The 570,370-nt window shown below is 37.4% G+C and overlaps 7 protein-coding genes across 12 annotated transcripts; 4 read left to right on the forward strand and 3 right to left on the reverse strand.

The window, feature by feature from the left end:
• Positions 1 to 1,879: 1,879 nt before the first annotated feature.
• On the reverse strand, positions 1,880 to 228,677 carry GFRA1 (GDNF family receptor alpha 1). Of its 2 annotated transcripts, none has more exons than XM_007424944.3 (9): positions 227,369 to 228,677; positions 225,885 to 226,187; positions 224,170 to 224,253; positions 88,558 to 88,897; positions 61,948 to 62,057; positions 54,945 to 55,079; positions 48,754 to 48,932; positions 13,390 to 13,443; positions 1,880 to 12,410 (listed from the first exon to the last, which is right to left on the reverse strand). In XM_007424944.3, exons 1-9 carry the CDS (start codon positions 227,406 to 227,408, stop codon positions 12,240 to 12,242), a joined length of 1,416 nt encoding a protein of 471 aa, XP_007425006.1. In that variant the 5' UTR covers positions 227,409 to 228,677; the 3' UTR covers positions 1,880 to 12,239. The 2 variants fall into 2 exon arrangements, with proteins under 2 accessions (XP_007425006.1, XP_087988818.1); XM_088132692.1 differs by having other exon boundaries at positions 227,358 to 228,677.
• Positions 228,678 to 228,833: 156 nt separating this feature from the next.
• CCDC172 (coiled-coil domain containing 172) lies at positions 228,834 to 303,509 on the forward strand. Of its 5 annotated transcripts, none has more exons than XM_088132693.1 (10): positions 228,834 to 228,970; positions 231,325 to 231,403; positions 246,035 to 246,084; positions 248,282 to 248,364; positions 273,126 to 273,242; positions 274,052 to 274,217; positions 276,193 to 276,294; positions 277,694 to 277,796; positions 296,710 to 296,797; positions 298,012 to 303,509. In XM_088132693.1, exons 4-10 carry the CDS (start codon positions 248,329 to 248,331, stop codon positions 298,045 to 298,047), a joined length of 648 nt encoding a protein of 215 aa, XP_087988819.1. In that variant the 5' UTR covers positions 228,834 to 228,970; positions 231,325 to 231,403; positions 246,035 to 246,084; positions 248,282 to 248,328; the 3' UTR covers positions 298,048 to 303,509. The 5 variants fall into 5 exon arrangements, with proteins under 5 accessions (XP_087988819.1, XP_087988821.1, XP_087988822.1 ...); XM_088132695.1 differs by having other exon boundaries at positions 300,692 to 303,509; XM_088132696.1 differs by lacking the exon at positions 296,710 to 296,797 and having other exon boundaries at positions 300,692 to 303,509.
• A 52,728-nt stretch (positions 303,510 to 356,237) lies between these two features.
• LOC103055535 (pancreatic lipase-related protein 2-like) lies at positions 356,238 to 371,054 on the forward strand. Its single transcript, XM_007433430.4, has 11 exons — positions 356,238 to 356,359; positions 357,160 to 357,285; positions 357,818 to 357,952; positions 359,405 to 359,534; positions 360,709 to 360,822; positions 360,905 to 361,027; positions 362,584 to 362,702; positions 363,923 to 364,052; positions 365,348 to 365,459; positions 369,804 to 369,971; positions 370,809 to 371,054. Exons 1-11 carry the CDS (start codon positions 356,309 to 356,311, stop codon positions 370,870 to 370,872), a joined length of 1,272 nt encoding a protein of 423 aa, XP_007433492.2. The 5' UTR covers positions 356,238 to 356,308; the 3' UTR covers positions 370,873 to 371,054.
• Positions 371,055 to 378,832: 7,778 nt separating this feature from the next.
• LOC103056252 (pancreatic triacylglycerol lipase-like) lies at positions 378,833 to 399,194 on the forward strand. The gene is made up of 13 exons (XM_025170001.2): positions 378,833 to 378,890; positions 379,052 to 379,100; positions 379,738 to 379,892; positions 382,355 to 382,480; positions 384,143 to 384,277; positions 386,745 to 386,853; positions 388,295 to 388,414; positions 388,497 to 388,616; positions 391,954 to 392,072; positions 393,608 to 393,737; positions 394,918 to 395,029; positions 397,869 to 398,036; positions 399,076 to 399,194. Exons 2-13 carry the CDS (start codon positions 379,052 to 379,054, stop codon positions 399,137 to 399,139), a joined length of 1,407 nt encoding a protein of 468 aa, XP_025025769.2. The 5' UTR covers positions 378,833 to 378,890; the 3' UTR covers positions 399,140 to 399,194.
• Positions 399,195 to 403,395: 4,201 nt separating this feature from the next.
• Positions 403,396 to 416,817, reverse strand: SPMIP5 (sperm microtubule inner protein 5). The gene is made up of 6 exons (XM_025169999.2): positions 416,716 to 416,817; positions 415,640 to 415,708; positions 413,227 to 413,448; positions 409,169 to 409,355; positions 406,150 to 406,241; positions 403,396 to 404,271 (listed from the first exon to the last, which is right to left on the reverse strand). The coding sequence occupies exons 1-6, from the start codon at positions 416,795 to 416,797 to the stop codon at positions 404,111 to 404,113; spliced, it is 813 nt and encodes a 270-aa protein (XP_025025767.2). The 5' UTR covers positions 416,798 to 416,817; the 3' UTR covers positions 403,396 to 404,110.
• Positions 416,818 to 423,467: 6,650 nt separating this feature from the next.
• HSPA12A (heat shock protein family A (Hsp70) member 12A) lies at positions 423,468 to 460,002 on the reverse strand. The gene is made up of 11 exons (XM_007433431.4): positions 459,919 to 460,002; positions 456,076 to 456,203; positions 449,684 to 449,870; positions 447,842 to 447,946; positions 442,927 to 443,043; positions 432,570 to 432,741; positions 430,358 to 430,444; positions 429,049 to 429,153; positions 426,479 to 426,737; positions 425,132 to 425,235; positions 423,468 to 424,629 (listed from the first exon to the last, which is right to left on the reverse strand). The coding sequence occupies exons 2-11, from the start codon at positions 456,078 to 456,080 to the stop codon at positions 423,995 to 423,997; spliced, it is 1,776 nt and encodes a 591-aa protein (XP_007433493.2). The 5' UTR covers positions 456,081 to 456,203; positions 459,919 to 460,002; the 3' UTR covers positions 423,468 to 423,994.
• A 72,895-nt stretch (positions 460,003 to 532,897) lies between these two features.
• Positions 532,898 to 565,836, forward strand: ENO4 (enolase 4). The gene is made up of 14 exons (XM_088132584.1): positions 532,898 to 533,062; positions 541,487 to 541,615; positions 542,863 to 543,053; positions 547,706 to 547,842; positions 549,965 to 550,134; positions 551,878 to 552,009; positions 555,495 to 555,560; positions 556,097 to 556,156; positions 556,605 to 556,772; positions 557,044 to 557,169; positions 561,846 to 562,041; positions 562,936 to 563,003; positions 564,175 to 564,292; positions 565,727 to 565,836. The coding sequence occupies exons 1-14, from the start codon at positions 532,898 to 532,900 to the stop codon at positions 565,834 to 565,836; spliced, it is 1,836 nt and encodes a 611-aa protein (XP_087988710.1).
• Positions 565,837 to 570,370: the final 4,534 nt, after the last annotated feature.

Here is a 570,370-nt window from a genome sequence, read left to right on the forward strand (position 1 = left end):
GGACAGGGGCACCTGAATTGAATATTGAACACATTTCCTTAGCATTTTGCAAGAACTATTCTCTTGTTTAATATTTGAATGCTACCTTAAAAAAAAATCAAGTCAAAAGGAGGTCAGGCTAGAATCCTTCCTTTATTGACTCATTAAAGTACTGGCTGAACATGCTCCCCCATCGGAACTCATATTATTAAATATATGCAGACTAGTTCTATTAACTACATTTAATCAGTTTAAAACTGTATCACATTTGATTTGTCCTGATCATGCTGTTTGTAGCCCTGGGCTCTAAAGAAAATGTGCATTGCTATTTAATTGGCAGGAACTTTGGAACTGAAGGCTACCTAATTCTAGGGCAGAGCCCAAATTCATCAATTGCATACTGATTCCTCTGACTGCTACTATCTTTCTAAATTTGCCAACAGGGTGTCTTTCTCATTACAGTAGCTATAACTGATGAAATTCACAAGGGGATTGTAGCTAGAGTTTCTGAACACAAGGCTAATACCCCATCACTAAATAATGGTCAGTCCATTAGTAAGAGCTTGGCACAATTCATATCCTAAAATTGAACATGTTATGCATTTTCTTGGGATATATAATCCTGGAACACAAGAGAGGTCATAATTGGTAAAGAAAAATATGAAGAACAAGCTTTTACTGGTGGTGCCTCTCAGCTTCAATATCCCATGCTTCTCACCTCCAGATATACTGAGAAAAATTCTGTGCAAGCAATAAAAGCCATTTTTTAAATTCACCTTTTCTTCTATAAATATGAGATGCAGTTTTATCCTTTCAAAATTGAAATAACTGAAAGGAAAACTGAAACTGAAATATTATCTAATCTAAAAAAAAATGTAAGTCAAGTTTTGAATTTATAAAAAGTATACATTGGTGATCATATTCAAAAAATGCAATTGTGTTGATGTATTGTAAGGAAAACCTTTTTTAAAATATTGTTTTTTCCTTGAGGTGCCACAAAAGCATTGATATTTATGATCAGTTTTATTTTGTATCCACCCATCAGTGTCAACTGTCCTATCATAAACTATTCCTCATGCAGATTTAACATGCTTAACGTTCTTTTCAAAAAGACATATGTTGCAAAGGTGCTGTTTGCTGCATTCTGTAATATCAGACTGTTCAAGTTTTGAATTTTACAGAATTGGTGTCATGAAGCCTACTGGGGGAATGTTACGATCTAACAGTAACATCTAAAGAAAATAAATAAAGGAAAACCTCCACTGACTTCAAAAATTGCAGGCCATATTGTGGAATAGCATCACTGAGATCAAAGCCAATGAAGTATGCAAATCATTTACACATGCTTGCTTTGAAGTACATTTTACTGTATTCAGTGGACCTAGCTCCAAGTAAATTGTGCCTAGAACTTCAGTTTCAGTCACAACTTTCACTCGATTTCTCTTTAAAACAGTGCCAGAACACTTTATTTTCTTTAGTTTAAAAAGCATAATGATTTTTTCCCCATCGTTTTGAGTTCCCTTGTTTTTCTCACATATCCATTTCCATCGTCTCCAGTTTTTGTCCTGCAGATTTGAAAGCAATGAAGAAAATTAGGAGCAGATGGCTAGGGCTATTCTGTTCACATAACCATTTCCATCTGACATCCATTGGTCATTCTTTGTATGAAGGGCACACTGCCCAATTAGCAGAGTCAGTTACTGTGTGCATCTATGCCTTGCTTTAACAGGTAACCCCGTCTATTGTTTTATATCACAAGCCACAATACAAGACACATATGTGGAGCAGTAGAACTACAGTGTTTCTGAACAGCTTCTTCCTGTTATCTTTCCAGATTATCAACATTATCTTTCCAGATAAACAACATATTTCTAATTGGCCTGCTGCAGAGTTGTGAAAAACAAATCACACAACAAAGCTGAGTACTTCTTTATTATTATAATTTTTAATAAAAAAGAGACAACGTTCATTTGGTGGCTTTTCCTTCTTTCAGATATGTACATTTTTTGTAGTGTACAAGCATTATGCCAACAGGAAAAGAAAAACAAACATCACAAAATCACTCCCAAAATTTGGACTGTTCCAAGTCCTTACTTCAAGTCTCGTCAATGTCAGTGGGAACAGCCAAAGTGGTGTTTGTTCCTTAACAAAAATGTACCCAGCCAAAGGAGCCCACAGGATATGGCCAAAAAAGTCACCATGGCTGCCATGTCGATGTGATCAAAGACCCACACATTACAATAGGAGCGTTTATCACACTGGAGTTGTCGTCAACTTGACTTTTTTTACCGTATCCTGCAGACACCCTTGTACCCAGCAGAACAACCGAGAGACCTGACACATTGCAAACTGCAAGAAGGGAGGGCACAGAATTCTCCAGGACAACATACTTATCAATTACATCAGAATAGCAAAGGCTGCATTTGTAATGTAGACTGCCTTCAACTGGAAATGAAGACAAATTTGTATTTCAAACCAAACCTGGAAAAAAAAATGCCCTTCAATTCCAGAGGTCATTCACAGTGTATCTTTATGTTCTGTTATCAAACGCTATCATTGATTTCACTCCCTACTCCAAATAATATAGAATATAAAATCACTTAATCTAAACTATGTATTATATTTTCTGCGGCCGTTCATGACAACTTGAATTATACAAAAATAACAGAAATTTTGATATATTCCTGGGCAAAGGAAACAGGCCCTTTCCCCAACATGAATAAGATTAACCATAATTAACACTTTTCACTACCTCTTGAGGTATATGGCTTCAAAGAAATCCCATTTGACAGTCAGTGCTTTCTCAGGTCTCTGAGGAAACTCTGAAGCCATTTGGGCCTTCTTCTGAGCAATATTGTAAGGGTGGAAAAGAAAAATATGTTACTATACAGAGATTACTAGAAGACTCTCTCTGCCTAATAAGGCAGGAATGTTAATTCACAAAAAAAAACAAAAAACAAACCTCAAGTCCCTTGCTTCATAGACAAGGGTATGAATATGAAATGAAAAACTTAAGAAATCAGAATCTTGTGCCACTGAGAAAAAAAGTAACAATCATGTACTTTTTGAATCCTTCCCATTGTATTCAGCAACGCACAACTTTCTGCCTAATCCTCAAACACTGAAAACAGAAACTTTTGTGAAGAATAGTTTAGAAATTGAATATTTTATTATTTTTTGCAATTCTTTTTACATATAGTTTAGACAAAGCATAACATTTAGACAATTAATTTTGATATGGGGAAAGTCACTCATTTCAATATCCTAGATGAAAATGTAACTTCATTGACTAAACAAATCTACTCTTAAATATTGCAGGATTCTGTACAGATGAATTAGGCTTCCTGTTGGACTACTTGTACATGTAATGTAAACAATATCAAACAATTTAGAGGTATAACAGCGGCAGCTGCCATGTGAGCCCAAGAAAAGACATGTTTGGTTTAAGTGCTTGTGACAGTGGCTACACATGTATCCATACATACTCTAACCATATTTTACCCTTTGAATCCAGATCTCTGCATTACTTGGTTTTGATGCTCACTATTCTTGGGGTGACATGGTCTGAACAAGTGGACACTCCTGGATATTTAATTAATTAAAATAATTTGTATGCCACTCATTCATCAGACAAAATGGGTGAAGCCTTCTATTCTGATAATTTTGGGGAAGTTGGAAATAGAGCATCAAAGGTACTTCTGAGGAGAACTGTAACTTGGATTGCGCTGCCTTGTACATGGGATTTTATTAAGACATCATTATTCTGCACGTACAGTATAACACCCTGCTCACATTTCTGAATACATCACCCACTTTTTGCTTATCACAAAAAATGCATTAAAGTAGGGAAGACAGAATACTTGGATAGGACTGTTCGGCAGCACTAGAAGCTCTTGTCTGAAAACATCCTTAGAATCAGAGCCACCTGATTTCCACTACACAAATAGGAAATTAGCAGTCCAAGCTGAAAGAACTTACTATCTGTACACTAGACACACTTTTCCCCTACTATACACCCCTTCATGCATCTACATTTAGCGTAGACAACTGTTTGCTCTGTTGTTTTCCTTTTCTTTTCAATGGCTTTTTTATTAAAGTCACCATGTTTAAAAGGCATGGATTGTTTGGATATGGAAATTGTTAAAAGAAAACAAAATATCCAAAACAACCTGCTTAGAATAGAAGTATACAATAAAAATTCCTGCTGCATTAGGTCAAGTGCCCATTTAATCCAGGTGCAGTTGGGAAACTCACAAGCATGGACAAGGCAGAATGAGAAGATGCTTCTACTTTAATCCCTGCTGATACAGGAAATCCACTACAGGCAGTTCCTAGGCTGTGACTTAGGTAAATGAAAAATGATGACTGCCATGTTAGAGCATGCAGAAATGGAGAGTGACATGCTTGTACAGGTGAATGGTCCACAAACCGAAGTGTAGAAAAATCCAATTACAAGGGAATGGAATGTTTCTATTATTTGAGGACTACTTGTACTGCATCAGTAAGGAGAGTTGACCATCTGGCTTCAAGTTATAATTTCAAATGGAGGAGAATCCCCTACTTTCCAAGCTAGGTACGTTCAGCTAGAATTTGAGATATATTTGGGTGAAATTGCAACCAGCATCATTATACTGGCTCTTCAGTCCTAAATACATATACTGGAATGTGACTTAAGAGTGCCAGTGGATGTTGTCCCCAATTACAGCACTCAGAATTACTGTTTCTCATGATTAGATATCTAGCTTTGCAGAGATGTACTCATTCAGTTTCAATCATCTGTTCGATACATAGTCTCTCTTGCCATATATTCTATGAACACACAATGTTTTTTAAACAGATCATTGCCTCCAAGATTTGATTTACTGCTACTGGATGGAAAATTGAGCAGCAGCAGAATCACAATCCCTGTGAAACAATATTTGTTTCCCCATAGTCCAGCACTTTGTGAAAGAAAAATCCTGAAACTCATCATTACAAGCAACAACAGAATTATTGCTAAAACAGGCATATTAGACAGATGACAGTAATTGCCCACAGATCTGTCTGAATATATATAACTCAGCCTGTTAGAGAGAAATACACACAAGCTTTGTGCCATATTTTTCATCCTCAAACCACTTCTTCTCGATGCACCTTGATGAAAGATTTTCAGTGGAAGTTTAAGATGGTACATAGATCCATCATCATCAAGAAGGTAAATTAAGCTGACCTTCTGGGTGGGAAGGGGATTTTAAGAAAACCAATCACACATAAATACATGACCCAATTTTTCATCAAGCCATAGGAAATTCCCTGTCTGACAGATTTGGAAGCAGTAACAAAGGGGTAATGCAGTTACTTAAACTATTAAAAGAAGGCAAAGCTGGATAGAAAAAAAAAATCTCATTTGGACTCATTGAAACTTGGCTGCTATTTTGAGGCAATATATAACTCTAAATGGCTGCATGACAAAAAACTTCCCTACTGGCACCCAGCAGAGGAAAGATAGAGGTTACAGCTGCTATAGTCAAAGAAACCTTTAGGGAGAAAAGAACAGGAGATTTGTAAAATTTCAAAATAATTACTTCTTTCCTCCTATTTGAATCAATTTTAAAAAGGGCAAATCCTTAGTTACAGAAGCCAAAGATCCAAATGCCAATTGTATCCTGGCAAAGAAAAAGACGACCTACAAATTCTGAATGATGAGAAAAAAAGCTTCCTTGGATTTCCTTTCTGCATTGGGCAATCATTTTCCAAAACATAGACTGGGTTGATCTAATTACCATATTGTAATTAGGATTCAGTAGAAGTCTAAGTATTGTAAAGAGAATAATATTTCTCATTATAAACCTAAACTTTGATTTCAGATGATCAACAAGGGATAAAGGAACATAGTAAATAACTACTTTTTTTCCCAGGTAAACAAAGCAACATCCTTGATCAGAGAAGCTTTAATAATATTTTAATAGGCTACAGCAAGATCAAATTTCTGCTGCATAGGAAATTGTAAATATGTAGGAAATGAGACAAAAATGCAATGAGGCAAAATCCTGTAAGAAGCAAAATCCAGTAAGAACAAAACTAAAATGACCTTCTGAAATCAGAAAGTATTTGAATGGCCACTAATTGAAATGTCATAGAAGGAAGTGAGCTGGTAAGTGAAAGCAAATATTTAAAGATGAGAAATCCTTCACAGTCAGCTGAATTAATTTTCTGCCAAGTTCATCACAAGCAAATTTATTTGAGGTGATGTTATAGAAAATGGAGGGCTAGAATATGTTGCTTGGAATCTGAGAAATGCATAATGCAAGAGGGCAGATGATGATTGCTGAAAGCTAGACTCCAGTCTTATCAAAAGCTATCTAATGGGGTTGTGCAGAGAGTCAGTTTTGAAGGGCAAAACGTGATTGCAGCATGGGTGGGCACACAGAGAGCACCCCCTGAAAAGACCTTACGGCAACAGTGCCTTTTTCTGAGCTCCCTGCCACATGATTCCAGGAAAAGACACGTTTGATTGAAAGCATTCCTTTCCTGCGCTGGGGGTTTTCCCACATATATTCTGAATAAGATTTTGCCCTTTAGATCCAGATCCCTGAGCAGCCAAACTAGATAGTTTAAAGTTGCTTGCCCTAAAAATATATTCAGAGCAGTTAACAGGAAACAGCTAAGATACGAGCACAGTTCTAACGTTAAGGGGAAATGCATGTCAAGATTTTCAATGAATCTGATCTGTTCTCTTTTATTTGATAATTGGTTGAAAAAATAACCAAGATCTTTCATGATGTGGAACTTTATATGGATGTAGTGAGGAGTCTGCTGTGGCATTCCCCTTCCCCAAAATGGGACTCTTTGCCATGACAGAGGAGACTACTGAGATATCTTAACTTCACAGTAACTAAAATCTGGACATTCATGTTGCACAATGAGGACTTAAGGGAAAAAATATTATTTGGATTGCCTAGGACTTAACATGCAGTTGGAGTAGAGAGAAATGGGCAAAGAAACAACAACAAAAACAGCTTACTTCAAACTAGTGATTTGCTTGACAAAGTCAACTCTCTAGAGTGACATTGTCAATGCTGTAGTTATTATTTTTTTTAAAAAAGATCTGCATTTATCCAGAGATAATAGTTAAAAACCTGGTCTTTTTCTCCCTTTGCTTTTTTTATTAAACAATTTAAGATGCAATCTTATCTCCGCTTACGTGAGAGTAAGCCCCATTGAATTTAATGGTATGTCTGAGCAGACATCTAGAAAACTGCTAAACTTTAGTACAGAAGAAAATAGAAATACTATATCCCTTATTGGGTTTAACATAACAGACATTGTTTCTGAATAATAATAATAATAATAATTAAAAAAAATAAAAAATGTGTATGATGCCCAATTCCCAGCAACTCTTATAGTTGATTTTAATATGTAGAGGTTCATTAGTGAAAGTTCTTATTAGGAATTTTATGATGCTTTAAAATTAAAGGCCAATTAAAACATAAAAGATCAATAGCCTTCAATTTGAATTATATAGGACCACAAGTAGAGCAATCAATATAAATACTGGCCAAGATCCAAAATTTGAGAGAGTAGGTCCAGGATGCACAGTGGAGAGTGCATGAAAGCTCAGTCTGCCATCTTTTTGCTAAGCGCTGTTGAGTCTGATAGAACAAGTTGAGACTGAGTATATTCAAGGAGATGATAATCATAGCTGAACTTTCACATCATTTAATACACACTTCTACACATGAACTGCAGTAAATACTTCCAAGTGGCAATCTTTTTTGCAATCCTTTTTTTTTGTCTGCACAAAAGTATTTGGACCAATAATTTGGTCCAAGTGAAAGCAGATCTTTTAAAAAAAAATTTCCCTCTACATAGAAAGCAGAGGATCTGATTCACATCACCGCTTAGAGGGCAGAATACAGGGTTCTGATCTGGATTGGGCCTTTCATACCTGTCTTGTAAATTATTTTTAAAAAGTTACCATTTATTTCACATCTTTGGCAATGATAAACCCAAACCTAATTTGACTTGGTCTGAATTAGAATTGTAAGGAGCTAAAGGGTTAACATCACTAATCCACATTAAACTGAAATTCCATGAATTTTATTTTATATTTAAAATAATACAGCTGATATGCATGTTGTTAAATAATGGTAAGCTGGGTTCCTGGGTGCACGCTTGAATAGAAAATGGTATATAAAGCTGGTTTTGAAGGGAATTCATGTAATTCTTACACAATAGATACAAACCATTTGTATAATATATTTTGTGCTACTCAGAAATACAAAGGGTATATAAAACTCTTAAGGATTCTAATAGGCAAGTTTAAACCTTTTACAATGTTGTTTGTGTGTGTTTTTTTAAGAATCCTTATTTGTATCTCACAATGAAAAATAATGTTTTTTTCATTTGTTGGCTTGGAACAGCTGGGGAATTCCTTCAGAAGAAGAACAAAATAAAATTACCAATCACATCACAGTTCTAGGATGCAAACTTTGCATAATCTTAAATTGCCTGTGCTATAAAATTATACTGTAAATATAACAAGGAATTGAGAAGTTCAGTCACAGTACAGATATGCTATGCACATATACAAGAGGGTAACAAACCTTTAAAGCAGGGTTCCTCAACCTTGGCAACTTTAAGATGGGTGGCTGGCTGGGGAATTCTGGGAGTTGAAGTCCACCTGTCTTAAAGTTGCCAAGGTTGAGGAACCCTGCTTTAAAGGATAGTATCAGGATTCAGGAGGATCTATAAAAATGGGAACATTGCACAGAAAAATAGGGACAGTGCAAAGTCCTACATTTGTATAGGAAAAATCAAAGGCATATGATGTAGGGAACTGTACTGGACAGAACTAGAAGCAAAAAGCATGTGGATGTCTTGGAGATCACAAGCTGACCAGAAGCTAACAGTGGAAAGAAGAAAAAAGAACAGCAAATACAATCCTAGGTTGTACCATCAGGAGAACAATACTGCATAAGCATCTCATTCTGGGCAACACATTTTAGAAGGATATTAACAAATTGGAGTATGTCCAGAGCAGAGCAACCAAGGTCCTGGGGGTTAGGAAGGAAAAACTTACAAGGAATGTTTGGATGCTCTGGGAACATTTAGCCTGGAAAAGGGAATATTGTTAGCTGTCTTCAAATATATGAAGGGTGTTCGGGTAAAAAACAGGGCAGAATTATTCATAGTTGTTTCTTAAGACAGGACAAGAAACAATAGGCTTAAAGTACAAGGAAGCAGATTTCAGTTGGACATCTGTAAACATTTCCTAATGGTAAGAACTGTTCAGCAGTAGAACAGACTATCTTGAGAAGTGGTAGACTCTCCTTTGCTGAAGAAATTTAAAGAGAGGCTGGATGGCTATCTGTCATCAACACTACAGTTGTGTTTTCCTGCATTGGAGGGGGGTTGGGTTTAGATTTCCCTTCCAACCTTTACATCCCATAATTCTATGCATTTTCTTTGGAATTAAATTTCAATAATGAACTCTGTCTTATGTAGCCTTCTCCCAGTCTTGATTAAATAAAGAGCTAAGCATTACTGTTCAATTACTACTTCTTTACTTTAAAAGCCACCAAAGTTCATTAAGACAAGTGGTTCCTATCTGATACCTGAAGGTTGAGTACTTTCTTTTAGAGGTTGAATAAAATCCTTTTGTCTTTGACAGACCAATCAGGGACAAGACTGCAGCTCAGAGTAATTGGATCAAAAGTGGCATTTCAAATGGAACTCTTTAAAGTAAACAATAAAGATTCAGATATCACATTCCCTCTCTTAGGCAGTCCCTCACCCATTTAAGTTAAAAAACAAAAGAAAATAAAATTGCATACTTGGTTGCAACTGCACAGCATTGTACAATTCAAATTATATCATTCAGATGCAAACCACTGCTCCTAATCCTGACTGTATTATTGCATCTGTGGCATCAGCTTCTACTTCATACATTGTTCAACCAATGGAAGCAGGCCTATCCTATCCTTGTCTATCTGTTGCTTTCAAATTCTAAGAAGCTAACATCGTAATCTGTTAATCTGGATTGTGTTAAACAAAAAAACTTTGGCTTAGATGAAATGTTCTTTTAGAATGATTCTTGGGTGTCATTTCAGTCTTGTCACAACCTCACAATTATTGTGGACCCTTTCCATCAACTTTAGGGCCATGCTATAGTTTTTTTACTATACAGTATTTGAAGAAAGTGGCTACTACCATCATAACTGCCATACACATCCTGTTGTGTTAAATGTAGTTTAGTGATTTAATATAACATGGAATGCCCTCAATAAATGTCAGATGGAACCATAGCAATAAATCCCATTTTTCACTAACCAATACATGAACATGGCAGATACAAAATTATATATTGCCATGGTCAAATAATTTTTTTACTGGAAAATGGTACATATTAAAAAACCATGCCAAGTCAGGAATCACTTTTTCTACATGAAATATTCCTTGGCTCTGGAGAATGTGTGTCTGTATGTAGTGCTCCATGTGGAGAGTCAAGAACATCTGGACAAGCATTATTGGGACTTTAGCAACAATTGTATCAAATTCAATCTACAGTAGTGGGTTCCACTGCAAGGTAATTTTAATTTCACAAGCATTTGTTTTTTATTAACCTTTTTACTGACTCTTTTCATTCTTTGCACACATACCCCTGTTCAGAGGGTTAAATGCTTACTGCATCTGATATATTGGCATGTGCAAAAATAAGTAGATAGGAAACTTCACATATAGGAAACTATTATGATCTGTTGAATGCTATGTGTTCACACTGTTATTGGATGCATCTCTGAAAATATAGAAGTAAGTTACAGCCTTCTGCCTGTGCTTAAGGTTTTCTGAATTGGGTCAAGAAATTAAAAACAAACAATTATACAGTACCTTTTATCTAAGAGTAAATATTAGTAGATAATGGTTTTTCTTTAAAATAATCAAGATTCAATACTTTTTATTCAATCAACAATAAAATAACTAAACTTTATAATTACAGAAAGAAGATCAACAATGCTAAAGTTGAAATTCTTTAACAAAAGCAAGTTTCTATTTTTAAAAAATATACCCCCAGAAAGATAAACAAATTTTGGATTCCTGCAATATTCACAACAATTGTTTCTTGTTAATGTAATTTTTAATACCTTTCATTAAGGCTAAATTAGCATAACCACAAAAATAAAAATAGCATTAGAAAGTTTAATATCACTTTATATATCTGCAGAAGTTTTGAAGAAAATATGTGTATTATACTGCTATACGATTTACAATGGCCTCTTGTTGTAAACTGCAAAACTACATACATATACAAACATGGAAAAGAAGGCTAAAACAGCAAAATACTGGTAGCCAAACATGAATAAGTTAAATTAAAAAAAAAAAAAAACTCTCAGGAAGACATTCATCACATGTCAAAAGCCTGATCCCGCAAAATATATTTAACTTATTATTTTCCAATTTAAAAAGGCCCAAATCTACCAAGAGGCAATTTATGCAGGGTTTTCTTTGCCTGCTCTACAGCTTTTTATCTAACAAGGGAGCAGTGAAAAATCTTGTAATGCATTCCAGAATCCAGGCTTTCTACACATACATTTCAAACGTTTCTAAACTGGGTCCCAACCTGTCAGGAATAAACAGACCATTCAACTATTAACCATTCTGGCAATATTTCCAAGCCACTGGAAACCATGGTTTTGTCCCCAGATTCTATCTGTGTAACACTGAAATAACTGAAACCTATCTTCAAGCACCATATGATGGTGTACAGTAGATCCCATTCATTATAATGGGTTTTGTAAAGGAGAATTTCCTGGGTGACAAATACAAAAAATAGAACTTTAAGAATCTGGCTTCCTTCTTCTTGGTCCAATTTAAAACAACAAGGGAAAAGAAAATGAGAAAGAGAGAAAAGAATAAAACCTAGATGATTTACATGCAAATTATTCATCTCTTTTCAAACACTGCCTGTTCAAAAGCCTTCTTTGTTTGGAATGTGGGTACCGCATCTAGTATATGCAAAGCTTCTAAGAACCTTTCCTTGAAAAAAGAAAATAATAATAATAATAATAATAATAATAATAATAATAATAATAATATAATATGATGACATGACAACAACATTGATCCAGACCTGTTTTTTAGCACAGCGTTTCAACTTAATTCCTAGAACTGTAATTTTAGATCAACAACAGAGGAGGATAGAGGATAGACAGATCAATTTCTTTTCTTTTCTCTTTTCTTTTCTTTGCTTTTCCTTTCCTTTCTTTTTATGGGTCCTTTTGTTAAAGCAGGTACAAGGTTTCTTCTGAACGTGGATACCAACAGAATGAGAATGCAATTGCCATCAGCAGAAGAAGTGTGCTTGACCTGATGCTTATGCGAAGAGAAGATGAATGATCAGAAGATATGTGACTAGTGGAGCCTCCTGCCACACTCTCCTTCCCAATTGTATTCTGCAAGACAGAATAACTTCCTTCAATTACCACACTTGTATTAGTACATCCTAGTATATTTTACTGTACCTATCATTTCATTTATTCCCAGATCAGTATTCTGTCAGCCATAAAAATCTAATCTGCTATGTTTAAAGGTCTAAGAGCCATGTGATGACATGCTCTTCCAGATTACTAGCTAATTACACTGCACAGATGAAGGGCAATTATCATGTGACCTGCAAAATCATACTCTGCTTAAGAATTAAAATATAATTATCATGGTTGAAGGTGAATGGCTATTCTGGGCATGGGTATACCCACCCCTCCTCAATATATATCCCTATATACAAATAATTAAAACTATTTCAAATGACTTGAACAGGTATATTTCAAAAATAATTGCTATGAACAATTAGGCCCATAGTCATCTTCACTCTTGTATACAAAACAAAGGGCCACATTTCTTTTATCCCATTGCCTAGACACACACATAACATACATTCATAATTCTTTTTTATCTCTGCCTCCAATGGATCTTCAGTAAATACTGTATTAAACTGCTATTCTTCTATAGGCTACTTTTACTTGTTAGGATACTTAGAGTTGGAAAGAGCTCGCTGTGACCCTTAGAAAAAGGAATAGTTGCTGCACAACATATGCTGTAGTGAATATTTGTTCCGTTTTTCTCCTATACTATCCTCAAATGAAGCAGGTCCAGTTTAGACAATCTCAGTCTAAATGCTACGTTCATCTCCTCCAACTTACAGGGAAAAGCAGAGGCAAAGACCCTAAACACTGCTGAAATCACTATGGTTGCAGGACCTTTCACTACCAAACCAAAGAATGAGGAATAGAATTTACATTCCCAAACTCAGAATGGGAGGTTTCTAATCAAAAGAATGAATTTGTCTGAATATTTTTAGAACAAACGTTCTGATATTATTCAAAGGTAGAGTTGTGTCAGAAACAATTGGTGCAATAAAGTGTAAGAACTTACCCCAGTCACACAGGGTTCTGTTATTACAGATTCATTGAAACTCTGCTTCGGTCCCTGTAGAAAAATGAAAACATTACTACAGACCTCTACTTTGCCTCTAATATTGGTGGAATACATCACTGAGCTGCATTAAAGTTGAGTAAACATTGCATCCCCAAACTATTTATCAGAAATAGCTACACACATATACACACCCAGAGTTACCATAAAGACTGTCTACTCATTGTACCTCTCTGTACAGCCACACAGCCTCCTCTTAATATAATAAATCCAATCAAATATTGGTTACTTCTGCTACTGACTCAGTTGGAAAAATGCTGCAGTTTTCTTTCAACCAATTACTAACATTTGTTTGAACAAAGACATATGGCAATACCCTCTGATTAAATGTACTTTTTAGACATTTTTGCCACAAGTCACAAAGCAAAAAATAACAAAAAATATGAGAAAAATGCATGCTAGCTAATATTCTATATTATTCAATAATTGTGAAAATGGTACAGGTAGATACAGGAGTCTAATGACAAATTTGGTATATGAAGGATGCTTCTCTTGAAAGAAGAAATCCTAACAGCTTCTGAGCTCTTTTTATTCCAATCATATAACTTAAAAGTATTCTTTGGGCTAAGGCAACACCACCATATCTTTGTGCTTTCTGAAACATCACTGTATCAAATCACTATCTGGCCTTCTGTCATTTGCACTGGTAAATAGGCTCTTCTTACATGGCTCCAGTTAATTTTTAGGACAAAAAAGGGAAATATCATAATAGCTGGAGATTCCACAGTGTATCTTTTCTTAGACAGCTAAGCTTATTTTATTCCCCTGCAGTGAATCTCATATTGCAGAACTTCATTTCTGTGATTATTTTATGTTTGGGGCCTTGGGATGGGCTGTTTTTCCATTTGCAGAAATTCTTTCCTGATTCTTCCTTCTACATGAACCTGGAAGTAGAAGATTTTGCCGGTAACCTTATTAACTACTCTGATCTTAATTTACTAAAGGACTTTCTATATTTCCCATTCTTGCTCCAAGATAATCATTAGACCCCTTACTCCCATTGTCCATACATCAGATCTGGCTTTTTCAGTACCCTATTAGGGATGTTTGCATAATACTTAGTTGTTGTTGTTTTGCTACTAGTACAAGTATTTCTAGTCTAGTGTTAACTTGCTATACAATTGCTAAAGGGCCTGATGGTGACATGTTTTCAGTGTTGTGTCTAAAGCATTCGTTTTTAAATCTCTTCGGATTTTTTTAGTTGTTGTTTTGGATATTTTAGTCTTTGATATTTAAACTGTAGTTGTATTTAATTATATTCCATCAGATGATTTGGTTAGAACCTTGCAGAACTAGTTGAATGACAATAAACCAACCAACCAACCAACCAACCAACCAACCAACCAACCAACCAACCAACCAAAAAGCTCGTGTTCTTTTCTTAACAGAATTAAATGACTGCCATGGCATTTAACATCAGATCTTGAAAAAGACTGAAGAATACTGGCATACAAAACAATGGAAGCTGTTAGGAGAAAGGCAAAAAGAAAAACAAATAAAGTAAATAAGAAAACAGTTACTTTTCAATCTAAGACATAACAATGACCTCAGCAAAAGCATAAACTATTTTTTTCCTGAAAATAATGTCACTTAGACAAAGAGAATAAAGACACATCCTAATCTCTTTACTTCCTGAACATTTTCAGGAAGGGGAAAAAGTTAGCTTCTAAACTAAGATGTTACATGCCAAGCTTCAAATTGGAAAAGTGCATTTTACTGCTGACTTACAAAGCTGTATAAAGCACTTATAATGGAAAAGCTGGCAATGACTGTGGTACTAAAATGTAGCAGCCTATCCCTAAATCACAAGTAATGGGGAAAAATATAAAAGACAAAATACAATAACCAGCAATTATATACTAGGGGAAAAATGTCCCCCCCCCCCCAATTATAGGAGATCCTGGACAAAGAGAACCTGAAATAATTCTAGTTTGAGGAAGAATCTCTATGGCCTTTACATATATATTAAGCAAATTCACTCATGTGCTGATTAGAAGACTATGTATATATACATTCATTCACAGCAGATTTTGAAGATAAAGAACTATACAGATATACACACACATACACGGATACACAAGAGCCAAGAGCCAGTGTGGGTAGTGATTAAAATACAGACTAGGAACAGTGAGACTCAGGTTCTAGTCCTTCCTCAGATGCTAGGTGACTTTGGACCAGTCACTCTCTCTCAACCCTAGATTGCAAGTTCAAAAATCATCTATCTACCAACCTGCTCTAGACCAGTCTGGTAGAATACAGTCCATGGCCTTCAATGAAGAAGCTTTCATCTTGCAGTGGATTGATTAGGGCTAACAACAACAACAACAACAACAACAATACACATACAAACATAAAGAGAGCAATGGTGGTTGGAGGAGAGACTGAACATCGTAACTTAAATGAAAATAATATTTTTAACATTTATATGTTGATACTGAATTTTATATCCGTATCATTACTTGAAATGGAAGAAATGGGGTGCAGATTTTTTCAAAAAGATTTACTACTAAGATTGGCTGTTGCTATTCCATAGGGCTTTGGGATTTGCTGTGAATGGAGAGCCACCCTATTTTTGGTAATGTATTTCAACTGGGGTTATTCTTCTGGCTCATCATATACTTAAGTTGAAAGAAAACTGAGTTCTGAAGTTGAAGTTTATTTGGAAATTCATAAAATTATTAGAATACAATTGAAACACATAGGCATATTATTTATTAAATAAAGAAGAACCACAAATACAAAATGTGAGAGAATAGGTGAGAATGGTCATTTGAACATCCTTTGTTGTAACCATTCCACACATTTCTGGGCAGCTCCCATAGTGTCAGCTCTGCCAGGCAGACCATACCAGGAAACCAACTCCACAGGAAGCCTAAAACCACTTTTATTGAGACTGGCTATAATTACAGAATCTTGCAAATATGATTTGCTTACCTCCTCCCCTTCTAATACTCCTGTGAATTAGGGAGGTATCTGTCTAAGCCTCTCCCACATATTTTTTTGTCTGTTGTGGGCTTAAGATTAGTAACAGATCTTGTATATCTCAGCCAAGGTTATGTTCCTTATTTTCTTCACATAGCAATGGACTTGCCAGGAATGTTTTAGTTCTATATGAAATTATTATTTTATGTACTGTAAGAAGTGCCCTTAGGAGCATCTTATGACAATGATGTTTTTTGAAGCTCTGGATGTTTGCCACGCACTCTACCAGGGGGAAAAAAAAGCACTTCCTGGTCTTCCAGACTTTCATGCATTTCTGTGTATTCAGTGGTTCTAACTCAAGTGACTGGTCATCTCTGTAGGTGCCTACAGCTCAGCTTGACAAAGAGCCACCACATGTTACGCAGTGACTTAGGGGAGATGGGTGGCCATACAAATAAATAAAATAAAATAATAAAATAAAATAAACCTTGAGTTCTGGCTTTCCAATTGTTTGAACTTCTGCTTTCATCTTTCAGAAGATGATTATGAATTAGTGACAGTAATGGGATAACAGTTTCTGATTAGCCATCACACATACAGTAGGACTGTTTTAAGTTTCAGTAAATTGTAACATTAAGGCAGTAAATATTAGGTTCAAAAGAATACCCCCCCCTCCAAATCCATGCAGGAACAATGAAAAATCGAATCAAGTGTTGGCAAAACTGGTAATTTCCAAAGACCCACTATGATTTGTCTCAAAGCAGCCTTCCTGGTTTGGCATTCTCAAGAGGAAAACTGGGAGATTTAAAGGTTGCCCAGGTTGCTAAAGACTGCCAGTAAATTTATAGATAATCAGTGATTTCTATTTATTTGAGTTGTAGTCTTTCCAAATTTTTACCATAAGCATTAATAAATGGCACAGAGACGCTGCTGAAATAATAGCAGCTTCTCATTGATTGATCAGGATACATTTCCTAAAGTGAAATCTAGTTACAAATCCTCTGAAAGCCATTTTTCCCCATCTTTTAATTAAAAGTTTTTACATTAAAAACAAATTGCTTCCTGGATTGAAAATGGTAATGCTTTACATATAGCCACTATGGTGAATGGATAATTAGTTAAGTATTATGAAACAAAATCAAACAATCGAAGCTTAATTCCCTTAAAACTCTTCAATGCTGTTAGACAATGGAAACAAAGCAATAACTCTGTTAATGCAATTCAGAAAGTGCATTCATTAGGCTTTATCCACATAGCACTGAATTACTACTATACTAGTAGCAAAAAAGGCAGCAAGGTCAGGAATACATAAGGGCCAAAAAACAATAAATACAACATTGCAAACAAATATGCAAACTTGCAGGCCAACTAGCAATCTCAACATGGCCAAGAAATATGCAAGTTTTAACACAGAGGTCTGACACAGAGATTGTTCTGAACTCAGTGTTCAAATGAAACTGATCTTCTAGAAGAATTGCAGAAGCAAGAAGAGTTCAGTAAATTAAGATACTCTATTCCCTTCCTTAAATTGTGAAACCAAACCAGTAATGGAAACAGTAGGTCCTGTTTTTCTTCTTAGATAAATGTTCCCTATAAATGCTTTTGTTTTTTGTTTTTTTTGGGTGGCAAATCTTTGTTTTGGCAAAAGATTTGCTGAATTCAACATCAAAAGGTTTTTTAGAAAGACAATAAGGATTTCATATATATTATTACTGTTGATAAAGGCTGGTATGTATGTATGTACAGTTGTGTGAAAAAGAAAGTACACCCTCTTTCAGTCCTATGCTTTTACATATCAGGACATAATAAAAATCATCTGGTCCTTAGCAGTTCTCAAAAGTAGGTAAATACAACCTCAGATGAACAACAACACATGACATATTACACCATGTCATCATTTATGTTACAAAAAGAAAGCCAAAATGGAGAAGCCATGTGTGAAAAACTAAGTACACCTTATGATTCAATAGCTTGTAGAACCACCTTCAGCAACAATAACGTGAAGTAATTGTTTTCTGTATGACTTTATCAGTCTCTCACATTGTTGTGGAAGAATTTTGGCTCACTCTTCTTTACAATATTGCTTCAGTTCATTGAGGTTTGCAGGCATTTGTTTATGCACAGCTCTCTGGAGGTCCCGCCTCAGCATTTCAATCAGGTTGAGGTCTGGATTTTAGGCCATTGCAACACCTGGATTTTCTTTTTCAGCCATTCTGTTGTAGATTTGCTGGTGTGCTTGGGATCATTGTTGTCAGATTCAGCCCAAGAATCACACAAGAGAGTCTGGAAATCAGCTCAGTTTCTTTATTAGCTTGCACCTAAGAGACAGAATCTTGCCAGACTAACTCTAATTCCCCAACGAGAGCAACTATAACCATCAAGCCCTCAGGAAGGGGCCAGTCTCTTCCTCCTCACTTTCACACAGTCCAGCTGGGGGCTGAGGAGATGCTTGGAATGTCGCTCCCCCTCCCTGTAACGCTGAAGCTCCATACTGGAATTCTCCCCACTCATGCCTTCCATCACAATTGTCCTGTTGCATGACCCAATGTCAGCTAAGCTTTAGCTGTCGGACAGATGGCCTCACATTTGACTCCAGAATACTTTGGTATACAGAGGAGTTCATGGTCAACTCAATGACTGCAAGGTGCCCAGGTCCTGTGGCTGCAAAACAAGCCCAAGTCATCACCCCTTCACCACTGTGCTTGACGGCTGGTATGAGATGTTTGGCGAAAACCCAACACAGCGTATCAGCACAAACGTGGTGCTGTGTATTATGGCCAAACATCTCCACTTTGGTCTCGTCTGTCCAAAAGACAGTGTTCCAGAAGTCTTGTGATTTGTTCAGATGCAACTTTGCAAATGTAAGCCGTGCTGCTGTGTTCTTGTTAGAGAAAAGAGGCTTTCTCATGGCCACCCTTCCAAACAAACCATACTTGTTCAGTCTTTTTCTAATTGTACCGTCATGACATTTAACATGCTCACTGAGGCCTGTAGAGTTTGAGATGTAACTCTTGGATTTTTTGCAATTTCTCTGAGCATTGCACGGTCTGACCTTGGGGTGAATTTGCTGGGACGCCCACTCCTCGGGAGATTGGCAACTGTCTTGAATGTTTGCCACTTGTGAATAATCTTCCTTGCTGTAGAATGATGGACTTTAAATTGTTTGGAATTGGTCTTATAACCCTTCCCAGATTCATGAGGAGCAACAATTGCTTCTCTAAGATCATTGCTGATGTCTTTACTCTTTGGCATTGTGTTAACACACACCCCAATGCTCGAGACCAGCAAACTCCTAAAACTTCAGCTTTTATAGAGGTAGTCACATTGATGATCAACTGATCAAGGGCATTTGATTAACAGCACCTGGCTGCTACTTAGCCTCTTCATACTTATGGAAGCAGTAAGGGTGTACTTAGTTTTTCACACATGGCTTCTCCGTTTTGGCTTTCTTTTTGTAACATAAATGATGACATGGGGTAATATGTCATGTGTTGTTATTCATCTGAGGTTGTTATTTACCTACTTTTGAGAACTGCTAAGGACCAGATGATTTTTATTATGTCCTGATATGTAAAACCATAGAACTCAAAGAGGGTGTATTTTCTTTTTCACACAACTGTATGCATGCATGTATGTGTGCGTGTATGTGTATCTATATCTATATCCATGTATCTTTTTTAAGTAGCATGGGTTTAGTATATCCTTTTGAGTGAATTTTCTAACCATAACTTATACTGTGCTGTCCCATAATCTCCTGGTCATAAATTAGGGAAAGTGCCTAATTGCCAGCCCTGTTTCAAACTTGCAAACATTTGTCCTGTGTCAGAAAACAAGTATATGCAGGAGATTTCTGATTCATGTGCACTGAGATAGAGCCCTTATTTATTCTTCTTTAGTTTGGAAAAATCAGTGCACATTAAATAACTTCAAAAATGTTTTTGTTGCATGTCATAAATTAAATAATGGATCAGCTAATGTTCAAAGCCTCTCTCCAGACTTCAGTATTAGCAATATTCAAACTGTTTGGAATTTGTACTACCCTGAATTCAAAAGACCTTAATTTGAGTAAAAAAAACAAAACAAAAACCCTATTAAGTGTGAAATGGTTGTCTTGCATTTAAAACAGGCATTGGATTATTCTGGGGACATTTTGAGTTCCGAACCCTTCTAAATTACTGAAACAGCCTATTTTGACTATGGAATAGCTGTTCCACTCCAAATTCTCAAAGTTTGCACTAAATGAAATTCAACGTATTTCAAACGGGAAATGTTCTTTGTGTCACTTATAACTTGAACACCACTTTCTCTCAATTCTGGGGTAAAATTATCCCATGACAATTGGCCATGGAGAAAAAACAACAAAACCTGGTTTTAATGTCATGAATTTTTAATGGCAGCTTTATATGGAAATTCAGTAAGTCAAGCTCTTGTGCTTGCTAGTATTAAAGGCACTGCTACAGCAGGTGACAGAAAAGTTAGCAATCCTTAAAAATTTTAAAAACCCCAAATGCAAGCATATTTTCTTCTTCCATCATCCTTTGGAAAGCTGTATCCTTGAAATATTCATAGCCAGTGACGCTACATAATTCTATATTCTTTTTGGTTTTGATTAAAAAGATTTACTATACAACCAACCTGTTTTCTTAGCAGCAGGACACAAACAATAAACAGAAAAATGCATCTGAGTGCAAAAATGCAATCAGTTTAACTCTTTTGCTTTTACTGAACACCAGCTGCATCCATCAGACTTGTCAACAGTATATTCTTATTTGTCCAGCAATTCAACACCGCACTACAATGTAAATTACTTTCAACTGAGAAAACACGTAAACTGTATATCAGATGCAAAGACCAATAAAGGCGAATTTGATTCAGAATAAAATGAACCTGAATTCAGCGCCACAAGGGCTAAGCACAGTGTTTTTTAAGCTATGAAGGCCACCCACTTCAGTTTTTCAGTACTAAAAAGATCTGATCCCTCTTGGATACAGAATAAGTTCATTTGCAAGAAAGCAGTCCATAACTGGAGCATGAAAATTGTATGTGCTCAATTTACCTAGGAAGGTATCCACCTGCAAACTTACTTGGAGTAATTCCTTTTGAAATCTACAGTGTATGACTTGTTTTGAAGTAACATATTAAAAAAGCTGGGTTGTAAGAATGGTTTGTAATTATACTTCAAGTCCCAAGAGTCATATTTATTCAGAAGCATCTCACTTATTTCAGGAGGACTGACTTCAAAATGAGCTTGCTTACAATTGTAGCCTTTCTTGGAAATAAGACACGCTGATTAATTTACAAGTCAGCCTAACTGACATCTGGTTCCCACTGGCCCTCACAGTAGCATTTTTACATTAATTTTGGCTTATTACATAAAGTAATGCAGACACTCTTTAAAGTAATCACCAAGCAGCAACTCAAAGACTGTTGTATTACTTTAAATCAACAGCTGTTTTCTTATTTCTTTTTCTTTTGTACACTGTCCTGTTTGGTATAGCAACAGGGGATTCCAGATGTTACAGAGCGAGTGAGGAAAGGGAAGTATGCAGTAGGGTATCTCAGGTTTCTGTCCTGGGTTCAGTACTCTTCAACATCTTCACGAGTGCCTTAGATGAGAGAATTTCATAAAATTTGCAGATGACATAAAGTTGTTCAGTGGTGAGATATGTAGGTTCTGACCTTAGGTAGCAAAAGCCAGATACACAGGTAGAAGATAGGCAGTACCTGACTCAGGAGTAGTACTTGCAAGAAATATCTAGGTTGTCTGACAGACCACCGAGTAAGCATGAGCCAGCAGTGTGCCATAGCAGCCAAAAGAACTAATGCAGATTTGGGCTTCATCAACAGAGATGTATGGTCAAGATCATGGGAACTGATAATACTGCTCTATTCTCCTGGATATGGCTGTCCTGTTAATTTAGGTAATTGTGTATATTAATACAGTACAGCTACAAAGCAGTTGTTCCTTTTTTACTGCAGTTACAGCAGCTTTATTATAATTCTCAGAAAACAAATAAATCAGTATTAACATTCATTTCTAAGAAATCTTGACTACTCTAAAAAAATATAAAGACTACCAGGTTATTATTTTTTTTAATTCATTAATTCAGGATTAATGCAGGATGTTTTGGGGGTGCCTTATGGCTGCAGATACAAGCTTAGTGGTGAGAACACAAGAAGTATCTTATGAATTAGGCAACAAGGAAAGAAATCATAATCAATAAGAAGGAAAGCACTTAATGTCAATTTATTTTTCATAAATATTACTTTAACAGTAAAAATCAAGTTTTCATATCCACTCCTACAATGTAAAGTTAGTTACAATTCAAGTGGGAAATCTTTTTATTACTTTAATCTTTATCCTACGTAAATAGCTATTACTGAATTGAGTTATACTTTGAAAGATGACAGGCACTTTTGAGATTTTTTAATGAACCTCAAATGTTGCCAGCTACCTCTTCCATGGGGCAAAATAATAAGGTTCTCTTATAAAATACATGCAGGTAGGTAGGTAGGTAGGTAGGTAGGTAGATAGATAGATAGATAGATAGATAGATAGATAGATAGATAGATAGATAGATAGAGTTTCAAAACTTTTAGTATTTAGGGTTTCCCCACTTAAGGGATTGCCACCTTGATGTGTTAGAAGGGCTCAGTAGTTTTAATGACTCTGGTGAAGCTGGTAGGAACAGGAGCATCTAGTAGGATTACCCTTGCCAGTATGGTTAAAAGGGAATGAGTAAAGATAAGGGGGATCCACAAGATGAAAGGGCAGAACAACCCAAATAGAAAGAACTCCAAAATCAAACCTGGGAGAAGACAATGACAAACCAGTTCTATTCTGTTGTTAAGAAAATTATATGGATGTGACTGAAACATTTAGGTAAGTTTGGAAGCCAAAGGATGAGACCCCCCCTCCCTCACACACAGTCTCCAAAGTCAGAAGATACTTCTTACTTAAAAAAAAAAAACCCGAAATTTCACAATGAGATCAGGAGGTGATGAGTAGACCAAAGCAACCTTTGAACTGTTTAAAGCTGCAGGAGAAGAGGCAGTTACAATGTTAACATCTCTGTGTCAACAAACATAGTGTAATAGAGAGATTGAGATATTTTGCTATATATACCTACAGTAAATATGGGAAATGCAAAAGAATATGCAAATTACTGAAATATTGCACAAATTCACCATGCAAAGTTCTGCTTAAGAATCACAAAGAAGACAGTCAATTAGAAAAGAGCCACGGAAGATTATTTTTATATATGATTACTACTGTGAGACTATTATATGTATAAAAATGGAAAGACTCTGAAATACCCACAATGGAGGAATGGTTGGTGAAGATGACAGAACTAGCAGAGATGGCAAAATTAACCTGTTTGATAAGAGAAAAAAATCAACAACTACATTTATTAGTGACTGGAAACCCCTTATGGACTTTTTGCTGAAAAAAGAAAAAATGAACTTGTGATTTATGGGTTTGAAGATTAGAAAAGGTAGTTTATGGAAAGAAGGAAATTATGATGTAATCTTAGAGAGGGCAAAGTAAAAATGTATCTATAACCGCTGTCAAGAAGATCAGAAGCTGCTTCTTTATAATCTTTTCCTTTCCTTTCCTTTTTCTTTTTTCACTATTTACTATTCTTCTTTATTATCTTTATTTTCTCTTATAGTTTTTACTTTGTTAAAAATTTCAATACTAATAATAATATCACAAAAACGACAAGAGGCATCCATGGAGAAATGCCAAATGAACCAGCAGATTTCAGAAAAGACAGTGGGACATGAGATAAGATAGCTAACATAAGATGGATAATGGAGAGAGCAAGAGAACCTAACAAGAAGGTTAATCTTTGCTTTCCTGATTACAGCAAGGCCTTCACATATTTCATGTCAAAATGTGCAATATATTAAGGCAAATGGTTGCTCCTTCTGAAGAACCTTTAGAATCAATAATGAAGCAACAGTAAGAACTGAATCTAGGGAAACAGAGTGATTCAGAACCACAAAGGGAATAAGACAAGTAAGCATTAATTTGTATAGGTAATACATTATAAAAATGGTAGGACTGGAAGAGATGACAAATAAAAATTTGAGGTAAAAACAGAAATAATCTGAGATATGCAGATTATATCAGTTTTTAGCTGAAATGAAAGAAGACTTCAAAGCCTTCATTACAAAATTTAAAGTGGAAAGCAAAAAGAAGAGAAGACAATTTGCGAACGACTACTGAAATGTCCTTGAAAGAGCTATGCATTATATCTAGAGCCAGGCTGAGAGAGCTGGAACTTGTTCAGACAGGGAGTGGACCTGACCTGACAAACAATACTATATTTTTGTCTAAGAGCACCATGACTTTTTACCCAGACGTCCTATTGAATCATGTGTGCCAATGAGATTTGTTCTCTGTGTAATCCCATCTAGACCATAGGATTTATAAAAATGTATTTTTAGAGTTTAGAATTTTTGTTAAAACTCAAAAAGTAGTTGGATTAAACCTTTAATCCTGATGGATTCCAAAGTGCTGCAGAAACAGAACTGGGTTGCTTGTGGTTGTTTACCATTGCACCCCTCGTCCATGATTTTCTACATACAGCATAAACTCTTCTATTATAACCAACATTGTTCTAACATTGCTGTGATTTTCAAAATTATTCACATGTTAGCACATTTCTATTTCACAGTCTTGTATTAATTTTGGTACCAACTGGCTTCTCACACCAAATCACTGCTTTGCACTTAATGGTCTCCAATTAATCCTTTCACTGATTTACATACTTACACATGTTTATTACTAAAGCATTCCATTAGCCGCGATATATCTAATATTCTCTACCATGTCTTTTGCTTTTCAGAAAGCATCCTTAGATAAGGTTTAAAACTGGTTAACTTATACATTCACACCCATATTTTTGAAGCTTCAGTTCTTCAATATTAACCAATATTTTGTTTCAGAGACCATAAAGTTAGAAATTTTTATAATTGGGGGATGGGGCAAAAAGGGTTGCATGTGGGTCTTGCCTGCAAAAACGTAACCCCTAGAGCAACGATGAATCACATCTACTCTTTCTTCTGGGCAACTGAATAATGGAAAAGAACTGCTGGTTTTGACTGTCATTAGCTGAAGATAAACAGCTGAATTCCCAATACTAATGGCAGTTCAACAGTGACCTTCTGGGAGAAAAACACTTTCCCAAGGATTTTGACATGACTTTGAGGGCTAAGCGGTCCCATCTTACCCTTATCCATATCTAAGATTGAGCAGAATCATGAGTACATCCCAACATCTGGTGACCAAGGAGCCTAGACCCACTTTTGTTTTAAAAAAATATCTGTGTGAGATCAAGTTGGCTTTTTCCCCCCTTCAATGGTTTGGCTGTAAGTGTTTTCCTAGATTTAGAGAGTTAATTATACTGCAGTTTGTCTGCAGCATGTTAGGGTCAATGCCAACATGTTTCTCCTGTGCCAGCATAACATTAAGTCCCCCCACCCAAATATTTATCAATTCGAAATATATTCCCTGGTTCAAAATTTGTTGTTATATGTTTACCAGTTAAGCATACTTCCATTTTTACCAACTTACTTTTTAAAACAAAAATCAAACCCACAAAACATCATGCCATCTAATTTTAGTGGACATTATCTTATATCTATCATAATATAACAAACAGCAATAATAATGGTTTGCCTCCAACTATCATTTGCACAAAGGCACAGAGGAAAATCATAAAAATATTTATTGACAGGCTTCTGTTAGTATAACTCACACTTAGGGGTTCTTTTTTTTTTTTGCATTGACAATTAATTAATTGGATTTATCTTCAATGCAGTCAAAAAGACTTGAAAGTGCAGCATTCATCAATACAAAGTAATAAACTAAATTTTATTAATTAAAATACATGGAACAAAATAACATAAATAAATGAATACTAACATGCACAGTACTAACCAATGGTGTCAATTCGTATGTCTTTTTTATATATGTAATTTTTATTAAAACTTTTTAAAAAGAAGATAAAAACTAATATAAACTAATATAAAGAAGAAAAGTGAAAAAGAAAGAAAGCAAAGAGAAAGCAAAAAATGCAAGAAAAGAAAAAAGTTAAAATAGGAATGAAAAAAAATGTGCAAAGCAGTAGCTTCCGATAATCTTCACAGCAGTTATAAGTACAATGGTATTTTAACTTTTCTCTCCAAAATTACATCATGATGCCCTTCTTTCTATAATCTATCCTGTCTAATCATCAAAACCATCAATCACAAGGTCATCTTTTTCATTTTTACGCCAAAGTGTCAATTCTTATCTCAAAGGCTCTCCCGCATTTAATAGCTCACAGAAAGTTACCAGCGTAGGGCAGAAGCTATTCCACAGCGAAAGCCTCCACCTCCCTCAGTTTTCAGAAGTGGGGGAACCACAACAGGTTCTTCCAAGATGGGCAGTGCCAGCCAGCACTGTAGCTCCCACATTCTGCATCAATTGAAGTTTGTGTTGGTCTTCATCTGCTGCAGTCTCAATAATTATTGGGCCCTATAAGCTGCTCTTTACATTTTTAAAATGCACAGTAAATGCTTACAGAGGCACTTATTGCCATGTCTACCTTTGCCCTCTTCAGATAATCTTTTCTCATTGCTGGCATTGCTCTTTTTATACTTTACAGCTCTTTTCCTCTACTTTCCTTCTTTTCCACCTGTTTCGTTTTCCATTAGTGTCACCCATTAATCTCTGCTTCCTTATGCTTCCTTTCCATCTATCTCAACGTTCCCTGTCAAAAGAGTCAAAAGTACTCTATAATCAGAAACCACCAAGCTTGTGCTCAGAATAAATTTACTTACTGTCTCTTAAAATATGCATTTCCTATGCTCAGGCATGAATTTGTCTTCTTTTTGGTTACAGATTCCAATCTCAATTATAATTCACCCATAACATTAGTAAAATTTACCACTATTCTGTCAAGCCGTCATCCCCTGACATAATTTGGATAGTCATAAAGGAATGTTTAGCAAGCTCTGTAATTTTCATATAATAATGAATCTGAACATCAGCCAATATAATCACCTGAAGATATAATTCAGCCCTTTTTCAGTGAAAAAGTGTATTGCAAATTAAAGCACCTGAAGGAGAACAACAGGGCTCTTCTATGACTTGATAGGCATACCGGTATTAATTTTGTTTTGTTTTTTAATTTGAGAAAGGTTAGAAGTGTGTATGTTTTAGGGCTCAAATAGGTGTCCAGGAGAAAGCCAGTGGTCTCGGTGGAATGTAAGTTTGTGCTATAAGGCAAACTTTGAATCAACATGCTGAAACTGTACTTAAGTCGATTCTCACATTAGGATATGTAAGCAAAAGTGTTAGCTGCTAGTTCTTCCACTTGCTTCATTTTTTGGCATGTGCAAACAGGGTGCAAGTTTCAACTAACACTGGATTTATAAGCCAGTGAAAGAAACAGAAGTCACTGATGAAGACTGTGATACACACAAACTTCTTACATGCTGTTTTCAGGCTGGTAAGGCTGAGTACCGCTCCTTCTTGGAGTACTGGGACACATTGACAATTTTGGAATACAGCTGTTCATTCATTTGCTCACATTCTCTTTGCATAAGTCTGAGTTAAACCTTATTCATGTGACAAGTTATAACAGATTATCATTTTGCATTCTTCACCTTTTTGTCTTTATTGAGTCTAGTTTTGCTGTTTCTCTTGAAATCATGCTTTGGTTTTTTTCTCTTTTATTGACCTAGGGAAGGAAGGCAATACCATTCAATCTGCTTCAAGTGAGTGTGGTGGGAATAGAATGGGGAATGCAATGAGGACAAGAACTGCTCCCTAAGTGAAGCAGCAAGGTTTTTAAAATATTGCTTCTAGTTATGGAATAATGGTAGCACTATTGGTGTTCTACTTTTCACAGCCAAAATTCTTGGACCTGCACTGGGACGACATGTTATGAAGTGCTCCAAATAGTCCCGTGGTGTTAGTGGTACAAACTGTCCATAATTTGAATTCATGGTGTTATATAATATTTAAAACTATTACTTTGAGTACTGCCATCATGTGAATCCTCACTTTGTAACTGCCAGACAAAACAATTCCTAGACAAAACAAGGTGGTAAGGACTCTCTCCTGCCATAATGTCTAAAGGACACACAAATCAGAGCTCTCCATTGATTAAGAAAAGAACCCCAGTATCTATTTCCTCAGCATTCTCATGAAAAATAAGACTAGTACTAACACACTAGTAAGGGATGTTATTGTCCACATGTTTAGGTTTCTAAAATTCTACTGATTTCAGCAGATTCCCATGGAATCCTTTCAGCTGTGGTTAAAAAAGAGATTTTTCCTCTGACCATAATTGTATAGAATAATTATAATTGGGCTAGTATTATACTACTGTCAGATTGTCAAATATGCAGATGGATTCCCAGGGTTCTATATTAGGTAACAGATTTAAACATATTTATTAATACTGGGAAACCCCTTTAAATACAGTGGGTTTATTTCCATATATAAGGTTACACGGGAATGGCTTTTTAAAACCAGCATTAGAGAATATGGCATTACTTACCTTTTTGTAGCATATCCTTTAGGAAAAGAGGCAATTAACATTTTAAAAATAAATATTAAAAAGTTTAAAGATTTTAGCTAATATTTAAAATACAATTTTGCTAAATGCCCTCTTCTTGACATTATAATTTCACTCATCTTTGTACCTGAATTTTATCTGTACCCCATTAATAAGTTTGCATAGATACAGTGGGGCAAAAAAGTATTTAGTCAGCCACCAATTGTGCAAGTTCTCCCACTTAAAAAGATGAGAGAGGCCTGTAATTTTCATCATAGGTATACCTCAACTATGAGAGACAAAATGGGGGAAAAAATCCAGAAAATCACATTGTCTGATTTTTAAAGAATTTATTTGCAAATCATGGTGGAAAATAAGTATTTGGTCAATATCAAAAGTTCATCTCAATACTTTGTTATATATCCTTTGTTGGCAATGACAGAGGTCAAACGTTTTCTGTAAGTCTTCACAAGGTTTTCACACACTGTTGCTGGTATTTTGGCCCATTCCTCCATGCAGATCTCCTCTAGAGCAGTGATGTTTTGGGGCTGTCGCTGGGCAACACGGACTTTCAACTCCCTCCAAAGGTTTTCCATGGGGTTGAGATCTGGAGACTGGCTAGGCCACTCCAGGACCTTGAAATGCTTCTTACAAAGCCACTCCTTCGTTGCCCGGGCGGTGTGTTTGGGATCATTGTCATGCTGAAAGACCCAGCCACGTTTCATCTTCAATGCCCTTGCTGATGGAAGGAGGGGTTCACTCACAATCTCACGATACATGGCCCCATTCATTCTTTCCTTTACACGGATCAGTCGTCCTGGTCCCTTTGCAGAAAAACAGCCCCAAAGCATGATGTTTCCACCCCCATGCTTCACAGTAGGTATGGTGTTCTTTGGATGCAACTCAGCATTCTCTCTCCTCCAAACACGACAAGTTGAGTTTAGACCAAAACGTTCTACTTTGGTTTCATCTGACCATATGACATTCTCCCAATCCTCTTCTGGATCATCCAAATGCTCTCTAGCAAACTTCAGACAGGCCCAGACATGTACTGGCTTAAGCAGGGGGACACATCTGGCACTGCAGGATTTGAGTTCCTGGTGGCGTAGTGTGTTACTGATGGTAGCCTTTGTAACTTTGTTCCCAGCTCTCTGCAGGTCATTCACTAGGTCCCCCCGTGTGGTTCTGGGATTTTTGCTCACCGTTCTTGTGATCATTTTGACCCCAAGGGGTGAGATCTTGCGTGGAGCCCCAGATCAAGGGAGATTATCAGTGGTCTTGTATGTCTTCCATTTTCTAATTATTGCTCCCACAGTTGATTTCTTCACACCAAGCTGCTTGCCTATTGCAGATTCAGTCTTCCCAGCCTGGTGCAGGTCTACAATTTTGTTTCTGATGTCCTTCAACAGCTCTTTGGTCTTGGCCATAGTGGAGTTTGGAGTGTGACTGTTTGAGGTTGTGGACAGGTGTCTTTTATACTGATAACAAGGTCAAACAGGTGCCATTACTACAGGTAACGAGTGGAGGACAGAGGAGCCTCTTAAAGAAGTTACAGGTCTGTGAGAGCCAGACATCTTGCTTGTTTGTAGGTGACCAAATACTTCTTTTCCACCATGATTTGCAAATAAATTCTTTAAAAATCAGACAATGTGATTTTCTGGATTTTTTCCCCCATTTTGTCTCTCATAGTTGAGGTATACCTATGATGAAAATTACAGGCCTTTCTCATCTTTTTAAGTGGAAGAACTTGCACAACTGGTGGCTGACTAAATACTTTTTTGCCCCACTGTAATTAGAAGCATAAACCAATAAATCTGGCTCCTTAATTTTGTAAAATATATGACAGATCCATTGGAAGAAAATGTTTTAACTTTTTTTATTTTTAAAGTGTGAGACTTCAGCTTCAGGGGAAAAAACGTATTACAGCTTTTATTCCCCAGAAGATAATAGAAACACTGTACTAAGAAAATAGCAGTACTTTATCTACCAGTACAAGAAATCGAGAATAAGAAATTAATGGCCAAGTCTTACTGGGGAGATAAAGTAGTTACAGAATTAATATATAATAACCCAAGAACCAATAAAATTAAGCAGTAGTATAATAATAGAAAGCAGGGTCCTCAAGATGACATTTAAAAACTAAACTCTTAAGTTTAACAATATTAAAGTATTCTGCCATGCCTTCTTCTGGATGCCTTTTCTACTTCCCAATCTTGATCAAAACCATGGAATTACCTGATGGTTTCCCATACAAATATTAATCCTGCTTAGCTTTTTTGAGGTCAACCAAAGTCAACTAAATGTTGACAACCTGCTATGGCATCAAAGCCTCCAAATGCCATGCCAACCAATTTAGGCTTGGTACACTGCCCAAGGCTTACAGTAATGGATTGAGTTGAAGCTTACCTGAGAAAAGTTCTAATACTTCAGTGCAACTATAGAGTTGCTCTTGCCTTAGACTTATGGCGAAAAACATAGAACCTGGGGTTACATATGAACCCCAAGGTGCAGCCTCCAGAATCCTGTTCAGCTGCCACTAATTTTTAGTAAAATAACTTGCTATTAAATGTATGGTTTTGATAAATGTGAAGAGGCTGGATCTACATATGAATAAATTAGATAAAGTTTAAGATTTTTTTATTGCACTTGCTCACTTCTTGCTATAACCACACTTTCTTGTCCCATTATACATTCTACAGGGTTCTTACAGCCATTGACTCAAAAAAATTGGGCACCCACAGCATTAAGCAATTCCAACTTCAAATTAAATAGCAAAAAGGCTAAAATCAAGTTCCCAGGAAATTCAAGGCATGTGCTTCGCCATTCAGAGCTTTAGGTCCCACCGGACAAGTCAAAGAAATTGCCTAAAAGGAAGACAATTACAATAGTGTGGAACACAGTTATAAATCATTTATGTTGCACCTTTAATCTACAAGGTGCTGGGTAATATAATATTGTACTCTGCAACTCCATTCTGAAAGTTTGATACAAAGTAGATCAAAATAGCATTGGTAGAGGTAACAATGAAGGCAACTTTGAGGCCCCAGGAGGATGGGATGGCTTGTGCAGTGATTAATTTATTAGAACAAATATATACAATCTTATAATGCAGAGGAGGAATACAACAAACAGCATTTCATGTTCCCATTGATTTTAAAGTCAGTGGACTAAAGTGGGTGGTAGTCTGTATGCTCCAGGAGCTAAATAACAAATTGGGGAGTGGGGGATGAGCTGAATTAATGCTAAAATCTCTTATTCAGGAGAGGCAAGCGATCAGAACATACTAGAATAAAAGGTCAGTGGGGATAAAATAAATATGATTTATTTCCAGTCAATGATTGTAAATGCATACTGAATATTATAGGCAAAGAATAAGACAGGTTAAAAGCAGAATAAAAATGTATTTATGTGGAGAATTTTAGCAGTACACTAATGGCTTTTATTAAGAGTGCATGTTAAACACTTCAGTTAAATGGCTGAATGTGACTTACTCTCTCAGAAATGAGATCTGACTTCTGTCAAGATTTTGGCATCCTGTGGAGATCAGACCAAGATGGAGTTCCTCGAGGTGGACTGGCTACACAATAAAGTAATTCTAACATATGGCTGGAAGTACGTGCTTATAAACTTCCAGTTTACATATTCACAGATATTTCAATATGTTTATCATTTAGTACTGTGGAAAGAAAACTGTGGTGTGAAATTATACTTCAGCATGCATTACCATTCTCTCCCTTTCTGAAATGGAAGACATACATTTCATGATGGTACTTAGAACTTTTGCCTTTTTAGCTTAGAATAAAGCAAATATATAATTATGATACAGCACCAGCTTTCAAGAGTAGAGCCTTAAGAGCACAGCTATTGGTGTGTCATTCCCAGAGAATGTAAGAAAGATCAACTAAGGACATTTTTTAAATTATAAGGTTTCTTCTTTTTCTTCTCTCTTTTTTGAGGTGGGGAGCAGAGACTTGTGCAAGCTTTTGGGCTTCACAATAGTTGTCAGATACCTCAAATCTGTACTGGCATTCTTTAAATCAGACTTTCAACCAAGGTAATAAAGTTCAATAAATACAATTATCGTCTTAGTTAGGATGAGAGCAGCTTCAGACTTTCAAACTTCTTAGAGATGTGGATTCCTCGTGATCCCTGCTTTCACATTTCTTTCAAGCAGGTGAAGTTATAGGAAAGATCAATCGAAATGATCAAAGGACTGAAGCAGCTCCCCAGTGAAGAAAAGTTACAATGTTTGAGGGGGTTAGTTTAGAAAAAACTATAAAAAGGAAAAGTGAGGGATAGTCTTGAATTGCTATGCAGCTTTGTCCAGTCTTATGCATATTTATATGGAACTGAGTTCAGTGGATCTTTTTTCCCATGGAAGTGGGGAGAGGACCAAGATCTAACAAGCTTTTTAATCATACAAGGCCTGCTTCACCACTTAAACATACAAAACAAGAAACATGCTGTTGGGAAAGCAAATCCAGTTTGCTCATTGCCTCTTGCTGACATAAACTCTCATCTCAGACTGATGTAACACTGGAACAGCAAATGTTAAAATGGGAGGATGGAACAGAACAACATACACAGAAATTGGTGACAAAATTAGAAAAGATACAGGTGATTAAGCAGAGGAGCCACCTGCTTAGGGAGCCATGATTTAGATATCCCTAGAAAGAAAGATTAATGGCCTACAGAATTATCTCTTGTCACACACATTTTGACTTAAGTCCAATTTCCTCTATGATGCATAGTGAAGAAAATAAAAGTAGGAGAAATGTTCGGTGGAAAAGATTTCTGAAGTGGGAAGAGTTATTAGAGCAATATCTGGGAGTCAAGCAATGAATTGCATATACAAAGATTTGTGGTACAAGGCAGGGTGATATAACGCACATCATGATGTCATCACACAAATGAGATAAATTATGTAATTTGCATCTATCATGCAGAAAATTACATAAGTTGCACAATGTGGGTGACACCCCTTGCCTCCCATTTGTGGACTCCCTTGTGCATTTAATGATTGACAGGGATCCTGCAGTTACTGGAGTATTCAACTCTTGGGTTAAATCTCCCCAAAATCATGTTTAAATCAGGAAACTGAAACACTGAAAATCAGAGAATATGTACATCTCTTGGAATCATGTAATCTTTATGGCCAGTTCCTAACAACAACCCTCCCAAATATTCCCATAGTTCGTTCGATCTATCTATCTATCTATCTATCTATCTATCTATCTATCTATCTATCTATCTATCTATCTATCTATCTATCTTAAAATCCAGCTGAGTTACCTTTTCACAGAAATTCTTATAATACCTCCCATATACCTTCACATCAGCTCTTATAAAAATGCTTCAAAAAGAAGGTTCTGGATTCTGTGCCTTTCCTTTCTGCCACCTTTCACTGGAAAGCAGGTCTAATCACACCATGGTGGTAAGATTTATCTAGGCCAGTTCTATCCCTTTGTCAGTGATAACTTCTCTCACCACCAAAGCAAATGCTACACTAATGTGAGTAGGTACCACTCTCATGAGCCTTACATTGTGGTGGTGAATTGTGAGCATATAAAGCATTCTGTAAAAGCCCAAGGCCAACTGCATTTATGTCATGCATTTGAAACCTGAGTCCTGTCATTCAAAACCTCTAAAAAGATTGAGAAAGCCATTTCCACAATGTCTAAGGATTAAAAACAAAACAAAACAGCATAAAAGGCAGCAGCTTAAAAAAAGGCAACTTTCTTTTAAGAATGGTAAAATCTGAGTCTCTTAAAGGACAAAAGGACCAATTCCTCCCCACCCTGAAAGATGCTGAAGTGAAGATACAGTATTGACTGACCAGAACTTGTATGTAACATATACCGACATTCAGCATTTCTCTTTGCTGGACTGAATGAAGTACTGAGATAATATTTAGACAATGTAAATGAAGGATATACCTACAACAGTACATAGCTACAACAGATACTGTATAATTAATTTGGGCTATTACTCTGAAACAAGTCAAAAGCTATTTGGTGGAAAGTTTCATTTGAGCCAAGTGCACCCCACTCCAAGTATTATTATGCCCATGTTTGAAAAGATGTTATTATATGCAGTGGTGGGCAATCTGTGGTCTTCCTCAAAATGTGCTGAACTATAGTTCTTAGACAGTCATATCTTTTTTAAGGAATTGGGGCAATGTGAGTTGCACAGAACCTTCATCTTCAGGTGTGATCAAAGCTGTTGAGAAAGCAAATCTTTTCAGTCATGCTAGAATTAGTAGACCTGATTTAACAGCATATTAAGAAATGCTTAGACTGGAGAGTAGTGACTGCTACATCAGCACAAGGGTACAAAACATGATGCTACAGTAATATTGTTGTTGCTATTTTAATTTCTTTGTTTCTTAGTTAAGCAAACCATGAAATGTTCTGATAAAACTTCAGCTTTGCAAGTGCATACAGTAGTGATAATGTCCTGGTTCTTATGGTCAGTTCTTGACTTGCCAAATCATAGTTAAATAGGCAAATATTTGAAAAAGAACTGCTCTCAAAAATGTTAAAACATATAACTGAGATTCCTGTATTTCAACCATTCTTGTTCTTTCTTCCCTTTTACAAATGATATCATTGCATAATCAGATGTGAGACATACAACTGGCAGAAGTAGATATCATTGATAGTTTTTGTGTGTGGTTGAAGATGTTTTATTAACATCTTTCATAAATCTAATTTGCAAATATCCAAACTGTTCTAGTAAAATTAAATTTGGTCTGCATGAAAGTGTTATAAACATACAATTTTAAATAAATAAATAAATACATACATACATACATACAGTACATACTTACATACTTGTTTCTCTTGAGTAATTAAAAAAATACTGAAAGTTTCTAGAAAGCACTTATTTTCTTGTGGTAGATTAAACTTATTATTTATGTTGTTCAAAGTATGCCAGTTTGTAATTATTAAACAGAGATACAGCTTAATTCACTGTCTACCTAGCTAAAATTTGAATTAACATTTCACCCTTCCTAGTCCTAATAAAATAATGATTAAAGGAGATAAATAACCAACTCTCAAAATACCGGTGTGGGTCTTCCGGGCTGTGTGGCCGTGTTCTTGAAGTTTTGTTTCCTAACGTTTCGCCAGCACCTGTGACCGGCATCTTCAGAGTGCAGGAGCACAGACAGGAGCAGTTCTCTCCTGCACTCCTGCACAGACAGAACTGCTCCTGTCTGTGCTCCTGCACTCTGAAGATGCCGGTCACAGGTGCTGGCGAAACGTTAGGAAACAAAACTTCAAGAACACGGCCACACAGCCCGGAAGACCCACACCAGCCATCGTATGCCGGCCGTGAAAGCCTTCGACAATACATCTCAAAATACTGTTTATCATTTGAATGAACTGACACTGTTTTTACTTATGAAATTATTATTTTCTTGTAATAGTAATATGATATTATTAAAAATTGAATTATGGCTTGTATCTAATATACTTCTATCTATATACTTAGTTCTCCCTCTTTGTAGTAGTTTTGTTCATGATTTAGCATATCCTGTGCATGTTACAAATGTTAGTATCCAGAAAAACTGATGAAAAGTCATAAATAGGAGGGTGCTGAAAAAAGGTTGCAGGTGTAGATGATGTAACCTGAAAAATATCAAAATATATTAATGTGTTTTCTTATGGAGTGGCTGGGTAGCCTGTTTAAGACTGTCTGTTAAGACTGCATCAGTGCTTGATTGGAAGAATGGTGCTACTATTCTCTTATTCAAAGAAGTAGGTAAGATCCACAAGTCAGTCAGTTTGTTAAGTGGATCCAGAAAAGTATTCAGCAGGATTCTGACTGAAAGCATACAAGAGGTGATGAACTCTTGGGAAATGCAATGTGGTTTACACTGTACAGAGGATGTGCAGAACAGATATTTGCTTTCAGCATGTATCTGAGAATCATACTGATGTGAAAAAAGAACATTTATTGTACATTTGTTGATTTAAAGAAAGTGTGTGATAAAGTAAGGTTTAATTCTAGGCTTGAATTATGGAATGTTTGGAGTACATATGGAGTCGAGGATTGGTTGCTGAATATGATAAAAACAATATATGATGGAAGTAAAACATACATAAGAATAAATGGAATACATTCCCAATTGCTCATAGAGTAAAACAAGGTTGAGTGAGGTCACATTGGTTTTTAATGTATTCATGGATTTGAATATATAAGGAATTCTTGTGGGGACACTAAAAATATGTTGGCTGGGGATGGCAATGTATATATTCGTTTGTATGCAGATGATGTCATATGGTTGGCTGAGAACCCCAGTGATTTGCAGCAAACATTAGATTATATGATGCAATGAATAGTAGGGATCTGAAAATTAGTATCAGACCAAGGTGGTTGACAGAGAAAACAGAGTGAACAGTTGCAATCAATGGCAAAAACACAAAACAACTAGATGAATTTGGGTACTTTTGCAGAATATTTACAAAGATGGGGAAATGGATGGGATAATATTAAGATGTATAAATGCTAGGAGGAAGTATTATGTAATATGCCTTCTGTTGTGAGAAATGGATGTTTGTTAAAAGAAGCAAAAATGGCTACACAAAAGCATTTAGTTCAGCCCATTATAGGGTTGGGTATGTCGGGACAAACAAGCATAAGTTGAATGCAAGAGAATGTGCTATATGATGATGTATGTGTAGTAAAAAATAAGAGAGAGGTCAGAAATGAATAAATGCTCATTGAATGTGGATGAAATACAAAAGTGAGTGAACAGTCTGAAAGAAGTATGCTAAAGTGATTTGGTCCCATAGAGAAAATGAACAAGGATGGAATTGCAAAAGAAACTTATAAAGGAAGACTGAATAGACTGAGAGAAAGAAAAAGACCAAGAAAGTAAAAAAAGGCAAGAAGTCAGTATTTAAGAAAAAGTGATATTTGAATCAATGTATGGATGGTTTGCAAGGACAGAAAAGCATGGTGAGATACAGTGGATGGTGTTGGTGTAAATTAGTTTTGACTGAATTTCTATCTTTCTTACCTCATTCCTTTAGCATCTTTGGACTAGTATTTCTTACTCCTTTTCAGTTCACTGCATAACGCTATTTACCCGAAATGGAACAGAGTGATGGGGATCTATGCATGCTTAATGGATATTAAACTATTAAAGGTTAAGATTTGTATGGTGTAAAGTTAAAGTTTCACAGGAAGTAGCTTCCATGCTGGGTGGGGGATTATCCACTGTCATGGAAGTACTGACCTATCAGTTTTGCACTTACTTGTATTTCTATTATTCACATAGGAGGAAGACTGTAATAAGGCAGTGAAAAAAAAAAGCTGACTTTTTTTTCTTTTTTTTAGAAAACACAACTTTCCTTTTTAGGAGGAATGATGTGCAAAGTGCTCCAGGAGAACAGTAACTATAACAATAAAGTACCCCTGCTTTTTAGAAATGCTCAATAGCTTTTGGCAAAATGCTAGTTTCATAAGTCATTACATCTGCTTTTAAGAAGCTCGTGTTCATCTTCAAATAAACAATTATTAAGTCATAAAACAAAACTGCATGATTCTTATTGGGGTAATCTGTTTTTACAGTTAGCTATAACATGCTACAATTATTATAACACCAAAAAAGATGCTTAGATTATTAGAATCTCTCTTTTCTCACTCCTCTTAAAATATTGGTTACCAATACACTAATTCTACTGTTTTTAAATCCAATAATACACAAATGAAAAGTATTCTTACAAAAAATACAAAATATAGATACTACATGTCATATGCAATAGAGGGGAACTTGAATTAATGATGTAAATTAAGATCTTCCTTGGGAGCATGACAAAACCAAAATATAGAAAGCATCTCAAAGCAAACTTACTGGGAAGTTGCATGACAATAATACATATGGTATACATTTCTATGAATTAATGTACAAACTAATATGCATATTTAAACTCTAGTAGTTAATCTATTGGATCCCTGCTTTATTGATTTTGATTGATACTTATGATCTGATTACCCTGAAATAGATCAAAGGAATTCACAGACCTTTTTGGAGGGGGGCTAACTTTCACTAAATTCAACAAAAGTGGAAGATTGGAACAACGTATATGCATAGTTTTTGAAAGTATTTAGCTACTAAATACTAAAAAATACTGGTCATATTTTGTCTCTATTTTTCCTGAGCAAAGATACTTCAGCATGAGCTTTACAGAAACAGTTTCTTTTTGACAGACAGAAAAAAGGGCACTCATGATTTCTCTGTTATGCAGTTTTCAACATATATGTTTAACTTAAACACATGCTTGAATTATGCATCAAACTTCTATATACAATAAGTATGCTCAAAAATTCTAATATTGTACAATATTAATTTGACTGTCATTTTCCAGGTCTCCAAGAATAAAGTATAGAAAAGTAAATTGTGTTACTCTTTCAATTTAACCTTAGAAAATACGTAGAGCTATATGTTATCATATAGTAAATCCAAAGCTTTCACTTGCTGCCTCTAGCTCCATCTGTGGACTCCAGAATCTTTTCTGAGTTTTGGTTATATGATTTTCAAACTCATTGACACTGTTTCCCGCCTAAAAGGAAACAGATATACAAATATACAAATACTGTAAACCTAACAGAGTTTTATAAAAAAGTTAATCCTAGAAAAATTCAAATCCTACCCACGTATATGACATGGCCTCATTCACTTTGATTATTTCTCATGAATCTCTTTGTCCTCTCTAAATTAGAGATGCAGCCTTGACCACCAAAATATTGGTCATTCTTGATCTTGGTCAATAGCATCTACTGTGATTTGCAGCAGCTGTTGCCCTGTCTTTCCCACTACTTCCACCTGACCCTTTTAATTATCTATGTCAGGGGCTTGAACATTCATTTTCTAAATGAAAGACTTGATCCAACAATCTAAAAGTGAGTGCTAGGGTTTCCAAGTAAACACCACTTTTTGGCAAGTAACTTCAGACAATTGGTATATAAATTCATTTCTCTCTCTCTCTCTCTGTCTCTTTCTCACACACACACACACACAGACATACAGAAAACATTAAACAAAATCAACCCTTGTTATCAATTCTGACAGAAACTGAAAGTGAGACTGTAATGTTGCAGAAATATGGCCTTTTCTTCCTGGCAAAAGCTCTGTTCTATTCCCTAGTTATTTGTCATCTAGAGACTTTAAGCGCATTCCTAAAATACCCTGGAAACAGAAAAGATGACAATATAGGCTAACAGAGCTCCTATCAACATGTGTGTGAGCTCTAATGGGCATATGCTTTTGCATCTGAATTTGTCTTTATTGCTAGGAAGAAAGAAAAAAAATCTTGTGCAATAAAATGAAGGTAAGAATTTGATTAATTTGTATAAATGTCATGGAAATTGCCAAGTACTAACCTCCTGAGTAGTAAAGCACAGAGCATTAGGTAGCCTGCCAAACTGCCATGTCAGAATTAATTGCCCATCATAATATCAGCAAGCATAATACAGCCTAAGCCACTATGGATGCATTTATTTCTCAGGCTTCTTGTAAGTAGTCTAATGAAAAACCAAGGAATAAAGGAGTTCACTAATTTATATGATTCCTACTTTTGTATGCTGAAAAGCTGTCAACACTGGAACATAATAAAATGTTTGAAGACAAGCTCACACATCAAGCCAAACCATGATGCTTTTAAAACCACAATGGCTAAGTTCTACCATCACACTAAGCCAAAACCAAATTAATGTCTAGAATGTATAAAGGCACTTCAAATTTATGCTGGAAATGTGAACAAGAAAGGACATTTTATCATGTTTGGTGGACGTGTAAAACAGATAGAAAATTTTGGATTCAAATACACACATTGATTCAGCGGATTTTAAAGATCAATATACAATTGAGACCAGAGGTTTTTTTGGGGGGATGGACAAATAGTTGGAAAAAAGTCATGGAATTTTATTTTTGTAGTTGATAAATGCAGCAAGATTATTGTATGCACAAAAATGAAAAGATTCGGCACTACCCACAATGAAGGAATGGTTGGTGAAGATGATAAAACTTGCTGAGATGGCTAAATTGACTTCTTTGATCAGAGAAAAGACAGTATCTATGTTTATTGCTGACTGGAAATCCCTTATGGACTTTTTGAGTAAAACAGAAAAAAAATAACTTATGATTTATGGTTTAGATAGGATAGATTATAGAAAGAAGAGAGTTATGCTGTAACCAGAGAGTAAGAGGTAAATGTATAATTGTACTTGTAACTGCTGTAAACAAGATCAGAAACTACTTCTTTGTATCTTTGTATTTTTTTCTATTTTTATTTTTTTGCACTTTTAGCTTTCTCTGATTTCCTTCTTTTTTTCCTTTTTCTTATTTTATATCAATTTGTATTAGTTTTTATCTTCCTTTTTAAAAATCTTTAATAAAATTATGTAAAAAAGCCAAAACCAAATTAATCACATTGTGATTTAGCATGTTCTAGTATTGGGCAGTGTTTCAAATCTGATCTCTAACAAATGTAGCACCTGTCTACAATATTTTAAAATAGCCAAATATTTTCTGGAATCACACAGCACTTCTAGAGGGTGGCTGTACACTCTTGAGAAAAGTCATGACTGATTTAAGGTGCTGAAGAGAAGGGCTATCTTTCTGCTCCTGCGTGTCTTTTGAAGACTGAATCAGAAATGCTTCAGAACCCTAATGATAGTGTTCACTAGATATGTTATTCTGATTAAAACATTTAGCATTAATTAAATGGATCCGCTTGCCGAAAGCTTGTACAGGTGGACAGGTTTCTCTTATATTTGTTGATAGGTAATTTATTATTTCAATTTTTATCCTGCTTTTCCACCCCAGAGTCCTCAAGGAGGTAAAAATAAAAACTACATTTAAAACATTTAAAACCATAATTAAAATCATCATTTCTCAACCCCGAAAGCTCCAGTTAGATGGGAAAAACTTGACTCCTTTTCTAGCAACATAGCAAAGCTGCAGCTGTGCAGATACTGGATAAATTCTGACTGCATATATAGTATAATGCTTAATCTGTCTTAGTTTATATATCAACTTCATACCACAGTATTATATCTTGATCTGTTATGTAAACAAGATCTTAGACACAACCCTAACTATACAAAACAAACAAACCCAAAACACCTACGTTTAACTGTCAAGAGTTGAGCATTATATTAACTACACTTTAGTCCAACTGAAAGCAATAGATTTTTCTTCAGGGTAATGGGACTAAGTGCAACTAACTTAGTTTGGAAACAATCCATTATAGTGCTGTGTCTATATGGGGCTATTAACAATTACTTATATGCTTGTTAGAACTGTAATGCTTTGACACTAATTATTTTGTTGTTAACATCACATCCAAATGAAACATCACTGTACAGTTATATTGTTATGAATTAAAATTACCTACTTTTTTGTAACATTTAAGTCTTGGTGCAACTGGAACTAATGATATTTAACAGGTAGTGGCTCTGCCAGCAAATTGAAAGCCACCCAGGAGGGTCTTTATAATATCCTCAGTTCTATCACAGTTGTAACAATTCTTGTGAACTGAAAGAGATTTTGACAGCTACGTACATGAACCCTGAAGGAAACAGGTTATCTCAACCCATTGCAGTCAGGTTTCTGTCCAGGATTTAGTACTGAGACAGACTTGGTCGCACTTGTGGTGGAGCTGGGATGGTGGTGGTGCATCCAACCTTGTACTCTTTGATCTCTCAGCAGCTTTTGATACACATCAATCATGGTATCCTGAGACAGATCCGTGGGTTGGGGATTGGGGGCACCATTTTACAGGGGTTCTCTTCCTTTCTCTGGGGTAGTTCCAATTGGTGTTGGTTGGGGGGCTCCCTAGGCCCCTCCTGTGTAGGGTGCTGCAGGGTTCTATTCTCTCTCCCTCCTTCTTTTCAACTTCTACATAATACCACTAGGTGAGATCATCTGCTGGTTTGGGATTTGGTATCATCAGTGTGCTGATGATACCCAATTATATCTTTTAACTCCAGGTCAGCCAAAGGAGGCTGTTGAGGTTCTGTCCCAATGCCTGGAGGCTGTGTGGGTTTGGACAGGAAAGGAAGCATCTCTGATTCAATCCTATCAAAATTTGGTGGGGATGACTGAAGCCTCCTTTTAACTTAGGTTGCTTTCTTTTGTTTCTACTTGATTCGTTTTCCTGCCATCTATATCCTTCTTTTTGTTTCTTGTCATTTTTAATATTTCATGTTTTAAATAATGTGTAAACTGTCCAGAGTTGGGCTGCATCCTCCTCCTCCCCCTCCTCCTCCTCCTCCTCCTCATGCTGTATGGAACATTTCTCCTGCTTTTCCTTTAGGGAGAATCTGTTGAGGGCTGTCTGATGGGTTGAGCTAAACCCAGTAGAGATGAGGGCAGAGCTCAAAATGGGTAGCAACACTGACTCTCCATGACTCTCCCCTCCCCCCAATGCATTCCATTTTCTTTCTCCCAAGCATCAAGATGCAGAAAAGAATAGATAGGTCTTACCAGAAATCAGAGATGGTATACTGCATGGGGCTTATAAATTAGACTGTGGGTTTCATGTGGCCATAGGATCAAAAGTTGCTTTCTCTTGATCTAAGGGACAATACTGTTGATGTCAGGAAAGTTAAGGAAAAGAAGGAAATACTTGAGTAGGCATGAAGACTTCAATCCAAGGGGTTGGAAATCTTCAGACCATATTGCATTTGAAGTAAATAACTAGAGATTGGGCCAAACTTCAAAATGGGTTCAAAAATAAGAATATTTGTTTCCCCAAATCTATTCTGAACAGAACTTGGATGGTGGGTATCTGCGCATGTAGGCAACATATAAATATTTTCAGAACTGTAATGATAACTGCAGCTGTGCAGCTGCTACATTTGGCATGGAATATAAAATTCAGTCTCTGTAATATTACATATTTGAAGGCTTATTCTTTGGAAACTGATTTTTTTTTAATTTGATCATGTTCAGCACATGTTTTTCCTATCATTTATTTGTGAAGTGTCACTTTTATCATATTGCTACTGAAAATCCAAATATTATTAATCCAGCATAGCAACCTTCATACAATTGGGACTGAATATGTTCTTGGCAGCATAGTCCCAACAAATCTAGAAAGCACCAAATGAGGGAAGCCTGTACACTTGCAACTCACATTTTTGTGGGGCACAATGGATGCAAACACAGGTACACCCACATCCATTACCTGCTCTATCATTGACTTAAAAATTTTCTTCCTTTCTAATACCATTCTTAGGTTTCATATTGGAATGCAGAATAATGCTTTTGTATCTGAGTAGCAGTTGTAGAAAGAGCTCTAATCATTCAACTTCTTTAGAACATCACATGCTCACATGTCTACAGGGGCTAGTTTCTCTGCAGGCAGATGGAGATGACGGAGCATCTCTCTCCTGTTTTCACTGTGAACACACAAAGATGCATATCAAGGATTTTTACAGAAACCAGCTCTTCCAATCACCTCTGTCGGAGCCCAAATGCTGCAGCAGAGTGAGTCAATGCTGAGTAAAAGTACCCTAACATCCTTATTTGCCCAAATACTGTCCCAGAGTTCAAAGCACCTATTTAACCAGGACACAGCTAAAGGACTATGCCTGCAGTGAATGCAGCTGTGCCACTTGAGCTCAACATGTGGCTGCATCCTAGGTCAAGTACATGAAGCATGTATTTGAATAGATCACACATCTTTGTATAAAGGCAAATCTTGTTGCTACATTTATGGGAGAAGTAATACTGTGGAACACCGCAGAGAAACAATTATTGATTGCATGCCACAATTCATAATGTGCATAATACAATACCTATGTGCTTTCAGATATAAGTACCTGGCATGGTGATTCACAGCAAAGTGCAAAAAAGTGTGGCTCCTTTTTGCTTCCTTAGAAAAGTATATGTGGAAAAATGGGAAGGCAGAAGAAGGATTAGTTTCCAAGAGAGGCCTTAAGCGGCATTCACAGTGGGCAACGAAGCACTTAGCGCTGAGTTCCCATCATGAGCCTTGCTGAAAATTGCAGGTGTTCAGAACTATACCTGATGTTTGGGGATCATAAGTAGCTATATTAAAGCCATGTGCTTATTAGTATTGCTATTATCAAGCACTGTGCAGGATTTCATCAGACATTGGCTTAACTTCAGCATGGGGCTCTGAGGTTCAATCCACAGCAGGTGTGAGGAAGCTTCATGGATTTGTAATTCGTAAGTGGGTGAGCTTAAAGAGGAAACAGCAAGGGCTGGAGGTGTTTTGCTGAAGTGAGAACAAAGGAGCAAACTGTGTACAGTCCAAAACAAAGGGCACAGTGTTCTGGATTAATCTCTGTTGTTTTACTTGCTATGATCAAGGGAGAACAGAGAAGTCAGAAAGTTGTCATTTCTATTTACTTTCATACTGATGGAGTGAGGAGAGAGCAAAGAAGAGCAAAGAAAAGCAAGAGACAATAGTCACTTGACTGCCTTACAGCAGTGTTTCTCAACCCCAACAACTTTAAGATGTGTGGACTTCAACTCCCAGAATTCCCCAGCCAGCAAGCTGGCTGAGGAATTCTGGAAGTTGAAGTCCACACATCTTAAAATTGCTGAGGTTGAGAAACACTGCCTTACAGGATTGTTTCCCAAAAATCAAAATAACAGATGAGCATCCTTTTGATGGTAGAGGTCTGCAATCTGCAAAGCTGAGATGGTAATACAAAATGCCCCCTCCCTAGCAATTCTGATTCTGCCCAGAGCTCCCAGTAGAGCTTGTAGATCTGGACTGCAAAAACCCACACAACCATTAGAAGACAGGCCAGATTTGGTGGTTTTCACATGGGTAGGATCAGCATTACCTGAAAGGAGGGGGGGACGTTTGGCAGGGAACAGCTCTTTTTATATGAAATTTGTTATGTCTGATTTATGTCCATTTTTGAGGTATTTTTTTCATTTATTTTTATAGCTTGAGAGTCTCTGAATGTTACCCTAATCATGCTTATCTATTAGATTGTAAATGGCAAGGAGATTTATGTGGCTTATTCCTTTTTCTCTGTAGTTCCTTTGTAGAAAATGCTTGTGCATACATGGCTGAGTACAGCTTTCACAACCACAGAAGTGCACTCAACTCTACAGTTCACACCTCCCCTTGAATTTCTCAAGTGGCTTAACTCAAGAATGTTATCTCTTTCTTTTAGAAGTGCTTTGCCAAGGCCAGTCACTTAACAGGGAGACCGAGATAGAGGAATTGGTACTATCTCACATCAACTTTTGATAACTATTGGGCAAGGAGGATGAACAATGAACATACATCATTAGAAAGATGAATAACTGCAGGAGGATATTATATAAGCTTTCAGAAACCTACTTGGGGTGAGCCTCAGTATAGGTCTACCCAGGAAATTTTTTATAAACTAGCTGGATTAAACTGGGGAACATCCTTTACTGCTTTTGATGAAGAGGGACTGCCATCTATCAAAGGAATATGAAATTCCATCTTGTATTTACACTCCTCTGTTGCATTTTGCCATGCCTTGTTCTATTGCCTTGTCTGTAGATACTTCCTATCTACATTATATTTTGCAGTTAAAATTATTCTTTTTCTGTGCTATGCTTAATAAATCCTTTCAACTTTCACCTCATTTGTGTGTTTATTGCATCTGAATCCATGCATGTCCTGCCCAGATTTCAGCATAGAACACTCTGTAGGAATTGGTTTTCCACCAAGTCCTTCACAGTTATCTTGGGAAATGTTTAAACAACATAAGTGGGGACAATTCTGTGGGGAAAAGAAGCCATAGCATCCTGTCCACATAAGGCACTGATTGAAAAGAGGCTATAAGATAACTAAGATGCAATTTAAACTCTTTGAAACCCAATATAGCTGTTTTTAAATTGGGTTTTAAAATTAATTTAAAATTTAAAATTAATTTAAAATTAATTTAAAATTAAATTTAAAATTAATTTAAATTTTAAATTAAACTTAAATTGAAGTTGAACCAAAGAATCCCAGTTCCTTTGGGGAAAATCTTTTGTTTTATGCAGTGTGTCCACAACAAACTATGATGATGACAAAACGATGACATGTGGACAAGTGATACCATCACAAGATGCCAAGTGTACATTTACTTGTGCTCTAACAACTGATGCAAGTATGTAAGTTGCAACATTTGTGTGATGAAGTAGTCACACTCATCATTTGCCCACCATCACTCGTTCCTGTAGAAGCACAGGCTTTCATGACTAATTCCTGACACTATTATGAATCTGAAAGGGTTATTTCTCTTCCCCAAAAGATGAATCAAGAATGCAGAACCACTGTTCCTCTTTTTAGAATAAATTACATCAAAGGATTTAGAAAACTAGGTAAAGGTTTCTTACTAGAAAAGGTTTATAGCTATCCTTCTGAATTTCCAACATTAGCTAATATAATGTTTCAGCAAGTAGCACCTGTGTTTTACAGCTGGGTTCCTCAACCTTGGCGACTTGAAGATGTGTGGACTTCAACTCCCAGAATTCCCCAGCCAGCCAAGGACCCTGTTTTACAGAATTTTTATTGCCACTTTGCCCTTAAAATGCAAACAGTTTTTTCACCTGGCTTTACAGCAGCCAGTTTCACCTCGAAAATGTTTCCTTATTCAAAATAGTATCTCACAGTAATAAAAATAAATTATATGTCATACTTTAACATTTTTGTGTCTGCCTAGATTATACATGCTTCCAAGGTCGATCTGACAAGATATTCATATCATTCTAATCAGTTTGTGGGCATACTTTACAGAAAAGAATAAAACAGGTCCCATGAGATACAATCTAAAATTTTTATAGAAGAGAATCAATAGAGAAAGGGAAGGAGACTGAAGAGAATGTGCATCATAATGGTTTCCAACATACATGTTTGGGTTGAAGAAAGTCAAGTGGTGGTGACTAATAAGAGAATACTGAACTGTCTTTGAAGGTCCATTTGTGATAAGTCTGGGATGGTAATAGAAGTGTTGTGATAAATATTTCTGAATATTGTGAAGGGAAGCCTTCAGGTTTATAAATATTTTGTCTACCCCTTTCTAATACACACATAAATTTAACCAGCTCATAGTTCACTTATATATTTTAAATCTATAAAGCAAAAATATGTGCTTACGATTTCTTGATTCCTAAGAGAGAAATAAACTATGTGAAGTGATAGTGAGCACCTCACTGAGTGAGATCAAGATCCATCATTGTATGGAGTCCCAGAAACCAGTAATCTGGCACTCTATTGGATTTTTGTCAATATTCTACCATCTAATTTCTACTTACCATCTATCTGAACCATGCTTTACTGATAGCATTCACACATAAGAGTAAAGCATAATGCAATTTGATTTTTTTGGCACAGTGCAACCTGTAGACCCAGACATTTGGTACAACTTAGCATTATGAATTTTTTATGGTTTAATGTTATGTATGGATCAGTTGTGTGTGTGTGTGTGTGTGTGTGTAAATGAATCATGTCTAAAATAATGGTACAGCATGAGTTAATAATCCAACCACTGATTGAAACATAACCATTGAGATTGTCAAACTCTTTTCCAAATTTGTTGCAGTTAACAACCCATTCTGCTCTCTGTTATTATAGCCATGGAACCAGTTGGTTCCAGTATTATAAAATTATGACTGACTGGTTTAACACAATCTTTTCGATGCATTTCTCCAACAATATATTGTAGGTAGCATGCGACAGAGAAATAGAAGCTTGAATTTTTAATTTGCGTGAACATTTAGCAAGGGCATGCCCTTCATCTGTTAGACAAATCTCTCCCTCCCGCCCCACCTTTTTTAAATAACTGTCAGATTGCAATCATTTCTTACCTTGATGTTGGCACATGCTGGTAAGTCATTATTAGTAGGTATTTCATTGTTGGCATTCTCAGAGTCATATGTCTTTGATCTGTATGCTGTGGTAGTTAAAGCTGTAGTAGTTTGCACAGGTAGGAATGGTTGCCACACATTCACATCTGTACCATTGCCAAAAGCCTGAATTGCATTTTCTGTAGAAAAAAAATTGCACAGCAATTTCCTAAATAAGCAAATAGCAGACTTTTTCTTTTTTTCTATCTTTCCCCCCTTAACTTCTACATATTAAAGCAAATAGAAATAATTCTAAAAAAACAAACTCTGCAAAGAGCAGATAAACAGAAAAACCCTTTCAGATTAACAGGAATGAAAGAACTACTATTTATATAGTTTCTGAGATTATTTCCAGCTACACAAAAAGCTATGATGCTTTTGATTGTAATGCCCATCTCCTTTCTAAACTAACCTGTTTATAACTATGCGATTATAAGTTATAATTAACAACTGTTCATTTGTAGCAATGATGTTACTGGGACAGGGCTATGGGACAGAAAATCCCACTCAGCAAAATAAGCAGGAGGAACCCTAAATGCAATTCAGTACATTTTTTAAAAAATTAAATAATACATATCATATAAAGTGTGCTTGCCCCTTAATTCAGAGAATAAAATTACCTAATTCTATTAACTCTAAGTTGCAAACCAAGATCACAGTAATACAGGCCCCCAAGACAAGCTTGGGCAGCTGTAAATCCATAGTAACAGTATCATAAAAAAACTATTCCAGGTATTTTACAAGCAAACAAGATCACCAGTTCAATGTTGTATGTTCGTAAGTACAGGATATCATCAGTATGCGGATGATACTCAATTATACATCTCTGTGCCAGGTGAATTAAGTAATGCTGTGGGTGTTCTTTTGCAGTGCCTGAAGACTGTGGGGGTCTGGATGGGGAACAACAGGCTTCAACTGAACCCTGGTAAGATGGAGTGGCTGTGGGTTGGGGGCTTTTCCAAATCTGGGGTTTTACAATCTTTGTTTCTAGATGGGGTTGTACTGCTGCACTTACCGGTGCGTAATTTGGGGATCCTACTGGACTCACAACTCCTGCCAGAGGAGCAGGTGGCAGTCATGGCTAAGAGGGCTTTTGCTCAACTGTGTTGTGCACCAGTTGCACCCTTTCCTGGATTGGGAAGCCCTTCTCTCGGTCACTCATGTCCTGGGCATTTCCCATATGGACTACTGTAATGCACTCGGCATGGGGCTACCCTTGAAAAGTATCCAGAAGCTGCAGCTGGTGCAGAATGCAGCAGCATGGGCAGTTACGGGAGCTTCTAGTGCTGCACATGTAACATCTCTGCTGCATGAGCTGCACTGGGTGCCAGTTTGCTTCCGGGTCCAATTCAAAGTGTTGGTTATAACCTTTAAAACCTTTCATGGCATGGGCCCAGGTTACCTGAGGAGCCATCTCGTCCCAATTACATCGACCCTTCCCACCTGGTCCTGCAGGAAGGGCACGTTATGGACCCTATCGGCTAAAGAATTTCCGCTGGTGGGGTCTAGGAGAAGACCCTTTTCTGCTGTCTTCCTCGCCCTGTGGAATATCTTGCCCCCAAGGTGAGATTGACCCTCATTCTTCTGGCCTTCCAGAAGAGTGTTAAGACCTGGCTCTGCCAACTGGCTTGGGGATCCAATGGGGGTCCGCAGCTACTGGGTGTGGCTGGTGGCTTGAGGATGCTCTCCCTGTCTTTTAATTTTGTTCATTTTTGTAAGATTTTTACTGTTTTTATGACTTTTATTTCTGAGCACCTAGAGTCACTTATAGAGTCACTTATATAGTGAGATGGGCGGCATATACATTTGATTAATTAATAAATAAAAATATTTGTGACAAATTTGCTTATTTACAGGAAATTAATTAATTAATCCCCCCTCTTTTCAAGTCTTGAAACAAAATCTGCATAATTAGGTGGAAGAACATGCCCATACTCAACACTGAAGATGTAAAACTTGAAAGGTGTAGTTTTTCTTGAGATTAAATACTGCATTTATGGCAAGAATAAATTGGATGGTTTTTTAAGAAACAATACATACAAATGAATAGAAAAACAGATTTTAATCAGTTCTTTGGGGACTTAGCATGGATTTGTACTTTATTTCAAACTCATTGTGTAAGAAATCAAAACAATTTCACTGGAGACCTGAGCATGGTTGTTATTAATACATTTCTTCAACAGCATCTAACTCTTCCTATAAATTATTCTACTTTTGCTTACCTTGAAAAGATTACCTTCATTTTCACTTTTTAAAAAAATTCTAATAAAAGTAGAAAATGATTTGTAGACTTCAAATACAGACAGGTTAATGAGAAAAAGAAGCCAGGAAAAACTTAGTTTTTCATACCTTGCACATTTTAGGGAAAATTAAAAGATGACATCAGTGGGTTTACAGACTGTTAAACTGAACAAATATACTAGCATGTCATTATTCCAAATACTGTGGAAATCCTAGGGGCTTCATCCTATGTATGTTTCAGTATGCCTTTATTTAAAATACAACTCCATCTTTTTAGGATGGGGAGGAATGTTCTCTTTTGGGGAGAGAAGCATGTTTGAAACATTCTAAATTAGGAAAAAAAAAAAAAGGAAGTGGGAAAGTACCAACACACAGATAACTATCATAGGTAGCTGAAGGGGCAAACAATCCTGAATTTAAGATGACTCACCCAAATGAGGAATAGATTGAAGAAAAATGACCTACCTTGTCCACCTAAGCTTATTAACTCCAGCTGAAACAAATCCTAGAAGTTCCCCCTTCCAAAAAATAACTGGATGTGACAAACTTGTATGTGTATCTGTACCTGTCATTTTTTTATCAACTGAATGAACACCCAATACTTAGAATGAAGGGCTTATCTCTATGATTAATTGATCCTCTATCTGCTTATACCAGCCATACTCTGTTGTTTACAACCCTCTCACATATAGTTCCTCAACCTTCCCTTTTATCTTTCACAAAAAGAAAAAAAAAAAGAAAAGGGAGGAAAACAGGATGAATGAAGTGAGAACAAAGGACAAGTATCCTAGAAAAGGAAAAAGAAAAAGGAGGAAGAGAACTAGGTGGATATATGGAGAAGAGCTAACTGAACAGGGAAGGAAAGAATACATTAGGGATTCTGAAAAGAGTTCAGTTCAGTAGGCAAAGAGTCCCTCTCAAACAAGGGTAATCTTCAGGCTAATCTTCAGAGCATGCATGCTAGTTCAGCAGTGCTATCTGCAAACATCTGCATCTTCATCCATTCACTTGTTTTCAGTCTTCTATTTGCAGAATATAAAATGACCTCCTCCAACTCACAGGTAATTATTTGGAAAGAAAAACCTCCATTTCCTATCAGATTAGCAGCATGTCAATAAGGACGTTAAACCAGAATTCATATCTTTGGTTTTCAGTTTCAGTGCGCAAAGAATGATTCACTTCAGTAAGCATCTCTACCTAGATGCTAGATCTCCTATCTCTACCTACTGTAGATTCTCAGCTAGTTGCCTGTGTCCCTTGTGATTATTCTGAACGTGTTCTTCAGCCCATATTTACATTCAACTGGCCCAAGGCAACTTTAATCAACAGAAGGAAAGTGGCAGATGGTCCAATTCAATGAGCCTTTGTGGTAAAGAAGAAGGGTAAATCCTTTGGAGCAAGGATTTCTGCATCAGTAAAATACTGTACCTGTGGTGCGGTTACTGATTCCCAATTAAAAAATCCAAGACCATCTCAAATATGCAAACATAACTGTGTAATTTTTAATATAATACATCCCTTTCACATATCAATGAAGCCATATTTTAGGGTGTTTTCTTTTGGCACTATTATACTTGAATCCATCAGGGCTGGTTTTCTGTTACATGAACCTGACTGATATGATTTTTCAACTATTATTTCAAAATTTTGTAGTTTTGTCTTAGATGTGAACAAGACATTATGTGTATTAAAGATAACTGTATCTTTTATTTAAAATAAAGATTTACAAAAGTCAATCCATTAACAAAAAGGCAATGGAACATTAATCCTCTTCAGTGAAATGCTATTAAAGCAGGGACACCTTTAATTTCTTTATGAGAAAAGGTCTCTTTGCCAGGGTAGGTATAATTTTTCCTCACACTGTCCTCTAATGTCATTGCTTTATCTTCATTAACATTTTTATTCTGAAAGCAAAAGAATAGAAAAGGAGTATTTCCTTTCAAAACAATGCAATAGCAATCAAGTTTCCAAAATATTAAAGCAATTAAGAATGTTCAGTGGGAACCTAAGCTTCTCAAAATCTGCAGACTTCTTTTTCAGAGAAACAGATATTTAACCAAACTTAGGTGGAAATTCCTAAAGCATGTTTCTAGCAGTCAATTAGCTTTTCACATTTAATGAAGATCTAAAATGCACAATTCAAGGCCATGGCTTCTCCATAACGTTTTTTTTTTCCTTCCTGGAATTAATATCTGAGTTTCAAAGTAATGTTAAATTATGGTCTAGCATGACATGGAGCAGACTTAAGTTCATGGGCATTCTCCCCTCTGGCACAGGCACAGAGAAACTTTGTAATATGCAAAATGTTGGATAGATCAATCACCTGCCAAATTGTTTCTTTTATGGTGCAGAATAGGGGAGGAATCACCTGGTTTCATACTTTACATCTCTATTCTGCTGCTGTTATGAACGTAAAAAGATTAAGGCTGGAACAGCTAAAGGCCACTCCCTTTGGGGCTGTCCATGCTAATTACTTACAGTTATGTTTCCAGTGGCTCTAAAACATCTGGTCCTTTTAATAGATATAGATATATAGATAATGTAAATTTTTGCCTGTTGTTCATGTCTTCCTTCCTTCCTTCCTTCCTTCCTTCCTTCCTTCCTTCCTTCCTTCCTTCCTTCCTTCCTTCCTTCCTTCCTTCCTTCCTTCCTTCCTTCCTTCCTTCCTTTCCTCCCTCCCTCCCTCCCTCCCTCCCTCCCTCCCCTTTCTCCCTGCTTTTCCATGCCGTTTCTCCTTTTTTCCCAGTTAACTGTTTGGATGTTTGCTGATGTTTAATGAATAAACATCAAGCTATATTTTTGCTAGCTGTATTGAGTGGCATGTGAGCTTGCTCTGGTCTAGATACAGGGACTGACTGGGAGTTGTAGCTGGAAATTACCGATAGTAATTTTCCAAATAAAACTGGCATCATGATTAGTTTAAACTATAGGTTGAGGGAACAATCCAGTATCGGAAACTATTGTTTGTATTAAACCAAATACAAGCAATGGTTTCTGATCCTGCATTGTTTCCAAAATGTGATTCAAATCTAATGCTAGATTTAGATGTTTTAAATCATGATATGCTGAACAAGGCACAATGGTTTTATTACTCATAGCCACAGGAATGGAGTCATATAACACAGTAAACCAGAAGCAAGCGCCCAGACCACCTTATGTGTTGGCATGTATGAGTTCATACATGATATCAAATAAGAGCTGGTTGAAAATAGCAGCCAAACATTCAAATGTAATAGCTATGCCAGAGGAGAAGAGCTGAGTTTATGATCCTGAGATAAAATGCTGATTTTAATTACATTAAAAATATTTTACCATGGTATACAAAGAGGCATGTTTTATATAGATGTTGTATATTCTATGTAATAGGATATTGCTGAGCCCAAGTAATGTCATACATGACAGGAAAACACATGTCAAGCTCATGCTACCATTTAAAGCACACATTGTACTAAACATTTAAACAGAACATGTATTAGAATCTTCTGCTTTGGTATTAATTATTTAGGCTGGTTGAACTGTCTGCGTGGACTCTCTAAATACATGTAATATTTAAGTCAGTATTTCTTAACAAATGGTATGCACACCACTAGTATGATGCAGAAACAACTTTTTTTTTTTGGAAGGATCACGGATAGCAGATCTGAGATAATATCTAAATACAACCATTTTAGTTTACTATCAGTTGTTCAAAGAGAATTACAACAAAAGATGTATTGTGGAGGAAGTGATTTAAAAACATTTTTTTTATCATTAGAGTACATTTGCCTCCTTGGAATAATGACTCTTGATAAAATAACCTTCGAATTATAATCCTTGTTATGTAAACAGGTCTCACATTTGTAATTTCAGTGTATGTTATTGCATTGGCAAGTCCTTGAAATAATTTAATAGAATATAAATGTGGTACTCACTAAGGCATGAATTATCCTGGAAGAAATTCAGAAATTTCAGACATTCTTCTAGGTCATTGCCACTGTTGCTGCAATCACACCATGGTGCAACGCTGAGATTATTATAGTTCAAATAATTTGGTGTCATAACTGTGCCTATTGAAAAAAATCAAAAACAATATTTTATGTGACCATTTTTTTTCAGTCAGTCAATAAAACTTTATTGCATAAATCCAAAGGGCTACTCAAGGATACATACAAAATATTTCAAGTACAGATTCTATAAATGCTATGTTCCTACACACAAATAAAAACCAAAATAAATATAATATTTAACACCAAATAAATGGAGTATTTAAAATTTCTATTAAATCACATATTGCTAAGTTAAAACTACTTATATAATAATTATATAATTCTTACATAATAATGGTAGCATAAAGAGACATCTTATAAGGTACTGGAATTACAGTTGTTCAGGAATACTGTAATCCAAATATAAGGATATAAACAAATTGAGAATGGTATCAAAAGATAATAAACCCATAAAACATTGAGGCTGGGCAATAGAAATCCAGTAGTATCAGCTATCTATATGATTTTCAATAACCTATTATTCTTTTTCCTAAGTTATCATTATTAATTTATTAATCCTGTTACTAACATTATTATTTAAGACAATGAAGAAAAGTAGAAATGAATATTATAGGTGACAGAAGTAGAATAGGTTTACAGTATAAACATTATAAGCAAGCTTTCAGTCATTCTCAGTTCAGAGCATTGGAGGGGTGTGTGTGTGTGAGCGGGGTAAATATGACCTGATTGATTATGAGGGACAGTATGAATCCAGGACAAATTGCTTTACTGCATCAGTGAAGAATGTCTGAATCGGCAGACTGGGTAGTCTTCATATATAAAAGTATTATTTTAGTTATAGAACTGCATCTCAAAAAGAACATCATTTAGTCTGAAGCAATAATGTAATGGAATAACATTATAGATTTCATTTATTTAGTGAGCCTGAGGAACAACCAATATGGTTAGATAATCTTAAATGAAAATTATGATGTAATAGAAAGCACCCTGTGAATCTAAAATATTATGAGCGTTTTATATGGTTGCTTAGAACCAGTCCAATGCAAGAAATAGCATCTGAGTTGAGAGTGGCAGAAGTATAAAACAAAGGCAAAGACTGATGATTACTAACGAAGTGCTTGCTTTGATCCTGCAGGGGAAAAAAGTAAACTTTATTTGCACCTTTGAAAGTACAGAATAAATAATTGACCCAGAATATCATATGAACATATGGGAATATATCATAAATTTGGAGCAACAACAAAGTAGCTTTCTCCAACATTATGCTGTACAGATGTGATAGACTGTAATATCCAGCTGTTGGCCATGTTGGCTTAGAATTCTGGGAATTGTAGTCAAATAGAGAAATAACTTTCCTCAGAAGGGTTTAGCTATAGATACGTTATTCATGATACATGTTGGAAAAAAAATATATAGCATAGTTAAACAGCAACTCTGGTGTAGTAATAGTAATTATGTAGTAATGGTAACATGGCTAAATACCTCTGATTAAAAAGAAGTATAATAGTGTGAAACAGGAAAACAGGAAAAAAAATCTGTGGATCACAAAATTTTCTGAGTTCTTAAAAAGAAAAGGCAAAAATATATTTCAGGGTTTATGGTAAAAATACTGATCCCTGTTGGCAATATGTTCATTAGCAACTTGTCTCTTGGTTTGTAATAGACATGACTTCATTCACCAGGACCCTGGCCAAAATCAGATCATCCACATGTGCAAAAGAACTGAATCACAGTGAAACTTAAAAATGAATTGTTGCCACAGTGTGGATGGAAGACAGGTTTGCATCCTAATGGGCCCACTCACCAACTTCATGCTTTTGAATTGCTGTTAGACTCTTTTGAATAAGACGGCAAACTTACTCTGGATCTCTTTCCAAATTCCGACAAATAACTCGAGTGATGATTACTGCCTACTGTCTGCGGAAGCTTGGCAAACTTCAGCAACAGAGCTTTGAATTAATGAAATGCAGGTGGAAGGATGCAGACAAACAAACAGCAATTACAAGCCCTATTAATCAAAGCTTGATGAAAGATAAATAGGAGGGCTAAATTGAAGAATGACCCTTATGTCACATGCATACTGCAATCAGGGATAAAGAGGCTAATAATGTTTTCCCATTCAAATGAATGGAACTATAATAGCTAGATATTTGATGCTGGTTTACTATTTAAATCATGTAAATACCTATATCAGAGATAGATATTCCAAACGAAAACAGAGAATGAAGTTGATGGAAACAGGAAAAGTGAGCTCGTATGGGCAATGCTTCTCAGGGCAGATTCTTCACAGGAATGGAAGATGCAAAAGGATGTTAACTAAAACAGGCTAGAACCATTAAAGGAAGGATTTTTTTTTTAAAGTCATATCTCTAGAAAGAAGAAATTGGAGGAATTTCAAAGTGCTTGAACACCTGGTATAGCTCGCCACATTGATTTTATAGCCCATGTGGTACATAGCAAACAGGATATTAAGCAGTTCACTGTTGAACAAAATACAGAATGGTATATCGCTGCTTAATCCACACACGTCTGATCAAACTGATGGCTGTGATTGTGACTGATAATTCAGATGACCCATTTTCCACATCACAGTGTACATGGGAACAAAGAATTAAGTGTCCACATATATACAGGGGTCAGTGAATATCTGACTAAATATGCGACATACCATGATAGGAGGAAGACTTCCTGCTTCTTCTCATTATGCAAATCCTTTGCAAGAGATGCTTTGCAACATGTGGAAACATATGCAAAACAGTTCTTTTCAAATCACTGAAGTACCTATGTTTTTTTCCAGACTCTCCTTACAGAAGTGATCCTGGTTGAAGCTATTTTAATTATTCAAAGAGAGGTGCTTCATACTCAATCCTACACTAACAGTATTATATATTATGTCACCAGCCCTGGGGATCAGGAGGTGTGGCTGAGCCTGTACATTGATTATGTTGATTTGTGATGGATGAGTTTTTTTACCCCAGCTGCTGTTTCTGAATGTGTTGTTTTCCTGTTTTTATATATTTTTAAAAGATTGTTAGCCACCCAGAGTCATGAATTTGAGATGGGCAGCCATTTAAAATAAAACAAACAAATAAATAAACAACTATGTGTGTAATCTAGTTGACATATACTTTTTGCCCACAAGAATAGATATTAAGCAGGAACAGGTCACTGTTTGTTGGCGTATCGGGGTGTAAGGAAACGAAGGAAAAGCTTCTGATTAATCTGGAATTTGTACCAAAACAGCTGCATAACATATTTTGTTATTAGTATCTAAAGTTAGCCAAATGAGAACAGACCGTAGAACCACTTTCTTTTTCTCTGGAGCCCAGACATTTGTCAACTGGAGCCAATATAGTTTTGTATAATGGCCATATACTTAGCATAACTTTTTAAAGGTGGTGATCACTGGCTTCGAACAACTATTCTCTGGTGACAACTGGCAAGGACACTTAGGCACAGATTTTGAGAGATGGGCTTTTTTGTGGTAGTCCCATCAGTCCAGAACTCTTTTCCTGGGGAGAGAAGAGGCATGGTTCCTTCTGATTTAGAAGAATCTTAAGAAATTTTTATTGTAGTTAATTTGTGGATAATTTGTATGGATAATTTGCAATTTAGTATTTATATGATTATATATTTTACATGGATTTGTTTTGTTAACATTGGTTATTCTAAACTATCTTGTGAGGACTGACTGATAAAATGAGAAGATACAGTACTGAAGAAAGAAAGAAATGCTAGGAAATCATGGTGATAGAGGATTTGGGCATAATAATTGCCAATATTTGAGCTGGAATATATAATATTGTATTTCATAATACAATAATTGTATTCCATAATAAGTTTGTTTGAAATGTGTAATTTCACTAAGTAGAAAATATTTTGAAATGGTATCTTCCCAAAAAGAACATCCTCAACATGGGCAAAAACACTCTATGACAAAAATGGGCCAGTTGCAATGCAGCCAAAATATTAATATGTAACATTACAATAATCAATTTAACTTAGTATTATTCTAGTCTGATGGATGGCCTAGTTTTCCAAAAACATAACTGAGAGATGGAATTTTTAATTTTTTTTTTTTGAGGTCTGCAAATTTTTTAGAATAAGGACAGTAGGCGAAGCAAAAACTCTTGTTTCCATCCTTGCTGCTAGTAAGAATGTGCATTTTCCCTTCAGAATCATATATCCCCTTGTGTTGGTTCCTCAGGATCCTTTCTCCTGAACTTGAGACCAAAGATCCTTCTAGCATTTGTGCAGTACCTTAGCCTATGGAAATATGAAAGTGCCTTTTTACAAGTGCTACATTATTCTTATGGTTAAATTGAAGAACAATTCCAAGAAAATCTTCAGCAAAACTCATATCTGGGACTACTTGCCAGCAGTTGTTATTCTGAGCTACCCATCAATATCAAACCTATTTCCTGCCAGCAGTTAGCATTTATACATCACTTCATTGGATCTGATGTCTATGACGCCTAGTTCTATGTACAAGAGTCAATTTATTTTATCTGTAGCTAATTAAGCCATCTGTTTGTCTCAATAAAAATAATTAATGAGATTCTTCAAAGCTATCATACATTCCCAGTCTTCCCTATATTGCTACTTTGGCCAGAGAAGACCACACCCAATGTGACAGCATTTCTTTGATAGCTATTGGTTCTGCAGAAAAGTTATACAAAAAGACATGTTGTTTGGTCAGGAAAACAGAAATGCCATTAACTTGAACATATTTATATGCTTTCAGTGGATCTTTAAATGTCATGGCTTCTGGCTTATGAGTATCATATATTCTAAACTTTTCACTCTATCTCTTGTTGTCCACCAAAATCTGCCTCACCAATGTATCTTTATATGTCTCCTGAACAAGTTTATCTTGAGGGGAAAGTAAGTCATCTTCCTTTCCTTTCCTTTCCTTTCCTTTCCTTTCCTTTCCTTTCCTTTCCTTTCCTTTCCTTTCCTTTCCTTTCCTTTCCTTTCCTTTCCTTCCCCTTCCCTTCCGTAGGTTTTTTTAGTTCTGTATTAATTTTTATATATATAAACTTTAATAAAAGTATTATAAAAAAAACCCCCAAATATATCTTGTTTTACTCATGTTTTCCTCAGGTGCTCTCTCATCAGAGGAGATTTGCAGGATAGGAATCTGAGTTGTTTTCTCACCTTCCAGGAGCAGTCAGAAATGTTTCATGACAGGTGCAGACTCTGAACTTGAAACAAATCAAGTATGTGGCCTTTATGTCATCTGCATCTAATATTTCATTCACATATACATATATGCTTTTACTCTGTCATCTGTTATGCACCAAACATGCCCTTTCTCATGATGACTCTTTTTCACTTAGAAAGCCAAAACAACATCAAACCAAGGTCTTGCTCTGAAAGAAAGTCACTGAAGCAGAGGTGGCATTATAGAACTAAATGTTATGTAAGAAATGAATCTTAAAAGACTGTTTTGTCTTTGCTGGAAATGACAAACGTGCCAAACTGTTCAATAAGGGCAACAATAAGGGCAATAATGACTTTTCCAGCAAAGTCATCTACAAGCAGAAAGATGGAAAGAGAGAGACAATTTATTCTTCATTCCATTTATTAAGAAAATTGTTTATTTACTCAAGAAGTAAATGAAATAATTTTATACCTATGTACAAATTCATCCAAATTGACTGGAGGAAATTCAAAAGCTTGCTATAAAAAGGGATGTAGGCTAATATTAGTTACGTGTATTCTTGATTAATTTTTCTATTTATATACAGAAAACAGAAAAGCTCTAACTGGGCATCACTCCTTCCAGTCCAGATCCTCTTAGTTTGAGCAGGAAGACCAGGGGAAACCACTTTCTGCCAAATATGAAGACAGGCATCCCCATGACTGGGAATCCCAATTTTCCTGGATTTCTGCTGACAAAGCAGTCTATAATTGCTGTCAGCCAATCTCTCATGTGAGATGGCAGGAAGTTGTGCACAATTAAGAGTTTTCAGCGTTCTGTAATGCTGAAAAGACTTGCTTTCATATAACACAATCAGATTATTGCAGTGAGAACAGCACTCTAGTTGACCCATTACATTGTGCATTTCTGATGGATGTGAAAGCTCCTAGCATGAGAAAGGCAAGTCACACCAAGACTATTTGAACCTATGCTTGTGAGAAGTCATCATTAGAGCAGTCTTCCTAAATAGAGATGCGTTCCCAAAGTATGAACTTCAGGTCCCAGGATTTTTAGTCAGCATGGCCAAGGTTGAGAGTTTGGGGAGTGATGGTTTCTGCATTTGAATGTCATCCAGTTTGGAAAAGGTGGGTTTCACAAAGCAATGGGATATTCTATGGCCTTGAGAGAAAGATAACATTGGTCCCATTGTATGCACAAAATCAGGCTACAGGAGAAAATGATAAGGATACTCCTATATTTTAAAAATCAATTAATCCAATTTTTCAAAGAAGATCCAGTTATATGATATTCCCTTGTTAGATTATGTGACCAAACTGAATTAGCCACTTCCAAAGTAATAAGTTGCTAGGCTGTGATAAGATACCATGAATTAATGTTGGATAAAAAACAATTCTTGCAAATAGTATACGTATGTAGTATCTTTCCTTCTTCCATCTATAGCGGCCTTTCCAGTCCCAAGCCATCCTTTTTCCTGTCTGTGTTCATTTCAACCTTACCTTGCTTATGTTTGTGATTACAATTTGGAGAATTAAGCTGATCTTCACTTTTAAAAAATAGCCATTTTTTTTAAAAGCCTTCTTAAAGCTCATTTCATCCAGGCATTGTTTCTACATGGCCAACACAGACTGATTATTTTCAATGGGGGTCTTCAAGATATGCACACATTTTGTTTTTCTCATTTTTCTGTTCTCCCATATTGATGTCAATCAACAAAGCACATTTTAAATAATAAAGAAAATTATCCTTTCCCAAAATAAGCCTTACCAATAAGCCCTGAGTAAGCAAGGAGGCAGTCAGCATAGTTCTCTTTCAGGCAGCTACTAACAGACCGTGACTCAGGCTGGCAGTTTGTGAAAAAATCTGCAAGGCGAGATCTGCAATGTGGTTAAAAAAAAGAAAAAAGAAAAACATATATTTAAAAAAGTATTGAACCTCCGGGTGATCTTACCTTTTGCACTTCTTTCTTTCTGTCAATATTTAATTCTTTTTTACACATGTACACATTCAAACTGTTAAGAGGGTTTCTTAGAAAGGAAACGCACAACATCTATCTCAATGCTGCACAGCAAAAAAAGTGTGAAGATATAATGGGCATATATCCCCCTTAACCCACACAAATGTCACTCTGAAAATGCAGATTTTTTATACCCAGCTACATTCCTGCTAAAAATAAAGAACAGTGAAATCTATCAACAATATGTTCTCAGTAGGAGCTTTTTCAATCAGAGTTTGGAAGTCTATCAGAAGGAAACCCATGTCTGTTCAAGCATATGGGTTAACTGATCTTGCAATGTATGTCTGGGAACTTCATGTTAACTGATTTTTAAGTCCACTAGGATTCACTCAGATGATGGAATATAAAGAGGCCGTGGACTGAACATGCATTCACTATGGAAGTGCTTAAGAGAAGCACCAGCTCACAAATCTTGCAACTGCCACTGTGACAATAATTAAAGAAAAGGATTCTTAAATCTGTGTTGAACAGTAATCCCTAATTATGCACAGGTAGTGCCAAGCCTACTGGGGATTGAATTTGGCATCCTAATCCTGAAATTGTGGTTTACATTATTAGAAGGAAGCCCAATGAAACTTTTTGGAGTTTCTAGGAGGATCTTTAATCAACGTACTATGCTTTGTCATAAAGTATTATTGTTCAAAAATATATATCACCTTATTTTCTGAATCATCAATCTAAAACAAAAACAAAACCAGGAGCAGAAGAAACAGAAATAAATCAAACAAGCAGAATTATCCCAGTAATATTGCAATGGGTGACTGTTACTAGAGGGTTAAATTATTTCTCCTGACCAGGAAGAGAGAGGAAAACATGTGGGAGAGGGAGTACAGTTTGGAAAGGCAGTTGGAATAAGGTCTGATTGTGACAGATGGAGGAAGGTGAATAAGCAGCAAGATTAGCTATGGCTTAGGGTTTTCCCCTAATCATTCTTTAAAGAAAATGCAGCTGTAATACCATGTGATAAAAAAGCAGATGCTTTCAGATTTTTGTTTTATGAAATCTATTCAGTTTGATCCTCAAGGACATATTTGCCAATATACCTATTGTATTAGAGCAGTATTTCTGACAGACTTCAAGGAAACTACTGCAGGCTGGTCCCTTAAGTTTTACGAACCTTCTAAGTCCCACCGTCAGGGTGTTCTACTAAATTCCATGTATTAAAATTAGAAGATAAGAATGATTTCTGGTTTTGTTCAGGGAAGACAGAACCCCTGAGTGAAACAAGTGGAGAATGAATGTGCGTTATTGAATACATTAGAGGTAGCAATGGATGGACAAGCTTGCAAAAATGTAATGCACATAAAAGTCTACCACCAGGAATCTATTCAACCAAAAAACCCTAGAAATCACAATTTATATCACATCAAAGTAATCCAACTAAGCAGAATAATGCATATTTGGTTATTTTTAGAGTTTGCTGTTTCCCTTGGAATTGTATACTAATACACACACACACACACACTATACACACATACTAATTTAGACAAACTATATTTAATAACTTATGAAAAAATATTGGTCAGTTTGCTTGCATTATTGTTGCTTGTCTAATAGTATTAAGAATTAGTATCCCATATTCCTCTTCTTTTCCTTTCCCTTTATTTCCAAACTATGCAAACTCCTATGTCTACACAAACACAGACAGCCACAACTTACATTTCCATCCATCCATCCATCCATCCATCCATCCATCCATCCATCCATCCATCCATCCATCGATCGCTATCCAGGATGGTGATACATAGTAATGCTCAGGTATCTAAGCTGAAGCCTGGTAGGAAAATAAATCTTGATGTGTTGGTGAGAGCTTCCTTTTGTGTTGTGTTTAATCAACACTCATCAATATTTGTGGACATAGCTATAGAGAAGCCCCCCCCTCTCATTTGTGTGTGCATGTGTGTGTGTAGAAGGAGGAGCATTCTTGCTTCAAGCTTCTACTTTAAATGTCATGACTGAAAAAGCAAAAAGTGAGGAAAAAAGCAAAGTGGAATTTTGAGGAGGAAGAACTGGAGTTGTTTTTCAGCAGGTCTGATGAACTTCTCATCTTCTCCTGGTGCCTTCTAGTTACACCTGAAGGCAGTTGAAAGCAAAGAATAACAGAAAGCTCACAGCAATAGGCCTTTTGGATAAGGCTGAGGCCACTTTTAATCCAGCATTCTGTTTCTCACAGTGGCTAACCTCTGGGGTCCTCACAATCAGGAATTCTGCTCTATCCTCCTCCAATCCTCTAATCCTCCTCTACCATGGTTCCTCTACAACTGGTATTTGAAGGCACGTTACCCTCAAACAGAGCTAACACTGAGGCTTCTTTGAATCTTAATTCCCTTTTAAAGCTGTCCAACTTACTGGCTATCATCACATCTCATAATACATTCCATGGAGATGCCCAAGTGGTTTCTTTTCTTCTGTTCTAAAACTCCTTCCAATTGGCTAGTTTCAATGAAGTGTCATAGTGTTTTGAGAGAGAAAGAAAGAAACCTTCTCCTGCTTGTTTCCACCATGAATGTATATACTCTGATCCTTTTTCCTCAGTCACCTTTTTCATGCTAGACAGCCCCAAATATCTAGTCTTTTCTTTTTGGGAAAGTGTTTGAATCCCCCAATCATTTTGGCTGACTTCTTCTATACATTTTCCAGATCTGCAATATATCCTTTTTCAAAGGTAGTGTTGATAACTACATTTGATTGTTGATCCACAGTACTCCTGATACAGACGTACCACAGAGTGGTACAAGGGTATTACAGTGCTGGCAGATTTATCTGCAGTTCCCTTCCTAATCATCCTAGATGGAATTTGCCTTTTTCACTACAGTGGTATGCTGAATCCATATCTTCATTAAACTACTACTAAAGAAAATTAATAAAATCTTCATTAAATTTCTTTCTAATTAGTTTCAGACAGCACAAACCCCACTAATTATTTGTGAAGTAAGGGTGTTACCCTGATGTGTATTCACTTTTCACTTACTTAAATTGAACTCCATTTGTCCTTCAGGTGACCATTCATCTACTTTAAAGAGATCATAATGGAGCCCTTCACCATCATTTTTTTTTCACCCTGAATACTGTGGTATATCAGCAAACCTGGAGAGCTCACTGCTTATCCCTACATCAAGGTAATTATCTACAAGCTAAAAAACACAGACCCAACACATATTCCTAGAAGACTCCACTTCTTGCTTCCCTTCACTGAAAAAACTGCCCATTTATTCCTTCTCTTTGGTTCCTGTTTTTTAACAACTTAGCAATCCATCAAATGATAGGTCTTGTTGGTACAAAAGCCTCTGATAGGAATATTTGGAAATCCAGGTATACAGTGGTGACAGGGTCACCTTCATCTAAGTGCATACCAAGGCAAGATTTTCCTTTGCCAAATCCATGCTGATATACCTTCAGCAAGATTTGTTGCTCAGTTTTATTTTTTTCTTGAGTACTGTTTCCAACAACTTGCCCCAAATAAATGTTAAGCTGAGTGGCCTATGATTTACTAGATGTTCTCCTGACTTCCTTTTAAAATTGGTGTCACTGGGTCCAGTTGGATGCAGATTCCAGGAACAAAGGTGCTTTAATGCTAAGTACTAGCTGACTATGAAAACAGCTTTGACTAAGTTTACATTATTTGAATGTCCTATTGATCTTTACACTTAGGGTCTTTCTCTCCCCCCGCCCCATATCACTTCACACTAACTTTAAAAATGATTGTCTTAAAAAGGAACTTTAGTAAAAGCAAGATTTGCTATTGGTTTCACTTCCTTTGTGGTCTTGTTTTCTCCTGTGCTTCATTATCAGATCACTGTACTAGGTCAGTAAATAAATTCTACACGCAAAAGAGCTAGAGAACAGAGAATCCCCTTAGCAGAAAAGGGACTAAGGCTAAAGGGGAAGAGGCTGGAGCAACATTCATATTGGAAATCATGGAAATACCTTCCCAATGTAAGTAACAGTCTTTTGAAGAGGAGAAGAAACCTGAAAACAATGAACCATTTATTCTGCTTGTTAATATTTGGTTACTGCAAGAATAGAAGAAAACACATAAAAGATATGCGTGTAACTTTGCAGGAGATGATTTCACCCCCTTTTTAGGAACCTGATATTCCCCCAAATTCCACAGAGAAATTTAATTTTTTTGTGGTCCTCATTTTGAAAACAAGCAACACCGACTATCTTGTTGTATACACATTAGTATTCATTGAAATGTGTAAGCAAAATAATTGAGACCTTTAACTCTCTTTTTATTTGGAATAGCTGAAAAACTCCTTGATGTTTGGAAATTATCTGAAGCAATTATCACTATGGCCTTTTTAATGATCGTTTAATTGAACTATGAGAAATCCAGTACATGTTCCTTGTAAAGTGCATATGACATAGTTGCAAAGGACCAAGGGTTCTGTGTTGAGTACATTATGAACTAGTTTGAAGTGTTTTTGACTCTGTTGACACAGACCTTGTTGACCTTCAGGTGATTCAGCAGCATACAGAAAGATGTTGAACTTACAACAGCAAGAAGTATAATTGTAAACAAGCAAAAATGCAAGGAAAAATTACATTCTACTGTATGTTAAGGTAGAGAAATATATGGGTCTTCAAATGTTGCTGAATCACAACTCCCAGCACTCCCAAGCCCTATCTGGAGGGTCACATATTTTCCACCCGGTAAAGGGAATGGAGAGATATGTCTGGGTACCAGGCTCATGAATGAGAAAAACTTTCTAAAAGTCACGACGAATCTGCCTGGAAAGTGACTATTTAAATGAGTACTGGGTCAAAATTAGATCTTAATGAGCAGTGAAGAGAAGGAGAGCCTGTATGATCTTTCTTAGATCTTTCATATAAGAGTTTTACAACCCTTGTGAGACTTTGTATAATACTGTGCAGGGTTGTGAGGGGTTACGTCTGTGATGGGGGGTGGAGAGAAGAGAAGGAGAAAAATGCAGTAACAGCATGGTGAAAATAAAATTCTGTATCAAACATGCATAACAGTAAAAAAAATAAAGAAAAATATAATTGTGGTTCTCCTGGAAACAACAAGGTCTTTCACATTTTACTGGTATTGTTCTAATGCCAACGGGGGGCAGCCATTCAGAGCAGAATCATGGGGCTGATCTTATCTCATCATTCCGGAAATCTTGCTGAAGAGTGTTACTTCTACACTGCCATCCCCAAGTGAGGCAGCTTTCTGTTCCTCAACATCCAGAGAAAATTAATTAAGTACTAAAGTAGAATGAGCAGAACTCTCAGCATACAATGGGGTCTATACGAAGAGCAATCAGAGGCTGACCATCTATAATGTAAGAGATAATACCCATTAGTAGGTGATCCTAATAGTGGTTTGTTATTACAAGCTAGTTTCATAACTCATGGTTTGACAGCAGTTTATTTCAAGTAATATATAGTAAGATTAATTGCAATTTATTAAGACTGATACAATACACTATGAAAAGTTGGATTATTAAGTCATTTTGTCCCATTTCCTAATTTATCTCCAAATTTTCAAAACTTGCTTGTAACTTTTTTTCCCAATCCAAATGATGCCTATAAAAACTTTCAGCCCTGTAAGTCCCTCCAGTATAGAATGTCTCTTCTTTATGAGAGTCCAGAGAAGCAGGCATTTTTTCCTGAACTCAGATTTTAGATTATATGATTATATAGTATAGCAGTTTCAGTAGTAAGGCAGAGAGAAATTTCTAAACAAAAAGGGGAAATTAAAAACCCTAAGATTTCTCCTTTGGAATTATGAGACACACTTGTAACTAACTTCCACATTTCTCATTTTGGATTCAGCTACAAAAATAACAAGGCTATGAAATCAATCCATTGGTTGACTACAACAAATAATGAAATCAGTTCTGGCAGCCAGGCACCACTTATCAAGAGAGCTTTTATATAAGGGAACAATTCATCAAAACCAAAAGAAAGAAGAGTAAAATGTGAGGAAAGACAATTTCAAACTGTGAGCATAAACTCACTGAATAAAAATGGTAAAGGTAAAATATGCTGGACAGATCAAATCAAATCTTTATTATGGTCAAAGACCAGCATAAGAAGGGTGGGGTACAGTCAATTAAAAAGCATAGAAAATACATCAGAGTCTAAATAATAATAATAATTATAAAAAGCTAAAAGGTATAAAACAGAAAGTATATATCTAAAGGGAATCTAAAAGGAGGGGTAGGAGCATTAGATGGGTGTAGGGGAGCATAAAGGTTAGTATATAGCAGACTACAAATTACAGAGCACTCTAGTATGATGAACTAGATGCTCATTAAAACTAGTTTATGGCACAGGTCATCATCTGATAAATTTTTATCGCTGCTGTGCAGAATCTGGCAACATTATATGTTGTAGCAGGGTTGGTATCTGAAAGCAGCAGAATTGTAAGTATAGTTCTGTAATTGAAAGTATAGAATTGTCCTGTGCGCCCTGGGTATTTATGCAGTAATGGTGAGATGAGGCTATTACAAATGTCTCTGTGATACAGGCACTGCAGAAGCACATGCTCTGTTGTTTCTGTGTGTCCAGAGTCACAGGGGCATTGTCTCTCTGGGTAAGGACTCTTCTTGAATCGGTCTTCAAGGACAGCTGAGGGGAGACCATCACATCGTGCCCGAGTGAAGGCCCTCCAGTGGTTTGATACTTTGTGTTTAGTTAAGTATGTCATAGGGCAGGCAGAGTACCTGTTGGATTCACTGGCAATAAAGGTTGGGTACTGGGTAGATCCAATTGGCGGTCTGTGTCTGCTACATGCTATTTAATGAGTGCTTTGGCCTGGTCATATCCCTTGCTGAGTAGAAGATCTGGAGAAAAGCCAGGAGAAGAACTAAGATGAGATTTTAGTTGCTACAGCCTGTTTCCATGTGGACTGAAAATCATTCATCATAGTTAATGGGGCAAGGCCAAGCAGAAAAAAGGGTAGTCTGAGCCAATAATTGAGTATGGTCACCCACACTCTAGCCTCCACTTTCATGAAGCCTGTCTCTAGTCTTAGGGTGGTATTAGGGACACATTTTGGGATTTGAAGGGCTGATCTTAGAAATTTGGATTGTACATGTTCTAATGGTGCAAAATTGGAGAAGGGGCCCATCTGGGCACCATAAAGAAGTTATGCTATTGACTTGGCTTCAAATAATTTGAGTGCTGCAGGAATATAGTGGCCACTTCTTGTCTTGAGGAATTTAAGGATGGCAGATGAGCTCCTCTGTGCATTTTCAGAAACATAGTCCCCATGGGCTTTCCTACTGCTGGCAGAATGAAGGACTACTCCTGGGTATTTGAAAGAGGAGACCCGCTCAGTCTTGTGGCCATCTGTGCTTCAGGAGTGGCTCTTGGGCCTTTTGGCAAATGCCATGATTTTAGTTTTATGATAACTGAGTTGTAGCTGGTCTTCCTTGCACTACTGTGTTAGTGCTCTTAGTGCTCTTTTAAGGCCAACAAGGTGTTCTTGAAAGTATTGCTGCATTGTCCTCATAGAGTAGAATAGAGATATGTCTTCCAGCAAGCTTGGGGAATGAAAGTTTGTGTTGTGGAGATGGCCCATCATGGAGTTGATGTAGAAGTTGAATAAGAGCGGGGCCTTGGTCCATGCCTTTCTCAATTTCAGTGGTGCTGGTGGAATGGCCCTGGGGGTTACATCGTACAATGCTGTACAGAATAATGCTCTACTAATAAACTGTGAACGATCATTGAATCTTCTTCTTGTTATGCAGGTAATTCTCAATATCCAAACATCACTAGCAATCTTCAGCAATCTCATTTCCATATTTAATGCTTCATTATTTATTATATTGGATTTCTGATCAATGACTGTAATAGAGTTCTGATTTGGTTTAAATACTTAGTGATCTCCTTTTTCTGATCAGAAAGCAAGAGTATCCAGACAAGCTAGAGCGTGATGGACTGAAAACCTCATCATTGCCACTGCAAGGCAACTATAAAGGAAGCTCAGACCTGTCACCAGAAGAAATTTTAAAGTATCCTAGGAACGAAGTAGAAATGCAGAGGCTTATTTCAGTTTCTCCACAACTCGTTTTCCCTTTCCAAACAGATTTCATCAAACTGTATGAGAACTAGTAGGAAAAAATAAATTGAATAAATAAATAAATACTGACACTGACAGTTTTTTAAGATCTCTTGGCTGCATTTATATTATATTTAATTTTTTTGTACTGTTTTTAATGTTTACTGTTTTTATTGTGGTTAGCCACCCAGAGTCACTGGTTTGAGATGGGCAGCTATATACATTGAATTAAATAAATAAATAAAATAAAATAAAATAAGTGCATGAGAATCTCTTTTTGTGCTGCTTTCAGCCTCTAGCACGTACTAAACAATTAACTAAATTGTTGTGTGCCATGAGGACAAAAATGTTTCAGTGAAGCCCTGAGCTGACTTTATTTGTGGCACATGAAGAAACCTGCTTCAGATACAGCAATGTAAGTTGTTGCTACTACTCTGATCTGGGCCCTTATTTCTTTAAGATTTTTTTTTTTTTGCGGGGGCGGGATTACTTGAAATGCCGGTAAAATGAAACATTTTTTTAGAAGAAGAAATACTATGATTTTGTTGAGTGATTCAGATTTAACCAGAATGAACATATGTGTTCTGAATAATGAATTCCACAAGTATCTAAACACCCCTCAGACAAATCCCACACAATTTTCTTCACAATTATGAAGAAAATATGTATTTGCAATGCAGTAATCTGAATATGTATTCAGAAATAACAACAACTGAATTCTATTTTGTCTAATTCCCCAGAAAGTGAGAACAGGATTGTTGTTTTCTCCTTATATAATTAGTTTATCCGGCCTAATATGTACTTTTTCAACTGTAGGTATTACTGATTACTTAAAGAAAGACTCAAAGTATAGTAGGAAATATTTTTCATGCTGGCTTCGTAAGTTGAAGCATCTTGATTTTAAACATGGCTTTGTCATCATCAATGGAAGTTGGGGTACTGGAAAAAGTGGTACTGGAGAAGAAAAAATTGCAGATGTATTACACTAATCTTCTAAAGCTCTTTTCCAAATGTCTCTTCCAAGATGAGAAATGCTTTGGAAAAAATGTTCTGGAACATTCAGGAGGTGTACAAAGTACCTCTTTTTGAACAGTTGAAGTAGGTGTATCTTCTTCTATGCATGCGCAACTGTTTTGAAAACAACTCCCCTCTATTTCTGCACACAAGATGTGCAGCCTCTTCACTTCAGTGGCTGCTTTGATAATTCATAAGAGGTCCTTTATATATGCTCCTGAAATCCCTCTTTCAAAGGATTTGCACAGCTCTGTTAGCTTCATGTTTTTTTAAAATTTCATGTTATTTTATTTATTTTTGTATTTAAATATTTTATCTTAACACATTTTACAGAAAGAAACAGAAAAAAACACAAAATACAAAAATAGGAAAGAAATACACCAAAAACTGCAAAAGCAAAACAGGAAAGGGGAAAACTGCATATGTCAAATATTAATGAAACATCCAGCAGATTTCTGAATCTTCCTTAGAGGGGGAAAATAAAATAAAAAAATAATTACAAAACATCGTAACAGCTCTGGCACAAAAGCATATTATTTTTTTGCTTAGTAGATAAAACTGCCTTTTCCAAAAACAAATAAGTCACACAGCTGTTAAATCAAATCCTTAATATCAGGAATATTACTACTTTTCCAACTTCTCAAAATACTGAGGTATTAGCTTTATGATGTTATGTAAATAATTATGAGGAAAAAACGCCTTTTCATGTTGGCTTAGTTCTAGAATTCTTGAAACAACTGAAACAGTGAAATAGGCTATTGGTCTCTTTAAGATGTCAGGTGCAGTCTTCCTATCTATGCTTTTAAAACACAATATGATGTAATCAACATCTACACAGCTCCCTCCTTAGTTGCTGCCAAATCTTGCTAATGAAGTCAAAGTTACTTTATTTTTACTTGCTATCTCACCTGTTGCACAACTGGCTTTTTGATTTGGCTTTTTGTATTTTTAATCTATTTGATCCATTTTATATTGTTTTGTAACCCAACTGAACTAAAGACAGGACAAAAAGCCATAAATAATAACCCTTGCTCTTCTCCCAATACTTCCACTTGACTTTCAGTGTGTTCTCCATATTAAAGTGTTATATAGATGTTAAATAGCCACAGAACATTTCCTCTTCAGCACATTAGGCATATCACCTGGTCATATGTCAGGCATATTTAGACAAAGAATCTGCCAAAACATGTGTTCTGAGCACTAAAATTAAATATGTCAAGGACAGGTATTAGTCTACTATGTCAGCAATGAGTCTAAAGGGAAATTGTTAAGCTCGGAGGCAAGCCTAAATCAAAATTATTTATAGTCAGCAGTGGAAAAATATTTTTATAGGAATGACCTTTAAGTGAAACAAAACAGCTTTGAGAACTACGGTGCAAATAATGAACCTGGATAATTTAATGAAGCATGAAAATGGTGATTTTCTGATGCTGTGATAGAAAAACCCAAGACGTTTTTAAACCATTTTTTTTAAGTCATGAGAAAACTTCTGGAAATCATTCCGTAGGAAATAATCCTATGTTAAATATGTTTGGGGAGGTTCACCTTCCTTGTGTTAACTTTAAACATGTATGTGATCCTGGCATCGCTAATGAAAAGCCTCCTCTGAAAGATCTCTGATTTTATGTCACATCCTTTTATGTCACATCCTTCCACATTTTATTTTTAAAAATTTTAACAGTGTTGCTTACAGCCCAGAAATGTAACAATATGACAAGTAGCTATGTAAGGCTATTTACCAAAGACTACAAAGAACATATTACTTTACTTCTCTTAATCACGTGCAACTTCATCTAGAAACCTCAGTTGTTGCAAAACAAGTTAGCTAAACTAACCAATGAGGATTGTGGGCTTTTATTATGCCAGTGTTGAAAGATTCCCAATGGCTTTCCTGCCATAATTCAAGGTGTGAGCTTTAATTAGGTGTGCACTGTAGTTCAGAACAAAGCTCAAAGCTGGGGCAGATCAGAAACCACAGTGGGCGAAGGAGAGAGAAGCAAAGGATTGGGAACATTCAGCAACCAATGAGTCAATTCTTAATTCAAGAATGCCAAATCACATATTTTGGAAAGATGGCAAAACCATATACTATAGGGCGAAAAGATATAGGGGCAATAACTGTCCATTGGCTTTAAAATGCAGGACAAGCAGAGTACTTAATGATATGTATGGGGGGTGGACCATAAGGCAGAATGAGGCTTCAATCAAACTGCACTCAGATTACCAAAACTTTAGAAATGTGGGAAGTGATCTGAGAAGGTTAAGTGGAACATCTTAGTCAACTTGCACTCAGTAAGCATGAAAGCGGCTTTGGGATCCCTAAATGTGTGTCACTAATTACATGAATAAATATGCATATACAGTGGTACCTCGGGTTACAAACGCCTCTGTTAACGAACTTTTCGGGTTACGACCAGCTCCAGCCGCAAAAATTTACCTCGGTTTGCAAACTCCGCCTCGGGTTACGAACCGGATCCACGGACATTTTCCCTCCCGTGACATGGTCCGCGGCCATTTTTCCGCCCCTGACACGTGGTCCGCGGCCATTTTCCGCCCGACACGTGGTCCGCGGCCATTTTCCCGCCCGACACATGGTCCGTGGCCATTTTTCTGCCCGACTCGTGGTCCGTGGCCATTTTTCCGCCCGACACGTGGTCCGCGGCCATTTTTCCGCTCCTGACATGTGGTCCGCGGCCATTTTCTGCCCCTGACACGTGGTCCGCGGCCATTTTTCCGCCCCTGACACATGGTCCGTGGCCATTTTTCCGCCCAACATGTGGTCCGTGGCCATTTTTCCGCCCGACACGTGGTCCGCGGCCATTTTCTGCCCCTGACATGTGGTCGTAGGGAGGGGGACTCTCCCTCCAAGCAACAGCCGCCTCCCTGTCCTCCACGCCAGAACGGATTAACGGTAATTACATTGAACCTTATGGGGAAATTTGCTTCAGGTTGCGACCAATTCGGGGTGTGACCAGAGTCACGGAACGAATTAAGTTCGTAAACCAAGGTTCCACTGTAGTATGAGATGAGTCACAGTTATCCTTGTGGTCTAGTTTGGGAGTCCAAGGGATCAGCATTCCCTGAGAAGGCAGCTGGGAAAATGAGATGGCCAGGCTACTTCTGGGAGATGCTAGAGCATGACTGTGGATTTTCAGTGTTCAAAAAAATGTATTCAATATTCATGCTATGCTTCTTCTCTTTTAGAAAGCTATTTTTCAAAAGCAAAAGGAGCTAAGGCTTAACTCCATCTAGAAGGAAGGGTCTTTAATTGACACCCTGTCTGAAACCCAACAAGCATGTGAATTTGGTTGCTCAGAAATAAGTCAAAGAAACTGCATAAATCAGAACATTTCTTTATGATTTCAGATCTTGCCATCTGATCTTTGCTTTTTAAAAAATTAAATCTAGGATAAAAGGTCTTGGCTGAGTTCTTTAATTTTTTCCCCATCTAATACAATGTCACATAGTAGCTATCAATCAGTCTGCTAGTAACTGATCACTATATTTGTAAATAGCACATATTCATAAATATTAACTATGTCTGCACTAAGATGAATGTTAAGATGTGTATTCTACTCTAGAGTCTGTTCATAGGATTTGATCCTGTTCATAGAATCACATATGAATATGATGGCCTGGATGCATTTTAATGTTTCAGAATTTAATTTAAATTGTTAATTTTGTTTTGTTCTTGATATATGATATGCTGCCTGGAATTGCAATGTTCAAGTTGAACAGCCATATACATTTTTTACATATATTAAATAAATATATATGCTGGAGTTCAACTCTCATATGGCATTCTTTCATCACATTATCCACTGGCTGTTTGTAAACTTCCCAATAACAGTGATGGGTACCGCTCTAGTTGTTCTTATCCCAAAGTAGAGTGGTTCAAGAAGTTTTTAATGAGCTAAAAGCTAGATCTTCCAAAGCTATTCTTTCCAACCTTCCTCCCCAACCCTTGCTTATGCACAATATAAATAAGAAGTCGTAGTCACCTGTGCATCCATGTGGATACAGGCATTTTGACATCTGTAAATGTCAAACTGTAAATGTACCCTGTTGTACATTGTTGTAATATGCACATTGCTGGCACTCTTAGAATCAATTTATGAGCTCTATACATTTGGCTAAAATGAAGTGAATATTTTCTAAGCATGAAGTGGACAAAAACTTTATTTAGGTTGCAATTTTATTCCAGCACTTCCAACTGATATTACTACATTAATACACAACATAATACATAACTTGATAAGCCATCAAAGTATCTAGAAATAGTTTAAGAGAGCTCTGAACTATGTTTGTAAAATGTCTGACAAACTCCCTTGACTGCGATGATTTATTTCAGGTTGTAAAATATAATTTCTATTACAATAATACAGAGAAGTACCAAGATGTACACATTTTAGAACCACAGTTATTTTTAAAGAAACATTGTACCATCTTCCAATTTTTCCACAAAACTTGGCAGTAAAATGGATAGCTCTGACAACCATGGAACTGTTGCTGTCATAATAGCAGCATTCCCAATGGGGAATTTTGAAAGCAGAAGCTGACATTTCATTTGCTCATTTAAAAATGGCAGAATGATATTGGATAGGCTTAATCATAGAGTGCTACTGAACAATGAAAAAAGAAGACACGCTGGACAGCAACTGGCAAGATCACTGAGAAGATGGACCATTGATAGGCTTTAGAATGCATGGGTGGCAAGGGTCTGGAATCTAAAATAGAACAAAAACACTGCACACAAACATACCTACCTACCACCTCACACACAAAATCACCTCTAAATGCTCAGAGCCAGTAAAATTAGGAAATCAATGCATTGTGACATTTCTTTTATGTCACTTGCTTTCAAGCCTTAGAGAACTTAGCTCTGCAAAGCATAATCATCCATAACCTTCCACGTAAAAATCTAAAGCAATTCTATTTTAACTCAAACAGAAATATGATAAAGCAAATGCAACAGGAATACGAATATGTTTAACTTTCTCCTTTATGCAAATATGCATCTCATTCTTCTGCTGAAAAACATAAATACCATATCCTATTTTTAGTTGCACTACTTAGAATTTCACTGAGCTGTTATAATATATGAAGTGCCACAATCAAGTCATGAAATCCAGTGGTTTTTTGTTTTTTTTAAAGTGTATTAGTTACACACATCCTGAGATTACAGTGGCAACAGCCAGATTTTTAACTATGGCTATAAAAACAAGGTTTTCAGTAACAAATCAATTAGTTGGGCTTTTAAGTGTATCATGTAATATTTGTTAAATACTTTATCTGTTAAATTGTTTTATCTAATGTCTAGATTATATTTGTAACTTGCTTTTGGGCCTTTTGGCTGTAAATAAATAAATTAATTTTTTAAAAAAAAGTCAAAATGGGCAATACTGGACAGCTCTCCAGATTCTCTACATTTCCCCAGGTACCCAGCTAAACATGATTATTGTTAGTGTTGCATGTAATGCTTGGGTCATCATATGAGTGGACAAAACAAAACACAAACTTTTTCTTCAGTTAAGAGAAATTTATAGTGTGAGAAGGAAATCTTCCTCCCCGCCATGCAGTCTTCATGCCGTGATCAAAGCAAAAGGTGAGAAAGTACAATTAGAATGGGCCCAATACATAGATTAAAATGCAGCGAGAGACACCAAGCTAATAACATTCCTTCCTAGCTGAGGTTTAACATGAGATCTCTTTGATCAAATAAAGAGGGATCCTTTCTCTGAGGAGATTACCATTTCAATCAACAAATGCTAAACAAACAGAAAACCGCAACTCAGCAAGGTGCCTAACTACGGAGGGCTCCTTTTTGGAATGCTGGCTAAGTGCATTTTCTCGGAATTCCTGGAGGGCGCACTTTTGCATGCTTTCGAGGAACAATAGCAAGGTTTCTCTATAAAAAGGGCTTAAAGGGGAGGGCTCATTGTGACCACATCCAACAGCTGACTCTGTATGTTAGATTCCCAGAAATAAACATCTCTGTTTCAAGCAACTGCCTGCGCATTTTATTCCTGGCTCGGAAATGAACTTGGTAAGATTTCTTTCCAACAATAGAACCCTTGTTTATAGAACCCTTGTTATATCATGTATAATACCTACTGAGACAGGACTATTTCCAACCCTACCTGGAGATGTTAAGAATTAGTCTTGGGACTTGTTACATGGAAAGCCTATCTTTCATACAGAAAACAATAATCTGCTTTCCTCTTTCTTTATGTGAATATGAGAATTCCACAAAATAAAGTTAGGCATCCTTGTTCAATATCATGAAGCTACTTTCAGATTACTGTCCTAGAACACTCTACAGGTCACTGTGCACTTGCAGTAAATTCTGGATTTCACTTAGCTCTGAATCACAAAGATAATGATCAAAGTGCTCTACAATGAAAGAGGAGAATCTAATTAACTGGGGTCTCTTTATCTTGCTTTCGGCTTGCTTCTGTGGCCTTTGTTTAATCGCTTGAGCATGTAAACCAATTAGAGTTTGAAATTAGCTAAACTGTTTATCTCAAGATACACCCAGATACTAACCACTGGTATGAAGGATACTGCTCTTTAGATTGCCATGTTTCTTAGGAAAGGTAAAGTGCAATGAGCCAGGTATGTCATTAAACATTTTGTACAGTGGCCATTTAACTTATCCAAAACAGTGCCACTGTCTACAAGAAGACTTAATTGGGATTAAGATGGCACAACTGAGTTAAAAACAGCATAGCTATAAGGTTCGTGATCAACTTAGAAAATAACTTAAGCTGGCCAAACTACTTTGCAAAGCTGCATTTGCAGAGCTGCATATTTTTGTTTTAATTTTGGTTCTAAGAACTTCTAGATTCCTAAGCAAAATGCCACTAAGATTTTCTGAACAGTTTCACAAAAAATGGTTTTGTCCAATTCCTCAAAGCTTGAAGCCAAACTGTGAGAAAACATTAGAAGGAACAAGGACATGCAATTCCTAGCGATTACACTTTTGGCCTCCTTGCCTGTCTTTTCTCTCCATTCTGAAAGAACTCCATCAGTGCAGCCACCCGGCTTTTGATCTGCATGACCTTCACCAGAAGAAACAGCAGCCAACTTAAGCAAATGGGAAATGCTATTTTATATTTAAATCCTATAGCTTTATATTTCTTTTTCTGATAGAGCTCTGAAAATAATTTTTACTGTAAGGGCAATTATAAATAAAACAAGAAATGCCTGGATATTTGCTTCATTTGGAGTTTGGAGATTGGTAATAAAAACAAAATAATCTTCCTTAAATCCATTTTTTTTCATAAAAGCAGGAAGATTTAATAAATTGTACCTTTGCAGATATGACAGAGCAAAGACAAACATTTATTTATATCTCACCTTTCCTCTGAAAGCTCAAAGTGAGTTACATGGGGGGCCTCCTCAAAACCAGAGGTAGATGAGGGAGAAAGAATGTGACTTTCTCAGAGTCATCCAGTGACCGCTGCAGCTCAGTTGGTCACAAAGCATGGCAAGACCAAAAAAAAATGTCTGAAGAGGCCATGGAAAGTAATTAGAGAAGCTCTTTGTTCAGGACACAAGTTATTCTAGAGCTACCACCAATATCAAGCAAAATATATGGAATCAACTCTCTTATATCAAGCAAGTGCCAAAGGAATTATCTAACCTCCAGAACATTGACATACTTTACATACTCTCTTTCTGTCTAACCCCAGAGAACTCTCTTTGTAAACAAGGCTGTAGCTCAAGGAAACAGCACATGATTCTCATGGAGAAGGACCTGGATTCAGCCCAAAACAACTGTGGCCAGTCAGTGTTGACAACAGTGAGTTAGATCACTCCATCATCTGAGTCAGTATGACAAAGCTTCCTATATTGATACATCAGCGTTAGCAAACATCTTCATTCCCTCCAAAGTTACTGGTATTTGTAATATGGTACTTGTACAAGCCAAAGTACCTGCCATACTCATAAGAGATGCCTGCAAGCTCTGATTGACAGATAATTAATTCATAACTATGTGCTGAAATCTTGCAAAGTGTTGGTTTTGTGGAGAGGGTTGCCTCTCATTGCACAGATGACAACTTTCATCAGCTTCCCCAGAAAATGGGGAAGTATGGAATAAAAGCCGTGCAAGGGGATATGCAGCCTACAAGAATAACTTTTTCTTTTTTCTATTGCACTTTCCTTAACTTATGGGGATAAGGAAGTATTTACTCCACAGCTTGCTGAGAAACTGAAAAAAGGACACTGTTACTAAATGTCCAATATTCCCTCCTCTTCCCTTATGGCACACACAAAATTCAGGGAAGAACAAATCAGTGAGATCAAATGTCGGTACATGAAAGGGACTGTTCTACAAGAAAACCTCTTGGCCTGACTCTACATTCTTGGCATACTGTAAATGCTCCAATAACTTGAAAATGGGAGTCTTTCAAAAAGAGGTAATGAAAGAGCTTCACACATGAAAGCTTACATTTTCAGCAAGAACCTGTAGGACACAGTTGTAGTTTTATTCATCAGATGGCATCAAATGTAATGGGCCTTATGCTGAATAAATATATATTTTTAAGATGTTTCAAACTATGCATGAACATTACAGTTGGCATAATATTCTTTGATTTATAGTATTAATAATTTATATAGCCTTTATAATGTACTAAGATGTCTATCCTCTTTGTTTGACCTTACATGTGATGTAGAAGGTCAATATATTTCCGATTTTGAATGATCAAAGACTTATTTTCTTGGGGATGGAAGACTGCTTGCAAATGATGGATAAATTGTAAATACTCATGACTAATTTATCTGTGTATTTTCTTTTCCCCACTGTATTCTTTCAATTAAAAATCAATCAATCAATAACGGAAAAGAATTGTGCTTTTTGTTAGATCAATCACTTGTTTGCAATTAAATCTGAAACCATGGTTCAATCTACTGGATCACACAGGTTCAATATGCAGTTTTAAAATGTTTCTTTGGCTTATGTGCACCTATAAGGCTTTTATGTACACAGTGAAGAACAGGCAAATGATCCAGCAAGTAAGCACTATGTTCATATGAGAATTTTTCTATTATTGGCCCTGAAAGAATTCAATTTCTTTGCTTTCTGCTAATTAAGGACTTGATTCTGTGTGTGGTTAGTAAGATCATGAATGTGACTTCTAAGGCCAATAGCCAAGATGTGAAAAAAGGGTTTCTATATTTCCATAAAAATCAGAGAAACTCTGAATATGAAATTCTCCCAGTAATGATGTTACTGGAAAAGCTTATTGCATGGAAGCTTAGGGAGAACATCAAAGCTTTCCCAGAGTTCTGGAATAGGGATATACTGTGTTTTCCATGGCTAGCCAATGTCAATTTGCATCCTTATGGATGAGGCTCTATGAACTGTCGTCACTAGAAAATTTATGCATTTTGAAAATGATACAGCAACTCATATTTATGCATACAAATCTATGAGAATACTTAATTTTGTATACGGTTTTCCTATGGAATTTTCATGGCAGATTTTTCAAACTCACCCTGTGCACCTGCTTGTACTTTGTATTTTCAGTAGACCCATGCCAATAACATCTAGAAAGAACACTTGCATAAGATCACTGAAACAGCATTATAAAATTCTATGTATTTAAATTCTGCATTTTGAAAGTTGCTTCATTATTTTGATTTTCAAAGAGGGTTTTTGTTCGTTTGATTTTTGGAGGGAAGGGAAGGTAGCTTATGTGACATTACAATATCCTGATACCTGCAGAGACTTATCTTTAAGGACTATGATTATTTAAGTATAAAAACACATCTGGATTCTGAAACAAGCCAAGAAAAATAATATTTTTGGCTACTTCTAAATAAATTGCTGCCAAGCTTTTCTTTTACCATTATGTGTACAGCTGCTGTGGAGAACAAGATGGGAATGTGCTTTAATTACATTTTTATTTTTAAGAGGTACTGAATAATTTTGTTGTACATGGTTCCCTGTTCTTTTCAAATGTTTATTACACAATTCCTAGTTTTTTCCCTACTTTTTAGAGGTTTAGTTATATACTTCTGCAGTGATATTCTTTAAAAATGATAATCTATAAGGTAAGATAAATATAAATACAAATAAATTAAATAATTAACTAATGAAACGTTTTTTCCTAATTCAAAAGCAAGCCTTCAGACAGAAAGACAAATAGAATATGACAGATTTATGCCCTACTTTGTCAAAACATGAAAAGTTCAGATCAAAATTGTAGCAAACTGGAATCTTGTGATTAGTTCTTACAGTTTGGTAAAATGCTCTATTCCCCTAATCCCTAACACTAGATTTAAGTGTACTTTGTGAAAAAGACCAAGATATGTTTGGAGCAATGAAAAAAAACAGGTCACTATGGTCCTTCAAGTAGTTATCTGCACATTCACATAACCCACACATCTTCCCTTCAACAGAAGAATACCCCATTTTCCATGGATTGTTAACTTGGATGGTGAAGTGCTAGGAGGGGCAGTAATTACTCAGTTTAGCATGGTTATCTTTCTATAATGAACTTTTGGAGTGACTGCCTATGGATTGATCTATTAAGATTAAGGGCTGCTCTGAAGCAGTATCTTTTGATTCCAACCAGTATTCATTGCTTTCTGAGGGAGAACATTGGCTGATCTATGGTTGATGGTCCTGCAGTTTCCTACATAAGCCAATGGGGCTAGACTGATATTCTCATCCTCTATGTCTACATAGGTCCACTGGCCTGAATTGCACAGGTATATGATGATATGATAGGCAATAACTGCATCACCGTAGATGGCACTGATGCTGTAAGTAGAAGGCTTTGCATCAGGTAGTTTGGATAAGTCAGTCTAGATCTTCCATAGCATTAAAAACTATCTGCCTCACTTTGCACTGTTACAGGTCATAATAGTGAGCCCTAGGATCACTGCTCTCTCTCTTCAGTCTGAAGAATATCAAGTGCCCACAATGATAAGTGGGAAATCAGGAGTTATGGTTTTCCTTGCCTTAGTACAAGGCTCTGCTATGCTATGGATAAAAAACAGGAGAGGATGGAAAAATAGGTGATCACTGGGGTACAGAAGAAGGTGGGCAACAAGGGAGCCATTAGATGCAGCTGTGAGGATTTGTTATTTGTTACTTTGAGCTGTCTGGTAACAGGGAAACATTCGCCTTACCAAAACTTTGGGGGCACTGAAAGTAGTGATGGGGCTAAAGAGCATTTATCAAATGGTCTCAGAATTGGTGATCTAAGCAGTGGAGGTAGTGCTGATACTATAGTGGGGATGCCTATGGTAGGTACAGAACAGCTGACACTGTTATGATAATGGCCAGGTATTTTGAGAGATATTCATGTCTTTTTCTTCTTTCTGGGTGCTGTTACCCCTGTTTCAAGACATTGTAGGAAGAGAGCTGGCAAAAAAAAAAAAAAAGGGGGGGAAGAATCTGATTTTTAATTTTTAATAAAATGTGTTAGCTGGAAAAGTAACAATAGTACGAGTAAAAATGTCATAATGAAAACTCAAAGTGAGATAAAGAAATCAGCGAGAGAAGCCAAGATGTGAGTGGGGCACTAATTTGTCCCTGCACATCGAGTAGATTCACATACAATAAATCATAAGAGGCATTCCTAAGTGCAATAAATTAAGAGTAAGTCAGACTACAGGACTTAACCAAATGGAATGCCTAGGACTGATAGAACAGCTATTTATATAGTTTAATATTTTTTAAGAATAAAGAACAAAAATTGGTGAAAAACATGACTAAAGATGAAAAGTAACGTCTCATTTATATTATTGCATTTCTTGCATTTTTAATTCAATGACAGTAAAACTTCATTCAACTGGCACTACATTTAAAAGAATATGTCACTTTATGGTAAGCTTTTATTTTGATTTGTTTAACAAGATCATGCTTCCAGTTCTTGTTGATAAATATCAGCATTTATTTCTGATATTATGGCAGAGGAATAACAGAAAGTAAGGACTACTCAACTACCATGCTTTTAGTTCTGGCAGTAGTTCCTTTATGACCCACATTTTTAAAAGGTATTCTTAACAGTGTGTTTGTCTGTGTGTATCTCTAAGGAAAAAGTGTCAGTGAAAGGCTAAAGGAAGATAAGCTAGGAGACTGTTTCCATGTCAGCATTTTCGAGTCCATTTTCTCTTAATGGATGCTGGAAGCACACAGAGAGCCAGTGAAAGAACTCTGGGATCTCAGCAATGGGCTTTTATATATTCCAAGTGTAAATTGTTCTATTTATTGTTTTAATATGTGTAGCATCTACACAGATAATGATCTTTCCTAAAGATGGGGGATCCCAGTAGTTACCAAACATGCTTTTAAGAGTTCTTCAGTTGATTTATTTCCTTCAATTAGAAAACAAAATTAAACACAACTCTCAGTGTCCAAAAGAAGTGCCTGGAGGCCACTGTATATAATTATTTTCATTTAGCCCCTGCAACTTCTTGACAGACTTAGCATTTTTAGATCACAGCACTGGGACACTGGATGCATTTTTCCAACCTTTCTGATGAGGAGGGAAAAGGCAGCAAAGGTAGTTAATGAATCTGGATAAACTTGAGCAGAGTGAATGAAGAAAAACAAGGCCACCAAAAGTTATGCTGAAAAGCATCAGGCTCTTCTCTCCATCAAGTGTCACGGTGAGAAGCCATTACGCTGGAGTATTCTGTGGAGTCCTTGGTGCCCTCCAAGCTTGGTTGTTGGCTTGTAAACATTTCATCACCCAACTAGGTAACATCTTCAATGCCAGTTAGTTTGTTCCTTTCCCTTCCTGCTTCCTTTTTCTTATTTGCCATGTCTTTTAGATTGTTTAGCTATTTACCTACTTGTTTGTTAGCAGCTGCTAGAAACTTGTGGCTGAACAACAAAGGCAAATTCTTCAAATAATTAATTAAAGAAACCAGCAAAAAGAGCTATCTAAACAAGCAGCTTGAAAAGGAAGTCCAGCTAATAATATAGAGCTTATTATCTTAAAAGTCTCTCTACCTGATCCAAGTAATGAAAAGTTTTCATGCAATGCTGTAAGCTTCCTCCTATTATGTTCCAAGCAAACACTTAAATATATAAAGTCATATAAAAAGAAATAACACATCACCCTATCTCCTATCATGAATGAAAGATGCATAAAATTAGGATTTCCTATATGCATGACTAATCAGGAAAATCCAATCAGATCTGACCTGATTGGTGGCCTTTCCTTCCACTTATCGGAGGTTTTTTTTTCTCCTGACATTTCTTCTAAAGAAAACAAAAGTAACATGCAAAATCATCAATCTTATGTGAAGCTTTCCCCATTTATTGTAACAGGTTATGCATATGATAACTTCATGTCATACATTCTCTGCTCTCAATCTACATCAGTGAACAAAAGATAAATGTAAACCAAAACAGAAAGTCGGAGGATTTTGGTAGGAAACTTCAAAAACAGAAGTGCCAGTAGAAAATATAATCCTTTTCGGTTGAGTGCGTGTGTTTCAAAAGGACAAGGAAAAGAAGCCATCTTCCCATTCAAGTTCCTCTAGTTCCAGTTTCAAACATAGTGCTTTCTGTGCAGTAAATCCAGCAAATTTATTTCCATACAATCAATGTTGAAATGAGCAAGCTGTGTTCACATGCTTGCTGAACTGTCTACCTTGATTTTTTTTTCTAGTCATTAGTGTTCAGGAAAGGATTTTAGGAACTGCATAATACATTGTCTCAGCATCATGAAAGGAGACTAGTGGAATTTCTCTGCATATAAGGCCAAGATTAAACTTAGCTCTATTGCCAATAAGCAGCACTGATTATCAGTCTCTCAAAATAAGAGAAGGCATAACATGACCTGAATTTGGAGATATTATATTCCTATCAATAGAATAATTTAATCCACTGAAATATGAAATACAATTAGAAATAAACACTGCACTGAGGCTCTTCATATAGGAGTAGATGGATAGGGATTGGCATATGCTGAGAAACTGACCTACAGGCTAAGAGCTGCAAAGTGAATAAACAAAACAACATTACCTCTACGCTATATTCACTTCTCATTTTCCCATATTTCTGCAAATTAATACTCTCCATACTTAGAATATAGCTTCCAGTATTCATGCCCACAAAGAATTTTCACCATGTTTCAGCTCCAGGGAAACTGCAGAAATTCAGCTCTGGGACTGCAAGTTACCTATGTTAACTGCAAAATATCGTACTTGGAAAGTACTTTTGATGCGCAGGTTTAATCTAGATAATTATAGAAATTATTTATTATTTATATATAAATATAAAATTATTTATAGAAATCATTGACTATGCAAAAGCCTTCAATTGTGTGGATCACAACAAACTGTGGCAAATTCTTAAAGAGATGGGGGTACCAGACCATCTTACCTGTCTCCTGAGAAATCTGTATGCGGGCCAAGAAGCAACAGTTAGAATCAGTCACGGAACAACCGATTGGTTCAAAATAGGGAAAGGAGTACGACAAGGCTGTATACTGTCACCCTGCTTATTTAACCTATATGCAGAGTACATCATGAGAAATGCCAGGCTGGAAGAATCACAAGCCGGAATTAAGACTGCAGGGAGAATCATCAATAACCTCAGATATGCAGACGATACCACCCTAATGGCAGAAAGTGAAGAAGAACTAAAGAGCCTCTTGATGAGGGTGAAAGAGGAGAGTGCGAAAGCTGGCTTGAAACTCAATATTAAAAAAACTAAGATCATGGCATCTGGACCCATCAATTCCTGGCAAATAGAAGGGGTAGAAATGGAAGCAGTAACAGACTTCATTTATTTGGGCTCCAAGATCACCACAGACGGAGACTGCAGCCATGAAATTAAAAGATGCTTGCTCCTTGGGAGGAAAGCTATGGCAAACCTAGATAGCATATTAAAAAGCGGAGATGTCACCTTGCCGACAAAGATCCGCATAGTCAAAGCTATGGTTTTTCCAGTAGTAATGTATGGCTGTGAGAGCTGGACCACAAAGAAGGCTGAGCGCCGAAGAATTGATGCCTTTGAACTGTGGTGCTGGAGAAGACTCTTAAGAGTCCCCTGGACTGCTAGAAGGTCAAACCAGTCAATCGTAAAGGAAATCAACCCTGATTGCTCATTGGAAGGACTGATAATGAGGCTCAAGCTCAGATACTTTGGTCACCTAATGCGAAGAGAGGAGTCTTTGGAAAAGACCCTGATGCTGGGAAAGATTGAAGGCAAAAAGAGAAGAGGATGGCAGAGGATGAGATGGTTAGATAGCATCACTGAAGCATGAAACTGAGGAAACTCAGGGAGGCAGTGAAGGACAGGAAGGCCTGGTGCAATATGGTTTATGGGGTCACGAAGAGTCGGACACGACTTAACGACTGAACAACAAAAAAATTATAGAAAGTGGGGAAAAAAGTCAAAGGACAGAAAAGAGTAATAACAATTCCAGAGTTACTGCGGCTTCAAACAGCTCTTAAAACAGAGACAATGTCCAAATTACCACGAAAATTAGAGAATACTAGACATGGTAAAAGCAGTTGCCAGAAGTCAGCACTGACTCAAAGGCACAAAAATAATGAACAAAACGTGGTAAAAAGACCCTTAGATTCGGTAATCCTCTAACCATTAAGAATGGAGCCTAACTGCCTCTGTCCAAAATATAAGACAGTGTTACAATTCCAGTTTTGGTATAATTTGATATAACTTGTTTTCCACATGCAAGTATTTACTTAGTATTAGAGCAATCAGCTGATGAACATGCAAGGGTGACCTAGTTCTGAGACTATTACCAGAACAGCCAGGCTGTCAAAGGTAAAACCTACGAGCAGAAGTTCGAATAGAAAGAGAACTGCAATAGGTAATCTGCACAAAAATCCATTTTCATATTCCTGCTGCTTTCAAAAAAATAGCAATAAAGTTTTTTTTGACCAAGAAGCTGGAAAGTGCAATGATGGAGAACGCAAGGCATGAAGTCAAGAAAGATGAGGGAAAGTGAGAAAATGAAATAGCATTTAGAAAGTTGGATGCCCAAATGAATGAAGATAGCAGGAGTAATGATGGCACTTAAAAGAAATACATGCTGTAGTTTCAGACTGAGGCAATCTTGGTTAACCATTTGATTTCCTATTTTCAACAATCACAGAATGCCCTAGTATTCTAGTTGTTAGTTTGAGGCACACAGGAAGCATACAATCTGAAATTTTATTTCAGAACTGTGTTAATTAGAAGAACTATACATAAAGAAACATGGACCTTTCAAATGATTTAAATAACAAAGGTATGGAAATCAGTGATAAAGGCCATTAAACGAGTGATTTAAAGAGCCTTACGTCATAATCTGACCATTGTTGTGGTGACATAAGACCTGTTTTGCTTATATTGGAACAATGGTGATTGCTTGGCAATATAAATCACTAGTGAGGAAATGTCCTCATTGTCAGAAGACTAAAAGCATTCATAAAAGTTATGCTTCAATTTAATTCTATGTAATTGGAGTTGATTTGTTCCCAAGGTAGGTTTTTTTTTTTTAAACTGAGGTTAAGGCTTATGCATGTTGATGTTTTTAACTCTTTGTGAACCATCCAAGGCAAGTGGCCTTAAACACTGAAAAAATAAATATACCTAAAAGAGCCAGCATACTGCAACATATAAATTATATACGGAATGGAACTTAGCATTTACAGCTCCAAGCCTGGGCTTTCAAGAAGTGTTGTGACTGGGAATTTTGGTCCTGATATTTTTGGATGATCTGAGGTTGGACTGATTCCACCACTGAGGATTTCTTTAAATACTATTTCACCACCCTCTTACAATACCAAGATTTCCTTGATTTTTTAAAAGTCTGCTTCACTGATAATGAGTCATGTGTACCATCTCTTGGAAATTAACCTTTTCCCCATTTCAGTCTGTTACATACCTTCTCTTTTCTTGCTTTCAGTATCAGGAGCCACACCAAGGTATGAATCCACAACCAATCACAATTTGTTCAGGAAAACTAATTATAATTGTATCAATTACCACATTATTATTTTGTCTTCCTGTCAAATAATTGTTAATTAAAAGTTGCTGATTTATCTGCCAAGAACAGAAAAGATCACTTGTAGAATTAGTTAGAAAAGAATACTACTTCATTTTCTTTCTTGCTAAAGTTATGTATGTGTGTATAGAAAGACACACATACAGAGTTCCCAGGGGTAATAGATATTTCAATGATATACAGGTGTAACTAGATGTTTTTATTATTCTGTTAAAGGTTACAGGTTTTCTTTCCCTACTGCCCTGTTCTTTGGTGGAAACGCTATTCCCCAGCACTGGTAATTTCAGCAGTTCCTTGCGCCACCTCATTAATCACCCCAGTGTCATGTGTTATCTTACCTGCAGATGTAATTCGTCTTGCAAGTATCTTGTAAATTCAGGCAGTTTGGTTTCTCCCTGTCCTCATATGAACACGCAGGGACAATAGTCTGTCGTCTTCTTTCTGTACATGCAATATCTCGGCAGGAACAGAAGAGCATCCCATAACTATGCTTGGGGGGAACTTTGTCAAAAAACTGCCTTAGGGCCTTGTGACACTTCCGCTTATTGCAGATTTCATTAGACACACTGTAGGTACAGGGTGTTATGTACGCCGATCGAAATTTCTTGCAGGTATCATCTAGGTTACAGGCTTTTGCAGCGTCCAAACAGTTGTTCCCTTTTGAAATGACAGGCTCCACTGCATTTAGAAAAAGAAAAAGTAGAAGAAAATATATTATTGCTGAAAGTTGAAATTTACATTATAAATGCATTCAGAAGACATAACTCAAGAAACTAATGATTACTGCATAAAATATAAGGCCGAAAGTAACTTTTGAGAGGAAATGTGCAAATAGATAGTTGTGATGCTCAAGCCACTAAGATTAGCTTGGAATATAGATTATGGGTGCAGCAGAATATAGAAGGAAACCTTGGCTCAGAAGAATCTACCTAAACACCACCCAAAATCTTTGAAGTCAACTGAGATACGCTACTCGTATGACCTTGTTCACATTAGGATCTCCTGTTCAGAATTAAAACTCTTGTCGAGCTCAGGAATATAATTTCAAACTATAAGCCTACATATGACCCTATTTCAAGAATTATTCAGTTCAGCCACAGTCTATGACACAGCATGGTTTTTGAGGAATGATCTCCAAACCTCAGCAAAAAACTAATTGGCAAAAGATAGTTGTAGCATCCTACCAGGTTTTAATATCTCTACAGTTATAATTATATATTAAATCCTAAATTTATTTTGTCTACAACAGTGTGTACAGAAATGCAAACTAAATCCAAGTATAATTTCCATATAATTTGCAGGGCATATAATTATGCAATATAGGCATGGTAGACACTAATTACTATATGATTACAAAGTAATTACATGTCTATTTGTTTCTGGAGGGCAAATGTTATGCAAAATGCCTTAAACTATGCTGTTTGCAATAAGCAGTTACCAAAAGTCTGAGCGGTTACATGTCAAAACACAGATTTATCTTCGTATATTCTGATATTGCTAGCAGCCTAACACTGTGGCCTGCAGTTAAGAATGAAACAGGGGAATGAGGCCTCATCTGAGACTCAGATTTTTATCATTTTCCCACTTATCCTCAGCCCCAAGGATGCATACGTCTCTCAGAAAGCAAAGCTTCAGAGAATAATAAAAAGTCAAGTCCAACATGCTGGTTTCTCCCAGCTGCATTAATCAAAAACTAGGGTCTATTTTGGTCTCTTTATTTTTAAAGTGTATTTATTAAAGTTTATATATTTTAAAAATTGTCAAAAAAAGTAGTCATATTCAGGCATTATTGCTTTAACTTGAGGAGAGAGATGTGCACACTTTGCATATTTCACCGAACACACACACACAATGTATATGTATATATTGCAAAAGGGACCTTAAACAGTACTCAAGATGGGGAAGCTGAGCCTGATAAGAGTATGTATGGGGATATGGGAGATCACCTCTATAGGTTGAGATTATAATAAAATCCAATAAGGCTATTAACAAATAAAAGGAAATATTGTTTGGTAAAAATAATATATACATAGTAGCATTACCACTGACAGAATTCATGGACTTTTTAATACTAAAATCCAATATAGAAAACATGGAGTGCCACAGCATGTATATATGCCTAAAAACAAATATTAAATCTTTTTGATATTATATGACTGCCAAAAGACATGAAGATATCAAAAAAGAGCACATGGCCTTTTTGAATATGTTCTTTATGCATCAGCAAGCACCATTAATAGAAGTAATCTAGACTTAGGTTCTAAATTAATTTAATAATCCAACATATCTGACATCTGTCATCTGAATCATGTTAAATATTCAAATTCCCATCAAATGTGAGGAAGCGCCAGAAATGTTCCACTTCTACTAATTCTGAACAATTGTTGGTGCTTCACAGGTGTTACATTCAACTTTTATGTTGTGTTTAAAGTTGACTTAGAACCAAACAAATCAGTTATTTGCTCCCAAAATAAAATATGTAATACTTTGAAATAGGTCTCCAAGATCAACTTCCCAGCCTCTTTCTGTTTGGCTAAATAACTGAAACAGTTTGCAAAATTGTCCATGTTAATGCTTTCTTGGCTAAAATATAACACTACTACAAGGAAACCATCATCTGTATATTGAATTCTGTTCTTGTCAAGCTAGTTCAGTCAATATATTGCTTGTAAATTTATGTCCATAAACTGAGAGACTCATTTTCTGAAAAACATAACAACTGGATCTTCCCTGATTCTTCTGTATCTGTACTAAACTTCAATCAGTAAAGGCAACGTGTTCATTCCTATGAGTATCTACTGGCGCATTGTAACATATAAATTGGAAATGGGGCTGGCAGACATGGAGCTGGGATACCCGAGACTAATTTTTAACAAGCTATTTCCAGTCTTAAGTGGAGGAATGAGATGGGCTAGTTCTGCTACTGGGCCAACACTGATTCTTCCATGGAATTAGTATGCTCCAATTAAAGATTTTCCACTGATCTACAGTGATTAAATCAGAATGGAGAATCTTTGTTTCTTTCAATGTCACTGGATTCCAACTCAAGCTGAATAACAGCCAAATGATGAAGGCACTTGTAATCCAACAGTAGGATCCCCATCACTGATGTAAAAGTTATATTTTTAGAGAAACAATGAAGTCTTTTGTGCAAGACAGCTACAACCATTTAGCTGGCTGTAATCTATATGGAGACAGTGCCAGTCCTTGTGTCAGTTATTTTCATTCCAGAACAGTAAGTTCAGATGCAACAAGAACTTTAGCTCAAGCAGTAACTGTAGAAACAAACACCTGCTTTTTAAAATTATTATTTCCTTGATAGTTTTCCACACCCCTCCAGCTTGGTACAATTATCACTAGGAAGTAGTCAAAATTCTTGTGGATTGTCCTCTGAAGGAAACTAGCCTGGGAAAGTTCTTTCAAAAATCTAGTAATCGGGAAAAGAAGCATAATCTATACACTAGCTATTTTCCCTAATGTTTAAATCAGAATGTCTTTATACTGTTATGGGGAAATTAACATCATATCTGGCACCTTACAAAAATATTTCCTTAAAAGAATTGCAAGTATATGAACCAGAAAAGTATTACTGCATGTACTGCAGTCCCTTTAGAAAATCTATGTTGTGATCTGCAAATTTATGATTAGCAGTGACTGGAATTGTATAAAACATTAAAGTATTTAATGTTCAGAACAATCACACCCCTTAATTTTCAGAATAGTCTACAGATGCAAGTCCCATTAACTTTAGTTTGGAACATGCCTACACAATACTTTGAGGATCTTTTTGACAGTTATCAGATGATTTATACCCTATTTTCTTCATAAATGAGATGAATTTTTTTACTGAAGCAGATGTTCAGACTCAATGTTTATGAAAATATATGTATCTTTCCCCAGTTACACCTGTTATTTTGACTCCACATAAAATCATTTGAGAATACTCAACTTAGATGGTTAATTTGTGAAAGACATTAGCAGATTTAGGACCAGTACACAACCATTTCCTTTGGTTCTAGGTAAACATAATATTGATAACACAAGAATACTTAAGCCTAAGAAAACAGATATAATATAGCCAAAGTTAGGTACTTTAAAACCCCAGTGATTTCAAATGGAAAGTTAAACATGTGAATAAATCTCTTTTCATAAAAAAACCAATGGTATGTTAAGAGATCTCCCTTTGCTGGATCATGCTTATAATATAGAAGAGCATTCTCCAACTTGGCACTCCCCAGATATTGGTAGGATATAGCTCCCAGAGTCTTAAAACTATGTTCCTGCAGGAACATAGGCTTGTAATTTCAGAAGCTGTAGTCCCAACACAGCTAGAAAGTGCTAGTTTGCAGAAGGCTGAGCTAGGACCATAAATGCCAGGATTTTCTACTTTTCTACTTTCTACTTTTATTGTATTTGCTATATTAGCTGATGGTAGCTGAGGTTTTCTTCAAAAACATGGATAAAGTCTCCCATTCTCCAAACTAAGCCTGGCCCAATTACAATGGCCAAATATTCCATACCATGAAGCTTGGCTTGCTACGTGTTGAAAATCTGGCTAATAGCTTGAGATAGAATTCATCATGACAACTGACAGTTCAACTTAACACATTTCTAATTATCAACACATTGGGATATAAATATACACATTTCCAGCATTTTGGCTGATGTCGAAGAATTCCGAAATATATTTTGGGGACAGGAATGCATACAACAACTGCTTCCCTCTACAAAGGGTAAACTCTCCACACCAAGAAGCAATGGAGTATATAAAATAGATCACCAGACTGTACATCAGACAAACTGGACACTTCATAGAATAAAAAAAAAATCTTCAGTGGAATGTTAGACTAAAAACATAAGATAATTAGCCTAGGCTGGACACCAGTCACAAAGCTAAATCACAAAACAGACCTTTAGAACATTAGCATTTAGGTAGCCCCACAGAGTCAGTTTGGAGTTGGGTAGTGTCCAAATCTAATGAAATAAGTAAAGAAATAAATGATGTAACAGGTATCTTCCCCCAGATTTAATAGAGAGGTAATATAAATTCTTTAACATTCAAATAATTTAAATAGGGAGGAAGGCTATCAACTTACAGTATGGCTGCATGGTACCCAGTGACTGGTTGTGGACACTGCCTTCCACTGAACATGCACAGGGCCAAGATCAGTTTCAGATTTATTCTGAAGAAGCTAGCAGTATGGCTAATGAAACATCAGTGCATATTCACCGTCATACACAGAATTATCCTGAAGAAATTCATCAGTGATTAATGGCTACGAATATCTGCATTCTAAATACTTCTATGGGGAGGATTTTTTTTTTGAAAACACCCAGATTGAACAAACTATGTACCAAACAGACTCAGTTCCTATCTACTCCAGCCTTTTTCTGTCAATGCAAAGGCCAGGATGTCATACCATGCTTGTTAAGATAAATCACCATTTAATATCCATCCGTATGGACAAGATCAAGAGAAGGGCAGAAACATCAATAATACGAATGTGTCCAGAACTCCTACGATCAATTTAACTAGGTTTCAGGTAGCAGCATGGTAGCAAAACATCAGCGCATATTCACTGTTTCATGCTGCATTAACTGGAAGTCATTATAGCACTGAATAATATCTACCTACATATTCTGAGTTGCTGAGTTGTTTCCTCTGTCATGTCTGCTCTGGGTCTTCAAAGGAGGAAAAAGAGGAAGAGAACAAAGAGGCTGGATTATCTGTTGTAACCCAAGGCTCAAGTCAGGAAATGGAGGTGGAAGCAGAACTAGACCCTGAAACATCTTTGAATTCTGCAGCTCCAATCAGTAATCTTGGACTCTGAACCTTAACTAGCACTACCACTGCCAAGTAGACGAAGGGATGGCTGTATGGCAGATGATCCCAGACTGCAGGCTTGGGCTTCGTGGGAGAAATAGCCTCCCTCAGAATCAGAACTATGAGGAATTACAGCAGAACTAGAAGGGGTGACTGGAAAATCTGTCAGGATTATCAAAGGCTGGAGAGAACATTCATTTTAGCCAACCTTGTGTCCCTGCATTTGCACCCTCTGCTTCAGAATCATTTTCATGGAAATACTGTTCTTCACTCAGGCTGTCATCACACTTCTAACTCAGGGGCTTTATCTAGCCTGTCAGTCTGTTTCTTGCCAAGGCTTTTGTTTCTTTGTTTTTAAAATTCTAAGCAGAGGAGGCACCAATCTGGCATGCTTTGTAGCTCATTTATAGGAACCAGCCATATCCACTGAGATTTCCCACAAAGGGCGAGACCCCTCTCAGCTCAATTTTCAGCAGATAAGGTGCACTTAAAAGGTTGAAGGGGTGGTGGCCAGCCCCACTAAGGGCAGTATCTTTTAATATCTGGCCAGAACTGCCAGGACTAAGAATAAGGTGGGAGAGCACTCCGCCACCACCTGGATAGTTGAGCGGGGTCAGGCTGACTCCCCTTCTCTGCACCAAGCTGTCTCTGAACATGTGGCTCACTGGATCTGCCTCCTACCACTCAGTTTATCCCATACCTGCTTACAAACTGGTTGCTATCCATTCTAGCCTGAACCATCTTCCCTCCAGTACAGTATTGCCTGACTTTAGACACAGGTGTCTGCCTGAATAATTCTATGGCTATAGTGTCTCTACACATATGTTGTACTAGATCTTAATTTACTAGATCTCCTTCTCATTGTGGTTCCTTGCACCTCTGTGAGACAGAACATTTTCCTAGTACTGTATATATGAATATGATGTTCATTTTCCATTTCTCACAAGGCTCTCATTAAAGAGAGAGAGTATTCCCAAGAGACTTAGAAAAACTACTAAACAAACGCTTAGAAAGATACCTGATCCAGAGTTAGGCAACTGTCTCATATGTTACTACATTGATGATCTGGTAATCCAGAGGGACATTAGAAGGCTAAAATGTCTTCCTGTTGTGTAACTCTATACTAGAATTACAAATACATTATGTATTAGAAGAACTTTCTGTGCAATAAATCCATCTAACAGAGAGATCAACTCTGTACATACAATCTATGAACTGTGCAGAATTAGGAGCTGGATGGGTTATTTTGGATGATTTCACCGTAACAAGTCCTCAGATGAAGTTCTTTATCTGAATTACCTTAGAAACAGAATACAGTCACATGTTCTGGCATATAAATTCTGTGCATTTATCCCTTTTCAATACTATGTTTGAAGTGTTTTTTCATAAGCCCCCTGAAGAGAAACTACATTCCAGTGTTATTTCAGGGCACATTGGTCCAATAGATATATATACAAAGGTTGTCTTTCATCTGTGGTCAATGTGTTTATGTACATATCTATGTATTCATTTAGCAGAATTCATGTGCACAATGCTTTATAGGGTATAAAAGACCCAGTCCCTGCCTCACAGAACTTACAGTCTAATTGTGATATAAGGGAAACAACAAAAGAAGTAGAAAAAGTTAGGTAAAGACATAGATAGAGAAGAAGATGTGATTGTTTCTCTCAAACCAACCTGATAAACTTCTCATACTCTATAAATGCAGTTACCATGAACCCTGGCTGATTCACATCTATCCATTTTAATCACTGATTGCTAGCCCATTATCCTTACAGGCAAACAGTGGCAAGTACATTTAAATATAATAGAGTGGGCACTGAATATTTCTGCCTACAGTTGCTTTACCCATAATCTATGTCTTTTTTTAATGCCAATGTATCAAGTACAACACAATTGGGATCTGGGCTAAAGTGAATAGGCAAGCCTGGGCAAAGAAAGTATAATTAAACAGAGAGAGCTTTAGTGGGAGAAAATATTACATTCTCCAGATTCAGGCAATGACACAAAAACAATTCTGGTGAACTTGCTATTTCATATAACTAGTCTTTTGTGGCACATTTGGAAACCTGCATTCTCCTTGGCACCTCAAGACAAATCAAAATGGGCAACACCACACCTATGCTGCGCTATAGACACAGATGTATACTGAGGATATATAAAATATATCAGTGTTTTATTGTATTTAATTGTCACTATACTGTACCCTAAGCATGTGTCAGTACTCTGCATGGATTTCTGAACTGGGAGGTTGCACACAGCAGTATGTTGGCTTGCTAAGTAGTCCTTGGATTAGCAACCCTAGCTTATGTCCAATTGCATCAGCATGTTTGGGCTCTGAGCTTGTGCCATACTGGCCAGCATATGCCAAAACTGGCCAGTCCTATCCTTACAGTTATCAGAGAATGCTGCATGTGGAACAGGTGGTAACAACTGTAAATCTGTATTTTCTCTCTATTACTATTAGATATTATATGAAAGCTTCAACAGACAAATGCTAAGGACCGATCTAAGGATTGATCTAGTAATGATAATAGAAGATGGAAAACTGAAATCTAAAGTATACAAGGAATAAATGGTAAAGAAGATGAATAAATGGGTAAAATGAAAGAAAGAAAAAGAAATACATTGGAAAACTATGAGAAAAAAGAAGGATGCAATAGATTTGAATGAAGGTGGTAGGATATTGTCCAGTGGAATTGATAAATGCATGCAGGGAAACTGAAGGTGAAAGTTTAATTATGTGTGAAATGGCTAAAATCTATTCCTAAAAGTATGCATTGGTGTCATCTTGTTGTTTTGGATGCATTTGAAAGTAGGAAGCCATAGGCTGGGGATATTCCAGTAAATTGGATAAATTAAGACCAAAAGATGAATTTTAGTGAAAATTGTGCAATATTTTGAATAAATACAGCAGCAAATGTTTATTTGTGTAGCATTTATGCCATTATAAACCAAGTTACACATATTAAAATCAAATCATGAAAGCAAATATAACAAAATAACACAAGGTATAACTATATGATTTGAAGTAACGTGACACATGAATGAATAGGTGGGAATGAGCAAGTGAGTGAAGAAAAAGTGATTGAGCCATTCAGAGATCCAAAAGGAAATCAGAACGCTGACTGGTGAGCATTTGCTAAAAAGACCTCTCTTTGTTGTGAATATATGATCTAAGCATAAACTTATACAGGCCAAAGAAATAAATATAAAAGCATGGTCGATTTTGACTGTTTATTATGACATATGAATAGAGTTAGCAAAACATATAAGGATAATGAGAACTTTTGGCCTGGGAAGTACCATTTTTTAATACAGTCAAGAGTGGATCCTGGGAAAAAAATGGTCATGGGAGAAAAGGAAAGTGAAAGAAAAGAGTGAAAATAGAATGACTACAGGAAGAGAAAGTACAAGTTCTGTATGAAAAGTATTAGAAGACAGATTCATTTCCCAATAGAATGAATGGAAAGTACCCTTGTCGTAAGAAGGAAGATATATAAGCTGCTTTATATAGTGCCATAGATTTGGGTGGAGTTACAATAATAGACAGTATGAAAAGGGATGTTTGGTGAAGTGAAAGAAGCTGTGGATGGGAAAAATATATATAATGTTTTTGATTGCAGCAAAAAGTGAGGATGTCAGGTATTGTGCAAAGTATCTAGAGAAAAAAAGGTAGTTGTGAAAAATATAGTCAAAGAAAGCAAGGAATTATAAAGAATAAAAGAGAAAATGCAGGCCAACCCTGGCGGAAATAAAAAATTGTTTCAGGCATGGAGAAAGAGGATTAAACAAGGAGCCTGCAGCAGAGTGAATGGAATAAAAATAAAAGTACGAAATGATTTTGGATGAAATTGAAGGCAAGGGAATACTGGGAGGCAGATTTTAAACATTTCAGTATGAGTGACAGCTATACACTGAAGAGTACACCTGGAACAAATGCTATATATGTTAGCATCCAAGGAAAAAAATTGATGAAAAGTAAATCATAAGTGCTATGAGATTGTTGGTAATGCTGTTTGTGCAGTCTGTAGAACTTGGTGATGCTGCTGGTGCAGACTGGAGAAATGTTAAAATATGGATGTGGTTTGGTTATGGAGTGGCTGTGGCAGACAACTGGCAGAATGCCAATATTGTTCCCCTATAGAAACAGTATCAAAGCATCAAGGAACAATTGCAAAACACAGAGAGAGATCAGTTTGTTATGTGTGTCTGATAAGGTATTTGGTAACATTCTGAGTGAAAGGGGACAAGAAGTGATAATGGCCAAAAATTGGGAAGGGCAATGCATCTTTATGCCTGGCAGAGGATTTTGTCCTTCAACATCTCATTGAAGAATGTATGAAAGTCAGAAATGTATTGTAAATCTGTTGATTGAGAGCAAGAATATGATAAAGTGAATAGATCTTTGCATGCATATGGAATTGAAGGTTGGTTGTTGAATGTGATAAGAGCAGTATAAAGAAATAAAGCACAAGTGACTCTAAAATGCTTAGCAAATGTGTAAGACAAAGGTATATCCCATTGGTTATTTAATATATTTATAGATAAATGTATGAGAAATGCCTGTAGTAATGCTAAAGATATATGGTTGGGGATTTAAATGTACTTTGGCATGAAGATGCCATGCCAAGCTGAGAATCTGAGTGATGTGCAGCTAGTGCTAGATGCCTTGAATATATAATGCAGAGTATACATCTGAAAATTAATATATCAAAGACCAAGGTTTGAAAAGGGAGTGGAGTTCTACATAAACAATAGTTTAATTTCTGAACATTGCAAAATTTTTCACTATAGATGGGACAGTGGCTGGAAAAATGTTAAAATGTGTAATGCTGATATAAAAGCACTATGTAGTATATCATGTATTGTAAGGAATGAAAGTTTGAAGAAGCAAAAATAGCTCTATGCCCATCTTATTTTATGGAAGTGAGCGTTGGGCATGTGAAGAGAAACATAAAAGTTGAATGCAGCAGGAATGGGCTCTATAGATGTGTGTGTAGAAGAGATAAGGTCAAGAATGAATGAGTGCTGAATGACTGTGGACTGAATGCAAAAGAGAGTCACTGGTATAAAAGAAATACATTGAACTGATTTGGTCATACAGAGAGAATGAATGAGGCTCAAATCACAAAATAAATATAAAAGAAGAGTGAATGGATTAAGAAGGTGAAGCCTGAGAAAGTCATGGTTGAACAAAGATAATGAAGTCCTCAAACCAAACAAACAAAAAACAGTTGATTAAAGGACAAAAACAATAAATGAATCAGTGTATGGGTATGGTGCCAGCATGCACAGCTTCGAAGGATAAAGAGTTATAGATAGGTAAAGTGATTGGGGTTGGTGTAAACTAGTCGGTTTCCTTTCTTTTCCTCCTGGCTTAATTTATTTGACTTACTATTTCTTATTCTTTTTCTGCACTTTGTATAACCCTGCTTACCGCAAAAGCAGCGTTATGCAAACAGTGTTGCATGTTGAGTATGCATGAACATACTCAATCCCCAATCCAATAGGGGAAATGTTATGTAAAGCCAGGTGTGCTGTTTAAGACTCTGTTGGTGGATTGTGGAATCAAAAGCAAAGCTGATTTAGTACACACAAAATTCCAAAGATACACACAGAGACAGAGAGAGAGCATTTAACAGCCCCTTGCCAATATACAGAGTATCATTCAGTATTCCTTTTTATTACTATAGAAGTCAATTCGCAACTTGTTTCCTCTTTCCCTCGAACTTGATTAATTACCATGTTAACATAACTACTGTTCTCTTTCTTATAAATGGCCTCTCTCTAAAATGCTGCTCTTGCAAAATAAAACAGGAAAAAGCTTCTAGCTCTTTCTTTAGTACTGCAGCCCTGCCTAACCTTGCTATTTTTCAAATTTATGGTCTTTTCCAATAAAGCTTGTGTGAATATTATAGCAGATCAGATAAAATAAAGAAGGGGGTTGGCTCTTTAACTGATTCTTCTAGTTCTTGGGGATTTCCCCCCCCTCTTCTTTTCCCATCGGCTTGGTAAATATTACATTTAAATGTATCTGTTGGCATTTGATAACTCAATTTGTTGATCATGTACACTTTTTCAGAGATTGCACTGCTTACTGATTAATTTCTAGTCCCTGGGTGTACCCCCACCCCATGTCCCAAACCACATTAAGGCATTAATCTAAAAGAAGCCTCCCCTTGAGCAACATTTTGAGAGTATAATAACCAAGTAGCAAATACCACAGGCTTTTCTCAAAGCTGCCATTCATTTCAATGGGACATTTGCTCAAGACAGAATGGTGTGAGCATAAGGCTAAATTGTTGGTAATGTTTTTTAAAAATGCATACTAGTCAGATAAAATAGGATTTATACTAGCTCTTCCTCTTTATAGTATGGTCTTTAGAAAGTGCAAATCTAGAGCAAGTAGAGTCCTACCTAGCTATAAATGCAGCATGAACAGAGATGCAAAAATCTGCTAAGCCCAGGATATTTCTTTACATTGAGTCAAACCATTGCTATATCTGGGCCATACTGATTGGTTCAAGGGAAATAAGACTTCAAGCAAGATGGATGGACTTGTTTAAAACTAAATCTTGGAGTCTACCAAGCAGAGCTTACTTCCAACTATATTCAGAATCTGGGAAGACTAGGACAAGCTATAAAATGCCCATGAATAAATTGGAGGGTGGGGTGTACCATTATTTATTATACTAGGATTATTTTTAAACCCAACGTTTATAATGAATCAACCTCACAAAACAGTGTACTAGAGAAACATAAGAACTAAGGAAACTGCAGATTAATGCACATGGTAACTTTCTCAAAAGGGCATTTAGCAGATAAAACATAGCAAGTAGTTAAATAAGAAGACACTGGTTTCTGTTTTTAAAGAAATATTTAAAGACGAACTATGAGGAGAAAGGTTCTTGGGAAGGAAATTTCCTCAGATGTGAGCCCACCACTGAAATGTCTGTATCACTGGTATCCACCATTCTTATTTAAATTCTGATAGACTTCCAAAGCTAATCACAACATCTGAAAAATGGAAATAAAGAGTAGATTTTTGAAACATTTAAATGTGAACAGTAGTCTATTTTCAGAACAGCATAGGTAGGATATACTTAGATGGGATAGTTTACCATTTGTATTCTGCTCCTATATTTCTTTCTCACCAATTATTAATTTCTGCATAATAAAAAAAAATCACAAAACTCCATAGAATACAAAACTCTCTGGGGAACATAAATTTGTGACCCAAATATTCTTGTTGCTAGGGCGTTACTGGTAATACTAGTGCTTATTTTATTTTAAAGAGAATCAAAACATAAATTTGCCTCATGCTACAGAAATGACTATATGAGGTTGAGAAAGAACTGCCAACTCATAGGAAGTTTTCTTTCTTTCTTTATTAGGTTCATCATTCTTCCCAGTGCAATGCTGTGATGCACTCTATTGTCTGGATTACTTGGGTTAACTTCATAGAGGCCAATGTGGTAATATTCTTTCCAGCTTTGTAGCATGCAAATCTGAGCTTCTCCTTTAAAAATATTATTTGTAGGCTTTATTGAAAAAAAACAAAAAAAAAAACAAAAAAACCCAAAGAAGACTGATATATTGAATGCCCAGATCTCATCCTTCTTCAAAACAGCTCTAAGCCTGATACATGGTTTGTTGCCCTACATATCCTGTGAGGGAAGGTTAAGCAGAAAGAAAGTGACTGATCCAAGAATAGCTTGTGAATAGAAATCACAACTCAATTGTCGTAGCCCTGCTGTACAACAATAGCTAGGACAGGAGCAAGCAGAAAACCATGGGCTCAAGTCCATCTTTTTTTGTTGCTGTTTAATAGGACTTGATGGCTCAAGAATGCAGGGGCAAGGCAGTAATGTGCCACCTCCACAATTGAGTAGGATTGGGATTTGGGAGAAAGGGTCATTTGCAGAAAACCTGAAGGTCCAGAAAACCCAGCCACAAAGTAATTCAAGAATTCCATACAGTCATTTTGGTGAAACAATTTCTGGTATCACAAAAGAGGGAAATGGATAGAGAGGCCCAGATAATCATCTTTGTGTGGACTTATCTCATGTTTCTGAGTTTTTCTAGACAATGTTACTTCATCAATAGCTTTTTCTGTGTAACTTTCCATGTATTTCACCAATTAAGCAACAGGATAAATTGTTTGTGTGTCTTTTAAAAATGCTGATTTTCATATAACATCTCCCAACGTACATTAAATTGTGAGAATATTTCTTGTGAAAAATGATAGAGTTGCAGATTCACTGCTGCCATCTATTAAAAGGAAATCACAGTTCATTGTGTTGTTTTTGTTTCCAACAAATCTATATTATTTTTAATTTAAAATTGCACTTCTTTGCTATAAATACATCATTCAGATAACCTTTTTGAATTTTCGGTCCCAGGTCTGTACAACGTGACATTTGTTATCCTGTAGACCACCGGACCAGAATGCTACACAATACAGTTTTTGTAGGATATTCAGCTCCTGAATTTTTGTAATACATTTTGGCTTAAATCCAATAAAGCAGAAGGGTATGGGATGCCACATTCTTGCACAATCTAGCAGATGGTACAGAATGCTGGAAGTGATCTGTAGATCAATGGCTTAGTCATCAGCAGCATCTGTGCCATGATTTGTTGTGATTATTACAGTGTATTTTTCCCATGCTGAACTGGGAAAATTTGGCCTTCATTCTTGTGTAATCTGGGGAAGAAATGGGGGGCTAGTTTGTTTTTTAAACACAACATCAATTAGTAACTCTAAATATACAGGACATTACACTATTAAAAATGAAATACTGGAAAGTAATCAATGGTTTGCAAGTCATATGACCATTAATGCAAAGTGATTAATACTGCTGTCTCAGCAAATGCAATCATTACCTTTTTAATTAACCTTTTCAACCTTCTGAACCTTCTACTTTTGTTATACATTAGCTTTTCACAGTTTTGTAGTTGTTTGCATTTGATTAGGTAAAAAAAAAAACCAAATGAAAAATATTTTTCCAATTTGTAAAATAACCCTTGCGTCTTACAAATTAGAAGGCATTGTACGTGTTTCAGAAGGAAGGGTGTTATAAATCAGATCTAAGACACGTATTTTGAACTGTGGCTTTGTTCCCACCTCATTTTTATTTTGGCAGCTTACTGTTCACTAATAGCTCTGGCTACCAGGAAGCTGGCTTTTCAAAATTTCTCTTTCACCCTAATTATAATTACAATGTATAAATCACACAATGATCAATTATACAAATCTTAGGTTCATGCATTATTTAACCTAGCATTTGAATCCACCCAACAGGAGCCCAGGAAATTCCAAAGTCTCTTTCTCTTTATAGGCAAACAAGCATTTTGTGAACATAGTAATTCCAAGTATAAAAACGCAAAATAACAACTGTCTCCTGAATTATGAAAACATTTAAGTGACATCAGCAAAACTGAATATGGCTCTATCCCTACTGCCCTATTTAGTAAGTACAGGATTGTAATTCTGCCTTCATAATTGGTTTATTCAGTAAAATTCTGCAGTACTAATAATAAGGTAAACTCAAAAGAAGAGCCTAAACAACATATTCAGTTTGTTATACATTTGCTGTAAATGTAATCTTATCTTTCAAGTATTTAAAAGTATACACGTGTAAAATAGAGTGAACAAAAAATTCTAAAATATTCATCCATAATACATACAGCAAAATGCATAAAATTCCAAAGGAGAGCGCTTCAGTAATTAATCAGAACTCAACAGGGATTCAAGATAGCCATTGATATTACTGTAATGTCCTGGCACTCAAAAAGAGCATCACTACAGGATATAAAGGTGCTTTTATACAGATCAGCCTATGCCAACTTGACTTCCACCAAGTTGGTTCAAATTCATAGTCCCTAACTAACATGGTCAGAGGAATGTAATAGGAATTGAAGTCCATATATCTGGACTTAGATTTCCACTAGTGGTTGGGAAAGAATGAGTAAGATGGTGGGCAAAGAGTGATTGGAATGTAAGACCTCATTAGGGATCTGTTCCACTTGTTAGGAACTATAAGTTATTTAAACAAATCTAGGATATTGTTCCCTGCTGTCCTTTGCCCAAGTTTGGGCTAATCAGGATATGTATTATAGTGCTAGAACTGTTGGACGTGAGAGATATAGAAGAAAGATATGAAGCAATACAGTGGTATTTTTCATGCAAAATTTCTCAAGCCAATGACACCTTGGAATAGAGCTAGGGAAGATAACTTTTGTTTGAAATCTTGAAGAACTGCTACTAGGCAGGGAAGTAAACTTGAAGCCTAACAGCCTAAACTTGAGGCCAAACAGCCTAATGAAAACAAACAATAAGGGTTATTGAAATTGTGATTCAGCAAGGACCACAAGTTCTAGCTAGCTAGATAGTGCAATGTCAAACTTAACATAAAGCAACCACCTACATTTCTTCCTAGATTATGTTAAGATTATGTACAATCTCACAATATTGTGAGAATCTAGTCTACTGCTTACAAAAATTTCTAGATCTGTGTAGCTATATTAAAATGAGCATTTGTGGCACACTCATGGGCATGCAATATAACTTAGATTGATTGTTAATGTAAAGTACTGGATTAGCTGCTCATAAACATCACAAAAAGAAGCCGAGCAAGAGAATGCTCAGCAGAATTTGAATACTTGTTTGCTTGCAGTTATCTGAATACTTGTCAAAATACCCCCAAATACTTGGATGATAACTGCATTCATCCCTCTCCTGAAATGAAAAATCTGTTTCCTCTTGCAATGACACAGGATCATAGCACTGAGTTTGCTCAGCTATGGCCAGTGGTTCTCTAGATATGGAAAGTGGGAAAGAAAAAGCACAGGTATTTTGGAGAGGATTGAGCAAGATGTCTTCGATGGGACCATCTCCATGAGATTTCTATCATAGCTCCAGGGCTATCCAGGGTGGGAGCAAAAAGCCAAGACAACAGGGAAATTATGCAATTGAAGCCCTGCACTTTCAAATGCACATCCACTTCACACACCCTTACAAAAGAGTGGGGCTTCAATTGCACAATTCTACCTTTACATCCACTTGCTTCCCTTTTGCCAAATCAAGAATTAAAGGCTAATGGAAGTTACTACTACTTTTTTCTTATTACCCCTCTTATGAGGGTCTGTGAGCAGCAAGCAGAGCTAGGGGATAAGAGGTCAAAATGGAGCCCTTGCCTAGGTCTGGATCTTGTCTAAGCAATGGGTAGTTCACTACTATGCTACTAGCAATTCCTACAAAGCCTGTGCAAGGTAAAAATACAGAACGAGGTACGCCTATAATCATAAGCTTACAAGACACTTAAAGCTACTGCATGCTGAGATAAGATTTTAAAGCACTCTCTTTCAAAGAACATTAATATAAGATGGAGCAAATTCATGCTAATAGTCACAGTTGTGATTGCAGCTATAACAGTGATTGTGACAATGATGGCAGCTGTGACAGTGAAACAAGCAGGGGTCAGAAACAGCAGTGGCAACCTTTGCAACAGCCAGCCATGATGGTATCAATTCTTTCTTTTTCTTCTGCTAATTGAAAAAAAGAAGAAGTGAAGGGGAGAAACTATCAATGTTGTTTTCAGAAAACAAGTTTAACATGCTATTAACTGATCCGTGTTTGCATGATGTTTGCAGATTAATTATGCTGTAATAACAAAGAATTGGAATAGGCAGAATATAAAATGCAAAATGCTTGTGCACATTTGTAGGTTTTACTGCTTGCATATCAAGCCATATTAATGTTACACAATAGAAGCCTACTGCCGGTACGAACAGACCATCAACTTTCCCTATTTTCTATCTGACTCGCTAATTTTCCATTTGTTGCTTGAAAACAATAAATGTGATAAGGAAATCCACTGTTCAAATCTGATTAGAAACTAAACTTTGCTGGATAGCCTTAGGGAAGCCCTAAGCGTCCCCTCAGCTTTAGACTTTCTACCCTTATTATAGGAAACCGATTTATCATTCATGTTGTTTGTAATGTAATGATGAGATACAGACAGTGATATGTAGGCACTTTCTCTGAAAACAGTGGACTTTTCCTTGCACAGGGAGAAGGAGACTTGCCCTAGATGATGCATCAAGGAATATGGATCAGAAAATCAATACATTAAAGCCCATGGTAGTGTCTGACAGGAAAAATGGAGTGGATGATTGCAATGAAAATACAACACATGAAGTTTTTTTAAACTCATCAAGATATTACACAAATGGCTCTAAAAATGAAGTCAGGTGTGTTTCCATTACTTGAGAAAATGTATCACATATTATCTACTAATTTCCTACTAGCATTTGCATGCCTTACAATTTCTCCATCTGTTTTCTCATGGTTAGTAAGCATTTCACCAAGCTACACGTTCATCTGCTTGCTCTAACATTTTGGTTGTTTATGTATGTACAGCAAACATTCACTTCATTTTTCCTATCAGACACTATCATGGACTTTAATATATTGATCTTCTGTTCCATATTCCTTGTTGCATCATATCGGGCAAGTCTCCTTCTCCCTGTGCAAGGAAAGCCCACTGTTTCCAGAGAAAGTGCCAACATCTGTCTGTATCTCATCATTTAACCCACTACAGAGGCAGCCTGAGAATAGTTTTAGGGGTTCTTTTCTGGATGTAGGGTTTTTCCTCTAACCCCATTCCGGAAACTGTGGGTGGGCAATGCTGGACATTACTGATGCACATGGGAATGCAACCTGAATGATGTGCTCTCTATTGACAAACCTGTGGCTCCAATTCGTTTTGTTGGTTTCCTGTAGAACCACCCCCTTCCATATGACCCCCTGACCCGTTCTCTACCCTTCAATCCTCTTTTGGTGGTGAGGGAGACTGGAACCCCAGCCTCTGCAGCCCAACCCATTTTTTTTTTTTTTTAAGAAGTTGATCTACCAGTGGACCCAAAGAGTGCAAAGCCTTGAAAATGACTAGACTGCCCACTGCTTAATGCATATACTTGGAAGTGCTCCTGAAAAGACTCCTCTCTTATATTTCTGTAGCCTTCATGGCGGGGAATTTCCTTCCCAATGACCATTCTCAGGGACCTTGGCTCCTCACCTCCTCTTCTCTCATATAATGTTCTTATGAACTTTAGAGCTCCCACACTGATCCCCACAGCTAAACTCCTTTTTCAAACTCTAGCTCTCCAACAGCACTTCTCCAGCAGCTACACAAACCTACTTCACAGAGTTGTTGTTGAAGGGAACTCTCAGCAAAGATCCAATCACCTGCTAAAGACTTGCTAAAGACCAAAAATCTGTCTACATATCCCTGCCTGGCATAAAGTCACATTGCATTTCCAAATGTTTTCTCATATCCTTTGAATCAGAATTATTCCAAACATTTTCCTAGACATACTTAACAAACTTCCCTGTAGATTTTGCATTCACTCTTGCTGTTTTCCCCCTTGTATAAGAAATAATGTCATTTTTTAAAATCATTAGTCATAAGTGAAGTTTGCACAAATGTTAAACAAACTGCACAGGCGCTCCATAAGCAAACCATATCCATATTTTAGCATTTCTTTAGTTCACCTGAAGCCTTAATATTTTTCAACTTCCTCATAGCATGTATGAATTCTTTTCTGTCAGTTTTTTCTTAAACAATAGTGTTCATAGCAAATATTTCTGTTCCACTCTTGAACATAACACTCTCATTTCCAGACATTTTTCTAAAATGTTCCTTCCAGCATTTTCTCAGTTTTACAATCTTCAAAAACAAACTTTGCAATGGTGAGAGTTATATTAGGGATCCTTAAATTTTTTAAAAATAAAGTAAAATAAAATAAACAATTTTCAGTCTGTCTTGGAAATAGGGTTATAAGAGGCATTAGTAATTCTTTATGTACATCACAAGAGAAATTACAATACAACAGAATATGAATTTGTCTTTTAATATTACTGTCTTTGCAAGGGCAGAGCCTTTCCACATTTGTAATTTTATAAAAATTTCCATCCAGCTCTGATGGTATAATATTGAACCGTAATAATGTAAATAGTCACCAAAATTTATTATATGTAAATGGTTCTAGATACAATGCTGCTTTAAATTGTGTGTTGCTATGGCCCAGTTGATGAGAGTGTAAACTGGTGAGAGCTTACTACGTTCTTACTATAATGTAATTCTATATCAAGGATCCTTTGCTTAAGTACTGCCACTGCCTGATCTTGTCCCAAGTGCATGAGTTTATATGATTTTTGGATTTTCTAGGAGAAATCATATTTATCGATTAATATTAGCTGTGACAGATCTTGAGGTTGGAAATGAACCTTTGGCCAGTCTTTTACACAGAGCCCTGTCCTTTTATTCGACTTTTGTAAGTCCTGCCTTCGCCTGCAGGGAAACATTAGGTACACATTTTGCCACTTGGAATAGTTTCCTCAGGAATTTTGACTGTATCCTTTCCAAATTCTGATAATTAATACCTGGGTTTAATTGGGATTTATATAAGAGCTAATGATAAAGAGATAATGTCTTGGCTTGGAAAAGCCCAATCTGCTCCTTATAAACATGAAGGAGGAGAAGCCTAGCATGGCACAGTGTGAAAAGGGACACCTGTTTCCATCCTTAAAAAACAGAAGAATAGAGAAAATAATATGTGACCATTTTGTTTAGGCAAGAGTCTAAGTGTTGCATTATATGACATGAAGAATTGTTTGTCAAAGTTTTTTGTAGGTCAAAATCTTGAGCTGGAGAAATGTATGACAGACTGCTTATTTACACTACTAGGAATTCAGTATGTCCCCATGGATCAAGCTTCTTTGTAAAACCCTTGAGCTTAGCCAGCAGCTTGGATGCTTCTGGTAAAGAAGTTCTTTGAAGATGATAGAAAGTCATATTACAAGCCAAAAAACCACATTCACAGACAGGACTTAACTTTATGGACTAGATATCTATTCCATGTACTGTAGAGTTACTTGTCATTTCAGGTCACCTTTTTCCAATCTGGTTCCTTCCATATACATCGGATTACAACTACCATCACCCTTTACCCTAGCCAGCACAATCACTGACTTGGTGAGGATAATATCGGTCTGGAGAGCACCAGGTTGGGAAAGCAGCAATAATATCTCATTAGTATTTCACATTATATGAAACAAATTATGGCCTGAATCTTCATCAAGATTTCATAAAAGAATACTTCTGAGAAGGTAAGAGAAAAACCAGGCAATTATTGCAGATTGCTGTGTAGCCTCTATCATTTTATACTTTGTTCACACCTGTTCCATAAATATCTACTTTGAATCTGATTTAAGTCTAATTCAGGAAAATAAAAGCCATCATTTTGTTTAATGTTGGTCAACCTTACTTTGATTGATTGTTAGATTTGTGTCCCTTTTGTTTAGGAGCTTAAGGCAGCAAACCCAGCATTCCCATTATTAGGTATGTACCAACCCATCCTACAGCTTTTTTTCAAGTAGGACTTAAATAGGTACGTGGGTCTCATTTAAAATCATAAATTATCAAGACCATCTTACAAATACCTTAGCTTTATAATAGCAAAGAATTCTGTGCCTAGAAGTCACTATGGTCACTAAGTCTACAACTTTTATCAGTGGGAATCCCTCCAGACCTTTTGGTAGCAGATGCCAAAGGGAATGATAAACCCAAACAGTTTGATGGGACCCAGACTGGGAAACTGGAAGTTCTCTTTCACCACAATTATTTTAGGCAGTAAAGAGGCAGGGTTAGCAATAAATACGACAGCTTTTAGAAAGGGAGTATTTACTTTTTTAAGCTGCTATAAAGGGTACAGTAAATGTAGCAAAAATAAAGAGGTCTTCAGAAGATTTATAACAAATTGTTCTAATAAACTACCACTGTGTGTTCTTAACATTTTTAATTACTTAAAAATCTGCTCAGCAACCTAACTGCTGTTGGTGTGGGCAAGTGAAACACATTTCAATGATTTGTGCCATCTGATTCACCTAACATTGAAATGGAGCCCCAGAAGGGGGAAATGAACAGCCCTGCAGCCTTCATACAATGTCCCATGGGTCACAGAAATGCATGAAAAGCCCTAAAAGAATCAAACTGTGGACATACTTTATGTGAATCAATGAACAGTGGTGAAACATGTCACTTACAAACCCTCATTTGGAAAATGCGGTCAGAGGAGTTCATGTCTGTTACAAAAGGAAGCATCCATTTTATCTTCTCTCCATATTCATTCATTATTTTAAGACCATTTTGATAAGCAACATTAATACTGTGAAAGAATGACTATCATGGACTGGCAGCTTGCTGGATATGAGAAAAGGAGAAAGAAGCATCATTTCTTTCTTTAAGTCTCACCAAACTTTTCCCCTGCTATCTTGATAAGATTAATAGCATAAAAGATATGTATTTCCTTATTAATAGAGGATTTTTGACAGTAAAAGGCTGTCATTAAGATTTTTTTTTTTCAAGTGTAATATATTTTAGTTTCCATACTTTGCTCTTGGAAAATCTGTGGTCTCCACATTACTTTGCCTAAAATGGCAAGAGTTGCCAGAGTTTCAGAGATATATATTGTGTTTATATTTGCAGCTGGGAACCAAAAAATGCAAAAACACTTCTCCACAGAGGAGTCTTATTATTTCACAGAGAGTATTGTTCAAGAAATATTCCCCTCTACCCAGTTTGAAACTGCAGTATTAAACTTGCATTATAGAAAATACATAGGTAAAAAAAACTTTAAAGTTGCACATGCTTTACTATCCCTTCACTGTATCATTCTTGTCTGTAGAGTGTGCGTAAATCTGTATAAATCCAATCTCTTTTGCTGCCCATGTTAGGGCAGAATTCCAATTGCTATTTTTAATATAACTCCATTTAATATATTTGTATTTATTTTTTGTTTCCAATTTTCCTTAAGATATGGAGCTTCCATATGCAAGTTCTTCAATTCTCTAAAGTTTAAATGTAGATTCCCAGATCAACCTTTTTCATTGGCATTACTTTGATGTCATTCTTTATTGAGCAGAATTAGCCTTTTAATATACATTTCCCCAATATAAGCTCTCAAGGACTTTCACATTTGACTATTACATGTATTCACATTATTGACTATTAGGAGGTTTTCAGAAAGATACATTATTTTTCAGATGCATTTCCACAAGCATGTTGCAGAGCATGGTGAAAAGAAGCATTAGCAATCTAGTTCAGTGCCATAGCAGAATCTGTTCTGTAGAACTACAGAAATCCACATCTGAACAATTTTTAGTTCTCTAAGCTTGTCGAAGACCTACAGTACAAGAAGTGGAAATACATGTGATCCTACAGAAACACTATGCAGATAGTACCAAAAGAAACAGTTACTTACATCCCATTTGCTCTAGTGCTCTCAAAAGCAAGGTATGATTAAGAATACTATTAAATGTGGCAGAGACTTTAAACAACATGAATAATGATTAGCTATTCAGGTAGTACACTGCGGAGAGGAAGGGCATCCAGAGTAGATTAGTGGATCAGTAAATATATAGAGTGTCAAAGCTCCACATATTTGACATTTGAAGAACAAAGCTATCCATCAATGTCCTGGATGCAGATCGATCAAACAGAATGCCGGTACTGAAAACCTAATAGTATGATAGTAATAATGTAGCCACAAAGCCCCTAGTCTATAATTGACTGCTTCCACTTCAGGCTAGCATGTCGAAAACAGTGACTAATGTTCACCTAAAGATTCTACTTGCAGTGAATGACAATCAGTTCACCTCATACTATTCTAAGCAGAACGACTGTATGCGATAATGGACAACAGATGGAATACAGGGAGAGAAAATCTATTTAACAGAGTTATGCAGGGCTCCAGACTTGAAGCAAAATGTGATTTGGAGCATGCATGGGCATAGCATGTTGAGAACACCTTAAAGCAAACACATCTTTTCTTGAGACTGCACATCACCTGCAGAGATAGGCAATCAAGCCCAGGAGAAAACACAGCTGCTTTAAGGTATTCCTAATAGGTACTACATGCATGCTTGTAGGAACAAGTCATATTTTGCCCTTTGTAATCCAAATCCCTGCTCTTTGGTTGAAACATGGTTGTGCACAGAGAGGCCACTAGAGAAAAATCTAAAATAATTTGATTTTTAAAAAATGAGTATGAATTTATTTATTTAAATATGAAACACAGCGCCTAGCTGCAAATGAAAACAAAGTTTCTCCCAATGTCTGTAGTTAAATGAAAGAAATCTTAGAATAAATATAAAAATAAATGCCTACTAGCCACAATCATGAAATCGACAGAGTTCAACACATTGATAAGGGAAGGAATTACTTTTGTTCAAACTAAAAAAATATAGTCTGATGCCCAAAGACATAAGCTCCAGTTTTGGGTGCAGTCTCCAAAGCCCCTCACAAAGTTGCCACCAATCATAGTATAGTATAGTATAATACAACACAACACATTAGCTATATTTAATTAATCACTAGCAATTAGGCAGACTAAGAAACGAAGCAATCAAATAAATAAAATTAATCCACTTTTGAATTGAATTAAGCTGAAACTGAATTTAGTTTAGGCATTGTCCTGCCTTTATTCTTTTCTTCACTGCATGAAGCCAGTGAACACGGTCAGTAAAAAAGGACAACTTCTAATCACACCATAGATGGCCAGTCAAGATCTTGCTGCCTCCTAAGTCTTCCAAAACTATGATGCTGTCCAAAAAAGCCCCAATACAAAAGTCTGAGTCCAGACTCAGACTGGCTTTTGCAGTTGTTGAAGCAACTGGTCTCCTTGGCAGTCTCTGTTGTCTTGCAGACAACATTTCAGCCTTTTCTGATGACTGAATTCTCCAGCTGTTATTTACGGGTTTCCCCACCTGCTATATTGCATGGCCTTCTAAACTTCAGCCTTATGCTGTATGACTCCTTCATATTAGGTCTCAACAGCACAGCTTCCAGATAATAATCTCCTAAGAGATTATTTAGATTTGAGAGCTTTAAGTCAATTTTTTTTCTTATCCTCCTCTTATTTTGAAATTTAGATTTCAAAAATGGGCAAAATATCAAGAAAAGTAACCACTATGCCTCTATTGGCCTGGGGAATTTTCATTTGAGTAAGGAGAATATAGGATCACACTGTACAGTACTTAACCGAGTATGCCAAATCTCCTTATCCATCATTCTGTATAAAAAGAGGACAACTTATTACTCTGCTCTCTGTGTCCAGTAATTATTGTTTTTTTGCTAACTGTCATTTGTTTTGGACTATCACAATATCATTTCCATCAATATAATGTATGAACAGAAGCCTGCCAAATAACAACCTTTTAAGGGCAGCCTTAACTTCTGTAACTTAAAAGCTACAATCCACAAACCACTTACTCCAGAGTAATTAACTGAAATAAATGAGATGTTTCAAACTAAATGGTTTACTGATTGCAGCCAAAAACCTGTCAAAATTAAGGGAGACATTGCGGATACAAGATAAAGCCACATTTTATTTTGCAATGCTAGTATAAACTGTTACTGTAGAATAGTTCTTCTGAAACTACTGGGAGTCAATTATAAGACTAAGAATCTCTGTGAGCTTCAGTGGAGCTATTCTAGCTTTATTGCCAGGGTCTGGCCCTTTATAATCTTAATTTGTATATTCTTATTACAGGAAAATGAAATGGGACTGATCATGTGGCTAAATGGTTGTCAGAACTGGGGCCTGAGTTTGTGAAGCAACCATGCTTACAAATTCGTGATGCCCCAAAGAACAAATTTAAATAGCTTTGTTAGAGTCACTGAAGCTTTTTTTTTTTTTAATTATAATTAAAATGCCTGATATTCTCTAATGGACCATGAGTGTACATCAAATTACTCTGTGGCCTTTGATATGTACTTAAAGGCAATTGACTAGTCTTACTGATGTATTTTTAAAGAGCTACTTATTGATTAATAACGCTTCCGTATTAATATAACCACTTTGTGGGAAACTGAGAGACATCAATAGTAGAAACCCACATTTATCCACAAATTACCTTTATGTAGAAATGCTGCTTCAAGCCAAATGGGGTGCATCCATTCATTCCTTTACAAGAGATCAAAAAACTAATAGTAAAGTGGATAAAAGTAAAACTTGGACTTATTTGTCAATTGCCTAAAATGACTGCCTGCAATTCATGTCTTCTTGCCCTAGCAGAGCCAAAGAACAGTTGACATAAAGCATACACTCTGACTTGCTTATATATTTGACATGCTAATAACTGTAATGCTTTACCTGATGACAGCATTTCATATTTTTCAGAGCCCCAGAAGCTGCAACTGCTGACGAAAATGAAATAAAAACTGTTCTTAAACATTATACAGGGATTTAAGATGTGGAGGTATTAATGAATCCTACAAACCACAAAGTTACCATTTGGCTTATGCATGTTAAGAACATGTTTTTCACAAGTAAAGTTCACTAAACTAAAAGTACAAGGTCTGATTGTGAGTATAACCCGAACAGCCTTAATGCAGATGTAAAGTAGCTTACAAGAATGATGTACTTCCTGCTGATAATTTCTGAAATATACTGAACAGGAGACTTTTTATACAGTAGTGCATGCATAACCATCTGGATATTCAACTGAACATCATGCCATTTCCCTTAGCTATTTTAAGTGAAATGATTTAGTCAAGGAAATAAAATATTTGAAAATATTTTCAGCACTCCTGCTGCAAATCTATACTATGCAACTGATGCTTTGAAGATTCTTTTGAAGTTTCTACATTCATATGCATAGTTTAGACCTGTAATGCTCCATAACATATTACTTGAAACAGCACATGCTTCATGTATAGGTTGTTCTTTTCAAACTGTTCTATTAGTGATTTTGTATCAATGAATCATGTTTGCCCTCCAGAACTCTCAGCATGGTAGTATTTGGGATTCTTAGGCCAGGATTAGCCTGGAGTGTCTGATATTAAGCTGGCTCCAATCTTACCTGGGTGGCATATTCATTCAGTAGCACAGTTCAATTTTTGTTTCATCCTATGGCCCTTGGTTTTCCAATATTCATGAAAAGCCTATACTTTTCAATATTCATAAAGCTTCATAGAAAGCTTCAGACTAAAGCAGCATCACTATTTGGATGATACATAGTTTTCATTCAAATTCCTGCCTGTTAGACCAGGAAAGCTGTGAAACAGGTATCAAAAAGCTACTTTGGGGTGCATTTGGAATAAAGGAAGCAGAAGATCCTTTATTTGGGGGCATTTGTGAAAGCACAGGCAGTGTGATAGCTAGAAAGCATTTTAGCAGCTTTACCCAGGACACCAGCTATATTCCTGATCAGCTGCGATAAATCTTGTCTCAGTTACTCATATGCTGTAACATGCAGAATTGACTGTAATAGCATATAGACTTAACTGTAACTGTAGCTTATATAAGTGCAGAATGCAATACCCTAGGTGCTGGAAAAATATTCAAATCACATTGCATCTATTAGTGCCAGCTGCACTCACTTCCTCGCACAATTCAAAGTAACAATATTAGCCTCACTGATTTGTAATTCAAGCCCAAATCAGGCATTAGTTTTCACTACTCACATAGTAGGGAACAAATCTCAGTCCTCTCCAAAGTTGCACTGATCATCACAATATCTGCAGGGTGAAAAATCTCTGTGTGCACCTCTGCACAAGCCAGAACCTGATAATGCATGGTTTGCATGGAAGCTAATGCAGATTCATATGTACACACAAAGGCTTTCCTGAAGATATTTACTGCATGTGAAGATGACCTTCCTAATTAAACCTTACCAGGTCATTCCAAGATTATTATGTGTACTTCTGTATGTGTGTTAGCTGCTATATGAGTCAGGCCATTATGTGAACGACCTAGCCAGCATGGAAACCAATGCCAGTACAGTTGTGTATGCAAAGTCTTTCATCCTTTGCTCATGGAGTTCACCTTAATACTTGAATGGGGTTCAACAACCTGAAGAACTGCCATCACTCTTCCTTGCCCAGAATTAGATCAAAGATGAGATCCCTATTCATTTCTTTGATGTTGGTTACAGCTAGAAAAGCTAGGTAAAGAGAATATGACATTTTCAGAAGTGGGAATTCTGTTCCCTAAGATATACATTTGGCTTGTTCTGTGACAAGTACTTGATGTATCTTATATTAGTCTAGTTTTGGATGACAAAGCTTTTTGGTCCATTATTCAGACTTCATTAGGGGAGATTAACAGGAGCCTGTGGGGTGTTCTTTGTTTATTAGATTTGTTTTTACTTGAATGGTCATTATAGGTTTTATATACTGTTTTGTTATTTTGTATGGTGTTTTTATTTATTTTTAGCTGCCCAGAGTCATTATGAGATGGGCACCCATATAATAATAAATAAATAAAATAAGTTTGTGAACATTTAAATCATGAATGCATTTACTGTTATTGTGCTTTTTTTTAGATTTTAAGTTTTGTATGTCTTTTTAGGACATTTTATTTGAAATGTACCAAATAAATAAATAAATGACATAATTTGCATTCATACAAATCTTAAATCCAACTATGATTATCTAATTCTTTTTTTTTCTTTTTTCGCTATCTACTGCCTCCTTTTTTAATTTTCTGCTCAGTTTCATTAATTAATTTGGTCCAAGTCAACATTAATGCCAATAGATCAAAATCCCTTCATTTGTTCATTAAACCATTATCAGTTTCATATGGGTAATGAATATTTTACCTGTCTTGGGGTTCTTATCCCATGTGCAGAAAACCATTTTAAATATGAATAAAATATATAAGGAGACCTCTTTGGATCTTAATAGACACTAGTCCTTTGGGGCAAGGTTAATACTCTTTAAATAGATATATTTTGCAGAACATTATATATTTTATGTGTAATCCCGCTACGTATATCGGTAAAAAAAATTAAATGTAATACTATGTTTCATAATTTTTTGTGGGGATATTCAATTCTGAATATATTTTTAAAAAAACATTCTATCTTTTAAAGAGGAAGGATATTGTTTCCCAAATTTTGAATTATACAATATTGAATTTTTTTTGTAGTACCAAATTCTGGACAACTCCCCTTAGTGGAAAATTCTCCTTCTTGGGCTCTTCTAGAATATTTGTACATTATGCTTTTAATTGGAGCATCTTAGGATAAATATAATATATTCCAAATAGTTCCTCTTACTATTACATCAATTCAAAGATTATAACTGATTTCTAGGAAATGGTGCCTTGATCCTTTTTTTCATGCAAAATTGACAACGGGGTAATCCAGATCTCAGAATCAACAAAAAGCCTTATTATATGGGAAAAAATGTTGGCTGAAAGTCATACTTGAATCAATTAATATATAAAAATGATTAATTTTTATCATTTTCTACTATAAAGGCAAACATTATTTGCCTAATAAGACTTATTGGCAGTATTTACAATTACAACGTCAATTGAAATCCCAATTTGGACTTGTAGCATTTTCAGCCTCAGAAATACCTGATCTACCACAAGTGATTACTTAAATCCTATGGACAAAAAACCCCACAATTACTCTTTCCAAAATTCTGATGGGGATGAATTAATTTGATATACAAACTTTAATGGCTGAATGGACTAAAGAGTTAGAGATTTTTAGACAATAAGACAATGTTAAGTGTTAACATTAATACTAAAAACTGAGTAGATCTTACATTAAACCTTATTCAAGAAAAAATAATGCGTTCATATAAAAAAGGCTTGAGAAGCTTGTCATGTTGTTCGAGATGCAATAAGATTAATGTTTCATTTAAACATGTTGGTACAGTGTCCTATAATTGTCCCATTTAGAAGGATGTTACTACATGTATTAATCCAACTTTGAAGCAAGATTTAATATTCTCAGAAGTTAATATTCTTTTGATCTATATTCCTGTTCATGGAAATTAATATTTGGAGAAAGAAAGTGGATTCTCCACGTACTACTTACAGTTAAAAGACTTATTCTTTTAACTTTGGAAAGATAAATATATGGCCCCAATATACAATGATCTGCAGAGGTTATATTATTAGCAATTTATGAATGAATCACTTATTGATACAGATTAACTATGGAAGATTATAATGAAATATGGTTACCATTCATTGAAATCCTTGTGTATGTATCTGTGAATCTATTTATTTATTTGTTTTAACAATATTTATAATTCACCCAATCCTAATAGATCCTGGGTGGGATAGAAGAAGTCCCAAAAATGCATTAAAACATATGTAAATGATACAAATCCAGAGTTAAAAAATTGGTTTATCAAAGGGTCCATTTAATTAACTCATGGGCCAAACTGCCTGCTGGAATAGTGCTGTTTTGGCCTGTTTTAGAAATTCCTGTAACGTAAGGGCCATTTTTTGTACCTCTGAGGGAGAGTATAATACAGGTGTCAAAGATGAGAAAGCCTGTTGCCAGGCCCATGAACCTCATGTGGAGGGAGGATTCATAACAGGGCATCTTTAAATGACTGGACCAAATATGCAGATTTGATTTTGGCAGGGTGATTTTGGCAGGGTGGTGCCTGATATACAATGATGCTGCACCCTAAATGGCTTTAAACATGACAATCAGGACTCTGAGCTGGGGCTGGAGCCCTACTGGCAACCAATGCAGCATTTTAAGAATAGATATTATCCTCTCTTAATGGGTTGACCATCAGGAGTATAACCACTATATTTTGTATCAACTTTAGATCCTGAGTTGTCTCCAAAGGCAACCCCATGTGGAACACATTGCAGTAGTTTAGCATGTGGTAGTCAGGGCATGAGTTTGGTAAATGACTATCATTGCCAGGGCTTCTTGGTCCAGATAGGGTTGTAACTGGCACTCCAGATGGAGCTGGGCAAAGCTATCCTATTTAAGCAGGAACTTATTTAAGCAGGAAACTATCCAAGCCATAAACCAATAGTTTTGGGGGGAGGGGTATTACACAATTCAGAGTAGGTATTCCAAGATTGCCCTTATTTCTCTTGATGACACATAACTCCATCTTGGTAGGATTTAATCTGCTGTGTATGCTTTTGTTTTTCATTTTCACTTTCTAATTTTATATACTGTTTATTGTGTTTTGCATCAATAAAAGCAAAAAAGAAAAGAAAAAGATTGTGTTAATAGGGAGTAACAAAATGCAGGTTGAATGGGTAGTAGAATAAAGGGCATTTTTCAAAATTACTTTGTGATTTCTCCCCCAAATCAAAATTAAATGCTTCAGCAAAAGTCAGGGACTTTCTGAAGCAATTTATGTTAATAAACTATGCATTTCTCTTCTGCAAACAGATGGAGTACCTGTAGCCCTTCAGATGGATTGAACTACAGTTTCCAGCATTGCTCATATATTATGATGCTTGGAAATGCTAGTTGTAGTTCAGCAACATCTGGAGAGGCCCAGGTTCTTCAATAGTGTTAAACACCTTTGTTTTTAATCTACATAATAAAGCAACACATGGTAGTCATGTTCTGTAGACCTTGAGAAAAAATGTTACAAGGCTCAAACCATATGGAAAACTACAGTACTTGGACTAACTTTTCTACAATCATACTTATTCTTATCTCAATAGTGATTCCTGCAATTGTGATAGCATATCATTAATAAGGGGAAATTACATCTTATATAAATGAGTTGTAGATGGCAGACAATCTTTCTAGTACAGAAGAGTAGACTTATATCAGCCACTGTCTGTCACCAGAAATGAAATTTAGAATTGATTATTCTTTAAGGACCAGGTTAGTCTATAAACTGTTTTTTTAAACTGTTGTATAAAAAAATAAAGTTCCTAAGAAGAATATTTTCTCCTTCAACTAGCATACTACTTGAGTAAACATACTTATAACTGCAACAATGTAACTCTGCTGTGTCACCTAAATTAATATGACATAGGGTACAAGCTCTAGTATGCTACTGCAAGATGCCACAAGAGAGACAATTTTACATAGTTGTGCTAGACATTTCTAGAGAGGATTAGAAGAACCACCAACAATATGCAGGATCATTTCAGCTACTAATATTTATATAGTACAAATACAAGTTACAACCCCTTTATCCCTGAGACACCAGTCCTACTATTAGAAAACCTGAAGAGAATTGCCACCTCTGAACTTGAACTAGCTTTAATTTACATCTGCTCTTTTAAGCAGAAACTTTTACATAATATGTTGCCCATCTTACAAGAGGTTAAGATGGTCACATTTTTCCTTCAATCCACACGGTAAACCTATGTAGTATAATAGTATGGCAAAAGAAAGCTCTAAGACCAAATACGTAAGCCTCATGGCTTAGAAGAAGCTTATAAAATGTATTTCTTATTCAAATGTACCCACTTCAGACTGTCTTGCAGACACAGGATATTTCAAGTACTGTTCAACTGGCAATTTAAGCTTATATAGGCATAGAAAAATGGACTTGCCAATGAGGAAAGGTTGATTTCCTTTTTCAGGGTAGAAAGCAATAATAGTTCCAATTAGTAGACTTAAAGAAGGCAAACTTGGTCCTTTTGAAAGAAAAAAGGCACTGCAAAAGCCCCCCCCCCCCAAGTCCTATTTGCTAGCCACTATGTTCCAGTGAGTTATAGCTACCAAATGACCAGATTAACCAGGCTGCTAATTGGATTTTATTTTGTCATGTTAATGCACAAAGCAGCTGGAGCAACATGGGTTCTTTAATTCAGTGGGTATCTAGGCCTCAGGTGTGACCTATTTTGGCATAATGTCCATGAAAGGAATTCAAATCAAAGGAGCAGCAGGGCCTTCCAACACGTGGACTGTTTTCAGAAACAAAGAACTATCACTTTTACAAAATTGCTAAATCATACAGAACCCCAAGAATGCTATTATTAACACACAATAGGAAGGTTCACTTGTAAAGCTAACCCATAATTTAAGGTTGAGAGCACAAATAAGCCCACAAAGAATCCCAGGCTCATATGTGCTCTCTCCCCATTCCTTTATTGTAATCAGGAAGGGGAATAACTAGAGTTAGTTTCACTTAAGTTTGTTGTTAGATATGAATCAGAATTTCAATTTACCCCACTCCACTGTTAAACGAGATAGCTTCAAACCTCAGATAGCTTTCATGATTTAATTTAGAAAGTTATTACAATTTATTTTTGGTTCATAACAAATAAGGAACATGCTAAATAAAAGTATAGCTTGTTTTCCCAAGGAGAGGACAAAGGAGCCCACATCAGACTGAAAACCAGATTTTTTTGCTTTTTTTGGAAACATTAAAAAAATTAATACTGAAAATCTTTCTTACCCACATTTCAAGTGCTTTTATAACAGGGGTAAGCAACAAATGGTCCAAGGACTGTGTATAAATCCAGAGGCAATTTCTTGATGTCTTGTTTCAACCTTAGAAAGGTATTTATTGCCTTTGAAGTACAAAGCTAGGTATAAGAGCAAACAGTTTGGAAAACTTAGTAAGCTGAAGTGGCTTGCAGTTTCCCATCACGAGCTGACTATGCAGCTCTTAATGTTATAAAGCAGAATGCTGAATTTTGATATTTGTGTTTCACAGTGCAGCTATTGCCATTGTAGCGGGTAGAGATGAGACTTCAGGCATTTTATTGCATATATGAGAGCAGGTGCTTACAAGTGAAGTATACAAAATGGCAGACCTTGAACTGACAACACGAGGGACATCAGATAAACAGCATGGCCTATGGTCTACCATTAGTTCTGGACAAAGACATCAGGGACGGCCATAAAGAGGCCAAGCATCACAACTATGTAAAACCTCACTGAGCTAAAAGTCCAGAAACAGGGGGTTGATTATGCCTATAAGGTTGTTAAAGATACAAGGTTTCAGTAGCATCTGCAGCAAACTGTGATGATGCCAAAATGATGACATGAATGCAATGACATGAACACACAAGCTACTACTACAGGTCACCCTTGTTTAGCGGCTGCCTCAGACAGCAGCCATTCGCAGTTACAGTGGTGATGAAAAAGTAACTTTGCATCCAATGCCTGCATTTACAATCTTTGCAGTGACCTTCTGTCTCGGCCACATGTTTACGATTACAGTCAGTTAGTAGGTGTTGTCCTGTGCCTGACCCTTAACAAGCTATCTCTTCCTGAGCTGCTTTCCTAGGCAATGCAGTAGGACCCTAAAAAGTGCTAACCACAAGTTAACAAGCTCAGCTCTGTGACCTTAATGAGTTGATTAGAACCCTCCCACCTGCTAGCAGCTGCTGCCTGAAATGAACAAGACCCCAATTAGTTTCACACTGAAGGCTTTTGTCTGCCTCCTACCAAACTAAGCACACTAAGCCAGCACACTTGGTAAACAGCAAGCCCCACTGCATTCCTTTCGATGTGTATTCCCCATTGTGTGCCTGCTTACTCTCTTGTAATCCTTTCCTCTCCAAGGAATGTAAATGCAAACATCAATTCTCTTCTTGCTAATAATCCCAGTGCTGGGGTGAGCATTCCCAAGGGCTGGGGTGTGGGGAAAAAGGGCTATAAGATTGGCCCTTTCATCCAGCTTCCTAGTGAGTTGAGTTCCGGAAGCCTTCCCCACTGTTTGGGCTCACTCGGCTGTTTGGGCTTTTATCCTTCTGATCCTGTAAAGGAAAGGAAAGCTGAAGTAAAATCGTAAGCATGGTCCCGATCATGTGATTTTTACTTAGCAACCATTTCACTTAATAACCGAGTCACCAGTCCCAAATGTGGTCACTAAACAAACACTACCTGTATTACATACTTGCATCCTGACATCTGATGCAAGTACATAAAATACAGCATTTGGATGATGACACTGTCATGCATATATTGTCCCCCTTAACCACCTGGTGGAAACATGCATGTTAACATATAACAGTGAACAGATTATAAATAAGAAAATATGTTAGCAAACTTTGAAAGCTCACCTTCTAAAAAGGTAGCATAGGTAGAGAATGAAATGGAGGAATTGAAAATTACGAAGTTCAACAATCTAAATTACCAAGAAAAAAATGGAGAGGAGGCAGGAAATAGAGGAGTTGCTAAAAAGTATACTGACAAAGATGTAGAAGAACAAATACTAGAAAGAAGATGAGAAAAGTAAGCTTAAAAAGGAGACAAGGAGAAAAGGCAAAAGATGAATGAGAGATAAACAACAAAGAAGTGAAAGTGAATGGTGTGATTTAAAAATGGAAAGTCTAATTAGCATTTTCATTTAGCATGGAAAATGAAGAATGTAAGAGAATGGCATATAGCTCAGAAAGAAAAATAACCACAATATATTTGTTTGGTAGATGTATACCCCACCTTTCCTCCAAGAGCTCAAAGTGGCTTACACAGGAATCTCTTTTCATTTTATCCCCACAAAAATATGAGGTAGGTTGAGTGAATGAGATTGACTGGCCCAATGTAATCCTGTGGCCTTCCATGTCTGAGGGTAAACTTAAACCTGAATCTCCCTGGTCCTAGTCCAAAGCCTTGTACCACACCAGTTCTTTCTTAACTGAAAAACAATTTTGCAATTCATGGAAATGACACCACTCCCAACCAGTCCTAACCCACAAACACGTACACCAAATTCCTTAATGTAAATTTTGGTTTGAATTGCATTTTCGCCATTTGCTTTATTTCATGAGAAATACAAAACAAGCATTGGGATGTGATTTACTGGTTTATCTTCTTTTCTAAAACTATCTCTATTGCTTTTTTTTTTCCCCTGGAACCAATGAAGCAATTATATTAAGAAATATATGGTGGTTATCTTTTGCTATAGTGACTGCATATGTTACAACATCTGTTTCTCCCATCCATTCCTGTATTTGAGAGACTGGGAGGAACTGAAAAGTAATTATAAGTAGTATAGTGCTTAGGCAAAGTATTTGTCAAAACAGAAGGTCTAATTATAAACTTAAAAAAAAAGCTTAGAAGTTTCACCACAGATGAAACTAAATTTGTGGATATACAGAGTGGACTCTAATAATATATTAAAAAATAAAATTAGTACTTAAGAAATTTTCTTTGACTTCCGAAGTGTTATACTTCTGTGCCAAAAATACTAAGGATGATCTGCCTAGATTTTTGATGTCTTAAATGGATGCATGCTTTTTAAAAAAACAATTCAAAAAATAATCTGTAAAGATAAGACCAGGAACATTAAGCACAGACAGAAAGCTTTTACTGACCAGAGAGGCAGGTAGAGTTACAGCAGTCATGTTGAGTAATACAAGTATGTCAAGAGCAACTTAATGGCTTAAACTGCATCAGTATATTTAAAAAGCTCCGTCTCCCACTGATTCCCCTAAATAGTAAAAGGGAATAGAAAGCTGAAAGCTGCTATAGAAACTGGACAAAGACAAAGCTGATACATAGCAAAGACAAGAGCTATTATATTCCTCCCAGCTTCAGTTTATGGACAACTACCATACATGCATGAATCTCAGAAATCAATGATTACTTATATTCATATCACATCAATAATTATATTCATATCACATCCATAGAGTGGTATGTGCAAGTATGAACATTTATGTAAGTATGAGAAATACAACAATGTGTGAACTTTGATTTTGCTTGATTTCTCTAATTTTCAGTCTTAAATTCAGGTCCAGGTTTCAGCAAATTGATGCACTGAAGTTCACAGATATTTTCAGAAAGTGCAAACTGGGTAAGCTTGGAACCAAAATGCAAACTGAATTTCTCACCCATCCCTAGAATGTATTTTATGATTTTCCCCATCAACTACTTGCAAACTTGTTTGCACACTAAAGTTTCCAACGTATGATTAGAAGTAGCTTTTGTCAACAATGAAGTTCATTACTCTTTTAATATCCATGCATTCTGTGCAAGCAATAAGAAGTATAATAAAACACTTCATAACAGTTGATTAGTAAATACAGCCTGCAGAAAGTCTAGCTCTCATTGCACTTTGCACATTAAAAATCCAAATGCACTGGGAGAGCTGGGATTTTAACCCCCAACAGCTTTAACACAAAGAAACACATTAATAAGACACAGTTTAGATTTGCATTTTTTAATAAGCAAGGGGATCAAAAAACTGGAACACTGAAGTGATGCAATACTTCATTGCAAATTGAAACTTCATGGGCATAGCAGTATTAAGGAAGATTATTGGAATAGAGAAAATAAATATTACTTTGAGAGAATGTAACTTACATATTCTTACTTGATGTGGTCAAAGAAACAGCTGGAGATTAGAAAAACTGATCAAAATCAACTCTGCAATGTACCTTTCTTGTCAACAATTCTCACATAAGTGATGTTGCCATGTTTTCTTCCTCTGAAAACCTCTGAAGAGTTCAAGAAAATGCTTTCCTTTATCTATCACATCCAAGGCCTGCTGGAAGTTATTCAGCAATGGTAGAGCCATTATTAGAGAAACTTTAGAAGAAAAAGATAGCAACATGATGACAAGATTCTTGAAGTTCTCAGATGGCTGCAGAAAACTGGATGAAATTTTCAGATTTGTCGTCCTTGTATCCTAACCTGACTGTAATCATGATCTCAGGTGATTCATCATGTCATGTGAACCAGAAAATTGGATTACTTGAATAAACCATGGTTAAGTTAAACAATAATGTAGCATGCAAAAACAATCACTAGTTATTAAATTATAATCTACTGCTATCAAGCACATTTTTCACTTTTATGATAGAAAAGTTTCTTAGCTTGGGGCAAGCAAAAGGAGCCTGCTGCAAAGTCTTGTTTTAATTTTTTAAAGTTCTTTTAAATGAAAACTAAATGGGGAAATGGCATGTCGACAAATAAAGCAAAGGGCCAGCCTCTAACATGGTTTTTATTTACTAGAATTGGGGGGGGGGGGGGCGCAGAGGTCCCTTTGGCATTCTTAGAAAATAAAACTGATAAATGGCTACTGATGGGGGTCTTGTTTGGAAGTGTGCCTATTTGCCTAAAAAGACATACACTTGGACTATGCGTGTGAAGGCTAGAAGTGGCGATGTGCAACAACTTCACCTTCCCATAAATGGGTGCTTTCTGACTAAGCTCATAGTGGCCACCATTCTGCAAATAACCAAGCTGCCCCTTGCAGGTATTTTGTGAGCAAGTCTATGATATATTTTCAAACTTCCAGAGATGCTCTTCAACAGAAAAAGAAGAATCAGGCAGTCCTTTGCTGAGTAAGATGTACTGGCAAAGATAAGTATTCATTAGGATTTGTCAGAATTCTCCTGACCATAAAATGTGCTAAATTTATTACACCTCAGTGCTACAAGTAGAAATTAGTTTAAGAAATAGTAATGATGAACTTCCCCAGTATGCATTGCTTATCTCTGACCTTTTCCTCCATTCTTGACTTGTACATCTAATCAGAAAGTGTAAAACTTTCATGTTCAGTATAGCTAAAAATGTAGTGTTGACATTAATTATAAGTGGCAGCAGTCACATTGCTAACCTGACCCTTGTTAGAATGCATCCTAATTTGTTCAGATAAACAAGGCAAGACACTGAATTATTCCAAACTGTATCATGGTTTGACACAATTTATTTACACTTACAATTCCATTTTCATCAAGATAATAAGATAAGCCTCACAGAAGATTTCAGAATGGATCAGCTACCAGGAAAAAATTATCAACATTATTTTCTTTGCAATAAATAACTTGAAGTCAGTAACTGTTTTCCACTTTTGCTGCAAAATAAAACTTTCCAAACTGATACTTCTGGAAGTCTGAAAATATATCATACACTTCCACTATAGGTGGTAAAAGAAATAAGCAGGGACATTTTTTAAACTATTTCTTTTCAAAATCATTACCTCATTCCCACAAATTACAATATTGGTCAATAAGCAAACAAACCCATAAGTCACAAGTACATTTTATTATATAAGAAATTCAGCACACAGCGAGCATTCAATATTTGCAAGGTCGCAATCTGTTAGTTCATTCAATGACATAGGAAATCTTGGAAAAATGAGAATTTGTTGAAGGTTAGACAGGAGAAAGAAGAACCACCCACATCTTTAACATTTTAACACTGTTTCTGTCTATGCTATGCTTCACAAGCCAGCTGATTTAATTGGCTACTATTCTCCCATTTTCAACCTCCACTTTACAATTAAAATTATGGAATAATATCTAGATATGTTACTCTTAAGATTTTTATCTAGCTATATTTAATGAACTATGCCTGTAGAATGTCAAGAGAATTGTGTCCCACTGATCAGATTGAATTGTTGAATAAACTTTTATATGTGTACCCATGAGGTGTAGATGGTTTGGTACTGGGACCTTGCAGGTGATCCTAGATCTTCTAAATAGAGTTATAAGGCTCTGTTGTGTTGAGCAAGAATCTAAATTAAAGCATCTAAGAGATATGACTGTCTAGTCTCTGTCTGAACACATACAGTGAAGGGAAGCCAAATACCTCTCTGGATAATTGGTTCCAATGTTGAACTGCTCTTACTGTTAGGAAGTTTCTTCTAACATTTCATCAAAATGTGCTTCCTATAACTTAACCTTATTCCATGTCCTCTATGCTGAGGGAAAACAGTTTTGACTTCTGATGCTACATTCTTCCAGGTATTTCAAGGGTGTTACCATATCCCTCTCTCTACCTCCAATTTCATTTCTCAAGGCTAAATATACCCAGTTCCATCTTTCTTACTAGGACTTAGTTTCTACCGCCTTGATCATCTTATTGCTATTCTCTGACATTTGTCCAATTTTTCTGAATCCTTCTTCAAGTGTACTGTCCAGAACTGGACCCAGTACTCAAGGTGACATCTGACCAAAGCAGAATAAAATGGATTGATTACTTCCCATTATTTGGAAATTATACTTCTATCAATGCTGATAAAATTGCATTTACCCTTTTTTTACAGCCACGTCATACTGCTGGATTATATTCAGCTTCAACTATTATTCCAAATTCTTTTTTACAAGTATCTGAATTGTTATGGGTTTTAATTGTATATTTATTTATTGTTTTAATGTGTTGTGAGCTGCCCAGAGTCCCCCATTGGGGGGAGATGGGCGGGGGACAAATTAAATAAATAAATAAATAGAAATCTGTCAAATGCTTTCCTGAAGTCAAGATACATCATGTCTACAACATTTCCACAGCCTAATACAGAAGTTACCTGACCAAAAAATGAGGTAAAATTAATCCAGCCAGATTTGTTCTTGACAAATTCATGCTGATTTCTAGTAATTACTACATTGTTTTCAAGGTACTTACAGACTGATTTCTTTATGATCTGCTCTAAAATTTATCCAGGTATGAATGCCAGACAGCTTGATGTATAATTTGCTGCATCTTTAGCCCCATTTTTTAAAAATAGGAACATTTGTTCTTCTCCAATAATCTGGCACTTCACCATTTTCCAGGATTTGGCCTGACCATTGGACAGTTTCTTCAATATCCTAGAATGCAATTTATCTATCCTAGAGTTTCAAATTCAAAGTAAAGAGATGACAATGTTTCCATCAATTTCATACTTTAATTCTGCCCTTCCTCCCAATTTTAACAATATCTTGGTGGAACATATACTTTTGTTGGAGGAGAATGAACCAAAATGGAATTGAATAGTTCTGTTTTTTCTTATTAGAAGAATAAGAAAAATAAGACCATTCTCTAGTCTTTGTTCAGCAACAGGCATACTGATTATTCTCCTTTATTTTGAATATATATAAAGTTTTTTTTCTTTCTTATTAGCATCTTTCATAAATATCCTGAGCACTTGCTTTCCTGATAACAGTTCTGCAGAATGTACACTTCTTATACCTATTAAATCATACTTGCCTCTCTAGACTAAGGGCACAAGTTAATCTTGTTTGTCTGCCAAACTATAAGCAAATTCCATATTGTAAGACTCTATTGGATCAAAACAGCAGAAGCTCCAGTAAGTAAGTAATTAACTAAATAAATTTAATGAAAAACATTAACTTTATGAGCCAATACTCTCTCTGATTTTTAGTGAGCAGTTTAAGAGACCCCATGTCTGGAACACTTTTACTTTCTGCAATGCACAGGTACAGTATTTATCCAATGACTCTATTTCAGAGTTTTTGTTTCTAATCCCCACAGGATTTAGTTTGAAATCCTCCTAATCAAGCTCACCATGCTTGGACAAATACTTTCTACCAATCCTTGTGATATGCAGTCCATCCCTGCTAGGAGTCCATTATCTAAATAACTCAGACTATGATTTTAGAAGCTAAATCTATCCTTTTGATATCATTCTGGAGTAATTGATTTACAATATTCTTCTTTCCCTTCGGTCCTTTTCAATGAACTGAAAGGATGGCTGAAAATATCACTGAACCCCCAGAGTCTTATGCTTTCTTTCAAAATGTTCAAAGTTAGAAGGTTTAGCTATTTACTGCATTATCATTTATTTGTCTATGCATATATTAGCTGAAAGGGATATTTGTCAGTGGGAAATATTTTGTGACATCTCTGATCTTTGCTCCTGGCATATAGCACACATGAGCCAATAGGTCCAATTTAGAATATATTTCTTTCCAATTTCTCATAATAATGAGTCAACTACCACAATTTTTCATTTTTTCCTCACAAGACAAAATTGAATCTTTTCTGCTCTTTAGAGATCCAACATCCTGTCTTCCATTCTGCAGTGTCTTCTTTTCTGCTAAAAAACATTTTTGAACTTTCGTACTGTAGAATTCTTCTAAATCCCTTGCTTCTGGTTGTTACTCTCATCCAGTGGACTTGCTCCTCTACCTTCCTCATGGAGAATTGGGTCCACAGTCTGTTGTGTTGTAATGCCTCCTTTATGGATCAATTCTCATACTCTCTCATCATCTAAAGTATGGTCATTCACTGGTCCAACTCCCTGACTATTTTTGGGCGGGAGAGGCAACCACTATGAGTTTGCATTTGCTGCAAATACATGCCAGCTTGTTTTGAGGCAGAAAAACACATATATGCCACTCAAAATTGTAGATCTTGACATTTCATTTTCACTTTTGCTTCTTGGGGCACCACCAATTGAAAAGCCTTTAGTTCTTCTTGTTCTGTTCTCAGGTTCTTGTTTTAATCAAGTACAGATTCCTAACTAAGAGGAAAATATTCTAGTAGTAGTCTTTGTCCCTAGCAAGGAGTTAACATGGCAAACTACTTCAAAATCTTTTTTTATTCTTTTTATATATTTTAAAAAATATATTGGCATACTACTCTTAATAGAAGAATATCTTAATCTTTTCACAATAACAGATGCCTATCAAAGTTCTCCAAGATATTATTCCATCTCCATTTTTTGTTTTAAAAAGGACATAATTTAGCTATATTCTATCATCATAATGTTCTTCTTTTCCTCTGGATGTTTGGCATCTTGAACAGACACCTTGAGAAAGCTGAATTTATGTCCACCTTACCCAGCCTGGAAACCTCTTGAGTTATTATTATTGGTATTCCAGAATTCCCAGCCAGCATAAATTTTGGCCGTGCCAGCTGGGAATATTAAGACTTGCAATCTAAATACATCAGGTTGGGAAATGCAGTTCTGAGCCAACTACTACTCTGTTGGCATTAAATAATTCCTTGGCATGTTCCTTGGCATGTGAAAAAAGACTAGTAGACAAACTGATGGGTTAATATAGTAAATATTCCTTTCTATGCAAATATTTTTAAATGTTATGAGGGACTGGGTTCAAAGGCTAATGCTATCTCTAGGCATATCTTGCTCATCAAATCATTGCAGGCCTCGCTGACCTTGGAAGTGTTACAAGGATCTTATTTTCAAATAGATGAGCTCTGCAGGAATTATTTTAACCAAATCAACCATTCATCAAACTTAACCATCCTTGCTGTTTCATCCTGCATACAGTATATGGTTTCTTGAGCAAACATATTTATTATGGATATTAAGCAGAAAATACATATTTCCATACATATGGGATTGAGTATCATCTCTTATCCTTCTGGAAAAAGGATGAAAAATATAATAGAAAAAAGTAAGTGTAGCATTGTATATTAAAAGTGATTAATGCCAGACATATTTAGATATTCAAGTAGTTGTGAAGATGCCTAAGGCTTACTATTGTACTCTCTCATAGGCAGAATCTCCTAGAATTTTAGGATGAAGTCACTTTGACAGTGGTGTGGTATTAAATTCTGAAGTGAAAGTTCCCATGAACATGTCTTCAACACAGCCCCAAAGTACAAACACTAATGCTAAACTGTATGTCTATGTGGTATGGTGTCCCTGAGTGAGATGCACATGCACATAAACAAATATACAAATAAAAGCAAAAAGCATTATCATTTGTTCTATATTTCACATTATACTAAATAATGATTTGTTTTGAACTGTTATCCATTGATTTAGCCAGAAAAAATCCAGAACAAGTTTTGCAGATGAACAAGATAATCACATATCACTTAGTTAATTCCTTGTTTGCTTGTTTTTAGCTACCCTTGACTTGCATGTTACTGTACTGGTAAAGAACTTTGATGGGCAAAATAAATACATAAATAAGAAATAAACAAAGAACCCACAACTACAGCCAGGCATCCCTAATCATGAACCATTCTAAACCATAATTTTAATCAGTAAGTTACACTAAGCCAAAAACTGGCCAGTGTCATTTTTAGTATATTGGACTTCAGAGATCGAAATAGAAAAGTTGTTATTCTAACTTTCTTACAGAATGGAAATAAATGTTACAGGAATGTTATTTTATCCCAGGGGTTACTGATGCCTTTTAACTTATATCAGTCTCTTCAAGAATGGTTACAATAGGAAATCCTAGAGCTATAGGTTTGAAATACCCCCCTCCCCAGGTCTTTACCAAATGATCATTCCAAAGAGTATTAATCCATTAAAGTTGATTTCTGCAAGATATACTAAATATGTGATTTCATAAACATCCTGTCTCTGCTTTTGCCCATTCCATCTCCCCAAGACCCAGGGAAGTGTGGTTATCAATGTTCCAAGTATTCTAATGCTGAACAAGTCACTCCATTCTCCTTTTCCTACCATGAGATACTTTCTTTCCTACAAACCCATAAATAAATTAATAAGATGTTCTGATTCATACCTTATAATTGTGTAACAAAGTTTATTTAGCTCCACCAAGTCAGGTCATACTTTGGCCAGCATTAAGCAGTTTTAAAGTTCATTAATCTGAGTTAAGTATATGTTTAGTGTCCTCCATGTAGGCTTCAAAGGGTCTGGGCAAAATACAGTATATAACAAAGCAGTATATATGGGGAAAGTGCTACAGTACTGAGAAGCATTTCTTATTAGCCTTGTTCTTAATTCAACAAAAACTAATTATTAGAAGAAAGCATCATAATGAGCTAAAAAATGTATTTTTATTTATGTCTTATTTTTCATGAAATTATCTGAAAACCTGTATTAGTGCCATAGTGGATCTGAAGAAAACCATGCCATTTTTATCAGTTCCTATCTTACGTCATCCTAATTATTTCTATCAGAATGCATTGTGGTTGTAAAAGAAAATTTGAGTATAAACACAGACAACCCTTTTCCCAACATCCCCGCCTCCAAAAGCAGCATAAAGTGAAATCTTTAGGTACAGTAACTTCTAATGCCTGACTGCTCTTTGAGATTTTACCATTAACATGGTAAACAACATAATACATTCTTGAATCATATTGTGGGCCAGCTGTATCATATCTATTTCCTATTCACTAATTCAAAACTTACACTTGATTTTCTTCATATAAGCATTCCATTTGACTGTAGATACCACATGGCTACCTAGCAGTGCCAAATTTTATTAAGAGTATTATTCATGGTTCATCCTAACTGAAACATCCTATAAGTATAAAACTGTGACTGGTAAGCACTGTTTGGATATGGAAATACTAAATGAGAGTAATATATCTTGGCAATGTCAATTTGATTAATGGAACAGAAGCAAATTTCAGGAAAAAAAGGAAATTACAGGTCATTAAGTGTAAATTCAAATTATATTATGGGTTTGAATGATTTTCTTCCATTTTTTACAGGATTCTTTTTATTACAGTGGTGGTAGTAGTTTCATATATATCTAATCTTTCCTTGTATAATGCAAAACATTTTTCTTGCTTCATAGTTGAATACTATTTTAGGTTACATAAATGAAGCATGTTCTGCCAGTTTCTAAACATCTGCTGATATGAAAGAAAATGTGAACCTGTGTAAAAGCTACTATAATTACCACCACTCTCATCATTTTAAAATCAGTATTATTATTCAGAAGCAATGGTTTAGCTCTTTAAGTTTGCTCAATATTTAGAAGACATATTCCTTTATTCAAATAAACTGTTACACACAAAAGGAGATACATGGCATGTCACAGCAATTCAGTCTTGAAAAGCCAAATAGATAGACTTGAAAAGACAAAAAGGAAGGAATGTTTGCTGGAAAAAACTGAATTTTAAGGAAAAGCCAGAAGCAGAAGAGAAGGCATCTGGCAAATGAAGTGAAGCTAGCTATTCCAGACACAGAAAAAAGACACCCAGGAAAACTATCAGAGTAAAGTCAAAAGAGCTTGAGAATATAATGGTTGGTTCGGGAGAACAAAGAAAGAAGGAAATGACAGTGGGCACATTTATGGAAAATGCTATAATTTAAATATGAATAAAGGTCATGTTGGACACATCAATTTTCTCATACTTTCAGCAAATGCAAGAAAGATGCAGATGAACATTACTGCAGATATCTATACAATATGACAGTGTTTAATGTTTATTGGTTTGAACAGTAGTGAAATTGCTCAAAGCTCTGAAAAATACATGCCAAAGACCTTCTTATTAGAGAAATTTATTTGCTTGTTTTATTAGATTTATATTTGCCTTTTTTCCAGGAATTCAAGGTGGCTTACATAGGGAACTCTACAACAGCATTTAGTGAGCTGACCAGCCCAGTCATCCAGTCAGCTTCCTTGACAAAAGGTAGACTTGAACCTGCGTTTCTCCCATTCTAGTCTAAACACTACACTATACTGGTTTTCTTTACAGGTAAAAAATCCAGGTCTATACCATAAAAATTGGCATACTTAGAGAATAAGACTCCAGACCAGTCCTTCTCAGTTAGCTGCTCCTTGGATATGCTAGATCGCAATTCCTAACATTTCTAGCCAGCATGCTAGATGAAATGATGGGTGTTTTAGTCCAAGATATGTGACAGATATTAGGGAAGTATGGTCTAGATCTTTTTACACTGTGGCTAAGTAGTTATGGTTGATGGACTCTGAGCATCTTCTGAGCAAGACTGTTTCTATTCAGAAGGGATGGATATCATTCTTATTCATTTACATCATTCATATTAAAGGATCCCAACGTAATACAATTGTACTACAATTTAAGCAGACTAGATTACCCAGCATATCAAGCAGAACAATATGTTTGAAGTAATTGCTACTGGCCACAATCACAACATCTGGACTATGTGCAAATGTTTCAGGGTCATATCCAGGCCTTTTTTCTCTTTATTTTCTTATGGATATGTGCTTAAAACAAATTACTGTAATACAGTAATACAGAGGAAGCTTTCTGCAGGTTTACCTCAAGAAAAAACACAGTAAGCATGTGAAATCATAAATCTAATTCACAGAGGATTGATCTGTCTGATCTAGTAACTAGGAAGTTACTGGCACTAATCTCTTATTTGCCCTAAAATGAATTTTAAATTAATCATTTTTCTTACTCCCCCATTGCAGCACATGCGCTGTAAAGTTAGTAATACTTTCATTTAGTTAAATTATGTAAAGTGCTAAAGTTGCGTTAAGTCAACTCTTAATTCTGTGGTACTGCAACACCCCACAAATGAGAAATGAATTTTTGTGATCTTCCCATGAATAATATTATTTCATTAATGTTAGGGATTGGCAAGAAATAAATATTAAACATTTAATGTCTAAATTTTAGACTATATATCACAGGGGTGCTCAAACTTTGCAGTACAACAACTGTCCACTTTGGGTTTATGCAGGTAATATGAGGGTCAAACCCAGAGCTCCCACTTGCCCTATGCAAGCCTGAACAGATTTTTTAACCCTACTCCCATTTATTTACAATGTTCCTGGTGTCCTGATCCTCAACTTGAGAACCCTTGCCTGAAATACCAAATACTAAATTCACATTCAGAAGCATCAATTAATCTAAAGTTTGAGTATCTTATGAATAGAAACATGTCGCTGGAAAATTAGTGCACCTCTAGCCCTGGGAAAGGCGCATCAGTTAGAAACTGAACATTATAAAATAGCTGTCCGCCACCTAAAGAGTTTAGAAAGTGGTTTCCTGATCAGTTTACTACTTGGTTTCAAACTTATATTTGGTATTGGGTGGTAGGTTCAAATACAATTTCACTTTTTTTTTATACCATACTGTACATAGTTTTTAGCTGAAACTACAAGCTGTATTCACTTTCTTACACACACACACACACACAAACCTCACCCCCAGCCCAAGTTCTAATTATCATAGTGATCAGTGAATTTCCTTGGATGTTTAAAAATGGCTTTTATTAAACAAGCCTGTGACAGTATGTATGTATGTATGTATGTATGTAACACACACATACCCCTACACACATACATAGCTTGAGGTATTTTAGATCCATAACTTACATAAAGTTGCTGTTCCATAACTTCATTAGACTAGAAACATGGTTCCATAATGGTTGTAAGACCGAGCAATGTGCAGGGGGAAAAGAAAGATAAATTAATACGGAATGCAAGGTCTGTTGTAATAAATGGTTGCAGGCAAATGAAACTGCAGTGAAGTCCCTTGAGAAGATCAGCATCTGTAGCTGTCACATCTGGAACTCACACTGATCTATGATTAAGGATGGGTCTTTTCAAAGAAAAGATATAAACTGTGAAGTGCTCTGAAACCAGAAGAAGATTGTTTACATAGTGAAGAGGTAGGAGAGTTTTTATCTTTGAAAGAAAATCTGGTATGCAGATAAACTGCATGCTGAATGATTTGGAGGATCCCTTGACTCAGACAGAAGTGATGTTCATAAGAACAAAGCCTTCTTACATCAGACAAAGTGCATGAAAGATTCAGCAGCAAGTTCCAGAATTGTCAGTAAAACAATTGCCAAAGAGTTGCTTGTTAACATTCAAAGTATTCCTTTCACAGGCTTCTTCTATGCTAACCAAGCCTTACTGTTGTGATGAATGGTGAATGTTGCCCCTGGAATGCATCACCAAAGGGAGTGAATAAGAAAAAATAATATGATGAGTGGGAAACATTTAGCCAGCAAAAGGCTGCCTTTATGTATAAATTATTTACTGTAGGAACAGAACTCCAAGACTTAAACTCTTATTTCACCAAGGGGAAACCATCCAAGCATTTAGAAGACTTGCCTCAAATGGCTGCAAAAAATTATACATAGGGAAAAAAGGGTATGTATCTGTACAATACATGCAAATGACTTTTACTCAATTCTTATGTAGCAAATATATATAGAATTTTTATATTAGCTACATGTTCCTGCTTGGTAAAAGAAAAAGCAGAAGAAAGCAAGCTGAATACAAAATATGATAGCTGTAACTAATTTTTTTTTCCATTTTCAATTTCATTTAATATAGCTAGGCTATGTTAATTTTTAAACATTCTTTATAGTAGCAGAATTGTGCTTCTTTAAACACATTGCTGAACAGTTCAAGTGAAGCAAAGACTGAAACGCTAATTAAATTTATGCCTAAATAAAATATTACTTAGATCTATGACAATCACAAAAGTCTGGTTCCTGGAAATGTATGCAAAAGGTTCAAACATGCTACAGGGGGGTTAATTAAAAATATGAATGGTTTGGTTTTTTTTTAACTTGGTGTATTGAAAGAAACAGTTTCTTGTGTTATATTTGAGCAAGATGATAAATAAGCAATGAAAATAGGTAGGCATATACTCAATATAAAAGCAATAAAACATACTTTTGTGTACTAAAATGACTACACAACTGCAAGACCAAGTTTTACCAAGATTAAGTAATTAATTGCCTATGTAAATCTTTTTCTTTTTTTGGAAGTTCACTTTAGATGAGTTTATTGCCAATCAACTTTTTAAAACCATTTCAGTTATTGAAAAGGAAACTGGATTGCCTAAAATTGCAAAATGGCAGTACATTTCATTAAAACATGTTGATTTCACAATTTGGTCCAGATGTATTTAGCAGCATTTTTAAACCTCCTGAATTACTCTCAGAATTAGGATGTGTTTTGGCTGATTCCACATATGTAACAGCGAGCCAGTTTGGTGTAGTGGTTAAAGTCACAGAGTTAGGAACCACGAGGCTGTGAGTTCAAGGAATAAAGCCAGCTGGGTGACTTTGGGCCAGGCACATCCTCTGAGATCTAGGGAGAAGGCAATGGCAAACTGAATGTCTTCTGTGCACTGCTGAAAATATTGGCAAACTGAATGTCTTCTGTGCACTGCTGAAAATATTGCCAAAAAACCCTGCATGAACTTGTCCAGGTAGTCAACAGGAGTCAAAACTGACTTGAAGGCACACATACCCCCCCCATTTTTTTATACAATTAAAGAGTATTACTCTTATACAATTTTATACAATTAAAGAGTATTACTCTTTAATTTGTGTGTAACCTTAATCTTTAAGGTGTGTGTAACATATTTGTAAGAACTCCTGCAAAATGAATAGTTGGAATATCCCATAATTAGTTGGAATATCTCCTATTAACAAATCAGTGACTAAGAATATTAAGTATATTTCTTATCTTAAAATGAGACTAACTGAACAAAATGCTTTTTTTCCACATTTATTTTCACATTTATTGGGCACCATGGACAATGTTTATGAAGGATTGGCTTTCAACCTCATAGCTTGGAAATGTAAAATGGGTATCGCGACACTAATATTGTCCATTTTGTAATGATGTTGGTTAAAAAGTGTTATGATGATCAACTGGGTTTAAGGATGTGAACGAACATTTGAATCATATAAGCAGACCTCACTTAATGACTGCCCTGTTTAGCAACCGCTTGAAGTTATGACTACGTTGAAAAAGTAACTTTACAACTGGTCCTTGCACCTATGACTGTTACAGCATCCCCATAGCCACATAATCGAACTTCAGGCGCTTTGTAACCAGCGGGCAATTATAACGTCACAGTGTCCCATGGTCACTATTTGGGTGCTTCACAACTGGCTTCCAACAAGCAGAGTCAATAGAGAAGCCAGCAGTGAAACTGAAAGTCTCAGTCATGTGATGTCTCACTTAATGACCCACGGCGACTCACTTAATGGCTGAATGGGAAGTGATGCTGTAAGTCCGTCATGGTCACATGATGTTTTGCTTAATGACAGAGCTGCCAGTCCCAACTGTGGTCACTAAGCAATTTTGAACTTACCACTGTATGAAGAATTTGAGTATAAAGCCTGGAAACAGCAAAAAACTATTACTTTTCAGTGTTGGAAAGACAATGCTACTTCAGACTGACAATCTTTTATCATTGATACTGCTTTGCTTTCTGTTTATAAACTGGCTCTTTATTGCTGCAATGGAAAATTTTATCAGTTTTATTTTGTGTTGTCAAGATTTAAAAATTACATAGAATCATTTCCTATATGTAACATATTCCCTTCTTTTGTGTTTTTTTTTTCTTTTTTCTTTGCCAATCAGGAGAAAAAGCATGGTCTCAACCACTCTAAAAATGCCAATTATTAGACAAGAGCCTGCTTACAAGCCTACAAGTTATATTCTACAAACTATATATGGGTTTTATCTTACTGCCTATATAAAAAAGTGTCTTCTCTTCATGGTTCCACATAGCAACTATATCTTTCTTTCCCATGATAAACTCATTATATTATTGCTTTCTGCAAAAGTGGGACATTAAAAATAGCAATATATTACCTAACTGATTGCAACCTCCCATATAAATCTACCCTTATGCTGTGATCTCATTACTTTCTTAGAAATATGGTATGTTTGTGTTATGAGGCCATGTAGAAAGTATAAGGGAGGTTGCAAATGGAGGTCATAAAGAAGAAATGGATTTTAATATGCAAGTTTAGAACAAAGAATGATGACATATGAGCAAAATCCAGTAAAGTTGACTCAATCAAAGGAAGGAAGGAGCATGAACTTCCCAGCTCAAAGCAATTTTTCTCCTTCCTCATTGTGTCCTCTTTGTATTGCCAAGTGGAGTTTTTGAAATAGATTAGATGTCTGGGGATCATACTCAGGTAGAGATCATATAGATCCAGGGTACGTCACTGCAGTATTTTTACCTTTTTTTTTCTTTCTTTTTATGTTGCTAGATATTTCATAGTCAAAATCAGTACAACACATCATGTCTCAGCCCTTATCATTTTGGCAGTTCAACCAGCAGAGGTGCCCAGGATGCTGTTTGGCCAGATTATTTGGAACAGTTTCAGTTTCAAGTCCTGATTATATAGATAGTGATTATTAGAATTTAGCCAAGACATGTTCCCTTGATGCTTGCCTGTTGTGGTTTATCAATTCTAGTAGGAAACGGGTGCTTAGCTGCATCCGAGGGGTTATAAAAACCTCTTCAATGGAAGCTGCAGTGCCTATTACGCTTGGGGAAAAAATGAACCTAGAAGATTCAAGTGTAGTTTGTCGGCAGACTTTCCCCAAAGTGTGGTACTGATCAGATCTTGATAATTTTGGATTATATAGATTTTCTAAATCTATTTCAGTTCAGGTTGGTCCCAGAATTTGACAAAAAAAACTGGATTAACTGCCCGGTTCACTGATTTTTGCTAAAACAGAAAAGAGGAGACTGCGACCCAATTAATTCTCTGGACCTCTCAGCAGCTTTCAGTACCATTGATTATGGTACTTTCCTGAAGAAGAAAGTATAGATAAGACAGGCCAGAAGTTATTCCATATGTATCTGGGTGGCCACCTCCAGAAGACTGAGAGATTTCTGTATGATCCCATGCTGTAGGAGTTCTACAGTATCCCATTTATTCCCCAGACACTTCAATGTCTACATAAAGCTGCGGAGTGAAATTATCTGGAAATGGAGAGTAAAACATCAACAGTATGTTCATGCCACCCAGCTTTAACTCTGTATCAGTTCTAGGTGAAATAGTGCATGGCTTTGGAAATGGACTGAAGTTCAGTCTAGATGAAACACCAAATAAGGCTGATTTATTTATCTCGGTGAGTGATGTTTAATAACTTGTGGATAGGGTTACATTCCTCCTAAAGGATTACATTTGTAGTTTTGGGGTACCTCCAGATTTAAAGTCATCTTTGGAGGGCTGTTATCCTTAACCTAAGGTCAACTTTGAAGGGTCAGTTCATTATTGAAGGGCCTCCCATGCTGGGAATAGTAGTTATTTTATTCTCCTAGACCTTTCAATGACATGGTAATTTATATGCTGTGCTGATATTTTTAACTTCCTTACTGGTACTCATATTTCCTATTTTATTGCTTCATTGTTTAACTTATTATTCATTTTTTTCTTATACATTTATGTTTTATATCAATTTGTTTCAACTTATTGTTTAACCATTTTGAATGTGACTGCAAACCAAGATTTTTAATGGAAAGCAGTTTAAAAATGTTTTAAATAATAACATAAATAATCATAATACTCTATTACAGAATGGTTCGTCTATTTTTTTTTTCCTAGGGCTTAAACTGTAATGAAAGTAAAGGTGCACACTGTTTGTTCCAAAGTGAATGTCTTACTTTTAAAATGTAAACTGTATATGACTTTAACAGTATGAATTTTGTCAAGTGGACCACAGAATAGGTTTGCGGATGGTACAACCCAACATGAGCACTTTAAATAGGATTTGGCATTAAAAAACCCTACACTAAATGGGAATTGAAAATTAATGCCCACATTCTCCCCAGAACTCGAGGCCTTAGGCATTAATTTAGCTGGATGAGGAAGCCATGAGGGCAGCTGTCGGTATCTGATTTGATTTGCGAATAAACAATAGCTTCATTTTAAAGAGCTATTCACTTTTTCCCCATTCCAATGTATTATCAAAGGCCACAAAAGGAAACAATAATTTAGAACATGAACACATATATGTGCTATTCTTTAAAAGAGGTTTCAAATCTAAGAGATTGTTTTTTAATTCCAGCATCGGTGGGAGAAAATATCCAACAAAACAATCTACAAACTATTAATTTTCTGCTACTAATAGTAAGAAGCTCTATGGCTGTATCTTATACTTAACTGATACTGTACTTTTGTTTCTACATTAATGAAGAAATAAGGACCACAGGTCATTTTAATAAAATCTTTGTACTTGTCAGCATGAATTATGTACCTTTATATGCTGTAGAAAACAGTGACAATATGATGATTAGTTGTTGATACATGTTGTTAAAGCTTATTAGAACAATCAGGTACATCATGTCCAAAGTGAGATGCAAACCTCACACAACTCCAGTAATTCATAAAAAAATGGAGTAATTATGAGCAGTTTCTACTTGCAGAGAAATATGATTTAACAACACTGAATTTTCAAGCAAAAACACACCCTTGCCTCTTGCTTTCATAACAACAGTCATGGAGTGTTTCTATCCAGTAATTATACAGTATTCTAGTTTTCTGAACAGTTGTATTACTGTAACATTAAGTACTCTAACATCTGCATCTCAAAATCTTCTGTTTTCACAACATGAAATCATATATATACGAGACAATTTGTGAACAAACTCGTAAATTCTCTAATTTAATATATACAGATTATGGGGATTGGGGGTGCCTTTTTAATAACACCAAAGTATTTTGTATGCACTATAAAGCTGGAATATATTCAAGCAGTAAACATGTTGCTAGGAGCACATACTTCTGGTTTGCTAAAATCAGTGAAACCAGAATTGACCTTAGATCAATTTATATATGTACATCATCACATAGATTCCTGAGAGCTTTCAGGAGATTGTATACATAGTATTTCTGGTGCTGCTCAGTGTCACAAGAAGATGCCTGAATTGTGGATATGATAATTCCTAAGTACCTGCCAACAATTCACCCAATCCTTTATTTATATGGAAGCAGAGTCAATGACACAATTGAAATATGGCAGAGTTGATGAAAAATTCAAAGTGAATGCAACCAGACATACATGTTCAATCTTATTTTATTATAATGACAACCAAGTGCTAATCACAATCCTATCCAGCAAATAATTCTATACTATTATAGAAAGACTATTGGGATGAAGTGTGAGAAACTTCTCTTGCAGTGAAGATGGTGTTAAGGGATCTCTTTCTGTAGTCCCACAACTGAGGTTTGGTGGTGGGTGACAACCTGAAAAAGAACCCTTCTCAAATCTAGTCTCTTGACTGGAGAAATTCCAAATTCAAATATAGTGAATTCTCCCAAACGTTTAACAGATTATTTCTAATGACATAAGAAAACAAAAAAAGCTGTGACAGATCCAAGACCTATTTAATTCAGCATGCTATTCCCAAAAGACAATCAGACATCTAGGGAAGTCTACCAGCAGAACATAAGCAGTTAGTATTCAAAGCCATTATTACCTTTGGAACACAAGTTTATAATAGAGATTTCATAACTAGTAGCAATGACAGACTAAAGTCAAGTATAGTAAACACCCTTTTAAAGCCATCTAAATTAGAGATTATTATCACTATATCTTATGTAGCAAATTCCATAGCGGTAATATTCACAGTATAAATAATGAATTTTGCTTCCACCAGTCATTAATTCAATGAACCTTGGTTATCCACTTTTTGTTGTTGTTGTTCAGTCGTTAAGTCGTGTCCGACTCTTCATGACCCCATGAACCATATTGCGCCAGGCCTTCCTGTCCTTCACTGCCTCCCTGAGTTTGCTCAGTTTCATGCTCATTGCTTCAGTGATGCTATCTAACCATCTCATCCTCTGCTGTCCTCTTCTCCTTTTGCCTTCAATCTTTCTATCCATTTTTATACTCCCTTTTTTCCTAAGCTAAGGAAACCCATACGTTTTCTGTATAGGGAATTGCTCCAGATTCTTGAATATTCTGGTTGTTTTTTTCTGTATTTTTAGCTCTACAATACCGTTTTGGGATTTATGCATCATAACTATACATGGTATTTTAAGACTGACTGTACCACAGATTTGAGTAAGGACCTTAAGGTACTGGCAGTTTTATTTTGGATAATTTTCCTTATGATCATCAATAGGGAAAGTGACTTTTCACAGCAGCCCAGGATTGATTTTCATCAAATCTATCACCACTCCAAAATCCTTTCTAGGTCAATAATTGCAAGATTAGATATCATTGGTATGTATGTGAAATTAAGAATTAATGTCCCAATTACTGGCACTTTGAAAACCATATTGAAAAGTGTTTTGCAAAGTTGAACCCAATGATTTAACCATGGAAAGGGCTTGGCATGGCCTCTCCCACTATCTGAACATGCACCTACATGCACAAATGCTCCCACAGGGATGGTTTCACCCAAACCTATTAATTATGTCACTTTTTAACCTATTAATTATATCATTTTATTTAGAATGAGCAACACCTCTCATTTTAATGTCCTTTAACTTCGTTTAGAGATCAACTTTTGGAGTCCTTTTCTGTCATTTTTTGTTTGATTGTTTTAACTTATCCAGATAATTTAATATTATCAGAAAACCTGATAATTTCCAAATAAACCAAATCATGAAGAATTTAAAAAACAGTAGTCCCATTGTAGATTCTTAGGCACTCTCCCACTTACAGCTCTCCCACTGTATAATCTATCTCCATTCTATTTTTAACCTTTTCTTGGGTTTCTTCCATTTTAAACAAAGGGAGATAGTTTGAAATTTCCTGGTGGTATGTAATCATATATTGGGGCTTCCACAACACAGCAAGGTGTCATTCCAGATCTAACTCATTTTGATAACTGCCTATCATAGCTTGTTTCAATGGAAATATTCTAAAATAGGCTTTTGAATTATGACACTACGGAATAGACAGGTTATTAGACAGGTTGCTGAATCAAAGAAAATTGTTTCTTAGTTTGCAGTTTGATTCTAAATGTCCCAGGTGCTCAAATGTTAAATAAGATTCAAAGGTGTAGTGGGTAATTAAAAAAGAAAAGAAAATAAAATATAAGGGAAACTGTTTTCTAGCCAGTTATGCCATTTTGACAGAAACAAGATACAAAGAAGACATTCAAAACCAGCCAACTTCTTTCATATGTCATTAAGGCTTATTTCCTCATCTTGCTAGATTTGCTTTTTGACCTGCCATTCAAAAGGAGCCCTAGAAAATAATCAGCAATTTTAGACTAACTTTGCTGCAAGTTTCCTCATTTTAAAAAGTGATTTTTTAATAAGTAAATTTTGTTTGTAATACAATTTTTTCCCATTTTAAACATTTAAATAAACTTTTAAATTGTAATTGTATACTTTATAAGATATAATCCGATTTTAAAGGGAACATAATACAAATTCTGTGCTTAAACTGACACAACTGTTCAACAAACTCATAGAAGATTTCTTTCAGTGTTGAAAAAAAACAATAGGGAAGAAATATCTAGTTTATGATATCAATATAAATTGCAGTCATTCATTGCTGTATAATATGCATTGCTATGCCTTTGTTACTGGAAAAAAGGGCTTTCATGTCATCCTGAGATATCATCCTATGGCTCAGCAAGATATCTCATGAACCCCACATGGATGACTTTACTTCTCTTTTAAGTCTTCAACTAACTCAGCTCTGAGATGTATTCAGTTCTGAAATTATGAATATTTATAAGCTATTCGATCTAACTGCATGGTCATTAACGCTCCCTCTCATAGAGAAATATTATTTTGCTCAGTAATTACCAGACCATGTTTCTAGCAAGTGGGAATATGTGAACCAGTTTAAAACTGATCCCTGACAGTGATGCATTTTTACTCCCCTTTACTTTGCACTGGCAAGACCACATCTGGAGTATAGTGCATAACTCTGGGTACCTATTTCCAGAAGGACATCTACATGTTAAAACAGATCCAGAGGAGGGAAATAAAGATGAAACAAGGACTTGAGGATGTTCCCTAGGAGGACAGGCTGCAGAAATGACTGAAGTAATATAAGTGTTTGGATACCCAGAAATGTTGCTATATACAGAAGATGTTTAGGAACTATTTCCCATTGCCACAGGAACTAGGTCCAGAAGTAATGGATATAAGTTGCCATTACATAATTTCTCCCGTGCATTGCAAAGGATTAGACTAGGTGATCCTTGCATTTAACACTGATGGGGAAAGTACAATGTGATAAACTTTTGGAAACACGGTCACAAGCATGATTACCTCCAGACTGAAAACATAAAGCAACACTGAAGGCAACGTATGCTGACTATTTGGTAGGAAAAGGCTTCAGGTTACTGATGTTAATGCTGGGACAAAGTCAATAAGTCCAATAATCGTCACAGTTTTCTCATGCTCAGTGGTTCTGGTTTTTTATTTTTTGCTTTAATAGTTCTGAGCAAAATTTTAACATTTTCAAACATAGGGTCACTTACTACAGATTCAAGACAGCAGTTGCAGCCTCTCTCTGAAGTTTTGCTACTGTTACAGTTAGTGATTACAAAAATGGGTCAATTAAAATATACTACAATGGACTATGTGGACTATAGGAAGTCATGATAGTAAATTTGTTTGCACACCTACTGATGAGTGACTGCTGCCACTGACGGAGAAAAGAAAAAGAAGTAGAAAGGACTGCAATTCTCTGCCATCTAATCTGCCTTTGGAAAGTCACTGCTCCAAATTATTAAAACTGCAGCCAACTTCCAAAGATAGCTAGAAAGCCATTCATGTGACTGGTCCTTCAAAAATATGAGATCATTCTTTTTCCAACTTTATAGTCCAGGTATCCCACTTTCTTCTATTATCATCACCACCCTGAATTTAACAATCTTCATTTCTTTTTTCTCTTTTATATTTCAACCTAGAATTGTTATTCATATTTTCTGAGCAGCTTATTCCCACTAGTCCAATTAAAATAATTCTACCTTCTTTGCAATTGACTAAACAACTGCCTATAATTAACTCAACCCATTCAAATCTTCAGCAAATAAAGCCATTTCAGCATAATCTACAAAACAAAGATATTATGACTCCCCACAACACACTACAGCCTTCCATTCTTCTGAGAGTTTTAAATCTTTTTAAGTCAGACAACAGTTTTACCAAAGAGGTTGGTTTGAAATGAAGGTATAGAAAACTAAGGTAGCTGTATGTGATAGATGAAACACAGTGAACAGGTGCAAGTTATATGTAAATGGTATAAAATTAGAGCAAGTAGATGAATTTGTGTATCTTGGAAGAGGATTATAAATAAGGGAAAAGGAAGTTTGTTTCAAGGAATATTTGTTGAAAGAAAGGAAAATGCTGTATATAAGCTATACATACTCACTTTGTATGGTAGCAAGAGTTGAATATGTCAGGAGAAATATGAAAGTAAGTTGAATGCGGTGGGACAAGAAATAGTGTCAAAAATGAAAGGTGATGAATAAATGTGAGTTAAATATCTAAGTTAATGACAGTACAAAAAATATGTTGAGGTGCTTTTGTGACATAGAATGAATGACAATCAAATTGTAAAATAAATATATGAAAGAAAGGTAAATCAGCTGAGGGGAAGACAGAGAACTGTGGTTAGATGGAGTTGATGAGATCATCAAGAAGAGAGATGGAAAGACAAAGTATGAATAATGTATGACATGGTCGAAACAAGAATACTTGCATTGATAAAACATACAGGGAAGTATAATGAATTGTGTTGGTGTAAATTACATTCAGTCTTCCTTTTCTTCCTCTTATCAGCAAACATTCTTCTTTTGCTTACTACTTAGTTCTTTTTCTATGCTTGAGTGTGTTCACCTCAAAAGGGGACAGTGTGAAGGTTATATATTATATATCTACTCTTCCCAGTTACCAGCAATAATTTTTTGAAGCCAAAGATGTATTCATTCACCCAAGCTCAACTTTTAGTACTACTTTTCCAGATTATGCTACCTCAAGCTCTCCTGTTAGGTGGCCAACTTCAGTTTGTTGCAGGATAACCACAATGCACTGACTGCTCCACTGAGTGCCAGGAACAGCCCACCACACACGCGCACGCACAGAGAGAGAGAGAGAGAGAGAGAAATTTAAAATTTACCATTTTACATTTTTTTTTACTTTAAAAAAATCCTTCCATGGAGGATTCCCCTGTGAAATGTCAAAACAGGTGGCAGTGTCTCTGACTGTTGCCCATTCTAACAAGTTGGTGGGGGCAGGGGAGAACAGTAAAATAATGAAATTAATAAAGCACACATTCTTATCCATAGGCAGTGCCAGGTAGAGTGCAGGGATGGTGGAATAAAGTAGAGAAATTGTCCAGTGAGGTACCATGGTAGCCTTCAAAGTTGTTGCCAAACCACCTCAGTTTTCTTAAACCAATTTAGATTTAAATTGCTATGTGGGCAGGAGAAAGGTAGCTTAAAAGTGAAGAACGGAAGTGCTCTCAGTCTCCAGGTTGTACCTGGAAATTCTATGTCCTGCAGATAAATAATGAAGGTGGCTTCAATTGTTCTATTTTGTAATTCAAAAAAAGGAAAACAACATTCACCAAACACCTCTTACAGAGGAGGTAACTGAAAAAAAAAATTGGTGGACTGGGAAGATAATGTGTTATATTCAGTCTTATAATTTAAGGAAGAGAACAGCAGTAATTATGAATTGATGTAGCCAGATAACAGTCAAAGCACAACTGGGTACCCAAGGTGCATATTATTAGTTACATATTACAAGAATGTGCATCTTAATCTACTCTGCCAGCCCAATTCCCTAAATTGATTTTTGAAATATGAGGAGAATGTGAAAAGCAAGCTTTTAAGCTGATGGGTACCAAAATAAAGTCACTGAAGTTAATTGATGAAATAAGAGCAGAGGAATGAAAAACAGCAGGCCATAGTGAAAGGCAAGAGGGAGGCAATTTAACCATTAACCAATTTCATGCATCACTCATATTATTTCAAATGTTTGTACTGATCAAATGGGTTGCAACTGATACCATAATGTTTGAAGAAATGTGATAATGAATGGCCCACTTTTCAGTATGTAAATATCTGATGAGTTGAAATCCAGGTCAGCAACCTACCATATTTAAGTTCAAAAATGAGAAGTGCTGAGCTCAAAAATAATTTAAAACTGGAATCCATCATTTCTGACCATGGATTCATAATCATATTGATGTCAACTGCAGGGCTTTTCAATGGTATGGGTTAAACAGCGACATGCTAGTTTTGTCTTAAATTATTATTATTCTACAGCTTCCAGGACTGAGCTATGGCATGTGTGGAAATGCACATTCTTAGGACAAAATGTTGATGGATTCTCGATCAAAACTAACCTAGATAGTATGATTACTTAAGTTACTTTCTTACCATCTGGATGACATACCCATTGCTTTCTATGGGAGGGTTCACACACAAGTAAAACCATGGGACATGCGGACATGCAGAACGGAGCCAACTTTCAGTTTTGCCACACACACCTTCTTCCTATCACGCAAGCTTGAGAAAAAAACAAACACTGGCTTACCTGGCCTACATAACAAACTAGAGTTTATACAAGTTTGAAATAGCATTTCTAAAATCAGTTAAAGCAAAACAACATCCAGATTTATTCCAGACATACAGGAGGACAAGGGAGGAGCTGGACTCTTTTCCATTTGTGAAGTAGTAAAAAATACATTGCTCAAGAGTTATGTTGTCATGCAACCTTTAGCTTGACATGAACAAAAAGAAAATGTAAAATGACAGTAGATACTATATATTGACACTGCTGTTTTTGTTCAATGCTTGCTGCATAAGTCTTTATGCTACCTTCTGCTTATCATCTGCTTCCTTTAGTACTAGGTATAAGCTGTTAACTAGTTATTCTTCGGCATTAAGGATAAGATGGAAGTTTTACCACTTTATTTTCCTCATCTTTATCCTTAAAATACAAAGGTGCTTATTTTTAAGCAATAATTGAGTTAGCTAAGTATCCAAGAAATACTCCTTTCTACTTTCAAAATCTCCTGATGGAAATGACACTACGGCATTCTTTTCCTCCAACAATAATCCTGGAAATTATTTGCATCTATCATATCCACCATTCACATTCACAGATTTGAAAGCAGAAAGAAACACTACTATAACTAGTTATTGCTTTTCTTTTTAATTAATAAACACCTTTCTACCTTCTTGGCTAACAGCCCAAAGTAAAGTAAAATAAGTTTAAGCAATTAAAAACAGATGAAAGCAGCTGAAATTACTAGTGCAACTAGTGCATGGGCTGACTGGAAAATAAGGGTTAATTCCTTTTCTGAAAGAAGAAAGCATGGTGGAGTATCTTCCATAGCTTGGGAGAGAAACAGGAGAACAGCCTCTTCCTCAGGGTCAATAATAAGGACTCTGAAGACAAGGTCAATGTCTTACCCTTTTTTACCTTACCCAGTCTTAATAGGTGTAGACCCAAATAGGCTCATACTAGGGCTGTGCAAAACTCTGAAAAGAAGTAGTTCCCAAAGTGTGCTTGTCTTCCTTCCAAACCTTAAAGCAACAATATCCTTTGCAAAGCTATTTCTGCTTGCATACGCACACATAGCCGCTTTGGTCTGCTGGTGGTTTAAGTGGAAGTGTTATTTCAGACTTAGGATGTGTGCAGGCACCCTGGAAAAGCTTCTGAAGTGGCTGTATGAGCTTTGCAAAGGATGCGACTGTTTTATCAGTTCACAAAAAGGTGTTTTGCCAGAGCTGTCACATTTTGCAAAGCATCTCCTCTGAAGGCTTTGCACAGTCCCAGTTCATAAAAAGTTAGTTCCTCAGATAGTCATGCAGCAAACAGTTTAGTTCTAGGCTGCTAAAAAGCTTCACTACTACTTTCAATGATTATCACTGTGTGAGTTAAAACACAGAAAAGAAAAATTCTCAACCAATTTGTTTAGAATGGAAAGCTATCCTACCCTCAAAGTGGTTGAATTCCCCTCTCCCCAGTACACACACACTTTTGCAGAGGACAAAGAATTCCTTTGTGATTTTTCCCCTTCTTCAGAAGAATGCTCATTCCTTAACTTATACCATATCTAGTTGTACACAAACCTCCTCTCACGTACTGTAACAGATCCAAATTATGTTTTCACCAACAGATGAGGATAGATTTATATTTTAATTGTACCATTTCTGACTGGCATAGAAGTGCTTCCCCCGCTTCTCAGTTTCATCTCCTTCTTCTGACGAATTCTACTTCTCAGAGTTTTGGGCCTTTTATATAACTAAATGCATAGCTTTTACCAAAGTTATATATTTACAGATATACAGGTAGTCCTTGACTTACAACCACAATTGGGAGCAGAACTTCCATCGCTAAGCACTGTGGTTGTTAAGTGAGTTGTGCCGTATTTTACGACTTTTGTCGCAGTCGCTAAGCGAATCACCACAGTTGTTAAGCAAATCACATTGTTCCCAATAGACTTTGCTTGTTGGAAGCCCCCTGGGCAGGTCGCAAATGGCGATCACATGGCACTGGGACACTGCAACCATCGTAAATACATGCCAGTTGGCAAGTGCCTGAAATTTGATTGCGTGACCGTGGGGATGTTGCAACGGTCGTAAGTGCGAGGACTAGTTGTAAGTCACCTTTTTCAGCGCCGTTGTAACTTTGAACGGTCATTAAACAAATGGTCGTAAGTTGAGGACTACTAATATAGATAGATCATTAGAATGTCCTACTAAAAAGGAACATACCAGTCAAATTCAACTATTGTAACTAGACCAATTCTTAATTTATGTTCCAAATACAACTAAGTCACAAACAAGTCAGCAAAGTTTAATGCAACAACCCTACAGTTCCCTGAGGGAACAGCACATTTTATCTTGCTCCCATAAGAACCCTAAAGCCATCTTTCTACAATATTTATATTCTAATCTTCCTGCATTCACTTATAAAAGCCGATAATTAGGAAAGCATCTTTGATGGTCAGAAGCTGTGCACTATTTCTGTATGCATGGTGTGGATGAATCACTGGCAGCACTAATCTTGTAAGAGTGTTAAAGGTCCCCTGAGACAGTAAGAGAAGATGCTAAATCTACCCAGTATTACGCTCTTCTCCACTAATCCTACAAAAATTAATGTTAATTTCTCATGAAAAGGGGTTAATCATACATTTATTTCTGATTCAGACATATTAGCTTACTTTAGCAAAACAACACTGAATATTTCTCCATAGAAATCTGTTCCACTTCAGTATTTGATAAAATAATACTAACAACAACTCGGGCAGGTGGACTGCATTAGTTAGTAATGCTGACAGTTAGTAATGATTATCTTAAACTGCAATAGAGTGTAACTATATTTTGACCATTTTAGTTTTAAATATTGTTTTGTAAACGGAAGCTACTTTATGTTTCCTCCACCTTCCTCTTAATGATAGCTTTAAAGAGTTCTACGCCTGCCAAACCTGATCCAAGATATTGGCTTTCTTCAGCTGGATATTATTAAAGTAATAACTTGTGTAATAAAACATTGTTCTCTCCTTAAATATGTTATAGTAATTAAATGAAAATAACTAGGCAACTTTGCAAAATACCACTCACAGTTTGAATGATTTATGAACATGAATAACTACACATTTTAATATCCTTTTTGCATTTTATTGGTTATCATGAATACATTGCTTTGCATTATTTAAGAAAACATGCTTGGGAGCTGTAGAAGCATGAAATAGATCTAATAGCCTGAATCTGAACATTTCCCAGTAGCATTTTATGGGGTCACTCAGCCACTGCTGTGGTGCTATGAAGCCTGTTTTCATTAGTGATATACTGCCATGGCAGTGGCTAGGTGATGCTATAAATTGCTAGTGTGGAAATGCTTTAAGCCAGATCAGCTCTCATGCAGTCACAATAAGCAGCATCCTAAATTTTCAAGGGAGAGTCACAGAACCTAGCTGAGGTTCTGAGGAGAGGAAAAATATCCTGTCTTCATCACAAAACATTCAAGGAACAAAATAAAGTAAACGCATCTCAGCAGTACTTACTTTATCTACTTATTTAGCTAATTTACACAGTGCCCAATCCTCATGGAAGCTTATCAAAATGTAATAGCTACGATAAAATCAAAGCTATCAATTCAAACCATAAAAAGCAGCTGCTAACTTTGTAAGACTCTAAAAGGCCCAGATCTGCTTTAAACTCCTTCCTAAACGATAATGGGGGGCGGGGGGGGGGGCTGTCAGCTAATGCCAGCAGCAAATTATGTAATAAGATAGGATCTACCAAAAGCATAACCTGCAAAAGATCTGGGGGGGGAGGGGAGAGCTGTAGGTGATACTGCAGACATTCCAAATGATTATATTTATTTGTGGTCATGCAAGTTTGAGCAATTAAATTCATAAGAACTGCTGTGGGTTTGGTGGTGGTGCTTCTTCAGAGACCTGGTTCTAAAGATAGTATTTGGACTCAAAGTAACTGAATATTTCAGGGAGGGATAAATTAGCAGTATTAAGCACTCCCCCAACACGCACACACAATATTACACTCTTAATTTGCTCAGTTTGGTTTGCCCCATTTAAGCTGTTCACCTTTTCCACATCATGTTTTCTTTTGAGCTAAACATCTGGACTTTGATATTGTCTGATTATATCACCCATCCTATGGGAGGCAGGAGGAATCTGTTCCTCATCCCTAATTTAAACTACAAACTCTCTTCCATCAGGGTTGGTCATTTGCTCTGTAAAAAAACTATATTAACAGTACTGCAAACATAGTAAGAATCAATGTTCATGTTTCAAAATCAAGCCATTGATTTGTGGGTTTAGAAATAAGCTGGAATGTATCTTAAATATACGAGGAATGTTGAGGAAATATAGCTAAAAAAATACTAACATTCACAGATGTTTTGTTTTGTTAGATGTAAGTAGTGTTTGAAATAAAATATTCAGGGCATCTTAAGATCAGAAAAAAATGGAAAATAAAACCACTGCAATGCTATTAATCAGATAGGAAACTGATAGTAGGAACTGTGCCTAGTACAATATTGCACATTTTCTTGTAGCAAAGTTTTACATTCTAAAGTTTTCCACTTTTAGTAAAATGAATCCAGATCCATTCAGCACATAACAAGTTTCCTGTGAACAAATGCAATATCCAACTTACAATAAAAGGTATCAGTCAATTCATTTGTTGCACCATCCAACAGACCTTTGAAACCATTCTTCAGCTTAACTGCTTATGCAGTTTAATTTTTTGACAAACACTGCTATCTTAATTTTGATTTTGCAGTATATTATGCATCATTTTCTTCTTAAAGGCTCCAAAATGAGCTGAAATACATTTTGTTTTAGCATTCTGAAATCAAACAAATAGGTTTAATTTAAGAAAATGTCTGTGGCTGAGGACAGGCAAACAAATGAATTATATTTGCTTCCTCAGTTCTATTTCTTGGCCAGTAAGTGTTAATCTCTTAGTGGAATGCCAACATAAAATACTACAATAGATTATCAAAAGTGATTACTCAGAGCCATAAATTATTTATTTGAAGGGTCATGCACTAGTGATAATATAAACTGAAGTTTAAAAATATTCATGTAACATTTCAATATGTTTTTTTAATTATTTATCTGCACAAACGTTTAAAACAAAATATAATATTCTTAAAAATTGAAAGGGATATATCCACTTACATTCATAAAATCCTTCTGTAAGCTGATTTGAAAATGTAGGCTGAACATGTAATTATTAGTATTTCAATTCAAGTTTTAATTATTCCATCAGTGAAATAAAATAAAAATATTACATAGATGAATTTCTTGAAGCATCAGCCATGTTTCCTGAACACTGAATGGCAGTTCATAATTTACTGGGTAACCAGTACATTTCTTCCTTTGTAAGTCAAAAGCCTGTATGAAGGACATTTTTATTTTATGTGTTAGATTTATATTTTTCCTTTCCTTCAGGAGCTCAAGGTTCTTCTTCCAATGTTTCCCCTTCAACAACTCTAACATAGCTTAGGCTGAAAAAAATATTGGCCCAGTCATGCCTGATTGTGGGTCTGAAACAGTCTCTTCCCTAAATACTCCATTAATGATACATACTAAATTGAAGAAGCTACATTTAATCATTTAACATACATGGTTCAAATTTTCCCCAGCCTGTGATTAATCCAAAGCAACCTTTATTTTAACTACAGCAACTCTTATGTCCTTCACAGTCCTAGTAATAATCTTTATTCATTTTTCATGTTAGAGATCAGGCATTGTTGAGGGAGAAAAGGACTTCACAAACACATTCGGAAGAAGGATAAGCAAGGCTCAAGAAAAGAAAATTAATGCTGTGCATATAAACCATTTTTTTCTTAATTCTTGTTTTTTTTCCTTCTGAAAAGGAAAGCAGAACAGATGACTGATTATGGAATTCACTGTGGAGAGAGCCATCTTTTCAAGAAACATTAAAAAGAAATTGTAAATATTTATGGTAATGATTGCTCAAACTATTTGATCTGGTTCATCACCTGAGTAATAGCAAATAATTCTGTATACTTTTATGGAACTAAAAAAGGCAAAGATCATAATCTTGCAGAGTTTGGAATCTTAACTTGCAGTTAAGTAAATGGAACTTTTGCAACCCATGCACACAACAGCACAATGTTCAGACAGAAACCTTTCAAACCAGCTCAGTAAGGATGTGCAGTGCTTCAGACGTAATTTGGAATGTGCAAAGGAACATAAACATTGCACTTATATGCAACTTTTCAAAGCAGCTATGTCTTGGGTTGCAGACAGATGCTACCTCTGCCTTCCCATATGCTTCAAAGTGCATTTTACAAATTACTTCTGAAGAATATGCAGCCCTAATACGCAGTACAAACCAGGGCTTATGGGGTAGAATTGTAACATATACCTCTAAGTCATAATAATATCCTCTCAAAACACACTATATAGAAAAAAAAAAAAAGCATACCAACCCAATTAGAATACTATAAATTAGAAAACCTTTGACTGTTTCAAAATACAGTGGTACCTCGGGTTACGAACTTAATTTGTTCCATGACTCTGGTCGCAGCCCGAATTGGTCGCAACCCGAAGGAAATTTCCCCATAAGGTTCAATGTAATTACCGTTAATCCGTTCTGGCATGGAGGACAGGGAGGCGGCTATTGCTTGGAGGGAGAGTCCCCCTCCCTACGACCACGTGTCAGGGGCGGAAAATGGCCGCGGACCACATGTCAGGGGCGGAAAAATGGCCGTGGACCACGTGTCAGGGGCAGAAAATGGCCATGGACCGTGTCACGGGAGGGAAAATGGCCGCGTATCCTGTTCGTACCCCGAGGCGGAGTTCGCAAACCGAAGCAAAATTTTGCGGCCGGAGCTGGTCGTAACCCAAAAAGTTAGTTAACAGAAGCGTTCGTAACCCGAGGTTCCACTGTATTGTTCTGGGTATACCTTGTTTCTGATCTTTTATTTCACATTCTCTTAAAAAGATATCAAAGAATGCTATCTGAGAAAAAAGAACGCATAAAGCATTTTTCATAGCTTATTTTTAATTAGAAATTTCCATTTTCAAAATCCATAACACGGGGAAAGGAAAGGTTATGGGGAAGAGGAAGCAATAAGGATATGGAAAGAGTGCAGGAGATAATATGAAAATGGACTTAGACCATAGTTGACATATACAGAGATATTTCTACTGTAGATTGAGACTGTTGAGACCAATTTGCTGTTTAGCATGATGCATAATGGTACCCTTAGAGCTTTGTGTGGTTCTGTGTACATGTTTTAGGAAAAGAACAAGATTAATCAGAGGCCAAAAAATTTGGCTTGGCCTAGCAGGGAGCTATTGAGTATCCTGATCATACATTTGTCTGACAAGTACATGCAGAAGTTTGGGAAGTATGCACTAGCTTATAGATTTAAAAAAAAAAAAAGTTGGGAGAGACTCCTAGTGTAAAGATCCCACCTCTCTCCTAACATTTGAATAATTACAGAGTACTTAATACAGCATCTACTTGTACTGAGGTTTAGTTATAAAAAGGAACAGAAAGAGATTCCTGCCTTTTACACTTTTACCATCTGCAGACGGCTCCGTGATGTTCTTACTAGAAAAGAAGGGATTTTTTCTCAAGGTGTTTTCTGATGTGTACAATTCAACCTGTTTTAAATATCTGATTCTTGATTTGGTTCTGTCACAATGTTATCCTGAAATTCATCAGTTGCTTTGTCTTCCCCTCATATTTACACCATTGTTTACATCAAATGTTTGAGGGGGAAAAAGAGAAGAGACATGCAGCAACTATGAAAATATCTATTTTGTGCCAATCATTCTGTGTGATATAGTTTCTTATACACTTTCAGGGGCTGTGATGCCACATCCAGAGCTTTCTTTTCTGGAACAGAAGGCAATGCAGGCCCATTTATTGTAATCCATTTTATCTGCTCAGTTATTGTTTCTGATCAAATTTTAAATCTATTCAGACGCTAACATCTTGGCCAAAGCTTTTATAGATGTTTGAGGGGTGTAAACATTCAGGAAATGCCACCACATTATCTAAAGAAAAATCTAAGCATTCTATTTACTCTTTTTGCTATCAGGCACATTTCACATATATACAAGACTGATAACAGAAAACCTATTTGTGGGGGGAAAAGTCTAGGAAATAAACAATACCTAAACATTTCCATTGACCTTCTGGCAGACATTTAGTTCTACTCCCCATCTTGAATTTTCAGGTAGAATCTTAAAAGATCCTGTATTAGAAAAACATTAGTCCAAATATATATGCTATATGTCAGCAGCCATTCAGGCATTGTAAGTAGCATTATTTTAAAAATAAGTGTCATAACCAAGAGTTGTACTATTAGAACTGTGCATGCTTTAAAAATAATTAGGAAGAAATTATTCGAACCTCATAAAATTGTAGTTCTCTGCTATTCATTAAAGCGGCCAACTTTTTCAGGCTACTGTGGACATCTGAAAAAAGTTGTAACAATTGGATTAACTTTACCAAACAGATGCCTTAAAATGATTGCATCTTTTCCAGATTCACACAGAAGCCTAAAAAAAGTCAGGTTGTTTTAATGAGTAACACGAAAGTATTCCATTTGTGCTCATAGGAAGTCTGAAATGGCTTCCAAATCATGTTCAAGTATACACAGCCTTGTGTATCATAGCCTTTAAGTATAATATTTACCATATGCTGAATTAGTATACTAGAGGAGTAAGTCTTTAGAAAACAGTACTTAGAAAACAGAAACAAATAATATTTATGAATACATCCTTTATTGAATGTTACAGGCAAAACCTAGGGAAGAAAAAAGGGTTCATAATGTCACACAATTAGCAACTGAATGGGTTTTGTGTGAAGTCACCTCTTTGTAAAAAAGACTATGTCTGTGCATAGACTCTTTTTTTTTAAAAAAAAAAAATCACATTCTGCCTTAAAATAAGTCAAGCTTATGGTCCACCTAATCCAATACTATTTATACTGGCTTGCTACAAGTTAAAATCTTGAAAAGGAGAGGTTAACCATAATCTCTGTGTTTTCTCCTAAACTGTAGCAGTCTGTGCCAGGTATTCTGCTGATAGATGGAGTTCAGTGCTTCTAGGGCATCACTTAGGTGTAGTAAGAACTAAGTCACTCTGCTAAATATTTAGTAAGCCTCTGCCTCTCTGCCAGCTTCTACTGAAGTCCCAGCCTCAGAACATGCGTGTATGTATGAGCATTTTGTATTGGTGGAGAAGACTTCACTTGAGTGAAGGTTTTGGTTCTCAGACTGATAAGGATGCTAACGCCATTGTGTAAACAACCCACAGCTTACAGTATCAAGGAAAAGAACCACACTGTAATGGAAAATCCCTGCCTTAATGGCAACATAGATCTAGTTGTTCTAAACTGAAAATCGCTTACTTGCTGGAATTCTTGTATCACTACTACTGTCATCTTAATAAATCTTGCTAAAGAGAACTCAAATGAAAATCTCTTTCAGTTCAGGAAGCTACCACGCTGTCTCTTCTATTACTGCATTTTGGATCCCACCTACTTGCCTACTTATCTGGATCTTAAAATATTGCCCCTGAAGTCTGAACTCCTCTTGCTCTTCTTTGAAGTTTCTGTGACCTTCTTAGGCTAGGCAACTCATTCTGGCAACCTAAACAACTGAAGGCTTAAACTCACAGGCAGGTAGCATTGTGCCTCCTACTATTCTTTTAACTAATAAAAACTGAGCCTAGGAAATTCTGAATTCTATCCTTATGTTTATCTCTCCATCCATCCCATTCTCAGTGTGAGAATACACTGCTTTACAGACAACACCAACAAACAGTATTGAAAAATATATAAACATCTGTTTACAATTTCATGGCATACTTTCACCAGCAGACTCAAGTTGATCTGGTCTATTTAGTGTAAGTACTGATTTTTAGGCTTCAGTTGATGATGCGATATTGCAAAACAGATGACACGGCATGCATAGGAACAGGGCCCTGATATTCTGTATTTTCCTGAGTTATGGGAGATTGTTTGGGAAGCTTCTTTGTTTTGAAAACAGCACTGAACCTATTTTAGAGACTACGCTACATTCTTATGTTTTTCCACTCTTAAAATGGCAGGAAATGATGTTGTCAATTTTCAGTAATTTTGGCAGAGGGATTACAGAAATTACAAAACTGAGGTTCAGTCAGGGAACGGACTGTGGACCTGTTGACTACCCTGCTTTTGTGCCTCTATATCTAAGCCAATACATATACAAAGAGCCGCTTTTAGTTTGGCACTTTGGAAGTATTGGAAAGTAACTATTAGAAAGCTAAAGCAACACCATTTTAGAATGGAAGTTAGTCTCACCATTTATAGAGAAGTGAGAGAAAGATAAGGAAAGAATGAGGAGAATGCTTAGGCTTCTGGAAGAAGATAAGCTGTACCCATTAGAATGTAGAAATCAAGCTACATGAGAACTTTAGGGTTAGACATGCACAAATTAATTGTTTGTACCTATCTACAAAAGAACATTGCACCCCTCATGGGGGGCAGCTGCACCAAATGTTTGTGCCTTAGGTGCTTAATAAAGCTTTGAACTCAGAATTATGGAGTCTGGTGTTTTGAGCTGAGGAATAAACCAATGAGGGGGAAAATTCTCCCAACAGGGGCTATCTGTTCCAAGAAAGAAGAGCCAACAGATTACAGGAAAGTCTCAAGACAGTTGCATGTAGTCCACAGACTGCAAGTTGCCAACCTCGCTCTGTACATCGCTATCAGTGCATCCTGTTACCATTACCTGTAAATGCTGACAGCTGACTCTAACTGATTACCATAAATTCCCTATCAAGATTAACACAAATCCTTAAAGCTACAATGTCCAAGATTCAGAAGTATTATCTAGCCAGTTCAATCCAGTTTGTTTGAACTGGGTGTTAAGTTGCTCTGCTGCAGTGCCAGAAACAGGATGAGCCAAACTTTCTCCAGCTTGGAGACGAAGCATTAATCATTTTTCTCAATTCTTTGACTGGGGCTGCTATTAAACACAGAGGAACTGGCCAACTTGAAGAGGGCAAAAGTTCCTGCCTGGATTGTTGTCTAATTCAACTTTCTTTCTTGTTCTTTGGACGATTCAGAATGACACATTGTGCCATACTAGACTCCTGCCCATATTATTATTTCACTGCTGCACTATGCTATTCTCATCGTTTGTAGTTAGCATGCCTGTTAATTTACATAATGAATACAAGTAATAAATATTTTAGTATTGATTTCTAGTTCTCTGTATATCATGTAGTCTCCAGACATTTAATTTTGGGTATCATAAGCAGTAACGCTCTAGGTGGAAAGTAAACTTCCATACTACAATGATGGCCTTTTCTGAATGACACACAAAAAAATATGAATAACAGTCTATAAATGCCTTGGAGAACAGATAGAATATACCTCCTGATGCTAATTCTATCAGACAAGCTGGCAGCTGTATTCTGTCCTTCTTCCTCTAGCTGCAAAGTACCATTTAAGAATCACTATATGTAAAGTGGACGACAATAATACAGACACATTGACATGAACAATACACATCAAAAGAAAATTATTCCCAATCACGTTATCACAGAAAATGGAAAAAAACCCTGGAGCTTTGGGCAACTATTGCCTTTTAAGAATCCTGACACAACTGGGATTCTTAAAAGCCTCCTTCAATTGTCAGCATGTCTTCACATCACAGTAAAGAATCCCAATCCATTCCTATATACTTTTTTACAGTTCTTGGAGTAGCAGTGATTGCTACTGCCCAGTTCAGTGTGCGTAGCATTCATGTACCAATGTTGTTCAGACAAACTAAGAGGAAGAATTGATATACGCTAGAATGCACACAAAAATAATTAAAATATACAGAAAGTAACTCATTCTTGGAACCAGCACAGCTCTCTATTATTTGCATTCATAAGTACCTTGATCCTCTATAGCTGTTAACATTTGTGCTCATTTCATCTCCCTTTGTTGAGATTTTCCCAATTGTAATATTTTCCTTTTCAGTGTTCCTGAAGGTGTTGGAAATATGTCTCTCAGAATTCCCATACAGTGCAGCCATGCTGGCTGGGGATTCTAGAAATTGGAATCTTAACACCTGGAAGATGCCAGGTTGAGAAACAATGCCATTGAATTTCCAAATCTACCTCAAAATCTGATTTCAAACCCAGTCCTATTGACATCATGGCAGATACAATACAAATTACTACTATGGTTAGACATAATAAGGGGATTGCCTGGAGTGGTTGTTATAAAAGTGACCTATTCATGCCTAATATAAAAGGGTAGTGAGCTGTTAAGCTCTTAATGTATTATTATTTCATTTTGACTGCCAGAGAGGAGACAAAGCCTTCTTCTTTGTATCTCATGTGCCAACATCATCTGAGTGCCCTTGGGTACTATGCTCTTGAATTGGTTTACCATGTGTGAACTCATTCATTATTGCTTAGTGTTATGTGTGAACCAGGCTGCTATGGCTTGTTAAAAAACCCTGTGATTTAAAAAAAAATCCCAAGTGTTAAGAGAGAAAGAGGAAGAAACAGCTGTCCAAAGCAGCATTTAAGCCTTCTCACATACCTAACCCACATGCCAAATGCAAGAGGTTACAGGTACTGTTGTGTTTAGAAGGTTAGCCAAAGGCTTATTGACTAAAACTTGATTAAGAAGCAGTGACTTATAAAATGATATTTTATATGCCTATTAGCATTCAGTTATTCTTGCCTTCAAATAATATTTACTTCTTGATTTATAGTTACATTTCCCCTTTTCTTTTTGCAATCAAAATGAATTCCTATGGTAAAAGGTTGCTCAAACAATGACAAAGATGTGTGTAAGTGCTTTCAAAACATACAAACAAACCAAAAAAAAGTTCACAGCAGAGAATTTGTTTTGCCCCTGATCACTTTCAATTATAGTTATATAAGGTGTTAGAAGTCGCATTAGTAGCACATTTTCAGGCAGAAGTGTGATCCCCCCCCCCCCCAGCTTATGGTGTCACTTGAGAGCTGCTCATTTTAGGCTCAGACAAAATGGGCTGTCTGCTTGAACACAGTCTGCAAGCCACTAAGACTGGCTGGATCAATGTTATAAAAACTATAATGGGAACTTCATACAAAGCTCTGACAGTTTCTTGAAATGACAAGCATTAACACTAGCATAGCCTTAAGCTAATTACAGTTATTTATTTTAAGAGCCCTATGATCAGCAATCCACTGGGACATGGCCTTACAGATGTTTATTTCTGAATCATCTGGATTGTTCAGATCAATGCAGGTTATATATGACACTGTATGCTAGCCTTCTCCAGATGTTTTTTCTCCAGATGTATCAGAACTACAATGCCCAGAATTACTTACCAAAAAAGAAAGTGGTTGGGAATAGATCAAAAATTATTTTAAATTATATCCAAATAGATATTTATATAATTGACTATAATGAATTAAAATACATTAATTTTCTCCTTGCATCACATTAAAAACTGCAAAGTGGCAACAGCTCTCAGGGGGGTTCTGAAAGTCAAATGCAGCCCCCAGATTAAAGTACACGGACTTAAACAATGGTTTGAGAAAAAGCCAACTTCTGAAATAAGTCCTTGTTTATACTTATTAACCCTAATTTAGTACACAAGGTTTCCTGGGTTTACGTTTTATATGAAGTATTGTCCATGCCAAAAAACAGTACAATTGAAATTATGTCAAGCAATACCATGAGCAAATGCTGTGTGATGGCAATGATATCTGTCAAAGCTCACTTATGTAGTGTGCTAAATACAGTGATGTGAAGGAGAAAGAGAGGATTAACCTACAAATGTTCCTTCTCATATTAAGAATAGTCATACCCTTTCTCTCTGTGTATTATTATTAAGGGTAATGACTTCTTCCCAGAATATAACAATTTTAGGATATTGTAAAAACATATTTTAATAAAGCATTATTCTCACTGCATTTCCAACACAGTGATTTACCTATTCCTTTCTTCTACAAATGCAATAGGGAGCAGTAAGTCCAAAATATACTTTTTTATTTAACAAGCCAAAGTCTAAGATCTATTGAAATCTGTGATACAGATGTTAAGACAGGATTTAATATTTCCAGACATCCATTTTTTTTTAAACTATATAACTGACATGGAAATTGATAGCTAGACAATGGAAATGAATTCTCCATGGTCTTCCTATTACTAATAGACTTATTCTTCAACATTGGAAAGATCCCACTGCTCAGTAGACTGAAGACATGATGTTACTTGCAACTTAAGAATGACTAGCTTATGGATATAAGTTATGTATGGTTGATTATAAAATATTGTTATCCTTTACTGAAACTATTGTGGCAAATGTTATGTGCTTATGTATATATATGAGAAGCCTTACTGTTTATATATGAGAAGAAACCTGCACATCTTCACCATTTCCAGGCTGATGAATCTTTCTTATTCAATCAGTAAAAAAAAGTAGCTTACAATTTAGCCAAAACTTGTTTAAAACCACAGCAATCAGAGTGTAGCACCTCAGGTACAGAATTGATGAAAAAGAATTTAAGACTTTCCTTATGTGTCTCTTTTAACTAAACACCACAAATAGCAAAATACTGCGTTACACGTATAGACATTTGTTACATCAAAATACTATTAGCAAGGTTTTAATAATTATAATTCTAAAATTCAGACATAAAATAAAAACTGTCTATAGGTACTTTGGTATGTTGACATATATATAACTCTCCAACATTACTTGAATACAGTGACAGAAGTTTTATTAATAAGGACAAAACCGCAAAGAGAGAGAAAAGCATGTCAAATATAGAGTCTGACAGTTTCTAATTATCGATGCATCACTAAACAAAGCTTTGCTAACAGCCAAATGAGTTATTGCACTCACAAAATGAAGGCATGTGGCACATCCGATTAGTTTTACTTGTACGTTATGATATTATATAATTCGAGCAGGCCGAAGTCTCATTGTCTTTGGGAGGATATGTTCCATTTTTCCTATAGTGACATTAAAAGCTATATTGCTTCCTTCCAATTATTTGTTGAAATCTTCATGCAAATAAAACATTCTGAAAGCTCATATTAATATGTTATTTATCAACCTATCTATTTTTATGTTTAATTGTAAGCAAGTTCACTAGTAATCACGTACAAAGGAAATAGCATATTTCTGGCAAAAAACTGAACTATAGAAAAATATTTTTGCAAATGTATTTTGCAAAAGACTTGATTCTATTAACATGATTTACTTTTAAGCTTTTTTTCCTTCTTATTTATTTATTTATATTTATTTATTTATTTAAAAGGTAAAACCTTAAAGAAGTTGAACATGACTCCTGGTGACATGATAACTATGTAGTTCTCATGTAGTTTTCTTGGCAATAATACAGAAGTGGTTTGCCCTTGTCTTCCTGTGGTATGCTTTTTCCTAGTCTAGTCTATAGTTCTGTAATTTTCTGGTGGTTGCCCATTCAAGAACTAACCAGATTCAGCTCTACTTAGTTTATAGAAACAGCCTGGTTTGGCTAAGTAGAACCATCTAGATGGACATTTATTAATACATATTAATTGCACTTATTACCTAACATTTCAAGTGAAAACAAAACACATTAAGTGGAATAAAAATTTAAATTCAATCATCAACTCAATAAAACATTTTTAAAAACAAAAGGGCAAGGCTCAGACTTAACATGATATCATAGTTTGCTAGAATCATTGTTAAGAATTCACACCATTAACACTAAACACAGGTTTCAAGTTGCTTATCTTTTAAGTTTCTTCCCTTCTACTAGAGACTCAGCTTCGCAGGTCCATTCCTGATTTCACAGAACAGCAAACTCTGGAAGATAGGCAGTCCCTATATCTTTAGATGCCTAATTATCATTAGCCAATGGCCTATAATTTCAAATCTAACAGAAAAACTTGAACTCTGATTCCCAAATCAGTTGCTCAGATATTAATCTGTCAGCCCCAAACAAACCAAAGTTGAACGGGCAAGCTTGAATTCTAATATAGAAAAAAACATGGTTTAGCATTATATCTGAACAAGTCAATAGCACAATATTTTGCCACGTAGCTATGGAACCTGTAGGGATTGCCACAAAACTTCATTTCCCTTTTGCACAAGAAGAATTGTATAAGTAAATAAAGGTGAATTGAGTTATCTGCTACTGCTTATTCAGATAGAAAAGGAAATGCAAATGGGAACAGCTCCCCATAGCAGTTCTTCAATTTTATCAACAACATAGTGCAAAGGGTCTCACCAGAGAATCTATGGAGATTAATATATGGAACAGACCATTTCTTAGGTATTTTAAAATCAGCAATTCCTTGCTCCATGCCTCACTTGATCAGATAAGGCATCTGTAGGCAAATCTGGCCAGCTAGCTGGAATCTGTAGAAAACCTTATTTTTGCGGGCTAATGCAGAATCATCAAGAATCCAAATGTTTTTTGCTTCTTTATATATAAATTCCAGGGCGATTGTTATGCTTCAGTTTACTTCCATTTCAATAAGCTTGCCACTGGTGAAAGACATAAGAATCTCATGGCAATTTATCAGATTCTGTTTATGACATGGATATTGTTTTCCTGATGCTACAACTTATCTTTGTCATTCCATTTTATGTTCTATCACAGAAAATATCAAATGACAGATGCACACAGTGCAAGGTCAGAGCTAAATATACATTATATTTATGTGTTAGTACATTCAATGTACACTTGTAAACATTTGTGAACAAAAATTAATTTATATGGTCAAGGTGTACTGTGCAATGTAGACAGAAAAACATTTTTAAAACTGTTGATTACCCTTCCCATGACTGCCTATCTCAAAGATCTCTTTTATGGTGCTTATGGATATATTATTATCATTATCATCATTATATTTTTATCACGCCATTTTTATATACAGATAGTCCTCAACTTACTAACGTAAGTGGGACTGGAACTTCCTTCATTAAGCAAAGCAATTGTTAAGTGAGTCATGCCCGATTTTACGACCTTTCATGCCACAGTCGTTAAGAAAATCATGTGGTTGTTAAGCGAATCCAGCTTCCCCCATTGAGTTTGCTTGTCAGAAGCCCCCAGGGAAGTTGGCAAATGATGATAATGTGATGCCAAGACACTGCAACCATCATAAATACATGCTGGTTGCCAGCACCCAAATTTTGATCACATGCCCACAGGGGTGCTGCAGTGGCCATAAGTGTGAGGACAGGTTGTAAATCACTTTATTCAGCACTGTCATTACTCCCAACAGTTGTTAAGGTCATAAGTCGAGGACTACCTGTAGTATAACTCAAAGCAGCAAACGTACCCAATAGTCCCACCTCCTATTTTCCCCGCAACAATAACCCTGTGAGGTGCGTTGGATTGAGAGAGAGCGAATGGTTACCCAGCCAGCTTTCATGCCAAAGAGAGGCCTAGAACTGACAGTCTATATACGCACACACAGAGAGACATATATATAGTATTTTAGTATATACTATATTAGGATTATATATTTCTATTTATATTTCAAATTTAGTCACCGCCCATCTCACTCAAGGAGTGACTCTTGGCAGTTTACAATAAAACAAGAATACTAATTAAAATACAATAAAAACAATGTACATAAATAAATAATGTATTCTAAGGAACTGATGGCAAATGAAAATGATTATCTACAAGAGCGTAGGTAATCTTCAGGGCGCCAGCCACCCCCAGGGTTGGTAATCCTTCCTCATGTCCCACACGACTTGGCAGAGCCAGATCTTCACCCCTTTCCAGAAGGCCAGGAGAGTGGAGGCCTGCCTCACCTCTGGGAGGTGAGCCCAGGGCATTGGCAATGGAAGAGAAGGCTCTCCTCCTGCACCCCGCCAGTTGACATTCTTTTGTAGATGGGGTCCGTAACATACCTTCTCTGCCTGACCAGGTGGGATGGGTTGATGTAACAGGGATGAGACGGTCCCTCAGGTAACCTGGTCCCATGCCATGTAGGGCTTTAAAGGTCCAACACCTTGAATTGCACCCGGAAGCAAACTGGCAACCAATGCAGTTCCCACAGCAAAGGTGTTACATGTGCCATCTTTGGGGCTCCCAAAATTGCCTAGGCAGCCACATTTTGAACCAACTGGATACTCTTCAAGAGTAACCTCATGTAAAGCACATTGCAATAGTCTATATGGGAGATGACTAGGGCATAAGTGACTGACCAGAGAGCATCTTGATCAAGGAAAGGGCATAACTGGCACACAACATGAAAATGAGCGAAAGCCCTCTTGGCCACGACTGCCACCTGCTCCTTGAGCAGGAGTTGTGAGTCCAGAAAGACCCCCAGATTCCACACTGGGTCTGTCTGGGGCAGTGCAACTCCATCTAGAACTAAAGATGGTAAATTCCCGGATACAGAGGACCCCCCAACCCACAGCCATTCTGTCTTACTAGGATTCAGCTGAAGCCTGTTGTTCCCCATCCAGGTCCCCACAGCCTCCAGGCACCACGAAAGGGTGGTAACAACATCACTTATGTCACCCAGGGTGGAGATGTATAATTGGGTATCATCTGCATATTGATGATACCTCATCCCATGGTGATGAATGATCTCACCCAGTGGTTTCATGCACACGTTAAAAAGGAGCGGGGAGAGTACTGAACGCTGCAGCACCCCACAAAGGAGGGGCCATGGGTTGGACCTCTCACTCCCTATCAACACCGATTTGGACCGGCCTTGGAGGAAAGAAGTGAACCAGCACAGAACTGTGCCATCCACCCCCAACTCCCCAAGCCGACCCAAAAGGATACCATGGTCAATGGTATCAAAAGCCGCTGAGAGCTTTTGAAAAGAACAAGGATAGATGCACTACCACCATCCCTTTCCCGACAGAGATCCTCCAAAAGTGCAACCAATGCTGTTTCTGTCCCATATCCAGGCCTGAAACCTTGAAACCCCTGAAAAGGGTCCGAATAATCCGTTTCATCCAGAATCCTCTGGAGCTGCAACACCACCACTTTCTCAATCACCTTCCCTAAAAAGGGGAGGTGGGAAACTGGACAAACATTGTTCAGTACGGTGGGATCAAGCGATGGTTTCTTGAGGAGGGAGTGCACCAGCACCTCTTTAAAGGCAGCTGGAAACACTCCCTTCCTCAAGGATGAACTCACCATTGCCTGGACCCATCCACGTCACTTCCTGAGCTGCCTTAACCAACCAGGAGGGGCACAGATCTAATTGACAAGTGGTGGCATTCACAGTCCAGAGGATCCTGTCCACTTCCTCGGGCCCAACAGGATCAAACTGTTCCCAGATAACAGAGTAAGTACGTTCCCCAGATATCTCCACAGGCCATGTCCCACACTTGGTATCCAACTGGGAACAGTTCCAAGCAGCTTTATCCTCCAGATGCCCAGAAAACTCCTCTGTGCAGCCCTGCAGGTAGGTCACTGGGCCCACCTTTTCCAAAAGAGATTGGGTGATCTTAAACAGGGCTGCTGCATTCTGTGGATGCAATAAAAGCAGAGAAATATTGATGTTTTGCCACTCTTACCACCACAAGCTAGGCCTTAATAGCAGCTCTAGCTTGTGTTCGGTCGGGTTCAATCCAGTGGTGCTCTAGATGTCTTATAATCCTTTTCAGGCCCCTCAACTCCTCCATAAACCATGGGCTCAGGGTTTCAGGAGGGCTCAAGAGGTACACAGGTGTGATCTTGTCCAAGGCCTCGGCCACCTTCCTATTCCAGGTGGTGGCCAGGGCCTCCGCTGGACCATGCAGCAGATCCTCAGGTATAACCCCCAGCTCCCTTTGCAACCCCACTGGGTCCATCAGTAGAACCCGTTGGGTCCATATACTAAAGTCCTTGCTCCATACAGCTTTTTCTTTTGGTTTTTCTTTTGTGAGTGACCATACCACCCTCAGCAGATTTTCTGAATGCAAAAACCACCTACATGCATACAATTTCTCTTCCTTAGGAGTCCAGCTCACTGTTCTTCTGCATTCATTATACCAGTGTTTTTCAACCTTGGCAAGTTTAAGATATGTGGACTTCAATTCCCACAATTCCCCAGCTAGCATGCTGGGGATCCACATATCTTAAAGCTCCCAAGGTTAAGAAACACTGTGTTGTACTATCCCAAATCCTTCCTTACATATACAGCTTTGCTTTACTCCCTTATAATATCTTTTTATTATTTTCTTTGAACACAGCCTTCATAATAACTACTACTCCCCCATAATAGTGCATCTGAGGCTTCTGTAACAGCTTACTTTGTTTTTGGCAAGACCCTAGGAAGTAATACAGAAAGACTGAAACCTGCTGTACAAAAAGCTGAATTCTGGGTTGCCCTCCATGACTGAAATGGCACAGCCATTCATGAGCTGTAAAAACTCAACAACAGCTCAAGCAGCTTTTTTCTCTCTTTGAATGGAGATCTGCTATAAACCTCCATGTCTGACAGCCTATTTATTCATGAGCCAAACTGCTCTTCCCGCAAGTGCAAAGAGAGTTGGGAGCATTTGGCTTCAAGAGACTCCAATAAATATACTCTATTAATGGAATCTGGCTGACATCTTTATACAGTGGATTATGCCTGGCTGGTGGACAAGACTCCCAGAGCATGGGAAAAAAAATCAAGTATAAATACATACATACATACATACATACATACATACCCACACACACACACACACACACCCCAAGAATAAACCCGTACATCTAGAAACATCTACATCACCAGCACAACCAATCCCAACATTAGGCAGAAGTGAGGCAGCCATCTCAGACAGCTGATCCGAAATAACATGAAAGGGTAGCAAATGAATTGCTTAATTTGTCATCATTACATTTTTATTCTCAGAGAGAGGGGTTTATGGAATTTTTCTTCTGCACAAGTATTTGGTTATTGATGGGGCAAGGAGAAGCAACTTTTATTTGTGGGCCAGCCCTGATTATTGAATTCTTCCATCAGAACTTGCAAGTGGAGGAAACACCTACATGAATCACTCATTTGCAGAGGTTATCTGTTTCATTTTTTTACAGTATTTGGCATTTGCTAATCTCAAAATAACATCCTTACTGAGAAATCTGGCAAGCTTGCAATGCTAGGTTCATACATCTGTTATACAATGCCTTTTTTGTTTGGTCTTGTTTTCATATGTTGTGTGAGCCTAGCCACAGTGTTTTGTAGGTCAGGATTACAATTATGGCTTACTCAATAAACAATGGCAATAACTAACCATGGCTTAGCATAATCTTCAGATTTTTAAAATTAATACTATTTTGCTTGCAGAATCATGCATTGTGAATAATGTTGCATCTTAAAATCAATACTGATCACATCAACATACATGTATCACCTAACCTTACTTATCACACAATCAACATAGAATCACACACTGCAGACAAGATAGGAAAATCATACTATTTATAGTTTTCTATCAGCTGTGTATATATAAACCCACACACCCTTTCCATCCAATTTCCATATGTTATGAATTTTAAAAATGTACAAGGAAGCATGTTATTTTCATACTATCTTTCATCATCTCCAATCAACATGGTAAGGTACTTTGAAGTGGGCTTCAAGCTCATCAGCAGAGACCGTGCTATGAGTATACTGAGTACTATACTATACTATTACCATACTAATGAGTATACCACATACTGAGATACTCATGAAGAGACTCTGATTAGATTGCCTCCTAGAGAATAGGAGTTATGGAATGGCCATTCTAGAAATATTGACATTATAGCTCCACTAAAATACCTTTTGATTCTTTATGACTTCTGAAATATCAATGCGTGTTTAGAACTTTTCTTTCTGCTTGCAGGTTTCTGGACATTTGGAAACCATGCCCTGATACTTATCCTCTATTTTTGTAAATTATTTCTTACCATTATTCTTCACTCTTATCCATACTTAATTGGAAGTTATAGCTTGTCTCATATTAATGGGTTTTTTAAATATGTCCTTGGGATAACTTTGCATATATAACACCTCATAAGCTGAGTTCATTTATTAATTAATAACAAAGGTGATCAAGCAAATATGTAGAAAGAATCCTTATTATTCCATAAATTAATTGTTTCCATTCTCCTTAAACTGAGTGGGAAAATATCCTCCAAATTCTGGAAAGTGCACAAGAGTCAAGCATTCATAAGTAGAAGAATGCCAGAGTTAAAGCAGAACCTAAAACCATTTGAATTCCAATTCAAAGGCTTGTCCATAGGACATTTTTATTCCAGAAAATTAAATTGGAGACACTTCTTAATGGTTTGATCTAAAACATAGTTTAATATATAAACCAGATCTAAAACTTGCCTACTTACATCATTTCAATATAATTACTTTGGATGTTTCCTTCCCTAGTGATATTAAAATGCTAACTGAATATATTAATAAACATATAGTAACAAATAAAAAAGTTGGTAAGTGCAGAAGTTGTTGCAGTGTTTCTGAATTTGTCAAACTGCAGTTTAAGCTAGGCTTTTAAACCAATTAAATCAATTATAAGGAATAATATACATTCAAGCTGAATATTATCAAGCAGAGTTTATCTTTTCTTTGCAAAACTCTATCAAAGGAATTCATATGAGCTATTAGAAAAGAAAAGAAAAGAAAAGAAAAGAAAAGAAAAGAAAAGAAAAGAAAAGAAAAGAAAAGAAAAGAAAAGAAAAGAAAAACCCTAGGTGAGGTAGTATTATTTTGTCTCCCTAGCCAGCATGGAGAAAAAGGGGAGGGGAAAGGCCTGAGAGATGTGTTTAATCATGTAAAACACAAGAGGTGCAGGGAGAGATAAACTTTAAAATTCATTTATTCCCATATGGCCCAATGGGCAGAAGGCTGGTACAGGGCACTTTGATATCAATGTAATAATTTCTGGATAGCTGCCAGTATGAAGGTTAAAAAGCGATACTGTATTACAAGGTTTCTGTGATGACAGCCTACTGGGAGATATTTGTTGAAAACTGCTTTGCCTATCATTTAGTCAGCATAAAAGCACACAGTACTAGTTATATTCGAGCTGCATTGAGTGTGCACCTATAAATGATGCAGATCATAAGCTTCAAAAGCCCCCATACAGGTGCAATCACCATAAAAGCCTCATTTTCTTGTTCTTATTCTTTCACTCTGATCAGCTATATACATTTTCGCCATATGCTGCTCAAATGAGTACATATAATTATAAAGGAAGTAGACACCTAAGATTTAAATTCTAGTTTCAAAAATTAAATCAAAATGCATTTGTTGACAACAGGTAATAAAGTTTTCAGCCATTACAATGTGAATGCAGAGGCCTTCTATAGCCAGCAAATGTCAACTAAGCTAACACATTTCTAACGATGCTCTTTTACTCTGTAGGAAATGGCAACACGTATTAGAAGTGCTAAATTGTAGTGTTTTAACTGCATTATATACGGCTATACTCTAATACATGGAAACATTTGGAAGTAATTGGTAAGAAATAAAAAGAATAAAAGATCTACCATCTGATTTTCAAGTGCTGTCTTTATGGATATTTTCTTGTACCATCCATTCAAAGTACTGAAGTTCACTGACTTAATTTCCTATGAATGGTTTTGGTAACTATTAAAATGCTAATTGATTTTTTATAATATTAACATACAAAATGAAAGCCTAACAGGCTTGTTTTCTCAGAAGTAAGCCCTACTGAGTTGAATTCAACTTTGTCTCAAAGAGAAAGAGAGAAAGAGAGAGAAAGAGAAAGAATATACAGTGGTACCTCTAGTTACGAACTTAATCCGTTCCGTGACTCTGGTTGCAACTTGAGTTGGTCTCAAGTCGAGGTAAAGTTTCCCATAAGGTTCAATGTAAATACGGTTAATCCGTTCCGCCCTCCGAATTTGGTTGCACCACGAGGCAAATTTCCCCATAAGGTTCAATGTAAATACGGCTAATCCGCCCTCCGAATTTGGTTGCACCCCGAGGTAAATTTCCCCCATAAGGTTCAATGTAAATACGGCTAAACAGTTCTGAAACATATGCATTTTATTTTTAAACCTCAAAAACCTTCCAAACGCCACAAAAACCTTCCAAACACCACAAAACACACCACAAGCCTCACCGAACGTCTCCTTGCTACCGCAATCTCGCCCACAGGAAGCCATGATCGTGTGGCAGCAGCGAAAATGGCTGAGGATCTGGTTCGTAAGTAGAGGTGGAATTCGCATGTCGAGGTAAATTTTTAGGGCCGGAGCTGGTCGTATCTTGAAAAATTTGTAAGGAGGGGCGTTCATAACTAGAGGTACCACTGTACTTCTTGAAGGCTGGAGAATCCCACCTGTCACTGCAATCTAGATATTCTCTGTTTCCTTGTTTTTGTTTTTTTAGTTTATGAAGAAGTACTGTTACAGATAATCTTCTTCACTAAATGGATTTTTAAGCTCTGATCAACACTACTGGCTTCAGGCTGATCTATAAGAAGGTTCATTTTAAGAACATAAAAAAGCACAAGACAATTATCTTTATTACAGAGCACCACTGTGTTACTACTTTTATGTGGGTCTTCTACTTTCTGTGTGATCCTGAAAGTCTGAAAAATTCCCATCCAGGAGGCATCAACTATTAATAACAATATATAATCTGGAATCATTTTACTTTGCTTTAATTATTGCTAACTTTTCATCCAGCTTTTCAATGACTACTCAGGACACATTCCTAGGTATGGCAGATTGATCCAAGTCATAAAGTCTATTCATGTTACCAAAGCAGCATAAAAGCTGCTGCTACATGGATGTATTCCAGAAACTTTTTGGAGTAGGTGGCCTATTATTACTATTATTATTATTATTACTACTACTACTACTATTACTACTACTACTATTTAATCATATTATCTGGAGAAAAAGCAACCATACAGCTCAGACAACTGAAATGACTGCTTCTGGAACAAGCATTGTTTCTTTGCTAGAAATTAAATGGGAAGCAACCACCTTGATGGTCATACCAATGCAAATTCTTCTTAGAGTTCCTAGAAGTTCCAGGAGCAGTGTGGCATCCAGCTATGTAGCAGCAGTTCTCACAGTGTTCTGGAAATAAATCTGCATCTTGTGGATGCAATTTGCTAGAAAAGAAAAAGCAGCTCCACCACTGCTGTCATAAGGCATGATGGATTAGCCTTTCCTCTCAACTATTCTTGGATATGCACAGCTTTTTTTCAAATAGTTGTATGGGTTCACATATGCTTACCACTATAACTGAATGCACTCACACTAATACGGGAGTGCCATTATGAATAAATGAATCCTGTTCATGTATTACAGCTATCAGCCTTGATAGCAACAGCCCACTGAAACTGAACACAATTGCCCCATATGATCACAGACCTGAAGTTTGCTCTAAGGATTGGGGCATGTGAGAAGCAACAGAGATTGTAATAAATCTAAAATAGCTCTTTGGGTCTCTGTGAAACAATGTAAGCTTGACAGAAGTTCAAGATGCTTTCTTTTTTACTGGCTTGGAGACAAGATCTGTAATGGACTCAAACAAATCAATCTTGAGTGGCATGCATTTAATATGCTTTTGATTATTGTTGCTGGTATGATGAAAGAGTTTCAGCTTATCTATAACAAGAGCAAATGTATGCCCTTTTATAACTTAGGCTGAGGTCTTTCTTCTAGAAATGTTGACTGTGGTTTAAATTCTAATGTGATCACACAACTTAGAGTGAAGGGAAGAAGCAATTTTTAACTGCATCACAGACAGCTTCGGTAAGGGCTGTCTCTGGAGACCTTTGCAATCAGTTTTTCAGTGTTGTCAAACTGTGAGATTTGAGCAGGATTAATAAAAACAAGCAAGCATACCTAATAATGAAATAAGGCCTAAATCCCAAAATGAAAATAGTGATAAAAATAATCCAGTTTTCCTGCTATGCTTACCAGATCACATTGATATAAACTGACAGTCTTGACAAAGTCTACTTTGGAAAACAGTGTTATTAATTACTGAAACAAAATCTCTCTTTCCTTATCATTTCAACACATTATCTTTCCTTATCAGTTCAATATGTTATTTCTGGATTTTTTATTATGTTGCCTTTGTGACAGGAGCAGAAAGTTGTTGGCTTTTTTGTTGAGAAAAACCTGTTTAAAACTGACCTTGTACATTGTTAATAGTTCTTACAGTATTTGTCCTGTTTATAGTGTTTGATAATATTGTCTCGAAGTAAAGAGATGAGTGGCTATATAAATATGATAAAATAAAGACATTTATATATCTTTTCTAGAACAAATGACATGGACCTAAGATATTTAAAATAAAGCATATTTTAAAGTTAACTTATAGAAGTCCATCTTCACACATAGCATCCAAATACTGTAATAACACACAAGGAGCCAATGAACTCAGTTTTGCTGTTCCTTCAGCTTGGCATCCAGAGCAAATGCCCAGTTTTTATAATCCTGTCCCAATGCCAGCCCTGGCTCTTCTACTGGGCTTTATTTAAAAGGCTGAACACTGTAATAGGATGAAATCCTTGACCATTCAATAGTGTAATAAATCTAACTAGGGGTTGATGGAATTTCCTACCTTGAAGTTCTATCTGAGTACATCCTTCTCACTGCAGCAGACATTTAATTCTCGATTAGAGGTCTTGATATTAAGACCCAGAGGGTGATACTACCTCTCCAAAGAGATACTCAGCTATGTATGCTACTTCGTGGTTGCACCAAAACAATATTTTATTGTTTTATGTCACTACAGGCTATAGTTTGATATTCAATGAAATATTGTCAGCAATGTGTGCTGTCAGGTACTTTGATAAAATCATGAGATGGATGGATGGATGGATGGATGGATGGATGGATGGATGGATGGATGGATGGAAAATTGTCCTAAGTTGTACAAGAAAAAAGGGCACTGTAAATTTGCTCATTCAAAGAGATATATCTTGGTTCTTCCAATTTATTTTCATGCCCTGATTCAAAAGCAGCATTACTTATAAAAGCCCATCATATTTAAAGGAGGGGAACTCCTTCTGAGGCAGATGGAGTCCAAAGCCTTAGTGACTCTTACCATAATTAGGTCCATCAAAGAACAAGACTACTCTTGAAACTTTCTCTACAGTAATCAGAGGCCAGTGTTTTCCTTTTGTCTAGAAAGGATTTAAAGCCAAAGCCCTCTGGGGCCATGGAAGTACTGCAAGGGGTTATTGGAAAACAAAACAAAAAATAACTCACATAGAAATTTTGCTGGAACAGATGCTGACCCAATTTCTTGGGGTGAAGTGGGAAGAACACTAGGCTGGCCTAGGAGGGAGACTGGAAGTAATAAGACCAGCTGATTTGGGCAGGTTCCCTTTCCTTCATCCTGGCCAGCACAGATAATTGTCTCCTTTCCACCATATACAATGTATGCACTGATTTTCCCACTGCTGTCACATTCTCTGTATAATGCTCAGTTGTAATCCCTGTAAGCTGCCATTAATGTTCTCATCTCATAATTAGCTCCATAACCAGCACTGTTCTTCTATATACTCTCTAGTCTGCCCTCACTCCCACCCAGAGTTACCAACCAGGACTCCTGTGCATCCTACCTGCTGCAACCCTTGTGTAATTTCCCTCTACCATAAATATTGATCCCTTAGCCTCAACCCCTGACCTTGCTGTTGGGTGAGTGGTGGGGGCCATTATGCAGAATAAAAAAAGCACCCATAGATTCACTCACGTGGTCCCTCTTCAGCCATGCCAATAACCCCAAAACTAAAGACTCCTTTTCCTGCCTGCCCTGGTGGCCATTACCACACACACATGCGCGCACACTGACATTCATCTGAATGGCCACTGTGTTGGCCCCATAAGTCCTTGCAGGAGCTTCATGTTTGCCTGTACCCACCTGTCTGCTACAGCTTGCAATTGCTGGGCAGCAAGACAGAGAGTGTAGTTGCTTCTCTTAGTATGGAAAAGGGTTTCTCCACCTGAACAAGAAGATAAGTAGAGAAAAGATGGGGTGAAAGTTTAATCATAGAAAATATCTTTATGGCTTGTTTTTTGTTTCTTTTATTTATTCTGTTTTGAATAAGTGGGTGTGGAGGCAGTAAAAGAAAGGAGGGGTGTTATTATCACCCAATTGAGCGGTTTTAGTGAACTGTATGTATGTATTTTGAGATCCAGTGCGCTGTAGCGTTTAAGGGTGCTGGATTAAGAGTGAAGATCCAAGACCTAGTCCTTGCTTAGTGTTATCCCTTGAAGGTAGTCCAGACAAGAAGCACAACCAGAAGTACTAGCTCTATCTTTATTGTAAGGTTACATTAACAGAATATTTTACATGCTGACTGCCCAGTCTGCAGCTCTCCCTCATGTCTCCCAAAGACATTCCCACATACCGATTACACTTAGGCATGCACATTGGCTATGTGCCTTTGGGCCAGTGACTCTCTCTCAACCCTACATTGGAAAGTCCAAAAAACAGTCCACACTCGTCCAACATGGTAGATGACAGTTCACAGCCTCCAGTGAAAAGGCCTTCATACTGCAATGGATTGATTTGGGTTGATAATAATAATGTAAGTATTGCTAGTTTTCAATTGTTTGTTGAAGGTATTGTGATTAATAAAATACAAAAATCATTTAAAAACATTACTCATACATTGACTAATTTTAATGCTAATTGGGAGCCCCTTTTGGACTTTTTGCAGGAAACAGAAAAAAATGAAATTATGATATATGGATTTGATAATTAGTAAAATTAATAGATTATAGAAAAAATGGATGTTAAGTTGTAATCCTAGAATAAGAATTTAATTTATGCTTTACTTATATCTGCTGCAAAAGAAAGCGGAAGTCATTTTTTTTTTAAATTTCTGTTTCTTTTTCTTTATTTTTCTGCACTATTGGTTTCCTTCTTTTTATTCTTTCTTTTCTTCTATTCTTCTTCTTGATTATTAGTTCTTAGTTTTTATCTTTGTTTTTAAAATTTAATAAAATTATTTAAAAAATTACTCATGATTATTCAGAGTTTTTTTTTTCATTATGTTTTACTTCAGTCAACTCAATTGAACAAGAAGTACATGTGGTGGTCCACATATTTTTTAATGTTCAAATGGAGTCCTTATATTCAAAAATTTTGGAACCAATGACATTGAAACCAATTATAGAATCAATTTACTTATAGCCTCATTGTAGTAGAACCAGATCATTCTTACGGTTCCCAATAGAAGAGTGACTGACTAGAACAAAGGATTTTTTTTTTCCTAGGGGTGAGGATGGTACTAAGGGCTAAAAATTTTATAATGGTCATTTGACTCAGATACCAGCTCATAAAAATGATCTCTGGACAGGTTTTCCATACAACTGGAATTTGATTAGTATCACCTATGACAGGGTGGCTGCTGTTATTATGTCAAAGACCATCTGGTATTTGGGTTCCAAAAAACACTGCAAAGTTTGACTACAGCCCACTTAGCTTTTTTCATTACAATTTTACTGCATGCTTCTAAAAGGAGCTCACAACTATATGCACGTTTCTCATCCCCATTTGTATGCTCAATGATCCCATGAAGTACAGACTGACTCTATGTGCTCCAAAATGTCTCTCCCTCTTGTTTTTAATTTGTTTTTGCAATGGGAAAAGACTGAAAAAAGATGGCTAGATGATTTTAGATAAGTCATTCACCAGAAGGCAACCTCCTCTGCTATTTTCTATAGTGTAATCCTTGTCATTTGTGACCATTTCAAAAACAGAAAATTTGCCTGAATTAGGTCCTAATCAATCTGAATGTAGCCCCTTGAATCTCACCCAACCTCCTATGCCTGCACCCTCTTCCATCTCTTTAAAACAACAAGTTAGCATTACACAGTATGTAGCAGTGGTGCTTCAACAAGAAAAGGGAAGTGTGAAGAACTTCTCCTCCTTCATTTGGCATCTGATTTGCTCAAGATGAATGGCCTTAAGAGGCTTTTGAGCTTGTGTAAGCTACAAGTTCAATCAGGGCTGGGAGGAAGAGAAATTCAGACCCATCACCTCTTAGCTCTAGGCTAAGGAAAATGGGATTGTAGCCAAAAGAAAAGCAGCTGTCTCATCCCTGTCTGTGCCAGTAACCTTTGGCTAGCAGCCCAAAGGATTTGTACTCAAATATCCATCAAAAAGAAGAGGAAATTAGAGAACAACAGACAGAGATAGGTTTCTCTTGCAAAACCTGTCTGGCACCTTCAACTTTAACAGAATACAACTAAGAGATACAAGAAAAGGTATAAGAACTGGGAGTGACACAGGAGCTACTCTGGAAAAGAGACAATGCATCAGGTTCTTTGCTTTTCCCTGCACCCCACATGAATATAGATCCTGTTCATTAGAGGAGGAGGAGGAGGAAGAGGAGGAAGAGGAGGAAGAGGAGGAGGCTTAAAATCCATAGAATCACAGTTTTTCCATCTAAGCACAAAAAGATATTCAGAGTTTTACACAAAGTCATAGTTAAGATATGCTTTCCCATTAGAAATGAAATCCAAGAATGCTTAATCCAGTAATAATATCAGCCCCAAACGGATCTTCCTGAACCTGTTACTTCATACGAGAGACCAGACAAAGGAACTGGAGACAACAGGTAGCAGGTAATGTATGTCTGGTAACCAGGGAACAGCAATGATGGTGGCAGGCATCTTTCTGTGAGTGTACTATCTTTTGGCTGAGTAAATGACAGATGTTAGTAGCAGCTAGAAAAGCTGTAGCTTACACAAATTGGCTGGGGGGGGAGAACTGTGCTGATAACAACACAGCTAGAAATGGGATAGTATGAAACTTTAAAAAAAAAAGCACACAGGAAGGCTTTCATGAGGCAAACCAATAATTCATATATACATGACATAAAGAGTAATTGTTGTAGAATACTCCATTAAAAGGGACATGTTTAAGGGTATTGTGTCTTCTCTTTCGAAGCCAATAATCTAGCTACCACTCCAATAAAGCTACTATGAAGGGGGGAAAGTGACCAAGAATCAATCAAAATTTATTTACCGTCCAAAACCAAACACAATTAAAGACCAGCATACAATACAACAATTATAAAAGGAAATTTTAGACTGCGATAAAATCCTAAAGCAATTAACAACTAACAATTAATAGCATGGGGGAGCAACCAGATGGTTTCTAACAGCTATAGCTATTGATAAGAATTTTGCAATCTTCTTAGGGGTTTCTGAAGAGTGGTCACACAGGAGAACGGTAATGGCCTCCTGGTTTCATTGGCAATTAGAATTGTTAATAATTGGAAGCATTAAGTTTGATCACCATTGGATGTACAAAGGACATTTTAATAGCATGCGTGAGACAGATTTTACCTCCAAATCTGAACAGAAACAAGTTCATCTTTCATATGGGAGGCTTATATATCTACCTGGACTTTGAAGAAGTGGGATAGGAAGAATACTGATGTTTTTGACCTTTGATATTGGAGAAGACTCCTGAGAAACCCAAGGCACAAATGACCAGGCTGAAATTATCCTACTTTGAACACATTCTGTGAAGACCTAGCTCTCTAGAGGAGACTCTAATGCTAAGAAAGGTGTAAAGAAAGAAAGAAACAACAGCAAGGTGGATGGGCTCAATTACAGGGGTGATGGGTGTACTGTTGGAAGACCTGAGAGACCAGGTTAGGGACAGATCATCATGAAGAAAATCTATGTGGTTGCTAACAGTTGACACCAACTTGATGTCAATCAATCAATCAGTCAATCAATCAATCAATCAATCAATCATTGCCCTAATAGGTATTACCTCAATTTGGGCCAGGGTACACAAGCAGGATATTTAATGCTCCCTCCAATCTTTGAAAAATATGTCTTGATTAATCATGGAACTTACTGCTTAACTAAGAACCTCAGATTTCTTTTTGCTTAGCCCCTTTATTGTCTTTGCTGAGTTTTGGAATTCACCTTATTGAGGGTAGTGACATTATTCATCCTTTATCATATATACTTGAAGGCGGTCTCTTTGGGAATGGACTCTCTTTGAATCACTCAACTGACACCCATAATACTTGTTTGGACAGTGAATGAGAAACTTCCTCCTGACATTTTAGTTCAATTTTTCAGCTGAACTGTATATCAAAACAGCAACCTTGGCAAATATTTCAAGGCTATTGGTTTTTATGGATCTAATCTAGCATCCAGGTTTTTCAGCTTTTTGAAGTTTCACCTTCTTTAATGACCAATTTAATTCTTTCTCTTATCTGGATGTTTATATCTTGAGCAAAATTAACCAGAAACCCTTCTTTTCTATACAAAACCTGACCCAACCATCCCTATTTCTGACTCAATATCAAAGCTGGGAGTTAACTGTAACAAACTTCTCTTATCAGGCATCCTTCATGGTATTACAGATACAGTCCCAGATATATTAGAAATCTTCTTTCGAAAAGCAGACATCTGTTGACATTGCAGAGATTTAAATATTAAGCATCAATATTTAAACACCAGAGCTTATTTTTCTTTGTGCCCATTTAATGTTTTTCAAGGATGTAACTTCTCTGACAGCTGGTCATAAGATCTTTTCTCTGATGGATGTGATCTTCTCTGTGATGGATATCTCAAGAACAAAACAGAAAGCCCTTCTATAGAATTGTCAGCTGAAGCTCACCAAGTGATTTAAACCCTGGCAAGTGCCATAACACTGGTGCTGGAAGAGCAAATGAAAAACAAATGGCTACACAGCTTAACTTTTTCAGGGAAGCATAAAATATGGGCAAAATTGCCAATGCTGAGCACACAGAAGACATCCTAATTTTAGTCTCAGCTTTTGCATACAAAGTGCTCAACACAGCTGCATCTTACATTTAAAAAAATTAAAGTTATGTTTTAGGTAAATACAAACAATACAAACATAAATAAAAACATGTACTGCTAGTATATATGGGATGATAATCAACAACTTAAAGTGACTTCTCGTCTCCTAAAAGTAGTATGCAGGTAGTAAAGCATGAAAACTTTAATCTGCTACATTAACATTTGCCTGAAGTACTAAGCATATAATTAGAATCCATCATAATTAAGTTTCCTTTCCTTTATGCCCACAGATTTCTGTACAGAAATATTTACTGAATACAGAAACATGCACACTTGTCAGTTAGCAAAGGTTAAGCTGTTTTAATAATAAAAAAATCACGAAAGCTTTATATTAGTCTTTGGAAGTCACAGCTGTGAAATGACTAAAAGTTGATTAATATGAAAACATTTTAAATAAATAGTATGGTAAAAATTATTCAAGTCAACTGTGGCCAGGATTATAACAAATGAAACAATTTTGTTTTGAGAAGAAAATTACTTGCTGGTTCTTTTAATTCAAAGTGAGGGAGAAATTAAACAGGAGTCCTGTCTGATGTATGGTGTTGTATATAATTTCAGCAACCATTGTCCAGGGGAAAAATTTCAAGCTGGTGTTTCAAGACAAAGAACAGGCTCCCAGTCTCACTGAAAGGAGCAAATGATATTTCGCCAGCAGTGGATATAAACTGCTGAGGCACCCCTTCAATTCTGTCAGCTCTTTGGGAAAATAACTTCAGAGATTCAGCCCCATTAGAGAAAGTGGCAATGAGGTCTGATGATAGGTCTACAGCATGTTTGTCTCTTCCCCAGCATCAGGTGGGGAAAGTAATAACATAATGTAATCAGGAGACAAAGAACTAAGATATCAAAACAGAACCATGGAATGCATTCTGTGTTATTACAAGTTGTGTGGCATTTTTTGATTCAGACTGTTCTTGGTGAGTGATAAGAAACCATCCTTTTTTTTTTAAATTGGAAAGCTTTTGGTTTCTTTCTCATATATGCATGAACTCAAAACACTCCATATGTTGGGGAGCATATGAAAACAAGCAGTGCATCTAATAATTTTCCTTCTAGTGAATTTTTTACTATTACTGAGCAAAACTTACACTCTCTGATAAATTGAACTGGAATGCTGTTACTATTACTACTAATCTATATTACTGTTCTTCCTAAATAAACCCAAAATTTCTGTTGTTTTTTCTTTCCTACAAGCTATCATTTGGAGCATTTTCAGTCATTGTTGAATGAATACTAGAGCTAACTATGGAGAAAAAGCCAGACTTTTGCTGCACAGTTCAATGCTTTAGTGAAAGCTGATCACAGGATTAGAATGTCAGGCTGATAATCTCTACTGATCTATTTCTGCCTAAGGAGCATTATTTAAGGCCTTCCACTTTAAACAGATATGAGTAGAATGCAGTCTGCCAGATCAGCATAACATCAAGCTGGAGTTTTTGGGTTTAAGCCAATAGTGTTCCATTTGTACTCAATATCCATAAATCCTGGCTTATGGATTGCACTCTGTATCTTTTACAGTTAATAATTGATTGGCCAGGTTGAATATGGATTATCTTGATCTGGCTCAATTAAGGAGAGAAGAGGGAAAAACACAATCTAATCATCTTTTCCTTAGAGATCTGCATCACTTGTTTTGCATTTTCCTGTTCATTTCCATCAACATTTTACAAACATTTCTTTAAGCAAAGGGTAGGCAACCTTTGTTGTTGTTGCTGTCATTATCAACGGCTACATTCCCTTGGAGGTAATCTTAGTTATATGGCATCAGCAGACAGAAGGCTGAATCTCTTCCTTATGTACAGATACAATTTATTTTCCTTTCCCTTCTGTATTTCTCTTTCAGTTTCTTCACTTTTCCTTCTGTTATTCAATAGGTTTTTCCCCCCAGGAAACTACATCCTTCTCAGATGCTTCTGACAACTACCATCACAAAGAAAACAGGATATGAATCAAAAAGCAGATACTTGTATACATGAATTCAGAGGCCTGATCTAAAAACTCTGTAATTAGTATGCATTTCCAAAAGTCTTTATGCTAGTCTAACCACAATTCTCTGTAGCTGGGCCTCCAAGCTAATGCAGGCACTTGTGTGCAAGTCTCTTGCTTTCATCATAGTGATAAATGCTACAAGAAGGTAGTGCTGGGAATATTTAAAATAAAGCCAAAGGTCATGTTTAACATCCGAGGCACAGGTTGCCTGATTTTGCTTTAAGCTCTTAGCTACAGAAGAATCACATGTTTAAAAACTCCCGAAAGAGAAGTCTGCTCATGTGTCTGTCCAAATGCATGGTGAGCTCAAAGTAGGGAGAAAATGAACACAGTTCTGCCACTGCCATATCCAGCTTCACAATTTTATATGGAGGACTGAAAGGAAGCTATATTCATGTTGGCTCTACCTCAAATACAGCTGTGCAGGATTCAGGATTCTACTTTACTCCTGTTTTGGATGACACACAAAGCTATAATTACATGCAAGCCAACAGAAGTACATTCTTCTTTCAGACTCCCATCTAAAAGCTATTTGGCCAAAGAGAAGCAAGGGTTCAGCTTATTATGAGTCTTTCATGCATTCAAGCAAATACATCATCTGGAAAATCACTGATATAAGAGAAACTGACTCTACATGAAAATTAAGACAGATTACTTAAATTAGGCAGGTATAATACTAATAGTAAGTTACTGTAGTTATACAGTTATATTGAAAAGGGTATTATTTAAATATTAGAAACTATATGGGTAACCAATTGTCTGGAGTTCTCAGATGCAGAAGTAAATGCTTTAAAACTAAGTAAGGAATTGCAAAAAATAGAAGGGAGACAAGAATTCTAGTCTAGTTAAACCCTATTTGGAATACAACATCTAGTTCTCGTCACCACAGTTGAAAAAGAACAATGACAAATTGGACTATGTTCACAGGATGGCTGCCAAAATGGTGAGGACTCTGGAAACCAAGCTCTATAAGGAATGGTTAAAGGAACTGGCCAGATAAGAGGAAGCATAGCCCGCAGCTGGATAGCAGGCAGGGCAAGAGGCTCAGAAGAGATCCTCCTAATTTCTCAGGCTATAAAGGAGATGGGAGGAGAACCATACTTTCAGACTTGCAAGATTCTGTTAATGCGGTTCAACAATGAAAACCAAACAATCTTTCATAAGAGCACCTGAACTGGATCTTAAAGGCCTTACAGAGGCCATCCAGAATCTTGGGAAATGCTGTTTATATGTGCAAATATGCAAAGAAATTGTAACACTAACCAACTTTATTTGTCCAGGCTCAAAAATGCAGGGCTGGTAACTATAGTCACAAAATAAAGAGATTATGACACATCTGGATGAAACATTATTATGCAGAGACATCACATTGACAATGAAGTATTGCCCAGACTATGGTTTTTCCAGTTGTAACATATGGCTGTGAAAGCTAGAATACCAGAATGGCTGAACAAAGAAAAAAAGATGCTTTTAAAAGCGTGCTAGAGAAAATTGGTGAGGATAGCTGGTGAAGATACCTTGTACCCTGAGTTCTGGGCCATCAGTACTAGATGAAGTAGAACCAGACTATTCACTGGAAGCACTCATAATAAAGCTTAAATATTTTGAACACATAGTATTCATCGGAGAAGACCCAGATGCTTAGAAAAATCATAGGCAATTGAAAAAGAGGCCAGTGAGGACAGAAGCCTGAAGGAACAAGAACTCAAAGAAACTGTTACTGACACACAATGCTGGTGAAGTGATGTCTACTGGATCATAAAGAGTTGAAAGCGACTGAAAGACTGAACTACAAAGCAACAATGGTTTGCAAAGTGTGTGTGTGTGTGGTGTGTGTATTGTGTGTGTGTGTGTGTACACCCACAGACACACATATATAAAAATCCGCAGTCAAACATTTGTTATATTACAAAAGGCTCTCTTCGGAAAAACTGTGTCATTTCACCAAAATGAAAACTTTGCAGGTACTGGGTTTTAAGAAAAGTACTGTAAGACAAGGATAAACTGCTTCACACATTTCGAAATACATTTTCATTCTTTTCTGCATCTCTTTGTGCTTATATCATCTCCCTTAGTGCAGACTTGAACAGTTATTTCCTTTTTCCAAGTAGTTTCCATACTTCCTCAACACCTGAATGAAATCTGGGAAAACATTTCTACTTTTTGTTTTAAAAATCATCAGGTTTAATAACAAAACACAGTTTATACATGAATCAAATACATATACAATTTCAAATACAATTTCTTCTTGGCAGAGCTTTCAGAGAAGTCTCAAAGGAATTTAATAGTTTCTTTTCCTACGACTGGTGAAATTGAGCTAAAGCATACATTTGAACAACTACTAAGCACTTTAATTTTATTCATTCCAAATCTTTATTATTCACTGAGCAACAGTGACTTTTATTAATCAAGCTACCTTATTGTAATGCTTGTAAGTTCTGTAAGGATGAAATTTTAATGTATTTATTTAAATAGTTATCTAACCATGTAACAGTTGTCTACTACAGCACTGACTAGTTTCCATAAAATATAACTGCTACTGCTGGTGTTGAAATGAAACTAATTCTATGAAAGCTATTTGGAATATGAATCACAATGAAATACTTTATTTACTATTCAACCTGTTGAATGACAATCCAACATTTGTTTTAAAGCAAACTTTCAGTGGAATCCTTAGAACAATGAGATGTTTATGAACTTGCGTATAAAGCATAAACAGACATACCAATAAGCGCACCAACCTTATTTCCTCCATTTCTCTGCTTATACCCAGGTTGAAAGAGAGACATTAGTGCATTTAAAATCTCTTGTTTATCCTCTGTACAGTCAGGAACTCTTTGCAACAAGAAAAATAATTTCATGTAATTGCCACAGCCAGCTTCCAACAAGCAGAGTCAATGGAGAAACCAGCAGTAGAATTGCAAGTCGTGGTGATGTCTCACTTAACAACCCCAGGTGATTTGCTTAACTACTGTGGAAGAAGTGATGTCTTAAGTCTGGCAAAGTCACGTGATTTTCTTCTTAGCGACAGAGTTGCCAGTCCCAATTATGATTGTTAAGTGAGGACTACCTGTATCTCTCTGCTGCCAACTGGAACCATAGTGGAAGAGCAGTGCTGAAGGAAAGATGGTGTAGTGAATGAGGAAGGAATAGCTGCCAGCGTACAGTGGACTTTAATGCTCTTAATCTTTATACAGATGTTCCATTTTACAGATGCTTTAGCATTTTGTTTATTTTGTCTCTGTTTTGTTTTTCATTCTGCTTTTTAAATTTAATCCCAGAAATAAAGCAGGAATTCCAATCATCCTTTCTGCTCAGGATTCCCTTTTCCCCTCTGGCTATTTTACCATTCAGACAATTATATTCAGGCAGTGAAGCAATGGAACAAAAACTCCAGGAAGTGAAAGATAACTATGAAGGAACTTTTAAGTAATCAGAGGACTGGGAAGAGAGGGGGAGGAGAGGCTAGTGCCTGAGCCGTCTTACAATTGGAAAGTCTGTTTGAAAGGCTCACCTCTGGACCCAGAGAGTTCTACTTATGTCCCTGCTCTCAGAATCTCTGTTCACTGTCCATGTTGACAAGGCCTTGTAGTTCTAAACATCCTGAGGGCACCAGGCTGCCTACCTTTATTTTAAACAATTGGGAACGTTTTAGACACAAGACATATGAGGATATCAATAACACTGCAAAGTCATTGTTGCTAGGAATTAGATCATCTGTTCTAGCTCTTGTTTTAATTGTTCTCCATCCTAATCCTGATGCCACAACATCAATCAGTATCAAAACAGCACAGTGCCCTTACACCAGTTAGTCAGGCCTTGATTTCAGATCTGATGAGCTGCTCTCTGATTACAGAAGTTCATAGGACTGAAGTGTTCTTCACCTTGTAAAATCAATATTTTACAACAAAATTAAATCACCCCTATTTAAGTTCATTGGAAGCCTGATGGCACTCAGTATAACCTAATTTTATTTCCATTTTTAGGTCACAAATAAACACATACATCAATTTTGAGAATAGAAATGTTATCAGAAGTTTATGGAAGTATCCACCTCCCCCCCCCCTTCACATCAGCAGATATATCTCAAACTGCTTTTAAAGTCGTGTCTCCTACTTTACAAATCAATATTTTCAGACTTCTCTAGGTAAATGCTCCTTGAGCTTTATTTATGAGTCCACTGGCTAATTTAATCATAAATATATATATTCCCAATGGACAGCTCATAAGGTACATGACAGATCTTATTGAATGCTAACAGCTCCTAAACACAAATGCAAACATCTGCTGAGCCTGACTATATAACATATAACTCTCTGGGTTGGGCTTTTATTTCAACTTACACTTTTAAAATAATATATAAAAGGATGTCAATAGCCATTACACCAAGACCTTGGTTCAAAAGCAGAGTCTAGCCAGACAGCCTCTGCAGGCCTGCAGTAATTAAAGATTAAACTATGAGACAGGATTCTTTGAATCTTTATTGCTGACTACACTGATTCCTAACAAATTCTTTGGAGAATTCTTGAGTGTCTTCAAAACTTGGATTAAAAAACCTACAATAATTATTCATGATTTCATGTACAGAGATATTTCTCATGTACTTTAATAAGACGTTTTGCATCCCAAATCCTTCACAATTAGCATTATATTGTTTCCCATCCTATTAGGTATCCATGAGAGTATCAGTCTGTACAACATTCTTTTGCCATGAACTTCCATGGCTTAAGTAAGAGTAATAAACTGCCCATAGCGTATCCCAAGTTTATGAAAGGAAGAATATTCAAAATTATCAAATTAAAAATAAAATCTTTGAAGCACAGGAGAAAATAATGAAAATATTAGCTCCTGGGAGAAATGGGCCTCCTTCAAATCACACTTTACTTTGGGCAACTTCATGTTCACATCCACGGAGGGAGTGGAAAATTCCAAATGAGTATGAAAACATAGTTATTTATGACATTATTTGTACCCTAATTTCCAGGCCTTAGGAGACTTCCTGAGGCAGTTTATAATTTAAATTTAAAGAAACTAAATTATTTTTGGTGTGCAATATATTATATAAAATTCTACCACAGTATTCATTGCCAGCAAGGATCAATGGCCCCAGCTCTTAACAAACATCTAAGAAATGAAAGAACGGGAATGCCATCACTGACATGCAGAAAAATGTGCTGCTTCTTTCTATCAGCAAAGCGTCCTGCTTGTCTGCTGAGGCTCCACGCACTCACATCACCTGATATCCCCTGTGTCTAGATCACAAGAGTCCCACAAGTAGACCTATGCATAAGATATCTGTTTTCAAAAAAGGAAGACAGAAAATAAAACACTAGCAGAGAAGTGCCAAGGCATGCCACAACTCAGGAATACGGAACCGGTATGTAAGTAGCTTACCCATTAATAATATTCAAAGAGAGCTACAATGATACTTAAAAGTTTGTGAACCCTTTTGAATTTTTAATATTTCTGCATAAATATGACATAAAACATGATCTGTTCTCCACACAAGTCTAAACCTAAAAAAAGAAAACCCAATTAAACAAATAAGTCAAAAACATTAGATTTGTTCATTGATTTATTGAGGAAAATGATCCAAAGCTACATATTTGTGTTTGTCAAAAGTATGTGAACCTCCAGGATTATCCGTTCATTGGAAGGGGAAATTAGAGTCAGGTATTTCAATCAATGGGATGATAATCAGGTGTGAGTATGGGAGGTCCTGCATTATTTAAAGAACAGAATTTTGGGTATTCACTATCAAAGTCTGATCTTCACAACACAGGTATGTAGGAGTACATCATGGCTTGAACAAAGATTTCTGAGGACCCCCAAAAAACCATTGTTAATGCTCTTCAGGCTGGAAAAGGTTACAAAACTATTTCCAAAGAACTTGGATTCCACCAGTCCATTGTCAGGCATATCATGTACAAATGGAGGCAATTCAACACCATTGTTACCCTCCCCAGGAGTGGTCGACCAACCAAGATCACACTAAGAGCAAGGTGTGTAATATTCCAGGTCGTCTCAAAGAACCCCAGGTTAATATCTAAGGAACTAAAGGGCTCTCTTGCAATGGTGAATGTTCTGTGGTTTGAGGAGACCAAAATAGAATTTTTGGACTTGAATGAAAAGTGTTATGTTTGATGAAAGGCAAAAACTGCATTTCAGCATAAGAACCTTATCCCATCTGTGAAACATCATGGTGGCAGTATCATGGTTTGGGCCTGCTTTTCTGTCTCTGGACCAGGGCAGCTTGCCATCATTGATGGAACTATGAATTCTGAATTGTACCAGCAAATTCTACAGGAAAATGTCAGGGTATATGTCCATGAACTGAAGTTCAAGAGAAAAGTTGGTCATGTAGCAAGAAAATGACCCAAAATACACAAGTCACACCAAAGAATGGTTAAAAAAATAAGTTAATGTTTTGGAATGGCCAAGTCAATGTCCTGACCTGAATCCTATAGAAATGTTGTGGAAGGACCTGAAGTGGGCAGTTCATGCAAGGAAGCCCACCAACATCCCTGAGCTGAAGCTGTTCTGTATGGTGGAATGGGCTAACATTCCTCCAAGCGGATGTGCAGCACTGATTAACAGTTATCGGAAACGTTTAGCTGCAGTTTTTGCTGTCCAAGAGGGCACACCAGTCACTGAAAACAAAGGTTCACATACTTTTGCCACACACAAATAGGTAGCTTTAGATCATTGTCCTCAATAAATAAATGAACAAGAATGTTTTTGACTCATTTGTTTAATTGGATTCTCTTGATCTAGTTTTAAGACTTGTGTAGAGAACAGATCACATACATTTTAGATCGCATGTATGCAGAAATATTGAAAATGTAAAAGGTTCACAAACTTTTAAGCACCACTGTATTTCTACAGATTCAAAATAAAGAAAGAAGGAGAATCCAGCCCACCAAATGGAGAGTAAATCTTCCCTGACATACAGGTCCAAGCTAGGCAGAAAAATTAATCTTTAACATCCTCTAATAATTCAGCCAGGTTGATCAGCAATGTCAGCAAGAACATTGTCTACTAATTTCTTCCTGTCCAGTTAAATGGGAGAATTTCCTCATGGTCTTTGGAGAGATCCTTTGGTTGTAACTTGTTCTCTCCTGTATAATTAAGTGGAGAATAAATGGACAGAAAATTGGGGGAAAGTGTGCTTGGTTACAATGACCTTCAAGTATTTACCCACACAGGCACTCTGCTATTTATCCTGATTTACACATGCAGTAAAGTCAGATGCTAAATGCTACAGTAATACACTGAATTATAGCCCTTCCGGCTGCAGCTGAAGATATAACCCTTCTTATGGATAGTTCTTTTTTTCTATTTGTTAGAAAACTGTTTGTAATTTAGTATAAGATAGGGCAGTTGAATCAGAAACTGTACCATTTTAACAGTGTATCACTTATTTCCAATCTCATTATCTTGCACATGTAACCCTAACCTTTAAAAATCTCAGAAAGGGAAATCTGTTTATCAATAAATTTGCACATGTAAAAATCACACCAGATCCAAACATGTAAACTCTTTAAAAAAACAGAAACAGTACTCAACATGTTACCATTTAGTTCCTTGTTTTAAATGTGTATTGGCACACTATTTGCACAAGGATCACAGGATGTTTCATTCTTGTCCACAAGAAAGTGCCCTTGGTAAAATCACATATTCTTTGCTCTTGGGCTAGTTTATACTTTGCAGTGTCACCTCTTTCCAAGCTATAGCTCTAAAATGCCATATTTACTACCATCCGTCTGATTTCATGACTTCAAATAGTGAGGAATGTGACATAGTGGCTGGCATTAAAAAATATCAAAAACTAGAAGTTACAGAAAACCTTATCCCATGAAAGCAACAAAATACTTCAATGTTTAAGCACAAAATCCCAGAAAAGCAGGATGTGCTTCATCATTTCTTAACTGAGTCTGTATTTTCAATTCTTTGATATGTTTTGGTACATAAAAGGCAGAATCAAATGAAAAAAACAGAAAATGTGATCCAAGCCAGGAGGCACTTCACAAAGATAAAGACACATAAAGACAAGAATTATACAAAATCAGGCTTTATCATACAGTAATAAAAATGTAGACATCTTTTGTTCATCTATTAATTAATCTTCTCTTCACCAGCAGAAGATATTTGAAGTGCATTACAGTCTCTGAAGAAAATCTAATACAAAATTTGAAATTCAGATATAACACATATGCCTTAAAGCTACAATACGCTACCAGAATTGTGTTTAAATCCCCCTTTCCTAGATAATTATTTTATTTAGATTGTAAATGTTAATTAACTCAGAACTATTCTCAGTGGTTATAAAATCCATGCTGTTCTGCCTGAAGAGGTTCAAAGGTCCCTTGTTTGCAGTGCCACACTTATTAGTTCTTATAGTTAGAGATGCTGATTCTCTGCAGTGTTTTCTCAACTAGCCCATGGCCTTTAAATATGGATGCCCAGGATATTTAAATGCTACACATTCCTCCAGATCAATCTGGATCAGAAGTTTTCAGCAGAATATTACTTGCAGTCATTGAAAGCAGTCAACCTTTACTGTAAATCTTTTTAAAAAGTGATTAATTTTTAGGCATAACAGGTTCAAAATGAAAAAAAAAAAGTTTAATCAGTTGCCCCTAAAACAGATTAGATTCCTCTCCCTCCATGCTCCAACCCAAGTTGGAAAGAGCTGTATCCTCTGAGGAGTTAATATCCATAGGCATTGCCTTCCTGAAATCAGGGTTGTGACAACTCTATCTTGCACTCAGTTTTTGGAACAAGTTATTTGTCTTTTTCAATGGCTATCTATAAGGGGGGGTGTTTCCACCGTATGGTTCCTTGATTAGTGAATTGTCTTCTGCCACACCTCACCAAAACTGGCAGGACAAGTTACTCTATATAAATAAGCAGCAAAGCCCACAGTCACTCACACTGATAATGTTCCTTAATCGGGTAATGCAATGACTGCAAACAAACAACCAAGCTCGGAGAATTCAACCCTAGCTACAGATATTCTCTTCTGCTGGATTCGGAAGTCTGCAACAAAATGTCTGAAAGACTGAAATAACATTGTACTTAGCTGCAACTTCTGCTTGTAGATGTTTTCTTGATATATCTCTTTCACAAGTGATCACACTAAATGATAAACATCCATGTATAAATAGGACAAACATTTTAAATTACCGGTCATGCTATTGCTAGGACATTTAGTTTGATAATTCTAGTTGCCAAATAAAAGAATTTCCATTTACTAAATGTTTTGTCTCTTTGCAGCACTAAACACATTTGATACACAAAATAACCTGTGTATTTTATATGTTAACTAGCTTTCATATTTTCACTACAGCAATAGGTTTAGGTTGACTGGTTCTGATTTTTATAGCTATGAATCAAATCAACTTTGTTAGTTCTTTTACAGTTTGGTAAGCATAGGTAACAATTGATACAAAGTTATACAAATCAAACAGTTGTCTATATAATTTACACTGATTAATAGTTTAAGTAAAAGGTAACACAGCTATAAACTTTCCCATTCATCTCAAAATGAGATTCAAACACAGCATGTTCTTTTCCTGGAAGACAAATTGTATCAATAGTACAATGCAATATTAAATGCTGTCATTATTTTTTTATATGCAGTGCAGAGTATACAACCTTGTTAAAGCTTTCTTTTCTTCCTACATCTGCATTTTTTCCCATTTATGTAAACTATAAAATGTCATCATCTCCTATTCTATCATCCACACATCTAAAGCATAAAAATGCCACCCTTTGTCTCTTATTTCAATGGATCTCTACAGTTTCTACTGTTCAGTCAAGAAAAAATGCAGAAAATACGCTTGCTTGAAATTTAACTATAGTATAAAATGTAATAAAACATGACAGATACATTTCTAAATAGTAATGAGAGATAGGATGTTTGAATAGAATGCCTCTGAAAAGATTTAGGTAAAAATTTCTGACAGAGGTAACTTTGGTTTATTGAAGGCAACGGTTCTGCTAAGCTGTGCCATTTGGATCAAATGATAGTTTACCATGCTGGTGGCAATGTTTTTGGTGACCTGAAGTGATTTGTAATTATCTCCAGAAAGTCCCTCTTTTCTGATGAACGACCATGAAGACAATGAACCAGGAAGCCCTCAAACTATCCCAAAGCCAAGCTTGTTACAGACAGACAAAGCAGCAGCCTGTCTGTGTAAACAGAAGCTTGAAAAGTTGGGTTTCATCATTATTTTACAATTGTTTCCTGGGGCAGGTGAGCATGTTCTGTCTTCAGAGTGAACCACCACATGTTGTCTGGCTATCAAAGCACTAGTAGTTCGTTAAGTCTAATTTTTCCAAAACTTCAAACAAGAGTTCCATAAATAGCTAAAACAAAAGATGTAACTGATTCTGCGGAACATTCACTTCCTGTGCCTAGGATTTCTTCTCTCAGTATCTTTTCTTATATGGTATTTACAACTGCCAACTGACATTAAATCTCTGAATTGCTATAGATTTCATCATCTTTATGATGCACTTCAGATGTGCTTCAGTTGCCTAGTAGCTCTATAAGCTCTGTAAGTAGAAAAATTCCACGCCCATTGTGATAAATTTGGAAAAAAAGTTACTGGTGATAATAGCAATATTAATAGTCCTAATAATTACCATAATTATACTTTTATGATTATAATAACAGTTAATTAATTAAAATACAAGAGCGAATTTGGTGTAGTGATTAAGGTCTGGCCTAGAAACTAGGAGACTGTGAGTTGTAGTCCTGCCTTAGGCATGAAAGCCAGCTGGGTGACTTTGAGTCAGTCACTCTCTTTCAGCCCAGCCCACCTCACCTCACAGGGTTCTTGTTGTAGGGAAAAATAGGAGGCAGGAGGATTAGGTATGTTTGCCGCCTTGAGTTATATATAAAAAGGCAGAAGAGTCGTTGTTGTTGTTGTGTTATTGTTATTCCCCAGTGAGGCACTACCTTGATGTGGTTGTGGGGCTTGCATGCTCTGGGGAGGATGAGAGCTATTCCAGAGGTTCAACGATACTAGACAGGTCTCATCAGAGGAGCCAGACAAAGAGTGTCTCTCCCATAAACAATATGGTGACGCGTAATATACAGAAACCCATACCAGATTGGTCATCACCCGGGTCAACAAGAACCATGCTAGGTGTTCTAATTCCTGGCCATCTGGTGACAAGTGGGCTACAGGATTCAGGACTGTTGGCTGAGCAACCAGGGCCAGCATCTGCAGCACTACTGGAAGAAAAGTTGTTTACTGTTGCAAATATACGAAGGCTGAAAACAAAGCAATTTTTATTACAAATCAAGTCCAACAAGAAGAGGTATCAGAAAAGAATGTACCACTTCTGGAAAGAACAACATCCAGAATCAGAAACAACAGTTCAGAGGCTAGCAGATCAATACTGATTTATAACACGAAATAAAGTATTCACAGAAGTAGAATTGGAAGAACTGAAAAGGTCTACCCAGGCCAAAGAAATCTAGCATCTAGTTGAAAACAAGCTCTTTCCATCTGAGCAGAAAGGAAACCACCCAAACAGCAGAGGGACAAAAGATCAGCTCCTAATTGAAAAGATGGTATTGGAAAACTGTAAGAGAAGGAAGACCAACTTGAATGTAGCTTGGATTGATTACAAGAAGGCATTCAACTCCCTGCCACATGGTTGGATAATCAAGAGCCTAGAAATAATAGGAGCCAGTAGAAACACCAGAAGCTTTGTGCAAAGATCAATGGCACAATGGAAGACACAGTTGCTGGTCAATGGTGATAGACTGGGAGAGGTTAATATCAAGAGAGGAATCTTTCAAGGAGACTCACTATCACTACTATTGTTGGTCATTGCATTGATTCCACTGTCAACAATACTAAGTCAAGCCATGGCTATCAAATATCAAAAACATTTGTCGCGTCCTTTACATGGATGATCTGAAGTTGTATGGAAAAACACCATCTGAAGCGAAATCACTGCTCAACACTGTCCAAATATACAGCCAAGATATTGCAATGGAGTTTGGTCAAATGTGCCATCCTAACCATCAACAGGGGAAAAATAGTGAAAACAGAAGGAATCAAGATGCCCAATGGAAATAACATCAAGAGTCTGGATGAAGAAGATCACTATAAATACCTGGGCATCCTTCAGGCTGACAACACTAACCACACTGAAGTCAAGAAGAAGGTTAATAGTGAATACATCGGAAGAGTGAAGATGATCTTAAAGTCCAAACTCAGTAGATGAAATACCATCAAGGCAATTAACACTTGGGCAATTCCAGTCATTAGTTATACAGCTGGAATAGTGGACCGGACTAGCTTTGACTATGCGGATCTTTGTCGGCAAGGTGACGTCTCTGCTTTTTAATATGCTATCTAGGCTTGCCATGGCTTTCCTCCCAAGGAGCAAGCGTCTTTTAATTTCATGGCTGCAGTCTCCGTCTGCGGTGATCTTGGAGCCCAAATAAATGAAGTCTGTTACTGCTTCCATTTCTACCCCTTCTATTTGCCAGGAATTGATGGGTCCAGATGCCATGATCTTAGTTTTTTTAATGTTGAGTTTCAAGCCAGCTTTTGCACTCTCCTCTTTCACCCTCATCAAGAGGCTCTTTAGTTCTTCTTCACTTTCTGCCATTAGGGTGGTATCGTCTGCATATCTGAGGTTGTTGATGATTCTCCCTGCAATCTTAATTCCGGCTTGTGATTCTTCCAGCCTGGCATTTCTCATGATGTACTCTGCATATAGGTTAAATAAGCAGGATGACAGTATACAGCCTTGTCATACACCTTTCCCTATTTTGAACCAATCGGTTGTTCCATGACCGGTTCTGACTGTTGCTTCTTGGCCCGCATACAGATTTCTCAGGAGACAGGTAAGGTGGTCTGGTACTCCCATCTCTTTAAGAATTTGCCACAGTTTGTTGTGATCCACACAATCAAAGGCTTTTGCATAGTCAATGAAGCAGAAGTAGATATTTTTCTGGAACTCTCGTGCTTTCTCCATGATCCAGCGAATGTTGGCGATTTGATCTCTAGTTCCTCTGCCTCTTCGAAACCCAGCTTGTACATCCGGTAGTTCTCGGTTCATGTATTGCTGAAGCCTAGCTTGTAGGATTTTGAGCATAACCTTGCTAGCATGTGAAATGAGTGCAATTGTGCGATAGTTTGAGCATTCTTTGGCATTGCCCTTCTTTGGAATTGGAACGTAAACTGACCTTTTCCAATCCCGTGGCCACTGTTGCGTTTTCCAAACTTGCTGGCATATTGAGTGCAGCACTTTAACACCATCATCTTTTAGTATTTTAAATAACTCAACTGGAATACTGTCATCTCCACTAGCTTTGTTGTTAGCAATGCTTCCTAAGGCCCACTTGACTTCACTCTCTAGGATGTCTGGCTCAAGGTCAGTGACCACACCAGCATGGACATTGGGGACATTAAGATCTTTCTTGTATAGTTCTTCTGTGTATTCTTGCCACCTCTTCTTAATCTCTTCTGCTTCTGTTAGGTCCCTGCCTTTTTTGTCCTTTATCATGCCCATCTTTGCACTAAACGTTCCTTTCATATCTCCAATTTTCTTGAAGAGATCTCTAGTCTTCCCCATTCTATTGTTTTCCTCAATTTCTTTGCATTATTCATTTAAGAAGGCCTTCTTATCTCTCCTTGCTATTCTCTGGAAATCTGCATTCAGTTGCTTATATCTTTCCCTTTCACCCTTGCTTTTCACATTCCTTCTTTCCACAGCTATTTGTAATGCCTCATCAGGCAGCCATTTTGCTTTCTTGCATTTCTTTTTCTTTGGGATGGTTTTAGTTGCTGCCTCCTGTACAATGTTACGGACCTCTGTCCATAGTTCTTCAGGCACTCTGTCTACCAAATCTAATCCCCTAAATCCATTCATCACCTTCACTGTGTACTCACAAGGAATATGATCTAAGTCATACCTGAGTGGTCTAGTGGTTTTCCCTACATTCTTCAATTTAAGCCTAAATTTTTCAGTAAGAAGCTCATGATCTGAGCCACAGTCAGCTCCTGGTCTTGTTTTTGCTGTCTGTATAGAGCTTCTCCATCTTTGGCTGCAAAGTATATAATCAATCTGGTTTTGGTATTGACCATCTGGTGATGTCCATGAGATGGTTAGATAGCATCACTGAAGCAATGAGCATGAAACTGAGCAAACTCAGGGAGACAGTGAAGGACAGGAAGGCCTGGCGCAATATGGTTCATGGGGTCACGAAGAGTCGGACACGACTTAACGACTAAACAACAACAACAACTGAAGCTGAATTAAAAGCCCTGTATAGGAAGACCAGAAAAATAATGACAATAAATCATGCCCTTCATCCACACAGCAATGTTGACGGACTCTATTTACCAAGGAGTATGGAATGTTACAAGTACACCAGACAGTTGAAGAGGAAAAAAGGGCATTGGAAGAATATCTGAAGGACAGTGAAGAAGATGCACTGAAGCTCGTACACCATGAGGGCTTACTGAATACCAAAGAAACTAAACTGGCCTCTAAGACCAAATGAAGAACAGAAAAGAGACATGGCAAGGCAAAGTATTACATGGCCAGTACACAAAAAAACTAGCAGGCAAAGCAGATAACAACAGGACCTGGCAACGGCTAAGAGCAGGAAAGCTGAAGAAAGAGACAGAAGGGCTAATTCTGGTTGCACAAGACCAAGCCTTAAGAACAAATGCATATAAAGCCAGAATTGAGAAGACAGCAACAGACACCAAATGCCGTCTCTGCAAAGAAGGTGAAGAAACAGTGGACCACCTAGTTAGCTGCTGGAAGATCACACAGACTGACTACAAACAGCCGCAAAGTAGTAACAATGGTGCATTGGAATATCTCCAAGAAATACCATTTGCCTGCAAACAAGAACTGGTGGGACCACAAAACAGACAAAGTAATAGAAAATGAAGAAGCTGAAGTGCTCTGAGACTTTATAATTCAAACAGACAAGCACCTGCCACACAACACCCCAGACTTAACCATTGTTGATAAGAAAGACAAAAAAGTCTGGATAGTGGACATTGCAATACCTAGAGACAGCAGAACAGAAGAGGAAGAACTGGAGAAAATCACAAAATACAAAGACCTGCAAATAGAAATAGAATGACTGTGGCAAAAGAAAGCAAAGATAGTACCAATAGTAATAAGCTCCTTAGGTGCAATCCCAAAACATCTGGAGTACCATTTGAAGACCATCAACATTGACAAAATCACCGTTTTGCAACTGCAAAAGGCAGCTTTACTTGGAACAGTTTACATCCTGCGACAATACCTTTAACACCATCAGACAACAACATCTGCCTATCCCAGGTCCTTGGGAAGGACTCGACAGGTGGATGAAAATGCCAAATCCAGCTTAAACATCTGGCTGGCTGTGCAGCCAGCAACAACAACAACAATAAAACCTTTAACACCATCAAACAACATCTGCCTATCCCAGGTCCTTGGGAAGGACTCAACAGGTGGATAAAAATGCCTAATCCAGTCTAAGCATCTGGCTGACTGCACGACCAACCACAATAATAAATATTTGTATATTACATGCATTACAATTTTGCATTATATACTGTGATGTGTTCTGGTATCAACTCTTCACGTTATGAATTTTGTGTGAATGATAATTTTCCCCCTTCTCTCTCACCATTTAAATGTTTTTAGATTGAATGTTCTAAATATTGTTCTTATTGCTGCTGCTGTTGTTGTTTGGCTACATCCCTAAAATGATGTCAGCAGCTTTTCTCAATTTATGGCTGATACAGGTAAGTTGTTTGCATCCAAAACTGCAGATTATTCTTCTGAAGAAAAAAACTCCTTACTACTATCAGCCACATATCCTTTTAATGTTACTGATAGGCGGTACATGTGCTTATAAAAATGCCTCTCTCTGCCTTTTCAAAGGAATTATGGAAACAAAGAGAATACATAAAATACTCCAACAGAGGTGAATATGTGTAGCTCAGGGTTGAACTGTGGAGTCCTTGAGGTTCTCTGAGCTTGGTTCCAGGCACACAATCAAGCAGCAAACATATGCCAATCAAAGAACTACCAGAGGAGCAAAACAAAACCCCCACCCTTACCAGCACTGGCAAGGCAGGCCACAGCACATAAATACAGAGCAAATCCCATCCCATTTTAGCACTGAAGATGTTACCTAGCCGGGTAATAAACGTTAGCAAGAAAAGAACCAAGCTCGGAGAACCCCAAGGACTCCACAATAAAATACTCCATTTGTACAAGTCACACTATGAAAGCTAAAGATGCCAAATAACAGCAGGATGAGGATCAAGAACTACTCAAGCCACACAATACTTTTCAGTATTACCAAAAATAGGGAGAAGAACCATTGACAGCATTTTCTGAAATAAGTCACTTGGAACATTTGGACATAGAATCAGGATTCCACTCAGCCATTCTTCAAACCCATCCCTGATCTCTTCCTGTCCAAAATACGATACTTTACTGCTTTGACTAAGCCAGAAGTATTACATCTTTTTAAAATATGATATCCAAAAGTGCCTTGTTTGTTTTAATGATATTAAGACAAAGTTACAATTTCAACAGCTGTGTACGGGAAAACAGTTTCATTGGGAGCAACGCACGCAGGAACCCTAATCCTGGATACCAGTTTGTCTACAGTATGGGTAAATCATATTTTGCTCTCCAAATTTTTAGATTAAAGCTTCCACAGTCTCTTATGAATGACCACGCTAGATAGGACTGATGGAAGTTGAAGTCCAGAAGATGTTAAAGATACCAGATTGTTACCCTAGTCTAAACTAATACAGTGGAACCTCGGTTCACGAACTTAATCCATTCTGCGACTCTGGTCGCGACCTGAATTGGTCGCGACCCGAAGCAATTTTTCCCATAAGGTTCAATGTAATTACCGTTAATCCGTTCTGGCGTGGAGGACAGGGAGGCGGCTATTGCTTGGAGGGAGAGTCCCCCTCCCTACGACCACATGTCAGGGGTGGAAAATGGCCGCGGACCACGTGTCAGGGGTGGAAAAATGGCCGCAGACCACGTGTCAGGGGTAGAAAATGGCCGCAGACCACGTGTCAGGGGTGGAAAAATGGTCGCGGACCACATGTCAGGGGCGGAAAAATGGCCGCGGACCATGTGTCACGGGCAGGAAAATGGCCGCGGACGTGTCACGGGCGGGAAAATGGCCACGGACCGTGTCACAGGAGGGAAAATGGCAGATCCTGTTCGTGACCCGATCCGGCATTCGCAAACGGAGGCAAAATTTTGCGACCAGAGCTGTTCGTGACCTGAACTGGTCGTGAATAGAAGCGTTCGTGATCCGAGGCACCACTGTATTTTCTTACAGATATTTGATTAACTAGTTAAGCCTAATCTTCTTTTTTATTTTTATTTTATGGTCAAAGATATTGACCTTCTCAGTATCAAATTACGGCTGCAAATCTGTGCATTATACTTGTACTTGCGATTAGTCCATAGTAGACATGCACAGTAATGCCTTGTAAATTAGGGTCTCCTGTTTTTGAAATGGGCAAAAGCCAAGCCTTTTATATTTTTAAGTGGTCTTATAATCTATCCAAAATAAAGTGATCAGTGATTTTAACTAAAATAAAATACAGGAGCTAGGCCAATTTTGCTACATGCATATTTAAAAACAAGCAAGTTTATGATTAGATTTCAGGCTGGTGACAAGTTTGTATGCAAAAATTCATTTATTCACCACCTGTTCCACAACTAAAGGCATATTTATCAAATTTATATTTTGAAAGTAAGCACCTGGCCTTTCTCTCTTCAGTATTCTCAAAGTATACAACTCCATCAGTTGTATGCAGGTTTGCATTAGCCCCATAAGTATTATGTCCGGCAACTATGGCTTATCATGGTAAATCTTAAACCAAGTTAAATTCTCAAAGTATGAATTTGGATCATTGTCAGACATCACAGAGAAAGAACATTCAGATACTTTTTATGATCCTATTAATAAGAGACAACCTAAGCTCCAGTGTTCCTAACCTATTTCTCATGTTCCAAGTTACCACAGAAAATGTCTTCCCATGGTGCTCTTGGCAGACAATGATTTGTTAAAATTACTGATCTTTCATAGCACCATATAAACCCATATTTCCAGCTAAACCCATTTCCTCATCAGTGATTTATAGTTTTATAGGAATGTCTTTCAAAAGATCTCTGAACTCAGAAGGAGGTTCCAAACTCAAATTGTTATGCTAAAATATGCCAATGAACAGATAGTAATTGATTCAAGGGAGATCAAAGGTAGATGGAAGTTGTATACTGAAATGTTGTACAGTAAAGATATCAGCATCCAAGATGCTTTACGAGAACTTCTAGTACTAAAAAATGAAGTTAGATCAGCACTCTGGTCATTTCCAAGTTGGAAGGCTACAGGAACTGATGGAATGCCAACTGAAATATGGCAAGCCAGAGAAGAAGAATCAGTCAAAGTTCTAACCAAGCTACACCAGCAAATGTGGAGAATGACACAGTGGTCAACCTACTGGAAGAGGTCAATCTACATTCCAATACCAAAGAAAGAAGACTTAACAGATTGTGTTAAGATCACACAATATCCTTAATTTCACATCTCGCCAAATAATGCTTAGGATCATACAATGCAGATTAGAGCCCTACATGGAAAACGAGATGCCAATGTTCAAGCTGGCTTTAAAAAAGGCTGAGGAACATGAGACATTATTGCTGATGGACACTGGATAATCAAGAAAGCCAAAGAACACCAAAAAGAATCACTATGTGCTTCACTGATAATAGAAAGGCCTTTGATTGTGTCAATCATGTGAAGTTGTGGAATATGTTCAGAAAAATGGGAATCCCAGAACATCTCATTGTCCTCATGAGAAATTTATATACAGATCAGGAAGCCGCAGTACGGACAGAGCACGGTGGTTCCAGGTTGGCAAAGGAGTGCAACAAGGCTATGTACTTTCCTCTTATTTATTCAGCCTATATGCTGAATATATATTAAAGGAGACGGTGTTGAAAGGAGATGAACATGGTTTTAAAACTGGCGGAAGAAACATCAAAACCTGCGCTATTCTGATGACACTATCCTGAGAGCCGAAAATGCAAAGGATCTACAAGCTCTACTAATAAAAGTTAAGAAGCAAAGTGGAAAAAATGGGACTAAATGCCTTACAGAAGCATTTCCAGCCACCATAAAACCACAAATATGCCATGCTAACCCAATCTGTGATTTGCTTCATTTTGACTTCTTGTGATATCTGAACCATTCAGGTTGTTAAACACAGTTAAAGCATCCTTTCTTGATCATCATACTAAGCCAAAAATAAATTACATGGTGGTTTTGTGTAATATGTGAACAAATTCATATTACATACAGCTTTGCTATAATTATCTCCTAGATTCTGGAATCACTCCTGATTTCTGAATCAATTGAGGGTCTAGAAGTACTTTATATCAATATCAAATCTTACATAAAATCCAAAGCTATAACATTAGTGCATTTCATCATTTGAAACAGGGGGAAAAAAAGAGAGAAACATTTGTCCTATTTGGTCTGGAGAAAATAATTTCAGCAACTTGTAAATCATAGCCTTTTAAATGACAGCATCTTAATTTCCTTCTGTTTACTGAGCTTTGGCACAGACACTGATTTCAGCCTGTATTCCCCCCTTTTCAATGGTTTTCTAAAAATCCCACTGAGCCTTGTTTTAGAGAAAAGATTGCTATTTACCAAATCAATTCCTTTTGCCTGAAGTCACTGTCCTGGGTATAGTTACTTATTGATTAGCTTTTTGATATGCCTTTTGCTTTGTTTTCCTCTCTCTCTGGTTGCATGCTTATATTTACATTTTCAGCTTATTTAAAACTCAGAATAGTAGACAGTATTTGATTCACCTAATCCTAAATATATTCACTTTAAAGGTGCTTTACAATCCCAAATGTGTTTGGGACTGCTGTCTTAATTTTTTAACAAGCCCGAATGGAACAGTAGTTTATTATTGTTTTCTTGGCTTTGAAAAGGGATTGATTTATAAAAGTAGTTCCACAGCCCATTACTTTTAGAGTTTTCTATAAATGAAATAAAAAGCAATCTACTTTCCTATTGATACCACGAAGAATTTACAAGCTTAAGCTCCATTAGCATTAATGAAAGTTGCCTTCTTACTGTGAAGCTGTGACAGAGGCACTGGAGGACATAAACCGGTCAGTCAACTGTGACCAGGCCTGGCGCTATAAATTAGCCATGAAATGTCTAATTAAAACTCTTTAAAGTGACCATACACAATTGTCAGAATAACTTAAACAAATACACACATGTGTACATATATGGGAGACAACATTTTTCACAAATGTAGACCGATGAAGACTATACATTAGTTGTTTTAGTTACTTCTAAAAGAAAAGAGGATGGCAAATTGTCAAAAAAGTAGTGCTGTGCTGATTTTTTTAAAAGCAGGTTCTCTCATTTTATAGAAAAGAAATTGCTTTCTATTTTTTCAGAAGAACAAATTCACAGACTGGGAATATACCTTGTTCCCCAGCTAGCAGATATGATGAGGAACATCTTTGTACAATAGTGACTAATGCACAGGTATGACCCTTCCTGCAGATTGGATTTAGTAACAGGCACCCATGCCTTGGTTACCTCTCATCTTAGCTATTGCAATGTGCTTTAAACTGGGGTTCTCTTGAAAAGTCCCAAAGGAAGCAACTGGTGCAAAATGTGAGTGCTAGGCCGCTAACTGCTGCACAGTACTGGTATCAATGTGATATGCGTACTAGAAGATCTACTGTGATTGCCAAGTGCTTACCAGGCACAATTTATTTATGTTTCAAATGTGTCACCGCCCATCTCATCACAGAGTGACTCTGGGTGGTTTACAGTAAAAACAGAATAAACATTAATTAAAATAGATAAATATTAATTAAAATATGCTAAAAACAAACTTCCTATACGATACTTCCAAGAGGCTGATGTTAATTAGGTGTTAAAAGTGTTGTCAAGGCGCCAGCCATCCCCAGGGTCAATTGTATCTTTCCTTGCCCCACGCAAGTTGGCAGAGCCAAGTCTTCAATTCCCTCTGAAAAACTGGGAGGGTAGGGCTCCACCTCACCTCTGGGGGGAGAGTATTCCATAGGGCGGGGGCAATGGCAGAGAAGGCTCTCCTCCTAGGATCTACCAGTCAACACTCTTTCATCGACAAGATCTGCAACATGCCCTCTCTGTTGGACCGGGTGAGACGGGTTGATGTAATGGGGGTAAGACTTATGACTTATGATGTCAGTATTGACCTTAATGCTAAGCTCTAAATAGCTTAGAACCTGAGAGATCACCTCTCCAGTTACAAACCAGGAATAAAGAACAGCAGGAAAAGCCTTTCTGAAAATGTCCCAGTTGTTAAATCTTGTTTATCTGGCCAAGAGGAGATGGCCTTCTCCTGCATGCTCACAGGCTATATAGTGCACAATGGCCCCCAAACACTCTCTTCCTTTGGAACAGCAACCAAGCTTTTGAATGTTAATTCATGTCTACACTGTTTTTAAGCTATGTTTTTTTCTTTACAAATGATTTTTGCCTCTCACATTTTATTGAATATTAGTGTCCTTAACTGTTCAAACTGAATAGACAGGTGGGTATACATCAATCAAATAAATATTCATGAATCCCTATCTCCCATTTCCATGTTCATCATCTTGCTTCTTCCCTCCCAATGTCTTACCTGAAGCTAGCACAGAAAACCAGCCTTAAGAATCAAGCAGAAAATCTCTAAGATTAAAAATGGGCCCCAAAACAAGCAGATTAACACAGACTAGAAGGATGTGCCTTGCAAATGATAAGCAATTTGCAGAAATGGAAAATTGCACTTGTGTGCCCCATTAGCCAAGAAAGATCTCTTTCCCCAGAAGCATATATTATAATGGTCAGCAGCCTTCTATGCAGTTCCAGGAAATGGGGCATATATTTCCTTTTCCTAAAATATTTCATGCATAAATATGAATAAGAAAAATCCAAGGAAATGGAGGTATCATCATGTGAAATGTTTCTATATCATTAACAATGCATGAGACTCAACAGGGCTGTTTTGAAATGGGCAAAGTATATGGTCTGTGCAAACTTATAAAGTGAACTCCATTATTCAAGAGGGAACAAAAATACGATGTCCGGATCATTTGGAGTAAACATGCTCAACAGGATCATATCTGTTTTGTATTTCTATATACGTAAAAAAAGTAGTTAAGGAGTCATGGGAGAATGCAATGAAGGAAGTAAAGTGACCATGTGGCATTAGTGCATTCAGCTTCACTCTCCTCTGCGACCTGCTGCACCCTTCTGTGCTACATCCAATAGCCAGAATCCATTTCTGTGCAGGTGCTGTCAGCTATTGGAAGTAGCTTCTGCACAAATGCTCAGCTGCACAAAAGCTTCTTCCAGCTTCTGCAAGTGCCAGAGGAAGATACAGAGGAGAGAGAAACAGACTGTATTAATGCAAAGTGAAGTGAAATGCCTCAATAAGACATAAGACAATAATTTTCTTATTTTTGTGTCTCCTTCATGAGGAAGGAATCTGGGTTGGTTTCAAAGACCAAAGCACATGAGCTGAATCCAAGCTGGCTCATGCAGGATTATTTAATAGTTTTCCCTTCTGTTATTTTAAAAATGACAACTTGGTAACAACTTCTGGAAGTCTCTGGAGCTCTAGCCAATGTTTTGGGGGTCACATGCAATCTGAAGAATCAAGTTGCATGGTTCTGCCCTACAGTATATGTCCACCAAGGTTTCATCTTATCCTTCAAAATAACTTAAACCATTTCTACACTGGTGGCTTATATAGTTTTCATACCATTATTCAGCCACTGATGAAGTGATATAAAGCCTTGGCTTTACTGTTATTTTGGTACAAGTTTGGTTAGATAATTCTAGAATATGTTGTAAGAAGCTGTCCAAAGTTTGGGGGCTTAGGGTCACTTGTATGCTTATGCCACTCAACTCATTTCAGCTAACTTATTACAAGTAGATTTTAATCTGTTGGGTGCTGCTATTTTCTTTTTTACTGATTTTGTATTTGAATTTTAATGTTCTTTTTCTGCACATTATTGTTTCATTTGCATTTTATTCTCATTTTTCTTGAGTACAGATCTAAAGTTCATAAACTGAATCAAATTTTGGTACAAAAGCAGAAAAGCTGCCTGGTGGACAGAAATAAACATAAAGATGTGGAATAAAGTTGATAATAAATAAATGGATGTAACATAGCAATATCAATGATAGTAATAATAATTCTATTTTTGTCAGAAAAAAATAGGTTCAAGACATAACATTGGAACACATAATGATAGGTGTATTTCTTGATTCCAGGTTCAGTTTTGCAATGCTCATTTGAGAAGCTCTATGATATAACAAGATAGTTATAATAAAAAGACTTAGCACTAAAGCAGCACAGTCACATAGATAGATTGTAATCTACATGCCACATTTGAAGTTACACTTGCATTTAGAAGGTTAGGCACCCCTGGCCAAATTATATGTATCAAAAAATCCTTAAATTTAAAAAGCTCTACATGGCACAGAGATAAAACCATCTTTTCAGAGATATAAATGCATATTTATTCCATGTGTACATATGTTCAATTGTTGACATATCCAAAATTTAAAAAAAAACATGCCAGGTACAATAGTTTGGACACTGTTCCAGTCAATTCTTTGCAACATCTCTTTTGATAGAAATAATCACTTCCAATTGTTTCTTATTCTTTGTTTTGGAATTTTGTCCTATGATACAGAACTTTTCTAGCTCAGATGTCTCTGTGGGAACTGTGAAGGCCATTCCAAAACCTTTGTAATGTTTTGTTTCTTTTCTGTAAAGGTTTTGGGATGACCTTCACAAAGCGACAACAGGACCCCAGAGCATAGTTGTTTGTGTCTAAATCAGATTACAGCCTGATATTGGAGATTCTATGTAAAAATATCTAGAATAGTCATTTAGGCTAGATTATGTTGTAACTATCTTAAGATTTTATTTCAACTTATTTTAATTTTCTTATTTTTCATTGTGGACGTGCATTCTGAAAATGTGTCATGATATACCTACATCAACTTTGTAAGTGGTGAAATACAGACAACATTGTATTGGTTTACCAGGTATATTAGACATCCTAGCTTGCACAAATAAGCATGCATATGCATGGGGTAAAACTGAGTTTCAGTTGCATTTGTGGCACACTGACCAAAATGTGCCAAAACTGACGAGTACTGTTATCATTAGCAGGGAATGCTGCGCACTGATATAGCTATGGTTGGCAACCTAGTACAGAATATACTTTCTCGCTTAGTAAGAAGTGTTCTGTGAAATGTTTATCAAAGTCATGACGGGTGGTAGAGGTTACCTACGGGCCCATATGAGGACAATAGCATACAGGAGATTGTGACTTAGAATGTAAGCTGAGTAAACGATGAAGAGTAAGAGTTAATAAATGTAATGAAAGAATGAATAACAGATAGGCTGATCTGTGAAACTAAGAGAATGGTTAATAGATGTTAATGAAGGTGATCTGATCTTATGGAGTGGAGTTCCTGTTAACTGTAATAAAAAAAAATAAGATAAATAGATAAATAAAATAAAAAATAAAATTGGTAATAAAAAACAGAGACGTTTGGGCGGGGGGGGGAATTGTGCAACATTTGGAATGTATACAAGTCAGGGGAAAATATTCTGTTAGGTGACATGAATGGATGGGTAGGAATTAAGCCACTGAGAAACCCAAAAATGAATGAGATTGGTGACCTATGCATATGTAATGCTGACAGAGGATCTTCTCTGGAAATGTCTATTTCTTTCAAATATACAGTTTAAGCAGGTCTAAATCATACTGTATGTACACAGGACAAAGGAATGGATAAAATGTAAAAGGATGATTGATCTGACTATAATGAAAGGTTAAGAGAATTAGTGAAGGGTACAAAGTTGAAGAGTTTCTGAATGTGGGACAGACAATTATTTGGTAGCATCAAGAGAAGATTGTAGGGAAAAGTGGACATGTAAGAAAAGGCAAGAAATGAAAGAAATCAGAGGGAAAGTAGACTGGCTGAGGAAGATAAAAGTCTGAGTTCTGTAGGACAAAGAATAAGAAGATAATCTCCCAACAGAATGACTGGAAAGTGGAAATAAGTAAAGATGTGGAAGGTGATTGGAACAGAAGAAGAGAGTTGCTGGCAATTGCCAAGGATGAAATCTCCCGAGTTCTTAAAAAACAATCATACAAGTCAAGAAGTTTAAAACAAGAATAGCCACCTACATCTGGAGCAAAAATTAACAAAATTAATCCAACAAAAATTAAGCACAATAACATCCAAAAAGATAATAACTGGTTATTTTAGTAACAACGGTACAATGGAAAATAAATTTTTCCCAGAAGTGAGAGTGTAACCAGTGAGTTTTGTGAGATGTTAGAAAGCAAAGAGATATTTAAGGTGAGGGCATATAATTTAGAAGAAATATCCAAAAACTTGTTTGAACGTGATTACACATCACATTCACATGTTGGGCAAGTGAAAAAAAAACAGAAAGATAGAAACTTACTTGATAGTTTTACACCAGACAGTTCAGAATACCAAATTTCCTCTATGGAAAAGAGGAATCTTTTTTAGAATATCATTCAACCACAAATGATTATGTGTCATCAAATTGTTTTCAACTCCTAGCGACCACATCGATTTTCTTCAAGACGATCTATCCCTAACCTGTTCTTTCACGTCTCCCAACAGTGCACTCATCACCTCTGTAACTGAGTCTATCCACCTTTCTGCTGGTCATCCTCTTCTTCTCTTTCCTTACGTTTCCCAGCATGAGAGCTTTTTCCAGAGAGCTGGATCTTCACATAATTGTCCAAAGTAGGATAATTTGAGCCTTGGCATTTGTGCCTCGAGTGAGAACTCTGGGTTGATTTGTTCAATGATACATCAATTTGTTTTCTTGGCTGTCCACGATATTCTCAGGAGTCTTTTCCAACACCAAAGTTCAAAAACATCAATACTCTTCCTCCACAAACAGTACATACAGTTATATTCAAGAATGCAACTTTTCTAAGGCAAACCAGAAAGCCAGATTTTCTAGGAACCAGTTTGAAAGAAGGGAAAACTAAGTAAGTTTCTTGTTGTTACTACTGTATTTGAATCCCTCTCTCTGTCAACTCAATGCCCGTTTTTTAAGGCAGTGCTTGGATATCATTGACCTAAACTTTGAACTCTTTATCTAGTAAGTGATTGTCAAAAATGTATATGGAGAAAAAATAATATATAGTGTCAGTAATGCATATACTAGGAAATTAATCTAGCTTCCTGGCAATGATGCAAAGACCTGTTTTTAAGTTTCAGTAGAAACTGGAAGCCTTGATGTCCTTATTCTTAATTATGTTATCAAATATAACTTAAACTGGCTGTTATTCATTTGTTTTTAAAGGAAATGGATTTTAGGCTTCAGATGCTGAAAACAAATATATTAGATCAGTCTTCCCCAATCTGGTATATCCCAGATGTTCTGGATCAATCTGAGTCAATCAAGTCCAGCTTCTATTTTCACATCCAGATATCCCAGATAGCCTCCTGTTTGTTCTCCCCCAAAACTGATATTCAGAGTCACATTGCCTACAATATAGCAAAGGGAAGGGAGGATATTAAGGGGTGTTAGATACTCTATAAAATTATTATTCACCTGGCCTGGGCAAACATTATGAAATCATTGCTTGCTTGCTTTCCTCTTGCCTAACAGAACAAAAGCTTTTCCCTCCTGAGTTCTTGACACTAGGCAATTCAAAGCTGTTCCTGTTAATCCACACTTCTCCTCCAAATACATCCAAACTGCCTACCATTTCAACACTAACACTGCAGAGAATATTACATTCATAGTCATCTTCACAGTATCCTCTTCAATTTTGTTTTGCAAAGGTGGAGCATTAACAATAGGAAGAGATATCTCACACACTGTCTGCCTTTGGGAACACTTGCTTAGAAACACATACAATTTGACCTCAGAAAGCTTCAAAGCAGCTTACTTCAACAGCTATCCAAAGATTTCCTGTTTTTCTGACTCCTTCACTTTTTTTCACAGACTAAAATTTTGAAATGAGTGTTAGAATAATAACAACAATAGTAGTAGCAACCATTTTCTCAGTCTACTTCAACTAATAACTAGACTATATTACTTTTTCTGGGGGCACTGTCTTTGTTGCCCTTTGAAATCTTTTTATTACTTTGCAATATGAATGTACTGAATCCTCACCAGTTTTCTAAAATGTAGCTTTTGATAAATATTGGTATCCATTCCAAAAAGTTATTTTAAAAGTTGTAATAATGTAGAGCTGGATTGAATTTTAAATGTGCGTGCTTTTGTGTGTCTTTATAAAGTTCTCCCCTAACACTTATTTTCAGGTCACTCTGAAGCCTTGACATGCTGTTACTTTAGGACCATGTACCTTATTCACTGCCTGATACCAATCAAATACCATGTAAGAAATATGATAAACTCATGACATCACATAGTTCTATAACAACACTACTATTGGAAAATGCCATCCCACAGCAGCAACTCTGGAGATGGACAGCACTGACAATGCACTGATTCACATGATTAACTGGGACAAATGCATATGAGTACTAGTTTAACATGTGCAGAAATATAAATTCCATCCCTCTGTGTGCATTAATTACAAAAATGGAATGTACCCAGGGGCCCATCTGAGTGTGTCTCCTCAGCTACATTATAATTCAATTATACACAAAATAGATTGGAATGGTAACATCATGTTAGTCTAATCATCTCCATGATGGAGATGTATTCCTTCTTTTTTTCCCAAGATTCCTTTCTTAAAAATAGTTCCACACTGTTTTGTAACCTGAAGGGAAAGATTCATGTGAATTATAGTTATAAAATATATTAATAAAATCCATAACTGTTCTAGCACAGCAATAATACTAACAACCATCAATAATGATGTCATTTCAACTGGATCTATGCCCATTTATATATATGAAATGAAATAAGTACAACTGCACTTCTCAAATTTTCATATTGATAGAACTGTTCATGTTCCGAGTTGAACATTTAAATAGTTTTTCTACCCTGCAAAATAATGTCTATAATTACCAATATCCAAAATTAGCATTTCAACAGACCTCTTCTACAAAACTTGAATTTACAACCTTATGTTTGATTAATACAATTAGCCTTCGACAATACATTAATACAATTAGATTATAGTTCTGTTGAATGCTATCTATTTAGGCAAATATACTTAGACTTAAAAGCCAAAGGGCAGGTAACACATTTTATGATCTTGTTCTTCAAAAGTATGAAGTTTTATAAAAACTGCCTTTAATAATAAGTTGTAGCTCTCCCAAGGATATTTCAGTAATCTCATCCTATCTGTCCACACTTTATTTATTCTTTTCCCCTTCTCCTACTTCCCTCAACTTTGCCAAGCACAATCATAGCTTCTATTTCACCATCCACTTCCATCATATGCCTAAAATATGTGAGTTTCTGCTTGCTGATCATTGCCTCAAGAGAGCAATTAGCTTTTATTCAGTCTAGGACTGATTGACTGGCTCTTCTTGCGGTCCATGATGTGCTCAGTAATTATCTTCAAACTCATTGTTCAAAGGTATATTATCTTCTTTCATTCTATTTCACTGTCCAGCTTTCACAACCATACATTACAACCAGAAAGACCATTGCTTTAACTATTCTGAACTTCATTGTCATTTAAATGTCCTTATGTTAGTTTAAGTTAGTCATTTCCTCCATAGGATTGATTTCCCTTTACTTCTCAAGCAAACAGTTGTGTCACATTCACTTCTTCACAATCAACTGTAAGTACACTAAACATAAGTGTCAACAATTTTATTAATATTTAATATTAACATAGATTTTTCACAGTTCATTTTTATTTTCATAATGAATTCTTCTAATATTCCTGAGTTTCAGTTAACATACTGGCATTGTCTATATACTTCAGTGTTCTGATGTCCAATTTTGATTCCAGATGTCATCTCTTCAAATCCTGGCACTCCTTATCATATATTTGCTGTACAAGTTAAACAGATAGAGGGACAATATACTAACTTGTCTAATGTCTTTCTTTATTCTGAACCATTCTCCTATAAATAATGTAGTTGTTATGCCAGATAAAGATTTGCCCTGCATCAGAACAATAGTTGGAACGCCTGTGCAAAGAAAGAGTGCACAATACTGTACTTCAAGCTACCCTTATGTGCCTCTAGGATTCTAACATACCCTGTGACTCTTTTCTTATCATAAATTCTCTACAAGAATTATACATGAAAACAGGCCTTCACATGAACTTGCTACTTCCAACAATTGAATCAAGACTACACAATCAATGCCCTTCATAGAGTGAGGCCAAACTGGCTGAAAAAACAAGCTAGACATGCAAACATTATGCAAAACATTATATAAAGCATTTTCACTATATTCAAACAGTTCTACCATTTTTGCCTATGCATTCATGTAAATAAGGTAACATGCAAATCTGACAATCATCACAAACTACATAGTCTGCATGTTACTTTTCTACAACATTGATTTTCTTCTGCCAGACAACAAGCTGCTAGTAGGTCCAGCCAACCCTAAAATCAACACATTTACCAAAATACTAAAGCACATTGACAGATTTAAATATACTATCCCTGTAATGTTTAGTTTAAGTAATGGAGTGTCTTCATAAGACAGATAATATCTTTTTCCCTTCTGATTTTCCCTACCATCTAGAGAAGTGGTAAGGGAAAAGAAGGGCTGGAATACACATTCATGCAAATTTCATGAATGCCGGAATATAGCTAGAGTTTAAGTGAGAAGATAATTACATCTTTCCTTCCTTTCTTAAATCTCTCTTCAGTGAGGATGGATCAAGGATGAACTGAGAAGTCAAGATATGATTTGAACCAAGGCAAGCTCTGCCTAGCAGGACTGTAGGCACAAGAGGATACCAAAATCAGTTTGGCTGAGACTTGATCAAGTAGATTGATCCTCCACTGGAGTGGATACAAGTCTGAAAAAAAAGGGGGGATGCCATGGTAATATACAAGATCTTTGGCATGACAGAGAAAGACCTTAAGTGTTAGGTTAAGACAGCACTATAACCTAACAAAGAAAGAAAAAATGACAGGATGATACTGAATCAGGACTTCCAAGTGCATAAAAGAGGAAACTGAGCATTTACCCTTCATCTCAAAAGACAAGGCCAAGCTGATAAAAAAAAGTGCCAGAACAAATTGAAAAGTTACACACAAGCTGAACAGCCAATTAATAAATGGCAGAGTGAGTACGAAAGTTGACATGTCATCAAAAGTATAAACAGCTATTGAGTAGGAATAATTAGATAGTATTATCTTCTAAAGAACTGATAGGAATTTCTTAAGTTAGAATTAAAAGAATAGGGGATGAAAAGCAGGAGAAACATAATGTCAAGAAGAGCAGGGAGATCAATGGAATTATCCATTATAGTAATGAAAAACACTTTGATTGAGAAATGAATGTTTAATGAAGCCCCTAAACTTCAGCACTAGACATTACACGTGTGGGGAGGGGGGAACTGTAGTGTCTCAAAACCCTAACAGAAAAATGGAATTTTGGGACAACAGGCAGTAATAGCATTCATGTAGATTGTGAGGGCAAAGATGCATCTTAGCCGCTCAAATTGTCTGATATCATCAGCTCTCTTAACAACCTGTCAGTTCTTCACATTTCTGCTCCTCAAATGGGCTATTTTCTGCCATTACACTTTTTTGTGTTACATATCTTTCATGTTACAGTTATACTGGGAGAATAGTCTATACAGGACAATAACTTGACATTTACAAAAATTGCCTTTCATTCATTCAGGTTTAGCACTAAAGTGCTTCAGAACAAGTAAATAACAGAAATTGTGTTAATGACTTATTTCAATAGCAATGATTCCAAGTAATTGCTTGAGTTTTAGCTACGGAGGACTGCCATATTGCTTATTTTAACATGTTAGCAAAATGCTGATGTAAAAAACAAATTGTTGTGCTTACATTGAGAAAAATGTTTCTGCAGCAAAATGAAGAACTGTCTGTGAGACCTTTCTTATAGCGTGTTTATTCAATAGCAATATTCTTTCTTAAGTGAACTGAATCACAGCATAGTATATCTTATTTCTGTATACATTACCTTTTGGTAATGTTCGTATTTTAAGTGTTTAAAATACCAACACTTTGTTCCTAGTGTTTTCAACACATAGTCGATAATTGATGTATCCTATAAACTCTTTAACCAGAATAATTCTGGCAACTAAACATTAAATTGTGCAATAAAAATATAAAAGGCAGAAAGTCAAATATTACAGATCTAGAATGATATAAAATCTATAAAACTGTAAACATGTGGCTATCTATGAACTGTGATTTATACAGCTTTGCAAAAGAGATGTAGACTTTTCTGCTTTGAACTCAACCATCCCTTTCCCCCACACTGAATTGCACTATTTATGTATTCCCTGCTACTCAGTCCACCTACAAGCATATATCCCCAGTTCCTTCCTTCTCCATTTGACTTAAAGAGATTGTTTGAATAAAAATAAATGCATTGATAGCATGCAGCAAAGTACCAGACTCTAGCATCATCTTTATTTGCAAGAATGCCTTTGGACCCCATATAGGCCCCATAGACATTCAAGGAAAATAAAAATTGTGGATGGCTACTTCTGAAGGCTCTCCCTGGAAATGTGCCTCCCAAGTTAATTGAGAAGTGACAGGAATATCCTAAGTTACACGAAGCATCTCACCAGTTTGTAAATGTCTATGACTGGCCATACCCCCTACAGCAGCCATTTGTGAGAATATTCACAACATGTTCTCAAAACTGCAAATGTGCCCATTGACTCCAAAAGGTTAGTTTCTGCATGAACTTCTAAGCAACCAGTTATCCTCAAAGTCTTCCAGAACTCAAACTCAAACTCATTTATAAAAGGAATGAAAGTCATTCCAGAGAGAGTGAGCCAATTTTCTTTGGTTATTGTGTGCCTTGGTACTGTACTAAGGATATAAAAGTAACTGTACTGTTGTTGTTAAGAAGCTGTCCAGTTATATTGACTCATGAAAGCACTCAAAATGATGTTCTGTTTTAAAAAAAACATTTTTTTTTTAGTTCCCTTACTTGTTTAATGTATTCATGGATAAAAACATAAGGGATGCTTGTGATAATATTAGAGACAAGTTTTTTTTACTGTTTTATTACATCATAGAATACAAATACTAGCCAAGTACAGTGTTATTTATACAATAGGAACTGGAAGCTATAAACATTGTAATAATTAAAGTAAATTAAACCTTTCAAAATATAAAATTTATATCAATGTTAAATATGATTTCTGAGATGTAAATGGAGAGTTGCTTGAATTGTACAATTAATGATGAATATAAGTGATTAAAACTTGCAAAGTAATTTAAATTATTTTATAATATGAAAAAGTTTAGATCTTTGAGCTTAATGCTAAAGTCTCTACTATATTGTTATTATTTATTTTTTATTTGTATTGTTATTTATTTGTTGTTAGTATTAGCATTATGTATACTAAAAGAAAAAAAGAATAGAAAAAAAGAGCTGCTTGGGAAAAGTAGATAGATATTTAACTTCCCCGTTCTTTGTTCTCCAACCAATTTGCAGTGTTAAATTAATTTAATAAATTAAATAAAACAATGAAACCTCCTTAAAAACCATATTGTGTTTGCCTTGCTGTGTGATATATTGTATGTATGGAAGCCGTTCTTGTTCGAATTTGGTTAAGCTTCTGTGGTGGGTATATGCACTCCATTTATGGATATATTGACTCATGCAAGAACCCAAATGATGTTTTATTTCAAAAATATATTAAGAATTGTATTACAGTTTACTAGCTGAGTGAACTGGCACAACATTTCTCTCAAAGTCCAGCAGCTTCCATCTGCCCTAGTGGCCAATTGCAACCAATCCCGTTTCAAGAAAGAAGTCCCAGACACAGAGGAGTTCTATCAGTCTCACAGCTTATTATAATGGCAACTATGCTCATACATGGCACTAAGCCATGGTTTGCTTATCCACAGTTTACTGCATAAGCCATGGCTGTCTGGGTTCACCCAATTCACAAAACTACAGACCCTGGTTTCCAAACTGCAATGGCCAGGTTCTCACAAAACACTATCAAAATGAAAGAAGTCCAATTATGGCCTAGCATGAACCTATCAATATATTTTCCATTTTCCTTCCCATAAAATTGAATATAATCTAAATTTCTGCAAATAAATCTTTGTATAAAAAATTATCAAGGTTCTAATAAAAGAAATAAATCATCTCCGACCACAAGATTATTTTGACTTGATATGCCATTTTACATGAGAGCATTTGTTCCATTACAGAGAGAAGGAACTGCAGCAGCCAAAGTGAAGGAGAGGGTGTAGAAAAGTTTTAAAAGAAATTGTCAGGCTGAGAGTGCCTGACATACAAAGCCTTGAAAAAATGACTGAGAGACCAAATCTGACACAGAAACTCATAAAATACCCCAATTAGATCAGGAAGGAGTGCAAATAGGAAGCCGCTAAAGCAGTCAAGCAAAAAGACTTCCATGGATGCAATCTGATTACAAAACAAAAACAAAGAAAAAGAAAAAAACAAGAGTAGACATCAGCTGTTGATCTCCAGGCACAATGCTCATAATTGCTCTCTGCCTGGAAGTAAAATTTGGTTCCTCTACAATAAGGAGCTGCAGTCAGAAATGTCAGTGGCACAAGTACTTCTACATATTTATCCTAGCCACTTGTGTAAAAATACTTGAAAGTGGGGGCCTGACTTCCATGAGAAAAGTGCTGCTGAGGTCAAAAGCATATTGCTGCAGCTACCATTACCATAAGCTAAAAAAGCAAAGTGCAAACACTGCTCCAATATTAAAGCCACATTTAAGATCTGTTACAGTGAGAGACAGCAAAACCTTAACTGCCTTGCCTTACGTGATCTCAGCCTTTTGTATCCAAAATTAGTCTTCCCCAACCAGCACCCTCCATCCATTTCAATTCCATCAATCCCAGCCATCGTAGGGGATGGGGATGATGAGTAGTACCACAGGTTTGGGAGGCACTTGGTTGGGAAAGGCTAGCCCTTAATTTTGCCCCACTGCAAGTCAATATAAGAAACATGGCAGATAACCAAAATCTACAATTTACCATACCAACAGAACCAGGCAACATGAGCAGTGAGGATCAGCAAACATGGTGAGAGGAAAAAAGCTACCTGTACCACAGGTCCCTGAATTTCTGCAGACTTTGTGAGCTACTCTAAGGTGAGGCAGGGCTAACAAAAGCCTCTGGAATTAGATTCTCAAAACCAGCGGAACTTTTTTCAAATGCCTATACACTATAATGTGACTTTAAAAAAAAGTATGAAGGGAAGGGAAGGGAAGGGAAGGGAAGAGAAGAGAAGAGAAGAGAAGAGAAGAGAAGAGAAGAGAAGAGAAGAGAAGAGAAGAGAAGAGAAGAGAAGAGAAGACCTTAAAAAGAAGTTCAAGGTATCTAACCTGCCTAGGAAAAGGAACTAAAATATCTTCTTAAGATGATGTCACTGAATTTTAAATAGCATCACCTTACTTGTATAAGCAATACATGTACTAAACAACTCACTAACTAGGCTTCCAAAATCCTTTAATTAACCATTGTTTCATAAAACAACAGTTGCTTCCAGTTGATATTATTATCTAATAGCAATCACATTTAGGGTTTTTTACTTGTCAAGCATGCACAATGCAAATCCAAGATATAAATGTATGCACTATATTACTAGAAGGATTATGAAATTGGAACGCTACAATAAAAATTCTAATGTGCTATATGTCCAGGGTTGTTTTTTTTAAGAAGAGCATTATATAACTCTGCAATTAAAAGCTCGGCTCAGTCTCTGCCTGTTTATAAAAACAAAGATTCAACAATGGCATATTTAAAGAATAAATTTTTGACAATGAAAAATGTATGCACATCTCCCTTCCAAATCAGGGTCCAGCACCTATCCACTGCCAACTGTTATAATGCAACATTCTAGTCACAGCTAAGGCTTACATATAAAAGCTAATGCATATATCTTTATTGTAATTTACATCAAAATTTATAACCCACTATATCCATGATGGATTACTCCATTTCACCACTAGCACCACATGTCAACTCACTTGACATCACCTCTGCTTTGGAGATGTGTGCAGATACATGGGCCTATGAACTGGACCTTTAACATTTCATGCAGCATCAAAACACTGCTTAGGAACACTTGCTTCCATGCACAGACATTTTGTTTCCAAACAAAAGTAGAGCATTATCCACACTTTTCCACACTGACAACTATCCCTGAAGGCAAACAAATTGCACACTCATACTTAATAAGCATTTTTCTCAAACTTGACTATATTGTCATGGACTACTGTCTGTTAAAATGCCTGCAGATTTTGCAGATTTGTAGTTCATGTTTGTGGTACTACACGTGCAAAGAGCAGACTAAGCCAGTATCACATGAATTTGAATATTATCTAATTGTGTCAGAGTGCAACATCAGTTTGTAATTTAAACACAAGAAAATCCCCATTTATTATTCTGCACTACATTTACAACTTACATGTTTTGTGCAAAACATCTACATGTTCTATATGAGTTTTGTATGCAACTATCTCAAATATATACATTTTGCATGCAATTTCTCCAAATAGGAGTATTTTGCATGCAATTTTTAAGCAGAGAAATACTTCAAGATAGAAGTACTGGACTGTTTGAATTAAATGTCCATTTGTCAGATCTTGAAAAGAATTCAGTGACAAATCTCTACATAATATCTACAAGTTTTGGTTTAGCTGGAGGAGCACTAGCACGCATCTGCCCTTGTTTACACCATCCTTCAGCTGAATCAAGCAAATGTGTTAAGATAATGATCAGTACCAAATGCAAATAGAGTTTAAGTTGATCAAGCTCTCTAGTATACTTATTTGTAATTGGGAACCTTGCTGACACTCGCTTACATTTTCTTGCTTTCATTTACTGGCAATATTCAGAAGTTGCTAGTTCAGAAAAGAGCTGAGTAGAGGAGAAGGATTTAAAGGCAGTCTCCTCCTTCGAAGCAATCTGAAGCCTTTCATGACCAGGGAATATGTGCCAAAGGAGAAACCACTTTTTTTTCCCCTCCCAACCGTTACAGCCATCCTGACTGTGATAATCAGCTGTAAAAGATCAATACAAATTCCAAGGTTCGTGTGGTTTCTTCAGACTGCTAGAAAGAGTACCGTAAGATCATACCACAGAAAAGCAGCTGTACTGCAACTACACAAATGAGAAATGTGTGGCTGTCTTGTTAAAAAGAAAAAAAAAACCCAAAACCAGATAGTATAGCCAACATGAGATGTACTTAGATAAAAATCTCAATCATTAAGAATCTCTGGCTGAATACTATATATGCATTAAACACAGGATTTATTTCAGAGACTAATGGGATTCAGGAATCAGCAAATCTAAATCTCATCTTGAGCCCAAATCTGAATTTCATCTCATACTTTCCACTGCTGCCACTGGAGGAATCAGCAAAAAACTGGATACTATTTGCAGGTGTAATTTTTGAAGAGAATTTTTTTTTTATTCCTACAGAAATGGACAATATTTGCCATGCGGTTCTGCCTTTGTGAAAGAAACAAGACCACCATGTTTCAAATTGAAAGATCTAGAGGAGTTGTTTTGGGCAGGGATTATACAGGAAGCAGTGGGGGACTGGAGTCCCATTCTACCTTCATTTCTGGGTGCATCTTTGGCAATTTAAATGAAAACAGCATATATCATAGGGCTGTCCACAAAGAAAAAACCTGGATAATTTTCAAAAGTGAATGTGAAATGCATAGTGCCAAACATTACACAGCATTTTTAAAAATGCACTGAAATTATACTTTCCCAAATTCCCAACTGTATCAAACTCTTTCAATATTCCTGCTCCCAAAAGTAATAAAAAGCAAAGAATACTGAACAATGGGACAGTCCTGAAGTGTAAAGTATTTCAATAGCCTCCCACAAAGCATTTAGCTTCTACAAATGAGGCCATTTCTTTACAACTAGATAAACGCTTTTCTACAATATAAGGTTAAATTCATATACACCCACACATGTGGTCCTTGTTATCAAATAACCCATTAATTATGGTTATATAGTAAGTACAGACAAATCTTATTATCCACAGTAAAGAGTAACACAGATCCTTGTTTTTAGGTAGATTATTCTGTTTGGAGAATTTGGGCAAGTGTTTTGTGTATTTTATGTGTGCACAAAGTGGCAGATGGGCTTTAGTACATGTGTTTTTTTCTAAGTCTTGTTATCCACAGTTATTCACCCTTTAAGGCAAGATGCTGCCTTAAAATAATAGGATGATAGAATATAATATAAAATACAGAACTCAGGAGAACATTTAGTCTGACCTCCTGCCCAGAGCAGGAATTAGCACTATGGCATCCCCTTACAACCAAAATCTACTTCTTTGTAATTTAAACCCAGTGAGACTAATTCTACCCCATCCTCTACATGACAGCCCTTTTGATACACGAAGACAGCTCTCATGCCTCCCTGCTGTCTTCTTTTTTCTGGGGCTGAATACAGCCAATGTCTCCAATGGTTCCTCATAGATTTTCCTTCCATGCCCCTTGTCATCTTAAGTTGTACTTCTCTGGACATGCTTAAATTTGTCAATGTCCTTCCTAAAACGCAGTGCCCCAAACTGGATGCAATATTTTAGGGGTAGTCTGACCAATACAAAATTGAGAGGAACAACGTTTTATCTTGCTTTTGTCACTGCATCTGTTGATGCAGACTAGGATTGCAATTGCTTTTTTGCAACAGCATCACATTGTTAATTCACATTCAGCTTGTGACACACCAAGACAGCAAGATTATTTTTTGCATGTACTCTGCCTAGTATACCCCCCCCCCCAATTCTACACTCATGCCTTTGATTTTCTCTACCAGTTGTCCCTGTTGATATTCATCTTGCCGGTTTCTGCTCATTGTTCCAACTTGTCAAGATCTTTCTTAATCTTGTTACTGTCCTCTACAGCATTTGCTTTCCCCCCATCTTTCTGACATATGCAAATTTGATAATCCTATTTTCTAACTCCTTCAATTCATTTATAAATAGGCTGAACTGCATATACTTTTCCTACCCTTATCAGCAGCAGTTCTTTAGTGGTCTTTCCTTCTTCTCCTAGAGATGCATGCGTTCTACTACTAAGCTACTCATTCAGCCACCAACACTACTAAGGCGACCTGATTCAATTAAAACCTTTTATAATAAAGATAGTGCATATGATTCTTTATGCAACAGCCTAAAAAAGATTACCTTCAGTTGTGATATCCTCCAAACAAGAATACCAAAAACCAGTAACTTGTGTAACTATGCCACACTCGCTTAACATAATCTCATATAAAGAAATGAGGGAAAAAAGAAATTTAATATGGAAAGTGCCATGTTCATTTTGTCTGTGACTCTAGAAACATATGACCTGTTGTTTACTGAAGCAAAATATGTGAAGCAAAAATGAACCATTAATTTTCACCAGTCCACTATTTCTTCTACAAAATACAGAGACAGCTATTGAGATTTTCCAACTTGTATCTAATAAATTATTCAGAAGCTTGATCTCAACTCTGTAAAGAAAGCCATATGGAAGACACACAAAATTGTGGTCATATAAAACAGACCAACATCTGACCTCAGTTATGATCATATATAACCCTGACAAGGGAGAACATTGTCTTGCGTATATTTAATATGCAAGGTAAACACTGACCAGATTTGGCAGACAAGCAGATATAAACCCTGCTGCCTTAAGCAAGTTTACTAATCTAATCAGCAAAAAGCCAACATTTCAAATACAGTATTCTTTCTGGTTATACACCCAGTGAGCTGGAAAGAGGGGAGTACACAACAGATCAATAAATTAACACAGTAAGAATCTAATTAGGAGATAACTGTTGCTGTTCAATACTTTCAATGCATTAGAATAGTGATTCATATTCACAGTATTGTCTAAATTAGAGAAACTTCTATGTACTTTTGAAAATTAATCCTACTACTGAACACATGGGAATACCAGGAGAAGAATACAGAATAGTTCCAGCTGCATAAGTAGATCACGCTGATCACTGCGGCAGACAGTTATGAGCTCTAACAACAAGATCTAACAATTTAAAACAAAAAGCAAACACACTTGCCATGTCAAAAGAAAACAGAAAAAAGAAATCACAATTGAGCCAGAAAAGAAGCTTACATTCAAATCAAGTTAGCTCTGAAAGGCAGATAAAAAATTATTTCAAATTGATTTTAAAAGAACATTAAGAGCTTAGCTGCAAAGTTTGCACCAGCCTATTTAGATGAAATAGTAATATTACTTATTTGGAAAGCCTTCAAAAAACCATTTCTTCTCTAGGCCATTTATCCTGGCACTCTGGTGCTCCTGTTTTCACCAAGGAACTGAGAAGAAAGTGCAAACATTGGCTGATACATTGAGCATACTTAATTACAAGAACGATGAGATTTTGAAGGTGCCATACATTAATTGGATTTAACCTGAGATTTTAAATATCTATCATAAATCCTTCTGATCCACCAGAAATGCAACTTAAATATGGAAGCCCAAATAGTGGGTCCAATTCCACTTTACACTGGAATAACACAAGGTTTTTCCAAGATAATTGTGAGAAAATTATGAAAGCAAAACGAATAAAAGAACAAAAGATAAAATCCAGTACCAATTTATATGGGAGTAAACCTCAATGAACTCCACAAGATTTATTTCTGGCTACACAAGAAATTAAGAAAAAAATTCTTTTTTTCATTTAGCATGGGAAAAAAAATCCATTTCCTCCTCATAAACATGAGACAGAATAATCTTATTTGCCCTGGTGTCAAATGAAAGAAATCTGCACCAGTTACATTAACAACCAGATCTTGTATTGTGAATTCTAAAGGGAGAGGATCAGATTGCCACCTACAGGTATATTTAGTTTCTCTCTCCCCTCCTCCCTTTTAGAGTTTCCTTGAGGAAGTACATGAACAATGTAAAACAGCTGAGACATTACAGAAAACATTTTTTAAATGAGTCTTATAGTCCATCTATACTAGAACGTCATCTAACAATTGCAATAGAACACAGATCATCTTTTCTCATAAATAAAGCTGACACAGGACTTATTCCCACATAGGCATATATATCGGTTGAGTCACAAATGAATGTATATAGTAGGCTGATTTCACAGAAAACATTATGAGTTGTCAGCTGGGTTGATGTCATATGCTGTTTCTTGCTGTTGTTGGACTGCACTTCTGTTTCACACATCTGAGTAATCACTTTATATTACAGTAATTAAACAATGAGAAGGAATATGCATTCATCCAGGCTATAGATTTTTAAATAGTCAAGTACTGATATCAGACCAATAAATTTATATTACAACCCTGTATGTTTCTGCTCCAAGTCTTATAATAACAATAACAAAAGCAATATAGAACAATAATAATATAATGACAAAAACAACAGTCTACAGCAGTGTTTCTCAAGCTTGGCAAGTCTAAGATGTGTGGACTTCAACTCCCAGAATGCATGCTGGCTGGGGAATTCTGGGAACTGAAGTCCACACATCTTAAACTTGCCAAGATTGAGAAACACTGGTCTACAGGTTTACAGCTTTGGCCTAAACTTATTTGCCTAAACCACATCCTACAAAATGGGCCTTGTTTCTGATTAAACCTGCATTAGATCAAATTGCAGACTTAATAGCAGAGTAAGTTGATATGTTTTCTTTGGCATCTTGATTATAACTTTTTCATTCCAACTACAGAACCAGTCTTATTAAAGATACAAAACCATAGGAAATGGATTGCTCCTTTTAAAATGGTGAATTCTGGCCACCCACAATTCTATAGAAGAAACATAATCCATTTACCTGATACAATTGGTGCTAGCCTGAATATGTCCGTTAACCTGCTGTTCACTGGTTCATAAGGTGATTCTTCAAGCAAATCATTTCCTAAAAACAAGTTAAAAATGTTTTTTTTTCTTTCATGCTTGTTAAAACATTTTCTGAAACTTCAACAATCATAGGATCTCCAGACTATTCCCAGCAACAAACATGACAGTGCAACCAACTCCTACTTATTTCCACCTCTATTTGGCCTCCCGTCCACCATGTTATCTTCTTCAACCTTTTGTCTTTGGGTAAGAATCCTACAGAAGCTTCAACTGAAGCAATTTTAACTCTTTCTCTTTCATACTTGTAGCTGTTAAGATAGCAAAACAAACTTCAAAGATTCATTATTATGTCCATTACTTTATAATAAGAGGATGGAACATTATGTATGATGCCTTAAGTCATACAAAATAAAGTGGGATAGAAATCAAATAAATAAATACTAAGAGAAGGCAGTTTAAAAATGGGAGGGGATGTTATGTTTATAGTATCCATTTTATAGAGATGTTAGAGAAAAACAGTACTTTGTTATCAACTTTTCCTGTAAACTAAATAAACCAATCATGTGGAACAAGTATCTTTCTTAGAGCAATACATAGTGGGCGTCAGAAAACTAAGGAAAAAACATATCCATATATCTATGGGGATGTATTTCTTTAGAGTAATTCATTACTCAAAAAATCTTAAATTTGAAATCCTGTGGGAAATGTATAGGTTTTTGCAGAATGCTGTAGGAAAATTAACCTGTTTTAAAGGTGAAATATGATGCAGCAGCTGTCCTCATCCTGGGACATGAACCACACCTTTCTGTTGGACGGAATGGAGATTATAGTCTTGGGCCACTTGCTTTCTCTCAACCTACCTTATCATGTGATGCCATAACCACTGCCTTGAGCTACTTAGGGGAAAAGCAGAATATAAGATATAAAAATGCATACACACACCAGGATGAAAGGCCCCAGTAAAGTTGTGTAAGCTATAGTCAATAATCCAAAGTTAAACTATTTGGTGTTGCACTAACTAAAATATTGATTCAACTAAGCATCACAGATATAAAGAGATATTATAAGACATATAATATCACAACAGTAGCAAAACTGAACTTTAAACTCTCAACCAAGAGCCATGTTCTAGTGATTCCTATTGCATCAGGGATCAATAATTTTAATTTTTTCATTAGTCTGATGTTAGCATGTTATTAAGGAAACTTTCCCAAAGCATCCACCTACTCCCACACCATAGAAAGGATGTTGCTGTATATAATGCCTGGGTAGTTTGGTTAGGGGAGGTATGACTCCAATTTGACCTAATGGGTGAGGAATGGCCCCTGTGATGTCCTGTGGTTGGATCTCATTAATGAGTGCTGATGGTCCTTCATGGAGGGAGGGGAACTTCCTAACTCAACTGCTTTGTAGATCTGTACTCCTTAATCCCTTCTCTTTTGACTTTGGTTTACAAAGGTCAGATGAGTCCCCCCTGGGGAAAATCTTTTAGTTTGCATTTTCAACAATAGGAAACTGCAGCAGCAACAGCTGCTCTAGCTGGGTGGCACCAGTGGTCCTCCCTCTGCAGCCAAAGAACACAAAAAGAATTACAAGGTCAGCTGGTGGAGGACCTGGGGGGCAGAGGATATTCCTTCCTAGCAATGGGGAAGAAGGCAGGAAAGGATTTTGTGTATGACAACCACATACCCTGTAAGCTTTGGTACATGCTCCAGTAAATACGCAGGCAGTTTTTCTCCTTTTTCATGCCTCTTTTGCAGCGGCAATTATAGAGGGATTTCTGCTTGAGAGCCTCCATGGCGCTTTTGCACTCATCCTTCGCCTCCAGGCCTGCTGCCCGGCTGAAGTTGCTCTCTTTGCCAGCTACACACTGCCTCAGTGTCCTGTATTTAGTGCTGCAGCCCTGCTCCCTGAGACACTGGTCGCTGGCTTTCACACAATCCAGATGGTCTCCTCCAAGCAGCCCACTCACTTCAACGGAGAAGAGTATTTCTGCATTCAAAGAGAGCAAAAGAAAACCTGTCAACCTTGTGAGGCTGCTTGAATAGAGAGGTCAGTCCAAGAGAACTTACACAGAACTATAATTATCACATGGATCCAATGGGAGAGAGGCAGGGAGAGCTTTGTTTTGGCTGCTTTTCTCAGGAGAGCAAGGGCACCAAAGAGAACTTTGCAAATGGAAGGCTAACTTCTCTCCCTCCTCAGGAAATTCTTTTAAATTGAATGCTTAAACAACCCAATTGCCAAATCAATGTATCAGCTATGCAGAAGAAAGTCAGTTCACCCATTATTCCCATTTTACAGCCAGTTTTTTCTCAGCCAAAGAATTCAGGAAGATTCTTTTTCTTAGGAAAACCCATATTTACTGAGGTTAACTTTCAAAGTAGAGGAGCTGTCCCCTTCATGCTCTAACAACAGCATCAGGGGGTTAAATACTCATTTGCACATTTGTTGTGATTTTAACTTCAGTTAGAAAAAAGGTCCAATGAGAGCAATATTTTTAAGTATCCAAGAAACCTTAGCACCTCTTTTTAAAAAAGCTAGGCTTCTGATGTCTTCCACTGGAAAGGTTTAAAAACTAGCAGGTTTTATTCTCATTTTCCTCTCCCTCTGGACAGAGTTCTTTGCATAACCAAAATAGTCATCTTTTAATTCTCTATTTCCTTTCCAATAAAAACAAACTGGCATGCCTGCACTCCTACACACCCCACACCCCGTATCTTTTTGCAAACCACTGGAGATTTGAAGTACACATCCTTTTTACTGCCCCAGTTCAGAACAGGCAGGATGCAACTATACGTTTTATAATGAATATCCCCACTTTCCTTCTTATACAGATGAATTTATTGGAAAGTTTTACTTCCAACTTGCTGAAGCCCAGTTTAAAAGCAAAAGACAGCATCTTCTGCTAACAGCACCATCCTGTGTAACTTCTACTCAGAAGTAATCCCAACTAAATTCCAATGAGACCTCCAGCCAAGTAACCATGCACTGAATTACAGCCTAAATCCCACCTCCGTGCTGCAAATATTGGTATAAAATTGACAGAGAACTTAACAGTGCCTTTCAAAGAGCAGACGGACAATTGGCAATCAGCTACTCCTTGGATCTCACAAATCCAAAAACGGTTGAGGGCAGCCATGTATCAAAGACTTAACGCACCGGGCACTTACCCATTAAGGGCAACACGAAGTAGAGGGTGGCCAGTGGCATCTTGCTCCTCGACAAATCCTTCTCCCCAGTGAACTTGCGTCTGTCGCTCCAGAAGGCGATCTCAGCACCTAGATATTCCAAACCAGCAGGGTTCCAAAGCCCCCAAGTTCATATCCATTGAATTTACAAGGGGGGGGGGGAGAAAGAAATCCCCACCCTATCCTCCTCTCTCTTCCGTCCACCGGGAGTAACAGCAAGAGCAGCTGCTCTGCAAAAGGAGGGGGAGAGAAGAAAGGCGAAGATTTCTCACACGGAGGAGCTTACATCCCAGTATCCGGAAAACAGAAGGGTCGATTTCTCAATAAGCGAGAGAGAACGAGAGCGAGCGTTTCACACTTCAAGCGCGCGAGCACAATCCGGAGCTGGAGCTTTCCCAGGCTTTTCGGGGGGGGCAATTTCTCCCCCAGGAGGAACTCCAAGAAAGCGGCGAAGCGGAGGAGGAGGGAAGAAAGGGACAGTGATCCAGACGCTCGTTCCCCAGTCCTGCTGCCAAGCGCACAACCGTCCGCGCAACCCGCCGCCGGTCTCCTTTACAGCTGCCTCCAAGTCACCGTGGTGTCTGCGTGAGACCCAGGGTTAGCCCAATTGCTCCCTCTCCCTTTTCTAGAGGGTCTTCACACCTCCCCAAACCTGCAGCCTTTCAGGATTTGCGTTTAGTTAGCTTGGTCCGAGCTCGATTATCGGAGAAAGGCACTAGAAGAGCTGCTGGCCCCAGCGAAGCCTCCGAAGCAAAGCCTTTTTGTAGCGCCGTCGGCGTCCTTGACGAGCTCGAGTCGCCCCCTCTATTGGAGGAAGAGGCACGCGCAGCGAGCCAAGCGGACGGGGCTCTTGATCCCGCACGAGAAAGCCTGCCAGCAGGTGCAGCTCTTGCGCGGCCAAGCCCGCGCTCCTCCGCCCAACTTGCCCGGGAGTAAGCCCCACTGGACTTACGGGGCAGGGTTGGAGAAGGCAAGGCCGAGCGGTACCTCTCGCCCCCTTCCCGACCCGCAAAAGTTTTCCTCCGCTCGGTCTGATTTCAGCCCGTCGCCATCCAAAGCAAGAAGCCACGTAGAGGGATTCCTTCAGGAGTGGACGTGGGTACCTACCCGCTTTGTACCCACCCGCGACGACGGCAAAGCCTGTGGGATGGGGGGGAGAGGGGATATCGCTCAGAAAGAACGGGGTTTTTCGCCAGTGAAAACCAGACGAGAGAGAGATCAATCGACCTTTAGTCATGAGCCAAAGTAGTTGCAGGTTTGGAGAAGTTGGATCCTTCTCAGGGAACTGCCTCGCTTCTCCTCGACACCCGCCCTTGTCTAGACCCTTCCCAGCAGCGAGCGCTTTTGAGGGAAGGCCCCTCCCTTTCGCTGTTTGCGACTGAGCGCGTCCTCTCCCTGCCCCTGTTTGTCAAGGAAAGAAACTTTCAGGCGCCTTTCCCAGGGACGGCCTGCGCGCGCTTCCAGGTGCGCACGAGCGCAAAACAGCCAATCTTGGTGAAAAACCCCTTGGCCCGCACTGCTGACAGCGAGAGAGGAGGGGCAGGCGCGGGGCTCGGTATTCTCGAGGCTGGAGCTATTTCAAAGGTAATCCCCCACCAGCTCCTATTGACTGTTGCTCTCAAGTATTGGATAAATGTCACAGGCAGTTAAACTATCCATTCAAGAGAAGAGGCACGCATAGCCTTTAATCTTACGAATTATATCATCGTAAACTATTAGGGATAGGGTTCTTAACTGCAGGTAGCTGTAGCAGACCTTTTTCGAATTTCCAAAACATTGATAGCAGAAGGGAACCGAGAAAGCAAGCGAATACCTTTTATGAAAGTGGAAGGGAACACACCCACCACCATCACATCTCTTTTTTCATATCCCATGTTTAGTGATTAGGAGCAGAGTGGCACCGTTTTTGCAAGGCTGCAACCTTAAACACATTAATTTAATTAGCCTTCCCGACCAGATGGCTTCTAATTGTGTTATTTAAATTCCCATAACCCCAGCCACCATTGCCCTTAATATCCAACAAATCCAACAGAACAACAAGGTAGGAGATAATGAATTAAGGAGTTGGTCCTACTGAGCATAGTGGAATTTCCTTCTGAATTCCATAGAGTTGATTGTAAAACACATCAAGTGAACAAAGCTGGATGACTATAACTGCATAATCTTTCTATTGTTGGGTATGTGTATGGAAAGTGGGTGGAATGTGTGTGGAAAGTGGGTAGAATTTTCTGTTCATGACCATTCCCTTGCAAATTTTATCAGGCTTAGAGATGTGTGTGCAGGCATGTACTTCTTGTATCTATTCAGATACCTCACTAATCACTAAAGCCAAACACTAGTTCAGTGTATCAATTTACACTTCACTCCTGAATAAACAAATCAAACATATGTCACACTTTCATGACAGATGGCTCTAGCAGCGAACTGTCAGCTATTTTCACACAGTTTCTACTTATATAGAGAATCCCCCTCCCCAAAAAATATCTCCAAAACCTAAGAAAAATGCAAATTAGACTAAAAAATACCAGGTTTTATCTCTCTGTACACATACAACAAAACTCAACTTAGCTTCTCAATATTTACAGATCTTTTGACATTTACCAAGGAGCAGGAAGAACAAGTCAAGCCTACAAACATCCTGGGAAATAAGGGGGAAAAAAGTCTTAGGTACATTTATCAGAAGGTGTACAGTGTTCAGGGGGATTTACTCCCACATGTGTCAGTATGGCTTGCAACTGATCAATGTCCTCATTTTACTCAGATATTAATCCCCTTGAGTCCAATCCAGTTTTCCCCCTGGAAAGCAAATTTTGGATTCTGTCCTAAATTGATTAGCAGAAAATGAATGCTAAAGGATAACTAGATGGCAAGGCGATGGTACCTTTGACATGAAAAAGCAGACACACGCACAATCAGGCAATATGTTATTTCTCATGTATGAGAGCAAAAGCTAAAAGATGCTTGGGCTGCAACCAAAGTAGATGGTCCACAACATTTCTTTGCTATTGCCTCTGGTGCCAATGTAGATTATTTAATGCCGGGAAACCCCAGATATGCAGGGACTTCAGACTCAGCATAGGCACTCTGCTCTCCAACAGTCTTTGATTTTAGTTGTCATTGGCTAATTGTCTCTCATCCTCTTAGCTGAGAAGTTGGAGGAAGCTGAACTAATCTGACAAACTCAGCAGCATGATCGGGTTGTCCATATTATTTTCCATTCTACCACAGAACTGTGCTTCACTGGAAGAGATTGTGGCAGAGCACTTCTAAGAAGTCCCCCGTTCAAGCTTTGGCTATCCAATAAGTGAAAGTATCAAATCAAAGAACTGTTATGGTCCGCATAACTGTAATTGTATGTATGTGCCTTCAAGTCAGTGTTGATTCCTGGTAACTACCTGAGCAAGTCCCTGCAGTTTTCCTGGCAAAGTTTTTCAGAAGTGGTTTGCCATTGCCTCCTTCCTAGGGCTGAGAGAGAGGGACTGGCCAAAGGTCACCCAGCTGGCTTCATGTTTAAGATGGGACTAGAACTCAGAATCTCCCAGTTTCTAGCCTACACCAAACTAGCTCTTAATAATTAATTATTATGTAATCAGCTAAATATAAAATGGAAGATTAATTGTGATCACAGTAATTTATTATGTTTCCAAATGCCAATTTACTGATTATATGAATCCCATTTTCCTTGCTTCAACTCAGGATGGCATGCATGAAGATATTTCATTTTTATCCTCACAAAATAACATAGGTTAAAGGGGAAGATTAGTGATAAGAACAATGTTGCCCTTTGGGATTTATGGCTGAGCAGAGTTTGTTCTGTACTCTACTCCAGATCCAACTCTCCTATATTTCACTGGTTTATGGTACAATGAAAGCTTGAAGTCTGTTGATTCGGCTGGATTCAGGCATGCTTAACTTTTCTGACTTTTGCCCATATACAGATTGGAGCATTTAAAACAAAATTTGGTATTGCAGTGCTATTTCTTCAGTGGGACTTACACCTCTATCAAAATATATTAGGTAAGTGGAATTTACTTCTATGGAATATCACCATAAGAATATTAAGTCCAAAAATCCATTTACTGGAAACAATGTCTTTAACATTTCAGTGTGTCCATGTTTTTTAAATATTAATTACATGTAGACCCAAACTGCCCTTGCAGAAGTTTTCAAATAAAACCTGTGTGATGTGATTTGGCAACGCTTGAATGATATGGTTTTTATTTTTTTACAAGTATAAATAGAACATATTTATCTCCATATATTTAATAGGGCTTATATAAGCAGTGTAAAGCTCTTCTCTCACTGCACAAATGTAGTATTAATCGAGGAATGGCATTTTCTAAAGAATCACCATATGAAAAAACATCACAGAAAGGTTAAATAACTTCATATTAAAACAGAAAACTGATATTCAGCTATCATAGAATGAAGAATTAAGATATAAGCTCTACAAAAAAATCTGAAAGCCAGTTTGTTTTATTTTTCTTTTAAATCAAGATAGGCAGAAGAATTATATGAAATCTTCATTCATATATAATTAATGCCATGCATTCACAGCTGAACAGCATATTAATCCTAAAGAGTACTCTGTACAGAGCAAGAAATCTGTGTTTTCCTTCTTCTAAGTTAGTTGGGATGTCTTTGGTCATGTCTAACTAGAAGATAACATCTCAGTATATTGAACTAAATATTTTCCTATAGACATATGTCTCAATACTTTGTAATAAATGTCCAGCCATTTTTTCTTCCATGTTTGAATCTTTTAACTCCTTTGCAAAGGCTAGAAGTTACAACTGCACAAAGGCAAAAGGCATCAGAAGAGCACATTCAGGACAAGGGGAAAAAAAGGAAAAAGAAAAAAAGACAGAGATGAGATAGAAGAGCACTAGGACAGCAGCTGAGAAAGAACCTACAACACTGTGACGTTAGTCCAAACAAATACTTATGCACCTCCACAAAAAAAAAAACAACAACCCAAGATAGTATTCCTGCTTGTAACTGGTTATTTCTGTTGTATCACATCAAGCAATCCTGATCTCATTTAAACCAGAAGCATAGAGGGAGGAGGTGTTTCCAGCCATCTTTAAAGAGGCGCTGGGGCATCTCCTTCTCAAGAAATCATTGCTAGATCCCACCATATTGGACAATTTTCATCCAGTCTCCCACCTCCCCTTTTTAGGGAAGGTGATTGAGAAGGTGGTGGCACTGCAGCTCCAGGGGATCCTGGATGAAACAGATTATCTGGACCCTTTTCAGTCAGGTTTCAGGCCCGGATATGGGACGGAAACAGCATTAGTCGCACTCATGGGTAATCTCTGGCATGAGCAAGATGGGGGTAGCGCATCCATCCTTCCTCTTCTTGAGCTCTCAGCAGCCTTTGATACCATCAACCAAGGTATCCTTTTGGGGCAACTTGGGGAGTTGGGGGTGGGCAACACAGTTTTGCGCTGTTTCACTTCCTTCCTCCAAGGTCGGTCCCAATAGGTGTTGATTGGGAGTGAGAGGACCAGCCCATGGCCCCTCTGTTGTGGGGTACCCCAGGGTTCGGTACTCTTTCTCTTCTTTAACATCTACATGAAACCACTGGGTGAGATCATCCACTATTATGGGATGAGGTATCATCAATATGCTGCCCTCAGCTGCATGGAGGATGATATTCAAGTAAGATTGCCAGTGTTCAGGTAAGATTCAAATGCTAGTCCAGTCAGGCAGTGATATTTTTTGAACTTGCCCTACATGTCTAGGAAGGGAAGGTACATATGATTAAATAGCTGAATGAAGCCATTCATCTTTGCACTTCTTATGAAACATATTACAGCACAAGGGTGTCAGTGTTATATGTTCCCTTCCTTTTTCCTGTGAGACCATCTTCAAGGATTTAGTTGGGGATTGTTTGCATGTTGGATCTCTAGAGTGAGAAATTTATGTTCTGATTCTGTTTCCCTCAAATGATTACTGCTGCCAGCTTTGCTTTATCTCATAGGATGGGCTCATGACTTCCTCTAAACCATGGTTTATTTTAATTATTACTCATTAAACAAGCCATAATGCCTGATCCTCATTCAAGACTATAGTTTACAAGTCATACAAGGGCTTACCTTGACATGGGAGCCCCCCCTTAAGGTTATCTCAAAATCACCCAAGGATGAGTTAAATCTATATATTCTTGCTGGAATTGGGCTGGGGAAAATTCATTCAATGCAAACCTCCATAATTCAAATTTCCCTTAATCAGCGCACTAGCCAAAGCATAGTTATACTTTGATACTTGCAGTTTTCTGAATCTTGTAGTGCGGGTTCCCCAATTTAATAAAAAAATGCCTGCATTGGTAAAAGTTGTGCACAACATACACAAATCTATTACGTTATGGGAAATGACCTTCAATAGACTGTCTGTTAGGAAAAAGTCAGCACAAAAGTATGTATGCCAGGAAAAAGATTCAGAAAAATCATAGGCAGCTATTGATTAAGTGAACAAAATAACATTAAGATTTAAACCCAGAGGACTGAGGAAACCCTAAATTATCAGGTTGATCCTTATCCAGCTGTAGGCAGATCCTGGTACACATCCATTTTAGCTTCCTGTTTCAGTGTGAACCCTTCTTTGTGAAGTCAGCCTTACTCTTTATGTATAGGCAATGTATATGCATTCAAAATAGAGTCCCAGTTGCATACTGCATCCCCAAAAGTCCTGTACGCTGACCTCACAAATACACCTGTGCAGGTAATAGGGCATACTGCCATCCTAACAATGACTACATATCCCCATTATAAGTTTGTGTGGAAGATGATGGCCCTTTAAGCAGCTTGCTTCCAAAACAGCTTAAAAGTAGTGACCAATAAACAATCACAGCTAAGTTGTTCCATGGAGATAAAAGTGCATCAACAAAATAGCCTTTTTGATATAAAGATTGTAGCGTTTCACCTTCATCATTTCTGCTCTCAGCCAGGCCAAGGTGTTTCTATGTGTTGATTGTGACAGAGTAAATGGCCTCAGAAGAGGATGGCAAGGAAGACCATTTTTTTTGTTACTAAATGTGAGGGATAACCGGATACCTACAGCCCCTAACACCATCTGTGCATTCTGTCCACAAACTCTATCTTGGGAACTCTATTTGAGCTGCCTCTTGGGTGAAATAGAGGGGGACTTTCTTCTCCTGTTTTTTGGTAATATCTTATTTGATGAAGAATTCTGCAAGCCCTTGAGTTGCACATTTGTAGGACTATAGAATTGTCCTGTCCAGTTTGGGTTTTATATTTATAAAACATGATTATATTTCTTTACAGGCTGTTGCATTTTGGCTTTATGCCACAAAATTCAGTCAAGGTATGCAGATTTCCTGTAGTAAAGTCTATCATTCTCTTCTACCATTCATTAAATGTATTCTGTACAGAATTATATTGTCCCTTTTTGTACTATATAAAGCAAGTTTAAAATAAACAGAAACAGAGTTAAAAATCACCCAAATGTGTCTGACAACTCATGATTTGCCAGTACACTGTTGTGGAATAAACAGCATGAAAAGCAATTCGTGCACTATGTTTTGAAAACATACTTTGGATATAACAAGTCTGAATTTCCACCAATTCCAATTCATTTATTTAAATGTTATTTTGTCTTTTTATTTAGAATGTTCAAGGCAGTTTACAATAAAATAACATCACATAATAAAAATGCAAAAATAAAATTATTAACATAGTCAAGCAGATAAGTACTATGTATATATGCATTTTACATAATTTATAGACTGCCCCACTCTAACCAACTCTGAGCATTGAACATGAACAAACCAAAAATTAGTATTCAAAATTATGTACCAGAAGATTAACATTCAGTAAGTTGACAGTTCAAATGTTTATCAGAAAAGTAAAGATGACTTCCCACTGTTACATAAACAAATCACTTCCTCATTTAATTGAGACAAGGAGATCTAATCAAACACTCTTATATGAGTTGCATATATAGGGCTTAATCAGCTAATATCTCTTTGTTTTGCACATTAACCTATTCATTAGCTCAGTTCATACACTGCACTAAACTATCATTTGTTAAACCATGGCTTATTGCCTAAACTATAATTTATTAAGCCTCAGTGTCTGGGTTCAAGCATTACATTACATTATAAAATGAACTCAGCCCTCTGTTCCCACACCAAATATTGGAGGGGGAGCACCTCAAAAGACGTTTACAAATTTGAAACTTAGTTTCTATGTCTTTGTCTTTCCCAGAAGACCTTCTTGAACTGCAGAATCTCTTCAAATGTTATAGAAGTACTGATTTATATCACCCCCACCTGGTGTGAGGGAAAAGAAAAATATTAGGGTTTTTTGTTAGTTTGTTTGTTTGTTTTTCAAATTTAAGCCACTTCATATGAGCTACAGTAGTCATTCTTTGGTGTACTTCCATTTGCACTTTCTAGTTTAGTACTGGGAATATAATCTTGAACTGCAGTAATAGTTGGCCCAACGGCCAAGACATCTGGCTATTATGGTCAATATATCAATCCTGAGTGAGGGATAGACAGGACTACGTGGAACCCATTACTGCAGAAAGATTCTGCCAGCTTCCTACACCATCTGTGCATACAGAAAAAAGTGAAATAATTTCAATGTAAAATGAGTTTTTACAATATTCCCAGAGACCTGGAGCCAGAATCTTTTTTTACAGAAAAACAGGTTGAAATGATGATGGGATGATGGTTTTGAAATATTTACTTTTCTGCTCCCTCTTTTGCTCCCACGCTTATCTGACACCAACTTTATAATAAAGCACCAGACAATATAGTCATAGTATATTACCGGCCTATCATTTGAATGAATTGTTAAATGGACAATGTTTTTTTAAAGGTCTTGTTTTCTGCCCCAGAATGAAGGCATGGCAGTCTGATGGACAGACTTATTTTAGCCTCCTAGAAGTCCAAATCAATCTCTTAGCTTCTTTCCCGACAGATCCTGGGCTGATATATTTCTGGTAGAAATGCTACCTTTAGAAGCGGTCTTCAGCTGAAGAACATTGTAGACATACCTTCTTGTCACAACAAGTCTACTCAACTTTATTTTAAGGAAATAAATGATGAACATTCAGAACAATACCGGGGTTGGCCAGTTTAGAAAGAAAAGGCAATGGTGAACCACTTCTGTACTGTCATCAAGAAAACTGCATCATCGTATCCCTGCAATCACAAGAAATTGAGTTGAGGGAGACTATCTCTTTTACCAAAGAGTATGTAATATAGAAAAAAAAATCCCTAATAATATTCTTTGGCACCTTCTTTGCTCACCAAGTCTAGTTGTTCTAGATTTGAATCTTGAGGAGAGGTCACATAGAACGAAAAGGGTTTTTTAAAAAACGAGAGCTCTCAAATAAGAAAGCTCCAAAATACTTGTCCCGTTCCCACCCCCTTCCCCATTACTAATGAAAAGCTTTCAGACATGTGCATTAATTTAAAATTTCTCCATTTTCCTTTCCTTTGATTGCTGCTTCACACTGGGTTAGTTTTATTAAACGTGGAAGGAAAAAACAATGTGGAAGACTCTCAGGTCACATTTGTTTAGCTAGCAGCTGCAACTGTCTTCTCTTGCTTAGAAGTAATCACGAAGACCATGATCTGGCTTGGGATCTCAGCAACTTTAAGATGTGTGGGCTACAACTCCCAGAATTCCCCAGCCAGCCATAGTTTAGGGAGTTAGAATCCTTTGCTCATTGCTCTGATCTTGTTCAAGGTTGTCAAAGCAATGTTCAACATTCAGCCAATATTCAAATTCCTGCAAGGTTTTTTTTCTCCCTTTGTGTCTATATATTTAAAAAAGAAGGACCTAATTCTTGCTTGTCAGTCAAAAAGGGTAGCTATTGATTACATGTTTATGTCCAATGATCAATTACTTAGGATAAGACCACAGTACTGATGAAGGAGTATGCCTTCTGCCTCATCTTGAATGTCAGAGCCCTCCCACCCCAATCCATACTACAAACTGGACTAAATTTCCCCCAGTGATGTGACTCGGTGGCTTGTAGAGAACCCAAACCTATACAAATACAGAGGGATACGTGCAGGGCTTCTGAATGATAGCAGAATTGTGAGTGACAATTGTTTCTATTCATGTTGAGATAGGCCACATCCATATAACTGTTTACATGTTTCTCCTTTCTGTGCTAGGGATCAAAGAAGAATATCTAAGAGGTTTGGATTTGTCTTGTAATCAATATATAATAGACTTACTATTCTCCCATTACTAGAGCTATCTGAATGAAAATGCTATCCCATACACTGCGTAAATATATCACACACTGTCTGTCTGTGACTGCAGTACAGAACTGGTTTTTCAACCTAGTCAAAATTTCATCAATACATTGGGGAGGGGGGTGATATAAAACCTCCCTTTGTTCTTTAGGTTATCTATCTGTTACTATAGCAGTCCTTGATTTGTAGAAATATGAATAGCCTTTGGTATAAACTGCTCTGATATCACAATGGCGCTCTGACATTTGTGCCTGTATATGTAGCATTAGAACAGATTTGCTAATGATAGCAGGAGATTTAATATCTCATACCATCAAACTTATCTGATAGCCTAGGGCCATAGACAAATATGCTTGATGGTTTATAAAACACGCTGTCTATCACAGAGATTTAGCTCAGAAATTGTATAAATCTTAGAATAAAACAAAAAATAAAATAGATATTAAAAAGCATAACAACTAGCATACTCATCTTAAGTTAGACTTTGCTTTGCAAGCCAGATCCATTGCAATGCTTTTTGTTGCTGAGTATGGTGAAAAACACTGTACAGTTAACTAGACTGGTAGTCTGACTTGATAATAGCGTAATACACCTTTGCCAGATTTTGCAGAGTTTTTTTTTTTTCAACAGGTCCACCCAAATAAACTAATGCAAAAGAACAGATAATATTTTCCATTTAGTAAGTGAGGTCAGGAACTGCAAAATCAGAGCAGTAAACGAAATGAGATTGTGCTGAATCAAGCCTAAGACTCTATCACGATTTAGTTTCCACCAGGGTATAATCATTTATGACGGTACTTTTTCCACCCTCAATCCCAGCCCACAAGAGAGACAGACTTAGGCTGTCATTAGCTGTACCGGTATAAAAGAGGCATTTTTCTGCATATTCTAACAGCAGCCTCAAGGTGTGTTACACTTTAACATTTACCTTAAGGATAAAGCCAACAATCAACAATGGGGGTGATCAGAGGTTTGCTGTGGGAGTATGGGAAAGGCAGATATGAGCTTTCCTGCTGGTCCATAGCCCACCTCCACCACAGTCATCTCAACCTCACCCTTTGTCATCTTCACTTGCGCTTTATATCCCAAGTTCCTTTCATACACATTCCTCCCCCCCGCTTTCTGTTTTTCACATCAGGCTTCAAAACAGAGGAGAGCTGCTCCTCTTAGCAGCTTTCAACACAAATGCCAATGGAACTCCTTTTGATCTCCTTGCTCAGGTAAGAACTGGTGCTTGTAACTCTGCCTGGAGGGCAAAAGTACAGAGAAACTATTGTCCTACTCCAAAGCTGCTGGTTTGCAGAGTACCAGGTTATCTCCCATGCCCTCTCATGTTGCTACTAAGATTTAGGGTTATCTGCATCTGGTGGAAGGGTCACTATCTATCTCCAATCAACAGTGGGATGGATGTTAATATGACCAAAGTGTAACTTAATCTTCCCAAGGAAGAAATTATGCTCAGACCTTGTTGAAACTGGGATTGAATCTGAATAGGCATACAACTGTTTTTGGACAGGGTCAACTGTACCTGAAAGGTCCAGTTTGTAGTTTGGGTAGGGTCTCAGCTGGAATAGGGAATTTGGTATCCCCCAGAAGATGGAGTATGCTGGTTTAAAGTCTATTAAATAGTTAGATAACTTAGTCATGAAAATAGAATTCATATTCCTTCATTAAATCAAAACATACTCATGAAAAGACACCAGTACAGTCATCAATTTACGTTGTTTTTAAGCTGATCATTACTTTAAACATAGAGGGTGGAAAAACAGGAAGCCTGTTCCTTGGTAGATTTTCTTGTTGCCCGTTTAGGCCTGATTACTCAAAGATGGGGAGGGAGAGCCCCCTAGCTGTAGTTCAAGGGATGTCATGCTCTTACAATGAAAGAAAGCTGGCAAGCCGTATGTGTTTCTCTGGAAGTGTATGAAACATGTATGAACAGTACAGGTGTAGCATGGACAAGTTTATTTTCCAAAATAATAAAAAGAAATGAATATGTGTGTGTTAAAAAGTCTGAAAAACTGTAAAAGAAAAACTGAAAGATAGAAAATATTTTGGTATACTACCAAGACTTAAGCCAAGATTGTGACATTACTAGGACATCTAAAATAAACAGATGCTAACGTATTTAGCATTCAAACACATTCTTTGTTATTACCACAGTTTTCAGTAAACTGAAATGTTTTAAAGGTTGAGAGAGTAGATTGTATGTTTTGGATTTTGGCTACAAAAGGGAGAGTCATTTTAATGTTTCCATCTACAAGGCAGTCATCACAGGCTATCCATCACTGCTCTTCCTCATTTCTGCTTTATGGTAGCCCGATTTGGACATTCTGCAAAATTTCACCAAAGCAGATCTTACATAAGGCATAAGATAGGAGTTCCAGTAACTCTGCATTGTGTTGGACTGAAAAGAAAACAAAGAGTCAGCAGGAAATGTGATTTGCCTGGGAAAATGGCTGCTTAGTCACCGTTTAATGGCTGAGCCAGAAGGACAAAATGAGGGAATGATGCTGAAAGATTAATTGTAGTCATCACTGAGTGAGTGTCTATACTTTCTGGGAAACTGAAACAAAATCTTTACTTTTGGTTCTGCAAAGATTAATTTCCTGTATGTCTAATTTTATTTTTGACATGACATTTTCTGTCTAGTGTCATCTATCTTTGTAGCAATAATAACTCAGTGGAAAAGGACAATTTTCAATTCTGAAGCACATGGCTTCCAAGTAAAACTGGCATTCTGTGTCCTGGGGGGTGGGGGACATGATAACGAAATTTATGCAAAGTACTACTTTTGATTGAATGAAACATGATCTTGCATGAGACAAGACCTGCATCTTTTTGTCTCCTTTCTCCTTTTCTATTGTCAGTTTAGCAACAAAAAGTGTTGGTTAGTTATAACAATGCTTCAAAATATCTTTACCTAAGGTAATTTAAACATGGATAGAGTGAGGAAGAGCAAGGTGAATAAAGGTTACAGTAATTCTCTAGCCTACACTGAGTGCCACATAAGTGCTGGGGAGAGGGGTGAATTTTTTATGATAGCAGCCTGGAGAGACATAAACAGAATATAGCTGATGAGGGAATGGGTAATATTTGCAGTAGGTCCTCTTGCTGGCCATACTGGGCATGGAATACTCCTACCCTGATCCAGATGTGAAGAGAGAGTCAGTGAGAAAGCAGCAGAGTGAGAAGTGGAGAATAGAAATAACTCATTTGCTAATCACCATACACTAGGGTTTGTTATGATGAAGCTTGTCAATAAAATCTGGCTTATCACAAAGCAATCATGGCTTCTTTGGTCAATTCCAGAGTTGCTTTCTATCCTTTAGCTGTGGTAGTCTTGTATCTCTATGGATTGATTAGAGACCAAAAACAATGTCTTCAAATACACTGCAGTTACAATTAGTATCCAGTAGCCAGCTGTGGTTTTAAAGTGGACTTTCAGACATACACACATGCACACATAAATACCCATCACACTAATCCTTCTCAGCGTAAGCAACATTATGCAAAGCCCATACCTAAACCAAGTTTACCACAAATCGTTCACTATATCTTTCCATACCTAACTCTTCTAACCATTCTTACTTCCACAGCATCCATATATGCCTTCACACATTGCCTTTTATCCTTTTTGAGGAAAATAATAAAAGGCAGCTGTCTCTTTTTGAAGAACTTATCAGCTCCACCCAACCATGACATTCTTGGCATGGCACAGTCTGCATACAAAAATACATGCATATTCATGTCCACAACCAATACACTTCTTTCATCATCACAAGCATTCTTTATATATTTAACCAGATATACATTAAACTACCAAAGGGACGTCACCAAACTTCCCTGCTCAGTGTTGAACCATTCATTTACTACTCCATTTATTTTAACACATACTTTACTTCCATCATATACCACTCTTATTGCATTCAGCAACCAACCCTCAGATCCTATACAGAACAGTTTATTCATTGTTCCCTGTTCATATCTCATGCTAAGTCCTTGATTGTAGTGGTCTAGAACACTAACCATTCTTATAATTAGAGGTTCAAAATATTACTATTTCACGTGTGGCTAGCACAAAGAAGGTGAAGAATAATATGCTTAAGAATTTAAGGATTCAGTGCAACCCATCTCTACCCAAAAGTAAGTGGCTTTGAATAATTTGATGTTGACTTCCAGATAAAGGTGTATGTAGTTGCAGCCATGACTTACACTACCATAAAATGTATTGGAGTCTTCAATAGCCATTTGCCTAGTTCAACAGCTAATACTGCTTGAATGAATTGACAGAAGCATTCACTGAGATGCTGGGGTGTGAGTGTAAATAAAGTATTAAGTGTGCATCTTGCCACTATGTAAACAGGTTTCTTGTCAAACCAATGAGGGATATTTCTTCCATTTATATTCCACTATTTCTCTAAGATGCTAAAAGCAAGTTCCATGGACTATTCATTATATTAACCTCCCTAATCTGGGGTAGGAAAATGAGATTGGCCCAAGCTCACCATTAACTATGTCCTATGGTCAATGGGGACCTTAAGTTAGGTTTCCCCAGATCCCAGTCCAACACTCTATTACATGACTTGGGCTTATCATAACTAGATCAATTAACAGCATATTTTGTTACACACTCTAAGTCCCCACTCAATCACATGTAGAGCTTGATTTAATGTTTTGCCACTCAATTTCCAACTGTCACGACTAGAAAAGATTATTTGAATTCATTAGCTTTGCATTTTACAGTTTCACTTTAAAATATTACATAACCAACAATACCTTTTTTAGTGTAGTTATTCACCATAGTGCCACATAATACACAGCAAAACAATGTCATCTTCTGTGGTACTTTGAGTCAATTTACAATATGTGTAAAAGTTTAATCAGTAAGTGCAATTAATATTGCAAATAAATGTCAAAATAATATGCTTACTGCTGGATAAATGAATGCCACTTCATGGCTAAATGTTCTTTGTGGCATTAGTTCAACCCTCACTTTCATCTACAGTAAGTAGATTAAATGGAATAAAAAAGGATGCATAAGTCCTTAAAGGTACAAATGTCACAAATTTCAAATTATTGATTACTGACTACACTTAGAGACATAAAGTTTTGCTTTTGCAGGATGGGAAGAGATCACTATAATAGTTTAGTTCAGTATAGACATGAACCATTAAATCCCAATTGATAATAATGTGATAATGTGATAATCTCCCAAGTACAAAAATTTCCTCTTAAATAAACCTGTTCCTTTTTTAAAAAAAATACAACAATGCAATCCAAGATATGTCTAACTACTGTAGGACTATATATATACCTGGGCTGCAAAACTCCAAACTACCACTAGATGGTAGCAAACATTTATTTGCTGAAGTCTTGGGATTGTACAGATTTTTGCAGATATCCATGATATCTGCATATATACAGATATCCATGAGTGGGGCTAGTTTAGACAAAAGGATTGTTAGGCCCTAATGAACTCCGCTGCACTTATACTCACACAACATTCCACTCCATTTAAAATAAAACGTGTTTTATTTTAAAGGGAGAGCTGAGGGTTCAGCGCTTTCTCCTTTCCTTTTTAACATCTACGTGAGGCTTCTGGGTGAGCTCATCTGTCTCTGTGGGGTGAGGTATCATTAGTACACTGATGATAACCAATTATATCTCTCTTCACCTGGTGAATTAAGCGATGCTGTGGACGTCTTATCCCAGTGCCTGGAGGCTGTGAGGGCCAGGATGGGGAAGAACAGGCTTCAGCTGAACCCTGGCAAGACGGAGTGGCTCTGAGTTTGGGGGCCCACTGGTTTCAAGGCCATGCCATCTTTGGTGGTGGATGAGGTTGTGCTGCCCCACAGACCCAGTGTGCTATCTGCGCCCATTCCTGGATCGACAGGCCCTGTTTACAGTCACTCATGCCCCAGTCATCTCCAGGTTGGACTACTGTAATGTGCTGTACATGGGAATGCCCTTGAAGGGTATCCGGAATCTACAGCTGGTACAGAACGCAGCGGTGCAGGCAGTTATGTGCACTACTAGAACAATGCGTGTGACACCTCTGCTCTGCGAGCTGCATTGGTTGCCAGTTTGCTTCTGGGTCCAATTCAAGGTGCTGGTTTTAACCTTTAGAGCCCTTCATGGCATGGGACTGGGTTATCTGAAGGACAGCCTCTCCCCAATTACATCAGCCCGCCCCATTAGATCTGGCAGAGAAGGCATGCTGCGGGTATCATCAGCTAGGGACATACATTTGGTGGGTCCCAAAGCAAGGGCCTTCTCTTAAGAATGCCTTATGGAACATTCTTCCCCCCAAAATTAGATTAGCTCCATCCCTTTTGACATTCTGGAAGTCCCTCAAGACCTGGTTATGTCACCAGGGAACCGGAGACATGCTTAGATGACTCCATTGCTGAGGTGGCTATTCTTATTCTCTCTTTGCCTAGGGTTTGTATATATTTTGTTTTTATATTTTTTATCTTTTAATATTCTTATATTTCTATACGGACTGTTTTATATATGTGTTGTTTTACCAGAAGTTGTACGCCACCCAGAGCTGCTTTTTGTGAAATGGACAGCCATACAAATTTTATTAATAAATAATAAAATAAATAATGAAATAATGAAATCAATATTATTTTAAGGTGCAGCCTATAAGAATGAAAGACCTTTTGTGTAATATTGCAGCTATTGCTCTATGACTAGAAATGCCACAGCTTTTTACAGAATTATAATGAAGTTATTTTCTCTGGAATGTATGTATGTCAATTATATAAGTAAAGGAGTCTATACAAAGTCTATACTGATTCTGTCTGACTTTATGTAAGATTCAGACAAAGACACAGATGTTTACAAGGCTGAAATCTGTTTGTATACTAGCTCCTGGTGAATCAATCCATGTGGGAATCCACATGGAAGGCTTCACTTCTTAACACTGATGAAAAACAGTAGAGCAGCATTTCTCAACCTTGGCAACTTTAAGATATGTGGACTTCAACTCCCAAAATTCCCCAGCCACCCATTCCCCATGCTGGCTGGGGAATTTTTGGAGTTGAAGTCCACACATCTTAAAGTTTGCCAAGGTTAAGAAACACTGCAATAGAGAGTGATTTTGGATAAAGTACTTCTTCATAGAGCACATAGTTGAGGACTAGAATTTGTTTCTAGGGTGATAGTCTGTCCATTTGGCAAATGAGACAAATTGAATATTATTAATGGCTATTAACTATTACTATAAATATTAATTACCATACTAGACACAATATTCCTCTAAGTACCCTTGGAAAGATGTTATTTTACTTATGTGCTGTTTGTGGACTTCCCCTAAGCATTCAGAGCAACTGAAAGGAACTCTCTACCACACCTCATCTCTCTTACTTTTGAGTTTTCTTGGTTCCCTGGGATGTTGTTTAGTTGTTGGGCTTTACTTCTTGTTCGTAATGTTTGCAAGGAGCAGACATTTTATAAAATGCCTCTCTTGCATATATTACAGTAATCCAAGAACTAAATATTTAGGGCTGTACATGCCTTGATAATGATTTAGAAGAACTAAAACTGCTTCAGAGTTTCCATGAGCATGTGACATATTGGTTGACTTAGTAAAGCTTTTCTTTTCTTGTGGCTGTTCTAACAAGAAGAGGAGAGAGAACATGCTCATGCCAATTCTGAATGACTTCTTCAAATCTTTTTCAAAGTGTGTACCACCCTATAAATAAACCCTTAAATCAGGGATGAATAACTCACAGTCCTGAAAACCTAAAGGTTAATGCTGATAATCAGCAAAAACAAAACAAAACAAAGCCATCCACCAAAAGTTTTTTGGCACATTTTTTTAGATGATGCGGGGGTGGGGGGAATGGGTTGCACGGATAAAGGACAAAATAAGCATATTAAGTCCTGTGAAATAAGCTATTTCCAAAAGTATAAAAAAGAGGGGTTGAACCTTTGGTTTTAACCATTCCAGTAATTTGCTTTATCAGCAGCCATGTCCCCTCTGCTCTCCAGAGACTGAAGAAATAAATCATGAATAAAGCTGTGGATCCCAGCTATAAAAATGTTCCCACTCATGCCTTAATTTCTAAATAATTTTTCAGATTATTTTAAAGAAATAATTAAGGAGATATTACATATTTATCATGATTTGGGGCTTCTAGGATTTTCCAACTTGTCAATTCCAAAATGTTAAGATTTTTGGGACCAATTTTTATATGTTTAGTGAAGAACAGTGCTGGTGGGCATCTAAAATGGGTTTACAGATTGTATCTTTTTTTCTCCCTATTTCCACTTAAAGAAGAAAGGTCATGCTTCAAATTATCTTTTATTTCAAATAAATTGCATCAACATTACAGTCAAGATGGTCGTCATTATAGCTCATCGCTATAGTTTCTAAGAAAAATTCCTTTTGATAATTTCAGCTCTGAATTTACTGCCAAAAGAAGTGAAAAGAAGATGAAATAATTTTCCAGTAAGTCTAAAGTATACCTTTATATGATTTTTTTTCATTTAACTGCACTGCTATTTGTTAATTGACACAATATGAAAACTGGATCCTACTGCAAAAGGACTGAAAAAGTGTCTCTAAGTTTGAGAAACAACCAATACAATATTAACATGCTGTTGCTGGATACAGTTTTTTTTTAAATAAAAAAAAGTATTAAGTTATAAAATTTCTTCTTCAACAGAGGGGGGAAAAGGCACTAACACTGGCTAATATGAGAAGGAACACTTCTCATCATCTTTTGAAGGGCATGCAGTAAAACCCACCCCACACTGAATTCCCATTTAGGGGTTTCCTCTGCTCAGATGGCTACCTCCTAATATGGGAGTGATTCCAGAAGAATCTGTGCCATGTTAGAGACACAATCTTGCTACCCCATTCTACTCTTTAATCTTTTTACCCAGACAGTAAATGGGGAGCTGATGAAAATCACTTTGAGACTCAATGTGGTGCTATGGTTAGAGTTTCAAAATGAACAACAACTTTACTATGCTCTTAAACCAGAACAAAAATAGGGTTACAAAAATAAAAGCAGAGTAACTTTAATAAAGTGGAAAATGTCAACTGCTATACTCTAGCTATAGGGTAGATAACTGCTATATCTGTTCTCATGGAGAAGATAGGAATGTGCCAGATGCTAGCTGCAAAACAACAAAATTCTGCGACTAAGTAAGTTACTCCCTGCTCCCTGCCAGCAAGTTTAATAATCACTATAAAATTCATCAAGTTTGACTTAAACTGTTTTGCCAATCTACAGCTTGACTAGCTCTTTGGCCTCATCTAACCTTGAAAATAACAAATATTCTGGACATATGATCTCTATTTGTTGATAATTCTGTTCCACCTTTGTGACCTATGGTTGCCAGATATTAAAAAGAAAAACGGCCCAGATGGATCCTCAGCAACGTTAATAAAACAGCTTGCCAAATTTGATCTTGGATTCTAATCAGCTTGGCTTCCAGACATAAGGCTATGTTTGGAACATATCTAGGAGTCATAAAGAGTGAACCTGATTGGATTTTTTTAAAAGGTCCAAAATTAGAATATAAGCCTAATTGTGCTCCATTTAATAATTGTACTGCAACAAATAATTTAATGGTGGCTAGAATGAAGTTTCCCCTCTATATACAATGGAATCTTAAATTACTGCAGCACTCTTCTTCGCCATGGAAGAGGCTTGGACTGACTTCCATTTGGAATCTGGGAAGAAAACTAATAGACTGAGGTTGAAGTATTTATACATTTATTTATCCAATTCCTATGGCACCCATCTAACAGCAAATACTCTGGGCAGCAAACAAGAATTAAAACCAAAATACTTAGAACAACAGTCCAAGTAACAAATGACTGAGGTCACAAAAAACAATTCCAGCTTACAATAAAAACAATATCAGCTGGCCTACAGAGTTGCTCAACTTCCTGGTACGAATGCCTGGAGAAACAGCCAAGTTGTTACACCTTATGAAAGGCTAAAAGGGTTAGAACCATCTGAATCTTTGGATTATTTATTTATTTATACAACTCCCAATGACTCTGAGTGGCTTATAATTAAAAATAAAAAACTACAAAATGCAAAGAAGGAATCATGAATGACCACCAAAACCATATAACCAAAAAAAAACCCCCCATCCAGTAGGGCTCACCATTCATTCTACTCCAGTACCTGGAAGAACAACCAGGACTTTAAGAGGACTTTAACCAGAACCCAAACGTCATCAGAGTGGGAGCAGGACATATCTCTGGGAGGATGACATTCCAGAGGGCAGGGCTGTGACAGGGAAGGCACACTTCCTGAGTCCCACAAGATGACGCTTTCTAATTTGCTCTGTGGACTAAGAACTATCTATGACTCTTAAGGCCGTTAAAGAAAACCATTCTATTCATTTGTTGGTGGTTAGTATCCAGCTGTTCTTTCTTGCAGTATAGGGCAAGGGTCTTAAGATCTACTTGGGTCATTGAGTGAATGGCAGTGTCATCAGCATAGCACAATATAGACACATGTCTGCTAGTCTGGGGATGTCATTGACATACAGTGGTATAGATGGTTGCTTGTCTGCCAGCCTGGGGCATGGAAATCTAACACCTTTAAGTGTTTTATAAGATACTTTATATATAAATTAAACTATAAAGAAGCTGAAATGCATCTGTTTAACCCCCTTGAAAGGCCAGTATTGATCAACAAGTTCAGATGCTGACTCTGTAGGCCTTCCAATGGGCAATCTGGAAAACTACAATAGAGTGCTAAAGGTAAGTAGTTACATTCAGATCTTACTATGATTTCCAAATGGGAGATTCCGGCCCTCAAACTATGAAAATAGTCAAGAGCTGACAGTTTACATCTGATCAAAATGTAACTTGGCCCAGGTGGTCTGTCTAGGGAACAGCATTCAGTGTAGAAAAATCTTACCCATTTACCATTAGGGCTCAACATAAACCAACTATATTGCAGGTTTTACCTAATGAAATTCTAGTAGATAGATTTGAGTCAGCCTATATATGTGGGAGCCAATACTGAAAAATGTTTAATTTGATTCTGAGGTGCTAAATACAAATTGATACACATCAGCATGAAATGTCTAAAGTCCATTGCCATTGTGGCAACCTATTCTGTATGAAAGGGGAATGGAGAAATCTTAGCCCTCTCTTTGGGCCTACTACCCCTCTGACAATCTGGTATTAGAAAAATATGCATGGTAATTAACTGAACATTACTAAGTATCTAAATTTCCTGCAGGAACAAGATATTAAACCCAGTAATGTATTTTTGGTACACCAGCCATCAATATTCCAAAATATCAGAGACAGCTTCTGTCACTTTTGTCTTCTAATAATTGTCTTTTGTTGGGAATTTGTCCCTGACCTCTCTAATTGATAAGGGACTTGAATTCCTGCATGGGGTTAAAAGATGATTGTCTAAATCCTTTAAAGGTTCCACTTCCCATTCTTCTAGTGAGGAAAAATTATATTCTGGTAATTCACAGAGGAGTCATTATTAGTTACTTGGACAATCTGTGACTGTACAAGATAAAGTTGGGACAGACATATTTGTAAGTTAGATTTTTAAGAATAGGCTTCTCGCATTTCTTGTGCCACAATTTTGGACTGGACAGAGTTCTGAGTTTCAAGGTTGAAGACATTTTACCTGCTGCACCCAGGTTTGCTTCAGGATCACAACTGAACCTTATGCTCAGTTGGGCTACTGAGCCTTTATTCCAGTGATAGCTCTATGTAGTTCTCTGGCTGTAGTTATCAGATGTCACAGAATGCTTGATCTGCTCATCAAATGTTGATTTAAGAACTAAAGCATATCTGGGTGAGTGGAGACTATGGTTCTTCTGGGGGCTGGTTCTTGTGAAGAATTAGCTTGGCAGCTATCATTTGGAAGAGATTTTTTAGTGGAATCCTCTGTCAGCTGAATTTGAGATTGGAGCTCAGCAGTAAAGGGCAAGATTTTGTGATCTGCTTGATGCTTTCCTGAAAGCAGGTGTGTAGCTAGAATTTGTGTCAGTTGGTTCTCATTATTTGAAATATACTACACTAAAGTCTTAGAACTGACTCCATAATCTTCCATCATGGAGAAGGCATGGAGTCAGTAGGGCAGAGTATCATACTGGCTGGCAGTGGGTCTCTCTCTGGCAAAGTTCCCATGTCTGCCAGACTGACTGTCATGTCTTCATTCTGATGTACTCACAATGGTACTGATTTAGCAGTTTTCTGTACCTTATTCCATAAACCATTTCTTTAAAGGTCTTGGAGAAATGTTGCAATTTCTCTGAATTCTTTATATTTAGGTCTTTTTCACTTGTTATGGTTGAAGATTCAAGCCTCTTCATGAAAAGTAATGGTGTTGGCTGTATGCCCAGACACTACAGTTGAATTAGCCTTTATCTCTATACACATTGAACAAAGAATGTCAGGATAATGTAAAAACCAGGGGTCAAATCCCTACTCATCCAAAAAGTTTACTGGGTGATTTTAGGGTTCTCCCTGACCTACTTCACAAAACAATTATGAAGCTAAAATGGAGAAAAAGAGGAACCCTGCAGTCCCCATTTTTAGACATTTTTCTTCACTGATCAATGATAAGCTAAAAGGTTTGGAGAGGCCTACAAGGAGTTACAGTAAAGGTGGTATGATCAATAAGGAACAAAATGGAGGCTGAGGTATGGATAAAGACCTGGAATAGGGGAAAGAATAGGGAGCAGACATGTGTGAATTGGTATATGAAGGATAACTGTGTCCATTTTTAAATAAATGAATCAATCTGGGTAGCATCCATTTTTGTGAGAGAACAAAATATAACACCTACATAAATAAAACAGAGACAAAATACAAACCTTAGATAATTATCCGTTCTTCTTCAACCTGGCATTGTCAGATATATTTGATAACAGTTTCCATAATTCCCTTCCAACCCTGCTCACAATAGCTGGGAATTAAGGGAATACTTTAATAAAGGATGTAGGCAGTAATACGTTAGAAAATGTAGTTATAATGATTTTGCATTTATTCATTATAATCTTGTGATGGATACTATTTTAAAATAATAACCATCATAAGATTATAATCCTTTAGGTACTGCTAAACAGTTTTAAAGCAGAAGACAACTATATATATATATATATACTGTATACAGGACAGATGTTTTCAACCATCACATTATCATGTTTAAATTCAGCACTTGATTCATCCACCCATTTTCCCCAGCATCTTTTCTGAGTAGTGGGGAAAATAAATTTGATATCAAGAAGGCTCAGAAGGAGACATGGTGGAAAGTTTAGCTGCAGTGTCTCTATGGCATCCTCTTGTGTTTCTAATATAACTAGCCCTAGAACTAAAAATATTTTCCCACTGTGTATGATGGAAGGGTTTTTTCTTTTTTAATTAAAGTATTAATTAAAATAAATTAATTTTTAATTAATACTTTAATTAAACATTTAATTAAATTTTTATTTTCATTAATTAAAATTAAAGAATTATTTCTTTTTTTGAGGAGGAAAACCTATTCTTCACATTTCAGGATGGCTCTGATAAGATATTCAATTTGAAAAACAGATAACTCAGAAAACTTAATAGGATTGCTTTACTTATTATTTAAGGTGGGATAATGAAAAATGTTTAACATTAACATTCTTCCATTATGCTGTTAAAATTTCCCCCTTTTTTAAAAAAAGTTACCTTTAAAGGTGTTTTAACATTCATTCAAACAATAATTAAAAACATCTCAGATGTTTTGAGGCAGCCCATAAGAAATTATGAAACCAAAGAAATAAAAAAGAATAGAAAGTATGTTCCTTAAAAGAACAGAACAGAGAGAGCTACAAAAGCAACAAAAGCACAATAATCTAAAATCAATTGTTATTCTATTGCTCAAACATATACTGATTTGGGAAAAAATAGTAGCGTTAAAAAGCTAGGCTAGCCATACTTTAATTAAAAATATATATTCAAACTAATGAGCTTTCAAATTAAAATTGATTTCTTGTAAGGGATTAGCACACAAATTAATTTGAAAGGGAAAAGCATGCCAAAACCTTGAAAAACAAATCAGTCAGCTGAATGCTGAATAGCTACTCCAAACAATGTGCGGCTTGGAGCATCTCAGAATATCTTAATATAAATAATCACAAAATCTCATAATCATTAAAATGTATTTGAGATAGATGTACAGATTCATTAAAATTAATACATTCTTTGACATGGATGGACACATTCATTAAAGCATATAATTCCAGTATTGCTACTAAGCCCTCAAAATGAATCTGTGTTGCTGCTAAGAAAATCCAACACACCTGCTATATAGATGTTAAATGAAGTCTTTCATGACACATTTCAATGATTTTGCTTTTTTCTACTTTCTCTCTTTTTCTATACATGTAGTAAGATAAATACTTAAGGATGTATGTATGTATGTATGTATGTATGTATGCATGTATGTGTTTATGTATGTATGTGTGTGTGTATATATATATATGTATGTATGTATGTATTCCTATACATATAGTATGATAAATACTTAAGGAATTATACACACACACACTATACATGTAAGATAAATGCTTAAGGAATTAATTATTCACACACATACAGAGAGAGAGTTAATATTCAAACACTTGATAGTCTGCATGCAATCTGAAATAATTTAGTCTAGCATCAAAATACTGCCTTATTTAAAGCTGCTGGTCATCCATTCAGTCTGGCACACAGGGGAGTGAAACAGGTGGCAGCTTTATCATGAGAAATTTCACAAATATATCCACCATAATCAATCAACACATTATGTTAACTGATAATGTGAAAGCCATTAAAATAATACAGTAACGCTTACAATTGCTGTGTATCCTTCTAAATTGTTGATGGTGTTTCCTTTTTTTTAAAAAAAAACTGTGTACCTGGCCAGGGGGTGGAATTTAGAAATCAAGCACAAGGGTGGGGGAAGTTTAAGACACTAACCTGTACACTTCCTGTGCATTAATTAAATCTGAGATGCATCATATGAGATGTGGTTTGACCATAACTTTCCTTTTTTATTGTCTTTGCAAACCTTTCTGCTATGTATTAGCATAAAAATATACTAATCAATTGTGGATAACTGCTTTCTAAAACTTAACACAGCTCCAGTGAAATAGAAGAAAGAGACAGAGAAAAAATATTTATACCATCCTCACTGCTAATCCCACAATTGAATTCATTTTTTTTTTATTTGAAGAATGCCTAGTGAGGAGATAGCAGGCATTGCTTGTATGTATGAACGATAGCATTTTTCTCTTCACTCCATGATGTATCAAGACAGTGCTAAAGAAATTGGCCATGGACTAGTTCTCATACAATTTTTGAATATTCTATTTAATTCCTCTGACAGAAACTTCAATAAACTATAAGCTGCATGTATTCTGCAGCATAATTCATTCTTTTGACAGTACTTGTACATCTGTTAAGGGTTGACACAGCAAAGAACTAGGAGGCTAGGGCATATAGATCTGCACTTCTAAGAAGACGTTTTGCTTCTTGGATGGTTAACACATTTTAGGACTGAGATGGCTTGGCTGGATTCTACTGTATTCACTGTGTACATTGATGATGCAATTATGTCAATAATTTAATTAAGATATTTAACTATTAAAAATATAATTAGCATCAATAATACAAATGGAAAATATAATTAAATTAAACAAAATACAGAAATTTCAGGTTTAAAAATAAGTCTCTCTTAGTAGAAAAGTATCAGGAGAAAACTCTAAACATTTTAGGATGTCTCTGTGGCTATAAAGCTATTTGGAATCCTTTTGTTCTCCATGAGATAAGAACAGGTAAGGGAATCATCTCTTAGAAAAGGGGGGGGGGGTGAGTCTCCACTGAACAATGAGTCACTTAGAGCAATATTGTTATGATCAAAGCACTATGGAAAGAATTCCATACACCAGTGTTTCTCAATCTCAGTAACTTTAAGATGTGTGGACTTCAACTCCCAGAATTCCCTAGCCAGCATCTTACACACATCTTAAAGAAGTCCACACATCTTAAAATTGCTGAGGTTGAAAAACTCTGCCATATACCATTCATAGTACACAACAAATCATTAGAGTGATATATGCCATCCCTGCAAGTTTTTCAATTCTGTTACTGGTATCAGAGTTTGATTTCTAAGCATGCAAAAATAGTCTCTAAGCAACTGGAGTAAGATGAGTAGGAACCCTTTAAGAGTTAACTTGCAGTCAGAAATAAGAGCTATAGAAAGACTGCCCAACGTGCTTCACAGCCTGACCTTCAGCTGAGAAAAAGCCAGATCTGCTTGGTATTGGTCTGGGGTAGCTCATATCAGCTTTTTCTTGAATCTAGAATATTAATTGAGAAAATAGGAGCATTACACAAACACACATTCCATTATCTAACATGAGAAAAATATAAATCTCCAACAGCATATATGCATACATATTCATCTTAAAAATGGAATAAAATTTGCAAAAAGCATAGACCAAAATAAATTCTCTTATTTTGAAAAGATTATTAAGCAGTAAAAATATTATACAATAAATAAATAAAAATTGTAAATTCCCCAGGAAGAGGGATAAGGAAAAACTACTATTTGCTGAGCCACTGGTTAAGTGATTCATATATACATTGCCTCCATCATTGCCTTCCCTGACCGCCTTCCTGAACGTTAAGAGAAAGGGGGAGACAACCTAGCCTCAGGAGGCTGCTGCAGAGAAGAATATCTTTCAAACCACTATAATCTGATTTCCTGCGGCGGGAGCACCTGCAGTGTTCCCTCCTAACTAGCACAAATTGGGTGCAGAATCCATCTGAAAAAGACAGCCCCAAAGGTATAACATTATTTTTACTCTATTCCAAGCAGCTTCTATATTCTCTTTTCTTATTTCTGCTTTTCTTACATCTGTTTTAGATTCATTCTGTTGGGAATTTAATCTAGAATCTAATACTTTTTTCATACTGGACTTATACTTTCTCTTCCTGCAATCATTCTACTTTCACTCCTTTCCTTTTCTTTCATGTCTATTTTTTCTCAAGATCCACTGTTGACACTACCCCAAAAATACTCTCACATTCAGAATATCTCATCACTTTGTATTCTTTGCTAATTTGCTCAGACTTTCACCATAAGTAATCATATCAATCACAGCTTTAGATTTATATAACTCCTTTGGCCATGAGAATATATGAACTGGCCTATATTTAAACCATGTATTGAAGAAAAAACCATTTTTTCCTGGGCAGAGATCAAAATCCCTAAAATGGAATTTTAAAAGTTCCAGATAACTATAGGGAAATCTTAAAGAGCTTCTCATCTTCACTGAATACAGTCCTCTACAACCTCTTAGCTTATCTGACCAAGTTCTAGCACCTCTTCTCCTAACCTTGATTTTTTTAAAAAAAAAAATTCTTATAATGGAGAAGCCAAAAAAGTTTTCACTTGTAACTGAAGGCTTCTCAGTGTGCTAGTGGTAAATTTTTAAGTACAAATCAGACTGTGTCTTGCAGAATGAAATCTGACAGGCAAAACCCTTAAAGTTACAGTTCAGATTTGAGCTTGACAAGAATTACAAATTGCATTGCAAATAAATAAAAACAAGGTTTATTTGTTCCCAGACAGAAAAGGACAGGTACACATAGGAGAGGTGAAAGACCTTACACTTTCCTTGCTGGCTTATCACGGGTGCCCCAATGCCAGTACCCATCCGTTATCTGCCTATGGTGGGATGGCTCCGGTGGACTAGGTACCAAATTACAGTTTGACCAGATTCTTTGGTAAAACTCAATAGTTATGTTCTGTACATTTGATTTTATACTTCAGTGCAGAGAAGTACTCCTGATGACAACCCCTTATCCATGGCAAGAAACCATCTTAGTCCAAAGAGCTAAAGAAAACATCTTTAACAAGCTAAGAGAAAAGGGAGAATTATAAAAACTACTTGAAGCAAACATGTCCCAAATAACAGTAAGCTGATTTACAGGCACCCTAATAGGAGTTATAAATCAAACAAATTAAAACACTAATTAGCTCATTATACTGCAGGTCTAGGACCTTGGTTCAGTCTTTGCTCCTTATATTTGATTGACAACTTCCTTGTCAGAAGGGAAAACAAGAGAGAAAAATACACACACATACACACACACATTAAGAAAAATGCTATTTAAGTTATGAAAATTCTGACTTATATAGAATCAGAAACGATAAACAGAGATATTCATGTGCAGTGCAAAAAAAGTTAATGTAAACAGTGTATGAAGATCAAGATTTCTATATTCCTACACATTTTTAAAGTAAAACCTGGAGACTATTTGAAGTATTTTCTTTAGAAAAGTTCTCCTGATATCTACTCTACTATATGTTCAGTGCCAAAAATGAATATTTCTATTCTCTTACCTGTTTAAATTTTAATGTATTTTTATTTTTCTTCTTTATTTGATATTGCCATTTTTAGTTAATTTTATAACTGCTGGTATTAAAGTTATTTAACTCTTGTTTCCATTTGCTTTAGCTTTCCATTATTCTTGTAATTATCTGAACCTGTTTTAATAGTCTATATTAAGATTTGTTTCATGCTGCTGTTTTAGATTTGAATTTTTATACATTTGCTTTAAAAATATGAAAGGAAGCCACGTTTGAAAAAAAACATATAAATTCTTAAATAAACATATTCCAATTCTAAGTTTTTCACCCACTAAAATTAGAATTGGATACCAGCAATCTTTACTTACTGTTTATTTAGTACATCTCATGAAATGATGCCCAGACCTTCAAAGTGGCCCAGTAACAAAATAAAGATTTTGTTAGCAAGTTGCAGCAAGTCTTGAACACTTGTGCTCCTTCTTTCCATCTTTTCCTCTTTGCCACTCCAACTTTCAAATGCCATTTGAAAACAAACCAGCATCAGATATAAAACTTTGATCCTAAGTTTTTTCACTACCCATATACATTTCACTGGCACTAAGAGTTTTCAGGAACTATGGTTACTTTCAAATTTGGAAGCAGAAGTTGTTAATCATCTCAGTGATTATCCACCACTGCTTAGCTAAGAAAAGTACTTAGCTATCTAAGCACATTTCTTTAAAAAAAAAAGGAAGATATGCAACAACTATCAGAAGAGATAGTCCAGGACATTCAAATGCAGGATTCAGGCCCAGCCAAATTTATTATCACAATTTGCAAAACCAATACATACTCATTTTACTCTATTAAAGAAAGAGGTCATATGCAAGCAACTTGTATGCACAAATATTTGTATGAAAATTACAGAACTGTTATGATTCAAAAAGAAAGTAACCCTTGTTGTTCACCATAATTTCCTTCTTTTTATTATTTCCCCCTCCTCTCAAAAAACAAAACAAAAAAAACAACCCTTTAGCAAGATAAGATAAAATAAGATTTATTTCCATGGATGTAATATAAGGAAGCAGAAGAGAGAGTCCAGGGCATTCAAATGCAGGATTCAGGCCCAGCCAAATGTATTATTTTGTTTGCACAGAGTAGTTGATAAATAATACCTGCCTGTTTTATCTGTGATATTCTTCTCAGAACGAATGCTTTGCTTATACATGGAATATGATGAAATATGCCAATGATTATTTCTCAAAACAAGAAACAACTGAAATGAAGACATGAGAAAACAGTATTTGTTAAAACTTTCTGAAGAAAAAAAGTAACAATCCAAGCCAATGTTCAATTAATTTTCCATATGTTAACAAAAATAGATGTATATTTACACTTTATAATATTACACTCAAGCATTCAAATGCCATAAGTGAATTAAAGCACCAAGTGTCCATGGGGATAATCTGAGTCCAGAGGTCAGCATGATTTTCCAAAATATGAATTGGATTAATTCAAAGGTAATCCAACTTTTGGAGAAACAAATGCTACTTTTTTGTAGCTAATCTGAGGTCTTGGAAAAATGTTACCCATTGTGGATATTGCAGGATCCTTTTCTAATCAAACCCAGTACAAACTAATGGAGTAAAACTGCTCTATTTGCTTAGATAGTAACTTGTAAAAACAAAATGTTACAGAAATATAAATTAAATTTGAATGTCTCCTATAAGGTCATGATTTCCTACAATTAAATGTCATTCTGTTACATTTCACAGGAGGGGTAGTAAGAGTTCAGCGAAACTTCAGTTCTTTTTCTGAGAAGTTAATCCATGTGGGAGATAAACTACATGCCTTCTGAAGATCATCTCTGCATTTTGTTGGTCCTTAACTAATTTCCCAACTTTTTTTCTTTCTGAAAACTTTGCTTTTTGAGATTCCATAAGCCCATTTGGTAGAGTTCAATGCCACTAAAACATATGTCCTCAAATGCTTCTTATCTAGTTCCTGATCACATTCACTGACTTTACTTCTGTCTTGGCTCCATGTCTCATAGTCTCAAGCCCTAGGGTATCTACTATCCACAAACAAAATATTGCCAGTTTCAGATATACATTTGATGTTATATCTAATGCCCAAAATTAATTCTGCCAATTAGCAATCTAATGTTTCTTCCTTTCATTCTTTGCAAGTGAGATAGTAGAATTTTCATAGGCTAACATTTGCTGTCATAAAAAGCATGCTTCCAATATCCATATTTTTTTTCTACAAAAGGAAATGTAGAAGAATCCAGCTGGAAAAAAATAGAAAGTGTGAGAAAGAGCCTTGGAACAGCCCAACCTTAACCTTGTTGTCTTTAAAGGGGAGCACTGAAGGTTTGGGACAGGCTTTCAAAGTTCCATTAATATACCTTACATCAGTACAGGAATATTCCTGAAATCCTATTCCTGCAGTGGTTGTTTCTTGACCTGATTGATCTCATAAGGAAATCTCATTACTCTCTCACACATAAGCATTGAATTGTGCTTTTATTCCTTAACAATGGCCACAGATGTCAAGAGGCATCAAGAGTGTGTGTGTGTGTGTGTGTGTGTGTATAATATGGGGTGGGGGGGTGTGCATGCAAACGTGTGTGTGTGTGTGTGTGCGCATAGAATCCACACAGTGCCATGATCAACTAATACAGCAATTAGGTCAAGATAGGAGTGGCTCCACAACTTGTGCCAACCAGTATTCTCCTGGAAGTCTACTGGAATAGCTATTCATACTATATATTGCACAGCAAGGCAAATATAGTATTTGTTGTTGTTGTTCAGTCATTAAGTCGTGTTCAACTCTTCGTGACCCCATGAACCACATTGTGCCAGGCCTTCCAGTCCTTCACTGCCTCCCTGAGTTTGCTCAGTTTCATGCTCATTGCTTCAGTGATGCTATCTAACCATCTCATCCTCTGCCGTCCTCTTCTCCTTTTGCCTTCAATCTTTCCCAGCATCAGGGTCTTCTCCAAAGAGTCCTCTCTTTGAGTATGGTTTTTAAGGGGAAAAAGAACTGGCTAAAGAACTGAAATCAGAAATATATATATATATATATATATATATATATATATATATATATAATGTCTCTAAATATTGTGCATTTGTCACAGTACAACACAGGGAAAGTTAGAAACTAATATTTATATGTTTTTAGTTTTTCAACAACAACAAATAGTGGAGATTTTGACACTTAGCTCAGAGATTCAAATCTTTTCTCAAATTGGTTCTCATATTGTTTCTCACATTGTTAAAATAATTTAATGAACTTTGTTTTTTATGGTTAATTTGTCATCAACAATACATTTAGCACTAACTGTACAATCTCAGCATTACCAATTTTCATCACAGCTGATGGATATGAGAACCATATCTGAACCATCCTGTTTTCCCTTCCCTTCTTTCTCATGCCTTTCTGTGTCACTGATTTTCTTTAGATTATTGACTATTATAAATAGGAGGTTAGGATTCTGTAAGAAGCTCTTGCAATATTTTAGGTTGAAGAGTGGGTTGGACAATGCTTTAGATAAATACATGTTTCAGAAACCACACATACTTAAATTTAAAAGTCCAAAATATTACCCTTTCTATGTACTCAGTTCCATATAAATACAGAGCTGATTGTGAAGCAGTAGTATGCAGTAAACAAACTAGATCAAAGGGTTAATAAGGTACATGGTTAATATGGCCATCTGTTAAATGTTATCTGACTCTCACATATACAGACTAGGGTTATTACATCTTAGCTTGGCAAGATATTGTACAGCCCAGCCATTCAACCAATTGACAGGGCAAAGGGAATAAGATGTCAAACACTTTTTATAAGCACAGTTATATTTATTGGTTCTATTCAGATATAATGCAGTTAACAAATGGCAAATAAAACAAGTGTTAATAGATAATACAAAAGAGGACTTGGGGTTTTCATAACAATCTGTAGAGAAGCAATCCAGAGTAACTGTTTCCAAGTAACATTATATCAAATTTTTGGATGCTGACAAGAATTAGATATCTCACTGCAAATAACTGCTTCCCTTTTTGAATAAACACACATGCAGAGAGAGGAATATATATTGCTGCAAAGCTGTTTGCTCCTTAAATACTAAAGACTCTGATTCATTCCTATGCAAAATAAAACTGAAAGATATATTTTCTAGTTAGGCTTTTGGGGAGCTTAAGCTGTTCAAGTGTTAAATGTTTTGAGACCAAATATATTTTCTTTAAATGCCAGAAACATCAGTTTACTACTTAACTATGCCATACCATTTTCTCTAATCTTGAATCACTGAGCAGCTCCTTAATATGGAAAAGCACAATGAGACAAGTTCCTCACTGACATTTCATATCAGTCACAGGGATTGCAATAGACATAAATCTTTATAGAACTAACACTTCATTATTAAGACACATCACATTTCCTAGAAGCATAATATTTCCCCCGTTTTAGCTACTTACTAAAATTATTACTCATTTCAGACATTATACTAAGGCAGAGATGAAGACTTGGATGTGTTCTCAGAGAACTCAAAAGAGTTATCAGCATAGAGTAAATGTTTATTTTTATTTATTAAATTAGTATGCCGCCCATCTCCCCCAGAGGGTGACTCTGGGTGGCTCACAATGAAAGTAAAACTTGAAAACAACTAAAAATATAAATATCCACATTAATCAGTTAAAAAGTCAAACTATATAAAAAATGTTAATATTATAGAATATTAGTATTCTGTTATAGTAGTATAATATTATAATAGTATAATAATAGTATAATATTAAATGGAGAGTAACCATTTAAATCAGTCTAAATGGATGTACATGAAATCAAATCAAATTTGGTTTTTGAAATGATTGCTGGATAAATTGGGGGCAATCAGACCCCCGGCACACCACTCAAAGGGCAAGTAAGCCCGTGGCCCAGAAAATGTTGTACATCAATTCATTTAGACAATCATTGATTTCTTTGGTTTTCATTTAATGTGTGCTATATGATCCCAGCCATTGTAAGTTATAAATCATGGTTTATCAGTTAATATTTTATGGGGACATGGCAGTTATGGTTTATTCAATAAAACATGGTTAAATATTGTTTAGCAGACTGTGTGAACTCAGCATTTTCCTGAAAATAATTCCCACCTGATTTTAATGGTCATGGATTACATAAAGGCAGCAATTTCAAATAACCTAAAGATGGTATAAATATCTCTCTATCTATATCTAAAATTCCTGCAGTATAGATACTTCCACAAAAGAACCAGGAGAGAAAAGTCAATGATATAAGAAGGCCAAGTGGAGCAGGGAAGTAAAAATGGTTTTTTAGGCCTGAAGTAAAGTTTCTTTGGGTTGAGCTTGATTCCAGCTGCCTTCCTTGACTTGTCCATTTGGTTTTCTTTGCAACAAAATGGAAGTGATTTACTAATGGGTTGTTTTGTTTTGTTTTCCCACTCTAGCCTATGGGTCTGATTATTTCCTGATGGTTTTCCATCTTAAGTACTAGCCAGGTTTGATCCTGCTTATTTTCTGATATCACCCAAAATGAACCAAATACTGCCACCTGCTGGGCTTTTAAAGTTTTTTAAACACATGACTTGACTGCCAGAAAGCAGTTTCCAACCATTTTTGTCCTTACTGACACTCATTGGACATACATAGCCATTATAGTTCATTATAAATCTTATTTATAGTTTTACTATAAATCTTAAATTCCACAGGGAATTGTACTTATATGCTATTGTGCTTCTTATCAGGTTTTTGCAGTTCATTATTTGATCTTCCTTGACCCAGAAAAAGCTTGGTTAGATACGAAGCAATGGCCCTCAATACAGATTTAGCAGGACTTATCCAAAACTCTGACTTGGTATGCCCTAGGTCTTAACAGGTCTTTTGCCCTGCTGGAAAATTAATGTTGGTAATTTCCACCTTAGTTTGCATACAACACATTCTCAGTCAATCCCCAGATCCAGATTAGAACAAGGGCACATACCATTCAATACCCCTAGCAAAAAATAAAGCTTGATATTTGTTTATTTAGTAAACATCAGGAAACTTCAAAAACAGATAACTGACAAAAACAGGACAAAAGGCAGGCAAAAGCAAGGAGAAAGAAACATGACATGAAAACAAGAGATAAAAGGACAGAGAACTTAATAAAAACAATTTACAGGAAGTCCTTGAGTTACAACCATATGTTTAGTGACCATTTGAAGTTGCAGTGGTGCTGAACGAAGGGACTAATGACTGGTCCTCAAAGTTCTAGCCATTGCAGCCCTCGCAGTCACATGAACAAAATTTAGGTGCCTGGCAACCAGCTCACACTTACAACCAGTTGCAGCATCTCATGGTCACATGATTGCATTTGCACCCTTCCCTGTTGGCTTCCCCCAAGCAAAGTCAATGGGAAGTTGGAAGGAAGGTCGCAGGTTGCTGGGGTAAGTCTCCCTCCATTCCGCCTTTCTTCGCTCACTCACACCAACACCACGCCCTCTTTCCCTGGCCTCCCTGTGCTTGCACACACATATGGACATGCACACCCCATGCCTTCTTTCCATGGCCTCCCTCCAATCACATGCGCTCTGCACCCTCTTTACATGGCCTCCCTGCAATCGCACACACACACAAACGCACACATGTACCTCATACCCTTATTCCTTGGCCTCCCTGCGCTTGCATACAAGCATGCATGTATCTCACACCCTCTTGCCACAGCCCCCCTGCATACACATGCACACACATAGCCCGTGCCCTCTTTCCATGGTCTTCTTGCAATCACATGCTTCCTGTGCCCTATTTCCTTGGCCTCTCTACTATCACATGCACCCTGCGCCCTCATTCTCTGACCTTTCTGAGCTCACAGCACACTGAGCATACCCTCCCCAACTTGGGCGCACTTTCTCTGGACCTCCCAGGGCCTCCCCCACTCCCCTGCAGCACCCTGTGCTCCTTATCTGGGACTCCCTCTGCTTCCCACTTAACAACCTGTGCTTCTTGGGTTAAGACAACAACCAGGACTGCCTGGATTGCTGTTGCTAAGCAATGTGGTCACATGATGTCGTGCTTTACAACTACATTGCTTAGCAACAGCAATCCCCGTCCCAACTGTAGTCGTAACCCAAGGACTATCTGAATGTTATCTATATATATATCTTATACACTGAAAAACATAGAACTTTTCAGTTCCACTGCAAATAACACTGGGGAAAATTAGCATGGACAATCCCAAAGGAAATGGCCTTTGCTTGTTCTGCAGCATTAAAGAAACATCTTGGTGACTGGACATGTCCATCTCAAAGGAGAGCCTTTAACTTTGCCTAATTTACAGGAAGTCCTTGTTTAGTGACTGCAAATGATTCCAGCAAAAAGGTTGCTAAGCAAGATGGTGGCTAAGCAAACCACATGACTAAGAGAAAGAGAGAGAGATCCAAAGATTGCTGGTTGCTGCCATCTCATTCAGATAAAGTTCTCTCATGCAGTGTCCTGTGCCTGCCCTGTTTTTCCCCTTGTTTTACTGCCTGGGAGGGAGGAGAGATTGCTTAAAGAAGCTATCTCTTCCTGAGCTGCTTTTCTCCACCTTACAGCACTTTCTAAAAAGTGCTAATGGCAAGTTAAGAAGCTCAGCTCTGTGACCTTAATTAGTTGATTAGAACCCTTCCACTGGCTAAGAGCTGCTGCCTGAAACTGACCAGATCTTAATCAGTTTCACACTAAAAGCTTTTGTTGCCATAAATGTGTGAACTGGTCAGAAAATGAATTTTTTATTACCACTTATTACCACTGTATTTGCAAACAGACGCTATTTGAGGCAGTTGTTAAATGAGGACTACCTGTAATGTCCTGCCTTCCTCCTTTTTAAAAGGACCACAATGTTCCAACCAAAAAACAATTTTGCTAATGGAAAAAGAAAATAGAGGAAATAGAAACAGTTTGTCCTCTTACAATACCCTTTTTACACACTTGCCATATTGAATTAATAATTCCTTTTCTGACTCATAGTCATGCAAGATCGGACAAGGAGTTCACTTGCTTCCTTTTAGCAAACAGCTCAATAAATATTTCTAGAAAGGTTGCCAAATTTCTTGCAATTGCTATTGCTGTGAGATGATTAATTGTATAGCAACCTGCTGTTTTCCCTAAGCTGTTTTTGCTAATTCCTTTTTTTAAAATGCTTTTTGCTTAGTCTCCTAATTGTTTTAATACATATGGCAATTTAGTTTTGTCTTTTTCAATTCATCCTTTGACTGTAAATTTAACATTCTAATTTTAATACTTCCTGGTTTTTTTCCTCTTGTTCTTACCCGACTGTGTTGGTCTGCACTGTATGCTTGACATATTAGTCTTTTTACAACATTCAGAATAGATGAATTCTCCCTTATTCAATTTTGTCGATCCAGTTCTGAATACATTTTGAATTACTGATTTTTTAAACAAATACATTTTTTTTCCCTCAATCAAATTCAGTAGCTATAATTCCCATGTGAGAGGAATGTGCCTGGTGTTAGTTGTTAAAGATAAGCAGCCTGCCAGAAAAAATTCTAACCCAAAACTACAATCATAAATGAATATGAAGTTATTAAATCCAGAATTTTAACAATAATCACTTAAGCTGTCCTATTTGATTAAAAAAAATTATACATTATTCCATCCTATAGGTGAAGAAATTAGCAAGTTTGTATAAAGTCTTATAAAAATTAATTTAACAAAATTCTTATTCATAAAATGATATCTACATAGGAATAGGAGAAGATACATCAGATCAAATAGGGACTTTATCAGTTACTAGTTTATTTTGTTTATGACTTAAAGAAATATAATGTCTGAAGTCTACAAAATATAGATGGTCCATGGTATTTGTTATATTATATCCCCTTTATCAGTACTGTTGAAATGAAAATCAAATATCTGTATGTTGAAATATATTGAAAAAGTCAAAAGTTCAATGGGGTGTACTTACTTTTTTACATCCTTTCACATCTTGACGTTGCTGTCAGAATTCTGCCCCAGTGTCTAGAGGCTATGGAGGCTTGGATAGGAAAGAACAGGCTTCAGCTCAATCCTGCCAAGACTGTGTGGTTGTGGGTTTAGTGCCACACAGAATCAGAGAATTTCCATCCTTGACTCCAAGCAGGGTGGCGTTGCCCCATTCAAGATTCAGTAAGCAATTCGGGAGCCTCCTGGATGGACAGCTCCTGCTTGAGGAACAGGTAGCAACTGTGGCCTTGGGCCTTTGCACTGCTTCATCTTGTGGGCCAGTTGACCTGCTTCTGGACTGGGCGGACCTGTTCATGGTCACTCACATCTTAGTCATCTCCCAGTTGTATTATTGGAATGCATTTTAAATGGAGCTGCCCTTCAAGACCATCAGGAAATTAGAGCTAGTCCAGAATGCAGCAGTGTGGGTAGTTATGGGTGCCCACTTGATACCATTGCTCTGCAAGCTGCATTGGCTTCCAGTTGGCTTCTTGGTGCAATTCAAGGTACTGGTAAGGTTATACTGTGAGGGGATACTCCAGGACTCTTCACTGAAACAATGCCATCTTGTGGGACCCAGGAGACAAGCCTTTCTGGTGATGACCCCTGTGGAGTCCTTGGGGTTCTCTGAGCTTGGTTTTTTCTTGCAAACGTTTCATGAAATGTGTAGCTCAGGGTTGAACTGTGGAGTCCTTGGGGTTCTCTGAGCTTGGTTTTTTCTTGCAAACGTTTCATGAAATGAAACGTTTGCAAGAAAAGAACCAAGCTCAGAGAACCCCAAGGACTCCACAGTTCAACCCTGAGCTACACATATTTGCCTCCATTGATGACCCCTGTCTTATGGAATGACCTTCCTCCTCATATTCAGACGGCTCTGATCCTGCTGGCCTTTAGGCCCGGCTCTTCCCCCGGCCTTTGGGTCATGATGTGCCAGAGCCCTGATTGAATGATGGTGTTATTGCTGTTTGGGTCATCAACTTATGTAGTATTATTGTCTCTTGATGTATGTAGTGCAGTTTTGTATACTTTTGGTTAGGTGTTGTTGCATTTTCCTTCTGTAAGGCGCCCGGAGTTATCTCAACTGAGTTTGGCAGCCATATAACTGTTTTAAATAAATAAATGGTCACATGAGAGAGAGAGGGAGGGAGGGAGGGAGAGCACTGGATAGTACCATTTCAAACTGCAGGTGAGGAGAGAGACTTTGAATCCTCACCCCTGTCATAAAAAGCTTTCAGTCCATAGTACATTACATAACCAGGACAGAGATTTAGTTAGCCGCCTGTCATATGTTAGTTTAATAGATGCCAGGCCTTTGTTCATTAATCAGGGGGACATTAATGTCACACCCACACCTGCAGTCTGATGTGGTTTCCTCCAGATTTCTCTGTATGACCTCTGTGGACAAGGCTTCTGTATTGTAGTTCCACAGCCAAAACACTCACTCAAAGTCACTCACTCTTTTCCTCTCCTCACGCTCCAAAACGCCTCAAAATGAACCTAGACTCCTTGTTCCAGCAAATCTTCCTCACAGAACAGAAAGCAGAAGAAAAGCGGTGCCTGATGCACCAAGGTCAGGGCCTGCCCTTGTTTAATTTAGGGCCATGACATGTGATTGTCTTATCCTGTGACTTTAAAACAATGTTTCTCAGCCTAATTAATCCTCTCCCCACCCAGTGCTGCGTTTTACTTTGTCTTGCAGTATTTCCTGCAACCAACTTTGTTTATTTATTTAAAACTTTTACCTGCTGCTTCCCATTCCAAATTCTCAAAAAACATAATTCTCAATTTAAATCAAATTTAAAGTCTGAACATATTTCAAATCAATAGGAAACACCTGAACCTGCTTGTATTATATTTGGGTGTGTTCCTTGCCTATGGTATGGATTTAAGGTAGTTGTGGGACAGTCAAAATCATAAGCAACTTTTCATTATGAAATAAGCTTTTAGCACTCATGGCTGCCAAAGGAACACTGGAAAACATGAATTTGTTCCTGAGGATTTGAAAAGTATGGTAAGAGTTTTAACTGTCATGGGACTGAATGCCTTCAGAATATTTGCAGATCAACATTTTTAGTATTAGGGAAAGTTCAAAATCAGTTAGTGTTCTTCTGGAATACTAAATGCAAGGTATTTAAGATTGTGCTTAAGGTTGAACATGCATTTTTTAAAATTTGTTAGTAGTCATTCATATTTTTATAGTAATTTTATTAAAAATTACAATTTTTAATTGTACAATTACAAAAATAAAAACTAACTAAAAAAGAAAAGAAAAATAGAAAAAATAGAAAGTGCAGAAAAGAAAAAATAGAAAAAGAAAAAAGAAGGAAAAAAAATAAGAATACAGTACAGAAAAAGAAAAGAAATATATAAAGAAATGACTTCCCCCTTCATAGTAGGTATAAACAATTTTAGTAACTTATCACCCTCTCTTAAAATACAATAAATGATCTCTTCTTCCCAAATCCCATCTCTTATCTATAAACAAGCCTCGTTGTTTCCATCCTGATCAGCAAAAGTCCATTAAGGGTTACCAGAGATAACAACATATCTATTTTAATCTTGATCAAATAAACCAACTTTATATTCTTTTTTTTATTAGTTTTTATTTTTGTAATTGTAAGTTTTAATAAATATATATATTTATGCTATCTAATCACCCTTTTGCTACTTATTCCAAAATATATATTTTTAAAGTCCTTAAACTTGTATTTAAAACATCTTTTGCTAAGGATTGAAGGAAACTCACCTGGTGCTATAAAACTTGTTGATCCAAAGGTTCCTAATAGCTGAAAAGCAGTTAACAAGCAATTTCTGAAAGCGATTAGAAAAGAAAGTATGCGAACTCAGTATCCTTTTGAAGACTCCGAATGTAGTTTGAGCAACATGGCTATTCCTTCATCTCCCAGAGCTCAAACCCACTGGAAACCGCTGCCTTGCAGTCTCCTCACAAGGAGCAACTGTCTGGAGCACTAGTAGGCAATCTGAAGTCCTCTCCTTCTCCAGAGAAGAATTATGAAGAGCTGTCTACTCGCTGGCTCTTCATTCCACTGCAGTCATGGGCTCCACAGAGCAGAGCCATCTTAGTGGAACCATCTTCAGTTCGCCATTTCTTTTCCAAAAGTCAGTAATAATTCATGCATTCTCCTCTCATGTTATTGTATCAAGAGAAGAACTGGGCAGTGTATTGTAGCCTTGTCCTGACATTGTCACCTTCCTGGCCCCTTCATACATGTTAGGCAGGAATCTTTATAAGAGTGGAAGCCTAAATACATAAAGCAGGCTAGCCTCTGATACGAATGGAGAGAGGCCAAGAGTATGCAGAAGTGCCCCAGATTCCCTCACCTGATTGAAAGATGTTACTACTCAAAGAAGCCCCAGTCTTTTGTTGTGGTTGTGGTTGTGCTTCTTCTTCTTCTTCTTCTTCTTCTTCTTCTTCTTCTTCTTCTTCTTCTTCTTCTTCTTCTTCTTCTTATTATTATTATTATTATTATTATTATTATTATTATTATTACTGGTACTCATTTTCTCCAAGTTTGCTTTAGCGATCTAATTAAACTTCCCCTGCTATTTCAAAACCACATATATTTTTTAGAATTGGCACAACACTGGTAACTTTAGATGCCCTTTTGAAACCAAGGAGTTGAATAAAAGAACATCACAGAAATCATGAAGAATTATGATATCATAACAATGTTTTGTATTGTTTAATTGCCAGATGGTAAATTGTTTATTTCCTTTCTGTATTAGGACTTGGAACTGATTTTAGAAAACTGGAAAAAAAATCTTTTTTTTTTCATACCCTTCAAAAATTCCTGGCTCGTCAAAAGTACTGTAGGTTTTTATTCTCTGGATTGAACTTATTCCAAATGTAGGACAGCCTACTGAGTTCAGAAAAGGCTGTGTGATTTTTCTTAAAATTGATTAGTCATGATTTATTAACAGTGACACTTATAATGAATTTGCCACCATAAGATGTCCTTCATTGATTAAATACCTTTATTTGAGGTTTTTTAACTATTTCATATTTATGAAAAAATAAATTTTATAATTATTTCCAAAATATATTCTATGTATCAAATGTTCGTTGTATTACAGTAAAACAGGAAATAAGCCAAAAGCAAGAAAAAGTTAAGCAAATTACACAACAACTTGGTGAAGAAAAACAAAAATTGGAAATTGAAGTAAGGGCAATAGTTTTTTATTAATGTCTTAGTATTATTTTGACAACTAGTATCTTTTACTGTTTTCTATTTTCTTTTTGTTGTATACCAAATTGTTTATATTTATATAAAAGCAATATATAAATACTGTAAATAAATAAATAGGTGGAATTTGTAATGGTGTTAGTACTGCAGAACATAACCCTTTTTATAGTATTAGCAGTGATCACTGGTAATATTGTAAAGGCAAAGAAGATACAAATGAACTGAAGATAAGGTCCTTCAATTTGCATGCTCAAATTCTGAAATTCTTGACATTTTCCTAGTCAAATTTAGGAAGAATATAATACTACACAGAGAGGAAGGAAGGAAGGAAGGAAGGAAGGAAGGAAGGAAGGAAGGAAGGAAGGAAGGAAGGAAGGAAGGAAGGAAGGAAGGAAGGAAGGAAGGAAGGAAGGAAGGAAGGAAAATTCTCTTATCCTTGGTGTTTATTGATATTAAATTTTGTCATGTTTCTTGATAGTGATTAAATCTGGACATCAAGTTAAATCATAGTGTAAGATGACAAAAATGAGCCAGATAATGTGATAACATTATCCATTAATTATGTTTTGGGTAATAACTGAAGTATGAATAATTGTAATTAGAAACACAGTTTTCTGATCTCATCCTTACAGCCATTCTAGAAGGGGACAGGCTGACCTTGCAACCCTGAGATTTGTTGTGGCTTTTAAGTTATGGTTTAATGTGATGCCCATACATAAACATTGCAGCCCTTACCACAGCTATCATGTAGAGAACCCTAAGAAGTTCTCCCAAGGATGTTCAGAAAAGACACCCAGGCGTTCTTAAAGAAAAACAGAGCTTTAGAAGACTCCCAAATTTTCTTCTTCAATTCCTTGCAAGTTAAGAAATTTGTTTTGATTGCATTAGCTTTCATTGGAGGGTTAAAACTTCATAAAAATGGGCAGATCGTTTTTACAGGCCCTCTTAGACCGCCTTGGAAAAAAATTAGGAGAGATTCAAATTGCAAGAACTCAGGGGACTTTTTTTTTACGTTAGTCTGAGACAGGCTTCAAAATTTTCCATCTCTATAGTTTCATTTCAGTGAACAGCATATTGTAAACAAATCATATAGATATAAAACCTATCGCTTCTCGGCCTTTTGGCTAAGATCAAGTGTGTGTGTGAAACCTATAGCTGCTATCTAATTGCTAAGGCTATTTAAAAACAATATCTTTCTTTCAATTAGTAGACTGTCCAGCTCTATCTCATTTTTTAATATTGGGTGAGTAATTTTTTGTTTAATGCTGAAGACTATAAATAAGCTAGAAAGATATAATATGAATATACAGACTCCACAGGGTTTATCAAAAGATTGTGTTAGAATACAGTATGTTCACAGTATGTGAACATTACATATTGATTTTTTCATGACCCCCGATTTAGCAGTAAACCAAGGTCACAGAACAGGAACCCCATTGTCCTTTCTGAAACATTACAGGAACTGTATTGCCATTTTTGCCAGGGTACACAATGACATTCATTCTGTCGCTGCTTGTAAACTAATTTATGACAATCATAATTCTATGTGTATATCACTAATTTGCTATTGACTCATTCCGATTTACAGTTTTGGTTTCCATGGTAGATACAGAAGGTTGTGAAAGTGGGAAAACAATTATTATGAATTACAAATGAGGAAAGCTAGAAAAGCATTCTTAAACCAATTATAACTTTAAACCCACATAATTAATTACGTAAAGGTCAATGCACATTAACTTATATATTTGGCTAGTCTCAATTTATTTTTTTCAAAAGTCTGTGCATGCACTTACAATCCCATAAAATCCAATATTCATTGCTTCTGCTGGATGAAATAAATACAGAACACCATTATAATTCTCAGCACTTATCAGTTTTGGGATAGTGCAAAAACTTAACATATGCTCTTCTAGTGCAGTGTGTATTAAGTTGACTGCAGTTCCACTCTAAATTCCATTTCCAGATTGCTCTACAAATATTACTTCTAATTTTCATGCATTCAAGACTTTATAAATAAATATAGAAACACAGAGAAAAAAAAGCTCATGTGGCTGAACCTTAGAGTTAAAAAACAGTTTGACATTTATTTGGCAGAGACTGCTTATGATCAAGGAAGTATACATTTTTGGTATGTTTTTGTGAAAAACTAGGTAGCATGTAATTAGAACTTTGAATTATAGCATTTCACCTTTCAAGGTTCAGCACTTCCTTTTCAAAAATACTGCTCTCAAGAATATATTGTGTAGGTAGTTTAGGACACAGCTGATCTCACCAGTATAATCTAATATAAATGTAGTTACTCCTTGGCCAGCATGTCCCATTTCTTTAATGACCAAAGAGAGAAAGTCCTTCACTAACAGTGTGTATAGCAATAGGCTGCACTGGCTGGCTCTGTTTCTTCTTGACAGCGAGCTATTTCCAAGGCACTTGCAATCAAGCAGTCTCAGATGCAAGGAGAAGCAGCCAACCTGAACTGGAGAGGGTTTGGCTGCAAGAGTTTTGGAAGGCAAAAACAGCCAGATCTGTATCTCCAAGGTTCTTCTGAAATTCAGAGGTTGTCCACCTGCAGGAGACTGCCAATTTTAAAAGGGTTGATTTATTTTGTTCAGTTGGAAGGGAAACTGCCTTTCTCCTGCATGACCAGAAGAAGATAAATTGAATGCTAAGAAGAGAAGAAATATAACTTATATGTGGTCTCATCCTAGCTTGGAGTACTGTGCCCAATTTGTTAGTGTAAATATGTTTGGCTTAACACACATCTCAAATCAAGGGTCTTGTCTCTAATCTGTTTTGCTCCTTGAACTAGATCATAGCCTTCAATGAGGTTTAAACAATTAAAATGTCAATAAGAAAAGTATGTAAGTGTGCGCTTAGTGATATAACAGGTGGGGGAGGAAAATGGTGGCTAAGTTAATTATTCATCTTGCTCTTGTGAAATATAATTGTTTTTAGAAGCATTCAGTCATTAAACTTCTATCCTTTCAAATGCGCTTTTCTTATATTTGAACACATCTAATTTCTACCCTGTTTAAAACAGTTGCAGAGACACAGAGATGACCTTGGAGAAATTATTCAGAAAAAATGGTTACAAAAACAAAAGCATGCTTAAAGCTCAAGAAACAGAGAAAGCGTTAGAGAGAAGCTAGACTGTTTCCACCGCAATTCACTGGGGTGTAAGAGGGAGGGAAGGGAAAATACAGACTTTCAAGATTCTGTTACTATAGCTTGTATCAGTAGAGTAGAGTTCCAATCAAACCTGTGGAGTCTATTTCCTTATCTGGCCTACCTCAAAGGGCTGGCAACAGTGAAGATGTTGAGAGAAGAACATTCTCTTTCCATTGCTTTAACTTGGAGGGGCTTCTAGAATTCAATCCATTACCCACAGCCTGCTGAAGAAAATACTTGCTTTTTGGACCTATAAGGGATTACTTGTAAGATATTCAATTATAGATTCCCCATTATTTTGACTTTAGACGGTGGGCTTCTTTTAGAAGAAAAGGATTTGAGATTTCAGCCTATCTTGATTTTTTTATTAAATAAGACTGAACAGTCTGTTTTACCTCAATCGGTATCATTCATATCATTTCTGTAATGGCAAATCTGACTACCCTTATTTGCCCCATGCTCCTTCCTGAAATTTACAAAAGGAACCACAATGTATGTTAAATAAATAAATAATGCAGTCTTGGCTTAGTTAAATCATACAATGTTAAATTCAGTACACTTTGAGTCATAACTAAATTTCAACCCAGATTAGAGTAATAATGAATTACAGCCTGTGAAAATTTGACCACATATTATTACGATTATTTTGTAAACTTTTAAGAAAATTTAATATCAATAATATCAGTTTTTAAAATCAGTTTTTAAACTCAGTTTTAAAATCTTACAAAGATATTCATATGTATAACTTCTGTCTAACAACAGACTACAACAAAAAATACTACTTGTATTTAGTTTCATAACATTTTTTATGTTTTATAGGCTCGGTTGCTATCTGAAAAGCTCTTTAACTTGGAACTTTTCAAGAAACGGGAAGAGAGTTTAGAAAAACAGAAAGCTGACCTTCTAAGGCAGAAGAATATTAATCTTGAAGCATATGTACGTTTCCAGTCACATTTTAAATAAGTACTAGCCAATCTTTTTAGAACCACAGTTATCCTAAAGGTGTGGGGTTCTACTGAGGCAATTAATGGGTTCCCAACCCATCAATTAAAGATCATTGATTTCTATACAATGTTAAAGTTTTATTTGACACAATCATATATTATCAGTTACTGATAAATTGCTAGCATTGGTTGCCTAAGGTAGGTAGGTAGAAGACATGTGAGGGAACTCAAGAGTAAATAACTGTATGTTATTCTTCTTAAGGAATTGAAGTTCTTGATTCAAATGATACGGGATTTTAAAAGGAGGCATTTTTTTAAGAGAAAGGCAATACATTCTATTTGCAATTAAGGACATCATGCTACTTATTTCTTTACCATTTCTATGCTGGCATTTTTTTTCAGCAAATATGGTTGCTATTATTCTTGTAATATTAACAAACATAAAATATATTTCTCATAAAGGAATGTACTTTGAAATAAATGGTGCTGAAATCAGTTGAGCTTATTTCTGAGCAAATGCAATTTGGGCCATGCAGCAAAAGAAATGATTTTCCAATATTCACAGCCAAATGCGCATTTGCCATAGTGCACAAATATAAGTTAAGATGAATAATTTTTATTATGCTCTTGTAATGAAGACTGTTATGTTTATATTATGTTTTTTATAACAGTATAGTAGGTGTTATAGATAGTGTTTTAATATGTCACCTAATATTTATTTTCTACATGTATATTAAAAATGTAATTTAATGTTAATTGTTGTCATTTACACAATCTTTTTAAATTTTATAACATAATGAGAATTGTCTAAAGAGAAAAATTGCTGAAGAAGATGAAACATTTTTGAAGGAAATTAAAAATTTCAACAATGAATATGGGTTAATATTCAATCGGGAACTTTTAATTAAAAAAAGAGCCCAGGCTGAAATATATGAATTAGAGGAGAAAGAAAGTCTTCTGAGAAAAGGTATGTCTTCAATTTAATTATTTTATCTTAGATTATCTAAGAATATAAATGTTTGTGCTAAAACTCTCTGACAAAACAAATTTATATTTTTTCCCAGGCTTTAAAATTCTTATTTAATATAATGATCTGCCTAAAGTGAATAACAGCGTATTATAGTGAAACTCCTTGTCTGCCACAGGGAACTTTTATTGTGGATTCTGACACTCTATTATATTTATGTTGGATGTATCGGAGGCTAGCTTTAAGTTAGCTCCCAACCTTCCATTTGCTATTGCATCCTTAGTGAATACTAGAATATGAAAATAATATTAGTTGTATGCAGCAAATGTTTTTCAATATTTCTAAACCTCAAAGTCAGAGTCAGTGTGAGCTCTAAGGGGCACAGATACCAATAGTCAATATACATGTCAAGTTGATCATTTTTCAAGATAGCATCACTGACATTCTTTCATTGCTTTCTCTGTGAGCACCGAATATTAACCATGACAAGAATGGCAGCTGCAGTGCACAATATTGCTGATAGGATAACTGCAGCAGCCACAGACAGGAAAGCTTCAGGACAGCAGTAACATCTGGCAGTAGGTCAGAACGTTCGGCCAGTTCACGGAGGATATCTGGACCCTGACAACTGCTACATTGGGAAAACTTTTCTCTTCTGGCATCTGTAGCTTTACAAACTGCCAGTTTCTAGATTTTAGAATTATTCCAATAGAAAAATCATTAGCAACAAAAAGTTTCTATACTCTGAAGAAAAGAATCAGCTCTCTGTAGCCCAAGGGAAGATTGGCAGACTATATCAGTTATTTGCTCCGAATTGTAACAATTAAATAATAAACGTTATTTAAAAATGCAACGTTGAGTATACATTTTTTAACATTTTGTTTGAACTGTAAGAAGGAAAAATCACAGATATTGCCATTACTGTTGAAACCATTTCTGCAGCTGTTGGAAATGTCTTTGTAACTGAGAAATGCTTTCTTAAATAATATCATGAAGTGTTATGCAAGCAATTATGAGTCTGCCTTGGAAATCACACACCACTTTGATCGACAACTGCTAATAGAATATGTGTGCACTATATTATGTCCTTTGGGAAAAGAAACATTAATTTGCTAAGAAACACATAAAGCAAAAAGACAAGACAAAACCATTTTAAACTACCATACTTACCAAAATAAGTATAAAGGCTGTTTTAAAAGAATAGTACTTTCTGAAAGCAAAGGGAATGGGGGCAAATCTTAGTTTCACAAGTAGTGTGTTCAACAGTTTGATAGCAAAACAGTGTGTCCAGCAAATGACCAACCAAGCAGATGCTAATTTTCATATCATTTCTTTTTTATATCAAGGTAATTAGCCAAATAAATCCATATTATTGCAAGCTCTTATAATGAGAAAATGTGATTTTTTAAAATGACTCAGTGAGAAGTAGCAGTAGTTAAACTAATATTTCACAGGATTCAAACTGTGCTGTTAGCTCTCCAACACAGAATTGTATATTAACTAAAACAGCATCTGTAGTGCATCATTGCCACTAAGCAAATTATATATATTGTTTTTCTTCTGTTACTTTTCTCTTATTTGGGAAAACAACTTTGGAACAGTTATTGGTTTGTTATTGATCATAAATATTTTATTTTTTGTTCACATTTAGGTCCAAATTAATCATTTATTTTTTAAATTAATATTATACTTTCCCATATAAATGGACAAAGTAGCTAGCAATAAAAATATACATAAAATAAGATATAATCCTGCACAACAGTTAAACATGCATATTCTATTAGCAGGAAATCATCTTATATGTAATTATTAGATGCAGGAGTATACTGTATACAATTTCTTGCAGAATTGGATTTTATTAGTTTATATATATATGGTTCTATTTCAAAACATTTAGAAAGGACATGCCATAGAGTTTTGTAGTAAAGATTAAATCTTTAATAGATTTCTAACTTGAAAATTATTACTTTCTTAGAAATAGAATCAATGGAGCATGAAACAATTCAATTAAAAATATTTCATCTACAGAAGAATGAATTAAAGCAGAATTTATCTACTCTACAGAGGAAACTCAAAGGTATATTGCTTACCTGATGTTCAGCTGATCTAATGTTCAAGCATGATTTGAGAAATACAGTTTGAAACTGATCCTCACCAAAAGACATTTTATGAGAAAGCAGAAAATATCATGTATTCAATTACTTTAAAATGACTACTAATTAGGACATAAATAAATAAATAAAATAACTATTATAACTTTCTCTTCTTGGCAATTTTAGCAAATCTTATTGCTAAAAAGAGAATCCTTTTTTTTTTTTAAATGAAGCATAGCTTCTCATTTCTTCTGAAAGTGAAAACCCACAAAATGAGCTCTGGCTTTATGCCTTCTACTCTCATGTTGTTAAATGTATTTCATCCTTTATTACTGATTATTGATACTGGGTAGTATCAATTAGTCTGACTCTATAAGACTAATCATATGTTAATGTAACTTATTTTAATCTTATTAACTAAGTGAAATGTATTTTAAGTTCAGTGAAACTATTGATTCATTTAGTTCAATATAGGCTTTGCCCAGAGAGGCCTCTTAGTAGTCTACACGTTCCCCACGTTGTCTACTACTGGGCCTTCTTGATGGCCTCACCTACTGTACTATTGAAGCTGCAGGGCCTCATGCTAAGCCTTGCCCAAACTGCTTCTGGCCTCACATTCCTAATCCATATACAAGCTTCTTCAAAGGCTGCTGCTGTTGCTGCTTTACTGACCCTGGTTTGGACTCATTCAAGTCCTATTGGGCTTTTCTGGCCTTGATGCTGCTTTAGCTGTAACTGCTCCAACTTCAGTAGCTTTAGACACGGTTAGCTGGCTGCTGTTTCCTTCTGTTTGCAACTGCTTAACATTCAGCTCCAGAGCTTAAAGCAAAAAACCTTTCCAAGTCTTATTCCAAAGACCAGCATGCTGGCTGGGGAATTCTGGGAGTTGAAGTCCACATATCTTAAAGTTGCTAAGGTTGAGAAACACTGCTCTAACCATTCTAAGCCATAAGAAAAATGCCTATGCCTGTCTCCCGCTGCTCCCAGTTGGGCTGTAAATCCCTGCTTTGATCTACAGTATGTATGCTGTCAGTCTAGGCAAGTGGGAACGTTTACCTCCAACAGAGAAGAAAGGGCCTGCAAAGTGTTCCTGTAGCTCCTGACCCAGACCATTCCCTTCTATGTTTGCCATTCAGGAATCTGCATTTACTGTCAGGGGTGACCAGGATTTCAGAGCAAAAATTCTTGCTCCCAGTTTGGTTAGGGTTAGGGTTAGGGTTTGGTCTAGCTGGGTATTTAACCTGGGACCTTTGGCATGTGGAGACTGTACTTTACCATTGGCCTGGAGTTGTTCTTTGAAGTACCTATTGGGCCTATAGTAGTTTTTTAATGTGTCTAGCATAAAAGGATAATGGTTTATTATAAACAGTCATTCCTTTTTAGATCTTGAAAAAGAAATAGTGGAAACTAAATCTATCACAAAATGCTTAGAATCAGAAAAAATAGCAATTTCTGAAAAACCTCAGACTGATCCAGAATATATAAGGTAAAGGCACTCTTTTTATAATGTAATGAGTTGTATTTAATATTTCCTGTTGCCCAGCACAATAGATTCTTTTCTGCCAGTTTTTCTTTCTTGTCTTCACATAGCTGAAACAAAAATAAAATTCTCTAAATATACCTTGCTTCAGTATTTGTATATAGATGGGGGGGGGGAATTAATAGATGACACATACATTAAATATAAACTCCAGATGATAAGATCAGCTGCAGGTCTGTAAGCCTGTGATACAGCACACACTACAACTCACTTTTGCATTAAGTATTCTATTATGGTATGTTAGATTTCCTGAATGAAATTGTCATCTTTCAAAATAGGTATTCATAGGTATTTTTTATACAATATATTTAGAAAGTATATAAACACTGGAATACCATACTAGATGCTCTAGGTGGATGTGAGGCAGATATAAAGGATTCAGTTCTACCCACAAAGTGTAATTACAAATTGATCACAACAGACTTCCACCAGAAGTGTATTCAATAGAGCCATCCCTTCCGAAAAAGCTCCCTTTGGATTATCTTATATAAATGTAAAGGCAATAGAGAACAGAGGTTGCTTACAATCATCACTACAATAGCATAAGCCCTAAATGAGTACTTTCTGATGCCTTATAATCATATTCATGACAAGTCTTCTATCATTTGGAGTCATATCACTGACCCATTCATTTAATTTCCTTCGGTTCCTCAGAGTACCAAGTTGATATGGCTGTATAATCTGGTCAATAATGAAAGCTATTGAATTATGGTTTCAATCATTCATTAATTTCAATTTGGAACAGAGGGACTCAACAGAATCACTGTAATACCTGTAAAAAAATACCCAGAAGTTCAGAAAACTGAGGTCTAAGGAACCTTCCGCACACAGAAAAGTAGAAATTAATTTACTTTCCAAAACGTTTTAATTGTCTATTATGAACACTGTCCCCCAAATCACTTATCTGTTTCTTACAAAGAATGATGGTTCTTTCAGGAAAGAAAGAAAGAAAGAAAGAAAGAAAGAAAGAAAGAAAGAAAGAAAGAAAGAAGAAAGAAAGAAAGAAAGAAAGAAAGAGGGAGGGAGGGAGGGAGGGAGGGAGGGAGGGAGGGAGGAAGGAAGGAAGGAAGGAAGGAAGGAAGGAAGGAAGGAAGGAAGGAAGGAAGGAAGGAAGGAAGGAAGGAAGGAAGGAAGGTTATTCCATTTTGTTCCTGGCACCCTGGCTGGGAAAACTGTGTTTCTCAAGAATCCCTAAGACCTTGTGTTAATTTTATAGAGAAGGTGAAGAGGAGAAAAAATGTTTTCTATTAGTAAGGTTGGAGCTGTTCTTGCTGTTAGTACTTTGGCTGGGTTAACTTGATTTACCCTTTAGAGAGGAAAAGGAAGTTCTGAGAGAAGAAAACAATGGCCTTTTGGGAAGGAGGAAAGAGAAGTAGACTAGTGGGAATTTATTACATAGGATTTTAATTTGACTTCAAGAGAAATTTGGGAGTCTCTTCTATCAATCATTACAATTAGCCAAAGCTTGCTTCCATGTCAGAGTGTTGTGCAGCATATTTAGAAATTAAAAACTTAATCTTTGAATGATACCCCCTCACGTGCAAAGAATCATTACCAATTACACTAACTTTAATTACTTTTTTGCTATATACTTTAGTTCCACAAGAAATATGTTTTCAGCTGATCTTTCAGCATGATAAGGAATACATAATGCATGACAACCTAGCACTGAATGAAGAAGATGTAACATCAATAAACCTGACAAGCAGAAATTCAGCAAGAAAATAATTCAGTTCCAATCAGTTCATTGATTGTTTAAATTATTTCCAATGTTTCATTATTTGTTTTATTAGGCCAGTATACATTGTGGAATCTTTTAAATGAGATTTTTAGTTCTTGAACAAATAAGTTAATTAGTAAGGTAGCATTGCGTTAGGCCCAACCAGTGGTAGATGTATGGACCAGTGTCCACTATCTTTATCCCCAGTGATAATTTGCAGCTTTTCAAAGGACATTTCAGTGATCTTTTGATCTTTCCATCCACCTTATCTATTGACTTTCCTTTCTACTTCTCTCATTATTGTCAGAGTTTTTGTTTGTTTGTAGTCCATTGTGCTTGCTGATCATAGCTTAAGGAGAAGAGTCAGTCTGTGTTTCATCCAAAACCAGTTGTTTGGTTCTTCTTACAACCCATGACATTCTTAATAACCATCTCCAAATCCATAATGCAATGATATCCTCTTTCTTTCTCAGTAGCCAACATTCACAGCCATGCATTACCACTGGAAAAATGCTTCAGTTATGTATTTTTATCTTTGTTGCCCAAGAAATCTCATTGTCCTTCATAATTTTATCTAAGTTAATCATTGCCTTTCTCAACAAGATTGGTTTTTTTCAAAAAATTCTCCAGTACAATATCCACCTTTAACTATTCTTGAGCTAAGAAAATGAAACTATCATTTTAATTATTTTGTAGTCATTTGTGAATTTACTAGGCTTTTTAAAGTAGTTGTGAAATAGCCTTGGTTGTTGACATTACCTTTTCCTCCTTAGTATTTAAGATTAACCCAGATTTTTCATTTTCTTAACCCTGTCATAATATATTTACTGTACAAATTAAATAGTTATGGAGAAAATATATATCGTCTCACTCATTTCCTATTCTATACCACTCTGTTTTAGCAATGTTAGTTCTTACAATAGCTTCTTTTTCACAGTAAACTTCAGTATCAGAAGAATAATCAGCTATTTTGCTATGCCCATTAGCCTTAATATATTCCATATTCTGACATGAACTATATAATCAAAGGCTTTGCCTTAGTCAATTAAGCAAAAGTAAATTTACTCATTATGTTGTTTCTATTATCCATTGTATATCTGTTGTATAAGATCTATCTGATCCCATATCTTTTTATAAAACCTGCTTGTCTGTTTTACATTTCTTCATCCACATATGGCTAAATTCCTTGATTTAGTTTTTAATTTAGTTGATGAAATAGCCTTATGAGTGTAAGTTGTATTTTGAGTATTTGCTATGTGGATAGGACCAAGAAATTTCAGTGTAGATACTGGTGGCACATTTGGTCCTTAAATCAAATGTGTTATATTTTTTTTCAAAGGGTGGAAAGGAGAAGAAAAAAAAGGGGCTATTTATTATAACTTTTTTTTACCATTCACTTCTTAGGAATTCAAGGAAGAGCTGTGGTCTAGAGCAAAGATTATAATAAGGCTTGACCTGAGTCATGATATATGTTAGGCATATGCTTTGCATTTGAATTCATTGCCTTGTTTTGTAGAAAAATGCAAATATCTTAATGAAGAGAAAGAGATTTATTTACTGAAGACCTGAAAGCTTAACAAGCTTTTGAATTAACAATTACTAAGCTAGTATTACTTTTATCTACAGAACTCTTTCCAAAATCTGACTAGGCTAGCAATATGTTCTGATTCCATCTTCTTTCCCCATTATATAAAACTATATAAGTGGAATCTTAGAGGTTTACACATTAGTAACTATATCCCTAGTTAAAAAATCACTTGCCGTTTCTTTACAAAAGCTTTTAGGATATAATCCTTTGCATAAATTCCATTAAAATCCACGACTTTTTATTGGTGATTAACTAGAAACAAGATAGCATCAAATTGCATTTTTTCAAGACATTTCCTAAAGCAAAACACACATTTATTAGATATATTCTACACTTATGCTAATAAAGGAAAATAATATTAATAACAGAAGTCCTTAAAATGTTGAGATAATAAAAGGGTTATATAATGTCGGCAGCATTAGCAGCAATATTATTTTACCCCAAAATGTCTTTAATTTCACACTGGTTTGCACAAGCATCACAGGAGAGGATAAGCTTCGTAGGGTCAACTAGTCCAAAAGCAGTATTACAGTAACAAAATGCACTCCACTGATAAGAAAAATCCACGAAGCCTAGAAATTAGAATGTAGCTTGCTTTGAAGAAGGGCCATTGCCCTTCTGAATTATATGGTCATGTCCCAGGATAAAATATTGCCTTATTTCCTACCCTGAAAAATCAATTGTTAGATTTCTGTTTGCTACAAATACATTTCAAGATAGTATTAACAATATACACACCTTCAAGATCTAAGATGTAAAAGCAAAAATAAAATATGTCATAAAGCATAGTTTTCTTCTAAGGAAAATGTACTTGTTGAATATTAAGAGGTTTAGAATAAAGAAAACTATTTTAATCAATTAACTTCTTTTTACTTGCAGTATATCAGTGATACTGTGATACCAATGTTTTGCTAGAAAATGAAATTTACTTCAGGAAATACCAATCTAATCTAGCTGTTTTGGTTTGCTAGTGTCCATTTTGAAACTCTATTGTATGATTTGGTTTACTAATTTATATAATCCTAAAATAGCATGTGATTTGTTCAATACAGTTCATGTTTTAAAACTACTTCCTTTTGTTTAGAGGAGTTTCATATCTCTGAAAAGCAACATACAGGCTAGACATATGCATTTCAAATTCTGGAAAGCCAATTTACACAATTTTTCATCCATTAATTAATTAATCAATTACTTAGCAATATAAAATATATTGTAAAATGTTTCCAAAGAATGTTTTCCCATTGGACCCTAGAAATGTTTGAAAAACAATCAGTTTCCATGATACAATGTTGAACATAAATCCACAATTTTCAAGGAGAACATTAGTAATCGCTTTGAAATCCTGAAGCTCACTGATAGAGAACCAGAGGAATTATGGAATGATCTTAAAAAAGTCATTAAGGACAAATGTGAAAGACTGCCAAAAGTTAAGAAAGAGAAGAAAGCAAACTGGATGTCAGAACAAACCATGGAAATTACCAAGAAGAGAAGGGAAGCCAAAGCCAATAAAGAAAAAAAATCTCAGAAAGGAACTTAACTAAGAGTTAAGACAGCTGTTAGAAGAGACAAGAAGCAGTATTACAACAACATCTGTAAAGACACTGAAGATGGAAACAGGCATGGAAAAACAAGGAAAGTCTTTCAAAGGATCTCTGAACTCAGAAGGAGGTTCTAACTTCAAATTGACATGCTAAAGGATGCCAATGGACAGATAGCAATCAATTCAAAAGAGATCAAACTAACATGGAAGGAGGATACTGAAACACTGTGCAGTAGCAATGTCAACATCCAAGATACCTTAGAAGATATTCCCTAAATACCAGAACCTCTTGTACTAGAAAATGAAGTGAGATCAGCACTCCAGTCATTACCAAGTTGGAAGGCTACAGGAACCAATGGAATACCCACTGAAATATAACAAAAAACAGAAGAATCAGTAAAAGTTCTAACCAAGCTATGCCAGCAAATCTGGAGAACAACACAGTGACCAACAGATTGGCAGAGGTTAATCTACATTCCAATACCAAAAAGAGGAGGCTAAACAGAGTGTGCAAACTATTGTATAATATCCTTAATTTCACATGGTAGCAAAATAATGCTTAGGATCATCCAGCACAGATTAGAGACCTACATGGAAAAGGAGATGCCAGATGTTCAAGATGGCTTTAGAAAAGGCTGAGGAACATGAGACATTATTGCTTGATGCATACTGGCTAATTGAAAAAAGCCAAAAAATATCAAAAAGAATCGCTATGTGCTTCATCAAGAAAAGAAAGGCCTTTGATTATGTTGATCACATCAAGCTGTGGAATGTGCTCAGAAAAATAGGAATCCCAGAATATGTCATTTCCTCATGAGAAACTTATATACAGGTCAGAAACCCAGTACAGACAGAACATGGTGAAACAGATTGGCTCCAGGTTCACAAAGGAGTGTGACAAGGCTGTATACTCTCCCCTTATTTATTTAACCTATATATTATATATTTATTTAACCTATATAATATATATTAAGTGAAGCTGGATTGGAAGAAGATAAGCGTGGTTTTAAAATTGGAGGAAGAAATATCAATAACCTGTGCTATGCTGATGACACTACCCTAATAGCCAAAAATGCAAAGGCTCTGCAAGCTCTAGTAATAAACGTTAAGGAGCAAAGTGAAAAAATGGGACTAAAAATAAATATAAAGAAGACCAAACTAATGACAACAGGTAGAACAATCAGCCTTAGAATTGGCAATGAAGATACTTAAGCGTTGGATAGCTTCTGCCTTTTAGGATCAAGCATCAACACTAAAGGAACAAGTGGTCAAGAAATATGCCACAGATTAGCACTTGGTAGAGCAGCCATGATGCCTTGGAAAAGATATTGAAATGCCATGATACGTCTATGCCTACAAAGATCAGAATCATGCAAGCCATGGTATTCCCTGTGACACTCTGAAGCAAAAGGTGTGCTTTGAAGCAGAATAGGAAGAGTATTGATGCTTTTGAACTTTGGTGTTATAGAAGACTCCTGAGAATACCGTGGACAGCCAAGAAAACAAATCAATGGATCATCAAACAAATCAACCCAGAGTTCTCACTCGAGGCACAAATGACGAGGCTCAAATTATTTTATTTGATACACTTTATGTGAAAACCTAGCTCTCTAGAAAAGGCTCCAATGCTGGCAAAGATGGAAGGAAAGGAAAGAAGAAGGTGACCAACAGCAAGATGGATGAGCTCAGTTACATTGGAAATGGGTGCAGTATTGTAAGACCTGAAAAACCAGGTTAGGGACAGATTGACATGGAGAAAATTTATGTGGTTGCTAGGAGTCAAAAACAACTTGATAGCACTTAATGAATCAATCAAATATACATTTATATTAACGTGTTAATATAACTAGAAACAGCTGTAATCTGACCTTGCAAGGCAATGGGGGCACAACAGGCTTCCTCTCAGAGGACCTTAGAATGACACATGGGATGTCTTCATGGAGGGCATTTAAGATCCCAGGCTGGGGAAGACACCACTGAGAAAGCTTGGTCTTGAACAATACTCACTATTTCTCAGTATAGGAGAGCCCCAGGGCAGGAGATCTGATCTGTGAGAGGGTAATTATAGATCTTGGACTGTATTTTCTTATTAGAACTCCCCTTTCCCATTAGGCTGCTCTTTCAATTACTTCAATTGTAAAGGACTCAATTAACATTTACACCCCAGCCCTTCTATCCTGTGTTCTGACATCCATGATTTACAGCTGTTTCACATTCCTAATATGTATATGTTTAACTTACATTTTAAATCAGATGAACTGTATGCCACTACTTGTTTTCATTTAGAATTTTTGTTTTCTTGTTTCTTTTCCCATTTTTTAAATAATCCTTTCTAGAGACAGATTCTGCAGAAGAAATTGTTCTTTTTGAGATGCTTCTGCAGCATTTTTAAACGTAGACATAGCATTGAAATACTGTGATATTCTTATGTTACTTCATTGTTGAGGATTTTGTTTACTTGATTAATCTAAAAGAAAGGGTTTTTTTAATGTTTTATTATTGCAAAATAAACCATATTAAAGAAACCATAGAAGAACAAAAGACTGTGTATTCACATAAATCAGCAAGGAAATATTTCCACTAGAGCTTAACAAATCCTTCATATTAGTAGTAAGTTGCCTAAGGCCATGATTGTGTTGGTTCTAAGCAAATATTTTCATTTTAATTTAATGTTAATTTTATAAGCAGGAAATTTCCATCTCTAGAGTAATCTATGGGATACAGAATGAATTTCTGTAATGACAACCGCTCTTTGATTTCCTAAAACTTTTTATATCAATGCACAGTGGAATTATTATAGTCAGAGATGTGTCAGAGTTTCTATTATGGACTCCAGTTTCAGTGTTTATCATCCAAGAATAAAAACTTGCTCTAGGGTAAATTCTGATATTGGAATTTCACTTTGGAATAATTTTCTTTATTCAGATGTATATGCAGGAAACTTAATTTAGAAAAGCTGTTGGTCCATTTATCATTCCCTGCAGAATTCAGTAGTAAAATTAGTCTCAGTGTAGCTAAGTTTCACCTCTGAAGTCTGATGATTCCATCTTTAGCCATTCTGAAAATGTTCTGTTCTTTTCACAATGTGTCTGTTACAAGTACTGGAAAGAACGCTATCTTCATAATGAAATTTCATGTGTTTGCCAGAGTATTGCTAGCTAACAAAACGGAATACTCTTGGTGGAAATTGAACTGGCATTGTTTAGATTGACTAGATATTAATTATAAAAGTACTCAGAAGTTATTAATTATAATAGTGTGCTCCAGCATTCCTATTTACTTAAACATACCTGAATATTCTTTCAGCCTGCTATGTATAATCTTTGGCACTTGGCATGCATTAATGCATGCTTTGCTCACTGTAGCATTCAGTCAGACATGTTTAGTGGTCATGAAGATAGATGAAAGAGCATCTGTTACAACCCTCAAAGACTGAATGGCCACTTCACTAGCTTAGGAAGTGGCCATCCAACTACTCAGTAACCATAGGCATTCCCAATTGACTCACTTATTCTGAGTAAACTCTAAATTTCGTTGAAAAACTTCTGATAAACATAAATATAAGTGTGCTGTTAAAAAGGCAAAAGGAATTCTGAGGATTAGTTAATGATATTTATAAGCTTCTTAAATGTGCTAGACCCAGCTTCATTTCTACTATAACACTTTTTAAAAAGAATATGAATAACTGATTCTGAGTACTCAAATATATGCAAAAGGGAAAATTAGTTGGAGCAACTAGTTTTAAGCTTTGACATTAAGATGACATTCTTGAGGTACAACAACAAGGATGAGTAGAACATAATAAAACACTACAATGGAAACAATCTCTTTAGGTATGAACATACATCAAAAGCAAAGTAGATGTTTGTGAAGTTGATAGGTAATTGTGATTGCCTATTTTAAATGATTACTCAAATCTATTTTGGGGATCTCAGCTACAGGACATGAAGGCTGTATTGCCAGTTTAGAAATATACATGTAGCTCTTTGGATAGCTATGTTTCTTTCCTCAGTGGCAACTCCTGAATTCAAAAAATTTAAGGGAAGGAGAAGTGGAAAAAGTCCCACCAGTAGGGCCTAGCAGTTTATATTTTAATTCCTATTCAAATCCCTTTCAATCAAGACTCCTCTCAGCAGGGGGCTCTAAGGGACATTACCCCCACTTCCTGATCCCATAAGAACCAAGACACTTCTAGTTATGAAAGACAACTCACCTTTATTTCTGAGCTTTCAGAACCAAAGGGTTAGGATGGCACCATTGCACTATTTGATTAAATATCCTATCCTAGTCTTGAGAGGCTTGCTTGGAGAATGCAGTCTCTCTCTCTCTGTCTCTGTCTGTCTGTCTGTCTCTGTCTCTCTCTCTCTCTGTCTTTCACTCTCTCTCATCTCTCATCCAACAGCCAGACAAGCTCTTTTTCAAACCAAACACATTTAAAACCCTAAATATATTCACACAATTCAACAACCTTAGTTGTCTTGCAAAAGTGTCATGGAGCAGTTTCCTCTCTCCTCCGGGACAGAGAGTATAAAAGTCAGTGAGGAAGGATCAGATTGTGATGTAGTTTAGGAGTCCTTTGTGGAAGGAACTTGAGTGAACAGCAAGGTGTGCTAGGTAGGTCATTCCAGGAGAAAGGGGACCTATACTTGGTCACATGTCCCTTCTTCTAAGCCAGTTGCTTCTATTCTGGGCCCAGGTAGATGAACTGACAGATATCTTGTCACCAATTGCTGCTAGTAAACTCCAGGTTTATATGCAGTAAGGATGCATCCAATGATGATGTAGTGGATAAACATGCCAATCTGGTGTGTATTACTGGTGCCTGCTGGAGCAGCAATGGAGATGTACCCCTGTTGGAAATCTGCTCATCCAGGTTTTCAGGTCTTGCAGCAGCAGGTGATTATGGTCATCTGTGAAATATCGCAGTGATTGGTCTGGGGGTGACTGGTTGCAAAGGCCTGTATATTAAGTTGGGCTTCAGAGCAAACTAATACTGACCACCTAGTTGACCAACAGTAGCCTTTCACGAGTTCTTGGACCTCTAGTTCCAACTCTAGATGGGCACCTGTTGGATCTGGTATTTACTACAAGGCAAATTAGTTATGATCTAGATAGCCATTAGGAAGGCATTAACATTCTGTCTTTTATTTTGGGCAAATCACTTTCTAATCAAACTACAAATTGTAGCCTCCCTGGACCTCTGCAAAGGTGGAGGAGATATTAGAATGCTATGGCCCAAATACCTGATGAATCCATAAGGTTTCCAAAGGATGTTTGGGGATTTTCCAAACTACTGGGCAGGCAAATGTGTCTTACACTTATTAAACTCTGGAATATGGAACTGTCAGGTACTGGACAAGATTGTCCCTGAGCAACCTCTCTCCAGTTGCCAATCCCAAGTAGCCCTCTGGTTTTCCAAGGAGCTGCACTATGTGAAAACATGCCTAGAGGTAAAGTGGCATAAAACAAGAAGCTAATATTAGTGATAATTAATGTAAACTCAGGGTCAAGCCTACTTAGTGGTGGTAAGAATAGCAACACTTCTTCAGATTTATTGCATTTACAGACTCCCAACCAGCAACCTTCTTTAGGATGACCCAGACTGTTTGGAGGAAGGCCATCTGGATTTTTTTCCTTGCACATAAAGTAACTCATATTCACTTGGCTTGGATACCAGTTGGGCAAGTCCAGGTGAGATGAATGGAGAGGTATCTTGTGTTAAATGTGGGAATCTTGTGAGCTTGTGAAACCCAAGGAAGTGGGTAGGAATTTCTGTAGTATAGGCTCTGCCACCCCAGGCTTAGTTCTGATTAAAGCTGGGTTCAGGAGATGGTTATTAGAGTGCATTAAACTGCAGCTCTAAAAGAGGCAGTGATTTTCTTTATCCAGAAGAAGCAGTTTTTTGATCCAGCCATATTTGACAACTTTTGTCCTTTCTCCATTTTTTTTCCTTTTGGGAAAGGTTATTGAGAAGACAGTGGTAAATCATCTACAGAAGATCCCTGGGGAATATAATTATCTGGATCCTTTTCATTCAGGGTTCAGATCTGGTTGTGGGATAGAAACAGCATTGATTTGCTCTAGTAGATTACCTTTGCTGGGACTTGGATGGAGGAGTGGTTCCTGCTTTTCTGTTGGACCTCTCAGCAATATTTATACCATTGACCATGGTATCCTATTGCAAGGATTGTGAATGAAAGGGAACATTTTATAGTGGTTTTGCTCTTATTGAGTAAATTCCAGGCTGTAGTCATAACAGATGAGTGGGCGTGCCCTCCATCACACAGTGCTTGATTCTATCCCTACGTTATTTAACATATCTATAAAATCTATAAAATCATTAAGAAAGGCTATACATTGATTCAGGATAAGGTGTCTTCAGTATGCTGATGATATAATGCCATCTCAAGTGGAATATCACCACAGCTGGAGTTGCTGCAGAAGTCTTGAATTGCTGTCTGGAAGCTGTTTGGGAAGAAATAATTTAGATTAAATCCTATCAAGTCAGAGTTGCTATTCATTAGTAAGCATCTAGGAATGTTAGCTGCAATGGAGGCTCTTAAACAAGTTGTGCTCTGTCTGAAGAGCTGTCTGTGATTTGAAGGCCTTCTGGACTCATAGCTCCTACTGGAATGGCAGGAAAAAGCTCTGGCCAAGAAGGCTTCACCCAGTTATGACCTGTGGGCCAGTTATAGCCCTATCTGGGCCAGAATACTCTAGTGATAGTAACTCATGCTTTGATCATCACATAGCTCAGCTACTGCAGATCTCCAGGACTGGTGATTTGATCCCTGCATGAATATGCTCTTTAGATTGATTAAATCAGTCTCCTCCTGGTCCTTACCCATTTTATTGTGTATATTTTAGCTACATCTTGTGCATTTTGGTTTCATATTTTGTTACATATGATCTGTGGCTTATCACAGCTGCTTCTATTACTCAGACATTGAGACACACAGTGGATACATAATATATACATTTTTAGCTGTTTTGAATTTGGCGGGAAAGGTTTTGTACCTATAGGAGACTTTTCAGGGATGAAAAAAATATCCCTGAAATTTGGAAATTACAGCAGAATGGACAGCAACAGTATTAAGTTGTTGTTCAGTCGTTAAGTCGTGTCCGACTCTTCATGACCCCATAAACCATATCATACCAGTCCTTCACTGCCTCCCGGAGTTTTCTCAATTTCATGTTCATTGCTTCAGTGATGCTATCCAACCAGCTTATCCTCTGCCATCCCCTTCTCCTTTTGCCTTCAATCTTTCCCTGCATCAGGGTCTTTTCCAAAGAGTCCTCGCATTAGGTGGCCAAAGTATATAAGCTTGAGCTTCAATATCAATCCTTCCAATGAGCAGTCAGGGTTGATTTCCTTTAGGATTGACTGGTTTGACCTCCTAGCAGTTCAAGGGACTCTCAAGAGTCTTCTCCAGCACCACAGTTCAAAGGCCCCAATTCTTCGGTGCTCAGCCTTCTTTATGGTCCAGTTCTCACAGCCATACATTGCTATTGGAACAACCATAGCTTTGATTATGCAGATCTTGGTTGGCAAGGTGATGTCTCTGCTTTTCAATATGCTGTCTAGGTTTCCATAGCTTTTCTCCCAAGGAGCAAGCATCTTTTAATTTCATAGCTGCAGTCTCCATCTGTGGTGATCTTGGAGCCCAAATAAATAAAGTCTGTTACTGCTTCCACTTCTATCCCATCTATTTGCCAGGAATTGATGGGTCCAGATGCCATGATCTTAGTTTTTTTAATATTGAGTTTCAAGCCAGCTTTTGCACTCTCCTCTTTCACCCTCATCAAGAAGCTCTTTAGTTCTTCTTCACTTTCTGCCATTAGGGTTGTATCGTCTGCATATCTGAGGTTGTTGATATTTCTCCCTGCAATCTTAATTCTGGCTTGTGATTCTTCCAGCCCGGCATTTCTCATGATGTGTTCTGCATATAGGTTAAATAAGCAGGGTGACAGTATATAGCCTTGTCGTACTCCTTTCCCTATTTTGAACCAATCAGTTGTTCCATGACTGGTTCTAACTGTTGCTTCTTGGCCCGCATACAGATTTCTCAGGAGACAGGTAAGGTGGTCTGGTACCCCCATCTCTTTAAGAATTTGCCACAGTTTGTTGTGATCCACACAATCAAAGGCTTTTGCATAGTCAATGAAGCAGAAGTAGATGTTTTTCTGGAACTCTTGTGCTTTCTCCATGATCCAGCGAATGTTGGCAATTTGATCTCTAGTTTTTCTGCCTCTTCAGAACCCAGCTTGTACATCTGGTAGTTCTCAGTTCACGTACTGCTGAAGCCTAGCTTGTAGGATTTTGAGCATAACCTTGCTAGCATGTGAAATGAGCGCAATTGTGTGGTAGTTTGAGCATTTTTTGGCATTGCCCTTCTTTGGAATTGGAACATAAACTGACCTTTTCCAATCCCGTTGCCACTGTTGAGTTTTCCAAACTTGTTGGCATATTGAGTGCAGAACTTTAACAGCATCATCTTTTAGTATGTTAAATATCTCAGCTGGAATACTGTCATCTCTGCCAGCTTTGTTGTTAGTAATGCTTCCTAAGGCCCACTTGACTTCACTCTCTAGGATGTCCAGCCCAAGGTCAGTGACCACACCAGCATGGACATCAGGAACATTAAGTGTTTTCTTGTATAGTTCTTCTGTGTATCCTTGCCACCTCTTCTTAATCTCCTTTGCTTCTGTTAGGTCCCTGCCTTTTTTGTCCTTTATCATGCCCATCCTTGCACAAAACGTTCCCTTGATATTTCCAATTTTCTTGAAGCGATCTGTAGTCTTCACCATTCTATTGTTTTCCTTGATTTCTTTGCATTGTTCGTTTAAGAAGACCTTATCTCTCCTTGCTATTCTCTGGAAATCTGCATTCAGTTGGTTATATCTTTCCCTTTCACCCTTGCTTTTTGCGTTCCTTCTTTCCACAGCTATTTGTAAAGCCTCATCAGACAGCCATTTTGCTTTCTTGCATTTCTTTTTCTTTGGGATGGTTTTAATTGCTGCCTCCTGTACAATGTTATGAACTTCTGTCCATAGTTCTTCAGGCACTCTGTCTACCAAATCTAATCCCCTAAATCCATTCATCACCTTCACTGTGTACTCACAAGGAATATGATTTAAGTCATACCTGAATGGTCTAGTGGTTTTCCCTACATTCTTCAGTTTAAGCCTAAATTTTGCAATAAGAAGTTCATGATCTTAGCCACAGTCAGCTCCCGCTCTTGTTTTTACTAACTGTATAGAGCTTCTCCATCTTTGGCTGCAAAGTACATAATCAATCTAGTTTCGGTATTGACCATCTGGTGATATCCATGTGTAGAGTCGTCTGTTGTGTTGTTGGAAAAGAGGGTTTGCTATGACCAGCTTGTTCTCTTGACAAAACTCTATTAGCCTTTGCCCTACTTCATTTTGTACTCCAAAGCCAAACTTGCTTGTTATTCCAATTATTTCTTGACTTCCTACTTTAGCATTCCAATCCCCTATGATGAAAAGGACATCTTTTTTTGGTACTAGAAGTTGTTGTAGGTCTTCATAGAACCGGTCAACTTCAGCTTCTTCAGCATCAGTGGTTGGGGCATAGACTTGGATTACTGTGATGTTGAATGATTTGCCTTGGATTCGCACTGAGATCATTCTGTCATTTTTGAGGTTGTACCCCATTACTGCCTTTCCCACTCTCTTATTGACTATGAGGGCTACTCTGTTTCTTCTAAGGGTTTCTTGCCCACAGTAGTAGATATAATGGTCACCTGAATTAAATTCACCCATTCCCATCCATTTTAATTCGCTGATTCCCAAGATGTCAATGTACAATCTTGTCATCTCATGTTTTACCACATCCAGCTTGCCTTGATTCATAGATCTTACATTCCAGGTTCATGGAATGAACATCGGACCAACATCGGACCTTCTTTCTGCTTCCAGATAACTCCATGACTGAGTGTCCTTTCGGCTTTGGCCCAGCCACTTCACTCTTCTGGAGCTACTTGGGATTGCCCTCTGCTCTTCCCCAGTAGCATATTGGACACCTTCCAACCTGAGGGGCTCATCTTCCAGTGTCATATCTTTTAGCCTTTTGATATTGTCAATGGGGTTTTCTTGGCAAGGATACTGGAGTGGGTTGCCATTTCCTTCTCCAGTGGACCACGTTTTGTCAGAACTCTCTGCCATGACCTGTCTGTCTTGGGTGGCCCTGCATGGCATAGCTCATAGCTTCATTGAGTTACGCAAGCTCCTTCGCCATGACAAGGCAGTAATCCACGAAAGGGAGCAGTATTAAGAGTTATGGTCAAATCTTGGGTAGGATTCATTTCTTCTGATTTGGAAACCTAGTCTGATCAGAGGATTAGTTTTCTTTACTTATTGTTTGTATTCAGAATCTGTGTTTGTTATTGGGGAGTATCAGTTTAACTTCAAATGGAATATAGGAATACAGAATAAATTTTTAAAATTGGTCTTAAAGTCCAAGTTAAGGTGATCTATCTGTGTTTGTGTACATGATTGGGAATCCTTAAGGTCAACAAATGTGCATACTATTTGATCATGAATCCTGAGACAGCATCACTGGCAAAAGATAATAGTGGATGTATAGCTGTGAAAAAAGGCATCAAACAGCTCATGGAGACCTTACCATAAATGAGGGCTAGAACATACTTACCTAGTTTCCACAATTCTGAAACCTAACTGCTTTTTTCTGGCATTAAATTTGATTAATGAGACTCTGTAAATCCAGCTTCCTTGGTTGTGTGCTGCAGTTAGGGGCGTGACATTAATCTTGGAAAGTGGATAAGTATACTCCAGCCCTCATTTATTACAGCGGTCTCTCTGTGAGCTGCTTGATCCTTTTTCTCACAATTGCCGGTAGGATATAGAGTAGCTTATAAAAACATCTACATGGGATAAAGGCATGCTAAGAGTGAAGCTAGGTTTTGAGTTAATGTTTCACTAAAATAGCTGCCTTTAATTCAGAACTGCATGCTACCATTATGCTCAACAGAATCTATATGCATGGAAGTAACATTCATGCAATAAAGTACCATTTTATATACAGAAAACTTGTGAATCTCATTAGTATCAAATATATATATATATATATATATATATATATATATATATACACATACACATACACACACATACATACATATATAAAATCTCAGCCCACATTCCGTGTTCTAACTGTTATACTGTCAGTAAAATATAACCCTTTCTTATATAAGCTCACTTAGCAATCACAAAATTGACACAGTGACCCCAGAAATTGCTCCTCTATTATCATGAATGGATTTAACACAATTTTATAGTTAACTTTCATTCTGCAGTCTCCTGACAGGTATGACAAGGAGTGCAGTATAACTTTATTACTGCATATACTACGGGCCATTAAATGATCTGAAATAGCCTTTTCTTGGTCCAGCAAGTATCTATTTAAGCAAATATAATGGGTAGTATCCTGCATGTGGATTCCTAGCTTTTAGACCTCTTTAATTTCTTGTAGAAGAGATGCCATAAATATTTATTTTTCTCACTCACTTATTTTCATTTTTCTGCTGCTACATTCTTTAATTAATTGTCTTCTTTTCTTCAGTTCTAAACTCTAAGACATGTTCACAGCCTGCATTGAAGAAGCCAGAATAAAATTAATAAAACTCCCAAATTTCAGTAGGGTTTTTTTAGTCATGGTACCACTAAAATTTGGCCTATTTATTATAAGATTATGTATTAACTTGTCACGATGGAATTAGTGTCACTCATTCAATTATTAATTTTTTAACTAATCTCTATGCTAATAAAACATTTCACCTAATACGATATCCACAGTTAAATTTAAATATATGAGATATATATTTAAATTCGTTTTGAAGATTTAGTTCAAACATATCCCGTATGTAACCTGTATTATTAATCTGAGGAACATTTCTGATGATTAGCAACAAGTAAATCTCAGTTCACTTCACCTATGAGGAGTTTGCTCTTTACTAAGGTTGAGTTGGCTAGTCTGTAATGAAAAAGTTTTTTCTCCCTATATTTTATGGATGAGTTTTATGTAACTTGATTCTCAGACTGTTTCAGAAAAAGCCGGAGTTTTTTTTATGAATAGTACTTTGCCTGCCAGTACCAATAATTTGTTGCCATGTGCAACTGGAGAACATTAGGTACATTTTATGTCATATATTCAGTGTGCCTCACCTGAACTAAGACTGCATCAGTAATGTATTAGGAGTTATGGAAGAGGCATAAGAGTATATCTTTAAAAGTTTGCCTTGAAAATGTTGTTCTCCTACTCCTACAGATTTCTGTATGTGAATTCAGTAATCCAGATTAAATGTTATAGCTTGTTTCCTTGTTCTGCTTAGGTAAAGGCCACTGCATACATTTCTGTATTTTCTTGGTTGTATGACCATAACTTAAATTTATATCATGGTGCTTGAAGGAAAGATCTTCCAATAACTGACACATTTTCTCTACATTATTCACTGTATTTTCTATTTTATTTATTAGATTTATAACCCCCCCCCCCCTTTTCATTCAGGAGCATAAGGCAGTGTACACAGTGCTCCCACTTCCTATTTTTCTCTACAATAATCTCCCTGTGTAAGAGAGAATGACCCTCAAAGTTACTGAGTAAGGTTCTATGTCTAATGGGGGAGTAGAATGTGGGCCACCCTGCTTATAATCCAACACCGTTATCATAATTCCACACTTGCTTATGTTGCATCAAATAATGCAAAAACATGTACAGATAGTCCTCGCTTACCAACTGCTTGTTCAACAACTGCTCAAAGTTATGATGGCACTGAAAAAGGAGATTGACCATCAGTCCTTGAAGTTGCAGCCATCACAGTGTCCCCACAGTCATGGGATTGTGATTCAGACACTTGGCAACTTGCATGCATTTACACAGGTCGCAGCATCCTGTGGTTATGTAATTGCCATTTGCGACCTTCACAGCTGGCTTCCAACAAGCAAAATCAATGGGGAAGCTGGTAGGAAGTCACAAGTTGCAGTTACATGATGTTGTGCTTAATAACCATGGGTGATTTGCTTAATGAGCATAATCAGAACTGACATCATAAGTTGGCACAATCACATGGCATTTCACTTTACAACTGCATTGCTTAGTGACAGAGTTGCTGGTCCCAATTGTGGTCAGTAAGTAAGGACTACTGTATATTTCGTAATGTAATTATTTATATAAAATTAATTAATTAATTTCTATCCTGCCTTTCTATTAAATGTGGTTTGCAAAGCTAACAACAATAATAAAGTACCATAAAAATGTTTAAGCTTCCTAAACACCTACCCAGCCACCCTGTAGAAATATTTTTGTCTCATGACAAAATGACAGAATGAAAACAGAAAGCCAGGAAGCTTGTTCTCGGGTAAGATATTCTAACGCCAAGGATCAGCCTCCTAGAATGCCCCCCCCCCCATATTTATCATATTATTATGTGATAGATGTTGAGGCTACCTGACTCCTCAATGACTCTGGGTGGCTTATAAATGAAAGAAGATATAATAGATATAAAAAAGAAGAATGTGGCTGACCAGAAGAACAAATACCCAATTTTAGGTTAAATTAATCTAAACTAATTAAAAGGAGGTGAACAACCACCTTCTCCCAAGGCCTGGGAGATTCAACCAAAGATAAATTATACATACATCTGTAATGCAAGTTTGAAATTTAAGACATAAATATCCTTACCTCTTCCCCCCAGGTTATTTAATTTCTACACATTGCTAAACATTGGCTGATACTGTATTGTGATTTGTGGACTGTTGGATATAACTGGTTATATCATAGCAAATTTTGCTCCCAGTTTACAATTGTATATGAATACATGACCCACCGATTACTGGGGAGTTTTAAGCTTTTGTGAGTTCCTGCTAAGATAATCAAGGTTAAATGAGGATCAGGTCTGCAATTGAGAGGAAGCTGACAACCTCTCCATATCAGGTGGCATTTTATTTTTCTTTCTTAATATTGGCACAGGCTTAAAAAGCAATTGGCGAATTACAAAGAAGATGAAATGGAAAATGCCTGTGAGGCTCTTCAAATCGAGATTGAATTTCTGCAGATGGTACGCCCTTTTAACTTAACATGCATCATTATGGGATGAGGTGGAGAAATAGATTCTATTATCTTGCACATAAAATACTTCTTTAAAAATAGTATACTATCAGGCAGTATACTATCTATATATATATAGTATACTAAGTATACTATCTACTTGCCCTACAGACAGTTATCTGTATTTCCCATTATACACATGTCGCTCCTTTTACTAGAAGCAGTGTGCAGCTCAAAAGTAGTTGCTGGAAAGATATCAAGACCATTCTTTTGCTTGTGGATGATCCTTAGGTATTAGGTTGGTCTTTGTTTTCCATTCTAAATGACTCTTCTTATTTAATTTTTTGTAGACTGTTGGATATAACTGGTTATATCATAGCAAATTTTCATGCAATTCATTGTTCAGGATAGACATTCGACTCAGCCTGGAACATCTGAGCCCCGTAGCCCTTGCTGATGTAAAGACTTGGAAATATACATTTGTATTTCCGTGAAAGAGCAATCTAAACAATGGGCAGAGCACAATAAAAGAGAGAACATGAGGGAATTATATTCATAGCAAAAAGCAGTCTGATGTCATGATTAAGAGACCACAGTGAAAACTCAGTTACAAAATAGCACAAGATTTAGCTTTTAAAGCTGTGGTTGCCAAATTACAGGATGGAGAAGTTGATTGCGCAATAACTTGGGTAACTCCTTGTTTTTCGACTTTTACCATGCCTACTTTTCCTTCCCTGTCTTAATCAAGTTCTTCGACCATATTCTCATACAACCTATCTAGCTCACAGCAGCTTTTTTGTCTTTTCCATGGGCTTCTGCACATACTAATGCTATCGAGAGCTACAGCCTAATCTCATGCATACATTTCAATTGCAACAGGAACACTAGCTATACAGCACACAAGGAGAAGCCCTTTATATACTGGCTGAGTACAGATGGGTGATGTAGAAATGTTTTAAATGAATAGATGAAGCCATTGGAGTAAAGAGTCACCTGTTGGGGGAGAAGGGCGGCATACAAATTTAATAATAAATAAATAAATATACACTTATTATATCATTGCTATTTATTTCATCACTAGAACATCTTGTGGGATAATTGGTAGAAATCCCTCTCTTTGCAAAACAAAATAATAGGGGAAACCCCCACCGCCTCCCCCCTTCCCCTTCAAGCTGAAAGCGGTTCCAGCTACTGGTTATTCATACATACTTTCTTCTCCTGCAGAATAAAAGAGACACCTGCAATCTAGCTTCCTCATAGTTGTTCCAGACAATAAGAACAAACTCCTCCATCTTATCCAAACTGACAGAGGAAAACTTGGCTTCATTTCTTGTGCTGTACATGAAATCAAAACCTTCCATCAAATGCTAAATGCAAGAAAGCAGTTATAATAAGATGATTTGCAGATCCCAGACTGTTCCTTTGTCTCTTTCATAAATAATCTATCAGTAGTGATGGGGAGAAGGGCAAAGTCCCCCACCCCTTTCTGCTTCCAATTCAACCTGTCAGCACTCTGCAGAATTTATCAGGGGTTCAGGTTTACATTAACAAATACCAAGTAGAGAGGGCGGAGCTGGCGTCGCGGCGGTACGGGCGATATCTCCCCCCCCGGACGGTCCCGATGGACCTAAGCCGTCCCGTAGAGATGGCGATCGCAAAGGGCGCGTCCCGCGGATCTCAGGGACGCCGCAAGTCCCAGATTGATCCCGGGAGAAGCTCTTGAAGCCGGCGGAGGAGAGGCAGCCAAAAATGGCTGCGAAAGCCGGGACAGCTCCAAAGGAAGAAGAAAGAGAGGGGTGTCAACCGGGTGAGATGGACCTTTACTATTCAACTATTCTTAGAGAACACCTTAAGTAACTTAAAGAGATTTTTAAAAGTGAAGAAAAATGGATCAAGCGGCGAGATTGAGCCTTATAAAAAAAAAAAGGGGGGGGAAATCTTTTTTTTTAACTTTCCCTTTTTAGTGGAATTGGCAAGATGTTTTTTCTTTTAAAAAAAATATATTTTTAACTGGACTGGCTTTTTCTTTTTAATACTCAATAATTCTTTATCTTAAGCCTCTTTTTTGACTAAGATTTCTTTATTGTTATAAGAAATTTATATTTTTTGATTTTGAAATGGGGAAAGTGGAGTTAAGAGAAAGTAAATGAAAGAAAGTTGCACTGCCATCTAGAGGCTCGATATAGTGCCTTTTTTCTTCCATTGTGACGCATGCTCAAGGACCCTGGGCTTTCTAAAAAGATAGTGGGATGTGCATGTTTATACAGGTGCCATCCGAATAACTATAAACAAGAAAGTGGAGTTGAAAGCAACTTTGAAAATATCAAGATGGAAAGTTTGAGTTAGTCACAAGAGCCTTGATTAGTGGCAGTAGCTCTTCTTTCTGCTAGAAGCTCTGCTTTGCTCTCTATTCCCCCTCCCAGTTGGATTTTTAAAGAGATCCAGCCTTTCCCCTCCTCTTCTTTTTTTTTTTTTTGCTTTTTTTTCTCTTTCTCTTGGCAAGAACAAAGATAAAGAATCCTTTGACTCAATGAAGGTTTATACAAGATAATAGACTATACGAGAAACACAATGCAGAAAAAGATTTTTAAACTATCGAGGATGATTATAAAAAACTGGAAGAAGAGCTGCAGAAATTCCTGCAAAAAAAAGAAAAAAAAGAATTAAACATAAAACGGGATCAATGGAAAAGGAAGAAATAGCACAAGAAATCAGAAACATTAAACAGAATTATTTTGAGGCTTATAAACTGAGAATTAAAAGGGTTTATCAACTGATAAATGAAGAGGGACAGACTTGTTCTTGGTACTGAGGGTGAGAAAAAGATTATACAAGATTATAATGGAAAATCGTACTAAGAGAATGTATAAAAAGAAGAAGTAAAACAATATTGAAAGAAACTACTTCAGATGCTTAAAGAAAAAATGAGGGGAATACAACAATGATGGAACTGACAGAAGCTTCAAAAAGCAGAATGTTTGAAAGGACATTCATTATTGCTTTCTCTTATCCAATAATATAGAAAAAGGAATAAACAGCTAGATGTTTTGGGATATTGAATGAAAAGGGTGAACTTAAAATTATGCAAGCACTGGAATAAAGTATAAAACTGAGATATATAGTTAAAAATTGTATTTGATTATAAATGTTTTAAGAGATTAGACTAAAATTTATACATGGTTGGATATAGTAACATATAGATTTTAAACTAGAGACATTTTTGTTGAAACATGTAGTGAAGAATTAAGTATGTTTTGATAGTGGTTAGAACTGTAACTTTTAAGAATTGGAAGAATGAAAAAGTACCTATGCAGGAGGAAGTTATTGAAAATTATGGAATGTGCAGAGATGAGTTAAATTGAGATTTGAAATTAGAATAAGAAGATAAGTAATTTTATATGACACGGGATTTGTTTTATTAATGATTGGATGAGAAAATATAGTAATGTAATGGATTAGGAAATTTTACAATAGAAATTTGATATCAATTATTATATATATACACATATAATCGATAGATGAAAATGTACTACTAATCCTATTGAAAGTTAAAATTTCTTGTAATAAATGATTCTATAGACTAGCTATGAATGATTAATAATTGTTAATTGATGAGTACACAAGTATATTTTGAATAGATATGAGAATTTAAGATTATGAAAGGGGCACCAACGAGTTGGTAACTGGTTGACACACGGTATAAAATGGAAGATGTTTTTTTTATGCTTTTCTATGTTCTTGTTTGTTTATGTATGTTTTGTGTTTGTTGTAAAAAATAAAAAATGTTATTAAAAAACAAAAAACAAATACCAAGTAGAATTAGTTTTGTTGTTGTTTAATTTAAAGTAAGGGGCAGGGAACATTCTGACAATTGGTGATTCCTATCTTTTTTTTTTCCTTGCAGGAATTGTTACAAAAAAAGTCTTCAGCCAAATAAATAACGTATTGTGGACAGATTCAAATGTCACAGGAACAGTTCTTTGTAGTATTTGGGAAAATGCTGCTTTTGTAGTCCTTTATAGTTAAATTTATCATCCTCTGCTTTTCCTGCTAGCAGAGCAAGGAGTCTGTTTTTTCACAACACATATTGTATCTTTCCTTCTGGATATTCATTACCACGGATGTCTAGCAACTGTAAACAAATCATTTTCCTTTCACACAGTGGTATTTTTCCTTGGCAATGTTCCCATTCCCATATTCAGCAGTAAAAACCTGTCTATATTCTGTTTTTACCAGCTCTGGCAGAAGCATGCAATTCCACACAACGTAGATCCTGTCATTATCTTCATTCAGTGTCTGTATATACAATATATTTGTGCTTTGCCTATATTTTTTTAAAAAGCTGGAAAAGATCAATTGCTTCTGAGACAGTTTAACCTGCTATTTTTAATAAATCTCAGCTGACATTTGAATGTTTTCTTTCTTTAAGATTAAATAACTTGTTTAGATAAAACTTTGAATTTCCCAATATCTCCAATGCTCATTTTACTTCCAGTTTTCACATATCAGTATTTATGTTGCTGTGTTACTTAATTATTGCTATTATGAAATCAATTGTTTTACATGAATAGCCAATATTTACACAAATAGGTATTTCATGAGGGTTTTAACCAATGCTCACAATTGTTCATTTCACCAGCTTTAGATTTCCACAGTTCTTACATGTTACTTGGACATTTTTAATGTAATGTAGAGTTGATCAAGTTGGCAGCATACAAATAATTGTAATAATATAAATAAATAAGTCAATGTGACTAAGTTGTGTTATATTGTGTGCAGATTCTACACTAACATGAGCAGTAACTACTCATGGTTATGCAATGTTTCACTATGGTGGCCTTTTCTTTCTTTTACTCTATGACCATATTCTATCAAATTGATGTGCAATTACAATTCTTAAAATATTCTTGAGGACAATTTGCTTTGGTAATTAAAGATTCTGTGATATATGTGTAAGTCAAAATTCTATAAGTCAAAGACAAACAGTTTAGGTTATAGTTTGTATTGAACCAATTCAGTTTTATTTTCACAGTGCTTATCAACTCTGAATGCGCCTCTTTAACGAGAGGCTAACTTTACAGGCTAAAAGATAAAAGATTCATTAATCATGGTAAGTACATAAAATCAGCCCTGATAACTTCAAGAAAGATCACACCTGTTCCATCTAGTCTAGCATTCTGTTTCCAACAAAGGCTAGATGCCTCCAGGAATATTACAAGCAGGTCACAAAAGAAATACACTCTCCCCAAAATATTTGGTCTTCCAAACGTCTTAACCGTCTTTGTAAATACTTGCTTCAAATAATGCTTTGCCTCTTGTTTTCAGTCCAGAAGATGGATACCTCATCATACATTGGTCTTATGGTCAAAGGAAGGCAAGCTTGTGGAGCCTGGCACACAGATGGAATTCTGAGAGCACGTTGATGAGGGCATTCTCATAACATGGATAACATGGGGAGGGAAGCTTATCTATCTATTCACAAAATAGATAGATAAGGCAGGGTCAGATAGGCAGGGTCAAATAGGAAATATCAGTGTATCAAGAAAAAAATGCATGGTTTCTTCTCATTTCCTCTGCCCAGCTCACCAGAATACTCCAATTTATTTTTCTTTCCTTTTTTTCCTTCTGGGCCGGCAAGCATACTTTAACCTACCCAACCTGATTTTGTATCATGCTTAAGGGATTTATTTTAACAATGCCTGGGAAATCCACTCCAGATGCTAGAGGCTAATGCCTTGTTTTAGAGCATGCTAATTTCTCATTTTTCTTTTTATTTAAAGGTCAGATGAAGCATAAGGTCTGTTAGATGCCAAATGAGGTGTTTAGAGGAACCATTTTGCCTCCTTCTGCTTGATGGCTTTGAAGATCATAACTATGTAAAGGGATAAGAAATGAAATCCCAGTGCTATAAGCTATGAAGTTGTATGCATTGCCAGAAATGTATACTGTAGCTTGTATATTTCCTACTGCAACTCTAGTCTAAAGAAGACCTGAACCAGAATATTAAAGCAGGCATTAAAAAAATACCTGGCAAATCCATTCATCCTCTGAGCGATGTATTTCTAGAAATAACATAACGGCGGTATTGGTAAATCCTATTCATTTTCATAATGTCCACATTCTGAATTTTTTTATTTTTCATATAATACAATGTTCAAGCAAAAATGAATAGACTTTCAAAATCAGCGTATCCATGAGTTTTATTTCTCAAACAGAATTGTGGTCCATATCAATCACAGTGAACTGAAGAAATAAAACATCAGTGAAGTAGAATAGAATTATGGCCCCAGCAAACATTTATGAGGGGAGCTTAATTGATCCAAGTATATTGTATATGCAGATGCTGAAATTAGCACTATTATCTTACCCATACAGGAGTCTTAGGCTCATTTAATCTATTTGTGCACAAAGCGTGGGTATGTCTGCATGTGCAATTTTTAAATCAAAGATGAGTAATTCTTGAAATAACAAGAAGAGAAAGATGAATCTTATGTCATTTTAATTAGAATGCTAGAGTACAGAACATTTCCAAATTTGTATGGGTACATGGGATTATTAGCAATATACCAGATATCCTGAATAAGGTTAAATGTTTATAAATGAAACACAATATATTTGATTTTTTAAAAAGAATTAAGAACATCAATCATCTAAACAGATCTTTGGACATGAAGAAAAATATTGAAAAGATTTATTCTGGCAAGCAAAATTGTAGAGGAAAGATGCTGTTTCTATCACTTGTCAAATAAACAGTGGATGAAGATGGTCTCATTTTGGTCTTGTCTCCACTTTTTAATTCTTTCTTTTTAGAATGGTATAATTGATTGATTCCACTGGACACTAATTAAGTGGCTAGCTGTTTGGATGTGGAGGACTCTATAGATAAAACCAGATAACCTTCTAATACTTCCAGATGTAAAACTGCATTATTCTATTCTGTATCAATCCACATATCATTTGACTTCAGCTGATTTGAAATATTATTTCTTGATTTGATTACATTGGGAGAATGTAAGAGGGGGCTTTTTTAGTAGCATCATAGAAAATTTGCTCATTATACTCCAGTTCTACTTGTCATTTCCTTGTATTTATTAATGAGATGAATGTGGCTTTTATTGTTCTGAAGGTATTATCAGCTCTGTCCATAATCTTTTACTGACAAAAATGTTTACTGTTTGCGTTAGGTACGATGTTGTTTATTTATTTATTTTATTTATTTTTCAAATTTATATATGCTGCCCATCTCACTATATAAGTGACTCTAGGCGGCATTACAGATAAAAAAACTAGAAAATCCTAGAAAAAAATATATAAGTTAAAAACTACAAAAAAACTACAAAAAAGTTAAAATTACGCTAAAAAGTTAAAACTACAATGCAAAGCCAGTTTGGTCTAGTGGTTAAGGCACCAGGCTAGAAACCAGGAGACTGTGAGTTCTAGTCCCACCTTAGGCTTGAAAAACCGGCTGGGTAACTTTGGGCCAGTCACTCTCTCTGAGCCCAACTCACTTCACAGGGTGGGTGTTGTGGGCAAAATAGCAGGAGGAAGGAGTATTAGGTATGTTCACTCCCTTGAGTTTTTTATAAAAATAATAAAGGCGGAATAAATAATCTAAAAAAAAAAAAACTAAAAAGGTGGAGAGAGCATCCTTAGGCTACCAACCACCCCCAGTGCTGCAAACCCCCACTGGGTCCCTATGCAAGTTGGCAGAGTCAGGTCTTAACTGGAAGGCCAACAAAGTGGGGGCCAATCTCACCTCAGGGGGCAAGATATTCCAGAGGGTGGGAGCCATGGCAGAAAAGGCTCTCCTCTTGGACCTCAAGAGGAGGTCCAGTGAAAACTCGCCAGTGAAAACTCTCTAGGCAACAAGGTCCGTAACGTACGCTTCCTGCCGGACCGGGTGGGAGGGGTCAATGTAATGGGGACAAAATGGTTCCTCAGATAACCTGGTCCATGCCATGAAGGGCTTTAAAGGTCATAACCAACACTTTGAATTGGACCCAGAAGCAGACCGGCACCCAATGCAACTCACACAGCAGAGGTGTTACATGTGCAGTCCTAGAGGTGCCCATAACTGCCCACTCCGCTGCATTCTGCACTAGTTGAAGCTTCCGAATACCCTTCAAGTATAGCTCCATGTAGGGCATGTTGCAATAGTCCATACAGGAGGTGACTGTATGAGAGAAGGGCCTCCTGATCCAGGAAAGGGCGCAACTGGTGCACAACACAAAGTTGAGCAAAGGTCCTCCTAGCCACGGCTACCACCTGCTCCTTGAGTGGGAGTCGTGAGTCTAGGAGGACCCCCAGATTGCGCACTGGGTCTATCTGGGGCAATCCAAAACCAAAGATGGTAAGACTCCAGATACGGGAGAGCCCCAAACACACACACACTCCATCTTGCCAAGGTTCAGTTGAAGCCTGTTGTTCCTCATCCAGACCCCCACAGCCTCCAGGCTCCACAAAAAGGTAGCCACAGCATCACTTAATTCACTCAGGACGGAGATGTACAATTGGCTATCATCAGCATACTGATGATACCTCATCCTATGGTGATAGATGATCTTACCCAGTGGCTTCATGTAGATATTAAAAAGGAGTGGAGAGAACACTGAGCCTTACATCACACAAAGCAGGGGCTGTGGGTTGGACCTCTTGCTCCCTATCAACACCGATTGGGACTGGCCTTGGAGGAAGGAGGTGAACCAGCACAAAACTGTGCTACCCACCTACAACTCCCACAGCCGACCCAAAAGAATACCATGGTCGATGGTATCGAAAGCCACAGAAATGTCAAGAAGAGCCAGGATGGATGCATTGCCTCCATCCCAGTCCTGCCAGAGGTCATCTAAAAGGGCGACTAATGCTGTTTCTGTCCCATATCCAGGCCTGAAACCTGACTGCAAAGGGTCCATATAATCCATTTCATCCAGGATCCTCTGGAGCTGCAGCACCGTCGCCTTCTCTACCACCTTCCCCAAAAAGGGGAGGTGAGAGACTGTATGAAAATTGTCCAGAACAGTGGGGTCAAGTGACAGCTTCTTGAGAAGATGGCAAACCAGCACCTCTTTAAAAGGAGCCAGGAACACCCCCTCTCCCAAGGATTAATTAACCATTGCTTGCACCCACCCCACATCACCTCCCAGATAGCCTTGACCAACCAGGAGGGACATGGATCTAATGCACAGGTGGTTGTGCTTACAGACCCAAGGACCCTGTCCACTTCCTCAGGCCCAACAGGATCAAACTATTCCCAGATAACAAAGCAAGTCCACTCTGCAGACATCTCCAAAGGACCTGCACCACACTTGGTCTCCAACTGGGAACAAGTGATTTTTTCCACCAGATGTTCAGCAAATTCTTCTATATGGCCCTGAAGGTAAACCTCCAAGCCCCCCTTACTCAGAAGGGTCTGGGTAACCTTAAACAGGGCCACTAGGTGACACTCTGCACATGCAATAAGAACAGAGAAATATTGGTATTTCGGCACTCTTATCGCCACAAGGTAGGCCTTAATAGTGGCTCTAAGTCGTGTCCAGTCGGATTCATCCCTCATCTTTCTCCAGTGGCACTCTAGATGTCTCTTGATCCTTTTCAATTCCCTCAACTCCTCCATAAAGCACGGAGAGTGATGGAAATGATGGGCCAAGAGTGATCGCACAGGTCTCAGCCGCTTTCCTATTCCAGGCAGCAGCCAACATCTCAGCAGGACCATGTAGCAGAACCTCAGCAATAACCCCTAGTTCCCTCTGGAACCCCACTGGGTCCATTAGTCACCATGGGTGGACCAATTGAGTAGGTCCTGCTCCCTGCAGAGAGGGCAGCTTAAAGGAATCTCAAGGTCACCAGGGCGTGATCTGACCATGACAGAGGGGAAAAAGATAATTCTCTCCTCAGATCACATTGCCATTGCTCCAACAAGAAAACAGTGTGTGGCCATTGTTTCAAGTCAGGCCATGAATGACCTGGGAAAGGCCCATGGCCACCATGGTGGCCATGAACTACCAAACTGCTTTTGATGCCAGCCCAAGGGATGGCAAGTTGAAGTCCTCCAAAACCATGAGCCTGGGGAACTCCACAGCCAGCCCTGAGATGACCTCCAGCAGCTCAGGCAGGGAGGTTGCTACACAGCAGGGAGGCTGATACAGCAGCAACAATCTCAACTGATCCCGTGAGCCTATCTTCAAAAACAGGGACTCACAACTGGCAACTTGGGGAGCAGTACCCCTGAAGGCCAACTGAGATTCCCGAATGACTACCGCTACACCCCCTACCCTACCCTGGGGTCTCAGCTGGTGCCATACCCTAAACCCGGCTGGGCACATTTTGGAAAGGGGTATCCCCTCTTCAGGCCCCAGCCAGGTCTCAGTAATATATGCCAGGTTGGCCTGCTCCTCCCTGATAAGATCACAAATAAGGGAAACTTTATTATTAACCAACCTGGTGTTAATCAGCAGCAGCCGAAAGCTGGGACCTCTGTAGGTTTGCTGACCAGGGCCTGGGCCTGAATCCAAAGGGCCAGGACATGATTATCTGGACCTGAGATATCTTTTACATGCTAGTTGTCCAGTCTGTGGCTCTTCCTCCTCTGTCTCAAGGTCATTCCCACATATCATTTCACTGCTTTTGTATGTAATATTGCACACATTTACCAAAGGAGACAGGTTACATTGCACTGTTTTCATCATTTTGACAAAAGCACTGGAACCTGAACATGCCTTTTTGTGTCCACTTCTAGGCACCACAGTTCAAAACGTATAATGTCACTTGGACCTAGTTTAGAGGAGGCCTACATGATAAGGAAATGTCTAAAAAACAAACTATATGAGGAACAGTTAAAAGATCTTTGTATGTTTACAAAGATGGCAGGCATGATAACAGTCCTCAAATATCTGAAGGATTGTCACACAGAAGGCAGAGTGAATATATTGTCTGTTGCTCCAGAGGGCAAAACTAAAATCAGTGAATTAAAATTTCAAGGGTGAAGATTCAGGCTACACATCAGGAAGAACCTCCTGACTGTAGAAGTTGGCAGTAAATGGAACAGGCCACTTGTTCTATGAAATGGTGGCTTCTTGTAAAAGAAAGTAGAGATAATATTGGAAGAAGTTGGATGGAGTTTGGCAGCATCAGAATCTGATAAACAGAATAAGATAACCATTAAGGGAGGTGAAACAGCAATTCAGTCTTGGGAAAGTGAAAAAAGTGAAAAAGAAACTCATAATAAGCCCACCTTGGTTCTGTTTAATATCTAATAGGGCAGAGAGAAACTCTGATCGTCTTTCAAAATTCCCTTCGAGATAAGCTAGTAACTGGAGAGTCCTAACCTAACTTGTGAGAATTATCCAAACTGGAGGACAGGAATGCAAAAAATATACAAGACCTATAGGATCACCTACAAGACTGAAACGTTTCTATAAAGATTTCTCATCTACTTGAATTGGCCCATTCAGTGCATTCTTACTGGGAGACCTCAAATCCTCTTTCATGTACAGAGCAGTATCACTTTTTCACATTACAAGCAATATACAATAGATACCTATAAGACTTCTGCAAATACGTTACACATTAAAAAAAAAAAAAAAGCAACAGTAATGTGCAAAGAGAGAACAATGACAGTTTCCCAATTACCAAATTGATGAGAGAATACAGTATGCTCCCAGCATTTGGTCAGTATGCCATTTATGGGTTCTTGTGCATTTTATAGATCTAAAACGTTTACACATATATTTTTCCTGAAACTGCTTACAATTTCTCCAAACTTTTATTTATTTTTTTTATCCACTTAAATTTTACTTTGTAGTAACTAATATTTTTATTTAATAGCTATCAGGCTCAAAGCAGCAAAAATGCTAATTGTTTGCTATCATAAACTCTGAAATCATATCCAGGCAACCATGTCAGGTTTTTACAGATAGGACACAGACAGGCCCACCTGAAAAACCTGCCATTATAATTGCCATCCACAAATTGAAGGTTATGAAAGAAATCAAAGTGAATTTAACCTCGATATAAATTCAGAAATATTTAAATATGTCTGATTCTCTATTAGAGAGAAAAGAATGATTCTGCGCCATCTGGTGGTTAGAACTATTATAGTAGTAAAAAGAAAATTAGTAACCTTTTGTTATACAGGTAGTCCTCGACTTATGACCACAATTGGGACCAGAACTTCCATTGCTAAGCGATGTGAACTCATTAAGTGAGTTGTACCTGATCTTACAACCTTTTTTGCCGCAGTTGTTAAGTGAATCATGTGGCCATTAAAGTGAATCCAACTTCCCCCATTGACTTTACTTGTCAGAAGCCCCCTGGGAAGGTTGCGAATGGTGATCACATGACCCCAGGACACTGGAACCATCGTAAATACATGCTGGTTGCCAAGCACCCAAATTTTGATCACGTGATCATGGGGAAGCTGTAACAGTCATAAGTGCAAGGACCGGTCATAAGTCACTTTCTTGAGCACTGTCATAACTTTGGTCACTAAACAAATGGTCATAAGTCGAGGACTACCTGTACTGGTCCCAAGTCATTCAGCTGAGCCAATGTGGTTCTGTAAATTCTGTATTTACTGGTAACATCTGTTCAGGTGGAAGCATTCTTGTTAACAATCTTATATCCTAATAGTTGTATGTTTCTGAACATTCTTCATTAGCAACCCAACATTTCTATAGACTTTACTTAGATGTTATGAGAATGTAAATTCTAGTAACATCTAGAATTCAGTAATGTTATTCTGTCTGGGAAGAGCAGGTGCAATGCCTTATGGTGCCAACCTACACTGTGGATTCACTGTTTCATAGGCAAGAATTCAGCTTCATCTAGAGCAGGCTGAATACCACAAATAAGTATTTTGGTATACTTAAGTTACTGAATAAAATTCCATTTCTATCTTATTTTAGGGGAACTTTATCCTGTTAAGAAGCAGTTAAAAAAAAACTACCCACCTGATGCTTCTCAGCCCTTGACTAAAACTTAACCGAAACTTCAGTCCATAAGGTGGAATTCTCTCTACTGAGTTGCCCCATATTGAGACACAGACAAAATATCAAGGAATAAAGTTTTTTTTTTCTTTATCAGCCACAAGTAGCTAAAGTTATTAAGGATAGTTTCTAACCTCCAGCCTCTTTTAGCAGAGATTTATAGGCCTTCTGCTAGAAATCTGTATTCTATGAAGGAGAATAAAGAGTACAAAAGACTAGCATTTAACTCTTCAGATAACTCTTCCACCTATTGCAGACTTCCTCCCATTAAAAGATTACTAATGAAGTTTCTGAATGCCTTTGGCTGTAGAGGCACTGAAGTTCCAGCTGGTTTCAGATGTAAAAGGTCTTTTAAAAAGTAGAACAGCAGCAGTTTTGATACTAAATGCTGAAACAAACTCTCCTTGAAAAAATGGAAGTCAAAGCTTCATTGTTTACAGAATTCACTTTAAGAATCCACTTATCCATAAGGTCTTCTACAGCAGCAAGACGTAGGCAAAGACATAATAAAGCACGAGACAGAAATCCAGAGCAGACAGACTATATTGACAGACACAAATTATAAACTAGAAATACCCTGAATAACAAACAAAAATGCAATTGTTACATTCAAGTACTATATTCAAGTTTATATCCTAAATGGTATGTAACACTGCATATACCTCCTAATTGACTGTATCTAGGCAATGGCATGTTGGCTTGCAAGATACTGTCATCTGTAAATTAATTATTCTAGTGTACATTCAACAGTGTCCACATGCTTGGGATAAAACTCATGTGGCATACTGGCCCAAATGTGCCAAAACTGGCCAGTACTCTCCTTATTGTTCATAGAGAATGCTGTATGAGGCATGGGTAGGTCTAAGATTGGAAACATAGTCTACATTTTCTTTATCTTAGTAAAAAGCATTATGTGAAAGCTTCAGCTGACCAAAGCCACGATGGGCGGCAAAGGGCCCATCTTGTGACACCATGGCATATGGAAGATTGTGACATTCAGAGGAGTAAATGGCAAAAAATAATTAAACGAAAGAATTAAAAATAGATATGTGTGTGTCTATGGCAAACTAAGGCAAAGGAGAAGGATATAGTAGATCTCAATGAAAGTAGTCTGATCTTGTGGAGTTGATGAATACTTGTAGGGAAGTGAAGATTCTACAGGTTTAATTATGAATGAAATGGCTAAGATATATATCAGATAGTATACATTGTATCACCTGGGTTGTTATGGGTATGAATTAAATAAGAATCCACAGGCTGGGGATAGTGTCATGTTACATTCTAGTGAATGGTGGTAATGCAATTAGTTTGGGGGGGAAATTGTACAACATTCAGAATTAATGCAACCCAGAGGGGGAAAACATTTCTTCTAGGAGGCACAACTGGATAGAAATGAGACAAGCACATGAAAAAGAAGTGATTGGGCCATTCATGGACCCCAAGAAAGTGAATGAGAGAGGTGACTGATACCTCTCCTTTGTTAGAAAAGGACTGGTTTTTCTGAATATATGGTGTAAGCCTAAGTCTATTCTAGCAAAGAAAGGAATATAAATCTAAAAGCCTCATTTATTCATTTATTTATTTATAACAGACATTTAAGAGAACTTGTGGAGGTTATAATGTACCTAATGTGGAGGAGATCACTTTTTGGTAGTGTTGAAAGTGAATCTGGAGGGGAAAATGAACTTGGAAGAAATGGAAAGAAATAAGAGAAATGAGAGTGAAAATAGAATAGCTCCAAGGAGAGAAACTATAAGTCCCATATGAAAAAATATTAGAAGATAGGTTACTTTCCCAACAGAATGAATAGAAAGTGGAAGGGATTGTGGAAGGTACTTGGAATGGAGTGCCATGGAAATATGTGTAGTTATGGTAATGGAAACATGAAAAAGGATGGTTGGTGGAATGATGGTTGGAAGAAGATTGTGTATGAGGAAAAAGCATGTAAGAGAATGAACCCTGGACAGAATAAGGGTGAAATAAATATTGTATAATGCATATTGACAGAAAAAGGTAGTTGCATGGTTAGAGAATCTAGTCAAAAAGTGCAAAGAACATTGACGATTTAAAAAGGCAGAGTGATTTTGATGGAAATAAGTGTTTTGGAAGTGTGGGGAAAGAACTAAATAAGAGGCTTCCAGCAAAGTGAATGGAATTAAAAATGAAAGTAATGAAATTATCTCAGATGAACCTGAAGAAAGGATATCTGAAAGGGGAATTTTACAGATTTGTGTGGAAATGATGGAGATATCAAAGAGATATAGAAATGTGGCAAATTCAGTATTCATGAAAAAGTTATCAAAAGGAAATCCTAAATATTGTGAGCACTGAAAAATGAAAGGTTACAGGTACAGATAAAGGTTATACTGTAGATGGTGCAGCAGGATACATGTTAAAATATGGATGTGTTTGCTTATGATAGGGTTGTGTGATTCATATAACAAGTGAAGACTGCATCTGTGCCTAATAATCAGATGAACTCTGTTATTCCTCTGTGCAAAGAGAAAGGTAGAAACAATGAATGCAAAAATTACTAAGTGGTGAGGTACAGTTTATCTGGAAGATGTTTGGAAGAATTATGATGAAAAGAATACAAGAAGTGACAATGAGTAACATTTGGAAACTGTAGTATGGTTTTTGGTTGAACAGGAGAAGTGCAGGACATATTTTTGCTCTTTAGCAAGTTGCTGAGACATGTATGAATGTGAGAAAGAAAACTATTGTACGTTTGCAGAGAAAGTATGTGATATAGTGAATAGGCTTGAATTATGGAATGTTTTGCATCAAGTTCAAGGTTGGTTCCTGAGGCTATTGAAAGAGGTATATAATGGAAGTAAAACAGATAGTAGAATAAAGAACACTGAACACTCAGATGATGTTTCAGTGTTGTCTAGGGAGGAAAGCAAGGATATGTTGGACAAATAGAAAAGGAATTATTGGAGCAGTGTAACTGTGTTGGCCGAAGTATTAATGTGTATACTTTGTATATATGTAAGTAAATGTATATATCTTTGTATGCAGATTATGCTGTGTTATTAGCTGAGAATCTGAATCATCTGGATCATTTTATCAATAAATGAACAACTATAATGTTTTTGGCTCATTTGTTTAATTGGGTTCTGTTTGTATAGTTTTAGGACTTGTGTGGAGAACAGATCACATTATATTTATGCAGAAATAATGAAAATTCAAAAGGGTTCACAAACTTTTAAGCACCACTGTATATCCACTTATTCAGATATAGATCTGACTGAACACAACAGAATTTACTTTTGTGCAGACACAAAAAAGATTGCATTATAAATCTCTGGGGGAGGGGAACAGGAAGAAATGTCTCAATGGATGACATTCTTAAGGGCAAACTTACAGCAAGTAGAAACTCTAAGGAATGACTTTTATTGGTACATAGTACTTCCTGCCTTACCATTTCATAAGGATATTACAACAGCATTTTTAAAAGCTTATTTAAGTGTATTACTCTGCTCATAATATATTAAGGATGATCTTTCCCAAACTGTGGTAGGAGAACAAGATAGAGAATCCAAGTGATAACATTTTACTGACAGCCTGCAGAATGTTACCATCTTAAAGTGCCATCAGTGTACTGTCCATATAATCAGTCAAGATGGATGTCACATATTTCAAGATAAACTGCAATACAATGCTGTTAGCATAATCTCCATCTAAAAGGATATAAATTTATCATAGCATTCAGGATATCAAAAGAACCTTAGCTCTAGTATCCCAAATGAAATGCCCTACTTTCACTAATGACAGGTTGCATTTAGAATAAATATATGTACTGGAGTTTCTGATGGAAATTGACAAGGACCTTGGCTTGGCTATTAAGGCTGAAATTAATGTTCTCCAGCAGAAGGCAGGGTTATTTGCATTTGGCTCTGTTTTTGTTTTTGTTTGCCAGAGCAATTCAGTCACCTTCAGACCATACTTAGTGTGAGCAAGAAGATCACTGAACACAGTGGCTATGTTATTGAATATTTTGCAAAAGTTTAAGGTATCATTTATTGTAGCCTTTTTTTGTCCTGGTTCTTACATAACATTAATTCATAAAACATGTTTTATATTTTATAATGGCTAGGTTGACATATTACAGCAAGCCAAAACCAAATAAAATTATATTTTAGCTCAGAACCCAGTGAAGTGAGTAAATATGCTTAGTTTTATAACCATATTATAGAATATATGTATATGTGTACATATGTATGTATGTATGTATATGCCTTCAAGTCAGTGTCTGGACTAGTCCCTGCAGTTTTCTTGGCAAGATTTTCAGAAGTGATTTGCTGTTGCCTTTTTCCTAGGGCTGGGAGAGAATGACTCCCAGCTGGTTCATGACTAGAACCCAATTTCTAGCCTAATGCCTTAACCTCTGCACCAAACTGGCTCTCATAGACTCAACAGGAATGTTAAACAGTGATCAGACTGATAAAATTAGGTCTACCAGATCTGGGTTGAAAAATCTAATTCTTGCTCCCATCAAGTAGTCATCCAGAGCTTTGTAGCCCAGAATTAAATATCCTTATACAATCATATAAAAGAACCCTGGATTTCTGACAAACAGAAGAAAAGAAAATCCTCCTGCAGGGAATATTCAGACTGGATAGAAAATAAAGAATAACATTTTGTCAACAAAGAAGGATGTAGTGGAAATAAACCAAGTCCCAAAACTTACTGAAAAAGCTGCAAATCATCCTTGCACATTCTAGTCTGGACATTTTGAATATTTTATAAATATATATTATGAAATTAGTACATCTTACATTAATTATAAAAACTTTAAGCACAATAACAAATTCTTAAAATTTCTTTACTAATTTTGGCAAGTCAAATGTTTTTTCCAAATATTGGGCTGTTAAACTCTACCATTTAATGAAACCCCTGAATATTCAACATATTCAACATATACACACAAACACACAAATAGACATTTTTGTATTCTCATAGCATATATTTATATGTCATATAAAATGACACAGTAATTTATACATTTATTATATTTGGTTTATATCTTGACTGCAAATCTATGACTACACAGCCATGAGGAAGCGTAATCGGAAGTGAAATATATATGTACACGGTTGAATATTTATGCAGACTTAAGGAGATGCTTTCTCAAATGAAATTTTACTTACAAAAATATCCGAGGGCAAGTAAACAATACGACTTGAATGAATGGATGTGTAACTGACCAGAACTGGCTAAAAGAAAACATCTCATGGGATTTTCTACATGGACAGAAAATTACAATTCAAACCTGAATATCTTGATGTAGTATATGAATTCCTCAGAGGTTACGGAGAGCCATCCAAATATAAATGATAGCCTTTAATTGAGAACTTGATAGCTCTGACTCGAGATAGAATGCTGCCAGTTTTTCTATCAACAAATACAGAAAGTGGTTAAGTAAAGAGTGTTATTTTCAAGGATTACAATGTAGCAATGTAGCTACTTCTTCATAAATTACAACCTGTAATGCCCACAGCTATTTACTGTTCTATGCTTTAGTCCCAAGTCAGAAATGTTAGGGTTTAAATATTTCATCTGTAAAGGTGTAATCCTATGATGCTTAAATCATGAGATAGATTTGATTACTCTTTCAGGGAAGAAAGAATCAAACATTACAGAATTGGATGTTGGGACCATGTGGTCTTTGCAGAGAATCATAATGTAATAGAACAGAACCAACATAAACAAAATGTAATATACATACAAAATAACTGAGTTCATCTCTACATTTGACTATAGAATGCATTTACTTGGTTTATTAATGAATTATTTCAATTTATATAAGATCTTCTATCTATAGAGCACTTGAGGGAACAATGTGTGTGTATGCATAAGTGAGCGTCTGTATATGTTAAAATCCAGTAAAAACAGCTACATTTATAATTAAAAGAAAGGTTTTGACTCATTTCCTGAAGGCAGAAAAGTGGGAATTGAGGGAGTTCATGCCATAGATTAGGAGGAAGATTTCTCCTAGATATCCAAAAAAGTGTCCCATGAAAATCGTATTAGGTTGATATCAAAATAGGTGGTCTCTCAAATAGTCAGTGTTGAACTGTTTAAGGGGTTAAAGACATTAAACTCAACATCTTGAACGGGGCTAGAAATCAAGGCACATCTTTCAACATGAGTATCACACGATTCTGATATCCTGCACTGGTTAACAGCCTAACTTACACATATTGAATGAATTGAAGTTTTCAGACAATTTTAAAAGGTACAGGGCATTGCAAGGATAACTGTTAATACATCCAATCAGCTCAGAACTGACAGGAGCTGTGCATTTTACAGAACAATTATTGATATAGATATGGTGTATCTATCAGATGGAAAATCTGAAACAGTAAGTTTGACTTCTGGTGACTTTATGTCTATGAGTAGTTTTCTTGGAACAATATGAAAGGGATTTGCCATTGCTTCCTTTCAATGTGTGCTTTTCAGTTTCCCATCTATCCTACAATTCTGCTATTTCCTGGTGGTTTCCTATCCAAGTACTAACTACTGTACATCTGATCCTGATTAACTTTTTGAGATTAGCCAAGGCTGCCTACCTGAACCTAGTACTCAGTGACAGTACCTCAAAGACAGCATTCTAAGAAGCTCAAAGATCCTGTTGACATTTAGAGCAGACATTAACTGTCTCCAAAAGTTCTTGCACTGATTTGGAGGAGGTGCTGCCTCAGAGAGGTTGCTCCTTTTCTGGTTGCTGCCAAGCTCCAGGCCAAGCTCTAAGCTCTGCTCTTAAGCACTGTTGCTTTGGAGCACTCCAGCTGAGCTCCCAAGCCAAGTTCCAGGCAGGAATCCCACCAGGATATGCTGCTTATCATACCTTGTGGTCCTGGCAGTTGATTGACAGCCCTCTTGCTTGCCTGTAATGGTTGTAAGTGACCAGATGTCACCTCCCGCTTCCTCGTCTGCTTGCCCTTTTCTTATCTCCTTTTCTCCTACACACACACTCTTTTAGCATTTGCTTTTGTAAGCTAAGGGCCTGGGTGGGATGAGGCTGCCTTTGGATGCTGGCACATTCCTGCAAATGCCAGGGTGTGGCTCAGATGGCCAGGCATCTGGAACGCAGGGGTGGGTGCTTGAAGTAAACTGTGAGAGAGTGAATGAATGAATGAGTGAATGAATGAATGAATGAATGAATGAATGAATGAATGAATGAATGAATGAGCCCAGATGAGCCCATCTGGGCTCATTCATTCATCACTCATTCACAGTTTACTTGCAAGCATCCCCCCCTGTGTTCCAGCTGCCTGGCCAACTGAGCCAGCCCTTTGGGAAAGTTTATAGTCCTTTGGGAAAAAGCATGAGCTCTGCTGAGCCTTGGGGAAGTGGAGGTGGGAAGCATTTCTGCCTGGCTGCAGCTGTTTTTCCCAAATGCAGACAGCACCCCCAGCTTCACTTCCTCACACAGTTACTACAAGTCTCAGGGGATGGTGGAGAACAAGAAGGGGAATCTGTAATATAGGTACCTGTTTCCAACCTCTGAGAAGGAGACTAGTCCTAAAACATGCAATCCTTATACTGAAGCTTCTCTAAGCTCTAAATATAGTCATACCTAGGGGTTATTTAAAATGAATTAACAAAGCATACAAAAAATGAATTCTTATAATCATGATGGTAATTATTTTTTTAATGATCTGGACAGGAAAATACTAGGCCTCCTGATTACCAAAATGGCCTCTAGACTATCCCTAGTTGGCAATCTTCTCTTTCAGAATGAGGCTGAGTAATTTAAGTTGCCTTAATTTCTCATGCTGCAGTGAGTAAGATTCTCTTGAGCTTTTGTCTACGACTTCAACTGAGCTCATGGAGTCTGTTTATGGGAAACTGTGCTCACTGCCAGCTGGTTTAAGAGACCTATGGGCAAAGCTTCTCCAAAGCATTTTGCTGCCCTAGGCTAAAGCCAAATGCTGCCCACCCCTATTCTGCTTACAGAAAGTGAAATCTTATTCCACTATTAGTGATTAGCCTCCTTTACCATATTTAAAGCATAGGCTATTTTTTGCAAGACAGCCCATGTGGAATACACAGCTGTGATTTCCAACAGAGGAAAACACTGATATACACTAAGGAGAGGTTTGTTTATTCATTTGTTTGTTTGTTTTAATGGTGTTAGCCATCAAAGAAGATTTGAGAAAAAGTGAGACTTAGAAGAAAAAAAGATAAATCTTTTTCCTTTAGCATCACAATCCAGATTATTCTTCTGTGTTCGCTTTTGAGTAAAACAAAGAATCGGAGCTGTACACAGTTATTTAAATAATGTCTAATTGTAATGTAGATTGATGAAGCTTTTCCAAGGCATCCATCTCTTCTAATAAATGAGCTCTAACTAGAACAAAGTTGGCCTTCTAGCAATGAAATAGAGAAGCATAGCTGGAAGTGCTGAAAGAGGGCTTTTCCAAACAATGTTATAGGTTGTATTTCTTTATTAATGATAAATCAAATCTTTATTACAGTCATGGACCAGCATAAGGAAGGTGGGGTACAGTAATTAAAAAACATAAAGGATATATCAAGCGTAAAAATAAAAATCTAAAAAATTATGAAAAGCTAGAAGACATAAAAGATATGTTACTTAAAAATTAAAAGTATATATAAAAAGCAGGAATCTAAACGAAGGGGTAAGACAATTAGATGGGTATAGGGGAGCATAAAGGGTTAGTATGTGGAAGACTATAGCTATCAATCAAGTTACAAAGCACGCTAATATGGCAAACTAGGTGCTCATTAAATCTAGTTCACAGCACAAGTCATCATCTGACAAATGTTGAATGCTACTGCACAGAAACTACAACATTGTATGTTGTAACAGGATTGGTATTTGAAAGCAACAGAGTGGTGTAAAATGTCCTCCTGTGGTGAGATGAGGTTAGTACAAATGTATCTGTAGTATAGGCACTGGAGAAGCACATGCTCTGTTGTTTCTGTGTGTCCAGAGTCACAGGGGCATTGTCTCTCCAGATGTGATGGAATGTACCTACGAGGAGGAGAGTGATGTGGGAGATCAAGGCTATCAGGTAGGAGGGAGTGCATTCCAGCAGGGGAAAGGAGACAAAAGACAACACAGTCTGCAGGGGGAGCGTGAGTAGAGTAAGAGATTCAGGATAGCCACTCCCTAGAATCTCCCAGAGTATATCCACTAGTTGCTGTAGTATAGATTTAGTTTGGCAAGATTCTGTCTATAAGGTGTAAGCAAATAAAGGGACTATACTCAAACGAATTGTTTCATCATTGTTCTTGGGCTGGGCGTGACACCAGGTAAGGAATCTTCCTGTATCGGCCTTCAAAGGCAGCTCAAGGGAGGGCATGACGTCCTGCCAGAGTAAAGGCCCTTTGGTGTTTAGGTACTTCGAGTTTTTTTATGTAGGCCATAGGGGAGGCAGAGTACCTGTTGGATTCACTGGCAATAAAGGTTGGGGTCCTGGCTAGATCCAACTGGGGCTCTGTGTCTGCTACACACTGTTTAATAAGTGCTTTGGCCTGATCATATCCCATGCTGAGTAGAAGAGCTGGAGAGAAGCCCAGGGATGAGATTTTAATTGCCGCTGCCTGTTCCATGTGGATTAAACATCATCACTTCAGGGGCAAGGCCAAGGCCAAGGAGAAAAAAGGATAATCTGAGCCAATAGTTGAGTATGTTTAGCCTCTACTTTCATGAAGCCTATCTGGGCAGGGTGGCATTAGAGACACAATTTGGGACTTAAAGGGCTGATCTTAAAAAAATTGGATTGTACAAGTTCTAATGGTGCAAAGTTGAGCCCAAATGGAGCAAAGAAGGGGCCCAACTGAGCATCATAGAAAAGTTGTGTTATTGGCTTGGCTTCAAATAATTTGAAAGCTGCAGGTATTGGCATAACAGAGAAGGTCCCTAGAGACAAATTATATAGTCAATAGCACTCATTCAGAAGCCATACATGTAGGTGATTTCAGCTGGATGGTCACTTTCAAAGGCAACATTTAAAATGTGGAGACTTAGCCTGAAGGCTGTTTGAGCCAGGCAGAAGCCTGCAAAGTTTGGTTTCTGATCTTTTGAGCAATAAGTGAGAAGGAATCCATCAGCCTCAGAATTGGGAGAGGGACACTTGAGCTGTGCATAGAAGGTGTGGTTGTTGGAGCCCAATCTAGCTTTGAGGTCCCTCCCAGGACTACAAATGCATTTGAATTAACAGTATAAGGTCAGCAGTATAAGTTTCCAATTCAGTTCGCAAGGCTCTGATTTGGAGTTTCTGCCTCATTGGGGGCATATAAGCATTTATTACCAATAAGGCACAGTGGTTGAATTGCATTAACACTGCCATGGCATACGACTTGAATGGATGTGATATAATTCTATAGCATCAACAGCATGATGAAAGCATACAGTAGATGCCATAATAGGGAATGCGGTGGCAGTCCAGATGACAATCCCCAAAGGCACCAGCCAGTACTAAAATCTGTAGCTCAGCAGCACTTGGAGGGCCCCATGGTCACCACTTCTGACCATAATTTTGTATTAAAGTTTTTGGAAAGAAATACAACTTTGTTTCTATAGGTGAGCACAGAAAGGGAAATGAGTCACAGCAAGAGTCATAGTTTTGTTCTTGGATGACTTCAAAATGAAAATGCAACAAATGGCATTTCAGAATTATCTACTTATTACATTCCTTACTTGTTAGAGCTGATAACTCTTATCAATAAAAACTCTCAGCAGCTTACAAAACTCTTTTGTAGGAAGATTTTTTAAAAAATCATGTATAAAAAAGAAGACACCCCCCCCCCCAAGTTGCAATTACAATCACAGTAGTTGCATACTCAGAGCCCTCTGGAATAGCCAGCATTTAATGGGATGTCAGAATGTAAACAAGGAGAAAGTTATTTCACAATGTAACCACTTATTTCATAGAGATTACTTATTTGTAATATGTATACTGTAAACATTTAACACTTTAAAACTGGTAACAAACTGAATGATACCGAAAAGAAAACCTAATCTTATAGTATATAGTTATAATTAAATCTGAACATAGTTCTCAAGAATATATTATACGGTCTGAGCAATAGGATGAGGTTTCCCCAAATTTGACTTTTTTATATTATGTACTTTTCATAGACCTGATTGCCAATACTTTCATCACATTAGCAGTTAACTGAGACAACATAAACTGCAATGTGGCATAGATTTCGTTGGGTGGCAGTAGAAACATGTTTTCTGGATTTTCTGCATTAACTTGCAAATTTTAAGAGTTCTGCTAAATATAAATTGGAAAAAAAAGCCCAGCTCTGACAAAACTAAATGAACAGAAGTTTCACCCAACCAGAATATACGGTCTTCACATTCTGATAATACTCCTATATCTGAACAGATGCTATCAACAATATGATATATCCAAAGGGTGGAATGGGGAGGTTGATTAAAGGGTTGCTGAACTCTTTTTATGAATACTTTCTTTCCCTAGATCTCATTTCATTTATCTTTCAGGTTGCTCCTCCACCCCCAATTACAGTCCTGATCAATATTCAGACAAAGTCCTTCCTAGACAGGGCAATCATGTTACAAAGTCCTTCCTAGACAGGGCAATCATTAGGCAAATACTGAAGGCAGTTACTGGAATCTGTACAAAATGCTTTATTACAGCACACACCTTCCCCAACAGTCTATTGATCTCCATCCATCTAGGACTTCCAAGTGATGTTGCTATGTAAATATGTCTTTAATACTCAGTCCTTTAATGCTTAGTTCAAGCAAAGGTCTATAAGTCTGTAAAGTGGCATATAATCTTTGCTTCCTTCCAAAAGTTCTTACACTAGTTGGGATAAGGTGTTGCTTCAGTGTGGTTGTTCTTCTAGTTGCTACTGAGCTCCCGGCAAAGCTCCAACCTCCAGGCAGGATTCCCACCAGGATATGCTACTCACCATAACTTGTAGTCCTGGCAGTTGAATGATAGTCCTCTTGCTTGCTTGTAATAGCTGCCAGTCTTCAGATGTCGCCTCCACTTCCCTGTCTGTGTGCCCTTTGCATATCACCTTTCCTTCTACACACACACACCCCTCCCCCTCTGTCATGGCAATTGCTTTTCTAAGCTAAGAGCCTGGGTGTGTGAGGCTGCCTCTGGACGTTGGCACATCCTTGAAAATGCCAGCGGGGCTCAATTATCACAGGCAGCTGAGATGGCTTGTGAATAAAGTTTGAGTTAGGGAAATGAGGGAAACAGGGTGAGAAGAGTTTCTGCCTGGAGGCAGCTACTGTTTCCAAGCACAGGCAGAAACCCCAACTTCACTCCCCCCCAAGGAGGTACAAAGGAAAAAAGGAAATGGTAAATGAAATGGAAGTGTTGCTAGCTAAAAGGTCCTTGAAGGCATGGTCTTGGCAGGGTGGGGATCAACAAGGACACAAGGGCTTTTTTTTTTTTTTTTTGAGAAAGAGAAGCAAATGTTGTTTTACAAGTTGCAGCGACTCTTGTCCTCACACAAACACAATAACTAAAATGTTTGAAATGCAGGAAAAATGGGAAGCTGAATTCTTGATATATAGAATGAATATGCCTGTATAGCAAATAGACGTGCTGTTGATGTACAATGTCATTGTGGACTTGAAAAAGCACAAGAAAACAGTAAAAGGAGACAGGTCATCAAGAAAATTGATAGATCGTTTTGTAAAACCAGACAGCAAATCAGAGGATGCTGCTGTTGTTGCAGCAAAAGGTGCTTTTGTATTTCACACCATTAAGCATCACATTAGTTTTGGGTCTATGAATTGCTTATTTGTCTTGCTGAAGAAGATATTTCTTGATTCTGAAATAGCCTGAACATTGTCAAGTGCTCAGACCAAGACAGAAATAATTGTAAGGTCTGTACCTGTACCACTTTCTGTTGATGCTGGTTAAAACATTTGAAGAAAATCACATAATTTACTAAAATGTTGCTATAGGTGGAAGCAGTCATGGTTCAGTGAAACTATTTTCAGTCAACTGTTCAATATTTCAGCTGGAAGGGCAGTGATTTGCAGTTAAAATTCATTAAGGTTCAACTGCTGATACAGTTGCTCTGTACGTTAAAGGGGATTTTTGAACTAAAGAGTTTGTTGGGGAAGTGCATTGCTTTTACAGCCAATATATTCATGCAAATTTGGAGGACTTGGCATGAGGAAAATAGAAATAATGTGTTTGCAAAATTGATATGTTGCACAATAGGAGATTAATCAGCGTAGGTTGCAGGGTTGTGTAGATTGCAAATGACCTGCTTTGATGGTGTTTCACCTTGTGGAGGTGCATTGTACCACCTTCATCCAACAAAGCACACAGCTGTGCCTCAACAACTCACTGTGGGACTGATTTGCCTCAATGGGTTGATCTGTTTCATTCTTCAGGAATTCCATTTGGTTTCTAATCTCTTTTCATTTGTGTTAATGAATGGTAGCAGCTAATTAACCTTATATGGACTTGGAAGTTAAGCAGAGTTTGGCCTGGTTAGTACTTAGATGGGACACTACCAGGTAGATTAGGACTGAAGGCTAGATTGGGAAGTTGAAAAATAAAACCCCAGTAGAAGGCAATGGCAAACCATTTTTTACTGCTGCCTGGAAAACTGCAGGGTTGCATATAGGCAGTACCAGGAGTCAAACTTTTCTTAGGGGTGTCTTATTTGTTTTACTTTTTTGTCTTTGGAGTATATATATATTTCCATTGGGCTTTTGATTATCAATGCATGCTTCCATTAGTTTTAATTTATGTCTCTGGATTTTTTATTTTTTGTACTCTGCATTTTGTTGGTTGATTGTTAGTTACCTCTGAGTGCTGAAAGATTATAGAGTAAGCAAATAAATCACAACAATTACTAATAATAATAGAGTTGCCATATTTCAACTTCCAAAAAGAGGAACTCTGGAAAAATTATTTTTAATACAACATGTATTATAATTGTAATGTAAATGCAGAGTATAATATGCAAAAATTATTCATTTCTGTCCCTTCTCCAGCAACATCCTGTCTTTCAAACCCTAAGGGGATATATGCAACAGAACAAAATGTTAGTAATTGGGCAGTAGCACATGCTTCATAGGTTATGCCATGCATGTGTAAGCAAACTCAGTGGAACTGCAAATGTTTGTTTGTTTATTTGTTTGTTTATTTATCAAATTTGTATGGCTGCCCATCTCACAAGAAGTGACTCTGGGTGGCATACAACAATCAAATAAAAACTATTAAGTAAATACAATCATTATAAAAAAACAAATACAATCATTATAAAAAAACAAATACAATCATTATTAAAAGTAGAACATATTAAAAAGTACAATATACAAACCGCAGGAAGAGAGAGAGTGAATATATCAATAATCAGTAATGGAGCCAGCTATTGGTTCCCTGGGTCCCCCAAGCTTGGTGACATAACCAGATCTTGAGGGACTTCCAGAACACTAACAGGGATAGGCTAACCTGACTTCGGGGGGAGAATGTTCCATAAGGCAGTTGCCATGGCAGAGAAGGCCCCCCTCCTGGGACCAGCCAAATGTAAGGTTCTGAAAGATGGTGCTCAAAGCATGACCTCTCTGCCAGATCTAATGGGATGGGCTGATGTAATCAGGGAGAGGCTGTCCTTCAGATAACCCAGTCCCATGCCATGAAGGGCTTTAAAGGTTAAAACCAGCACCTTGAATTGGACCCAGAAGCAAATTGGCAACCAATGCAACTTGTGGAGCAGAGGTGTGACATGTGCTGTTCTGAAAACACACATAACTGCTTGGACCGCTGCATTCTGTACCAGCTGAAGCTTCCGGATACTCTTCAAGGGCAGCCTCATGTAGAGTGCATTACAATAGTCCAATCTGGAGATGACTAGGACATGAGTGACTGTAAGTAGGGCCTCCTGATCCAGGAATGGGTGCAGCCGATGCAGAACACAGAGTAGTGCAAAGGTCCTCCTAGCCATGACTGCCACCTGCTCATCAAGCAGGAGTCATGATTCTAGGAGGACCCCCAGATCAGGTCTGTCTGGGGCAGTGCAATCCCATCCAGCATCAAAGGTGGCATAGTCCTAGAACCAGTAGGCCCCAAAACCTAGAGCCACTCAGTTTTGCCAGGGTTCAACTGAAGCATGTTTTTCCCTATCCAGACACGCACAGCCTCCAGGCACTGGAATAAGATGGTCACAGCATCGCTTAATTCACCAGGGAGAGAGAGATATAACAGTATCATCAGCATACTACATAGGGCTACCCTTGAAGAGTATCCGGGAGCTTCAGGTGGTCCAGAATGCAGCTGTGCGAGCTATTTTTGGGGCCCGAAGAAGGACCCACATAACACCATTGCTCCACAAGCTGCACTGGGTAACGGTTTGCTTCCAGGTCCAATTCAAGGTGTTGGTTATCACCTTTAAAGCCCTACATGGCATGGGACCAGGTTACCTGAGGGACCGCCTCTTCCCCACGAGTTCAACCTGTCCCACCTGATCACCCAGAGAGGGCATGCTCTGGACCCCCTCGACAAAAAAGCTCTGACTAGCGGGGTCCAGAAGGCAGGCCTTCTCGGCTGTAGCCCCCACCCTTTGGAATATCTTGCCCCTGTAGGTGAGATTGGCTGCCTCACTCCTGGCCTTTCAGAGAGATCTGAAGACCTGGCTCTGCCATCTGGCCTGGGGCAGGGAGGGAAGTCATCAAGTGTGGGGTTGGCTAGCCCCTTAGAGGCCTGGTGTTGTTGCCCTGAACCATTGGCCTTCTGGACTTTTTCCTGCATCTTTTGTAATTGTATATATAGACTTTTAATTGTATATTTATTTATTGTTTTTAATGAGTTGTGAGCTGCCCAGAGTCCCCCATTGGGGGAAGATGGTCACGGACAAATTTAATAAATAAATAAATATGCAGTAAATCAACAGAAACACCCCCAGCTCCCTCCGAAACCCATCCAGGTCCATCAGTTGCCAGAGGTGGACCAATCTAATGGCTCCAGCCTCCCTGCAGTGATCCCATGGAGATCAGGATGTGATCTGGCCAAGACAAGGGAAACACCAAGAGCTCCCCCAATTTCAGATCACATAGCCACTACTACAACAGGTACACCAGATCTGGAGTGTGACCGCTGTCCTGTGTCAGGCTCTGGATTACCAAGGAGAGGCCCGTGGCTGTAATGGTGGCCATGAACTCCTGAGCCACCTCAGACCCCACTCTCAGAGAAGGCAAATTGAAGTTCCCTAGAATCATAAGCCTGGGGAACTCCATTGCCAGCCCAGAAATGAAGTCAAGGAGCTCAGGCAAGAAAGTTGCTTTGCAGCAGGGAGGCTGCAACAATCCCAGCTGATCCTGAGAGCCCAACTTAATGAACAGGGTCTCACATCCAGTGACCTGTGGAACAGCACCCTGAAAGCCATAAGGGATTGCCAGATGACAATCACCATACCCCCACCCCTGCCCAGGGGCCTCAGCTGATGCCACACCCAAAACCCAGCTGGGCATATCTCCGAAAGGTCTACTCTCCCTTTCAGACCCAGACAGGTTTCAGTAATACAAGCCACATCAGGCCTCTCATCAATGATTAGATCACTGATGAGGAAGGCCTTATTACAGACCGATCTGGCATTTAAAAGCAACAGCCAAAAGCCAGGGCCACTGAAGCTCTGTTGACAAGGTACTGGGGCTGAGACCAAGGAGCTGGAGCACAAATCAGTTTTGATTCCTTCCTTTAGTCACTCCCAACAGAGCTAAATGGCTTGAAACAGTGTTTGCCACTGTGGGAACAATCTTCCCTTAGGCCCAGCTAAAAAATACATCTCAATAATAAGAGACAGTTAAAGCTAAAGATGTACTATGTGCAAACATAACTGCAAGTGTTTTTTAATTGATTCTAAATCAATAGCATTTTTTTATTTTTTTTATTTTTTGCCATAGAGACAGGCATACTAGCTTTGGGGGAACCATTTTCTTTTAAGTACCTAATAGATCCTGCCTTAATTTCAGGGATTGAAAATGAACTATAGATGCCTGAATATACACACACACACACACACACACACACACACAGTGGTACCTCTACTTACGAACGCCCCTACTTATGAAATTTTCAAGATACGACCAGCTCTGGCCCCAAAAATTTACCTCAATGTGCGAACTCCGCCTCGAGGTACGGCCATTTTTCCACCCTGACACATGGTCTGCGGCCATTTTTCCGTCCTAACATGTGGTCTGCGGTCATTTTTCCACCCCTGACACGTGGTCCGCGGGCGCTTTTCTGCCCCTGATGCGCGGCGCGCGGGTGTTTGGCTGCCCCGCCACACGGCGCGTGGGTGCTTTTCCACCCCTGACACGCGGTGCATTTTTTGCCGCCCCGCCACGCGGTGTATGGGCGCTTTGCCGCCACTGACGTGTGGTCTGTGGACGCCAGAATGGATTAACGGTAATTACATTGAGCCTTATGGGAAAATTTGCTTCGGGGTGCGACCAAATTCGAAGGGCGGAACGGATTAACCGTATTTACATTGAACCTTATGGGAAAATTTACCTCGACTTGCGACCAACTCGACTTGCAATCAGAGTCACAGAACAGATTAAGTTCATAAGTAGAGGTACCACTGTATATATATACATACACACATTACCCTGTATGTAATGTGTTTTACATACACATTAAGTCTACCATTAGGCAGGATGAAGCTGCCACCTTGATTTGGTTATAATGACCTTAAGGATTCTATATGTGATTTATAAATTGGATTTTAGTAGTGCTTTTTGTTTATTTGTTTCTTCTTGTTTGTTAGTTGCCTTAAATACTGTGGGGCTTGAAAGGCAGAATAATACTAGGGATGTGCAAATCCTACCATCTGAAGAACAGCACATTTCTAAAGAATGCCAGAATATTTTGTTCTTCCTTTGGACTACACCAGTCTGGGCATTCTGAGATGAGCTGGCCAGTTTTCAGAAGTTAATATGAACTGAAACCACTTGCATATTAATATGTTTTGCATGTACCTACAGATACATGTTAAATAAATAAATGGATAGAGTATATTTCCCATGGCCTTCCCTTCATCTCCAAAGCTTAAGCAGAATCATCAAGCATTTTGTCTAGAAAATCTCTCAAGACTCAAGACCCCCTCAGATTCTGAGAGTTTCCAAGTTCTTAACTGGTCCCCCTGTCCAGGCAAGGTCAACCAGCTTAAATTTCATCAGGCATGATTAATCCATGACTGATTTTCCCTGCAAAATTAGATCAAGAACATTTCCTTTAATATTCAAAGGTGTCAGGGATGAGTCTGTAATGTTTTGAGACAGCCCTATGATTATTATAACGGCCATGAAATCCCGAACTGAACTTGAGTGATGGCATCAGTTTAGATATTAGTCTCTCTAACAATGGTCCTGGGATTCTTCAAGATCAGTCCAGATCCTGCTTCTGCAGTTTACAGAAGAGGAAGGTTGGCAGTAGAGCAGGTGGGTTTACCAACAAGATTCCTATTCTGTCTCTTGACCCAAAGTACAAACCTTCACAGCAAGCTCCCATATGGGTTACTTTCCTGATAAGACAAGTAATATTCCAACTCCCCCCCCCCACACACACCAATTTGTATGATTGCTGCATTAAGTACCTACCCAGTACAGCAGTGTCAGCTCTGACCTCCCTACCTCACCCAGACTCATCATAGTGATGAGAACAGATCAGCGGTCAATATGGCAATTGAAGACTGGCTGATGAGGGAGCAGGGCAGAGCAAAAAGCTACCTGCCATTTCACATCTCTATTTCTTTAGAGATCTGATCCCCTGATTTCCACAATCCAAATTTCCACAAATGATAGCAGCCCAGATCTCACCAAGATACATCTTACCCATCAGAACAGAGAAGCTGTAAAAAGTGAATAGTCATTTGGCCTAACCTACAATAATTTACTCTGTCACCAGGTAATAGGGTGGAAAATCTGAAAGATCTAAGCTGAGCAAACATCTTACTAAAGGGCTAACGTCCAAATCCTTTTTTCACCAGACTTCATATGTTCATTCTCCTATGATATTTTCTCCTACTAAGAATCTCCCAGGAGGATTGCCCATGCTTTGCCAGTTGGACTCTTATACACAATCACCCTTTGTCTGTCACCCAGAGAGTGTGATTTTCTAAAGTAAGCCCCAAACGTCTTTCTGAATTGATAACCTAAAGTAGCAACATGCTTTGTAGTCCCCCTTTTAAGGATGACCTACTGGCAGCAGTCCACTTCCATAGGTGTATGATGTCTTATATTCTCCCCAGATAGCTGACAATTACCTGTTTTTCTACCTGGAGTTTGCTAACTCTGTCTCAAACCTATCAGCAAACTTAGATATGAGTTCTGTTGAAGAACAAGGCACAAGTGTTGCCTAAGAGACTCACCATGCTCGTGTAGATCCAATTGCCACTTCTTTATCCATCTAATGAGGATGCTACCTCATTACCCATGCTGAAGATTCAATGGCTAGTCCAATTGTCTTCTAAACATGGAAGAATTAATTAGCTCAACTGTCAATTTTGCCTCAGGCTGGCTCTGCTTTGGTATATTTTACATAACTATGAAGGATGTAACATTGCTTAAAATTGTTTATCTGTGTGGCAGCTGCTTATTATGTGGTTCAGGTTTACTGTACATAGTAGTGCTTCTGTAAACTGCCAGCAGCAGGAGCAGTTATGCCTCTCATACAGGATCAGGTTTATAAAGATTTTTTGCTAATTAAGTGATAATGTATTTGAGATATGCATATTTGATCATCTGAGAAGCAAGCTGGCTTAGACTTTATGCAAAATCCATGATAAAAGAAAATGGCTTGTGCCAAGTTTTCTATAAAGGGCGAAGAAGGTCAATTGTGTTGATGAAATGAAACAGCCCAGTTTCCAAAAACATTCTATTTTCCTTGTATCATTCTTAAATGTAATAGAGCACAAGATGTATCAGCCAAATAATTGCTGATCTTGAAACAATAGCCATTTACCCAACATTTCCAGATTCAGAAGTTTGTTATGACAGACTGGACTTTGATAATACAGTGGTAGCTCGGGTCACGAACGCTTCTGTTCACGACCAATTCGGGTAACGAACAGCACCGTTCGCAAAATTTTGCTTCCGTTCGCGAACTCCGCATCGGGTGACGAACGGGATCCGCGGCCATTTTCCCTGCTGACACACGTGGTCGTGGCTTCCTGTAGGGACGGGGACTCTCCTCCAAACAATAACCACCTCCCCACCTGCCTTCCTGTCCTCCACGCCTCAAGCAAGGTTAGTGTTCTCTCTCTTCCTACTGTACTGTACTGTACTTTGTGTCATATTTTTGTGGTTTTAAAAAAAAATACATGTGGTTCAGAATGGATTAATCGTATTTACATTGAACGTTATGAGAAAATTTGATTCGGGTCGCGACCAAAATCGGTTGGCGACCAAATTCGTAGGGGTCAGAACGGATTAACCGTATTTACATTGAACCTTATGGGAAAATTTGATTCAGGTTGCGACCAATTCGGGTCGCGACCAGAGTCGCAGAACGAACTAAGTTCATGACCTGAGGTACCACTGTATCTCTTTTCTCTTGTACCCTGAGAAAGCCCTACACATTTCCACGTAAACATTCATTCCAGCAAGGAATGGAAGACTAATAATGATGCATGTGCAAAGACTCAGATCACTTTTCCTCTCCATTGAGGAATGCATGAGACATGGGGAAGGTATGCAAAGGAAAGACATGATGTTTATAATGATTCTTCCTCAGTTGCAATGCAGTTGATTGCCAAGGGTTGAAGACAATATAAAAAAAAGGAACTAATTGGTTAACTCAGCTAGTCAGCTAAAACACCTCACAATAGATTTATCATACAATTAAGAGAGCCTGGGGAAAATGGAGGTCAATCTCTCACAGGATCTCTTCTCTCTCCTGTGATTAGAATAACCAGTGATCACAAGGGTTGCTCTGATTAGAATGACAGACAGTAATTTGATTGCAAGGCTTATTCTGAGTCGAAGAAGACCTCTCAGTCATTGAATCCAATCTTCTTTCTACCTTACTTCTCAACTACTGTATTTATGGAAGTGACATTTTTTCTTATTACTTTTTCTAGGCATACTGAATAATAATCTGCCAAAGATAACATTACACTGAAGCAATAATCCTACACACATGTAATTAAAAGTTTTATTGAATTTAGTGGATTTACTTCTAAATAAGTAAGCTATGCTGTGACTGAACTTTCCAATCTGATGTTATTTTATTAGCACGATCTAACTCCGTGCTCATTAAACCATTCTTTGTCTATTCCTGAGATTACATCCTGTTTAGAAAACTAAGTTCTACTTTAGTTAAAAGATGGAGGAGGCATCATAACAATTCTGAATTCATTGCACAATTTATTTACTTACTGGATTTCTATGGCTGCCTATCTCAGCTAAGTGACTAAGTGGCTCATAACAATTAAAAGCAACAGTTCAATAAAAACAAGTTAAAAAGCAGTATACAAATAACCACTTTAAAACAAAAATAAGCATGGTCAGCAGCAAAATCCACCCTTGCATCAAGCTCAACAAAGCCATTGTAAAAGCTCCCCACCATTGCCAGACCTCCAATCATGGTGCAGAGCCATTGTTGTACAGATGAAAGGGCAAAGCCTTACTACATATAGTTTGTACCCATTTTTTCTGCAGAACATGTAAGTCAGCATAATTCTGCTTTCCATATTTATGAGATTGTAGTAATACTCACAAATATAGCAATGGAATCTTCTTTCCATAAGATATATGAAAACACATCATGAGAGCAAGTCGTGATGAATTTAAGATTTTTAAGTTTCTCATATCTGCAACTTATCACTTCTGCAAGGAGTTTATAATAGCCATGGGAATTTACTTATCAATATAATCTTGAGTGTTGCAGTCTAATCTCCTAAATGATTTTCTGTATTAAAAGTTAATTGTTTACCTGCTGCATTATCCAATCAAATGCAGGTCAGGAAATAATCATTTGGATAAGTCAAAAGGCAGTTCCGTTTTCATCTTTGTGTTCTTGTCCATCCACCTACAACATCAGTTCCAAGAGATCATGGCAGCATTACCTGGCAATTCTGGGATTTGCTATTTCAGCCTCATTGGAAGAATGCCAGGTTAGAAAAGGCTGGATTCATCTTTGGCTCTCCATATATGGGAGACTGTCAAAAACATTCTTCCATGTTTCTCATGAATGTTACTCAATGGTTTCCAGTAAACACCAATACAGTTGATAGTATTTTTTTTCTTAATCACTAGGAAAAACTGTACACGTCTGCTAACAAGAAACAGATTAGCTATTGTTAAGCAGTTTGATTACTATCAAAGAGAGAAAAGAGATCATTACAGCAACTTAAAAATGCTTAAATATATGAATCATGCCTACTGTTATCATTTTATTTCCAAAAGAACTGGAAATACGGAAAGAGATGATCAGAATATATCTTTTCCTGTCTTGATTTAGCTATACATCCATCAATAATTACAGCCTCTCATTTCAGAACAAGCTGCCTAGCACACTTCATTATACATGACTATTTAGTTGGTGATGACTATCTCCTGATAGTATAGATCTGCTATTTTATCTTCATGTTATGTGTAATTGGAGGTGCTAAAGCCACCCTCCCCCTAATTATCTATAACATTATGGAGCATAATAAATAAGGCATACAGATCATTCTAAATTGATATAGATTACTCATAAGTGGTACTTGATGATGATAAAAGGCAAATATGGCACCTTTTACATTAGCAACAGCATTCAGTATGAAAAATAGAGAAAACTGGACTTGCAAAACAGAACATTCAGGGACCTTCGTAAGAACTGGCACTTGACAACTAAGGTTCTTATTAATTTATAATAGAATGATATTTACAACACAGCATATATTTTTTGTTCTGTAAAGCAACCTTGTTCTCTAGATTGTTTATGTCCAATTTTTTGATGGTATTGTATTCCTGAGATCTGTAATATTTTTGGATCCACAAAGTGGAACAATATTTGTTTTGTTTACATGTTAATTTATGGCCCTCCAGCTTCTGTTTCTAAAAGAAGTTATAAACTGCACTGTTGTTGACTGGAAAGCTGATACTGTTAATTTATGTTTGGAGGTGGTGCAAAACCTCTGTGTTGGAGCTGAGCTGGCTTATTTGTGGACTATCTTGAGGTAAACATTCTCTTTTTCCAAATCACTACAATAAATAAGACTGAATATATTTAGGTTTCCCAATAAGAATTGTAATGTGGAATTTTTTTAGAAAGCCTAATACAATTGTTTCACTGCCCTTGGCAGGATTACTGAAATCTGTTGAAGCATGGGAAGGAGTGCATACATTATGAGGGCCTGAGGAATGTAAAGGTGGCAGACTGATGTGCAAGTGAAATATCATGAGTAAAGGAAAAATAATGGTTTAGCCCTAAAGTAAGTTTGAGACGATTTATACAGGTTTATTTGCTTATAGATGAAACAATCCATTATTGTATGTTCTTGTGAAATTATTGAGCCACGATGGCCGCACAGAGGATCTGAGAGTGGTAGGTAGCCATTGCCAGATGCTGCTACAACCTAGTCACACCATAACTGGGCTGCAAAATTCTGGATGATGACTAGGTGGCATCTAAGAGATACACAAAACTAACGTTTTGCTGGTTGTCTGAAATTTTAGCCCTATGGTATGCCTACTTCTATCTTTGTCTGAAGTCTAAGACTCCTCAGAACAAACAATTCACGCCCTGTCATGTGAGCTCTTGTGCCTCACTCCCCAAACCTGGCTCATCTATAGCAACCAAATCACTTTGAAAATACAACATAATTTTATTTGCATGGATACAAACAATAATACAGTATATACTGGACCCCCAGCAAAGCTTTGAGCAGCCATGAGCAAAAGCAGAACCAGGGTTTATATGGCTTTGGTCCACTGCATTGCAAAGGCAAGACAAAGAAAAAGGCAGACACAGTGGAAATTACAGTGGGACGCCGGAGTATTTTAGATAAACCTATCCATGTGACTTTATTATTATTCATCCCTTCTTATTAGGGCAGCATGCTAGCCATACTATCTTTGAGATACGGTCAGTGAATAAAAACAATTTGGTTTACTGGATCACAGGTTCCTGACTGAGTCTTCTCCCTTTTGCCACTCAGGGTCACTTCAGCTTCTGTGAATGTTTTCCTACAAGGGCACTTTCAGCAGTTCATATGTAGAGGGAGGGGTTTGGTAGTGAATGCAGTTGACATGTGTATGTGGGGGTACCCTTTACCACTGCAAACCTCAATTTAGGTGGCCATTTCAGAGCAACACAGATTATGTGAGAGTCCCAGGCCTGTGGCTTTTTTCTGATCCACAGACTGAAGCAGATAAGAGTAAGCAACTAAGTTGATAGGAATTACTGTAGCCCTTCATGGCATAGGGCCTGGTTAACTGCTGAACCACCTATCTCGAATTGTCTTTGCCCACCTGGTATGTTTGAGCAGAGTGGGTACACCCCAGGTCCCTTCAATTAAATGTCATCTTGTGGAAGCAAGGAAGTGTGCGTCCTCTATCACTACCCCCACCCTCTGGAACAGTATCCTCCTAGATAGATAGATAGATAGATAGATAGATAGATAGATAGATAGATAGATAGATAGATAGATAGATAGATAGATAGATAGATAGATAGATACATTCACTCCCCTGAGTTTTGGAAAGCCCTTAAGACCTGGGTCTGTTCCCAGGCCTGGGTCGGGATGTCTGTGGAGCTCCTGTCATGGGGTTGTTGTTTTTTTTTGGTTATAGTTGTTTTTAGTCTGTGTGGTCATGTTCTGCTGTCATGTTTTAAATTGTTTTAATTGCATATTTGGATGTTGTAAATCGCCTAGTCTTTGGAGTGGGTGGCCATAATAAATTTAATTAATTATAATAATACTTTTAGATCAAAATGAATACCACTGACTGAGTTTCCCCTCTAACACAGAGACAGAATATAAGTACAAGAGATTCTAGAAATGTATATATTGAAAGAGAATGCAGACAATTCTTTCTTTCTTCTTAGAAAGTAGGCAGTCTGTCAAAAACTATCACATATATTTCTGTTCTCTTATTCGCAGAGAGGCAGTGGCAGCTGACTGATAGTTGGTGGAAAAACAAATACTGTTATAACATTAAGACACACTTAGCAAAAATGGGAGTCAAAGCAGCTGATGTTGTTATAGGCCCAGGAATCTGTGTTGTTAAATTAGACCTCTGGTTCCTGATTGCAGAAATTAGTTAACTCTGAAAATGGTGTTTAAAGGCTTTTTATCATTTCAGCTTAATTAACATTCATACCAGCTACCCTGCCATGTCTATGAGTGTAAGACAAAGTCCCAAAGTATCAAATAGTTCTCCAATACTTGACAAGGGCAGTGGATATGATTGCTGCACGCATGCAGTTCTGAGAAGTTTCCTTCTGTATTTTCATTTATCATTAAGGAAGACCTAACATTACTGCTCAGGAATCATCACTGGTCTGAGATGGGTGGCTATATAAATTGAATGAATAAATAAATAATGAAGTTCACTCATGTTACCAGACAGTTTTTACAAGAGTTATGGAAAACTACTATGGAAGCCATCCGCCCATATTCAGGCTCTTAGAGAACTACTTCCAAACTCAGAAATGTATAACAATTTAATGAAAAGACAGATGCTGAATTAATGGAGACGATTACCACTTTTATTGTAAAATATGTACAAAATAGCAGAGACGATAAACTCAAGGGCTAAATTATTAGCAGGGGTAAATAAAATTCCACATTCCAGTAGTTAATCATGACCTATGAGAACAGTACCACAGTACCACTACCACAGTAAGCACTACAACAGTGATTCCTACTGGGCTATAAATATATAAATAAATGTGTATCTGTGATATATGATGAACATTTTGGTCTTAAGATTCTTTTAGGGAACACAGAATGTTTGGCACAAGGATACAGTAGTCATGGAATATTCAATGGTATATTAAGAGCAAACGATTGAATCATAAACAAAAGTTTTTAACCTTACATGAAAGTTGTTTTAAGTCTCTCAGTGACTCCTTCCAGAACTGTACTTTGCCCATTTGTGCCCCCTCTACCATTGGTTCCAGCATTCTGTCCTTCAGCTCATTCCTTCCTAAATATAATGGGTATTGTAAATATTTTATTACAAAATACATTGGCTTAAAACAACCACCTCTGATTTTTAAGGTTTAGACCTAGCTGGATTTTATTTCATAGCACACCTCCTAAAGTCAGATTAGACCCAACAGATGCAAACATTGTTGATGAATATGGGGTGAGATACTTGACAAGGGCAGTGGATATGATTGCTGCATGCATGTAGTTCTGAGAAGTTCCCTTCGGTATTTTCATTTATCATTAAGGAAGACCTAACATTACTGCTCAGGAATCGCCCACTAATGGTCCACTAATATTGGCCATCTGTTGTTTGAACTTGGTAAACTGACTAGTTGAACATGACTGCACAACCTTTATTGGGCCAAGGGACACATATATTTTGTGTAATGTATTATGGCTGCAGGAGGGGGCATGTGAGTGTGTGTGAGGAGGTCCAAATAGAAACTAGGAATGTCCAAAGCAAAATACCCAAAATATTTTCTGTAAATCTCATCCACTTGTTTTATAAATTGAGTTCACATTCAAAGTCTCTCACTTTCTCTAATCGTAAAACCATTACATTAATATTTTAATTTGACTTACAAAAATTGGAAGGAACTGAGGGAATGGCAACTATGGTACCACCAGGGTTGGAGTGGAGGGCTCCTCAGCTTCCTGTACTAGAACAATCCTGAGCATGCTGATAGAAACATGAACTTTTATCATTGCATGATCTTTCAGGCAGTGGCTTAATTGGAATATGTGCTCAGCTGGATTTTTAACCATTTTTTAAAGACTTAGCTATCTCCTTCAATTAAGCACTCAATATACCTGAAAGTTTTGTATCTCTGTGGAACCTCCATAAGTGCTGCAGAGATTCTAATTCTACCTTCACCGAAGAATGAAGATCCAGAGAAAGTAAGACTTAGCACATCTCCACTTAAATTCATACTGCTCCCACCCTGGCCCTATTTAAACAAGTCCTTAAAACGTGCCTCTAACCCCAGCCCTCTGTTAGAGTAGGTGACAGACCTTCTGTGTGGTATTTTGATCTTTTAAAGGGTTGTTTTTTTTTCAGATTTTCTCTTTTTGGCAGTATAATTCTTCGTTTTTAACCTCTTGTTTTTTTACTAAATTGCCCAGAACTGGGATGGCCTATAAATCCCATGAACCAATGAACAATGACATATAATTCATCTTATTGATGAAGTGAATTAAAATGAATGAAAAGTTACATCCAAATATCCTGAATAAATTAACTTGGAATCAGCATGCAAAATGAAGACATGTATTTGCCCTCAAAGAACAAATTATTTAATCTCTTTCAGAGTAAGATGATAGATCAATGATAAATAGAGATAGATGGTGGATAATATAGTTTATCCAGCAATGACCTAATTCATCTTCGTTCCTTCATGAGTTGGAGAAAAAAATGTATCCATGGAGTTGATTGGCACACCAGTAGTGAGAGGGAAAATAACTGTTACTTTATTAGAATTTTATTAGAACAAAGATGCTCAGAAGACATTACCAAGTTGCTACATACAGTACATTTAACATCACCAAGAAATATAAACTCTATTTTTAGGATCAAAAAAAGATTTTTTTTCTCTGCCACATCATCTTATTAGTATTTTATATTGGGATAGACATTACAGTTATATCACTGCCTTCCCATCTATTCCAAAGTTATTGTATTGGAAAGAAACATTGAAATCTTTACTTATGTTTCATATATACAACATGATCTCAGAATCAGTAATTGGCTTTTCCTCTTTTGCCTAGAACTACCCATGATTATGACAAAAGATCATTTGATTCATTCTCTAAAGACACCCATGGTAATTTTGCATATCTCCTCAAACTATGCATCCTAAACTGACACACTGGCCAGAACAGAAGTGTGCCTATGAATTAATCAGCAGTTTATTTGCCATACCAAGATAATGGATGTTTTTCATTAACTACTTTATCATTATTAAAGGGACACTGCCTCCGTGAATTAAAACTGAATTAAGTATTCGGAAATTTTACATAACATCGTTTTCTAGAACCATTTGCACAATAACAAGATTTGGAAGGTTGATGATATCTAAGTATAATTACAAGAACAATGATGTTCTATGCTTACTTACTTAGAAGTTAAGTCCCATTGAAAACTGAGGTCTGGAAAAGGTCACATAGAATTATCCTAAGACCCCCTCTTTTCAGAGAGATTTACGTACATGCAATGGTGGTAGCTGCAAAGCATAGGAGTTGATAAATCCTACATAGGATAACTTTTATTGGATGAAATAAGTTTATAGAAATGCAGAGGAGAGGGTTAATTTTGTTGTTGTTGTTTAATTTCGCCATATTTATGACATTAATGAAGTTTAATTGCCTTTTCAGTTGTAACCCAAAGTCTAAACACATCATGTGCTGTTGGGGATAATATTTACTATTCTCTCTAATACCAAATTTAGTTGATTTACTGGTTTTAAATTTTTAAACAAGGCCATCTGGTTTTACTGATAACTATTCGGGATTAACTGGGGCACTTATGGTTTGGGATGGAGTCTCCCCCCATCCAAAAAAAACCTCATATGAAATCTTGTTTTTCCAGTGGGGTAGAGAGGCCCAAACAGCACAGAAAAATTGGGAGGAAAACTGAGCAGGGAGCCCTCCCTAGCTGACAGACATGCCAAACTCTTTAGTGTAGCAACAGCAAAAGCAATTTGACCTCAGGCTAAATCTTCCTCCACATTTTCCCTAACCCATCTTGCAAACAGGGAACATTGTTCTGACTTTTTGCCAGACAAGACACCTACACTTAAGAGAATGTTGAACCTACTCATATATACTGGCTAACAGGAAATAAGATTGCCTATTCACAAACTCACTATCATGGTAGGCATGATCAGTGAGAGAACATTCCCATTTATCCGGTAACAAACTGGTAAGTTACACCCTGATATCCGCCCTCCTCCCTGAATCCTCCTTTTTATTCCTTTGTTTCTCTCCTGGGCAGATATGCAAACTCCCAAATGAAGCTCAGCCACTTAGAGCCACTCACTTTTTTTTTTTAATTAAATTTGTATGCCACCTGACTCCCACAACTCTGGGTGGTTCACCACGCTCTATTCTTGTGCCATACTTGGGAAAATGACTGTAGGACCTGCTGCAACTGCACAGCCACAACGGGAAAGTTGAGTAACTGTCAGGAGTTTTCCTATTACCCTCGACATACACTGATTAAACCAGTGTTGTCCAAACTTGGCCATTTTAAGATGAGTGGACTTCAACTCCCAGAATTCCCCAGCTAGCCATGTTACAGTTAAAGAAGAACACTTCCCCATGCTGGCTGGGGAATTCTGGGAGTTGAAGTCCACTCATCTTAAAATGGCCAAGTTTGGACAACACTGGATTAAACCCTCAAGCTGGTCTTACCTATTGCATCATCTTTGAAAAACATGCCATACTGAGAAGGAATGTGATATAGTCAGCCATCTGCACAAAGACCAGGAGCCATCCCAGGGTAAGCACAAAGCATTTTCCTTTTCCAAAAGGCATGTAAGGCTTCCAGTTATGTTCCCTTGAACTTTTTTTTTTTTGGTCTGCGCTCAGTCATTGCTGACCCTGCAGTGACTGCTGGGACGAGTCCTTGCAGTTTTCAAGGCAAGGTGTTTCGGAAGTGGTTTGCCAGAGCCTCCTTCCTAGAGCAGAGCCCAGCTGGCGTGCACAGGAGGCGGGGTTTTCCGTTGCTTCGCGCCCTTTTTGGGTGAGCGCGGTTTCGTGTTTTACCAGCAACTGCTCCTGACTCCTTTTTTCCAAGGCGCCGCCAGCATTTTTCCTCCCACCGGAGTGAGAGTCCCCATTTATCTACTCACGTGAGTTTTCGACCTGTTGGGTTGACAGGAACTGGGGAGGAAACAGGAGCTCACCCTGTTTAACGCGAAGGCTGGACTCGAACCGCTGAAGCGGCGACCATTTCTGGCCGGCAACTTTCAGCGTCATTAAGCTGCTGCGCCACCGCGTCCCCCTTCCCTTGAACTGTACTGAGACAGATTTTAAGAACTTGAGTGAATCAAGCAGAAAATGCCAAGAAGCCACAGCTGCCTTCCCAAGTAAACAATATTTCAGGGAATATTTACTTCCCTGCCTTATACATCTGCCAAAGTGAGTTCTGGCCGCAATAAAACTATCCATTTCAGGTGGTAACGAACAAATACCTTAGTTTCAGGAAAAATCCACAAAAAGCCACATCGTTCTTTCTTTCTATTTAAGCAATTAAATAATAGTTTTCAACACTAGAGGGCTTCTTTGTCAAGGCTTTTGATAGTAGAATGAAAGAAATCGGAATGTTACTCATCAGTTGCTTCATCATGATATATCATTCATGGCCTTGGTTCTAAAGCCTGATGATTCATCCGATATAATGAATGAATGAACCTTCCACTTGCAACAGACAATATAAGGCGACATCATGTTTACAGAAAACTTATCTATAGCACCTGAAAATTTTTAACCGTCGATTGTTAAATAGATTGTATAATCGCATTATTATTATTTCCATTTATTCTCTTTTGGTTATTATGTTTCACACAAAAATATTTTAAATAGGCTGTGCACCAACAGGGCTACCAGATGTGGGCTGAGAAATTCAGATAACCACAAGATAACAGCACAGATTTAGAGATTTTTGCATATTTCTGCTGACTTCTACCTGTCAGTCAGATTTTTGTAGCCCAGAAGTGGAAGCCCTACAATAAACTAAGATACCTAAACATATATAATGAAGAAACAGGGGGAAAAAATTGTTTAAAAGTTTTGAAAGAAAAAACATCACCACCTGCAAAGGCATAGATCTGGCTCTACCATTAATGAGGGATGCCAAGACAAGGGAATAGCCATCATGCTCAACTGTGGTGGGCACCTTCCTTTGAATCGACCTTTGAATCAACAAGTTTTACAGCACCAGGTGAGTTTCCTTCAATCCTTACCAAAAGAAGTTTTAACTACAAGTTTAAGAACTTAAAAAAAATTTTTTTTGGAGTAAACAGCAAAAGGGTGATTAAAACTTTGATTTTAGAAAGCTACAAATGGACTAGGGGTCCAGATAAATTTTAAATAAGATTTTTGAATTAATTATAAAGAATCCTTTCTGTGGGAAAATGCTTTTGTTTTGAATTTTTTAAAAAATAAGATTTTTAAAAATGGTCACTAGAGAGAACTTGAGGACACTAAAGATTACAGTTAAAGAAGAACACTTAAACTTGACTTACAATTACAGAATGAAGCAAAATATTTTAACACTTGACATATTGAGGGATATTTTCGAACAATGGACCCAGAAGTTAGTTTTAATAGTGTCTGTCTCTATAGATAAACTGTGTTTAAAAGATGTTATGGAAGAGGAACAAGTTCTACCTGATAAGATGAAGATTGACATGGAAAAAGATGCTACGCTGGGCATACCAAAAAAAGAAAAAAACACCTGAATGTCTTAATAATTAAAAGGGATATACAAACAACAAACCAAGACAGTTACCTGCTTAATTTTCCTATATTGGATTTACAAAACAGGCTTGTTAAAGTTTTAAAGAATTTTGTGAGAAGGGACAGAAAAAAATGAAAGAAATCAAGTTCTACAACATTATTTGAAGGGACTAAAGATTAAATTCGTTAGAAGTAAAAGGAAGGAATATAAAGTTGATTTATTTGATGAAGTTTAAAATAGGTATGTTGTTATCTCTGGTAACCCTTAATGGACTTTTGCTGATATCAGGACTGAAATGATGATGCTTTATGGATTTGTTTAAAGAAAAGAGATGGAATATGGGAAGAAGAGATCATTTGTTATATTTTAAGAGAAGGTGATAAGTTACTAAAATTATTTATACTTGTTGTGATGGTGAGAAGTCACTTCTTCATATATTTCTTTTCTTTTTCTTTACTATATTCTTATTTTTTCTTTCTTTTCTATTTCTATTTCTTTTTTTCTTTTTCTGCACCTTCTACTCTTTCTTTTAATTCTTCTACATTTTTCAGTTTCTATTAGTTTTTATTGTTGTGATTATCATCTTTAATAAAATTACTATAAAAATAGAATGAAGAAAATAAGTTGAATACATGTATGGGAAGGACTCGTTCAATGCACAAAAGGGGGAAAAATGAATTTTGAAGGTTTTGCTCTTGGTCTTTTGTACCTTACTGAAGAAATAAAAGATTCTGAAACTGTTTTAATTATTATCTCTCTGAAGCTGGAACAGGTTTTCCCTAACAATTCCTATGTATTTCACAAGGAGCTCATTAACTAACCCTCATAATATTTATACGCATACACGCAATGGTGAGGCAATATTTATATAACTGGAGTTTGGATTTGTATTTATGTTGTAATTAAATAGGTGTGGTAAAAGAGTTCTGAAATTTATGAACTATTGCATAATCCATAAAAATGCTCAGAAACTCCAGAAGCAGTTACAAAATTTTTGTATCACAGTTTTCTAATGTACCAACAAGATACAGAAGTGGAGTGGATAATTTTTTTTTCCAACTCCCTTCATCCTCAGTAGTGAGGTAGTATGGCCAGTTAACTGTCTTAGACTTTGGAGTCTGGTATTAGCTCATGAAATCCACATAAGAAACAAGTTTGTTGCTCTTTTAGCTACACTGACATCAAATAAACAATAGAATAATAAAAGTCGTGTAAATAATATAAGTCATATATAGGTTCCATATGATAATATTTTGAATAGTTTTCTCTAGTTTTTTTTTTTTAATTGAGGCATCTTGTTGGCTACATTTTTTAAGAAGTTCATAATGTTCCAATGTTTTGAAGAAATTCCTGTCTAACATGAGACTAATTTAATTTCAACTAACCTTCAGTTCTGAGTACCTGATTCTCTTTTTTCACATTGCTAATTGAATTTAATGAGAGCCAGTTTGGCCTAGTGCTTAAAGCATCAGGCTATAAACTGGGAGACTGTGAGTTCTAGTCCAGCCTTAGGCACAGAGCCAGCTGGATGATTCTGGGCCAGTCACTCTCTCCCAGCCCTAGGAAGGAGGCAATTGCAAACCACTTCCAAAACACCTTGCCAAGAAAACTGCCGGGACTTGTCCAGTCACCAGGAGTCAACACTGACGCAGAGACACACACGTGCACACAAAAACTAAATTTAAGAATTCCCAAACTGGAGGTGAGGGACTAATAGAGTGGAAATATTATATCTTTCAAATCCTTAAGTCATAATAAACTGTAAAAATGCTATTTGTATGCAGCATTGAGGGAACCTTTTTTGCCAATTCTAGTTGAGGTTGATAATAGAGAGACAACTTAACCTTGTATATACTTTTTTAAAATCTTTATCTCCCCTCCTTGTTCTGATAAATATAAATATATGCAAGTCCCCCCTTTTCTGACCTTTAATTGGAATTTAACAGTTTATATAGTATTACTTTTAATCATTCATGGGTTTTTGGTTTTAATTGTGAGCCACCCAGAGTCACCCATTGGGGGAGATGGGCAGCATACAAATTGAATGAATGAATGAATGAATGAATGAATGAATGAATGAATGAATGAATGAATACTGATTTTTAATATTGGAACTTGGACCATTGAACTGTTAGCAGTGAAGGCCTTTCTCCCCTCAAGGGGCTTTTACAAAGGGAAGTGTGCCATCTGAAGAACTGTCAGTGACCATGCTGCTGTTTGAAGTCATTCTCTGTTTTGAAGCGTTATGCAGCCTAAGCCCAGTTTTAAAATAAAGATCGGAAAAGCTGGGGGGAGGGGGATTAAAGTTCCCCATTCACCATTAGTTCCTGGAGATGAGACTCAGCAAGCATACCGGTCACTTGGTCACAAATTTCTTCATGGTCACAGAATCCTTTGCATTTATATTAAAACAATATCAAATATTTTTAGATTCATTCAGACTTTATGCAAATTTTGGTACCATAGTTTCTTCCTGGTGATGCATTTTCCTTTTTTGATGGTTGATGATTCTTAAGTAGGCAGCCTATGTCTTATAGCAATAATCATCTTGATGGGGAAATAAGTTTTAGCAAGGAGAAATGATTCAACACTACCTGCTAATTCAGGTGCCCTATAGTTGTGTTTATATTTTTAATGCAGCTGCATCTATAAGGAGCCATAATGGTATCAAACTGGTAACATGTTCATCATGTCAACATTTTGCAAAGGACCCAACTTACATACTTCCATCATGATATCTGACATAAATGTCACAAATATGGTGTACATGCTATCTGCCCACCCACCCCCTTCCCATACATGCCTGAGTTTTAAGTTCTAGTTAATTGTGTTCATGTAATTAATACCACATCAAGTTGTATCCTTAAAAATTCTTACATGACTACAGGTGTACATATTCATCTATTGAAGGTCAGCCGTGAAGTGTGGAAGGTCATAAGCAGCTTGCTACTGTGATTCTCCTTTATCCTATGTAATGAAATTTTTCAGATACTTGGATTTGACAAAACTGTTTCCTTTGTTGTAACATAAACAGATCTGGCTTTGCCAACTCACATGGGGCAAGAAGAGGGAAACCAACCCTGGGAGTGGCTGGCACCTTGAAGATGCTCCCATAGGTTAATAACCTTTATTTACCACCAGTATCTTGGAAGACATTATTTATGTATGAACATTTCTTTATTGTATTTTAATTAATATTTATTCTTGTTTTACTGTAAACCGCCCAGAGTCGCTCTTGAGTGACATGGTGGAAGTTGGATAACTTGAATAGCCTTTATTCAAGGGTTGTCCTATATTCCTATGAAGCCAGATGCTCCAGAGCGATAAGTTGGCTATGCATGTAAATTAGGGCACTTAAAAAATTATAAACAAGGCATGGCATTTCCTGCCATATTATTCAAATTGTTATGTTATTTCTGTCACACTACTTATACAATAAAAAGGAAGTGCATTTTTATTGAGAGGGTATTCTCAATAAGCCAATATATTTCTAAAAGCTTAGAAATACATTTCACTATGTAACCATCTTCTATGTACTATTCCAGTGTCAGTGTATGTATTGCCTGCATCCTTAATTTTCTTTTTCTTGCCTATGATTTCAGGAGGTACATGCAACTTTTTAGATCCAGATTCAGTATAGCGATAAGCAACATAGCTTTGGGTAAAAGATCAGGAATGCCTCAACATTGGATGGGGGAATCCTTATTCAGAAAGTTGCAACATCAAATAGCTCTAGTTTAAGACCTGAGCATCATGAGCATTCCGGAACCCATTTGATTGAAATTTTTCACTTCAACTCCTTTTTAGTTTTTTCAGCTGAATGGAATTTGGGGAAAGAATTATGTAAAGGGGGTCAGGACTCTACTTGCCTGTCAGGTGGATAAGTCTCTGAAATCCAAATATAACAGGACCAAATTTGGAGGCAGAAGGCTTCAGAAATGGGCAGGATCCAGCCAAAATCTGCAGAGGAAAAAAACCCAGGAAAAACAAAACAAAACAAAACTTCATTCCTATCAGAAAAGCACCTGGGTAGTGGCCCAGAAGTTGCCAACTCCTCCATTCTAAACTTCCCTCTCCCTTCTTTCCTGATCACATGACCTTATTTTCATGGGGGAGGGATGTTTTAGAGTCAAGGGGCACGTATGTACATTTTTACACATGCTCATTTTAATTTTTAAAAATTAAATAAGTAAAATCCTTTTATTCCATGAAAATGTATTCTTGTAGTTATGAGAGTGTTAACAATTAAGTGTGAGTTTAAAATGTTAAACAGCGCATGGTTGGATGGATAAATTGCTTTGGCACAAAAACTGTTGTCAAGCATGAAATCATGATGGTGGGAGAGAGAACTATTATTTGTATAGTTCATGACTGAAGTAATATGACAGGACCATATAGAAGGGAACCTAAAACACTATTAAATCCAATAGCACAAATACCATGCTACATCAGTGATTCTATATTTAAAAGTAATAAATGATGAAACTTCAGTGGGAGTCAGTCCAACAGAGTAAGATCCAAATAAAACAGAGACATGAAAATAATGATAGTAGGAGAAACATGAACCCAAATCTTGCAAACTCTCAGGCCAGCCCACACAAACAAAACCACTTCATTAACATTCACAGACAGAATGCACACCCACCTATTAGAATCTCCACACAGATCACTTCCCTAAAAAGTCATCTGACTTCTTCTCTTATCAGAAGTATGCCCAGCAAAGTAAGGGCGGAATAGCACAGGAGAATATTCTGAATGGAAGATTTCACAGTATTAAAGAAGCTTAGAATGGTAAGTGGCTAATAATACATACAATAGGGATGTGGGGGGAGGGCAGGATGGACAATTGACTGTAAGAGGATAGTAATGTAACTGGTAAGCAAGATGCTATTATTCAGCACTGGGACTGGGGGAAAAGAAAGATTGGGGATAAAGACTTTTATAATGTATTTCTGAAAGGAAATGCCAGAAATTATGCATTCTTAGAAGGAGAAGGCAATGTTGAATACCCTCCAGAGATACAGGGACTGTCCCCTACATTTTCCTAGGAGTAGATGAATCTTGTCAAGTTCCATTTCTTCCATATGCAATTTTTTAAAAACTCTGATTCTTCCCATCTTGCCATATAGATATTAAAGTTGAGAAATCTCCAGGTAAAAAAAGTGGCAGACATAATTCAGAATGTCAAATGGTTATGAATTCATAACGATTTGAATCCAATTTTTAAAAGCACTCAAGCACTCAAAGAGGTCTATCTGGTTGATCAAACCTGTCTGCTTTCTATCATCTCTACAATTTTTAGAGTTTTACCGTCTTTGTGAAGAAACCTGCAAATGTTGTTACATTCTAACTAAAAATAAACTAAATGAAATTCTCATCCATTCCTACTTGTAGCTTCCATCTAGATCAAATGTTCTAAAATACAATTCCCATATCCTTTCCATTTCATTCCCCTGTATTTCTAGTCAGGTTTAGTTCTGAAATGCACTTCCATAAATTTAGAAGTTATAGATAGCAACTGCTTATTTGATGCTGTCTGCCACTTGGTGGCTTGGTTGAGTTTTACAAGCTGAAAGCCTTTTGCAATGTAAGAGGGAGATTATGATTTTTTTTAAAAAGTCTTATATTTAAGGACAAATGCACTCTGAACATTTTTAGCAGAACTGGAAGTGAAAAAAATAATCAGTACCTTTGAAAGAAAGGCTTTAGATTACATAACATCAATTTCTTTACTTGACTTTACTTCAAAATTCCTATGAGTTCATATGAGAAGCAAACTTGAAAAAGTTATGCCAACAGAACTATGGACAATTAATTTGCTTCTCTCTATTTAGATATCCCACATCACCACTGAAGAAAATAATAATTTTGTAAGACAAAACTTTATACCAAAGACCCAGATGCACAACCAGATATACAAATGAGAAAATAATCTGAATAACATTTCTTGTTTGTTATTTACAAAAATGCTTAAGAGATGCTGGTCATCAAGTGCAGTGCCAAGTATGGATGATTTCAGTGATTGCTATAACAGTCTGATAATTACATTTTATGATCATATGATTGTTTGATTGATTGATTGATGTCCTGTCAAGTTAGTGTCAACACTTAGCAACTACATGGATAGATTTCTCCATGATGATCTATCCCTAACCTGGTCCATCAAAAGTGTTGATGCTCTTTCTTTCCTGCTTCTTCAAAGTTTGTTTGTTTATTTATTTATTTATTTGTTTGTTTGTTTGATTTATATGGCTACCTGTTTTTATATGTAACCCTGGGTGGCTTACAAAAACAACAATAAAAACATAAAAAGAGCAGTAAAACCAGCTTCCAAAAAAACCCCAAAACAACTTGCAACATCCCAAACAACATTGCCTGTATACTGACATTTACATTTCCTAGGCTCCAGTCTCACCCTAGCCCAATATTTGAAGAAAGAGCCAGTTCTTTAAGGCCTTCCAGAAGGCTAGACAGGTGGGGGCCTGCCAGATCTTGAGGGGAAGTTATTTCCTAAGGCAGGGGAAGCAACAGATAAAGTGTGCCTCTCAGGTCATATGACACACCAAATGTGTAGTATTTCAACCGCTATACAGGTATGCCTCGACTTACAACCATAATTGGGACCGGAACTTCCATACTAAGTGATGCAGTCATTAAGTGAGTTGCACCCAATTTTACAAGCTTTTTTGTCACAGTTGTTAAGTGAATCTGGAATCCCCCATTGACTTTGCTTATCGGAAACTGCTTGGGAAGGTCACAAATGGCAATCATGTGACCTCAGGATGCTGCAACCATTGTAAATACATGCCAGTTACCAAGGTCCTGAATTTTGATTACATGACTATGGGGATGCTGCGATGGTTGTAAGTGTGAGGCCCAGTCATAAGTCACTTTTTTCAGCACCTTTATAACTTCAAACAGTCATTAAACAAATGGTTGTAAGTCAAGGACTACTTGTACTGAATATACTAAAACTTTTTTTCCAATATGAATGTGTTATTAAATATTATTAATTACATTTACTGATTGCTGAATCCCTAATGACTCTTGGTGATATACACATAAGATACTTATGAAACAATATACAATATACAATGAATAGAAAGTATACAGATACTAGTGAAAAATATTGAAAAATGTTAAATTAACCAAATCAAACTATAAGCAAACAAAGAAAGGGTCAAGACCCAAGACCCTTTAGAAGAGGTCTGTTTTGAACAGCTTTCAGAAGGTAGTCAGGTGGAACCAACTGGATGCCTGCTGGGAGGCCATTCCAAAGAACCAGCTCAGCCACTGAAAAACCAACACTGTAATACTTCAGCCTCCCTCGCTTCCCTAAAGTGGGACACTACCAATACTTTTTCTTGATCAGGCTGCTTCCAGTGGGAAAATGTGGTCCTGCAGATAACTAGTCCCAAGCCATGTACAGCTTTATAGGTTAGTACCAGCCCTTTCTATTGCACCTGGAAGCCTACTGGCAAGCGTTGCAGGACTTCAGCACTGGTGTAATGTGTGCCTACCAGTGAATGCCAGTCAGCACATAGGCTACAGCTCTCTGAACCAACTGCAGTTTCTACATGATCAAATACAGCCTCATGCAGAGCATGCTGCAGTAGTCTAAGCACATGGTGACCAGGGCATGAGTCACTGTAACAAGGTCTTCCCACTTCAGGTAGGGTTGCAATTGGCACACCAGCCAAAATTGGAAAAATATACCCATAGCGACAGACTCCACCTGCTGTTCCAGTGGGTGCCATGAATCCAAGAGAACCCCTAAGCAATTAACCTGTTTCTTTGGGGGTAGTGTCACACCTTCAAAAGACACCACAGGAGCAGGCAGAGAATCCCAAGTAACTAAGCAAGATTATCCATATGGAGTCAAGACTTAAACAAATCTGGGTAACTTTGTTAATCAAATATTGTGCTAATTGACCAGCAACTAGGTGGGAACTCTTGACATTGATTTTTTCCTAACAGTGAATTGACAACCTGAAATACAACTGCAGGAAGATAACTCACTGATACAATAAGAGTTGAATTGGCCTGAATGTGGGCATGTAGTTATGCTCGGTCAGATTCACTCCTTGACCACCTCCACCAGCCCTCTAGATATCACTTCTGTCATTTCATCTCCTGCGGGCTCCCAGTAAACCAAAGAACTACCTGAGATTAGCCAACAGAGAGAGGCTGCTTGGAGGCAATTTGTCAAGGACTCAGTATATTGCTGTCCCCAGCCCATCAAGGTTGAGTCACAGGTTCTTTTGGATTCAGAAGCAATAACCACACAGTATGAGCATTTAAGGCTTTATTCCAAAGCAATATAAGGAAATAACATAATAACCTAACATGAGATAGCAATCCAAGAATATTCAGGAATACTGAGGAATATAACATAACCCAGGACAGCAGTCAAATAATATTGAAGAATAATGAAGACTATAACTTTATTCATTCATTCATTCATTCATTCATTCATTCATTCATTCATTCATTCAAACTTGGATAGCTGTCAATCTCACATTTGTAACCAAGACAACAATCAAAGAATATTCAAGAATGTGAAAAATATAGCATAAAATATAACATAACCCAAGCAGCAATCAAAGAACATTCAAGAATACTGAAGAACACAAGACAAATAATTAAAGATCTTATGCCCCTTCTGTCAATCAGGAAACCTGAAATAAGATGATGGGAGGACCCCTTCAAAACCAGCAAACATGCAGCACCCTCCCAGTTAGGTGAGCATTGAAGTTCCATTCTGTGGGAATTCTGACTAGCTTATATAGGTTCTGAACCACCATTACTCACACCCCTTTTTGATGGTCTTATCTCACTGGAGTTTGCCAAAGAAAAGTTCATCGTATCTTGGAATGCTTCATGGATGGAATGCTTTGTCTAGTTCTGCCAAAAATGAGACCATCCAAAGTTAAGGAGCACTGTATGTCAGGTGGCCATGACCCCATTTCAGAGTTAAGGAATATCTGTTTCCTGAGGTTTTTGGATTGACAATAAGAAAGATCATCGTACTCTACATAAATGTTCCACCAAGGGCAAAAAAAGTATTTGTTGTTGTTTAGTCGTTAAGTCGTGTCCGACTCTTCGTGACCCCATGAACTATATTGTGCCAGGCCTTCCTGTCCTTCACTGCCTCCCTGAGTTTGCTCAGTTTCATGCTCATTGCTTCAGTGATGCTATCTAACCATCTCATCCTCTGCCGTCCTCTTCTCCTTTTGCCTTCAATCTTTCCCAGCATCAGGGTCTTCTCCAAAGAGATCTCTCTTCGCATTAGGTGACCAAAATATCTGAGCTTGAGCTTCATTATCGATCCTTCCAATGAGCAATCAGGGTTGATTTCCTTTAAGATTGACTGGTTTGACCTCCTAGCAGTCCAGGGGACTCTCAAGAGTCTTCTCCAGCACCACAGTTCAAAGGCATCAAACAACCCTTTAGTGACTAAAATAAATGCTTATTTAATTCTGTATTACACATTCAACCATTATATGTGAATATAAAATTCTACATACCATGCACCTAAAGGAAAGAGATACACACCACTATCTAATTTTTCCTCCCCAATCTTCTGGTACCACACCAGCACCATACCAGGCCATCCCTGAATGCCAACAGCAAACCAGGCCTTCAGCAGATTCACCTGCCAGATTATCAGGAAATTCTTCAAGCACCATCAGAAACTATTTGGATCTATGGGGCAAACCATTTAAATAGGTCCAGCCCTATTGACATCTCAGATGGCAGTCAGTTGCGTCTGGACCAGGAAATCATCCAACCATGGCAAAGGATCAGTAGTAATGTCCCACATGTCCAGATCTCATACATCTTTTTTGAAGGAAAGGCAGGATCCAAAGTATGTTCTCCTACATGTGTTGGGCCCAAGAATACCTGAGACAAGCCCATGGTTGGCATGGAAGCCATTAACTGCTGGGCCCAATTCAACCTCAGACATGAAGATTAAAGTTCCCCAACACCAAAAGGCATGGGGTTGTCTCCACCAGTCCAGCAACGAGATCCAGAGGCTAAGGGAGGGACCCTGACAGGTATCAAAGAAGCCAATACACCAACAAGTTCCCTAACTTGTCTCTACAGCCCAACTTAACACATAAGCACTCTCGCCTTGCCACTGCTGGAACAGAAACATTGGTCACTGGTAAGATCTCCTGATAGATCAGTGCTACCCCCACCCTCATCACAGTCCTGGTCTCTAGGCTGAAGAGGACCCAAAACACAGCCAGGGAGATTTCAGAGGCAGTGATATCACCAGCATAACCTAGCTGGATCTCAGTAATACACTCCAGATCTCCCTGCTCATCCACCTCTAAATCATGGATGTGGTCTTAATGCATACAGTCAACAGCAACACCCCAAGGCCTGGGACACAGTTGGCCATGTATTTGATAAAATTCAAGAAGACTGAATTTTGATCAATTGCTGATATTATACACACACACAACACACACACACACACACACTTTTTTACAAGTCTCCACTCAGAAATTGTTACATAAGACATTAATGTCACTAGTTATTTAATATTTAAATGCACTTTCCTGAATGCTATTAATAGTAATATAAATGATCATTTGTTTTACTTCTGCATGAATAATTATGATCTAATGCATGATGTACTTTTGAGATTGTTTATAGAAACCAAATGTAAAGTCAAACAAACTGGTTCTGGTTTCGCTACATTTCTTTGGAGATTGAATTAAGTGTATTCACTTGAATATATTTCTTCTTTTTTAATAGTAATTTTATTAAACAGTACAGTTAAAAAGTTAAAAACTAATACAAACTAAAAAAAATAAAAATAAAAAATAGAAAGTGCAGAAAATAAAAAAATAGAAAAATAGAAAAGAAGAAAAAAAATAAGAATATAGTAAAGAAAAAGAAAAGAAATAAACAAAGAATTGACTTGCCCCTTCATTACAAAAAGTATAAACAATTTTAGTAACTTATCACCTTCTCTTAAAATACAACAAATGATGTATTCTTCCCATATCTCATCTTTTATCTATGAACAAATCCATAAAAACTCATCTTTCACTCCGGACCACCTAAGTCCATTAAGAGTTACCAGAGATAACAATATGTCTATTTTAACCTTGATCCAATAAACCAACTTTTTATTCCTTCCTTTTACTTTTAACTATCTTAATCTTTAATTCCTTCAAATAATGTCCTAGAACTTGATTTATTTTCATTTTTTCTTTGTTCCTTATCACTACATTCTTCAAAACTTAAACAAGTCTCTTTTGTAAATTCATTATAGGAAAGTTATCCAGATCATTCTTTTGGGTGTTATTTGTATATCGAAGACATCAGCCGGTTTCATTTGTTTATCCAGTGTAACATCTTTTTCCATAACATTCTTGTGGCCTGGCATTTTTAAATCCACTTTCAGATCAGTCTCAGTCCAGTAAAACTTGTTCCTCTTCCATAATCTCTTTTAAACACAGTCTATCTATAATGGCAGTCACTCTTAGAATTAACTTCTGGGACCATTGTTCACAAATATCATCCAATGTTAAAGTATTTTGCTCCATTCTGTAATAGTAAGTAAAATTTAAGTTTTTTTCTCCCTTAATTATAAACTTCAATTCCTTCTGTTGGAACCAGTTGGCTAGTGGCCAACCTTCAAAGTCCCATCCTTTTTTTTTTTTTTTTTTAAGAATTCAAAACAGGATTTTCCCATAGGAGGGATTCTTATAATTAATTTCAAAATCTTATTTCAAATCTATCTGGACCCTTAGTCCCTTTGTAATTTTCCAAAATCAATGTTCTAATCACCGTTTCATTGTTTACTACAAAAAGAAGAAGAAGAAGAATTTTTTAAAGTCCTTAAACTTGTATTTAAAACTTCTTTCACTAAAGATTGAGAAAAACTCACCCAGTGCTATAAAACCTGTCATTCCAAAGGTTCCTAGTAGCTGAAAAGCAGTTAACAAGCAATTTCCAAAAGTGATTAGAAAAGTCAGTATGCAAACCCTTCCTTAAAGGCACCAACCTCAGTTTGGGCTAAGATGGCATTCCCTTGTCTTCCAGAGCATTAAACCCACTGGAGAACACTGTCTTATAGTCTTCTCATGAGAAGCAACTGTCTGGAGTACTTATGGGCAATCCCAAGACCTCTCCTTGTGTGGAGTGGAATCGCAAAGAGTTGGTCCACTCACCAGCTCTTCATTCCACCATGGTTGTCAGCTCCATTCTCAGCAGAGCCGTCTTCAGTTTGCCATTTCTTCCCCAGAAGTGAATGAATATAATTTTTCTCATCCATCATAAATATGTACTGTAAAGGAAGTCCCTTGAAGTTGAAAGGGATATCCTGTATAATAACTATGTATCTGTGTGTTTATATACCTAACTTCAGCCAGATAAAGCAAGAGAAAGTGTAGTTGGAAAGTAGGTATGATATAGATAATTTCTCACCAGTTCATCCCTGACACAACTTAGAGCAAAGATGGGAACTTCATGGCTATAACATCATGATGTAGACCAGTGTTTCTCAACCTTGACCACTTGAAGATGTGTGGACTTCAACTCCCAGAATTCCCCAGCCAGCCATGGCTGGCTGGGGAATTCTGGGAGTTGAAGTCCACACATCTTCAAGTGGCCAAGGTTGAGAAACACTGATGTAGACAAATATCTAGACAAAGATTCAGAAAAAATAGTTATGCTTATGTTTCACTAAAATCAATGTGATAGGCTCACAGAACTCAGCTGAATGAGATACAAGGTCCGATAACTTTCTTACATCACTGAGATCACATTGTTTAAGCAAATACTTGAAGAAAATGAATTGCATTGAAATGAAGTGCTAATGGGCTTTACGGAGACTTAATGTATTTATTTAAATTTATTATAGATTAACCTAATTTGGATTGCTGTCTACTTCCTTCTTGGCACAGTACAAGGTAAAGCAATATATCATGCATTATATCATGCCTCAGAACAATTTCGTGTTTAAAATAGCTTAATAAGAAAGTAGATAATAATACGCAGCTGTACCAGCAAGTAAATACAGCTACTGAACATAATGTTGATCCATATACATTGTAGGGCTGTATATGCGTGCATTCCTAACTGTATATCATGTCATGATGTCATCTGTGTATGTGCGTGTGTATGATTGATTACTGTTTATGATTTGAATGGCAGAGCTCTTCAATTTTTAGAGACCTGAGATATTTTCTAGATTTGTGTTTGCTGAAAATGTTGTCTTTCCCCAACCATTATAGCCAAAGTTGATGGCATTTTCTTGAAGAGCATCAAATGAACATTGGTGTAGCTATGACTTAGGTCCATTATATTTTAAATTTCCAATGTTTCAGAATTTTTGCTTTTGCAATTAGCTGCTGACTTCTTATAAGTGTAATCAATCCTTCACCCTCTTCAAGTTTGTGGACTATATAGGTTGAGACATAAACATATTGGATCAGAGCCAAATTTTAGAGGAGCAGCATGATGATATAGGTAGTCCTTATTTAGCAACCACTATTGGTTTCCCTGACTTGGTTGTTAAATGAAAAGGTCACTAAGTGAAAATCATGTGACTGTGCTTGCAATTTTACTTCACCTTTCCTTTGCTTTATAGCATTAGAAGGATATGACCCCAAACAGCCAGGTGAGCCGAAATGGTGAGGAAGGTTTCCAGAACTCAACTCATGAGGAAGCTGGGTGAAAGGGCAACTCTTACAGCCCTTTTTCCCTACTCCCCCATCCTCGGTAGTGCTCATCCCAGTGCTGGGATAATTACCAAGAAGGATATTAAAGTTTGAATTTACATTCATTGTAGAGGAAGGGATTACAAGAAAGTAAGCAGCACACAATGGGGAATATGCATCAAAAGGAATGCACAGCACCAGCTGTTTGCTGCTTAGGAGGCAAACAGAAATCTTCAGAGGGGCCAGAGGGCTTTAATCAACTAATTAAAGTCATAGTGCTGAGCTTATTAACTTGCTGATAGCACTTTTTAGGGATACATTGCACTGCGGAGAAAAGCGGTTCAAACAAGAATAGCTTGTTTAAGCAATCTCTCCACATTGCAAGGGGGTAAAAAAAGAAAAAAAAAGCAGGTCAGGCACAGGAAAATGCAATACCATACTACAGGTAGTCCTCGCTTACTGACTGCCTTGTTTAATAACAGTTCAAAGTTACAATGGTGTAAAAAAAATAGCTTTGCGACCAATCCTTGCATTTACAACTGTTGCAGCATCCTATGGCCACATGATTGCCATTTGGGCACTTTGTAACCAGCGCGCATTTACAACCATTGCAGTGTCCTGTGGTCAAGTGATTACCAATTGTGACAAGGAGAGTTAACAGAGAAGGCGGAGGTAAAATCATAAGTCATGGTCATGTGATGTGTTGCTTAATGACTGTGATGCTTCACTTAACGACTGAAGGGGAAGTGAGGTTATAAACCGGTCACAATCACATGATGTTTTGCTTAATGGTGCTTAATGACAGAGTTGCCAGTCCCAATTGTGGTCGCTAAGCAAGGACTACTTGTAACTGACTCTAATGATGAATATGTGACTGAGAGAGACACTGCAAAGGTTGTAAATGTGTGCATTGGTCACAAAGTTACTTTTTCATCACCACTGTAATTGCAAACAGTCACTATCCAAGGTAGTTGCTAAATGAGGACTACCTGTAGTTGGTTCAATTTATCTGGAAGACAGTGTGTTGGGGAAGGCACATTTAAAATATTTAGATTGAGCTGTCCTAAAATTATCTGCAGAGATATTTATACTTACAAATGCTCACTGAAAGAATATGAATGAATCCAATTGTTTTCAGAACTTGCCTTGTGTATCCTCTAGCCAACGAAGTCTGTTATGAAACAATAGGCTGCTTTTCTGATAAACCCCCTTGGTCGGGAATACCTGGGAGACATCTGTTTGGCTTACCTGCATCTCCGGAGAGCATGAATATCTCTTTCTCACTTTTCACAAAAGAAACTGGAAATCTGTCACAAGTGAGACTATTATTGTTGTTGTTGTTATTGATGATGCTGCTGTTGCTGATTATGATTCATTTGTAATACATGCATACATCTTTTTTTTTCTTTCTTTCTATATCATCAAGAAACAGAGAAGGGTTTATTTTTCAGGCCCTGGCTAATTAGATACATAAAAATGCATATTGAATAAAGTATTTAACATTGTTAGTGGTAGATAAATGCAATTATAGATCTTATTATTTGGCCAGTAATTGTCTGAATTAGTATTAATCAATGCACCCAGTTACCTAAAATACAAAAATTGGCTAAGAATATTTTCAGTTCAGAATCAGAAACACAGTCAGTTTCCCAATAGATTGGCTGCAAGGTTTGACCCCTTATGATCTGATGGCTAAGGCAAAGCAGTGTTTTTCATCCTTTTCTTGCATCTGGATAACAGCAATGGAGTGACAGGCTTGTTCCATATGTCAGTCAGAGAGACTGTGAAGCTAATTGATAAATTGTCAATTGGAAGAGGTCAGAAACATCTGTTTGTAATGGAGTCTACAGCTCAAGATACAGTAGATGTAACCAAAAGAAAATATATGTTGCTTCAGATTTTAAGAGGCTTTTGGCAGCTGCCTAGTGTTGGGAAAGAATGGGGCAAGACATCTGAGCCCACTGATATCCATTTATTTGTTTATTTATAATAGAGATTAGTTAAATTAGGCTTTATGAGAATATTAGGACCCAAGAAAATGTGGCACATTTTTTGCTTTGAAAATCTTACAAATTTGAAAGAATTTGTTATATCATTATCTTTAAATTCCATGCAGAAAATATTATTCAATAAAACATCAACTCTCCAAAATTCTCACTTCTCCCCATTGAGGAAAACTCGCTTTGTTATCCATGGATTTACAAGCACCGGAAAATATGGCTGGGTTGTGGAGCTGTGTTTGGTATGACATTTCCTTATTCTGTGGAAGATACTAGAAAATGAGGGGGAAACTTTAATATGCCCCTTTTGCCTAATAAATGTATGGTTTAAGTCATAGGTTGGCAACATAGAGTCCACGGGCATCAAGGGACTTGCTGATATTCCAAACAGGTCCTTTGCCCTCCAGTGTTTTTATTTGTTGTTTTAAAATAATCATATATATTTATAATACCACCCTTGAATCAGTTGTTGGGTTTTGTTTTTTATCTTCTCTGTAGCGCAGATGGAGTGTTTTTATTTTAATGAGTCATAAGATATCTGTAGCTATATCTTACAGATCAGTTGCTCCCTACTCATAAAGCACCATGATATTTATTATATGTGCTAATGTGCAGGAAATTGGTAGGTTAGCCAGATCTGCGTGGCTTGGGGCTGAATGACACATCCCTATGGAATTTAAGAACTCAAAAAAAGAACAATTTTTTAAAGCATCCATTCTACTGGTATTAATCATCCAAATGTAATTTTTTAAATACATCACTTTGATACTACAGCTTCTGGTAAATGTGGAAGACATTAACTGTTTTGCTGTTGACTGGGAAGATGGAGCTAAATGCACTTACTTCATTGCTGGCAGCAATATCCGTGTTCTTGGAGCAGTGTTAGCTTATTTTATCAATACCATGATGGTAAGATTTTAAGTTAAATACATTATGAAACATCAAAGACCTTGATACTACCTACAGAAATGACACATTATTAATCCATTTACCAGTATATCTGTATCTATTGTACAAAGTAAATTTTATATTATAGATTTAAAAAATAAGAATATTTAGATCAAGCTGTAAACCTTTGTACACATGCACCTTTTCAGATTCTCATATGAAGTTGGTATGATCAAATTAGAATAAAATGGATGTTAATTTTTTAAATGTCGCTCTACAGTTTTACTTAGTGCAATTTTCTGCATTAATACTTCTCTTTTTTCTAAAAATTTGCTAGGCAACATTTAAGCACTAACATTTCTCAAGAATGTTTATATAAAATAATAAAGCAATACATAGTAGCAATAACATCAACACTCCAAGCCAAAATCCCAGTTCCAGGTGAAATCTGGAGCAAAACAATCATACACTTCCTTTAGAGGAATGTGTGACTTATTAAATTGGTTTGAGGGCTTTTTAAATTTTTTTTGATGATGACGCCTGTTGCATCTTAAGGAACTCTGTAAATGGGCCACTATAGGAAAGGCCAACCTAGCAATTCTCAAATGAGACAAGTGGGAAGGGCCTTTGCCCTTGATCTTTAAGTAAATCAAGTTGATTCTTGAAATTCTTATGAATTGCTACCAAGTTCCATTTGCAGCAATAATAACAATAACAATAATAATATTGATAAGTGGATAAAAATGCCAAATCCAGTCTAAACATCTGGCTGACCATGTAACCAGCTACAAAAATGTTATTGTTCCCATAATGTAGTGTAGAGATAATCAGGTATGCAATAAAAATTAAGCAATAATTAATAAACAAATTTTGAGATTCTATAAAATCAGGTTAATAGCTATTAAAAGTATTTGTTGCTGGAACATCTTCATGTAATGACAGTATGAAGGAATTATTTGTCATGCTCATCTGTGGCATTTCCATGTCTTTTGAAGCCTTATGGATTGAATATAATAGAAATAGTATTACTTCTTGAGAAACATTATTTCACACAATATAAAAAAGACTTAGTATTATTCTGAAATATTAACTTCCAGCCAGTAATCAAACACTTGAGCGCTGATTTACTTTCATATAAACAGTATATTACAAAGCCCCACTGAAAATATTCTAGATCTTATAAAGTATTTAATTCGGGAGTACTATACTGAGATTTCATATAAATTTAATAGTTGAAAATATTTGGTCAGAATATTCTGTTTAAACCATGGGTTCAAAGTCTGTGTAACAGGTAGCTGATGTATATTTTAAAGCTGAGAAGCTGCAGAGAACTGTGGTCAATGTAATCAACCTCATTGTGAGTCCTAAAAGTAGGTCAGTTTTATTATAACACATGCAAAATTCTGCTCCGGGTGCAAAATGTAAGAATGCTGTTTTACTTACTAATCATTTCCCCCTTTCTTGAATTACTAGAAAACCTATCAGTATTGTCTTTCCAACATCCACCTCATTGGCCATAGTCTTGGTGCTCATACTGCTGGAGAGGCAGGAAGACGACTTCAAGATGTTGGCAAAAACTCTCCAGGCGTTGGAAGAATAAGTGGTATGCTATCCAATGTTATCACACATTGCAATCTTGATTGAAAGAGAGGAAGGCTTGAAGTGGAACTCAATCAATCTGGGGAACTAAACCAGGTTAAAGGTAAAATAAGTTGTTCCTGATGAGCCTTAGTCTTCCTGTGACATGCATTAAGCATCCTGCTTAAGAAATGCTAATGTTTTCATAATCACATAATCCATTACTTTTATATACATATATAAGACAGCATTAATTGCAGCCAACATGTCCAACTTAAAAAGGCAGCATGCCATATTTATCTCCTTTTTTCTCTCCTAGTTTTAGGCAGGTTGGAGATTGTCCTCTTTCTACCCATTCCCATCCATCCAGTAAGCTCAGGAAAGAAGCCAGCAAGAGAGGCTAATAGCATCTCATTCTAATTTTCATTGAACAAATCAATTGGAAGAACAAGAAATTGGTGTAACATCTTGCTGTGCTGACACAAAAATGTGGACATTTCTAGCCATGCAGGAATATTGAGTTGGCCCTGGGCAACATACACATATCCTGTTATGCTGCACACCATTCCCTCTCCCTCTCCCTCTCCCTCTCCCTCTCTCTCCTTGCCTTTCTCTTATTTTGTCTGTTGTGTCAACACTACACAATCTGTACTGGCACTGTTTAATTTTGTTTGTTTGTTTGTTTTAATTTGGGAATGTTACAGAGCAAGTTGCAATTGCATCTGGCATTTTTCTTTTTTCTTTTTTTCCCCCCTAGATGGCTTCTAGAAAATTAAACAATGCTGAATATAGATGGTGCAAAATTTGGGTACCCTCCATGCTGAAGGGTGATAAACTGCAGTCAACTTGATCTACCAATATCACTGCAGCTATGATTTCAAAGTTCAGTAATATAATTCTCTGTACTTCTATCTGATTACTTTAACTGCATCAAGCACTGCTTACATTTGGAAATCATCATAGTTTTATCATAATCACATATAAAATATCAGCACATTTTGGTGATTTCACATCTTTTTAAATGGAATATTTAATGGAATTTGTCAAAATGCATTGCGTTTTATATACTTTTGTAGATTCATTATTACCAAGCTATTTGTAAGACCATCACATAGACCTGTATTTTAAGTCCAAAAGGCCAAAAAAACAAAAACAAAAAACCCCCCAATTCCTTGTGGGATTGTTTTCTCTCTCTATAGGTTTGGACCCAGCAGGATTTGGTTTTGAAGGATTCCCTGAGATGGTACGTCTGGATCCTTCTGATGCTAGATTTGTGGATGTGATACATACCAATGCTGCCCGATTTCCTTTAGGTAAATGGATAGACACAACTGAATTTTGTGACAGAAGCAATAACAGCGATCAATCATGTAACATATTCTGAATTTATTACAGGATATGGTATGCTTAGTGCCACTGGTGATATAGACTTTTATCCCAATGGTGGAAAGAATATGGTTGGATGTATTGATAAAGCTACACCAGAGACAGAACATGACAAGGAAGGCCTTCCTAGAGGTAACTCTGTCCTTATCTTCAGCATTTACATTCACACAATCTACTTGTCATAAAACTCTAATCCAGACATAAAACTCTAATCCTGTTAGGACTGGGTGGATGTATTGCTCTGTCCCCAGGATTGGGTGACAGGTTCTTTTGAATTTAGAAGCAACGAGCACACCAGTATGAATAATTAAAGACCTTATGCCCCTTCTGCTAATAAGGGAACTCCAAACAGATAACAGAGAGTAGACCCCTTTCAAAGCCACCGAATATGCAGCACCTTCCCAGTGAGGTCTCCATCTCATGGGGGTTTCTGACCAGCTAATATGGACTCCAAACCATAATTAATCACACCTATTTTCAATGGCTTTATCTCACTTGGTTCTGTCAAGAACAAGGAGGAAAAGTTTACCTTATCTTGTTCTTGGAATGCTTTGCCTACTCCTGCCAATGACGAGACCATTCCAAGGTTAAGGAGTATTTTTTATATTAGGTGGCTTATAACAAAGATGAGAAAGATCATCCCCCTCTACATGGTATTCCTTACCAAGGACAGAACAAAGCAGATTAAATAAATGCTTAATTCTGTAATACATACTCAACCATTAAATGAGAGTATAACATTCTATGCACCCTGCACCTAAGGGAAAGAAGTACACACTGCTATCCAATCACTCCTTGTCAGTCTTCCAATAAAACCACCATCACTACTGGATATTCACACTTTAAAGTCTGGGCATCACTGCCAATTAGCTATAGTATTTATTTGAGGAAGAATGAAAACAAAGCAATTGACACAAATCCACAGCAAACTGGGATGAATATAATTTGAATCAATAATCTTCTAAAAATGAATAATCTTTTTGTGCACTCAGCCTGCACTCTTTAAAATATTTTTGACTGCCAAGGGACTCAGGAGATGAGCTATGAATCATCCAAGGAGTCAATGGTAGAAATGTTGACTATTCTGGGGGAGAGGGAATTATGTTTTATAGAAGCTTGAAGCCTATCACACCAATCTTATTTTATTTTCCATTGAAAATCAAACTGCTGTTACTCAGCAATTTGATAGCATCTTGGTGTGGCAATCTTGAGAGGCTCTGGGGGCCCAACAAAGGGGGAGAGAGAGCCCCATGATGCAGCCTATAATTTCCACCAAACAAATTGTCTCTAGCTTCTACCCAGTTCCCAACCAGTAGCTACCATAATATCCATTATGTTTCCTTCTCCCACTAATGTGTTCATGCTCACAATAATGTACTTATTTGATTTATATTCCACCTTCTCTCCATGAACTCAAGGTGCTGTACACATCAGGCCCTTTGCTACTTTTATCCTCACAACAATAACCCTAACTACTTGAACAATTAGTAAAGTTCAAGTAGGCTAGGCTGAAAGACAGTAAACGAGAAGGAGCTTGATGTTTTAATAAAAACAAAGTCATTCGCAGGAGACAAAGCAGAACAAACTTACATTGTGCTTAAAGTTTTGCGTATGTTTTCATCCTGAATAGAATCAGGCTTCTATTATGTTACATGCAAATATGGAGTTATTAAGCTTTCTTTTGGCAGAGGTTCATTCTGTTGGAAACTGCCATCACTCACGAAGTCATGAGTACTACAGATACAGCATTCTCTACCCCAGTGGGTTCCTTGCCTATCCCTGTGAATCATACAAATCTTTTCAAGCGGTAAGCAAGCTATTCTATCCTGGTTCAATCCAATCAGCTTCTTTAAATAGGTACATTCAAAGTATAAGCATGGCAATATATGGGGAACATTTGTTCTCCTGCCACCAAACAAAATGTATTAGATCATTAGTAAAGTTCAATATGGCTAAAGAACAAATCCACGTTTTTAAGGAAAAACAGATCAGTAAACTCTGAGCTTTTGTTTTCAGTAGCAGGCCCCATATATGCAAGATACTACAAAGTGTATCTTTGTACAATACATTTTTATCACCGTCAAATAACCACCAGTTCCAGGTCTGAGTAAGAGACTCCTCACTGAGTTACTCTCCTCCTCCATAGCACTATCTCCTTGCAACTGCTGTTTCTTCTACTCACTTCCAGAGAGCTGCACTAAGTAAAGTGTGCTTGCTGCAAAAGTAAAAGGATTAGCAACAGGCCAAGGAGAATCTGGTGGACAGCAGTGGATATCCTGTCAAAAGGTGGGTGTTGGCAGGTGCCACCACCACCTTCACATATCCTGGATCTAGTATAAAACAAACCAGCTTTCTAGCACCTCACATTTTAGAAATTAAACCTTCATCTTAATCTTTCACTGTTGGTTGGGTGGTTAGTGGGTAGCAGGGTGGGGGGACGGGGGCATTAATAATAGCTGATAAAGCCAAAACAAACAAGACAGCCAACAGAACTGAAATAATCACATCTGTTATTTGAAGTTTGAAGCACTAAGACAGGATAGCAGTGGATACTTGAATGTACAATAAAGGTAGTCCTCAACTTATGATCACAATAGGGTCTGGAAAATGTGTTGTTAAGCAGTGCAGTCATTAAGAAAGGTGACACATGACCACACCCAATTTTATGACATTTTTTGCTGCAATTGTTAAGCAAATCATGCAGTCATTAAATGAATCACACAGTTCCCCATTGATTTTGCTTGTCTGAAGCTGGCTGAGAAGGTCAAAAATGGTGATCACGTGACCCTAGGATGTTGCAACCATTGTAAATACATTCCAGTTGCGAAGCGCCCGAATTTTGATCATGTAACCGTGAGGGACACTGCGATGGTCATAAGCACGAGGATCGGTCATAAGTCACTTTTTTCAGCACCATCATAACTTTGAACGGTTGCTAAACAAATGGTCATAAGTTGAGGACTACCTGTAAAGTTTGCAGTGGAAACAGTGAAAAGCCTTTGGAACCAATCCAATTTTTTATCCTAGGGAAATTGCTTTCCATGTTCCAGGCAAGGTTGCCCAGTAATGGGTCACTATGCTGATCAATCCCGTGATAAACTGAAGAAAAGCAATCAAACCTACTATCTAAACACAGGACCTCAGGAGCCCTTCACCAGTGAGTGCATAAATTGAAGTATGTGTGGTATACTCATGTATGAGTGAATCTGCAAATTTAGGACTGGCTTTGGCTGTCAGTACAATAGCCATGCTTCTGAAATTTAAAGCTGCGTATGGAGCTATGACTTTCCAGTTATTTTCTATGTGTAGCCAGGGAATGGAATGATCATGCACGCTCATGCTGACAGGATAGCGAGCAATGGGACATGTTTTCTTACCTGGATGTCTTCATGGAAATCTCACTTCTGTATTTGGTGTTGTAAGGAATATATGACTAAATTCACGGCCAATCTCTTTTGACCAATCTGGAAATTTTAACTACAGTAAATGATTAAAGATCACACTGCAGCAATCGCTTATCCTGCCTGGTCATATATACAAAGATAGCATATATATATATATATTGTAGGCTGCAGTTCTAAGACCGTAAACTTGGAAAGGCAAACTGCCAAGATTTATCTTCCAAGAAAAATGTTGATCCTATTAGCACTTCAAGAACAAGCAATTAATCTTTTTATGTACAGGGATGAGTATATCTTGTTTATGGAAAAGCGTACAGAAAGAAAACAAACGAAAATAGTTAATATCTTGCCTGTATGAGGTCCTTAATAGCTTGTCTGTGAAGGATTCACTTTTACCTTTTTCAAAAGAAACAGCTTCCCTTAGGAACACTCTTCTTGGTGGCCTTTGTGGAAACGTCATCTGATGCCAACATTGCATCTTTTCAATATTGGAGAACACCTCATTATTTCCCAAGGCAGATGTGATTTGAGTTCAGGGGAAAAGAATATTTAGGTTTTATAATGTTTTTAATGGTGCCAATATCCGATTTTTGTTTAAATTTTGCAGAAATCCGCTTTTGAATGAAGGCACGATGTTTATTTTTTAAAAAGAATAAACATTATATATTTGAATATTACATATTTACATTCTTGTTTTCATATCCCAACCCATTTTATAGTTGGGGCTGAGGGATGGTTTTAAATTGAGTTTGTGTGCTTAGGGTTACCATCAGTCTGTTAACAGGACAAAAGTAGGGAACATCTTCTATAACTATATTCCCTCTAAGGTAATTTGTTAGATGGCACGTGCTGGTGGTGGGCTGAAGAAATTAAAGCCCTGTAAATATTAATATTTATTGCAATGCCTTAAGGTTCTTTAAAATTTCAAGCTTTTAAATGAACATTTTTTCCTATTTCTTATTTTAATTTCATTAACAAAAAGATGAATTTCCTTGCCTAATTGTAATTCATCTAACTGCTGCATTTATAACATATGTACTCTATTACCTAGGTTGGCGTTATAATATATCTGTCAAACTAAATGGAATCAAACGTGCAAAAGGAGAAATAAATATAGTTTTCCACAGTAAAGATGGAGGTATAAAGGAATATCAGATTGTGAGGTACATTTCATGCTTTCTTGAAGTGGCAGATTTTCAGTTTTGCTCATTTTAGGAATAAATTTATTTATTTATTTATTTATTTATTTATTTATTTATTTGTCATATTTATATAGCCACCCATCTCACACAAGGTGACTCTGGGCAGCGTACAACAATTAAAAAATAAATACATAAAAACAATTACACATAAAAAACTGTAAAGAAAAACCCACACAAAATAGGAGGGGATAAAAATTAATAAGGGAGCCACCGTAAAATCTCCCCAGTCCCCTGGGAGCCCCAGGGAATTATATCAATTATATCAATAATCCAATTAATAGTTTTATATATCATGTATAAGACGCTTTCAAAGACTTCTACACATTCTAACTCCTAATCCAGAGGTTAGGTCTGTTTTCTAAAAGAACATAGTTAAAAGGTGATAACATACAGCATATATGATGTAAAAAATGAAAAAGGTGGAAAATGAAGAGGTTAGGCAATGCTGCCCTTTTTTCAAGAATGAAATGATGTAGTTTGTAATTTCTGCTTTAATACTCCACAAAAGGGGCTACAGAATCAGCTTTCAGGTTGGAGAGAATGGAATGGAACAGCTTTCATGGTGAACTGTGCTGTCTTGTAAGTAGAAAAACACTTGTTTTAGTCCAAGGAGCACTTAATTGTGTATCAGAATTAATAGGCTGCTCCTGTACCTCTTTCATATATAATTTTTTAAAAATTACATTATACACATAAAACTAATACAAACTACAAAACATAAAAATATTTAAAAATCAGAAAAAGAAGAAAAAAGAAAAGAAACAAAAGGTCACCTCCCCCTTCTCCCCAGCAAGTATAGATAATTTTAACAACTTATCACCATCTCTTAAAATACAACCAACCATTTCTTCATCCCATATCCCATCCCACTCTCTATAAACAGACTTTTAAAGCTCCATCACCTAATCAGCAAAAGTCTATTAAGGATTATCAGAAATAACAACGTATCTATTACGAACTAAATCTAATAAACCCACTTAAAATCCTTCCTTTTACATTTATATCTCATTTTCTATCTTTAAAGAAAACCCCCAAACCTCATCTTTCAAACCTAGTCAGTAAAAATCCAATAAAAATTACCAGAAATAACAGCATTACTTTAACACTATTTTAGTCTTAATAAAATAAACTTAAACTGCAACAAATGAACTCTCTTTCCCATATCTCATCTCTTATAGATAAACAAAACCATTAAAACATCATCTTTGGGTCCTAGTCAGCAAAAATCCATTAAAAATTATCAGAGATAACAACCTGTCTATTTTAACCTTAATCATATAAACCAGTTTTGTATTCTTTCCCCTTTCTAGCAACAATCTTTAGTCATTTCAGGTAATATCCTAACATCTGCTTTCTTTTCATGTTCTCTTTGTCTCTTCTCACAAAATCACACAAGTCCCTTTTGTAAATTCAGTATAAAAAGATTATCCACATCGCTTTTCTGGTTTAGTATTGTATGTCTTTTTCAGCCTGTTTTGTTTGTGTATCGAGTATTTCACCTTTTTGTATATCCAATATTTCAACTTTTTCATCTCCTTATTATAGCCTGTCATTTTTAAATCCACACTTAAATCAATTTCAGTTTTCTCTGATGAAACTTGTTCTGTGACAAAATCTAGCTTATCTATAATAGCAGATAACTTTAAAATTAATTTCTGAACCCAATATTCGTAAATCTCTCTCAATAAATCCATTGATGCATTTATTTCCTTCTGGTGCCTCTAGTGTTCATCCTTCAATGTTATCTTATCAGGTTTTTTCCCCCAAAATGTATAAATATAGACAGTTTCCCACAGGAAAGATTCTTACAGTTAATTTCAAAGTCTTAATTCAAGTCCATCTGAACCCTTAATACATTTAAAACTTTCTAAAATTGGCACTGTAGTCACCCTTTTGCTGTATATTCCAAAATATGTTTTGCAAATCCTTAAACTCATAGTTAAAACTTGTTTCTTAAAGGATTGAAGAAAACTTATCCAGTGAATATAATAAAACTTGCCATTACAAAGGTTTAAAAAGATTTGTAAAAGTTTAAAAATAAGGTTTAAAAAGCAGTAAAAAAAAATTAAATCCAAAGTGATTAAGAGATGAGGCTCAGTTGAACCTTGAGCCCATATAGGCTACATTGACAGCTATGAGTTTGATGGAAATCCGCAACTCCCAGCTGTTCATAAGCTGGCTGCAAAAACCTAGGTTCCTACCATCTGATCATGAAAAACAGTTGTCCAGAGTATGTGTGGGCAATCTCAAGATCTCTCCTTTCTCCGGAGAGATTTTGGCTGTCTAGATCCAGCATCCTGCCACTGTTTTCAGCCACAATGTCATCCCTCTTTGCCAGGGACATCAATTCACCATATCCTCACCAGAAGTATTGGTCCTGTAGCTCTTTGATTTGTATTTAGTTTTAGGGAATTCCAAGTATCACATGATTACCCAATTGTCATTGTACATCCAGTAATTCTGTAGAGACTAGACTTGCATCTGCCTGTCCTTTCTTCAGCTGGTTTTCTCACCATGGAAAACCTATTAAATAAGTAAGGTTATAGTAGCTGGAGAATATCTCTGAACAATAGCAGTGAGAACTGTCTGTTTGGAAGCATCTTCAGTTCAAAAGATTCATTGAATTACTTCTATTAGGTATTTTGAGCATGGGTTACACCTAGTAATTGGGAACAAGGTGAAATATCACAAAATAACGAGTAAGCTTTCAAATTCTTTAATAAGTGAAGGAAAAAGGAAAAAAGAAAAATGGTACAAAAATATATAGCTATCATGGTTCCATAACATGCTTTTATTAAAATGATAACATGGTCTATACTGCTCTAAAAATGTAATGAACAATAGAGTATTACAACTACTTCATCAGTTGTGTAATGTGACTAGAAAGTTTAGCAGTCATCTGTATAGTGGAGAAGGAAAAGTTTTACATTGCGGAATAACAACATAATAAAATATTAAGAAAAACTGTTTTAGATCAAATCAGAGTTGCCCCAAGTAAGCAAATGAATATGTTAGTATAATAGTAAAAAACATCAAAATAAACATCAAAAACTAATTTTCTGCAAATGTTTGCAGTGAAGAATTACAGGTTTTATACACAAGTTCCCAGAAGATTTTACAATCCCTGTATGTCCTTTGTTTGTTTGTTTGTTTTCTGCCTTGAGTCAGTGCTGATTCCTGTTGTGCTGATTTTCAGAAGTGGTTTGCCATTGCCTTCTTCTTCCTATGGCTGAGAGAGAGTGCCTGCCCCAGAGTCACCCAGCTAGCTTTGTGCTTAAGGTGGGACTAGAACTGAGACTCCCAGTTTCTAGCCTGGTACCTTAACCACCACATAAAAGTTTTAAAGAGAACATAAAAAATAACACAAACTAATCCAGTATAAAGAAAATAAAGAAAGAGAGAAAGAAAGAAAAAAGAAAAAAAACAGTGCAGAAAGAAAGAGTAAAAAGAAATAGACAGAAGCCTCCAATTTCCTTTGAAGCAAATATAAATATGATTACTCTTTAAGGTAAACAGCAAACATTCCTACACCAGGCTAGTCCCTTTAACTGGCTTAGTGAAAAATTATGCCAGAACTCTTTCATCAAAAGTAAAAATGATAAAAATAAAAATAGAAAAATAAGACTGTCCCCTTATCCATTTTAAAACTTTCTTGCATCTTCTCTTAATTAGGTTTTTTGCAAAGAATTCTTGAATCTTTAAATCAAAGCCTCTCTTTCTTGTTTTCTTTATAATCTCGAAAGAAGGTTTAACTCACCACAAGGAGTCTTATCTTTGCTTCAAAGGAAATCCCTCTTCATCTGTAAATTAATTACTTCCTGAAGTGGTTAAGAAGCAGGCTTTAAAGTCGTATTGGCTCCACCACAGTTAGGAGCATATATGGAATTCCAGGGCTCCCAGCAACTTAACTCCTGTTTCTTTTCCATTTCTGCAGTTTCTGTAGTTAACTCAGAAAGAACCACTGTCTGGAGCACACATGGTTTATCTCACAACCTCCCTTTGATCCAGGGAGATTACACGAGCCAGAATCTGCCTCCCAGATGGCATTTTCAGCTGCAGTGGCTCTCCGTGCCTCAGAGAGTGTCAGCCAACCATTCCCCCCTGGAAGCACTATTCACACTGCTATTGTAGATTTAGTAGATTATTTTTAATAACCTCTCTTGTTCATCCAACTTGACATAGGATTGAGATGAATTGTGAATGAGCAACATTATTTTCACAGAACAGTTGACTGTGAAGTTGGCAAACCCAAATCTTCAAACGTTGTACTGATGCTCTGTAATTTCTTCATTCACATATTTACAGGGGCAACCTTAAACAAGAACAAATCTATTCAAAGCTCACAGATGTAGAAATTAATCCAGAAAGTGTTTCAAGAATTGAGTTTGTTTGGCACAAGCAATTCTTCACTTTCTTTTGGGCTAAACTAGGAGCTGAAAAACTAAATCTTATCCGTGGGCAGGATGGGAAAAAGTAAGTATAACAATTCTTATCCTTAATTTTCATGGTTTATATCAAGTTCTGTTTGATACTGCAGGAAGTAATCCTTTTTATCTGAGCAAGGATAGGACGTGAGCAAGGATGGATTTGAACATACTGAAGTCCACTGATTGTGGCAGGAGGGAGCTATTGATCTGTTGTTCTGAACTGAGAGAGTGAATACAAAAGCATGTACTACATGCCCCCTTGCAGTGAGACTTCTTTTCAATTTGTTTGGCTGGTTTTGTTCAAGGGTGGGTTATGACAATTATAAACACATCAGTCAATAAATGAATAAGCAATAAAAATTAGAAGCAGCAACACTGAAACAAAACAAAATGAGAACAACCTCTATGTCAGTGTTTCTCAACCTTGGCAACTTGAAGATGTGTGGACTTCAACTCCCAGAATTCCCCAGCCAGCAATTCTGGGAGTTGAAGTCCACACATCTTCAAGTTGCCAAGGTTGAGAAACACTGCTCTATGTTGTAGTGGCTTCCAGTTGCTTAGAAGGCACTTCCAATATTTCCCCCTTTGTCACCTCCCAAAACATTTCTAGAGCTTTGACTATGGGAAGATGGCTCAGAAAGTCCAGAATGAAGGTTCAGAAAGCCAAGTGTTCTTCTGATCAAGTATCCTAGAGCTTCTGTCATAAAAACATTCTGAACAGTTTATAACACCTTCACTCTCACCTTATAGACCTTTATTCCTTTTACCAGTCAAAAATCTAAACCTTTAAACCTTTTATACAGTCAAAACATGTCTTGAGAGAAGCTAACTAGCAAATGTAGGATTTACTAACATAAGGGTTTTCCTTCTCCCCTTCATCCAGGACTTCCCTTTGTGGCCATGGAACAGTAAAATCTGGTGTTCCTCAAACGCTTACACCTTGTTGAACATAAAAGGAGGCAGAGTCATAAACTGTAAGAGCAATGAGGAACAGCTTCTTCATGTGGCCATTGAAAGAACAAGATGGTTTGAACTATGACTCATTAGAACAAATCTGTCATTTTTTTTCATTCATTTCATTTGTTTCAGCTCTGTACACAATCATTGTAATTGTTTTAGGTATGATAAAGCAGTGTTAAATATTTTCAGTATCAATTTTTGTCTCAAAAGAAATAAAAGTAAGCAAAAAGTGTATGAGTGTGTGTTTGTGTGAAAGAAAGAGATTGATTTGCTGGTGCAATGTTCTCTGTCAAAAGCAAACTATAAATGGAAAAAAAAGGGTGAACACTATTTTGGGGGGTATAACCTTAAAAGAACAACAACACCAGAGTATGTTGATGTGAGGGCAATCTGGCTGTAACATCTGTCACCCCATTGACCCCCTTTCTCACTGCTCCATGTACGTCCTTCCTGAAGCTGCACACTCACTGGAAGAGGACGACCATCCAAGATAGGTGTGTCCCAATCTTCAGCCATACATTTATTTACAAAGGCCTGATTCAACAAGTTAATAAGGAGTAGTGGGGGGGGGGAGATTAGTTCTTCTACTGTTCTAATTCATCTGGTAAACTGGCTCAGATTACCTACTCAATCTTTCTATTATGGTGTAGTGCCAATGTGGAAGACCTTTGTTATTTCGAGGAGTTTAGGTGACATAGTTTGATTTATCCTACACATGTTAAGAAAGCTCACTTTGAATCATAATAATGTTTAGCTGGTTTGTTTTTCACTTTTACTTAGAAGCGGGGGTGGGGTGGGTGGGAGGAAAACCCTCAGGATTGTTTAGGTTAAGCACTAGCTTATCTACCCAGTTCCCAGGCTCTGGAATCCTTAGATGGGCAGGTATAACTTCTGGTCAAGGTCACTCTCACAGCCCCTGACTCCAAAATAGAGTCATGGGATTGCAGTGCCAGATGTTGATAAAAAGCCCTGACGTTGCCCCTGGAGTTTGGAGTGTGGACACAGGCCCTGGGACTAGGCGCTGTGTTATCTAAGCCATCTTGGGGTGTCTCCGCTGTCACCTTATGGTAGCTCCCAACAGTAGGGGAAGAGTTGTATCATCTTGCTTGGTATGTTATGCTTTTGTACTATGCTGTTGTATTCCTGTTTAAATCCGTTTGCTAGGGTTAACAATAAAGCTTAAAATCTCCTCACCTGCTAATGTGTACATTGTCTCTGGATCTAAAAGAACTAAAGAACCAGTTGCCCGGGCACCTGATCACTGCCTTGACAAATGGCAAAACATATGGTAAGTTTCACTTGAGTTCTATTTGTAATAGATATCTGAGTTTTGCCCATAGAGCTGAGGTCCCCATAGAGCTTCCCAGGCTTCCAATTACAAACCTCTTTGACTTAATTTGCTCCTAGACTTAATCCATTTCTATATTCTAATTGTCAGTGTTGTGATGAATATGTGCTGCATGACCATATTTCTAAGAAGCTAGCCCAGGGAATCCAAATCATAATAAAATAAAATATAAAATAAAATAAAAATACTTCTCAGCCCTCACTGGATCATCAGCAAACTTTTAATGCAATCTTGTCACCTGAAGATGGTTGGATTTAGTTGCCTGGCTGATCCACCTGAGTCTGGACCTTATAGGGAAAACACTTCTAAAGACTCCTTCTAATCTTAAACGATATATAAATCATGTATCTTTTGAGATTTCCCTCATCCTGGTTTCATTATGCTCATAATTACTGGCAAATAATAGTCAGAGTGTACAATGGCTGGCAACTAGGGTTTCTTTTCTTAGTACCATAATATCTGTAAGTCAGATACAGACAATGGGCTTGTATTTAGATGAAGTAAAAACACAATTAAAAAAAAATGGAGCATCCTTACTTGTCAAGATACATCTCTTTAAATTGGCTTTTTAATTCTACGCAGAGATTCCAAGACTTTATGTGCTCTGATGAGTTTATGTTTACAGGTGCAATGTGAGCAGAGAGACTTTGCATCTCTGTCTTCCTTCTCAGCTGTTTTGTTTATAAAACTATTTCTACTCCCCTGATTGATATGGCAAAGAATTTATTTAGATCAGTTCCAGGGTTTTTATCAATTTTCTTCATTTTGGTGAGTATAGCAGAGAGGATATTGGAGATTTGGTTCACGGCTCTTTCCACCTGTCCCCAGGCTTGTTCCCATGCTTTTTTAAAGTCTTTCCAACAGCAGACTTTCCTGATTTAAAAAATTATGAGTCTTTAAGGAATATTTCCAACATCAGTCCTTCCTCTAATACTGGATCCTCTCTGTAATCTTGAAAGGGCAAATTCAGTGGATCCTATGGATAGTTTTCAAAGCCATAGGATTCTCATCTTAGTGCTTATTGTGATTTTGATATTTTAAGATACTTTGCTTTAGATGCTATGGAGATACACCTTTTTTCTTGTTCATTTGCACTCACAAATGGGAGGTTCTAGAGAACCTACAGCTATTAGTTTTGTCTGGGCCTCATATTAGAAGCTCCCTAGTGGTTGATAGCAAACATAACAACTTACAAGAAATAATTTGCTTTCATATATTGTTATTGTTATTTGATATGCGGTCCTAATAGAAATTAAATACCTCTCTTTATAATAGGAAAATATGTTTATATTCTGATTACTAATTGAACAAACATCCCCAGTTATGGAAAGATGATGCATGTATGTATGCATGAATGGGACTAGTGTTTTGACCTCACTCATAGTTAAGAAGGGAGCCTATTGTAGCAAAATTCGAGTTAAGTACACAATGATTTGAGTTCATTACACAATGCTACTTATACAGTATTATACAATAATACTGTTCCGGCTTACATACACATTTGACTTAAGGACAGACCTTGGGAAAGGAATTCCTTCTTAAAATGGGGACTCCCTGTAACTGAAATAGTGTGCTACTTTTTATGTTATATATAAGCATAAAGATCTGCCTTTGTTAGATGATGCCCTTGTGAGCATAAAGGGCTAAAAGAATACTGAGTACTGAACAGAAGTGAGAAACAAACATGGGGATAGTAGGAGGCAGTATATAAAGAACCCCCCTTTATCTACAGGTCAAAAGACTCATAGATTCAAAGAGACAATGTAGTCTTCAGCACTGTTTCCCAATAATCACCTGTTGTCTGGAAATATATAGAATGCAGATAATAATTTCAGATCTTGCAAATCTCCTACTTGCCCAGCATTTTCAAGACTTTTTTCATCTGTTGCCAACACACTATTTGTCCTCATTGCACTGCAACAGTTATGCATTCAATTACTTCGGCTTTTTAAATAGCCTGTGATATGGTTTTAAAAAAAAGTGCCACTTTACTTTGTTTTAAATATACCTGTAACAGCCAAGTATTTAAAAATATGCATAGTTCTCCAGGGACAGGTTGGATAAAGCTCACTCCTCAGAGGTGGTGAGAAGTTGCATGATTTTTTAAACTACATAATGCATGAAATAATCTTATAAATCGCCCTCTGGGGGAGATGGGCAGCATATACATTTAATAAACAAACAAACAAATAAATAAATAAATAAATTGGGGGTTGTTGCCATAGGAGCAACAGCTTCTTGAATGAGTCAAACAAATTAATAAGTTTACAGATAGATTCTGGGTCCTGGGCCTTTACCTTCTTTTGAAGCAGAGAAGCAGAGAATTATAGGGTTGGAAGGCACTTTGAAGGTCTCCTAGTCCAACCCTCTGCCCAATGCAGGAAATCCTCATACCATCCTGCATAAATAAAGGTTTGTTTGTTTGTATTGTTGAAGGCTTTCACGGCCAGCATAGGATGGCTGGTGTGGGTCTTCCGGGCTGTGTGGCTGTGTTCTTGAAGTTTTGTTTCCTAACGTTTTGCCAGCACCTGTGACCGGCATCTTCAGAGTGCAGGAGCACAGACAGGAGCTCCTGTCTGTGCTCCTGCACTCTGCACTCTGCACTCTGCACTCTGCACTCTGCACTCTGCACTCTGCACTCTGAAGATGCCGGTCACAGGTGCTGGCGAAATGTTAGGAAACAAAACTTCAAGAACACGGCCACACAGCCCGGAAGACCCACACCAGCCATCGTTTGTTTGTTTGTTTTTAACTTCCAATGATGGAACACCGACCACTTCGGGAGGCAGGCTGTCCCATTGCTTAATGGCTCTCACAGTCAGGAAATTCCTCCTTATCTCAAGTTTGCATCTCTCACTATAAAACTTCCACCCACTGGTTCTTACCTTACCCTCAGGTGCTATGTAGAATAAATCTACATTCTCTTCCCTGTGATGTATTGGAAGATTGCTCTCATGTCTCCCCTTAGTCTTCTCTTCTTTAGGCTAAACATACCAAGTTCTTTAACTGGTCTTCTTGGGATTTAGCCTCCAAGCCTCTTACCATCTTTACCATCCTCTGCACTCTTTCCAGTTACTCAGTGTCCTTATTGTATTGTGACAACCAGAACTGGACACAATATTCTAGGTGTGATCTGACCAGTGTAGCATAGAGCGATACTCTCACTTCCTGTGATCTTGACACTACACCTCTATTTATGCAGCCCCAAACTGCATAGGGTGTTTTGGGAGCCATGGCACTTTGCTGGCCCATGCTTAATCTGTGACCTACCAAGACACCTAATCCTTCTCATAAGTACTACTTTCTTGTACCTGTGCATCTGGTTTTTCCTGCCTAAGTGCAGAACCTTACATTTCTCACCACTGAACAGCAATTTGTTGGATGGGGTCCAATGTTCATGTCTATCAACATCCTTTTGAATCTTGAGCTTGTCTTCTGAGGTGTTAGCAATTGCCCCCAGCTTTGTGTCATCCACAAATGTTATGAGTATCCCTTCTATTCCCTTATCTAGGTCATTTATGAAGATGTTGAAAAGTACTGGGCCCAAGACCAAATCCTGAGGTATCCCCCTGCACACTTCCCTCCATGTGGACACAGACCCATTAAGGACCATGCACTGGCTGTGGTTGCTCAGCCAACTATGAATCCATCTAGTAGTGGACTATCCGTTCTGCATTGTTCCAGTGTATCAGCAATGAGGCTGTGGCCTACTTTACTGGAATCTAAGTATGCTACATCCCCAATGTTCCCTTGGCCCATTAACCTAGTCACACTGTCAAAGAAAACAATAAAGTTTGTCTGGCACAAACTTTTTTTAGCAAACCTATGTTGCTTTCTGGTAATCATCCTGTTCATTACTAAGTGGTTGCAAACCCACTGCTTGATTATTTTTCTAGGATTTTCCCTGGTATTCATGTTTAGCACCATCTGTTATTATACATATAGAGCAAGACCCTGAATGCTCTCCAAAATCAGCTAATGACTTTCAAACAACCTTGGTAGCTTCATATTTGTGTACACAGGTGATGCCCTTTTATGTTTTCACACACAGAGAAATGAAGAAATAAAATGTGCAGAGAAATATAGGTATACTGCTTTTGTTGTATGAAGTTTTACTAAACTTCAATGGTGAAATAAAAGCCTTTGAAGAAAGAACTCTTTGATGTGTACTGACCACTTTATTCCATGTTTAGTTAACATTTTATTAGACTGTGAGTATGCCTTTCTTTTTTTATACTATTTCTGTATAGGAGAGTTATATTGTATCAACCACTTTACATCATACATATTCAATTTTACTCAATTTTTGCAAAGTTCAATCGAATGCATGTGCAAGTAAACATCCACAGGACTGTCACTATGATTGCTTTTAAAACAATGTTTCTCAGTTACACCCATAGTTGCCTGTTCTTCACCATAACACCCAAATGATGAAAAGTGTGTCATGATGTCCCAGTACAAGTTTTGCCCTTTTGTGCTTGCACATGGTTCATGACATCATAATGCATGTTTCTTTACGTGTCGTCACCTTCTGTAGAACCTAAGATTATATGTTCAGTTTATCTAATAACTTTAGGAGAGGGCTACCACATCTGTAGAATTATACCTACAGAGTATAAGTTAAAATTTGACCATATCAAGCCTCAGTCAATATCTCTTCATTTCTGAGGGATCACAGTGCCAGTTTTATTTTCATACAATTGATTTTTGTTGAGCACACCTTAGTGAATGCAGCACAATGCCTGTATTTAGAGCATTTTCTAATGCACCCAGTGCAGTGTTTTCATTGTGGAAAGGGTCAGCAGAATTGGAAATGTCAGATATTATGCTGTGAGCCCATGCCAAAGACACCTATAGCATTATAGCTAGGAAGAGCAGGAGGTTATGTTGCTATTCCAAATGGCTTTGGGGCAGTTAAGCCTCAGAATGCTTTCTCAGAAGAGGCCAATAATTCTTCTTAGTGTGGCAAGATGAGATGCTGTGATAAGAAAAAAAAAAAGTTCTTTACAGCATCATAAATGTCAAGGTCAAATGCTTTTTCCTAACAGGTTAAGGCCAAAGGTATGTAGGCATTTAGGGGAAAAAAGGTCCTAGGAGTCCCTGCAATCTGGCCCGTATGTTTTTCTGAGTATATAAGAGCCAGAATAGTCAGTCAAGAGAGAGTTGAAAAACACTCGTCTACGGAGTCTTTGCTGTTGGTGAACAAGCAGAAGACCCCAGGAAGGTTGACAGCTGCAGAGTGGGAAGAGGATAGAGGAAAATCCACAGTTGGCTGGCACAGGTTCCTAGAGAAGCTGCTAGAAGGAAAGGCTGTCTGAACAAGGAACAAAATCAGCCTTGTTAGCAAGGCAGCCCTGTACTGAATACTATTGCAATGCTTGCTAGATTGGTTTAAGAAGAAATGGTGAGCCTTTTCTCTTTCTTCCTCTCCACTCCGCTCCTTTTGGGTACAGTAGTCCAAGGCTTTTCTCCCAGGAAAGTGAAAGGAAGGCTAGCTAACTTTTAAAAGAGGAGCTTGGTCATTTTGTTACGTTAGGCTTATGCTTAAGTATTCACACAAGCACTCACTTAGCATAGGAGCAGGCCATTGACTTGGAACACAAACAACAACAGTTGTTTATGGTTATTACTTTGAATATTGTAATAAACTTCCTTTAATTAACATCTCATCTCCATGTGTGTCTGGATTGGTTACTATCCTTACTCACCCTCCCACACTTACCTTCTTCTCCATTTAGGCTGCTGGCATACAGCCTTAACATTGAATAGTATTAAAGTTGTGCGAGTGTGCAATGAAAACTAACATGGAAAATGATGGCAATAAGAATTTCCTGTCCAAAAATCTATTCTTCCCTCCAAGTGGGGAAGTCACAAGATATGGTTTAAAATAATCTCTAGCAGTGAAAATGAAGTTGCTTGTTGTCTGTAGGTTGGAGGGCACATCTTGACAGAGTAAGGAAACAGCAACAACATGCATTAAATTACTGTTTCTCAACCTCAGCAACTTTAAGGTGTGTGGAGTTCAACTCCCAGAAGTGGGGGAAGCCAGCATGAATTCTGGGAGTTGGAGTCCACACATCTTAAAGTTGCTGAGGTTGAGAAACACTGTGTTAAATAACAGAGTCAGCTTATACTGGCTTCAAATTTTAGAACCTTCATTGAGAAAGTAAGAACTGGCAAGTATTGAGATCCAATAAAAACATTTTAGCTATATTCATAATTAGATTATTAAACTGTATATTAGAGAGAGTGGCTGAAAGCATGCATTTGGATTATTTTTTTTTCCTTTTCATATACATACTATTTTCCACTGGTAGTCTAAGTTCTTAGTGATCAAGGAATACAACGTAAAGAATTTCATTTTGCCTTTAAAATTATTACATAGGGAAATAAGGCATCAAGAATAACCTTTAACTAAGCATTTGCTCTAGAATTACCATCAAAAACACCTCAATGATTTGCTTGCCTAGTTTCCATTTTCAATATATGATAGCAAGCTTTGTGTATTTATGATAACCTTAATCTAAATCATGCCCAGTATTTGTCTTTATATGCCTATTTACTTTCACAAATAACCCTCAAGGATATGCCAGTTTATAAAAGGTCCATGCATGTTTAGCTTAGGTTTTGTCTGGAGATTCAAGCACAGGCTATGCAGTAAGTCACATCTTATTTCATCAAGTACAATTCTTCAGTTAATACATTCTCATTGTATGCTATAACTACCTTGGAGATAGATGTAAATTAAAAATTAATATAAATTAACCCTAACACCCATTAATCTGCTTTCTTTCTCTTTCTTTTAAAAAACATTTTAGATGCATACCTTGTGGGCCATTCTACTTTTACTGTTCCATGTAGTTAGAGGTGAGATCTGATTGTTCTATCTAACAACTCCAAACTGTTGTTGGTTTACCCATGTTTTGTATTGGGAGATGAAGTGTCAGTATCAGGGAACTGTATTGTGAAGTATCAAGGGTCAAGCTGAATGGTCTTGGGATTCCAAGTTTCCTTTCCTGAATCAGTATTGAGAACAAATACTACCAAAATGCCACTCCCTTCTTAGGGTTTATGCATTCCCAGAATAGTCTGTCCATGGCACTTTCTTATCTACAGACAGGGAGAAGCAAGTAAAACTTAGCAAAAGTAGGTCACAAGAGATATACTTCTTGTATTTGAAATAAAACTGATTTCCATGCAGGAAAAAAATAATCCACATATCAATGTGATGTATAGAGCTGAGAACCTAACTCCTTCCCATATAGTTGTTGATATGTTGCTTTCTGAAGAAGTCTTTTCATTCAAGGTTAGACTAAATCTTACTGGCTTCAGAAGAGTTCCCAAATGACAAGGAAAACATGCAGAAAATGAATGACTTCGTAGTTTGATAAAAGAAATGGATATGCCACTGTAATAACTACCAGAGAAGACATGCTATAGAATATAGAATATGAACTTTTGTTTCAATCATTTATGCCCTAATTCTCTGACACATATATAACAGGCAAAGAAGTTTGCTTTCCTCGCCTGGGCTGCTTTACAGATGACATCCCATGGGCTGGAACGGTGGAAAGGCCAATTTCACGACTCCCTTGGGCACCTGAGAAAATAAATACACGCTTCCTTCTGTATACTAAAAATAACCCTAACAACTTTCAGGTAAGATCTACCCTTCCCTCAGCTAAATTTTAGAAGGTTTTACCATCTTCCAAAAAAAAAAAAAAAAATAGAAGGGACAATATACATAAGGACCAAAGGGAAATGTTTGTATATTATTTCTTTTTTAAAAAAAGACTTCTATTCCAAAACCACAGATGTAACTCCATTAGATATTCCTATTCCTTTTTTTATTGCTTTAATATACAAAAAAGGCATATTTGGAGGAGGGAGGAAAAAAAGAAAAAATATTGTTCATTTTTTTCATATTCAATCTTGCTTTTGCCAGCTACTCCATTCATACTAAATTTGGTTCCATTCTGTTCAATCTTTGGGGAGTTATTGTGCTGATGGACAGATAGACAGATGGATAGATGGACAGAGTCCAAGCCACTTTACATAATTTCTTTCCAACATTCCACTGAGATGGAAAACATTAAAAGATATCATTATAGACATCCCATAATATCAGGACAAAGAAGTCAGCATATGTGTTATATCACAAAATGAAACAACCATCTAGAAATGGATTTTCTTCCTTTTTTCATAGCTCCCATAGTATCTATTATACGTTAGCAAGATAAAGGCTCAGCTAAATAGACAGTTTGATCATATATAGTCAAAAGTAAAGCTACATAATAGAAAAAATTATTCATCTCTTTCTTGGTTACATTTGGCTTAGTATTATACAACCGAGAGTACACATGTTTAAAATGGTTGATTTCTTGAGTTAGAATCATTATATATTTTACTTTGTTGCCTTTAATAATATTAGTTATTACACATGTTCCAGCCAAGAGGTTTATAATTTATTTGATTCAATGAGTAAAGTATCAAGTGAATTAAAAGAATGAAATTCAGATTTTACACTCCTAAGCACTTTATAAAATTATGGTGTTGGTCATTTTGGATAAGAGCTCAAAAGCTTCCACTATACTTCACTTTTTAATTTTTATTTTTCCACAAAGCATATGTAATAGTGTGATTATGTATATGCCTTAAAGGTATTTCAAACAACCAATCCATTTGTAGAATGGCTGGTGTGGGTCTTCCGGGCTGTGTGGCCGTGTTCTTGAAGTTTTGTTTCCTAACGTTTCGCCAGCACCTGTGACCAGCATCTTCAGAAAGACAAAAGGGATCCCCTCACCGCCGCAGGAGTATACCGCATACCATGCAGTTGCGGGCAAGTATGCATCGGGACCACAAAACGCAGCATCCATACCAGGATAAAAGAACACGAAAGGCACTGCAGACTACAGCAACCAGAAAAATCTGCAGTAGCTGAACATGCTCTCAAGCACACTGGACACAAAATCCTATTTGAAAACACAGAGATACTGGACAACACCAACAGCCACTATACCAGGCTATACCGGGAAGCCATTGAGATTCACAAACACCAGCACAGTTTCAATAAAAAAAGGAGAGTCTAAAAATCAACAAAACCTGGCTACCAATCCTGAAAAATACAGCCTGCAAAAGGTCAACGAACTCAGCTCAACCACCAGGACATGTGAACAGTTCACACAATGAACTTGCTAATCACCCCCAGCAGCCCCTCGTTAACAATTCAATAGAAGAAAAAACCCTGCCTAATCCCCAGGAAGATACACACATATTCTGACACCAAAACAAGCAGCCACTCAGTAACTCAGCCCCCCCCACACCCCCAATCCCCCCTTTCCCCCCTCAGATCTCTATAAATACCCACAAAAGGGTCATATCACCCTGGGCACAGAGAGAACTGCTCCTGTCTGTGCTCCTACACTCTGAAGATGCCGGTCACAGGTGCTGGCGAAACGTTAGGAAACAAAACTTCCAGAACACGGCCACACAGCCCGGAAGACCCACACCAGCCATCGTATGCCGGCCATGAAAGCCTTCAACAATACATTTGTAGAATGTCTATAAGAAAAAAATATTTAAAGTCTTGTTGCATCTGCTTAATAAAATGTAAAGACTTTTATAAAGATATATACTTAAATACAAACTAGAAAAAAATGAGATGACTTTCTTGTAGTAGTTGATAATGTTATTGGAACATGATCTGATATAAATATAATACTCTCATTATATTTATTAATGCATTCAATTAAGATCCAAGACACCAGAAAATATTCCAGTAAAAAGAACTCTGATGTGGAATGGAAAAAAAAGTATATTACTGCTTCAGAAGATTTTAAATTAATCTCCAATATATATGCTTGCAATACTTTCCTTGTACAAGAATTAGCTTTAGGTGGGTAGTATTCCAGTTTAATAATGGACCTAAAATTTGATTAAAATCTCCATCCATACATAACTATCTGATGCAAGAAATATTAGTATTCACAAGGTGCTGATGAGTGAAGTGAAATTGTTTCAGTCCTGACAATGCTTAAACTAATGTTTAAGAGCAGAGAAGAAAATAAATGCTCTCTCTCTTTCTCTAGCTAATATTTATGTAGATTTTTATATTTTCACAGGAAATCACAGCAATCAATCCAGAAACAATTGTGTACTCCAACTTCAATGCCAGCAAGATAACCCGCTTCATCACCCATGGATTCATAGACAAGGGGGAAGAAAGATGGCTGTCAGATATGTGCAGGGTACAGTAAAATAAAACATTTACAGTATGCAATAATTCTGAAATCTTTTAACATCTAGACAGGTAACTCTGAAAAGTATCATTACTTTGTGTAATTGATGTGCCTGCTATAACAATTAAAAAGAAAAAGAAAATACAGGTAGTCCTCATTTAATGAAACTAATTGGGACTGGAAACTCTGTCGTTAAGTGACACGGTCATAAACAAAAAAAAAAAGTGACTGCGCTGCTTAGCAATGGCAGTTCCCACAGTCCCAGTTGGCATCGTTAAGTGAGGAACTCATATGACCATGACTTCTGACTTCCTATTTACTTTGCTTATGGGAAGCCAGCAGAAAGGTTGCAAATTGCAATCATGTGACTGTGGGATGTTGACCGTGGGACAGCCATAAGTAAGAGACCCAGCCTAACTACCACCAATTCATTGCCATCATAAGTTGGAATGGTCACTGAATGAGTGGTTATTAAATGAGGACCACCTGTAAGAACTTGCATTTCAGGATGAATTTCAGAAGTTAGTTTGCCCAATCAACAAATTGGAGGGTTTAAAATTCAGTGCAGCCAAGATCAATGAAACCATACTAAGGTGTTTCTGATCCTTTAATTCCTAAAACATTAACTAATTTTCACACAAGGAGGTGTAGATTTCTGTTAGAGAAACTCCATTCTGTTATTTGACTTCCTTATGCAGTATGACAAGAGGACCCCACACAATTTTGCAATGTGACTTGCTTTTGTTCAGAGTTGCAAGAAGCTAGCCATGATATTTCTCAGGATACTCTATTCCATTCCCCTTCCTTAGTTTTCCCTCTCCAAGAGACTTTTTGTATGGCATTGCCACTCAGCATGCTCATTCTTCATTGGACTGTTTGTAGGGGATTATACCCATTGTTTGTACTTTCTAAATATTTGCGAGGTATATGAAAGTCTTGATGATACCTGCTTTTAGTGTATGGGGAAAGTGCCATTTTGACTATAGTGTGTCTGCCCTTCAGCTGCCCCAAGCAACATAAAGGAATATAGTGATGGAACATGATAACATAAAGAGCCCCCAAGTGGCTATAGTACGGGTCTACAATAAATGGCAAAGGAGCACATCCAATGCATTCTCTTCCAAGCCAACATTAACCACATATGTATCAGACTGTAATTCCCAGCATTCTTAGCAGAAATAGCCCCAAGGGACTCACTGCTTGATTCAAGGGTATTGTTACCAGCACCCCATGCCTGAAGCTGCCTTTCCATTTCTGCATCTAACTCACATGTGCATCAGCGTCACTCCTTCCATGTACCATTCTTGTTCAAATTCCCCTCCTCCATGCCAGTCTTTAGGGAGAAGTCTAGGTAGCAAGGAGACAGACAAGGCACAGATAGAAGCAGGAAGGGGCATGAAAAACATGGAAGGGGCAGAGGAAATTATGGCGAAAGGACAGGGCCTGGTCCAATCTTCTGCCCTTTTCTGTTTGCCACTTAAAGTGGCAATTTTATCTTGCCTACCAGCAGTACATCTACTGACATCTGGAAAATTTGGGGAGTTATAACTATACTCCCAAACATCTGGAAGAGAAAGTCTTGAGAAAAGTTGTTTATAGGACCCAGAGAGCATTCAGGGTGTGTGGTGGCCCCATCGTTTCCCTCAATTTTATTTTTATATCTGTTTGCAGAGAATGTTTCAAGTGGAAGATGTGAACTGCATTTGCATAGACTGGAGCAAAGGTTCCAGGTGTCCCTATACCCAAGCCGCTAACAACATCCGTGTGGTGGGGAGTGAAGTGGCTTATTTTATAAATATCCTTAAGGTAAATGAGTTTCCAGTCATTAATTCATGGTTATGAATCTTATAAGTACTGGAAGGCTATAATAAGTTGCTATCTAGGGCCAAACAACAACAGCCACAATAACAGTGATACCATTTCAAGAACTATTTGATATGAAATACAACTAAATTGTCAAAATTCAATTATTAGCTTCCAGGAACATACTTTGCTGGAGAGAATAAAGGGTTATAACAGCTACAGCAAATCATTACTGACATTTTTTTTGGCAGGAAATAATCCTGTATTCAGCTGTGAATATAAAGTGCTGGAATTATAGCAGAAGCCCTTGTTAGAGGATATGTTCTTTAACATAAGCAGAGTGCTGAAAGAATACTGAAGAGCTCAGTAGCAGAACACCCCATAAAAAAGACAAGGATGTCAGATGCAGAGCAGAAGCTTAACCCAGCTATCAGGAAAAACTAGCTGACATTCACTGTATCTGAAGGAAATCTAAATTAGGAAATACATGAAGATAGAAAAGGCTCCCTTCTGTCTAAACTATATCTTGAAGAGGAGGAAACATGAGACAGAGAGAAACAAGAAGAAGAACACAGAAACTCACTAACTAACGATAGGCCAGTGAGAAACGGAGTATGTGTAAAGATACTTTACACATCTTCTCCTTATCTATCCTGCATCATTTTTATACTTTATACATCTTCTCCTTATCTATCCTGCATCATTTTTACATAGACTTATGAATACAAACAGGTGCATTTGCTATGGCGGGGAGTGGGGGGAGGAAGTCAAAACAGGCAAGATGGAAATTGAGATGTTGTGACTAGCCCTTTACATGTGCATGTGACATTGACACAAAGACAGAGGAGTGAGGCTTGGATCACATTGCTGTGACCACCATCGGGCCTGTTTTGATCCTCCCTGTGGGCGCCACATGGTGCAAAGAGATGATGCAATTTCCACCATGCAGGTTAGGAAGCCATACTGCAGCCCCTCGCAGAAAACACTAAATGCAGCATTTATGAGATATATATTAACGATGCATAGGATTTTAAAATGCAAAGCAAAAATGTTCACATTGTTTAGAAAGGAAAAAAGCAGCATTTCGTTGTTGTTATTGATTACAATTGCCCTATGGACACTTTCTTTCAAAATGACATTGCTTCCAAAAAATTATATTTATGCCACTTCTGGCATATAATGGCTTTAGGATCATATGAATCATTCTTCAGAAAAGACTTGCATCTATAAGTAGGGTGAGTAAGGCCATGATTAGAAGAGAAGCAGTGAGGGTTGAAGAAGCCTCTGTATATGTCATGGTAGGTATCTGCCCCCTAAGCTAGGCTTCAGATGCAAACTTATTGCCTATGCTGAAATGGATGCAACTGCCAGCTCAAACAAAACTCTATAATATGTCAATTTGTGGGAGTGGCAATATCCTGGTGATCATCTCAGGCCACTATACATCTTGCTCGGTCTTTCCAAAACTGCATATTAGTTATGTTGCAAGAGAGTGTGAGCGAGAGATGGAATACTGTGACCCAATTGGAGGCTGAAGTGCCTTTATGCAGATTCCCATCTGTATGGGCCCCTTCATAGGCAGGCCTCATATGCTATATGCAGATAGCTAAGAGGGGAATTAAACTGGTAACTCCAGATTTGTAATGGAGTTGGGCAATTTATAAAATTAATTAAATTAATTGTAGCCTTGTTTAAAACTTTGGACAAACTAAAATGCAACTACCTGTATGATGATTTGGCAGAGATGGGAAGATAGTTTGCATTTTGGTGACACTGAAAGCAGACAATGACAAAATTCAATAATTATTTTTGGCTTAATAGTGTCAGGTTTAGCCCAAAGAACTCCAAGAGGCAATGCAGAATCAGTTCAGCTGTGTTTATTAGCTACAACCTCTAGGAAGAATCCCCAGACTGAACCCCAGCTCCCAAGCCAGCCAGCCACAACACCGTGAGTTGCTCAGGGAGGTGCCAGCCTTATCCTTTTGAAGTTCCCACACTCTTGCAGTGAACTAAGAAAACGCTTATCTCCCTGAGCCTGGCCTTCATAATTCCATTCCATCACAAATAGCTTTCTATAAATCCTCTCTTGGATTTCTGTTCCTAAGCAAGCTCTGAGTTAAAATCTAAACTGGCATAAAAGCGCAGTGATAGGAAACTCAGAGATATGAAGCTAGAATTCTTCTTTGTCCCTCTGACTCCACAATATATTTGTACACTGTTGGGTTCTGTACCAAGTGTGCGTGCGAATGTATCTTTCGATTGAATCTACACTAAATTCAGCATCTGCAGTTGCCACTGTTCGAGTATTTCGTCTTAGGGGTAGCTCACAATCAACTGAGGTTTCATGAAACTGCTGCCATCTATAGCTTAGGAAAGGTAATAAACATGGTTTGAATTGCAAGTCTCAGGAACAGCACTTACAGAGTTACCAATGTATATGACATTCCTTTACACCTATTCTTATCATTAGGAGAAATATGGATACTCTCCATCCATGGTACATTTCATTGGCCATAGCCTTGGGGCACATGCAGCTGCTGAGCTGGGAAGAAGAATAAAAGGGATTAGAAGAATCACTGGTAGGCTGATGCAATGTGGCACGCATTAATATGAAAGCAAGTATTGCTGAATCTGATTCCAAGCTGGCATGCACTGTACTCTGAAGCAATTAATGTAGATGATTTTACTGAAATGAGAAAGTGAATGTGAAAATGAGGTTATGTTTAACATATGCAAAATTCCATATCTTTATATATCTCGATGTTTTATGCAGAACAGCATCTATGAGCTTAGAAGTACGACTCTGTCTTGTATGATGGGTTGTGCTACTGATTCATGAAAGAGATTTCCTATTATGCAGGGTTCAAAGACAAAAGGTTTAAATATAATTAAAGTTAACATCCTAGACAAAACAAATGATCTGTGGTGCCAAATGAAAATTCATTTTACATAGAATTTTTCTATTGTCTTACTTGGTGCTTGATTACCACCTTGCCTCTCAAACAATAAGGCACTATCATAAAGAAATTCGCATAGCCTTTTCAAACAAAGTTCTAGCCAAAGTATTTCACCATAATTTATACTGTAATTCACTGCTCCCAACCTCTGTAACTGAAATGTAATCAGCTGTCCCAATTTCTCAATAGGAATTCTGTACCTCCATATCTCTGCAGGATATTGCTATTGGTGTGCAGAATGTTCATATTTTGTTGCTTTCTTATATATCCTTGCTCTGGAAATTCACTTTTGGACAAATCTGCCACAAAATTCCTTATACCATGTTTTCAGAAATTAACAGCTAAAGTCTTGTGTCACTTCCATGCTAGCCCTTTTGTCTTGCTTGGTATATTTGTTAACTTTTTTTTAGACAGAATCTAGACTTTGGGGAAAATGAGTAAATCTGTTTTCGATCTATGACAGTTTCACATACAGTATCATAAGTATGTACTGCTCTGGTTCTTTCCAACTTGTATTTATTTGCACATTTATTTGCAAATGCAGTTTATTTTTGTACTGAGCATTTTCCTAACATACATATTTTAGATGCAGTAGTATATAGTATATGACATTTTTACCCACTTTCCATACCATACAAACTTTTTGTTTTTCTTTTTAGCCCACAACTGCATTTTAAAAAGTTGGAAAATGTTTTAAATAACTTGTCTTAAGTACTGTTTTTGGTTTTGTAGAAATGAACTTTAATCTACTGATTTCCTCTCATAGCATTTTCTTTTCATTTGCATTTGGGAAAAGAAACATATTAATTACATAAAAATGAAATGGAGGACATTCCTAGTGCTTCTCAGGGCTTTCTAGCTACAAGCATTTGTGAAATCCTGAACTGATTTCAAATAATACTATTAGGGACATTTTTTGGCAACTGTGGATTGACAGGAATTAGAATGGATAAGATCTGCCAAGAATACACTTATTTCACTTAAGTGTAAATCAGTATGGTTAGTCCAGAAATCTTCAGCAACTTCTCTTTAAATCATACGTTTAACTTTTATGCCATTACAGGACTAGACCCTGCTCAACCTTATTTTCAAGGCACTCCACCTGAGATCAGACTGGACAAAAGTGATGCTGAGTTTGTTGATGTGATTCATACTGATTCAGCACCAATCATTCCATACCTAGGTACGCTGACTATAGTACATAATATGCAAGAGATAAGCATGAACCTCTCCAAACATAACCTTATTTCTTATGAAATTTCCAGGATTTGGGATGAGTCAAGCAGTTGGACATCTTGATTTTTATCCAAATGGAGGAGAACAAATGCCAGGATGTAAGAAAAATCCTTTTTCACAAATAGTGGATATTGATGGCATTTGGGAAGGTAGGTATCACTGTGATCTCTGCAAAGAAATATTCAAATGTAGTACAGTAATACAAATCTCACTCCAGTGTATCAACAATGTAATAGACTAGGACAGAGTCCCAAGCTGGTGCTGTCCAGATGTGCTGGGAATGCCAGAATTTCTAGCCAGAATGGCTATTGTAGAAATTTGGAGAGTTCTAATTTCCACCCATGACATGGTGAGGCAGAATCAAGGCATCCACATCTTCAAAATAATAGATCACAAAATTAGAAAAGGTGTAGTAAAGAAAATAACTTTACTACTTTCTTTATAAGAAAGACTAAATAGTCCAGGGCTTTCTACTTAGTAAAAGCATGAGTGAGGGATGAGGGGAAGAAGAGACATGAAACATACAACAAATACACACTCAAAAGCATTGTTAACAGGCTTTTTAAATTATGCATGGTATAGAAACAACAACTAGAAAGTAACAGGAGTAGTCTCTACAGCTGATTAGAAATGGATTTTGCTTAAGGTATTCTTTCTAAGGATGTTTTTAGAGAAATTCTCATAAATGGTGTGCTTTCTCAGTAACCAGATGGCGAGAGTATATGTAAATGCTCTCTCTTTGTACAATAATTTCTCCAGCAGCTTACAGCTTTCATATATGAAGATGCCATGATACAGAACTCTCTTTTCCCTGAAAAAAACAACAACTGACTCATCCAATTATTCTTGCTATAAATATGATGGATAATTTCAAAAGGCCATTTGTGCCAAGTTCTAGTAAACTCAGGACAAAGGAGAGTTCTTCTTTATCTCGTCTTTTTTTTTTTTTTTTACACGGCTTTCAAGAAATAGCAATGGCCAACAGCTTACAAAACTTTAATCAACTTCATCAAGGACAGATGAACAACAGCTATAAGTCATGACAGCTAGACGTTTTGCCCAGTGGGCTCACATGGCCCTCTATTGCTATAAAGACTTGGCACCTTCTGAATTAATTGGAAGGCCAGCCCATATCTTTTAGCATGAAATCAACTGTACTGTAGCTTAGTGGGTACCCATGTCCTAGACTGCATGGTCTGCTGGAGCAGAAGGTAAGGTGCCAAAGACTGTCTGTTGGACACCCCAGGTCGAAAGTCTCCTTATGCCCTGCTGTCCCAGCAAAATCCTTGACAACATTCTTAGCAATTGGTCTTAATAATGAATAAACCTTTAACTCTCTTCCATTGAAATGTAATGAGAAAATTAAACATATAATGAGGTGTTTCAACCTGTTTTTTTGATTTCTGGAGTACCTAACTTTTTATCCTTTGGGCCACATATCTTAATTTATAGTAAACTAGCTTTTTTCAGAAAAGTGAATTCAGACAGAGCAACGGAGCAAGATGTCAGATGAAAGTTTTGCTTCACTGAGAAGCTTTTAGATTGCCTCCTATGGGGCTGTAATGTCTATGGAAAGCCAAGGAACAGAAACTTTTGCAATTTTGTTGTAGCCTTGTTTCCAACTCTTTCATAGGAAATACATTTCATTCCAAGTTAACCTTTTTGCATGTATTTATGAAAATAATGATTTTTCAAAAGATTTTTCTTGCAGAGAAATGTTGCATCGGAAACTGCTAATATACATTTCAAAAATCTCAACATATACACACACATACACAAATATTAATGTAATTAATATTTCTTTACCTATTTTATTTACTTGTCTTCATAACTAATAACATACTAAATTGTATGGTTTTCTTTCAGAATTTGATACTCTTTTTTAATTTTAGTTCTCAGCTTAAACTATAAACCAACAGAATACTTCAGCCATCAGATACTCCTTATACTGTACAGCTATAAAAACAGTCTACCTTCTGCCCCTTCTTTAAATATTCTTAATATTATTATCATTAGATGTTTATCCCACTTTCATTAAAAGCCTGCAGAAATAAAAAGGTTTAATCCATACCTTAAACTAGAAAACAAAACAGCCCAGCAGATTTTCAAAGCATCACCTTTATGTTTTGGAACAAGTTGCTTAATCTCATGATGATATGACTAGGTCAAGGCTTTTGAAACCAGTTTTACATCTTGGAAAAATATTATTTACCTTGTCAGATTGTAAAATAACCCTAGACTGCTACAGGCTTGAAAGGATAATAGATGCACTCAAGATTGATTCCAGCAAACGGTAAACAGCATAGCTCGACTAGGTGTGCTCCAACTGTATTTTGTGATTGATGTTTTTAATTTACTTGTAAGCCTCCCAGAGAAATCCAGTTACCGACGAAGTACAATAAAATAGAGCAAACAAATAATAAATACATTGCTGTGAAACAACTGCAATTACTAAATAGTTTTTCAAATCCAGAAGAAAGCATTGTAGTTATCTAGCCTATCGCTAAGTAACAAATGTATACCTGCCAATTTATCCAGTTCTGAAATAAAGACCTGGTTGTTGCAATTATTATTATTATTTTTTTTTTGCTCAACCCCACAGCCTACGTTCACCATCCCTAAATGACTAGCTCTCACAAAACCAGCACCTTGGGCTACTGAATGCCACAATGGATGCAGCCTTCTCCTAAGGCTAAAGCACTGCACTGGATTCCATAACTCGACTTTGTAATGTGCATACACATTTCTTAGGTACTTTGCTGTCTGCCGGTTTGCCGGCACTGTCATTAACAGCGGCCAAACTCCCTGAAAAAAATAGTTCTGCATCTTCTGACCTGTCAGTGGCTTGTGCAGACTGGACTCCAAACTCTTCAGCATCAAGAAGTTTCTAAAGCAGTGTTGTCCAAACGTGGCCACTTTAAGATGAGTGGACTTCAACTCCAAGAATTCCCCAGCCAGCCAAGTTTGGACAACACTGTTCTAAAGTCTTTTGCATTTCCACATTCATCTTAGTTTGACACCTCCTATGTAATGTTCCCTTATATTATGAATCCCACCATGGAATTCAGATAAAAGACATCTGTGTTTCCTTTTTCATATGGCTTTACAAATCCCCGTGCTAGCAGCACATGAAAAACTGAACACATTTTCACAATGGCTTTCCTTGTAATTCTATTAAAGCAAGTGCAAGAATACCAATTTCAAGAATGTTTTTCATTTAAACCCCTACTTTCATAACTGCTACTGATCTTTTGCCTACACTTCTCCCAACCAAAGTATTATATACAGTATGTCCAACCTCTCAAGAAAAGGTATTTATGAAATGTTTCAACATTTGGCAAAGTGAATAAAGTGATGAAAAATGGTGAGAGAATGGCCTTGCTCCAGAAATAAGGAGGTAAGTGTTTCTTTAATCTTCTTCAAAGCACTTGATATGAAGAGTCAAGAAGTAAACTATAGTATCTAACAGCACTTTCTGCTCCATAGGAACTCGTGATTTTGTGGCCTGCAACCATCTGAGGAGCTATAAGTATTATTCAGATAGCATTATTTTTCCAGATGGATTTTTGGGTTACCCTTGTGCTGCATACAACTTATTTCAAACAGTATGTTATTTGCATCTTCCAGAAATATTAACAGCAGAATGTAGTGTTTTGGTTTTTTGGTTTTGCTGCATAAAAGGGAAGAAGAAAATCATGGGAGGGTCAGTTTACAAGAGCTTCTGTTCAAATAATATCCCCTCTCCCTCTCCATTCCTTACGGGTGCTGATTAATTAGTGATTTTCTCTTTTTTCAGCAAAATATAATCTACAGTTATAGCCAAAATGGCAAATTGCAATTTGCACTTGCTTTCAAACCAAATGCAAAATTGCATTTTTAATCCCGATTTTGCAGTTATGGGGTGACTTATGGGACAACTTATGGTTTGTCCAATTGGATGCATTGCAAACCATGTAAGACAATCAGCTATTTGGCAGAGTGAATGACAAGAGGTGCAAGCATATGCACTTGAGCCTCAGATGTGTAGTGTCAAGTTACGTGAACATTAATATCATATTATTTTTAGGGCAATGCAGCAATCTGGATTCAGAAAATGGAAAGATGATTTGGGGCATGTGAGGGCATGTACTTTGCACCTATCAGTACCCCCTCAAATCAAATTGTCTTTATCACCATGTGAGCCTAGGAAAAGGCATCTTCTTTGAGAAGTTGCTAACAGATGTTAAGTGCATTCCCCCTGCGTTCAGATCTTTGCACATTCTTAGTCCAGGAATGAAGTTATTGAAAAATTATTGAGCTAGAAACAATGTGGAGGGGCCAGCTGATGAGAACTGTAGACAGCTCTTCAATAACCACCCAAAGGTTTTGGCACTATTTTTGAAAAGGGACTGTAGGTTTCATCCAAAACTTAAGTGTTAGCACAGTCCATCTCTGTCATGTATTTTTGTCAGGACCTAGGGTAATAGAACTCTGCAGAGCTCTGGATTCAAAGGGCAAAATGTGATTTGGAGCATGCGTGGATCTGCACGCTGTACCAGTTGGGAACATCTTAATCCATATGCATCTTTTTCCAGAATCAGCTATACAGGGCAGCCACGCAAACACAGAAGAAATTGCAACTGAATTAAGGTGTTCTCAATAGGTGCCGTGTGCATGCTTGCAATGCTTTGAATCACATTTTGCCCTTTGAATCTAGATCTTTGCACAACTCTAATACATCACGTGGCTTTGTTTATATTAATACCTGATAGACAATGACAAATCTGAACAAAATATAAACTTGGTGATGAGAGATACTCCCAGTTCATATAGATGAAGAATAATCAAGGTTTAAAGAAGATGAATTATACTGCATTTGAACTTTCAGGATACATTTAAGGTCTGTAAGGTGAAAAGGAGAGTGCTTAATGTTCCTCGACTATGATTTTTTTTTTTTAAATATACATTTCTTGATAACATGGCATAAAATCTACTGTCTTGAACATGGAAAAATATTACTCATTCAGACAAAGGACAGGGCAAGGGAAAAGAGAACTGCACAGCATGATTAGCTAAGGTTTTCCATTAGTGCAAAAAATTTAAAGGAAATGAATCAGGTAATGAAAATATATGGGTATTTTCTTCTCTATGTTTTTATTAGGACAGCTGCTTCCCGTGTCCAAAAGGTGGATGTCCTAAAATGGGTCACTATGCAATTGAATTTAAAGACAAAATCACTTCTGGATTTACTAAGCTTTATTTGAATACTGCAGATGCCAAAAACTTTACCTGTAAGTGTGGGCTGGGAATTGAGGACAATTAATGTCTTGTAACTGTGTGTGTTTGTGCATATATATACTTGTGTATATACACACAAACACACACAAGCATGTTTGCCACTGTGGGAGGACAAAAAGCAGATTATCTCCCAGATACCTAACCAGGATTACTTCAGGTTGCAATAAGGATAAAAATGGTGTGGGAAGAGAAAGAGAGAATGTGTGGCCATTCCTGTTCCTGGGAGGGAAGTTGAAGGTCTAGCAATAGCTCTTCCCTAAAAGGAATGAAGTCTACCCAGTTATATGGTTATTCTGGAAATTAGATCACTAAACATAAGTTAGAACTCTGTAAGGTGCATCTGTAGGAAGCAGTTATGGATGGACTATTCCGGTGTTGTCCAAATTTGGCCACTTTAAGATGAGTGGACTTCAACTCCCAGAATTCCCCAGCCAGCCATGGGAGTTGAAGTCCACTCATCTTAAAGTGGCCAAGTTTGCACAACACTGGACTACTTGGTATCTGCCTACTTATTATAGTAGGTAGAATTTGGGGGAAGCACTATGCCTTCTACAGATGCCTAATACCATGTAACTAAGGAAGCTGTCCCCTCCCTAGCTTAAGGTTCAGCTAAAAGATGAAGGCAAGCAGTGGGGCTAGGATGTTGTCTTTCAACTTCATAAGAGCCCCCAAGGCTGAGCAAAAATTTATCAGCCTTCTGGAACCACATACAGGCTCTGATTTTAATGTTCAGTTATTTTTGAACCCTGAGTGGGATTTGGAATGATACTATCTGAAACTGAAGAGATGATGATGATGATGATTGATTGATATTATATTGCAGGTTCTCCACCTCCACACTACATTTTAAGCTATTTTGTGACATTATTTGTGGGGAGATTTAAGTTTATGAGCAGATTTCATACACGCACACATCCATTTTGTAGATGAAATTGCAAAAAATAAAATAAAAATACATAGACTCTGGGAAACTATTTTGTTGCATGTGAATAATAAAACAGAATATTCCTTCTGATTAAAGCTAGTTGATATTTTGGGTCTTCAAGTGGCATTTAGTTCCATAAAGAACCTCAAAGTGCAGCTCATTTTGTGAATGTATTATAAACAGTCAATTTTAATAGTAATAGAAACTTGCTTGACTAAAAACAAATTCTCATTAATGGTGGTGTGTAGGTTGGAGGTACAAGTTATCAGTCACACTGTCTGGAAGCAGCAGTATCCAGGGATACATAAATATTGCCCTGTATGGGAGTGGAGGGAACACAAAACAATATCAAATTTTCAAGTAAGTTTTGAGAAATATCACATCTAAAAATAGAACTTTCCACTTGGTATTTTTACTTTCCTGTTTTTCTTTCTTCATCTGAGAGGTGTTTGTAAAATATTTATTTTAAAGATGAGATAAGGAACAATGCACACATGCCTTTTTCTTAATACCACAGAATATTTAAAAATACTTTCCTACCTTCAAGAACTCTTTGCAGGGTACTTTATTTACTGCTTGAATTTTTACTCCATTTATATGCTCCATCTTTTTGCAAGAAAGCATGCACAGCATTTAGCAAAGCATAGCAGCACAACAAAAACTAAATGCAAGTATGTGGCCCTTTTGTGCATATATGATGTCAGGATTCGTTTATTTTTAGAATGTACATCAATATGCATTTATTTACAGACTCTTCTGACATTTTATTGCCTATACCTTGTTAGGGTTTGTTTGTTTGTTTTTTACATTAGGCTTTGGATTTTACCATCTGAATAATTCAATTTGATGTGCTACTTCAAATAGCTTGAATCTTTTTATTTTTCCAACATCAGTGAGTACTCAGTTAATAATTTTGCCAAAGTGAAAGAAACAGAAATGAGGTCTAACCAATTAATAAAATAGAATATAACTGCATCTATAGTTGCAGAACACACTGAATTCTCTGCTATAATAATACACTGACTGCGTACATTTCCTTCTCTAATGCATTGTCAGTTCTACGAGGACATTCGCCACCAGTGGATTAACCCCCTTTTATTTAAATATGTAGGGCACTCTGATAATTCTTATTTGCATTATCTGTTAAACAACCAAGATAAATGTATTTCTCTAAAAATAGCAAAATTTTGCTACATTATGTGCAAGCTTCACCCACAAATGGTTGCCAACAGTTACTGATGTTAGGGGATCAATACTTTTGCTTAATTTTATAGAATGTATTTTTATTGGTCAATGACTGTAATAAAGTTTCTGTCTACTGTCTACTTCTCCAATGAGGTCAACTGATAAAAAAAATAAATAACCCTCATCTATATTTCCACTATAGATACAAGTAGTCCTCATTTAGCGACCACAATTGGAACCAGCAACTCAGTTGTTAAGCAAAGCCATCACTAAGTGAAACTGTGACTGTGCTTATGATCTTACTTCAGCTTTCCTTTGCTTTACAGACCTGCGAAGGTCGTAAATGTGAGGATTGGTTGTAAAGTTACTTTTTCATCACTGTTATAACTGTGAATGGTCACAAAATGAGGCAGTCACTAAATGAGGACTACCTGTAGTATGATGTAAGGTGCTTTCAAACAATATTTTCACTTATTTTCTATTTATGACCCTTCTCTATTTACCTGTTTGTTCTTTTTTAAAAAAAACACTTAAGTCTTTATTCCAGTCACAGACCTGTATAAAATAACATCAATAAGAATTACAACCATTTCAATAATAATGAAATTTAAAAATTCCTAAAAGCTGGCATTACCTACCCAATTCCATATTATTAAAACACTAAGAACATTATATGAGTTCTTAATATTAAGACTAAGGAGTGACATGTGTGTGTGTGTGTGTGCGCGGTGTATGTGATGATAGATGATAGAGAGATGATAGAGAGATACATAGAGATAGATAGATGATAGATGAAAAAGAATAGGTAGACAAAGTTTATTGCTAGCTGGCAATCTAGAAGCATCTCTCAAAGAAATCAACAAAAGATTTTAGAATCAAGAGTTAGAATTTGATTCCCCATCTTGTCAGGTAATAAAAATAGAATCTGGATTCCAGGCATTATATAGAATTTTGCATGTCAAATTTGTTGTGGATTTCAGTAGCTCTTTAATTTTCAAATGATATGTTGATCTCTTATAAGAGTCTTTGCCATGAGATGCCCTTGAAACAGGGTGAGATTGCTGCTCCCATAATTTCTGGTATTTCAGGTGGCTAGAAATCCCAGGAGCTGTTTTTCAATAGATCTGAAAAGCATATGTTTGAGGGCTTATCTCATAAATTATTTTAAGCACATTCCATCTGCACTTTAGCATCTTCATGTTTATGACTGTCATTTTCTTCAAAGGGATTTTTTAAATTACATTTTCCAAATTATTGTGATTTTAAGTTTCCACTTGTCATTTGCTGTGACTGTCTGAATTGCAAGCTGTGTTATAATTAGACAAATATGTCAGTTGCTACCTGATTAATATTTAGCTCAGCCAATAACATGTTATGGTACCAGAAAGTAGATTTACTAGTTGGGATGTATTAAATGGTTCTGACAGGTAATTATTTTCATTTAGATTGCATTTAATCTGACTGTTGCAGGATATGAAGGGGGGAAACTTGCTCCAATATATTCATATGCAAATCTATACACTACTAAATAAATGTTTGGATCCTGTATTCATGTATGTGTAATCTTCTTTCAGATTTTCTTATTTCAGATGCACTAAACTTTATACAAGCCACTTGGGCCATCATCTTTTTGGTAAACTTCACAGAAAATATAACCTGAATGGATAGATCAACTAGGAAAAGGTCTTGGTTAAATTAAACATCTCTCTGACAAAGCATCTAATATTAATACTGATGAACATCACTTAATTTATTTTTTGATGTTGAAGGGTATGCTGAAACCATGCACTACATATTCTAGTTTTATGGATTTAGAAATTGATGTAGGAACAATAACTAAAATAAAATTCCTTTGGGACAATGGTATCATAAATCCAACTTTTCCCAAACTGGGAGCAGCAAAAATCCAGGTGCAGACTGGTAAAAATGGATACGTGTATGTATAAGTATAAAAAATAAGGAAACAACTTCATCTGTTTTATGGTGTTTTGTTTTGTTTTGTTTTGTTTTTAAGGGGGAAGCTCAGACCTGGTAACATTTATACAAAGCTAATAGATGTAGAACTTAACGTTGGAACCGTTACTAAGGTTAAATTTCTTTGGAACAACAATATAATAAACCCAACATTGCCTAAACTGGGAGCAGCAAAGATTACAGTAGAAGTTGGAGAAAATGGGAATGTGTATGTATATCCTCACTATTTCAAAACAAGTAATTCAACAAAAGAATAGCTACCAGTTACAAATTAAACTTATAAAATTTTCCAGTTCTACATGTTTGGGCCCAACAGTTTTACATAACAGCTTTGCATTTCAGCTTATTTGGGAAGAATGCTGATGAACTGTATGTTTTCATATATATCCAATCATTTTAAAGCTATGTTAATGTTTTAATGGGATATCTTGTTAAACTATATAGCTCTAGGAGGTAAAAAGAGGAAGTGTTTTATTCATGTATTTATTCAAGACAGATGCCCAGCAAGTTCAGGTGAAATGGAAAGTTCAGAATCTCTAGGAGCAGGGCTCAGCTGTTCAACTCAGATTCTTGCTGTTCTTTGCTTATGCTCTCATTACCCCTAGTTCTGCCCATTGGCTGCCTGTGCCAGCTGCTTTTTCTGCAGCCATGGCACCTACTGGCATGCATGTGGTTCAGGAATGAGGTTCATCCAGTTCTTCATTGGAGAATGACAGTCCAACATCCTGGAGGAGCTAGAGGAAGAGGCGGTAGGGCAGAACTGGTTATTGCCACTGGACCTAGCTGTTGCCTAATTTAGATATTTAAACAAATGGTCCTTCCTCACTTTGTTTCCCAGAGCTAACTTCCTTTATAGTGGGTTAGACAAAATTGTGTGTAAAGCAGATCCACTGAAATCAATGGGGGAAAAGTCATGTTTGCTTTAGTCCTGACTTATTACAATCCATCTTGAGTTTTACTTCTACATCAATGGGGACAGAGTGGTAGCCACAAATCTCTTCTTAGAATATTAAAAAAAATGGGCATTTTTCTCTTACTGGATGCATCTAATAAAATTAAAAGTACGAAATTACAAAAATAATGGTAGAAAAATAACGGTATACATGGAAATACAAAATGCATCAAAAGTGAGTTTGAATTCATTACATTTCCTGAGAGTCTCTGATACAAAATATTTAAAGTTTATGTTAATGCGACAGCAGTATCAAACCATATACCCTGATGCATGCTTTTTTTTAACTCTTCAGATTCAATTTCTGTGGTGGAGAAACTGTGAGAGAAGATGTGCTGCAAACACTCACACCCTGCTGATCTTGAAATGGAGAACAGCTTTTGTGCAACTCCTAATAAAAGAACATTTTAAGCACCTTGTGTATTGTGCCAAAATGATTGCAAGCGATGGTACAGTCATGCATGCCGAGTGCACGTGTATATCTCATCTGCTTCCCACCACAGCATGGACAGTGCCCTCATTGCAAGCAAAACTGCTGAATAAATCTCCCCAGCCGCTTGACATATGGTACTGGCATTTCATTACCCATCAATGTCACGCAGCAAAATGTTGGTCTTTTTCCATTCCAGAATGTGCAGTTATTCATGTCTAGTGGATCCAAATGTGCAACCCACCCAAAGAAGAGCAGTGCATAGGGACTTATTCTGAGAATCACAGCGATGGGATGTCACTCCTCCATCTGCATTATTTTATTTTAAATGGGATGTGAGTGGAACGCATATCCTCATCATTATTATTTAGGCTGTGCGGGGATCTAGATTTGGCAAGCAAAACATGGTTCAGAGTGTGCATAGGTACACGTACAGTGTATGTTGGAAATGGCTTAAACCAAAGGTGCCTTTTCCTGAGATGGTACAGCAGCTGCTTGATCCCATGTATAGCTGCTTTATGGTGCTATTCTTGGAACTGTATTTTTCCCTTTAAATCTAGATGTCTGCACAGCCTTATTATCAGGTGTACAATGTCTGAATGCACAAACACCTCTGAAGCCTTTTCAGGAAATAAGGCCTTCCTTATTGTCTGGGAAGAGGTGGACTTTAATACTAAAGGTATAGAAGTTTTTTTTCCTCCTCTGCCCTTGTTCTATTATGCCAAAGGATAGGATTGCTGCCAATCCAGTAGGAAAATGACATGCATAACATTAGGAACATTAGGTAATTGGTGCCTATGTGCCTGAGTAATGCTGGAGCTTATCCAGAAATTTTACTGGCACACGGGGCTGGTCCAAGATGTTGTGCTGAATTAGCCAAAGACAAAAAATTCATCAGGTACTGGGTGAAAGCGAACTGAGCCAACATTGGATCTTTGCTTAATAGTGGTGATATATAGAATATATCTAATAGTAGAAGAGCATCTGCCACTGAATCTAAAGGATGAAGGCAAAAGAATAGCTAAGGAGGTTCAAGGTAGGTCACCTCTCAATCTTCTTTTTGAGATGAGGTCCTCAGGCTTAATGCCGGACCTGTGCATTCAAACAGAAGACAAACTGCATGATAAAAAAATATGTGATATGTACTTAGGATGTTATGCTTTTCTTCTTCCATGGACTTCTAAGTATTTCCTGGCTGTATGAGAAAAAATATATAATCAGTAATACTAATCTCATGCCATAATCTTATTTGGAAGAGCTATTCTTATTGGATACTAGGATACAAATGGCACATGAATCTACTTTTATTTTGTTCCAAGCTTTACCCCTTCTGCTCATTTTGGCTCTAACTCAGCCATATTGAATGTATATCTTCCTATTCTTGATCTTTAATTTGCAAACAGTCTTTGGATGTAGGTAATGGAATCAAGTAGTTTTTTTAAAAAAAGATAATGTTCTCTTCTATGAAGGATCTGAAACAGGGAGGGGTAAGCAACCTTTGCTTGCTCCACACTTACAACCACTTTGTACATATGCTCACAACATCAATGCATTCATAGTGAACAATGGGTTACCATCAAACACCCTCTTTCAATAATGAAGTGAAGCGCCAATCACTTTGTTGAGTAGTGTTTAAGCAAACTACATTTTACAGCTATCCCATCAAATGCAAAGTTAAATGAACACCAAATTACTGTCCATTTTCCTGGCTTTCAGTGCTAATGGACATATTTTTGTGACCTTTTTCAATGCTTACAGTTTTAAAATAGTAGCAACAAAAAGAACTGTTTGAAATGCAAGTGGCTGTAAACCATATATTATTTGTAAATACAGCATATTCTGAAATCATTCATTTCAGTGTCTCACTAAGGCCTAATTGGTATATATTTTGGTTGACATATATTGTTCTCTTGTAAAGGTGTCAACTTCCTCAGTAACAAAAGGACTACAGTTTGTGATATATAAATTATTCTCACCACCATATAATCAGGCGTATCAATTAGGATGCTATTTGCAACAAAATATGCTGAAAGTGCGTGTAAGATTGATGGGTCTTTTCAAACTTTAACACTGTGCTATTCATAGCAAAGTTTTTGATCAGCATCATATCAATTAAGAGACATTTGACTTGTGGAACTGAAGTAGCCCGTTCAATACAGTTTGGCAGCAAAATTGAGCTTTTGCTATCAACATTTGAAAACACCCTGACACTTCTATAATGAAGCACAGCGCTAGAGTAGTTTAGCCCAAAATCTGTAACACATCTCTTTGGTGCAGGGCTATATTTTCTAGGATTTAACATCCCAGGAATAATAAAGGGGAGCAAAAAAAAGAAAAAGAAAAAGAAAAAAAAACTATTAACAGAGGACTTTACCATCTCTATATTGCTAGGTAGAATCATAAAATCAAATAGGTTACTAATTTTGACAACATGATCTAAAAGTAAAGCTTCCATCACTTTTAAACCAAACAATTCTGGCTTGTCTTCTCTGCTTCTCTTTCATCTATATGCTTTTCATACTGATTTTCCCTTGAACATTTGAGTTATGTTGCATATATTACATCGCTAATATACTAATTTACACATTCCTCAATAGTATGTTATTAATGTGCAGCTGGGAAATTCTGAGTTGGATCATTTCTTCTATGTAGAAAATGGCAGTCAATGAGTAGGTGATGGATGAGTCAAAATTAGTCCTCTTTCCAGCTTGGCAGCATTTCCTTTGGGAGTTTGTTCTTTTTAATGTACAGAATGCAATTCCAAACTTCCAGCCTGAAAAACTGTGGTCCATGAAATGTGGTCTAATATTTCAGCACATCTGAATCACTCAGTACCTCTCTCTCACATACAAACACCTTTTTCTGAAGAAGACAGACTGAAGTAGTCCCAGTGTGGGCCTTACCTGCATAAAGCTTCACTGGAGCATTACCCACCTACTGAGAAGAAATTTGAAGGGTGCATTTGTAATGCAAAACACTGTTAATAATTATAGTTTGCAGCATAGCAGATGCCATCTAATCTACCTCCCTTTTCTGACAGCAGACCATACAAATTATAGGCTGAGAAGTAAAATTTAAGTGTAAAGGTTAACAGTTTAACTGAAAGATTCAGAAACTGAAATGCTCGACAAGGTACCATGCAATCAAATGCAAAAAAACCCCTCCCGAGTGTAATTAAGTTAGGCACTTATTTATTATTATGCTAACATCCCTCCACAAAACTTTAACACAGCTTTTCTCACCCCTGGTGCTCTCCTAGCAAGCCAAAATACAATTCCCTCTCCTTCTCCAGCCAAAAGAACAATTCTGCCTGGGGATGACTTAAGAGTTTCATTCTTGAAACTTTGAGTTTCATTCACCTGGAGGACACAAGGTTGGGGAAGACTGCTTTATCATAATACATCATCCCAACTTGGGTGTCTTTCAGATGAGTGGACTTGAGCTACTAGAATTCTGGGGGAGGGGCTATTGCTAAGAATTCTGGGAATTCAAGCCCACACATTGAGGGCACTTGGCTTGGAGAGGTTGATTGGCAGGGGGCTGACTGAGGGTTATCTAACAAGAAGAGTTACTGTATTCTCCCCTTTAAGTTGGGGAAAACACAGGCCTAGATTTTTTTGTGTGCACAAAATAATTTTTGAATCTGGTTCCAATACCTATCAGAAATGCCTCATTGTGTGCTTTGCATGAATCTCCCACTTTATATCTAAGTATGGTTGGTGAACTTCAAAGTGTTAATCAAAAATCAAAGGAGCATCTAAGTCTGAAATCTGCTGACCATTATCTAGAAGGACTGCTGGCAGAAATACAAGAAATTGGGGTTTGTAGGGTCAGCTGTAGAACAGCAATTAACTAGATGATTTTAATATGTACATAAATATTACTTCATATAAAGCGCTTTAAGCAAACAGCATGACATAATTATCTGATCTCTATCAACACAACAAAGTACTTCCAAATGTCAAAATATTATATAAACTGGTCAAATATTAAGGTTTATATATATATATAAAAAAAACCCTCCCCAATATTTACACCTTAACAGAAAAATACCTGATAAGTGCTTTGTCTGTGACAAAAATTCAATAGCAGGATAATAAAATATTTCTTTAAATACAGAATTATCTCAATATGCAATTCTGGAACAATCCCTTGTGTAGGTAACCACCAAGGTGTTTTGTTTGTTAAGAGTAAATAAATATAAATGCAGTTATGGAGAACTTTTGAGCTAAAATCAGTCCCACTGAAAGGTCTGATAAACAATGAACAAACAAACATCACTTCTGCCTTCTTGTTAGATACTTTTGTCATCTTCTGCTATAAACTCACCGCTGTTCTTTTTTAAAGCAGACTGGAATTTCATCATATGTGAAAATAGCCTCCTTTCCTCTTGGCTTCCATTTATCATGGTTGCCACCAGGAAAAATGGGACGATACTCTTGTCAATTATTTTTAAAACAATTCTTAATATTTTACTCATTTCAAAGCTTCAATTAATCTATTTGGAAGTGGTGGCTGTCCCACCTTTATAGAACTTCTTCTCAGTATTTGAAATCTCTTCAGAATTCCTTACTTGTTGACACCTTACAATTTTTATGCTTCCTTTAACCCAAAGGCAGCTACATTTTCTCCATATATCCTCAAACCCTCTTCTTCACTGAGGATGCCCCTGAAATCATTCATTTCCTTCAACTGATATGAGTTCTCAGTTTACATGTCATGTTATGGCTCCATCTTGGCACAGTAACTCTTTTACAAGTGGAGTTGATAAGAAATACAGCATATTTTTAAATACTTGTACACTTCCAAATGATGTTTGGTCAAACAGAGAAAGCTTTTAAGTAGGCCCCATTCCAGACATTGATGTTCATTTTAATTGTGTAGTGGTACAATTCAAATACTATGCAGTTAAGGCTTTCTTGTCTTCTTTGATTTGCTCCTGAACTTTTTCTGCTTTGCGCTTCTTAGTAAGATAAGCCCCATAGCTCTCATCTGGGTGACTGCATACAGAGCAACTTCTAGATACATTTCCAAAGGTCTTTCCAAGGCCAGAGCGTTCATCTGCAAAGCACAAATATTTCTTTTAATATTCAAACTCTTGCAACAAGTGCAGTCAATTGGCCTTTATCTTTCATGTTCTCTAGGGTGAACACACTTGGTGGACAGAATGGCTTCAAGTCATAGGATCAAGACATTAAATATTACAACATGAAGAAAGCAGTTACTACATGGCATCATGTTCTATAGCATTGTTTCTTGATCTCAGAGCCTTTAAGATGTGTGAACTTCAGCTCCCAGAATTGCCCAGCCAATGTGATGGCTGGGGAATTCTGGAAGCTAAAGTCCACATATGTTAAAGGCTCTGCGATTGAGAAACACTGTTCTGTAGGAACTCCTTGGTCTTCTGGCCCTGAAATTGATTTCTGAAATAGAATCCAAAGTACTGCACACCCCTAGATTTTAGCTTCTCTAAAAGGACTCTGCATCCTAAAAAGTTGAAGGAATTAAAGACATTCAGGTAGGTGCAGCCTTCATACCACAATTCCACAGTTGTTTGAAAAACTGACTTGCTGAAATATTGCCATTTTCATAACAGTTATAGCAGTGTTTACCAATCTGGTGTCTGACTGCAACAAATTAAACTATCAATTTGGAGTCTTCATGATATTAAATACCCCTTCCCCTACATCCCCACAAGCTCAGCCAACAGCCCTTCAGGGGATGGAAGCTGTTCATCAACTCTTTTGGGAAGACTGAAGGACAAATACCGAAATTTTAATCCTGAAAGGCTGTTCCCTCCATATTTGGGGGTGGAGGGAGGAATTTTCATTACTCTTGCCTTTGGTGTCAGCAGCAACATTCTCAACCTTATGTATGGGTGTCTATGCTGCCAGATGAATTTCATAATCAATTGTTACTTACAAAAAGCTGAAACTACAAAAACAAATTTCTATTTCTTGCAGATGTAGTTCTAATTTTTCACGTCAAGCTACCTAGTCTCACTTTTTTCAATATATTCAGCCACTTCTTTAACTGCTGACAGAAACATTTCATCTGCTATTTTATACTTATTGTCTTGCAGAGTTATAATATTGTTGCTTTTTGTTATTGTTCTGCTTTAAGCTAAGCACACTTGAATGTTAAAAATGTGGGTTACAAATATAAGTCAACCAACTCCACAACCGCAAGTTTGTGGTACAGCTTATAGACTGCTTCAAACTGATGTACATATTCGTTTTGTCTACTGCATACTGTCACTTGTTCACCTCTACTTTCCAGCTATTTTATATTTCTTGAAGCATAACATCCATCATCCACAACTTTGATTCTACTGGCTACAGCTGCAGGAGTCTTGAAGGCCAGAAAGTGTTTTGGAGCATGCAGGGAGACTTGTGTCTGTAACTCCTTCAACCGAGGGATCTTTCCCTGAGATTCTGCTACCGCTGCAGGAGGGGCAACCATGCAGTCTTAGAAAAGGCTGCAGTTACTTTAAGGAATTAGAAATAGATCAGTGTTTCTCAAACTTGGCAACTTTAAGATGTGTGGACTAACTCCCAAAATTCCCCAGCCAGCCATGTGTGCGTCCACACATCTTAAAGTTGCCAAGTTTGAAAAACACTGCAATAGATGCTGCATAAGCATTTCTGCACGCTCCAAAACCTTTTGTGTCTTCTAGATACTCACTACTCTAGCCACCATAAACTTGTGCTGATCTGGATGATAAAGGTTATGACCCAACATATCTGGAGTGCCCATACTGGAAAAAGTTGCAGTAAACCATGTTTAAAATCACCAAGCAGTAAAGCAGCACGGAAAAGGACTGCCCCTATTTTTCCTCCAAACTGGGAACTGGGACAGACTTGCCTATTAAGAAAACTGAGTTTGGCCAATAGCTGAATGTCCCATCATGGTTTCAAAGAATGAAATCTGAACCCTTACGTGGAATATGGCCAGTGTATTTGGGCATCATTCCTTCAGGCCTGTAGAATCTCTGGCGTGGGTGTGATCCTTTGGTTACAGGCACGTCTTTCCTAGAATGGAAAAGAATAGAATATGTATCAATATCATAGCAGTTCTTGCCATTTTCCAACTATTCTGGCTCTTGCTATGTGCCCTGTTTGGTTATGATCCAGCTGGGCAAACCCTTCTCATCATCTTCCTCATAGTTTGCTCCTCATGCTAACTACCCACTTTATTTTTTAAAAAAAATCCAAATTCACATAAGGTTGTCATCCTTTAACCCTTATACAGCCTTTATTCTCTTAACAGTTATCTGGCATCACCCACGCTAAGACAAAATAACTCTACTCCTACTGAATTTCTTGCCTTAATATAAATAATAACAAACACTTGTTTGGCTGGGCTTGGTTGCCGGTAATATTTGGATTTCTTATTACTGCTCTAGAGAATAAAACAAGTGCATGGCTTTGGCACCCATTGTCTTGCAAAGACATTTTACTGGGGCAGTGGTGGGAGGGCTCCCTGCGTGTCTGCATCTGAAGTGTCCTCTCCCTCCAGCTCCATGTCACAAAGGCTCAGGCTGACTTGAGTTTAACAAAAGCGTCTGCATCTTTGTGTATGTGTGTTTCTTTAAACAAGCATTACAATGGGGGAGAAGGCTAGGCAATGAAGTAAGGAAAACGAGGGAGGAATCCCAAGGGCCAGTAAAGCTGATTTTATTGGAGCCCAACCCTCCAGTTTCTGAAATAAGCATCTTTCTCAACAGCACTCTGAAAACAAGAATACAGAAAAAAGCACTGATATATAAAATGGCTTAGATATACGTATAACAATATTATTAAAATGGGCAATTCTCCTTATGTATGCCCTGATTCAGTAAGTGTATGAAATAGGATAGCCTCAAATTGACAATAAAATCAAATAAGTATATATTTTTAAAAAATGTTCTTGTAACTGTTGTTTTTGTTTTTAGAGTGCCCCTGAGAAAGGAATTCATTTCTAAACCATGTCAGGCTCCAGTTAAACCATACTGGCATTTGGGACTCCTCCCTCCCTTTTTTCCTGAACAAGAATTAACCTTAGAGTGGTTTAACCAGCAACATTTTCCGCTGGCCGACAAAATCAGAAATGATGGTTTACCCTTGGTAACCTATGTTTGAGGATCTCAGGTTATTAATGCTCCTGTAATCTTAGTTTTAAAAACCTGGTGGACCTAAATTCATCTTGCTGTCTCCAAACATCAGCAGTGATGAAAGTGCCAATGGACAGCCAAAAACTCTGCATGAAACATGCAAGAGACAAAGGTGATGGAAGGAGTGGGAGGTATAAGTTGTTGAAATCCCATCAGGTCCAGCCAGCATGGCAAATGTCTAGGGAATTATGGAAGTTGGAGTCCAAAACATCCGGTGCACCCTTTGTTTAGAGACACTTGAAAAGTTTTGGAAAGATGTGAACAAAGGATCATTCTCCTCAAGCTCCTCAAGTTAACTTATGCATCTTTAAAAGGATTTCTCAGAGTTTCATCTTTCTGCTATTTTAACAGCTACTTAATACAACCCACACATTTTTTAAAAAATCAGATAGGCAAAAAAGGTGTAAACAAAAGCTAACATGGTATTTAAACATTTTTAAATGAGTAACATCCTGCACAAAAATAAAAGGAAACTGAATTCCACAATGGATTGAGTACATAAAATAACCAATAATATGAACATATTTACAAACCTTTACAGCTTAGGTTGCCAGGGTGACAATGAATTTGCCAACATTTGTTCCTTGGTATCAGCAAGCTCCCTGCCTTAGGTTTCTTTTGAAAACTCATTTTGATTAAAAAAGAATATGAAACAAAGCACCAACCTCAGACATTACCTATATTACCAACAATTGCACTCATGCTGAGGCAAAGGTAACAGTAACAAAAATTGCAGATACAGTGGTACCTCAGTTCACGAACGCTTCTGTTCACGACCAATTCGGTTCACGAACAGCTCCGTTTGCAAAATTTTGCCTCCGTTCGCGAACACCGGATCGGGTTACGAACAGGATCCGTGGCCATTTTCCCTCCCATGACAGGTGGTCGCGGCTTCCTATAGGGAGGGGGACTCTCCCTCCAAGCAATATCTGCCTTCCCACCCGCCTTCCTGTCCTCCACGCCAGAAGTCGCGTCGAGCAAGGTTAGCGTTCTCTCTCTTTGTGCTGTATTTTGTTTCATATTTTTGCGGTTTAAAAAAACAACAACATATGGTTCAGAACAGATTAACCGTAATTACATTGAACCTTATGGGGAAATTTGATTTGGGACGCGATCAAAAATCGGTTGGCGACCAAATTTGGAGGGGTCAGAATGGATTAACCGTATTTACATTGAACCTTATGGGAAAATTGGATTCGGTTCACGACCAATTCAGTTCGCGACCAGAGTCACAGAACAAATTAAGTTCGTGAACCGAGGTACCACTGTATATGTTCCTAGGTTGGCTTGGAACACCTCCAAGAACTCAGATACTAAGAGGGGTGAGAGGCAGGATTCTGTATATTTATTTATTTATTTACTTACTTACTTACTTACTTAGAGTCAGTCTTGACTCCTGGTGACTGCCTGGACAAGTTCCTAAAGTTTTATTGGCAACATTTTTGGAAGTGGTTTGCCACTGCCTTCTTTCTAGGGTTGAGGGAGAATGACTGGCCCAGAGTCACCCATCTGGGTACATGCCAAATGCACAACTAGAACTCACAGTCTTCTGGTTTCTAGCCTGGTGCCTTAACCACTACACCAAACTCCTTCTCATGATAATAATAGACCATTACAAAAGGCCAATTCACAGTCAGTTTTATGTGGCTTTAAAGATACATTACTAAATGCAGTTCATATATTTCTTAAAATTCTATTTCCAAACTTGATTCCTGATCCATTAACAAATACTGTTCTGTGATATAGCATCAAAATTATTTTTCTCAAGGCAGTGGACACCATTTAAAGATCTCAGCGTCAACATACATGGGATCTTTCCCAGCAGGATACTGTTTGTTTCTATCCAACGAGTTCTTAAAATCTTGATAGCAGTTTTCTGCCATCACATGATAGCGTACTCCATGACCAAACTCTGTGACCTTGGATCTGGGCACAAAGCCAGTCCAGCCTGGAATGGGTGGTTCAAGTAGGCTTCTTTTGGTTTCCACAATCCCTGCAAAATGATCAAAAGGAGTAGTATTGAAAAGCTAATGGAGGCCGACATGGATTCCAAATGGTGTAGGGAGAAGAATGTAAACCAGGTCCGACATTAACAATACTTGAAAGTCCAGAAGGAAACTTATCCAAACTTTGGTTTTATTCCCTAGCATTTCATCAATCTTCCCTTAAATGGCTTGCTAAGAACCTACCATATAGCATCCTATGGTGGTTCATCCCTCCCCCAACACCCCCAAATGGCTTCCAAAGCACTTTTTTTTTTCCAGACAGAGGAAAAGCAGCAGATTAAAATTCACCTACTAGATACCAAAGGGAAGCATCAGAAGGTTTTCAGGAATTCTAAGATTTGCAGAACCCAAATAATTATTTATAACGATCTTCCCAGTGCTCCAGTTCTCTGGACTTGAAGTCCCAGTATTTTCAGCAAAAGATAAGTTCTTGTCACCTGCAGGACTATCTCCTCTGAATAGAATCTGCCTGTGCAACTCAGAGAGGCCAAGCAGGAAGATTGTGGATTCTCTTCCCCATAGATGTTAAAGGAACACAAGCCCAAAAGCACTATACCAAACAGGACAGACTCAGACTCCAACAGATAGTTAAGTCTGCAGAAAGGATAATTGCAACCCGCCTGCCTTCTATAGAAGAACTATATACTGTGTGGGTCAAAAGGAGGGCAGAGAGGATATCTGCAGACTCTTCTCATCCTAGATATAATCTGTTCCAATTTCTTCCTTCGGGACGGCGCTACAGAGCACCATATGTTAAAACATCTAGACATCGGAATAGTTTTTTCCCTTGTGCCATTGCTCTGTTAAATACTATATGACCTGATATGTGCTGGACAGTGGCTTCTCCCTTTGGAAAAGTAATTTTACTGGGGCAGTGTTACTGTTACTATTTATTAATTTCCTGTTGCTATCCAAACGCACCGTTGATCTTGCTGTTCATCACCAAAGACAAATTCCTTGTATATATTTTATACTTGGTCATTAAAGTATTTTGTATTTTGTATTGTATTTGTATTCTCCCTGAGGCTAGGATGATTTCTTTTCTCTTGTTATTCAGGAAGGCCATTAACGTTTTATGGATGTAAGCTGCCTAGGCTTGTTACAAGTAGCTGGCACACAACTTGTTATAAGTAAACAAATATTGGCTGGGGAAATTTGTGGGGGTTTCTATATATTTGAAGACTGCTAGCATGAAGAAGGCTGCTGTAGAGAGTTAGGAAGATGGCCTTGACAGAAATATGCAAGAATTGTTACCTAGGCAAAAGGGCTGAAACATTTCTTAAGATAGGATTCAGAAGTGGCTCAGGCAGACACCTTCCTCATTCCTAATAAGAAAGAGGAGGATGTCTAGTACAATTAGACATGGAAGATTCTGTTACTATAGCCAATCTCAAGAAACGTAGTTTTAGCCTTCCTGTGCAGTTGATTTCCTACTCTGGTCTACCTAGTGGGGCTAATCTCTGCTAGAGAACCTTTCATCTCTCAAAGCAGTCCAAAAACTAAGTATGTCTACTGGCCACATAATATTCACTGACAGATGACTGGTAACAGTAAAAGTAGAAAATCTGATGGGAGAAGGAACAAGAGTGAAATACTCTGAACAAAGTCACTCATCCTACAATTATGCCTTATTTACAGAAAGCAAAGAATATATGTAATAGAAACTGCCACTGTGGAAAATTAATTCTAAATTTGCAGTGTACCTTTTCTAGTCCTCCAGCTGAGATTTTTAGAGGATATGAAGCAAGTTCATGTACCCACAGATAGAATCGCAGACAGAAGCCAATTTTGTTGCTCCTTATCTGTAATAGCAAGGCTATTAAAGCCCTTTGCATGCTTTATGCTTCCAATCTTGCACATGATTTTTTTAAAAAAAGAAAACACCAAAGGACATGGGAGAAATACTCCTCATACCTCTCTCCCAATGAGAGAATTGCAGTGATCCTGATAATCACTACAATTCATCAAAACAGACATAATGTATCTTTTCCTTCCCATCCAGTACCTAGGTCGTTTGTGAGTAACAGCCATGACTTTCCTTCGGCAAAGAAAAAAAAAAGCCTATAGGATTTGGCATCTGTAATCATAAAACACTGACCTTTGTCATTCTTTTTCTAAAGAAAATCAACCAAGCCTTAAGCTTCAACATTTGGGGGAAGAAAAGGAACCAAGAACAGTAACTAGAATGCAAAATTCTAGTTAGCATGAATAAAGAAGGAAATGCATCCAAAAACCAAGAGCTTAAATGTGATTTCCCCATGCCTCCTAGAAAGGAACCAGAAATAAAGCTGAGTTTGGGAAATATGAGTACTTCGGGAAAGACAATCAATGCTGTCATAGACACAAAATTGGTCTTCTACTGAAAATATGCCAATCAGATGTAGAGTAGACAACATCAGTGGCAGCGTTAGCAATGTTGAGCTTCCTTTAAGGCAAAGGGCATTTCCCTTGGGAGATATTTCACACTGCTTTTCCTTCCTGATCCTTCACGTACCATTATGAAGCCAACCTTCAATCATCATAATTTCTGCTGGCCTCAAAATGCTGAGAATAAGCAGGGAACATGGTTACTTTCTTAATAGTTCAAAAACAAGACTCAAACAACATTCTGCCCCCACCCCCACCCCCAATCAGCCACAGATTCTAGGATAGCAGAAATAGTCTATTAGAGTTGGGTAGCTAATAAATTCAAATTAATAAATTCAAGCAAATAAATTCAAATAAATTAATAACCTGACTCCTATTCCACATCAAAATAAAGAAACAGCCAAGTGCCTGCCTATCCACAGTCTCAATCTAATGTCATGAGCCCATGTTTCACTCCTATTCAAACATTGTTTTAGTCCAAACATAATCTGTATATACAGGAAAGCTCTTCCACTTGAGTGAAAAATAAAGGCTCTGTGTATCTAAAGTTGCACAACTTTCAGAGATTAACAATCAAGAGCCTTTCAAGCTTCTCCTTTTGGGAAAGGAGAGACCGGCTAGCTCTACTCTAGTCATCAAATAGACGCAGAATCCTGGAACTTGCGCACTTTTGGAAACATTCGGGAAAGCAGGCAACAATTTCAAACAATGCTTTTATTATGAAAATCAGTTTCCACTTTGAACAACAAACTTTAATGGCAATCTAGGAAAGTAAACAATCTAGTTTTTAACAACAGTCCTATTCATTTTGTTAATGCTGTATGTTGAGCACAGATTTCCTCCCAAATCAACAAAATATTGGCAAAACCCAGATGCAATTATAGGTCAAGAATCCTATTTTTTTAAACCACAATGTGAAGCTTGGAGGTCATGTGTCTTTTCCTCTGATTTTATTCTTCCCTTTACACAAGTGGATGGGCAAATTAAGCAAGCATAATAGACATCTAAATCCAGGATCATACCAATGCCTATACAAACCAGGATCTGTTGAAGATTATAAATCTTTGATTGTTTAAACAACATAACCATTATTCTGTGTTCAGAATCATATTAAGCTATCCCTTTCAGGCAAAAAAAAAAAGGCAGGAACAAACATTTTCCTGCATAAGAATGCTGCCTGTGGTTCAGCAAGCCAAGATTCCTAGCTTACTGTTACACTTGAATTGTGTTCCATCTTAAATATTCAAGGCTCCCAGATCCGTCTGCAAATCCAAACATAAGCTATGCTAGAAGTTTTTAAGAGAAAATCCTTAACAAAGATTCCCAGCAGCCTTTCACCCATTTCCACAACAACCAAATAACCTGGATTCTGCTGTACTTCAGCAGTCAAAGCAACAACTAAAGTTGAAATTGTTTGTCAACAATGTTAAAAGTATGATGGCATTTAGAGAGATTTAAGTAAATTTAAATTATAAATTATGCATACTGTACCCAGCACATTGGGATGATGTTTGTAATTATAGTCATCAAGCACATTTAACACTTCTTCATTAGTGCAAAGAGGAGGTAGCTGTGGCGTGGTGGCTGCTGTGTGCCTCAGTTCAGCTACCTGGTCACTCTTTCTTTCTGTAATATCACGAAAGGTGTTCACACACCACACAGAATCATTTCCAAAGCTAGTTCCAACGCGATAGAATCTGAGAGGGATGTATCCTAGAAAAACCAAAAAAATGTCTTCAGGCACCATTCAGAAACCTTCATATTAGAATAGCCTAGGCTTTCCATTAGGCAAATGTTTACATATCTAGGACTATCTCACAGATCATAGAATTATACAATCTTAGGATTGGAAGGGACCTTAGGACATTATCTAACCTAGTATTTCCCAACCTGGGACTTCAACTCCCACAGTCCTTAGCAATGGCCATTATAGCTGGAGAATTCTGGAAGTTGAAGTGCACACATGTCAAAGTTGCCTGGTTGGGAAACAGTGATCTAATCTAACCTTTAAAGCAGAAATCGACTACTATTGCTCCCTTAACCAATAGCCACCCATCCTCTGTTTAAGGAGTTTGTACCCCCTGAAGCAGTTGCTTCATTATAACCTCATTAGTTAATTATACTGTCCATCATGAAACCAATTTTTTATTACATGCATTCACAACAAGAGTGACAGATTATTTGTTGGGTCAGAAAACATAGTTTTATAGCTCTGGGGATCTCTCTCTCCCCTAATATAATTTTGCCATCTCCTGTCAGGTGATTAATTTATATTCATAACATTTGCCAACAACATTTCTCCCACCCAACTCGCCTAGTATATATTATTATTCTTAGCCTAAGTCAATCTTTGTCTTGGTTGAACTCTGGTGCATGCTATTGAGTACACAAAGCTGCCCCACAAACACTACAAGACCTCTACTTATGGGGAGAGGTGGGTTGGCAGCAGGAGCTCCTTAAAATGGAGCTAGAGAAGAGAAAGGAAGGAACATGGGTCAGTTTATATTCATCCTGCACTACAGATATGAAAATAATGAAAAATAAAGCAAGTGAGTTAAACTTCACCTTGAATCTTCATATGAGCAAAGAAAGAGAGCAAAGAAGGATGTGATGTTGATGGTATCCCCAGAAGATATATTCAAGAGTAATCTTTCCCAAGCAAATTATGTCCAGATGTAGTGGCACTACTCCTACAATAAGAGCAGGTCAGGGTGGCTAAGAATCCTGGGATACAGAGTGTCAATTCATCTGGAGGACATCAACTTAAGCACTGCTACCCCAGAATGATTTAACAGAAATGGGTTGCCAGAAATGTCCCTAATATTCATCCACAAGCTGAGCATTTAAACAACTCTGGGTAGGGGTGGGGGATGGATCCCAATTTTAATTTAGCACAGCAACATGTTCCAATGCAAGCTAGAGTGTCAGATTATCAAATTAGCTAGAGCACATAAAAGACTCCAGTGCCATAGCTAAATCATGACATGGACAAAGCAGCAGTGAGCATCTTCAGTTTGATAAGTGACAATAAGTCCAGATCCATTCCAAACACCTGTGACCGAACTAAGGCTAGTTAACATCATCAGTGGATAGTGAAAGTGGCATCTAATTATAGTATCATCAGTCCCATTAGGTATGTGTTTTGGCTTGGTAGTTATCAGCATTAGTATCAACAAAATCCACTTTCACTTTGTCCACCTGTCACACTTCAGCTAGGCTCTCATAGCTATTAAAAAGGTACTGTTATTTTCAAGGAATATTAAGATGCTAAATGGTACCTTAAGGTTTTGTAAAGTTAAGGACACTCTTTTCACCACCTTCAATTGGCCAAAAGGTCAATAAATGCTAACCCAGTTTATTCCAATGAGGTTATAACATACAGTAATTTCCCACCAGCATGCTGGCTTTCATGTATCTACTGACTGCAAAAAAAATTGCTTTCCTTTGCTCTACATTGATCATTAGATCATTTTAGATACTGTCTGATTGCCAAAAAAGTTCTGTTGTAATAATAGAGCAGTGGTAAGCAACCAGATACCCACAGACATCTCTTGGCATATGAGAAGCTGCCATGCTACAAGGTGAAGTTTCATTCTCTGTATCATTGTTATTTCCAAGAGTGTAGATTGACTGATTAGCTTCATAGCCAAGATTAGGTTCTACTGGATAAGTGCAATGTTCTTCCACAGCATATGAGCACAGCAAATTCACTTCCATTTAGCTTTAGAAGGCTAATAAAACTTACAATCTTACTTGTTATTGGTACACCAGCATATTAAGCAGTAACTGCAGTAGAACAAAGTGACCCAGCTGAGAAAGTCATTCCTTGGCTTCCTCTTTATCAGGACATTGCAATCCTTGTCAAGTTAATGGCTGAGAAATGTCCCAAACTGTAAGTTGTTACCTGTGTATCCTGGTATCAACGGATGACATTCATCTACTTGCCGCCGAAACGCTGTCATGCTTTTTCCAGCTACGACAACAAAACACAAAAGCTCACCATGGCATCCCTGCTTTAATATCAATAAGCCTATGAAAGGCCAGCTTGCTTAAAACATATCGACTTCCAATTTGTCGGACACTTCAATCAATCACTTCTGCGTGTTAATGTCACAAAGACCCTTCACCTGGCTCCAATTATGAGAAAGACGCCTTCCAAACCAGATTCAAAACAGTTCAGGAAGGACTGCAAATGTCAGGGGTAAGCAGAAACCCTCCCAAGAACCATAGTAACAAGGACCTATTATCCTCCCTATAATAGGAAGTGTTTGTGCATTTTCTTAAGGACACAGGCACCCTCAAGTCAAGCTTGGTTCCTGTCGACTGCATCCATGTTGCTTTTTTGGCAGCATTACAGAAGTCACTTGCTATTGCCTTCTTACAGGACATTATTTTTCAACTGCCCAGTGAAACCAACAGCTCTGGGATTTCTAGAGAGTTTTTTCTCCATTCAGGCTCTACCCAGAACCAGCCCATAAAAACAACCACACAACTTTCCAGTGCTTGTTCCATGCTATCTGGTAGTCAGTCATCTCCTGCCTTTAAAGGACGTTAAGTGTTAACTAAGTGTGGCACAGGGCTTCTGGGTAAGCCAATTCTCCTCGACCTCTCCCCTCTAAAAGTCAGGGAAGCTCTTCAGAGGCACCACAGTCACAGTCCATCTCCCCATAGAAGCCCATCAGCTTTCAGCTGCTCAGGTTTCATTGGCTTCCACTGCTTTTATATAACTTTCTTTGTGCAGAATATCAGAGGAGAGAAACGGTGAGACAAAAATAAGGGGGCTTGAAATCGACTGTAAGAAGCGCATTTCCGGAAAAGCAAACTTATGAGTCAGAGAAAGAAAAAGCGACCAGAGAAAGAGGAACAACTAACGCCGTCGGTTAATAAGTGTTGTAAGCGGAGAAGCGGTAGTGCGACCACCCCCTCCCCCGGTCTGAGTTTTGCAAGGAACCCAGGAAGAACGAGGAGGGAAGCGTTTACCACGATAGTATCTGCCAAGCACACGCTCCTCCGTCGCTTCTCTCCCGCCCTTCCCAGGAGAGTGCAATACAGCCGGCTCCATCCCACAGCATTATGACCTCAGTTTGCACGATCTTTACAGCGGCGGGAGGGAGACTTCCGGAGCGTATTAATAATCCTCGCACAGAGGCAGTGTAGCCGCGGGGGGCGAGTAAAGGGCTCGGGCAGGAGGCGAGAGAAAGAAATGCGCTTCTTTTCATTGGGTGGAAATTGGCCGCGTGCTTTTTGGTGCCCAAACGGTCCTCGAACGGTGACCCTAAGCTAGCAGGAAAATAGGAATATGTCTTCGCAGATATATTCGTGGCTGCCAATAAACTCGAATCTGGATTTTCCAAAGTTTACTCTGATACCACTATACCTCAAGGACTTTCTAAGACCATAAACTAAAGTACATTCCAGACCTGGATTAAAGACCAAAACAAGAAGAATTCGGTTTTTCAAGGATCTAGCATTTCCGCACATCAGTATATTCAACGCGGCACCATCAAGTTGTGTGACTTTAGATCCACAATCCTTGGTCAGCATGAAACCCACCATTATTTGGAAAGCATCAGATTAGACAGCAGGTATCATGATTGAGATACTACTGTGTTGCTTACTAGCTAGTAAGGACCATTAAGCATTGTGGGGATTACTTCTGAGAAAACAGGCATGGGATCGTGCTGCTCTGATTTCAAAAGCATTGCGATTTTCAGGAATATTGGAGGTCAGTTAGAAGAAATGAGAGTTCCCAAGGGAAGTCCTCTGGAGGACACCGATACCAAGGAAGTGCTCATAAGAATATGGGCTTTGATTCTGAGTTCAGGGTGGTTTTTCTTCTTTTTTTAATTGTACAATTTCTTACATAAGAGTTATTTCACAGTATTTAGTATATTTCAAAAATAAATTCTAGCATATTGGTAGAACATCCAATTCCAAATATTTAATGATCAAATATTAGGCAAAGCAGGACAGTGGAAAAGATCTGAAAATACTTGCATACTTAAAGAACAATCTAAGCTCTACTGTATTGAAAATAACTTTTACACAAGAAGTCATAAAAAAATAACACAAAACATGACTCCCAACATGATTTACTAATTTATTTGAAATTTTGAAGAGCAGTATATTCAGACATAAATGTAACAAGCTGTAGTCTTCAGAATTTAGTGAAGTTTAAGAATCTGGAACAGGGAGGGCAATCAATGAAATCACAAGGACTGGATTAGGTTTTTATAATTATTTTAGGAGTTATCCAAGCATAGATGTATACATTAGCCTTATGCTCAACAACCTATACAAAATGTGCCCTGGATTTTTTCATAAATATTGCAGTTTGCTACAATAATTACATGACCTTTGACTGAAAAATAGATCTTGTAATATGTTGAAACATTTGCTTATCCAGAAGCAGAATACAGTACAGAGAAATGGCTGAGATCTCTTTTAGCAAGACCAGATTTGATTGCCAAGATTTTTATTTTCCAGATTTGATTTTCTTAAGATTTTGCCCAGGCAGAAACTTCTATTGAAAGCAGAGGAAACGTTGCTGCCAAGGGTGCAAGTTATACCAGTAGAACAAGCTTTCCCTTTTGCCCTACTACATAATTTCATGTATTTATTTGTCGTATATCCTGCCTTTCCTCCAGAAACTCAAAGTGGTGCACATGAGGCTCCCTCCTCCATTTTTTCCCTCTTAACAACTCTGTGAGATCAGCTGGGCTGAGCAAGTATTTGATCCAAAGTCATCCAACACATTTCTGTGGCTGAGGGTGGACTTGAATCTGTGTCTTGCCCATCTGCAAGAAACCCACAGCAGGTGATACAGCATATAATTTGTGGAAACTTTAGTTTCCTATGCACGTTTTGATCACTTCTACCAACTTAAGACAGGATAAATTCTACCTATGAGTAAGCAATTATTTACTATTTTAAACATAGCATAGTGCTTCATAGTAAAGCATGTATGTAGTTCTCACAGCATCACATATTCTATTTCTAAAATATTCCATTAAACATCTATCCTATTTCCACTATTATTCTGGGAAGTGGGGGTGGAACCTGAGTGGCAGAGAGAACATGCCCAGCAAAATTATGCTGAGTTTAGGGCAGAGTTGACAGCATGGAGGAAAAATATTTTCCAAAAATCTAAGTTTCATAATGTCAATAGCATTCTATATTGTACATGTGTGTGTATATATATTCCAAAAATTATTGTGGAAAGTTGTATATATAACTAAGATAATAGTAGCAGAAGCCCAAAAAGAGCAGATCACCCAATATACTTGTACTTCTGTTGGCAGGATTATAGGCTGAAGTGGTTTGCTGGCTGCACTACATATTTTGCAAGCATTGCAGCCATCCACGAGTTCTCTCCCTTCATTGGCTGCAGGCACGCTAAGCAAAGCACATTGAGGCATTCATCGGATCAGAACCTTACATGTCTCCATCCAAAGGCAATATTTTCACATAAGCTCTGCACTGCTAAGCAGCTAGTAACTTTCTTTGAGATTAATATAATTACCTTTTAAAAATGGAACAAATCTTTATGCAGAAATTAAAGAACCTCTGGTCTGCCACAGGCCAGAAATTTTAACATCTTGCATCACAAGTATGCAGATTCTTGATAATGCAGGATTACAGTACTTTAAACCTGGAACAGTAGCTATTTTGTTGATAGCTTGATTCATGAAGACAGATAAATACAGATGTTTACAATGCATGCACTTTTGTTTAGGGGAAATAAAAGATAAGGATTTTATAGTATACAAAAAGTGAATCTTGCTTCTATCAAGTTTTCTGTACCAGGGACATAACCCATTAAAAAAAAGTAGCAGATAAAATCAAATAAGGACACTTTAATAAACATGCTAGAAAGTGGGGAGTTGCGGGAATCCACCTTAAATTTGCTAGACTATATAAAAAGGGGAAATTAACTTGTTAAGAGTGGATTAATTAACCTATGGCTTTGATAAGCAATTTGAATTGGGGACTGGTGATTCTAATTAGCCTTCCTGAGAGTCAGAACCAGAGAAGGATGTTTATGCAAAGAAAGAAAATAAGAATATAAAGGATCTGAAATGATTGAAGGTAGCAGAAATAATGTTGGAAAGTATCTTCCTCACACAAACTGACAATTAATTCTCCCATTTGAGGAAAAAAGTCCTCTAATATGAAATTTTCCTTCCTGTAATAAATCTACTTTGAAGTAGGCCAATGGAAGGCAGCTGTATCCAGTTTTTTATGACTTCTGCAAGTCATAAGCACTGTAGTCTTAAACCCATTTATCTGGGACTAAGCCCTGCTGACTTGGGGTCTTGTTTCTGAGGTGCAGTATTGTGTTAAAATTTGCATCTCCATTATGTAATGGGGCTGTGCACTTTGCCAATGAAAGAAATGTTTGGCACCTCCTGCCAATGCCATTTTTTGCTATTGCTTAAAGTAGTCTGACCTTTCCAAGCTTCTGCTTGAGCCTGAAAAAAAGGTGTTGCAGCTTCAAAGAATCACTCATGAAAGTTCATGTGACTTTTAAAGCAGCAGCAGTTTCTGTCAAGATGTGGTAATGAATAGCAGGCAGGTCTTGCTCTGTGGCACTTCTTAATCATTTCTAACCTTATGATCTTAATTCTAATTCTTAAGCCAGCACTCTATTGATACGATGATGTAACAGGTAGAAACACAGCAATAGTATTCCAAGGCAATCATGGGACTAGAAAAAAAATTGGAAATGCATACCTTCATGGAATGCATTACAGTGGGATCATGTGACTCCCAAACAACTGGGTTTCCACAACTTGGGATATAGATTTCATAATACAGAAGAAATAGCAATAAAAAACCATTGGTCTATCGCTTACCCAGGCATTAAAGCATCCAACATGTGATTTTATATTGAGCTGATTCCTGACTTGACTTGACATGCTTTCTGCAGACAGAGGATGGTACAAACCTGTACAACCTTCAACTCACATGCCTTTCCTGGGGCCCCTTCCTTTCTGATGCTTCACTGTGGTACAGTTTTGTCTTGCAAAAGAGACACAATTAAAATAAAACATGCCTTGAAACAGGAGTTCATTTGGTGTAATAATGTAGTAACTGATCATCTAGTTTCTATAGAGTAGGTATTATCCAAAGCAGAACATAGATGCATAGCATTAAGGAAGCCTGTACCTGTTAAAGCAAAAAGAATGAAAAATCCAGCAGTGTGTCTGCAAGCTATTATTTGCGTAGCAAGGAGAATAATGTGGCACTGTCTGACATTCTGACACTCCACTCCCCTTATTATAAGATCATCTTTGTGCATTACATCTCTTGTCATCTTTAAAAGCCTGTAATTACTGAAGTCACTGAAGAAACTATATTATTTAAAATTAAACACTGATGCAAATCAACAGGGATAAAGATCATTCTGTACAAGAAAATACTACTTTGAGAAAGAAAACATCTGTACAATATTTAAATATTGTATATACATCAAATAATTCTTGTTCATAGCTCATTCCACAGTTGCTTATTTGAAAGCTATAGACAGGCATTCACTCACTCATAGAAGGAAAAAAAAAAAGTTTTTTTAAAAACCCAGCAGTCAGGATGAAAGGAAAAATGCCAGCATGCATACTTTATAATTATTCCAGTAGAATAATTATTTGAGGAACAAGCTAGATACTGTAATTAAAATGACCCAGTCTATTCCTCTGATAGTAAATCAAAGCTTATTCTCATTCTATCAGGGAATATTATTTATAGGATATAATGCAAAGGGACCTTTAAATTCTTCACAGAAAATCAAAAACGTTTGCATGATGCAAATTTGGTCCCTAAATTATTTAAGCGCTTAATAAAGAATCTGAGATTTTAAGGGAAAAAAGGAAAACAATTCTATGGCTTTTTGCTCATGCATAGCTAATAGGAAAAAGGATTCAGCTAAACAATTAGCTTTCAGGCATCTTGAAAGCATAATGGATTTCAGTGGATGACAATGTGTTTTCTCAGTGTTGTGAAAAAAAGTGTCGGCTTCCAGCTAACAAAGCAGACCCTTTTGCTGTCATGAGTTTGGCCTCAAATCCAACATGTTGGAATTAGCTACCTATCAAGCCCTGAATTGTAATGCTCAACTGGAAGCAGCTTTCATATTACAAGTTGTTAGCCTGGAAGGACACACTAGGCCGGGCAGCATATTTTCATCAAATCATCTGTAGTCATATTAGGGGAGATTTGTCCATGGTGTGGGCAGTTTTAGACAGTAGTTATTCAGACTAAGCAGAGACAGCGCCATGTCATGAAGAATCTTCCACAATGTAGTGCTTTCAGGATGTTTTGACATTGTAACTTCCAGAATTCCTACCAGGCACGGCTTCTGGTCCTTACCTGGGAATTCTGGGATTTACAGGTCAACATAACTGAAGGTCACCAGTTTGGAGAAGACGGCACTAGAGTTGTAATCAGTATCTATGTGAGATTTGCTTGTTTCGCTGTTCTCCTTCTTGGATATGAGTTTGTCAGTTAAAGCTTTTGATTCTTTTGAATCTGGCAGTACTCAAAAATACGCATTGTCTTTGTAAATAGCTTGCGTGCATGCATGTGCATGATTGAGTGTGAAGTATGTCGTGTCCCTTGGAAGCCATTTAAATGATCTCAGAAATAGTGTCTGTACTCCCTCTTCTGGTCAGAAATAACACAGCTTAACTTCTTTGCAGGTCCCCCCACCCACCCCACCCCCGCTGAGAAGCTACTTTTCCTAAAGATAGAAGTAAAGCTTCTGGCTAAGCTAATTAGTCACAGAACGGAACAAGCTCCCGAGGAGGTAAACTGAGCACAGCACATTTCTTACAAGAAACACTTGGCTTCTTGAACATCAGATATGCAGTTACTACAAAGGAAAAATGTAGGGAGGGAAATGATTCTGCAGTGAATGGCAAATAACTGACACTGTACCTGCTTGTGAATTTAATAGTGTTTCTTTTCTAATGAAATGCTCTACGTAACTTCTGTGTAGTTATACTTATACAAATTCTTTCATCAAATAATTAAGTTGGTCCCAGAAAAATGTTATCACTTTTCTTGTATTAGATTTCACTCTCTAGGATCAACGCAGGAAGTCTTTCCTTTATTTGGCATGGCTGGGAGAGGTAATGAAAATGGATCCTTTCAGTCTGCAACCTGAGGATAGAGATGATCTCTGGTTAACTATTGCTACGGCACCCCCTTGTTTGTTTTGTACAAGGACTGGCTAACAAGAGGATAGATAATAAAGCCAGAGGTTGGTCAACAGTAAAATGGGAAGTGGAGACACTTTCTCATTTACAGGAGTGGTTTAAACTTTTGCAAAGCCTTTCTATTCAGTGTTGAAAAGGGGGGGAAAGCAAAGATTAGTGCTGCAAAATAGAAGTTGCTGTTTAATTAATTGGGTAGAATGTTATTTGTATAATCGAGTGCTTATAAAACTATAAATGGCAAGCAATTCAGAGGCAATTCCTATTCTCTTTGGGGGTGGGGTGGGAGGGAGGAATTCCTTTCCTAAGAGAATACCCTAATATGCGTTGGCATTATCTAGAAATTAAATAATGTATACTTCTTCAGCATTTTCTACAAATGTAATTAATTCCTTTAATAAGGTTGCAGCTCTAATAGGTTTACTATCTTAAAACTTCACTGAACAGAAGCAAAACCCCACCAAACCAACATGTCATATGGTCCTATAAAAAAATAGTTTCATGTTACAAAGACCCAATTTCTAAACTTGGTTTGCAGCAGCTGTTTGTTTGTATTTTAATATGCTTAAATTCCAGTATTCCTATTCAATCATATAAATGAGAGAGGTTGGCTTTTAAATTCCTGAAGACTTACATATTTCTACTGTGAAACTGATAGCCACAAATCATTATAAATTTCACTTGGTGCTACAAAAAATAGCATATGTTAGTTGGTGTCCTAAATGTAGGAATATCTGGTTTGATTATTAGGGCCTAAAATTCAGAATATACGAAAGACTTCAAGTAAAGCAAAGTGCCTCCTGAATAAAAAAGTAGTAATATTTAAGTGCTTAATTTTCATTATGTATTTGGGTTATTCGCTTTACTATGCAGCACCTGATAACTCTGTGGTCCAATTGTGAATTGGTAATTTCAAGAGCAAAAAAATAATAAAAAGCCTGACACTTTCTTCTGATGGCTATGCTTTATCTATCTAACCAAAATTAAGGTTGTTTTTGGCAGCCAGTAAACAGAGCATTGAAACAATGGGGGAGGGGGATGAAAAAAAATCAGTAATTTAGGAAATCAATACCAGCTTTTACACTTTTAGAAGTGGCAACGTCAATTGCCATGGCTTTAATCTCAGTGTCCCCAAACTGCATTACTGTTTTAATTTCCCTCCGGCCTGGCACGGATTTGTCAGTTCCTGTGAGATCCAAGCGAAGTGTGCCACATTTTCTTACTCCAGGCTCAGTGATGAAATTGACGTTATCATGTTCCGAGCTGTAGATGTTGATCACAATAACCAGCTGAGAAGGTTTGGCAGGGGTATAACTCCGGGACACAGTCTCACCAAGTGCCACCGACTGGTCAGCAGAGATAAATTTGTCGAAGACATCAGTGCACCAGCGGGTGCCATCTTTAACTAGCAGCTTTTCAGTAGGGTGCTTCCCTTCCACATAGCGATTCAGGACCCCCACCCCGTAGGTCAAGGGGGAACGACGCACTTTAATGACAGCAGGATCCAGACCAAATAGGACTGCTCCTTTGAGGATAGTGAGCCCCACATCTTGAGGAATGATGATTCGGCATTTTGAACCAAAAGCATTCTGGACAGCTTGTTGTAGTAGTGGGGCTTCTGCAAATCCACCCACCAGGAACAAGAACTTTACATTTGTCAGTTCAGGCTTTTCAAACAAATCACCTGAGCAAAGAAGAAATCCACGGGGTCAGAAAATAGTGCACTTATTAAGACCCAATGATAAAAGTATCTAGTCTCATGAGAATAAGCTGATAAAAAAGCTAGGTAGAGATATATGTGTGTGCATGTGCCTATGGGGGAATATAATTAGAGATACTTATGAAACAGGATATTGTATATAGGTGTTCATGAAGGGAGACAAGGAAATCAAAATGGGCAATGTTCTTCATGTCTAACTTAATAATCACTCTCAACCATGTCCCAACAGAAATGTTGATCTTTAAATAAGGAGATAATTATTTCCGGTGTATTGAATTTATATTTTGCAGATTGTATGTTCAGTGAGAATCATGATGGCTAAAGAGTTATATATTCAGACTCAACATCTAAAATAGTGTCACATGATAAGTATCTTGGATAATTGTTCTGAAGAGATGGTTTTTAAGTTCTGAATGTCCTGACTCTTAATGACTGTTTTAAAGCCTTATACACCCTTAATACCTACTGAGATGCTCTATAATTCGGTCAATCGTAGGTTTAAAGAGGGCATTCATTGCATCAGGACTCATTCTCAGCATTCCTTGGGAGGACCACTTCACAAAATCCACACTGAAAAAAAGAAGAAAGCTTCTTTTAAAAGACCCTAGCCTAGTTCTAAGGCACTTTCTTAGAGATACAGTCATGAAATCAGCAGAGGCAACATTGTGCAGGTTAAGAATGTGCTGCAAGAGGAAATGTGAAGTGATGGGTCAGTATTCCATTATATTCAACACTATTCAACACTAGGAGGAAGATACTGTATAAAACTGGCAGGAAACTCTTGCCTATTCTGCAATTGAAATATTTTTTCTGTGCCTGACACCCCATTCCCCTGCAATGTATGTAGGTAGAATTTCTCATTTGAAGGAAGACTTTGATTTGGCCAGGATCTCCACTTGTTACAGAGGAAAGGCAATTCACAGCAAGGGCATGCTCTTAAAGATGACTAGAGGCTTTGCACTAGCACAGTGTTGTCCAAACTTGGCCACTTTAAGATGAGTGGACTTCAACTCTCAGAATTCCCCAGCCAGCATGGCTGGCTGGGGAATTCTGGGAGTTGAAGTCCACTCATCTTAAAGTGGTCAAGTTTGGACAACACTGCACTAGCAGAACACACATTTATTTCTACAAGGAAGGAAACCCACTTTCTAAAGAACTGCTTTTGAGTTGGTGAGCCTTTTGGATCAAAAGAGCATGTGACAGTGAGGGCCAGCCAGTTAGTGAAACTCAAGTGTCATATTTTGTGTGAGAAGAAGTGTTTTTCTAGCAGAGAGCTAGCATTTCCCCCCTCCTGTTTGAAGAGGTAACGTGTGTTTTTTCAGTTCTGCTAAGGAGATGCCATTGACTTGCATAGTTACTATAACATCCTTTCTATCACATATTAATGGGAGATATTGTTCCAAACAGAAGAAAAAAAAGAAATCCACATCTTTCTTACATGACCTTAAGGTTGTTTACATTAGCAAATGCTATGATAAACAGTCCATACTCTCATGATAAATGGAGCACTTTCACGGAATGAAATAATAAGGAAAGGATAGAAGAAGGGAAATTCCTATGCTGAGGTTTTCTTTTTGTAGGAAGGTTTGCATCTGGCAATTTTACAGTCTTAATGCTGGAAAGGGGGAAAAAGTCTTTTATATACTGGTGTTCCCTCATGTATTGTCAGCCATTTTGTCCAGTTGTACTTGAATTAATTATTCATTTCTTTTATGGTAAAGCTTACGCACATCTATTCAGAAACAAGTGACTCCAGTGTGATTTATTTCCAGAAAAAATAGTCACAAGGCAGCTTGACTGATTTCTGACTTACTTGCTTTTCCTTAAGGCATGTTCCACACTGTGACCTCGAAACTTCTTGTAGTAGTCAATGAAAGAAAAAGGCAGGGTGATATTCAGCGGATTTGTCCGATCAGGAGCTGCTGCTCTCTTGCGAGATTCAAACGCTATCATCAGATCAACCCATGCGGCAGGTCGCTTGATTTTAAATTGTTCGATAAAATCTTCTCCAAATATTTTACACAGGAGTTTTTCAAATTCGTAGTCTACACCTAAAGAGCCATATGGCCCACCTGCATCAAAAACAGAATATTGTTAACAGAAGATATTACTTAAGAAATGATACCGCCAAAAATGTATGAGTATTGCGTTATGCATTAAAAAAAGAAGAAGCAAACTTCCAGAAAGCAAACTTGACAGGATTCACGCTGGATTAGATCCAGGTATAGAAGAAAACCACTGAAACCAGTGAGACTGATAGTCATGATTAATTCCAGTCCCACTCAGTCTGCTTCAGCATTTTATGGCTAAACTTAGATCAAAACCACCAAGAATCCAACACCTGTGATCTCACAGGCATATGAGGCCTCCAAAACCTTTGATGTTTTTTCCAGAATCCTCCATAACTTGCTGACCTATGTTAGTTTTTAATTTGGTAAGAGAAAATAAAGCTATTAAATCCTTTCAACTAATCTGAAATTCAGGTTACAGGGAAGTAGCTAAATTATTTTAAACGTGACCTTAATATTTGTCTGCAGTGGCAGGATAACTCCATGATACTCGTTTTAGAGACTCTGTAATATTCTTGAGGAATTTCAGATCAGGAATTATAAGAGACTGTTAGAGAAACAATGATTAAGACTTTTAATGTATTGTAAAATTCTAATAAAAATATTTTTAAAAACAGACTAAGACCTGACAACATTTGGATGTTGTAGAACCTTAGTCATCTATAGCAAAACGTGCAAAGATCTACAAATAGATCTCAATCTATCTTCTGCCACTACTGCCCTAAAATAAAAAATTAACTCCAGATGTTTCTCAAACTACTAAAGAGAAGGAACACTAACAGTAAACCCAGAATTCTATTTTGCCTCAAGAGAAATATCTTGAAAAGTAATGTTGGAAGGCAGCATTTCCTAAATGGGTCAAACTGAAAAGGGATTATAGCATTTATTATGCCAAACATCTGAGTCAGTAGAAGTGAAGATAATCACTTTGTTGTGCTTCATGTAAAACAGATACTGACATCAACATGGTCTTGTGAATGACAAGTAGAGATATGACATCCTACTGGCATCATCTAATCTTTGTATTTTATATGCTAACACTAAGCAGCATTAGTGGATTTATAAACATTTTGCCTAGAAGAAAGGCAGGTTCAAGCACCTTCTTGCCACGATAAAAGGCTATGAAAAAAGACTCCTGAACTGAAATGTGTACATGACTACATGTGCTATTCACTGTGTCTTAGAATGCTAAGAACTGGAAATGAGAGGAGAAAATTTCTGAGTTCTGTGGAAAAAGAAGTCAGTTTTGGAAATATTATGTGGATCCATCCAGAGAAATGCCTTGACTATGTGGAATGTGCATACAATTTTAGGAAAAGGTATTGAGCTTCCAACCCTGAAGTTCTCCACGATCAGTTAATGGTCACTAACCACACAGCACACTAAGAAATCTCAAGGGCATGGTCACTCAAATATAAAATTGTAAACAGTAAAATATGCGTTGGTTGTTGGTCCATGCTAGCACTTCTCTTTTCAGGGTTGTCTTCTGTCATCTTCCCTAAGTTTTTGTTTCTTTTAATTCTTTCCTTCTGAAGTCTGGAGATGGAGAAGAAGTAACAGGAAAGCAAAATATCAGGACTATCGACACTGCTGGGAAGAGTAACTGTGGAGGTAAGAGCTGGAGAAGCTTTCCCCATCAGAGGCAACAGGAGTGGTGCCATGAGTTTTCAATATCTTTCCCTTATGATCAGGATACCACATAACAGATGTCAGCTCTGTTTGTTCCTTGCCATCAAAATGTGCATGGCCAAACATGCCACAACATTTGTATATTCAGTGTACAAGGGTCAGAGATCTAGCTCCATCCATCCACCCATATCTGTGTCTAGAAATCTATGTGAGAGATCCTGGCCTTATCAGATGGTCCCCTCATGCAGAAGAATGCAACATCTGTAGGTACGTTAAACCCATGGATAGTAGCTGTGTGTGGCTAGCCAAAATGATCCCACAATATAATTACATATTCCTTGTGTCATTTCTCAAGAAATCACCAAGTGAATAACGCACGAAGACAACATAGTTACTCCTTAGTTACTACATTTTCTTCATGTAAAATGCCTACACTGGACCTGAGGGACAAAATTAGATGCCACTCTCTGCTATATTTATCAGATTCAATGCACTGCGTAATTTCTTCTTCCTTTCTTGAAGCAAAGAATGTGTTGAGGAACTGCAGTGCCAATTTTTGCTTTTCTTGAAAGATAGGCTAATTTGGAACAGACTGTATGACTTCCAGCAAACGTCGTAACGAGTTATTTTCAGAGCAGAGAAATTAAATATTCTATAAATAGTAGGAGTGAGGAATCCACTTTACCTGTTGCCTTGTATAGTTCCTTCAGGTGTCCTTCAGGTAACCTGATCTGGTGCACAGTCACATCAACTGTTCCTCCTCCACCATCAACAACTATGTAACGGTCACCTATTAATTCAAAAGGAATAACAAGGTTTTTTTTCCCTCATAGATGTTTTGTATTTATTTTAGAAGCCATTTCATAACAATCACAAGGAGGTTTACAAAAAAAAAATTAAATTATGCAACTGAAGCCTGTGCCAAAACCCAGAAATATATTTCACCGTATGAGCTAGCTTGCTACTGAGTAGGCAGTGATTTGAGAATGGAGAGCAAATTAGGAATGCAGCACATTTAGGCACTGACGCTTGAAGAATGCAACTAAGTGATAACTAGAATAACTCATGTTATTTATACTGTAATTTGCTTTAAATAATGAACAGAATAAAGATATGTGAGTTAATAAAGATAAATAGGTTTATAGTGGTTCCCTCTCCCCCAAAGGAATTGTGCTTTCATTTTGCCTTTAAACAACCCTGCAGTTCATTATTCTTGAATGATTCACAGAACAGCAAATAATGTCTATCCTTTCTGCCTTTGCCTCACTGTTGCTCTCCTGGGTGGGAAGCAAATTGCTTATTTAAAGTATGTACAGTCCAGTTATAAAATCTTCTAGGCCATTCACAGACCAACAAAATTGCAAATACTTTTAGATGGCAATAAAAAGATTTTAAAATAATTAGGATACCGCCATCAAAAAGCCATACACCTCACCTAATCAAGCTACATAGGGCATTCGAGTTTAATAAAAGGATGCTGCATTGTGTGTGGAAGTAGACTGAAAGCCACTGAAAAATGAACATGCTGGTATATGACTTGTATTAGCAAGTTGCTATTAACAATCTTGCCTTCCCTCTTGGATCAGCTGAAAATTTAGGATAATCTTTAAAAGCAGCACCCTGTTATACAAATTGCAAATGCAGGAAGCCTTCCCAAACCTGGGTGTCCTTCAGAGGTGGGGTAAATTCCAATTCCTAAAATTCTTCAGCCAATGTGACTAGCGTTGAGTATTCTGAGAACAAGTCCACACATCTGCAGACTTTGTGGAAAGCAGTGGTTGGGTATGGAGGTAATTGCAGTGAGGAACAACAGAAGCTTGGTCTAGCAGAATAGTTTTTAACACATGTATTTGCACATTTGCCTTTAAATGGCCCTCTGCATTTCTTAGGTTCAAATAATCATAAAGCCACCCAAAGAACAAGACCAGAATCTCGCAGACAACACACTTCTGCTGGTAGTGCAAAACCAGCAAGAGCAAAGGAAAGGACACTACCTTCCTCCAACTCGGACCAGATTTCTCCTATGACATTTTCAACCAAAAAGGTGCGGCTCTGTCGATTTCGCCGAATGTGTTCTTTTGCTAGTGGGTGACACAGAGAGAAAAGGACTGAGTATAAAAGAGCAGAAGCGAAGCTGTGTGTATATGGAACAGAAAGCAGATGCAGGGAGGTGGGCTAGACATCGTCAGAATTACAGCTAATGTGTTGGTAATAAAAGCTATAGTCCCAGAGGGGTGTAGCTCTTGGTGAAATTCTTTCAACAAATGGACTCAAAACAGGCATTGATAGTGGTTGAAGGCTTTTAATTCTATATAAACCAAACCTTTTATTGTAAACTTGCCATAAACATATAATAAAGATAAGCAAAACAAATTCTGCTGAAATTATTTTTGTCAGCTGAAGAAAACTATGTTCTTGCAGCAGAGGATGCAAGGGAGAGAGACTACCGTTTGGATAAATCCATTATCAGAATAGACTGCACTTGAGTTGCAATGTTTTGCTGTTAGGCTATTAATTTACAAACAACATGAATAAAAGAATCTGACATTAGACAGATCATTTGTCTAGTTAACCTTAGCAGGTCTGTAGTGCAGAAACACACAACATGGTGCCTACTTACACCAAGATATCTTAGGCACTCCTTTTGTACTCACAAGGCTCCCTTTCCCACCTTATTTAAAGTAATTTAAATAGATTATTTTAATTTGAAAAACTCTGAGGAAGCAGGCTTTCTGCAAAACAAAACACCAGCATCTTGCATCATTCTTATCTCCAGCAATATCCACAAACAAACAAACAGAATTTCCTGCTGAAAGGGCTAGTTTGCCTTCTGGTCAATGGGCATTTTGTAATTGCCGAAGAACCCCCCACCATCATCTTCATCACTGTCATCTATTTATATGCCGTCCAACTCCCAGTGACTCATAACAGAATAAAAAAGCAAATGCCAGTTTAAAAAGGTAATTTCATATTAAAATGTCCCTGTGTGCAACACTGGACAACATTGCCCTTTGAGTTTTAGTTGTTTTCTGTTTTTTTCCTTAGAGCTGGGATGAAGGGAAAGGCCCTCGGCAGACAGACTACGTTGAGTCAACAGATTCACTGAGAATACCTGGCAGGAGCAGCCAGTCAAGTTTAAATTATCACCCCTTCCAGTTTGTAATGGCCCAGATTATCTACAGGTAACTCTCAACTTATGACCATTCATTTAATGACCATTCAAAGTTACGATGACTCTGCAAAAAGTAATGACTGGTCCTCGCATGTACAACCGTTGCAGCATTGTCACGGTCACATAATCAAAACTTGGGCATTTGGCAACAAGCATATATTTATGACAGCTGCAGTGTCCTGGGGTCACTTCTGACAAGCAAAGTCAGTGGGGGAAGCTGGATTCGCTTAACAACCACATGGTTCACTTAACGACTGTGGTGATTCACTTAATGACCATGGCAAAAAGGTCATAAAATCAGGCATGACTCACTTAACGACCGCATCACTTAGCAATGTAAGTTCCAGTCCCAACTGTGGTTGTAAGTTGAGGACTACCTGTAATCTGAGATGCGTTCATATTATCTTTTGTTTACAAAATCAGCATGGTTGATTAAAGAATGAGGAAAGGCAGATTTTTCTTTTCTTTTATTCTCCAGTTTTGGAAAATATTTTCACATATCTTCTTTGCCATTGTTAGATATATCCTTGGGCACTGGGGACAGGGTGATTGGAGTTTCTGCCTAGAGGACAATAGTAAATGTGAGTCCCTGATCACCAATTAATGGCTGTTTACTAATTTGGTTTTATATCTGGTTTATTGTATGCTCCTCAGAGTTACAGTGTTCGAGTTGTGCAGCCATATACATTTCTTTAAATCAGTAAATTAAATTAAATTAAATTAAATTAAATCAGTAAATCACACCCAATAGCAGTTTAGTGTTCTCTAAAACAGCACAGTTCACATTTTAATTAGACTGGTATAAATTAGTCTGGCAACCCCTCATACATTGGCGTGCAAATTCCACAATTTGCAAGAGAAAGCTAACAGGCAAGTGACTGTCTTGTTTGTGATGACTCATTCCTAGTTTCCCCATCATCAAAATCAGACCAACTTACAGAGACACATTTTGTCTAAATACTTCCACAGGAAAGCATGTGGACTGTGGGAATTAGGTTCACCATCAAATCAAAACCTGATTAAAAGAGTGGTACCTGGTGTAAAACCTGAGCCAACGGTTTCACTTGGGTTGTAGCCATTGACAGGTGCTCTACTGCTCAGGTCTATCATCTGATGGAGGCGGAGTTTCCTGCAATAAATTGATGCAGCTTCTGGTTCCAAGGCAATTATCAGTTGTTCAGGAATCTCTGGGGATGCCATGCCTGCCTGTGAGTAGTGGATCATAAAACAAGGACAGAGAGGAGGAGAAAGCAGATGGAATTGAAAAAGATTATTTATTTATATATACATATATGCCATATTCAAAGTAATCCTAATCCTGATGTTGGTTCCCCCCCTTTTTTTTCCTTGTCTCTATCATATGCTAAACTTTTGGGTTGAAGATTGAAATATTTAGTTTTGTTTCACTGGACAGAGAGATCTATAATTTGCTTACTGAATATAGCGACAGAGGTCCTTAGAATACACAAGAAAGAAGTGTGTTAACAGTTGGATAAATTATCTTTTGTTAGGCTTTTGAAATTAAGTTGCACAAAACAACCAGTGCAACTTTGCTCTTTTCTGCCTCACCTGGATTAAATACAGCTTTTAAACTAAGGGAGAGCATCTAATTTTTTTAATTATTATATTTATAATTGACTTTCCATTAAAACTGCCCAAGACAACCTATGAGAAAGATGTTGTACAAAAGTGTTTAAAATAAATCTGATCTCATGATCACTCAATGTAATGAAAAGATTAAGTGGGGTACTAAGAATATGTATGTTCCAATGTTTGAAATGACCACATGAATCAATACTTTTGATATTTAACTAATGTGTTAGAATATAATCTCAAGAGTCACAACATTTTTTTTAGTCTTCCCCGCATGGTCCATTGGCTTCAGTGGGCACAAAACAATTGTGGAACTAATGAGATGAGGATGAGAAGATGATGTATGGGGGTATCAAATACTCTGGGCCTCTGAAAGGATTAAAAAGCCCATGCATTCAAGCCAAAATTAAAGTGTATTTATTTGGGCCATGCCAAGCTTTCGAAAGAAGTGATTCATAGCATGTGGGAATGCATATCAAACACCTCTTTTTCAAAAGTTAAAGTTGCCCTCAACTCCCGCATGTCTCCTTTGGAAGCTCTAATATTTAAGCCTCAATTCCTTGACTAGAAAACCAGCTTTTGGATGCTGGGGCTAAATATGCTTAATAGCATTAAAACATAATCTTGTTTTTTAAGAACTAAACACAGTATTTTATCAGAAAATACTGATCATGCCAGAAGAAACATCTTTTTTTTTTCACTTGCTTTTAATTTAGCAATGCTAACTCCTATTTGGTCTACTCCATTTTCAGGGGGTCTGAAACTCAATCCAAGGAGTAGAAAAAGCAAGTCCAAGAACTACTTTAACCTACAAGAAGTGCGGCTGGTCAAGTAGGGTGGAAGACTATATATTTGTGAAAGGTTTGGTTTTAAAATGAGTGGGGAACCTGCTGCCTCCCCAGTTAACGTGGGACTCCCTTCTCACCAGCTGCAGCCAGCATGACCAATAGTTCCATACACTTTGGAGGAACACAAGTTCCTGCCACCATTTTTAAAGCAGCATCCAACAGCTGGATCACAACGATACACCTCATTTACTTTACATAACAACATTAATTTGTGTAAACTGCTTTTTTTTTTTAAATATTTTTTTATTTTTACAACAAACACAGAACATACATGAACAAACAAAAACATAAAAAGACATAAAAAAAGCATCTTCCATTTTATACCGTGTGTCAACCAGTTACCAACTCGTTGGTGCCCCTTTCATAATCTTAAATTCTCATATCATCTATTCAAAATATACTTGTATACTTATCAATTAACAATTATTAATCATTCATAGCTAATCTATAGAATCATTTATTACAAGAAATTTTAACTTTCAATAGGATTAGTAATACATTTTCATCTATCGATTATATGTGTATATATATAATAATTAATATCAAATTTCTATTATAAAATTTCCTAATCCATTACATTACTATATTTTCTCAGTGTCATATAAAATTACTTATCTTCTTACTCTAATTTCAAATCTCAATTTAACTCATCTCTGCACATTCCATAATTTTCAATAACTTCCTCCTGCATAAGTACTTTTTAATTTTTCCAATTCTTAAAAGTTACAGTTCTAACCAGTATCAGTTACAATATCAGTTACAGTTCTAACCGGATTACAGTTCTAACCAGATTCTTCACTACATGTTTCAACAAAAATGTCTCTAGTTTAAAATCTATATGTTACTATATTCAACCATGTATAAATTTTAGTCTAATCTCTTGAAACATTTACAATCAAATACAATTTTTAACTATATATCTCGGATTTATACTTTATTCCAGCGCTTGCATAATTTTGAGTTCACCCTTTTCATTCAATATCCCAAAATATCTAGCTGTTTATTCCTTTTTCTATATTATTGGATAAAAGAAAGCAATAATAAATGTCCTTTCAAACATTCTGCTTTTTGAAGCTTCTGTCAGTTCCATCATTGTTGTATTCCCCTCGTTTATTCTTTAAACATCTGAAGTAGTTTCTTTCAATATTGTTTTACTTCTTCTTTTTGTGCATTCTCTTAATACGATTTTCCATTATAATCTTTTTCTCACCCTCAGTGCCAAGAACAAGTCTGTCCCTCTTCATTTATCAGGTGATTAACCCTTTTAATTCTCAGTTTATAGGCCTCACAATAATTCTGTTTAATGTTTCCGATTTCTTGTACTATTTCTTCCTTTTCCATTGATCCCGTTTTATGTTTAATTAAGTCCATTTTAGCTTTAATATCTTTTTTTCTTTTTTTTTGCGGGAATTTCTGCAGCTCTTCTTCCAGTTTTTTATAGTCATCCTCAATAGTTTAAAGATCTTTTTCTGCATTGTGTTTCTCGTATAATTTATTATCTTGATAAACCTTTATTGAGTCAAAGGATTCTTTATCTTTGTTCTTGCCAAAAATAAGAAAAAAAAAAGCAAGAGAAGAAAAAAAAAAGAAGAGGAGGGAAAAGACTAAGTCTCTTTAAAAAAAATCCAACTGAGGGGGGAATGGAGAGCAAAGCAGAGCTTCTAGCAGAAAGAAGAGCTACTGCCACTAATCAGGGCTCTTGTGACTAGCTCAAACTTTCCATCTTGATATTTTCAAAATCGCTTTCAACTCCACTTTCTTGTTTATAGTTACGGATGGCATCTGATGTAAACTGCTTTTGATGGCATGGATGCAGTAGAGGAGCAGAGTATAATTTTTAATTTAAGAAACATCCTGTTTTAATGATCTACTTGGGATATACTGTATGTTGGAGTGGCAAGGTATTTTACAAAGCATGAATCCATTTTTCTAATCACCACTTTTTCTAAAGTGGGTTAGGGTTAGGGTTAGACTTCCTTTTATGAAGTAGTGCACTGAGCCCTCTTTTGGGGGTAAAAATAATAATCAAATCCCAAATATAGTTAAGTGTCTGTAAAATATAACAACTTCTCAGAAAAGTAAAAACCCATGACCTTAACGCTATCTGATACTGTGGAGTCACTGATGATGTTACCTAGTCGGGTAATGAAATGACTGACTCTGAGCTACAGATAATTCTCTTCTATTGCTATCTGATATCCTTGGATGCACCTACCAAAATTTATTCAAGTTCTGTCTATGTATCAGATTTCCACACCATTTTTTTCCTTACAGCAAAAGTTGGCATTTTTCAGATTTGGTGGATAATGATGATGATCATCATCATCATATTCATCAACAATCATCCCCATAATCTTCTACATAGAGTTAATAAACAGCTGAGTGGGGGCAGACCCCATAATGGAATAATTGGTATATGTAGACTTCCACCTCTTGAGTCATTGTTGAAACCACAGACTCTTAACTGCACAGCCTAATTTAGAAACCCTCTTGTCCTTAATTTTTTAACCAAAACCCATGCCTAGTGCCAATTATCCCTCTGCTTGTCCACAGCAGCACTCTGAACTTGTCCATCCAGAAGTTTAAAATCTCTTAAAATTGGCTCATAGCTGATTCCTCTCCATTGGATGGATTAAGCCAGAGGTTTCAAACTTTTTCACACCACAGAATCCATTATTATCCTGTTCAAGAGGCAAAGCTTGGCTGTGTTTGAGTGAACTTCTTTCACCCTTTGCCTTACTCTCTCACAGTACCCTGGATTAAACATTAAATGCCAAATGTCAGGAAGTCAGATTTTTTAATTAGCAGTTAATATGACCCTGACATACAGCAATGATAACGCTTCTGTTTTAAAAAAATATTATTTTTCATTGAGGAATTGTCATTGTTCAATAAAATGCTTCTTTGGTTAATTGAAAGTTGTTTAACCTCTTTATCTAAGTGAATTGATAACGTACGGACTTTCATACATGCCTATGGAGAAGTGGAGTTCAATGAAAATTACTTCCAGGTATGTGTGACCAGAATTCACAAAACTGAACTATAATGTATATAAATATGCACATAATTTTCTAGTATACATACACACACAATCCGTATTACAAATAATCTGGCATGAAGGAACTCAAACACAACTGGATTTGTCAACATTTTGGAGCTTTCGAACAGAAATGAAGTGGCTTAAGTATGCTATTTTAATAGAACATGGATCCCCCTCTTCTGCTGCATCCTTTGGAGTTCTTGCCACTTTCTATTTTGGAAAATTTCAGCCACAAAAGTGAGGCGATGTGTGTCTATTTTCAGGAATAGTTCATGGTACCAAAAAAGAGAAATTTAATTTCTCCCAGCGCTGTGCCATATTCCAAGTGTAAATCCTAACCAACCTCTTCTAATGAGCATACAAACTGGTTTCAAAAGCAAAATTGCTTTAAAGATAGAAAGTATTAGTTTGGAAAATAGGTAATCAGAAACAAATCCAAGCCCAGCATTACAAGAGACAGTGGGAAATCACTTCTTGGAAATATGTTCCTCAAAGTAAATGGGTATTAAAATTACTTTCAATCTTAATAAATTATATGTTGGTAAACCACCCATGATTCTTTTTAAGATCTAAGATAGGAATTTAGCACCACAAGTAATTCAGTTATGGTACTTAACGCCTTGCATTGGTTTTACTTACTGCATATCTATGATTTAGGATAAGGGGGGGGGGGGCTGACATTCTGCTCTATGAAGCAGGCCAGAAATAGCGTTTGCTTTTCTTGCACACCATCCTTTCAATTTGATGCACATCCCTATTTGTCAACAAACAGCACAAATGTTTGCTAATTAATTGAGCTGTATAGCTTATATATGCAAGAGTGCTCTAAAATATTTCTGGCTATTTAGAAGTAGCAGTGAAGGATTCATTCTGGGGAAAGTACCTAACCTATTAGCATATTGTTACATTGTGTAGCAAATGCAGGAGGGGCGTATTCCATTAATCTTATTTGTGCAACCCCAAGTCCTGCAATTACGTCTAAATTGGACGTTAATATACATTTCTTGCTTCATGCATTTTAACACAATGATCAATTAGCTTCCTTAATTAATTATGGCTTCAAAATGATGCAACCTTATCCCACTTTACATGCTTCATAACAAACATTAGTATTAATGTAACAAAGGGGATTAATTAGTGAAAGTATCATCAGAAGAATCACATCCACAACAATTTGCAGTGATGATAACAACAATCCACTGACTAACAACCATCTGCCTCCACTAGCAAAGGACATTTCCATGAATTTTCCCATTTCCCTTAATATTTCTAATGTGGCTCCTTTCTCCTACTTTTGATATTCTGCAGACAGAAAATGAAGCCCTGTTGGAGGTACAGTTTTGAATCATTACGTCATCATTCCAAAAGATTCTGCTGTCCTTCTCATACAAACTAATATTTAGTCATGAATCAGTAACAACAATAATATGCCTCTTACAAATATCAAATATTTCAGCCATTCTCTGCAGTGTCATGTAAAAGTTACTAATATAAACAGTATAGTTTCTGGCAATGTCTAAATTAATTATATATCTCATTTGGATGTGACAACCACCAGGTTACCTGCCCTAAAATCTATACACAGAAACTGGAAACAAGATTTATGAGAAATAAAAATTATAATTGTTCTGCCACAAAATGGGCTGGAAAACACTAGCACGAGATGCATTTGAGGAAAGGATGGGAGAGAAATCAGGAAATCATTTTAGTTAGGGAGACATAGCATTTGATACTCGAAATGGCTAATACAGAATTCTAAAGATGTAGATCCAATTCTGAATATTCATATTCTGAAAAAGACAAAACAAAAACCCAGCACAGAGACTTTATAATTCAGTGTTTTTCAAGCTTGGCAACTTTAAGATGTGTGGATTTCAATATAAGCATGCTGACTGGGTAATTCTGGGAGTTGAAGTCCACACATCTTAAAGTTGTCAAGTTTGAAAAACACTGTTCTAACTGATCAGCTGAGAGAATCTATCTAAAAAAATTCAGTAACAATTAAGGTGAATTTATTTGCACGCCATTCCTTTTTAAGAAGCCAGACAGCTTGATTCTTTTGAAGAGGAACATGTCATTTTGTTTAGCATTACAAAACTTTGAGGAGGAAAAACATTTACTTTTCAGGTTCTTGTCTATAACCAAGAAAAAAGGCAAGACAGACTGAGCTGAAAGTCTTGCACTCTGCACAGAAATAAAAATGTTACCAAATCAAAATTGTTCCAATCTGATCCCTAATCTGCTAACATAGCATCATATTTTTGGATGTGCCACCCAGAGTTTGTTTACCTCAGAGGGATTTTTACTAATTATAACTTCAATGTATGGGAAATCACATGCTCTGTGCTGACTCCATTGTTTTGGGTTTCCTCTCTGCTATATATATATGTGGGTGTGCGTGTGTGTAGGCTGGATAATACATTAGGAAGGAGATAGATATTTATGTACCTATTCCTTGCAAAAAGCAACGCCTGAATGATACTCATGGAAATTACCAGATAAAGTATCAAATTATTCAATTTTGAGGGGAAAAAAGGGGGGAGTTTCTTAATTTGTCTTATTTATAAATCTCAGATATGTACAAAACTATCTCATTGTATATCTGTACACTACTAAAACTTTTGTGTCTGTAACCTTCAACTGGATGAAACGGTGAGTCATAGAGCAACAATTTTTGAACCAAGGTACCTCAAATGGGCTAACTTACAGAATGTGTCCAAAATCAAAAGCCCAAATGAAGGGAAGGAAGGAAGGAAGGATTTCTGATGTTCCCTGGCAGCTTCCCACTAGCAAAGTCGATGGGGGAGCCAGCAGCAAGTCGTAAGTTGCTCACACTCCCACTGCTTTTTTGCCCTTGGTCATTCTGTTTCTCTGTTTAGGTAAGGAAATATCTCTGAAATGATGACCCAGTGGGTCATGGGTTGTCTAGTAGATTCTATGATTTGGGGTTGGGGTATTGTATCTTGATTTTCCTAGCCAAGCCACCCAGAGAAGGGGGAAAGTTGACACATAGTAAGCAATCCAAAATCAGCAACTAAGCTTTATGGATGAGGGAAGATTTGAATTTAGCTCAAAACTTTAACTACCTCACCACACTGAGCATGGTAACAGTTTTTTTAAAAAAATTAGTTTTACAAAATCAACATAACATTGCAGCTGAGAGCAAGGGGTCAATCTGCAGAAGCAGTTTTATATACTCCTGCTCCTTTGCTAAAACAGCATACAGTACTGCTGTTTGACCTACAGTACTGTGTACTGATACATCTGGAAAGCTGTAGATTGCCCGTTCCTAAGATACAGGCACAGTTTGTTCCTGATCCAATTAATCATGATTCATTGGACTGCAGCTGCTTTAGTCCTAAATTAGGACTAAAGTCCAAGAATATGATCCAACAGACAATGCAAAACATAACTCAAAAGTAACTTGCCAATGGGCCAGTATTCTGGATCTGCAGTATTATTATTATTATTATGGTTGGTTGCACAATCAGCCAGATGTTTAGACTGAATTTGGCATTTTTATGTACCTATCAAGTCCTTCCCTAGGACCTGGAATAGGCAGATCTTGTTGTTTGATGGTATTAAAGGCATCATTGCAGGATATAAGCTGTTCCAAACTATATTACTATGATGATGATGATGATGATGATGATGATGATGAGTCACACAGTCAGCCAGATGTTTAGACTGGATTTGGCATTTTTATCCACCTATCGAGTCCTTCCCAAGGACCTGGGATAGGCAGATGTTGTTTGATGGTGCTCATCATCATCATCATCATCATCATCATCATCATCATCATCATCATCATCATCATCAGTTTATGGATGAAGAATCTGTAATGCAATGTGAGTTGCAAGAATGTCTTTGCCCAAACCAAACAGAAGAAAACCATTCTGCTGATAATGCTACATTTCTGTACATTCAAGGTTCAGTGTCAATTGTTCTATAGCAGAAATTCATTAGGAAGTCTGGCTCCTTTTAAGAAACTCTCATAGTAAAAGTTTCAGCCCCCAAATCAACTAAAAACTTTAAATACCTATTATTTTTACTATCAGATTTTTGAATTCTGATGCAGAGTTTTCTTCATGGATAAAATGGTAATTGAAAGCAAGCATACTAAGATGCCAAAAAAAGCCATTTTTAAAAAAGGCAGGTTGAAATTTCTCAAGCAAATATATTGATGTAGTAGCAATAATTGCATCATTGACTTGTATTTTGCCTTTTCATGTGAATCATTATCCCTGTTCAGGTAATTCAAACAAATCTTGAACTCACCCGTCGAGCAGCAGGGAGTAGCTTCTACCATAAATACATATCATCTTCATCATCAAAATTTGTTATGGCTGCTCACTCCAAAAGACTTGCTAAAGTAACAAATCCTCCATATGTAAAGCTGTACCCATGAAGGCTTTCATGTAAGTTTGAACCCTGACTCTACAGGGAATCTCTGGTTCAGAAGGTAGCTTACAATCATACATGACAGGCAACCACTGTGAGTTTCCACCAGGGATGTCTGCAGGGTGTAGTTAAAAAAAAAGTCAAGATGGCTGTTGCAATGGTGCAATCAAAGGGACACCCATTTTTTCTATGCACATAAAAAATGGAGAGAGCCTCGCCTGCATTTTCACAGCCGCCATCTTGATTCTTCTCGCCATACCCTGCAAACACCCTTGGTTTCAACTACAGGCATTTCCATTTTGTCACTTGCCCACCATCATTTTCTCTATTTTTGTAATACATTTCTCCTGAGTGTTTATTGATCTGATTATTGATTAGCTATATGCTCACAAACATATGTGACAGATCCACACATTTTTCAACAACATCCCACTGTAACACACATGGGAATGTTAATGGAACATGAACTATTTTATTCACTTATTTTCCATGGTTACATATGCATAACAACATAAGGTCAGAGACAATAAAGATTAACATGAGACTCTAATATTTGAGCTTTACCTACAACTGTGTCCTTCCTGAAAACCTTAAAGTGATTTGGACAGAGCATCACCATTAGTAATCCTACAAGACAGACTGTTGAAAAAATGTTGCTCAACATTAGTGAAGGATGCAATGTATTCAACATTATTAGAACACATTAGGGGTTAATCAAAATACCCAGACACACTTTTAGGAAACATGCATTACCTAGTCATTGACAGTGGGATTATATAAATCATGCTAGCTATGAAAATCGAACAGATGATATTCTACAGATGCATCTAAATGTCTAAGACACAAATTAGTCTAAAAGTAATGGACAAAGATGTAATAAGGCTGTCTTCATCAATCATATAAGCAAAACAAACTTGGACCCAATGCCAGAAGTTTCTAAATTTATAAAAAATGAGGAAGAAGGTGGGTGTTTCTCAAAAATACATATGTGCTGCTCAAAAACACAAATTAACTTTGCATTTCTGTCTTCATCCTGTATCATTTATTGCCATGTGTTTTTTCTTTTGAAATACAAACCAGGTGTAATGAGACTACAGAATACCTTCAAAGCAAAGGATATTAGAGAGTTGATAACTGATTAAGATTTTTTTTAAAAAAAATTATGAACCAGGGAAATTCTGAGGTTGCAAATTGAGGGAGTGCTAACATCCACCTGATGTCAACCTCTCTAGGTAGAGGAGACCATGAAGTAACTCCACAGGTTATCTAAAACAATGTTTTATTGACATTGGCTTATCATAACAGAATCTTGCAAGTCTCATTGTGCTGTACATCCTCCTCCTCATAATTCAGTGAATTAGGGAGGTCTCTGTCTGAGATGCTTCCAAATGTTATCTCAATGTTCTGGACCTTAAAAATGCTTCAGCCCCTTTTGCCTAAGCAACTGCACCTGCATATCTCCATCAAGATCATCTTCCTTACTCTCTACACCTGCAACATTCACCTTACCTTATAGGCAGCTTGCCTCATAAACTGCTTTGCAGGCTGCTTCCAGATAGCTGGTACTGTGATGACCCATCGTACATCAGAATTTTCAAATTCTGACCCAGCTTGATCACTCAGTTCCTAAAATAAATAGAAGCAAAGCTGTAGTGAGATATAAAATTAGTACCAGCTGTTTCAAAAAGCATTGCTGCTTTTTAGTGGTTCCTGTGAAAATAACAGGCAATGCAAGAAGCATGAAAATTATGTCAATGTCAGTCTGTTAACCTGACTGAAACACTAAGACTGCCTAGGCTGCTAAATCAAGGCTTTAGGTTCATCCTATCAAGGCAATAGGAAAATATGGCTCAGGAAGGAAAAGAATTTCTCCAGAACCCAGCCCCAAACCCAACAAACATAAGAATAATTTTTGTTGGGGTCTTCTCCAAATGCTCTTTTCCTAGAACTAATCAGACTTATGACACTTGCTGTAAACATACAGCACATTCTATTATTTATTTAAAAGGGTTGCTTTATTTTAAAAAGGCATTTTAATTAAATCACTTTTTTCATTTTAAAACTTGGAGTTAACTGCAAATTCTTTCCCTGTGTTGGCATTTACTGTTTGTTAAAAACAAAAAACAGAACTGTCTGATCTTAATACATAAGGGGGACTAACTCAGTGTTTTTTTTAGGCATCTGTGTTCAAAAAAATAGTATTGGTAGGAAGACATTCCTTTTCAGCCAGAAGTTTTAAATCTTATTACTGTATTGCTGTTTAACCATACTTTTTTCCTCTTAAGAAAATTACATTACACCTTTTCATTATTTTTCTTGCTGAACCAAGAAGACAAAAAGGACATGCAAAGTTGCTGGTTGCTGGTGGTATTTATGATGAGGAATCCCATCACAGGGTAACAACTTTGCATGTCCTTTTTGTCTTCTTGGTTCAGCAAGAAAAATAATGAAAAGGTGTAATGTAATTTTCTTAAGAGGAAAAAAGTATGGTTAAACAGCAATACAGTAATAAGATTTAAAACTTCTGGCTGAAAAGGAATGTCTTCCTACCAATACTATTTTTTTCAATACCTGAAAAATATTTAAATCCATTTATTTTTGGCTCAAACCTGCTGTCTCCTCAAGAAGTGACCCAGCATTTTACTGTCAGCATTCTCCAATTTCCTTTGCTCCTCATGTTATGGTTTTTTCAAATACAAGTATGAAGTTAGCCTCCACCAACACCATACTGCATGAGTCAATATTTCCTGAAGAAATTGATTATTTTAAAATAAATTTCAGTCTGGGTTCAGGCCTTGTTATGGGACAGAGAATACTCGCATCATTTAACCCAGGAATTGGCGGTGGGAGATGGGGGTAGCGTTCAGCTCAAGTGGCAACATTTACCCAACCTTAGCTGGTATCAGACCTTCTTTCTTACAATCTGGGCAGGAAATAATTAATTTCAGGAAAAAAGGATCCAAGAGCCTGATTAATAGTATTTACGGAAAGGAAGAAGGAATGTTAAGGTTATAACATACAAATTCCAGCAAGTAATCTACTTTCATATGAGAAACCTTTATATAGGCAATGCAAGAATTCTTCCCCATTTTCTCACACTTTCTCAATGTAGGGGGATGGGACTTGTCTCTTCTATGAAGGTGGAGTAGTCTGCATCTGGTCATTGTTTTGGTAACTGTTCTTCCTATTATCAGTATGAGAAATAACTCTCACAGCTAACCTAAAAAAAATGTTAAGCAAGATTGGTATGGTTAGTATTTGGATGGGAGATCATCAGGCACTTCCAGAACTATAGGCTAGACCGGGAAGTCAAACAAACATTCCAGGAGACATAGTTGCAAGACAACTATGTGGATGTGCCCATATCCTCACCACAGTCAATCTCAGTTTAAGGGTGACTTTACTTTTTAATGTTTCTATTGTTTTTCCAGACTGCCTGGATGACATTGGGCTTAGAACTATTATTTTATAGAGGGACCCACTCAATCGTGGAGAGATAATCTTAGAAGGTGGTGGTAGGGAACTCCTATTTGACACTACTGCTATGGCCTGAGATGTTCCTGGAAATTCTATTATATTTCTTGGCTCCAAAACTTAATGATAGGCAAAATCTGTCTTTCGGTCTGAATCCAATAAATCTGTTCAAGTTCCAAATAATTTTGTGATGTTAATGGGATAAACAAGGGCATACAATCTGAAACTTGATTCAGCATAGATAAAAGTGGTCCTGGCTAATTAAAAGGCAGGTAAGGGAACAGAGATTCAACGTGGATTATGGTTACACAGGCTTTAAACATTTAGGTTCATATGTGGGTGTACATGTGGACCTATCCTATCCTTAAATCTGTGGTAGCCAGGAATATATTTATACTACTAAACTTGATGGGCCTACTGTGCTTGTTCCTCAAGGGATAATATCAGACTATAGCGAAAGATGTCTTAATTACATTCATTAATTACATTAAGTATTGTATTGTTGTATCTGAAATAAACTTGGAATCTTCAGCTTTTTCAGAATGCTGTAGCCAAATTATTGACTCGGGGTTGGTTATAAGGAAGTCAGGAATTCCTTGTTGTAACATCTGAAGTCTCCTGACAACATACATGTACAAACTGTCTCATTGGCTGTAGCTTAGATTCCAACCATGATTCAAAGCTCTGATCTAATGCCCTGCATGACTCGGGACCAGGCTTTTAAAAGACCACATTTTCCCAAGTTAATTAAGATCCTTGTCTTATTTCCTTCCTTCCTTCCTTCCTTCCTTCCTTCCTTCCTTCCTTCCTTCCTTCCTTCCTTCCTTCCTTCCTTCCTTCCTTCCTTCCATGCTTTATTTATGTGCCACCCACTCCCCAAGGCTCTGGGCAGCTAACAATTAAGATCAGTATTAAGTCAAAAGGAACTCTCTCAAAAACAAATAAATGCCCAAAAACAAAGTTGACATCAAAATAATAAACATAAAATATACAAAGTCACACATCCACCAGATTCCAACCTTCACTAACATCATGCTTTCTTTCTGCCTAAGTTGGAACAAGCAAGTCTTTACTGCTCTCCTGAAACCCAAGAGGGAAGGAGAAGAATAGATCTCCATTTGGGACAGAATATGCCTGCTTCTGATAATCTAATATAAATGGGACCTGGAGGGAGTTGACTATATTCACTCTGATCAGACACAGAAATGACTATGGAAGGAGTCAATCTCTCAGATAATCCAGTCCAGAGCCACGTAGGACCTTGAAGGTGACAAGCAGCACCTTGAATCACACTTGGAAGCCAAACAGCAATCAACGTAGCTCTCAACGTGGTGAGGCCAGTGCATTGTCCCCATCACCATATTCTGCACTGGCTGTAGCTTCTGAATGCTTCCCAAGGGCAGCTCCACATAGAGTGCATTACAGTAATCCAGGGGGGAGGTGGCTACAGCATGAGTGACTGTGAGCAAATTCTGTTTTATGTCCCATTCCTACTGCCAGCAGCACGTGAAAGGGGATTTTTTGCGATTGCTTCTATCCTTCCACTGGCTGGCAATGCCATGTTTATTTGGGTTTTGAAACTAATTTGCTGAGCGTTTACAGCCCAGTTTTTATGGGGAAAAATGGATGTAAATTTAATCAATTAAAATAAAAATCTCTCCAACCCTCAGTTAATATTGTGAGAATGCAAGGAATTAGAAATAGACAAGCAAAAGCATTATTCAAAGTCAAAGCAATTGTCCATCTTACTGAATATGTATCTGCCACTCTTCTTATTTCTTAGAAAGCAACTGGGGAGAATCATGACTTTGATCAGGGCTATGGTATGCAGGACAGATGGATTTAATTTTTTACCTACAATAACATTTCCCATGGAAACTCTTCTTATGCTTCTTTGGCCCTGAGTGCTATTTGCAACCAGGAATTATTTTTCTTCCATGATCCTGAATCAGGACTGGGGACAGGGAGGGGGAGAAGAATTTCTTGTGAGAAAGAATAAAAGGACCGTAAGCCAACACATTAAAAGATTTGCTTTAATGAAATGAATAGTTTGACTTCCAAAGCCTCTGCAACTTGAGAACACTTCACTGAGAATACTTCCAGAAAGCTCACAGCTGAAGTGTGATTCCAACTGTATTCTCTTGTACTTTGTCCATAGCCTTTATACTTAAATTATCAAAAGAGAACTCCAACACAGCTGGAACAGGACAGAAAAAAGAAGAGTAGCCTAATGCGAGTGGCCTGGCATGGGGATGGGCTTTGTGGCTTTTCCACACATTAGAGATGCTCATAGCCTTGGGACACAATAAGCAACCAATAGGGATAGACAATCTGGCCCTCTATAGTACTTTGAGCTTGAGCTTCCAACAAATTCCAGCAGTATGACCAATGGCAAGGATCTATGGGAGTGGTAGTCCAATTGCATTATAGACTTTGCAATAACAAGTCATAACCAGAGGACCTACCTCTGTTTACCAAATTACAGAATCTGGAGAAATCCCTTTCTGGATGCCCCATGATCAAAAATCAGATCCTTGGGTGACTGAAGGATTATCCAAGGATCTTTACTCAACTTTGTTTTCTGATTCAAACACATCTTTTTAAAAGCAAAATTATTTGTTGCCAATAATTATGTCACATTAGGACCATTTTCTAAATACGCTGAAGCAACACCAAATGGTTGCTGCTGATTACTGTGGAACCAGGATGTTACCAATGTATGAACCATGGTATTATCTTCTGGAAAGTCTCCTTAGTGAGGAAGGAAGGAGTTAAGTAGCTTGGATGTTTTAGCGTCATCAGTATTTCTACATTTCCTACAGCTGCTCCACTTTGTTTACATCAAAAAAACTGCTGCAGGCTGGAATTTGGCAAGGTTAAAATTGTTGGGCAGCATTTGTGACAGTTACAAATATAAAGGGCTGGAAATAGAAGTTGGTTTGCTTTTTACCTTTAATGCTTGTTCTTTAAAGTACTGCAGAGCATACGCAAATATTTCAAGGGCCTTGACTTTCTTGCCATTTGCTGCTGACAAGTCAGTTTCCAGAGTGAGATTCTGAGGAAGAAAATAATTTTCAGAAGTAATAAATATGAAACCACGCTTCTTGACTTGAGGGAATGAAACATTGAACTTCACCCATTATACCTTCTGCCTAATATTATGACAATTCCTAGTATTTTTAGGTTACACCATTTCATTTTTATTAAGGGTTAAATTATTTTGCCCTTCTTAGCTGTGATTTGCAAATTTAACCTGATGCTGATGTTTCCATTGATTCACACGTGTAGCTGAGAATAAGTGTAACTGACCAAACATTGGACAGAAAAAAGAATAGCCATTGTATATGGTGGCCTGACTGGATCACTATGTTGTATTTTAGTTGTATTTTCTTTTAATCTCATTTGATGCAGCTGTTTTATTGAGGCAATCCTTTGGGGAATGTGAAGAGTGGCTGTTAACATTTAAAATTTAAAAGGAGTGATATTTTATGTTTTTTTTAAATAAAGTTTTATCCTATTTATCTCTTGTGAGATTGGTCTTGTCTCCTGAGCAGATGAGAGGGTGAGGAAGAAGTGCTGATTCCGCCAGTTGTTACTGATGCCTTGACACTATATAACCAGGAAATGGCTACAGAAATTATTCCACTTTTTTATCTACGGTGGCACAGTGGCTTAATGATGCTGAAAGTTGCCGGCCAGAAATGGTCGACGCTTCAGTGGTTCGAGTCCAGCCTTCACATTAACAGGGTGAGCTCCTGTTTCCTCCCCAGTTCCTGTCAACCCAACAGTTCGAAAACTCACGTGAGTAGATAAATGGGGACTCTCACTCCAGTGGGAGGAAAAATGCTGGCGGCGCCTTGCAAAAAAGAGTCGGGAGCAGTTGCCGGTAAGCGCGAAAAACCGCGCGCCCCCGAAAAGGGGGCGAAGCAACGGAAACCCCGGCTCCTGCGCTCGCCAGCTGGGCTCTGCTCTAGGAAGGAGGCTCTGGCAAACCACTTCCGAAACACTTGCCTTGAAAACTGCAGGGACTCGTCCAAGCAGTTACTGCAGAGTCGGTAACGACTGAGCGCAGATTAAAAAAAAAAAATAAAGAAAGGTAGCACAGGTAATGAAAGCCTTATCTTTCTTATATATCAGTGCTAGGTAGTATGCAAAGTGAGGCTCCCTCTGGAAGAAAGGTGGTGGCAGAGGGACTTATGAAAAGTGCTAACCCCAAGAGTAGACGTGGCTGGTGTGAAGACCCTGAGAACTTCTAGGAAAAGGGTTGAGGCCTTTAGCTTTCTACTCTATGGGCTCAGCTATTCTGCTATATATATTAGTAGTGATGTGCAGCTATTTGAATCTCAAATTGAAAAGGTGCTATGGGTATGCTCATTCCACCTGTCAGTGCCTCTTGAAGAAGCCATTTCCACATCCCTATTTATCCTGGATTTTCACATCAATATAATCTCTCTCTCGTACTTGATTGTGTTCATGAAAGGCACATCTGCCATATGAAGGCTTAAGTATTCCTACATTTATCAGTGAATTTACTTATAACTGGCCTGTTCACATGGAAATTCCAGCCCAGACATGACAAGACCTATAGACAGTTTATGCAATAAAACAAATGTTCAACAATGCTATTAAGAGCATTAATTTTAAAAGGATGCATTTAAAAGAAAATGTGTAGAAATATTAAAAAGTAAAAATGCTGCAGAAAATATTATTTAGTTATTTGGGTTGTATATTAAAAGAAGTATTCATAATATCCAAATATTTATACAGAACATAGAATGTATTCACTACATACAGCAGTTGTGTGAAGCTTCATCTTAAATTTTTCAAAATACAGCCAGTGTTTGGATTCATTAGGATCTAGGTCATGATAGAAATCTCTAGCTGCATAACCAAAACTGTGGAATTTTCGTTCTGGGGTCAAGAGAATAGTTGTTGGTGTCTTCTGGTTGGACACACCAGGATCTCCTCCTTCCCATCGCCTAGAACACAGAGAAAGTAATTAAAAATCCATCCAAGTTTGACCTCTGTTGCTATGCATTCTGCATATTTTATCCATGCGAACACAGTAACTTTGTGTAATTATTAAGAAAATCAAGATACAACTTTCTAAGATTAAAAAAAAAAAGCAATTATAGGCTCAGATTGAACATTTCTGGAGGAAAATCCACCAATCAAAAGTTAGGGACGTATATAAATTGTGCTACTTTTCCTATGAAGTGCCCCTGAACACTAATGGTGGGGATAGTTAATTGTCACCAGGTCCTGCTTGCAGACCTCCCGTAGGGGGTCTGTGTGGGAAAGGAGCAGATGGGTCAATTAAATCTATCAAATTACCCAAAGCATTGTAAACCATAATTCTTCAGATCTACTACAAATAAAAACAACAAGTATTTTATACAATAGAGCACTATTTTAAAGAAATGCCCCCTATGGCCCTTGACAACTGGGAACGAAAAAAACCAACAGAAGGAGTGGTTCCCGGTTCAGGGCAGGTTGCTTGCTACTGATGCAAGAGCTGAGCTGGTTGCAGCAGCCAGGTTCTGCCCCAGCATGCATATGAAATGGCACTGGCGCTGCATTTAATACAAGAGACTGCATCCGAGAGCTGAGTAATAAAGAAGTAAAATCCTGGGAGCATGAACCGAGCATGTTTCATGGGTGACAGTGTGCATTTTATCCTTGCTGCTCTTGCTGAAGCGTAGGGTTTATTATTAACAGTGTCAATAGCACTAGTGAGCTAAGCCTCATATGCTTTTCTAGTGAGGTCATTTGTCAAAAGGGCACACTAACTGGTCACAACTTCTTATTCCTGAGCCAATACATTCGTGCTACACAATTGTTTCTCAGCAATAAAACTTCCTTTGTTTTCAGCCCATGAATTTCCCTTCTCAATATATAATTAGGGGCTCGGTATAGAGCAAAGAGAATCCCAGTGGCTTGTTTGTGGGGATACATATATAGTAAAAGACTACGGATTAACAAAGGGTAACTGTGGATGATCGTATTCAAATATCTTGGATTTTAGGGGAGGCATATGGTGATCTGGAATTCATGGTAAAAAGCAGATAAAATACCATCGTTTATTAAACCTTTTGCTGGCCTGAATGTCTTCCCATTGCAGTTCTGTCAGCCACAGTGTACATTGTGACTAAGATTCACAAAGCTACATTTAGTATGTGAATGAATGATTCCATCAAACCCTTGTTCATCTTGGATGGTCCAAATGTTTAAGAATTGCCCGTGCACTCTGAGATTGTGCTTCAGATTGTACAAATTAGCACACAAAATTCAGCTGGCGGAGAATTTCAGTTTTTATTTAAGAATGGCAAAACCTGTAATTCCTTCTTTAGGATGCAAAGATGAGTAATACTGTGCAAAGTGTTAGTGAAAGAAAGATTCACAACCTGTGACAGATTCAGGTTGGGATTTCCTAGTCCTTACTATCTTCTTATAACTAGGAAAAAAGGAACAGATTCCAACCTAGATTTTGGTTTGTTCAGGCCTCTAATTCACACTGATTGGAAGTGTACAAATCCTGCCCTCCCCAAAAAAGCAGTAGCACTGGATAAGACCAATTTAAATCCTGCAGTGACTCGGGATAACTCTTGAAATGCACAGTCATAATCTTGCACTATATATATATACATTAGTTGAACCAAGAGCTTTGTACAACCATGGCACTTCCCCACCAAGATACAGCGAGGACTCTATCCAGGGAGGCGTAGCTCAGCAGAAAAGCACATGCTTTGGATGCAGACAGTACCAGGTCCAATCTAAAATAGGTGCTTACCTGAAAATCTTGAGAGCTGCTACCAGTTAGTCAACAGCGTTGGGCTAGACAAACTGATAGCCAGCTTCTTATACACCTTTTTCTTATAGTCTTATGTTTGTTTTACTATATACTAAGAGTTCTACTCTAAGAGATTCCACTGATGAAAACTGTCACATTACTTATTAGCAAAGCATTGTCCATTTCTTTCTGCAGACATTTTGGTTTTAATTCTATCAAAGAAAAGGCAAAGCATATTTAAAGGACAAGATAAATTATTCAGACCTGATGGAACAGTGCTCCCTATTTATTCAACCAGCCCACCACTTTTTTCTCCTGGCCCATCCAAGTGTCACCATCTCTGCAACTCTACCCTAAGCTGATTCGCCCATACTGCATCCCTACTCTGCATTAAGGAACCTTGGTAACACCTCCACCCTCTTTATTATGCATTATGTGCAATATGAATAAGGTCTTCACTGCCGCCCTTCTCTGCCAAGCACTTTGATGTTAACAAGGAAAGGTTAAGTAGCAGGAGTCAAGACTCTGCATAATTGTATCATTCTCCGATGGTTTGACAAAGTCAAGGACAATATCTGTAGCGTGGGAGTATATGTTTAGAGCCACTTGATTGTGTTTTTTAAGTCACATTGTTTCAATGAGAGAAAGCTAAGCATGTATTCAAATACCACATTCAAATAAAAGGTTAATGTGTTGGATGAGATTATACACTTTCTACGATTGCATGATGAATCACTAACATATTAATCTACTCACTCACCCCAGTTCTTGTATGCAAACTCTAGTCAACCCTAACATGCACTGGTACAAACCATTTTCAAAAGCCTTGCTTGAACGAAGTATCCATGACTTCACCTGGACAGGTTTATCACCCCAAACATACTTCCCATTTTTGTGTATGTTTCAACTCCTTGACCGCAGTGTTTGCCAACTCTAACACTGAGTCACAAACAACTATAAGCAGCTATGAAGGAGTTAAGAAGGACCTGTTTTTCTACATTAAAAATGAAAGAGTTTTATATCATAAAGAAGCTGGTTCATTTTCCTGTAACCCCAACAACTGAACAAAAAGCATGGTAAGGGATGAGCTTCAAGTAACTTTCCTTCCTTTGCTCCTTCCCTCCCCAGTTCAAGGCCATCTGTAGATATAAAGCTAGAGGGAAGGTTCAGATTTCTGTTATTTTTGTTTATATTCCAGGCAATAACAGAATTGCAAGTCTCTGTTGTGAGAGCCTATCTCCTGCACTCACAACTGCTGCTATGGCAGAATGGCTGGCAACTCCTTGCAGTTGTGTTTGTTTTTGTTTTGGACAGGAGCTGTATGTGCATCTGTAATGGATGTTTTACATCTTATAGAACAGGGTAGCAGAGAAGACTGGATTATCGACTCTTCCAGCTCTGTGATTTTGATTGGCCTCACATTTTTTCATTCACCTATTATTCAACCCACTATAAGTTTCACACTCAGTTGCACATCTCCCAACCCACTCCATTGATTTGCTCTACAGTTGTGTCAACAACAGTGATAAGAAAGTAATTCTGTCCTTTTCATATTTTTTTTTACTGAAAATGAATATTAGAAAAGGATCAGTGCAAACCAGTAAGAAAACTGGGGGGGGGGGAGTAATGGAAAAGAGCAAGTCTAGAACTGAAGTTTCTATTTTAATGTAAACATCCTCAAATAAAATGTAGCTAGAAATGCCATTTCCTGTATAAAATATCTTCCAGAGTACACTAATTGTGTAAATATTGACTTTACAATTCTATCCACACTACCAGTTATCACACAGTTTAATAAACATCAGCAGTATAAAACTACCATACTTTTTTTATTCCTTAAAAAAAAAAGCTCTCTAGTTACAGTTCGAAAACTTACGTGAGTAGATAAATGGGTACTCTCACTCTGGTGGGAGGAAAAATGCTGGCGGCGCCTTGCAAAAAGGAGTTGGGAGCAGTTGCCGGTAAGCGCGAAAAACCGCGTATGCCCGAAAAGGGCGCGAAGCAACGGAAACCCCGCCTCCTGCGCTCGCCAGCTGGGCTCTGCTCTAGGAAGGAGGCTCTGGCAAACCACTTCCGAAAAACAATTGCCTTGAAAACTGCAAGGACTCATCCAAGCAGTCACTGCAGGGTCAGGAATGACTGAGCGCAGACCAAAAAAAAAAAAAAAGTTACAAATCTGAAAAATAAGAACTCACTAGAACTGCTGTCTGGATTTCTTAGGTTCGTTTTTATGAACTCCCTGGATATATAGCTTGATGGCTGAATACTACTTGTTAGCTGAAATATTTAAGGAAGCTGACATTTGGGAGTTCCAATCATATAAATCCAGTTTTCACTTTTTGAACCAATGTGAAAATTGGACCCCAGTAGCTTTTGTACCTGATAGAAGTCCACATATTGAGGGGGGAAATTAAACACACTTTTTCTATGATTTTTTTTTTTAATTGCAGATTAATGTAAAATTGCAAAAGACATCACTGGGAAAAAGCCATCCCACTCTGGGATTTTTTTTAAAAGGAAATGCACTGCATAATAATATTGGCCATCCTTTTTTGACTATGGAATAGAAGTCTGAAATCTAGTTTGCAGGAGAATCCTCATTTCTAAAAAACTTTAAACACTTCTATTTAATTAAAAAATATTTTTATTTACTACTATTTTATGGAACACTGGTGCTGTTAAGATTATTGCTCCTTTCCATATGCCTCTGATACCCCTGGTTGAAGATGCATCATCAGACATGTCTGGAAATAGCCAGAAGGTAATTCCAAGCTGCAGCAGCCCTGCCACCATAAAAGCAAGTCCTGCTTTGCCAAAGCCTTCGGCAGGGACTCCTCACACTGGATCAAGTGACCCAGTCCCTGATCTAGAAATCAGACCACCCAACCCTTGGGAAGGACACAGATTCCAGGTACAAGATCAGAAGGCTGCATAATACAGAAGTGCCAGGCTGGCTCAGAAGGCTGAAAGTTCCGGCAGGAGAACAGCTCAGCTGCTATAGGAAAACAGATGACTCTCAGCTGTGTCCTGGGAAGGGCTTCAGACTGGATAATATAAACCTTTCCTTTACATATGGTAGGTAGCTAGAAACAGTTCTTCTGTTTTGGTTGCTGGCTTTACTCTAGCTATTGTATTCCTACAGACCCCACTGCCTATTGTTTGATTATGCTTCTGTCCTTCTCTTGAGTTTGGACTTTTGGTTCAGCTTGTTGTGATTTCTGCTACAGCCCACAATTACCCAAAATTTCTGAAATCATACCTGAGTGTTTCCCTCCTACTCTGTCCTTTACATGCAGTTGAGGAGTTTATAGTCTGTCTGAGCTAAGGAATTTACAGCTGGATAATTACCTTTAACAACCAGGCTAAAAGAGAACTAGGAAATGCTTTTTCTATATTGGTATCCCTCTTTATCACCTGTTCTGTTCAAAATCTGAATACAGAGGCAAAGATTTGAACAGAGTCACTTCAATATATGTAGCTACCTATATATATGCCATATGAATAGGAGCTCTGTCCACATGTTGATGCTCTATTTCAGATCTCTGATTTACAGATAGGACAACATCATTCTTGGAGAAGACAGATCATCTGGACCTTTTCAGTCACATTTTTCATCTGCTACTGGAAAGAATCAGCCATGGCTTATCTATTATAATATTCTTTTATGGGAGACAGAGTAAATATGATACTGTTCATCTAACTTAATTTCTTGAAAACTATTGGCAGTATCTACCACGCTAACCTCCTGAGAGGTTGAGGAAATTCTATTGCAGTGATTCTACTCCTACTTGTAGGGATGGTATTTGGGGCTTGGCAGCTATGCTGTGGGTTACTACAACATACTATTTTGCCTTCAATTATGATTAACATCTAATATCACAGTTTGGGGTATTCATCAGTTTGGGGAATAGGTGTAATCAATATACTAATGACACTCAGTTATATTTCTCTATACCATCTGGATCAGAAGAGGCTGTGCATCTTTTGATGTAAAGATGGGATGGGTAATAAAGGCCAGTAAACTGAGATGGAAACCTGAAATATCAGAGATTCTGTGGTAGGCAGATTCCTAAACATTGGAAAGCCTGCTTGCCTCAGTGGGGTTGCACTCACTCAGAAATAATTGATTTATTTTAGATTTATTATAATCAATATTTCCACATTGATTCCATACTAGGGAAATAAAATCAAATGTCAGGTATGGCTATCTGTAGTTAAAATAAGCACTAATCAAGCCAGCAGTTTTAAAACAAAGATTTAACCCTTGATATTCCACTTTCCCCATAACATGTTGATTAATATGCTAATACATCTCCCTTGGGTCCCCTTACTAAAATCTGCTAATCATATACCCCAAAACACCCTCCACAGAAGGCTGGGATACTGGTTCTTACCTCATTACATGAATACATTCAGGTTCCTTGGTGAAGCTGTAAGCGTAACCACTGGCAGTTGTGCCAAAGTCAATAGCCACCACAACAAGAAATGTCTGCTCCTCGGCATCGTTTGCATCTGAGTCCTTCTGTCCAGGGAACAGAAATGGGACAGTTCAAGAAGGAATTGCAAACGTTACTGGTTCTTTTTAACCCCAAAGAACAGCACTACTCATCTCCTCTGGAGCCTCTGCCCCTAACACTGTGCCCGTGATGGCCAGTGGGCCTGGCAATATCCCTCTAAGTGCCCACCAGACTCCTTGCTCCATCTGATTTAATTTTGCATTATTTAAGATGCTACCAAGGAAAACAATAACTACAAACATAACGTTTGTTATCAAGAATATCTCTGAGCCACCCCCGCCCCCAAGGAATTATTAGAAAATCCAATGGTGGGTGGCTCTTTATGAGTCCAGGAAAACAGTCAAAGGCAACCTGAAGTGGTAGAAAGCATCCTGAGAAATAGAAGGAATGATGGGGAGAAAACTTAACAGTTTGTCTTATGGTAAAGGGGTCCTTTGTCATTGGCCATATCACCATACCAGTCATTTGGTTGCAGCAGGCTCTCAAAATTCCAAATATGATCACTGACCTCCCCAAGATTGGAGAATCCTGTTTTCATCAGACTTTCCCCAAATATCACACACTGTACCAAATTGATAGCTAGATCTTTGTGACTATGATAATTAAATGAAATGCCCCTGTCCAAATATATCACATACTTTTTATTGAGAAAAAAGAACACATAAAGACAAGACAGCTTATACATCAATTAGGTGGCAATTAAAGTGGAACATGTAGTTATTGTATACATTCTAACATGAAAGCAATACAACCGCAAAAGGTAATAGTGCACAACTCTGAAATCAATGTGCCTTCAAGAGAAGCATCTTTTGGAGTACTATTTTTAAATGGAAGCATCAACTAATCTGATTTCATCTTTTCTAAAACTGAAGGAGGATTATGTGGTTGGAAGGGGAATTATTGTTTTCTGTGCTTGGAAGGGTCTGGAAGACTTCATCAGTGAGAAGGACCATCTTTGGAAAATGATCTGTCGGAAGCTGTAGTCCTGACTTGCCAGTAATGGCCCACTGGCCGTTGTGGGAAACAGGATGTTTAATTAGTCTTTTGATCTTACCTTGCAGAGCTTTCCTTATATTTTATGTTCTTTCCTCACCTTCCTTACCCAATTCTCCCTGCAACTAAAAGTCAATTAGTTCAGAAGGCCCTTTCATTGTGATGAATTTGGCAGCAGGAGCTTATGTTATTTTGGATACCTACAGTATATGCATTGGAGCTTGCATACACCATAATGCAAGAGTTCAAATGTATTTCTACTGATCATTTAACAAAAAGAGTATAAGGTTTGGTCAATGCTAGCAATAGTCTATTGCACAGGCATGACTGTAATGAGGGAGAGATGATACCATTAAAAATTTGGTATCTTTTTCTTTAAATGTATCAACCAGAAAATAATATTAACCTTTAGGATTCTAATACAAAGTACCTGCAGTATAGATATGTTACTAATCCGACTAAGAACAGGAAGAAGGAATTTCCTGCAATTTTCTGAACCCTACTTGTGGAAAAATATTCTATGTGAAAAAAATATTATAATTGCTACATTATATCTCAAGCATCTCTTGCTTGCCATCACCACAAAAAGTGCTGTTGGCAAATCATTTCGGCCTTCAGCTCCTGAACTGTATCAAAGGAGATTGCTTTCAAAGGTTCTCCTCTACATCCATTTCTTCCCTTGTTTAGGACCAGTAACATCTACAGTACATCCGACTTAAAATTCTATTGGTAAATTATGTGACTACAGTATCATGCTCTTTTACCAAAGCCAAGTCACTCTCTGTATTTCTCCTGCAAGGTCACCTTCCTAAGTCTGATTCCCTCCAAACAAATGTGAACTAAAAAGTGTGATTTTAATCCCCCTGGATAGAAATGTTGGGAGTTGTTTTCAGATGTCTGGAGAACATCAAGTTGGAGAAAGATGCCCCAAATTGAAACTAAGAAAAAAGAAGTAGACTCGTAGCAAGATGATGATGAGCTAAGACAAAGTTTACTCTCCCCGCTGTTAGCTGCAGAAATAAAGTCTGTGGGCTGTGTTTGAAGAGAGTTGGTAAGCTGAATATATAAACTTCTGCCACTTTTGGTATTTGGGGAGGATAAAAAAATGCCTCATAAACTTAAGAAACAGCCTCTTCCTTCTTTCCCTTCTTATACAGCACAGACACCAATTGTTCAGCTCCCTCCCCACCACCATCTCCCAGTATGTCTCGGCTGTAATAGAGCTGGGGAGGGAGGCTTCAAGTGAAAACCTCTTCCTGGAAACATTGACTAGGATCCTAATTCAACTGGGACATATATAGAGAGCTATATTTCCTTCAGAAATTCTATAGGATGCCATTCCTCTGAAGGAAGCGATTCTTACGTTACTTTCACTGAATAGACATTTTCCAGATCACGGAGGTATGACTGAAAAGATGGTGATGAGATACAGTGAGATCAGGAAGCAGTTAAAAGAATAAGCAGCTAAGACTGAAGCAAATGAGAAGCCAACTGCTGCTTGAAGCATACTGTTATGCTTGAGACTTAACAGTAACTAAAGAGCTAGTATCCTGCTAAGAAGCATGGGACCATATCTAAAAGTGAAGAAAGCAAAAAAAAAAAAAAAAAATTGCTTGGATTCTCTTACCAACCACATAAGAGGCTCTAAGAAAAGCTATTAAAATTCTTTCTTGACCTGTTTCAGATAGACTGTGCTGAATCTATGGAGGCAGCCTATTGTGTGCCATCCAAATACCAGTCTTTACAATCTACTGAGCCTGCTATCATTGAATTTTTCCAGAGAGTTGATTAAGACAAAATACTACAAGCAACCAAAATTGCATGAAATTTGGAATATGAGGAAAAATGGTATGGAAGTGCAGAGAATCCCTCAGGTCATCTTTTAGCCAGAAAAGAAGGCATAAAGACTGATTTTTTTCCTACATCAAGCAGTATTTTTTTTGTTTTTTGGTTATTTGGCTTATCCTTGGAAAATGGTGTCAGAAAATTTAATCATCCTGAAAAGGCTGTTAATTATCTTCAATAACTGAAGGCCACCTATTCAGATATAGACATTCTACACCAGTCCACTCAAAACAAACCATTAGCTTGGAGGGTTTATTATTATTATTTATTTATTTATTTATTTGTTTGTTTGTTTATTTATTGGATTTCTCCCCCACCCATCTCCCCCACAATAGGGGACTCTTATTATACCCAATTTCTTTCTATTAGCGTCTTCTCTTTTTTTCTCTACTATTTGCAGCCTCAGGAGAAGAAGGCGAAAGAGAGTCTGGGTTATTGGCATGTCCCTATTGAGAGTCCTATGTTTTGATTGTATTTTTAATTATTTTTCCTACCTTTTTAATATCAATATTTACTTTTAATAAGTTTTGAAAGTGACTTTTTGTCACATATATTTCAATCTTTTTCATCCTTCCATTTTGGATTATTTATTCCATGATTTCTAGAGGTTACTTTGGGTAGAGTAATATAGTAGTTGTTTTTTCTTTTTACTTTTCTCCTTCACCTTATTTTTACATATATTAATAGATTAGGTATCTAAAGTATATAGTCTTATAAAGTTGTAATATATTATCGTACTGTTATATAGTTTTTATATAATATATAGCTAATTTTTTAAACAGAAATGTTGTAATGTTTTTGAAATAATAATTATGTGCCATCAATCCAATACATTTGTAAAATACTAGGCTGGAGAAAGCTAATATAGATTATATATCTTACCGCAATGTGGGAGGGAGACAATGGTGTTATTCCTGGATCTCCTAAGCTTCTTGCTGGAGATGCATAGGCAGATGTTGAAACTGCATCTGAAAGAAAATGGGAGCCTTTGAATGAACTAGATATCTTTCAAAGAGGAAGAATAGTCCAAAAGGGCATTCATTCATGTTGCCAAGCTGGTTCAGTGACAGAAAATAACCAAAGCAATACAAATAACAATCTTCTACATTACTGATCTCAGTTATTAATGCCATGGTTATTTAAATTTAAATGGCATTCTTCTAATAATGAATACACTGAAGCCTATTCATTTTGGCTAGGCCTTAAAGGGCAGATGTTATGATTTTTTTCTTTCTTTTCTCCATTCCATCTTCCTTTCTTCAGGAGTTCGGGTTAAATTTCAAGCTGCTCAGGTTGCTATGACTATTTAATTATCTTCAGGCAGAAATAAAGATTGTTAAAATTGGCTAAGGCAGTAAAATATAATATGAATAAAACAAATCAAACACAACATAATGGGATGCAGAGCAAATGGATTGTCCTGCTAGCTCATCAGCCCCACCTTTCTCCAAAGGACAGGAAGCAGAGGCCAGTGATTGAAATCATGTCAGGCAAATGTCAATAGAGACGCAGCTCTTCCTTGAGGCTTCCCAGTGGGCATTTTGACTGGGATAGGAATTAGATGAAATATCTTGTTCCATAATTACTATCGCACTAGAAGCAGGGTGCCCATTTATAAAGGAGCCTCTCCTTATGCATTTGCTTTTACTTTGTGAAAGAATGAGCTGAGAAATCAAAATGTATTCCTTGTGCCCTTATTATTTTCTAGGGGTTAGGTAGATTGGCTCTGATCTACTTTGAATGATCCAACAGAAAATTAGTTCAATTTTCCAATAATTTCAGAGGCATCTGATAACATTCAGCAATTCAACTTTCTGATTCTGTTTGGAGATGTGATTTAATTTCAATATTTGATTGTACCAGCTTCAAACTGAGTCTCCAAATAAAGTTTACACATTCCTATTATTTTCACTTGAAAAGGAAGAAACTGATGTGAGCTTGTTTGAACAGAATGTATTCTGTGTTGGTTCATTCTAGCAAATATAGCAAGTTTCTCTTGAGTTCCCATGGTTACCACAATGAATCACATATCCTATAATCACAACAGTGGAGTGCGAGGCTGCTTAGTGAAATGCCATGTAAAGTAGTTGCATTCAAGAAATAAGCTTGCATAACAGTGATTTTGAGCTCGTCTCTAGTTCTCAGCCATCTGTATAACAAAGTATGAAACCAAATTAAGTTGGTTCACTTAAAGTTTTCAAAAATGCCAAGAACACAAAAACACCTATATTTTTCCTTTGCATAACAACTCTTGGCTTCTATTCATTTTTGTAGCATTTTTCATTTACAGAGCTTTACAGTGCTTTTCTTGTTGCTCTTTAATGACTTGGTTCTTAAGGATGAGTTGTGTACACATCTGTTTCCCCAGATTCCTTCAGCTCGCATGAACAAAATATAACTTTCACTGGCTTCAGCAAAATCCTTTTGTAGATAAGAGTTCTTATGGTGACAGTCCAACAGCAAAATGGTCTGTACGCAGAGAGAAACAAGTCCCACTGAACAAAGTGGAAGAATTCTAACTGGTTCACATTATTGACACCAAAAGTGGGTTTTATTTCCTGCATGGATGGAGATTTTGGAAATTAATCAAACAGAGTTGAAAGTTTAACATTCTTCAAGCTATACATGACGGTCTCACTGTGGACTAAGATCACATGTATGTAAGTGTTTGTGCGCATGCATGTGTGTGTGCACACACACCTACATATATTATTACTTGAAAATAGGTAAAAAACCTAGCTACTATGCCCATCATAGAAATAACAGATTCCCTCTTGCAGAGTTCATACACTGTAATAAGAGGTTTGCTTGCTTGTAATTAGCTACAATGTATGAAACGCAATATGCCAATTATGATTTATTTGACAAACCATGGTTAAAGCCATGGCTTAGCCCAATATATATGAATACAGCCTATGAGACAACAATGAAACTAAGCCCAATGAACAGAAAGAGATAACTTTTAAATGCTGTGGCTAAAAAATCCTGATGGAATGTTCTATTCCATATTGTTACCCCATCTCCAGGAACAACTAATTAATGATTGCTAGCTTCCAGGTCTGAATGATTTGTCCCCCTTACAATCTTTTTGCTTGCTTCTTATAGATACTAATTCAGGTTGGCTGATAGACCCACAGGTTTTTTCCACTGTTATATGGACCCTGATAATGCCCTTTCATTTCACTTTGAGATTCGATAGGCTGTTGCTGCTTAAGAAATATCATTAAAATGATCTTAGGCTTTCATCTTACTTTTCCTCCAAATATTACAGCAATACTTCTGTCGCTGGAACTACTGCATCATGGGCAATGATACAGCTATTTGTCTGCGGCTGTTTCTTAATATAGGAAAATGCTTCTGGTATTTGAGAAAGTTAACCGTATGAACGCTGTTGGGAAACTTACATAAATATTATTTTATCCAGAGTAATGGTACATAATCACAAACTTAGATGTAAGGAAATCAACACAACAAGCTACAGTTAAGATATCAGAAAAGAAAACAACATGGAAAATGTAGAGGCACACCCTAATGCATATTTTCCTGGGAGTAGCCACCACTGAGCCCTACAAGACTTCCTTCTGAGAAGGCATGTCCTACAACAAGCTGCAAATGTTTATTTTGTTTCTTAATTAAACAGTGTAAACCTTTAGTCTGTTGTGGACTAAAAAACGGTATCAGTATAATGAAAATAATATTTATTTGTATCATGATCAGCGTTCCACAGAGAACTCAAGGTCAAGAATCCCCATCACAGAAGTTATGTCAAACTTGGCAACAGCAGGAACAGGGAGTGAGCAGCATGACTTTGGGGACATGGCTGATCATTAGGACCATGTAGCACTTCAAAAGGCTGTTACACTTCTGTGACATTCCACACAAAAAATTCTTCTATGTTGCTTCATGAAAGAACACAGTCTTCCTGCTCCTAAAAGTCAACGATGCCACATCGATATAGTTTACATTGCTGAAAGTCCCTACTCATAAAACTCATGTTTATGACTAAGGTATGTGTCACAAATCTGCAGAACCTCTTCTAGAACTGCCAGGTGAGACAACATAAAGTATCTCATGAAGGAAAACTGCATTGTTGCCTCACCCCTTAAGCATAAGGTGTCTCACCAACATAAAGCACACCCACTTCTTGCAAGCCTGCTAATCGTGGAGCCCAAAGGGCATTGTGGCGCAAGCTCTGCCCCTTTGGGGTGTGTATGTGATGTTGCAATATATGCAGAAAAGGGGAGAGGCGTGTGGTGCTATGCTGCTATGCTAAGACACTCTGTCCCCCCTCCCGCCTCACCTCGTGGGAGCCACGGAAGCCCCACCTCTTCTTTCCCTGCTCTAAGTCCAAAGCAGCTTTATGCAATTTTGATAAATGTTTTAATTTGACACGTTAATAATCAAGTAACCAAGATTAACATTTTCATGATCAAAGACCTGTATTTCAACAGTATTAGCTGGGATCAACTGTATACAGCTTCGGTACTAGAGATGGGCAGGCAAAGGGGCAGGCAAAGAAGCAGGCTGCTTTGGGCAATTTAAGTTATGCTTAAGTCAAAACAAGCTCTTCCCAAAGCAGCTTGAAGTTAATTGAATCTGAAGCTTTGGGAGTAGCCTGTCCTAGAGAATCAGAGGATTCAGCCTTGTTTGTTTAAAATGATTTCAATTCCACCTCACCCTAAACTATATATCAAAGAAAAGGGCAGGTTAGGAGGAGAGGAGACTTTTTATGATGTATTTTAATCATAGGGTTTTTGAAGGACTGAAGAACTTGAGAAAGGCTTTGACTGCTCTCATTGGGATTTGGCAGGCTCAAAAAAGGCAACTATGCTTCTGAATTCCATTTTATTCTCTCAAAAAGCAAAAAGGTTTTAACCATTTGTTCATTTTGTCATGTAAGTCCATTTACTTATATGTAAGATATATAAGATGTATAAAACTTCAGCTTTTTTGAAGTGAAGCTCTGCTTCCAATACAAACCTAAGCACAGTCAGCACAATGCTACCATGAGTGCTCTACAAGCAAAAAGGTGGAGTATTAATTGTTTAAATAAAATAATATACAAAGCCATCAAATATCACCTAAGAGAGCTGGGACCAAATCCTGTATTTTCTGCACATTCTGAGTAGATCATAAAACTACTCCTGGTGGAAATAAGAACCAATCGTATCTAAATAGGACTCGGAGTCTTCAGTTTGCAGAAATTCAAGTGTGGGAACATTTTCCCAATAGTAGTTCAGAGTAGGTACACCCAAGCAGTACAACCATGTACCCCATCATCTTTAGCATAATTTCTTGTTTTGTCCAATATGAACCATTTATCTTACAATTACATTTATTTTTTTCTGCTAGGACTGCTAGTATCAGAAAATAGCGCTGAGGAAATATTTACTACTCTGTCTTATCAATAGGCAGACTGTAACATGAAGGTAAATGACATCATATTAGATCTTTGTGCCTTTACCTGATCACTACTGTTGCCGCTGCCTTCACAGAACAATACCTCAGTAGAAGCAGAGTCTTCCTACCCTTTGTTTCCTACTAAATAGTAATGCCCACCTATTTCCTTCCCAAACCAATGGATAATTCAGATATATCTGAGGCCATGAAGAGCCTTATATATGTGACATGAGTGGTATAGGGAAGAAAGCTGTAACAAAATATGATTCTGGTTCATAAAATGGAAAGGTTTGGGTTCCTATACAACTCATCTTTGCAAATGTGCTTAACTGAAAGTAATGAACTCCTGGAGTGTTATGTGAAGAATACCTCTGTTGCAATTTTGGGCTAGGCCACCTTATTTATTTTTTTATTATTGAAAAGGGGGGAAAAAAAACAACACAAAGAAAGCACTTTAACAAAAAAGTGAAACTTCAGTTTATTTGGTATAAAACATAATCCTTTTCTTTGCTGAACCTGAGGCTGGCTGCAGCTGGGATTGGTGTTCCTAGATCTCAACTCTTCAAAGACCACCTACAAGCAGGACATAGCCCTAGGATGGTCACACTGCTTTTAGTGTGTGCGGTAAATAAAAGACAGAACAGATTCTCCCTAGCAGCTTGTTAGCATTATTATTATTATTATCATCATCATCATCATCATCATCATCATCATCATCATCATCTTAATCATCGTTATCCTATTCAGCTGCCCTACAGTGCATAGGGCACCATTTTATTTTTATTCATTTATTAAATTTGTATGCTGCCCATCTCCCCGAGAGGGTGACTCTGGGCAGCTCACAATTAGAGTAAAACCCAAAAACAATTAAAAAAATAAATAGCCTTTTTATGTATAGGGTTTTCATTCATATATATGAATTTATTCATTCATATATATGAATGAAAACCCTATACATAAAAAGACTAAAAAGATGCAAGATGACAAAGAGGTAGAATCAATTAGCCCACAAGCCACCTCCACTGGTGTGAGCCATTCACCCGAATGCAGTGGGAAGGCAATGGATGCTACTGGTATCTAAAGCTTAGTAGCTTTCCGCAACTCTTTGCCCCCCAGATATGAGATCATAAATCCCTGTTGGCTAGGGATGACAGGAGGTGTAGTCCAACTCACGTAGGCTGGGTATGGTTGCTTCAGGGATCAGCTCTGCTGTCTATAAAGGCTTATGCTGAAAAGGCTGCAGTGCTGTAGGGCCTGGAACCATAAAAATAATTAACGGCCGATTTTTGCTGCAACATTCTTACTGCTCCCATCTCAAGCAGTTTTGCCTTTGTAACAAATTTTATTGCAGGAGATTTCATCATTATTAATATTACAACATAATGACTGCAGAATCCAATACATTATTTCCCATATTAAAAATGTGCATTGTTCACAATGATATGGATGTCACAATCTCTTTGTATAGCAAATTAGCATTCAACTGAGTTACATATCTAAGTACTACCGAAGTTATGTATCTAAATACTTGGGATTTATTTTAGCATCAATTTATACCAGTTGCATACTTATGCATAATATGCAACATTCATCATATGATAACTAAGTGAATGGCTTTTCAATTTTTCCTATTATTTCAAATTCTACCTCTATGATACTTTAAATATTCACCACCAGCAAAAAGCACATTTCAAGTCATTACTTGGAGAAAATAAAAAGCCAATGTTCATTTTTAAAATATGTAGATACTATTTTACAATACACCTCCACAGTACTAGTGTATAAAAAGCAACAATTTAAAGCATTTTCTTCACTTTTCCTCTGATATTCTTTTTTTTTTCTCTCTTGTCCCCGATTCCGGTACCTTATATGTAACACATCACTCAGTTGCAGACTACAGAGAAGAAACTTTTAGATTATATTTTATTTTTTTCTATTATCAGCTCCATGCAAAATTGACCTACTCTGACAGTAGGATTCAAATTTGCATGTCATTCCCAACATGAAGGAAGTTGCAGAGCTCGGTGCTACTCCTTGACAGTTCTGAAGAAGTTGCATGTTTTACTACCCAACTGTGACCCGCAACGTGGGGACAGCCACACCCAGGAGAGCCCTGACTTGCATTTCACAGAAGTACTTCAGAGCCATTCTAGAAAATGATCAAGGAGGGCACAGCCTCCACCTCCCCATACACCAGTATCTGCAGAGAGCTAGTATCAAGTTTGTCATATTTCCTGATTTTTGTCTTCTTTTTTTCCTTCGATCTATTGCTTAATGGAGAGGGGAAAGGAATAGCCTAATTTCCACCAGCCCTGCAAAACCAGGACTGAAATGAAGCGGGGCATTCTCTCCCCCTTATTAAGGATGACCAAGATAAAAGTTGAAGGCCCCGTGAATCCAAGCTGCAGCTACTCCCCTCAAAAGCCGCAGAGAGATCATAAAAGACTGCCGGTGTCCTATGCGACACATTATTTCAACGAATCACAACTGTGAAAGCCGGGAAGAGGGACAGAAAGAATTGGCCAATAGTTTTGATCCCAGTCCCGTTTCCACCCGTCCGGAATTTGAGTAATTGAAGAGTTTCCTTTTTCCATTCGCTACTGATTTTTAAAAAGTGACAAGTATCTCCACTCTGATTTTAAAAGGGGATTATGACTTTTCAGTCTCCGCTCTCCCACTTCCTGCTCAGGGCTACCTCAGCTACCCTCCTTGTAGTTTAACCCCCTTTCTCCCCCCCCCCCCTTTTGGGAACGCACACCTTCTCGGCTGGCCCCTGCTGTCACGGAAAGCGCTGCATTGCCCGCCGCGGCGCTCAGCGGCCCAGCACCCCGCCCAGCCGCAGAGGCGATGCAGAGCCGCGGATCACCCGCGGCTCAGCCTCGCCGGAGAGACGCGCCACCGCGGGGGAGGGGCAGCTCGGATTCCTCCGCATTGTTTTTCCACCTGGATCCTATCGCCAGCCGTTTCACCTCCCGATCTGGTGTAATCGCCCACCCGGCCCCCGGGGACCACGTGACGGCTGGTCAGCCTTTGCCGGAGGAGACGACAACTTCGGCATCAACTCCTGGCGCAAAGCTTGGAAGGGGACGTAGCACCGGGCGTTCAAAAAAAAGGGGGGGGAGGGAATTCCCACGCCGGGGCATCCCCTAGATTACCTACGAATTCTGCGCACCCCGCAACTAGAGCGGCGGAGGCCCAACTATGCGTCGAGCCACCAGCTGTTCAAACCTCTGGAAATCCAAGCAGATCTGTTGATAAATGGAGATCCCATCCCTTCCCTTCCCTTCGCCCCAAGATGCTTATAGCAGAAGGATTTCTCCGCTCACGCTCAGGAAAGGTCCAAACTAGCGCAAAACCACTCTCTCTCCACGCGCGCACACGCACACCCGACTTATAAACTGTATTACACAGGCAGGGCTGCTCAGCACGTGTGCTCGTCTCATTTCGCTGTTGTGCCCACACAATACACTTCAGCAAATCGGTTCCAGATCTAGCGACCGCGTTGGCAAGTGGTAATTTTGATCACCATTAACTGTAGTTTTCTGTGGCTTAGCGTCCTGTGTGAATTCAGCCTGTTGGGTGGATTGCGTATTGCACAAACCCAGAAAACTAATATAGAAATCAGACAAAATGTTTTGTGTCCACTCAGTCCGTGCGTGGACAGAAGCCAGTGCACTGAGCGCTTTGCGCTGACTGCACAGCGCAAGTCGATTATTCAATATCTTTATGAGCCCGCATACGCGTCTCCAAAAAGGGTTTTGCAGAAATAAATACCGACGCCAAGCATGTTTTTACGTAGGGCTTCCTTTCAAAACCACTATATTCAATTGTCACCTTGTACGACTATATACCACTGGTTGTGGCCTCAGCATAATAGTGCAGGGCTTTTCTTCCTAGGCTCAAACAGCCTGCATGATATAACCCAAGGGCCGAGGGCGATCGCAGCGCGGGGAGCGGCTCCGGCCCCCACTCCACCCCGCAAGCCCGGAGCCGCTGCGCATCCGCCTCAAGGGATCTTCTGCATTGCTTCGAAATACCTGGGGAGAGTCGCGATTTTTCGTGATGGCAAAGCCCCCTCCAAAGCAGGCAGTGTCCTCCCATCCCTGCCCGTAGGACCCTCAGACACGTTACCTGCTGCGATGCCTTCGGTCCCCGCCATGTCTGAAGGCGTCTATTGCGCCCTCCGCTCTCTACTTCAATTACGCGAGGCGAGATCAGCCGGGTGGGGAGGGGGGAGCGGCAAACCCACGAGCGCCCCTCTCACTCAGCAGCCTGAGCCATTTGGCAGGAGGCGATTCTGCTGCAGTCGCTTCCTTCCCAGATCTGCGGATGAGTAGACCAGACGAGCCCCCCCCACCCCCGCGCCCGCCCCGCTTTCCCGTCTCTTCTCCACCCACGCCTGGCCGTGCAAGGCAGCCAAAGGCAAAGGTTAGCGTTTGACCCCTGTGCTTGCAAGCCTCTCTCCCCTGCTGCAAGGCTCTGAATGCTCAAATTTCTGCAGCGCCCCTCCCCTTTGAAGCGAGCTGCTTGCCTGCCTCCCACCCCCTTTCACTCAGTAGCCTGGGAGGCAATCGAAGGTGCGATTGACAAAGGAGGTTTTGGCAAGGAGCCCTGCAAGGCATAATACGGACGTTAGGATCAGCCTGCCAGATCGTCTTATTTGACATTCCTTCCTCCCTAATTTCAAGTGTTGTCCTGGGGATGGTGTCTTAACCACAGCTGTATAAAATAACAGTCCAAATTTACATACAATGTATCTGTTCCCTTAAGAGAATACAGTAAACACTCAAGCCACAAATAAACCAGTTCCTAAGGCCCTTTCTGAAGATCACCCAAGACATGTTGCAAGTGGATTTGACCCACTCCAGGTGACTTAGTGCCAAGAGAGGTGTAGTGAAAATAGCAAAATGCTTTTTATGGAATAGAGCAACATTGGGGGATTGAAGGGAAGGACAATGACCCAGGCTTTGGCTACTGTGACACATCAATATGTGTATGGCTGTGCATTTACAAGCTTCAAGGAAGTGCAGTGTTAGGCAATTTAAAAACAAATAAAACTAAAAACTGCTGTTTATTAATTACATCACAAATATTTGGGCATCCATCAGAGCAAACCATAAAAGCAAATTTCTAATTTTGCTCTGAATGCTTTAAGAGCCAATATCCCTCCTGGTGAACCCCTCATAATTGCACAAAGGCACGTCAATATTTTTTCCTCCTTTTCCTTAAAAAATATTAATATATAGTAGATCATCCAAATGTATGGCTAAAAAAAAATATTAAAAGTAGATAGGGATATAGGATATCTCACAACGTCCTTTCAAGAAATGCATTATCTTTGGAAAGTCTCTGAAGCAGCGAGTTGCAAATGCAACAGTCAGAAAGCATCCTGCATCCCAAAGGCAGTTGAGCACTTGTAAGTCTTGGGCCCCACGGGGTCTTCAGCCCAATCTTAAAAATGGCAAGGGATCCCTGCCTTCCCCATAGCTTGCTGCTTCAAAGAAAAATAAGAAAGTATCAGAAAAAGGAAGAAAGTGATTATCAGGAGATTATCCGAGAGAAAAAAATGCCCGAGAAAAAATAAGAATTTGTGCCTTCAAGTCAATCTTACTCCTGGAGTCTGCCTGGACTAGTCCCTGCAGTTTCTTGGCAAAGTTTTTCAGAAGTGGCTTGCCATTGCCTGCTTCCTAGGGCTGAGAAAGAAGACTGGCCCAAAGTCACCCAGTTGGCTTCCTGCCCAAGGCAGGACTAGAACTCCCAGTCTCCCAGTTTCTAGCCTGATGCCTTAACCACTACACCAAACTAGCTATAGTATTTGTACCCACTTTGATTCTGGCCCAACCAAATACTCACATTTGAAGTAGGGAAACTATGTGGGTTCTGCCTCTTTCTATTTTTTTTCTGCTTCCTCTAAGTTTTAACTTGTCTTAAATAAAATAAAATCAGCTTCCTTTGATCTGGGGAGGTTCTCCCTCCCAACTTTTAGGTTGGCTCAAACTTGCCGTTACTCAATTTTCTTCTAGCCATTGTGCCCATACACAAATACCCACATATACCCCGCAAATTACCTTAATAGAAATTTTAATAGGAGAAAGAGTGCCCAGCCTTGCTATATATTAATAGAAGTCTCATATTCTGAACTATGACCGCTGTAGGGCAAAATAGGGCCACTGAGAAACAGGAAATGAGGATCAGTATATTTGGGGAGAGTACAGCTTGCAGAAATGTTTGTTTGTTAGTTGGATTTTAAGGCCATCTGACTCCAAAAAGAGTCTAGGAGGCTTACAATTTTTAAAAGAATACATACATTTTTAAAAAAGGAACCTGACCATCCAGTCAAACCCACATGAATCATACCCACAGTATGATCGGGGGCTCCACAAACGGGGCTGAGAACAGAGCCTGGTCTTCAGAGATATGCAGACCATTTGAAGAGTGGGAGCCATAGATATTTCTAGAGGAATGCTGTTCCAGAAGAAAGGTGCCATGACAGAGAAGGTGCACTTACTTGCTCCTGCCAGATGACAACATCTAACTGAAGGGACAAGCAAAATTTACTGGATACTTTTGCATTTGTCTCTGGTATAATCCTGCCTTGAGATGCCTCAAATGCAAACTATTTTATCTACAAGGGATGTGGTAAAAGCTTTATGGTGGACCACTGAAGTTTCCAAATTGGGAAAAACCTGAATAACCATTGTCACACTGATAATGGATAAAACTGGATTAAAATTTGGATCCCCACAACATAAGCTTTCAAATGAACTCTGTTGTGTCCTACCTCCCCATAGCTTCTTCATTTGCCATGTGAAGAATGCTCATCTTGGAGCCCATGCATCTTCCAGCTTATTTGTTGCACGCAATTTAATTCTATATTATTAAATGTTTATGTTCACATTGTGATCAATACTGCAAACTCAATTGGCTGGCTTGACATAGAACATACTAAACTTTCATGAAATGTAAGCATGAATTCTGACACTAGGGTTTTTTCCCCCTCACCTATAATCAGATCATACAATAACTGCAATGAAAGTACTTCACGTGTGTTTGTAGCTGTTCAGTAAAGAAGATATACAATTAGTGAACAGATGGTTACTCACATTTATGCTGAAATCAATCAGCTGAAAATTACCCTAAATTCTGACTGGGGAGTTTGATGGGACAAACCAATAATTTTTCTAATGGGCAAACCAACTCAAAGAGCAATAAAATGTGTTCATAGGAATCTAATGTATTATTTTTATGCAACCAAAGAAAACAATTTTTTTTTGTTTTACATTCTTATCTCAATGGTCAGCAGTAGGGGACCATTAAAAGATGCTCATGCTGTCTACTCAGAGGAAACCAAATTATTAGAAAACTTAGCTCTGTCACTTAAGTTTCTTGTATGTTGGGGAAAGTTGAACATGTCTGCAAATGCTCCAAGATACTTTACTATTGTTTCACAAGTTCTAGTTTCCAGAGGTGAACCCGGACACTCCAAGAGGCCCTGGGTCAAATAAAGTTCTGGGAACCACTGCAGCACAAAAAGCTGAAGAAAAAGATTTATGGGCCAAGAGGCAAAATTGAGAAATGGTTCCATTCTTTAAAAAACAAAACAAAATACCTCTGTATTGAACACAGGCTCAGCACTCAAATTAGGCATCAGCTGCTCTGGTGATGAGATCCTCCTAATCATTATTATGTGAGAAATTCCCAGGGATATAAGGACAGCCATGCCACAGAGCTCCAGGTCTTTTCTTTCACCCTTGCTGCCATGCAGTAAGGAATAACATCTGGTCTCTAGTCTGCTACACTTATATATTTAGAATCTGACAGCAAACGCATAGGAAACAGGAAATGGGACAATTTTCACTCCATGCTCCAGTATTTTAATAGCTGAAACTTCCAGAGATTCCTGGTTCTTTAGTATTCTTTTGTCACAGAGCACTAAAATGAGATAATTTGGAAATGCCAACAATATGCATAATAGGAAGTGAAAGAAAAGCATCTTTTTTCCAATTTCTTCCCCCCCACTCCTCCTTTAAATTACCCAAAATATCTGTGTAAACATGGAACTTGGGGATAAGAGGCATCTTTTTGTATATCAATCACATGATGAAATCAACCTCTTTCAAGTCAGGTTACCTAAGTTACAGACATGACTGTAGGTGTTTTGTATAATGCAGGAGCACAGTTGGATATGTGTCACTAGCGAGCATGAAAATAAAACATTTCTAGGAAGCTTAGCAGCAAGGTTTTTTTTTCTGTTTAAGAAATTGACACTGATCCTATCCAGTTCAGGAAGTATAGGATATCAACCCAATACTCTTGTGTAAAATGGCAATATGCTGACAAAGTACAGGTAGTCCTCGCTTAATGACCATTTAATGATGGTTCAAAGTTATGACAGCCTTGGAAAAAGGCTTTACTACTTGTACCTGTACTGTACTTATGACTGTCACAAACTATCACAGCACACCCCCTGTGGTCATGTGAACAGGACTTGCGATCTTTTTATGACACTCATAAAGCGAATCCTATGGTCATTAAGCAAATTCTGGCAAAAAAGTCCATTGGGGAAGCTGGATTCGCTTAATGACCATGTGATTTGCTTAACAATCGCAGTGATTCCCTTTACAACCATCATAAAAATGGTTGTAAAATCAGGTCCGGTCACATGGTGACTTGCTTAATGACCAACCTGCTTAACAACCAATTTTCAGGTCCCAATTGTGGTCGTTAAGCAAGACTACTTGCAGACTGACAATATTGTAGCAACATGGTTGCAATAGCAAAATTACTATTATTTATTATTGTTGGTCACACAATCAGCCAGTTGTTTAGACTGAATTTGGCATTTTTATTCACCTATCGAGTCCTTCCTAAGGACCTGAGATAGGCAGATGTTGTTGTATGATGATGATGATGATGATGATGATGATGATGATGATGATGATGATGCAGCCCAACTCTGGCTGGTTTACAAATTATTAAAAAACATTTTTAAAAAAGGAACAATACAAAACAGCACAAAACAAAGATGGCAGAGAAAACAAACCCATATGGGAACAAGGAAAAGGAAGAAAGGGGTGTCAGTTGTCCTTACCAAAGGCCTGAGTAAAGAGCCAGGTCTTCAGGGCTCTTCACAACATCAGCAGAGTGGGGGCTGTTCAAATCTCAGGGGGAACCTCATTCCAGACAGCCGGTGCTGTTACAGGGAGGTCATGCTTCTGGAGTCCTGAAGGTGGCATTGTTTAATCAGTGGACCTGGAGCACGCCAACCCTGCCAGATTGAACTGGTTGGACAATACTATGGGACTAAATGCTGTTTAGTGTAAGCAATAGGATCACAGTAGCATCTTTAGTAGGTGACCTGGGTAGGTGGAATGGGGGGGGGTGTGAGTAGGTGAGAAAGTGAGCTTAATCTGAATCTTATGTCCATTCAATGGACTGTGATTCAGAGTTATGTTTTCCGAAGATGGGCCTTAAATGAAAGAATTCTCAGTGAGATAAACTAAAGTGTGAAATCACTGTCTTTCTTCCTTGTGTTTCTAGCTACACTGATGGACAGACATGTATGAAAATATGTGGGGGTTGACATAGGTTTCAGTTTCTTCAGTTCATTTGTTTCTTACTCTCCCCATTCCTAACTGCTTGTGGTATTCTTGATGATGATGGTCATCAACATTATCATCATAAGTAGTGATGGTGATGATAATGCATTGTATGTGGAGCCTGGCACCCATGTTAAGGAAATGACATTTCTGTAGTATTACTGTAGTTCTGCACTCTGTTTCTATGTGTTTGCTCCGGAATAATGGATTTTATGTTTTATATCTTTCCTGTTCTATGTGTTTATTTATTACATTTATTGTTTTATTGTGTTTTCCTTTAAAAAAAAATGTTAGAAACATTTAATAAGTAACACCCTAATCTTATGACACATTTTGGTTACAGGATGGGTAAGTGAAATGGGAAAGGTAAACTTGTTATGCCCAACTTTGGGCTTGAGGTACACACATACTTACTTTCCTTTCAAGTCACACAATTCTTTGTGGGTCCCGTACTAGGGCTGACAGTAAACCCAGTAGTCAGAAACACCTCTTGGGTTTCCAATATCTAGCAGCTTGAGTCTTTAAGTCAGTTCTACCCTGTTTCATAATCAACCTGAGAATTGAGATGTCTTTCCCAATTATAGAGTTGTATTTATTTCAAATATTTCTACCAAATGTGGTCCCATTCTATCACAGTGACACCCTGGTGCCCTCTCCCCACCCCCATGATGCATTCCATTCCCTCTCAGCCAGGGTTATGCCACAACTCTCAAGCTCTACTCCTCCAAAGTTCTTTAAGTAAGCCTTATGCATGAGGCTTAAGAATTACAGAACAAGCATCAGAAGTTTGGTAAATAATTACAAAGCTCAGCATCCTAATTTGAGGGAAGGGGGAAGAGGAAGGTGAATAATGCATGGGAAAATGTCTCCTAAAAGTTTCTAAGATGTACAGGTAGTCCTCAACTTATGACCACAATTTCCATCGCTAAGCAATGTGGTCATAAAGTGTGACATCACATGACTGCATCGCTTAGCGATGGCAATCCTGGGCAGTCCTGGTTGCCATCATAACCACAAGACTTGTGAGTCATTAAGTGGGAAGAGGCAGGAATCTCAAGTAATGAGCATGGAAGGTTGGGGGGGAGGCCTGGGAGGGCTGGTGCGGGCTGCGCACGAGTTGGGGGAGCGCGGTGCTGTGGTGCAGTGCAAGCTGAGGAAGATCGAGGAAAGAATATGCTGCAGCTCAAGGACCTCCTGGCACGCAATGGCTCTGGGGCTGCAAAAAGCCCCTGGGCCACAGCACGAAGCCCTTTGCAGCTGCTCCTGGAAGCCTCAGCCACCCCAGCAGCACGGTACAAAGTGCTGCATCCCAGGAAGCCCCTGCCGCCCCAGCCCAATCCCAGCCACAGTTGTCCTTGCCACCCTGCACTCCGCCATCCCAGCTGACCTTCGCCATCTTCTTGCTCCTGCTGCTGGCTAGGCATGCCTGCCCTGGCCCTTCACAAGGCAGCTGCTGGCCACATGAGGTCATCTTCCCCAGATCTCACAAGGAAACCGCCATGCGCAGCCTACCTCATGAAGGGCCAGGCCAGGCATGCTTGGTCAGCAGCGGGAGCAAGAAGACAGTGAAGGTCAGCTAGGGTGGCAGGGGCCACAGAGTGCAGAGGGCCAAAAGGGGGAGGAGATGTGGGTGGAGGCAGTTGAAGCACCCCTGCAGTTATAAGTGTGGGCAGGCTGCCAAGCGCCCAAATCACAGGGGGCATTGCAACGGCCGTAACTTGGGGCACTGGTCGTAATTCCCTTCGTTCAGCATCACTGTAACTTCAGTTGCTGAACAAATGGTTGTAAGTTGAGGGCTACTTGTAGTGGCTTTCTTTCTGTATCGTGATACTAAGTTCTCACCATTTGTTGCAAAGTCACTTCGATTCTTAAAGGCAGCATTGGGTGGAGAAAGGGTGTTGGGAAAAACAGGAACCAGTGGACCACTTCATCCTGGAAGGCCAAGTGTCTTCTTCCTCCTTGCTCTGAGTCTCTCCTTTTAAAAAACTTAGGATGTGTTACTATTTGAGCCAGGCCCTCTCACTGATTCTTTGGGGTATTTCAATGCTCTTCCCTTGCCCCTGTTTCTCAACTCTTCTACTTGTACAAAATCTAAAAAGGCATGGGGAGGGAAAAAATAGGTCCCTTTATATTTCTGCAAAATTATATCAAAGCAAAAGCTTCTCATATGGCTTACCCATATCAAATTCTCCCTCATTGAGCTTGGTTCCTGGAGACAACATGGATATATCCATGTTTTCTTGGCAAAAGTATGGAAATGGTTTGCAACTGCCTTCTTCCAGACAAATACAAGTTATGAAGAAACAGTATTGTGAAATCTGCAGGACCTAGGACCCAGATGCAGAAGAGAAACCATCTGTAGCAGTGCCAGACCTTGGCTCTGGCCTAGACTCTAAGCGTGGCAGTGAGAAACCTCATCCCAGCCCAGAAGGAGCAAAGCCAGCATATCCAGAAGCATTATCTCCAGGCTTCTTGAATTTGGGGATAAGAAGTCATTACACCTGGTAGGGCCATTTAGGCCAGAGATCTATCACCTTATATTCTTAATTATTCAGGAATGGGAAGTGATGTAGGGAAGGGTGATCAGACCCAATTAAAGAGGTCAGCTGAACATCAATCCCTTTTGGAAAAGGTGATCTGTCCAAGGAGCTGTCCAAGGTCCTGCAACTTCAGCCTGATGATATCTGACTCATTAAACCAGTTTGGGTTTACTGCCAGGCTCCAAGGGCTCCCTCTTGTGATCAGTAACAAAACACACTGTTCAGAACGTCATAATGCTGATTATCTTGGATCAGTTTGTAAATTAAAGCAGTGCAAGGAACAATGTACATAGCATAATCTCCATCTCAGAAACTGCTTCCATCGATTGCCTACCACATATGTGCATCAGTGAAGCCAATCAGCCTGTCAAGACATGCATGCAGAGAACACATAGAGCAATCTGTTAGGCTTTTTCATCATACAAACCACTTAAAGTTTCATAGTAAAGTTTTACTATTCATGCTTGTTGAGGAAAAAAAAAATCATTGTACTTTACTACATTTTTTTTAAAAAAATCACAAATTATAGTTAGCTGTCCTATTTTCATTCCATTTAGATTGCCTTCAAGAGTCTGTAGTCAGATCTTGTAAAGAGAGAGAGAGAGAGAGAGAGAGAACCATGGGATATACTGTTTCTTTCTGGTGAGACATTCTTACTCAAATTTCTCAAATTCTCAAATTCTTTGAGACATTATTCCTGATCATTTACATTATTACATTATTTCCAGCTATTTTAGAAACCCTAAAGAATCTGTAGTTTTCAAAGTGATCAGAATAAAAATTACTTCTCTTTGAACAGCATCAGCTTCTTTACATTAGAAAAGACTCACTTCCCTTGATTAAATTACCTAGTTTTTAAGAATGTAAATTGAACAACTTTTGGTTCTTCAAGTTATTCCCCTTAAAATATTCTTTAGTTGTCCCTGCCATAACACTGATGTAAGTGTATATGAGAACAGGATGAGATTTTTCTGGATAAAGATAGCTTATATTTACCTGTCCCAGCTAAGGAGGGGTTTATTAAATCAGTCTGTCACAGTGGCAGCCACAATTTCATTTCAGTCTTTGCTGAAATCTTTATGTCCCTTTAATTTTTTGGAAACACCCTGAATATAATACAAATCATTGTCTGAACCACACAAGTACTGTTCAGTTAAAGCTGCTTCTAAAACAATATCAGCCTAGACTAGTGTTTCTCAACTTGGCAACTTGAAGATGTGTAGACTTCAACTCCCAGGATTCCCCAGCCAGCATACTGGCTGGGGAATCCTGGGAGTTGAAGTCCACACATCTTCAAGTTGCCAAGGTTGAGAAACACTGTTCTAGACTAATCATTAGCTTTGTGAGATAGCTCTGAGCCAGTTTTGTGAAGGCCAACCCCATGTGTTTCAAATCAACATTGATAGGTTTTGACTGACAGATCCACTGGAGGGCCAATGTGTTTTTACTGTTTTTATGATGCTTGTTTAATTTTTAAAGATCTAAGCAATGCGGCACCAGGGAGTGTACTGCAGGAGCATCTCTGCCTTCCTGGGCTGACAAATCATCATCTGAGACTCTTCTGCAGGTGTTTTCTGCAAATGCTCATTTGACATCTACTTTTTGCTGTCTAGGGAAGACCTTGCTATTTTTCCAAGTATTTCAAAAGAAAAAAAACCTGTTTTTGTATTTTAGAACTTTGCACTGGTCCCTCCTTGGGGCTGGTTCTACTTTTAGTATTTATTATATACCGTATTATATACTGTTTTTAACATATCTACTGTATTATTATACTTTATCCAGAAAGGATCATTTACTGTCATTTGTCTCACCAAGATGTTATTTTAGAATTTGCTGTTTGCTGATAACAATATTGCTTCTTATGTCAAAAGAGTCACTTTGCGTGAGATGGGCAGCTATATAAATATGATAAATAAATAAAATAAAATAAATAAAAGACTACATATATATGTGCATTTATTTCATGGCAAATATGCAATTACTTTGGTTTACTGAAGAAATCCGAACACATTTATAATTCATCTGTTTTCTTTTAACTTTGATTCAGAGTGAGGGTCCATTCCAGAACCTATTAAAAGAGACAAATTAAACTGGAAAGGAGACAAGACTTGAATTCATAATCCTGCAAAGCCAGCTGATCTCAGCAAGGGCATTTAAAAATCCAAACAGTTTGAATATATGCATCTTTCTACAAGGGATTCTCAAACTACTATTGCTGAGAAAGTATCCACAGTTATAAAAATAAATGCATGTATATAAAATAAAACCAGTGTGTCTGTGGGATGAAAGGACAGAAGCTAAATTGCTTTCAGCCAACAAAACATATGTTTCTTCATACAACTTTAATCAAGCTTTTTAGAACATGGTGCTCTCTAGATATTTTGCATAGTAACTCCCATCAGTCTAGCTAGGGAATTTTGGGAGTTGAAGTCCACACATCTTCAAATTGCCAAGGCTGAGAAACACTGGTCTAGCCAATGATCTGGTACATCGCAAAAGCACCTGATTTTAAAAAATTGAAAGAAAAGAAGCACAAGTCTCTATTTTATATTGAGTGATTGATTCTGCTTTCAAGTAAGTCTTGATTCCTGACAATTCCATGGACAAACACCCCAAATCCCCACTTCAAATGGATTGAAAATACTATTTTTACTTCAGTGACACTATGATGTTCTCAGCCGCAATTCTTGCAGCCATAAGAAAACATCCCAATTTTTGAAAATCCAACTTCTAGCCACAAAAGGACAATCCCTGGTTTAGCAGAATGTATTTTTTCCCAAAATGGCTGTTCCTTAAATATAAAGCAACCTTAACAAGATTTGAAGCAAATGAGTTGTGAGAAGTATGGAAGAAGAGAAATTGGGGAAACTATTTGAAAAGCAGTTGAAGAACAGTTAAGGTGCCCCATCTTTTGCTTAAAATCACAGACTCCAGAAGTTGCCTCAAAACTTAATTATCACAACTGCAGGAAACCTTGCATTTCAGCCACAGAATGGATACACATTATCATACACCTGATCTTCATAGATTTGTCACCAAACCTATCCAAAAATAACATCTTGCCTTAATATTTCAGTTTTGATAGTTCAAATTCCAATCTTATATACATCTAAGAAGATCCTACTCCATGGATCACTATTAAATGAAATAAGAAGGCATCCCCTATCATTCCAGAGAAATCTTCCTAGTGTTCTTCATTGCCATTATGATTTTACTAAATATTTTGGTTTCTTTGGTTTCTTGAATAAGCCTTTTTAAAAATCTGCGCTTTTACCATTCAAAACACAATTTATATGCTGTGTATCTGCTAATAATTTGTTTTAATTATTTTTTTCCTAATTACAATTTTAATGCTGGAAATGATACCATGTTTTTATTTGTTTATAATTTTATCCTGTAAGTAAAACATTAATGGAGAAAGAGAAATGCAGAGTAAATAAAATAGTAAACAGTGATGGTGGTGGAAATGTATTTTATTTCATATTAATTTATTCACATATGAAGTGTGGGGAGTGTAATAGAAAAGTAAGTAGAGTGGAAATGGACACGAAATCTTTCTCCTCCCACATGTTAATGCTCTTCAGCCTATTGCTCTATTCACTTCGTTCCTGACTAATCTCTGCTGTTAGCATTGTCATATATGGGCTGCAACCTCCTGATGACCAATGGATAGAGTTAAAAATGTGCTCTCTCTCTTTGCTGCCGTCTAGTGGTTGTCTTACATTTTACAGCTAGATATGATAGCCTTATGTAGGTGAAATAAAAACAAAGAAAAGTAGCTTTAGTTATCTATAGAAAAATAAAAGTTGGGAGTGCAAAAGAGTTCAACATCCCTCTTCCCATTCACTCCTGTACTTATTCAAGTAATGAAATTCCCAACCTCTTATTTGGTGAGTTACTATGATATAATGGCTAGAGAATTAGACAATGACCGGAGGGTTCTGAGTTGAAGCCTCTGAACAGCCATTAGTTTCAGGCTCACTATTGATCTAACTTAACTCACATTATTATTAGAAATGAAAGGAACCATGTGTGTTATTCTGAGAACCTTTGAAAAAAAGGTAGGATGGGAAATAAAATCAATAAATAATATTTATCATAAAGAAATGTAACCAGTGGCCCCACCTCATCTCACATGGCTCACCCCCATCCCATGGAGATTCAAGGGGGAAAAGAACAAGAGGACTTAATATGATGTAGAATGTGCTGGGAAACAGACAGTGAGGCATGGCAACACAGACAAAATTGGACACTAAAATATAAGAACACGGTTTGCTAGAATAAGTCACTGCAGACAGGAGTTCGGATTTCATGTTCAAAAATAGAAACAAAAAAGATGGAGCTGGTGATTTCTCATTCTCTGTCTCCACCCAAAGTGCTTTTCTGTCAAATTTATCCAAGTCTTTATTGGCCCATTTAATTATCCTGATGAGAGCAGAGTGAAACAAGAGCTTAAGTGAAAATGGGTTCTTGCTTCAGCTTTTCAGTATGATAATGAATTCTGAACCACTGTCCTTTGAAATGACAAAATAAATGTAAACTTAAAATTTTGCATGCCCTTAACTGAAATACATGATGAAGAGGATGAGGATATTTCACTTGGTAGTTTGTTGTTTGTATTTAACAACAACAACAAAAATCTGTTAAGGAGTATTATGTCAAGATCTTAAATTACCTTTGATGAGAACAAGAATGAGGCATTAAAAAGTTATGCAGAATATTTTAAGTATGCAGATTAATCAGTTTTGAGTCAAATTGTCTTGGTTCTGCATTCTGATTAGATATCATTTGTATGCTTGAGCGTAAGTATGCTGAAAATGCATCGCTGAGGTCATACAGCTTTATGGCTGAAATCATGCCTTAATCACTGTGATTGGTTGCTTCAGAAATGAATATTATATTGCAAATTATCCTGTGGAATTGAAAGAAATGACTTGCTGAAATATATAACCCATAACATAAATGGCAATCCTATGCTGTATATATATTTCAGTGCCACATTTATGGCTGGGCTGAGGAAGGAGTGTCAGAGTCTAGTGGCATTGTCAAAGACCCAAAGATTAGTGAGATGAATGAGGAAGTGGAGAAAAGTGGCAATGGACTCCTCCAATCTGCCTATTTCCTCACGAATCATACTGTTCCACCCTGTGAAAGAACTAGCTGGTAACTGGTTAATTGAGAGAAACTTGCAGATATGTCTGCAGTACCAGCATCTCTGTTACTCTGTGGAGTCCTTGGGGTTCTCTGAGCTTGGTTGTTTTCTTGCAAACGTTTCGTTACCTGGCTAGGTAACATCTTCAGTGCTAGAATGGAATGGGGTTTGCTCTCTGTTTATATATTGTGGCATGTCCTGCCAGTGTTGGTGGGTTGGGGGTTTTGTTTTGTTCTATTTTTTTCTCTGGTAGTTCCTTGATTAAGGTATTGTTTACTGCTTGTATGTCTGGTGGTAATCTTGGTGTTAATCTCTGCTTATCTGGGTGATGATTGCTGCTGAGGAGATGTTCTAGTCTTTTGTTTTCCTTTCTTTTGTCTCTTTTGAATAGTGTGTAGATGTTGTTTATCTCTATGTGCCTGTTGATGGCTGCCTTGTCTGAGTACCAAGCTTCCAAGAATTCTTTAGCTTGGTCTAAGATGCTGACAGTTTCCCAGTTAAAACTATGGTTAAGTCTGTCCATGTGTTGTGAGATTAAGGAGTTTTCATCATGTCTTCTGACTGCTAGTTGGTGTTCATGGATGCACTCTGCAAGCCTTCTGCCTGTCTGTCCTATACAGTGGTTATTACAGTCCTTACACTGTATGTTGTAGATGACTCCTGTTTTTTCTTCTTGGGCTACTGAGTCTTTTGGTTTGCTTAAGATGTTTTGGAGGGCTTTAGTGACTCATTTCCAATAAACAGCTCAAAATCTGAAAGTAGGAAGAAAATCAGACAGAGGACTGGACCAGATGCTCTCTAATTTTTTTCCAACTCTTATATTCAGTGAATTTTAAATTGGTCATTTTCAGGTTACTTTTTAGGACACCCTATTAGGGTCATTACTGAACTGTCAGAAAAGCAGATGCATAAATCTGCATTTCTATGCTCTCCGATTCTGATAGAATTACAATTGTTTATGATTCAGTTAAGTTAGAGGATATTTATTATGTTCCACTGCCAGGTGCCAGCTAGGCTGATCCATATGTAGCCATAGGCAATATAAGTTAATAATTTTATACTGAATGATAACAATGCACTATATGGTTCCATAATCTAATACTAAACTTCTGAAATATGCTATTACAATAGATTTCAGTTTTTAAAATCCAGTTTTGTTCCAAGGCTCATTATTGTCAACAAGAGAATAAGAAATAAAAATTAGAAAGCCCAATAAATAATAATGCTGAAATTAAAATTGCTGGAGCTCCAGTCAGAAAGGAAGGCTTTCAATGCATCTGGAAGATGTATTGTTCAGTACTGGTGAATTAAACCTGGAAGACAATGAAAGGAAACTTAAAGAGTGTAACTGCAAGCCTTTCTACTACTCAACAGGAGCCATAATATATGCCAGGAAAAAGGAGCAGGTGCTGCTGTCATTTGACGGACAGATTTATACTAATTTAGCAGAAAACAGAATAGGATCCCAATTAATTATTTGCATAAAACAAGCTCCCTGCTAAACATTTAGGATAGATAAATTTGAACTGCTTTCTTTATAGGGATGGGATTTGCTTGATTACAATCACTTGAAAACAATTGGAGGAGCAACTGTTTTGGAGACAACTTCCAAAAAGAAGGCAGCAACTTTATTCTTCATGAATGTTTGTATAGAGCTTTGAAGGGATGGTTCAACTGGATAAAACTTCAGTTAAACCAGATTCACAAACTGAAAAGGGTCCCACTTCCAAACAGCAAATCAAATCAGATAGCTGTGACGTCCTTCATAGCCTTTCAAAGTCTTTATTTATTCTATCAATATTCTGGGTTTAGTTGGTAGGCTTGTTTGCAACTTCTGGGGTTCTCCACTGATAGTATCCAACGATGCAACTTCATTCTCATATATGGAGAATGGTGACAATGTGATTGAATAGTGTGACGTTGGCCAATTTCATTGGCCACATCAATAAACTCTATCAGAATTCTTGGTTCTTATCTTCTTTTGTTTTTCTGTTTCTCCTGTGCTTTTTCACTATCTACTCTCAATTCTTCCCTTCTCCTTTATTTTTTCCCACTCTCATCACAGAAAAGAAAAATACTCTGTTGTCAGTCAGTGTGTTTGGCGTGGGTTAATCTGAGAATATGTTTGAGGTGATATGATCATGCCAAGAATACAGGCTGTTTTTTCCTATCATAAGGCAGTCTAGTCACCATAGTGCTAATGCAGACACTGCAAGAGATTTGTTTTAAATTTGCTATATGTACTTAATAAACTTATTGCATTCATTAGAATAAATATTAATAAAACGAGTTGCGGTACAGGTTCTGCCCAGGGAAGGAAAAGCAGTAGTAGGATTTGCCTACCATCAAGTTGGTCTGCCTCTCTCTAGTTTTTCCTCTTGTAGCAGGTATCAGTGTGGTGCAGATAGAACCGCATCTTCCGGGCCACCTGCATCAGAGAAATGGTTCAAAGGCAATAGCATGGCCAGTAGTCCACTGGCACGTAGGGAGGCAGAGGTGCTTTTTAGGGGGTAGAGCAGTGTTGTCCAAACTTGGCCACTTTAAGATGAGTGGACTTCAACTCCCAGAATTCCCCAGCCAGCATGGCTGGCTGGGGAATTCTGGGAGTTGAAGTCCACTCATCTTAAAGTGGCCAAGTTTGGACAACACTGGTGTAGAGGAACATTGCAAAGATGGAGAGAGAGCTTAGCAAAAAGGAGGGGTGCCATGATCTATTCACCTCCGTGAGCAATTTTCCTTTTTCTTACTCAGTGGCCGGCAGTGCCATTTCTTCCATTCACTCAGAAGCTTGTTGTGACACCAAGGATATGGGAGGAGCCTACCCTCATGTAAGAATCATGTAGGTACCCCTTTAGATCATTTCCAAGATATAGAAGATTAGCTCTGATTTATAATCTGTATAAACTTCAAGTGCAGGATTAATTGGGACAACAGTGTAAAATGTTTGAGCACAAAAACCATAATACTGCTTGTAAGGAGAGAATATCTGCTAGACCTGGAGCTTTTACACACAAGCAATACACAGGTAAGGGCAAGAAGCCCCCAAACACTAGCTCCAAGTATCTCTTTCCTAGGCAGAGAATGGAGAGCACCATGCAGGGCTAAGAAACCAAGACGTGGGTAGAAGATCCAAAGGCAAGTGAGATTACTCAGAATACAAAAGGGATGCTGGTATTAGACAACCAGACCCTCAGTCTGGTGTAGATTTTCTGTTCTAATGGTGCTAGCGGCTTCAGAATATAGTGTGCCCTTGTACCTATTGAATGTAGAGAGCATTTGAGGAGAACTGTAAACCACAAGGCAATGCATGACTTTCGGGTGTTTGGAACAGCAAAGATGGAAACCATCTGTGAATCTCTCCCTCTCAGAGCAATGGTAGGAGAATGCTGGGCCTCACAAAACAGATATCAGTGGGCATTTCTGTATGCAGAAGTGATGGATGGATTCACACCATGAATAAATTAAGGCAGGCTATGAATCACATGTTGATATGGTGTGAGGCAGGACATGCTCACCACTGTTCCATGGTGACCACCAATGGTGCCAGTGTGGTCAGGGCTGTGTATGATGCCCATATATAGCCATCTACCACTTTGTTCACATGCTCTACCTAATTATCTGGGGCAAACTTCACTCATACAACTCTCACCATTATTATTTATTAGCCATAAGCTATTAGCTCAGGCATGAACATGAAATTGACCAAACTCTGGGAGGCAGTGAAGGACAGGAAGGTCTGGTGCGATATGGTTCATGGGGTCACGAAGAGTTGGACACAACTTAACAACTGAACAACAACAATTAGCTCAATCTCTGTCAATCTCTCAACCTCTCAAATGAATTAATATAGGGACAAGTAGGACTATTATGAGGCCTGGCACCTGAATTTACTCCATGTGAGTGTGGTGTAGGAGGACTAATCCTGGACTTCTCAAATTAGTGTTTTCAAGGTGTTGTGTCATCATCCTCAACGTTTAGTACTCCCATTTCCCATAACAGATTTCAAGTATGTCTGACCAGCCTATCTTTTATTTACATTTCCAGGGCACTCTGATAATTTTTATTTGCATTATCTGTTAAACAACCAATATAAGTGTATTTCTCTAAAAGTGGCAAAATTCTGCTACATCGTGTGTAAGCTTCGCCCACAAATGGTTGCTAACAGTTACTGATGTTAAGGGATAATTTTGTTTTGTTTGTTTTATATAATGTATTTTTATTGGTCAATGACCGAAATAAAGTTTCTGTCTGTCTGTCTGTCTAGTATATCTGACCAAACTATTTTCCAGATAAAACATCTTTTTCATGGAGAAGGATATAAGTTTCTTATAAAAAACAAACTTCATTTTTTAAATTGCTCAAATTAGTAAGGCCATCAGAATGGCATATGCAGTCCACCTTCCCATGTACAGGGTTTTACATGACTTCCAACCTGCCTCCTGGGGCAGGGGAATTCTCTATTTTTACACAGTGTATACAGGTATCTTATGTGGTATTTTCAGTTACACTGACCACCAGGAGGCACCACGTGATCAGTTTAATCCTTATTGGGAATCATCTGAAAATTCTCAATAAAGATGAAGCCTGTGCTGCCTCCTGGTGGTCAGTGTAACCCCAAATTAGTAAGTATCTTTTTTTTTCTTAAAAGGACCTCTAAGACCTTTTAACATTGCACAAGACAAAGACATCATAATGAAGAAGAAAAAAAAAACTGGATGGAAGATTTCCAAGAAATTCCAGGACTATAGGCTAGACAGGAAAGTTACGGGAAAAAAATCCAGAAGAAGACAATATTATTGCCAAGAAAATAATGTGGACATCCTTGTGAAAGCACTTTAACTCTTTTTTTTCTTCCTTCCCATTATCGATATGTTGCTTATTTAATCCGACAAATTTAGTCACATCTAAGCAAAAAGGTGCAATAAATCTGTGTTGGGAATCATCATCGTCATCATCATCGTCATCAAATTCTACTGGAAAAAAATTGCAGGACTACTAAGAACTTGCAACTTCAAAGGAAGTATTAAAACAATTTCATATACAATTCTTTCCCATACGTTAAACACTTAATGGCTTAATATTCAACATAGGAAACCCCATTCAAGTCCAAAATATTGAGAGAATGGATTAGCAAGAGGTGTAAACCAATTTCTCTTTTCAGAACACTGGATTGCATTATTATTAATCTGCTTCTCTTTTCTCCTCAAGAAATAAGCAATTGGGTACCCCTCTAAGGATATATGCATAAGAGTGTGCAGTTAAAATATTCACCTTGTGTTTTCTAGTTTAGTGACCAGAAGAGAATGCACTTGATGGTTGCTGAGGCTAAAAGGTCATATTCTAGATATAAACTGCCAGGAAATTATCTCCCCCATGAATAGATTATTACTTAATGCTTTCAAAGCTCTGGGCACTTACATTTTTTCTTATTGAATGATTAAGCTTGTCTAATGGCATTAAAAAAATACTACTCACTCAGCATTTTACCACCAAGAACTGCTAGTTAACCCTAAATGGATGGATTTTTATGTAATTCCCAGATCATAACGACACTTATTCATCAAATGATGTTTATTTTTCACAGTTTCTGTGGTTCTACAACACTCCATAGAACAGATGCCAACACTGCAAAATATTGTTTGCAAAGTCTAGTGATATCTGATCTCCAAAACTGTTAAGGAAAATACGGTTCAAAAATATCTTAACAGAAGTATGTTTTATTTTTGTACATCTGTGGCGGCAGTCCTAAAGATCTATTACATCATAAATTATACATTTCTCCCTTTTTTTGTTTCACAGTCAGTTTTAAACAAGATAAACTGAGGGGCACTTTTCACAAATAAAATTAATTTATGAGACCCTGACAGATAATACACATATAACAAAAAATATATCAAGAATATGTTTATATTTTTCTTGCATATAACATACAACTATAAATACTCATATTCTATATACAGAACCTTTGCCAGTGTATTCAAACATTGGGGATGGATCTCTATTTCTTAAAGGCTGCACTACAGAAAAAATTATGTATTGGCTTCCAAATATTTTAGAGGGGCACAAGCTAGATGTGTCTAATCCTCACACTTGAGACACTCATGCATTTTGTATTTATGTTCACAAGGGCAGCATGTAAAGGAAGAATTGGGCAGGAAACAAGAGGTGCAGAAACCAAGTCTCCGTTGTATTTCAATGATCTTCTGATGGTCCCAGGAGAAATAATGGAATCTTGAATATATAATATTTAAGCAACTCTCTGAAGGGGCTTTAAGCACTGACCTATATTCAGATGCCCAGCTAATTTTTCTTTCTGTTTTTAAAAGAGAGTTATTTAACTTGTGCAAATGTCAGAGTACTAAATTCCCAGCAAGCAGTTATCCATGAACAGTGGGCCCTTTCTAAAATTATAAATGGTCATATTCCTTATCTGATGAAGGCTGCATGCATCAGTAATATGCCAGCTAGTATATATTTTGCATGTACTGCCATCCTGTGGTTATTGAAAGAATGACTCTGTCTAGCACAACAGAATACATTCCAGGGTATTCCTTCAAAGTGTTAGCATATCAGATTGCTTCTTTGCAGCAATTGGCTCACAGTTATTCTCTCTCTAGATATTTCTCCAATAAAGCTTGCTTCAGAAAATTGTACTTTTATGTAATTAAAAGTTTTGGAATTGCATAAAAGTATGCAGTCCAGTTTTAATGCACACACTACATGAAGCTTGAAAGTAAGTCCTTGAGTTGAATGACTCAGGATGACTACACAGACATGTCCATGTTGCTTTTCCAACAACAATATGAAAATTATTTGACATTGCTGCCTTCTGGAATATTTTAATTTCTCAGTTTATCCCGCAAAACTCTGAGATTTCCTGATCTCCCATCCAAATTCTAACCAGATCTGAGCAGCCATCCAGAATCAGCTAAATGCTGCCACCTATTGTCCCCTATGATTCTTAGATAGTTTAAACCTTTTTGGTAATTGAGAGATTCCAATTCAATTGTCCATTTCAGCTGTAGCAATTTGGGAGAAGTTGTATCAATCAATTGCACTGATAAGTAATAAGGGAGAGACAAAAGCAAGTTAAATCAAGGCACACACACATCTGATTCAGATCTTGGTAATTCTCTGATTCAGCCACATATGTATATCACTGGCACCTGGTTTGGGAAAGGATTGGAACCTGCATATGTTCCTGAGATATATCAGAATACAGTATCATGAAGAAAAAAAGATTTGCTACTGGGAAGGATAAGCTTTGTAACATAATATATCTGGGGACTATCAGGTTGGGGAAGAACGTTAGAGTTTGAGAAGATCTTTTATACCCCAGATACATTGCAGGCAAAATGCCCAAAATTCCCCATCAGCGTGCCCAATTAAAATTCTCAACATCTTTAGAGGATGCCAAGTTGGGGAAGGCTGCATATAATTATTAGCTTGTGTTTATAGATAACCATTAGACTTTGACATTTTGACTTCAGCAATAATGCAGCTCAAGTTCTTTTCATTTTTTAAAAAATACTTTACAGCTGCCCCTCAAGGCTCCTTATGTGTCAGGACATCTTAACCAGTGTTGTCCAAACTTGGCCGCTTTAAGATGAGTGGACTTCAATTCCCAGAATTCCCCAGCCAGCCATGCTGGCTGGGGAATTCTGGGAGTTGAAGTCCACTCATCTTAAAGCGGCCAAGTTTGAACAACACTGATCTTAACCCTTTCCTCCTCACTGCATCAGATTTCATAAGCATACCTTATCTGGACTGCAAACATCTGGACAACCACTAGACTGCAGCAAATAGTTTTCACCCTTTCTTTGGTGCCATCCAGTCACACACACTTTTGCAGCTCAGACATGATAATCCTAAACTTTTCTTTTTAAAAACCTGTAACTTCTTTCTAAAATGAATTTTCTCCTACCTGGTTTACATTCTCTGCTATTGCTTTTACTATATCTTCTACTATGATTTTGTTTTTGTGTTTGGTTTGCTTTGATGTGAAAAGTTGAATATACTGTTTTGTAAATACTAAATAATAATAGCACTGCTATTAGAGAATCACACAGTTAAAAGGAATATCAGTATTTGATGCAGGATCTACTAAAGCAGAGTTTCTTAAACTTTTTTTCTCTCAGGACCCCTTCCCACTTTTAAAAATTATGGAAGACCTCAAAAGAGCTTTTATTTGTATGGGTTACATTTATTGGTATTTACCATATTAAAATTTTAAATTGATGCATTTGATGCCGCTCCCAATTCTCACAATTGTTTGATGGGATTTTAATATTGTATTATTTTTCAACATAGGCTGGCAAATAATTTTGATTTTGCAGACCCCTGAGAGGGTCTTGAGGGACCCCCATGGGTCCTCAGACCATGCTTTGAGAAACACTGTACTAAAGGATTTTGGACTAATAGATATCTAGCTTGTTTGAAGATCATCAGTGAAAAGGAACATGCTAGTTTCAACCCACTGGCTCTGGTCCAGTCTTTTGGGATAAAAGAGAACAAGGTACTCCTTCTGCTCTATGCTAACTCTTTAGATATCTGAAGACTGCTATCATATCGCCTCTTAGTCTTTTCTTCTGAAGGCTAAACATACCTGGTACTTTTAACCATTCCTCATGAGATTTAGTTTCCACACCCCTTAAAAAGTTCCATGTCTTCCTTGGAACTCACTGCAGTGGAGTGGCATCCACAGGGGGGAGTTTAAAAAAACAAAACAAAACGGTGGTCATGACTATGTGTTTGTGCTTTTAAATGTGCCTGCAATATCAGTACATGTACAAAAAGAACATAATGGTTGGCTTATATTCAACTTGTGATCTACTGGAACACTCACATCTCCTAAATCAGTGTTGTCCAAACTTGGCCACTTTAAGATGAGTGGACTTCAACTCCCAGAATTCCCCCAGCCAGCATTCTGGGAGTTGAAGTCCACTCATCTTAAAGTGGCCAAGTTTGGACAACACTGTCCTAAATGGATGCTTAAAAAAAAGAATGTAACATACAGGAATTAATTTCAAAGTGCACAAATACCATTCTAGAGAGGTTGGACTCTCTAGAAGCGATGACTCTTTCCTTAAAAAATCTGAGACCTGTTCCTTTTCAGATTTCATTTAGACAAGCTGCTTTTAACTCTCACTATAAGATATTCTTCCCCAGTCCAATGCCTTCCTGGTCTGTTGGAGCTGCAACTCTCAGTATTATCAGTGTTTAAATAGGGAATTTGGGAGTTACAGTCCCAAATTTCTGGAAAAGGCTTATGTATTGCACCTCAGGTTTTGAACTAGGAACTCTGATGTGGATTGGGGGCAAGTTCTGAACTCTTGCAGGAAGCTACAGGAAGAGAGAATTGTTAGCCTGATCTGTGCTGCGTTACTGCAGCATCATTGCAGGAAGGAAGGGAGAGACCACAATTTCCTCTTCAGCAGAACTCTAGCCACAATTTGTCCTTATTTATGGAGCTGCTGATACTGGGGCAGCTTCTCAGTTATAGCAAATAATTCCTCAGGTGTATATTGAATTGCTCCTCTGCTTGCCTGTCTGCTGAGCAGTCTGCCAAACCAACTGTTTACCTCCAGGCTATGAGCAAGGACACTTGTGTTTTGCACCACACTTAAGATTTACAAGATCATTCCAAGCCTTTCAGCCAATGTCTGTGTTTGATGCTCCAAATCTTCTAGGATAAGAATACAATGCACATGGCCCAGTTGGACAGCTTAGACCTTGAGTTTCCGCTTTTATGGTCACCCTGTCTTAAGTGCCTGAGAAATCTTATTTCTTTATCCTAAATACATGTGTTTCCCCTCTGGTCTGAATGGCAGGCTGTGATCTTAGACATTCTAATTGATCTTTTGGCAGCTATATACTGTAATTTATAAGGAAATATGCATGTGTCAGCCCAGGCTGTTCTGTAGTGGTTGGGAATGTGCAGTTTAAGAAGAGAACTCCCCAATCCATAACTTTCTCAGTGGAGCACTGATGATGTTACAAGAGGTTCTCATCTCCTGAGAAGTTAAGGTAGATTTCTTTTTCAATCCAAGAAAAAATCCTGCTACTATTATCAAAAAGGCAAAAGTAAATCTTAATGTGGATTACAATTTAGTTTCAACTATAAGACTGTAATTGATCAGAATATATATCTCTGGAAAACCCTCTAAGTTAACAGCAACAGGGATTTGATTTGGGGCTTGGAAAAAGCAAGTGCAAAAGCAAAAGTGGAGGAAGGATGATGACTCTTGGCAAGCATCCAAGGAGCTTTGAGGAGCCAACTCTATTACCAGCTGGCAAACAAACTAAGATAGAAGATTTTTTTACCTCTAATGAGGGAGCTGAGGATTTTGTTGTTGGTGGTGCAGCTGATTGCTGCGAGTTTGTGGAGTTGGAGGGCGGAGAAGTATCTGGGTTGGTGTTGGAGAAGCAAGAAGACGCTGAAGCCGGTCCTGGGGAGGGGCAATTAAAGAAGCAGCATACATTTTTCCCTAACAGGGCTTTGGACTCAAATAAAACTGGAAAAGGAAGTGGGAAAGAGTCAGAAGAAATGGAAGAGCTCGATGTGCTCACCTTTGAGCAGTCTCACATTGCTCTAATTGCCCAAACAGTGAAACATATTTTTGCAAACATAAAAGGAATTGAAACCTATCTTTCCAGTCTTATGTTGTTCAGTCGTTAAGTCGTGTCCGACTCTTCGTGACCCCATGAACCATATTGTGCCAGGCCTTCCTGTCCTTCACTGCCTCCCTGAGTTTGCTCAGTTTCATGCTCATTGCTTCAGTGATGCTATCTAACCATCTCATCCTCTGCCGTCCTCTTCTCCTTTTGCCTTCAATCTTTCCCAGCATCAGGGTCTTCTCCAAAGACTCCTCTCTTTGCATTAGGTGACCAAAGTATCTGAACTTGAGCTTCATTATCATTCCTTCCAATGAACAAACAGGGTTGATTTCCTTTAAGATTGACTGGTTTGACCTCCTAGCAGTCCAGGGGACTCTCAAGAGTCTTCTCCAGCACCACAGTTCAAAGGCATCAATTCTTCGGCGCTCAGCCTTCTTTATGGTCCAGCTCTCACAGCCATACATTACTACTGGAAAAACCATAGCTTTGACTATGCGGATCTTTGTTGGCAAGGTGACGTCTCTGCTTTTTAATATGCTATCTAGGTTTGCCATAGCTTTCCTCCCAAGGAGCAAGCGTCTTTTAATTTCATAGCTGCAATCTCCGTCTGCGGTGATCTTGGAGCCCAAATAAATGAAGTCTGTTACTGCTTCCATTTCTACTCCTTCTATTTGCCAGGAATTGATGGGTCCAGATGCCATGATCTTAGTTTTTTTAATGTTGAGTTTCAAGCCAGCTTTCGCACTCTCCTCTTTCACCCTCATCAAGAGGCTCTTTAGTTCTTCTTCACTTTCTGCCATTAGGGTGGTATCGTCTGCATATCTGAGGTTATTGATGATTCTCCCTGCAATCTTAATTCCGGCTTGTGATTCTTCCAGCCTGGCATTTCTCATGATGTACTCTGCATATAAGTTAAATAAGCAGGGTGACAGTATACAGCCTTGTCGTACTCCTTTCCCTATTTTGAACCAATTGGTTGTTCTGTGACTGGTTCTAACTGTTGCTTCTTGGCCCGCATACAGATTTCTCAGGAGACAGGTAAGGTGGTCTGGTACCCCCATCTCTTTAAGAATTTGCCACAGTTTGTTGTGATCCACACAATCAAAGGCTTTTGCATAGTCAATGAAGCAGAAGTAGATGTTTTTCTGGAACTCTCGTGCTTTCTCCATGATCCAGCGAATGTTGGCAATTTGATCTCTAGTTCCTCTGCCTCTTCGAAACCCAGCTTGTACATCTGGTAGTTCTCGGTTCATGTACTGTTGAAGCCTAGCTTGTAGGATTTTGAGCATAACCTTGCTAGCATGTGAAATAAGTGCAATTGTGCGATAGTTTGAGCATTCTTTGGCATTGCCCTTCTTTGGAATTGGAACGTAAACTGACCTTTTCCAATCCCGTGGCCACTGTTGCGTTTTCCAAACTTGCTGGCATATTGAGTGCAGCACTTTAACACCATCATCTTTTAGTATTTTAAATAACTCAGCTGGAATACTGTCATCTCCACTAGCTTTGTTGTTAGCAATGCTTCCTAAGGCCCACTTGACTTCACTCTCTAGGATGTCTGGCTCAAGATCAGTGATCACACCAGCGTGGACATCAGGGCCATTAAGATCTTTCTTGTATAGTTCTTCTGTGTATTCTTGCCACCTCTTCTTAATCTCTTCTGCTTCTGTTAGGTCTCTGCCTTTTTTGTCCTTTATCATGCCCATCTTTGCACTAAACGTTCCTTTCATATCTCCAATTTTCTTGAAGAGATCTCTAGTCTTCCCCATTCTATTGTTTTCCTCAATTTCTTTGCATTATTCATTTAAGAAGGCCTTCTTATCTCTCCTTGCTATTCTCTGGAAATCTGCATTCAGTTGCTTATATCTTTCCCTTTCACCCTTGCTTTTCACATTCCTTCTTTCCACAGCTATTTGTAATGCCTCATCAGGCAGCCATTTTGCTTTCTTGCATTTCTTTTTCCTTGGGATGGTTTTAGTTGCTGCCTCCTGTACAATGTTACAGACCTCCGTCCATAGTTCTTCAGGCACTCTGTCTACCAAATCTAATCCTCTAAATCTATTCATCACCTTCACTGTGTACTCACAAGGAATATGATCTAAGGCATACCTGAGTGGTCTAGTGGTTTTCCCTACATTCTTCAATTTTAGCCTAAATTTTGCAGTAAGAAGCTCATGATCTGAGCCACAGTCAGCTCCTGGTCTTGTTTTTGCTGTCTGTATAGAGCTTCTCCATCTTTGGCTGCAAAGTATGTAATCAATCTGGTTTCGGTATTGGCCATCTGGTGATGTCCATGTGTAGAGTCGTCTCTTGTGTTGTTGGAAAAGAGTGTTTGCTATGACTAGCTTGTTCTCTTGACAGAACTCTATTAGCCTTTGCCCTGCTTCATTTTGTGCTCCAAGGCCAAACTTGCCTGTTATTCCGATTACTCCTTGACTTCCTACTTTAGCATTCCAATCCCCTATGATGAAAAGGACATCTTTTTTTGGTGCTAGTTCTAGAAGGTGTTGTAGGTCTTCATAGAACCAGTCAACTTCAGCTTCTTTGGCATCAGTGGTTGGGGCATAGACTTGGATTACTGTGATGTTGAATGGTTTGCCTTGGATATACACTGAGATCATTCTGTCGTTTTTGAGGTTGTTCCCCATTACTGCCTTTCCCACTCTCTTATTGACTATGAGTGCAACTCCATTTCTTCTAAGGGTTTCTTGGCCACAGTAGTAGATATAATGGTCACCTGAATTAAATTCACCCATTCCCGTCCATTTCAATTCGCTGATTCCCAAGATGTCGACGTTCAATCTTGTCATCTCATGTTTGACCACATCCAGCTTGCCTTGGTTCATAGATCTTACATTCCAGGTACCTATACAATATTGTTCTTTACAGCATCGGACCTTCTTTTCACTTCCAGATACATCCACAGCTGAACGTCCTTTCGGCTTTGGCCCAGCCGCTTCACTCTTTCTGGAGCTACTTGGAATTGCCCTCCGCTCTTCCCCAGTAGCATATTGTACACCTTCCGACCTGAGGGGCTCATCTTCCGGTGTCATATCTTTTAGCCTTTTAACATTGTCCATGGGGTTTTCTTGGCAAGGATACTGGAGTGGGTTGCCATTTCCTTCTCCAGTGGACCATGTTTTGTCAGAACTCTCTGTCATGACCTGTCCGTCTTGGGTGGCCCTGCACGGTATAGCTTATGGCTTCACTGAGTTACGCAAGCCCCTTCACCACGACAAGGCAGTGATCCATGAAGGGGTCCAGTCTTATGACTGAAATGAAAAAACTCCATACTAAAATTGCTCAATTACGGCCCGATCCCCAGGTCTCTTCTCCAGCATTTAATCAAAGAGCTCAGCAGTTATGTCGAGTTCCACCTGACTGCCAGGAGAGTGAAACATCTCGGAGAATTAACAGTGAACTAGAGATTTCACTACAGCATGAAGACTATACCCAATCTTTGGTATTACAGTGGAACCTCGAGTTACGAATTTAATACGTTCCGTGACTCTGGTTGCAATTCGAATTGGTCGCAACACGAGGCAAATTTTCCCATAAGGTTCAATGTAATTACCGTTAATCCGTTCTGGCGTCCGCGGACCACGCGTCAGAGGCGTAAAAACGGCTGCGGACCATGCAGCAGGGCAGAAAAATGGCCGCGGACCATGTGTCAGGGGTGGAAAAATGGCCGTGGACCACGTGTCAGGGGCGGAAAATGGCCGCGGACCACGTGGCACGGGCTGAAAAATGGCCGCGGACCATGTGGAATGGGTGGAAAATGGCCGCGGACCACGTGGAATGGGTGGAAAATGGCCGCGGACCACGTGGAACGGGCGGAAAATGGCTGCGGATCTGGTTCATAAGTCGAGGCGAGTTCGCAAGTCGAGGTAAATTTTTGGGGCCGGAGCTGGTCGTATCTCAAAAAATTTGTAAGTAGGGGTGTTCGTAACTAGAGGCACCACTGTACAACCAACCAAAGTTTGTTTAACAGTGTGCACTTATAAAGGGAAAATTCCAAGTTGGAAAAACAAATTTCAGGCTAAATCCCATCTTCATGTGCTTCTTCGTATTAGACCTCAATTGATTGATTTGGAATCAGTGGAACTCCTTAATCAGACTCCATGGGCACAAAGAATCATGTTAGTATTTCAGTTTGTTAGACTGCCCTTACTAATCCAAAAATATCAAAAGCACTTTTGGACAAAAGGGATTTTCTCAACACGCGTCTTTGTTAATACAACAATCAAAGCCCTATTCCCTAAGAGGCCAACGACTAACCTAGCCAACGAAGAACTCCGACTACAGCAGCGGGAGTCAATGCTCCCTCAGCTAGCAGTGACTGTTAGATAGACAGGTCTGCAAAGGAATTCCAATAGCCTTTAGAACCCATCAGTGAACAGTGGACTCAACCTCAGAACAGCACACTCTACAACTTTTTGGAAAACTCAGTTGAAGAAGATCTTCTTTGTTCTTTTGGAACCTTATCCACTCTGGATCAACAAATGATTTTAGAAAGATTAGATTTAATAAAAAACAGACTAAAACATAAGAGATGATGAGGTTTCCTGCTCTGCAGTGAACAACAAAGAGACTATGATCCTTTCTTCACTGAATCCTTATGCGAAGCCTACCCTAATGATCCCTAAAGGCTTAAAGACCAGCCTGACTACTCCTAACCCCCAGGAGTTACTGACTGACTCAAGCTTTACAAACACGGAAGCCGTACACCCTGCCTCAAGGTCCATTCCCCAAAATGGTTGCATATTCGATGATCCTTCTAATTTTCTGAATTACATAACTGAGTTGGATTGACTAAGTACTTACAGTCAGGTCCAGAAATATTGGGACATCGACACAATTCTAACATCTTTGGCTCTATACACCACCACAATGGATTTGGAATGAAACAAACACAATGTGCGTTAACTGCAGACTGTCAGCTTTAATTTGAGGGTATGTACATCCAACTCAGGTGAACGGTGTAGGAATTACAACAGTTTGCATATGTGCCTCCCATTTGTTAAGGGACCAAAAGTAATGGGACAGAATAATAAACATACATCAAACTTTCCCTTTTTAATACTTGGTTGCAAATCTGTTGCAGTCAATCACAGCCTGAAGTCTGGAACGCATAGACATCACCAGACGCTGGGTTTCATCCCTGGTGATGCTCTGTCAGGCCTCTACTGCAACTGTCTTCAGTTCCTGCTTGTTCTTGGGCCATTTTCCCTTCAGTTTTGTCTTCAGCAAGTGAAATGCATGCTCAGTGGGATTCAGGTCAGGTGATTGACTTGGCCATTGCATAACATTCCACTTCTGTCCCTTCAAACACTCTTTGGTTGCTTTTGCAGTATGCTTTGGGTCATTGTCCATCTGTACTGTGAAGCGCCGTCCAATGAGTTCTGCAGCATTTGGCTGAATGTGAGCAGATAATATTGCCCGAAACACTGCAGAATTCATCCTGCTGCTTTTGTCAGCAGTCACATCATCAATAAATACAAGAGAACCAGTTCCATTGGCAGCCATACATGCCCACGCCATGACACTACCACCACCATGCTTCACTGATGAGGTGGTATGCTTAGGATCATGAGCAGTTCCTTTCCTTCTCCATACTCTTCTCTTCCCATCACTCTGGTACAAGTTGATCTTGGTCTCATCTGTCCATAGGATGTTGTTCCAGAACTGTGAAGGCTTTTTTAGATGTCGTTTGGCAAACTCTAATCTGGCCTTCCTGTTTTTGAGGCTCACCAATGGTTTACATCTTGTGGTGAACCCTCTGTATTCACTCTGGTGATGTCTTCTTTTGATTGTTGACTTTGACACACATACACCTACCTCCTGGAGAGTGTTCTTGATCTGGCCAACTGTTGTGAAGGGTGTTTTCTTCACCAGGGAACGAATTCTTCGGTCATCCACCATGGTTGTTTTCCGTTGTCTCCCGGGTCTTTTGGTGTTGCTGAGCTCACCGGTGCGTTCCTTCTTTTTGAGAATGTTCCAAACAGTTGTTTTGGCCACGCCTAATGTTCTTGCTCTCTGATGGGTTTGTTTTGTTTCTTCAGCCTAATGATGGCTTGCTTCACTGATAGTGACAGCTCTTTGGATCTCATCTTGAGAGTTGACAGAAACAGATTCCAAATGCAAATAGCACACTTGAAATGAACTCTGGGCCTTTTATCTGCACATTGTAATTGGGGTACTGAGGGGATATCACACACCTGGCCATGGAACAGCTGAGAAGCCAATTGTCTCATTACTTTTGGTCCCTTAACAAATGGGAGGCACATATGCAAACTGTTGTAATTCCTACACCGTTCACCTGAGTTGGATGTACATACCCTCAAATTAAAGCTGACAGTCTGCAGTTAACGCACATTGTGTTTGTTTCATTCCAAATCCATTGTGGTGGTGTATAGAGCCAAAGATGTTAGAATTGTGTCGATGTCCCAATATTTCTGGACCTGACTGTATACCCCCTCTGGTTCCTTGAGTTTGGTTTCTTATAATATAGCGGGGTGAAGAAACAAAATGCATGACATGGATTTTATAAATTTTTTAAACTTCTTTTGTCATCTTTTGCAGGAAACTTGGTCAGCAAACCCTTTTAATTTAAATGGTTTTAGAAATTTTATTCTTCCAGCTTACAAACTATTTAGCAAGGGCCACCACAGGGCTGGATTAGCAATTTTAGTGAATGCTAATCTTGATACACAGATTTTATTGTTAGATTCATGTCCCCCTATAGCTCAAGCACTTAGGTTGGTATTACCTTCTATGAATCTTATTATTGTTAATGTTTATCTACCCCAGGCTACAGAAGGTGGTGACTATATTGCCAACTGGGACAAGTTTTTTAACTACATTTTGTTCTTAACTAAAAAGTTTCCTGCAGATCAACTTTTTATGGCTGGTGATTTTAACGCTAGAATTGGAAGTAGTATTTATGACTGGTTCTCAAAGTTAGGCTTTGATGATGAAGAGCTTTTACTGCTGATTCTTTGTTTACCCCGCTCATCTAGTGATGCAGCTTTTAATACCGCAGGGAGGAAGATGTTAGACCTTTGCATAATGCACAATATGATAATCCTGAATGGTTTAAGCTGCTTCCCCAACTCAAAGGGATGCACCTTTAGCTCCGCAAGGGGTCAAAGTGTTATAGATTATATGCTCTGCTCGTATAGCCTATTGCCCGATATTTCTTATTTTACTATTGAATCTCGCATTGAAAGTGACCATTTGCCTTTGACTATAGTTTTAAAATGTAACTCATCAAACCTTGCGCACATATTGCTTTAAGATAGTCATGCCTCCGATAATATCTTCAAAAGAATTAGATGGGCTGCAGCTTTAGAAAAGGATTTTCATGCTTTGCTTGGATCTAAACCAATGATCAGCTGGTGAGTGGATTTAAACAACTCAACTTCGGTTGAAGATGCTCTTTCTATCTTCTCTCGCTTAATTAGCAAATGTAGTCTAAAAGCTAAACCTGCTGACGTAGCTGTCTCAAAATCTTCCACTTGGTTCGATCTGGAATTCCATATCCGGAAAAAGAAATTGAGATGCACGCTTAAAGAATTACGACAGGTTGGGGACTTTAGTAAATATAACAAATTTTTAAAACATAAGGAAAGCTTCCAAGACCTTATCATTAAGAAAAAAAATATTTTTTCAGGGTAAATGAGACCAATTGTATAGGGCTATCAAATGCAAGGATAGTAAATCTTTTTGGAAACTTACTTCGACCAATTCCAGTGATAATTCCTTTTTTGCCACCCCTGCTATTACATCTCAGCAATGGGTGGCACATTTCTCAACATTGTATGACACCCCTGTAGCTCCCTACAATAAGGAAGATGATTCCACTGCCTTAGATTTACCACCATGGCCTCCGGTGAGCACAGACGAAATCATTGAATTAATTGTTGATCTAAAAATGGGAAAATCACCTGGCCCAGACGGGCTCCCAGCTGAACTACTAAAAAAACATGTTGATTGCTGCGCCCAGCCGTTGGCTTCCTTATTTATGCTCATTGATCATTACGGCAAAATTCCGAACACTTGGCTCAATTCGATAATAATTTCAATTTACAAGAAAGGTGGGTTTGACCAGCCCGGTAAATTTTCGTCCAATCAGCCTTTTACCTATTTTAGGCAAGCTTTATGCTAAACATCTTGAACGCCGTTTACTAGATTGGATGTATACAAATGATGTAATCGGGCCTGAACAGATAGGCTTCTGCAAAGGAAATTCTGCGATTGACCACTGTCTTACATTGAACTTCCTAACTGAAAAATACCTGAATTTAGGAAGGAAAAAGCTTTTTGTAGCATTTATAGATCTTAAAAGTGCTTTTGACTCAATTCCGAGGGATGTACTATGGTCTAAATTGAAGAAACAAGGAATAGACCTGAGGCTGCTGTTCCTACTAAAGAAACTGCATACAGACACCTCTTGTCAAGTTAAATATTTGACTAAGGGTCATGAAACAGACAATACCTACGCAGAAGGGACTTAAGCAGGGCTGTGTCCTTGCTCTTCACCTTTTTAATCTTTTCTTGAATGACTTGGCCCACTCCCTTAGTTCAATTAATGGTCACCCCCCCAGTCTTGGCGGTCTTCCTACTCCATTGTTACTTTACGCCGATGATACCACAGTTCTTTCCTACTCAAGGGTGGGCTTACAAAGATATTTGGAGGCATTTTATAATTACTGTCAAAGTAACTCACTTACTATTAATTTTTCCAAATCAAAGGTAATAATATTTGCTAAAAGATGGCGCCTGGCGAGATGGTCTATGGGCAGTATAGAAATTGAACAAGTCAAAACTTTTAAATACCTTAGCATTACTTTTAGCTATAATTTTTCTTGGGTAACTCATCGTAATAAGTCAATTCACTTAGCCAATTGTTCTGCCGCCCAGATCAAACAGTTCTATTTTACAAGAGACAATCAATTTGTACCGGCAGCAATTAGGATATTTAAAGTCAAATCTCCCTCTCAAATACTTTATGGTATTCCTCTTTGGTTGAGAGCTTTTAACGCTAAAGTGGAAGGTATACAGGCTTCCTTTCTGAGGCAGCTCTTAGGGGCTCTTAATTGCGTCTCTTATCCCATAATCTGCCTAGAAACGGGTCAAAGTTTAATCAAAACTAAATGTGATGGAATGGAATGGAATTATGAAGGCCAGGCTCAGGGAAATAAGCATTTTCTTAGCTCACCACAGGAGCATGGGAACTACAAGAGGATGAGACTGGCACCTCCCTGAGGAATTCACACTGTTGTGGCTGGCTGACTTGGGACCTGGGGTTTCAGTCTGGGAAGATTCTTGCTAGAGGTTGTAGCTAATAAACATAGCTGAACTGATTTTGCATTGTCTCTTGGAATTCCTTGGGCTAGGCCTGACACTAAAGCCTGGATATTAACAATTAAATATTGGCTCAGAATCTTATTTAGAGCAGCTCCTCATAGTCTATCATATCTCAAAAAAGACAATTACATCTCGCTGTGGTCGTGACATATTATATCCAAGCTTAAGCAGATTGGGATTGCAATTGAGGACCTATACCTTTCAGATGAAAGCTTTGTATTTAGCACTATTAAACAGAGACTATTGGACTTAGAATACCATAAACTCAGACCAGCCCAACCTCGTGTATGCTCCCCTGCCATGCTTGGTATAGAAAATCAATTGGGCAAGATGGCACATTATTTCAACGATCTCGTGTTACCTTCCCAGCGAAAGGCCTTTTTCTTGGCTTGAGTGAATGCTTTTCCTTCTAAGGTGCTCCTTGGAAGGTATAAATGCATTCTCATCCATGACAGGCTCTGTCCTTGTGGCAGCCCAGATACAATTTATCATATCATTTTCTATTGTTGTGTCTTTTCGGCATGATTTGCTTCTAAGACCCTTGCAGGGCAAATACCCTCTGAATGACATGGATCCTGCGTCATCCTGCTGGTATTTGCTTTGTGATGCTATACCTGAGATTACCCAAATTGTTGCCAAGTTCTTGGAGGAAGTGTTCAAAAGGAAATGTAACCAAACTCCTCTTTGAGTATTGTTTTCCTGCTGTCATCCTTATGATATGCTAATTCCTTGTATTTTAATGTTTGTAATGCCAATAAAGGTTTAAAGGTTTGAAAGGTTTGAACTTTCTCAGTGTAATTTGCTCCTCCACTTTACAGGCACATGAACAATCTTTTTCACATATACACACACCCAAGTGCTGGGCTGTCAAAAAACAAAGAATAGTCTGTATAGTCTGGGGAATATGATTACTGCTGTGAGAGACAGAAGTAATTAAAGCACTGCTATTATGAGATACCCATTTAATTAACACACACAGTGTTGTCTGCCTGTCTACCTATGGGAGCTGACTTCCTGGAGACCACAAAGAACCATTCATCTTGAGATAGTGAACAACCTTAGGATACTTAGGAAGCTTTCACCAAGCAGAATAAATGAGTAGGAGGCCATTTCTGACACTGATGTGCTACTTATTGCAATTATCTTTGGTGACCAAGAGAACTCCTAGAATAAGTAATAGAATATGTGTTGCTGCAAGTATATTGGTCTACTCCATAGTAAATGCATAACTATATAAGCCATACTCCATATCTCTCAAGAGAGGTGAAACAAAACAAAACACCATTTGTAGTGTGGCAGAACTTCAGAATGATAAACTGGGGCCAAGGGCTTCCCGGAGATTTATGAATTATAGCAGTTTTTGAACGGAAAGATACTAAAACCACTCATCTTGGGTAAGTAAAAATCTGTTCTGAATTGTTCCGATTTGTGCCAGATTTCAGTTTCAAGTCATACAAGCCTAATATGACTTTTCACTATTCTCATTTTTCCATACCTGCTGTTCTGTGGCTTGTTTACCACAAATTGGAGCTCAGCTGCAATTCAGACGTAAGTGATACACCTGTTAGAAAAAAACTATTCTGATCAAATTTAATCTAATTAATAGTTATTCATTAAAGCTGGTATAATCTGTTCTTTTACTTTGGAAGAAGCAATAACTGAATATATAAGGACTTATTTTTGAGTAGACAGTAATGGTATAAAGAAACCAATGTTTGCCTTATTCTATGCTGTTTCTACATTGTGCAATATAAATGAATGTAAATGGAGACCTGCCAGGAATTGTGCGATAGAAGCAAAGGGATGAAGGGGACTAATTTCTACTTGATCCTCTGTCACCTATCCTCAATCCTTTTGATCTTTCAGTCTTCTACTTCCTATATTATATGTTGTCTATGAGCTTTGAGAAGGGAAATGTCCACTCTTCAGCTGTGTTTGCAGTCAAACATGCGTACAGTACAATTAAGTCAACCATGGATTACTTGGTTAACTAAATTTCTGGGCTCCTGAGAAACATTGACCTACACTGGTTGGTTTTGCATAATACATTAAACTAAAATGTGATTGGTTAGTTTGTTCAGTGTATGAGCACAACTTTTGAATCATGACCATAGAGGATCCTTGCAGTTAGAATTAAGCTACTTTATTCTCTAAACTCCAATTACAGTTCAAAGCAAGGTAGATTAGGTAGGCACAACCCTACAATTATTGGTGGTATGAATGGGCTCAGGAGATGCATATTCTTTTCTATTTTCTCAGTGATTAGTTGTGGCCCAAGCTCAATCAATAAAGCAGTCGTTGGGGGAATGCATAAGCAAAAGGAATTAGAAGCAGGCCACTTGCTTCTCCTCTGTTATTACCATCCTCTTTCATATTGGATTGAGAGTTAATATTTGCATATTTACTGCCTTCTGCTGATAGAGACATTCCCAGTCCTCTTACTACTGGAATTTGCAGGCAACACTATTGAAGGACTGCAAATACAAAGATAAGAGAAAAACAAACATGTCAGAACAGGAGCCATCATAATCTGATATCGTAACCATGTCCTTTTCAATTGCTTTTGTCTTTTGGATGCAGGAATGAAAACTGGTGGCCTTTCAGATGATGCTGAACTATAATTCCATTGATTGTCACTTAGCTATTAGTGCTAAGTTTGCTGGAAGTTTAACAGCACATTCTAGTGTTCCAGCCCTTACTGTATCTCAGAGGCTGGTTTCATATATTATTTGAATGCTACAGCCAAGTTTACAAAATTTTATTATTTTGCAAATTATGGCTTAACATGAAGGTCTCTTCTTTGCATACTATACAGTGATTGGCTTCTCACATAATGCTGAACCATTAACAACTCAATTCCATTCCAATATGTTATGTGAACCTATCCAAACTGTGGTGAGTTCAACTAGGTAAAATCTGCTGTTAACCCAGATCCTGAAATTTTCAGTGAAGAAACTCTGTCACTTTCTGGCTAGATCCGTTTTGTCTCGTCTTCTAATCCACATGGTAAACAATCTCCTATGCATACAAACACCAAGGGCACTGTTAAAAAAAAAAATCAATAACAACATAACATTTAAACTTTTTAAATTTAAACTTAATTTAATAAATTAATATTTATCTTTTCTGTAAACTGCCCAGAGTTGTGTTTTTTAACAGGTTGGGCGCTGACAACTTTGATATATAAATAAATATAAATAAATGCCATTAGATTTTAGCAGGGTATTCTACAAGTCTGTGATTCTTCTAGTACTACTACTACTACTATTTTTTTTTTTTTTTTTACTGCTGTAATGGTCTAAGCTCTGCAGCATTTAGGTCTCCTGGGTGTTTCACAGAGATTTGTTAAGGATCTTTATACAGGAGTGGCAAACAATGAAAAACCAAACCATTTCTCACCCAGATTTGTTGAAACCTATTTGTTGTGTGTTCCTATGCAACAAAAATTAAGCATCTGTAAGGGTGTTCCATATTTTTACAAACTCCATTCCTTACTTGTTATAAGATAAAAGAAAAAAAAAGCAACCAATTTTCTCCCTCAGTAAATGCTTCCCTTGAAAACCCCATTGGAAGCATATAATTCAACTGCCCATTTACAGCCTCTATTTTCTTCAAGGCAGTGAAGCACCTTTGACTGTGATTGCTGTTTTCCTTTTAAGAAGTTAGTGTTGGAAGAAGTGACAGATAAGACAATTTCATATCTTAGTGCCCATACAGATCAATTGTTCGTTTATTTTGTAGTTAGTTTTTTTTAAAAAGCCACCAAGCAGCCACTCTACTACAGTGAAGATTTTTCTTGGTAAATTATTCTGCTATACCCAGAAAATTTAATGGGTGTTCCCATTAAATCAGCAGGGAGTTTAAAGGCAGCTTTAGTCCTTACATACAGATATGGTAGCTTTAGAAAAAAAGCATTCAATGATTTCCCCTCTTTGCTCTAAATCATTTCATTTTCTGTGCAATCTTTCATAGTTGCTTAGAGATATTGTGCATCTTTAGATGAAATAATAGAAAAGAAGTGCATTTCTACAAAATGCTGGGTTTCTCACTACCCCTTCCCCCCAAATCACAATAAGGAGAAAGTGAACATTGTACAGTTAATGTTACTGGAAATAGGGAACAGAACTTGATACCGCAGGACAACAAACACACACTGCTTTATACATACTACAAAGGCTTCTTACTCTTGATGCCAAATTAATCACACTTCAAATTGACCCTAATAATTTTTATGCAAACTATATTGGTTGCATTTTTACATTCAGCATGTTGTAATCATTTTGGAGTCGGGGGAGGAATGTGCAACTGCCAATGATGTGTATGGTCAATTATTTGTTCCACAATCATTTCAAATAAATCATGCAAGATTTTGATGCATTGTAAACCCAGCTAATACCGGTGTCAAGAAAACATGTTTGGGACTACAGCCTTTGCCTCCTTGTAGTGTGATTGCACCTGCTTTAATCCACATTCTGATGCCTACATACTAATATATTAATATTGGCAACACCATACAGGTAGTCCTCAGTTAATGACAGCAATTGAGACTGGAATTTCCATTGCTAAGCAACACAGGCATAAAGTGTGATGTCATGTGACCATGATGCTTCATGACAGCAATTCCAACACTTCTGGTTGCCATCGTTAAGCAAGAACATCACATGGTCACCATTTGTGACCTCCTGCCAGCTTCCTCATGGACTTTGCTTGTGGGAAGCCAGCAAAGAAGGTCACAAATGGCAACCACGTGGCCATGGGATGCTGCAGCATTGTAATTGCGAGCCAGGCACCTGGATCACGGTCACATGAACATGGGGTATGAAGACCGGTCGTAAGTACCACTCATTCAGCACTGTCACAAGTTTGAATGGTAGCTGAATGAGTGGTCCTTAAGCAAGGACCACCTGTATCTTGGCAATAAGTGACATACACAGCAATGTCTTAAAAGGATAATGCACACCAGAATCAGAATATTAAAATAATTTATTTGGAAATAAATTGATGCAAATTTCATTGGGGAAGTAGAACAAAATCAAAGAACATACTAGCATTTACAGAGAATATAATTACTCAGTTATAAGTAAGTAAATATACCCTAATTCAAAAGCCCACTTGTGGACTGGCTCACTACTTACCAAGGCAATATAAATCACATTCCACAAATGGGCATCTAAACATGTGGATGAATGAAGCTGTCTGAGGTTCAAGAAGTTAGGTGATGAATGCTAGAAAAGGACTCAAAAAGAGATTTCAGCAAACATGTTTTTAATATGGAAAGACTTGAAAAGCCAGTTGAGGTTTATTCCCTGATTTTGACTTGTGCATTGGCCTGAGAGGAATGAGTTCGCTGTTGCAAAAGATCTCAGAGGAGGATTTCACATGGTTTCAGATAAACATTCCTCCCAGGTTACAATGGCACTAGTTTCTATAAGCTATATTTTTTCAGCATCTTTAGAACTGCTCAAAAGGCTATGCAAGAGCCTGAGCACAGAAGCGTAAACCCATTTGAAAAAACAGCCTATCAAATCAGTGAGACAACAAAGCTACATGAAATAGGCAAAGCTCCAATTCTTTCTACGTGGCTTCTCCAGGACAGGGTAAAGCTAGTGTCCAGATCTCAATGAAAGGTTCCAGTAGAAGAGAGGAAAAAAGTTGATTAAGAACCTAGAACACACCCCTAGAATGTCAAAGGCTTGAAAAATGATTGCTTGGTCACCACATGGACTACTAATGAACAAGCTTGGAAAACTAAACGAACAATGAAGGAGGCTCCTTTTAATCACTGAAGCTATCAGAGTCAATTTAGGCAGAGTGGTGGGCGGGAAGGGAATATACACCAAAGAAGCCTTTTTAGTGCTTTCCTCTGCTTTTTCAGGGCCTCACCCTGCTTTCAATAAGGCTTATTCTGCATTCTTAGGAGCATGTGGAAAATATGTTAGGCTGCTTTCAAGACACTAAGGATTATTTGTGAAGAAAATTTAAAGTTTTCAGTTGTGCAATCCTGAAAATTTCTCCAACCAACATACAGTACTTCTAACATCCCATTTCTTTAAATGTATCCATGAATACATCAAACAATCAAGAGGATATCATGCTTTATTCTCTTGTATGCTTTCAATCAGAATTCTTCCAAATACCCTGTAAATCACATTTAATAAATTAATCCCCCTGCAGTTTTTGCATTCACTCTTTTTACCTTTCTGTTTATTTGGGGAACAATGACACTTTTTTCCAGTCAGCAGACTGGATATAGTCTTCACCCACATTAAACTAGCCAAAGAGCCATTCCATAAATAAATTACATCTGCATTTGAACATCCAACTGCAGCTCTACCTCTTTTTCAACCTTTTCACAGCATTTATGACTTCATCCATTTTTGGCACTAACAACAGCATTTGCTGCAACTCCGCTCTTCAGTGTATCACTGTAACTCCAATACAAATCTTTAAACTACTCTCTTCAGTTTCATCCTAAACATTTTATCACCTTTTATGCCATTTACTCCACTGGAAGTTCTCTGTTTAGACCTTTCCACACACTTCCAAAACAATTTTAACCACTACGGTTATTGCCTGCTGGGAACATGCAGTATATAAATATGGTTTATAAAATCCATTAAAATAATTCTGCATTTTCTCTACCTCTTTTAAAATCTTAACAAATCCTTGTTCTCTTTCACTACTTTCTTTGAAGCTGTAGAAGAAAATGTGACTCCCAACTCATATGTATTCCTTAAATAAACAGTATTGGAAACTCAGTGTGAAGCAATCAGGTAATTTGAATTCTCAGCTGTAGCAAGGCACTAACAAGATAAGTGAAAGCGTTAACCAAAAGAATGGAAGCCAGCTGTGGAGGGTTAATAATTATAATAATAATTAGCACTGAGAAGTATCTAGATAGCAGCTGAGCTAAAATAACAATTTAGTTACACTCTTAGACCCATTCATTTAAACCAAAGGATCCATTGAGTAAGGAGGTATGATTTTGTTCATTCCACACTTCATTATATATTTCAATATGCATGTAAATTAATCCAGTCAATGAGATTACCCTTATCAATCATATTGGCTGCTATGTTTTATTGCATAATTAATATAAGTAATTGTAATGTAACAGGTTAAATAAAAGTGTAATTTGCATAAATCCATAAAGAGGATTTGTAACCCAATTCCTCTTTAGGCCTCCACATTCCTCCTCCAATAAACCAATTTATGCTCAGTGTAATTGTGTCCTGGTCTCTGGTTCAACGTACTTAGGAAAATCCTTCTTCATAGCTATCTTCTTTATATGCACATTGTAGAATGTTTTTTTCCCTTTATCCATAGCCTCTTTCACTTCATCATTTCACCAAGCATCCTTTCTCATACCTCCCATTAGTTAACTCTTCTGTGGCATTTTGTAACATATTTTTTTTCACTCTTTCAAAAAACTTCCACACTTTTTTCCCCTTACATCCACCTTTCTACTGATTCTGTTGGAAGATTAATACTCCTCCTAACACTTCTACAGGACCATGCTTGCTCTTCATGCAGTTATTGTCATTGTAATCTCCCCCCACCCTTTTTTCCCATGTCCATTTTTACCCCAAGATGCAGTCTGGGCAATAATGGTCAGTCTCACATTGAGTATCCATTATCAACCTTATAACCTTTACTAATTGTCTCATACACAATCAAATCAATCATGCTTTTCAATTAATCCCTTTCCAAGTGTATGTATGAATTAGTGAGACCAGAGAATCCTCAAATGTTCACTGGTGCTTTTGCATACAGGTAAAAATGCTGGATTGGGGGGGCTGTATTTCTGTATTTGGTGTACTACAATAAAAAAAAAAAGACGACTAAGTAATTTGTGTAATGAAGTTGTTTTCTCTTTAAATGAAGCATGTATTGTACAGTAAGCAAATACTGATTGTCTTACTATAAAGCTCTCTTTAGATCTTTCCCTCCATTTTAATCCATTCTTTACATCTGTTTTTATATTTTTGCCATTTTAGAGGAGGAAATCACCCCAAACATTTTTAAAAAAAATAAGAATGTGCAGTGTTATCCCCCAACTCCACTAAAGTGTTGCACGAAGACTACAGAAGTCACATGGAATTTGATTCTGCTGCCCTGTTATCAAACACATTTACTTGGAAATATATATTTTTAGAAAAGGATATTGTATTCTAGAAACAAAAATAATACAATGAGCTTTGTAATCACATACATGTCTTACTGCCAGCCCCTTGGCTTTTTTTTTTTTTAAGAAAATAAAAGATGCTATAAAGGAATACTGGTACCACTGTCACACATACTTTCACTTGTCCTTTAAGCAGTTACTGTGAGATTCTCGAACCCAGTTACTGGAGGGACTGTGCTACGGAGCCCTGAATTTTGGCTCTGAGGTGTAGCCCTGGTTACTCACATGGAAGCATGATAGAATTGATAGAGGGCATTTGAGAAATATAAGCGTGATTAACAGCTCTGGTTTCTAATATGGCTTAAAGGGTGGCTTGGCTCTTCTGCCTTCTAGACTTATTCATTTCCATTGGCTTGAGATAAATCAATGTGGAGCTTCACATTGTTTTTGCACCAATATTTCTGCATTTATGAGCAAAGGACGAGAATTTCCACTAATGACTGCCCAGGCATAAGTAGAACTGCTGTTTTTGTGAGGGCCATTCTTGACCTTGACACAAGATGGTACAGCCAAAGGGAAGATCTCAAAATAAAGAAAATAAAAGAGAGATCAAACAGGAGCTTGAGACTGGCCCCATCCTCCCCACCCTCCACATTCAGCGAACACCTGGCTTAGTTAGAAAACATGACCAGACCAATCTTTCCACTGCGACCAATTGAAGCTGTCAGCTCCCAGCTTGTCAGCCACTGGATGAAGGAGGCCTCCAGGCTACCCCAAGAGCTCTAATTAGGCCGAAATGGTACTTCTGCAACTGACCTGCTAGGACCTTTGGCAAAGCATTTAACATCATTAGTTAACTTTTTTTTAAAAGTGTGAATATAAGTGGACAGCCAGAAAGGGGGGATAGATGAATGTAGGCAATAGAGGAGAATCTTCCAGCTGTTCTGGGCATATTCAATGGTTAAACAAGTTTTAAATTGTGGAAGACATGATCACTTTCCTGTCAGTTTGAGGTGAAAGCAGGGGGGAGGGTGGACTTAAAACAGACTTGTTAAAAAGTGCCTTCTATGAGAGATTTAAAAAAAAAAGTATTTTCCCAGGAATGAAGTCTGACCAAAAAACATCAACTGACATATAGAAAGAAAGAAATCAGAAGTATGTGGTATCTGCTATAGTGCATATAAAAAAACAGTAAAAAGAAACGTAAGCATCAGCAGGGGAAGAGCATGGGGGAGGCAACTACCTCTTACCATGATGTTTGATTCTATATTTAATTTGCAAGAAGCATTCTATGAAAATTTGCCCACATGGAAGGGGGAGAAGCATAGCTTTGCCTGTTGGTTTATCCTGTAGCTGTTGCTCATTTCTACCCATTCCTACAAATATTTTCCTGATGCATCTTCCTGTAATATCAGGGTAAACTATTGCTATATTAGATCCATCTCATGTTTTCTGATACTGAGCTGAAGTTTTGGGATTGTTCACATGGTAAGGGATTCTGGACAATGAAAAGGATATAAAATACGTGGGTGGAGGTACACTTGAGCTACTAGATTTAAGTTGAGGCACAAATTACATACATTATTGGTAAATATTTTGGAGCTAGTTTCTGTTTCTTAAGTTGCCTCTTATCTAGACACTGGATACTTACGTTTTACATCTAAATCTGGGGATCCCATAGTGGTGTCCATAGGCAACAATGTGCTCTTAGAAATATCCTTTGATGCCTGCCAGCATGATATTTTTTGGGATGAGGTCAATAGGACAAACAAAAATTTTGTGTTTCTGGTGGGCCAAGAATATTGTCATGGCAACAGCATGTGAAAATAATGGATGATCACAGTAAGATGGGACCCCCTTTAATATCTCAAGGCAAGAATAGTTAGCTGTGGATAGCAGCCTTTTCAACTTATTGGTTGGATTCTCCTATCATACTGAGTCTGGTTTGTGGAACAAGCCATAGTGGTCTGGATCTCATACAGTGCTAAGCCATAAATCGCAGTTGCCTATTACAGTTAACTGTACCCTTTTGAAAAACTTATTATAAATTAGGGATTGTTTTTAACAGTAAAGCTGTGGAATATGTTTTAAACTAAATCATATATAAAAACAAGCAACTCCATTTTATCTTGGAGCAGTCTGTGAAACTATCTCAGAAAAAAAAGGAGATGTATCATTACAGCTCTCATTATTTTAGAAGTAAAAGATCAGCAATGGAACATGGGTCCAGCCCCCCAATTTTTTCCCTAACATTTGGGTTGCTAGTAGTCATTGTAATACAAAGCCTGCTGCCTAGTTAACTGGGGACACCTTTTACTTTAATCTAAACGTTTTGTTTGTCACTGATCAATTGGCTCAAGATTGCAGTCCCATGTAAACTGTTTTTAAAAGAGTCTTCTTAACATACCATTAACATACTGATATTCAACTGTTATCCAAACCTTCAAAATATTCAGCAAAAAGCAAATGTCTGCAAATCACATTTTCCCAGTATTATTACAGAGAGCCTTATTGTAGCTATGCCTTGTAAAACGGATAAATCAAGTTTGCAGGGAAAGGGGGAGGGATGTTTAGCTAGGCAATACAATGCATGGCAAACGAGAGACTGGAGGAGATGAAATTTCCAATAGTCCTCCCTATTGACAGTACGATGAAAGCTGAAATCCTGGAAGACAGCAGTGAGGGGAAACATAGGGGCGATGCTGGGTTGAAAAAGCTCATCATAAAGACACATTGGTGCTTCTTCAACAACCATTTCTCCATTTTAAGCAAAGATAAAGAAAAGGCAGTCCAAAGATTTCAGAAATCTGAAACACTGCACTTTGAAAGTCAGTGGTGCTCAGGTGCTTGCGAGTTCACCCTCCCTCCTCACACGCACAGACCTTTCCTAACGTGGCCATTTAGGGATCTCTTCTCCAGCTGGGCATCTCACTGAAAAGCCTTAGATTCTCCCCACCTTATCCCTGCCACCTGGCTTTGCCACTGTTTTTTGCAGGCATTTCTCACAAAAAGCCCTGGGAGAGAAGCAGGAGGTAAGCCCATCCTATTGCCTTAAAGGGCTGGCCTTGTTAAACACAGCCTTTAGCCTGCAGCTCAGGCACCTGCTAAAAAGATAAGCTCTTCCTTTCTCCATCTCTGCTGTGTGCATATCTTGCCTCAGTGCAATGATTTAACTTGATTGCTTTAGGGGTTTTTTTTTTTCCCCTGGCAGGGATAAAGGGAAAAGGGGACAAGATTGTTCCAATGACCAGATAAAGTAAATGAAAAACCATTGTTTCTTCACTCATTGGCTGAAAATGTCATTGCAATTGAAAGGCCAGTTAGATGGCAACATTCTAAGAGAGGGGTCGATTCTGCCTGGAAATGCTTCTCTTCCTCCCTCCCTCCTTTCCTCCACATTACTTGGAATCATAGCAAAGTTGCTGTATGTTTTCCCAAAGCATCCTCCTCCCTTGTAAGCAGTTTCCATGGGTTATAAAGAAATTAATTAAGCATGCACATTTAGAAAGGGGAACGTGATTTCTTATTTTGGTGCAGTCTCATGCATTCTTGTCTGAGAATAACCCCCCCTTGCAATATTGAACCACCATTCATAGGATACTGTCAGTATTCATCATGGTGCAAAACGTGCAACCAGAGAACCTCATGTAGCTCACCAATATCCCCCAAAGTGAGGGTGGGTGGGAAACCAAATGTTTATCACCTTTTTTTGCATTTTTGGGAAAGGAGATGTTAATAGGCAAAATGAAGGCCTTAAACTCCCAAAGTTCCCTGTTCCATTCCCTTTGGGTGTTAGGTCCTTCATATGCTGCACAAGTGATGCAGCTCTCACACTGGCAGAAATTGCAGACATCTGGCTGGCATGCCACCGTTTGCTTTGATTATCATAAAACCTAGAAAATGCCTCCCTTACCAATCCTCAAATTTAGGGATGAAAGGAAATGAAAAAAATCACAAGCTCTTTTCTGACATCTTAACCAGGGTCATGGTCAATGTCATTAGCCTTAATGTCATGATGAAAAAAAGCCCTCCATATATAGCTGTTTTAAAGAATAACTGCATCAGAGTTCACTTAGCATGCAGGGGAAAAAAAAGCCTAGTGCTTTAGTGAAGTTCTTGCATATTGTGAAGGAAATGCAAATGGGCACCTGACAGTTAATGTGCCAGGATTCCCACCTTTTTCTCTACATAAGTTTCCCTACTTATGGCAAAAGGTATTCTTGATAGTGGCAGGGCCCTCTCTACAACGAGGCTTGCTTGGCATCTACTGTTAAAGATTTTTAGGTAGGTTCAAGACTTTAAAACAAAAAACAAAACACTACTAGTCTTTTAATCTCTCTTTTTCAACTTCTGCCACTGTTCTCTTTATTGTTTTTTATACAGCTATAAACTGATTTATTCTGTGTTCTTGCTATGTTACTGAATCACTTGGTAGTTTTGAACTAAAGCCTATTCTGTACTTTTTGCTGTGAGCAAACATACCTGTTGGCAACCCTCTAACTGCTGCTACTATTGCTATTTCCAGCCTTTCTGCTCCCCGTTCCTTTGAATGTGCTTGATAAATTTTGCCTTACAGCTCCCACAACTCTTGTCAAAATCTATGCTGGCAAAAGCTAATGGGAGCTGAAGTCCAGAAAATCTGGAAGAAGAGATATTACAGCACTTACAGTACTTTAGAGTGTATTCTAGAAGCTACTTCAAGATAATTTCCTAGAAAATCATATGCTATTGAAGCCTAAAATAATACCCAGAACACCTAGAATAAAAGGGATGCATTGTACAGTACTAGTAAAAAAGTCTATCACCCATAACTGGTGGTGTATTTCATCTTGTACTCTGCCACTTCATAAAATTCAGGCAACTTTGGTCTCTGAGATACTGCTGTGTTCACTACAAAAGCAGTTGTTAGCTGTGCCTTCCATGCTGACAGCATGATACACTGATCACATATGTCAAGCCTTAATTATACAGCATAAAGATGAACTTGTAAAATCCATTGGAGAAAAATAATATGGAAAGACAAAGCAAAGCTAAGGAAAAAGTCAATTCTTCTGGCTGAAAGTAGCCTAGAAGAGTATGTAAGGAACAAAGGTAAATATATACCACAAGGGAAACACAGTAGAAAACTTGACTTTATTTATTATACTAAAGGTTTTTCGTTATGTTTCTAAGGACATTGATCTTTTGAGAGATGGGTCACTATTATGGGCAGCTTTCCTTTGAGGGTCCAAATCTGAAAAGTATTTTGTTTCCTTTTCTAGAAAAAAATAAGGCATTGCAGAAACACATAATCTAGAGGAAGATTTTTTTTAAAAAAAACAGAGGCTTCAAAACATTTATTTCATAGTCATTATTTTAAAAAAAAAACAGTTTGTTTGGACCAATAATACAGTCTCTGTTTTGTGGTAGTTGAAAAGTTCATGACAGAAAAAAGGCATAAATCTAGACATCTAAAATCTTTTTTTCTTTAAAGATTGATAAAAAAAAATTTAAAGATAGAAAAATGTATTTAAAATGAATAAAACCTTAACATGTTTTATTCTGAACAGCTTAACATGATTTCTGCAGTTAAAATTGGATTGGTCTATATAATTAATATAGAATATTGTACTGGCCTTTATTAGAATAGGATTTTAAAAACCAAATAACAATATTTCAAAATGGAACGGGCTGTCATGACACAACTAATTTGGTAGATTCACCCAGTGCAGATTTATTTCTGGTCTGATATAAAATTTGGAAGATAGAACATCTTTTTATATACATCATAACCATCAAAATGTTTATTTGTATGCCATTTTTCCATGGTAACCACTCTCAGAATGCCTCACAACATCAAAAAATATGTACAAATATTATAAGATAGTTATAATATTTGACTAATATATAACGACTAAGGAAACAACCGTGCTTCAAAAGTATGCAATTCATACGCACGAATTGGGTTAGAGGTATAATCTTGGCTGTCCGCATCTCAAGTGTGCTGGGTGTACGTGTGTGCAAGTGCACAGACTGAAGGCTGCTTCTCTGAGCTGTGAACACTTGGCGGCAGCAGCAACACATAAAAACTCAAGTCCAAGAGTAAGTCATTTGTTCAGTAGCTCTAGGCAACAACCATTTCTAACAGAGTATTATCTGAGCCAACTAGTCAGCTAATTATTACACTAAAGCAGTGTTTCTCAACCTTGGCAACTTTAAGGCGGGTGGACTTCAACTCCCAGAATTCCCCAGCCAGCATGGCTGGCTGGGGAATTCTGGGAGTTGAAGTCCACCCATCTTAAAGTTGCCAAGGTTGAGAAACACTGCTCTAAAGGCATGAAAAAGGTTAGGCTAAGAGAGAATGGCTGTGTTTGGATATCATGCTAAACCAAACAGTAAATGACGTTCACTGAATTTGTTAAGCCAAAATAAAGAAGTCAGGCTATGACTGATCATTATGATTGACTTAAAGTCCCCTGCCAAGCTTCGGAGGCATTTGAACCCTCTGTTACTTCCAGTCCAACATTTTAACCACTATATTATACATTTATTTCTCTGGCTTCCCTTTAAAAAGGAAAAGATGGCTAACAACAAGTTCTACCAAACATTCAAGCAGCCTGATACAAAAAGATTAAAAACCTCTTTAAAATAATCTGACTTCCTCACAGGAACAAAAACGATTTAATAACACAGAAATCAGTAAGATTTTTAAAAGCATACAGAGTTTTGAACCATTTGACAGATAGTTTCCCAGGGACATATTCCCAAGGGTATATTTGCATGTTATTTGAATAACATGCTTTTTTCAGTGATGGTGAACCTACAACACACGTGTCAAAGGTGACATGCCACAACGTTTTGGGTGACACGGCACAGTACACCAACACCTGACAACAACTATTCTCCATGTCTGAGTTATCAAAGAAACCGAATTTGTTTTACTTGTATTTCATTTTTGTAATTATTTGACATTTCTTTATATAATACATAGCACCACACGTGATTGGACTGTATTTTTTTTTTAATAAATGAATATGTAAAGAATTGTTTCTCTTTTGTTTGGGGAGGGGGGGTGACACACCAGCAGAGTTAGGTATTTTCCAAATTTTTGACACACCAAGTCCAAAAGGTTCACCACCACATGCTGTTTACATGTTGTAGGCTAGTATGAGCAAACATAGAAATAAAAGTACACTTAAGCCATACTAGATCCCTGCAGTTTACTCAACAACAGCATGGAACAGAATTGCTTTCTTCCAGGATGTTTTTCAACTACCCAGCTAGCTTACAACCCTGGCATTTTGTGGTAGCCTCCCAGCCTAATCAGTAGTAATTACCCTTACTAATCAGGGTAAGACCTGCTTAACTCCCAAGTCCAGGTAAAGTTAGTGAGGTGCTCTGTATATCTCTAATAAAGAAAATAATAAAGGGTTTAAAAACTACTGGTAGCATCTTGAACTGAATGGAAGTCAACTGCAAATGTTTTAATAATGGAGTCATATGTTCTTACATGCACCTCTAGTGGACAACCTGACTTTGCATTCTGGAACAATTTTGATTTTCAATCTTCATAAACTAAAATACCTAAAATGCACAAGATAGTGTCACGATTTAAGTCACTATGATCTGACCTGCAGCTTTCAGGAGAAAATGTAGTTGTGGCACCAGTACAAGCAGAGCAAGGGTACCACTGGTCACATCACACAGCATGATAAATATAAGGGCTTTTAAGGGGACTGAATATCCACAAATATCTCAAATTAGCAAATGTAGAAAAAGGGAGTCAGAAATCAATAGTTCTTTTTATTATTATTATTATCCTTTTCCTTTCTTTCTTATAGGAATTTTAATTTTCTTAAATTTGCTTTGTCTATCTTTTTTCCTTTTATTAACTTTATATACACCCACACACAGTACTGTGCAAAAGTTTTAGGTGTGAAAAAATGCTGTAAAGTAAGAATGCTTTCAAAAATATATATTGTAATTGTTTATCAATTTACAAAATGCAAAGTGAGCAAACAGAAGAAAAACCCAAATCAAATTAATATTTGGTGTGACCACCTTTTGCCTTCAAAACAGCATCAATTCTTCTAGGTACACTTGCACAGAGTTTTTGAAGGAACTTGGCAGGTAGGTTGTTCCAAATATCTTGGAGAACTAACCACAGATCTCCTGTGGATCTAGGCTGCCTCAAATCCTTCTGTCTCTTCATGTAATCCCAGACAGACTCAATGATGTTGAGATCAGGGCTCTGTGGGGGCCAAACCATCACTTCCAGGACTCCTTGTCCTTTACGCTGAAGACAGGTCTTAATGACATTGGCTATATGTTTGGGGTTGTTGTCCTGCTGCAGAATAAATCTGGGGCCAATCACACGCCTCCCTGATGGTATGGCATGATGGATAAGTATCTGCCTGTATTTCTCAGCATTGAGGACACCATTGATCCTGACCAAGTCTCCAACTCCATTTGCAGAAATGCAGCCCCAAACTTGCAAGGAACCTCCACCATGCTTCACTGTTGCCTGCAGACACTCTTTATTATACCGCTCTCCAGCCCTTCAGTGAACAAACTGCCTCCTGCTACAGCCAAATCTTTCAAATTTTGACTCATCAGTCCAGAGCACCTGCTGCCATTTTTCTGCACCCCAGTTCCTATGTTTTCATGCACAGTTGAGTTGCTTAGCCTTGTTTCCATGTCAGAGGTATGGCTTTTTGGCCACAATTCTTCCATGAAGACCACTTCTGGCCAGACTTCTCCAGACAGTAGATGGGTGTATCTAGGCCCCACTGTTTTCCACCAGGTCTGTGCTGATGGCAGTGCTGGACATCTTCCGATGTTGAAGGGAAGTAAGCATGATGTATCTTCCATCTGCTGCATTAAGTTTCCTTGGCTGACCACTGTGTCTACGTTCCTCAATGTTGCCTGTTTCTTTGTGCTTCTTCAAAAGAGCTTGAACAGCACATCTTGAAACCCCAGTGTTCTTTGAAATTTTTGCCTGTGAGAGACCCCGCTGATGCAGTATAACTACCTTGTGTCTTGTTGCTGTGCTCAGTCTTGCCATGGTGTATGACCTGTGACATAAAACTGTCTTCCACAACCTCACCTTAGTAGCAGAGTTTGGCTGTTCCTCACCCAGTTTTAAGCCTCCTACACAGCTGTTTCTGTTTCAGTTAATGACTGTTTCAACCTAGATATGAAATTGATGACCATTAGCACCTGCTTGGTATAATTGGTTATTCATACACCTGACTCTAATCCTACAAGATCCCTGACTTTGTGCAAGTGTACAAAGTGTGCAAGTGTAAGAACTGATGCTGGTTTGAAGCCAAAGGTAGTCACACCAAATATTGTTTTGATTTAGATTTTTCTTCTGTTTGCTCACTTTACATTTTGTAAATTGATAAACATAAACAATTACAATATATATTTTTGAAAACATTCTTACTTTACAGCATTTTTTCACACCTGCCTAAAACTTTTACATAGTACTGTATGTATTTATGTATGGTGTGTGTGTGTATATAGTAACAATACAATGAAGATTTTAATATTAAGTAATTAAGATTAAAGATTGAAGATTGAAACCATTATCGTATAGCCAATAGTTTGATGTGAGTTGCAGTGGTTGTTATATTTAGCTTTGGATGAAAAAGCCAAATAATTTTATGCTTGTAATATTGACATCCTAAATGGTAATTAATATTGGTAGAATTTTTTCTTTCCTTTCTCTATTTTCAATACTCTAAGCTATCTAATGTTGGAGAAATCTCCTGAGAATACCATGTACAGCCTTGAAAACAAACAAATAGATCGTCAAAGGAATCAATCCAGAGTTCTTACTCAAGGCACAAATGACTAGGCTCAAATTATCCTACTTTAGACGCATTATGTGAAGGTCTAGCTCTGTGGAGAAGGCTCTAGTGCTGGGAAAGAGGGAAGGAAAGAGAAGAGGATGACCAGCAACAAGGTGGATAGACTCAGTTATAGTGGTGATGGGTTGCCATTGGAAGAGCTGAAGGACCAGCTTAGGGACAGATCAACATGAAGACAATCTATTTATGTGGTCACCAAGGGTCAAGAACAACTTGATGGCACATAATCAATCAATCAATCAATCAATCAAGCTATCTAAACAATTGAATGTTAATAATCTCTAGTCATATAAATGTATCAAGATTTATAACAATAAAAGGAAAAAAAATAAAAAGCAAAAAAAAAAAAGAGTATCACTGGTCACACATTAATACCTAAGTAACTTCAAGCAGATTCAGAAGAACTTCTTTTCCAGATCAGTTATACAACCAAGTATGCCTTTCTCTTCTCTGTATGAAACTTGTTTTGCTAAACATCCAATGTATCAGTGTTTCCAGGTACCAGATCATGACATTTATAGTTTGTCTAGAACAAAGGGGAAAGAAAATAGGGAATTCAGTGTCATCTGCTTCTTACTAACACTGAACTCCAAATCCTTGTGTGACCTGTCAGTGGGATACATAGGGAAGGACAGAGGCTCCACAAGCCATAAGCAAAATATCAAATTTAGTCCCTTGCCTACTCAGGAAGAGTTGAAACGCCATATCTTAAATTCCCACTCAAACTACTTGGCCCCAAAGGCTACTTGTGTCAAAGTAGCTCTGAGAAGTCTGTAGAATGGAAGAAATGCACCCATCTAAGTTCCTAGAGTAGAGTATTTGCTACAGTAACCAAAGATTTCAAAATTAGGTCTAAGCCAGACTGGAATGGATTCTGAAAGTCACAATACTGATGAATCAGACATAGTGACTCAACTTCTGATGAGAACTTCCAACTATTTTTGAATGGGAACTCCCATCATCCCTAACCATTTGCCATGCCAAACAAGGCTGATAAGAATTGAAGTTCAAAAACTTCGAAGAGTTGCATGTTCTTCATGCGTGGCTAGGCTCTCAGTGCTTAGCACCTATTCAGTAGCTTGTGTTCATCAGTGGTATATTGCATATAATTATGATATCCAGAGAGAGCTCCTAGCAAATAGTTTATCTGAATCATATAGGTAATGAAATTCTGCTAAATTTACTTATTTCCATGCAGTGGTACAAAGAATGCACCATTAGGTAGAGAGGTAGACATGCTACAAAAAGAATGCAGAATTCTATTGCAGAACACCCCCAAAAGCAAAAGACAAACAGTACAAGCAAAACAGAAGAATGGGGGGGGGGGAACAGCAGGTCAGCAAATAACAAGGATAGCTCAGTTGTAGAATGCATGTGAGACAAACAATGAGATGCAGAAAAGAATCAGTGCAACTAGACCAATGAGTGCCCTCCAAATTCCTTTTCTTCTGTCTCATTTCAGCTTTTAAATCTCAGGGCAGAGACTCTCAAATGTATTCTTAGCAGCCATTCGAGGTGGGTAAACTTGTGCTAAAAATACATGACAATCATATTCTTTGATCTGGATACAGACTGAAAAGACACACAGCAAAATATTCCTGATAAGTAAGCAACATTTGTTATCGAACTTCAGGGGCAGCTGAGAGACTTTCTCAAGGAAAGTAAGGAGGCATGGGGCTGCAGTTTCACTCTGCATGTTTATTCAGAAGAAAATTTCCTAGTGACAACCCTGGCTGTTCGTGTTCATCTCCTTATATTTATTCAGCTATATATTTTCTTTACGCATAAATGCCGATGCAAATCTCCAACAAAAGTAAATAACGCCACATGAGCAATAGTCTTGTTCCATGAATGTTTGTGTTGGGAAGATATAAAAATGCAGTTTTCAGCTAAATATTCTGTATTTGCACCTTTACAGACAACATACGCACAATTATGTGCATACAATATAGCTCTTTTAATTACATCTGTATTTTTTCATTCCACCTTTGCTATTGATTATTACAGAGGAAAAGAAATAGCAAAGACTCCTGATGTTATCTGGCTATTTGTGGCTGTGGTTTTTTGTTTCTACTGTAGTCAAAGGTTCACTTTTCATGTTCTTTTCTCCTTTTCTTAGAGGTAACCATTCCTCAGAATTGCAGAAATATTACTTTAATCTTTTATGTAGTTCTTCAACCTATCCTGAGAATTTGTCCAAAGCTCATTTTCTTCTAAGATAAGCAGCAGGGTTCTTTTTTTTTTTAAAGTAATGTGCAAACTTTTTTTTCAGGGCCCCTCTGTCACAATAGTAAATTGTACAATTGCACTGGATACCAAGTGATGTGTGTGTGTCTCTCTGTGTGTGCATGTGTAATGACTCAAAGGACTATATATCTTGTTCCTTTGGCACAATTTTTCTATATAGAAAACTATAATCCCCCCCCCGTTTTTTTTTCCTTTTCCTTTGCAATTCTTTGATTCTTTGTGGAAGAATCACCCAAACTTCTAGAGAAGATTTTGAAAGCATGTGAGGACAGCAAGGTCAGGAGTTGAGTTAGCCATTGCACTGATTGAAGCTGTTCCATTGGGGGGAGGGTTTAACTGGATACTACCTCCTGTTTTCCATATTTACCTGATAACAGTTACAGTTTCAGCATTATCTTTCAGCCTTCTTAACTGTACTGAAAATTCAAACAACGCACAGGATATCATTTTCTTTGTGATGCCTTTTAAGGGAAAAAACTAGTTTGCTTCTTCAGCAGTGGGAACAATTATGGATAACAAATAAAGAACAAAAGGGTTCAATTCACACATGTGATTTGCTAATGTTCCCATTGAAAGCAATGTTTGTTACTAGGGCAATGTTTGCTTGGCTTCAATGGGGCTGTAATATAGTTGTTATAATAATTTCTGCTAAATTGTAGTTCAGTTCTTCAACTACAATTGTTGAACCCATTCAGAAACACATTATATTTAATATAAATATATTAATATAGAAATGTTTTATATATGTCAAACAGCAAGAGAGGGGTCCCAGGCAAAGTATTTATCCATATGGGAACAGCTGTATAATACTTTTCCTATACCAATACATTCATTTTCCTTGTAAAGTTTTAGTTGTTATATGTAGGTATTAACTTCATAATAGCTATCAAGGGATAAGCAATATCTGAAGTTTCTTTTAAATCTTAGTGTTTTTAAAATATAGATTTAATTTGTGGGTAATAACTCATCCAGACTTTTCTTAATTATTTAAACTTTTCTACATGTTCTCTTTGTTACTTAGCAGCCTGCAATGTAGAAATACATAACCTTTTTGTGGCCAACGGCCATACTTCAATTTTGGGAGGTTGAAGTGGGTGAGACCATCACATATGTGGGCAGGACTAGGTTTTGAGAAGAATTTTGGGGAGGGTTTTTTAAAAAAAATACTTTTAGCACTTATTATTAAAAATGAGCAATGTCTCAAGGGTGAAGGAGCTTCAGGCCAGTCTCCTGATCTTTTGGAAAGCTACCTGTAGCCATCCACTACAGGTAGTCCTCACTTAACGACCACAATAGGGAGCAGAAAATTGTTAAGCGGGACGGTTGTTAAGCAAGTTGCACCTGATTTTACCTTTTTTGCAGCAGTCGTTCAGCGAATCACCGTGTCTGTTAAGTGAATCACGTGGTTGTTAGGCGAATCATGTGGTTTCCCATTGATTTCACTTGCCGGAAGCCAACTGGGAAGGTCGCACATGACCCCAGGATGCTGCAACTGTTGTAAGTGTGAACTGGTTGCCAAGTGCCCAGATTGCAATCACATGACCACAGGGGTGCTGCGACAGTTGTAGGTGTGAAGACTGGTTGCAAGTCCCTTTGTTCAGCACTGTTGTAACTTCGAACAGTCACTAAATGAATAGTTCAGTGAGACTACCTGTAAAGTGCTGATAACATCAGAAAGGTATAGCTGAAATTTTTAGCCCAAGCCAGATAAGGCTTACTGACTGCACTAGCCTTGTTTTATTGTTTTGCATCTTAGTGAATTGTGCAAATCTATACTTATGGGTAGGTTTATGGTCCAATGTATTTTGCAGATCCAGAAAATGGATTAATGATCAGCTTAAGCCTGTTGTAGGAAACTAGTTAGTGGAGAGGGAGATATTGTGCATAGAAATGTCCTGTTACCGCTTCTGTGTGTTGGCAGAGCAGCACTTCCTTGGCATTCAATTACCTGTCAGCTAGTCTTCAGTTAGCCTTTGGATTGCTCTTTTCAGGCTGCAATCCAATACAATATAGCAGGCATGGACAACTGAAGGCTCCAGAATTTCTGGACTTTTCATTATCAGCCACAGCAAATATTCAATTACGTGCCATCAAGCTGATGCTTACTCTCAGCAACCACATACACACACCTTCTCCAAGATGATCTATCTTCAACCTGACCCTTCAGGTCTTCTGCTGCTGGTTATCCTCTTCTTCACTTTGCTTCCACCTTTCCTAGCATTACAGACTTCTCAAAAGAGCTATGTCTTTGCATAATATGTCCAAAATACGATAATTTGAGTTCGGTCATTTGTGCCTCAAGTGGGAATTCTGGAATTATTTGTTCTGTGTTCCTTTTGTTTGCTTTCTTCAGTATCGATGATGCTTTCAGGAATCTTCACCAACTCCAGCGTTCAAAAGTGCCAATACACTTTCTGTTTTTCTTCTTCAAAGTCCAATTTTCACTTCCATTGAGAATCACAGGGAAAACCATTGTCTGCACAGTTCTGATCTTGGTTGATTTTTTTTTTTAATCTCCACTTAGTCATTACCGACTCTGCAGTGACTGCTTTGGACGAGTCCTTGCAGTTTTCAAGGCAAGGTGTTTTGGATACAGACATGTCTATCTTTTCCAAGGCCTTAATTGCTACCTTACCAAGTGCTAGTCTATGGCATATTTCTTGAAGGCTGTTTCCTTTATTATTGATAGTTGATCCTAAAGGCAGAAGCTATCTATTGCTTCAATATCTTTATTGTCATTTCTAATACTGGTTGCTCTATGCATTGTCATCAGTTTCATCTTTATATTTCATCTTAGTCTGTGTTTTTCACTGTGGTTCTTGACTTCCATTACAAGAGCTTGCAGATCATTTGCATGTTCGGCTATCAAAATTGTGTCATCAGCATAGCGCAGGTTATTGATGCTTCTTCCTCTAGTTTTAAAACCACACTAATCTTCTTCCAATCCAGCCTCCCTCAATATACGTACTGTTTATTCAGCATATAGGTTGACTAAAGAAGGAGAGAATATCTCACTCTCTTGCTGACCTCAAACCAGTTTATGTTACCATGTTCTGTCTGGACTATAGCTTCCTGTCCTGTGTATAGGTTTCACGTGAAGACAATAAGATGTCCTTGGATTCCCATTTTCCTAAGTACATTCCACAGCTTGACATAATTGGTACAATCAAAGGTCTTTCCATAATCAATAAAGCACATATTGACTTTTTTTTCCATTCTTCGGTTTACTCAGCTATGCAGTGTGCAACAAGAATAAGGTATCTCATTCCTTGGCCTTTTCTAACACCAGCTTGAAAATCTGGCATCTCCATTTCCATATATGGCTTTATTCTGTGTTGGAATATCCTAAGCATTATTTTCCTAACATATGAAATTAAGGATAATGTGTTATAGTTCCCATGCTCTGTTAAATCTCTTTGGTACTGATATGTAGACTAATGTCTTCCAATCTGTTGGCACTGTGTCCTTCTCCAGATTTCCTGGCATAACTTAGTTAGAACCTTGACTGATTCTTTTTCTGTTGATTTCCATATTTCTGTCACTATCCCATTAATTCCTGTAGCCTTCTGACTTAGTAATGGCTGGACTGCTGATCTTACTTTATCTTCTAGTACTAGAGCTTCTTGTAAGTAGGGAATATCTTCTAATGTATCTCGTTATTGACACTGTACTGTACAGAAGTTCAGCGTGCACCTTCCATCTTTGTTTGATCTTCCATCTTTGGTGTTCTTAAGCATACCAATTTGAGGTTAGATCATCCCTCTGAGTTCAGAGATCTTTTGGAATATTTTTCTTGTTTTTCTGTGTGTTTGCAGCTAATACAGGTTAGCAGCTTCACGTACACTCGTTCAGTGACTGATCGAAGCTATGATGGCACTGATCAAGGGATACTTACGACAGATCCTCATAGTTGTGGCCATCACAGTGTCCCCATGGTCACGTGATCATGATTCAGGTGCTCAGCAACCAGCTTGCAATTACAATGTTGCAGCACCCCGCAGTCATGTGATCACCATTTGTGACCTTCACTGCCAGCTTCCAAAAGCAAAATCAATGGGGAAGTTGGCAGGAGGTCATAAATGGTGATCACATGGTTGTGAGATGCTGCGACCATGTGAGATTCACCTAACGACAGCAACTGGGACTGCTGAAACTGTGGATGTAAGTCGGCATGGTCATGTGACATCACAACTTACAATTGTGTCATTCAGCGATGGAATTCCCAGTCCCAATTACCATTGGTGAGGACTACCTGTACTACTTTTTGTCTCTATTAAAAGCTCTCTGAGATCTTTCTCTATCTTGATCTGGGGCACCTATCATCTGACACTATATTTTTAGGCACTTTATATTAATTATCCATATGGTTTTCTTGGTAAAGTACAGGAGTGATTTACTTCTCCTGTACAGTATGGATGATGCTATTGCTGTGTTCACTACAGTGATGGTTTGCCTCCAGCATCTTCCTATATCACTGCTGCCCAATATAGGTGCCTGCTTGATTTAGCTGGGCAGCTGGGATGACTTTCTTGCCTTGGATGACCCTGCTGGGAATATATACTCTTGGTGTACACTCATGGTACTTCTTTGCTCATCCCTCCCACCATCACCATGATGAGGCACCCCAGCAGAATTTGAGAGTGGGGGTAAGTAGCAAATATAACCAGTTATAAAATATTATGGGAGTTGTAGTTCAAAACATTGGAGGAACCAGGTTGCCTGTCCTTGCTATATCTGTTTATTTCAGAGAAATTCCCATTCAACTCCAGCAGGCATACTTCCAGTAGACATGAATAGTCCAGGCATGTTACTGAACAACAGTGATATATTATATCCAGCCTTTTTAGCAGTCTAAAATGAGCATGTATATAAGTTTCACTTTTAAGGAAGGCAAATGAAGTGCATACTAATGAGCAATCAAGTCTGAAAATATTTATCAGTGTTCCCATAAAAATAATTCCCTGTAAAGCCCTGAATTTAAACAACATTAAAAGCACGTTATTGATTAGTTTTCATAATCAAACATTCAAGTTAGTTTTTTCTGATTATTGAAGAAACATTTCAAGATATTCATATACTGTAGCTAGTAAAAATAGCATGCCACATTTTTAAATGTTTTGTTCACTATATTACAAAATCCTTGTGAATACTGATCTGAGTCAGACCAAAGAATGAATAATTTAGAATGCAAAATGTTTTATTACCATTGTCTGAATCAGTCTGGAAAGAATCAGACTTCCCTAATATTTCCGAATATAATTTAACAACAGAATAATGTTTTTATCTCAATGTATGGCATAGCAATATCTGATGCAGAAACAAACAAGCATGCCAAAGATGTAGACTTCAAGTTCACAGTCTGCAAGCATATTAACACAACAAATGACAACATTGCCAAGAGACTCATTAGTCTGTTGTGTCAATGATCCTTGAACTAATAGGTCCTTTAAAAGCCTCAACATGATAGCTTACAATAGATCCTTCATTAATGCTGGTACAATGGAATTTCTAAGTAAGTCCTGAAATCATTATTTTTACTATGTAAATAATCTATGTTCTGTGGCACATGAGAATTAACACACTACGATCTCCAAATGGATTAGAGAAAATTGATGCCATTTTCCAGAAGCTTAGAGAAGTTAGTGGTGGGAGTCGTACTGAAGTAAGCAATTGTGTTATTTCTTTTTGTAAGAGTATTAGAACAGCTGGAAGTCAAATACCATCTTGCACTAATTGACAGGGGAAAGAATTCTAAAACTCCCCTTATCCCTGATCACTTTTATGGGAAAATTCTATGAAGAGTCAAAGTCAACAGCATCCTCATTTTTGTATGCTAAACACAATAATCTTTAAAAAGACCTGGCTAAAAAGTAATGCAACAGCACAGATATGGCTACCCTGCACTTTTTGAGTCCCAAGTGGTTTCTGGACTGTTTAACTGCAGCTTTAGGCAATATCAAAGAGAGTAAATGTACACAATGCTATTTAATCTATGTGCCAGGCATCACAAATGCCTTTTGATATCTATATCATATGTTGATTAAAAAGTGAAGAAAGCAACAACACAATCTCCCAAACACTGACATTTAAAATGTGATTAAACAGTTTAGAATCAGATTATAAACAGTCCTTTCTACTTTCCAAACAAAAATTAATAATTGAGTACATCAAACAGTCCCAGAAATTGGTAACTGTACACTTGTATATACGAACTACATTTATGCTATCAATATGTTCATTTTAGTATATAAGAATGTTAAAAAAGAGAGAAAAAAGCTCTATCTTGTTTAATGACTTAAGCCAGGGACAATTGACAATAGGCTGCAAATTACTGGATATTCCTAGACATTTTTAACCCAGCAATTAAAGTACTTTTTATCACCTCAACAGAAATTTTGGGAAAAATCTAAAGTGCCAACATTATAAAGAAATTTAATATGGTATATAAAAAGACACACACAGACACACAGGCTACATGTTTTAAATATACTTTCCCCAAAGCAACAAAGCTACTTCATGTACAAAAGTAGTTTTTTGCATGTATATTTAGGGTGGATACAAAGGTAAATCTATCTCTTGCCTATTTGGATTATAATACTCTTTCATGAGTCTCAATACATCGGCTACCTTTACTATCTGACATATGTGCATCTTTATAGCTACCAATTAAATATAACAGATTTTTTTTGCTCAGCTGGGTTGATGGGGGACTCACATTTAGAGTTGAGCCATCACAAAAATGCAATCATTAGTCAAGATTGAAGTTCCATTTATGTAAACTGGTATCTTCTACATCAGGATCCAATTTATTATATACAGTATAGTATAGCCCTAGTTGTTCTCTCTGAATAACCTATTAATTTAATATAATAAAAGCACAAAACAAAAACTATTCAGGGAAATTTATAAGGCACTATCTCTAAAGTATTTATGGATTTATAATTCATAGTAATCAAAATATACACTGGGAATTAAATTTTCTGCTAGACCTAGTACAATAATTATTTATCAACTATAATTCAATGTATACTTTATATAAGAATTTCTTGCAAACTGGGAGACTTTGGGATATGTCAAGCTACTTAAAAACACATTATCACAGAAAATAAAATCAACACAAGTTTGTGACAACAATTTAATTTTAAAAATGTGTGGAACTATAAGTGTGTTGCCAAAAATTTAATTTCCTGAATTTTAAAAAAAGCTAACAGGATGCAGCAATGCACAGTACCTCCTTTAAGGAATGTCTCTTCAATTCAGAAACTTTTTTGGTGACTACAGAGACGTGAAGAGGGATTAACTCCCTGCAGAGATACTAGGATATTTCAGAAAGGATGTGAATGAAAAAGAAAATGATTCAGTGGAGATTTTTCTTCATTACTTCCCAGCCCACTGAAGTGAACATACAATGAGGGAGGTCCATGTACATTGATTTCAGATCTAAGGAAGTATACTGCTAACAGCATTTTAAGTGTATCCATCTTCAGTTAGTTCAAACAAAATTACAAATGAAGAAAGTAACAAAGTAATTTTTTGTGGGAAATTGCAGGCTAAAAGTGATCATTTAGATTGAGAAATGTTTCTTTTGATCAAAAGTAAAGCGGTATGTGTGTTTGTGTGCGTGTGGGTATCTCACACACGCACACACACACAAAAGTATAGTGAAAAGGGGCTTTTGGCTGCTTTATCCTTGGTAGACATTTTGCAAGCTGTAATCTGTGTTCCTTTCAGCATGGTAATCTTCAGCAATTTTGTTGTTCAAAGAGTCTTTTCTGATCCTAAAAAGGTACTTGCTAGAAAATTTTTGACAATAAAGATTATAACCAACCTCTGAGAAGTCTTGAAAATCAGCATACAATTTGTGTACAAAAATAAAAAGGCCTTACACATCTCTTACTAAACTGTGCCTAAGCTTTCTATAATGTGTATTTTATATACAAAAGAGCAATTTAAACAGTACTTATTAATATTTGCCAGCTTGATAAATAAATACTATTAACACTGAATTTTTCTAAGGCCTTTCTTTTATATAATACTATTGCTTAAGAGCTTAGCCCCATTTTATAGAGAGAAATGGTTAAGCTAGCTAAGATCAAGTACATTGCTCAAGATAACATGCATAGTTCTAACAACAGTAATGTTTTACTACACTTTATAACAACTTAATCATTTTCAAATGAAAAAGGTATGCTCTGTAATTTATTGTTATGTATAATTTACTGTAACGTAGGTATACAGCAGCAAAATTTGAAATACAGGTCTACAGGATATGTTAGCCATAGTAGAATCAATGAACAATTTTATGAAAGGACATGTTTATAAGAATGAGAAATACGTCATGATAAAGTATGAGTTACCTTCATGGGGATGAGGGGGCAACAAACTTTAGGCTAGTTAGCAACATAATACACTCTTTTTATGTCATTCTATATAATTTTGGACAGTTGCTTCTGTTTTCTGCAGTTGTTTCTTTTAATTACTTTGGTTAAAATTGAATGTTGGAAATCACACAACTTCAAACCATGGCTTATGAGTTTTGCTGCTTTTCAATACTTAAATTAACTATTTTTAATAGAACAGAAGTAATGCTAAGGAAGGAACAAGGGGAAGGAGCTCATTAACCCAAGATTTATTGCAGTTAGTTTCCACTGCAATGAACCAAAATTTTTGTACACCCTAAACACAAGTAAGAAAGGTGATGCTACCCTCCCACTTCAGCATATGTCTATTCACACCTGTCTGATAGGTGTTTTCTGGAATTAGCTTCTTTCTTGTCATTTTTGGAAGGTGAGTCTGTTACCCTGTGCAAGTCAGTCCTTTGCACAGCATAACAGAATCATCTGTATGTGAGAGGAAGGTATTAGTAAGGTAGGATCTTCAAAGCTTTGCAGAAATACAAGCAAAACAAAGAACAGCTAAGGGGGAGTTCAAAGAGCTCAGCAAGAATGGAATATTCCAGGGTTACAGAATGCTAAGCTGTTGGTGTTGGAGCCAGAAAACTAAAAAGGTTGGGGGGGGGGGAGTATAAAATGAAGCATTACGGAAGAGAACCGTGAATAAAGCACTTCACACTGTAGCATGTACAGGCCCCATTTTAGTCTAGGAATTCAGTTCAGAAGGCAAGAATATAAAATGATTATTTATGTTTTTGGTACTATTATCAATGATCAAATAATGCTTAAAATATGCAACCAGTCCCCAATCTGGGGCCTGTCAGAAATACTCCACAGTACCTCATCCCTTGCCTTTTCCAGCTTATTTACTCTCTTTGCAAAGAGGGAAGGACAGGTCCAGGAGAGCTATCAAAAGAACAGGCATGAATGAGAAGAGGCCAATTCTGTTGGAGTAGCATCTGCCACCTCTTACTCACTTTCTTCTCCTTTGGGGCAGCAAAGCAGGGAGAAATCATTTCCACACTGTCTAGGGAAAGCAGAGAAGCTGCTGACTTTTTTCACATTATCAAGCCATTAGGGACTTGGGTTTTAGACACTTTGGTTTATAGAACATGCTTTATTGCTTAATGCAGGAATCCCAACTTTTCCCTTTGTGTGCACCACTACATTGCCACTGAAAGTTTGTGAACACCATCATATAACCTGGAGTTGGTACCACAGTGCCTGTAGACACAATGGCAAGCATGATCCCTTAGAGACAAAATAATAGGCTGGCATTAAGGAAAGAAAAAAATGTTTCGTCTATCTTGTCAATTCCCTCTATACACCCTCTTTATTTCATATAGGTGCTTTCTAGTGCTTTCACAATTTTAATAGATGGAAATGCTGAATTTTTCCACAACTGAATAATGACAAGCTATACTTCACCCAGGAGGTTACAATAAACCTTTCTTCCCTTGATGCTCTTAGCAACATATCCAAAGTTTCAGATTACAACAATATTCAAACCTATTTTCTATTTTCCAGTTAGCAATAGAAACACTGGATTTATGCCAAACTCTGAAACTCTTTGAATAATTTTCAGCAATTTTACCACATTTCCAGCATCCAAACACATTAATTCAGTGTAAACTATTTGACTCATTGATGACCTAATTTAAATGGACTTTTTTCATTACAGTACTAACAGAAAACATTTAATAACATTTTCTACAATTACCTCTTCATGATAAAAGTTCCCAGATTTTTGTCTTCATAATATTTTAAGCAGAGGAGTTCCTCCTCATTTAATATCCAACATTCAATATTGTTTGCAAATAATAAAAGAACCTCCCATCAAATAAAGAAAATCAGATTATAAACCAAGAGCTGGCAATCATACATTATTGTGCATGGGGCTTACAGAGCCTAATCCTCACCCTAAGTCAGGCTGAGAATGCAACTGACCAGCCACATCTAAGACAAGTCATGCATGCTGAGAAACTGTCTCCAGCAGCAGGAACAACTTCAATTTCCAATTCTGAGGATACCCTGAATCACTAACTAGCCAGCCAGATTTTACTCTACTGCCTTATGTGTATCCAAACCGGGTGGTTAGTATACGGGTCCAGTGTGTCATGCGAATCCAGAAGTGTGAATAAACTGAATAAACCATGACTATGTTCATCAAGGATAAGCATCAAGTGCCAGAATAGCTCCCTCTCTATCTGGGCATGATGGCAGGGAGGACGCCCTCCCAGAAGAACTAGGGAGAGCCCCAAAGACACGCTGCTGAGGTCCCTTATGGTGGAGTCATTCCTCCTCCCACCTACACTTTATTTTTCTACAGATGTTAAGAGTTCTCTTGCAATGCAGAGCCCGTCGTATCTCCCCCAAGGTAAATCCCATTAAATTCAACGCAGCTCGCTCGCTTTCAGCACTCAGACGCAGCCTCAGCACGCGGAACCGAGGCGGGTCGGTTCAGCGCTCGAGGATACGATTTCGCGAGATTCGGAAGTCTCGGGACAAGGCGGAGAGCGTGCCCGTTTCCTAGCGACGGCCACGGAGAGCCTGAACAAGGCAGTCATGGCGTGCGGGAAAACTTACACGGAGCAGGATCGGCAGTTTACTGTCATGGATCTCAAACACCAGGCTGCAGAGTATTACCGGAGCAATGAAATACCGCAGCGCCTGGAGGAAGTGCTGAACACCATGTTCTACCAGCGTCCCGCGGACCTCTACGGGTATCTGGTACGCTAAGCTCCTGGACAGCGGCACCAAATTGGGAACCTGCGCCTTTGCACGGAATGAGTGCGCAGGCGCACTAAAAGGAGACGCTCAGAGGAGGCAAAGGGGTCCGTTATGTGAACTGGGCTTGTAATTGTGGACTAGTGCAGTATTTCTCAACCTCAGCAACTTTAAGATGTTTGGACTTCAACTCCCAGAATTCCCCAGCCAGCTGGGGAATTCTGGGAGTTGAAGTCCATACATCTTAAAAATGGCTAAGGTTGAGAAACACTGACCTGATGGATGAACTAACAGCCCTGGATTTTGTGGGATTCTCAGAATTTCCAGGAAACTAAATCACTCATTGCTTTTGTTGCACTTTTAAGATTTAAGGTAATACAATACATTTAAGGTACATTTAAGGTAAGCTCAGATGTAAAATGTAGAGGAGCATTTGTCCATATGGACATCAAAATGCCTCTCTATTTGAAGGCAGCTTAAACGATAATGAATGTGAAGTCTTTAATGTAGCTTTACCTAACCTGGTGCCCTCTTTATGTCTTATGGCTGCTTTAGAAGACATAATATGTTTGTTGCAATAGATAACAAGACTGCTTACCAAGAAATTAGCAATTCTTAGATTGCTAATTTAAGAAGACTGGCATGCAGTGATGGTTTGTTAACAATAGTGCACCTCTAAGGTCAGAGAAAGAGCAACAAATAGGTTAACTTAGATGGCTTTTGGGGGGTATACTGGAATATAAATCAAGTTAATGATAGCTTCATAAATACAACATTCAGTTCTAAATATATTATGCCAGCATGGGGATCCATAACAAACTGAGTTTATGTCAAAATGATGACATGCATATTGTGATACAATAATACAAATGCCTTGCATACTAGCGTCCCAACATCTGACACAGATATGTAAGTTGTGGTATTTGCATCATTACATCCATTTTGTCACTCGCCCCCCCCCCCTTTCCCAGGGATGCCTGTGCAAGACAGCCATAATCATGGTGGGTTCCTATTTTTTAATAAAAGCATAGTTAAGCAGTTATGGATGGGATAGGGAGTTGCAGAGTTTGGGGACTACTTCCTTATATTTTCAGTTTTCTTTAAATCATGTATAATTTCACTGCTTTTACTTACAGAGTTTCCAGAATTCTGGTAATGAACAGTATCCTACCCAGTTTTCTGCAAACAAGTAAACTTAGATTTTTCAGGATTGTCAGTTTGGGATCCTCATTTCAGGTCTTCAGACTTGGTGATAGGGCGGGGGTCAGATCTTTTACCTCCTGTAGACTTCTTTTTTCATTATAGCATAATAAAGCATGATTATACATTGATCATCTTCCATTCTTGTTGTCAGAAAAAATATCCATCAACTGTTTGTCTCTTATCTCTCCAAACGTTTGTACACATTATCTGTTATCCTTCAGGGGTCTCTCTCTCTCTCTCTCTCTCTCTCTCTCTCTCTCTCTTCTCCACCCCGCTTCCCACAGCAGCTCACAACCCACATTGTTAAACTGAGAAGAAAGGAAACCCATACCACAATAAACTGCTGCTCTATATGCATTATTAAGGAGGAAATATACCAGAATTCCTTTTATACAATAAGCTAACTTTGGAAAGAACAACAGAAGCATCAAGATAAATCATAAGTATTTCTTCCAGACATCTAGATATTCTTCCATGGCTTACTTGAGTATTTTTATCCACGTGCTGGGAAATGCTGCTTCGTTCCTTCATCTCACAAATGAAAACAAAATTATGATTGACGTAATTGTATACCAAGGAGCACTTTTCTACCCATTTATACATTACTTAAGTCTCTTTTATTATGTATTATAATGTCTTCTACTGATTTAAAACTAGAGAGGATATCAGCTCTTTTAGTGCCTTGATGGCGACGTATTCTGCTACAGCCACAGGGTAAAAATTGCTATGCAAATCATGCTATAGATAGTGCCTTATCAGGCAGATCCTACCATTATTTTAGTGCAGTGATGTCAAGCCTCAAGGTAACCAGAGGTTCTGCTATCTTATTTCTCTGGCCTTTTTAAAAAAGGGATTTGTTCTCCAGAACTGAAAAGAGGGAACTGTATTTATACTAGCATATGTCAGAAAGCCAGCAAAGCTTTGGATTCAGCAGATCCGCATTGTGGCCTGGAATCCTGTGTGGGTGACCTCAACACCTCAATTTCCTTCCTTCCTTTCCAACATCACAAAGAAGCAGACATGGAAACTGGCACATTGGTGATAGTGACAGAACAATTCTAATGTTAGACATTTCCATCCAAGATTGTTGTTCTCTTTCAAACCTTAGAGGAATAAATCCAAATGCCCCTATGGACTTTCTTAGGATGCCTTATATAACACAACTGTCATGGTAGGCTGGGCCTTGACGCCTCTCAGGATGCTTTTATCGTCCAGGCACACCTCTGAGTTTTTCCCGTCCCCATGAGAGGAGGGATTAAGAAGTAAAAACAATCCCGGGTGTTAGTGCCCTGAGTGAGCAAGCTTTTTTCAATTCTGAGATGGTTTTCTGAAAAGACCTAGAGTTCATCCTTGAATCTAATGGAAAAGAATTGGCAGTTAGTGGTGTTGAAATCAAAAAGAGAGAAATCAATAGAAAGAAAAGAGCCATTAGGTGCATAAGAACCGAAGGAAACAGCTAAAGAAACACCAATTGAAAAGAAAAAGAACAGGAATTAAAAGGGAGCAGGAAAAAGAAGTCATCTCCTAAAGAAAATATTGGCAGTTAAAAACTAAGCCAGTGTGTAATGTGCTGGGTGCCCAGAGCAGCCTGGTTTCCTACATCATTAAGCAGTTTGCCAGAAAAGAAAACAACAGAGTAACAGTCTGACAGCTCTCAAGTGACATTAGGAGCCAACCACCATCAAAATAGATTCTTTGTCTGTTATCTTAAACAATGTGGAAGTAAATCCTTTCTCCAGGCCAGTGGTCCTTCCAGGTCTGCATATCTCCAAATTCCTCTCACCACTCCCTGCCACCTGCTTCAGCTACCCTTCCACCACTGTCCTGAACCAACAGCAGTGGCTGACCTCTCCTCCTGCTCTCTTCACCTCAAGCAGCATTGCCAGGCCTGTTTCTTGGGACTATTCAGGCTGCCTCCTTGAACCACAAAGCACCTTTCTCTTCAGTAATGAGGTACTTGGTAATATCTACTCCTTGGTGGGCAAAGGCCGCACTGGCACCCAGCACATCCCCACACACAGGCTTGGGCTGCCTGTGAGCAGTGTGGTCTTTGACACTATGTTCTATCTTCAGTGGTGGGATGGCTGAGGCTTAGAGCAAGACAGAAGAGAATGGCAGGAAAATATATCTGGGAATCCTAAGCCAGCAAGGATTGTGGTGACTTAGATTTGGGCTCTTGACTGTAATACCACTGCCTCAGTGGGTGTGGATGGGCTTGTAAGCGATATGTTAGACAGGACTTTGAGAGAAGTACTGATGGCATTAATCTCTGAATTACTGGCAAAGATATGGCGCATTTGCCCTGGCCATCCTGGATCTCTCAGTGGCTTTTGATACCATAAGCTAAAGGTTAGGAGTGGGGGACACTGTTTTATAGTGATTCTGCTTCCTCCATGGCTAGTTCCAGTTGCTGTTGGTCACAGGGAGAGGTCCACTCTTAGGCCTCCTTTATGTAGGGTGCCTCAGGCTCTGGTTTCTCCCTTGCCCCTTCTCCTATTTAACAACTACATGAGGCCTTTGGGTAACGTTATTTGACTTAATGGGCGGAGTATCATCAGTATGCAGATGATGCTCAGATAGGTCTCCACCCCAGGCCAGGCAGGTGATGTTGTTCAGGTGCTTACCCAGTGCCTGGAGGCTGTGAGAGCCTGGATGGGGAGCAACCAGTTTAGATTCAACCCAAGACAGATTTCTCTCTTTCTCTCTCCCTCCCTCCCTCCCTCTTTCAGTCCCTTTGTCAGTCTTGATTCCTGGCAACTGCCTGGGCAAGTCCTTGCAGTTTTCTTGCAAGATTTTGGAAGTGGTTTGATATCGCCAGCTTCCTAGGGCTGAGAGAGAATGACTGGCCCAAGGTCACCCAGCTAGCTTTGTGCCTAAGATGGGACTAGAACTCACGGTCTCCCAGTTTCTAGCCTGGTGCCTTAACCACTACACCAAACTGGTTCTCTCACAAGTAGAATGGATTTGGTTTTTTGCCCTCCCCTCTTGGGCTCTGGTGAGTTGTCATCCTTGACACTCAGTGGAATAATACTCCCCCAGACAGAGTCGGTGGGCAATTTGGGGGTCCTCCTGGACTCACAACTCCTGGTCAAGGAACAGGTGGCAGTTGTGGCTAAGGGACCTCTGCACAGATTCAACTTCTGCACCAATTGTGCCCTTTCCTAGACTGGGAGGCCTTGCTCACTGACACTCACACCTTAGTCATCTTTCAGCTGGATTACTGCAATGTGATCTACGTGGGTCTGTCCTTGAAGACTACCTGGTCCAACTGGTCCAGCATGTAACAGCATGTGGTCTGCTCTCCATGTTTTGCCTAGGTTACTTTCAGTTGCTTTCTGGATATAATTCAAGGTGGTGGTTATCGCCTTTAAAATCCTAAATGGCATGGGGCCACTCCCTGAGGTTATCTATTTCTCCTAGCAGGTCCCTTCCCTTAAATGTTGCCATCAGATGGGATCTCAGAGACATGCCTTTTCTTGGCTGCCCCAACCCTTTGAAACAGCCTTCCCACTGAGATTTGGAAGGTCCCCACCCTATCAGGCTTCCGCAAGGCTGTGAAGACTTGGCTCTTTACCCAGGCATTGGGCTAGGATAGAAATGAGCCCAGCAAATGCAAGTCTAAATGTAGAGTTTTTGGGATGTTGTAGCATTGTGACTGGGATATATGGTGGTGTTGTTGGGTTTGGTTCTATTTATTCTCTTTTATTGAATATTATTGTGACCCACCTAGGATTATTACGTATAAGATAGGCGGCCATCTAAATGTATGTATGTATGTATGTATAAATAAATAGCATAAGGCAAAAGAACTTTGACTTGCAAACTGGAACTTAGTTCTAGCCTGATTATCACTGATGAAGGCTAAGAAGGAGGCTGGGGTGAAGACCACTGGCATTCTTGCCCAGTCAGAAGATTTAGAGGCCGTATGGGTCCAATTAATGAGAATGGGTTGTAAAAGCTTCCTGTTTTGTCAGGTCAGGTCAGGAAGACCTGGAGAGGTGATGGGACCTGCTTTTTAAGCCTCACTGCTCAGACCAGGCTAGGTAGCTGGGCAATATACAAATTTGAGAGAGTAGATTCATCAATGCTTCCCCTCCCCCAAAATCAGGGTAGGAGTAAATTTTCTACCACTAATTTGGCAGGCATTGCCTCAGTGAGAATGAGACAGAGGAAATAGGGAGGGGGGCTGCTTATGGTGAGAGGCAGATGGGGGGGGTGAAGCCTCAGCTGCCTGGACATCAATGTATGGCGTGAAAGTGCCATGGAGCCCAGTTGAGTGGTAAGCCAATATTGGATATTAGATTATTGATTGGGAGATGGAGGCTTCTCATTGGATGAACATGGGGGCAGAACTGAGAAATGTCAGGATGAGGACAGAGACAGTTATATCCCTGTAGTGTTGGGCAGAGAAGATAGCGGGGATCATCAGGCAAGCTATTCCACGGAAAGAGAGACTTCCAACCTTGTGATGGTTTAGACTACCAATCCAATCGCTCTAGCCTGAGGAGCAGATAGTTAGATTGTTGGGTCTCTTGGCTTCAAGATGCTGATGGTAAATGCCAGTTCTATCTGTAATGAGTCCTAATTCTTTCACAACCTGGTGATTAATGAAGCTGCAGATTTGGCCTGAATTATCAGAACCTAGCTGGGAGAAGGTGGTGATGTTGACCTCTTTGAAATCTGCCCAGCTGAGTTTCAGATCCTTCAGGTCCATCCTCAGTGCCTAAGCCAGAGGTGGAAGTGGCATTGATTGTTAAAGACACCTTGTCTGTGACCAGAGACTCTGTTCCTGAGATACCAGGATGTGCATGTATACAGTATATGTTAAGTCGGGCTGTAGAGACCAGCTTGTAACCCTGCTGGAATACCAGCTGCTCTATTTCCCCACAGGATCCCTCCCTGGGCTCTTGGAGCTTATCTCCAGATTGATGATGGAAAACTGTTGGTATTGAGGGACTTTTACTCTTATATGGCACATAAGAGTTCATGGCTATTATGGCTTGCTTCTGGTTTGTAATCTCTGGTTTGATTCACATAAGTGGTCATATATTAAAACTATTTTTTGTCTCTGAACAGATATTATGAGATCTGGGTATAGAGGGAATTTCTATCATCCCTTTGCTGTGAGTAGATCATCCCTCATCTAGATGCATTCAATAGCCTCCCATTATCTCTCTGGGGCACTAATTTTGATTGTCTACCCCAGGTGCCTAATGAATCAAAATGGCTTTTTGAGGATGCTTGGGGAGTTTCTCACCTCTGTTGGTGAGTTCAGTTCAGTTCAGTTCAGTTCAGTTCAGTTCAGTTCAGTTCAGTTCAGTTCAGTGCTTGGTGAGCTACTGGCAATGGAAGGCAAGCTGAATGCTGGACATGCAACCAATTTGCAGAACATTTTGCTAATAAATTTGTTCCGATTTGCCAGAATCTTGATTCCCTATGGGCAGAAACTAGTGGGTATTATCTGGCCATATTATCTGGGACTCCTTTTGTCCTATGAACTCTGAGGAAGTTTTCTAGACTTTATTCTGCCACCTGAGGGCTGGACCCATGCCACTACTAGCTCCTATATAGAGCAGGGGGAGGCATGACCTGGATCTGGGGGATTGTCAATGCTTCTTTACACAAGGTGGAACTTCCAGCATCCTTGAAAGAGGTGGTGGTACACCTTTGTTTGAAGGGGCAATTCCTAAATCATATGGCTTTACACCATTATTGCCTGGTCTCCAACTTTCCCTTTCTGGAATGGTGATAGCAGAACAGCTACATAGCACCCTAATTGAAGCAGGTTATCTGGACTCCTTTCAGTCAGTGTGGGTATGGGACTGAGATGGTATTGGTTGCTCTGATCTATTGCCTTTGTATAAACGTTGAGGGCCGCACTGCATGTCTCCTTAGAGCTCTCAATGACTTTTGATACCATTGACCATGAGATCTCTCTGGACTGCCTGCTAGAGTTGGGGTTGTAGGCAGCATTCTGCAGTGATTCAGCTCCTTCCTCAGAGGGTAGTTTCAGTTCTAATGGTGGGGGAGAAGATCCCTATCAGATCAGTATTCTCTATCTTGTAGAATGCCACAGGAGTCAATCTTCTTTTTAACATCTATATGAAGTTGCTGGAAAATTTTATCTGACAGTTTGGGGTGTGGTATCCTGATGATATCCAACCACCCTGGGCTGTATGGGAGATGCTGTTGATGTTCTATCCCAGTGCCTGGAGTCTGTAAGAGTTAGGCTGGAGAGAACATGCTGGTGAACCAAAGCAAGTAGCAACTTGGCTATTGTAACTCACACCTCATTACCACTTGGTTAGATTTCTGCAATGCACTCTATATGGGGCTGCCTTTAAAGTCTATTTGGAAACTACAGATAGCCCAGATGCAGCAGTCTATGCTAACTGGCACCTGATGCTGGGAGCATGTTTTACCTGTATGTTAGATTTCATTCCCAGCTTATCCCAGGACTCAGGATTTATTTTTATAGTTTGATTTCACTGTAGATATATAATAAGTCTACTCTGATAGTTATTGTGATATCCCTCCCAATGGGTATACTTTATAAACTGTGCCCAAGAATCTACTAACACATTCAACATTAGCAAGCATGCCTTGCAATCTGGCAAGCTCAGCTTCTTGTTGCATTTGTGTACTCATCTGCTCCTGGAGAAGGATAGGGGCTTCTCTGAACACCTTCCTGAATCTTTTAAAAAAATTGAAAAGCAATTTAAACCTCTTTATACTTTCTAGGCATATCAACTCAACAGGAAAAAGATCTGAGCCAATTCTCCAGCTTCCAAATCCCAAACACATCCAATGTATCATTTAATATCCTGCAGTATTTTCAGACAGATTTTTCTTGAGGGCCAGGCAATGTGCCTGATACCATCAAGTCAAAATGATAAGCTAAAATCCAGCAGGATCAGTTCTAATGGTGCAATTCAAGAGAGGTATGGTGGTCACATTAGTTGGTATTTATCAAAGATGAATGAATACCATTGCATTTATCAGCACCATACTCGAGAATATTATTTATGTTCAACACAGCATACGAAGCCAACATCAGGTTTAAGAAATGTATGGCCATTTCATTAGTAACAGCTATGATCCCAATCCATGGATTCAGAAATTAGTAACTAAATGAACCACCTAATAAATTTAAGGCAAAAAATAAATTGCAATTTTATCTTTGAAAGCCTGTGAATCTAATTGCACTAATTATTGGTCTTCCAGGCAAACTTCTTCTCTGAATTATCAAAACCTCCAGTGATATGCAAATTAGATGCTAAAAGTGTGCTAGATGGAATTGGTCGACCAACGTTAGAAGTTGGAGTCTTTTGCCGAATTAGGGACTGTGACAAGGTATGAGCTGTGCTGCACTTAATTCTGTATTTATTTATTCAGTTTCAAGGCTGCCCAACTCTACCACAACTCTAGGCAGCTTGTAATTAAATCATTAAAAGATAAACAATACAGCTGACCAGAAGACAGAATCAAAAAGCAAAGGGACTCTATTCTAACTATTCTAACTCAAGATTTGGGTTTTTGATATTCCAGTGACAGATATCAGAGAAGCTATTGTCCCCTAATGGAGTCCGTTTAGCCAAATAATACCAAGTGTTGGTTTTCTAGGCAAAGTAAGAGGGCTTTATTTTCCTTCTAAATAACAGTCAGAGAGATTCAAATTGGCCATGGTGTTAGGGAAGAATCTTCTTAAAACCTTTTTGCTTCCTGATGTGATTTTCATGGATTTTCTTCACAAGTCATTCATTACAATGGAAGCTTCTGATCTGGCTTGATTATCAATTTTGGGCAGGGAAAGGACATAGCAGGGTCAGAATATTACCTTCCTGTTTAGTATGATCCTGACTTTACCCCATCATACCACCACCACTTCTCTATGATGGTTATTTAAAAAATAGACACTTTAACTGCATTCATGCTTTCACACTGATGTGTGCTCTCTGTTGCCTGAAATTTTGAATTCCTGTAGCATACAGTTCAATTGGTTTAGGGTCAAGTAGAAATTCTATTCCCTCCTTTTGAAACTGGGAGAATGTGATTTTATATTATTTTATAAAATCACCTAATATGATGGAGGAATAAAAATATATTAGTCAAGTTACCAAATTTTCACTTGAAAATATAGTTCATTCCATCACATAGGAGCATTACAAAGTTCATTACATTGAATATTTATATCAATTAGTTAGAAGGATTAAGATTGCTCTATTTTTTAAATTTTTCTTTCATTTCTTGAAAAATGGTATTAAGATTTGTTCAAGATTTGTGTTGGGGAGGCATTATAAAATATATTCTAAGAGCATTGGAAGAATCAAAAGTCCACATAAAACTGCTGTTTATGTTAAAAAGAACTGTATTAAAACTATATAGAGTAAGAACAAATTAAATAAAAAGCTTTGAATAAAATTCTGCTGAATTACCTTGGTGAAATACTTGAAGTGAGATAAGTTTATTATATTTGTCATTGGATGTATATGGAAAAACCATACATCAATAATAAAAAAGCTTTTAGTAGAAAATAATTTCAATGTCATGTTTATTATGTGAAATTTCAATAATAAACATCTTTAAATATTGTTGCACAGATGATTTGTTCCAGCATGATCTCGTCTCATGCTGAAATTCTTGAAAATGCTTCACTGGAAGCAATTGATGCTGATGAAAAGGAAAAATATGAATCTTTGAATACAGCAATTGAATGGATAAATGAATCACTGAATGAAATGCTCAGAGGCCTTCAACCTAGTGACCAACAAAACATTGATGAGTTATTAGGGTAAGTGTCACATATTTATTTTGCTTGTTATTAAGTATTTTTTAGTTTGAAATTCCATTATGCTGTAATTCAGCACTTGCACACAACATACTTAAGAGCTTGAAGCAGTATTCTTTAATAGTTATTAGGACATTTTGTTACACAATTCAGCTGTCCACTAGTCAGTAAGTCTTGCTATCGTAAGTGCTCATTATCTGAGAAGTGCCATTCAGTGGTAGCAATATGGAACAAATAAAATAGATCAGTGATATAGGAACCAAGAAGAATGAAGGCGGATGGATAGCAATGTGAGTAGCTAGATTTCAGCTCCTGCACTAATGCAAAAGAATACAGTCCAATGCCCTCCATCTATTTGGGAACATAACTCCCATTATCTTGTCACTGGACTTGCTGACTAGGGCCCACAAGAGGTGTAGATCAAAACACCCAGACTCTATCTATATAATTTTTATTAAAGATTTTTACATAAGTAAAAGATAAACATGAAACTGTATAAAGAAAAGTTAGGAAAAAAATAAAAAGTGCAGAAAGCAAAGAAGTAGAAAAAGAAAAAAGAAAAGTACTGTGGAACCTTGAGTTACGAATTTAATCCGTTCCATGACTCTGGTTGCAACTCGAATTGGTCACAACACGAGGCAGATTTTCCCATAAGGTTCAATGTAATTACCATTAATCCGTTCTGGTGTCCGCGGACCACGCGGCAGGGCGGAAAAACGGCCGCGGACCACGTGGAACGGGTGGAAAATGGCTGCGGACCACGTGGCACGGGCGGAAAAATGGCCGCGGACCACGTGGAATGGGTGAAAAATGGCCGCAGACCACGTGTCACGGGAGGGAAAATGGCCGCGGATCCGGTTCGTAACTCGAGGTGGTTCGCAACACGAGGTAAATTTTTGGGGCCGGAGCTGGTCGTATCTCAAAAAATTCATAAGGAGGGGCGTTCGTAACTAGAGGTACCACTATATAAGATGCAACTTCCAATCTTCTTTACAGTAGTTACAAACTTATTATCCTTCCTCCCTCTTTGTAATTACATTACAAGGTTCCCGTCTGTCCCATATTCAATCCTTTTTTCAATCAGCAAATCCAGAAATCACCATTTCATTTTTTTTCATTTTCAGCAGAGTCCATAAAAGGTTTCCAGGCTTTTATAACATACTAATTGTTTTATCAAACAGGTCAATTTTGCCATTTCTGCAAATTCTGCCATCTTCACAATCCATTCCTCTATTGTAGGTGTTTCAGTATTTCTCCATCATTGTAGTAGTCTTGCTGCAGTTACCATTTACAAAACCAGTCTTCCATGAGTCTTTTCTAACTGACTATCCATTAAGTCCCAATTAAAAAGGTTCTGGTTTCATCTAAATATTAATCTTTAAGATTCTTTGTATCGTTGTATGTATTTGTTTCCAGAATTTTTTGCAAGTCCACCCTTTTGCATAGTAAAAGGGTAAAACATCCCTTCATGTTTTTCACATTTCCAACATTGACTAGAAGTGCCTTTGTACATCTTAGATAATTCGTCTGATGTCATATACAAGTGGTGCATCATTTTATAAAAATTCTCTCTTAAATTATAACACAATGTGAATTTCAGTCCTTTTATCCACATTCTCTTCCATTGATCCATCTGTATATTGTAACCAAGATTCTTAGCCCATTTTATCATGCAATCTTTAACTTGTTTGTCTTCCATTTCAAATTTAAACAAAAGTTTATACATTTTTGCAATCACATGTTCATCATTTGTACATAGTTCAGTTTCAAATTCTGTCTTATGTTGTTCAATTCCAATTACCTTTTTATTTATATTAAATCTTTCTCTCAATTGTGTGTGTGAAAACCATTGAAAACTAAACCCCTCTGCAGTCTTGACTTTATCATAAGTTCTCCATGTTCCTGTAGTAACAAATCTTGACATGTTAACCATTTCTCTTTGCCCACTGTTTCTTTTCTATAAAATGGTTCTTTTGCTGAAATCAATAAAGGTATTTTTGGGCATAGCCTGGGTTTGTATTTATTCTATGTTCTTAATATGGCACTTCTAACATAGTGATTTTTAAAATCTACATTAACTTTAACTTTATCATACCTTAAAAAGCCAAACACTCAGACTCTAGTTCCTTCCTTCTTCACCAATGAATAGTTAAAAAAATGAATACAATATAGGACCTTATATCTTTAGTTTACAAACTGATTACAAAACACATATAGGCACAAACTAGGTTATAGATAACTAAAAATATAGAATTCTCTCTCTTTAGATAGCAAATGAGATAAGATTGCTACAGTTCTGCACTGGTTAATAGACAATGCAGCAATAAAGGTTATTTATATTTATTTATATTTCAAATTTGGTCACCACCCATCTCACTAGGAAGTGACTCTGGGTGGTTTACAGTAAAAACAAAAAAGAAATATTAATTAAAATACAGTAAAAATAGTATAAAAATACAATAAAAATACAATAAAACCATATATGTACATACATAATAATATCTTCCAAGGTGCTGCTGGTAGAAATGAGATTAACATACAGTAGCATCTTCAAGGTGCTAACCACCCCCAGGGTTGGTTGCCCCTTTTCTCACCCCATGCAAGTTGGCAGAGCCAGTGTGATGGAATGGAATTATGAAGGCCAAACTCAGGGAGGGAAACATGCTCTTTCATCTCCTGAGGGGCGAGGAAGAGATAAGAGGATGAGGCTGGCACCTCCCTGAGGAATTCACTCTGTTTTGACTGGCTGACTTTGGGAACTGAGGTTTCAGTCTGGGAAGATTCTTGCTAGAGGTTGTAGCTAATAAACATTGTTGAACTGAATCTGCAGGGTCTCTTGGAGTTCCTTGGGCTAGGCCTGACAGCCAGGTCTTAACTGCTTTCTGGAAGGTTGAAGGAGTAGGGGGCCTGCCTCACCTCTGGGGGGAAGGTATTCCATAGGGCAAGGGCCACAGCAGAGAAGGCTCTCCTTCTATCCAACATTGAATGTTATATCGAATGTTTAGACTCTTGAGGATATATTTAATTTATAGACTCCTCACAGCATCTTCTTTTGTATTTTATAGTTAGTACTGTAAGATTGAAGTATGTAAGATAAAGTTATAAGATATACCTGATTAAAAGATACAGCTTCATAGGATGCAAATTGATCAATCCTTACAGTAGTATTTATCTGTTTATTTGTACCTATTGTTGCATATCTTTTGTTTAACTTTCCCCCTTATTTCAACATGTAATATTAAGCTCTGTTCCCTTCCCCTCTCAATTTAAACAGACCAAGAATTTTCCTAATAATCACAGGCTTCCTTATAATATATAAAATAACATGCTAAAATCAACAACAAAGGTGTTGATTTGAGGAATTGTTAAATTACTGGTGGTCTCCAAATCTGTTCCCAAATGGAATAATTTTAAATACTGAATTAACCAAATGTTTTCTCTGAATGACTTCTACCCAGTATGTTCTTTCTTCTCCAGGGGAACAGCTCTGCTAGTCAAAAGCCAGCTGAAGAAAGCTCTGCAGTGGCATAAAACAATAATGTTCTCTTCTAATTATGGAGATGATGGGTTGGGGTAGGAACTATTCAGAATAAATGGACCCTGAGGCTGCAGATGCAGAAATATATTTCCTTAAAAATCTATCCTATGCTTTCCCAGTAGCAGCACTGGAAGAAAATTAATAGACAGTATACATTTTATGAAATATACTTTAATAATTGAGCTGACATTATATCGTTGGCACAGCTCTCCTTGAAAGTTCCTGAAGAATGCAGCCCAATGTGTGTTTGCTCAGAAGTAAGTGACACTGAGTAGAGCAAAGGTCCAAGCAGCATAGCCAGTGATCAAGGATTGTAGGATGTATTGCCCAAAACATCTGGAAAGTACCAGATACCAATCACTAGAAAGACTGCAGTCTTAAAAGAACAAGATGTTCAACAGATTCTGTGAAGCATACAATAATGGAGGCTCTGTAATAATAGTATCTCAAAGTTTTAATGCCTACCAACCAAATGTTTGGGGAATTCCAAGAAGAAGAAGGTAACCATATAAGTATGTTGGTTCCGAATCATTTTCAGTTCTGAAATTAAAAACCATATTGTTTCGACAGAGATAAAATAGGAACAAAACTATATGTTTTGTACTGTATGCTCATTCCAGACATTAATCTGGCAGCAACATTTTGGGCCAATTATCAAGGCCACTTTCATGTACATGAAGGATTTTGGTTACTTCAGCTGATGGATCCTCAAGAGGATTAAGAAGCAACATCAGGGTAGGAAAGTTTAACTTCCAAAAGGTGGCAGACATGCAATAAAAGTGTAGCTACAAAGGTGTAAATATTTATAAAGTTAAACACTGCAGTATTTAATTTATCATTCACAATGCCTCCAATTTAATTTAATTTAATTTAATTTAATTTAATTTAATTTATTTATTTTAGCATTTTGCATGACTTCTTGGCCCTAAGGAAAAGGAAACTTAAAACTAATAACAATACATTAAGCAACACAAATTCAAATTCAGGCTGAAAATAAACATGGAATATGATTTTGTGTATCAGAACCTTTCCAGTCTATGATTTTGTAGAGTTTGTGTTTGCAGTGTTGCAAAGCAGTGATTAGTCATGCTTTCTTTTCCTTTTCCTTTCATCAAAGTAATTATTTTACAAAGAAATCTGAAGAAGATAAAGAAAGAAGGGAAGCTGTAAAAGAAAAAGCAAGTCAAGAAGCAATGACACCTGCTTCTTCATTGGCCACAGCACTTCCTGGAAAAAAGAAACCAAACAAAGCAGGTTACAAAATGAAATTAGTATAAATGAAATGGTCTTGTACAGTCATTCAGTCATTTCTGACTCTTCATGATCTCTTGGACATCATTTCCCCTGGTTTATCTCCCAGTAACGGTAGCTTCTTTAGTTAGTAGCTTCTTTAGTTTTTGAAAGCTCCTGCTTGCATTATCAGCGATGGTATCGAGCCACCCAGAGCATGCCTCTTCTGCCAGACCTGATGGGACAGATAAACATAACTGGGGAAAGGTGGTACCTCAGATATCCTGGTCCCATGCCATGAAGGGCTTTCTAGATCATTTCCAGCACCTTGAATTGAATCTGGAAGCATACTGGCAGCCAATCCAGCACATGGAGCAGAGTTGTAATGTGTTCTGAACAAGGAGTGTGCATAGCTGCCTGCGCTGCTGTACTCTACACCAGCTGTAGCTTCTGGATGCCCTTCAAGGGCAGCCCCCCATATAAAGTGCATTGCAGTAGTCCATTTGAGAGGTGACCAAGACATGAGTAACCACAAGCAGAGCCTCTCGGTCCAGGAATGAGTGCAACAGGTGCATAACATGAAGTCACACAAAGGCTTTCCTGGCCACAGCTGCCACCTGTTCCCTGAAAAGGAGCCTTGGGTCCAGATGGACCCCCAAACTGCACACAGAACGAGGGATAGAAAGCCCCCAGGACCAGGGGACCCTAATACTCAAAACTACTCAGTCTTGCTAGGGTTGAGGTGAAGCCTGTTGTTTCCCATCCAAATCCCCACAGCCTCCAGACACCAAGATGCCACTTCATGGCATCACTTGGGCAGCCACGGGTGGAAAAGTAGAGCTGGGTATCATCAGAGTGTTGATAGTACTTCACCCCATGCCATAGATGACCTCATCCAGCAGCTTCATGTTAAACAGGAGCAATAAGTTGGTGCTGGGAAGCAGTGGAATGACACATCTTCTGCTTTAATCACACCCTACTGGCTGAAGGGCATTATTTTATTTTCATGTATTTCTAACCCTCCATTGACAGTAACAGAAGGAAGCAGTTTTGGATCCAGTAGTTCAAAAGTTGGCTTCTCCCCATTTTGTGCTCTTCCCGTGTATTATCATTTTGATATATTATTGGTTTGCTGCAGATACTTGTGAACACCATATTAGAAGATTAGGAAGTAATGTTAGTAAATACAATTTTTTTTAAAAAAACTATAGATCTCTGAGAAAATATTTAGTTTTTAGAATTTTAATAGTCTCAATAAAACAAAGAATATTCAACATAACAAGAGTAGAACTTGGCATTTTATGGAATATTGAACAGATTGCTGAGAATCTATGGAGAATGCTACCTATCCAGACTTGTTGCTTTGTACCATGACAACTCATTTATAACTTTCATTAGATAAGCATTTTGATCATAAAGAGGATCAAATTTATGGTGTGCTTCAAATTAATGCATATATTCCCCCAGTGTACTTGAGAATGTTTATGTTCTGCTGCTTAAAAGGGCTGTTAAATGTTTGAATTAAAAGTCAGATTTTCCATGGCATGCAGCACCCACAACTAGTGTCAGATTTTCAAAAGATGCAGGCTTTTCTTTAAGATTGGAGGACATAAATGTCACAGTGGGAACTGGTGGTTGCTATGTTCTGTGCTACAAAATTCAGCTATTGTTAAGGTACCTAAATGGGAGCCAAGTAATTTTCCAAATGTACCCTGGATTCCGATTTTTTATACATAAAATGTTATTTTGAAAATCTGGATGAAGTTAAAAGATAACATGATGAAAAAGTAAAGAGAAAAGAACAGAGAACATTTTTTGTCTGAGAAATAAAACTTCAGCACATAGTTTACAATATCTATCATTGCATGTAAGACAAGAGATTTTAAGCTAAGATTAATGTTAGAAGGTTAGCTGGATAAATATGAGGAATTTAAAATGCATTTAGGATGGTATTTCTTCAGATTCCCATTTCTGGATCAATTTCTATGATTCCAGTTGAATTGCTGTAGATTAAGGAACCTGAGAGTTTCTTTCTTCATTTGTTTGACTTCAAAGCTTGAGTGCAAAAAGTACCACTTTATTTGTTGTGGTGTTGATAACATTAAGCAGAAACTAACTGCCAACCTTTCCCCCCCTGTGTTTTCAGGCAAAAAACCTTCTATGATAGAAAAGCCAATACTCCCAGCAGAACTCCCTGAACCTGCACTTATGGGCAGTTTGGCTATTGGATGTACATCACTTGCTATTGCAAAGACTGCTGCGACTATTCGTGACCTACCTTTGTACTCATATATTGCTTTGCTGAAACATAATCAGGTACTTGTCAGGATTTTAGCATGTTGTACAGATTCAGAATGCCCGCTTGAAATGGGAATAAGTAATCCATAGAGATGATTGCCGAATAAACAAAGCCAAGTCTCGTGCTATGTATAGTTAAGCTACTTAATCAATTAAAGCATACTACACAACATAGCAGATGTGATCAGCCTCAGTTTGCTAGTTGTTCTTCAGCCTGATGAGTGCTGCATCTACATTTGTGATCAGCTGAGACCCCTTGCTTTTTAAAAAGCGAGTGATCAAGCAGAATTTTCAGGCTACCATGTTTTTACTATAAAATCCATTTTTATAGTAGGGAATTTTATAGTTTTTACTGTAAGGAATACTTCAGCCTTCCCTGTCCTTGTAGTGACTTCTTTATATGAGGTATAATTAAATGGGATTCACTGCCATCAGATATGGTGATGGCCACCAATTTAGATGGTTTAATATAGATGCAGAGCAAATTCATGTAAGATCAGGATATCAGTGGCAACTATTCTGGATAGCTGCTTGTTACATCCAGAATTGCAGGCATTGGTAGCAGTTGGTTGATCTTATCTGAGCTTCAAAATTAAGCAGGGTTAGACGTGGTTAGTATAGTGGGAGTACCAGAGCTGTTGACAAGTCAAAAAACAATCTGGGAAGAAGGCCTTAGCAAAATCATTTCTGTATTGTTGCCAGGACAACTGCATGGTTATGTCCAGTGGTTATCAGGAATTGAGTTCAATTCACAAGGGAGAATTTGCCTTAATTTTGGTATCTGTTGTGAAGCAAGAATAGAAAACAGCAATTACAGCACCTGTTTGCGAGTTTCCAGGAAGCATTTGGTTGGCTTCTGTGTGACACAAAATACTGGACCAGATGGACCACTGGAGTGATCAAGCAGAATTTTTTTATATTATGTTCTTATGTTATTTCAACCTTTTCATGACTGATGTATGTAAATGTGATAAAAGAGACAAAATGGATATATATGGTGCAGCCATTCCTGACTCTCATCTCTTGGTTTAGGGCCAGAAGATGGAGTTATTCATATATTAATCCACTGGTCTTGGTTTGATCAAAATACTAAACTACAGTTTGAGTAAACCCATTACAAACCTAAGCTATAAACTATATTAACATGTTCTTCCTTAACTACACTTTTATTTAAAGTCCAGGTATGAACACTATACTTGGCCTAACCATATTTTGACTTAGTTTATTCTGCATACCAGCTCTAAATGTCAGTGCAATTTGAACTGGAATCATATTCTAATACAAGTATTACAGTCTTTGTTTAGTCTTGTTCCCTGACTCTTTGATGTTAACAATAAGTAGGAATATTCCTAAATACAAATGACTTTGAATTGAGGCAAATCCTAATCCCAGACTTGCATATTGCTATACTAATTTGTGCTGTCCATCTCAGGCATACAAGGAACATATTTCATAGCGTAATAAGGGATCTCTTTATATTTAATTTAAATCACATTATTTTTCTGGTAGCTGAGATAGTCCTATTTTAACATTGCAGTCTAAAATTGGATGTATATGCTGCTAAAGAAATTAAGCTTTGTCTTGCTGATCAGATACAAATAGTACATATACATTTGCAAATACAGTTAACTTTTCTTTGTGATTCAGATAATGTACAAGGCAGTTTATGGTAAAACATAATATATGATTAAAGTAGACCTGGAGAATCAAGCTTTTATTTTTAGTACAACCAATGAAAATGCTTCATTCTTCCCCATTTAGGAAATGCCAAAAGAACTGGTTATGCCATCACCAATGATAACTGTTTTGTGTTGCGGCAAATCATCACCTGGAAAACTGAATTTAATGAAAGAAGTGATGCTTATCCCTCCTGCGTGGTTAACAGTTAAACAAGTACTGCATGGATATTGTTCTAATTTGTTCTAAATTGAGGATGATAACACAATTTTGAAAATCACTCAAATACATTGTATTTACCTTGCAAGATGGAGATGCTGCTTATTTAGGACGTAATCTGTACCCTTGTTATATATTGAAACTGTTGCACTGGAACTGAATTCAAAATCTGTATATGTGCAAGACATCTCAGAAAATTTTAAAAATACTATGAATTTGATCAGACTATACAAAATGTCTATCCGGTATATAAATATGCAGCATTTCATATGCATGATATGTTTTTATTTACTTACTTACCGTAGCCTATTCATTTCTCTGGCATTTCTTTATTTGGGAATTTCCAGTCCCTCTTATAACCAAGGAAAGCAGGCAATAACAACAATAGAAAGATTTAACAGAGTTTTGCTGTACAGTAAGAGTTTTATTTTCATCAAGCTTCACATTCCAAGGTGATCAGTGTTAACCTGATACACAGAAAACACTAGTCTTACGAAATATTATTAAAGATGTCTATAGACACAATGGTTTTAAGATGGATTTGAGAAATAGCTTTCATAGATGAATGTATTTCTCAATCACCTGGTCAGATAACCTTTGTATAAGATTAAAGAAAAGATATATGATGATACAGTCCTGCATTATGGCTGAAATCACAAATAAAAGAAATGTAGTAGTGAGCTATGCAAAAAGCAAGTCTACTTAAGATATGGTTACCACTTTTTGATTGGGTAGACTGTTACCAAATACAGTGGGGCAAAAAAGTATTTAGTCAGCCACCAATTGTGCAAGTTCTCCCACTTAAAAAGATGAGAGAGGCCTGTAATTTTCATCATAGGTATACCTCAACTATGAGAGACAAAATGGGGGAAAAAATCCAGAAAATCACATTGTCTGATTTTTAAAGAATTTAAATTTATTTGCAAATCATGGTGGAAAATAAGTATTTGGTCAATATCGAAAGTTCATCTCAATACTTTGTTATATATCCTTTGTTGGCAATGACAGAGGTCAAACGTTTTCTGTAAGTCTTCACAAGGTTTTCACACACTGTTGCTGGTATTTTGGCCCATTCCTCCATGCAGATCTCCTCTAGAGCAGTGATGTTTTGGGGATGTCACTGGGCAACATGGACTTTCAACTCCCTCCAAAGGTTTTCCATGGGGTTGAGATCTGGAGACTGGCTAGGCCACTCCAGAACCTTGAAATGCTTCTTACAAAGCCACTCCTTCGTTGCCCGGGCATTGTGTTTGGGATCATTGTCATGCTGAAAGACCCAGCCACGTTTCATCTTCAATGCCCTTGCTGATGGAAGGAGGTGTTCACTCAAAATCTCACGATACATGGCCTCATTGATTCTTTCCTTTACACGGATCAGTCGTCCTGGTCCCTTTGCAGAAAAACAGCCCCAAAGCGTGATGTTTCCACCCCCATGCTTCACAGTAGGTATGGTGTTCTGTGGATGCAACTCAGCATTCTCTCTCCTCCAAACACAACGAGTTGAGTTTAGACCAAAATGTTCTACTTTGGTTTCATCTGACCATATGACATTCTCCCAATCCTCTTCTGGATCATCCAAATGCTCTCTAGCAAACTTCAGACAGGCCCAGACATGTACTGGCTTAAGCAGGGGGACACATCTGGCACTGCAGGATTTGAGTCCCTGGCGGCGTAGTGTGTTACTGATGGTAGCCTTTGTTACTTTGGTCCCAGCTCTCTGCAGGTCATTCACTAGGTCCCCCCATGTGGTTCTGGGATTTTTGCTCACCATTCTTGTGATCATTTTGACCCCACAGGGTGAGATCTTGCATGGAGGCCCAGATCGAGGGAGATTATCAGTGGTCTTGTATGTCTTCCATTTTCTAATTATTGCTCCCACAGTTGATTTCTTCACACCAAGCTGCTTGCCTATTGCAGATTCAGTCTTCCCAGCCTGGTGCAGGTCTACAATTTTGTTTCTGGTGTCCTTCAACAGCTCTTTGGTCTTGGCCATAGTGGAGTTTGGAGTGTGACTGTTTGAGGTTGTGGACAGGTGTCTTTTATACTGATAACAAAGTCAAACAGGTGCCATTACTACAGGTAACGAGTGGAGGACAGAGGAGCCTCTTAAAGAAGTAGTTACAGGTCTGTGAGAGCCAGACATCTTGCTTGTTTGTAGGTGACCAAATACTTATTTTCCACCATGATTTGCAAATAAATTCTTTAAAAATCAGACAATGTGATTTTCTGGATTTTTTCCCCATTTTGTCTCTCATAGTTGAGGTATACCTATGATGAAAATTACAGGCCTCTCTCATCTTTTTAAGTGGGAGAACTTGCACAATTGGTGGCTGACTAAATACTTTTTTGCCCGACTGTATATAATTTCTGCTAAAGGAAAACATGGTTAACATATATGTTTCAATTTATTACGCAGTTCAGTATATGTAAACAAAATTAACTCTATTATCTTAGTGGAAGTTGCACGCTGACAGAATGTTTGATTAATTCCATTCATCTTAGAATGTGATATAATAAGCAAAACTTTGATGAATTTGAAATCTAAACATATTGAGAGGCATATAAATAAATTAGTCAGCATTAAAATACAATTAAATCTGTGTATTCTTGTACTAAACATAGGTACGAATTAGTTAAAAGAAATGGCAAATAAGGAATTCTAATTTGCCAATGAAAACCAGGCAGTGTTTGTACAAGGCATGCCACTTACGGAAATGCATTCCAAAACCAGAGCTCCATCAAAAGGTGGGGATATTTTTGTAAAAAAAGAAAAAGAAGAAAGAGAAGTGCCTCCCCTGATGGTCTTAAAGCATGTGCTATACAAACAGGTGGTCCTCCTTCACATTATTTGATATATCCTTGTTTATATTTCATTCAAGGCCAAACCATAACTCCAAAGAAGAATATCATTTTTTCCCAGTAAAATGGAATTTGAGTGACATTCTCCTTAAAACAGAAATATTTCAGAATTCAGTTAGCTTCTAACAAATGCTAGAGCAATATACAAGACTGCCAATTTTGAGAATCTAGTTTTACTTCTGTCCATGATCCCAGTGCCTTGCTTACCATCCCAGGCTCATAGTTACTCATTTGGGTTTACTGATAGTTCAATGAACCTAAAACATAACGATAAAAAAAAACACAGAAAATGTGTCTTACAACATCACAATGCAAATCCCAGCCTTTTGTACTTGTATCATAGTGTCACAGTGCACATTTCATCATTTATTTCTCCTTGCTCCCCACCCCCACCCCCCAATACTCATGCCTGCATCCAGGATTAATACTCCAAGTTCAACATTGCATTACCATTCGTACAATCTTGTGGCTCCTCCACAACTTCTCATGCAATCTGGAGCTAAGAATAAATCTCTTCTGTTTCAAACAGCGTACTTGTGATTTTATGAAAAGTCAAACATTTTTGAAGTTCTATTTCCAATGGAAAAAAGCATGAGTTTGAGGGAATGTTTTATTATTTACAGACTATAAAAAGATGTATGGATATTCAGAAACAGATGTTGAAACTGATAGAAACAGTGAGTAAAGCGGTAAGTCAACAACATTAAACTCTATTTATGACATTCAGGAATGAATGCTATGACGTAAATAAATAGTGCACATGCACACATGTCCATACTCATAGAAAGAAAAGAAATATCAGCAGGATGGCAAATCTCATGATTTGGAGAACAAAAATAATTGCCAGGGGTGGGGGGTAGGGAGAGCGGGCAAAAACAATCCAATGAAGACCTACTGTTTTGGGTGGAAAAACAGAAACTCACATGAGAGAGGAGACATGGCTGGTCGAACAAGAACCTTCCTTGCATTTTATCACAGGTTGCTATTTAAACAAATAGGTATTCATTATTTATAATGCTGAATCAGATAATTGTTGGCAAGGGACAGTTTAATAATGCATTTATATTTCAGAGTCAGTGTATTGATGTACCATGTACAATGTACATTTGTTTTACCTACATATTTTACCATGAAGATTCACATAATATAATGGTTGACCATTTGTTACATTTTTCTGCATACTGTTTTCCTAAATATGTTGTTCTTGAAAAATCCTTTGCAACAGCCTGGTTCTGCAGTAGATGGCAAAAAAGCCGCTTCACGAGATACAGGGAAAAAGACTCCGGTAAGGAAAAAAATAATGTCCTAAGGTTAAGTGTAGGTTATTACACAGCACATTAAAATCATAAGTGAAAAAGCTTACTAGTGGTCCCTGACATATTGTAATATACCACCGATTTGCTATAAGATTGCATCCTTGCAAATAATATGTACAAGTCCCATTTAGTAATTGTCTTCTGGTCATAGAAATTGGAAATAATAACTAGGAAGCACCTGGTTGGTTTCTTGTAGATATTGATAAATTATATATAGTTGAAATATTACCATAATTTGACTTATAAAATAGCCATACAGAGAAGAACAACATACCTTACAAGATTGCAGAATAGTATAGCATCCATATAGTCTTGATGGAAGGGTTGAAGAGGGGCAGGCATTTGGAAGGTGGCAGACTATTTTTTGTATGTTAATTATTAATTATTGTTATTAATTATATATTTATTTATTCACAGATTCCTGTTCCTAAAAAAATATCCCATTTAGGCTGTCTAGTAATGGGATGTGACAGTCTAGAGCAACCACTAATCTTGATCCAGTCAGCATGCACAAATCTTTCCTTGGAATTAGGAATAGATATATATTTGGGGATAAATTGTGCTGCTCATGAACTAATGGACTATGTAAGTTTTATTTTCAATATTTTATCATTTAATAATATCAGTAGCTTTTCCTCTTTTGGGGGGATGTGCCATGGTAATGGTAATGGGGGTGGTGGCATGATAATGGGACAAATGTGTAAGACAAATTGCTTTGTTCATCTAAAATGCTAGACACTCCTTTTGTGAAACCTCAGTATATATAATTCCATATTTAGGTCTGATCCTAGGCTATTTTTTAAACAATGGATAGCTTTAAATTTTATATATATTTTGCCAATATTTTAAACTCTAGAATAAAGGAAAATATGAAGTAATTGTTGGAACAAATAAATCTGCTGATGAAATGGTGGATATGTATCTAGATGTGATTAAGAAGTTCCCTTCTATTATAATGTTAATAGATCCACTAAGAAAAGAGGTAAGTTCCTTTTATTTCTATACAGATATATTTAAATTTGTGTGTGTGTGTGTGTGTGTGTGTGTGTGTAGGTGTAATATATTTATTTATAATATATATATAAAATTTAAAAAGAGAGCCAGTTTGATGTAGTGGTTAAGGCATCAGGCTAGAAACCCAGACACTGTGAGTTCCAGTCCTGCCTTAGGCATGAAACCAGCTGGGTGACTTTGGGCCAGTCACTCTCTCTTAGCCCTAGGAAGAAAAACTTTGCCAAGAAAACAGCAGGGGCTTGTCCAGGCATTTCCAAGAATCGGACATGATTAAACAGAATTAAAAAAATTAAATTTGCATTAACTTTTAAAACAGGTCCTAAAAATTAAAGAAACATGTAGTTGATCTTTTAGGAATCATGCATTGTAAAGAAAAGAGTAAGGCACAGATGAAGGAAATTACACTGAGGCTCTTTCTCCAACAGTGTTACTGTTGTCCAACTAAAATTAGTTATACTTAAATCCAACTGAAATTATTCAAGAGGGTTGTAATTCATTTCCATTGATTTCAAAAGAATTTAAGCATAACTGATTTATCTAGTTTAGTATCTAGTTTAGTATGTATAAGATCTTACATTGTGCTGTTTGATACTTGCTGTTGCTTGTGTAGTTTGAGGGAAGCAATAGTAGTTTCATTCTGATTAACTGTTCACTAATGTTGTATGTACACTGGATTTAAAACATCCTTTTCTAATCATTTACCTGTGCAATTACAGTTAAAAGGAGCCTTTTGAATCTTGTTAGTTGGTATTTTTAGGAGGCATAAGAAGCCATAAGAAATATACATATTGCTATGCTAACTCATATCTCATATCTACTCTGGTAACAATATTGTAAGATCTAATAATGTTACTCACAACTCTAGGAGTTTCTACGTCTCCTTACTTTCCAATGTGAAATATGCTACCACAGTGACTGCAAATATCTCATTGCATTTTACACTGGACAAATTGATGAGTCCTTATGCAAAAGAATACAGAGACAAAAATCTACATCAGAAATGACAGCATTTAAAAAACCAGCAGAGAAATATTTCAACTTCTTAGCACATCTTGTCACTGAGTTCAAGATAGCCATAGTTAAAACTAAAAAATTAAAGATTTCTCTGTGAAACTGCAGAGGTAGACTTCATTTGAAACATTGTACTTTAAAAAAATTACAGTAGGTCTTGATTAGTGCCATTAATGAATCCCATGGAATGTTCACATTATTCAAATTCGTACTATTCAAAATGCTTTTTCTATGGAAAATACGGTAATTGGTTCCAGTGTGACAGAAATAGGCAATGAACATTTTTAAACATAAATGTTTATATGTATATTAATGAAATATTCCAGTAAAGGGTAAGAAGTGTATACTTTAAATTTATGGTTAACAAAATCACAGAGTATTTATAGAAAGCAAAATAAAAAAAAATTCTACTGTAGATTCAGGCCTTCCAACATCTTGTCCTTGTAATGTAATAATGAGCCTTTTTTAAAAACTTGTACTGTTTTCCTCTGACGGAATCTTCCTTTTCTTCATTTTGCACTCATGAAGATTAGCAGTGTCTAAAACCCCAAAAGCAAACTGTGCATGAGTAAGCCTCAATTGCACATGCGCTAGCCTCGCCTTAACTGAATTTGGGTCACATTAAGCACAACCTGGTATCAATGTACAATTCACACTAAATTGAATTTTGCATTATTTGAACTTGCGGTAATCACAATCTACCTGTAAATAAAATGGCATGAGGACTGCCCACTAGCAGCTTCCAGAGAATACGTCTGCATTATACCATTAGTATCTCTTCATCTTCCCATGGCTGAGGCGGCCCGAGGATGACTTTAGGTGCTCTGCTATAGAAGTGATGTTTTCCCCTTTTCTTGCCTCCAGACACTGATGTAGTCAACTTAGGGCATGTCAGTGTACATAGGATTGGTGGCCTGAAGTGACATGTTCTGGGTCAGGAAACTTGTGGCACCAATTAGCAAGACTGCGACACCACATTCTTCTACCCAGAATACATAATACGTAAATATTGCAGACAGTCTGCAGAATGAGACCTGCTCTCCCCTCCCTCAGTCCCCTTTTGGCTATGAGTGAGACAGGAACTCTAGGTTCTACTTTTTTCTTTTTTAAATGGGTTGGACAACTAATCGACACGGGACAGTGTGACATCATAAATCTGACTAGCTTGTCTCTGGTTTAATGCATGTACTTGGAAGTGTTATTGAACCTGTTACTCATCTCATGTGACATGCCTGACTGGGCATTCTGCTGTCAGTGGTGCTGCTCTGAGGAGCCCTGGTTTTTCACTTCTCCTCATGTAATCCTCTTAGGGTATTTTATAGCTCCTACCCTGTGGCTACCCAAATTCAGATGACCGCTACATGGCAGCCAAGAGATACGATGCTTTGTTGCAACTTAATGGTTGATAGAATAAACAGTTGACCAATCAACCCCTACTTTCAAGGAATACTACTACTACTACTACTACTACTACTAATAATAATAATAATAATACTGACTGACTGGTTATCAGCCATACCAAAAAGCCTTGGACAGCACTTAGAAAAACTGCACATTGACAAAATTTCCATCTATCAATTGCAAAAGGCCATACTGCTTAGATCCACACATATACTACACTGATACATTATGACATCCTAGGTTCTTGGGAAGAACTCAGTGTGAATGAAGGCCAACAACAGCTAAAGAATTGGCAGCTATGATTTCCCATTATTGTGAATAATGATGATGATGATGATGATGATGATGATGATGATGATGATGATGATTGACAGTACAACAGGAAAGAAAAAAGTTGCAATACATGGGATATTCGAAGTGCTATGCATGTCAGTTGGAGGAGGCTTTTCATATGATGGAAGATGTTGGGTAGGGGTGGAATTTCCAATCAGAGCCCTTAGAATTTTGCACATTAAAACTCTATGGACAGCAGCTCAGCACAGACTTGTCCCAGATGTGTGGCAATGGTGTTCGGTGGGGACAAGAAAATCTAGGGCCATATGATGGGATGGGAGCACAGAAAGCAGCTATTGGGTGTGGCCTTAGTCAACTTATCAATATAAAAATGTCTGAATCTTGTGAATGCCAATTACATTTTATTTTGCTCTGATAAATCCTACTAGTATTTATTTTACCTATGGCAATCATGAACGTATATATAATGGTTCCTTCTCAGAATAATGTTCTATGAATCTGATGAAGTATAGCTCATTAAAGTTTATGCTGTCATAAGCTTTTTTATTTTGAGACTATTCTATCTGTCTTCTGCAATTTCCTCTCCTGAGATAAGACAACTTACCCTGTGACTCCCTTCCTTTTATTATGGAGCTAGTGGAATGAGTAAGGAGAAGGAAGAAACTAACTTGCTTTTCATCCATGCCTTTTAACCACAACAAAACAAAATATTTAGTTTTATATCTGGTCAATGTTCTCTAATGAAATTATCTTTGGTTCTTTCTTAATATAAACTCTTAAAATGTAGACAAAACTAAGAGGTCTTACAAGTGTCAAAACAAGGAGACAGAATTGAAATAACACTTCCATAGTGTTATTTACAAAATATGGGGAAAATGTAAGAAATGTAGATAAGGAGAATTTGTCAAATAATATCTGTGTTTGTGTGTTTTGAGGGATGGAGGTATGAATGAGAAGCCTTTCTATATTTGAAAATGCGGGATGAGGAGGAAGGCAACTTCCTTGTATGTGGTAAGAGAAGGATACTGACCACGTTGCCACCTTTGTTGCCACCACGCCACTCAGTTATGGGCTTGGAGCTTCCCCCTCCTCCCATCCACACAATCATCAGTGCCTGTATACCCTCAAGGTGAAAAGGCTTTTCCATCACTGCTAAAGACCTTCCACTTGGAGGAGAAAAGACATGTATTTAAAGACCATTGTGTGAGTCTAGGGTCACTTAAGTCTATAGTCAGTGACAACTGAACCATTAAGGTACAAATATCAGTTTTAAAAAGAACCATAGAGGACAATGAGGGAACTGACATGCTGTGCTCCTAAAATCTTACATTTTGCTAGTGGTAAATGTTAGTAGCTTGCCATAGCTTTTATATAGCAGTAAAGCACTTAGGATCACAGCTAGTTTCAATTCAATTCATAAAGTTCTTTAACAGTATACACAAACACATGCACACACACAAATTCACCGGTACACATGCATATACATATATCCACACACTGTGTGTGTGTGTGTGTGTATCCTAGCTATTCTCCCTTGCCTTATATGTATGTGTGTTCATACCATATCACCTTTTTCTTCTTTCATGTGTATGTGTTTGTGTGTGCATACGTGTGTGTGTGTGTGTGTGTGTAAGGTATTCTTCCTGTGTATAAGATTACAGGCAAGTAGCAGGGGATGCCCTTAACAAAGCCTTGTTAAAACTATAGTACTTCTGCTCTTGCTCACTTGCAGCTCTGGAGTTCAGCACTTCTGTTAGGGCTTATAGATAAATTGAAAGATGATTTTATTGTGCAACTTCATTCACCTTAATACTGAATTTACTTATGTTAATGTTGAAAGTGTCTCATTTTTAAAAAAGAGGAATTATGGCAGTACTTTCCCTTCTTTTCGAGATCTACTGCTTGAAATATGTAATCACTTATTTGCTATCTGTACAGGACAGCCAACAGTGGATCCACCTGTGGAATGTTTTGGGTTCTAAATGTTATTTAATTGCAGAAGATTCATGCAGGAATATGACTAAACTTCTGAGCTCTAAAAAAACCAATATGCCAAAATGCAGTGGTCTTGTCATAAAACATACCAATGAAGCTAAAATTCTGGACCTTGTGCAAATGACCCAGCGATTAGATGGTGAGGAAAGAACAAGATATTAAAATGCAATTGTAGCTGTAAAAATATAGAACTTTTTATATTTAATAAAATATTTAATAATTAGAAATAATTGTTCATCAAAATTTGCTTTCATCATGGATTGACAGTAGAATTGGGGGTTCATTTTAAAATACCTAAATTGAATGTTTAGATATAATTCAGCCTGAAATGGTATAGAAAGTTTCATGCATCTCTTGTACTATTGGTTTTTGTCATATATTTCCTATCATTCCTTACAGATCCTCAAAATGTAACAAAGATTTAAAAAATGTTAATATTCAGAATTTCATTTATATCAGCTAGGAGACTGTACCTTTCCTCCGTTTAAAGAAAACAACAAATCAGTATTCAATTGAAAAAGCTTAATTATGTTTATTTTGAATATTCTTCTACAGTGATCACCTCCATTGTAACAGTTGCGGGAATTGTTAGAACCAAGTATTACTTTAGCTTTTCTAGAGGTTGCCCACAATCTCATACAGAGTGAATAAACTTAAACAGATATAAATATTCAACTCTGCTTGGGCTGTGGACAGATGTTTTGGTACACTATAATAAGTCATGATAAAGCAAAACTAGATTGTAATAGCCTAAAAAAGCAAATGATTGTATATTTTCAGAAGGATAGCTGTGTTAGTTTGTTACAGCAAAACTAATATGAGGTTACTGTCATTAAGGAATGGCCTATTTAATGTGGCTTAACCTTTCCTGGACAAGAGTCTACTTTATCAGTCCACAAAATCTGAAGTTATAATAAATTACTAACTCTTTCAGACGCCATAAGACTTTCCAATAATTTTACAAGGAAGATAGAGATGTTTTGCAAAATACAGATGTTTTATGAAATTTAAAAGCCCTTGCCATTCAATACAGGTCGGAAGCACCTTTCCATTTTAGGAAGTCTAGATGGAGAATCTTCTGATGATAGTCTTGCAGATCTGGTATGTATGGAAAACTGCTCAATTGCTCAAAGCTTTTTATCTTGAGCTGCTTCCTAGGAGAAATGTTTTCTCTAGTGGAGAGACATATAACCTTTTAGGAAATTGGCTTTTTCAAGAAAGTTGCCTTTTAAAGAGAGGTAATCTTTGAACTTTCAGTGGGGAAACAGCACTACAGTATGCAAGAGAAGCTCACTGAAAATACGTAGCGACTCTTGCTGACATTTTTAAGGAAAAGTTGAGTAAATTATTCAAACAGAGCAGTAACAGTATTTCCTTGTCTTAATGGACTCCAGTTGATTTCTTTGTAGTAAAGTATAATTACATAGAGGATGTCACTAGAAATGATGACTTACTTAAATTAATGTGTCAATTTTCTTTCACCAGTCCCTCATTTATTCTCTTCTGCCTCCTGCTGTCTCCCAAGCTCCCATTCCCCTTCCTTTCAACAATGTAGTCATCTTGGATTCCTTTACATCTGCTTTAGCTTCGTACCTCTTCTCCTGACTCATTACACCAATGCTGCCTACTCTCTGTAAGAAATACCTGAACTATTTTCTTTCAAAAATCTGGCAACCTAGTAGTGGCCAAACTGTTAAGTTTAGTAACTGCTTTTTTCCCTTTGCTCTGTGGCCTCCCAATAATTAGTTGGTAACTTGTGCTTATATGTAAGAAGTAGATAAATTATCAACTGGAAGCCAGGTTTTAGTTCATGATACTTGTAAGATTTGACCTAATTTTACAACTTAGATTTATATGACTTTAATAATTAATCTGCAGTTCACAATTGATCTCAGAGTTTTGCTACTCTAAGAAATAAATGCTCACATCTTGTATTAGTATTTTTTTTAAAAATCCTTTAATATAATTAAAGTTTGAAAGAAAAAAACATACACAATATACACAGCACACACACATACATACAGTAGACAGAGAGAGAGAGAAATAGATATAAATATCTGAACAGATCTATTTTTAAACAAAACATTGATCACACAGAATAATATTGGTGCTGGCAGTTACAAATTCAGCTCTTTAATTGTGAGCTTTCATGTAGGGTTGAGATATGCATGAATGTAATTAAAGCCTCCATTTAGTCACCAAATTAGGTTAGTAACAATAAACTACCAAAGTTTTCAGCTATGGGGTTTTTAAATGAATTTATTTGTCTTAGGCTGTTGGACTGGGAACCAAATTCATCAAACTGGGAGGTCTTTCCCGTGGAGAGAGGATAGCCAAATACAATCGACTTCTTGCGATAGAGGAAGAACTGAACAAGAATGGAAGGCTTTGTAAGAACCTCTTTCTTACTTTGTTTTCAGTATTTAATGAATAAGAACCCGAAGATTGGAGAAAGTGACTGAAATCACTCTGTAGGAGGGAAAGGGAATCAAAAGACTGTAAATAAGCAGTTCCAGAAAACAGGATGACATTTGCCATGAAGTATATTGTCCTTATGATGAGTTATCTATTTATCTGAATGTTAAAGTACAAATTTTTTGGAATAGGCCACAACAGTTCTTTCTTCAACACATTTAATTGGTTGAAATCATCACCATGGGAGAGCATTTTCTAAAAATTCTTACATAGATGAATATTCACATGTTGTAGAGGAAGCTTTAAAATGTGATTCATAGTTTTCCATATAACGGTTCAAAGACAATATTATATACAAATTGCATGTACTATTAGTGGTGATACTGCTAAAAATGGGGATAGGACATAAACTGCATACAGGAGGTTCAGCCCCTGCAAAGTTCAATTAAAACAATCAGCAGGTGAAAGGAAATACCTTTCTCTGCGATTCTAGAGCAGATTTTTCAACATGGGACCCAGCAAGTGTATTGAGACTATAGCTCCTAGAATCCTACTTAGCCTGTTATTGGTCACACTGTCTCAAGTTCAGAGAAGTGTAGTCTGAATGCATCTAGACAACACCAGATTAGAGAAGGCTGCCCTACAAATCACAAGCAATTAGCAGTTTGTTTTTTTATGGACAAATTGCCAGGATTGTCCTGAGCCAGTTTCCTCTGCTCCAGCTTAATTTTGTCATAAACCCACTTTTGTGGATCAGTTAAAAAAAAAATTAAAGAAGCAGCATGTATCTTTATAATTTTATTTAAAATGTTTGTTTTTTTCTTCAAATGGTTTTATGTTTCCATGAAATGTCATTGGAATGGTCAGTGTTTGTTGGCACTATACAAACCTGTGGGTGTAATTGTTCCCTTTGCCAGCTTACTTCTTGTACATGGTAATATCCATGAAGGAAAGGACAGACGAACTCTTTTAACCCTGGATGTACAAATATTAGCAGATAAGCAGATAAGCAGACATTGCATTAAGCTGTTCCCAAAATTAGAACATGGGTGTATTTCCCATATGTTAATATTAGAGAGGAGCCCTATGCACATTTCCTGTGCTGTATCTTAGTATTTTTCCCTTCTGAGTAAAGAGAAATGAGCCTGGGATTTACATTCCTTGATGAATCAAGCAGGACTGGATACAGATATGGTGTCTGTAAACCTTCCATTTACTATTGGAGCCTATCATGGTGATGGGGAGAAGGGAAAAACTTCTGTAATGTTGCATAGGTGGTATACCTGCTCAGAGGTAGAGGAGAACACTATTCTCACTTAAAATGTGAACTTACAAGATTTGAAAACACTTGGTACACTTTCTTTTTTACTATGTATGCATGCATTATTTGGGTGTGTATTCCTTTCCAGGTGAAAGAGATGAGCACGAATTCACTGATCTTACTGAAGAGGAAGAAGAGGAGGAAGAAGAATTAGATTATACTGATTCTGCTTCAGGGAGTAGGCAACCTGCAATCTAGAAATTAATATTTCAGATTTGGCTTTGCTTGATTCAAACTAACCCTGGAATTCTCCTTTTGGGAATGCATTGTGTCTTTCTCAAGACAGCAGCTGAGATAAAAATGTAAATTTATTTGTCTTATTATCGTTCAAACTTTATTTTATTTAAACTCCTTGTATTTTGTCTTCCTGTAGCTCAGCGTTTAAAACAATGACTGAATGTTTCCTCCATTAAATTCCACTTGCTTCTATGTTTTGTTCTACACAAATAAGGGTGTCTTCTGGTGAAATTTCCTTCAGTGGGGAAAGTAACAATATATATTATGGAACTGATTATAAAGTCAATAATTCATTAAATTCCACTTATAAATGTATTTTTAAAAACAGTAATCAGTCTTGATGCAGGGTTCTGTCATGAAAGTCTTTATTCCAAATTTGCATCATCCTAATAATTGACAATAAAAAAAACCCCAAAACATCTTTGGGCTGGTGTTTCAGTTAACAAGCAACCAACTGAAACATAAATTGAAACTAATTTTTCTTAGGAAATTAAAATTATATGAAAGGTTAAGAACAGTGTTTCTCAACCAGTAGTATGACTATCAACTATTAGTTTGCAGAATTAGTGTAGATGGGACATGATTCCCCTCCCTTAATTGTGATACGGCCGATGACAGGACATCAGAGAAGGACTGAACCTCCCATCTCAAGTGAGGGAACCTGGCATTTAGGAGAGAGAGAATCAAAGGTTTATCTTAGCAGTCAAAATAAAACAACATTTTGCATTAATTATTCCTCTCTTACTGTTTTGACATTAGCTGTCATTCAGTTATAGCAATACCAATAGTACTGTTATAATTTTGTAGAGCCTTACAATTTACCATAAACTATAAATATCATAAGTGCCTGTAAAGCTATGTATGTCCTTCTTGAAAAAAGTGAGAAGTGGGGCTGTTTCTATCTTAGTGGGACTTAAGATAACAAAAGATTGGGAACCATTGGTTTGGTAAGCATTTCTAGGTGCTGGTGCTCTTTAGAAAAGGAATAATTCTCTCTGCCAAATTTCATGTTAATTTCAGTAAAGACTCTTATCTTTATAATAATGCTGTTAATGTATACATAATTACATTTTTTTCTGCTGAAATGAATGTTGCATCATTCATATATATGAGGAATATGTATATCTTAGTTTGAATGTGTAATTTTGGCCCAACGTATTGATTGGATATTGCAGCGGTCCCCGACCTTTTTGGCACCAGGAACTGGTTTCGTGGAAGACAATTTTTCCACGGACCAGGGGTGGGGGATGGTTTCGGGATGATTCAAGTACATTACATTTATTGTGCACTTTATTTCTATTATTATTATTATTATTATTATTATTATTATTATTATTATTTCTAGTATTATTTCTAGTATTATTTCTAGTATTATTTCTGTTAGTATTATTTCTATTAGTATTATTATTCCTATTATTATTATTTCTGTTATTTCGATGGGAGGAAATGCTGGCGGCGCTTTGCGTGGGGATAGGAATTGGTTGCTGGTCCTGCCTAGACATGAATGTCGGAAAGACGCAATGCAACGGAAGATCCGACTCCCCTGTGACCGCCAGCTGGGCTCAGCCCTAGGAAGGAGGCAATGGCAAACCACTTCTGAAAAAAACCTTGCCAGGAAAACTGCAGGGACTTGTCCAGGCAGTCTCCAAAGAATCGGACATGACTGAATGGATTAAAAAAAAAAAAAAGCTTGTGGGCTTACCAAAACTGTGACTGAGACAAGCATGCAGTGCAGGAAAGATGCGCGGATGGAAGTGGTAAATAAAATAATGGGCGGGTCACACATGGAGTAAAGTAAGTGTTGGATTCTGAGTGCGCAACCTAGATCCCTTGCAGGTTGGGCTGAGGTCCAATTTCTCTTACATTCAGGTGGAAGTATAGAGAGCTGTTTGCAATTTAACAGTGTAAAAAGGATGACTTTTCTTGTTCTGTTAAAACCCCACCTCAGTCCTTGTTTCACTGACTTGTTGAAACTAAAGAAGGGAGTCCTGTTATTTCAAGGTTTGGCTTTTTGTAAGTAAACACACACAGACAAGCACCCAAGAAAATAATCTGTAAAACCAAATTGCTAAGTATGCTATCCATTTTTGTCTTCTTTCTGTAAATCTCAAAATGGCTCTCTAGCTTTGCCAAAGGGTCAATAGTTATATACATCTGGGAAGAGACTTATCTCTGCCCTACTTATAACCCTTGACTGGTATAACATTTCACTGCTGTCCCAATACTCCTTTTGAGCTCTATTCATACTAAGGACCTCCTTTACCATGTAATTTATGGTGACTCACCAGTTTTTCTGCATGTCTGTAAATTCATATGTGAAGAATGCAACAACTGCAGTATAGTACTCCAGAAACAAGAAATCACAATATTTGGGAAATAGTCAGGATATTTTTAATAAGCAGCATAAAAGGAATAATTTATTTCATACTATAACAGTTTGAGAAGAAATAAATGCCTTTTTTGAGATGTTTATCTTCAATAATAATTCAAAAAATATAGAAATTGTCGTATTAAATTTAATCTAATTAAACTGTTATAAATGTAAAATCAGGAAAAAAAAAGTTTCCCCATATTTACAAATTATTAATTCACTGATTGGATCATGCAACCCCCAAAAAAAAAAGGAAAAATAAGGAAACCTAAAGCTTCCACATTAACAATGCAATCCTATCCATATCTATTCAGGAATAACCCTGACTGATTTTGGTGGAATTTACCTCCAAATGAAAGTCTGTACAAAGCTTTATGGTTTCCTTTTTCAGACAAACATTAAGCATGTACATATCAAGTCAAGCTAATAAATTAGATTTAGCCTTAATCCTAACTACTGATCACTACCTCCTATCAGAAAGGTCTTAACAGTGCACTCAAGTTCAAACCAATAATTACTTGCAAACTTCTGAAGTTTCATCACAATTGTCCATTATATTGTAAATTTATCAATGTTTCTATTAGAAAAATGAATGATGACCAAATGTAGTAGGTGAACTATTTTGTGTATTTCCTGAATACACTGCATTCCATATGGTGACATATTTAATGCATTTGTTGTGCTCAGGGAACCCACTGACTGTGCTCAGGGATCCTACTGATGGACAGGTAAACATCATTTGGCCAGTGCACATTGCATACCCTCCATACCACACCCTGAAAGAGTTTGCAGAAATCATTTCTGGTAGCCATCATGTGTAGATATATTACTGATATATTTTAATATTAGATTGTAGAAACAGAGCAAGGCACACATACATACACACATGCGGAAACACAAACATACAACGCATATACATTAACTACACAGGATGGAGTTATCTGACAATATGAAATCAATCCCAGACAAGAGTACTCTGAATTTGGCCATGTACAAGGATTCAAATCAAACATCACGGCCTGGGTATGCCATCTCAAATAGTATCTCTTATATTGCTGGGAAGAACTTGACAAAATCAGAAAGACATCTGTTTAGTTAGAAAAATAACCACAAACACATAAGGAATAGATGGCACGTAATCTTCTCAAGTTGTGTCAAAATCGTAAAACAAGATTAATTTCTAATTGCAAGAAATTAGTGTAGACCTCAGAAATTGTGCATAGCATTCATATTAAAAAAAACCTAGATTTTTAGCCTCAGGTCAGTACCAACCAAAGAGTACTATGGAATATTGAGTCCAGTATTAAAGATGTATTTTTAGCATTCTTTCTGGAACTGGATACAAGCTCTAGACTGTATAAAAGGCAGGAAGACAAATGTGCAAGAAACTATATATATTCCCTTCCCCGTGCCTGCTTTCCCAACCAAACAATCAGAGCCACTATTTTTCTAATAAGAGAGAATTATTTCAGCTACTCTGAAATGCCATATAAATTGCATAGTTCTATGATGCCCACTGCTTTCCTTAGAAGAGGCCTTATCTGGTTGAACTTAAGCATTGATTAACTCAAAAACTGAGTCTAAACTCTTAGGAGAAGTATATTATAGAAGATGACTATCTTGCATATAAAAAGATCTAAATTTTCCCAATTTTATTAAGCACCTCACCTAATTCTATTTATATCTTTCCTAGTGTGCTAATATAAAGCCTAGTTCATAGTCATAAAACTGTGATTCATGATCTCATGCTGTCCCTTCATCCCCCACATTCTGCTGCTGTCCTTCTGCTGCCATCTTTCTGTACGACATCCTGCTGTTTCCTATTTTGTTTTGTGCTCACATACTTAAATCTATTTTAAACTAGAGATATACAGTATTTGGATCTGAAGTGGGTAAGAGTGCTTCAGAACCAACATGGGCTCCCTCCTGACCTACGGCTGCTCCTTAATATTTCACTTTTTTCAGGACTTGTTCAGTAACTGTACAGGCTCAGGAAAACAAGTGTTTGACTTAAGGAGGTATTAAGGATACAGTGACAGACGGTGAGACGTGTTCTCACAGTGCCATGTTTGTTATGCCTGTTATTTGCTTTGTACTGGTTAGTGACCATAATAAAAACTGAAT

This window comes from Python bivittatus, unplaced genomic scaffold, assembly GCF_059951505.1.
Source record: "Python bivittatus isolate LINGU-HERP-01145 unplaced genomic scaffold, Pbiv_v1 ctg000980_np1212, whole genome shotgun sequence".
NCBI lineage: Eukaryota > Metazoa > Chordata > Lepidosauria > Squamata > Pythonidae > Python > Python bivittatus.

Bases quoted from the DNA above. Each gene is read 5' to 3' on its own strand.
- SPMIP5 (XM_025169999.2), bottom strand. From the start codon at position 416,797: ATGGAGCCGGCTGTATTGCACTCTCCTGGGAAGGGCGGGAGAGAAGCG. The intron at 413,449-415,639 runs GTAACAACTTAC...TGGTTTTTCTAG, and splicing joins GTTGATACCAGGATACACAG to GATACATCCCTCTCAGATTC. The intron at 404,272-406,149 runs GTAAGGGTTCAG...TGTGCTTTGCAG, and splicing joins ATACACTGGCCATATTCCAC to ATGAACGCTCTGGCCTTGGA.
- LOC103055535 (XM_007433430.4), top strand. From the start codon at position 356,309: ATGAATATCTCTTTCTCACTTTTCACAAAAGAAACTGGAAATCTGTCA. The intron at 361,028-362,583 runs GTAACTCTGTCC...TTCTTTTGGCAG, and splicing joins CAAGGAAGGCCTTCCTAGAG to AGGTTCATTCTGTTGGAAAC. The intron at 365,460-369,803 runs GTACATTTCATG...ACATATTTACAG, and splicing joins AAGGAATATCAGATTGTGAG to GGGCAACCTTAAACAAGAAC.
- CCDC172 (XM_088132693.1), top strand. From the start codon at position 248,329: ATGGGCAATCTGGAAAACTACAATAGAGTGCTAAAG. The intron at 277,797-296,709 runs GTAAAGGCACTC...ATATTGGCACAG, and splicing joins ACTGATCCAGAATATATAAG to GCTTAAAAAGCAATTGGCGA. The intron at 296,798-298,011 runs GTACGCCCTTTT...CTTCTCCTGCAG, and splicing joins AGATTGAATTTCTGCAGATG to AATAAAAGAGACACCTGCAA.
- HSPA12A (XM_007433431.4), bottom strand. The intron at 432,742-442,926 runs GTAAGGTGAATG...CACTACTCACAG, and splicing joins TGAGGCAAGCTGCCTATAAG to GCAGGCATGGCATCCCCAGA. The intron at 430,445-432,569 runs GTACCACTCTTT...GTCACCCACTAG, and splicing joins TGGCTCAGGTTTTACACCAG to CAAAAGAACACATTCGGCGA.
- ENO4 (XM_088132584.1), top strand. From the start codon at position 532,898: ATGGCGTGCGGGAAAACTTACACGGAGCAGGATCGGCAGTTTACTGTC. The intron at 555,561-556,096 runs GTAAGTCAACAA...CCTTTGCAACAG, and splicing joins TAGAAACAGTGAGTAAAGCG to CCTGGTTCTGCAGTAGATGG. The intron at 556,773-557,043 runs GTAAGTTTTATT...TTTAAACTCTAG, and splicing joins CTCATGAACTAATGGACTAT to AATAAAGGAAAATATGAAGT.
- LOC103056252 (XM_025170001.2), top strand. From the start codon at position 379,052: ATGCATACCTTGTGGGCCATTCTACTTTTACTGTTCCATGTAGTTAGA. The intron at 382,481-384,142 runs GTACAGTAAAAT...ATCTGTTTGCAG, and splicing joins GGCTGTCAGATATGTGCAGG to AGAATGTTTCAAGTGGAAGA. The intron at 395,030-397,868 runs GTAAGTTTTGAG...TTTGTTTTTAAG, and splicing joins AAACAATATCAAATTTTCAA to GGGGAAGCTCAGACCTGGTA.
- GFRA1 (XM_007424944.3), bottom strand. From the start codon at position 227,408: ATGCCACTGGCCACCCTCTACTTCGTGTTGCCCTTAATGG. The intron at 55,080-61,947 runs GTAAGGCTTATT...TTTTTTCAATAG, and splicing joins TGCTTACTCAGGGCTTATTG to GCACAGTTATGACACCAAAT. The intron at 12,411-13,389 runs GTAAGTTCTTAC...TCTGTCTTGCAG, and splicing joins CAGAACCCTGTGTGACTGGG to AATACAATTGGGAAGGAGAG.